Source organism: Cuculus canorus, chromosome 13 (assembly GCF_017976375.1).
Source record: "Cuculus canorus isolate bCucCan1 chromosome 13, bCucCan1.pri, whole genome shotgun sequence".
NCBI lineage: Eukaryota > Metazoa > Chordata > Aves > Cuculiformes > Cuculidae > Cuculus > Cuculus canorus.
Window position 1 is genome coordinate 4,080,060 of NC_071413.1, and position 480,754 is coordinate 4,560,813.

The following is a 480,754-nucleotide window of genomic DNA, read 5'->3' on the forward strand; positions in this document are numbered from 1 at the left end:
TTTAGGTCAACTGTGGTTTTTCCGAGTTGATGACAGGAAGAATTGCTTGATGTACTTTTGCTGTTCTCCTTTGAAAACCAAAGGCAGATGCTAGATTTCTAGTGGAGTTAACTTTAAGAAGCCTGCATGTTGTGTAAAAATACATTTCTGATTTCTTGGAAGATTGGAAGTCAAGGTTTGTAGGGAGATTTTGTCTCTCATATGACAGATACAATTTTAGTATGCTTTACTCTCGCTGTTTACAAGAAAAAAAGCAGAAAATGTGAAATTTTAGACACAAGCAGCAATTTTACATCCCTGTTTTTCATATATTTGACATCATTTACTCACGTGAAATAATTTCAAGTTTGCTATTGAAAAGTGAAAGAAACCACCAATGCCTTAGACTGAAGACTCAAAGAAAGTGGTTGTGGGACCTGCTGATGGTGTAGGAAAACTCCTCGGTTATATATATATATATATATATAAAAAAAAAAATCAAACTGTTTTCTGCTTTCTTTCTGTAGGGCTAGTTCTGTGAGTAGGATTCTAACCGAGCAGGAGAACGCGTTGCTTGAGTGCACTTACTTTAGTTCCACATCTTATCCAACTCTAGGAACTTGAACTTGTGATTATCAGGCACAGAAGGTCAATGCATTAGCCATGGTACCAGCTCTTTCATGTGGCCTTTCTGAAGAGGAAAAAAACAGCTTTTAATCTTAGCTTTTATAAAATACTGTGTGTACTGGGATACATCCTAACTTGTCATTTTCTCGTCTGTTCAGTGCTGGGGGATATCTGAAGATGCTTTATGATGCCACACAGATACACATGTCTGCAAAAGGCCTAATCTGAAGTGAATCTTCTATAAATAATAAACAACAAATAGGTTCCTTTTAGTTATATTAGCCCCAAAATAGGTCATGTACATTTGTTTTAAATGCAAACTTAACAATAAAGTAAATTCCCTAGGTGGAGAATTTGATGTGTTTGTGCAAATTTTCTGGACACAGTACCAAAAAAACCCCAACACCTATATTTTACCCTTTAAAATATTTATATGTTGTCTCTTAAAGTCCTGTGTTTGAAATACTGTTTATAATAAACACCATACTAGAGACCTAATAGTGTAAACACTTGCCATTTTTTACTTTACCACAAAGTAATCTTTATTAGCTATTTTTTGTACAGAAACTTCGTGTTTTCCATTGTTACCAGAGAAGTTGTCACCTCTGTCAGTTTTCTACCTCCAAATAGTCTTGCTTTTCAATATCTATGCTAATTTGTGGTGTCCTCTTCTTTAAGTCGAATCAAACTGATACTGAATTATCCGACTGGCTAGACATATACACAAGATGCATCTCTATCTCAGAATAACTTTCTAATCGATCACACCAAGTTCTTCGACTTAAGTTGTTCAGTGTACAAATATATAAATAGTAAAATAATTTCCTAGACTGGAGTGATTTGGTTTGTTTAGTACGTCAATACGTAAGCTAAAATAAAAGAAGGTATTTACTAAAAAGGAGGAGCAATGAGAAGAAAACCGAAACGCTTTAATTTTCTGTGAAATTGCAGTCTTGCACCTCAGGGAAGCAGGCTTTTTCAGCTCATGGTCCACAGGGTCTCGTGGTTCCATGGGCGGCTTCTCAGGAAAGATGATTAAGGAAAGCAAGCCTTGTGTCAGTAGGCTTTCAGTCTGGGCTGTGTGCCTCCACTGGAAATATTAATACGGTTTTCAGATTTAAAAATAAGGCTGAAAGGACTGCCTAGGCATCCTTTTAATGTTCTCCGTGAATGTAAGAACTATGTTAAATTCTATGGATAACTAAATATAAAGGAAGGCACATCTGAGAAATAGGTAATTTATTGTGGTTGTTTGGAGTTAAAATGGCTATGACACCTATTGTAATTTTCACACTATTTCTGCCTAATACAATGGTGTTTGGATTTTAATTGGAGTCTTTAAGTGCTACTATAATACAAATAATACATATAGGATGTCTCACAGTAGTATTAGACAAAGGTAAAATGCTAAAAATTGTAGTGCCATATTTTCCAGCTTGTGTTCTTCTCTGAAGCTAGCTAGAATCTCAAGTTCTGTGTGTCACCCATTGTAATATACATAATTTCTTCGTCCCTATTCATTTTCATCCCTGAGATGCATTGTAAAAGTGTAAATCCATCACTAGATAATTTTCAGTTCCATTATTTACAAAAATGAATAGTTAAGCAAGTCATTGTTGTTAGTGGGATGCTATTGTTGTTTCACAGAGATAGGGACTGCCAAGGTCTTGAATGATGTACACTTGAATGTTCTTTCAAGATACTTGTACCTGTTTCATTTGGGAGGAGTTTCGCTCATGTAAAATCAAACAGAAACAATTTTAGTAGCCTCTGAAAAGAGAAGAAGGGAAAATGGATATTAATGAACTATTTAATATTCTGCTATGGGAGAGATGCAGTGATTTTGCTGTTGACACTTTTGCATGGAATTAAAGAGATCTGGTGGTTGTTTTACTCGTCTGTCTTTGTTCCTGAAAGACTTTTCAGTGTCATCAGATTTGGTTTTATAACCTGAGAGATATTTTACAGACATGCAGACAAGAAAAAACCCCACATTTCTTTTTCATAAAATACATTGGTATTCAGAACATGGTCCTTTGATGAATTAGAAATTTTGGCTAAAGCTTTAATGAGATTTTTATTTCCTGAACTTATGTTGGAAAATGTGAAGGCTCCATGATTCACAATTCTGAAGAAGGGTTGGTGTTTTTCTTTCTTTTCAAGAATATTTCTGGTTCATTGTTTATTACTCAATATTTTATTGATTTGTGAGTTGAGAAGTTCACAGTGAAGGTGGAACAGTTCAGAGCTATAGATCTTTACTGCGTGGTCTGCACTGACATGCTTGCTTGCTACATTCAGGTAAGCATTCACAATTCAAGGTTACGCAGACAATGCTGTGGCAGAAATAATACAGGTAGCTGCAGAATTCTTGGAGACGCACCATTATCAGATGTCTGCTGGTCTATTGGTGCTTGTTTATTAACACCAAATCTTGTTTGCCCCTGTCCATGTGTTAATACCTACAACGAAGCCGTGTTGGAGGGAGAAGGGCAAGGCAGGGATCCTGGGAGCCTCGAGTCGAAGACTTCTTTGTGAATTGTTCATGTCGTGGTGTTCTTTAGGTGTACTTAATTTGTGAAGCATGATGACATTGGTAGTGGAACCTTTACCTCTTTGATGCAGGAGCACCTATGGAACCTCTAACAGAGGAAATTATGGAAATGTGGGGGTTTTTCCCTCCTTTTTTCTGACTCTTATAATTTTTAATTATGCAGTATTAGTCATTACATGTGAGTTCTCTTTAAGTTTTCCCCTAATGGTACTGTAGTGTCAGTGACTTGTCTGAGAGACTGGTATTTTTAAGCAACTGTGCTGTGAATGTAGACAAGCAGATTTACATACTTGCTGCATAAATGTAACAGGATAACCATTTGTATTTATTTCATATTTGGTAAAATCTTTCATCATGTGGCTGCTTGTTCCATTGTACGTGGACAAGTCATTTGGGGAGCTTTCTACAAGCTATCACTGAATGGTCTTAGATTTTATAACCTTTCTTGTGTTTCCATACTGTGCTACTCACAAAAATTCTCATAAATCAAAAACGCTGGATTCGTATGACTTACCACATTTTGATAACTTGCACGTGTTCTGGCATGTTAAAAATAACAGGAATATTCAAGTTATCATTGTAGCTTATCCTTTATTTTAAATCAAAGTTTTTTGAAGTATTTTTTAGATAAGGAACTTGGGGCTGTTACATACACTTTTATTTAACTAGAGTGTTAATGGTGTGGAGTATTATCAGGTACTTTTCCTCATGGTATCTGAGAAATTATTCTTGCAGGTATTTTCCACATCATTACAGTGACACAGTTGTCAATATGGAGAAAAGTTCTTAATCAATATTCATTTTAAAACACATTAATGAGTGGAATATTGAATAGAGGTTCTCCCCCCGACCCAGAAGGGATTCTCCTCTTCGGGTACGCAGCTGGGGGTGATGTTGCTTGGGACACCGCTGATTGCATTGAGTACTGGTGTGTGTGGTGTAAGCTGTGCTGTGGAACTAGAGCATGCTTTTCCTCCAACGCGTTCATTGTTTTTTTTCTCTGATTCAGGATCCCTATCCTAGATCTACTTTTCTTTTGATTCATTTCCCTTTGCTTCCAGGATCCCACATGGAGCTCTGTCTAGAACACCCCTCGACTTTCCAGTCTGGCCTTCCATATTTAAGTTTTTTTCCTGTCTCAATTTTCCCTCTACCGCTTTTGGGGATTAGACTTTCACTTGCGCTGTGGATACCGAATCTATTTAGGTTTCTCTGATCCTTTATCCTGTTGGGTTTGGTTTGTTTGTATTTTAAGGCTCTTTTTCTGTTGTGTGCAGCTCCATGCTCTGGTTTTGTGTTGGTATCTGCCTTTCATTATAAGTGACCTCCTTCTTCTGTATATTTTTCTCTCTTCCAGTTCAGGAAACATCAAGAAAGAGTAACACTGGTTTTTACAGCTACGGCCAGAGGAGTAGGGAAATTCCAGGCATGTAGCCCAACACAGAGAGCTCCTCACTCTGGAGCAGCTTGCCTGTTACAAATGATGTCACTTTTCACTGCTAGAAATCATCTCAAATATTAATTGAGATTGTAATCTAACATAGTTCAACATTTGGAGGTTACAAGATCTGTTTGGACTGCTTAAAGTTGTGGTACCTGTTTTAGACTGTTTTATCTTGCAAACTCTGTAATCTGTTTTCAACCTTTAAAAAAGGAAATATAACGTATCTCTTTACTGTTTGGAGCTTCTTTTCCTCTGCAAAGTCCTTTCCAGAGAGAAGACATTTACTGACTGGATGTTTTAATTCTTATTAATATCTAATTTTAGAGCTCAAGAATCTGAGGAATCTGTGAAAACTGCCCATGTACCCCTATTCTGTCTATTTGACACAGGCAATTTTAAGATATGACAGGTGTTTGAAAGCTAAACCACTTTTTTGGTGATTAGTTTTGCCCTGATTGGCAGATTTAAAAATAAAATTAAAATACTGTTTTGACACACAAAAGGAAGAGAGTTATATAATCTATATTTAGTGCCTCTTTCATATGGTTCATAATGATTGACTCTTGGGCCTTATCTTTCTGAAAACATTAACTGGTGCTTTCTTCAAAGGTGTGCTTCCATCTGCAGCTTTTGTTACCATTTGGTTCGTGTCTTTCAATCTCTGTATCAGTGGATTAAGGAGTAGAAAGAAGGGTCTGTCTGCTTCATAGCTTTCCATTGTTTTTTTTTTTTTTTTCCATGCAGAAATACAGATTACAGAAGTAATTTGGGCTGATTTGACTTCAATATGAAGGCAGAAACATGAGCTGTTTGGAGACCAGCACTGTGTATGGCCATGCACAGGGTCTTTTGAGCATGAACTCAAAACTATTGTGAGCAGGAACCCACCCTCTGTTCCTAGTCTTAACTTTGGTCATATGAAAGAAGGGGAAACTTGAGCCTGCAAGGTTGAAGGCAGCCTGTTGCGTCCCTTTAGGCTGCCTGGCCGTGACCATGGTGCCGCTTCTCCAGCCGGGTCTGCTTCCCGGATTGCAGATGGCTTTGTAGCAATGTCGCCTCCCTGGCATGGAGCCCAACTGGTAGCTGTGGGTGCCTTTGGTGCTGGGCATTCAGGTATCAAATAGCCGTGCGGTTGCTGAAGAGAGCTCAGCTGCCCACTCTGACTGTGTCAGCACAGGCTCCTGAGTTGACACTGTGTGTGTATAATATTATTGCCATGAAAAAAAAATCTGATATTGTATGCTTTTGAGAAGCCAATATTAACCTGATGATGGTCTATACTGATATGGAACCGAACTGGTACTTTCGCAACCTCTCTCAGAACACACCTTTATGTTTAGACCAGGAGGGAAGACCGTAGGAGACTTTTTTTGTCAGACAGATAGACAAGGAAAATTTCTGTTTGTTCACATCGAACGCCTGCTAAATTTGTGCTTTTCCTTTATTTGTGCTAGCAGCTTTCTGGATTTATCCTGAACAAGAAGTGGAATTACTGAATTGGTGCCCAGGAAGTGGATATCCTGTGTTACGTGCTACAGTCCAGAAGTCCTTCATACACGGTGAGAGAACCTCTTCCTTTGTATATCCAAGCTGAGTTTCAGGTACGAGTATTTAGTATTAATTGAGTTTTATGTGAAAACTGTCCAGTTTTCACTCTAACATGGTCTGAAGGTGTGTGAGTTGTGGCCATGGCGCAACTTTAAGGCTTTAGTGTGCAGGTTTGTGAACTATGTATTTTCAGAACAGAGCTCTATATTTGATCATTCAAGACCATACCAACAATAATAGTTTTAGCAGTAATGATCATAATTTTTTTTCTGAGGCATTTATAGCAGTAAGAGATCTTCCTCTCTTAATGGCCACAGAATACGTGGGTGATCTCTGCCTAAAGAGGCATTTTTTTGAGGAGAAGCTTTGTTCCGGACTCTTACATGGTCCTGGGAGACTAATTTCTGAAAATAAGATGTAAATGCGAATCTGCGTTTAAAAATATTGAAACAACTGTGTGCATTAGCTGTTTGCTGGCTGGTTTATTGTTTCCACAGTAAGTTGGCCGATGATGTAGACAGTGTAATTTTATTTTGATGTATTCAAGTATAACATGCAATATTATTTATGAGAATACCAGAATTTTTTTCTTCGTTATCTTCTGCTAAGTGTGCTTTGCTTCTCTGTCGCAAGTGCTGTGGTGATCTACTTGTACAGTTGAATTTTGGCCAAAATGACTTGGAATTGGAGAGGATGTGTTGGAAAGGAGGCTTCTCTTTGCTTTCTGCTAATAGTATAGACAGGTTTGTGGAATCACTGCAGCAAGTTTTAAATGATGTATGAAATGAAAAAATCTTGTCTGATGCACAGAGTGAGTACAGCTGTAGCTTTCTATGAAATCACTGCTGTGAGAGGCGGTTCGTTCTAATGCCATTTCAGATACGCCAACTTTTAATTTTTTAAAGAACTCTTACACTTTTATGTGAAAGACGTAGGTATTACACAGAAACAAAAATTTGTTAGAAAAACCTTTTAAGGTGCTGCATCAGTAAATATTCTAAGAAAGTTTTCTTGGGTTTGATTTTTTTGATCCGAATCAGCATTACTTCAAAGGATGATGTGTGGGTATGATGGTGGCCGTGGGAATGCTTTGAACTTCCCTAAAGTAAGAATTTTAAAAGTTGAATGATAGGATTCTAGACCAGGAGTGCAGTGAAATAGTTTTATTGAGAGGCATAGTGGGCTTAGGAATGAGGGTGGAGGTAATAAGGGTGGTAACCAAGGAGGAATCAGGAGTTCATGATTTGTGTAGGTGTCATGTATTTGCATGGTTGATACAGAGCAGGAACTCACGGGCAGTGAGAGAACCCTCTCTTCCAGTTTTCCATCTTAGTCACCCAGAATTTTTCCTGCACTTAATGTCATGGCTCCTGTGGGGGTGAGATTTTTCAATTAGGGCATATATACCAGGATCCAAAGTAACTTTCTCCTGGTTAGTTAAACATTAGTATTTCCTAACACTTGAGTTTGATAGATCTGTGTCATTGTGAAGATGTAGTTTAGAGCATTTATTTAAGGAATGTATGTATAGGTAACTACATACAAGTGAAATATACAGAATTATGTTTATGTAGTGTAAGAACACAGCGTAAGAAATGTCTAGGTAAGAGGGCTCTGTGGCTAATAAAAGTATTTGTGTATTCAGAAAGAGAAAACTAGGAGTTACTCAGCTTGAAGACGTGTTTTCTCATGACTTCCTAGAGTCAGAAAAGCAAATTCTGCCTAGGCTTTTTCTTCTGAAAACATGAGTTGCTTCATTTGAAAGTCTATATTAATCTTACCTCCCAACTACATCTACCTACACTTTGTTACAGACTTATGGTTACAGGAGAAACTATATATTAATTCTCCTTTATCTAAATTTTTAAAATCCTATCAAATTCTTTAAAACAATGAGAAATTAAAGTCAAGTGGTGTCAGTTAGTTGCAGGGTCTTTTCTCTAGTGGCTTGACTGCCCTACTGCTAAGTCTGTTCTTGTTCTTCCTATGCGATATTTCCTACAGTTGTGAAAGGGCGTGAAAACCCAGCTACGTTTCTCTCTTTCACAAAGCTTACCTACGGCAGAAAAATCTTAAAACTTGTTTCTAGCAGGACACCAGTGTCAAAAGCATCAAATGAAGTTGTTTTCTTAAAGGCAGAAAAAAAAATCATCATGAAAAACAGCATTTAATCTGATGAAAACACTCTTCCCCACCGTAATCTTGAAAATCTCAAAGGTACAGAAGGGTTTCTCTATCATTTATGATTCATAAGTGGATCAGTGTTATTAAAATCCACAGGAGCCCTTTGTTCATTTAGTCAGTCAAAGAGCTGTCCATTAGTCACTGCTCTGCGCAGGACCATCCTTCTCCAGGTTTCAGCTGCTTCTTCAGTAACTCCTTGGTGTAAAAAAATCGACTAATTATGCCACTGATGTACAAAGGTTATTAAGTTTAGAAAAATTTTGCGTCTTAGTTTTATAGACCTACCAAAAATGATCTCTAAAGCACAGAAAGCAAGGGACGGTATCCTTTCTGCACAGAATCTTTGCACGTGCCTGTCACCAGACCTCCTATGGAATTTTGCTGTGGTTTTAATTGCTATTTGTTAGGATTTTTTTATGTTAATATTAAAAACTATTAATAGTGGAAGGAAAATAACATTTATATTGTTCTGTCAGGTTGCTTAGGAGAAAACAGTGTCTGGAGGAACTGAAGGCACTTGTATAAATTTTACTTTATGTTGACTTTTTACTATTTTTGTACTGTATTTCTCTAAAAATGCAAGACTTGTTTTGCTGTGCTCATGCAAGCAACCATTTAAGCGTTTAGAAAGTAAAAAGATCATAAAAAGAGGACAGCATATAAATGGATTTTAAAGCCAGCATCTAATTTGTTTGTTTTAATGACAGTCGGTCTTGTCCTTTTCTTAGTTTCTCAATATTGTTTCCTTCATTCAGTATCTGCAGCTTCAGAATTGCCTAAATTCCATCTAGTTGAATTTCCCATCTTCTGTGCTACCCCGTCAGAGCAGGAGTGCAAAACTCAATGAAGTGATGAACAAAACCCCAGCTTTGCTAATGTAGGATCGTACTTTCATATTGCCAGTGCTTTTTATGCCCTGCTTTCCCAGGCTTCCCAAACCGGGATCACAGTCTGTGCTTCTGGTATTTATTCTCTTCCATCACACCCCCCTGAACTCCCTGCGGCTGTTGCTGCCTGTGCGAGCCGATGCCCTTGCTCTCCAGCTCTCTGTGGTGTTCAGATCTGCTTCTTTGCTGAAGATCAGGTTCAGAAACTTCTGTAGGCACTGTGGAGCAGCCCACTGCTGCTCGGTGCCGTTGTCACTGTGTCAGCAGGAGCGGGTTGTTCAGAGAGTTGGAGGCCTATTGCCCGCTATGTGGGAACAGCGCTGCTGTAGCTGGTCGGAATAACTTTACCAGGAATCAACTTTTACAAACTGAAGTTACTGTACGTGTGGTTATGGTCGCATACCTGCCATTTAGCTGGGGCGTAGCGTTTGGTTCCTGGCAGCTGATTCTCAGTGAGTCCATCTTTGTGGTGTCTGATTTGCTCGGAGTAAGCAGTCATGGAGAAGCGGGCATTGCCCGTGGCTTAGTAACAGTGAGGAGCAAGAGCTGATGTGCTCAATGTTCCTGATGTCTTCAGTCTCTTAGGTCTCTCCTCTTCTTCCTGTGTTGTAGCAGTTTACCAATCTTTTGTTCTTCTAACGCTCTTCTCCTCAGACCCGTCTTTTCCCAAATTCCTCTGGTCACCACCTGAAAGAGTTCTTGTAGCCAGGGCCCTGTAGGGAGCCCATGGTGTGAGTGGCCAAGATGGGGGTTGTAGGGCACTGTAGGCATCTCTCAGCTTCTCAGCAAAGCTGGCTCCGTTTATACAGTGAGGAAAAACCAGAGCCTCAGACAGAGATTTTTGTTCCTCTCTTCTTCTGTTCTCTCTTCGTTGAGTTGCCTTGGATCAAATTACTGCACTCCTTTGTGTCTCAGTCTTACTCTTTGTTTTAGAATGGTTAGAAATCTGTAGAGGGTAATTGCTCTTTTGTAAAGTATTGATTATTGTTTCAAGTATTTGTTAGAGTACTAAAACGTGTTTTGTTGTTCTTAGGAAACTCTTCTTCACTACAGATTATAACCGTCTTTTGGCCTTGAAAGCTAAAAATGAGGGTGTTGTCTTTCTGTTGGCTTGGTGTAGATAACATTCTTGATGTATTATTACAGATACTAATTAGGCTCTGCTTTACTGGAAATGGATGATTTTGTAGGACGTATACTGTGAAAAAAACAAATAAGGGGTAAAGTTATAGTTGCAGGGCAATTATATAGTAGACTGTGATAAAATAAGCAGCAATAGCTTTTTTAAATTAATATTTGCCATTTGTTTTTACTAACATTGTTTGATACAAAGAAAAGGTTCTGCTTGGTTACTGCAAAGCATTTAGTACTGGATCCGGAACTGATTTTGACAAAATGTGGGTGAGGATATCAGTCTCCGAAAGTCCAATAGTAATAGCACCAGGAATTATGACTTAAATTTCTAGCATAAAAATACTGCTTATAAAGGAAAAAAAAGAAATTATTCGTTGTGATAGTGAATAGATTGCTTCATCTTACTGTCATTTAGCTGAGCTTCGGAGCTGCTCATGGCAAAACCCAGATCTTACACTTGTTTTAAATGAAATGGAAGAATAAAAGTATTCTACTGTTTAATTTCTGTTTATTTCAAAATGGCAAAGTTTTTGAAATTAACAGTATTTATTGGTGAAACCATCTGGATTGATGAACTTAAGTGTTGGAAAGTTAGGAAGTGTGTGATAAGTCAAAGGTAGAAATGCTATCTGGAAATTGCTTTCGAAGGAGAAGGGAGGAACTCGCAGGAGTGGGCTGTCCACCTGCTTGTGGAACCAACCCTCCCCCAAAGCCCCTGCACGTGGACACAACCTACCTGGGATAAAGCAAAAGGAAGTTACCAAATAACGGGAGACTTGTCAGCACAGAGAAGTTGTGAATTGCAGGAATCGAGTGGAACAAAATCATCGTCGCAAGAAAAGAGAAAAAGCAAATAGTCAAAAGTTCTGTAGTTTCATAACTGAGAAGAACTAGCAGAGTGTCAGGATGGGCTTAAGGATAGTTCAGGCTTGTTTAAAGCCTATTCAGTATGAGAAGGGTTAATGTGCTTTAAGTTTAGATGCTGGTGTTCTTCCCAAAGTTTTAAAGGATGAACAGAGCTGTGTGTCCTGTATTACAGACTGATTGTCTTTAATATAAGAAAGAATACTGCGGCAGCATGGAGGAAAGAAGTAAAGACAGGAAAATTAATGGAAAAAGGAATAAAATGAACTTGTCAGAAAGTTCCGGAAGTATTTAGTGTCTTCCTTTCTGCTACTAACAGTTTTAGTATTAAAGTGCTGCAAGGCTACCCTTTCGTGAGCCCTGGAGAGCTACTGATACAGTGACACTATGGAAGGCATATATATCAAAAGTGGAAGATTGTAAGAAGTGTAGTGCAAATAAGAGAGGTTTTGTGTGCTGAAAATGAATTTATCAGGCTGGTTGGAAGTTACTTGGTCCTCAAAGATTGGTGTTTTTTTTTTTGTTCTTCTTGTTTGTAACTCTTCTATAAAAGTCACACATGGATTACTGAAATTGGGCTGCAGACCCGGTGCTGAGAGATGCTGTTAATAGAGTGAAAGTTTGGGGCATTAAATAGGAAGACTGGATGACTTTGAAAAAGCAAAGAAAATAAGGTGAAATCTAATAGATTCTTGTAAGAATAGCTTTTGTTATTGGCTGGAAGTACGGCATTGGCTGGGGATGAGGGTGTGCCGGCTGGCAGCAGGCTGACTGCACCACCAACTTGAAATGTTAGTGGAAAAGCCAAGAGCAACGTTAGGACGCATAAAGGGAAAAGTAATTCCAGAGAGGTTAGCAAAATACTGGTGCTGTTGTAATAGGAGTTGGCAAGGGATCACCTATTTACAGGGGAAAAATGTTGCCGTGTAAAGCCAGGACTATCTCTTAGTTGGAGAACAGCGCACAGGGGATTGCTGCACCTAATTGTTACTCAGGGCTGTAACAATTAAGAGTGGGAGAGTGAGTCAAGACTTTGTTCTTTAACAAGGACAGTAGGGTAGGTTATTTCTCCTAATAATGCTCTCTGAATGTGTTCGGTATAAATGATCTGGTAATCTGACAAATAGGGCAAATACCATGAAGTGTAAGATTACTTTTATTTTCCTCATGAAATGTGTTAGAGGTACTGTGACACTGGTAGCAGGTGGACGAAGCAAACAGTTCTTGAACTCTTTAGTAAATTGATATACTAATCAGAATGACTTTTCTAAAATAAGAAAGAAGACTCCCATTTTTCTTGGACTCTATCTTTCCTATTTTCCTTTTTCAGAAATAGAAGATTAGGAGGTGTCTGCACCAATGTGATAAAATGTTCCTGCAAAATTGTATTGTATTTTCGCCTTGAGTTGCTGGTGAAATGAAGTTGTTCGCTTTCAGTGTTGCTTTGTTTTTGACCCCTTTTTGTGAATTCTCTGAGGAAAGAAACATATTCCCATCTTTTATAGTAATCAAATTTATCTGGCATCTCTCAGCCTCTTGCATTACTTATGCTACAGTTGGCCAGCCTTGGGAAGGCTTTAGCAGGTTTATTTATTTATTGTTCTAAAGTGAAGGTTTTTGACTTGAGGTCCCCATGTGATCCTGGGGGATTTTAAGAGAAAAACTGAAAGTGCTTTCTGCCATTATTTTGATATAGTTATTTTCCGTGAAACTATTAAACTCCCCCCTGCACTACCTAAAAACCTAAACAAACCCCTCATGTATCCAAACTCCCAAAGAAACATTCAGCTACTGAGAAAGAGAGAAGAGAAAAACATCATTACCTTAGTTGTGTTAGAATTGTTCTCATTTCAGTCCGAGAAGGCCAATGAGGCTGATGTTGTTGTGTTACCTTTCAGGGAGAATTTCAGTTTCATAATTGTCTGCGTGTACTAATGAATTCTCTTAAACATGTCTAATAGCTTTTACTGTCCCCGTGTTTAGTAAATGGCATCCCAGCCTGTAAATATTAGCTCTCTGGGGCTACTTGCTGTGAGACTGGAAACACCCTTAAATCTTCCTGAAGGGAGAGGATATGGGCAGTTCCATTCCAGTGGAACCAGTTCATGGATTCAGTATTTTGTGCTAAAGCTGTGTGAAAAATAGCACTCATGAAACATAGATGAAAATTCAGCATAAACAAAACTGGCCCTTGTCCTGTTGACTGGTGGAATTTGTGGGAAGCAAACTGCACTTTGGTACGAATTGTATACGGTGAAGCATATGTCATAAAGAGATATATATGTATTAGACGGATAATCAGCAGGCAGTCTTCTCTCTCCCCCCTTCTCAATCACACTGGACATGATGCAAACCATCCTGGAACAAATAACTGAGCAAAAGTTCAAGCTTCCACGGGCACAGAGTTTACAACTGGGTAATATTCTGTTAACATGTTTTGCTTTTTGAAATGTCCCTCAAACCAAGCACACATGCATTTCTAGCTGAGTTTATTTTCAGTACGTGAAGTAAGTTTGAACATCAAGATTTGAATGTATAGAACAGAAGCACTGGAGGTGCCCTTTGGCATGCAGCAGAGATTAAATGAAATCAAAGCACTAATAGAGAGATGGGTAGGTTTTTGTTTAAAGGTAAAACAGTTGTTTTTGCAGCGGTGCACTTGCAGCTAAAGTCTGCTGAGCACAGCCAGTGGGGAAAGAAGCAGAAAGGAATTGACAGTTTTACAGTGGGAAGAACTGTGTGTACTGCAAAAAATGGAGTTTATTGGCTGCTGCTTGCCATAGAGGTTCCACAGGAGGTGTGAATTACAATTAGATATTTTAATTAGTCCTAAAAAGTGTTGTTTGTTCAGTAATTTAATGTAAATAGTACTTATAGAAATACATAACCATGCATTCTATTTCAAATATTCTGCCTCTTTTCCAAGGGACTCTCCTAAGAAACTGCTTTTGCACATTGCACAATAAAACAGGACAATTTTCAGTCATCAGAACTTTGATTGCAATGTTCCCCATATTTAAAAACAAACACAGCTTGTATAAGAAGGCTCAGTCTCTGGAATATTTTTGAAGATGTAGCCCACAGTATTTATTGTTACAATCTTGAGCAGAAAAAGAGAGCAACCTCTATTATGAAACGCAAGGATCACTTAGAAAACACGTTGCAATAATATTAAGTTGAAATGGCATTTGAAGACAGGAAACTCAAACTGAAGACGGACTGTCAATCAGAAAGTCAGCCTGAGCAGTATCAGTGGAGATCTGAGAATGACACATTAATATTGATCTTCTGCTTCAGCTCAGTGTAGTATCACCTTAATTTTTTGCGTTTTAAAATAGATTCTCCAGGCTATTCCTTAAATTAGGTTTTAAAAGAAGGAAATTAGCAAAAGGCAAAGAAAGGCAGTATTACATAAAAATAAGATTTTTGTTGAATATACTTTGTCTGGCTTTCTCTGAAAACCCATTCCTTTTAGTTGAATGCTTATTGACTATGCTCAACTTCGTCACAGCTTCTCTTGTAACTTCTGTTGCTGTTTGTTCGTCAATTTATTTCTGTATTTGAAAAAAAAATGCTGCTTATAAGGGAAATAAAGCTGTACCAGGGTATCATCAATTATTTTGCTTTCAAATGCGATTTATTTGACTAACAATCTTAAAAGCTTTGACTGATATAATTTTCTTTTATGCTCATTGAAATCCACAGAAGGCTGACCAAGCCATCTTCCTCATCTTCTCTTTTCTAAGTCCCTCATGTTATTCCTCCTCTGATTTTTTGATCTTATGAAATTTTTCTTTGAAGAGTAAACAATGATAGTAAGAAAATGTTCATCTTACGTTTTCGATGTGTGTACCGGAGTAGAGGGATTTTTATTGCAGGAGAAAAATCAAATCCTTGTCACCCAAACTGCTAATTATGTTTGATAAATGTATGGTATGTATTTAATGCAAAGAGAATTTAGGAAATAATACACCTTGTGTAATTACAGCGCCCGAGCTACTTCCATCAATCTAATTTTTCTGATTCAGGTTCATTTGCATTGCATTATTTTTATTAAATGAGCTTTCAGTGGAAGCCTTGCTCTCTGTCAAGAAAAAGAATCAAATACTGAAATATTTCACCATGCATGAATCCAGTTTGCACATCACATACATCATGCATGGCTGCTCCATCGCGGTAGGAACTCATACACATCCCTAACAGACGTGCAAGCGTGTGCAAACATGGCCATTTCACAGAGGTGTCAAACGCAGCAGCTGGAAAAGTGTGCCTGGACGTAGAGAATGTCTGTAATTTCTCCTTCCCTTTGGTTGTTTCTACATGTACACGTGATTGGCTGGAACCGCAACAGTTTTCTAATGCCATCCTCAATGCGATGGATGAATTTGGAACAGTGGAGTAGGTCCTGAACCCCCCTTCCATTGGGAGATTGGTTATAGATCCTAAACAGTATGTTTTAAGGAAAACTGGGCTTCCTCTTGTAACACCGCTCTGCAGTTCTGGATCCTCCTAACCTGATCATATACTCTTGTTCTTCTAGTATTTTCCAAGTAGGAATCAAATCATGTCGTATTGGTTACTGTGTGTTAATATAATAACGGACTGATTCAGCGGAGTAGCTATTCCCTCTCTCTTACGAAGTAAAATGAATCTGTGAGAAGAGAGGAAAAAAGTGGCTCTGTTGCAGGCGTGCATAAGTTTCTCTATCAGAAATAGGATTTTGTGTGTTTTTACCCATTAATGCAACTCATCCAGCTCCACCCGGTGTTACCTTCCTGACAGTTTTACTCTAAACAAGAAGATCTGATCATTCTGCTCCTTCACTTTTGACACAAAACTGCTGCTGCTTGTCCAAAACAAGATATTTGTGATCTTAATTAGTATCCCAGAAATGGAGTAAGTGTGTAAAGATAACTATCTGATCTTTCTCTTTCTGGTCTTTTATATCTTCACACGCTTTCTGTCCTTTCCATCTCTGCAGTACTTTTGTGCTGTCACTGCTTTTCACCACACTGCAGCGTTGGAAATCTCCTATCTGATATTTAGTGAAAAATAGCCTCTCTTCCCTAATTCTCATTTCCTTCCACTCCATTTCCAATCTTCAAATTAAAAAGAAAAAAAAGAGTGGAAACACATTTCTAATCACAATACAGGTAACTCACAGTGTATGTAGTTATTATTATGGAAGATGATAACAAATTTAGCTTAGTGTATATACAGTTTTATTTAATTCCTTTTTTTTTTGTTGTTACCTGCTATGGTTAATTTTCCATTTGTTGCCCTAGAATGGACTAGCTCTTAAAAATAGAACATTGATATTACATTAATAATTTAACGGATGAGAGTTGAAATAATTCAGATAGAGCAAGTAACGTATTTTCAAATATGAATCCTTTCATGTAGTATCCAGAATTGTTCTCTGCTGTCAGCGTATATGAAAGTGTTCAGACACGCTAAAGAGCCGTGCAGCGTCTCTCATATGTTTCTTTCTTTGAATGGAGGCTGTTTTCAGGCACCTGCCTTTTGTGTTTTACATCCTTGTCCGTGTGATATTTAGGATCACTTCTAAATGTTTGCAATTGTAATATTTAGAATATGTTAATTTGTTAATTACAATAGGAAATGTTCTTTTATAAATAAATGCAATGTGTTTGTAAATGTCTGTCAGAGAAGCTTACCCTTCCGAATCACCCTGGAATAAGACGTTTGTGAATAGTGCTGAGCAGGAATAGATAGTTACCGGGGAAGGGTGAGATTATCTCATAGCAGTCGTCATCTCACGGCCATTCTTTTCCCTCTGGTATCTCCCTTCCAGGGTTTATAAGCATATAAACTTAGGGAACGGGAAAAAAAAAGGTGTACTTTGTTGTAACACACGCAGAGAAGGAATATGGGAAAAAGGAAAGTAAATAAATGTTTTGGCTGTTTGGAGACCTGCTTCCTGGTAACTGTTAGTTCCATGTTCTGCATATTATTTGTTGTTCAACTTTAGTTTGTCCTCTCGAAGGGAGAAACTTTTAGACTACCAATTCTCCCAATACCACCTGGTTGTCTTTGGATTTTAGCACATTTGGTTGATGAGGGAACTTCTCAGAAAGAACAACAATAAAATGGCCTCTGAGTGGAGACGCAAAGTTCCATTCACCATCTCCAGTTTTGTTGCATAGTGTGGGTACTCGGTGAAGGTGAAGAACACAAAGCAGCGGTATTTGGGAAATGAGTGTCCATCGAAGTACAAAGCTGGAAGCCAGTGAGAAAACCAAAGTAACCCTTTGTATGAGCGAAGGATGTTTGAAACCTTAATGTTTGTTAAAATCTTTTGAGTATTTCCACATTTAAAATTAAAAGAAGGTACCGATACTGTATGACCAGCACAAAGCTGTTGATTTATGGCATTCCTACAGTGGAAAGCAAGTCTGAGATGAAAAGCAAAGTGACTGTGTGTAGGGGAAGGCTGTGGGTAGTGGCTGTGTCTCTCCTTCAAAATAAATCAGTTCATCTTTGTATCTGGAAATAACATTTTCTAAAGGTTGCTCTTGGTTACATCTACTGTATGAGTGTAATAGGTGAACGCCCTGCTTTATCCTCAATCAAAGAAATGTTTATCATATAGCAAATTTATGACTTGCCCTTGTCTAGAGATCAGTGTCGCTTCTCTCAGTTAGTTTAGATAGGACTCTCCGAGAGCAGAAATCTCAGTATTGCAGGTTATCCTATGGGATTTCAGCAGCCTTGAGCTTGAGGCTTAACGGCTGCTAAAAGACTGGAGAGAACTGGAGAAGTTTTTCATGAAGTCACTTGTGGAAACGCATAGGAAAACAAGAATAAAATTTGGTGTTTTGACTTGTCAGTTGACTCTGTTCTGTCCAAGCAACTCTGTAAGTAAAAGGAAGTAAATTTGGTAACTAAGTTCTTACTACTCCTCTGATTCAACACTCGTCTCACACATGACCCTTTTGCAACAGACAGTACTAAAATGGTTTGTTTTTTTCAGTAATTCTACCTAGTTACAGATTAGTTAAAGTTTTGGGGGTTTCCTTTAGAAGGATACTGACTGCAGCTTTGATTACTTCACAATAAGTGGAGGATAGCCTGCATACTTTCATATTAATAGATAAAGACTTTTTGCCCTTAAAATAGCTGCAATTCATTAAGTCAAAGTCATTGACATGAAAGCTGTGAACTGATTGTAATCTGTTAAGTCTTGGGACTAGTTACAAATAATTCATCGTGTGTACCAAGTCCATTAATTCTGTGGAAAACAAAAAAGAGTCAATAATTTCCATTAGTTTAATGGAAATAATGAGATAATGGCACAGTTTTTCTGGTGTGTAATAATTACATGTTTTATTTCAAGAATAAAATACTAGGGTACTGTAAAGAGCTACACATGGTTGCTGCTAGCATAAACACTCATGTTTTATTAAAGTAAAAGTTTTTTTTCCAGGTCTAAATAGTCACCACTAATTGTTGAAACTCTTGCGAGAGGCAGCTTTTTTTTTAAGTTTAAGCCAATAACTCACAGCTGAAAATAAAATGCTTATCCTGGTCAGATGGCTTGTGGGAACTTGGATTTTTCAGATTCTTAGGTGTGCAACAGCTTCCCTACCATGCAGATTTGGTCAAAAATTGCAGTTCAACTCAGCAAACTAATATGCTGTCTCAGCAGTAATTTGAGTGCAAGAATTTCAGTTCCCTACTGCGTCAATGCAAGAAGTTTGTCCTTGGCAGTGAGCTTCCTTAGGTACTTCACAAGAACATGTAAAAAACTCTATAAAGCGCAATTAATGGATTATTTCATTGATTATAGATTTTAAGGCCAGAAGGAACTGTTAAATCATCTCATCTGACATCGTGTATAACACATGCCATTAGCCTCGTTAATTCTGTATTAAGCCTGTAGACTCGTGCTTAAATAGAGTATATATTGTGCTGTTTCAAGTTCTCGATACTTCAGGGCAGGAAGAAACTGTCATTTCCTTGCTCTTCAGCCAGATATTAAAATGTACACCTTTGGGTTTGAATTTCCTCAGCTTCAAATTCTGGATGTTGGTCCTTGTCCTGGATTTTTTTTTGTGGAGGTGGAGCCTTTTACTGTCCAGTGCTCACTGTCTGGGGGGGTACAGTCGTTCTATTTGCTTCTCTTTTTTTTCTAAGAGCAAAATAGTAAATATCTATGTGCTATTGTTTTGCAAACTCTTAGACTAAAGCTCTCTATTCTCTTGTAATTATTTAATAACACCTTCCAGATCATTTATTGTCTTTGGTCGCGGTGCAAAGTGAGTAGCTGTTTAGCACAGGGAGATGTTTTGCAATGGTAGAAAAAATACTTTGTAAGGGGAGAAAACACCAAGTGAGCTTTTTAGATGACCTCCAGAGAAAGGCTTAGGAAAAATAAATCACTTTGTCGGGTATGCATCTAAAACGTGATCTAGCAGTTGCATTGAATTTGTTGAATTTTATTTTTGATCAGTTGAATTTTATGGAACTATGTGAAGTTTTAAACTACGTGGTATTTCTGCTCTTTACAACAGAAGATGGAGGTTTGGATTATATGTTGTTAAGCTTTCTCTTAAATTAGTTTATCAAGCAATTCACACATGTGTTAGCAGGTGATCTCACAAATTAATTAATCACTGTTATCTGCCGGTGTAGAGTCTGGGAGGCTAAAGGCACCTGTGTGATTTGTGCTGGTGTACATTGCTCGTGTGAGTGCCTCTTTGATTATTAAATAACTCCTTTGATCAACTACTTCATAAGATAATTTAATATTAGAATTTTGAGAAAGTATTCTTAATCGATTGTCCTATTTGCTTAATTGGGCTAAAAATACTATATTTGGCAAAAAATTGCAGCCTATTTTAATAAAATTTTTCAGGCTGGTCTGTTATGGTTTTTACCCAGTAAATCACTAAGAAAATAATGTTATTTATAACCTTGAGTATATTATGTTTAAAAAAAAAAAATTAATCAGTAATTCAGAGAATTAAAATTCCAAATGCCCTGAAAGTGCATCTCTGTGAATGTAATTGATAATACCTTATAAATTAAAAATCCTTCATAACAATTTTCTTGTCTGACAGACCAGTTTAACAGCTGTAGCCTAGCAAACTTTATTTTATATATAGAAAAAAATTAACTGAAAATCCCTCTGAACTGTGTTGTTGGCTTTGGTACAGGGCATGAAATAATTTTTCCATCTTACCCCACCGTTCTCCGAAGGTCAGACTTTAAATTGGGCTGTTACTGTCTTGCTGCAGAGTTTCCAAGCTACGTTAATTTTTGGTCTGCCATTGATGGATGGAGCAGTTTGAATTCTGACATGCAGCAGCCTGACTGGAATGACCTGCAGAGGCAGATGTCAGCCTGTTATTTCATGCCCGTTTGTCAGAAAGAAAAAACAGCTCTTTTTTTTTTTTTTTTTAAAGCAGTTCTTTTATACGTACAGGGAGAACTTGGAGGTGGACCTGCTTTTTGATATACATACATTCATAGAGGACTATAAAAATTCGCGCGTATTTATCATTTATGGAAAACCTGGTGAGGGCTCTTGAGAATTTGTCAGTGGCCAATATTGAGGGCATGCATATTCTTATATTTTCTGTACTGTAAACAAGAATAAACAAGAATAATCTTGAGAATTCAGATGGTTTCATAAAAACAGTGTTCTTCTGCTCGTTGATAACCTAAGAAAATTAACATTGTTCTTTTGTAGAGCAAATAAAGGCGCTAGCTGTTAATTTACAGGTGCCAAAGAATTTCCTTTGTGATCCTGTTTTTGCAGATTCAGAGCGTATCAGAGATCTTTTACGCTCTCTGTCCTAGTGTTTTTCTCTGGGGTTGAAATGTACCCCGAGTGGGTGCACGAGAACGAGCAAAACTTTCATCCAAAAATGAACATGCAGAGGGATTTTTTTTTTTCATTAAAGCATAGAAATCAACTTAAAGGGCTGATGCCGGTAGAAAGAGCTCAACTTTTACACTTGAGACTTGACTTGTGCAGAGTCCTGAGTGAGAAGTAATTGATTTGGTTGATGTGGGTGGAAAAATGGAAATATTTAAAGAACTGAGAATCCCTTTACCATTCCCGGTGCTGTCTGAGCAGGTTTTAGCGAAGCCTTACGGGGAGCGTTGTGCCTTTGTGGCTGTGCGGTGTGCGGGCGCCGGCGCTGCTCCGAGAGCAGTGGGGCAGCAGGGGCAGCAGCGCTGGCCTTTAGGCTCTTCCGTGACATTCCCGTCAAATGGGAAGAAATGGAGTGAATGAATTCTGGGTGAGACTGGGACCTTAATGGAGTGAACAGAAGTTTTGCCGTTGATTTTGATAGGATCAAAATTTTATATCGTGATTTTTTTTTTTTATTTGATCAGTCTCTGGTTAGGATTACTTTCCTTAATTAATTCTTAATTTTAATTTTTTGAATGAATTCTTTGTTTCTAAAATTCACAGATGATACAGAAAATACATCTAGGTAGAAAAAAAAAAGGAACATAGCCCACATTTGTAGTCTAGTTGAAATCATGTTAGGATTAAGACATTAATCATAAAGGTATAAAACAGTTGCACAAATCTGCAGATAATGAAGAAATTCATATTGTGTAAGTAATGATGGGTGCAGGTCCATTTTGGTGACAAACCTGAATAATTTTTAACATCATATTTCACCGTTAATATACATTGTAATATTTGATAACGTGAAGTCATGGCTTCTTTTAAACAAATAAATAGAAAGAAACCCCCTAAATTGTGATGGTGAGATGCAGGAGCGCAGCCAGGAAAGCATAAAAAAAAAAGTATCTGAAAAAGTCTTAGTGATTAGGTAAATTAATAGTTGAACAGGAGAATCCGGCCTTCTGCTTTTGCCAAAGGAGAAAATGTAATCCATGGCTATGTAATATAAAAAAGGTAAACATCCAGAAAACAGGAAAATAAGAAAAGAGAGAGAGCCTAACCTATAAATCCAAGATATGTTTTTAGCAGCACGTGTAGTCATCTGTTAAAACAGTGTAGCCAGAGCTTGAGGATTCCCTGTCACTGAATGCTTAGACTTTCAAGTCTGGTTATTTTTAAGGCTTTTCTCCCTGTAACTGTAGCTAAAATAGAAATATGGGCTTGAGCAGAGATTATTACATGAGGCGTTTATGTGGAAGGCAATATTACAACAGCTGACGCTCTTCCTAGAAGCCAGCAGCCTTTCATTTCTTGAGTCTTTTAAAAGGAAAGCAGGAAATAGAGAAAACTCTGCTGGTGAAGCACTGGGTTAGTGCAGAGACAAAGCCCAAAAACTAAAATAAGAGAGCAAATTTCTAGAAGTGTTAATAAATTGAATTGTTAATAAATGTAAATATACAGGGCATCCTTTTTCAAAACCCAGAAGCGCTGCTTTAGTTGTTCAGTGCCTGATAGGTGAATCCTTCTGCCCTGCGTTCGTGTACTTGAGGGTTCTGCTGAGATCTCGTTCAGCCTGTGGAGCCGATAGCCTCTTCTACCAAACGTAGCGCTGTTTTACTTGGGTATTTTGTTGCTAAAATGCTAAGAGGCTGCTAAAATTACAGCGGAGGAGATAATGCAGTGCAGTGGTGAGAGAGGGACCAGTGGTTTTGCTTATTGTTGGAAAAGGTTTCTGAGTTGGTGCACTCTAACAGTTTACAGCAGAGGTGCAAACTCCAGCCTTGTGAATCTCAGGCCACTGCCAAGCAGCTTGCTTTTTTCCTAACCTCCTTTCTGTACTCCTACTAGCGGCAATGTGTACTGGTCTTGGATCCACAGACAGAGGAGAACGGCTTTGTAGGTGCCACATTTAGCAGCAATGAAACCGTTCGCCCTTCCCCGTCTCATTGATTTGAGACAAAGGAACATCAGAAAATTTTACTTGCTTGGTCCCTCTCGTGATGTTGCTGCTTCTCTTCCACCAATAGTGTCCCTCATTCTACTGACAGTTATTTCTGAAGATCTTCTCTCAGTTTATGTAACTTCTGTCAAAAGAAACTTTGGGGAAGTTAAGAGGAAAACACTGGCAGTCGGGTGCTTTTCTGTTATGCCCAAACCAATTATTCCTTTTAGAATTAAGCTGCTCCCTAATAGGGAAAAGTACTCAAAGTTTCTTGAGGAAATTACTAGTGAATTGAAAGCAAAAATTGCACAGGTTATTTTGCTAGTGTAATTTCTTTGGTTCAGGGTGTTTGAAAGTCTTTTTATATAGTATTTAAAAAAAAAAAAAGAGAATTCTCTAGATGAGGTTGACATGCAGCCCTCGGTAGTCTGGTGTAGCCCAGTGCTTTTTAGCTTTGTCATTTGAAAGGCACTTGTCACTAGTCTTGCACTGTGTAGCTGGAGCACGGCTGGCTCTGTTTTACTATTGTTTTTCTATTTACATGCAATTATCCTAAGCTGGTGCTGAATGCTGTAGTTTATTTGTTTACAAGATTTGCCCCAAATTGTTACAGATTGTCAGGGCATGGTTGTCATTTCCCAGTTGTGGAAGTCATTAATGGAGACTTATCAAGCTGCTCTCCTATGTTCTTCCTCCCTTTTCTGCTGAGCATTCTAGGACACAGACCTTCTCATTTTAACAACCTCATTGTAAACTGATCCGTTAAGTTAATCACTTGGATGTTAAAGGACTAAAAAAAGCTTTGGTGACACCTCTCTTCTGTTGGTATCTGGAACGACAGAAAGAAATCAGTCAGTTGAAATTCTCTCTGTGTTAGGTTGTTACTATAACCAGATGTTGAGGTTTTCCAAACACACTCCATGGTTTTCTTTGCTCTCTGGCTCAATATAGAAACCAATTACTTTTTACAGTATTTTTCTTAGTGTGAAGCCAGAAACTAAATCTGACTGTGCTACTTGAAATGCCAGTTATAATTAGCCTGGTAGAAATAATCGGGGGGGGGGGGGGGAGGCTGCTTTCTGTTAGCAGACTAATACACGTTCTTCATTTGGAATAAGCTCCTGCATCCTTGTTCCCATATTTGTCATCTTGGTCAGTCAGAAATTGTGCTTCTCTTTCTAATTGATTTAGATTGTTATAGCAAATTGATGAAACTGTTCCTTAATGTCAGCTTCCTGGAAGCCAATAGAGCACTGGTGAGAGCTGGGTGTAGGTAACAGCGCCGGAGGGGTCTCTGTGCTTCTGCAGCAGCTACCTTGAGACTGTCACCAGAAAAGCTTCCGTGATTTCATGTCAGAACCCAACGTGTGGGTCTTCTGCTCATTAGCTGGCGTTACCTGCAAAGCAATGAGCTGCTGGTCCGTTCTTGGTGGTTCTCACACCGCTCTCTGCCTCTGCCCTTGGTGCCTCTGTCTTTCTACGCTGTGTTCTCAGGTCTCACTTTCAATGAGTGGTACTTCAGTTTTCACCAATGATTAACAACTTTATTAAAGACTTGGTAGCACCAGGGTAGCTTAGAAAGTGGGCATAGGAGATTTTGATGACGCTTGCTTAGATGAAAAGGGAACAACTTTTCCTATGTTCAGGAAGAAAGCAGTAGAGTGGGATTTTGAAATGATCTCCAGAATGGCTCAAGTGTTCTTCTGCTGCGAGCCACGCAGCCGGGTTTGATTCCACATACCTAAACAGAGCATCTCTGGGCCCTGCGCAGCTGGAAGGACAGATGCATTTCACCATTGCCAGTGTGCTGGGGAGTATACCCCGAGCACAGGTATTCGCCTGCATCTACAGTGACACTGCATAAAATGTCACTCTGCTCATATCTCTGTACACGGATGCTTGGCTCACTATGCAAAGCACCAGTGCCAAACTTCTAAAGACAGCCTAGAGTTTAGAATATTTTCTCAGAAGGCTGCAGACTTGGTTTTGTTCGTTGTTTGCTTTTCAGTAGTTTTGAGGATGGAGTTTTTTAATGTTTCCTCACCTAGAAGAGTTTTAGACTTATAAGGGAGGAGGTGTCCATCAGAGTTGAAGGTAAATGGCCTTACGTGTTTCAATGAGTTATTGTTCTAACTCCAGAGGGAAATTTTAAATATCTTACCTGTAGTCAGCTGTTTAAAGGAGGCTGGAATACAGTCTCCAGTAATTCATATTTTAGGAGATGGTTAATGAACTCTTGCAGAGCATGATGCCTCTCTGTAAGCGTGTTATGTTAGAACTACTTCAGCTCTGGTTTGCAGTGTGGATGCAAATACATTTTAACTCGCTGTAGTCCTAAAGTGATCAGCATTCTCAGTATATGTTATGTCAAATACTCCTACGTATCTGCCTGTTACCTTCTGTCATCCATTCTGTCCTTGTCTCCTCTCTGTACGTGCAAGGCAAGGAAGGACACACACTCTTTCTGTATCTGCTTGTTTTTCAGTAATAATGACAATACAATAGCGTAACCGGAGTACCTACTTTTTTTTTCCCCAAACATAATACAATGTATTTCTTTCCCCAGTCAATCTTTATATAAGCCCATTGCTGATGACAAATAAATAATAAAATACAACATCGAGGACCACATGGCAAATTTAGATAACAATTTCTTTGCTGAATTTTCTTCATACAAAACTTCCTGATAAAGTTGTCATTTGGGTAATGTAGCATGGCAAGTTCAGAGCCACACTGAAGAGCTTAATATATCGCCACAAGATTATGGTATCCTCACTGTCCATTTTATTGCGCGGGTAGTGGCCAGCGCTGACTACCTGACACGTAGATACCTGTCAGCAACACTGTTTTCTCACCGTTGTGCTGCTGGCAAGTTTTAGGAGTGAGATCTCAATGTAGGGAATAAACAGTTGTATGTTGGATGAAGTTGTTGGAGTGTCTCTGCTGTGAAGCTGTGCGATCTTTTGTTGCCATGAGAACATTCAACAGGATTCTCTTGCTTTTGCCAGTCATTGTTTTTAGCGTTTGGCAATCTTCTTTAAGATAAATTTTGTGCATTGTAATTTTTCGAGGGTTTAATACTGCTTCACTAAGTAACTACTTTTTATGTCACCAGCCTGAGGATTAGATTTCTCACCTTGAAAACTGAGCAGTGAGATGATGTCTGAATAAGGTATCTTCATTAATTAACAGCCCACCATGCTGACAGTGTTTTTACTGATGGCCCAGTTGATCCCACTATGTTAGTGATGACATATATAAACCCATTAATTTCTGAGACTGCTTAATAGGCAACGCCTATTTAGGATCCATGAACATCTAAATAAAAGCATAGATGTTGATTATATTATTGATTACATAGTCTGTTATCTTAATGATTACATATTATTGATTAGTATATTAGAAATTAAAAAGGAGTCGGAGCCTTATTGACAAGTTCACATAAGCAACCTTCAGCCTTGATGAATCTTGGGGTCACTTCAGCATTCAAACCACAAAGCAGCGACATTTCTAAAAACTGATTAAATCTAGAAACTCCAGGCTGTTCCACGTTCCCGTGATTTAGGACATGAAATGTTCTTAGCCTTTGAAAGACAAAATTTAAGCTTTAGAACCTAGAAATCCCAACTCTGTAACAAAGATGAGCTCTGGAAAATATCAGGCAGTGTTCAGAGAACAGAAACTACCTCCCCAATCTGAGACTGGTGGAATGGTGAGGAATAATTAATTATTCAGGTGTCATCTATTACTAAAAGTATTCTTTCCACAAGACCAGAGAATTGTCTTCCAGTGGAAATTGTACAATTACCTATGGAGTAAATGGTCTAGTATACATTCATATGTCAAAATGCGCTTCAAGATGTATGTCAGCACTTTTGTGCAGAAGAGGGAAATAAATCAGAGGCATGCCTGAACTATTCTCCCTGTGCTGGCACTTCTGAAGTCCCATTTCATCTGCTGCAGTTACTATGAAGGCTGTGAAAAACTGTTAGGGCTTTCTTCTCCTTTTGTTAGGGCTTTCTTCTCCTTTTTTCTACTTCTGTTATTTAACTTTTTAAATGAAGCAATCAAATGCAAAATTTTCCCTTTAAAATATTTTATATTTTTGCCAGAATCAATTTTCATAACACTTTTTGTGTGAAAATTAATGTCATTCATTCTCACGTAAGACCCAGGTATTGAAATACTCAGTGAATAATAACCTTCAAAGTTTTAAAATATTACTCCTATTAATTGCATTTTCATGTGAGTTCTTTTACCTCTTTTCCAGATCATAAGTTGCTGGGCATCAGGTGACAGGTTTGTGGATAATCTTACTGACACCCAGCGTATCTCAGGTGGGGGTGAAATACGAAGCAGTCATCAATATTTCTGGATTGTTTTTTATGAGAGCATGAGAATCTACTGGGTTTTGGCAAGACTTCAGTGTTATGAAGGTCCAGTTGCTTTATGTAACATTTTCACATGGCTTAAAAATTTGGGATGGAGATATTTAATGTGCTGATTGTGGAATATGGGCTACGAGCTGTCTGAACTGCGTTCAAAATCCAGGTATCGTACTCGGTGTGGTATAGACGTGATGGCATTCAGAAAGATGTGTGCAACAGCTTCTGTACCACACTGAGTACAGTCCAGGGTATGATTTCTGTGCGTTATGCGATATGCCAACCACGAAGAATGATTTTAAACACTAGTTGATGGCTGGCAGAGTTTTGCACGCGCTGGGCCAGTGACTAAAAGCCGTAGAGTGGCTGTGGATGGTCGTGACCGGTGCCGTATGACTGTGTCTCGGGTCTGTTTGCTGGGTCCTCAACCACATAGCTCTGTTCATACTTGTCCCCAGGGAACTGGATTCACAAATCACTGTTGCTTCTTGGTTCTGTTTTGAACAGACTCTTGATTCCATGAAGGCCAAGGTGTGAGTATTGAAGTCTGTGAATGTCTGTGTATGAATAACCTCGTGTGTAGCTTTATTTCTGACTAGCTGCAGTTGCATCTGATGTCATCCACCCAAATTCTAGAAAACTAGTGCTTCTTGGGTGCTTTGCTTGTTTTGTGGTTCTTTGGGTTGGGATTTTGTCTTTAGGGACAAATGTCTTGTATCGTTCAGTCCTGTTTCTCAAAGAAATAATATTATTTCTTTTTTCTTACCTCCCCTTTCCCTCCCCCAGCCAGATTTAAATAACAGCAAGGCTCCTATTTAAAATGATAACATCCAGGAAATTAAAAGTTAAACCCTTTGCTGTCCATAACTCGGTGTCTCTGCTTTCCCCTTCCCGACTGTGGTGTAAATGAAGGATGAAGCCTCAGCCTGAACTTTCAATTTCCTGGCTGTTGTCAGTTTGTATCACAATGCCACCATTATACAGTTTTCATTTCTGGAAAGGATTCATACACAATATATTATAAAAAAACTAGAGAATAGCCAGAGGCAGAAATTAAATATTCTCCAAAGGTGTTCATATTAACCTAAATTACCTCAATGTTTTGTTGAGTAAGTGACGAAATTTAGATTCTAAAGTATTATTAGTAAAATGCTCATCATTTGCAAAGGAATTACTTAAAATTATAGCTTCTAATTTCTTCTATCTTGATATCTTTACCTTTTTAGTAGTTAAAGGGTTGGTATCATCATGATGTATTCCCCCTTCGATCTCCTTGAAGAACAGACCTGACTGATTCTGGCTTTTCAGGGTTTGCCTGGCCCTCACCGTGCAGGGGAAATGGCAGAAGAGAGATTCCGAGGGCTGGGGAAGGACATTAGTGCCAGGGATGCACTCAAGGTAGTTTCTAGAAAGAGAGCCTGGGGTAGCAGAGAAAATTGGCAGGTGAAAGGCACAGGAGTACAGTTCAGATTTAAGATTAATTAATCTATTGCTGCAAAAACGTAATGAAGATTTTTTATGAAAGCTTACAAACCACTTAAATTTTCCTTTGTGATGAGGTAAAGATTGTTGACCAACACAGTGTCGGTAGGGCTAATTCTCACTTCAGCCGCACACTTTGTTCCTATGACAGTCTACAAAATCTCTCCTCTATTACTGTTTCGCAGGTTCTCCCAATCTGGAGGAGAAAAAGTGACAGCTTTTTTTTATTGTTTTAAATTCGTCTTATTATGTGCATCTTTCAGTAAGGAGTGATAGATGAGCTATCTTTTTCTTATATCAATTCCTATTTTTTCTAGTTTTTACCTTTACCGAGTTAGTATCTTCCCAGTCTGTTCAGTGGTCAGGCTTGTGGCAGGTGCATCTTTCTTTATTGCTTTGAAAAATGGGGTGCCTTTATTCTTATTAAACTCAAAATATCTTAAATGAATTTCAGATTTATATGTGGAAGTCTCACTATTTGTAGAATGAATCATAAATGCCAGTAATGCAATTTTAAAGAGACGTTTTCTCATATAAGAAGAAAAATCCGTGAATCTGGGAATCTAGCTTACCTGCTCCGAGCAAAGGTGCTGGTAATATCTTTCTACATCCTCTTTGTTGTTTTAACAGCACAAAGGCAGACAGGAATGGAGAATAGAAAACTCTTAAGAAATGTTTCTGGATGTGTACTTGTTTGTGGGTGGTTTCTGTCTGCACGGGTGGCCGAGTGCCTTGTGTCCCTACAAGCAAACCGACAAATAAACACAACCAACTTTATAGTCAGTGGCAGCAAATGGGATAGAAAGATTTAAATATATATTGATTTTTCATGACACTGATTTTTCTTTTGCAGTGTGTGCGCTACCTGTAAAAGACGGGTAACAAATACGTGTCTGTACACTCGGTAGTGACAGCAACAGCCACTGGTATCCGTTCTGATGGTATTTTTACTGACTATCTCGTGAGGGATAACTTTGTGATTTTTTTTGTGTTCGTTTTAACATTGAGAAAAAGCTCCGGTACATGGGTTTAGGAGGGCGTTGAGGGGGTTGCCCTTTTTAAAATAACTTTCTATGCCTATAAAATTGTTCTTTCAGATTATATTAACAGATTTTCCTCCAGAATTCGCACCCCTCTTCAGCTGTTTTATAGTTATCCCACTAGGAAAAAAAAAACAGTTCGAGCAATTCACATCCTCATTTTTCTCTCCCTTTGAACACTAAGATATGTTCTATTGCTTTTTATCTGTGTTTGTCAAAATTTAGAATCAAATACTGCTCTGTTTAGTTAGGAAAAGGTTCAAATCAGTCTATGTTTCAGAAGAAGGCAGATAAGATCCAAACATTGCCAAGTAGCTGGGGACATACTTCATGTTCTTTCGTTTTCTATCAAACCCTACGTTCAGGAGTTAAAAATCCATTTATTATTTTAACTTCCATTAGAATAGTTTGTATGTAACTTTAGGAATTTATTCTGTGTGCAGCCCTACTGTTGAGATCCAGAACAAGGAAACAAGTTCATTAACAACAGCAAGTAAATGGTTTGTGAAGATCTAATGAAGAAAAAAACACTAAAGCAAACATTAAAATGTCTTCACTGTTTGCTAAAATAATCACTGATCTCTTGTAGAGAGCCCTGGGTGCAGACTGAGGGGTACGAGTGCTGTTGGCCCGCTGTACGACCACAGCCGAATATTTTACCACCTCATATATTAATGCCCTTTGTGAAGCGTTTCGTGATGACGTTTGAATGTCGAGTGATGTGGCCTCGCTTTTCCGTGAACACATGGACGTTACCAAGTCCACACGTAATGCTGTGCCTTCTCCCTCCCCTTTACTCCGAAGTGTGATCGAGCCCCCTTGTATTTTCAGCGAATGTGAATCATGCTGATCATATAGCCAGTAATAAGATGCTAAGTGCTTTTCAGAGGACGTTATTTAGTTCCTCGCAGCATGCTTTCCCCAAAACAGCCTGTGCTATGTACAGTCCCTTAGCAGAGACGGACAAACCGCTCAGGCCTCACCGTGCAATGGGGAGAAAACGTAGGTGGCTTTTAAAAGTCAGCCTTTCTTTAAAACCTTTGGAAAGGCGGCAGAGAAACTTCAGTACAAAGAAGTGAGAGGCGACTTTGTAACTCTAAGCCCACTGCATTTTTGTGGTCCTTTGAGGTTAAAAATTGCCAGGTGTGCAGTGTATGTAATAAGTCCTGTTCCAGTAAGTTGCTGAATGCCTCCAGTGCGTATCCAGGTTCTTTATTCAGTGGGAGATGCAGGTGTCCCAGCTTATAGTATTGGGGCCCAGTGATGCTGAGGTTTTGGCTACTAACAGTCTTTTGCAGCCTCTTAGCATAGCACTCTGTGTGGATTGACCAACTCTAGTGAGGTTTTATGATTAATTGTCTCTTCCGTGAGCGTACACCCAGAGTAACATCTTGGAGTGCAACCAGGGTATGAAATCAGGAGCGGAGAGCATGAATGTACAGCACATTGGCGTGAAGAAACAGCAAGCTTGTAAGAAAACCTGAGGTGCGCTTATAGCTGGGGATGTCTTACCGTGCCCAGCTGCAAAATTGGATCAGTTTTTCCCCCAGTAGTGGTGAAGTCTATGTGCATATGCCAGTGTGATACCAGACTGTAGTATTTGCAGGTAACACATTCTTTATTGTGGACTGTTTATCTTAGTCGCTTCTATATAATATGATGGCAATTCTATAGTTTTGTTTTCATATCAATTCATACTTCTTTTTTTGGGTTGTCTTTCCTCCTTTGTTCAGTATCTGAGCTTGTGGCAGCTGCATTTTTCCTTTTTTATGTTTCCTTTTCTTCGTTCCCCCTCCCCATTTTCTTACTGCCTTGGAAAAAAATGCGGACCTTTATCATATTAAGCCTGCAGAGTGAAATTTCAATTTCTAGCTGAAAGTAGCCCTATCTGTTTGAGGAAGTAGAGGGGAATTTTTCCCCTCTGTTTTTTCTTTCTCTGAATCTTACCTACGTGAATCATGTATAAGTGTTGTTTAAAATGTATAGAAACCACATTATAATTGATAATGGTACTTTAGCAGCATCCAGCACCATCCTGTGTGGTGCAAAGTGAACCATTGTAGGATTCGAGTTAAAAATATTACATTAACACTTAGAGAAAATGAAATTTTTATACTTGATTTGCTCATGGTCATATGGTTGCAACTAAACACAATTTGAGCTGTCACTTCACTGCAGAGAAAAATATGCAATTTTGGAATATTTTAAATGAGCTTGATATTAGATTCTATAACTCAGAATGACACAGGAAATAGCATTTGCAACATGATTGGTTCATTACTATTTGGTAATTGCAGTCCATCATTTTAAAGGGGAAACGAAGCCTCCAACAAATGATCTCTGCGTTCAGCAGTGTCTGTATCTGAGTTGTCATTTTGGGGATGGTTTTAGAAGATACAAGTTATGTATGTTTGGAAGCTTATATTTTTCCCTCCCCTTTATTATTTCAGGAGAGCGATTTTCACCATAAACTAACATGTCAGCCAAAGCATCTACATTTTATAAAAAAATATTATTTTGCAATTTTCCACATGCACATTTGATGTAAACCCTGGAGGTGTATTCCCCGAGTACCTATTACCTCCATTTTAGGGAAATTACATTAAATTATTAGTGACAAATTTACTTGTCTGCCGATGTGTTTTTCTTGAATTTTACTACAACATCAATACTTGGCTGTTTTATATGGGCCCTCATTTACCTGTCTTTGAAGGCAGTCACCCCTTTGGGAGCTTTGCCTGTCACTAACATGCACTAGGAAGAGTCTTTAAGTTTAACATTCGCTGTTTTGAATTAGGGAAAAAAATATGTTGCACTTTAAAAATATAATATGCTTTTCCGACAAGTCATTTTAATGTCTACCATCTCTTTTTTTAGAGAGCAAACCCAGTTATAAGCGCAGTACGCTCCAAGAGATACTAGTTCGTCAACATAAAGGTGTTCTCCAGTAGCTGACACCCAAGAAAAGGGACTTAAACACCATTGTCTGGTACATCTTGGTTTTGGAAAATTACCAGTTTTTACTTATGTTTGTGTCTATTCCAGAATCTTTTACAGTCTGATGCCAAAATAAAAGCAGATGGAAAAAAAGTCAGACTGAGCACTAAAGTCAGCTACAGGACTTTAAATCTCTATTACAATTGCATAAGGAAATGCAACTATGAGGCATATGGAAAAAAAATGAGCCTTTTAGAGCAATCGCAGCATGTCTGGGAGTGAGCTTACTTGCCAGCTTTTTTTTTTAATCTTTAAAGTCTTTGTCTTCAAATGCAATTAGTGTTAATTCCAAATAAATGAACGTTTCTGGATTCACTGTGCCGCTGTAATATTTGTTGAAGTCCACCAAAAATATTCTGCTTTTTGAAATGGAAGCCTTTGCAGTCTGAGTTCCTCCTGTTGAGTACAGGAATGCAGGGTTTCATTTTAAGGAAGGGACTCTCAGTGCTTTAATCTCCTGGCGTGATTGATGTACAAGCAGCAGTGTACCACCTTGTGTGGTAACCTGCTCAGATCTTGAAAAGAAGCGAGATTCTGCTAGTTCAGTGCTGGTCAAAGATTTCTGGGGAATTCTTTGGTGCTTCAGCAAATAATATTGGCTATACAATGCTACAGTATTTTGTTCCCTGAAATATTGATCACCAGTATTGGAAGTGTCTGCATTTTGCTGGATGCAAAGGGGTTGTCGCCGTTCCATGTCACTGACTCAGTGACAGTTTTAGAAGCTCTGGTTAGTGAATACTGTGAAATGTTTGTGGAAATTCACACGGACAGAGCTATATGAGCACAAGCATTACCGTATTGTTTTTCTGAGAGAGATTCTTTGCTAGTAAACTTTGGTAGTGTTGCGCTCACCTCTGGAGCCCCCAACATAAGAGGGACATAGACCTCGTGGAGTGAGTCCAGAGGAGATCCATGAAGGTGATCCGAGGGCTGGAGCACCTCTGCTATGAGGGCAGACTGAGAGAATTGGAGTTGTTCAGCCTGGAGAAGAGAAGGCTCCAGGGAGACCTTAGAGCAGCTTTTTGATACCTAAAGGGGGCTACAGGAAAGCTGTGGAGAGGCTCTTGATCAGGGAGAGTAGGGATAGCATGAGGGGGGAACGGTTTTAAGCTGAAAAAGGGAAAATTTAGGTTGGGTACTAGATTTAGTAAGGCACTGGAACAGGTTTCCCAGAGATAGACTGTTGAAGGGGGCTGTCCGTGGCACAATCTGATTTTTGTGCATCAAAACCCTTATAGCACACCTCTCCTTTCTCCTACTCTACTGTTTGCTCCTTTGGATTGGATTACACTACTACTCAGATCTTCATTTACATATCAATTAAATGAGAGTGAGAATGGGGAATGTGTACCTCACAAATAGGTTAGGAAAATACAGTTGGATAAATTACTTTGTAATTTGTATAAGGAACTTGTTGGTTAACAGGGTGACCGGAGTGATAAAACGCGTGCTTCAGATGTCTGTGTTTGGCAAAGCATTGAGATGATACTTGCGTGTAATTATATGCTCAAGTGCTACTGATGCCAATGACTAATTGAATTGGGATCAAATTTACCCGCGGCGTAACAGTGGCTCACATCAGTGAAACACTTTAAAATACAAGCGAGACAGTTTTGAAAGGAAAGGCTTTAGAACAATCACCTTGGGTGTGACGTCTGCAGATCTTGCTGGGAATTGTTCCTTTCCTCGTTCAGAAAACCTACAGCCAGTTTTGCAGTTGTCTTACTTTCTGACAATTCCTGGCTTTGTGAAGATTCAGCCGTGCCTGTACAGATGATGTGACCTGGTTCACTTCGCCAAATATTTTAAACAAGTGTGTTTAATTAATTGTACAGGAAAGTGTTTCTTTTTATCATATAATGGCAAATGCAAACTATATTAAAATCTGTTTTCCTGCATGTACCTTCCATTTTAAATGTATGAAAGAGACATGGGTGACGGTTGTTTCTCCTAAGCTGCTTCCACCAAGCAAACACAAATCACTACAGGAATACATGAAGTATGGCTGAATGGTCCTGTTACTATATTAAGGATTATTTTTATCTCGTGTTGGAGAACAAACAGCATAATTAGGTCTGCTTGTTCAAAACTTTAGCACTTGCTTGTTCTGAACTTTACCTCTATCTCCTGTTTTGTTCTTTTTATTGTTAGGGGTTGAAATATTAAATATTTCAGGTTGCTTGATGCTGCTTTCTGTCCCGTGTGTTCTCATATCGGGTATTCTCTCTCGGTATACACACACGTACACATCTGTGTTCTTCTACCACACATACGTGTGTGTGGGGTGCGTATGATGTGTGTATCTGTAGGTCCTATGCTATGGTTAACAAGAGATTGATATAAAGCTGTGTTCTTACCCCTGTACGGGGGGTGTGGAACACGTGCACGTATGCGAGAGAAAACGAGGTGTGCAGCAGCATTCCCAGTCTCTATCTTTACCCTGGCGTTCCCTGCACCTGCTTTTTCTACACGTATCATCCCGTTGTTTATCATGAACGCAGGTTTCGGTCGTAGGGTTTATCTGTAGGTAAACGTCTGTTTCCTTGGCCGTCTATCTCGCAAATCACAGTTCATGGAATTCCCTTTCTGCACAGTGCAAGGAACGTGTCCAAAATGGAAAAGCATTCTTTGGGTTTGAGCAGAGAGGAAACTTTCTGCCTCTGTTGCTGTGCACCTAATCTCTTGTTTCAGCTCAAGATGGAGGGTTTATGACTAATACAGTTGGTGCAGAAAATGGCCGATTGCTTGGTTTCTTTTAAATGTATCATGCTCAGTGCACACGGTCTCTGAGCATCAGTTAGAGGGAAGTGACAGCAGACTTGACCTTTCTCTCCAAATCATATGGGGGGGTGGGGGAAGAATTAGCATGATACGACCGCGTTTCAACTTGTTTTAACTGATAACTTTAATATTTAGAGATGCTAATATGTTCTGGAAATATAAACCCCCTTTCTAGCAAATGTGGTCACGTGTTATTTTAAATGGGTTTTAAAAATTTAGCCTCTCTGTGCATAATAAGATGCCTTTAAGGTATTTCCCTGGCTTGGCTAATGCTCCTAAAAGGTCAATACAAATATTTAGCTTCTACTTTTACTTCTACTGTTTCACAGATTGGACGCATTTTTAATTTAGAGTCATCTCTCTGAATATTTTAAGGACTATTTAGATGGCTTGTGAGAAGGCACGAACAATAGGTCCTATATGCAGGAAGGTGTTAGTTATAAAAGGGCTTAAATTGGCTTTAGAGTAACTGGAAACCAAAGAAATGGTTCTGGAAACTACACGAGGAGATTTAGCATTTTTTTTTTCTGTAGTCCCCAATTAGTGCCATTAGAAAGTCTAATATGCACAGCGTGGACCGGCAGCAGCTGTGATTGATACAAAGCTCGGCCAATCACACCGGTCCCGTGTCAGCTCTCATTAGTCTGTGATCAATTACCAGGATTTTAGACCAATTTGAATGAAAAGTAAAAACACATTGTTACCACAAATTTCATCAAGTGAATATGCTGTATAAGGAAATAGATCAGCTATGACCTCTTTGACATTTTCAAAATGTTTAAAAGCTGAAGTTAATTCTTTGTGATGTCCTTTCATCTTTAGTTGACAACAGAGAGACCTGGAGTGGTGACAGGCCTTGTCAAGTGGCTCTGTCTTATCAAAAACAATACCCTCCAGATCTTTCAAGCCAAATATTCTAATCTAAGATAATTGCATTTAAAATTTCGTGTAGCTTTTATGCCTTTCCCCGAACCATTTTTGTATTAACAAACCTTTTCACTCGGTGCCTTTTCCACTTTTAAAGGTGTAATGGTTACTAAAAAATATCGAAATGGCCGTAGTGAGTGGGATGCGGAGGGAGCACCCGGGGATGTGTGCCTGGTGCCACGGGGTGCTGTCTCGGCTGTGGCTCCGTTGGCTCTCCCTTCTTGTAGGTACACTCTTCTGAATTTTACACCTGTCTGTGTTCTTCTACCACAGCTTAACACCCCACCGCCACCCCCTGCCGTCACAGCCGCCTCTTTTCTCTGATGACTCGTCTTTCCGTTTTGGCTGAGCATTCCAGCAAAAGTCCCTTTTTCGGGTGTATGGTTGAGAGCGAGCTGTGAGACAGCGCTGCTCCGTTTCAGAGGGGTAGTTTTTAACATCTGTGCACTGGAACAGCCATTTCAGCATGAAAAATAAACAGAATGGGTTTAACATGATTTTTAATTTTTTTTTTTTTTTCTCCTTGTTAGGTTTCTTTTACCCAAGGAGAATAACAGAAATTTGTATCTTTCCATCTTTAAGTGGGTAATGCAGGTGACAGATACACGCTGCTGCCGTTAGTATTTCCAGCTGTGGGCCTGACAGGTCTTTGTGCACAGACCCCAGTGCAGCAGCTTCTGCCCCAGCCACCCTCTTGGGCCTCCCTGCCGGAGCATTGTTCCAGTGCCGATGGCTCTGCCATTGTCGCCTCTATTCAGTACTCCTCCCGTATGTTGGATTATTTAATGCTTTTAAACCCACAAAGTTCATTTCAATAGAATGAAGTAAAAAGACGTGAAAAAAATTGTTTTCTTATGCCAGTATATTTTTCTTAGTAAATTTATCGTATCTTTCAAATCAAAATATAAACTAGATCAGAGACAGGAAGTAGTAGAAGAAGAGGTCTATAAAACAGAAGTCAACTGTTGGACAGAACTGAATGAAGGAGACTTCAGTACCCGAGCTGTTAATTATCAGATCGTTTATTCAGGACAATGTACTTTCTTAGCAGATATTCTCCTTAGATTAATTCTTTTCTCATCATTTTGGTGATCACTCCAGTCTTTTTAGGTCTACATTTACAAGCCGTGTCAGTAACCTCTCACATGGATTTTTGCTGTGTCAGTAAACATTTCTGCAAATAAGATTTTCAAGAGTGAATTATTTATACCATATGATAAGCAAGTAGAATGTTGAAATTCAATACTAGTTCATAAGACTTTTTTTTTTTGCTTGATTTCTTTACCTTCTACTCTACCCAGACTTTTCTTAGAAAGAGTTCTTTATTCTTTTCTGACACACTACTAAAGGTACTATGCAAACGTAAGATGTTGTTCATTATAATCTGTTGAAAATGGAGGCGGCAGAAAGCTGAATTTCATTGTACAACTTGATCTAAGAGAAGATTTTAATGGAAAACAGCAGTCAGCTGAAGGCGTCGGGACTGATTGCAAAAGCTGATTTTATTCTGATACTAATATTAAGCGACCCACATTCTCTGCAGACTGACATCGCACAGCCTCGGAAATGAATAAGCAGTATTGCTGGCACAAGCTGAGCAAACAGGGGTCCTCTTACGAGATCCAGACCTAACCCCAAATCTACTTGAATACTTTAGCTCTTGCAGAAACTTGCTTGTCAAGAATGACCACCTCGGATGGGAACAGAACCAACCTGTTACAGGGAGGTTCAGCTGCTTCTCTCTGTATCATCAGAACCTCTTGAATCCTCGACAGTAAACGTCAGATACAGAATGGGCTTCTCCTGAGCTGCTCCTCAGTTTGTTTAGGAGTACATCAATGAGCGCAAGAACCTAGGAAAAAGTTCTGCAGGCCTTTCCAGGTTTTTTGATGATCAGTCTGCTGTGCGTTGCTGTATTAAGGGGGGAAAAAGGTAATGATGAGAAAGCTATTCATTCTTTTGGATAGTTTCAGTTGTCAGGTCAATTCTGTAGCTCACATGGACTCTCTCACCTTCCCTATGTCTCCTTACACCAGCTGTCAGTTACTTGAATCTTAACAGGGACGATGAATAGAATTATTTGGTTTGGGCATATGGAAATTTGGGTTATACTGTAACTTAGTTTGCACAAACCTATTTGAGAACAGAAAGGAAGATATTTCATCCTTTCTGAAAGAGTCTACTCTGTTCTGTTTCCTAATTACTATATTTAGAAATTCATCAGCACTGTTTATATTTAATAAAATATAAACATGCTGTTTGATTTTTTCCATGCTTTTAAGTACCTCCTTTTACCTATGAATGAGTGTGCATGTATACGTTCTGTAAGTACAGTGTATCTGAAATGCTGCGTATCTGGAAATTGCAAACGGGGAGACGTTTCTGGCACACTACTTTCTCTTCTTTCTACATAATTTTGTGGGGAAATTACGAAATGACATTTACACGTTCATAAATTTGATGGAATGAATGGATCCTCCTAAACAGCCAGCAGAAGCTTGGCTCCGGCTGGGGTAACGCGCAGTTTGGTTCTGCTCTCAGCCGTGGGACTGGCCCGGCTGCAGGAGCCCCTGTTTCATGGTGAGCACCTCCTGCCCTCACCTGCACAGGCTCTGCAGGGCCACAGAGCACCAGGCCCAGCTTTGGATTTTCTGGTTGCCACTAAATTGAGTCCAAGGCTCATTTTTGTCTTTTATCTGTCTTGTGTTTTTACCTAAGGGAAGCTGAGCCAAGAGCCAAACTGTTTTCCCTTGCTTCTTGCTTGCCTCCCCCCAAAGTAATTTCAAGTATGATGGAAAGTGTTTGTATTTTCATATGCACGTGGTGTCATTCATTCCAGGGAAGCTGATGGCCCTCAGAGGCCCAACAGTGCACACTTTCAGACTTTAAAAATGGTAACTGGATTTTGGTTCTTTTCCCCCTTCACGCTGTAGAAATCCTAAATTATTTAGAGTTGCTGTTTAGGGTGTAATATAAATAAATGTAGTCTAATGTGTTTCTCATTGCATAGCACTTTGATACTGACTATGCGAGGTGTGAACTTGGACTAGAGAAGAATTTTCTGTTAAATGAAACCTCCAGAGCTTTTACCATGGCTGAAAACCTCTTCACTCTAAGCCTTGAAATATGCTGATTTCCTGTGTGTCCCCCTCCCGCCCTCCATTATGCCTTAATAAGCCCTAGGATGGAGGAAGAGCTTCTCCTGCGAAAATGAGCACCGACATAAGTACCTCAAAAATATATTTATTTCAGAACTGTTCTGAGTTCTAACAAGTATCTATCGAGCATGATGTTTTTACTTGGAGAACTCCTTAATAAAACTATTTCTTTAACAAAGCTCTGCTTAGCCCAGTTGCACAATAAATTCAGGGTTGCAGAGCAGTGGGAATGGTAATTTAGTATCAACAGATTTATTCTGCTATGAGGTATAATAACTAGAAGGCTGATAGTACCAAGATCTTGGAGTTTTTTCCAGTGGATGAACAGCAAAATGTTTCCAATAATTTTATTTTTAGGGAATTTTTGCATTTTAAGGACAGGGAAGAAAAACAAATGCATGTGTACGATGCTTTTCACAGTGCTTGGGGTTTATGCACGTGGGCAAACACACATAACACACTCCTTAAATAACGAAATTGTTTTCATGAATGAATAATTTTCCATGTGAAATGGAATGTTTATTTGTACCCTTAAAATTAGATATTGTATGAAATCCACTAAGTTAATCTTATTGAAATACGTTTAATTAATAACTGCAACTAGGATGCTGCAAAGCTCAGCAATGTTTATTCAAGTCAGTTAACAAAAGAGGGCATCTCTTTTCCAGCAGATTTCAGCCTTCATTATTGGCGTGTAAAGGAGTTTCGTTTATCTGGAGTAGTGTAAACCTTTTTGACAGAGGTGCTCCATTCCACAGAAGAATCTTTCTCCACGTGCTCTAAATACTGTACATATTTACCAAATTTAAATACATATTTACATACGTAAGATTGACCCAATTGAACGGAATGACTCCCTCGATACCTTTTATAGTCTATTAGGTAAATAAGCGTCTCGGAAACGGGCTCGCTTTTCTTTGCACAGTAGACAGTAATGTAGATAGGATTAGAGTTTGGGATCTCACTGTGGTAGCCGGGCTGACAGCTTGCTGTAGAAAATGCTTATTTTCTCCATTTCAGATATAGACAAAGATACATTAAAAAAAAAAACCATAGAGAAAAATTTGCTTAAGCTCCAGTGAGTGTGGTTGGCAGCAGACCTGAGCAGCAGGAAAGGAAGGCAGTACTGCTGTGGGATGACAACCGCGCGATGCCATTCGCTGTGCTGTGGTGGCTAAAGCCACCTGAATGTGGCATCCTCCCTCCACTTCTTCCTCTTCCCACTATATAAATGTGTCCCTCCCGAGGCTGTTGCAAAATGTTGAGGTGTAATCTTTGACTTTTCAAGAAGCTGTTTTATTTAACACATTATTTCTTAATTAATCCTTTATAGATTTATAGCTGACTTTTTGAGATGCAAAGAGAGAAACAGCTCTTTAGCTCCATGGAAGACCACGGGGCTGTACAGTAACGCTGCTGAAAGCAGTGCGAAGCGTTGATTTCTTTACTGCAGCATCTGCATTGAGTCACCGTCCCTGGAGGGGCAGGTGAGGTGCTTGGGGACATGATTGAGTAGTATACGGGTACGGTTGGAGTCAATGATCTCTAAGGTCTTTTCCAACCTAACGATTTTAGTGCACAGTAACCTATATTGCTTAAAGTTCTGGAAAAACCAAGCTAGGATGTGCCACGTGCCTGCCACGCGCCTTCAGGCTGAGTGTCAGGATAAGCCTGTGTTTGGTTTCCATGCTGCTTTCAAGGTTCTGATGGCCTTGAGGTTGAATGGAACCTGACATTAGTGATCTGTCCTTCTGCCTTTCTCAGTATAGGTTGATAGATATTTCTAGAGCAAAATAAAATACTTTCTCCTCATTTCTATCCACAAAGACCAAAGTGGGGAGGCTTTAGTTGCGTTTGTGGGTTAATTTTAATTTCCGTTAGAATAATGAGTGTAAAGGGCATCGTTGATCTCTTTCTAAGAGATGGCCTGAGAACAGTTCTGTATATGTTTGTTCAAAGCCCATATGGAACAGCAGGAAAGATAGGCTGAAGAACTCGCTCAGACAAATGTGAAGAGCAACCAAACGGTTTGAAACCTCTCTCTGAGTGCAACAACAACGATATATTGGTATGCACTGAAGTATCCAAAATAACATATTCAAAGGAAATAAAATTCAAATTGCAAGTCTGGAACACCATTTTTCTGCATACAGTGCATGAGAATAGCGAATGTTGTCACTACTACTGCCATTACTGTACTATCTGTACCATGGTTATCCTTCGGTATTTTTTACAGACTGCTATAAGCACTGTCACCATGCATTTAATTAAAAACATTATACTTCTCAATATTGAAATAATTTTTGACTCTATGAACTAACAGTGTCCAAAAGACAATGTTCAGAGACCACCAAAGCTGGTAGCTGATTAGAATGAAGGAGAAGAGTTATGAGTTAGGCTGTACTCTCTTCTCATGTTCCCATGTTCAGCACTGCACTCTGGTTGTAAAATGTGAGTGCTCTGGGGTGGAAGGGACCAAGAGGAGGGATGGTGCATCCCTGCTGACTGGCTTAGATCCTGATGGCCTGAGTAGATCCATTTCAGTCCAGTCCCTTAGGTTATGGAATCGTCAGCATCTTGTGACCAAAGCTGTCAGACATCTGGTATGCTATGAAACCTTTAAACCTTATATTTAGTGGGGAGTTCATTGCAGTGGAGGAGAGGTGAATTTTTACCCGAGTTGAAGTTTTTTGGGAGAGGGGAGGTTTTATTGCAGGTGTTCGTTTTCATTTTCAAATTTCAGTCATGGCAGTAGTAATAGCATTCAGTTTGTTTCTTATTTGCTTTCAACAACACATTATTTTTTGTAGCTGCAACTGAAACGGTAATGTTGAGAACTAGGAATTAATTTTGTGTATTAATGCTTTTACTCAAAGATGACCATGCAATAGAGAAATCGAACGTTTACCTCCGAGCAGGGGTGTGAGCACTTCCTAGACACCCTGTGCTGATAATCCATCTGTTGTTCTATGTGGAGACTTTTGCTTTTGGAGATTAGAATGAGAATCTGCAAATTCTACGAAGGCAGAGTGGCTCCGAACTGTAAATATATGTACTGCGCGACATAGTGACAGGGACTGCTCAGCTTATTTTACTCTGGGCCAATTCATCACCTACTGATTTACAGAGCTGTTCTAGTTTTATCTTACTGATTTGCAAATTCTAGTGACCAATTACTTTTCAAACATCAGTTATTTTTATTACGTAATTTGTTTTACTGGAGCATATAGAAAAGCCAAGCCCTACTTCAGAGAGCTAACAGTGTAGTTGTAGATATATAGCAAGGATAATAAAGAGAAAAATGAGCTAGCCCAGATAGCTGTGACAGTTACTTGGTCTTGGCATGTGCCTATCTTGCTGTTCTATTTAAGCTCCTTAATTCTGGTGGGGGGAAAAAAATCAGTTCTTTTAGACAGTGAGACAAAAATTCATTTCCAGAAGAATTTCTGGTACTAAACCCATGACGGATGTCACTAGGTGTAAAGATGAAGTAAAATGCTGATTGTAAAAGCAGGATGAAGTAAGAGACACAACGAGTGGAGACATAAGCTGTGTGGAGATGTACAAGGACAAGCTCAGAGGACAAGGTGACAATGCTGGGAGCAGTGGCACAAGGCAAGGTGATAGAAACATTGACCATAGGTAAAAGTGGAAGGTGACATCTTCTGACTAGGGGAAATCAGGCAGTGTGGCAGTGTAACATCTTTGTGTCCGAACGCAAGGCGGGGCGACAGATTAGGTGATGTGCAGGATGCAGGGGGAGAAAGCAGAGTAACTGGAGAGATCCAAAGCCAGGTGACAGTTTGCGTGGCTGAGATGTGACTCAACGATGCAGGAAAGATCAGGTGCTGGTGCAGTTAGGAGACACCACGATGAGGGATTTTTCTGGTACTGTATCAGTCGACGTGTTCTTGGGGAGAAAATCTGGGAAAGAAAAAAAATAGGGGGGAGTTTGATATTAGGGGCATACTTTGCATTGAAATACAATGTAAAAATCTTTTCCTCGCAGAAATATATGTTATACTAGTGAGGTTTCAGACTTCCTTAGTTTCTGTTACTTACAACGTTGAAATACAAGTGGCAAAAGCGTTGGAAGATAGAACTTCTGTTTATGAGGCAATATTTCTGTTAATATCCAGGGCACTTAGTGCATTTAGCCATGATTTATTGTTAAAGTTTGTCTTTCTGTTGTATTTTAAAGCTTAAAATAGCCTCATCCCATTGCACTACCTCATGGAGCGGTTCAGGATGGTCTGCAGAATTGCTGAATGAATGCAACCAAGGGAAAGATCTTTGGGTGTATCCAAGAATAATTCCCCAAATGAGCATATTTACAAACAATTATGGGTTAGATGCTAGATTGAGATCTAAGGTAAAACTGAAACAGTAGAACTTTCAAAAAGAACCATGACAATTTGCTGATGTAAATCATAGTTTAGTATATTGGCTGTATCGGCGCCAAGAGCTGCAGGGCAGATGTTTCTTTGCAGTGGCATCCCTGCTACTTTTCACCTATTCAAATGCAGGACACACTTGGCTGCATGGATAATATTTATTCAAGTGCTTTTTAAAAGACACGGAGAAATGTGCACTTTTTCGCCTTCCATTTATCACCCTCAGCCTGATAGCAAAAGGGAATGTGAGTGAAATCCAAAGAGAAGAATGATAAAAGAAAACTATATACAATATTCCAGATGTTTTATGAGTTGTTTCAAAGCAGCCCTGTACACGATAATGCATAATGTCCAGAGCTTTCCCAGCCATCTGAACAGTTTTCCAGGTAGGGGCATCTTATGGATACCAGCCAATGAAAGAATTTGTTTTTCTGTCCCTACATCAGGTTTTCTGTGCATCAGTTTCTGTTTATCTGTTCTTTTTTCAAATGAAAATGAACCAGTAATGTGGGATTAGAGTTTATGCTGTTGATCAGTCCCTTTTCTTTTGCCAGCCGCAATTTGGCAAATTAAAGGAGGAGAAAGCAAGCTCTTCACTGTGGTATGAAATATTTTGGTTGGTTTTGATTAGATTTTTGTCTTTCCTCAATGGTGCGGAGATTATGTAAACATTTTGTACTTTTCCTATTCAAATGCCTGACTGAAAGCCTGTAAAAGTTTAATTATAAAGATGGATGCATGGAAAGAACGTTCATCTCATGCTTGCCTATCAACAACTGAATTTAGAATTGCGGCATCTCCTCTGGAAATTCACGTCAGGCACAGACGCTGTAAAGCAGGACAGGGAATAAAAGCCATCCCCCGCCGCAGGGCCTGCAGAGTGACCCTTCAGCCTGAAACCAGCAGTCAGCGCGACCGCTGGGAGTGGGAGGTATTCCACCGTGTATTTGTTCTTTCTCAAAAAATAAAAGGGATACTGCTTCTATCCTAGAATTTCTCAGTCTGAGGTGACTTGAGCAGTTTGCTTTTTTTTTTTTTCCAGGTGGAGTATAGAGGGAAGCTGGGAATAATGCAGTTCTGTAGCAATCAGTTCATTTCTCCATTCTTCTAACAACCCCAACACAGCACCTGCAGTCCTAGGATAGAGCAGGTGGCTCTGTTGCTTGTTCCGTTTCTGTGTCAGAATGACCTGTCTGCTGAAAAGGTCAAATCAGTGCAAAAATGACATATGCGGTTGCAATTTTTAAGGTTTGAATAATTTCAGGATCATAGACACTTCAGGACTGTACGAGCGCTGGGAGTCGGAATGTTAAAACTGTCTCGAAATCAACCAAGGCGACTTCTTTGCTGGTGGTTTGTGAAATGCAAAAATACAGGAAATCCCAGTAGTCTGGGAAAGCAGATACGGTTTCATATATTGCTTTATGGTGTTGAGTAGCAGTAATAATAAAAGATGAGATGCTTTAATCAAGGTTTTTACACGTAACGCTTTAAGCAGGTGTGATAATTTTTGTTTCTACATTGTAAGACACATCTGCAAGTGGATAACGTCTCCTTCAATCCCGGGTTATTTGTCTGGTTTTTCCTACCAGATGGGAGTAAGAGTAGGAAAAGATTAGTGATGATTTCTTGGAATATATTTTTTTCAGGTGGTATTATCTTTTGTTGTTATCACTGTTACTGGAGAGGGCATCCCTCTAAAATAGGTTCTGGTGCAACCAGGCACCAGCAAAATGCCATGAGGATGGGTTCTACATAACGGCTTTTTAGAAGTTCCTCTGGGCATTTAATTCCTTCCCAATCTGTCTCAAAATACAGACAATTTAAAATTATTGAGTTGTTAAATGGTTACTCTAAAACATTTTGAAAACTTTCTTGTAGAAGGAGGAACACATTAATTGCATAATTGTTAATCTAATGTATACCTGACTAGAGTATCTCTTTGAGTGTGAAGATGCTTCTTACAGAAGCAAAAGTCATAGTAACGTACTGTAAAATATATTCCATTTTTGTGCCTTGTGCAGCTCCAGAGTGCAAATGCAGAAATACACAAATATGGAAAAAGCCCAATAGGATTTCCAAAAGGAATCTTGAAAGGAAAAGTGAAAAACACTCCATCGGTTTTTTTTTGGAGCAAGTTATTTCCTTACATCTTTTTTTTTTGAGTTCTGCTGCAGTGGTTGTGTCCTGTATGGATATGCTGTGGTCTGTGGCGGAAAGTATTTTCGATGCCGCTGCCATTAGAGGAGAATAAATGGGTTTGAGGGGGTGCAGCATCTCCAGAATCCCCCCTTCACCAAGAAATGTCAAAACATCTCTCTCAGGAAAGATGGGGTTTTTTTAGTGATCAGGTGTCATGGAGACCAGCACTCCAGATGTGTTCTTTTTTCTCTGATATACGGTCTTCCCACTTGTGTCGCAGCCTCAGGCACGGGGGGAATACTGTGTGTCTCTACACATAGACACGAGGTCCAAGCCTGCGCTCAGCTGCTCATAGGCCCACGCACGCATGTTTCTATGATTATATTTATGATGCGTTAACAAGGTACTACTTAATGAGTGCATCTTAAAAGAATCGCTGATATATTAGCTTTGGAGTGGAACATATAAAAAGTATTTTTTCGTAAGGCAGAGTTGAACGCGGCATCAAATGAGCTCCAAAGAGTCACCTCGAGAGGCGAGCCTGGGCAGAGGCACACACCGGCACCCCCTTCACGCCGCGAAAATGTCTGCCGTGCGTAGAATAGACTGAATACTGGGAATATAGTTCAGGAGTGTTTAAAGGAAAAAGCTGGATTCAAGACTCATTTCTAGGAATACAAAGCAGGCCAGGAGGTCTCAGTGGTTTGGACTCTTCAGTAATTTTTTGCTGTCTACATTCTTATAATGTAATTTGTTGTGAATGTTGTAAGGAAGGACTATAAGCAAAACAACTCAACTGTCTGGAGACATGTATGTTAAAAACCAAAAAATGAGAAGGATGTTGCCTGGGTCACTGACCATTTAACAGCCCTTGAGCAGGATGTGAGAATGCTGCTTACGGCAGAGGCTTCAGTTTCTTTTTTCCTCTCCTTTGTAATAATTCTTTATCCAAATAGTTCTAGTGAATGAAACCTGCTGCAGAGAGAGTCGCATTATCTATTCTTGCCCACTCTTCAGGTCCTTTGGCTGTCCTAATGTCTACTGTGTTGAGAGGTAAATATTTGACCACTCTGCTAGCCATTGCTTCACAGCCTCTGAGTGACCCTGCATTAATTAGTTGGGAATTTCAGGGCTTTGAATCTGATTGAATCAAAATATTGTTTTTACAAGTTGATGAAGGCTTGATTGATGTGGGTTCTGCTGATTCTTTAAAGGATTAAATTGTATGTACAGATTACAGAGTCCTGCCTGTCACTGCTTAAATGGGAATTGTTTTTTAACAACGCCAGGAGAAAACAGTGTTTTTCTTTAAAACAGAGAAAGAAAGAAAGAAAGAAGTTCTGTGGTTTCCCAAGGCCTTGCTCTCTCTGTCTTTGTGGGTGGTGTATTTCATTCAATCTAAAAAAATTCTTTTCAGGCTGGATTCACGCTTTCCTTCTCCTCCAGCTCTGCCATCCTGCATCTTGGCCATAGGAAACAGGATAGCTGGATTCCAGGATCAGAGATGATGGAGATCACAACTTTGCAGGACCATCTGTCTGCTAGCCCATAGATTCTCCTGGACAATGGCAATGCCATCTATCAAGTCTCTTAGACCTTCCTTTATAGGAGAGGGAAGGACCTCAGGGGACTAAATAAATACACTAAAGAGGATAAAGGCAATCACATGCCGATAGTTTGACAGAAAAAAGGCTCTTTAACTGTACTGTTTAAGGAGGGGGAAATCCAAAGAGTAGCTGTTCTTTATAAAGACAGACACTGTGGGCAGCATGTCCCTTTCTGCACATATGGGATATATGGGGCTTTTATCCGAGGGATTTATAAAACTATAATCTAATTTTACTGTAAACCTGTTACGCTGAAAAATGGCTTTTTCCTATAGACTCTGTTCTGTGTAATGAATCAGCCCCAATAAACACAGGAACAGTAAAACGAAAGTAATTTGGTGTGGGCCCTACTGAGGGATGTGCAGCAGAATCGCTCTAAATTGCTATTTAAAATGCATGCGATCATTTTCAGAATTACTGCACTTTGGACTTAGTGCAGCCACGGAGTCTCTTTGGGAGTGTGAGATACGGCCGGGGCTGCCCTCCCTTCACCTGGGCCAGGGCTGATCTACCGCTCGCACAAGGGCAGGGGAGGAGAGCCGTCCGTTTCTAAAAGCCATCGAGGGAAGAGAGAGGGTAATATAAAAGCGAGTACATCACCATAATTGCCTGACATTTCACCCAAAATGCATCAAACACAAGAGTGAGTGATTCTGAAATTAAAAAGGAAGAAAATTTCCTCGACTAAGAGCCTGAGAAAAAAGTTTCCAGAGATAATCTGGAATGAAAAACCTATCAAGTGGCAGATAATTTCTGCACCTCCTTCAATTTGACTGGAAGGGCCTCTGTGTGCTTCTAAGTTTAGTTTTTCCTAAATGTTATTGTGTAAACTTTTTGGAAAATGCTGCTTAGCAAGAAACCTTTCTTGCTCATTACTGTTAATAAACAAATAATCCATCTCATTTTCCTGTTTTGCTTGCTGAAAGAACAGCACTTGAGGATAGAAAACTTTACAAAGATAGTATGGCTGTGACTAAAAATTAAAGTACAGATGATCTGCTGAGTCTTAATTAAACAAAGGATTGTTTTCCAGTGGAAGAGGAGGGGGATAGGTAAGGCAGAACAGAGAGGGAGGAGGAAGAAGTATGATTTCCTTGTCAAGAAAATTAATTTCACTGTGGTTTGACCATTGGGTGAAGCCTTCATTTTATGGACACCATCCTATAACTTCAACAGGTAGCAAACTGTCACATTGTTGTCTTTGTCTTATTTCTTGAGAACATGCTTTAATATTTTTTGATTTATTTTCCTATGCTACTACAAAAATAGATTTTTATTAATTGAACAGATTTCCTCTTGTATTTTATTGCAGCACTCTGTCTATGAAAGTACAGCCTAACGCTGTTCCTAGTAACGTACCTTGTGTCTGGAATCGTACGTTCCTACTGCTCTTGAAATCCTCACACCTAAATTATTCTTAGTCTGCTTTCAGCTTGGGAGATAGCTGCTCCCAACAAAAGCTTTCCTTAAACTGCCAGATCAGCCGCCCTCCTAAGCATCGCAGCCGGGCAGCCTTTGGGCGCAGCACCGGCACCGCGGCACAGGGACCGCTGGTCAGGCCTCGGGGGGCAGAGGGCACGTTGTTGTCCAGACTGCTTTGTTCTCGTGGTCCAGGGGAAAGCCAAACTCTTAAGACAGACTGGTTCGGTCCTATATCGGGTGTTTTTCTGTGGCGGGGATCTTCATCTGGCTTCTTTGTTGGCGAATCTGGGTGTTTTCATGGAGCGTGTGTGTGCCTGCAGGATGCTCGTGCTCCTGGCTCTGGGTTGTTTTCTGAGCAGTCTCGTCCTGACAGCTACCCAGCAGCTTATCTGTAGGTGTGTTGCTGTAGGTTGGTTTCAGGGGAAGTGGATTTGGCTTCCTGAATGCAGAAAGCACAGGCTGCGCTCTCTGTCCGCTGACATCACGTAGCAGAAAAATGCAGCCGTGGATTCTAGGACAGCTTAAGGGAACTCTTTGTGACCCTGTGGGTGATGTGAAATGAGCCACCTCGGAGAGTCCCTCTCCAGTCAAAACTTCCATGAGACTGAGTTACCATCATTGATGGTAAAACAAAATTCTCAAGGCTTTGTAACCCTTCTACTAAAATCACAAATATTGTTCGGTTTACTTCCAACACCCCAAAGAATTAATTAATCAATTTAACAGAAAGCTAATTAGAAGGAGAAACTGAAGAATGTGCCTGACCACAAAAGCCACGTTCACACTAAAAACCGATTCCCATGTGGGTGTGGGAGCACTCGGCCGGGCTCCACGGCGGGACACGGAGCAGCGCGGCTGTTCCCCAGCCAGCCCCGCACCCGCCTCCCCCGCCAGCTCCCTGAACTTAGGGCTCAGCACACGCTCTCTGTGGTTGCAGCTGTAAATCATAGCGGGTGCAGTTATTTCGTGAACAAAGCAAAACTGTACTGAAAAACACTGGTGTGCTTTTGATTTGTATTTTCTTCCTCTGCCTTTAATCCTGTTAGGAGCCTGCGTGTTGTTCCAGTGCCACGTAGCTCACCAGCCAGTTGCAGGATCCAGGCTGGGAAAAATATGTAGAAACCATCTTCCATTTTAGCTTTCAGATCCTTTTCTTACCAGCCAGAAAACAGTACAGAAGGTCTGCGAGCTGCGACAGTATCTGCTGTATTATAACCTAAACTGTTGAATTCAAACCAGCAAAATATTCACAAGGAACGGTGCAACACTGCGCAATTGTGCTATTCCTGCCCTGGCACCTCTGCCTTTTACTTGAGGAATAATTAGGGATCAGGAAGGAATGCTTTAATGTGTCTGTGACCTCCTATGTGCTTTTCAAACTTCCCACGTACGTATATTTTATGTAAGTGTCATTTTGAAAGGGCTCCTCCAAATCCGGGGCTTCTGCTTCTGGCTGAGACGCATTCACCGGCACTGACCACTTGGCTGCATCTCATCAGGAAGCGTTTGCTTGTGCTCATCCTGTTACCCTCAGCTCAGGCACCCCCAGCCTCTGCCTTTGAAGTTCCTTTTTTTTTTTCAAGGATTACAGGCAACGTTTGGACAATATTTTGGTTTTGTTTTGTACTTAAACTTGTACGAGAAAGACAGTGGTTGTATTTAGTGATCGAATGTTTTGCCATGAATAATTTTAGTTAAGTAATTTGCCATGCAAAAATGCACAGCGAGTGATTTTTGTCTCGTTTCTATAATCTTGTATTTATTTCAGTATATTTCCTTAATGCGTGTATGTGCTCAGATGTGTGTAACAAACAGTTTTGAAAGATAGCAATGGACTTTAATAACAAATAAAAGAGCGGTTCCTATTCAGCTTCAAATTGCCCACAGCTAAATTCAAGGAAACATATCTGCAGCTAAACTGAAAAGTGCAGGAATGGGTTTAATCATTTAACCTCTGGATTACAAGCCAGGGCATTTAAAAATCCATAGCGTGGGGTTTGCTTATTACTTATATGAATCACATCTCTTTATTGCAAAAAAAACAGTCCAGAAACTCACATTCTCCTCTCTAATGGTGGTTTAGATTTCCCTTTTTGTCAGGCTCGAGCTCAGGAAAGAAAGAGGGAAGAACAGTTACAATTGTTTAAAATAGTCAGTGACATTTAATTTCTGTCAACAATTTCTTAATTATTGCTTTAAAAGCGAAGCTTCAACGTGTCAGTCTAAACACTGATACAAAAGGCTTTTTCAGAAATCACAAATTAAGCTGCTAACATTTACCATTTTCAGATACCGCTGATTAGATTAGAGATAATTATTTCTCATGATTTCGCTACTGAAAAAGCTGTAGGTCCTGTCATATCAGAACATCTAAACGAAATTACAGAGAAACAGTTTCTGAGTGCAACGTTTGCACTTGTATTCAAAAGGGAGAGTGTAGATGTTCTAATTTTATGCAATATTTCCTGAATTAAAATCTCTTAGACGTGTAAAGTCTTTAATCTAATCTGGCTTCCCTGTTGCAAAACGCAGGCTTTTAGAATATTTTGCATTTTTGCTTCTTGGAATGAAAATGAAATAACAAATATCTGATTTGAACACACGTTTGCAAGCTGTTCTTGAGAACGTTTCCTAAAGGTTAAAATGGAACGAAGTCTAATTAATAGGAGTCTCTGCAGGTTCCTCTTCTCACCCTAAATAACAGAAAAGCAGTTTTAACAAAGTGAAACACATAGTCTGGGATAAAAGTGTAGTCCAAAATAAAGGCTTAGGGCTGCTGTTTTAAAATAGAAATTTAGTTGATCTTATTTGTCATGTTTTAAATACTTCAAATCAAGTATTTTAATGCCATTAGAAAGAATTCACATAGTGGTATCAACCCTAAAAACTGTCATGCTTCTACAGCAAAAGGCTTTGACTTTAGTTAAGAACTCAGGGCTATTATCAAAATTAGAAATGTCATTTTCTCCATTATTCTAATGGAAAGTTACCTTTGGAAGAATAAGTCCATTTTGACATAGTATAAATGTTTTAAAATAAAAAAGCATTGAGGGAATCACAGAAACATTTTAATCTTAATTATTCATAAATAGCTACCTCAAGTCCATTTTAACAAAATGTCAGTTGACCAAGAAACATGCTTATTTTGCATGAGAAAAAAGAATATTTGAGCTGTAAGAGGATGCTTTATCAATGTATATTTAACTTAAAATGAAACTTGCAAATCAGAAACAACCATCTATCATGAAAGTGCATTAATGGTACAGCGTTTGCTGCTGAAAATTCAGCACTATGATGAAATTTTTAACTCTTTGGCTAACTGAGAAAGAAATGGCAAAGGGCTCGTTTTATTTATCAAGAATTTAGCAGGATTTTTTTGATAAATTAATCTTAACTATTTGGAAGAGCTTAATCTGGGGGGAAAAAAAACATTTAAAATGTTAGAATGGTGAAGTTTTAAAATGTAGCTACTATTCTTTTAAATTATTTGAGCAGCTTTGTATTATTTTCCCCAACCCTGCCCTGAAGAAAAGAACTCCCAAATGTACGTTGTAATATACTGTGCACTTTGCAGTTAAACGTTGTCTTTCTATAAAGACATCTAGAAAAAGACACGCTGTTTGGTTTCTAAATATATATCACAGCAATTGATTGTTTTGTTCTTTTTAGCTATGGAGATTAAAGTAATAAAAAAGGACTTTCTGGAGTTACAGAAGAATTAATTGTTCCTTTCAGCTCCTCTAGAACCTATAATTTCTGCGTTCGTGCTGTCCTGCATGGTTGCTTGTATGTTTGTATATACGGGTTTCATTGGCAGACCTAATTTCAGAATACATAATGCATGATTTTGAAACCAATTTGTTATTGTAATAAAATATTTTTAGGAATGCATGGTGGTACTTGAGAGGAGAATGTTAAATTATACATGTATTGTGGCCGAGTGCATTCATTTAGCTCAGTGTGCAGGTGAATCTCCCCATGACCTTGGCACTTGCAGGGTAGCGTAGAATAACAATCAAATCTAGGATTGGAAATCCTACCATTTCCAAATATTAACAACTTCTTTCAAAGGAAATGCTGATTTCAGCATTTATGTTAATGGAAACATCAGTATATCTTTCAGAGAACTTAAAAAAAAAAAAAAAAAGCCACAATCTTAATAGGATTAAAAGCCATGCTTTTTATTTTCAAAATGCTAATTTGTTTTCTGCATTCTGTTTTCATATCAGGTCTTGTTATTCAGTACACTGGGATCTAGAGGACACTGAAAGCTGCCAGAAATGCATTGGTAATGATAGGAAAACTGCATAAAAGATTTCTTTCTGTGAGGAATTCTGTATTCCTCGCGAGCCTGCTTTCCCCATCTCCGGGAGTTGGTGAGAGAAACCAAATGCAGTGATGCTGACGAGAAGCAAGGGGAGAGTGTTTTGCTTTCTATTGCTGCTTTGTGTATCTCTGTATTTATTCCTTTCACATTAAGGAACAAATGTTAGTCATTAGAGGTGCATTAATTGAAATAGCCTGTGACCCATATTAGTGAGATGAACTGATTCGGCCAGCGAAGTTTGGCTGTGAAATTTAGAGTAGCCCGAGGCACCTGACATTCTGTAATCTGCTTATCTTGCAGGCTTTCACAAGCGGCTCTCCCATCGTCATTCATGCTGAACAGTGGGGTGTAGAGAGGAGGCCAGAACAGAGATAATAATTTACCATGTAATTTGTTTTGAGATTCCTTTGATAGATTTCAAAACCGAAGCATCCTGCAAGAGAACAGGGCCTTTAAAACCTTTAAGCCAAGCCAATTCTGTGCTTGGTGGTGGGTTATGTCGTGTGCTCAGCGGGACGCAACCCTAACGAATGGACACCCAAGGCACTGACCATTCTCAATGGGGACCCTCTGTTTATTGAATGGCTTTTAAACATTGCTTCTATCCCTTTTCCTCCTACAAAGACTCTTATACCTGATGCTGTAAATTTGGCGAAAGCGGAGTACAGTTCAGTGCAGGTTGATGAAAACCATTTGCAGCAATCAAGAGGGGCAGGTAATTTTCTAGACAGATTTGGTTTGTAAATGAGGTGTTCCATTTGGGGAGCCGGGGCGGCAGCGCACCTGGCTTGCAGGTGTGCCGGTGCAGGGCAGCTTGCTTTAATTCCCTACTAGTTAAGGGATGTTTCTTCAGCCCGCAAACTTTTGTTTTAATGCCTTCGTGGAGGCATAAAACAACAAAAATTCAGGGATTTTATATTCCAAACTTCAAAACGTTCATCCAAAAGGGAAAAGGATCAAAAGGAAAAGGTGGTGCATTTCATGTTCTCTTGTGGTTTTAATACTTGTTAACTGACCTATAAACTGAATTTTCCAAGTAAGGAAAGGTAGGGAATTTTATTACAGAAAAACCTACTGTGAATCATCCCCAGCTGCTTTTAGAGATAGGAGAGGCTATTTTCACTCTTGCCTTCTCGGGTGATATGTGCGATCTGTACACCTTCCCTTTGTTTCCGTACTCACGTTGTGCCTCTATAGCCATATTGCTTTTTCTGTTTACTGTATTTCCGAATATCTTTTCTCATTTAGAACAGCTGCTTTCCACTTTCTTCTTCTTCTGGAGAAGAGAAACCACTTAAAATCAACGAGCTTTGCTTGATTATACGACTGGTGCAGTCCAGTTAATATCACCCTGATGCTTATAATTACCTTGCATGTCCTTGGACCCAAAATACTTTTTAAAACCTGGCTATAATATAAAATATATATAATATATTACTTTATAAAACCTGGAAAATAAGTTTCGCACACACAGGACTCCCGAGCCTTTTGCTGTGTTAGTCGTAGGGTTCTACCTGGAAGTGGAAGCGGAAGGGCTGGGAAACTTCTAAACCTGTATTGCTGTGGAAAAAAAAAATGGTTAGAGTTTGGGAAGTGCCTCTTAGAGTGATAAAAATGATGAGTACATTGAGTGAGGAAATACTCAGACGGAATGGGTCTGGAACCTTTTAGGCTGAATTTAAATTTTTGAGAGCAGCGTGTTGCTGTGTGTCCTGTACGGTGCCCCGCACAAAGGAGCCTGGCAGGGGCCTCTGGGTGCAGTGCAAATAATAATAAATCATAATAACGGACAGACCGTGTTGCTTTTAAAATGCATGGCCCTTTGTTGAGGACTTAAAATGATTTTAGGGGAATGCTGGGTCTGTTTTGTAGTGGCAATCACAGTGGGTTTTTAAAAAAGATGGAATATTGAGAGAACTTTGGCGTTCAACAGTCCCTGTTTTGACTGGAGAAGCAGGAACAATATGGGTAATGAAATTAAACAACCAGGATTTACTCATTGGTCTCCTGGATAATTCCAGAAGTCCCCATGGGAAGCTTTTGGAGCAGACAGGCTGCAGTGGGGTGCAGCTTAGTGTGACGTGGGGCTGCCTGATGGGAAGGTTGGCAGCGTTTTAAAGGCTCTGAAATTAGAATGAAGACAACAAATACAAACCTGTAAGATTACTTACAACTTCTGAAGAGTGAAAAGGCCTCTTTGGGGCAAGAAAGTGCCCTGATGTGGGTGGAAAGTAGGATACAGGATAGCATCCCAGAGGGTAGCATGTCTGAGGTGGGATCTGAATTTCTTGGTGTGTTTCCCTTCAATACATTCCAGTTCTCCTCACACTTTCATTTCTGTGCCCACGCAGCAGCGAGAATCGCTCAAGAAACGTTTTATTTTTTTATATATTAATTTTGCAGGGAAGGGATTTCAGTGACCGTTGCAAAATGCGATTGGCTTTGGGGTGTGTGGGTTTCCCAGCCGCCTGCCCTGGACCCCTCAGCAGCCGCTGTCAGGGGGGCCACAGGGATGGGGCTGCGCTGCTGCTCTGCTCCGGGCGGGGCGGGATGCGGGGCTTGTGACCCCTGCGGCACGCGAGACGTGGTGCGGGATGCGGTGTGTGTGACACCTCCTACGGGATGCAGTGCAGGATGCTGTGTAGGATGCGGTGCAGGATGCGGTGTGTGTGACGCCTCCTACGGGATGCAGTGCAGGATGCTGTGCAGAATGCGGTGCAGGATGCGGTGTGTGTGACAACTCCTGTGGGATGCGGTGCAGGATGCGGTGTGTGTGACTCGTCCTGCAGGCTATGGTGCAGCATGCGGTGTGTGTGACTTCTCCTGTGGGATGCGGTGCAGGATGTGGTGTGTGACTCTTCCTGCGGGATGCGGTGCAGGATGCAGTGTGTGTGACTCCTCCTGCGGGATGTGGTGCGGAATGCAGTACAGGATGCGGTGCGTGTGACTCCTCCTGCGGCTGCGGCTTGGGCTGCGGGCAGCTCGGCGGTGCCCAGTGCTGGTGGCCACCCCACAGCAGGAGCACTGGAAGCGCCGCTCCCGGAGCTGCATCCCACACGCAGCGATCCCATCATGCTGTCCCGACACCGCAGCCTCTTCCCATGGGCTCCATGTCACCGTGCTTCTTTCCCCAAAATCTTGATTCCAGTGAGGAAGTGTTTCCTGTGCAGTTACTGCTGCCCAAACGGGAACAGATCTGTGTCTCCTGTGTTCACAAGTGGGCTCTTCTCTACTTGATTTATTAAATTTAGAAAAGGCTTATCTTCGAAAACAGACAAACAGCTTTTCCCATGGCAGCGCGTGGTATCCATTCCGGCTCACAGAATCCGGAGATTCATTTGTGTTATGAATAAAAAGAGAACGAGTTGCAGCGTACGTAACAACATTTCAGGGTAATTATCTTAATTAGGAATTGTTCTTTTTTAATAAGTCTCACTTTATAGGAGGCACCACGTGCTACTGTAGGGCAGAAATTTCTCAGACCCATAAGTTATGTCAGTGGCTTTTAAAAATCAGCTGCACGGTTTATAGAGCATCAGGGCGGGCTCCTTTATTTGCAGGAAGGATTTTCTGCTTATCTTTCGGTAATGGTGCAGTAGCTTTGCTACGGGGCAGATACTGAAGTATCACTTAACATCAATCCATTTCCTTAAGATTGTTGATAACACAGTTTGTATTTCATAACTAATAAATAGGCCAGATTTTGTAGCAAGGTTTAAAAAAGAAAAGCCAACCACCCTTCTTACCCCCAAGTTCTTGTCACCTTCATTCTTCCCCGTGCAGTCCTTATTTTTGAGCTCTGCAGCACCCTGGGGTTTGGAAAAAGAGCATTTCCTCATTCTGCTCAGATTTTGTGGTGGGACTGTGACTGGGTTTGTTTCATTTCTGCCTGTTCATGTAGTGTTACTCTTGCTGTGATAAACACCACCTGACCTGAAGTAGCGTTTGAAGTCACACAGGTTGGTCCCCAGATGGACGAGGGCATCGAGGCAGGAATTTTCAGAAGCAAATTGCTCGGACTGGGAAATTTTTAAATTATATGAATTTCTGACAGGTTCCCAAAACAATGAAGAGGGATCCATGCTATTGAAGTCTCGGCTACTGATTTGACTAATGCTTAGTGTTACAGCAATGTATTTGGTGGAGGCGCTCATAAATGGCTTCCATCGGATGCTTAAAAATAGCTGTGAGGTTGGACAGAAACTTAACTTTCTAAGTCTAATTCTTCAGTTCATCCTCAGTTATGTTGGACTTTAGTCTTATATGGGGCACAGAATATTCTCTTTTCATTTTTGAAAGAGAAATTTTCAGGTTATAGAAGAGACATTGAGGACTGTGGCTGCCACTCAGGGAGGCAGAGAGCAGAGCAAAGACCAAGGAAAACTAAAGAAGGAAAAAATAGTGAAATGTGGAAGATCTGTTAGTCAAACCCACTGCTGGAGTAAGGAAGTGAAACTTTGGAGATGGGGGAATTTTAATTCAGATATTGTGCAGCCAAAGAAAACGGGTACCGCTTCGGCACCGCCCGAGTCCAATGCCAGCCCGAACGCGCTGCGGAGGAAGGAGGTGTGGGTACCCACCGTGCCTCCCAGGGGAGTTCAGCTGCAGGTTCCGTTCCTCACCACTCACTGCATGGGAGTTTTGTTTTCTTTTCCTTGTTTAGAGAAAAAAACAGTGCAGAAAGAGCAGCCCAGGTTCACTGTGACTGCTCACTGTGGGCTGTGAGATCACCACTGTCAGCTTGCAACCCTTTCACCGAGGAAAGGCAAGTAAAAAGGTTTCTGGCCGACAAACTAAAAACCAAATAGGTTTTCTCCTTACAATGGAAAGTAAAATGTAACAAGCGCATTTAATTTCTCTTCTTATATGGCTTTTAATAAAAAGGCACCCTGCAATGGGAACAGATAATGTTTGTCTTATAAAATGTAACAGCCAGTTCCCGTTTCAAACACAGATCTGCTGGCTGGACTTTGTTGTGGGCTGAGGACTGACAAGTTTGCAGATGCTACAGCTTGTTACCTAATCAGAGCCAGATGCTGCTCCTAGGCGACTTTCTCACTGTCACCACATCCCTTACCGCAGCGAGGGGACAGCCAGAATGCACAAGAGAGCTTTTTGTGCCTGGTAGTCTTGCCATATTTTTTGTTATTTGGATTCTCTGTTTGTTTTTAAATTAAGAGGTTTTGCAATGGCAGGAGATACAGAAGAGTGAACGGGAGAGGTAATCTGAACAAAGCTGATGTCCACTGGACATCTGTTTAAATTCAACAGTCAGATACAGAAAGAAGCCTGTGTGCCTTTAGTTTGTTCTCGGGAAATGGCCTGCAGCAAAATGAGAGTATTTGATTTGAGAATTCATTAGATAATTCTGTACATTATACTTCAAATAATACATAGGCCTGAGAGAATGTTTTAAGTAAAATTAAACATTTCAGTGTGGCTGCAGCTGTTGTCGGGCTATTCCAGCGCAGGGAGGGGTTTTGCCCCCTCTGAACTGCAAATCGAGTTCAATATTCTGTTTGTGTTCTAAAAAAAAAAAGGTAGCAAAGGAATTTGGATTCTGGGAAGTAAAGGGCTATTTGCTTGTGATCATTATTTGATTCAGCACCTTTTGCAGCAGGCTCTCCTTTCTCCCACCAACCAACATGCTCAGTACTGTTTGCTGCTATTAGCGGTACGGTAGCTCTGTATATTTAATTGACTTGTTACCATCTCCTACGGACATGGAAAGTTTGCAGCTCTTGTCATCCAGCTATGTGCATTGTGGTGTGCATTTCTTGGATTAAATACTGTGTGACAAGAAAAGGGGTTTGCCTTCCCATGCCAAACGATGCCAACAGTGTCATGTAGCATGCACAGCTACAAAGATGTTTGTTTTCGGAGCTGCTTTCACATATGAAATTATCCTCATACTAAACCACAGCTACGTGAAACGTTCAGCAGTTGGAGTTGCTCCTGTTTACAGAGGGATCTGCTTTCTTTCTTTCTCTCTTGAAGGAACCTGTTATGCAGTGGGTAATAAAACTAAAAATAAAGATCAGAGCCAGTGGAAATGCTATAATGTTTCTCGGCAGAAGCATTAGAAACTGCCCATAAACCATGAGGCATTCAAAAATTTGCACCCTATTACTGTGCCCTCCAGCCCCTCTGGAATCTCTTTCTCGAATAGATTTTTTTTTTTCTATTCCCAACACCTCTGCGTTTGTAGGTTGTGCTTCTGATTCCCCGACATCCTGCTTGTCCTCCACTGGCGGCTGGGGGGAACTGGTACTTGGTCCTTCACTGCTGCCACTTCTCGAGGGTGAGTTTGAGCCATAAACTCCCTGCCTTCCCCTGGAGTCACGAGGAAGGCTGGAATATGCGGTGGTTAATGACTGGGTTGGGGAAGCTCTGGTCTGATCTGTACAGCTGAAAGTAGCCGTGATCTCTGCTTTATCTTACGATGAGGTCATATTTATAATGTTAAGTTGTGCTTTTCCAGAGTGCGCACCTTCTTGTGTTGTGGTGTTTGGTTGGTTTGTGTGGGGTTTTGGGGGTTTGGGGTTTGTTTCTTTTTTTTTAAACATTCATTTTGTGCTACTATCTTTCCTAGAAAGCTCTTTCAGATTTATTTTCCCTCTGCCATCTCAAATAGCTGATGGTTTGTTATGTATATCTGGCTACTAGATGGAAAAAAATGAAAACTCTCCGAGCCAGAATCCATTGTGAACCAGCTTTTGCTTTTTCACCCACCCCTGTTGTTTAGCCAGCGACTGCTTTTTGTAGAGGCTCCACTTTTAAACAAACCTCTCCAGACGGCTGGCAGAAGGAGTGAGGAAGGTTTGCAAACTCATCCTCCCTAAACAAATCCCTCTCCCTTGAAGAGTTAAATTAAGTCACCTCCTGAAGCTCTGCCCTCCCCTCCCAGCACCCTCAGCCCCCAGCTCCCCAAGGGCCGAGGTTTTCTCTGGAGAACAATAAGCCATCTTCTCTTCTTTTGGTGCCTGTCCAGTGTGGAAAGAGAAAGATGAGGTCAAAGTGGCAGGCTGTACAGCTTTCTTTTGAGCCAAACAGATGGTGAAGGTTAAGTGACAGCTCTGTGACTGCCTCTTTTGAAGTAATTGGAGATAATTTGTATTTTGAATCAGAACTTGACCACTGTCAGAAGGGAAGAAGGTTAATATGTAAACGATTTTACATTAGCCCCTGTTTCTTGGGATTTTTGCTCCCTCCCACCCCCCCTTGGATTCTTGTTTCTATAATCCTTGCTCCAGGCTATTGGTAAGATTGTCTTTGAGCTCGGTGTGACTCGTCCTAGGCTGCAGTTGTTATGAAAGCCAACAACAGCTTATTAAGGCCAGGGATAATCTCTGCTACTGATGCATTGTTGCTTTCCTGCAGTCCAGTTAAGGCTATGCATTGGAAACAAGATCTGGAAATGCAGTCTCTAACTGGAGAGGGTAGTGAAAAAATACATAAAATATATTCCTGTTACTGAAGTTGAACCCCATTTTGCAGATTATTTTGTATGGTTAAGAAGCTTCCTCTCCTCTCCTATTGTGATCAACATTGCTAATTTGATTTTGGCTTCCTCCTGTCCCCTTGTGATTCCTTTTTGACCTTGTGCAGGATTCTCTTAAAGTACAGGCTATATCATACGTGTTTTATTTGCCAATGCTTTCCTGGTGGTAGGGGTACAATAATTCTGAAATATTTCTAGAGCCTGATTTGAAAGCCATAAAGAGAGGAGCTGGCGAGTCACTTCTCAGCGATTCCTGTCGATGTAATAGTGTAAACCATCCCAGCAATTCCACTCTGGTCCTACATCTTGTTGTAAGTAGCATGTGCAAGGGCAAGTAGCCATCAGGTGGGATTTCTTTACCCAGTCCTTGTATTTAAAATGTGGAAACTGAAAAGATCTTGTAGGGAAAGAACCTGTAAAGTCCTCTTCATCCTAACTGGTGTCCCAAAGCCTTTGCATGTGTAAGGAAAATGGGCAACAATTTCACACTTATTTAAATACTGCAGCATGGATTTCTGTATTTCTTCAGTGATGAATTTTAATTTTTGGTGTAGCAGTTGGTAGCCAGAGAGACCCTGAATGTGCTGTTTGGGAGCTACCTGGGACCTCTTGATGTACTGGCTTAACAGAGTAATCGTTTTGCCCTGGCCCCAAAAAGATTTTCTGTGTGCAGAAGTCGGTGACGCTGGTGGAGAAGCAACCAGAACAGCAAGTCAGAGGTGTTTCTGTGCATTTAAGTGCTGTTGCCACAGAAGCGCAGAAGGCAATATTGTATTTTATTCATATACATCAAGTTTATTATGAAACACTTTTTTTTCACTAACTTGAAGAAGAAAAGGGAGATATTGGCTTGTTATTTCTGCCTTTTTCTTAACCAGGCAAAGTAAAGAAATGGTTGCAAAACCTTTAGAAGCATTCAAGTACCTCAGTGACTTTTATCAGACGTTCTCTGTACAAGAAAAAGAAAAAAAAATCGTTCTATCTTTTTATTTTTACTTTGCTTTAATCTTATTTGATGATGTCTCAACAGGCTGGGACATGCTTTCTTGGATGGCAATTTCACTGCACCATATGTGTCTCTCACAAGATAGCAGAGTGAAATGAGTCTTGGCAGGAAGAGAACTAAACACATCGACAAAGAAAAGAAAAAATTTATTTACTTAACTCCCTGTTGCCTGCATACATTTTTCACTGGGACTGCATCTGGTACAATGATTCAAAGTTGGTTTCTTATAAATGTACGTCTGAAGCACAGTCCCACACCGAATCCCTTTTTCAAGCCATACACACTGTTTGTTTGTTTTTCTTGTAATCCTGATTTAAGTGTTTCTGTACGTAGATGGTGACCAAGCTAAGAAAAAAGAAACTGTGGTTTTACCTAAGCTTCTCTGTTGCTCCTGGGCTTAGGGAGAGAGCTGGTCCTTATTTAGCTACAAAAAGGACTCTGTCATTCTTGGAATTAAAAAATAACCATCCAACAACATGAAATTCTTGACCTGGCACGGCATTCTGGTGAGCTCCAGGTCTGGCATTTAAACCTTGTGGTGAATGTAAGAGATATTAGGACAGATTATGAGCCCCACCGGGTTCCCTGTTGATGGAGGGGAGACTGCAGATATTTAATTGCTAAGAGATTCTAGTTTGGGGTGATAAGCTTGGAAAAATTAAATTCGATACTTCGAAGTAAGTATATTGGATATCTCTGGGTTGGAATAGTGGCAGGACTGTTTGAATGCTAAAGTCAATCAACCAAGGAAAATATACTGTATTTGAACACGCTGGTAAGATAAATGTCACCATGGTGCTTGTGCCGTGGCAACTGTTCTACCGGGCGGGCGGTTCTTTATCCTAAGTAGGAGAGTGCTTGATGCCCAGTTCAGAGCCGTGGCGGTGGTGTTGCAAAATTGACTTCCCCACTCGGCTAGGAAAGGGTTAACCGGCCATGTTTTCTCCAACAGGAATCTCTAGAAGTCCATTTATGACTCCACGTTCCAAAGGCTTTCACAGCTGTATTGGTTTGTGTTTACATTAGCTCTCAGGGACGACTTCAGAACCGTTGGTAAAATATGTATTTGTACAGTTGGATATTTAGGAAGAAAATCAATACAGGTTTTGCAGTGACCTTGCTGGTTAGCATGAAAGCGTCTGGTGAAAATGATAACAGACGGCCAGGCAGGTGATTTGCAAAAGATAAAATAAAAAAGGAAACTAGAAAATGTGCTACGTCTAAGGAAGGTTGCAATTAGAAACCATGGAATGGCTGTATATGATTTTAGACACCATGTGAAGAGATAGGAAAGGGGGGAAAAAAGAATAGTTTGAGGCATTAGCAGCTTAGGGAAATTCCAATTTTAGTACAGAATTGTGTAGACTCAATGTACAGGAGGTACAAACATGGGATAAGTGCGCGGGTAGAACTGGCCAGAGAGTGTTTTATGAGCGCTGGACTTTGCTGTGAGCTCCTCTCTGGATCCGAGCGGGCCAGTGGGAGGCGGGGAGGTTGTGCCCCGCAGCCACCATCAAATGTTTTATCCTTTAAGGTTTATTTCTTACGAGTCCTGCTTCTGGGCATGCCAAGTAGCTTTTCAGTGTGCGAGGAAGGGTTTTCTGCTGGAAGGTGCATAATAGTCAGGTAGTCATAAAAACAGGGGTCATGTTGATGCAACTTTTAGGATTTTACTATGTATTTAAAAACACTTTCCCTCCGTGTTCCTTCCAAATGAAGTGGTTAGAGATTTTTTTTTTTAATTTCTGCTTTTTTCACAGTATCTTTCTGTTTTGCAAGGTTGTAGATGTTTTGTAATATAGAAAATAGCCATCACAGGGAGACATAAATGCTTGTGGTAATCTAATTGCTGTGTAGATTCAAAGGTGAAAGTTCAGTTATGTCAAGTTAAATTTGTGAATTTTCTCTTCATCCCGTTGCGGGAGGTGGAACGGAGATCATGCAGGGCTTGTGTTTATTCAAATACAAACCCAAATTGTGACCCTGCAGCACTTCAGACCCTTTGAGGCAGATCTCTCTCTGGTCACCAAGCACCGAAAGCGTGTAGATGTATTAGTGGTGCAGGTACAGCTCCATGCAGAACTCGGGCCCCGCTGTGCCGAGGGCCGGGCGGGCAGTGGGAACGTGGTCTCTTCTCCAAAGTGTTCAGTGTCCGCGTCATCCGTGTGTGCCCACAGAGGGGACGATTCTGCTGCAGACATTTTCCTAATTATGGAGAATTCTTTGATAAAATTCACGCTTGGCACTTAGCGCCAGGTTCAGCTGTTCCCCGCAGTGAACTCTGCTAACCCGTGCTCCGTAAGCTCCGTCAGACTTGGGGCAGTATCCGCAATATTGGACCGGGTGGAAGAGCAGCGCCCCACTCAGCGTAATATACTGCCCAGAAAGCAATAGCTTTGTGCACCGTGAAACCTTTTGGTGCCCACGGCTAACGGACGGGTCAAGACCTACATTATGGACCGCGTGAATAATGCTTAGTCAGAAACGTTCACAAAAGCTTTGGGGAAACTCTGTGATCCAGAGGGTAGGGTGGCCGGGAGCCTGACACCGAGGAGCGGTTGTTTCTCCTTTAGAAAGGCAGCATTCTGCTCCTACTAAATGAAAAATACTTATATAAAATATACATACCTTGTATTACTAAATATTCGATGTCAAAATTGATCCGTGCTGCTATCCCTTAGCTCTTGCTTGAAATGGAAATGCAGAGAGGAAAGATGTGAGAGAAGCAGAGCACAAAGCGGAGCTGTAGGTGAAGCTCCGAGCAATGATGCCGGCTCCCCTTTGACACTGGAATCCTGCGTCTGCAGGCCCAGGGAGAAGCGTGGCGTTCCAGCCCTGAGAAACAAGAGCCATTACACTTAATTGGTGGAGAAGGCTTTCTGCAAAAATAGGAGCTAGGTGGTTTTTTTTTTTCTTACTCTGCTTTTTCTTTTCACCTTCTGATATACTAAATTATTACTTATCTAGAGCCTGCGTGCCCTCGTGCCCTGAGAGCGTGCACTCACGGAGAATACCGGACAATTGATATTATCTCAAAGTAACAGCTCCTACAGGGAAAAATAATAGTTGGCATTCTCCTTAATTTTATATATTATTTTAATAATAACAGGGGAAAAAAAAATCAAGAAATATTGTCACCTGTGTTCCTAAGAGGGCAGCTTTCAGCTATAGGTGTGAGACAGGCTCGGTCTGAATAAACACAGAGCCATTTAGCAAATGCCGTCAGATGGGCAGCAGGAAAAAATCCCTTTGTTTTCCGATTTGTACAAACGCAACATGAACTAAGTTAGGAAGAAATGTGTCACAAAACTGTTGTGATTGTTGAAAATGGCTTTTAAAAAATATCTTTAAATTTCAGCAAGTTCCACAGATTAGAAAATGCATTAGTGCCAAAAATAATGTTTCCTTTGTTCAAAGCCTTCAGGGTTTGACTGAAAATACAAATCATATCTGAATAATCTGGATTATACTTGCTTATTCTCTAGCAGTGTTGCTTTTTGTTGACTATTAGGTTGAAAGAAAATCTCGGTAGTTTTAAGTTTTTTTAATTGGTATTTGATATATTATATTGATTTTTTTAATATTAAAAGATAGGTTTTATTTTAAATTATTTTTAGCCAAATTATTTAGCTATTGTGAAATTGCTGTAGATGTGAGCACATGTGTACTTGTAAATATAGATATGCTTAGATATTACATATGTAAACCTCTACATTTTTAGGATGAAGTTTCTTTCCAGTAGAGCTTTTTAATGACCTGTCGTTTTCCAGTTGTGTGGACTGTTTAAAATTCTATACTATTTTCTGGTATAACGCAATATCAGTTAATTCTCCAGAGGGAGAGAGATAAGGTGTTAAAATTGGGATAAAAGCTTCCAAATGCTGGGAGATTTGCTCTGTCAAACCCAGGGTCCTTTTTACGGGCAGAAACTTCAGAAAGTAAATACTAGCAAGCTCAAATGTAACAAAAATTTAGATATAATATTTTTAAATAATATAAATGCAGTTATCAACACCTTCTCTGAAAACAGCAAAGGTTGAATTTCCTATTAATTTTTTATTTTTGGTTGATGAATACAGGATCGATACTTTGAAACTTGATTTTGTTCCCCCAAGAATTGTTCTCTGGATGGAGAAGGGCGGTTGATTTTACTATTTTTCCGTTTTGATTATTTTCTTTTCTGAGAATGCGGCATGAAACAAACTGCTCTTAGAAACAGCCTTCAAAGTCTTGTGACCAAAGTTAATGACATCGTTCCGTTCTTTCTAGAGTGATAACCATTTTTATCTGGTAGAAGGTGGTTAAGAATGGGTTCCGGAATGCCCGGCTGCTCGAAAAGACTCTTGGAAATTAAAAAATGAAAGCAAATCCTGAAAATTATGGAAAATCTCTTTGGTACCTGAGTCAGGCTCAGTGGCTGAGGTGGTTTTAGAAGGACGTTGCCCCTGTTGCTCTTCCTCTGGTGGTGGTTGGGCTCCCATGTCCCGTTTTCGCCTGCTGAGGCGCACTCAGGAGCAGTGTCCAGCCTGTCCTGTCAAGTTTATTGTCCACTCCATCAAAGGGTCTAATGGTCAGCAGAGAGGCTAAACGTGTCCCCGGTGGCCTGACATTAACAGAGTGGACTTGTTTAAGCGTTACCCAGGGTGTCTCCGGCTGATGGGGACGCCAATACCCGTTTCCCTCAATGAGCAGTCATTCGGATCATGACTCAATACAGCTTCCCTTGACATGGCCCGGCCCCGAAGGGCTCCTGGGGGAGCTGCCCTCACCTCCGCCACCAGCCAGGAAGGGCTGATCAATGCCCGCTGACAACAGGCGACGCGAGGGCCTCCCCCGGCCCCTCCCGCCCGCTCGCCATGGGAATGATAAAGATAAATGGTTTTACCCCAATAGCCAGACCCAGGCTGATCCAGGGGCCGGAGACGAGTCTAACCGGGCATCTGGAGAGCCCCAGGATGCCGCCCCTCACCTACTGCGCTCCCAAAAAGTCAGGTTTATGGGGCAAACGCAAACGCAGATTAATCCAGATTAAATGATTTGGAACTACGTGCACCACGGCACCTTTTTATCTCTGGCCACGCTACCGTGTGTAGAAGCATCTGTTAATATAAATAGGGGTTTGTTGTTCTTGGGAATAACGGAATTCATGCAGTCTCTGTGGGGTTGAAGAGCTGAACAACGAGAAAGCCTTGAACGTTTAAAAGAGCATTTAAAATAGTCAAAATAGTTTGTTTGAAATGTTGTGATTTGAATTTATAAATAATACCAAGTTTTCCTAAATTGTAATTTCTAACAATGCAAGAAAACCTTATTTCATTAGCAGTAACGAAATAAGAATAGTTAATGCTCTACAATTAGATTGATAGTGGAAAATACAAAAAATACAGAGCTATAGGTAGTCCCTTCACAGTGTTTTTCATATTCATCTTAAATAGATCGTTTCTTTGTTGAATGATTTTAAAGCATCTGCTGTAGGAAAATAAGAAGGTATTTTCTACATATAAATTGTTACTTGAAACTATGTGGGTTTTTTTTCCTAATCAAACTAAATGTGCTGCTCATCAATATTTTAGGGAAAATAATTTTGGACTAAAATAATTTTTCTTGTTTAATTTTTATACTCTTCAAAAAACCCCAATTTCTTCAAATGTTTTATAGGAAGAACGTGAAAACACGTTTTAAGACCTAAGTAAAGAAAAATGCATTTGACTGGGCTTGTTCTTACTGCATTGACAGATAGCAGGGGAGTTTCTCAATCCATCTTCTTTTTCCAAAGCAAGCTAAAGATGGAAATTGTGAGGGGAAAATGAGCCAAATATGATTTTTGAGAAGTGTTTGTAGTTTATCAAAGCTTTTTGTCATTCAGAGGGCTAATTTATATAAATAAGTCTGAAAACACTTTGTATTAATGTAATTATTTACATAAAATATCTTTATTTTTCTACTTTCATTAACAATTTTTTTGTTTACAGTTTCAAATACTTTGTGCATATGTATATGATTCTGAGTGTCATCTCAAAAATGTTTGATAGTATCAGTTTCCTAAAGATAGTGTTTATAAAATGCACATAGTTGTGTGAATTATTTATAACAAACGAATGAAAAAGAGATCCAGCTTTCTCTAACACTAACAACAGATTCACTTTTTCTTTGGCAACACAAATATTTATTATATTATTGTACTTAAAAAAGGCTAAGCCTCTAAAGTGTCAAAAGTCAAGCTGAACAAATTTAAAAGCAATGAAATGAAAACTGAGTTAGGCACAAAGGATCTTTTCTGAATTTACTGAAAGGCAGTCGCAAGAGCTGAAAAGGACAAGATCTGTGCCTCCAGTATCCTGTTTATTAGGTCTAATGATCATCTTCAAAGGAGCATCACTGGTACGCGGTGTTTAAGGTCTTAAAGGAATTCTATAAATGTTTGTGTGGTAGTGTTTCCAGGCAAGAAGAATAATCTGCAAAAAATAACCCGGTACTGTCTCCGATTGCGTGTGTGCAGTGTAGGGCATAAATACCCAGTTGAGGAACAGATATATACACGTCCACGTGCGAGGATATATTTGTGGGACCCCCCCCTCAAATCTGAGGATTGTGTATTCAGTGCAGAAAAATTCAGTACCAGATGGATTATATATTTAGAATTCTCTTTTCTGTATTCCAGAGCTCTTCCATTCGTGTGTTGCTGGGCACAATTTACAGACAGGTGCTGTTTCTGTTTTGAAAAGCAGAATTACGAATTATTTCGGGGACCGTGAGGACCTCGCTGAGCCCACGCAGGTTCGGCCCCTGCCCGTTCCAGAGGGGCTGCACAGAGCCAGGCAGGGAATCTCCGGTGTCTGTGGGCAGCAGTGGAAATTCAGGACAGAGCGCGGAGCTGTCAGATGGCAATTAGAGAGCAGAGAAGGTGATTCCCTTCTCTAAGGTGTGAAAATTGCTTTTGTGAGCATTTTGGAGCCAAGCGGTCACTTGGAAAATATAAAATTAAGCTCTCCCTTTTTAAAATTAAAACTCTATTTCAGATTAACAAGCTGTGTTTTCCTCAAGTTTCACAGGAGGGAAAACACGTTTCAGCGTTTCAGTTGTGGTTGCAAAAGTGACAGCAAATCTGGAAAATCCCAGTTCAGAAAAGGTGCTCTGCGTTTTGGGAGTGCCGAGGGAATAAATCCGGGGGAAGCAATGCACGAAGAGAGGAGTAGAAAGGAATACAGGAATTCTCTGTAAAAAAAAGAGTGACCTAGAATCACCATCCTGTAGGATCCTTTTCCGAAGGAAATCTCTCTCTGCTTTGAAAAATAAACTTTGTACAAAAAAATATAGCTTTAATTTCCAACGCAAACCCAATTTGCCGTGGAGTGGAAGGCGCGCGAGGCCGGGGCGTGCGGCCAGTAACCTGCTAAGGAGGCAGCGCGGCGACTGCGCAGCAAACGTCTCGCCTAACAACATAGTTAGAGCGTGTTTTGACAATGCTAATATTCCAAACAGAAAATAAGCCTCTTTCTGGCCGAACGCCGTGCTTTGGAGAAGTTAGGTGTGTTTTATGATCAACCCGAGCTGCATTCCGCCTGGGGTGCTGACAATGGGGCTGGGGCAGGGGGTGGGCTGGAGGAGTCGGGGATGACAGGCACGGAGAGGGACACACAATGGGATGACCGTGACTTTGAACAAATAAATAAAACATGCGGATCTCATTCTCCGCTCTCCCCCGCCCCCACCCTCCCGTCCAACTGTGATTACATTTGCCGTGGTCATTTCCCAAATGTCTGCCTGATAAAAAAAAAAAAAAAAAGCACCCATACATAGCCCCTCTCACACCGGCGCTCGCAGCGAGGGCCCTTCCCGTGGCTACAATCTGCAGCGCTGCCAATCACCCGCGCTCGCACAGACATGCATGCCGTTTTCATTAGCAGAAACGTTCCACGTTTGATTGTGGCCCCCCAAAAAAAAATAATCTGTAAGGCCCACTTAATAAACAACCGCTCCCCCCTTCGCCTCCGCCTGCGTGGCTGGAATGGGGCTTCCCGAACCCCGCTCCCCTGCAAAGCCGGGGGTGCGGGAGGGAGAATACACTTTAATAAGCCTGGGAAGGAGAAAAATGAGTTTGCTCTACAGTTCTGTTCTTTAGGAACAGAAAAAGGTGAGCATGTTGCAGGGCAGGGAGGGGAAATTTAATATTGAGAGAGATAATGGCAACTATGTTAATATCCGGAATTTTCAATGTACCATAAGTACATTTTGTTTTTCCTTTTAGCACGATTTATAATTAAAGATTTTAATCTGGCTTCACATTGAGTTAATAAGCCCTTTGATTGATTAGGATTCATAAAATTGCCATTTCCCGCTGATGCTTTGTGTTTCTGGGGATGTTCTTTTGAAAAGCTGGGTTAAGGTGAATAGGAAGCAGCCATTGTTTAGGCTGAGCTGTGCCAATTCTGGGAACTCAGGACCGCTTTTATCAGAGTTTGTCCCCAGCAATATCTTGTTGTTCAGCCAAATTAATGCAGATAGGATCTGCTGAGCTACATTTTAGCGATTTTTAGGAAAAACTTTTCTTTTTTTTTTTTTTTTTTGTTATTCCAGCAGGTGTTGCGCACACAATTGCTGCCTTTCTATACTGACCTGTTCCCGATGAAAGAATTCGGGATTAGAAGCAGAAGGCTAACTGCTGTTTGCAACAAAAAAGGCAAAGTATTAAAAAACAAATATATCTGAATACGGCAGAATCCTGATATCTGGGCTCTCGTGTGCCTTTTAAAATTCAGTTTACAGTTCTGTGCCCGAACAGTGTCACCTCCTTTGTTATTAGGGGCCAGTGTTGCAGCAGTCCTTTAGTAAAGGCACTTGTTATAGGAGTAGATGGAATAAAGAGACGAGGCTGTTTTGCCGTTCTTTGATCACGTTTGACTTATTTAAATTTTATTCTAAGTAAATTCTGACAAATTCTAAAGTCTAAATGGAAAAAGTGAGTGAGAAGGCTCGTGGTTTTTAAGCATCTCGTCAAGTGGAGGTGGGCTGCTTTCCCCAACTCACCCGTGTGTGTGCGTGCATGCGCGTGTGTGCGAGAGGGGAAAAAAAATCTTTTTTCTTTATTTTTAGCCAGGGTAAAAGTGACCCTCTTTAGCCCCAGAGGGGCCTCACTGTGTGGATTGAATCAGAGCAAATTCCCTTTGTGTTTCCTGCTCCGAGGGGACATGCTATTGTTGAGAGCGGGGCCTCTTGTAACACGGAGCAGCGCAGGACCGTGAGCAAATCCTTCCCAGATAATGCGCAAGTTGTTTCACAATCGATCCGTCCTCCCCTCCCCCAGCATTCACCCCAATTTACTTGGCACAACTATCATTTCCTGGCCCTTTTATTACCATTCAGACGTCCCACAAATGCAAACATTTGGGACAGAAGAAAGGAGCTGGGTGAGGCGAGGGCAGGTTTGGGAGCCCGGGGAGCGCGATGCTGTCGAGCTGCTCGGCTTCCGAGCGAGAAAGCAGATGCCTGGTTAGGGTGAGCGGCAAGCTTTACATGTCAGCACTTCCAGGGGGCTTAATTGGCTTATTTTTTTTATGTAAGTACCTGTTTCCTATTTCTATTTTACACAAAATTTTTAATCTTCCCCTGTTAATTTTCCAGCAGCCACTGAAATGATTTTGCTTTTAGATATCTTGTGCCGGCACAGGCTGACAGTGATGAAAAGATGAAAACCTGGCAATAACACAGGGTTTTGCTTACAAATTGACAAAAACGTCCCTGCCAATCCCCAGTAATTTCCTGCATCTCCATAACTGACCTCATGCATTCAGCACCGTCAGCGCTGATTGGTGGGGTTATAATGTGAACGGCGAAGAACGTTTATCCCAAGAAAGAAAAACAAACAAGACAAAAAAAAAAACCCTCAATACAAAAAAAAATTCGCCTCTCTAATTAATAATTTTAGATCACTCAGCATACAAGTTTGTGTAATTACGGAATGAATATCCCTTGAAAGGAATCTCCGTCTTTCCCAAGGCAGGTCACAGGCAATGACGAACAGAGCGAGGATGATTCCCGGCGCAGTGTTTTACGTCGGCTGGAGGTACCTCTGAGTGAATGTCAGCTCCTGTCTACCCTAGTGCCGGCCGATCGATGCTTCATTAGGCCGAATTGTCTTTTGCCCATGCAACCTTGAAAACAGTCCCTTTAATTACCTGTGAGGAAATCAGGGACCCTTCTCCCTCCTTCCCTCCCGGCTTTGGCCCCCCTGCCCCTCGCTGGCAGTGGGTGGGTGGGGGTCACCCACAGCCCTTCGCCGCCAGCCAGCGCGCATCGCTGCCGAGGGGGACGCAGGGGGGAGGGGGGAAGAAATATGGGACCCTGAGGTGAGAGGGCAGGGTTCAAGTCCAGACTACAGATCTATTGAAGAGGTTTCAGACAGCCAGGCCTCCACTTGACTTTCCCATCAGCCAGCTCCCAATTCCTCAGCTGCTTCTTCGGCACGGCTGACGACTCCGGCGTGGTGCTAATTACCCCGTGCTCCAAAACAGAGCGTCGGGAGCCTGGTGGTGCCCACCATGGGGCTGGGCTGCCCTGGGGGGACCCTTGTCCCCTCCACGGAAAAATGCGGAGAGCTTAGGCAGAACTGGGAGAAGAAAGAGCAGAGAAGGGGAGCAGTCAGTGTCCCCTCCTGCAGACCTTGCGCTGCACGGAACCGTGGGGCCTGCAAGCAGAGTGAAGGAAGTGCATAAATAACCTTATTTGTTATGCGTTATTAAAAATTCAGAAAGATTTTAAATTCAAGTGATAATCTGGTCATCCTGAGGGATAGGTTTATACTTAATAGCCAGGTGTTTTACCTATTCATTTATGATGGAAAATATTATAATGAAGTAATAAACCTTAGCACAGAAATGTTAATCATATATCTGTGGTCTGCAAACCCCTTGAAACCACAGACCCCTTCTGCTGTCCCAAGCTGTCTTTATTGGTAACCTCATGATTTAAGATAATTTAGGTTTTGGGACTATGCCCGTAGACCTCAGGGCACGGTTGTTAATAATGGAGAGCTTATTTTCCTGCATTATTCTCCTCCTGCATTTCTTATCTGGTCCGCTGTTAAGTTTTTATAATATCGCGTGCTGTTTCTTTGTTTCTTCTTTTAGAAGAACGCAAAACAAAATCATGAAAACTGTTGAGGCTATTGCAAATCTGATATAAAAAGATGGAGAAGCTGCAGATAAGTGAAAAGCTGAGGAGAGGTTCTTGGGTAACTTTGAAGATTCACAGAGTATTTTCATTTCAATACAGAGTGGGATTTTGGCTACTCTATGATGCTGAAAAATGAGATGTCTTCCAGCTCTCTCTCCCCTCAGCTCAGAACCGTCTCCTTCCAGCCACTGCGTACAAACCCCCCCAAATTCAAGCGATCCAACAGACAGGTGTCTAGGCGTTCCTTCTGCTATTAAAAATGAGTCAACTTATTAAAAGTGTCTCTCACAGGTCTCACTCCCGGCTCAGAGACACACACGACAGTGTCGCCCACACGCTGCAGCGGAGCTGTGCAAACTCACGGTGAAACCTGCACTGAGCTGCACCAGCACACGGCATCTCCTGCTGTAGCGATGAGCACTAAATATCAGACCTCGCTAAATCCCATCATTTGGAAGTGATCAGTGGAGCCGTATTCTGTATTCACGGCGAGGGCTTTATCTCACTAAGAGAGCTGTGATGTCACCACATTAAGCTAAAATAACCACTGAACATGAGAACAAGAGGGATGGGGTGGGGGAAGGTTTGATGGGGGGGGGGGTGGGAGAGGGAGAGAGAGGGAAATAGCAGGCATATTACAAGTCCTGCATGTGGATCACACAGCCAGATTGTGAGCAATCCCTGCGCTCAAAGTACCTTCTTAACAGAAAAGGGAGAGGGAGAGAGAGGGAGCCAGAAGCCAGTCTTCAGTCCCTACCACGAGAGCTCTCGTGCACACACTCGGCCAGGGTGTCAGAGGGCGTGAGTGCATTTTTCATTTCTTAGCCTTTATGTGGTCTGCCAAATAAATAGGATTCTGTCTGTATTTACATGTATTTGACTAACTGTGCTGTGTATATTTTCTCCTGTATGCGAGCAGGCATTAACACGTACACTCACACGCACTTAAATAGATGTAACATAAATACTCCTCTGATACACAGGGAACACATTAAAAATAGCATGAGAGCCAGCTTTTCATGTGAACTGCGCTATTTCCACCCTTTCTAAATGTGCAGGAACTGGGTGTTACTGGGAGGAAAGGACTGGAATGGGAGGGGAGGAATCATTCTTTTCTGGCATCTCTAATTCATGTTGGCCTTTGCTTCGTGTCACACCAGACAATGTTGCTTGTGCTGCTGCTGCTGCTGAAAAGCCACCATTCAAACGGCGATCCTACCTTTGCACGCGGAGCTTTGCAGAGAATGCATCTGCGGATCTTCTGTATATAGGCACCTGATAAATGAAGCCAAGCCAATTCTGATGCATTTAGCTCCAGCAGGATCGTGTGCATACGTGGGATTGCCTCATGCGTGTGTGAGCTCTGCCTGTTTGCAGCGTGTGTTGTGACTCTACAGCAAGTGTGCGGTCTCTGCATCGCTTCTGCGGATCACGTATGTGCAACCACACGTAGTACCCATATTACTTACTAGATGTAGATCTTTAAAGAGTGCAGTGCAAACTGCTCTCTGCCTTCATCGTTACTTGTTCTAGAGCCAAGCTAATCTCAGTGTTTGAGGAGAGAAATTCTAAAAGTGTAGGACTGGATCTGACAGTGGTGTTTCAGCAGGACAGAGGCAGTGCGTACGTGGAAAAGCTTGTATTGAAGCCTTACCTGAGGATTGGGTGGCAAAGGGGAAAAAATTGTGTCCTTGGAACTATGGCCTCCCTGAGGATGGCAGAAATTGTATCAGAAAATAAAGCAAAGATGAAAATCTCTGGTTAGGAGAAAGAACGAGAGGCATGAAGAGTGCCCCAGCCTTCCCCTGACAGCCGGACATGGGAAAAAGGACACCTGTCTTGAGAGTACCAGCAGTCCATCCAGCTGCGTGGGGGATCCCTGCCACAGGAGGCTCTTTTCTGCCTCCTCTTTATTCCCACCTGCACCTACCTAAACCAAATGGGATTTAACCCCAACTCTTCCCACTAGATTTCTAAGGCAGTGCAATTTGTGGATGAAGAGGACTCTTTCTAGGAAGGGCCAGAAATACAGTAATTTCAGAATAGAGAACTATCAAACAGTGTTACCAGCTCAAAGTCATGAAAACCCGTATCATAAAAAGCATTTAGGGCTAATGTATGTTTGTAAGTGATATACAATACGTTTTCACAGGGACAGTAACCATAGAGATAGAGGACTGGAGGAGATGATGGAAAAGTTTTCATGTTTCTGCATAAACCAAGATTATTTAAAGGCAATACCAAGAATTTGAAAAGGAAAATTCCTAGTGGTCAGTCTCGGGGAAGAAAAAGCCACCATCGTGAAGGGCTGGACCGTAGCTGCTAAAATCGTGGTTACCTGTTCAGTCAGTAAAGGCTACTCTGCCCAGGGGGGTAAGGTGTATTTTGCCTGGATGTGTGTGTGTGTGCAAAGGGATCTCGGTTGCCATGTGAAGAGTGTGCATATGTGTGACATGCATGTGCAGACAACGCCTGCGTGAGGTGCACCTACGTGCTGGAGCTGCTGCCCTGAAGACGCGCAGTCGCCAGCACTCACACCCTCAGCCAGAGCTGGCGGGGTTCTGGGGTGAAGGGTTGGTGTTTGTGCACCCTTTGTGCAGCATGTGCTTTGCTTTCATGGAGGAATACAGGTCAGGAGCCGGGCTTGGCTATCATCAGTGTTGCTAAGAAGTGTCTTGCTTGGCCAAGTTCCATGTTATTAGCAGCCACATCTTTTTTTTTGCATGTATTAACTGCTGAAATGACTTTTGAAAGATTTAGTGTAAGAAAGCAGAAAAGCCCAGCGTGTTTACGTGGTGCGTCTTGCTCCTCATGGCAGTGCCGGCGTCTCCCTTTACTGTGCGGCATCAAACAAGGTCAATGATTCCGCTTCTGCCACTGCTGCCTTTTATTGGCTGTGTTATCGAGGACACCTGTAAAAGCTCCCGCTTTTGATATGGTGACCTATGGCATTGCTCGCGTGCTGCCTTGTGGTTTAGAGTTTTAAAGAAACAGAGAGGGAAAGGGAGAGAGCGCGTTTGCCTTAGGTGTTGAACAGCAGCGCGGAGCCGGGGGCTGCAGCAGTGGAAGAAGGGAGGGAGTGGGAAACGTTCGCAGCTTTTATTTTTGTAATAAAATGGGTTTATCGAGTTATTATTTATTCACGATATATGTTCTATGCAATTATTATGCATGATAGGTGGTATATTTTATTTATTTATCACTATATAGCAGCAATTATTTATAGTTAAAGCAGACCTTTGAAGCAGGACCCGCCTATGTGTACCCAGGTACATGCGGTGATGGCATACGCGTTTGTGTAGAGGGGTGGGCACCTCTTTAGTGTTATGCACGCTTGCCATAAGTGCTCCTTGGACACATTTCCCTCCCCCCCGACGCCTACGTACACGCTTAGGTACCTTTGTTTATCTCTCCTGATGTTACGCTGTCTCAATTACATTCGCTTACAATAATATTGGCTGGTTTTCACCTTTGTTCCTCCTCTTATTTCAGAGATGCCCCAAGAACCGAGCTCCTGTTCACTCTCCCACATCCTCTAATGTCATGTGTCTTCAAAAAATTATACGCCTGTTTGTCTGCCTGCTTTTGAAGGTGTAGCCTGTTTGTCGATGCCGGTGGTGCGGTGTATAATCACGCCGTCGCCGGGGCAGCTCATCTGGGCCGAGGGTAAATGTATTTTGATTTTTACAGGTAATCTAGGAAAGTAGAGAGACTCTGCCTTAACTGTGGTACGTAGGGATTGACAGCACGAGTATTATGATGAGGCGACCTGGAAAATACTCCCTCTATTCGGCAAGCAGCCTAGGCTCATATCAGTGATGAGAATTAGCATGGGAAAATAGAAGTATAATGATTGCACAGAATTCTTTGTTAGTGAGAACATACAGCTAGGGCTCCTATAACACGCTCCCCATTCCCGACAAACCTTCCTTTTGTGCTAGGTTTTTGAATTTCTTATTAATGTTTTTTTTCAGAAGGATGAAGAAAATCAGCCAGAATTATGTTGCTAGAAAATAAGTTGAAAATTTGCTTTGGATTAAAAAAATCAATCCTTTCCAAGTCTAATTAACATCCCAGCCAAAGTATTCAGCTGTTCGGCTAAATTCGATCTTCCAGGATTTTATGCTTTTCTGTTTAAATGTCCAACAGACATTCTGGGGGAATTTATTATTGCCTTGGAACCCTTGATGGTAGATTACAAGAAACAGGTAACAGACAATAAGTTTGCAGTTAGGACAAAGAGCTTTTCTTTTCTTTTTTTTCCCTGCTGTCCTTTCTAGTCTGAGCAGGGTAAATAAGGAAAAGCTAACGAGTGTAATTATGGTGGTGACACCCTAAAAAAGCTGCTGCTCAGGTTTAACTTCTACGCTTCTTTACGATTACTTTTTTGTCGCAATGTATTAAAGGTTCTGAAAATGTATTGAGGGTTCTGAAAAAAATAGCAAGCCATCTTACAAAGGGTTAATAAGGATTGTTAATTGCCAGTGATTAGTTCTGAGCACGCTCACCTGTGCCTGCAGCTGTGAGGGCTGGTTGCTCTCCCATATCAAGCAGTGCTTCCACCTGGGCTCCGAGAAGTTTCCAGCACAAAGTGGAGCCAAGAAGGAGTCCCCCTTTCTCTCAGGAATGCTGTGAGTAATCTGATGGGTGGAAGTTTTTTTTTGGGGTGCGTGTGGGGCGGCTGCTCCAGTCTGGAGTGTGTAGGTGTGTGTTGGAGAGATCTGAGCACCTCAGAGCACGTGTGCCACTTCAGCTCTGTGCTGTCTGTGACCTCGAGCTCTGCTCTGAGGTAGATGAGGGGTTTGCCTCAACAAAAACTTGGTTGTGACCAAGAAGAGTGTTGTAAGGTAAAATACCGGAGGGTGTTGTGGTTTCTAGTACTTAACCTGAGCAGCTGGGAGGCATTGCAATATTGGGGGCTGAACAAACAGTTGAATATGAAGAACACTTGAATGTAATTTTGCAAAACTGTTGAGGTGACTTCATTGAGGTCGTTTGAAGCTTTGAGTGCTGAGAATCTTGGAAAATTAGGTCCTTCTTGCTCAGGTGGATTCTGAGTACCTTGTCTTTATTTGAAGTACTTTTATACTTGTAAGTATCAGACAGACCTGTTAACAGCACCTGAATATGGTGAAAATGAAGCAGTTGTCCCTCCTTTTGTTTGAACAGATAAACCAATGTGGTTTAATGTGCTTTAGTCTTGAGTGAGCAGAGTGATTTCCAGGTTTTTGTGGGGAAATATGAGACTGAGGTGGTGTTCAAAGACATTTTCTCCAAGTAATTAGTGTAGATGGTCCTGAGCTGCGTCTTTGCTGACAGTGCATCTCTCCAGGTTTAATAGCATCAAATCCATTCAGCGTGGCACAGCAGGCTCGATATCCCCAGACCAAGCGAGACCCGTGTGTACAGCGCTGTGTGTCGTGGGTGCATTAATCAGAGGGTGGATTACTGCTTTGGAAAGTCTGACCTTCTTGCAGGTCCTCAGGAGCCCAGTTATTGCTCACAAACAAGAGAGGCAGAGGCAGGAGCGCTGTAAACATGCAAAACTACAAGTGCACAGGGTTGGGGAGCAATGAAACCCTGTGAAATGGTAGCTGGGAAAGGAGCTGGCAGGACACACCACCAGGGAAGCAAAATGGCAGGAATTCATCTAGTTCGCTCTGAGAAAAAGCAGGATTATAAAACGTGGTGGGTAACTGAAGAAATGGTGCTGGGAGGATTGCAGGCGGTGTGGGTAGCTGCACTATTTACAGTGTTTTCTCGGAGGGGCATCATAGTAGAGCAGTTATGTCACAGCTGAAGCCGTCAGAGGGGCCTCTATTTCCTACATATAAAGTTTATTTAGCTGGTTAGCTGTGTGGCCTTAATTTGTCTCTGTACCCCTTAGAAGAGGCAATGACACACAGAGGTGGCTGCATTCCATGTGCTGATGACCTGAATGAGAGTTTGGTGATAACTGGATCTCATCTCTAGCGCTGTCAGCCCAAGGTTTGGGCATCGGGGCGTCTTTGGCTTCTTTCCTGTGTAAAGGCAGTAGTCCTTTCTCCTGGCTGATGGTGTGGAATCTGCTTTCTGAGGGGCAAAAGTATCAGAAATCAACTAAGATTCATGGATGGGTTTTTTTACCGTCTTTGGGGAGAGGCGTGAGGTGTGGTCAGCAATGTCCGCCTCGCACCTAGGGCCCAAGAGCCGCTTTTAGCTTTTGGAAAAACATTCAAATTGCAGAACTGTTATGAAAAATTTCTTTTTTTGGGTGGGGTTAGATTGCTAAAGGTTTCAGTGATGGACCAGTGTACGTTCTAGAGCTTAGAACACTCATCTTTTGTGTGGGGGGTGCAAGTCAATGAATTATGGAGAGGAGGAAGAAAAGCATAAAGCAACGACTCGGGGGAATCCTGGGGCAAGAGCCCATCATTTAAACCAGGAAAGAAGCATCTTTTGTGTGTCCTGCTTGTGACTTTCTGTGTTGAAGCAGCAGTTTCCTTGAGGTGAAGGAACAGGATGGTGGGGGTTTTTTTGTTTGTTTTTTATTTTTTGTTTTGAGTTCGGGGAGGTTCAGCAGCCATTGAGGTTCAAGTTTGGCCCCTCCTTGCTAGGCACCGTTTATTTTTCAGCGCTTCTGTCTAATTAATATAAGGCCTGCTCAGGCACAGCCGCCCTCATTGGACATGTCACTCGTTAATCATGCGACCCTCCTAGCCTTGGGTAATGACCTTGAAAGAATATATCAGCCCATGATGGCGGGGGTGAGGAATTAAATTGTTTCTCTGAGTGCTTATGGTCATTGCTGACAATTTATATGACACAGCTGCCCTAAGCTGTCCGTGCCGGCCATTGTGCCGCAATCATTTTCCCCTCCGGGAAGGGGTGGCTGGGCAGCCAGCACACTGCCCTCCGTCCTGGTTTGGTTTGGGGGTTGTTCCTTTGTGTGAGAAGAAGGATACTGAGACCAAAAATCCCGGGAAGCCTTTGCTGCTGTCACTCTCTGTGGGTGTGTGCGACGTTGCTGTAATGTTGGGAATGATGTTAGTCTGATGATGTGAATGTTTTCAAAATCCCCCAGTCAAGAGTCAACGTTGCTTTCAGGTGGGGCGTTCATGAGGTTTGGAACCTGCAAAATTGGTAGGACAGTTTGGACAGGGATGATATTTAGGTAAGATTCAGATAAAAACGTATCAAATAACTGCCTTTATCTATGCAAAATTAGGCAGGTCCTTCGATTATCATAAGAATCCATCTAATACTTCACGTGCTTTGTTGGGAACTGTGTGATCTTTAAGGTCCCTTCCAACCCACACCATTCTGTGATTCTATAATTCTACGATTCATGTACACATTCATGGGTTAATATCTGTATTTTAATATTTTTGTGTTTTCCTAAGTGTTAAATGTACTTAGGAAGGTATTTATTGTTTCCAGATAATAAGTAAATGGTTTTCTTAGTTGTTATATATTGGTATCTGCTTTTAGACTGATGAAATAATTTGTTACAGTTATTCAATCATATTATTTATAGAAAACATGTAGCTGAGGATCTAAACATCAGATTGTTCTGCTGTTGCCATATGGACTGCTTTTATCTAAATATAAACAGTTGATAATTATCACTAGAACTATTGGCTGAAATCACAAAATAGACGAAGAACAAATAACAATCTCGTTCTTCATTAGCATGTTAAAAATGAAATAGATGTACTTGTTTATGCCTTCAGTAAATTTGGCTCAGTTCTTACAGAACTGCAAGTGAACCATAACATTTGTTTTGTATAATCTATAAAATGTTTTATATGCATATTTGTATTGGTGATGGCAATCTGCTGGTTCGAGAGCCCTGGGATGAGATTCAGTGGGGCCTTATGGGGCTGTTTGAGAAGGGTGGCTGTGTGGGGTCACTTGGGCGTATGCAGGTGGAACAATTTTTCTTGCACTTGATGACCTTTAAGATCTTTTCCAACCTAAACAATTCTGTGATTCCACAACAGGAGCATCGCTCTCTGCTGGACTCGCCCTGGCCCTTGAGGTCTGGCGGGTGGTTGTCCCTGTGCTGAAACAGTTGCGGGTATCGGGAAGTTCATAGTGTGCGATTGCCTCAGTTCTGACCAAGAACAATGAGCAATTGTTTTTCCGTCCAGAATTCCTCACACGTGCTGCTACAGAAGTGTCTGTGCCTTCGTGCCCTGTGCTGGAGGCAGGGCTTCCCTGGCCTTGGAATGGCAGGTCACATCACTGCAATTGTCTTTCTCGGTTTCGGCTGTCTGTGTTTTCTTTAGTCTATGGAATGTCTTTTTCTTGGGTTTTGGTTTTTGGGTTTTTTTTTCCATGTACAGTACCAAGGGGGGCACAGAGAGGCTGCAGCCGGCGCTGGTTGAATGAGACTCTTGTCAGAACAACTTTTTTAATCGATGACATACCCAAAACATTGGTACATTCAAGATGCACAGTTGTCCTGTTACGTATCTAACTTACCCAAATATTTCATCATTTGAGTTTAATTGTCATTTCAGCTGATGTACTGTGTACAAAAACAGGCAACAAAACAAAAGTAGACATGTTGACTGGGAGAAAATGCTCCTTTCATATGAATGTCTTCTTTCTAATGTGTGGTTAGAAATGGTGATGACTTACTGCTTGGATAGGGTTAGATTAATTTGTGTTGTTATTCCCATTTGTGGATTTAAACTTAGAGTTGAAAAAAATAGAAATTTAATATCAGCATTATATTTATTACTGACAGGGTTTTGTTTTGGTTGTATTTTTCATTTTCCAAAAGCCTAAGAGGTTCCTTGTAAATTCTCTGTCCCAGACCCATCTCGCGTAAGACATGGGCGCCAATGGTGGGCGAGAGCTGCAGATGCGGACTTGCTCGGATATTTATTACACGTTATGGTACACTCTGTGTGAGAAGGCCATCTTCTCTTTTGAGCTTGGCAATACTTGTTCTCTATCGCCTTAGATACCCGAGTGTTGTCTTGCACCGCGTGTACGGGAAGGCAGAGCCCTGCAGGTCACCTAATCAGAGGTTACAAACCCATACTTTCCAACGTACAGAGTAAGACTTCAACTAGGTTTCCTCTGAGCACTAATTCCAGTCTGAAGGTAAAGGCAATGTTGGTGGGAATTGTTTAATTTCCCATGGGAGGTGCAAAGCCTGGAAGTGGCATTGCAGCTCCATGGCAAGGGCAGCTCTGCACGCGTGGTCGGCCTGTGGGCCAGCGTTGCTGGGGCTCATGCTGGATGACAGCTTGGCACCTCATCCGTGTCATCTTTGCAAGGATTCCGATCCTTTCTGCCTGCCGCTGGATGGTGCTGCCCTGGCTGGGAGATGGTGCTTTAGCTCCTTATGGGAGATGAGACTTAAATACCCCCTCAGCTCAGGCACTCGGCGAGATGTTACCATTCCTTATTCAAATTCCTTTTTTAATCGGCTGAAGGGAGAGGGAGCGCACTGCAGCCCCCGTTCCCCGTGCTGCGCTCGCGATGGTGACGTCAGCCTTCTCATGCGGCAAGGGTATTTTAAATTTGTTTATCTTGACGATATCAGGTGGTTTGGTTGCTGGCACTCCACGCTAGCATGGCAGAGGAGCAAGTATGTACATATATACGCATATTTATATTTAGCATTTTTTTTCTGGTATGTTCAGCTGAAAAGGCTTGGCTTGATTAATATTTTCCGCTGTCCGGTAACCATGGCAATGGGGTCAGCAGATATAATACTTAATTTAATCTTCCAACTGCCTCAGTGTGCATCACCAGTGTCCCGAATAATAGAAAGCCTTTTGCTTCTCTCTCCCTTCCTCCCTCCCTCTCTTTCTCCCTCTCGTTCTCTTCCTTCATATATTATTATCTTTGCCAGTGGCTCCCTCATATGACCCAAAAGGAATAAACTGGGCTTTTTTTTTTTTTTCACTTGATGTATGTAGCTTAAATAAAAATAATAATAAATTCAGAGCCACCCTCCCCAGCCAGATTCCCCCACCACCTACCAGTTCATTCCCCCTCCCCACCGTGCTCCGGCAGCCAATCTCCACCGCGTGATGGGGACGTGGGAAGGCTCGGAGTGCTTGGTGCGGCACTGGCGTGGCTGCGAGATGCTCTCCAGCCACATGCGCCCGAGCGGATTTTCCTCCCGCCGCAAAGCCTAGGCGATTGGCCAGCAGGGCTGGATGGCCTGTTTTGCTCTCCAGGTGGGTTAAGTGCATTGCTTTGTCTTCGTTTGGCCCAGTTCCCCTGTTTAGCTATTTAATTTCATGCTTTCAGCTTGATATTTTTATTATTATTATTATTTTTAATCATTGCTGCCATTTTTCACAACAAACACCTTCGTGTTTGGGTTGGATTTGGGGAAGGAGAATGACCTGTATACATGCGCCCAGGCAGACTTAGTCACGCTACAAACCAAAAAAAAAGAGCATTTTTGTCCACAAAGACTTTCTTGAAATGTCCTGTGAGTAATGGGCTGACCTGGTGCTGATTGGGTTGATGCTCTCCTCTCCTCAGGTAAACCCACGTCCACATCTCAAGTGAAAAGAGAGGTGTTATCAGGGATTAGAATCATTATTCCAGAAATGGAAAGAACATTGGGAGGAAAAGACCCTTAATCTCCATAACCAAAACTCTTTCTATTTTTCTGTTTGTCAGTTTACATTTTAACCCATCCCTGAATTTAACTGAATACTTTTTCAGTTACTGATGCTTTTTTCTCTCTTCTTTTCTAATGAGATATTCATGAGACGGAATGATTTTGACCACAAAATCAGTAAATGAGTGAATCTTTCCTTCTTTTCCCAAATTGGGAAGAATGAGCTTGTGTTTGTTCATTGTGCCCAACACCATCCCTTCAGGCTGGAGGACAGAGAGAGGCCGTCAAGGTCTTGGCAGATGTTTTGACTGATTGTGCTCACTGCTGTTTGTCAAACATGTCAGGCACCTCATTTTGACTCGATTCTTGCCCGTGTATTGAGTGATGGCTGGAAGGGCTAAAATCTTGAAAGAACTGAGGTTCATCCCATCAGCCCAATCTGAGGCACTGATTTGTCAAAATATTTGGTGCCAGGCAGTAAAAATTCCTTCCCAGTTCTGAAGCGTGCCCATCACTCTTCTTCAAGCCTGGTATCATGGCCATGGTGAAAGCACGTGTAAATTGATATAAACCTGTTGGTAGTAAACCCCAAGAATTCCAGTAAGTAGCCACCCAAATTGATTTGATTGCTGTTATATGTTAAAAAAAAAATTAATTGGGCCTCTCATTTTTGTCTAGATACTGGAGTGTTTTGTTGGGTAGTAGATTTCGTTTGACTTGCGTAAAGCAAATTTGTTGTCCCTCTTCAGGGTAATCTTCAGTCATTCCCTCTCTCGAAATAAAGCCTGGATAGAAGGCCTGAATTGGGAACATTGATATCCCTCTCTACAAGAGGGAACGGGGAGGCAGGATGGTGCGGGGCACCTGTAAGGCTGACATCCCCTGGGGAGCAGGGAAATCCGGCTCTCCGGGTGCCATGGGCAGACAGAGTAGCTGGGCGTGCTCCCGTGGGTTTGGGCACTTGTACTCGTGAATACTCTGCGCGTTTGGATTGCTGTCATGAGCCAAGAGTAGCAATTGCGTTTGGGCCTGAGATTGTGCACATCTTCAAGAATTTGAACCAGGAAACTTAAGGAGCATTCAGAGCCATGTGCTTGGAGCGTGATATTTGCAGGTGCATCTTTGGGTTCAGGAATAAAAGAGCTTTTCTGTTCCGTGGCTGCGTGTCCTGGAGGTCCATTTGACTCCAGCGCTGGTCAGGACCTGCTGCACAACTCGCCCTTTGGGCAGGGAGAGGCAGTGGTCACAGAGGCTTTAAACTGCTTATATGTTTCATAATGATGGACTCTGGGCTTGACTGAATAAATATATATTAATTTTGGCATTAACTACATCTCTTTGTTCCAGGATATCCTGGGTATCCCACTTCTACTTCCATGTTTTGGGTTTTTTTTTAAAAACTGCATGTCTGTCGTTAGCAGAAATTGATGTCTGTGTGGTCTTGATGGGGATAATTATTGAGATGGGTCTTTAGATTTGATTTCACTTTTTTGAATATTACAGTTAAATGATTTTTCTTTTTTAAATAAATATTAAAATTGTTTTGTAAGTTAACTTTTTCTCCTATAAATCTACTACATAACCTGCCATAAATCCACCTTAGATAAAAAATTCAAATTTGAGGGTTTTTTTTGTTTTAGAATGTCTCTAAAACAAATTAATATTTTTTTATTCTGAAAAGTCTTCAGCCTTAATGTTATTTCTCAGGGACATCAGTGACTGAGAGGAAATACCACATCCAGTGGTAATGAAAACTTTCTCTTTTTACTGGTCAAAAATTCAGTTCTTAGCCACTGTGACGAGAAACTTCTCTGTTAAATCTCACTGCCTCGCACCCTGAACAATTTTGCCCATTAAATGCATTTCAACACAGGTGGATATCGCCATCACATGCACTGAGAGTGTGTACATAGGAGCGGTAACTACAGTGGTAAAGTATTACGTGCACTACTCTCTGAAAATACAGGACTAAAATAAATGGGCATTCTTTCAGATTGAGGATTCCTGCCAATCATTTGCTAACTGATCTAAAAAGAACAACAAAAATGAATTTAAAACCAAAAGCTAACCCCAAAAGCAATCGCAAACATGATCCGTGCTCCGTCTTACAGTGCTTGCCAAAACTACTGATAGTTTTTAAAACGTATTTACCATAAACAAATCCTCTCCCTTCTTTCTCTTGAGCAAACATCTCTCTCCTTCTCTCCCTTTCTCTTCTCTTCTGTGATCCTTCCTTATATTCTGCTCTTCTTAAGCCTGACTTGCTCTCCCACTGAAATCAAGGGGAGCTTCAAAAGAAACAAGGTCAGCAAACTGTTTACGGCAGAGACTTTGGCTCACAGGCGCTTGGGAAGGGCTAAGCCTGTGCGCCCCGGGGCTTCCCCTGCTCTGCAGGGCCAGGTGCCAGCGCTCGTCATGAAAGCAAGAGCTACGATTTATTGGAAGGTGGCATTTATGACGTCCTTATGATAGGGACACTTTAAAATTAAAAATTCAGACTATAAACAAATGAAAAAATCTGTCTTCTTATTTAAGGAAAATAATTTGAATAAATAAATAATTGTTCCAGCCTTCCGTTTCTTCACAAAATAATTATTCTTCCACCTGAAACTGTTGGACAGGATCTCTGTTAGAAAGAGAAAATGAAATTGTCATTTGAAAATCCCTTGAACAGTGCTGCTGAAAGCCTCTTTGTCTTCTGAGGAAGAACTGAGGTTGAAGGAGACAAAAAAAAGCCTTGTAGGGTTGGAAATGTTTTCTTTGCTGCAGTTTGGCAAGTCAGGTTTGAGGGCTTTTTTTTTCTGCTGCTTTTTCTTGTTTGTTTGAAATCGTTCAGTTGTAGATGGTATGAAGAAGGGTCTAAAAGGATCTTCGTTACAGGCAGCATCCTGAGAACTTGCAGTACCTGAACCCCCTGCAAGGCTTGGGCAGCGCAGGCACTCCTGTTCCCCAGCTGCCCGCGCGTGCTGGCGTCCAGAGGACTGGATGATGCCCTGGCTCACCGGTCCCAGGAGTTCTGTATCTGGAGAAGGGCTGCCCCGTACGGTTTGTGCTCTGCTCTTTTTCTTTGTAAAGTAACTGGAAAGAGGGTTGAAGGAGACCTTGGGAAGATCGCTTATTACGCCTTCTTGGCTGAGATAGGATCTGTTCTATCAAAGCCCTCTCTCTGTGTACATTTAGCACTTCATAGTAAATAGCAATAATTTTTGCCAAGTTGGAGTTTGCTGGCAGTTCAGATTTTACGCTTCAGGCTGTATATTCAAGTGACTTAAAGTGTAAATCGGGGCAGAGCTGGTGTGGAAGCAGGGAATCTTTTACTCTGAAGCAGAGCCCAGAAGCAGCGCCGTGCCCACTGGCACACTGCAAGTCCATGGTGTCTGTATTTTCCCTACACAGTGTCGGGGACAGAAGCTGAGCTGCCCTTTGTGGACACCTCATTATTTCAGATAAAGTCAAGATGCAGCAGGTCTGTGGTAAGGGATCCTCCCTCTCTATGACCCCAGCAAATTTGGGATAATAATCCCAAATGACAGGATAATCTCCAAAATCACTTGTGAGCTCTGAAATTCTTGGCCATGCTGGAGGAAAATCTTTTTCTGGTGGTTACTTTATTTCTATAAACTGCTAATTCTGTTACAATCCTAAATCCCAAGCTCTATCTAGACAGCTGCATCATCTTGGCTGCCCAGGGAAATCGTGGCCACCCCATCCGTGGACGTGTTCAAGGCCAGGTTGGATGAGCAACCGGATCTAGTGGGAGGTGTCCCTGCCCATGGCAGGGGGGTTGGAAATGAATGGGCTGTGATTTATTCTGTGATTGTTCTTTGCTCAAATGTGTTTCATCTCAGAAAAAACAGGGGAAAAATCATGAAGGAGGAGGTGTGATATATAGGAAGAGATGGGTCATATTTTTTCCACAGTAGGATAGGCATGCCTGGGATCTTGCAGAGAAATTACATGTGTAAAGATGTTCTACACCAAATACAACATGCCTAAAGTGTGTTTGTTTGCAGTGCAGTGGCACTTTGAGGCCCGTTTTGCTCTGTGCTTTACTGCAAGCAAAAAAAATAGCTCTTGCTCTGAGGAGTGTATCTGTTTAGTTATTATTTGTAGTTTGAACCAAAAAATTCTGTTTAATGGTAGTCACTGCCTCCTTTTTTCTTCAATTGTAGTTTTGTTTCATCAAACTTCTTTTACCTTTTTCTAATTTTCAGTTGCACTTTACCCTTGTGTGGTTGGATTTGGGGGGTTAGTTGTTTTGTTTTGATTCCTGGACCTTCTTTTTTTCTCCTAATTTGTTGCCCTGTGTCTGCTGTTTGGAGACCATGGAATAAGAAAATGCAGGAGGGAAAGATCAGGGTTCTTGCTTAAAATAATAATAATAATGATTAACGGATGCAACAGAGTTGTATTTTGCTGGTGCAAAGACGGAGGGAGCCAAGTCAGGCTGCACAGCAGAGGTCTGAAGGCTCCGGGGCAGAAGCCTGCCCAGAAGACAGCGGGGATAGAGGGTGCCTGTGCCTGGGCGATGCCTGTTCATCACCTCCTCTGGGCTTCGGTGAAAGATGGTCCTTTTAAAAGCACCACTTCTCTTGTATCTGCGTGTTTCTTTTTCCAGCCACATCCCCATTAACTGAGAGAACCCTTGGAGGCAGCTGCTCCATCCTTCAGACATTTGCTTTACGTAAACCAGCTAGCAAACCGCTCTGTTAGTATTGATGTAGACATTACCACAAATCGCCACTTAGGGACCTGAAAGAATTGACTAACTGGTTTCAGATCCAATACACATAACTTGATCAGACGCAAACTTTAAGTACACTTGCAGGCGTGCCAACTACACCGACAGGGAAGTGACTCTTCTGCCGGCTATTTAAAGAGGCCCTGAGGGGAAACCATGAAAAAATAAAGATCTGGGGTTAAGACTTTTGCTGTAGTGGTTTTAAGATGAAGAGTTAGTCTGAGCATGAAAAAATTAGAACACGGCTGCTCTTTGTGAGACTTGGTTTATAGGCTTTTTTCCTATAAAACTCGCTGATTTAGGTTTACAGTGTCACAATGAGTGTCGATTCCTAAAGTTGTTGTTCTGAATCTTATTTATATTAAACGGCCTGGATGCTCTCCTGGCGTTTGCGACCACTTTAAAGTGGCTTTTCACACTGAGCAACTGGCAAAAGAAATCAGACTGGGGGTGTTACTGAGAGCAAGCAGAAATATCTTTGCTGTCGATTAGTGCCAAGGCAGTAAGAACTTTTCCTGTGGATTTTTGAATGTCCCATCCTAGGAGAGAATTCGCTTTGTTTTGGAATGTTTGTGTGTGACATTGGCACGGTATCGGACTGCTTTACGTGTTAAGATTTTACATGCTGCTTTCTATTAGAATTGAGGTTGCAGCCATAAAGTATTCTTTCACCTTACTGAATCGAGAGGGCTTTCAGTTGCCCGGTTCCATGTAAGCATCGCAACCTCACTGCAGCACCGGAGCCAGCTCGGCCCCCTCTTCACACCCTGGATTCTGTGAGGAGGAAATTCAGGTGTATGGACCGTGTTGGGAAGGCAGCTCTGAGCAGCTGCCCAGCCTGGCTGGTGGGGAGGCCGCGTTGCCTCATCAGGGCAGCTTGGACGCGTGGAAAGAGATGAAGGTTCTTAAAGTAAGATTCATACTTTTATTATTTAATAACTTATTGTGTCAGTGCCAAGTAAATGAGGATCTGTTTCACAAAAAGCCAGGTCGAGGTACGCAGTGTAGATGTTACCTCTTTGCGTTCCGAAAGATTCTGACTGTTTCAGCCCTGTGTCGTGGGATCACCTGCTGCGCTAAGCGAACAGATGTTGCCTCGTATCCAGGTCTGGGAGCAGAGGTGCTGGGGGCGATGCCCTCTCTCTGCAGGTTGGACTCTCCTGGAGATGCTTCCTCCTGCTCGGCACCATCATACCCTCATTCCTTGTCCTGGAAGAGTGCTTTAAATTCAGGCGACAGCCCGTTCTGGGGCAGGGAGGCACTCTGAATCTGTTGAAGTAGCAGCATTTTGTGTGAAGGTGGGCTAGGAGATGAGCTCGGGTGTTCGCAGAGCTGGATTTTCTCATGGGCCACAAACTCTTGTGTATATAAAAATTAGGCTGTTATTTAAAAGAGGGGGTTGTTCTCAGCTCCGCCTTCTGTTAGAAGAGATGCATGCCTTGACTTGTATTTATATTTTTAAAGATTAAAAAAGATTTAATTCTGGGAAACGTTCACTTTTACAGCAGGCAAAGGCACTTGGCAACCTTGGGTCAGGTCCTGAAGGGGTCCCGTTGCCTTTGTGGTCACCGTGTCTGCGTGCATTACGCAGCGTGGACTTCTCCACTGACTCATCCCATTTTCTGAAAGTCAGTTATATCTTGAAAATAGTGTTGTTTACTTACATTTATGCTTTTAGTTTGGTCATTTAAATCAGCATCTAGAAATGAGAGTAATTCATTGCTTTGGTCAATCTATAGAAAGCCGGCTGTGCCCTGAAGGGCTTCCTTTACCAATCTGCCTTTTCTTCAGCTACTTTTTTTCTTCTGTATTTTTTGTGTTGTAGTCAAACGGGTTTGGATTTTTTCTTACTATCTGCTTCTGTTTATTCTGTCCCATGGCCTGTAAATCAGAAATCTAATTAATTCTTTTTTCTCCTGTAATTGCTGTCCTTTCCTAAGTCATTATATTAGGAAAAAGGTAGATAGAACTTAAAACAAGAGTCTTGCCTAAAATTAGTGCTTGGGAAGCGGCAGTAATGAGCTTTTGAAGGTTGCACAGCTCAGCCCTTGTGACGGCAGCTTGCTTTAATTTTTGTTCTTAGCCAAAAAGTACCCAAGAATTATTTTGTCTTATTCAGGAGATGTAATCACAAAGTTTACAACTAGAAATAAAAAAGCAAATCAGACCTTTTCCTACTTTTCATTATCAGTGTGGTTTTTTTTGCTGGGATGTTCCCAGGAGAGTGGCTGGGGAGTTACCTGAACCTGATGGACCACGTGTGTAGGTCTGGTCTCATCGCTGTGTCACCACACGTTGCAAGCTCACCCGTGATCTCAGGTGGGAGAGTTCATAGACAGGGGTGAGCGCTGGGGGAGTTAAAGACAAAAGCATTTAATGTTTTTGGCATTGACTCTCAGTGTCACAGCTGAGAGCTCCACTCAAAAAGTTGGCAGTTGTGAATTTTTTAGTAGATCATAACAATCAAACAGGATTCTGCATGCTGGAATTGAGAAATAGGGGATGATCAAAGAAGGTGGGAAGAGTGAAAGACAAATTTGAATCATTAGTGGAAAATGTAGCCTCTTGTGCAGCAAAGTTGGGTGATTCATAGAACAAATCTGTGTTTAGCTGCGTGAATCAAAGTTAGGGAGAAAGAACTTAGCTGGCGCTCTGCCTCCTGTTTTGTCCTATGCAAATAAGAGTGCTAACAAAGTTTGGGCTTTTTTTTTTCTTCCTAATTCTGATTCGCGCAGCTAAAAGCAGCATTAGAGCAGGGGCAGCATTGTCTGACTGCATACGGCTCCTGGTCGTGAGGCTTCTGCTTGGGGAATTTGCAACTGATGCTGCTGTCCCATACTTAGTATCCCCCAGAACCTGGTATTGCTGTAGAAAGCCCAGGAGGGTCCAGCAGGGCACCGAGGACTGTTTTCTTATTACTAAACACAGAGATATTAACAACACAATGTAGAAATAAAAAAAAAAAAAAGAAAGAAAGAAAAGGAAAGCAAAAGACTGCCGCCTGCTCTTTTCTTCTCAGCATTATTATTTGTGACAAAGCCTTTGGTCCATTTTTCTTCATAATTTGCAGGACTCCTAATGGGAACAGCACCTCCCAATTACCATGGTTGCCAAAGGCTAATTTGGTTACCCTCAGGATCCACAATAGAGAAACTGTGTCGGCCCTTTGTAGATATTTGCATACTATACATACCGGGAATGTAAAACAGCTGCCTGGGCCCTATTCCACTATCATGGCAATTATGGGTCATTAGCTTTTTCTTTCCCCCCAACCCTTTCTCCCTCTTCTTTCCTTGTTCTCATCTTCTAAACTCTATGAGGCAGCAGAAGCAGCTGATGTTTTTGCAGGGAGCAGCAGCTCGACGGGAGGACCTGCCTTGTCTTATTCAAGGATTGGGGGCTGACAAACGGCTGCCCCAGCAGCCCGGGCGCCATCCTCTTTTATTCCACGATTACGCTCTTTCTTCTCATTTTTTCTTTCTTGGCGTCCTCCCCGGCGGGATTTGCATGTGCCCATGCACGTGTGTGCCCATGCGCGTGGGCACTTTGTGCTTTCCGCTGGAAAGGCCACAGTGGGCGATTCCCGCGATGGCAACAGCCGCGGCACCGGTTGTGAGCAGAAGCATGTGCTTCCCCGTGCCCATTATGTTCCCATCAGACACCCCCTGTCAACACCGTGCTCCTCGGGGGAAACCTCCCCGTACTTCGGAAACTTTTGCGGGCTCCCAGGGGCCCGGAAATTAAAGAAGGGGACAAAAGGGAACTCCATCTTAATTCGTTTGGTATTCAATTTGTTAAATGGCCAGAGGCTTTTAATAGTTTATCTCCCTTTTGTTCTGAGCAACATTTACAGTCGCCGTGTAGTTTACAAGGAAGTGATGGTTTTGCATATACATTAATTTTTTTATGAACTGCTAATTTTATTGACAATAAGGATAGATTGAAAGACCCAAAGCTTTTGTGTTGTTTTGTTAAAGCAAATAAGTAAAGCACAAATGTAAATTACATCTCCAGGTTCACATTAGAGGTTTGCAAATAATACTGAGCTAATGGTTATTGCTAAGGAAAATAGCACTGGGATCAATATTCTATACAGTAGAACGCAATACCTCTCTCTCTTTTAATCACCTCATTGCAGAAATGGCATTGAAATTTGAAATCTCATTTTCTCCATTTGTACAAATTGAACATAAATCATTGTGAGTGAGGGGAGGTTTCGGGCAACTTCACTCTTTGTGGGATTGCATTACTAATTAGTGCTGGAGGGAACCGGGGGTATAGACAGGGCTCAACTGGACTCTGCAACTGCACACAGATGGGTCTGTAAATAAAGAACCGGGGGGTAATAAAGGGTGGGTTGCATCCTTTTCTGCGTCGAGGTCTTCGGAGCAAAGAAAACACTCATGGTATTTGTTTCCTACCACCATTAAAAATGGATAAATAATTAAGAACAAAATGCTGACATCGCTTTTGTTGGTGTTGAGAGTGTACCTGGTGCTGTACAAACCCCAAAATCAATCTCTTGCTGTTTCCCAAGGAGCTTGCTTTAAGGGTGAGTCTTGCTATGCTTGAAGTGAAGTATTGTATCCCATTTTGTGTTTGCGTTGGAGGGGAAGGGGGGACTGCACGGTGGTAGCACGGCTGGCAGAATTAAGAGCAGGTCTCGAAACGGCGTCGTTCCTGCTGGTTAGGGGAAATAAACCTCGACTCTCCACTCTTCTGCTGTCTGTAATTTGCTTAAATGATGTTTATGAGGGGAATACCAACAGAAAAATCTTTGCTGCTCATAACTTTAAAACCCTTTTCCTGTGGGGTAAGTGAGCTTTTCCGAGATGTGGCTGGCAGCATGTGTCATGTGTGTGCTCCCTCAGCAGCTCGCCTTATCCAGAATGATCCAGGACATCAAAACCATTCAGATAAAGGTGGTAGCTATTGGGTAAGTGATACAGGCTGAGAGATAGAACAGATTTGGATTAAAAGGTTTAGATAAACAGGGTTTATTTTGTCTGTGTGGAGAGGATATTACTGTGAGTGTTATGAAAGGAGGAGTCTGAGTGACTGGGAAAGGTTCACACAGAGTGAGTGGGTTCCAAGCATCCACCCCCATGGATAAAGACTATTTTAAATTATTCGCTATCAGTCCCTGAGGTTTATCACTACACCTATATTTTTCCATCATTTTTGTGCTTTCTAAACCACTACAATAGGAGATAAATAGGTAACTTCATGGGAGAAACTGTTATTAAGGCTTATTATATAAATTTGTTCTTGCTGATTTCAATAGCTAAAAGTGAAGAAAATAAATAAAATACCCCTGAAAGTGAAGCACAAGCACTGAGCTGGCAGAGCTTTATAGCAGAGAAGAAATAGCTCGAATAATTTTAGAAAGTTGGGGGCAGAAATCTCAGATTCAAGCCAAGGAGTGGCTCAGGTCTGGACTATTCAAAGGATGAGAGAGAGATCAAAATTATTACAAATGTTGATTTTGAATATACTCACAATGGTATTTTAAGTGCCTTTTTAGTCTAAAGGAAAGATGAGGAAAATAAATGACAGAGGTTTGCTCATCCTTGGCCCGGTCTGCCCTGCCAGGCTCCAGAAGATGAGCTGCACATACGCCACTCGCCAGGCTGCGTCCATCCCTGCAGCATCTGGCGGCTTCACCTCTACCATGTCCAACCAAGGACAACGTCTGCGTAGTCTTTAACTGGAGAGTTCCTCCCAAGTCGTGTCTTTTGACACATAAACCATCCTAAAAATGGCAAGAGTACTTGGAAATTGGAGTATAACACAAGGGAGGAAACAGTCTCTCTGCTTCTTCCTCCGCAGATGCCCGTTGGTGAATCACTGGTGTTCTAGAGCCGCTTACCTCACTGCTTTGCGTATCGACTTGCTCAGACGTATATTTGGACCCAGCAGAATCATTTGTGCTGCTGTTTTACCCATGTAGCACATGGCAAGAGGTACTTGAAGATAGTTAGAGAGTGGAATGTCAGTAATACATACAGTCAGTACGTCCAGCCATGTGTTTAATTAATGCCGTTTGCCTCTGTCATGCTTGGTGCATTGAGAAAACATAAAAATATATACATTCAAAGGAAAGACAGATTTACTTAAAGTCTTATGGGAAAACAGCCTCAAGGGTAAGGAGGAAAGGAGATCGGGGTAAAAAAAAATAAATCCTGCTTCGAAACTGATGGACTTTGAATTTAGGTGTCTGACTGTCAATGTTGCAACAGTGGGAAAATGAGCTATTTAGCAAGTAATTATGCAGAGACATTTATTTATTGTGTGACTTACTGAAAGATTTGCACTTTTGCACTTAGCACAGCTTGTTTTGGAAATACAAAATAAATTCAGAAGTTGCATAATTTGCTGATGTATTGGCAGCCACAACCTCACTGATTTTCCAAAGATCAGTTGTGGGCAAAGGACTCGTCTGTCTGATCTCTAGAGGTTGGAAGGGACTGGTTTGCTTAAGACCACTGTGGAGAAAACCCCACAGAAGAACAGGTTTGCTTAAAACTCTTCTCCTTCCGAAGTCTCAGGTCCAGGTCACCCTTTGTGTGGCAGGAGATTCTCAGCTAAGCGAGGCAAGAGGGTCATACTGTATGTGTTGGTAATTTTTTTCTGAATTTATCATCTCGCGCTGTACATATAAACTTCTATAAATTAAATAAATTCGTAAATAAGGGTGTGCATAAACAATCTATAAATAACTACAGGCTACATACACAGATCCATCGCGCTAATGTTTGCACGTCGGGTACAGATGATGCACCAGTATCTCCTGATTCTGCAGAGCGGCTGAAACAGCATTGTGAATTATCTGCTCCTCGTATTGATGGGATACTTCTGGAGCATAAAGATAATAATTAAAGTGTCACTTTTTTAGTTGCATTTCTTATGATGATCTGCTCAATATTTTATAAGTTCTATTTAGCTTCACTGGTGCCAGTAGAGGGAATTCATTTTGTGAGAAGACTGGAAGAATAGTGACTATATTTTATGAAGAAGCTTCCAATATGTGCCGGCTCCAGGAATCCCAGCTAGCTCGTGCCTCGAATGCTGGACACCTTGTGTAGACAGGAGTTGTATAGATAAAGAGCACGGACTCTTTATAGAAGAGTTGATATAGGGATTGATGGTGGCGTGCTCTAATGACAGCAGTATGTCACGGCCATAGATTGAGGAGAAATGTGCAGACTCTTGTAGCTGTGTAGGGCAGCTGCACGACTTATGTGGAATAACTGGAGTACCCTCTGGAAGCTTCAATAGCATGTGCCTGATGTGACCGTGCAGACTCGGAGTTGGGTTTCCAGAAAGTGTTTTACTGCGTTACGTGTTCTGGTATCACCGTGTGCCTGCAAGGGCAATCGCTGGGCTTCTGAGAGTATCGTAGTTGTAGACTTAAGGTTTGTCCTGCCTTCCGACCAGGCGCAGGAGCTGGGCAGAGCACGTGCCACAGAGTGGGACCTCTCACCAAGATGTTTCAGAGCCAGGCATCCTGCGTAAGCAGAGGATTTTTCTGTAATGGAGCAAATGATGCTATGGATGATCGAAACATGTCCTTAGAGTTTGTGCCCAATGGGGGCACGCACAGGGGGAACAGACTGAAGGGAAGTGAAATTCCTTGCCTAGTGGGAAAGATGCTCATACAAGGTTATGCCTATAGCAGTACTTGGGCATAAGATACTACTGTATCTTTAAGGTTCATCAGTTCCCTGATCCAGCGCAGAGTGTGGCCGAGACGAGTGTTGTGGTGAAACAAAAAGGGCAAAGTGTTCTGCAGTGCAGGAGTGAAAGATTGGGAATGCTTGGGCTGCCTTGCTCTGGAGCACTTGTTGTTCTGAGGCTACCTACAAAGAGACGTGCTTGGTCAGTGCATAATCCAGATCATCATCTTGCCCCCCAAAAAACTTTGTGTATGTGGTGAAAGAGGCATTTGCAAACCTACGGGGCCCTGAAGGAGAGAATTATTGTATGAGTAATAATAAGCACTTAAATAGTGCTTGACAACTTGATTGATACAAACATTAACAGATTAACTCCTACAGGACCTCATGATGGATATGTGTTTCCCTGTCTTGCCGTTGGAGAAACTGAGGTGTAGAAGTAGATTAATTTACTTGCTGACCCACAGTGTTTTGCCGTCAAAGGCAGAATTAGAATTATAGACATCTTAATGACCAATTAGCAAAACTATAAAGCAAAAGAGCAACATCCGATAGCAACCTCTAGGATTGGTGAGAGGACACTGTGCAACCTCAAGATCTCATTTCTAAGTAGTAATTTTAGTCGAGAGTTCATAACTGGATATAGAAATTGGGATTATTTTTATCACGTACTTTGTCTCGCATTTATCCAGCTCTCTGTCATGTGTGCAGATTCTGGCTTTACAGATATTTATCTATATTTATATGCATATATGATTTTACCAGTACGGCCATAAAATATCGCTGTCTATAAACTAACTTGGAAATATGACTCTCTCTACTTATTGGCACTGCGCTTTTTGGTGTGTACATTAAATATGTGTCTATTTTACTACCTGGAGAACACAAAATGAGTGAAATCCAGCTATTTGCCTATTACTCTTTTGACTGAAAAATTGTATATGTTTATAGTTTAGATGGATACGCAGTTCATGCTAGGATGCAAGAGAGTAAAGGTGTTATTGATGAGTTTGAAATGACTGCAATACTTATGAGTAGTGAAGCCCTGCATGACTTATGTGGCTCATCCCAGACTAATGCCAATAAATTGTTTGTGTCACGCCATGTCTCGGTATATTTTGTGCATACTACATATTTTACAGTCAAACTGTTTCAGAAAGATGGTAGGGAGTTTTTAAGACATTATATCTACCATTTTTCATTGCCTCCTTCCCACGAAGGCAGGGGGGCAGTCGGCTGTGCTGTGCTCTCTACAGGCACACAGAAAGTGTACAAATGGGGCTTTAGAAATCTTTTCTTAACACAAAATATTATTTTTTTTACTAACAGTGGTGCAATTTTAAGATTGCGTGTGTCAGTTTTGGAACCTTCTAGGTGTGGAGTGCTTTACTTGCTGGAAAGCTGTAACATTGAAATTTCTTGTTCTGTTTTTAGTTAATTGCAAACATACTTGGTCACCACTCTCTCATCACTATGATTCTCTGCTCCACCTCAAAATTGTGGTTTGGGGAAAAGAAATTCTACTTATGAAGAAAAACTCCTCTGACTAAATGATTAAAAAAACCATTCCTCTTTCAAACACAAATGCCACCTCCTCACAGAGCAGGTTTGGGATGTTTGAAGTAAACGGGATAGAGGAAGATGAAGGCGCAAAGCCTGCATTCTCCACGGCGTGACCACCTGCCCACCAAATCCTTCTGGTGACCATATCTGGTACTCAGGACTTGATTGGTGGCATAGAAACATCCCATTGGGTGTTAGCAGTTTGGGAGAGAAGTTACGCATTGGTTGGTGAGAGGAGACTCTAAATTTCTGAGACGCTGATCTTGCTTTCGCACTGAGTAGTTCATAAAGTGTAGAGCTTTAAATAGCTGACACTCGGATGTGTAAAAAGATATTTTTGATGTTACTTGCTTTTATGTTCTTTGAGAGTTTAATGTACCTCGGTAGGTGCAGCCTGATATTTTAAAGAGCCGCATCTGTCTTTGCTTTGCTTTTTGGTGTTGAACCTGTGTTGGATTGGGTTGGTTCCGTCAGAATCCCTGTAACCACGAGGGCTCACTGAGTGATAGGTGCTTGGTGCTTCTCTTCGGTCTCGGGGTACTTTACGCTGACCTCCCTGGCATGGCAGTAGTCAAATACGGACTTTAGAAGAAGGTTTTGCATAATGGAGAGTTTGGACAATTTAATTATTAAATATGGTTATTTTCAAATAATAATTGGAAATATTAATTTCTGAGAATATTTTAAATAGACATATTTTTGGGAAGGTTTTATCTGAGTAGAAGTACCTCCCAAGAAACGGGTACCGGTGTGGGATGGTGTTAAGATTTTGGCCTCAGTCATGAAAGAACCGAAGGAAAAAACGCCGTTTTCTTGATGTGCAGAATATCTTCCCTTAAACTCTGATTTATAATAATAATAATAAAAAATTCATAGACTACCTTTATTCGTGGAATTTGTCTTCAAACCAGTGCAGATATAGTGCCTGTGAGCAAGAACATGGGAAAGCAGTTGAGCTCCTCTGTTTTGTGGAACAATTTGGACTTTACAGTGAAACAGCTTCAGACAGTGGGTTCCCAGGAGAAAGGGGTTCCACAGCAGCAAATGCTCTGGCTGCGTCAGGGGGCGTCTTCCGTTCTTGGGGAACTGCATTAAAATGTACTTGGAAGAACTGGAGCTTTCCTGTGCTTCCACAATGAATGTGAAGGAGGTGGTATTCCTTCTGACATGGGTCTCTATTTTGCTGGAGATTAGAAAATCCCAGGGTCCTTTTTGTTTCCCATGGTTTGTGCTGGGATGCCCGCGTGGCGCAGGCTCCTGCCAGTGGCTGCGGTGTGCTCCAGGGCTGGTTCTTTCCTTCTGCTCTCAGCAGAATTTGTCTAACTTGGGGGCAGGAGCTGCATTTCAAACCCTGTAGATTATTTAGTTGTTATTTAAAAAATCATTAAAAGAAATTCACAACAACAACAGGTAGTGACGTAAGACAAGAAATGCAATAAAGGCCTTGCAGCCTTCTTGCTATCGCTTCAGCTCGTGATTGAGCAAGACCAAACGGCACGAAAATACATTGCTTTAAGCCCTCTCTGCTGATCCTTCTAGGGAGGCGATCTCTGCGTTTTAATCTCTCTCTGCCAAGCCGAGGGGGCTGAGCGAGAGCCGTGCGGCCATTCCACAAGTGCGCGGAGCCCCTGTCCCCGGGCAGCAGAGCCACCGCGCCGGGCGGCTGCTTGAGGTGCTCCGGAAAGAAAGTTCAGAGACACAAAGGAGAGCAGGGAGAGGGACCCAGGGCCGGGGCAAGGCCAGGGCCCCTCTGGTCCCCCTCGGTGTGCTCGTGCCGAAGCACAGCTGTGACACTAGTGGGCAGGCATTTGAAGAAGAATAATAATTCTGCAGATCAAAGCAGCTCTTCTTCAGACAATTACAGTAAAATTGAAGCTCTCCTCCAAGAGAAACGCATGCCCTTGTTGTGGTTTTCCTTTTTTGCCCTCCTTTTCTTTCTTTCTCTCTCCCCCTCCTTTTTTTTTTTTTTTTTTTTTTTTATCCTTTATGAGCAAATTGCTTTTTCAGGGCTATAGAAAGAGCCGATTGGAAGCTGAAATCCTCCCTCTCTGCCCAGGGGTGGGATTCCCAGGGTTAGACGTGTAACATCTGAAGGGTGATTTTTTTTAAATTGATATCCAAGAATAAAAGAGAGAATAGTAGGAGAAGCTGATCAGGAATGAATAAAGTCTCCTTTTAAGCTGAAATAACCTTCCCCCCCTCCCCAATTTTCCCTCCAGAAAAGCCGGACTGTAATTGCTTGCAATCACTCGGCACAAATTGTCTGCGCGTATTTGCTTTTTAATTTTGTATAATCTGGTCCATTTCGCTCTCTCTGCCTTTGAGCTTAACCTCTCTCTTTCTCTCCCTCCTTTTCTCTCTTGCCTGCCTTCCCTTTCTCTCCTGCTTTAATTCTTCGATGCTGCTAAAAAAACAAATTGTTACTAATTCACAATGATATTTGATGGCTTTTACTAAGGAAAGGCACTTAGAGGAAAAAAAAAAAAAAGAGGCTGAGTGGACATGAGCTGCAACTGGTGAGATCTCATTGTTATCTTTGAAGTGTTTGTTTATTTTTATATTTATTTCGTTTCTGCTTCCTTAAGACTCAGAAAGCTGGTTTAGCACGTATTTAGGATGTCTTTCCCTGCTCCCGAACTGACTTGAGAACAGGAATCCCGTGTACCCCATCGGAGGACGGTACACGCTGGTTGAACAGGGTGGTGGTGTTGCATTATGTGCTGTGCCTGTGCTTTGTCAGGGAGCCGTCATTAATGTCTCTTCCAGGTGAACTTGGTGCTCAGTAAATAACGTTTCTGGGATTTGATGGTTAGAATTTAAGGTTCTTATTCAGATTTCACATTAAGATTTTCTTCAAGCAGGTGCCTGTGAAGCCGGTCTCTCACGGCTTAGCCCAATAGTTGAGTAGAAGCCTACCTGATGTTAGGAGAAGAAATCTTGTATTAGAAAATGGTAACAGAGGTCCTGGGAATGAGAGAGTGCAGAGATAACATCTGTTAAATAGTTTCTCATCATTAATACTTCATTTGAAGATGGGTCCATGGAGCTTCGGTGGCGTGGCAGCACTAGGTGAGAGATCAAAGGGATGGAGACATCTACACACTGCAGTTTTTTAATTTACTTTTTAGGCAACTTTCTCAGCTTCAGCAGCTTTTGCTCCACCTTGAGGGCAGCTGTGTTGTCCTGCTCCATCACTGACAATTGCTGTCCCCCTTGCAGAGCCCCGGGCCAGCGTACAGAGCAGCCCTGTGTTCTGCTGGGACGTGTGGAATGTCTCAACCCGATGGGCATCTGCTCCTCTTGCTGCCACCTCTCTGGCCTCCCAAAGCGTAAAGTAGTGTTCTGGCTTCACGTACGTGGTCCTCTTGTCTGGCAGTGACTGGGAAGTCCAGCTGGGATTTCTGTGGGTCATGCTATAGTGTTTTATTTTGGGATCCTTGGTTCGGTAGTCAATTCCTATGGGGATTTTTTGCTTTTATGTTGTTTGCAGGTCAGGTTTTAGAGGTTTTTTTCCAGTCTGACAATGAAAAATGGTTGGCTTTTTTAGAAAAAACAACCAACCAATATGCTATGCAAGTCTTATCCGTGAATGAAGTATTGTGTATTTTCTCCTAACTTTGGGGATTTGTCCTGCTATTCTCAGAAACCACATGTTCACCCCACTCAGATTTTGCTGGTAGTTTGTATTTTACATTTTTTTTGTTCTATTGTTAATGGTCCAAATTGTTTTAATTCATATGAAATGGTAAAGGTTTATTTTATTTTTAAAGGACTTCCAATGAATAGTTCTGATCATCAGCAGAGATTTGTGTGAACAAGTCCCCTGGTTTTACAGAACAACTTTGGAAAATACCCACATGCTGCCCCCTTGTCCCAGGAGGGGTGGAGGTATCGGGACCCATCAGGAACCACCTTCCTATTGCTCCTCTACCAAGAAGTCTTACTTTCTGCAATTAAGAATTGAACTTTCTACTAGAAGTAATTCTGTGGTGGGATCATAGAATCATGGAATAGTCTGGGTTGAAGGACCTTAAAGGCCATCCAGTCCCACCCCTGCCACGGGCAAGGACACTTCCCGCTAGATCAGGCTGCCCAAGGCCTATCCAACCTGGCCTTGAACATCTCCAGGGATGGGGCAGACACAGCTTCTCTGGGCAACCGGTTACCACTGCCTTAAGTTTGCTGCAGTAAGCTCAGGCTCTGATTTCTCTTGAGATTTCTTCCACAGGTAAATAACTTATTTTTTCACTTGCAGTGTCTTTAAAGGAAAAAAAAAGCATATGGCTGTGTTGAGAAACCTGAAAGGTGTCTGGATTCTGCTCCTCAAGCTGTGGAGGGACCAAGGAGACAGGCAGGGAACTGGCCTTCAATGTAAATAAGTGAAGAGAAGAAACAATAGCCTTACTCTAAAAACAAATAGGTGCTGATTCCCAGCAAACAAACCTGTAGCAAAAAAACCCAATGCAATTTTAGAAGGAAAATTCCATGTATATTTTTCCTGATGTGTTTTAGGTTTGTTTGTAACAGATTTATAATGCTTGTATTATTCAGCTTTTCATTTGAAATTCTAATGAGCCTTTTGAATGGACTGGTGCGGGCCAGGAAGTAAAGAGCATAAAATAGTTCCATTGACTTATGATTTTCTGCTGACTTTTTCATTGTCATCCCATATCTTCATTGGCTGTCACCAGGCTGTTCCGGGAACGTCCTCAGTTGCCTGTTTGATAGCACGTTGGGATATAGGAAACCATATGAATTGCAGATGACTTGCTAATTTATTCAGATGTGGTCTGGCGTCTCTAGGTAATAAGACAGACAGCTTTAAATACACATTGTGAGTGGATTTGAGAGTTTATATGACCATTCTTTTGACTTTCTCCCTAGACTGTGAGGAAGCATATTTTTCCTCTGACTCATGGTGTCTTTCTTAATGGCAAAGCTTCGTTCTGGAAGGTTTCAAATTTAGCCAGAACTGGCTTAAAAGATAAGACTGCCTGATCAAAGCAACACCTTGTATATGTTCTATCTCGACAGCGGAGACAGCAACTTGCGTTGAAACACATTAAGAAGTTTGTGACAGCTGAATTTTTTTCAGAGGTAGATCTTACGCTTTTAAGAAAGCTCTTAGCAGGAGGAGCAGCGTCTCTTTGTTGGACCACAAGGTTTGTGGGACTAGAGAATCTGTTTTAGTTGGTTAATGGTATCTGTATTACGTTCAGTTTAAGCTGACTCCCATCCAATCACCGTGTGAGATTTTTGATAGCTGTGAACGTTTGGACCTTTTTGTTCCCCTGGGCTGTCTCTTCACAATAGATATTTCAGGGTCTTTCAACCAGTTAGGAAAGTTCATTATATTTTTAATACAATGTAAAAAAAAAAAATTAAAATAATGATTTGATATACAGGCATTGATGAAAGATGTATTTTTAAAGTAGTAAATTAAAATCTCATTAATATTTCAGTGAGAATATTTTGTGCTTATCTGTTTCATCTCTATTTTTGACCTATGGCTTGGAGTTCACAGCATGAAGGAGATGGTGAAATCTGTTCACCATAAAATGTTAATTATAAGTAAATTACAGCACAAACGTTCAATCAGCCACATTAATTCTACATAAAGTGAATTATTGTAGCAGAAAATTTTAAAATGTGACTGAATTTTATAATCTGCATCCTCCATTTTCTACCTTTGCTCTTATTGCCGTGCTGTTCTTCTCCAGCATGGCTGAGCTCTTTGTGCATTGATGGTAAGTGCTTTCTACTTAGATGATGTTAAAAATGGAAGAGCACAATTTGATCCACTTGTTTGTAGCCTGCTAAATGTCTCTTAAAGACAGAAAATTTGCTTTGCCCGGTGAGGAAAATGCGGTACCATTGGAAGGGCTTGAAATGCAAGAGCTGTGATTGGAAGCGTGAAGCCGTGCGGGTCCCGTGTCGGGGCCCAGGGAAGGGTGAGCACTGGTTTTACCGGTGATGGGGCCCTGACAGCCCGTCCGCTGTGCAGCTTGGTCTTTGGATTATCGTTGTGTTACCTGCATCTTCAGGACACTGCAATCAGTTTTAATCCGTCTTTATTGTGACCAGCGAAAGGCACAGCTGAATCTCCGTGCACTCTGCACATGTGGATGGAGGTCTCGCTGGCCTCCTGACCCCAGAGGAAAAAGGCTTCGTATTAATACCGAACCGGTGTATAATGCAGCTTCTTTTGTATATCCAAATGTTGCATTGCATTATAACAGAATTTCTGCCAAGATGCAGATTGGAAGAAGTGCTTAATGTGCTCTCTTGGGATCCTTGTGCTGATAGCCCTGAGAGGCCATTGGGTCTCTGTCTCACCAGAGATGCCCCAAAAAAGAGAAGTCTTACTTGAATAGTTTTACTGTGGTGTTTGACATAAAAGGTCCACGCAGTGAAAAATGTTTTCCATTTTACTTACAGCTTTGTGGAGTTTCTGCAAAAGCAAGAAAGAAAAGTGTGAGTTTATTGTGCAGGTGCTTCAAATTTACAGACTCTGGATGTTGCTGTCATCCTATTCTGTTTATTATAGTGTTTCCTCGGTCAGGAGGTTGGGTGTTGCCACAAATTACTACCTAAATACTGTAAAATGCTCTAAAATGCTGTAAAGCATTGCCAGTTAGATTGGGTTTGGACTTGACTTTTTTTAAACCTTTGGACAATGGCAGCTGGGCAGAGTTTTCGATACTGAAATGGTGACAGGGCACATCCCTGCTGTTCTCCTCGCTTTGGAGAACAGCTCTTGAGCTCACGTCGGAAGAAAAATTCTGCAGTGCCTGTGCGGCGCAACTTATAAGTAGGTATTGGCAGCAGAGAATCAGCGTCTTCTCTCACAAGTTCACAGAAGGTTCTTATTAATTAGGTGATCATCTATTTGCCACTTCCTGGTGGTTTATAGACTGAGGAATTTGTAGCTGTTAGGTAACAAATCTGCTCAGATCAGTGCATAAAGCTGAATAACTTTGTGTGCCAAGTGATCATTCCTGAAACAACTGCTTGTTGGTGCCAAGATCCTCTGTTTTGATAACTCGTACAATTTTTCTGTGATGTAAGACAAACATTAATTTTCCATCTCAATGAAATAAAAGGGGACACGCTCTGGCTGGTCCATAACCCCTGTAGGTGACTACTGGGTGGCTCGGTGCCCTCTGAATCCAACTGCACCTCCGTTGCTCAAACTCTGATTTTGCCTTTGATAAGAACGCTGCGTTTGTGTGTTGTTCTGAGCAGATACTTGGCTTTTCTTGGGTTTTTTTTTCCTTCCAATGGACCAGCCCTTCTGTGTCAGGGAATCTGAGGACTTGTAGTCTCTTTTTAGCTGTTTCATTGAAATCCATGACTCTGCTTTCCATGCGCTGTAGTACTGTGTGACAGTTCAAAATGCTTTAGTTGTCATAAAAAATGGTCAAAAATGGGAATCTTGACACATATATGAAAGGAAGACCAGTTCCTCTGTAAAAGCGTGCATTCCTTAGAGGAAAGGGAGCAGAAGAAAATCCCAATTTGCTAATAGCAGGTCTGCTTATCTGTGAGGTTGTGTGGGAGCTGGGGATCCCACAGCACACTAAGATAACCTTCAGGATTAACGTGTGCAAGAGGGGAGACTCACATCTGATGAAAAGGAGTGAATCAGGGCAGACTGAATCTTGTAGCTGTGGCTTTGGCTACCTGAGCAAGGAGATGAGTTATGAATTTGTTACTCCTGCTTTGATTTGTCCCTCCAGTGCGATGCCATGTGAGTTCTTGCAGATACTTCTCCATTTCTCTAAGCTATTGTGCCTCCACCTATCTGAATCATTTGCCACCAGCATGAAATGTGGGCTCCAGATAACGTGTATGTGAGTCACTGAGATCTGAGCTGCTGAATGCTGCGAAAGTTTTTGAGAGGAATCTCTCAATGTTTGCTGAGAAACGTAGGACTCTTGCAGTACAGTTTGTTAGGAAAGCTAAATGAGATCCAGAACTTGGTGGTGAAACACCGGAACTGGCTGCTCGGGGAAGTGGTGGAGTCTCCATCGCTGGAGCTGTTCAAAAAGCATGGAGATGTGGCGCTTGGGGGCCTGGTTTAGTAGACAAGGTGATGTTGATCTGATGGTTGGATTTGATGATCTTGGAGGTCTTTTCCAACCTTAATGATTCTATGAAACCTAAACAAAATAACTGGTGAAAAGAGGAAATATTATCAGAAATCTTATTTGCATATATGTACAGAATATGTAAAACCAGCGCTATGGTGTGTGTGTTTGACTGATGGAACTGGCAACCACGATACCCGGTTAAACCCATGACTTTGCCATCAGCACCCGGGGCAGGCTGTGCACATCCAGGTTTGTGGTGAGGTTCTGCACCTTTTGCCCTCTCTGGCTGAAGCTGTCTCACGACTGAGCGCACCCTCTCCTTTGCTTTTCTGTCCCTGTCCTGACAGGCTGAGGAACTTTTCTTATGCAAATACAACGTGATACAACGGCTCTTCAAGATTACCTGGATGGATCCGTGTATGTTTGTGTTTGTGAGCCCTGCTCATTAGCTGTACTGTATAAATAGTAGCTGCTGTGTAGACTTATCTAATCAATTTGGTGCACAGACTTACTTTACGAAGAAGCAGAGAGCTCTCAGCATTTGGGCTAGAAGAGATGTGTAAGTGGATGATGCTCGAGGGATGCAAAGTGGAACTGTTTGAACAGGTGTGTTTAAAGATAGGGTGGGGAAAGTAAATTATCACAGGGACCTGAGAGATCACGTGCATTGAACCTGAGCTAGTAGATGTTTTTGAAGTATATCTGAGATGTTCTCAACATTTAGTTATTTAGAAGCCTCGTATTACGAGGACACAAGGCTCAAATACAAAGACTATTCCTAGTTGCATTTGGTTTTTGTCAGGGCACAGCATCATTAAATGATTTTTCATTTAATAATTTTCATTTGAAATCATGGGTTTTGTTAGGTTTCAATCAGCTGTCTTCATCAGCTAATAACCATTTATGTGTCTTCTTTCCTGTTCTTGTGCTCCATGCAGTTAGGTGCTGCTGGAATAGATTATGCACCACACATAAAGATGGGTTTCAGTACAGCCGAAAGGTACCTGGTCGAGATGTAATCTTTAAGACAGACTCATCAGGACAAGATGTGATCAGTAAAGCCCCTCAAAATGGAAAGGCAGAGAGGAGAAAAAGTGTGAGGCACGATGGATGCTAAGAGCCCTTGTTTTCCAGTAAGCAGCATGATTGGCAGCAGAAATAAACACTAGCGGGAAGCTTGTGTATCAATCTAATTGTATAATTGCAGGTTGCTTTCTGCCTGGTTTGATGTGCAGATTGTAGTAATGTGTAGTGTCTCTTTGGTAATTTGCTATTAAATCCAACACTAGGAAGTAGTTCCGTTGCTTCCTGTACAGATACCTGATGTTCACGTTCATTTATCTGCAGGAACTGACAGTGTAACCCATGCCTATCTTCTAGCGCTCTTTGTGTTATTTTTGCTTATGTGGTGTTCAAAGTTTTTTCAGCAAATCGCATAAAGTGAGTTGGATAGAAAGGTCAAAACGTGATAACTCATTACCCAGTGTTGTAAAAGTCACTGCCAAGAGCTAAGAGCAATGTTTAATTATTCCCTCTGAACTTGTACAAACTATTATTTTATATATATATATTGTAATTGGTACACTGGAAACACAGCCTGCCTGAACTTCACACTGGCTCTCCTCGGAGCTTCTGGAGGGTCACTGAGCGCGTGGTGTTCAGTGAAATTCATACAGGAACAAATCCTTAGGGTGGGAAAAATGTCAAATATTATCTTGGAGGCTGCATGTAGAAAAAGGAGGAAGCTTCTTCCTGGAAGAATAGGAGAAGGCTCAAACCCGATTGGGTCAAATGTCCATCTTGCCCATTACATTTTCTTAATAGCTTTGCAGTGCCCAACGTTCACATTTTTGTTACAACTAATCAGCTGCTTTTCCCTCGGTGATAAATGATCTCTGGCTGACGATGCTATGGTTCCAAACCAGAAGTTCATAAGCTTTATCTTGGAGCACCAAAGCCAGTTACTGAATGGCAAAGATTTCCTTTTCTGATCTTGAAGGATCTTTTGCTACTTTTGTTTTATTTCCTATGTGTCAGTAGCTTTTTGTGTGACTGTGCTTTTCTTTGGTGCAGTTGGCAAACCATTTAAATAATGAAAGCAAAAGGCATCCCACTTAGTTGTTGTGACGTGCAGAAACACAGGTTTTGACAATTTCTCCTAAAAACATCCTTTGAAAGATAACTGTCAACAGCTTGCCAGGTCCTGGGCTTTTCCATTCAGGTGAATGGGTCTTCTGTGTCGGTGTACTCACATCGTATGATTCGGGGTGTGGTTTCGGCAAAGGTAGCTAAAATATTATTGGGAAGGTTGCAGAAGTTTTTCATTTGCTCTAAGGTGTGGGAGTGCAGTTCATCTGGGCCACGTGTCACCGAGTTCTGCCCCGACTGGGAGGCACGGCGTGCACTCGCCTCGTCCCTGCTGCAGGAACAGAGGCAGAGGCAGCACGCAATGAACTTGTAAACCAAAAAATCAATCTAAAAAGTTACTTACCTAGGAAGGGGAAGAAGGTACGAGCCGCACGTCTGCAAGTCACGCTGCTTAATGGACATCTAGAATGCAGTCAGGTATCCTGTTGGTGGACGGAGTTTTATTTCAAGAATAGAAGAGGAATACTTTGCACACAGTTGAATGGGAATAGGAATTAAGTACAAGATTCTGTATGCTTGTGTTGCAGAGGCGTATGGCATAATGTTACAGATGATTGCTATCCTTTAGGATCTGATAAAGCATTAACAACTGACATGGGTATTTTTGAGCCATTCTGTAGGAATTAATGATGTATTATGATCTTTTTCCAGAACTGACTAGATGAGTTAAAGTTCCAGAACCTTTCTTTCAAAATGTATCCATTTTTAGATCAATTTTGCTAAAAGGCTGGCAACTTACTGTATTTGTTTCTAGATTTCATACTTTTATGTGTGGGTTATAGTCGAATCTAGCCATAGTACTGTCTATTAAATAAATGCAAATGAACAGGTATTTAAATGGGGGAAGATATGTTGTGAGCTCTTCACTTGGGAATGTAAGAAAACAGAAAGGATTTCCCCTGTATTTTATGAACTACATAGGGAAAATAATAGCGAGGTTACTATTTTTGCACTCTTGTAAGCAGCAATGCTGATGCGCTAATGATACGATGCATTTTTTTCTTTTCTTGTGTTGAAAAGTCTTAGTAGACCAACAGGTAGATAGAAATGCAACGCATGCACTATTTTCCTGCATCTAGTTGATTTTTTTTTCCAATCAGGTCGATACCTACTGACCATTGGTCTGATAGAGTTGCAAAATGTGAAGCGCTGGTGAGATGTCCTGCTCTCAATGCAGCGTTGTGTGAGTTAGTGCACAAATAATACACCCCTGTATGAGATGGGGCTTCCTTCCACCCTGATACTATCTTGATGTAACCTCACAGTTCTGTCCTGCCTCACTCAGGCACTGATTGCATCCCCAAAACTTAACCTCTGAACTCCCAGGGGTGACGCTCAAGCCAAAGATCACTAAGCTTGTAAAGATCAAGAGGTTGTCAGTGAGGAGGGATGGCTCACGTTCAGACCTACGAGAAGCTTCTGACACTGATTAGTCCTAAATGAATGCCTGAAAATAACGTGCAGAATTCCAGCTTAGTCAACAGCGGTGAAAGACATTTATTGCATTCGGATTACCTTGAAATGTCTCCTGCTTGCTGGGGTTAGCAAATGGTGTTACCCAGAGGGAAAAACCCTCTGCCTAATGTTCCCATGAGGACGGCTGTGTCCTCGCTTCTGCAAATACAAACCGATCTTGGCAAGTGGAAGTTTAATTAAGAGCCTCCCTGAACCTGGCCGGGCTGGGCAGCAGTAGCCGTGAGGGGCCCTCGCGAGCGCACTGGGAAAAAGGCTTGATTTCTGGTAAATGTCATCAGACTGCTGTCTCACTTTGTACATCATCGCTCGTGTCTGTTTTTAATACAGTTGCACTTTGTCTACCTGGAATATGCAAATAGTATTCAAATTAGATCTCGGCGTTCAGACTGTCAGCACATACCCCACGGCTTCCCTCTAGCAAGTGACTAATGGGAACATGTGTTCCTGCTATTTTTGTAAAGCTGGGGGAATAAGGGGAAAGAGGACCTGAGCTATCAGGCGTAAAACCCAGCCTCTCTATCCCAAAGCCTTTCTCTGTCTGCAGAGCCCGTCAGCAGAAGCACGGCAGGGCGCTGCTGGCCCGGGTGGCCACCACGCTCCTGGACAGGTTATTCCGGGGCTGGCGTTGCACCGGCAAACGGCCGCAGGAGCCGTTCTCCTGTGAGGGCCTGTGAGAGGATGTGCCCAGAGCCCGCTCCTCCATGGGCTGCGGTTGTTTCCATGTCTTGGTGCTCAGACAAGCAGTGCAGTGCAGAGTCTGAACTCTTTCGATCATGTAGGCCATCTTCTTTCTCTTTTTGCAGTCCATTTTATTCACAATTATACACATCACTATATTTGTTAATGTTCCTATGGCAACAGCTTTAACTGCTTACACTTTAGCTGCTTACACAGAAATGTAATGTCAGGAAACTATTTAATGCTCCTGTGAATGACTTAATGTGATTTAGTCCTCTGGTGCAAGGAGAAATCGGCCTGGCCGGGTGCTGGCTCCAAATACGTGCTCTGGGTGAAACCAGCCTGGCTTGGCGCGCTCGGGCTTTCCACTTCAGAGAGTTTGTTCTTGTCCTTTAACTCGCATCCCTTCCAGAGCAGGACATTCCCTTCTATTGATTCTGAAAGTTGTTTAGCAATAAAAAAACTTAAATAACTGCATGCGATTAACACACATCTGCCATTCCCAGAGGACTGTAACCCAAACACTGAAAGCTCTGGTATCGCTGGACTCAAACAACTGAAACTCTTCATCCCTATCATGGTTTCCTCCAGTCATGTAATGCTAATCAAACCAGGACAAGCGCATCTTGCAGAAACTCTTGTTCTTGAAAAGTAATAGTGTGGATGTTTTGTGCTCCCCAGACATGTTTTTCAGGGCTGCTGGAAACATGAGCTTGAGCGGTGAGGGCTGCAGGCACTGCTCTCTGTGTCCTTGCATGAAGGGGAACAGCGGCTGCAGCTGCTTGTGTGTAGTCTGTCCTGTGCAACACGTGGGGTTTGAGTCCTATGGAAAAATAATGCTGTGAGATAATAAGAGATGGTACCTTAATGCACGTGCAACAAGGAAACTCGCTCTTTTTCCCTTGCTCTACAATAGCAGTAATATTCTTTAAATATTTTTCTCTTTGGATTTTCCTAGCTTTTTAGCAACATAAACAGTGATGACGAAATTAAAATTGGAGGAGTTTCATGGCACATGATCTAACAGAGTGAGAACCTTCCACTTCACAGTCTAAACTGCTTCCGCTTGCACTGGCGGAATACATGACAGAAGTAGGTAATGATCGCTCACTCTATGGATCAGCCATCAGAGAAGACTAAGACCTTGTTGTGCTGGATGTCTCTCTGTTTTCTATCAGTAAAAAAAAATAAATCTAAGTCTTGAGAATTTTGGTTGACCAAGAATTTTTGGGGAGAGGGACAGTACAGGAGTCTAGCTCTTTCAGGAAGGCTGTATCAGACTTGCTTCCCGGCTGCGTGAAGTTGTGGCAGTTCCCAGCCCTCAAGCCTGGGTGGTTTGCAAGTTCAGTTTCCCATTGGATCTTATGTATCTGAAAGGATGGCTAATGGTATTCTGAAGAATGATTTTTAATATATTATTTATATGCACAATTTATCTGCAGTATTGGACTCTCTTCCCCATGATCCCCTCTCCCCATTATAATTTAATCCTGTCTGTTATTACACTGTAATTAAAACTGGCAAGCATATTAACTAAGATCACTAAAAGAGAGGAAACACACTTTGTATGTTAGACTGAAAAGTGCACAAATGACTTTGTATGGGCTTAAGGGCGAATGGGGTAATGGGCACAGTGTCCAATAGCCCTGTGCAGGCTGCAGCTCATGGGAAGTGATCGTACCTTGTTACTGACTTTATTATCTGTTTATGTGGCTCAAGCAAATAAAATCTTTGCTCTGTTACTGAGAGAATCAGAATAATTATTTTCCAAATACTGACATCTGTGGAAAGCCGTCATCTGGGGCTGCTCCAGGCTCACATTTTAGAGGAGAGTTACATCACCATTCTGATACAGGGCTGTGCTTTAAATATACTTGTTTGGGGTGTCCTGCTTTCAAATATAGATGTTTCCAAAGCATGGTGCTCTTCCTCTCTCTCCTTGAGATACGGATCTAGTCCTAGGAAACGTGTAGGTTTCTCCCCCTCCGCTTCTGCTCCCACTTCCAGCTTTGCTGGCCCTGCATCAGGGACAGAAGCCGACCGGCCTCATTTGGCAGCTCAAAGCACAACCAAGGTGTTTCCTTCTGCTTTTAATAAGATTGTCAGCACTCCTTTCTGCTCTGAATGAGTAGAGGAGTGTGATTTAAGCAGCCAGAATAGGAAGCTCACTCTTCTTAATTAGCACTAATGCAGTGAAGGTTGTTTTCTGGCCCTGGCAGAGGGGAAAGGTAATTAATATGGCAGGGAAACAGCGGAGAGACAGACGGGGAGTTCAAGGCCAGCACGTGTGCTTCCAACCCCAGGTCAGCGCTGGGGGGTGGGGAATGAGGTAGTACAGGAGACAAAGCCCGTCCCTGTGGGATGGGCAAGGCGCTGGTGGTGTCCCCCAGCCTCCCTGCCCACTCTGCAGCTCCAGCAGCGACCGTCCTTCCCTTGGCCAGCCTTTCTGACCCCAGTTTAGGTGCTTTTGTGTTCTAATGAACAACTTCCATCGTACCTCTCAGCACAGCCTCAGGGTCAATTCTCTCTTGGTACATGTCGGCTGCTGCTGGCAGCCACTGGGTCATGTCAGCAAAGCCAAACCCAGAGGAGAACGGTGCTTCCATCTTCGTACTAGACAGTTCAGAGACTCCATGGGGCACCTCACAGCACCATGCAGAAGGTTCCACAGGCAGACTGAGGGAGAACAAAAGCTCCGCGTGGTCACATTGACCAGTGCTGCAAATGCAGGCGTGCTCGCACGTTATTCTGGCATCATGCTTAGCCATAGCTCAATGCGTAAGCAGAATTGAGAGTATCTGAGGTAAAGGAGATGTGAGTAAGGACACGTTATTTGTGGGTAGAGCTAGGACAGAGAGAAGGTGATGGCACAAAGAAATATTTCTAGTAGTTGTTCATTTTCCCTTTGCAGCTGCTTTGGTGATCCTGTCTTTGGTGTCAATAACGTAGTAATATTACACCAGTCTTGGTGTAGTAACATGTTTCATTGAGAATATTCATTCCTCAGTGGTCTTTTTGGTGTGTTATACACCCACAAACTTCTAATGTATCCAAAATGTAAGTATTCAAATCAAGTTTATCTACGTTAGTCACGTTGAAGAGGTTAGCTGTGATGTCCCTCGCTGTGTATATTCGGAAGCTGAAATCTGATTAACGGAAGCAGCCAGATTGCAGGCAGAGTTGTACCGTTCATTTCGTGCTTGCTCGTACTCTCAACTCATGTTGACTGGGACTGATGGACACCACAACGACAGGTAGGTGATACTTGCTATGCACCTTCATTTGGAAGCTGTGAAGCAGGTACCTGATGTCATGCTCAGGAGAAACAGTGGTTTTGATTCTGTTGGAAAGTGGAAACTGAATGATGCCTGGTAAAGGGGTTCCCGAGTTAGTGTATGGTTTGTAAAGGCATCGAGACTTGTCATTTTAGCTGGGAGAGAAGTCAACCAAACCCCCTAAATGAGATTTCATTGGGTCCCTGGAAGCTAGATAAACCAGATAAATGTAAGCACTACAGGATTTACTCCTTAAATGTTCTAATAAAAATGGTTTAGCTGAGGAATTGACTTCCTCAATTAAATGGCCTTGAAATCACATTTTGAAAAGCCAAGCGATATTTAAAATGCTGAAGAAAAGGCAGCGAATGGAGTGCATAAGGCTTTTATGTGTCTGGAGCAGTATTCCTGAAAAGCAACTTGGTAAATGCTTGCAGGGAAGCGTTATCCTCAACAATGCACTTTTCAATATTTAATGGCTGGAGGAAACTTCCTCTCTGTAACACCGAGAAAGGAAGTCAGGGTCTTAGTGGTGGTTAGAATTCCACCACAGGAGTGGGGCTGACGAGGTGGTGTTGGTCCTGTTCATTACCTGAAGCACTACAGGCTTGGCCCTGGGAGGTTCTTCTCCCCTGCTCCTTCACTCCTCTTTCCCAGGGCACGAACCCTGACTGAATAAAGTGAATGTTTACATTTTGGATAAGAGTAACCTGTGTTGGTTAACCCTGGGTTAGTTAACCTGTGTTAGTAACCTTGGGTGGAAGCCCTGCTCTTTCTGAAGTGAGTAGCAAATGCTTCTTTCCAATATGAAAACACACGCATCAGCTCTTAGATGACCCTTCCTATTTGGATTTTGGGGGAATTGTTTGGGGGTGCGTGTGTTGGTTTTCTTCATTCTGCATTTAGGGTATTCTCCTTCCAGATCGCAGGGGATTTGCCTGTATCTTTTCAATTTGCCTATTCCGAGAGCTGAAGTCTTGCTCAGTAGATGAGAGAAAAAGCGTGTGAGCGTTCTTCCACGGGGGACCAGATGCTGGCAGGAGGCATCTTGCTTCTCCTGCTCAGCCACCCCCCTGCACTCGAAAGGCTGCAGTAATGTAAGAAATGATCTTGCGTTTTGTCTATTCTGTCCATCAAGGACTGAGCAGAGACCAGGAGACTCGTGTCACCTCAGACTGAAGTTGAAGTAAGGTCAGAAAGGTGAAAAGGCAATATTTTATCCATTAAGAAACCCAAGGCATTTGGATTTGTGCCAGAGCAGCAAATGCTAAATCATCATATCCCAACTGGGGGATTTATGGCAGAGTTACAGAGATGATAATTTATTTAAGCACTTGTGCTTAGATTTTTTTTTCTTCCCTGTTGATTCTTATTAGCGTGGAATACTTTACACTTTTGAAATGGGTATCACCGTGAAAGAGGAAACATTTCCAAGGCCATGTTAGCCAGACTACATTTGTTGTTTAAACTAGCTGGTCTCTGGCTTTTAAATCTAAACATTTAAAGATAGAGGCAGCCTCTTAGGTTTTTTTAATTGTATGTATGGATGAAAACTGTCAATATCTTCTGTTTGTAAATACAAGTAGAAATTTTAAATCTCTTTTAAAACAAAGCATGTCAAAACTCACAATTGCTGTACAAAACTGATGTTGGGAACAGGTCACGGTGTGGTAACAGGACTGATGTTTTCCATTATTGTTGGTGTTTTGTGCCCTTGTGTTCTAGATAGAAGCTGTTCTTTGCCCCATTCGATCTTCTGCTGTTACCACAGATACCCTTTTTTTTTAAAGAAGAATGTTTACACCACTGTTTCATTAGCGAAATGAATGGTATGGGTATGTTCTGGCTTGTTCTAAACAGCTGGCTATGATGACTTTGTGTCAGAATGATGCTTATAATCAAAACAACAGTGTAGAGAGACAGTGGAGCTGAGCAGTGTGCTACGCTAGCTGTTACAGAGCTGAACTTGCTTGTGGCTGAAGTTACTGTCTCTTGTCCAGAGCTGAACTTCAGCTTGTGGCTGAAATTACTGTCTTGTTTTGTTTGTCCAAAACAAACAAAAACTAAGCACTGACCACAGGTGGGAGTGGTGAGCCCAGGCAGATGCTGACCAGGGACGCGTTTGCTTAGCGCTGGTAGGAGCACACAGAGCGCGTTGTGACCTGGTAGTGCCCCATGAGTTCTACTAGAGGCCGTGGCATCTTCTGTCCATGCCTTATCCTGGTGAGCAACCAGATCTGTAAGCTGTCCCTGCTCACTGCAGAAGGTTCAACTGGGTGGTCTATAAAAGTCTTTTCCAACCCAAACTGTTCTATGATATGTACATCTCACCAATATAACTTGTAAGCAGACAAAGTCCAGAGTATAAATAGATTTTAGAAGGAAGATTGGGTGCTGACCTATGACCTAGGGTTATGTTTGTAAAAAGCAGAAACCTACTTTTAAAATATTTTCCAATGGCTCAGCAAATTGCTTCACGTCAAGTAGCTTGCAGTGAGGACGCCAGGTGCTTCTCCTTGCTTTAGGCAGCCCTTTGTAGACGATAGCTGGCTCATAACTCCAGGATTGCAAGCATCACATACTGGTAAAAGGTGGCTTTTGAGGAGTAGCAGCCTAACATGACGGTTAATGTCAGCTGAGATTTCAGATTTAGACTGAGTCTACACTACAGGTTGGTGCCTTCTCTATGAACTTCAACCGATAAGGCTTTTGGGGTTTGCATGCAAATTTAACCCAGCATTTCAACATTCCTCCTTGTAGAAAACTCAAAGCATTAGTTTTTTTCATGCGCTGAGGCTGTGGGTTTAGCTAACGTTTCAAGCTGAATTAGCACGTAGGTAGTACTGCAGTCATACTGTGCAAGCATCTGGGTTTGAGTAAATTAGTACAGATTGAATCTTTATTGAGATCTTTGCATGTAAGACAGTGACATGTTGAGATTGAAAGGTGGCAGGCAGGAAAATTTTGGTTGTTTCTTAATCAGTTTGTGTGTCTTTCTCTGCCAATTACAGACTTTTCATTCTCTGCTGTCAAAAATCTTATGAGTAAGAGCATCTAGCAATCAAAAAAGAAAATGGGCATTCCTAAAAATCTTACTTAATTTCATTTTTCAACAGTTAAATTTCTTCACACGAAGATTCCACACAAATTGGTCTGGCAATAGCGTCTCCTCTTCCCACTTCACTGACACCATACACTACTATTGGGGTAGAAAATGCTTATAAAGAGTTTAATTGTGTCCTCTACTAATGGGGCCACTCAGGGTGATGCTCCTATCAGCCCTGGCAGGGATACATCCCACTGGATCAGGCTGCCCAAGGCCCATCCAGCCTGGCCTGGAACCTCTCCAGGGATGGGGCAGCCACAGCTTCCCTGGGCAACCTGGGCCAGGGCCTCACCACCGTCATCGTGAGGAGATTCCTCCTTATATCTAGTCTAAATCTGCCCCTCTCTAGTTTTTAGCTATTACTTATATAACTTAATGATCCCGCTGAAATTGTCACTGGAATCGTGACAGCATATGGAATACCATGGTTTAGAAACCACAAACTGGTGGCTGGGGGCATGTCCAGCACCGGGGATTGTGCGACACACGCTCCAGATTTGCTGTTTGTGTGAGTTGTTCTCAGTGCTTTGGTTTTGTTTTGGTGCTGCTGTTTGGTTACTAAGCAATTTCTGGAATATTTTGTTCAGTACCAAGAAACTGCGAGTCAGTGCACTGCCTGGAACGTGGCTCAGTGGACAAACATCGTGTTTGCAGCCCGAGATGCTGGTTGGTCTCGCTTGTGCGCGTTCCGTGCCTTTGGTTGCTGCTGTTCTGAGAAATAAGCCAATGTTATTTTGAAGAAAGCCAAACAGCCCAGCCTGGCAAAACATAGCCATCTTCTTTAGAAATAAATATTTTAGGTGTGAAAAATCCTACCTGTTTTCATTCCTTCAATTTTCAGCCTCAAAGCAATGGCAGACATTTCTTCAAATCTAAACACAAATCTAAAAATACAACCCCAAACCTGAAATGTACAATAAATACTGCCAAAGGATTTCCCCCTGCTACCTCGACATTTAACTTGGTCTTGATTTTTAAAACCATTGCAAGAATATTTAAGTTTAATTAAAGAAAGGATATTTAGTGTTACAATTAACCAGTTGATTAATTGAATTAATTAGTTGAACAAAACCGGCTGTTAACTTTGTCTTTGTTTTGAATTGGCACAAAATAAATGTTATTTCACTACAAATAAATTGTTTCCAACAAAGGAAGGCTTTATCATCTTTAATTTAGATTATAACATTTTCTACTGAAAGGAGTTAAAGGAAAAAATAATTGTGAAATGTCAAACTGCAATACTTGCTCTAGAAAGTGTTGAAAGTTTTGTTTCTATATTGAGACCTTTTTTTTTTGTATGGGTGTTTGGTTTTCCTCCAAAATGCAGGTTTCGTAAGATTTCTCAAATGGAAAAATTGTGTTTTTAGAAGGAAAGTTGTTTTGTCAAAGCTTTTGATTCTCCTCCTTGCAGCCCCTGCTGGGTTGCGCAGCCCATCGCGATGGCCGTGTGCTGGGCAGCACTTCCTAGCTCAGAGGCAATAGTTGCTCCAGGGGCGGGAATACGGTCCGTATGGCCCTGTCCCACTGCCCTGCTGGCCGGGATGCTGAGCGTGGCGCAGGACCCCCGCCCTCGGGTGCTCTGTGCCGGCCTTGCTGTGTGCTGCGAGGCTGGGGCTCCTCTCCTGGGTTTAGACGTGTGTGCTTGGCGTCGCTGCTTTGGCTGCATCATTAGGAAACTGCCAATGAGGTCACTCCCCATCCTTCCTTGGCTTTGCTTTTGAACCCCGCTGTAAATGCACCATTTTGCACAGCTGAAGCCTGGCACTCGGTGGAGTGCCCTTTCCCTGTAAGAATCCTGCTGCAGCATCATTTTCTCTTTGGTTCTGTTTTTGCTGGTTATCTCCAACAATAGGCTCCTGTTCCTCCTCTGTCTGTTCCAGCCCTAGTGCCTACGGGGCCTTGAAAAGAGCAATCCTATATATTTATTTTTTTTTTTTGGCTGAGGCCACATTCCTTCACCCAGGCAGAAAGATTGTCTGTGCTTTACTGGCTTTTACTTTTCGAGAGAGCATTTTCCATCTGGCCGTCGCTTTCCTGCGGAGCGAGTCTCCCACTCCATTCAGAGCAAGAAGGGCGCATTTTGCGCATCTGCCTTTTCTTTTGCCTAAGCCTCTGGGACTCGTAGAAGGGGGAGGAATTGATAAAAGCAGAGCATTTTGCCATAAAAAGAAACTAAGAGGGCAATGGAAGGCCATTTGTGTAATTCCCCAGGCTGCGTCTCTTTGAAAGTGAAGGTCTGGCAGAGTCTGCATAACCCGCTGACTTTGGATCTGCCTTTATACTTTACCATGTGCGATACGTTCTTGTATATGAATTAAAGATTAAAGGCAACTTAACCTATGTTTTTCTGCAACATTCTTTGGTAGTGAAATGGTGAAGCGGCATTTCTGATCAAAAAAGATGTTGGGGGGGGGAGGGTTGTAAGCATGTAGGGAAAATACCCGGCAGTTTACACACCTTCTAGATCAGAGCTGCTGTCTCCCCATGTCCTTTCGATGGGTAAAGCCCTTGCAGGCCTAAAATAATTATTGGTATTTATACAGGGCTCTTTTTTTTCATGGATTTCGTGCTTGTTTAAGCTTCTCAGTGGTTTGCACGTGGGGAAATCGGTGTCTGGCAGAGCACACGGCTGCACCAGGGAAGCGTGCTGCGGAGCAGTGCAGCATTTATTCTGTCAGGGATAGATCAGATGCACTCTGCGCCTCCAAACACGATCACGTTGCGCATTAAAAAGCGGAGTTTGGGAGTGTCTGGCCATCTTCTGCAACTTCCCCAGGTGAGAAATGAAAGTGGAGGCGCCTTTCAGGGGGTGCAGTGAGAAATGCCCCCCGTTTCTGCTGTAGCTGCAGAGCACGTGGAGTCAGCATGTCTTTAAGGAGAAAATTGATTCCTAGTGGAAGAATTTTTTCTGGAAGCTTCATTGATGCCTTTGTTGCCTGCAGAGTGGCTACTGAAATGGTAAAATAGGGGGGTTTGTTTATTTTGAATCTAGCCAAGAGCAATGGGAGAAGGTGGAGTGAAGTAAAGGTAGGGTGAAAGAAAGGTGTTTGGAACGTTTCGCTATTGAGGCTTATTTGGTGCGAGTTGGGAGCTGGGGCAGGCGAGCAGCATTGCCTGCTGGCTGTAGCCATAGCAGATGGAATGATGCATCTTCACCGAGTAGAACAGCTCGGGAGGGGGTGTAGAGCACGCAGAAGCAGAAACTGCTGTCTGGAACAGGGAACCGCTGAGCCCAAAACTTCCCTCGTAGCCAGGCAGCAGATTGCAGCGTGGGAATCCCGCGTTTGAAGTTTGCCGTGTGAGGCATCAGCAAAACCAAATCGGCCGGAGCATCCTCCCACCACAGGGCCAGGAGCATCAGTCTCCGCGTGCTTGCGCGGTGCAGCGGCACCTTGGAATATCGAGTTCCATTCTGGACACCGCAGTACTGAAAGGTATCGACAAACCGGGAGGAGATTAGACAAGAGCAACAAAAAGGATTAAGGGGCTGAGGCTCATTGATTTATGAGAAAAGATTAAAAGAGCTAAATATGTGTAGCTTGGCAGAGAGATGAGTACAAGAAGGCTTGATAGCAGTCTACAAATGTTTGAAGATCTAAACATAAAGGGGTTGATCCTGCAGACCTCACTTTCATAATGGCCCTGCAAAATCAATAGGCTTTGGGTATAACGGGCTGAACCCCAATCCCAAACTAAAATGTGTTATGATAATGTGTGTATTTATATATATATTATATATATAAATATATATATATATATAGGGAAACAGGTGAAGTAATTTCAATATCCACAAGAAATACTGATATAGTGAAATCTGAGGGTTCTCCTGAAATGGAAGGTATCACATCTGTCAGCATGGACATTTAATCTGAAAAACATGCTGGACAATGAGGAAAGAGGGTGCGCAACAGTAGGAGGACAGTATGGGGTTTCTCCCTCAGGGTCTTCTTTCTTCAGATGTGCTGGTCCTGGTGCTGTATATCAGAGTCAAGGATCCCCGTGAACTAAGAGCAGAAATTCGCTGCCAGGGGTTCCTCTATGGGTTGCCTTTTGCAGGGCAAGAAGGGCGGTTGGTTTTGGTTTGATTTTTGTTGTTCGTTTTAAATACGTGGTAATAGGTGGTTATAATGTTGGTGATATGATACTGGATGAAAAACTCCAAGTTTCTGCCAGGGGTTATTGGATTTTCGAGCAACAGGATTAGTCTCACTTACTGTGCTTTTGAACTTTGCCATGGCTTCTGTGTGCAGATTCAGAATGAATGCGTGGCTCTACCACCTTGAGATCAGGTGGTGAAATTTCATCTTTCTCTCCCATTGCTTCCTGCTAGGAGACTTTTTTTTTCTTCTCCTTTATGTATTTTTCTCATTTTATTTTTTTTTTTTTTTTAGATTTTATTTACCTTTATTTATTTATCTTCCCAACTGAAATTAATATTGCAAACTGGGGCAGCTTCCAAGCTACTGCTCAACCTTCTCGTAGCTGGGAGAAAGAATTATGTTCCTTCTGTGTGTTCAACAAGTCCAGCGATTTCCTTTCATTTCAAAAAGACTCCAACTAAACATAAATCTGTCTCCGTCTCTGACAGCCCACAGTCATCTGTTTACCAAAATAAACTTTAAGCATATATTGAAAAATAATTTCTGTTGAAATATGCATCCCTATGGCATTCAAGCTTGGTATTTAATGCCTTTTTTATGGTTAATAATGCATCAAAAGCATTTCTAGTCTTTAGCTGTCATTACATCACATGCATGATGTGCCGGATGCGTTTAATTGACTAAAAAACTTGGAGTCAGTTTTTATTTTAAAAAATACTAATATCTGATTACCAAGTCCTCCTTCTCCTGATCTGTATCTTTTAGTAAATTGTCTGCTGGTGTAGAGCACTCCGCTGACAGCGCTTATGGAAAGCTTAGCTCCGAGTGGATGAAGAGAGGTCATACGGAAACAAGAAAAGCTGTTTGTTAGGAGCTCTTTCCTGAAGCAGCATTCACTGCTTTTGGGGGTTTTGCAATTTAAAATCAAATTAATTTGGGAAAATGTTATTAGATCCGGCACTTGCTTAAATTAACAGAGTGGGGCCATGAAGGTGATCTGAGGGTTGGAGCACCGCACCTGCGGAGACCGACTGAGAGAGTCGCGGTTGTTCAGCCTGGAGAAGGGAAGGCTGCGGGGAGACCTCGTGGCGGCCTCGCAGTAATGAAAGGGGCTACGGGAAAGCTGGGGACAGGCTTCTTAGCAAGGCCTGTTGTGACAGGCCGAGCAGTGATGGGTTTACACTAAGGGAGGGGAGATTTAGACTGGATATAAGGAAGCAGTTTGTTACACTGAGGGTGGTGAAACGCTGGCACAGTTTGCCCAGAGAGGCAGTGGAGAGCCCATCCCTGGAGACATTCAAGGTGGGATGGGGAGCCCCATCCAGCATTCCGAGTAGACGGGGCTCTGAGCAACCTAGTTTGGTTGAAGCTGTCCCTGCTCCTGCAGGGGGTTGGACTGAATGGGCTTTAAAGGCCTCTTTCAACCCCAAGCATTCTAAGAACGGAGACCAGAATGGATGGTTCTGCCCCATGGGAATTTTTGGTTCCCACAGACCAAATAAGAGTCACAAGGTGTGTTGTTGCCAGGACCTCTTTATGTACAGACATGTCTGCACGCTGAGGAGGGCAGATGTCACTCACATTGGTTTCACTTTGTGCGGGTTTGGCCTGTTGACTCATTGGCTTGGGGGAAAATCTAGTGGATGGGTACTGATGGGATTTTTAATTCCTGAAAAAAACCCAAATGCGTTTGAAAGACCCTGCTGAAGTCAAAATCTTCCCATATGAATGTGATGATGTGATTCAATATGCGAACAATAAAACAGCCTGGAGTTCTCCAGCTGAGTTGTTCTCGGACAGGGTTGGGGAAGGCAGCAGGCGCTGCAGTGCCCGTAGGACTTGCCAGACGCAGAGGGCCAGGCTGTTCGTGTCCTGTGTGGATGCAGAGGTAGCCAGGAATCATGCCCTGAAGACAACATTTGAAAAAGCTACAGCGAAGGCAGAGGTAAATGCAATTACCTGTCTGCTTGGTCATGAGTTCTCAGAACTTTGAGACTATCTACTCGACCTGCCTATATTTAGACGCCAATGTTTTCTTTGGCCAGGCTATAATTGACTGCATCCTCGTAGGTACCGTTGGAGAAGTACACTTACATTTCTTTCATGCAATTTCTGTCTTATTTCCATTGACTTTTTCCTGTTGTTGACTCTGTTCTGCTGTTTCATAACATGAAAGTCGCTGCTTTTCTTCCCTCTTATATATTTGTTTTGCTCCCATACTCTCACCTCTTCAGCTTTCAGAAGTCTCATTGCAGAATATCCGAGTGCTGCTGCTGTCCTTCCCAGACTTGTAACTTTTCATGTGAGAGAGTTCTTCTCTGCAGCTTTTAAACTGCTTCATCTCTTCCCTGGAATGCTTTGCTTCTAACTGGCTGGTGTGTTTTCCTTCAGCCACTCAGTCTTTGCGTATCTTTAGCTGGTTTTTCTTTTTCATTTTGGCTTTTAACTTTCCGTTAAGCCTTTTAAAATACGTCTTGATTGAATGGTAATGCTTAAAATCCTGTGATTATATTCCAGCGGAGGCACCATGAAGGATGTGAAAGGACTCAGGTTTTAGAATGACTGAGATAGTCATGTGCATAAGAAGGATGTGAACGTAGTTTTGGAGAGGTGACTTAGTTTTATTTGTAGGAGTCATTTTGTTAATATAGGTTAAACTGAGTGCTCTGGGGATGTCCCTTTGTTCCCTTCTCATGTATATGTGATCGAGGCAGGTAGGCTGTATTCCCCAATGCTTTTCCCACTGTCGCTTCTCCCACTGGTCAGCGCAAATGCTCTTCACTACCAACTCAGATCATCACTGCAGACCTGAACATTTGTTCCTGCTGGATGACTCTGTTAGGTGGGTGATATGACGCTTTTTAGCGAAATTTATAAACTCTGTATTCTAGATATACCTCAAGGTTGAAGCCTGCTAGGTGTTTTTTAAATACTCAGTATTTAAATGAAAAAAAAAAATGGTGTTATTCACTAAGCTTCCATTCTTTCTTTCTTTTGGTTTTCCCTACTCCTTTTTTCCCCTTTCTTTTACCTGCCTGTCCCCTAGTTTCCTAGTGTAAATATCAGTTATCTCTTACGGAATGCGGTTTTACATTGCCGCCTTTAGTCATCATTGTCCTGTAATTTGGGGCTGTGATGTTTTCCTTCCATGGCTTAATGTTCTGCCTCAGTTCTCCAGTCCCAACTGGGCAGTGCTGTCCTAACTGCCAGCGTGGTTCCTCCCACAGCAGCAGGGACAGTTTTGCCAACAAATATTTGGAGCGCAGCTGCCTGCGAACGAGAGGAGGGAATTTTCACGTGCAGGACAGACAAGTAACATGTCACAGGCCGGCAGCCCTCAGACGCGCTCACACGTGTGCAGGCGCACGCTGGCTCACTGGTGTGTGCTCCTTGCCTCCCACACGCACTCACGCTTGTGTGTTGTAACACTGGCCTCATGTTAATGTTTCCAGGTCAGATGTGGCAGGGTACTGTGAAGGGCCAGTCACTTAATGAACCCCTCTGGGACCTACCTCAGTTACTAACAATTTCTCTCCAACTCATCAGGCAGGGAATCGCAGCCCTTGCTGTTTCACTCCATCACTTTCTTCCACTGCCTTTTCCGCCTGAGCCGCCTGCTCACTCCACACAAACAAACCAATTATCGATGAAGATACAAATTGGGTCCTTTTTCCTTGAAAGCTCCTTCAGCCTTGCGCTTACCCCGCGTTTCGCAGACACATATCAACCTGCATTTCTTTCTGCCTCTTTGCGCTCTGTCTCACATGTGCCGAATTCCATAGTCACAATTAAGCAAACACCTTTGGATCCAGACCTGGTACTGAATTGCACACAAAAAAAAATCATCATCTGCATTCGTGTGCGTGTGTTGCTATAAAAGCACATGAAAGAGAGCTGAGGTCATTCAGTAATTTAAGAATTTCTTTGTTTCAGTTGGAGGTCACCTTACCTGCACGTGTCTCAGACAAAAATACCCCCAAAATAACCTGTTCATCTCTAGTTAACATAAGCAAGGAGTTCATGTACCAGAGATCATAAAATGGAATTAATACCACTGAACACACTTATTATATGTGTAGTGAATGTGAGTGTGTTTTCTGAGAATTAACTATATCTTTGTCTTACAAGATGACACAGATTTCTTTTTTTTTAACACAGAATCTTTCAGATGCAGTGTGGGATGGCAGCTCTGGTCAGGTAGACTCTTTGTCCAATTCTGGAACGACACTCTAATGTCCGGATCTATATTCACGTGTGGAAATTTGGCAGTGTGTAGATTTGATATAAGTAAAACGGACCAGATTTTCCCAAAGTACACCTGTAGTTGAACTTCCCTTTACATCACACTGATCGCTTCAGTGCATTACAGCTTGTCCGTACACCTCAATAAACCGATCAGCCCCTTGACACCTTTATCAAAATGCATTTTGGAGTCTATGAAATCACTTGGAACGCATTAGATGGCAGAAAGTGAGAGGTTACTTGTAGCAAACCAAAAGCCTTCTTAAAACAAAAAGCTACAAGAAAGGGCTTTAAAATTTGTGATATTTTGTCAAGGTATCAAACACTTGATAGAAATGTTCTTCCAACTCTGACCTTGTAGCGTGTGCTTGAAGTGCTCCACTGGTGCTGGCGTCTCTCGTCCCCTCGTTCCCTGGGGTTGTGCTCCAGCCTGAGGCCTCTCGCCCGCTTTAGAAGGAGATTATTCCTACATTTAGGCAACCTGTGCTTTCTAAGAGCGTGCCCGTTCTTTTGAACCGTGCTGGTTCATCCCATACTTCCACCCCTGACCACAGGGCTTCCCTGTGAGGACCTTATTGATTCACCCAGGAGCTGCCGGCACTGGCAGGAGAAGGTTAAGCCTGTGCTGCTGGAAGTGACTCTTGGCGGCTGGCATCGTTACCCCAACAGGACCAACAGCCAAGAGACCCTTCATTTCTCACCTCAGGTTTAGAAGGGCTTCAGGGAGATGAGACGTCCTCTGCAGGATCCTTCCTACCTCCTTTTAGATGTAATAAAGTAATTACATGGATGCTGGACACCTAAACATAGCGGAGAGCATTCGGCATTGCCTACTTCAAACCCTTGTCAGAATAGATCTCAGAAACTGGATAGAAAGAAGATAATCGGGAAACATGGGGTTTTTACAAGGTTATAAATTAAGTAGGAATGATGGAGTAAAGCATGCTGATGAAGAATAAAGCTCTATGTAGAAGAAATAGTGGAATTAATTAAGGCAAAAATGTAACTATCAGTAAGTACAGTTAATGAGAGTCCCTGCGGGTGCCAGTTCATGCCAAAATTGCAATAGTTGAGTGATGTAACACTGTGATGTAAAGGAGATGACTGCGTGTGTATGTGTTGGGAAATGGACTATTGCAAAGAGCAAATTTTTTAGATACTCTAAATGATTTTCATTTGTCATCACGTCTTAGAGAGAACCCCAAAAAGGAGAGAACATTTGTCTGGTTTTGTTTTCTCGCAGTGCAGAGGATGTAGTGCAGGTGGTAACCATTGTACAGCAGTTTAGTAGGAAAAAAAACCCCACCAAAAACTGACCGTAGTAGAGTCTGTGAAGTCTAACTTTGAAGGGAGGACTATAAAAAAATGAGATTTTTTTTTTTTTACTTTTTTTTTTTTTTTTTTTTTGGAAAATAAAGTATTCAGAAGGTTAAAATGTTTTGAGCAGAATGATGGCAATTTAAATACACAGATGACTCAAAATTCTGTGTGGAAAAAGAATTGAATGTTAAATTAGGTGAGTAAAGGACGTGGTTAAAAATAGAAGAGTCTAATGAAAAGGAAAAATCGTAGAATGGTTTGGGTTAGAAGGGCCCTCAAAGCCCATCCAGTCCCACCCCCTGCCATGGGCAGGGACACCTCCCACTGGCTCAGGGGCTCCAAGCCCCATCCAACCTGGCCTGGAACCCCTCCAGGGATGGGGCAGCCACAACTTCTCTGGGCACCCTGGGCCAGTGTAGCTCCCCTCCTCCTTGTGAAGAATTTCTTTCTGATGTTTAATCTAAATCTTCTCCCTTCCAATTTAAAGCCATCCTCCTTTGTCCTATCACTATGTGTGCTTGTAAATAGTCTCTCCCCAGCTTTCTTGTAGGCCCCAAAAGCATAAGTTTTGGCAACTAAACATTAAAGCATCATAACCTAAGCCAAAGAAAAAGAAATTATGAGAAAGGAATTACAGAAAACATAGACAGTAACGCTGGATACTTGTTCAAATACATCAGCATTATGAAGGTTGCCAGGAAGTCTGGAGGGGTGTGAGATGACTCAATTGTACAGTAAGCAGTTATCAAAAACCAAAGTAAATGGTAGAGAAGCTCTGATGTCTACACTGGTGCGTGTTGTGGAGGAGTGCTGAGAGGTTATCGCGTTAGAATCTTTTCATTTTAGTGGGAATGGGTATGAAAAACTGTCTCAAATTAAAATGTCAGGAGAAGGTTTTAAAACAAATCAATAGAAACAACTGCAACAAATTGTCAGGACCAGATGCCAAGAGTTAATGAACTCAAATTCAAAATAGCCAAATTGCTGTATTGTATAACTTGTAGTTTAAATTGGACCGGCACTGGAGGAATTGATTGTGATTATGGTCCTCTGAAAAGGCTTTAGGGTGATGTAAAGAATTTGAGAGTAGTGAACTTTATTTCTGTTGTGGAAAAATAGGGATATCGCAAATGGAATTTGCACACGCACAAATAAGTTTGACATGATGGAGAATCAACACAGCTTTTGGAAATGGAAGTTAATCATGACAAACCTCTTGGACTGCTTTAAGGAAATAGATAAGTGATTGAATGATACAATATATTAGATTCCAAAAAAAAAAAAAAAGGTTTTGAACAAAAGTAGTTTTTCGGGGAACACTCCAAGGGAAACGGCACTGTCGGAGGTGAGTGGATTGTGATCGCCGGCTAATGGTGGTCTTTCCCAACAGAGCGAGGTTGTGTACGGAGCCCACCATGCTCTGCGCTGTTCAGCATGTTTGTAAATGGTCTTGGAATGGAGCAGATACTGAAGTTGCAATGTCTGATGAGAGAAGTCATATTAAACGTATGATTTGGTTTGGAGACTAGCAAGAGACTGACATGGTGACACAGCGGGGGGAGATGAGGTGCCTGAATACAAACACGTCCTGGGGGGAACCCTAGCTACATATTTGTAATACCGTTTTTTCAATCTGAACAAGAAGGAGATTTTGAAAACAGAGCCAACTTTCTGAAATCATCCACTTACCTAACGGTGATCAAGTAAACGGAACATTATGAACTTTTAGGGAAGAAAGACCAATACAGGAATATTTCACACTATAGGATGGTCGCATCTCTCTTGCTCCATCAGGCTCTTGTGACCCATTCCAACAATGATATGGTAGAAACTTAAAGGATACAGTGAAGGTCAGCAAACTCGGGAATCTGTGAGCTCTTTCAGTCTTATGAATTTGAGTTATTTTGTATTGATACATTCACGGCCTAATAAAGTATTCACTACAGAATTAGGAATCCATAACCTTCATGTTGCTGGGGACTGGATGCTTGTTATTAAAAAAACAAAAAGGGGGGGGAGATGGGGGGGGGATTATCCAGTGTTTCATGGAAGCACAGAATGGTTTGGATTGGAAGGAACCTTAAAAATAATCCAGCTCCATCACTCTGCTATGGGATACCTCCCACTGGATCAGGTTGCTCAAAGCCCCATTCAAGCTGACCTGGAGCACCTCCAGGGATGGGGCAGCCACCACTGCTCTGGGCAACCTGGGCCAGGGCCTCACCACCCTCACAGGAGAACTTTCTCCTTAAGGTCACATCTAAATCTCCCCTCTTTCAGCCCAAAACCGTTCCTCCTTGTCCTATCAGTGCCCTCCCTGACAAAGAGCCCCTCCCCAGCCTTCCAGTTTCTTTTGTTCTTACAATGATTCTCCTAAGCATCTACTCGTGGCTGCCACCAGAGAGGGTTCTGCGCTGGATGGGCCTTTGGTCTGACCTCCTGCGGCTCTTCTGCGCTTATGTTGTGACCCTTGGAGCAGCTCTGCACCAAGGCAGGAGGACTTCTGCTGGTGGTGTTCTTCTTTGTGCAGAACCAGTCTGTTGCTGTGCAAGGTCTGGCAGGTACCAGCCCGATACCCGTACACTTCAGAAAGTGCTGCCTGGATAAGAGTCATTCTATCAGTAGTGAAATTCCTATTTTAATGTAATTTTACAGACTCTGATTCACTGTCCCTTAACTGCAGCTTGTTATTTCTGGCATTAGAGGGTAAAAAAAAAATAGCTTCTGGGCATGTGACACTATTCACAGGCCTTTAATGTCAGAAATAATGATCATGTTAAATTGGAGCTCATTACGACGAAATGAGACCTCATTGAGCCCTCTTTTTGGGGGGTTGTTTAATGATTTTCCTTTTTCTCTTCTTTTTTTCCTTCTAAGTAGCTCTGAATTGGTACACTGGGGGAGAAGCTGGGAGGTTTGGTGGTAAATTTAAATCGCAAGAAATGTATACCTTTAAAATATATTTTAAAAAAAAAAGGGCTTGATTTTTTCCACTGTTCTCCCCAAGTACTCTGTTCCTTTGTTACATTTTCAGTTATAGAAATTTCTTGCACCTCTTAAGGCTGCTAATAATGGTTATATCTAAGGCAGCTACAAAACATATTTGGGACTTTATTTCAAGCACTACTTTTCTCATAATGAACATGAGGATCCCATTTTCCAATCTTTTCTCTAATCACATTCAAAAGTACGGAAGCTGCCTCCTGTGATACAGCTGCAATAGAGCAGCTGTGCGGTATCTGTGAAGCCCATCTGTGAAACCAAGTGAGTGCCCACACATCCCATCGCTTCTCAGGGTCCACTGTGCCACAGTAGTTTCCAGATCTCATGCACGTCTGGACTTCTGGCATCATCGTGTGCCCAGCCGTCCGTGGGCAGAGCTCTACCGATGCAGTTCTCTGTAGAGCTGTCTAGGATCAAGCTGTCAACAATACACTACTGATATCAAGTTATTAATAGAGTAAATATCTTCAGGGAGAAAAGTTCTGTTGTTCTCCTTCCCACTCCTAAATGTATCTTAATTTTATGGCATTCTGTCCATTTTGCTTTCCCCCTCAAATCACTTGGCCGTTATGTTTTGTTCTTCGTGAACAAGGTCAGGTTGGATGGGGCTCTGAGTAACCTGATTGAGTTGAGGGCGTCGCTGCTCGCTGCAGGGGAGCTGGACCGGATGGGCTTCATGGTTCTTTCCAACCCAAACCTTTCTATGAATGTACTCAAAGGACTTGTGCGCTATATGAATGCCTCTGTGGATTTTTGTAGCTCTCCTTCTACCCACGTTTTATCCCCTCCTCTCAGTTGCTGAGATTTATTTGCCTGTTACTTTTTTTTCCTTCATGTTTTTGCTACATTCTGTGTGGGATTTTTACCGTGCTTTATTCTGCATTTTCAATGAGCTCTGATATCATAAGGTGCAACATATTTGTCTTTAAGCTTGCTGCTTTTGGCCAGTGTCATACCCTGAGTTTGATTTATCATAAAACATACACCAAATACTTTGGAGCTGGAAGAAATATGATGAATGAAGAGTTAATTTTACTGCTTGATATTTTCCTTCTCTAGCTCCCTTTCTTGCAAGGCGTGTTGCAGTGTCATAAGCTTCTGAGAACAATCATGTTTGCTCGTTAAACCTCACACAGCTTAATTTACTGTGTAAATAATATCATTTGAGATGGGATGGGATGCTGCTGGGTCAAAAGGAGGACTCCAGTTTGTGTCAGTATCTTCGTTGTCTGTCTGGTGCTGCACGTCGCAGGCGTTAACACAAGTTCTGTTACGCTGAGTTTTCCTGACAACCCTACTTGGCCACCTGACTGTCTTCTCCTGCTGATGCCCTCTCCAGCCCTCATGAATTTGCTGCTTCTCAGCCCAGATGTGCTGTGGGAGGAAGAGAGGCTGTAGTTACGAGGGAAAGTTGTTTTGGAGACAGGAGTGCATTCATCGCCCCATCCGGCTGCCTCAGGAGCATTTGCCGGCAGAGCCGGCAGCAAACCCTGCACTGACGGATGGAAAAGGTGAGACTGAGGAGTAAAGCAATTGTATTCCAGGTTGCTTGTTCCACAAAGATCTGTAACTTTCTCTCTTTTGAAGAGTAAAGGGATGGTGATGAAAGTCATTCTTCTCTACCTGTGCTTCACACTCTTGGGGTGCGTTATTTTGAGTGCCCACAGCTGAGGGAAGCTCTTGGAGACCAGGGAGGCTTGAAGTGGTGGCTTGGGCTGGAGAGGCTGCATGGTCCTGTCTCGTGTGCCAAGAGGTTGGGGTGATGTCTGCTCCAGCCAGTCCCAGGGGTATCAGCTGTGACTACACCCAGAGGAAGGAGTGGGCAGAGTGGCTGAATGGAAGGAGCCAAAAGCAAGGGAGCTGTATGGCTGTTTTCATTAATAATTTGTTCCTTTCTGCTTTGGCAGTCAGTTCTCTGCCCCCGAGTAGGTCTCTTCTTTGCCCTTGGTGCCATACGATAGAAGCCAATCTCTGCCTGAGGGGTTGTAAAGTCTGAGATCAGTGATACATGTCCAGAAATGAGGAGGTGGTATTGGATGGCATCAGCAGCAGTGGGCTCCATATGCCATCAGCGTAGCTGCAGCCAGCATGGAAAAGGAGAGCTTTAATAAAATATTTTAAAGTAGCGTGTTCGTTTTGTGACTCGTTAGAGAGGCTCAATTATAAAAGCAGCACAGGAGAAAACTTGAAGACACTTAAAACCTGTATTGGTGGCTGATAGAAAGGGAAATGCAAAGGCAGAATTAGCCTCTAGATACTGAAAGAGAAGTCATAGTGAGCAGATCATAAGGAGCTATAAAGAAGAGAGATAAATATATTATGTATGCACTAAAAAAGTAAGCACCTGTAGATGGTTGCAATATCACAGTGATGAACTTGAAAGGTTATCTTTGTCCCGGCTCTCAGAGGAATATGAAGATGTTAAGACTAGAGAAAGGACGTTTCCATTTTGTGTTTGAGAAACAATGGGTGTCTAAGTGAGTATTTTAGTGATAAAGATATTTAGTAAAAGATTTTGTGGTGTTATGGAGAGAGCCAAATGTAGACAAAAATCTGAATGTGGTGACAGAGAAAAGCTGGAGTAGAAGAATCAAATCTGAGATAGGGACTTAGGTGTTAAAATATTTGAGAAAGCTGGTAGTGAAAGGGACTTTGCAGGGCAGATTAGGACCTCTGCTCTAGTGAGGTGGAGTTCTTGGTGTGATAGACAAGATATCGGATGCTATTTTGAATTATACTTTCGGATAAAAGGGTAGACCTTTGAATTCTCAACCCAGAGGTAACTCTGTTGTAATTGAGTTTCTGTTTGTGGTTGAGAATACTCATTTCCTGCTACTGAGTAACACAGAAATATGTGATGTGCAGTGGGTTTTCTTGCGAGGAATTTTGGATCATGCAGAAAAGGAAAACGGAATGAATTCCAGCATTTGGAATACACAACTTTCCTCGTGCAGAAGCTGAACAGGGAGCTACTAAGGGCTGTGCTGTGCATGGGGCGCGTGCCAGTTGCAGAACCTCCCTCAGGACATGAAACTCAACTCTGCACTTAATATTTTGAGAAAAGAATTGGATCTGTAGCTCTCAGCACAGCTATTGATTGTGTATAGAAATAAGCTTAGCCATTGTATTCAGTACATAATCAGCTGTGACATTTGGTTAAAATCATGACAATCCTTCTTCCACCTTTCGTGTGCCAAAGATTTCACTTTGTGTGTTTGATCGCTGGGCAAGGATGGAGAGTCTTGCCTTCTTGCCCAGTATAAGTTTCTTGGGGAGCCAAGCGATTGTTTCTTGTATGACTTTCTGATAGAGAATCTCTTCTGTGTTAAAGCTGATCCTGCAGACTAAAAACTTAAAGCTGTATATCTGTCTTTTCTGTTAAAATGACTCAGAAACAGGCATGTTTAGGAAAAATGACTCCCTGTTATTGCCCCGCTTTGTCTGTGCGTTACAGTGACACAGTGCCTGTTACTTAGCTCTGGGAAAGCAACATTCGAGTTGTGTTAAATGTATTCCAGTGAAAAGGAAACTCCTGAAGATAATTACTTGTATCCAAATTATTTTCCATTCTTTAGCAGACGTTTTCAGACTTCAAATATGTTGTTTTCTACAAGGGCTGCATAATAAATTAATTGTTTAATTAGTAATAGATGTGTCACTCCTGAAAACAGATCCCTTACTTTGAACAAGGAAACCAGACACCCCTTTCATGTTTAATATGTTGGGTTTAAGACTTTTACCTCTTTTTAAATACATGTACTTTCACAGATCAGATAATACCTTAAACTATTGTCAGTGATTATGTGAGATCTCACAACACAGAATGGAGCAAACTGCAGACGTTTCTTGACTTTAATCAGCAATAAAAGCAGGAAGAAATTAGAATTTACTTCCCATCAGTAGATCTCCTGCACACGTTCCATTTATTCCAAGTATTGAAGTGGTCCTCATTACCATAGATGTGAAAATCTCACAGCTCTGAAAATCTTTGTAATGTAATCTAGCATGAAAATACATTCATGTTGCGGAAGGAAATCAAGGCACAGAGAAACTAATGGAGCAGGAAAGCTTTTGACCCCAGACACTGTCCGCCTTCGTGGGAAACCCCTCTTCTGGAGCCTCAAAAAAATAAGTTTTGGTGCCCACCAGTTTGGCTGTTCTGTAGGGGTGCAGAGAATGGACCCCACCATTTGGAAAGGTAAAGGGACAGGTAGCTACCCCAAGGCATCTGCTAATCCCCGTAGCAAAGTAGTGCTTCTTGCATATGCACTTGGTCTTTCATTTCATTTTGGTATGTTTGGGTTGAGGTTTTTTTCGGATGCTACCTTGCTGGCACAAAGCAACCCCGATTCTGATGTTCACCAGCGCTGTTGAAATCAAGTAATGAGTGCGTACATCGTGTTGTAGTGTTCTTGTCAAAGCATCCAGCTGTTTGATCTGTTGGGATTTTTTTGTGAATGAGTTTTTATTTAAAAATATTTATATATTCAAATATATAGCAGTTTAACTCTTGATCGCAAAGTCCTCAGTGTATGTACCTAGAGATTCTAGTGAATCAATTCAGACGGTATTGGCATTCTGTTGAGTTGATGCCTTGCGTCTGCCTTGCAAATAAGAATTGCCAGTTTAATCATAATTTTCTCCTTATTCTGTGGGATGTGGCCCTGCAGAGAAGAGGGGTCCTGGAGAGCCTTAACGGGAGACCCAGGAGGATTACAGAGATCCTGTCCAAGCATACAAGTATAGGGTTAGGAACAGCGAAGCCCACCTGGGGGTGAACTTGGTATGGGCTGTGAAGTACAACAGAAAGGGTTTCTGCAGGTGTATCAGCAGCCAGAGGAAAGCTAGAAGAAACGTGGGTCTGCTGTTGGATGGGTCTGCGTGTAATGGGGAATGTAAGTCAGTGTACACAGAAGCACTGGGAATATCTGAAACTTGCAATGTGTTTTAGGTCATGGGTGACACTCGAGAGAAGGTTGTTGTGAGAGCTGTTCAGCTGATAACTTTCAGCATTAAAGGTTCCACGTGACTGTGCATTGATTGCAGGACAGGTTTTGTTAGATGGCAATTTTTAATTATCAGATGTGTTGGTTAAAAACAGGAGAGAATAAGAAAATTCATCACATTACAAGGGATGGCTCAGAATTTACTGAATGTAAAGGAATCCAGTGGAATCCCACACTCCTCTCACGCTGTCAGCTTTGTACTGATGGTCAACAGGTCTGGGTGTCTGAGGCCACGATAGCATCTCTTCTTCCTCATGCGATGCTTGACTGCGATGGGGTTTTGGAAGGTTCGCCTACCTACCTGCCACAGGGGATCTTGAGACCTAAGATTCTTTTAACGAAGGCTACTGAGCGTTGACTTCTCATGAAATACCTGCTCTGGTTGGTGTTACCCTGGGCCGGATGCTAACAGGTGACTGGAGAGGAGAAGCTCTTTGTTCCATCCCTGTCCCCAGCCCGCTCGCCCCTTTCCTCTCAGCTTTTGTTATCTATCCAAATTGTTAGCGGAAAAGAAAGATGTATGCAAAGCACTTTCACAAAATCCAAGCTGAAACAGCTGTCAGAGATGCAATCCCACTTAGTTGGTCTTCATAAAATGTGTGCGGCATTTTTAAGAGTCTGGATAAAGGGTGAAGGCAAACTGCGCCCATTTAGCAGAAGGCAGCGTGTGACAGCTGACAAAGTGACAGTGGGCCCCTGAACAGCCCATGTCACTCTTCAGCAGGAGGTCCTGAAATGCCCATTTTAATTTAAATGTTATTTTCAAATAAAATTGCCACTTTGGGATAATTGCTTCTTACTGTGTAACTTTGAGAACACCGTACTGAGCAAAGTGGGTGCAGCTTTCTTTATTGTTGTTCTTATTTGTTATTGTGCGGCACCATATGTGTCTGCAGCCCCGTGCAATAGGTGGTCCCCACAACTGCCTGCTGCACAAATCAGCCTTTTGTTCTGGGAGCTGTTGTTTTAAAAAAACAAAACAACCGCCCCAACCTCCGTGTAAGGTAAGGAACTGGAATCGAGGTGATTTCAGTCAGACGCATTGTTTGGGGGTTTTTGTTTGCACAGAGTTTTGTGGCAACCACATCCCCAGTGATGGGCACAATATAAACAAGTGATTTTTTTTTTCTTTTCTGCGTACAATGACTTATGCGTCTTTTCATCTGAAAGCTTTGCTAACTATTCACTCACTTTCCCTTTTCTTTCTAACCTCCTGGTATGGCACAAAACAAAAATGCAAAGCCTGTTTTCTAGCAGTTTTGCAAATGCAATCAGCGTGTTTACAAATTCTATATATTTAAATTCTTCCCTGTTGTTTTAAGTCCTTGAGCACCCGGCTATGGTTGCAATGAGCTTGTGGGGTTCTTTTTGTTGTGTTTTGGGGGGTTTTTTTTGATACCCTGTGGCTTGGTGTGTCTTGGGATGTCCTGGTAATGGAGTAAAGAGGTCAGAAGAACAGCGGTGAGAGACTCTATCTAATTCACACCTTGGCACCAGCACACTGGGGCTGACACGTCCAATTTACTGTGGCACTGTTTGACAGGTGTCAGGACTCGACAGTCGCACAGAAGTACACACGGCTGCAGAATCAGAAAGAGAGAGGGGATGATTGAACATTCTGCAAATGAGACACCCAGGGAAAGAAAAACACACACGCACGCACGCGCGCACGCACACACCAAACAATTCAATAGAAAATCTAGGCTAATTAACGCCTGCTGTTGCCTGATGCGTGGCATGGCCCCTGAAGGACTCTTTGCCATTCGAGAGTTGAAAACATGTCAGGAGGCTCCTCTTTTCTCTTGCATGAAGTGTATTGTGACATTTTAGTGCTAAAAAAAAAGTTACGAGAACTTTCTCAGTTTTCATAGCAAGTTGTGAAACTTCTTGAAGTTCAGCCTTACCGACTCCATTCCTCACTTCCCAGCTTTGTATCTAATCAGGTCACCTTTTACCTGGTGAGATGCACCTCCCGCAACCTACCTTTCTCCGGGATCTGTGTCTGTATTGTTTCTTTCCTAAGGACCTGCAGCACAGAGCCTCTGCACACCACGCTTGATGGCAGAAATGATCATTTCAAATTGGCTCTTCACACCCATCAGCTTCATTGGGTTTGTGCACTGACTTTTGAGGGGCTTGCATGCCCGGCTGGTCGGTGGCCAAATGCTATGGTCGTTGCCCTCTCCAGGCAGAGAGACAAAGGCTGCAGAGATTCAGGCAGCTCTCCTTGCCTGGTGCTGGGTTCGACCTTCCTCACTGCGCCCGGCAGCGTGTGCTGGGAACGGCGCTGTTTGCAGCTGAGGGCGATTTGCGAGAGAAGAGCAGGCACATTTCTACTGTTCTCCTAAAATTCTGGGGGCATTGGGGAAGGGACAATTCCTGAGTACGTGTTGGCAAAGCGCTTAACAATGTGGTTCCTAGTCCCGGCTGCCGAGAACCTCTGGAGAGGCTCGTAATGCATCTGATAGCTGTTCCTGTGGCGGCGGCTGCAGTGAGTAATGGTGAGGAGCACGGGCAGGCTGCGCCGGCCGCTTGGGATCTGCCAGCCACCCTCTAATGAGGTTTGCATTAATGTCATGAAAGGAAGGTTCCTAGACCTTAAATTTGCCCGGAACGTGAGAAATGCAACTCGATCCTTGCTCTCCATCCTGTGACCTTCCTGTCATGGCTTCTGCTGCAGTGCGGGTAAGGGCTGTGTGAAAAGCTTTCTGCTTTACTTTGGGACTGAATTTTAGAGTGAGTTAACAGTGGGAGGCTGCGATATTTGAAATTTGTCTGAAGTGGGAGGATCCCATCATTTGTGGAAACAGCTCTGTACAATGCTGCAAATCAACGGGACACAGCCTTGTCCTGCTGAGAAAGTCAGCAGAGCCAAAACCGAATTTAAAGAAAGCCTTTATTATTATTATTATTCATGTCAGGACTCCGTTGGGAAAATCTTTATCTGCATTAAAACGTACATAAGAAGAGGAAAGAAGAAAAGGCCAAGAAGAGTGTGTACTACAAAGCGTCCCTTTGAGCTCAGCTCCGTTCCTCTGTAAAGTTCGTTGCCAGGCTCTTTGCAGGAAGAGAATTTGGGTTCAAGGTTGAGCTGGAGACGTTTCCTGGTGGAATGTATATCCCCTGATCGCACCTTTAGGAGATTATCCCGTCATTAAATATTTGTAGGATAACAGGAGAAGCCTAATTTAGTTTTTGTTTCTTTTTCTCTGCGGTTTAATCACAGATGAAAGAGACTAATAGCACTACAGAGCTTTCTGGTGATCAAAGGCCAATCAATCCTCTTTGTGGAGTAATTAACTATTTGCTAAACTTGCAGAATTGATTTCCATTTAGGGCTAAGAGAGAGGGTTTTAAATGAAGACCGATTTACCAGGCGTGAGGAGGGAATCTCAGCACTGATGCCAGGAGATACTCAGAGTGATGAATTGGAGCCTGCTAATTGGAGGATGAAAAATACAGCTGGAATCTGGCCCCATTTGCTCCTACTTTGGGGAAAGACAGGAAAAGGGAAATAAGGCTGAGAATCTGACAGATGGCTTTCTGCAACTGCAGCGGGGAGAACAGAGTGCAGTTAAAGCAGCATCTGACTGACTGGAGGAAACATAGATGTAGCCAACACAAAATTGTATTGCAGTGAATCCATTATTCAGGTAGGTGCTCAGTCTAGGAATGATTGCTGTCTGCTCGCTTGCAACTTTGGGCTGGTGAGCTCCGAAGCAGCTTGCATCGGCACTAATTCTCTCAATACAAAATAAATCAGGCTTTGTCTGGGTGGTGCTTCAGTTTGCCAAGAAATTTTTAGCGCCACAGATGAAATAAGGGCTTTGTGAAAAGCTGAGGGCGTATTAACATTTTTTGGCTCTCTTCAGTGGAGATACGAGGGGTGGGTTCTGCATTAATAAGTGTTACACTCTCAGAAGGGGATAATCAGGGTGTTGGGCCTTACTTGCAGATATCAACATGGGGAACAGAGTTGATCAGATAGTTGGGCTGTTTACAGACGTGTGGCGCTTTCCACAAGCAGAGGGACTAAAAGAACCTGGCATTCATCATCATCGGTGATAACAAATGTGATGAGGAAACGTAGTAGCAGCTTGTAAATTGTGAGTGGCACAGTAAAAACGATTAGGGAATAATTACAAGTAAGGGGTACTCACCAAATGGAGTAAGTTTAAAACAAAGAAAAGTCGGTACCTTTTCTCGGAGCACATAATTAATGCACGGAATTTATTGCACAGGATATTGTGGAGGACAAAAGAATAAATAGATTAGACAAATTCCTGGAGAAAAGGTTCACGGATGGGTATGGAACACAGTAGTTCCATGAAAACACATGCCTGTGTTTCCTGGCCACGGATGGAGAGAGGACTCTGGCTTAGAGGTGGCCCCAGCGTGGCCATTCTTCAGTCCCTATCCAGTGGGGTATGGAGAGCTGGATTGCCAGGGGCAACACCAAAAGTCCTGTGTACGTAACTATTGTTCAGGGTTATAAAGCACGCTGTGCCTCGATGAGTACTCGCACTGCAAATATGTTCTCATTGTCAGATCACTGTGAATTGACCTACGGTGCTTTCCCCACTGTGGGAAACTTTTAGGTACAGAAACCTAAAACCAAAAAAAAACCCCAAAAAGCAGGACAAAACTCAGCTGGACAAAGCTGCAAGAGATGTGGTGACATCTAGGAGAGACGTAGCAGGTGCAGTGCTTTCTGAAGGTGACACACCTGCCTCTATAAAGAACTGACGCTGTTGTGGTGAAACAGGGAAAGGGGAATCTTGTTGGAGTATTCAGTGCTACGTCGCATTGTTATTATTGGCAAGGGCTGCAGGACAAGGGCCAGTGTTAGGGCATGGACTTTTTTTGTACATAGCTCAGGACTACAGACCTCTCAGGGTTGTCTCCTGGCTTTCAGGGTTAGTCCAAACCTTCAACAAGAGAAAAATACAGATTAGAGGACACACTGTAAAACTCACCTTGCTCTATTGGGCTGGTATACAAATCTGACGTTATTTTGTCATGGAGGAAGTTGGCTGTTCTGTATCAAATGCTTCCTCAGATGTGATTTGCTTCATGTCAGCACTTCCGATGTGCTGGAAATTCATAAAGAATCAACCTGTGTATTTTGGGGTAGGAACTGGATGATCTTTAAGGTCCCTTCCAACCCCAACCATTCTATGATGGTATGGTTAAAGTGCCTGGAAATGACACTCCTGTTGGGTAGGAGGCACAGCCCACTCTTAGCTGTGCTGTAACAGCTGGACCATGCCCTGCCGTGATGACTTGACATCCATGCGGTTGAGAGCAAGGACCTGCGTGGCCTGTTCCCTCTGCCCTGAGGAGCCAGGAGCCACTCCAGGCAGGAGCAGTGGTTTTGAGGATGGCCGGACCAGACCAACACCTAAGGTGGCAGCACGCAGCCGGGGCCGGCGGGTGGCAGGGCTGGTGGCCTGGCACCAGGCTGCGTGTTGCAGGAAGTTCCATTGTGGCGTAGAGCCGATGTCGAGATGATTGTATTTGCTTGTTATAAATTGAATTCGCCTATTAGAAAGCTATGACTCGATTTTTTTCATTAGCACACAAAGCTTGAAGGGAAAGTTTCTTCTGAGGTCCCTCCAGACCTCTTTAAACAGGGATATAATGATTCTCTGTTGAGAAAGAGCAAAAGAAATTCCACTGCTGTTTAAACAATTAAAAGCGAAGCTGTACTTGGCGGTGAGGCTGAGGCACTGGCAGTAACCTCTCCTCTCGGCTGACCAGCAGCTTTTAAATGCAGGGGCTGCTGTGAACTGACTCACTGCAGGATAATTACGTTAGGGACCCATACGGCCTGCTGAAAATCAATTCTGTTGGACCAGCGTGTTTGTTCGGAAATCCACTCAGCCAATTCAGGAGTACATTAGGCTGCAGGCCCCGTGCGCTGACCTCCCCAGGATTGGGGTTGACACTTGAACGAAGGCGTTTGTCCAGCTAAAGGACAGTGCTACCAGCAGACTCTTATCTCCCCTAAATTGGATTACTCAGATCTGCTTGTTCTCTTTAAAGATAGCTACTTCAGGTTTTTTTCTCCTCTCTTTCTGTCTGTCTGAGACAGTTACCTAGCGATTACTGTTTAACATGCCCTTCTTAGCTATTCCCGGGCAGTTAGCATTTAATACTGGCCCTGGAGCTTCCTTTCTTTGCTGGAGCTGGCTTGTATCGGGGAGCCGTTTCTCCCAGCACTTCTCTAGCAACAGTCGCTTTCTATTCCATTATGCAGGAAAATGTATGGAACCCATCGTATTTTGGCAAAACTAAGGCTGACTAAACCCGAGTGCTGTGGCGGTGGTGGTGGGGGAGAAGCCCTGGCGATGGGGTTTGTGTTTGTGCCCCATCAGGATCTGCCACCTGCAGAGCTGTTGTACCATCAGCCTTGCCAACCCGGCACCGCCGGGCACAGGCTGGCAATCGGGGTTTGTGGGTGCTGAGGAGGAAACGTAATGCCAGTTCGTTTGCAGGTTTGAGCTGGGCCTTGAGGGGCTGCCTGCTCCTGGCGGCGTAGCACCATGCATGGACATCAGGGCGAGATCCACCTCTGGAAGCAGACTTTCCACGTCAGCAGCCAGCCATGCGAGTGAATTGGACACACTGAACTAATTCTTTGCCGTTATCTTGAGCGTTAGAGATTGCTAATACCTGCTCTAAACACAGTCTGCCATTCTGTCAGTGATGATAATGGAATATTTTTCTTAAAAGTGTCCAATGCATAACACTTAAAACCCTAGATTTTTTGAACAGAGCACTTTCACTTTGTATTTCTGAATTTAGAAGCAGCTGTAACTGAATCTAGAAGCGCTATTACAGTGACTGGTCTCAAACATCTCTAAGTGAGCGTACACACACAGAGCTTCTTTTACTTTCTTAATCTCCAAACAGCGCCGCTTGTCCTTGTTTTAAGGAGAATGCTATCTAAATACGAAGGAAAAGTTCTCTTGAAAGAATTTGTTGCATGCCTTTTGTAAACTACGCATGAGAAGACAAGGGAAGGGGGAGAAAAGTGAAGGTGTGGGGAAAGGCTGGGGTGATGTGCACACGTGTGCTGTTATAGTGCCTTTTCCAGTAAGTGAAGATCTGGGCCAGTGTTCTCGCAATGGAAAGGGAGCAGTGGAACGGCTGTACTGCGAACGGGTAACTGGTGATAGTACTGTTACAATGGGAAAACTGATTGATTGTGTGGAGGAACTGAGGTGAAAATGTACTGGACGTGAGGATGCAGTTTAATTTTTTTGTACTGTTTCCAAAATAGTTTGATAATATCTCTGTTTGTGAAAGATACGCCCAAGTATCAAAAACATTCAAGTCTTCCGTGCATAGGCAGAATCTCTGTTGCAAGCTCCTATGGGAGTCAAAGTTCTTGCTTAGCATACAAAGGCTTATGAGTTTTATAGTGTTCAGACTCTTAATCTACAAAGCGTAATTTAATCCTCTTTTAGCTAGCTGCACCACAAAGCCCCACTTGTAAATAAATCGTACGGTGACTGCGGATGCAGCTGCAGCTTCTGCTTCCCTCACCTACCCTCAGTAAATATTGCTGCAAAACGTATCAAATTAACCGGTGTAACTGATAAATAAAGAGCAAGGCTTGCCGAACAAAAGGTTGTAAGACAGCAGTAGATCTTAAACACAACTGATAGCTCTGAGTTTCTGCTCAGCTGCCTGCCGATATCAATGATTTTCTGTTTTCATGAGTCCCGGCGCTCTACCCTCTGTTCTTCGGGGCTGTGAAAGGATGGGAAGGCTAAGTAGTCCTCCAGACGATCTTTATGGATGTTACCAGTTAGGAGATGGGATCAAATTGAATGGGAATTAATTTATGTTGCATAAAGGACTGCAGCTGTGTAATGCCAAGCCTGCCCTTCACCTGCAGATTCCAGCACGAGTCTGCGGTGTGTTGGTATGGCCGTGTCAGTCATGGAACAGGCAGCCACCAGGAAAAGGTAAAAGCTAAGAGCTTTGCTCTCCTCCCTGGTGTGTGTGAATCTCGGGAACTGTCTTTTGTTCCCTGAGGCAAAGAAAAGCTTTCTGAAGGAGTGCTCTTAGTGGTACTGTCCCTGCTGCGTGGCATCACGGTTGCTCTTGGCATCAGCGCCAAGTGCCTTTTGCTGGCACAACTGGGTACTTCTCACGTCGTTCTGCTGAAAGCACATCCTAAGGCTTGCCGTTTCCAGAACCTGAAAGTGCCAAGGTGTGATTGTGCAGCGTCTTGCTTACATACCAAATCATCTTCTAGGTTTGTACTGTTACCTCTGAGTCATGCAGTGGTTGTATTTGACCTCTGTAGGAAGGATTTGTTGTCTACTGTATTAAAATAAACAGCAAGCTTGACTAAAGTATGGTGTTTTTTCCGATTTTCTTAACACTATTGCCATGGCAATGGCAGTTTTGCATAGTACCAAGATAGATGCGATTAGAATAAATCAATAGTTCCTAAAATAACTCTTCCCCGCTACAGAGTAGAAACTTCAACAGGTAATGAATTTTCTTTCTTGGATGAGTGTAGTGGCTGAAGCGGACTGAACTTGGAGTCCAAGCTGGAGTTAGCATTTACCTTTAGAAATTAAAGAAGAGGTGTCGGGCTCTGTGCTGGAGAATGTGCAGCACTACATGTAAATGGCAATTTTCATGACAGAAGGAAAGTCCACCACCAGATCTCTGCTGTTGTACCCGAGGAGAGTTCTGCTGAAACCAGTAGACCCCTGGAAGCTGCTGAAGGTGATAGTGCTTGGTGTGCTGGAGGTAGACGTGAGGTGAGCCTGAGCTTCCAATTATGGGAACTGTCACACATGCATCATTTTTGTTACTCTGCGTAGAAAGATGTCTCGAGTAGCTTCAGTTTAGGTGTTCTCCTTGATAGACATGTCTCATGGAGACTTCACAAAGCAAAACAAAAAGCAAATGTTAAAGAAACAAGAAAAACAGAACAGTTGTGTTTTCCTTCAAAATTGTTTCAAGGAGGATGAATCCATCATTGGGGAAGAAAGGGAGTTTGTGGCAGGAAGAGGGAGATTCAAACGACAATGGTGATGTGTGAATAGTGTTGATGAGAACTTGATCTACAGAAGCTGCTGTCACGGGTGCATAACGTAATGTCTTTGTCTGCTGTCCTTGATTTACCTCCCTCTTCTCTCTTGATTTTACAACTGTGGCCCACTGTGACCCTGACTCTTTGGTTGCTTTGGCCTCATGAAAAATAAGCTATTCCTCCCAAGATAGTTATAGTCCTCTCTTCCTGTGTGCCGTGCAGCAAGAGCTCTGTGCAGCTCTTATAATGACATCCTCAATACTAGCGAAAGATGAATAATAAAAACTGCTGCCATTGGTCCCAAAAGGGCCTTCTAAGGAGGTTTGTTTCGGAATAATGAGTATGGAAATTCTGCATCCATAATGAAGTGCAAGCAGTCTTCCAACTCACTCGTGCCGAAAATTCACACTTGCCTTTCCCATAACTTGTCACTTTTCTTTTATTATTATTGTTCAATATGTAAACAAGGCCGAGAAACTCTTTGTTCCTTTGTGCCTACTTACATTTGTCCATTAATCCCAGAGTCCCCTCCCATCCCCCCCAATGCACGCAGGATTACACAAAGCAAAAGTCATTAATTTTTATCTCTGACTATCTGTAGGCTTTTTAATGTGGCCTGGCTTGCTTATGCACCACCAATTACATGTCATAAGTGCTTGTAGATGCTGAAGCAGTATCATAGGCTGATGAATCACTGCCTTCTCTTCTGATTAGTATGCAAAGGGCTGTGCTCTTCTTTGAGCAGCTGGCATGCCAATGAGGATCTGGCTCTGCTGGTCAAGGCATCTGGACATGAATTCAATATGGATTGCTTTAATTAAATGGCTAAGCACACAAGGAGCTAAGAAACAACTCCATCATTGAGTGAAACTTGAAAATAAAGTCGACATGAGAGCGTAGGTAGAAGGAATTGTTTAAACACCTGTTGTCTCACTAGTGAACCTTCAGGTTTCTTTTCCGTTAATGAAGTTCTTACAAGCGGCTGAAATTCTTGCCTGATTTATCCTTCAGATAAATCTTATTTCTAAAATTAGATTTATCATTAGAAGTTTAGGAATCGTTGAACTTGATTCCATTTCTCTGCTCTTTATAGGGATTGATTTTTTTTAAAATAGGAAGATTATTGCAATTTGTAGAAGCATCTGTTTTAAAGAAGGGATTAGGTAGGTGTGTGCTGTGCCATTGGAAAGGGGAAAGCAGGAAATCATCTCTGAATGTGCCAGGGTGGAGCAGGAAAAGGCAAGAGAAGAAAAGCATTGTGAAAGACTTTCTGTGTCTACTTTGCAAGTCCAGGAATTACACCAATTTAAAGAAATACTGTAGGTAAATTCTTTTCAGTTAGGTATCAGTCTTTACAAAATGAAAATGTGATGTCTGTTCTTTCCTTTTGGTTTTTTTTTCTGGTCAGATATAGCCTTAATTTCTGTACTGGACATCAAACTGCAGGCTTGGTCGAAGCACTGCATCATGCTGAAAAATTCCAAGTCCATTTGAACACTTTAGTTTACCAACTAAATAACGTTGTGAATAAAAAAGGCACCTCGTTGCCATAATCTCAAGGTAGCTTCCCAGACTCCTACCAAATCAGTACCTCATCACCTGTGTTCCTGCAAGGGAATGTCATATTGACTCATGCAAAATATGATATTTACTTTACCTTAAAATGACAGATTCCCTTTGTTGTTTGGAAAAGCTCTACAACCTGTGGATGTACAGACGCACTTGAAAGGCTTTTCGTTCCAGCTCGGGCTTCCCAGCTGCTGCCGTCCCCTGTCCTGCCTGTCTGCCCCATGACTGTTGACCCCTGCTCTCCAGCCCTGAAGGATGGGCAGGGAAGCTGCTCTCCGTGCAGCAAGAGCACACTCGGAGTTAATGCCTTACCAAGCAAAGGCAAACTTCACCCATACAGGTATGCGCAGAGCAAAGCAAAACAGCAAATGAACTATGAGGGCTTATTCTTTGATGCCTTTTGGATGAGAAATCATGAGGTTTAGCCCAAGCCTACCTCTGGGATTTTCATGTGCTTAATGATTTCATGCACTTTGTAGTTATTTTGGTCCTCAGGAGGAAACATGAGTGCAGCTGTCATGATAGTTTGATAGACACCAGAAGGTTGCTTTTCTTTTTTTTTTTCCATGTACAGTTTACCATCCTTATGAGGCAGTTATCGTTCACTGTGTTTCAAGGAGTGGGACAAAGCTATTGTTTCATCAGCAATAGAGATGAAAGGAATCCTCTTCTGCTGTGACATGTGCTGAAATTGTGGGGCCTTCACACTCACAGCGCTAGGAGCTTGCAGCGTGGCCTCCAAAGCCACCTCTTAAGCACTGACCGGCGTAGCAGGGAGACTCTAGTGAGCCTTATTGCCGCCTTCGTTCTGCAAGAACAGGGCCTGACAAGACGTGGGTGCCGCAGGCAGTGCTGGAGAGCAAGGGATGCAGGAGCTGCCCGGAAGTCATCTGCAAATTTTAGAGATCTTGAGGACATAGAAGAGAGTTGCAGACAAATGGAGGGTAATGTGCTGTGACAAGAGCAGGAAAAATGAATGCTTCTGCGTGTTATGGGCTTCATGCCATTATGGGCTTTGTTTAAGCGTTCAGTGATAAAAGTCAGCATTAGTAGTTTGCACTCGGTGTCTTCAAATTGCCGGTACTCCAGGTCACTACGTTATCTAAAGCTGGAACGTTGCGCTTAAGCAAGATACCAAACTACCTCCTTCTATAGAAAGTGATGAAAGGAATGGGGTAAAATTAAAATAGAATCTGTATTTAAAGGTATTTTTTCTCATCGTTTATATTTTAGGAGACTTTCTTGTATCTGTTGTGTAATGTACATGCTTCATACACCAGGGAGATTCATCCTGTCCTTCATCTGAATGAGGGACAACTGGATGATAACTTCCTCAGCAGTATCGCAATTTGCTGTGCTCTCAGAAAGAGGTGTTTAAACCTGTTAAAATTAAAAGAATTGCAGAAAACACACCAATACATTTTGAGAAGGCTACATTTTTGCAGTCTTGGGTATTCATCCTGAATAGATGTCGCACAATTTGCCACTTTCTAGTTGTTTAGGATTTTAGTGTCAACTACAAACTACATGATTCTATTTCACTGCAGCAGCTATTGTTTAAGTTTTATTTTTAAAGTAGTTAGTTGTGTGTTGGTAGGATCTCCAGTGATTTCCCCCCTTCCCCTGCTTGTTTTTTGCCCTTGCCTTACTAGAGGTCACTTCCTAAAAAGTTCAGTGCCCTCCGGAGCAGGTTACGGATGTATGGAAAACATCCGTTAGCTCATAAAGGCAGATTTTATATCAAAATGATATATAATTTATCATCTGTGTAGCTGTCATTCATCTCTGATATAGATCCAGACTCTGTTTATCCCCCTTGTTTTTCGACTGCCCACCACAAGTGCCCTCTCCAGCTTTGCTCCCCTCTCCTTCCCTCCCGCACCCCCGTATCCGTCCCAGCTCCTGCTGCAGAGAAAGGCTCGCACAAGCACACAGGATACTATACTTAGTGCAACCCAGTTTACTCTTATCATTTTAATAGTGGACCTAAGGTATGTTGCCATGTGAACAAGTCATCATGTCGCCATGGCAACCAGCCGGATTGCAGCACTGCTCCGAGGAGTGGACTTTTTTTTATCCCCTTTTTTTTTTTCTAGTCAGTGCTTTTTCTTTTGTTAAATTTGCTGAAGGGCTCACAATAGGAGGATTCAGGCTGCTTTATCAAGCAGCTTTTCATTTAAACCTGTAAGTTGTTGTATAAACAGAAAGGCCAGCATGCCACTCGATTCACTTTCAAGGCAGACTTGATGAGGGCTTTGAACCAGGACCCCAGTGCGTTTTGCAGCTTGATCAGAACTGAGACGATTACATGTCTTGGCACCTTTCAGACTCTTCTCCACACTTCTCCTCTGCTGCCCGCAGTAGGGATCTCAGACGCTCAGACTCGGATTGGGTGACCTGCGGACAGCCCTTTGCTTCTGCTTGCAGCCGTTTTTGCTTTTGGAGATCTCAGTGGGCCAAAATTAGACACACCGAGAGGTTTGATTTTTACGTTCTAGGTTTTTTTCCCTCCTTCTCCAGCCCACATACCACAGGCAGCTTCCAACACTAAGCAGTGGGGGCAGAGGAGGAACATGAAAAGACGAATGATTTAGGCACTCGGACACCAGAGCAGCGAGAGCCATGCGTGTGCATCACTACGCAGAGGAGGGGTAGCGGAATACAGAGCACTCTTAAGAAAGCTGTGGAAAAAAAAAATATGCAAATAAAATACAGCTATTAAGTTTGAACTGTGAAACGCTGTTTCATACATTTAATTCCAGTAATGCAACTCTTCTTTTCCCCCTAAAACTATGTGAGGAGTTATAGTCTGGGATAGTGGAGATCATTCACAGCCACTTTACAGGTACAGGGTTTTATATCCGCAGTTTATATGTGCTCACACTGCTGGTGAGGGGTAAAGAGCTCTTAAGAAAAGAGTGTCTTCTGTAGAATTTCCGGAGCTTAAGTAGCAGCCTGCGGGATGGCAGCAGAGATTTTGATCTGCTGCAAATACAATTGCATAACCTCAATGGACCTTTAAGCCAGTGCGGATCTGTTTCCAATATGGCCTTCTTCTGCTTGGTTCATTCCCATGGCGGCTCGTGAGTAATGCCAGAAACGAAGCAAGGGGAAGAACCAACCCAAGTACCAGGAAGATGGGGCCAGGAAGCAGTGCTGGTGGCTTGTCTTGATGTGCTAATGCAAACTAGAAGGCAGACGTCTTGCATGGGGGGGATTTCTTCACTCTGTAGATGAAGAAGAGGAAGAAGGAAGGTACAGGTGCTGTTTGGGTGGTGGGGTGGTCCTCTTGGGTTACTAAACAGAAATGCAGCTTTGGATGTAGAGGATTACATGAATAATACCTGTAAAATGCCATATTTCAATACTGCCTGTAACACATCAGTAATGACAACAGAAAAATCATAGTACCGTCTTACTGCGACAGCATGTAAGCGTAGAATCCTGGAATAGGTTGGGTTGGAAGGGACCTTAAAGGCTGTCCAGTTCCAACCCTTCTACCATGGGCAGGGACACCTTCTACTGGACGAGGTTGCTCAAAGCCCTGTCCAACCTCGCCTAATGCTAACTAATGTTGCTGTATTTGCCATGTTCACAACCAGGCAAGGCTCATCGTTTATCCATTGCTCATGCCGTGCGCTCTCTCCTCAGCCCTGCTTGCTGGCCCCCTTTGGATGGGCGTACATTGATAGATGTTCAGCACGGGATGGGCTCGTGCTCCTGGAGCACTGGTACTCATTTAGGCAGGCAATTGGTAAGGTGAATCGCCCTCCATAGGCAGTAGGGATCGTTTCTTCTTTGTGCATAAAATTACAGCAAACAAGCCTCAAATAACACAGGACACTTTCATAATTGATTTATGCGAGGACTCTGAAAGTTCTATTACCTTTTGTTTAGCTCAGGGGGCCTGACTCTGTGCAATCCATTGCTGAAACTAATTACAAGATATAATTAAACTGTGACACGAAGATATTATACCGTTAGTTTACTAATGACACCGCGAAGCTGTACCACCAGCACAGGACAGTGATTATGCTTCATTCATTATTTATCCGTTTGCTAAATGAGACGCTGACATTTTCAAAAATTACTTTGAGGTTTCTTAATTGTCGGCAGCAGGATGGACTAGAAGGAGCTCTCCTTCCTCTTAGTTACTTATCTAAACCTCAGATGTATTATTAGCAAAAAAATAAATAATAAATAGAATACAACACTCAGCCTTTCTGGCCATTGTTCTGTCTGAACCTGGGCTGTCGTTCCTGAGCGCTGATGTCAAGTGATGAATAAGAAGCGCCTTCAGGTGAAATGTCTCCTATAGCATTTGATACCATAATTTGGGTAAACTGGGGACAATTTCTATGAGGGTGATGTCAAGTTTTAAGTGGTTCAATGCCAGCTGGAGAAGACTGCCCCACTTCTTCCTCTGCGCAATTTTAAGGAGCTATTTGCATCTTTGTTACTGTAATGACTTTTTGGACTTTATTGATCAGTAAACAATTTGTCCATTAGTATTACTAAAATAGAATTATTTACGTTAAAAAAGCCCCGTTACTCAGAAATACTGTGATTGGCACGATGTCGAATAGGCACTACCTCTGGGTTGGTAATTTGTACGGATGTCCTCTCTCCCCTCTGTTTTGGTGTTGAACCATTGCTCTGCAGTCCGGTGAAGCTCAGCGCTGCGGTGCTAAGCCAACCAAGAGATCAAGGAGGCTCCTGCTCTGAAGAACTCACCCTCTCTCTGCTAAAGCAAGTCTTACCCTACAGCCAGAGGTGAAACATGCAGTATCTTTGCCTTTACTCTGAGGAGAGGACTTTTGTGGACAAGATTTAGTTACAACCACCACATCTCTGTGTAACAACCTTGTTTTTCTGTGCTGTAATTAATGCAGGAGCTTGGCTCATCATATTCTTTAAAAAAAGAGATTAATTTTCAGCTTTATTATGAGAAATTCTGGTATTCTCTATTTATCCATAGTAGCTTCTCTCTTTCTCCCTCTGTGCCTCTCCACTGCTCCCTCTTCCTTAGGTTCAGAGATCCTAGAAGGTACATTTGGCCCTACATCGCTGCTAACCTCTCGGTAACCTCCCGAGCGACGCAGTCTGCTTGTTTTCATCAGAGGCACCACTGGACAGCTTAAGACAAGGTTTAATTTCTTCTGAGTGTAATGGCATCCGGCATCTATAATTATGCTATTTTCTCTCCTGTGCTGATTAAATACGATTTACCCGGAGAAGTAAATGATGAATATTTGGATGGAGTGTGTTGAACCAATAGCTGGTAAAAGAGTCACAATAAATAAACTTATGAGAAGGGAAGGAAGAGGGACTTATGAGTTATGGAGCATTAGCAGGTGCAGGAAGAAAGAGAGTGAGATTAACACTAAAGACAGGAGAATATTTGTAGTGCTTTGTTTAAAGCAAACATGACAAGTTCCAGGTTTGGATTTCTTTCAGTGTCTTCCAGGAAGAAGGATTTTTCCTTCTTTTTACCCCTTCCAAATTACTTTAGGAATAGCTCTGATTTGATGATGTAGGAGGCTGATTGATTTTCATGTGTTGTCTATTTTAACCTCTGAAAATTGAACTGGGCAGCAGAAGGTGTGAGAGCTGTGTCTTCTCCACAAGTGCATTGATGTTGTGGTCCCAGCTCTCCTCTAAACCCGGAATGTTCCGGCTGGTAGCTGGGCACCCACTTGAAGCCGGGCAGTAAGCAGGAGCATGCGGTGTTTGCAGAATACCGGAATATTGGTGTGTTTCACACCAGTCCTTAGACTCTGTAGAGCAAAGTTAGAGCTCGAGATGGATGTTGGGGTTGCAGTTCAGCCACGTTGCTTTTTCTAAACTTGAATCAAATAGCGGTTCAGAAATGAATGAGTTTGAACGAAACCATTTGCCAGAGCCTTATTTACCCAATAAGCACTAAATGTTTAACCATCTCTAAGAGCGCTTTAGGAAATCCTGTGATTACAATTGTTTAAAGAAAATGGTAAGAAAGAGATTAAAAAGACATTAGATGAGTACCTGATGCTTCATGGACTCCAGAAAGCACCCAGAAAGTGTAAAGCTGCTTGTTTTGCTGAAGTGGCTCTTACTGCAGAACATTTACCTCCTGGATCCAGGTGACGGATAAAAGCTGGCTTGCTCCAGAAAAACTCACGCATGGTTCCAGTAACTGCTGACTGCCTGATCTTCCCATAGATGGTGATGACCTCGTTTAACATCACATATAAGCTGTTCTGGTGGTCACCGAGAGCTGAGACAGGGATACTGAAACTGCCAGCCCTAGCCTGAGAGTCCTCGGCATCAGCTGAGGTTTCTCCCTCTGCAGAAGTTATTTTGAAGACGAACTGAGAGGGGCTCGAAGAGTTTGCTTAAATACAGAATGTAGAGCCCCACACGGAGTCTGAGCCTTTAATATGAGGAATGCTCGCTTCCTTATTCTGTGATTTTGTAATGTCACTGAGCACTGGTGGGAGAGCAGAGTGACTCTTTTAGGTCTTTTTATAATCTTCCTCTCAGCATATTCTTGTGTATATTTTTCATCTTTTGTGACTAGCATATAATAACGTGTAAAAAAGTATTCCTTAAATAGCTGCAAAAAATGGGAAATAGATGAGCAATAATGTTTCCAAAATGTAAGCTTTTTTGAGTTTGTGCATATTTCTTGTCTTTGCCCTCCTTCCCTTGATGCTTCTGTACCTCCTACACACTGCAGATACCTTTTCCACCTTTTTTTTTTTTTTTTTTTTTCCATTATCTACTTTCTCCTGAAGATTTTCTGGGTTTGGAGCATATTTTATCTTATAGAATTTAAGCTGTTCTTCTCTCTGCGTTCCTGTAGCTCTGGAGCAGTTAGACTTTGCTATGAGCCTGTTGGTCCCAAGTCCCAGGGAGTGGGAAAATTAGTGAGGATGCAAATGACTGTGGATTGATCAAGAGCTTACAACTAGTTTGCTGTGAGATTAACATAACCCATCCCTTCAGTCTAGGATGCCAGGATACTGGGATGCTTAGGTGTAATTGATTCTGCCTGTGAGTAGAAAGATCAATTTAGTGACTTTCTGAGGTCCTTTCCAGCCCTGTTTTCTATTATTCCAGTCATACAAATTCTTGTAGAGCTGTGGGATCTGCTAGTGAACCAGGTGCAGGTAGAGCTTTGAAAAGTATTAGCTGAACGCCTCTTTCTCCAAGAGGAATTTAGGAGACCTGGGAGAAATTGTGTTCATCTTGGCTTATGTATTTATTTGAATTAAAAAAGAAATTGCAATTCCATAATTCCCAGTTTTAACATTGACTATTGTATGGAAAAGCGTAGACTCTTACCTAAGCGTGAATGGAAGAGTTGTGTGACTACAGCAGATGTGGGAACGATGTCTCTGGGATGAGGAAATGCTGTTTGTGTGTTGCTGCCGTGGGTCCCTCAGCCAGCTCTGCTCACTGCCTCTGATATCTCTCCTGGGGTTTTGTTACCATTGTACAAATAGTGTGCTTTAGCATTTTTTTCTAGCTCTCTTCTCCCTCTCTACACCCCCCCCAGTGAACTGCAAGGCTCTAAATATAGGTCACCCCAGGCAATTAGGGAAGAGTTGCTGTTTTTGAAAGATATTCAGCAGGCAGGAAGCCCAGCTTCCAAATGAGTTATCAGGTGAGGTGATGTTAGGCCTCAGCCGGAGTGATTGACAGGGGGCCTGCGTGTTCACAGATACATTATTTAAACATGGGGAGATATGAGAGATCTTCTGCACTAATTACTTCGAAGGCTGTATTAATCACAAGACACTTTAATACTCAATCAATACTTGCATTTGTCAATGACCTTGTAAATCTCCTCCACCTTAACGCTGCCGGGTGGCAAAAGCAGTGGCTCAACATCTTTGGGTGGCTTGTTTTGTACGACTGTTTCTTGATAATATATATTTAGTAAAGTCTCGGTTCCAGTGTTTAAAATTCCATTTCAAAGGTGGAGGTAGGAAGAGGAGAGATGTTAAGGTGAGCGGGTAGCTGTGCCCTAACTACAGTGTCATCATTCTTGCTGGGAGTGGGGAGCACCTATGCCGAAGGGGACATCTCATACGGCATCAATAAATCCTAACTTAACTTAAAGACTGGGCAACGGTGACTTAACGGTAGAACAGTGAGGTCTTTAACACGCTGTGTGTTATAACCGGCACGAGCGTCTTAACGTGAACATACTTGCTCATCCTAATATCTTTTAGATGTAAGGGATGCGAGACTTGGTATGAGACTCGGTAATTTCGTCAGAGTAAAGGAAGAAAGTAAAATAATGTCTTCAAATTAAGATAAGATTGCAGTGCAGCCAAGACAGTTTTTCAGAAGTGGAAGAGAGTCATTATTTTGGCTTTCTATAAGGCACTACACTACAAGAGGGAGACCGAGGGGAGAAAAATGTGCGTTGTGAACTCCACTCTAGCTGGAACTGTTTATCTTTTTACAGAGTTTTTCCAGCTGCAATGCTGTTGTTTGAGCAGATATTTCTCATATTCCTAACTGAATTGTACAACTAATAATATTTTACCTGCCTGGTGGTTTTTTTTAAGTATTTTGGAGTCCTGGGGGTGGTTTACTCAATTGCTTATGTGTGATAACTGGAAAATAAAGCCTGTCTTGCTCGAATAGGTCACAGTCACAGAATCGCTGAGGTTGGAAGGCATCTTGGAGATTGCTTCATCCAGCCATAAGGCCAGATGTGTCTTGCACTGGGGAGCCCAGAACTGGACCCAGTGTTCCAGATGTGGCCTCACCAGTGCTAAGTAGAGGGGAAGGATCACCCCCCTCCACCTGCTGGGAATGTTCCTCCCAATCCAGCCCAGGAAGCTGCTGGCTGTGGGGGGACATTGCTGCCTTGTGGTCAGCCTGATGTCCACTAGGAATCCCAGTTCCTTCCCTGTAGATCAGCCCCTGGCAAGTCCTGGTCTCTGGGGTTGCTCCTCCGCAGATGCGGGACTGGGCTCTCCCTTTGTTGAGTCTCAAGATTCCAGCTGGCCCATTTGAGGTTCCCCTGAAAGGCAGCACCACCCTCTGCTGTGTCAACTGCTCCTCCTGCTTTTGTGTCATGTACAGAGGCTCGCGGAAGGTGCGCTTTGCCTGTGCATGCCCAGCTCATTAATGAGGCTCTGAAACTGCGTTGGCCCCGCTGTTGACCCCTGGGGTGCACGGCACGTTGTTTTTCAGCAATCCAAGTGAACGTTACAAGATTCTCATGCCAATTGCAATTTCTTTTTTTCATGGGATTCCTGCTGGCAGTTGTCACAGCGTTCTTCCCTTCGCACTCTAACCTTGATATCAAATGTGCAGTGCAAGATTTGCAAATATCTAGTCCATTTCATTAGTCGTTCTGGATGACCTTTTTAGCTACAGTGGAAAGGTTTCTTCATTAAAAAAACTCTTCCTTTATTGGGATCAGTACTTTATTTCCTCATCTGTGGCAACAGCAGTTTGGGATGGCCCACATTCCCATCTTTTCCGGTTCTACGTGCTTTATGCCCTTTATAGTAATTTTATCTTTACGCTCCTTTCTGTGGGATCCTCCCGCAGAATTCTTATCTGCAGCGCACAAAAATTACCTTATTCCTATTCCAAATTGCCCCTGTCTGTAGTCACTGCTTTCGTCTCTGGAGCCGCTCAGCAGCAGAGAGAGGTGAGTTTAGTGCTTTCCCTCTGCTCTCAGGCCATTTTTCCTATGCTTCTTTTTTATTATTTTATTTTATTTGTGGTCCCTGTCATTCTGCAGGGGCAAAGGGGTAAAGAGATTTGACACTAAGTGCGGGGAAATGCTGTATCTGGAATCTATCTTCCAGACGGCAAAAGAATAAAAATTCATGGCAGGACAGCCACTGCTGACACGTTCCCAAAGACATATTGCAGGTAGCATTATTTATTGTGGCACGGAGTTCATAGAAGTGCTACCTCAAAGCACCCTGAGAGATCCTAAAAAGCCCATCTCCCATCAGGTACGGCAGATTTATGGCGGCTGCCGGCGGAGGGGGTCAGGCAGCGCAGCACAGGAGGCAGCTCCTCGCGGGAAGCCTGGCTGCTCTCCTAACGGATGCAGCGTGGGGCGATTGGCTCAAAGGAGGGCTTGAGCCTGTAATGTTGACCATAAAATTGCAGTGACACGCTGCCTTAGATAAGGAGCGCTGAAGGGAGGGGACAGGGTGGTTTCTGGGAGCAGAAGCACTGGGGGCGAGCATATGCGCTCATATTTTAGGTTAATGCAAGAGAAAGAGCCGTGGGGGTGGGGATGGGGACAGATTGATGGTCTCACGAGGGAGCGATGCACTCCCTGTGCTGGAGGCTGATCTCAGCCGGGAGCGATGCGCCACAGCCAAGGCAGACTGATCCGACCTCACTTTGTCCAAGACAGGGAAGGGAGAGGCTGTCCCAGTCGCGGCCCTGGGCAGGTGGCTGACGGGCTCGCCAGTGGCCAGGTTAAAATGCTGCGGTCCTGCTGTGCCCCCCGGTCACCAGTCTGGGAGCTAAAGGCCTGTGGGGAGCGCGTGGGCTGATAGCACAGCTTCTGGGGCATAAGAGCAGGCTCCTGCCTAGCAGCCTGCGGGTTAATGGACACAGAATATTCACATCTGTCTGGCTGTACAAATCTGACCCCTACCCCAGGCAGTCGCCTCGTTCATGGATCGCATTTGCAGTCACAGGCAGGGCAGGCGTGTTCCTGATCCGCTTCCGCCAGGTCTGCTGTTTGGTCCTTTTCTGCAAATAATTGGTTAGCACTTTCAAAATGACTAAATGTTCCTAAAATGGAGCAAGCCTGGAGCAGCTGTGAAGCTTTGAGCTGGAATTCAGAGCTCGCTCTCCGACGGTCCTGCGTGGCCAGGCAGCGGGATACAGGCCTGGTCTTGGTCACGGATTTAAACTTCACTTATGGGAAATAAATTTGGGCGGCTAGTGGACCAGAGACCATTCTGAAACGCAGAGGGAAGTTGCGTGAGCATCGTTGGTGCTATGTGCTTCCACATCATCTTTCATTTTAGTTGTTGGACATCAGAAGAGATGAATACAACTATTTAGAGGAAATGAAATAATACAAGTGTTCAGGTCGTAAATGGGGCTTATTTTCAGGAAGATGTGTCTAAAAGGGCATCTTGCCGTTCTTATGTTGTGCACTAACTGTTCGGCTGCGACATTGAGAAGTATTGACACCTTTCCCCCTCCCCCGTATTAATTCACTTCAGAAAAATCAGGAAGCTAAATAAAAAATAAATGGTCTTCTATGAAGGCTTGTAACGGGAAATTACCTTGAGGCATTTTTCTGCATATTACTTGAACTTTGTCTGCTCTCCAACACCTCTATTGTCTCATTGCTCTTCTCTCACCATGGGTGAAATTTGGATTGTAAAGAATTCATCTGCTTTCACAGAACGACACTGCAGCTCCCATGGACTATCAATGATGCTTCCTGGGCACTGAAGCACACTGTGCCTCCGTGATTGTGTGGGCTCTAGGAGTACATTTGAGAGCATTTATTCACTCGTGTTTCCAGTAACCTTATGCTGGGCTGTAAACTTCAGAAGCGTTGGAAACTTCAGAGGTCATTAAAGACCTCTCTACAACTATGCAAATGTTCCTGATGCCTCATTAAACCTTAAAGGCCTTCTGAACATTGCTTCTCACTTCCTCTCCTCTGTAGGCCCTGTTTTCTCACTTGTGACATTTTAAAGACAAAGAAAAACTCATATCTGCAGCTTTTGGGGCCCTAATGCAGTGACCAAAACAACAAAAGCGAGAGCAACAGGGAGCAGCAAGTCCTGAACTCGTAAAACCAATGAAAATTATATGATGTTAGCTAAGCAAAAACAACTTTGCTATTCGAGTGCTTGTCTTAACACTGCCTCTGCCCATCAGAAATAGATGTTTCTTGCAGCATTTCCAGATCAAAGAGGATTTACATTTCTTGAGACAGAAGTGCTTGTTAGCAGTGACACAGGATCCTGTATCTCTTGTCGTTAGAGGTTTGTGGGGCCTCCTTTGGCAATGGTACGAGCCAAACAGCTTTCCATGTCTTCTTCCTCTCCTTTCACACTGTGATGAACTCAGTCCACAGTTAAAGGACTCATCACTTTCCTTGCCTTTGCATCTCCCCCATGCCACCTACCTTTCCTGGCAGTCGTTGCTGTTGGGTTTGCTGTCCCTTCCAAGCTCTAGAGCCAACACACATCAACCAGCTGCACCAGAGAAACACCGATGGCTGTGCGGTGCTCAGCATGACGGCGTGGAGCCGGGTGGTGCCCTGCCTGCCGCCTCTCATTGTCTCGTGTGTGTGCCCCGGCGGGTGCGCCGAGGCGAGCTCCTGCCCCCGCTGCTGCAGAAGGGCAGGATGCTATGAGGTTTCCATTGCCCGCTTTTCTTCCAGGCCAGCTGGAGGTTATCAAGGCCGGAGGCTGCTTTCCAGCTTCATAAACCTCTTGCGTTATTCGGAGTCATGATTCTCCTGTTCAACCGTCTGTGCTTTTCCTTGGGACGGCTAATCCCTCAGCGTGACTAGGGGAAGCTGTGGTATTGATTTCTGTCTCTCTCTAAACCTCAGTTGTGTTCAACGCTTGTTAGACATCTGAAGGAATATCCATTGGGCTCCGGGGGCAGTCGGGGAGCGGAGCGCATTCAGCTATGCCTGGAGACGTTTGCCTCAGGTTTGGAGGCAAGTCAACGGGAAGGACTGGAAGGCATTGAGAAGGGGGCAGATGGGACCGCTAACCCCTGGTAAAACTCTTGGAAGATTTAAACTAGCATGGCGCTGCTGGCTTGCTCTCCAGTCGTTGATAAAGCAGTATTTTTATGTATTTGGCCCAGAGGATTTGGTGGTCCATCTGAGGACATGCCAGGGCCTCAGGAGACTGTGCTTGGTGCGGTGGATGTGTTTCTCGAGTGATGCGTATGTATGTGGAAGTGAAGGGGAATCTAGCGCTGTGGGCTTTTTCTTCAATTTACTCCCTGTCAGTGGCAAGAAGCCTTGGAATTCCAGGGCTTCTGTTGGTAGGACATGCATGGCTCTCTGGAAACGCGTTTGGGCTGGTTCTGTTGGGTTTCCAGTCTTTGGGGTTTATCATCCCACCCACTGTCGCACTCCGCCATGTAGCCGGTTCCCAAGCTGACCCTGGCTCCAAAGAGCTCCTTTATGTGGAGGGAGCGTTGGATGATTAGGGAAGGTTATGCAGACGTTGAAATTGAAACTTAGAGCCTGGATGAGAGGGCTGAAAGAGGCAAAAAGAAGGATTTAGCATATTTTTAATTAAAATAACAAGCTGGGACCTGTCACTACATAGATTCCTTTGTATCCTGAGTTCCTTTTCCTCTTTCATCTTTGACTTTTTAGATTAGGCACTCTCAGAGTAGGGATCACATTTTCTTCTGATCTGGAAAATGCCTGGCATACTTTGAGGGCCAGCATTGTCTATACAATAATGAAACAAAAAAAAAGAGGAATAGCGGTCTTATTGCTGCCTTTCTCCTATCTGCCATCTTCATGAGATATTTAGCACTTAAAGTAATTGCACCTAGCACTTACATTATACTTTTAGTTGTTCACAAATTAATCCTCCCACCACTTCTGAGATCAAACTTGCGATGTCCATTTTATGAATTAGGAACAGAGATGCAGAGATGGTAACTTTTTCATCCAAGGAAATGGAAGGAATTGGTGGTGGCCTCTGTTTTGAAACGCTGCTTAAACACAAACCTCATCACTGTTTGAGCATCTTACAGTAGCGAATTAAGAAAAACGGCTAGTGTGTCATGTACTTTATTTACATTATATTAGTAGATTAAGTCTGATTTTGCTCTATTAAACACGCACAGGCCGGTCTAAAGAGAACTTATCAGTCAAAATGATGATGATTGTATCACATGATTTAAAATAGGTTCTAGCAGTGGCACAACCCGGTGAAAACAGATATTTTTTAGGAGAAGCCTGGTCCTCCATCCATATAATCTAGCATAAAATCTGGAAAAGAAGCAAAGTAAACTAAAGTAATTGCAAAATACAAATTTTAATAGATCTAATACTCTGGAGGACTCCTGTCAGGGAGTTAAGTTTGTATTTGTTTGTACAGATGAGTCTAAATGGCACTCGAGCACGGCTCCAGGGCTGTTCCACAAGCTCTGTCTGTTGTGAGAGGTATTTTCTGTTGCAGTTCTTTCTTACTCGATGGACTCATGTTTTGTGCGTTACTGCTTTTCTCAGTTATCAGCTTATCCCCTCTCTATTATCTCCTGTTGTATATGGGAATTTCTCCCTTGTCTCCATGCTGTGGTCTCCAGGCTCAACAGGCCAAGTGAAAGAAGGAATCAAAACTCTGTTGCTTGGACCTTTCCCGTTAATTTAGATTTTTCCCTATTTGTTACATAGGTACATGAGGTAAATCCTGAGTTGTTCTGGAAGTTGCCTCATTGTGGCTAATTTTACTGTCCTGCCTGAACCTCACCTTTCTGGAGCGCCAAGCCATGGCTCCACAGGGTCCCTCATTTTCTCCTCTTGTTTTCAGCCTTGCGTGTTAGCGAGTGCCACTCCATAAAAGATGCTGCATCTGTTTATGCGCCTTATCTTGGCCTTCAGATTTTAACCTTTCCCAAATTCATCAAGGTGGGACTCCAAATACCTGCTTGGTGTGTAGCTGGTGAACAAACCCCCAATGCCCGGCCAAACCACATCCAGCAAACATGACTTGTTTTTTCATGTCATTTTTCTTTCCTTAAACTACGTGCGACTGCTTACACTACTAATCTGTTTTCATGTTTCCTGTGGGTAATTCCCAGGTTTGTTGACACCCTGATGTGTCCGTGTGTCTGTGTGGGCACTGCCAGTGTTTCTTGCTGATCACAGGACCCTTCTGTGTTGCATCCTATCGCAGATGGCTTGGCCAGACTATCCTGGGTTTTCTTCTTTAAAGCTTTCAGATGTTCACAGTTTTACCACTAAATATCTTCATACCTCTGATTAGAGACTTTGTTCTATTTTGGTAGTTCTCACACTAACTATCATTGGCTGTTGCTTTTAATTGTAACATCTGCTTCATAAATATAGTCTCAGCCATACGCATAGGTCAAAGGATTGCCTACTTTTTCCACTAGACTGAGTCCAGGCAACTCATTTCTCCAAAGCCATTGGTCTTAGCCAGCACTTCTGTTCTGGAGATGAAAGGTGGGTGCCAGTTTGTGGGCTGCCTGTGCTCTCCGTCTCCTTTCCCCATTAGCAACTGGGACCAGAGCACACAAGTGTAACAGGCTGAGCACGTCTTTGCAACACCACCTAAAATCACAGGTTTGATTTGCTCACTTTGATGGTGTGTTCACAGTCATCTTACCACGACTCTGATCTTCTCTAGCCCTTTAAATACCCCGTTTCAAATAGGAAGGAGAAAGCGATCTGGTGGAGCTCTTCCTGTCCTTAGGATCTGCGCTCTTATTAAGGCTTTTCCTCGCTTGTATCTATTACTTTCTTCCTTTCTGAAGGAGTCAGCTTGATTCAGTACTTTTGGGACTTGGTGACATTAATGTATCTGTTTTATGTAACATGGAGTCATTATTAACAGAATCCTAGATCATAAAAAAAGGTATAACGAGAGACAAGGAGGGTTTTTCCCCTTGAAGATAATAGCAGTCATGCTGGAGAGGCGGAGGGCAGGGGTCAGGGAGCCGCTGCCTGATTGGGTGCTCAGGCGCCGCATTGACATTTCTGCAGTTTCATCAGAAAGTCTAAATAATCCATGTGAAAACTGAGGGTTATTTACAGAAGATATATACGCCCTGCATGAGCCGGCGAGGTACCAGAGGCATAATCTTGGCTCTTGGTACCTGCTTTTGTACCGCGATCCCCCTGCTGCTGCCTCTGCCGTTGATGTAAGAACATAGAGAGCCCGCCAGCCAATTCACGGGGCGGTGTAGGGAGCTGGAATCATGGGTGGAAAACCCACAAGAATTGGAGAATATTGATATGAGAGCAATAAATGAACTTGAAGAGAAGGAAGGAAAAACAGTTAGGCAGGTAGCCAGCGCTAGTTAGTTTAGGGATGAACAAGAGGGAAGGTGAGGTAACCTTCTCTTAAGATATGCAGGTGCTGCAGGCTTCCTCTGGGAGGAGTTTACAGTCTTTTTATTGCAGTGCTGCTTCCTCGGCCACCCCACCCTCTGCCCCAAGTCCGAGTCATCCCCTGAACAAAATCTTTATCTTTTCTCTGTTGCAAGCGCTTGCTGCCCCTAAGCCAGGAGGAGAGATTGGAACGGGGATTTTGGTTTGCAGAGAGCTCTGACCCTGAGACCTTGTGATGAGAAGGAGCTGAAGTAGTGTTGGAGGTGTTGATAGTCTTTTAGTGCTGTCCCCAAGTGCTGACCGTTGGGATTGCCCAGTACTTCTGCTTGTTTTCCTTCCGCCAACCCTCTGTGCCAGAAAAATTACCAGTCAGTTCATATATTCTTGATTGGCATTTAATTTTGTTTTCTATCTTTAATTTTTAAACTGATGCCTACTTACAGGTAGCTGAAATGCTTAATGGGCTTTTTAGATCTCTGTTATAATATTTTTGCATTTTTTAGTAAATCTGTTTTGTTTTATATAAATTGACGTGTGAGTATTTGGGGTGGGGGTAGGCTAGGGATGTTTTCTCTAAGGTTTTATTAAAGAATCACACACTCTTATAATTGTATAAAAGAAATAGCAATTATGCTGTGCACAGCATGACAGCTCCTTTTCACCCCTGTTTCAGCAACACATTTAGCGATTCTATTGTAAGGTGCAGTACGAGGTGGTTCATGTATTCCGGCGCAGCTCCCAGCAGCGACAGATCCTTCTGTGCTGAATCCACCACTTGAAATGGTGTGACATGGGCAGACACGAGGAGTCTGCACGTGCTCAGGGCTTGGTGGGGTAACAGCCCTGCCCAGAGATCCAGCAAGGACATGTGAGATTTTTCATAGCATGTCATGAACTCGTTTGTAAGACTTCAAACTAGTGTGGGGCCAAAATCCTCAGATATTCCCCATCTTGAAAGTCTGTTGACTTCAAGAGCCGCTCGAAGAGCAGAATTAGTTGCTACTTCAGGGACCCCAACCCCAAGTACATCCTGCTCTCTTGGCATAGTCAGGCAGACTGAATTTAAATAAACATTAATTAAAACAAACTTCTTGGATGCTTCTTTAGTCTTGTTCTGATGGAATTTTGACAGCTGAAGTCTTCTGACTTTTGTCCTCTTCTGTACACTTAAGATTTCACTTCTTTATCTGTTTTCTTCATTCTGTACCTGAAAGGAACGTAGTGATGAGCACAGGAGCTCCCCCTGATCGTGGGAGCATGTTGGGAAGGCTGGCATCAAGACACACGTTGTCAAGAAACCACCTTCCTTGCTGGTTCCTGACATTTTACTGCTGGCTGAGATCTTAGAGTGGTGCCTGTGCTTCCCCCCTTTCCTCTCAGCAGTTTTCCTTGCAAAGAAAGTGTAGTGAATTAATCTTCAGGACATGTGCAGAAAGCAGATTTATGACAAGGGAAGAAGGAAGAGCCATTTCCACGCAGCTAAACTTACCGTAGGAACCGTAACAAAATGCTGTTTGGCTTTTGAGTTCAGTAGTCAGGCTGGGACGTGAGCCTGGTGCCTTGAGGTGCCGCACTCTGGCTTTGGGAGCAGAAATGGTTGTAGGAACGTACAAGGTTAGAGGTGATGTGAAATAACAATGTTGTCACAGCCATGAGTTGAGCTCTCTAAGTCTCAGATTTAGGAAGAAATTCTTCACAGTGAGGGTGGGAGGCCCTGGCCCAGGCTGCCCAGGAAAATCATGGCTGCCCCATCCCTGGAGGTGTTCGAGGCCAGGGTGGGTGGGCCTTGGAGCAACCCAATCCCATGGGAGGTGTCCCTGCCCATGGCAGGGGGTGGAACTGGATGGGCTTTGAGATCCCTTCCAACCCAAACCACTCTATGATTCTATGAATGCTTTTCACCACAACCATGAGCATTAGAAATGGTTTTTAAGCCGAAGGCTGAACTGCTCACGTTGTTAGGCGAGTCCACAAGCAGGACTAAGAAAGCCATCAAGTAGCATGAGAGAGAAACGCTCCAACAGAATCTTGAGTTGTCAACAGTAGATTTGGGTAACTTGGTGGAAAACCCATGTTTGAAACCCAAGTTTTAGGCCTCAAACTGAGCATTTAGCTGAGTCTGCAAAAGAGTAAGTTGATTCTTGAAGCAAGGCACATTCAGAGCCATTTGATGTTTTAGTTATAAACCCTTTTTTTCAATTTGCTTTGAGATTGAACTTGGCCACAAGGTCGCAGCCTAGGGGGAGATTTTGGAACAATTTTCAAAGCAGTTAATTTGGACATTTTTCAACTATTTAAATGCAAATACAAATGAATAAATTATTTATGCACTGCTTTAACCAAAAAATATTTTAGTTTGAGAATACACAAATTGTCCCACAATTAGCATGGCTTGTCTACAGAGCAGCTGGCAGCTTGGAAAAGCAAGTTATAAACCTGGGAAAGGGGCCACTGCGCTTGATACCTTCTCAGTTGTGTTTACCTTCGTATCTGTTGTTTTGACTGGGCTGTTACAGGGTGAATTAAACTGTGACAGTCCAATAGCGTGCACTTTAGAGAAAGGTTTATAGAACGTACTACAAAGTTATTTAAAATTCGTTATTATAATGTAATAAAGTTAGATGATGTGTTTATGTAAGGCTTTAATTCCCAAAGAATTCCAAACTGCGGAGCCAGATCCATCAGCAGGCTAACGTGACAAAATGATGTTAACTTTAAGAGACCGTGTGTGTGTGTTTATACCAGAGGGGGGTTTGGCAAAATGTGTGCAGCGTTATAAACACGGGGTGGTGGACCCCGAGGTGTGCGGCCACCGAGGGGCTGGCAGGGCAGTGCCCACCTTCGAGATCCCGTTGGAGCACCACATGTGCGTTGTGGATGCCAAGGGTGAGTTGTTCCTCGCAGGCAGGTTGTGAATGTGGGTATGCATTGTGTTTGAAAATGAAACCCTAGCGGCCGATTAGCCTTCTATTGCCACAGCTGAATAGGTGAAGGGAAAGTTCTCCACACAGTGTGCATGGAAAGATCACCTCTCCCTGTGTAACCATGGGTACAAAGGCTTACGCAGTGATCCGGGGCATACATGGAAGTCATTTAATTTCAGGAAAAACAGTTTTTATGTAAACAGGCATTTAATGTTTGCAAAGCTACATTGATTTGACAAAAGGTTGACCAAAAGTGAAGATATTTTAGAAAAAATAGAAAACTGAAGATGTTGTCTCTGTTTCATTCCAAAAGGTTTTCTTTTGAAGTGGAACTTATGTTTTAAAGAAATCACAGTCTGAAATGAAATAATTTTCTTGCATGTTCTTATCAAATTGACAATATTTTTTAGTTTTGTTTCAGGAATATGAATGTTTCCATTGAATATGAAACAATTCTTTCAGCCTTCAGTTTTTAGAGTCAGTTATCAAAGCAGACCCAAGCAGTCACTTTAGGTCTCTGTAGCCGAGCGTAAGGAGGTCGGACAAAGGCTCGCAAGGGTCAGTGGGACCCGGTGCAGGATGTGTTGCGTTTAACTGAGTTTCCAGCCTTTTGTCCAGGTGAACCATTCCCTGGCCGCTATCGCCTCTGCCTGATTTCGCTGCTTAATGCTGCAGCAGATTGGGCTCCTTCTCCTTTAGCCATTAATGGCCACAATGAGGCTATCGGTCCTTTCAATTACGCTGCAGTGAATCCCTTAATCTCTTTAAGTAGCTCCCCTGTTCTCATCTCATCATGCTCATTACCTCATGTAGCATCTATATCCCATCCTAATCTGGAGTCGAGAGTAAATAGGTTGTTGTGGAGTTTTTCTGCTTCTGTTCTACTTAGGTTTGTTGTGTAAGAGAGGAAATAAAAAAGAAGCAATGCTGGTGACATTGTGAGTTTGTGAGCATGATTTCCTTCTCTGGGATGACCAGCTGAGCCGAGGGACATCAGAGCACCATGAGATGCATTATCCTAGCAAGGAGTGTGAGCTCCTTCTGCCATGGGCGTCCCATATAACTTAGGGAAAGTCACTTTCCCTGCCTGGTTTGCATTCCTTCCCTGTGAGCCAAAGCGGCTGTGGCAATACAGGTGCCATCACCTTGGACTCGCTCAGAGAAGCGGTGGCTTTAGGAGGCAGCCAAGCGCTTTGTTAGGCTCGGGACACGGGCTCTTCTGATGGTGCCTGCTTGTCATCCTCAACCAAAGCACAGTGCTGGCCCTTGAGAGAGCACCCAGCTGTCCTGGGGCCCGAGGAGGAAAGCACAGGCTAACTGATTGCAAACGGTGCCACAATCCTAACAACATCATTTCATTTTTAAAGGGGGGTGGGAAAACATTTTTTTCATGCGTTTTTATTGATTTTCAATATTGTACAAACCCTAGCCATGTAAAGCAATAACATGGGAAAAGATACAGTCGTTGAAAAACAATTACAGATCAAATGCCAGGCTCTGGGAGTCGAACGCACACCCAGCCCGCTCTCGTTCAGGCTCCATTAGCTATGCACACTGAAGGTAAACCCCTGGATTTAAAACTTAATATTAGACGTCCTGCACAATGCTGTAATGGTGACTTTCCTCCCTGAGGTGCCGACAGTGTCTCTTTCCCTTCAGCAGTCAGTCCCCATCTGTCAGTCTGTCCTCCTTCCAAGCTACCGGCGTACGGTTGGGAAGCAGAGCAGGATGCGACCCCAAGGAGTCCCCCCTGATAAGAGGGAGGACTTATCTTGTGGGAGGACTCCAGCCAGCAGAGCAGCACGCTCGTACCTGGCTGCATCCTGGTACATGTACAGCCTTTACGTGAAGGATCCCTGTCCCTTCCACAGTTCCTCAAAGAGCAATCCTGGCTCTCGATAGAATGATTTCATTTGCTGAGTGGAGTGAGGCTGTGCAGTTAAATCGATGGCATTACTATGTCTGTGTGTTGGATACACGGGCACACGCATGTGCCTACGTACGTAAGCAATGGCTTGTGAAAAACAGAACAAAAACCAACCCCCCTCTAGGATTACTGAAGTATTATTATCGTTTTTGCCAATTGCATAATACAGTTCATAATTTGTTATGAATTAGCATAAATAGGAATCAACCTACAATTAAGAAAATAAGTTAAATTGCATTTTGTGAAGCATTATTCTGTCTCTTTGGAACAGCTTGCTCTCATACTGCTAATCTGACAGATTCAGTAATTCACAGCATCCTCCACATGATCACTGAATTACTGAGGTTTACGATTGTTCGTACGGGTTACCGTGGCCTTGGACACTGCAGGCAGGGCCGTCAGGAGAGCTAAGTGTCCTCCAAAGCCAGACCGCTGAGTCTGTGCCAGATGCTGGCCATCACCAGAAACCTGGGAATCCCAATCCAAAAATGTTACAATCATCACCGGCTGAACAGAAAGCATTTTTTGGATGGTATTTTGGTCTTCATTACAGCATCCCCAGCTCATATGAGGAGTGATGTTCAAATGATGACTGAAGATAGGAAGAAGGCAAGGAATGAGGTTTCCTCACCCAGTGGGGCTGGGTCTGCAGGGGAACACACAGCTCCTGGGCACCCTTTAGGCTTGACTTGCTGCGTGTTCACACACACACGGGCACCCTTTAGGCCAAACTGCGCGGCCTCTGCACCCTCCGGCGCCTCCACGGGTATTGCTGACAAAAAATGGAGAATTCTCGAGCCCTCTCTTTTGAAACAAAAGCTTAATGAAAGGGTAGGCACGACCCCATCTCAGCAGCGGCGGCTATAATTCTTGGCAGGGTGTGACATGCCCATCCTCCTGAATTACCGCAGGGCACGAGGAATTTAGCACGGTGCTAATTGTGATCAGACGAAAACAAGCAGCCTCAGTATGTGGGCATGCAGCAGGACAAAACAAGTGCACGCGCCTTTCAGCGCCGTGTCCCGCAGCCGACGGCCCCGCACAAAGGCAGGGAAGGGTGCTGCCCGCATTGCTGCCCCGCGTGGGCAGGCGTCTGGGCAACCGGCCGCCCGCCCCGGCTCTTGGCCACGTGCTTTGTTTCCATGCTGGCAAGGAGGTCTCCAGTTTAATTTAGTGTAGGCATTGTCAGATACTCTTTATTTGCCATACAGTAGCTCAGCTGCTGTAAAATCGAGGCAGCTGCTGAGGGAGAAGGCTCTGCCTCAGTCACAGCCAGGCAAAAGGGGTTCCCATGTGGATCGCGAGCACCAGGAGAGGAACGGGCAGGCCAGGCAGAGGGGATGAGTCTCCTTTTAGATACAGCACCTTTTTTGGGAAAAGAACTTTGTGGTGGGGGTCAGAGCTGTTTCTCTCCTCCTGTCCCCGCTATCTCCTGGGCTGCGGGAGGCGAGCAGGGGCCGCTCGTGGGGTGTGGGTTCAGCCACTGGCTTGTCTCTTGGAGCTGGAGGAGGCCCAGCCTTTTCCCCCCCTTGCCCTGTGCTGCAGAACCAGGGATGTGGCCTCTGCGTGCCAGGCTGGCTCCGCGAGCGGGACAGTGAGCCTTCCACCCTCGCCGCAGGATGCCGTTCACTGGTACAGGGGCAGAGCAGCTGCAGCAAACCTTTCCCACCCCAGTCCAGCCCAGGACAGCGAAAGACATTTCTGCCACCTCACAATCAGCTCTGGAGGGTGATCCGCCAAAGTGGGAGGTGTTTGCTCCCCGTTCTGCCAAGAGTAGGGGGGGATTTCTCCCATGGGGAGAAATCTTCAGGGGAAAACAAGTATTTCTTCTTTCATCTAATCTGTCAGAGGATGGAGTCTTGTATTGTCCTGCAACTAACCTGGAAGCAGCGATAGGACTGTTGTCTCATCTCCAATACCACCACAGAGACCAAGGGATTCTATCCTCAAAGTATCTGCCAAAGTCCCAGTAATTAATCCTGTTATATGGCCAAAATGAGAAGCTTTAGCTTTCTGCTCCTCTGCTTTTCCTCTAAGGATTCCCCAAGGATGGGGGGTGCTGTGCAAACCCCCCCCAGTATGCCGACTTAGGGCTTCAGCTTCCCGCTCCCACTAGTCTGAATGACACCAGTATCGAATCGTTCCCCAAGCCAACCCGTTTACAAAAGCAAGCTAATATCTTCCTTTAAAAAAAGGTAGATTTAAAATGCCTGGTTAAGCCCAGGATCCTCTTCAGCCGGAGACACGCACTTGCGTTTTATCTCACAGTCACTGAACATCGTGAGGTTTTTCAGGAACTCTTCTCAGTTAGTTTTAAACTTGACTCTCCTGAAAAACTCTGTGTGTTAACTTCATTATCTGTGTGACACTTCGCTATCTCCTCTCTGCAGGTTATTTATGAGTATGCTGAGACAGCACAGAATCTTCTGCTCCCCTCCCTTGCTAGCATTCTGTTTGTACCCTTTTTTCCCTATCTTTTTATCAGGAATGCGCAGGAAGATTAATCCTCCTTACTCCATGACAGTTTAGTTTCCTTAAGAACCTTTAGTGAGGGATGTTCTAGAAAAGCTTTTAGAAAATCTGATTCCTCTATATCAGCCCAAATCTCCCGTATTAGCGGGGCTGTTTTCCTCTGTCAGGGAACTCAGATCTATACATATAAATTCTCTCTTGGCTTTGAGACTCCTCCTCAAGACCCCATGTTTACTCATCTCTTCTAATTCAGATTGTTCCGATAGTTTTCTATCATTTTGCCTGTTCTGGAAATCTGACTTTCTGATCTGTGATTCACACCATTGCTCCTAAAGCCTGGTTTAAAGATTTGTCTCTTAGTCTTTAATACAAAGGAAGAAAGTTAGTTCAGCAACTTCATATTTGAGCTCTTTTAAAACTCTTGAAGGAGCGCTGCGTGCCTCTGGCGATTTGTTTCTCTGGTGTATGGACCTTCCTGACCTCCTCCATAGTGTAAACAGTGCAAAGAATTAAATTTTGCTCCTTATCTTTCTTAATTCCTCCCTTTACGCCTTGATCATCCATCAGCTGCACGAGGTGACTGTCAGGCTTCCTGCTTTTGTGTTTGAGAAGTTCTTATTCGCTCTCACAACTCTAACAAGTGTTCTCTGGGACCTTTTTTTGTCTTGCCTTATCAAGGTTTTTACATTTAGCTTGCTAGATTTATGTCATTTTCTGTTTTCGTTGGTTGGAAACAACTGCATTTTTTTCTGGAAGTGTCTTTTTTTAGTTCAAATAGCTTCCTTCTTCTGCTGTTTATGTTCAAGCCAAGCTTTGAATGTGTGAATTTTAGCCTTTCACCTGTTGTCTCTCACACACGTTCTTGTCCCATAGTTGTGCCGTAGTGCACCACTAGCTTTCAGGCTAAAGCTCCCTAAGTCACGGTGAGAAGGAGGCATCGTTACCATCAACAGCTCTGCCCTTGACCAGGATTTGCGGACTGACAGGTTGCAATCTCAGCTGCAAAGGGACCCTGTAATGGTGTAGCCATTACCTGCGCAGGATTTCTTTCTTAAGCCCATGCTTAGAGTTCTGTGTGCTTTTTCTCCCTGTCAGATGCCATCCAAGACCAAGGATGACATTCAAGTGGTGAAACAAGACTCTTGCCAAGAAAGAAAGTGGTAAAACACATTCAAGCATAGAAGAAGGTAGATAGAGGAGTAACAAATTGAGGAGAGGCAAACAGTGTTTCTCTAGGCTTCTGTAATTCCTGTTCATAAATTCATGATACCTGCAGAGGTGTGACTGCAACAAGGAACCCCATCGGAATGGAAGAGGTCTCGTCCTGCAGACCTCCTGACATCACACCTCCTGTTCAGTCATCCATCTGGATGCTAAGCTGTGTGCTGAAAGCAATGCTTTCTTTGGGAAGCAGAAGGCTTCTCATGAATCCAGCTGTTTCTCCTAACTCTTCGCTGTTTGTTTTCCTTCCACATCTGCTTCCTTGCTTAATATATCAGCAACAGCACTGAGCACAGAGAAATAAGTTCGCAGAATCTGTGTCTTTGCTGACAGGTGAGTCAGAGCCCATGGTACAGATAAACTCGTAGGTTTTCCGTCGGCAAGGCCACCTAAACGTAGCTAATGCAGCCTTGCCTGTACTAAGCCAGGGAGCTGGAAAGCGTGCTGTAAGTGCAGCTGTCTGTTCTGTAGAGCACAAAATGTACCTGGCGTATAGAAAGATGGTTCAGGTCAGCCTTCAGCTGCGGGAGGGATGGAACAGCTGGGAATATTGACTGAGCTGCAGTTGAACACGGATAAAAGTTTTAACTCCACGCTGTAAACAAACTTCTGGTTCTTTCGGTGTGTTATTCCAGATCCCTCAGGTTTCCTTATACACTTCATATTCTTTCACTTGCAGGCATTGATCTGAGGAGTTTGTACAAACTTCTTTCCATTCCAAATAGGGACCATCTCCTCTACTCCACTCATTGGCACTGAATCTTGGTACATCGTCTTTGCATTTCCATACTGAGTTACGGAGTTCTTCTATGACCTAATTTTCTTAAGCCTTGTAGAAGTGATTTTTGTGTTGGTAGCCCTCTTGGGATGTGTAATGTAAATAACATGGATTAAAAGAGATGTGATTACATGTAATACAACCATGCTGTTCTCAGGCAGAGATTTTAGAGTTCTTTGTGTCACTTATCCACTGCCATTCTGGGGAGGAGCAGTGTTTGCTTGTTCTTTATTCTAATGATGCTATGTTTTTTTTTTTAATAAATGCCATCTGCATGAAGTTTTTCTTAGCACCTGTCTTGCTGGTCACTAATTTTGGCTCATCTTATTTTCAGCACAGTAAGGTGAATGAAAAGGTGGTCTTTGAACAAGACCATCCATTATTTTGAGGGGGTTTTGAGATGTCTTCAAGCTGATACCTTGTCCGGTTATGGTTCTGTGTGGGCTGGTGAGGCACCACCAGGGCTCTGTTATTTAATTATGTTGGCCCTAACTGTTAGTTTCTGTCATTAAAGAAGAGGCTGAATGATCCTTGCCTTAATCTTCTTAGCCAGAAAACTGCCCCTTGGATTTCTGTCCTAGTCAAACAGGCATAAGGAAAGATGAGAAAATAACAAGACTCCTGACCTGTTTCATTTTGCATGTGTATTGTTGAAAGGAAAGCATATTCAGGTGTTCTGTTTCAATTCTGAGATATTCAGTTTCCCAGAACTGTGGTAAACGATGCGCTGGCAGAAAAAAACGTCTTCCTGAACATGGGAAGAAAATTCCCATCTCTTCTCTTCCTACTGGTGTCTCCACCACTAGATTTCACACGGAACAAGTACCTGTTGTCCAAATGTAGAAATTTCATTCAAAACTATTGTTTGTGTAATAGAATTCTCTCAGTCACTGTGAAGTACTTGGGTTTAATGCAACCGTATATCTTGAGTCACTATAAAGTCACTCGTAGTGTCTGGGATGCTCCGTAATATCAAACTAACTTCATGTGATATCGATAGCAATAGAAAGATTAATGGTAGGCTTCAAAAACTACTCGTCACTATCCTCTATCTAGATTAAAAACTGAGAATGTAAGTTTGGAGTTGGATTTTTTCCTGTATTTACTTTTGTGTTGCTTTTTTTTTTTTTTTAATCCTTTAAGGAAGCATTCTCTCTCGCTTTCTTCATACGTTTTTATCTGAAGTATTTTGTTTACAACATAAGTGCACACTTCAATTTCTGGAGAATCATCAGACTTATAAATTAAATGGAAACCTTGGGAAATTCTGTGATGGGCAAGGACATTCATTCTCTTTGCACTCTTAATATCTCAGAGGATCCTGAGTAGAGCATCTACTTTTTCCCATTTAGTCAGGCAACTTTTCAGGCTGTTTCAGGACGGGAGTTTGAAATGGGGAAATTTTAAAACATTTTTGGAGAGATAATGTGTGGTTAATTGTGACTTTTTCACGCTGTCATGTCCTGATTGATTTTGTTGTATTGAAAATTGTGAGTATTCTTTACAAACACCCAACATCTGCAAATGGAATCCGTTTGGGGACCAAGCTGTTGTTTCCGTTAGTGATTGTGGCAGAAAAAGGAGTGAGATGCTGAGGGAATTCAGCAACCTCACAACTTTCTTCACGATGAGGGTGGTGAGCCACTGGCCCAGGTTGCCCAGGAAAGCTGCGGATGCCCCAACCCTAGAAGTGTTCAAGGGGCTTTGAGCACCCTGATCCAGTGGGAGGTGTCCCTGCCCATGGCAAGGAGGTGGAACTGGATGGGCTTTAAGGTCCCTTCTGACCCAAACCACCCCATGAGTCTATGATAACTTCACCAGATTGGCCGTAAGTGGGAAGATTGGGCTATGGCAAAGTGAAACCAAACCAAACCTGGTATATGGGTTGGACACAATAAAGATTGCCAGTGAATGCACTAGATGACTTTGGGGGCAGTTGGCTTGAGCATCTCAGTCTGATTAAACTGCAGGTTTAATTCTATTTCAGAGCAAGTATACATGGCAAAAAGCAAGCTGTCTGGGATTAGTAGGGAAATACTTCACTGCAAGTGAAAATAAGTAGAAGCCTGTTTAGTTTGTGGCACGCAGGTACGCACAAACGGCGCTATCCAGGCAGGTAGCCCTGCCCATGGTTTTATTGGTAATCACAACATTACTATATTTAATTTATTTGTAGGACAAATGCATAGAAATTGTAGAGTTGCTACAACCCAGGCTACCTATCTGTTTTCAGTGTATCCACTTAAGCTTTCTCTTAATTGTTAGAAACTTTCATTTTTCAAGCTATGATTTTGCTAAGTTTAAGCAAAACTGGGCTGTATTTCAGGGTAACAATGTAGGAATGCAGATTTCTGTTCCTAAGAAGTATTTCTGAGTTAGGTAAGCACTGAGCAGGGAGACTAAAGACTGGCAAAGAGGAAGCCCCAAGAGAAGAGAAGTACTTCTGAATGTCCCACTGAAAACTGCTGTTGTTTAGCAAAACTGTAACAGCTGGAAGGAGCAGGTACAATTTGTTTTTACCAAAGGGCAAGATCCTGTGAGTCTCATTTGCCTCCAGAGGAGACCCAAATCCTTCATCAGCCACAGGAGGGAAAACCAACAATTTTAGTTCTATGAAGAGCAAGCAGTGTCAGCAGAGTGCAGCTCCATTACCTTCCCTTGGAAAAAGAAGCTTTCTCCTCCATGCCAGCCTCAGTTTTCCCTTTGGATCTAGAATGGACTTTGTTATTACACTGAAGGCTTTGATTTCAGCCTAGCCTGGTGAGGAAAACACTATTGTTCACATTGCTGCTATAGTTGTCGTGGATTTTATTATGGGGTATTATTATAATTGCCTGTTTATGGGCTAATTGCTCTTCAGTAAGTCTGAAAGAAGCAGGAAAAACTGGGACCAACGCTGTGTATCGGAGTACAAGGGGCATTTCTTAATAACACCCAGAGCTCTTATTTTCTGCAGCTGGTGAGTCGCATCCTTTCATGTCACTGCCATTTCTTTTTAACACCTTCTGCTAGAACAAACAAGGAGGAACAGAGCCCAACTTCAAAGATTCCTGGGCAGAGGGAAAGCTTGATAGGAATATTTTTGTTTTCCTGGGCGCTACATCAGCCCGCTGAAGTTCCCGTCACATCCTGCACTCCAAATCCTCTGTGCCGCTGCCATGGCACCAGCCCTGCTGCACTAAAGCACTTGTTGTGGATGCACGCCGGGAAAATCACAGGGCACACAGCATCCCCCAATCCAGCGGGAGGACAGGGGGGTAGTTGGGAGCTGGGTTCACCCCTGCCAGGCTGATTTGGTTTGTGGCCATGGTAACTGCATCCAGAGAAATTTATCCTCTATCAGAGGGCAAATAACATTTACACTGCAGCTTTCTCCTCGAGGGAGTTTTATTTTGCAGTCAGGCAGCGGAGCACATGCTCAGAATCGCAGGTTTTACAGACAGCAAGGAAAAGGCTGGAAAACCCTTGTTTTTTTCTGGGGTTGGCAGGGTCTGCCTGAAGTTTGTTCTGTTTATTGAGCAGGTGAGAAGCATCCCTAATTTCTGATGAAGGTCCCAAACAAGAGACACCTCCCCTTCCCCACCAAAGCCATAGCCTTTCCATTTGCTAGTATTTTCCCAGGTTAATTCTTCAGTTTAAGTATGTCTTGATCTTCTGGCATAAGAATACCACATATTTTTAGTAATTTTCCTCTATTTTCTTTCAATGCTGAAAAACAGAGTGGGAATATATTTGTAGCCCATCACCTGGCTGATATCCTGGTGTATATGACAAACAGTTCTTGTGTGATTTCCCAAAATACTTCTGGTTACCTGACACAAAGCTCTTTCAGAAGCTACTGTGAAAATATGCTTTTATTTCCATGGCTCCAAAACTCTCTGGTCCCACAGCATATATAGTCCAGCCATGGTCGATAGGAATCCCTAGAAAGCAGCAAACGTTTTGTCACCATTTGCAGTGCTTACAATTAGAAGTTTAATGATCAGGACTGCTTGTAGCCTAGGATAAATTATGAATATTCTTAACAGTTTCAGTTTGTTTATCTAATTGTGAAGGTTAAACTGTATGAGTAAGACTATCCAGCATGTCCTTACCAAGTGTAAATTAGAGACTTTTCTTTAAACGTTAGCAAATTCACTTGCTGTGTTCCTTACTCCAGTAAGATGGGTGCATAGGGAAGGTGTTGAAATGCATGAGATTTTTTTCTAATTTCTTCAACAGATGAATTCTTTAAGTTCTCGCTCTTTCAAATATTTGAGCTGTAGGTTCTTAGCTGGTATAAATCAGCTGGAATTAGTGGAGATCCCTACACAGACACACACAGAACTGAAGAGTCTTTGCCCATATCACCCAGCCTGCAGGAAGAACAGAGGACAAAATGGCAAAGGGGACTGAAGTACATTTTCCTTTTTCCCTGCTAACATTCCTGCTTCCCAAAAGTATAAATTACAGGCTGTCAGAGCTCAGAAAATACCTGTGGCAGTGGCCTGTTTTGAGGGACGCTGTGTTCAGGCTCCTGCACTGATGTGAGCAGCAGGGAGAGCATCCCTGGGCTGCGCACGCAGGCTCTGTCCCCGGGTTTGACCTCCCAGCCCTGCACACTCGCACCGCGCAGGGAGCCTTGGGGGCTGGTTGCATACTCCTCCTTTCCACATTCATATTTACATTAATATCCTGTTGACAAATACATAAACTCTGCTTCTGTGGTATTTAAAGCCCCCACACCCCATTTAAAAAAAAATAAAAATCAAACAACGTAGATTATTTCAAATTTTCCCTTATTTGATGGATCCTGATAAAAAGGCCATGCTTGGATTAAATCTTTTTATTCTCCACAATGGTACGATAGTTTAGGGGACATTAACAGTTAGGAAACCATTTGTTTAAGAAATGTCTAGCATCCCTGCTGCTGGCCGGGCTGGTCCCCGCGTCGCCTGCAGCGCACGCTGCCGCCTGTCCTCGCTCCAGGGCTGCTCGGCTGCAGGACACTGCTCCTCTTCCCAACCAGGAGGAACGATGTGAACAAACTCAAATGATTTTAAAAGTTTATGTTTACAGGCACTGAAACTTGTTCCTAGTGAAAGCCGGTCTGGTAGCTGTGGAGGTAATTATGATATTAACAGCAGGCAGAACAGGAACAATGAATGCTTCTCTCTTTGGCCGGTCGCCGGCGTTTCTTTGAGGCTCTGTAAAGACAACGCTACAACATCCTTACACAGACCACCGGCTTTGTAGCAACTGTCTCCATGGAGCCTTGGCACGGGAAAGGACATGCATGTGTCCAGGCATTTTCCAGGCTTAGGGATTTTCTTCTCTTCTGGTCCCAGTGCTGCGAGACCCCTCCTTTCAGCCCAAGCACTGTTTAAATAGATCATTTGTTTTCATTATAGGTTTTTGCATCTCTGCCTTTCATTCTTGTTAATGAATTTCTAGGGTCTGATTGGAAAACAAAAGCTAAATACAAACATAAAAAGCGATCTGACAAAGGACACGGTTAAGCGTCTGGCAGGCTCTGCCGCACCGGCTGTAGCGAGGAGATGGCCATTTGCTGATTGCCGGGGGTTGACATGACTTGGTTAGTATGCTAATCTAGTCCTCTGCGTTTAACATTCAGCTCAGGTCTGAGCAGGCTCAGCAGAGCCCCGGTGCTGGGAAAGGGGTGTCTGCCTGGCAGCACGGACCGCGCGCCGCATCCATGACAGCCATACCCCAACATCGTGCCTGCTCCTGCCATGCACTCGCTCCCCCTCTTGCGCACCCCCTCTCCCCCTCCCACCCTCCCTGGTGCACGCACACATACATACCATCCGAAACGCTTTCTGTAAATGCTGAAAAAACATGATATGTGGAAAAGCCATGTATGATTGGCTCGTTTCTCTGCCTCCGTGTCCCCAAAGATTCCCGCTTTAATAGACCATGTGTTTCTGCTGCTGGAGAAGCCCAGAGTCTAACGTGCCAAAATTCAGCAACAATGAAGTAAGATGGAGTTTAACATCCAAAACAAAGAGATGGCGTTTTGGAGCTCACTTACAATGTAACAGTCACAAGATGGTTCAAATTTCCCCCTATCCTCTCTCCCCACCCAACCTCAGCCCAAGAGAAAGCCAATGTTTATTAAAATCCATTCGTTCAGGACAGCAATCAGATGCTTAGTTGGGAAGGAAAGCTTGCTCCTGGTATTCCCGATGACTGTCACCTTCCCTGCGTACTTGGAGGCGGTGAGATGCAACCCCCCGCTGGAGTAAGGGGGTTCCGATTTCCAGAATTAATGAAGGAATTGATTCCAGAGTCAGTTCCTATGGTCAGGTCCATCAGGTCCTGCAGCCACAGGAGAACTTAATTCCTCAAGGTCCCTTTTCTTTGTTTTTGTAACATCACAGCACTTCTGGAGAGGCATATGGAGAATCGTCAGCTTCTGCTTGCATGCAGAGGATTTCCGAAGTTGCATTTTCAGAGAGCAGGTCAGGTGTGGGCAAAATCGAGTCTCCATCTGACACATAAGCAGACAAAGCTGTTTAACCTCTGAGTTATAGCACAGCTCCATAGTTCTCTCTTCTGTTGTTTCATGCTCCAAGCAAACTGCTCCTTGCAGTTCTCCCTCCTGGTGCCAAGCATGTATTCCAGCTGTAGCTCGGCAGCGCGGGGAAATTCCTTCCAAGTCCCCGGCAGAACAGTCGGCGCTTTCTCCGGAGCTGCAGGCTTGATTGTCCTTGATTATTTTATTTCTTTGGCTCTGATCCAAGATGTTCCCTGTCATCATTTCAGTGTCTTTTCTCATAATCCCTTTTCTAAACATCATCAACAATTAACTGATTCTCTCATATCTACAAACACATGCACACACACGCAGGCGCGCATGCACACACACTCCACTGAGTCTCATCAGTGTCTTTTTTGCCTTTAAGTATAAGAAATTACAGCTTCTCATTAGCTGAAGAGCATGTTTTGAAAGGCTTTGTGTTTACTCACTTTGCAAGTGATGCTGGCGCTTTTAATTATTCTCCTTTTGCATATCATAAGCGAGCAGCGAGCTGCTCCAGCCAGCCCGGGCGACGCGTATTCCCAGGAAGGCAGGAGGAAGGGATCGCGTTTTACCTCACTGCTGCTGCTTTCTTCCCTTTCTGTCAGCCAGCCAAGGAATCCCCCCAAAGCTCTTACGTAGCAGATACCAAAACCGTGAGTCACTTTTCGCTCCCAGAGCAATAAGTCCACCACATCTGTGTGCAGAACGGCGAGCGCGAGGCTGGGAATCTCTCCAGGCTGTCAGTGTGCCCCAGCACCAGTTCTCCAGCGATGACTTTGTTTTTCCTGCTCTTGCTTTCTCTCCTCAGCTCCCTCGTCTCTTCATTCCTTTTCATGCCATTCCCATTTTCTTCCTTCCTTCCTCTCCATCCGTCTCCATAGCTGGCAGTGGCAAACCCAGCAAGATCTGGGTCGCTCTCGCCTTCTGTGGATCTTTTTTTATCCTTTCTTTCCCCCCGTAACTGCAGCAGCCTTTGGCTGCTCACTCTGCCAGGTTGGATCACCAAAGACACACGACTCGCTCACAATGAATAATCAATACAGATATTGATCTGCGGAAAATGTTTGTAAATTCCTGAAAGGGGAATCGGGAAGAGCGGGACAGGGAGGCTTGTGGGGGACGACGGGGTGCTTCGGGGAGCATCTGCAGGCAGCGCCTGGCCAGAGCCCGCATCCTGCCGCCTCCGAGGTGACGGGTGCTGGAATGCGTGCGCGGGCGGCGGCGGTGTGCGTGAGGGCTTCTGTATTTTCATTTCTCTACAGCTGCTTCCCCTGAAGAATCGGGAGGCGAGCAGCTGAGAGGCCCCGTCGGTGCCATGCCTTGGCTGCGGTCCAGCACTGTTTTGTTTCCATCATCACACGGCACTTTTAAATTTGCATAAATACAAGGGTTATTCTCCCTTGCGCCTCCAAAAAGATTTAAGAAGGTGGAAAAGTATTTCTATAAGGAGGGATTACTGGTTTTAGTCATCATTTTCAGGATTTACTTTCAAATACATGTATTTGCAAGAAAGGGAGGCAGAGAGGAAAATAAAGGGCAATAAGAAGGACTTGGAGAAGACAGAAAAGCTGTTTGAAAAGCCTTGGATGGCAAAAAAAAAAAATCCATGTTCTCCAAGCAGGGACTTGCGCATGCCTGGTTTGTGCACGTGTGGTTGTAGAGTTAGGTCAGACCTGAGCAGGTTCGCCCTGGCCAGGAGGCAGTGATGATCACAGAGCGTGAAGCTGCTGTGAAGGATGGAGTTGGAGCCGTCTCAAGAGTATCCTGATGCCATCTCGGGAACCATCTCCTGCCCACCATCTGATGGCCCATGTGGTGTGTGGAACACACAGCAGGTGACACTTGCCCAATTTGCTCCTGGTGTAGCCAGCCCTACTGAGGAGTGTCTTTGGTGTGTTTCTTCCCTCTTAATCCCTCTGGTTTTTGGTCTTTCTGGAGAAAGGCGTGTACTGAAGGTATTGAGAGACATGATATTGGGATCATTGAGTATCTTTCTAATGCTTGAGGTCAGCAACGGAGACCTCAAAGACTACTGAATGGCTGTTGGGCCATGGGTGATGATTGTGGTACCGCTGCCGTACTCTGGCCCATGGATGCCCATGGTGCTGCCTGCCGGAGCAGCCGGTTGGGATGCTTATGGTTTATCTGACAGCTTCTGGCTAGAGAAGGCCTGCTGGGGTGGTGTGGGCTTTTCACTAGCCTCCCAGCGCTTGAGGGCCCACTGTGTGCACACCCGCTCCGTGCACCGCTGTGCACATCTGCCCATGGTCAGTGGTGAAGCCTTCCTCGTCCTGTGCAGCCACCCCGTGCCGTGGCGGCTGTGGGCACCCTGCAATAGCTATGCTGGGCGAGGCTCCGCGTGGGGATGCAATTCCCACACCTCCTCCCGGAGCGCAGCTGCCGGCTTTATCAGCCTGCACCAGCAGTGGGGAGGTAGAGCACGTTCATTCTCTCTCCAGCTTCTGATTAGCTCCTGCAATCCAATTAGCAGAGGCATTTATATCACAAGGGGCTAAGGTGCCCCTGCTCATCACGGCGGCTCAGCGCCAGTCATAAATTCTACCGACACTACATCTTTCCTGTGACATGGATTAATTACAGCTCTGGGCCTCCAAGAGCAGGTTTGCAAACGAAGGTGCCCATGAAATAAGAATTTAGAGAAAGCAAAGCAGAAGGAGTTTCCCATCCGTGAAGGATGCGGGGGTGGCGCATTGGGCAGCCCAGGGCTGGGCACCTGTGGGCAGTGCAGCGAGGGGCTGCCGAGGCGGGTGGACCCAGCGTGCGCTTTATTAACAGAGGGAAGCAAACGGAGGTTGGCTGTAACGTTATGATTCCTGCGCCCATGGCTGTAATGAGAAATTCTTTATAACCTTTCTTTGTATGCTCTGCTGCAGTGCAGATGCTGAATGTGAGACTAGAAGAGCCTTAATAAAATTACATTTTTCCACTTGAGATGTTGCAGATGGTGGCCAGTGGCATAGCTTCGAGAGGCGAGCGAGGTGCTGGATGGTCAGGAGGCTTTGGCATCACAGAGATCTGTGCTTGCTCGTGAGAATGCAGCCACCTCCTCTCTGCTGGTCCCAGAAGCTCCTCCATGTACTTTTTTTTGCTACTTCTGCTCCAGAAATAGTCATTTTCTGGTGCTCTAGTGTCAGCTCTGCTCTCCTGGGGCAGCACTCTCAGTGTTGGTCCCCTCAGGCTGTAGCAGCAGCCCCAGCGGAGGTGATGCTTTCTGAACAGTGTAAGAGCAGGTTGGAAACGGGCTGTGGGAGAGCATCCAGGAGAGCAATGGGGTGAGGGACAGTTTGTGTCCTCATACGTCTGCCCACCATTAGCTGGTTCTGTAGCTCTGTGTTTCTCCTTTACACTCTGGTACCCGTTCATTGGCTTCACTGGCGCTGCACTGGGCTGTGCTTTTGTCTGTCAACTCCTTCCTCGACGGTCTGAGCACTCGCCCATTCGTTATATCTGCTTAGCTGTTAATTTCGGTTCCTATTTAGCTGTTAATTTGGATATGGATCTATCACAGTCTGCTGAGCTGTGGCATTATGCGAGTATTTGATCTGTTGTTTTTTCCAATCATATGCCAATTTAACGATGCATCTAAGTTATCTTTCCATCAATCAGTTTTTAATTTATGTATCGGTCAGTGGTTTTGTTGTTAGGTTTCCATATGTTCATACTCGTGCCTGTTATTGAAATATAATTACTTAAGAAGTCCACAAAACTACCTCGTAAATGCATGGGTAGATAGGAATTTTAAAGACACGAGGAGGCATATTAAATGTAGTAGCTTGTCAGCTCCATTTGATCTATTTACTCTGGTCTGCTGACAGTTCTTCTGTGTAAGCAAATGTGGTTCCTGCTGATAAAAGGGGTTTGGATCGGGCCTTTGTTTGTTTGTTTTTAACTAGGTGAAGGTAGCTGCAGCCAGAGTAGAGCTCTGCCTGTGAAACAGTTGTTCTTCCATTGAAAGTGAATATTGTCTAATCTTTCAATGCAAAAATTCTTTTCACTTTCATATAATAATATCTTGCATTTAGTGATCAGTGCATTTATTGTTTGTGGTCAGACAAAAGAACTCTTTCCTCAGCTGGTCTCTCTACGTGCCGGTGGCTATAACCTACAGCTCAACAAATTCAGACCGGAGAGGAATTTTGTGTTAGTAAGAGATGGGTTAGTCAGCCAACTCACCAACCCATCTCATAGATTCCTATTCAGCTGAAGGCTTTACATTAATATTTGTGCTTTTGTTTGTACGTATTTTTGCATTTTAAAAGCTATTACAGCAGCTTCATATCTAAATTTGGGGATGAAATCATTAGACTGTGAGATCACAGCATCTTTTCTGACCTTAACATCGGTGAGTCTGTAAATCTCAAACAGAGCTGGCTTTGGTCCTACTTCAGATTGCCTTGGCTTTTGTCATTTTTGACTCACACACCCGATGTGTCATCACTTTGGAAAGATTGCTGTTGCTTCATGTTTATTTTCCTAAGTATAGCCAAGACTTTTCATTCATTACTGGGTAATTTGACTTCTAACATGACTTTCTTCCACATTTTAGTGGACCGTAAAACAGTATGGTTTCTTTTTCACAAAACTCTGACACCGTCATCCTGACTGGTCAGAGTAAAATGACAAAGTGACCTTCCAACATAATATTTTCGTAGTTATTTCCTAGATCAAATCTAACTGAACGTGTTTCAGTGTATCTTCTTTCTTCTTGCTCCCCAAAAATGTCATTTAAACGAGACCGATAAAACACATCTACACAACCACTTTTTATGTTTTTTTCCCGATCTACTTGAAGCAAATCAAGCGTTGTGTTTTGTTTCTTTATGTTGTCTTTTTCAAGATCTTTGTTTCAAGGTAACTTTTTTGTTCCGAGTTTTCATATAATATGTCACATTGCCCTATATGTTCTTTGACTAAACGAGCAATTTAACTGCGTGTGTTGAGAACGGTGAAGTGCATTGCAGCACTTTTAAACAAAAAGCACTTTGATGCTTTTTTAATGGAAAGAGAAGGTTTAAAACCAGTGGATGAGCGATGTCAAAATAGAATTTGGGGAAATTCTGTTTAAAAAAAATTAGATTTGTTTTAGCTTGTTTTGAGATCAAAGAAAACCATAAGCATTCTGTGAAATAAGCATTCTCTGTCTGGGGTAGTTTTGCCTCTTGCATCTTCTGTAGAGTGAGATGCTTTCAGCAGGACCTCCGCGTCTGTCGTGTGTCAGTTGACCCTCAACTGCGGCTGCAGTCTTCTGCACAGCCCCAGCATGGGAACGTAAAACCAGCCTTGCTCGATCACGTGAGCGGCTTTACCAAACCATTTTATTAATTTTCAGGATGAGTTTACGGAATGTCCCGAGATATGCCCATGATTGAAATGAAACATCAAAACTACTCCATTTTAAGAGAGATTTTATGCAGTGAAATTGGAAACGTTCATCCCATTTCTGCTCCTTTGGGTACGTTAATCATCTAGGATTGCTGAGGGCTTCCACTGGTAGAACAAGATGCTGTCCAGCGACTACTGGACATCACTGGACTACACATCACTGCCTTCATGTGTGGACTATCAAGTGAGAAAGAACTTATTTAAACCTCAAGGTTATTAGTTGTGTTTTTCCTTAGGGAACAACTCATTCAAATGGCTGCACAGGGTTTTTTCTTGGCTAGTGCTGATAGTAGTGTGGCTTAGTACGGATTATTTAACTCCATCCACTCGGAAAGTTTCTCTTACCCCTGTAACGGGTGTAATCTGAGGTGTGGCTGCTACGCAAGGAGAACCGGCGAATGCAAGTGTCGGATCAGAGAGAGTCACGCCTCACTCTGCTGCTCCCTGCCCCACATCTCTCTGTGCTTCATCTGTGTGGCATTCATTTTATATCCTTCTCATGAGCAACTTCATTCTCTCAGCATCAAAAGACGAAACTTGGCTAATCTCTATCCTGTTTAATGTCATTCCTGTATCAGCCTCCCACTGCTGTTTCCTGGATTTCAGGCCAGAAAAGTGCTCTGCAGACCTGGAGTTGTCAGCACCCATCTGGTGTAAAGATGCAAAATCTGTATCGTTCCCTTGAGCTCCTCCGTTTGTCTCCAGTGCCTGAGGGAGGTGGTGCTTGACCTACAACTCAATTTGCCGTCACGTTGCTCAGTCAGTACGGAAAGTGTTCTCTTTCTTGATGGGTGACTTTATTCTTTTATAAAATTGTCCTGTGCAAATTCTTCCAGAAAAATACAGTTTAGAGGGAGTATTGTCAAAAATCCTGTCTCTCTCTGTACTTTATTATCCCCTCATTTTTTTTGTCATTTAACTCCAATTATGGGATGCTAAGTGCTTTTGGAAATTTCATTGTTAATATCTTCTTACAGTGCTATTAACGTAAATCAACGTTAATAGTGTCCCAGCAAGTATAAAAGCAATCAAAAATTCAGTACTCACGAATCATTCTGTAATTTCAGCATAAAATGTTAATAGAAATAAAATCCAATACCATAAAATATCAGCAAATTCAACTTTAAATACATGTGATGAATGACTTTACCATTCTGCAGCATCCCGTGGACTTGTGCAATGTGAAACCTTTTATTGGCAAAGATCTAACGCACACCGCTCCCTCCTTCGTCGCCTTCCCAGCACAAGCTGTGCGTGGGATCTTACTTTTCCAGAAATTAAAAATCCATCTTCGCTTACAATGTGGCATCTGTATTCAGGTGTTTAGTGGTAATAGGAAGGATTACTAGGACTCTGTTAACTTATTCTAGCTAATAAAAACTCACTGCTGCTTTATTGCCATCAGCCTAGCTTGAAGAGCTTCAGCTGCATTACCTTTTATTGAGACTGGGATTTTCTTACAGACAAATCTTTTAAATTGGAATTTAGATTGTAAAGATCCGTCAGTTATTTAAAGGAAACTGCTAGCAGAATGGTATAGATTTCTCAAGAAATACTACTGTTGGCCTGAAAATTCAAATTAAAATTACCATTAAGAGGAAAACAAAATCCCCAAAGTGATACATGAACAACTGTTCAGTACTTAACCTCTAATTTATCCCCCGTCAGCCTAGAATCTTTTATTTTTTTAAATTCACTTCTTTTAACGGATTTGGGCTATTTGTGCTCTAGCCTTTAAAAACGTGTTTAAGAACCTTTTAGTGGTAGAGGTAGGTATAACACCTGCAGGCAGTGCAGGGTTAGGGGTCGTTTCTCTGAGTTGCCAGTCAAGAAGCACCACGCAAGTCTGAGATTTCTGTGATCACTGAAGAAGAAAGTAATCTATGAAGAGTGTTTATTTGAGAAAGGATCCCCTGATCATTACATAGATACCTTTTCAGTCCTTATTCCCTTTATTCCCCATTATCTTGGCGTTATGTCCATGTCTCCACACTCTGGATCGGTCTCATTCTACTCTCTTGGTTCTCTTTCTTCTCTCTCTATTCATTTAAGGTGTGATTCCTCACCTGCAGGTTTCTGCAGTGGAGCTCTAGGGTTTTACAGCCCCTTTGAAGTCTGAGTGGGATTTTTGTGACGTTTATAAAATACTTACAAGATGTTAGGAAAGTTTATGGTATCTCCAGGTATCTCATAAAAGACATCAGTTGCTAAACTGTTCCGTCATCGCTGTCTTTGTGCCCATCCCCGCTAGCATCAGACAAACCAGAGCCGTTTAGAACCTTTCATTTATTCCATTTTGGATGTGTTTTGTCCTGGAAAGTAAATCCTTAAGAACTCTGGCTGTCTCGGGTTTTGGATCCTAATCTCTTATTCTTTTTAGCCTTCTGAAGTTCCCCATGGCAGGGGGGTTGGAACTAGAGGATCCTTAAGGTCCCTTCCAAACCAAACTATTCTGTGATTGTATGAAAGGAATTTACATCGTAATAAAGAAAAACTGCAAATTTTTGTGAGGATTACTGTAATTCTTGTGACACAGCAAAATTACCAAAATCCTCCTTAAATTGGACTTTGAGGGACAGTTCCATAAACAAGTGGCCAGAGTGTCAATGAACTCAGAACTCATCCAAAACCTGCAAAACCAACTGAATTGGCTGTGTCAGAGCTGGCTGGACAGGTGGGTCAGGGCAGCATCACGCCGTGGCAGCAGGACTTCGAAGTCACTCCTCTGGTTCACCCCCTGACCTGAGAATAACTATTTCCAGCACCTGAAATGCCCTGTAATCTGGTCTGTAAGTGCTCGGTAATATTTATTGCTGTTTAAATATAGAATATTTTTCTTTTAAAAAGAAAACCAAAATCAGATCCTGTAGTCACTGTTGTAGCTGTGTGGTTTTCCTTTGAATGCAATGGGCATTGGATCAGCCTTTAAGGCGGGGAAGCTTTGCTTAGGATTAATGGCTCTCATTAGGTTTCAGTTAAAAATTTTCCTGAGATTTAGGTTTTTAAGATACTGTGTTAAAAAACTTCTAACGTTTCCTTCGGTTCCTCTTCCTCTCTGTCTTCTGCTGAAATGGAAAGTTACTCATCCGGGTAATTCTCAGTGTGAAACTGCCCGTGGAGTCCCCCTGGGAGAAGCACAGCCAGAAGCAGCGAGCGTAAGACCTCACTGTGCGTTGTGCTGTGCCAGGACGTCTGTGTTGCTTTGCATTCAGGTGCTGTGACGCTGCGTATCTTCTCAATTCTGCTTCCAAAGTAAATCGGGCTTTCTCCCGGGCGTGTTTCAATGGTCTGAGCTTAAGATACTGCTGCTACACCTGCTTGGTTTGCAGATTCTAGTCTCGACCTTATTTGTCAAAGATTATGATATCATAAGAATAGTAAGGGAAAACCAGTACTTTTTTCAACTACTTTTTTCAGAATTAAAGAGTTCGGTGAAGATTCAGCGGCGAGGGATCAGTTTCCATCGAATAAAATGCCCCAGCTCAGGTGCTGGAAGCCCCTGTCTTTGCCATTGAATCACAGGAGCTTCACTCCAGAGCAGAAGGAGGGCTCTGCTGATGTCCAGGGTGCCAAGCACAGCTCTCTCCTACAGGGGAATCTCAAGTTCTCCATTTCTCTTGCATAGAAGTGAGAGCAGAAGTTTAGCAACGCTTTTCCCATTTGGCTTTTTCCCTTTTGGAGGGAATCCTGCCATAATAATATATACAGGGTACAGTATATATCTATATACATATACAATATGGACAGGTACAGTTGGACGCGATGATCTCAAAGGTCTTTTCTAACAGAACAATTATATGATTCTGTGACTCTAAGGTAGTGGTGACAAAAAATTCACCGTATTCAGTGAGATAATCTGAATTAAATATCAAAACAAGAAAAAAGAAATAGGAAAAGATATAAAATAGAGGTTTGACAGTAAATCAGCTGCAAGGTCCTTTGTCCAAGACCCCTCAAATCAAGTTTTGTGTGTGCCTTTTCTTGAGGTGATGCTTTCAGAAACACCAAACTCGATGAGGAGGTCTAATGTTAGGAGTCGCATTGCTTTGGAGTCTCATCCCACCCGACCTCCCCTGACAAAGCTGCTGTGATGGTTCAGGGTAGCAGGAGATTCAGATAAGTGCTAATGGTTAAGACTTCTTGTACTTAATGAGTTTTTTTGAGGAACTGAGTTCTTGTAGTCGAAAGATCTTTGAACTTTTTCAGGTAGTAGCATATCGAGAAAAAATGTTATTTTTCTAAATATTTCATGACTTTCCAGTGCACCTTTGGGTCTTGTTGATAACTGGAGACTTTCAGCATTGTTTAACTTTTATTTTTAAAAATTCTCTATTCCCCCTCCATCTCTTGGCGTGGAAGAAGGGTGAAATGCCTTTGTCGGCTGTAATGGTTGAATGGTCCAAGTGAGTCCTGGGGAAGCTCTGGGAGCCGTGTGGGGCGCCGAGGGTGCCGGCTGGGGCTGGGCCAGGCTCCAGGGAACGGTGATGGGCATCCCCGGGCTCCGGCATTCTCCCCGAAGGGGAAGGCACATTCAGAGTTTAAAGCATGGGACATCACCATATTACAAGGAAGCAAAAGAAACAATCTTTAATCCTTTCAAAGCCCAATAATATTATGTATATTGACTGAAGCCCTATGGAGTGGGCCTGGCAGGGCTTTTTCATTACTGCAGCACGCTGTAGCCTAGCTACCTTTGAAAAGTAACCAATATTGAGAGCCACTTGACATTTGCAAAGGATTATGGGTGTCCTCTCCATCTCTTCTCAAGTTCCCAAATTTACAATGGTCTTAATTTAAAAGTTAAGCCAGGGGGATCAGTTGCTTAGTCTGGTGCTGGGCTGCCCTTTAAAGGAAAAAAAATAAAACAACCAAAAAAAAAACCCAACAAGAAGAAAAAAGAGTGTCTGTGTGTGCCTGCGCGGAGAGGAGAGGTGGGTAATGAGCCCCGCGCTGGCATCACCCGTCTGTAGCCAGCAGCTCTGATCGGCGTTTAATTGCAGAAAAGGTATCTAAATCAGGATCAGGCGGCCGGGAGCGGCCGGTTTCATTCCTGCAGGTGCTGCTGAGATGCAGGGAGCAGCAGCAGCTGGTAATGAGTTGGTGAAAATGAAAAAGGGACATAAGTAGCTTCTTTAGCAAATCCCCTGGAAATGACATGGAGCCTCTGAGATCGATCGGATCGATCCCTCCAAAGGCTGCAGGCTCCTCTCATCCGACTGCCAGCGCAGGGAAAACCATAATGTTATTATCAGCAAAACTCATAGAAAACCGACCGGGGAAAACAGCGCTCTGGTTTCTTCCTCCCGCGGGGCGGCTCACGGGCCAAGAGCGAGCGCACGAAGCATGCGGCAAGCATGCGTGGGGCACAGATTTTAGCACTGTCGCTCAGAGGTGGGGGTACGGTGCTGGGGTGACCTCGGTCTGGTCACAGCTGTTAGCGGTAACGCAGTCCCACTCCCCAGCACAGATGAGTTGTGCGGAGAAGAGCCCCTGTGGGCGCTGGAGCGGTGGCTGATGGGCGCTGGGACGGTGCTGCCCACAGCTGCCCAGCTGGTTCCAGTTTGGGGCTTGCCTGCAGTGCAGCTGGGGAATAGAGGGTCACATCTGCCCGGCCAGGAGGTGGGGAGCGGAAACCCATCCTCCAGAGGAAGTACGGGGGAAATGGGGCCAGGGATGGGAGGAAGGTGTGGGTTGTTCAGAAGGTCTCTGACAAGCTGTTGGTCTTCCTCCCGTCGTGTATCTGCTGTCATCAGCCCTGGTTTGATTGTGATTTGCTCTATAACACTTTATGAGGCTTGTGTAATTAGTTTCATATCCTTAATCTGCAGCATCGACTGAGTTTCCTAAGCCCATCTTTCTGGCCAGGCTCTGAACTGCCTCCTCGCACAGGGAGGCGTCAGCACCCCAGTTCACAAGCAGTTCTGCACCTAAATCCTTGGTGTCTCAAAGGGAAAACGATCCTGAAAATCAAGCTGTTGTCTCTTCTCTAGAGCTCTGCAGAAACGGGGCAAGAACAGTTTTACTCCAAGACTTACTCTGGGAAAAGCAGTCTTAAATCTCCCAGTCACATACATAAGTGCAAGGGGCCTTTCCTTGACGAACTCAGAATTTCTTTGTTTACCTTTCTATAATCCTGTTGGGGAAAAGGAGCAATAAATTTGTTTTATTACATCTGTCCTGGAAAATGTACATGCAAAGCTCAGAGATCCCAGAGCAGATGTGTCCGATGCTCTGTGGGATCGTGGCAGTGCGTGCGGTGCATGGTCTGGAATGGGGGGGATGTTGCTGAGGAACCCCAGGGAGCCTGTGCTGGTGGCTCGGCTTGCGTGGCTGCTTGCCAGTGCGGCGTGGGTCATCCCGGGTTCCTGTAACCATCCAGGCTATTGAAATCCTTGGGCTTTACTTTGAGCCCTGCTCTAAATTCAGCTTGCACCCAAGAAAGGAAACGGCTGGGAGATGTTATTGGCTTTTGTCTGTGGCTTGTGGTCGTTTAGATCTTTAGGACACAGAATTTACACTAAACTGCGTCATTAAAGAGGTGCGTTGATATAACCGCGTGCTGTCCGTATGCCCTGTTACATAAGGATACAAGAATATTTATTTTACCTGCTGGAAAGTTTGCCAGTTTGTGGAAAGCCCATATTCTCAGGAGTTACAAGCATCGCTGCTTCCACAGAATCAATTAAACTAACATCAGCTTAGTGTTTCTGAATAACAGATCTTAGAGGACTTACACTTGTTCGTAGATGACCTTTGTAGCAAGGCCATAAATTTTGAAATACAAGGTTTGAGGAGTATGAAATAAAACTATGAAATGAACTTAAGTTTTAACAATATTATGGAAATACATGTAGCATTCGTCGTCCGAATGGTTTATGATAGTAAAAATAGGGATAGATCGGCCACTTCACATTCATAAACTATTAAAATGAACAGGCAGTGCTTCTAAAAATTTTATTGTCTGAAAAATTTCATTAATTTTGGATGCATTTGTCTTTCCCTTCATAATGAGCTAAACTGATAGATTCTCATAAACAATATCAAGGCTTGAAATATTTATTGTTTATACAGGTTGTAGGACATCTTGCTGAGATGTGCTTACCAACATAGCTGTCTTCTTTCATCTTGGCAGTTGTCTGATGGCTTTAGGAAAGCATAAGACCCACTCGACAAAGGTGGTGTTAGTGGACGGCCACCGTACAGGAGAACCAAACGGGGAGCGAGGGATACCGGTGGGATCTAGAGTTTCAGGTGGGAGCAGTCGAGGCATTGCAGGGCTGTGCGAGGGTCGAGAGGGTAGGCACATGTCTGTCTGAAACCTGCCGGGACTCCTCCCAAGATGGGTTTAAACTATCCCATTCCCACAAAGCGTTTCATACCTGACAAATCTCGTGAAAAGATGCTGCACTGGAAAATTTCCAGCGGATTTTCCAGCTGCACTCAGCCCCAAGCTGGGAATGTGCGCTGGGTACACATTAGAAGACCATTAGATTTAGAAGACCATTGATTGTTGACAAGTTCACCTCATAGCAATAAAAATCAGGACAATAAATGGGCATTAAAGTCTTTCTGAATGTATGAAAATTCAGATGAATTTCTGTACTTTCTAAACAACTCGGTCTCTCAGTAACAGCAAAGCAGGAGCACCGCAGCAAAGTACTCGGCTTTGTTCTTACTGCTTGCCTCGTTGAACTGTCTAATTCCTTTAAGTCTGCAGTGGGAAATGAGATGAAAGATGCTGTGGAAGAGCTAAATAGAAACGATCCTTTGAAACAGTGTGAGAGCAGAGCTTTGTTGATAATTCTGTTTCTCTTATTTTAATAACCATCTTCTTTATGGTTGTCACGTTGTCACTTTGCTGGCAATGGAAACTTGGTCTTGTGCAGGCATCCCTTATTTGCAGCCTTACTGATAGAAGAAAAGGCCTTCTCAGACCTGGAAAACAGAGATAGTGGAAATATTATCTTTCAAATCGGAATACCTGCTTTGGATAAAGACTGCCTCTCCGGGTCTCCTCTCAGATTTGCCACTTTGGGGCTGTTTTCCCCGCAGTCTGCTCCTGGCCGCCCTCGGGGATGCTCGGGTGAGATGGTACCCAGCCTGAAAACTTCTGAGGAGCAAAGGCATTTCATCATGCAAGTACAAGCGTAACAGAAATTTATGATCACGGCATAGCCAGGTTCTCTTACTGAGTAAGCTAGACTGTTATTTTGACTCTGTGGACAGTAAATATTGTAAGAGTCTTAAGACGTGGACTCTCAAGATGGACATGGTCCCCTCACATGAATGTTCTTTACATACGCCTTTTCTTCAGATATTTTTTTTTATAACTTTCTTATTTGCCTCTTTTCCCATAAGACTGGTTTCACGTGATGTTGTAAGGTAGAGAGAAAATAAGGGATATTTTTCTCTCTAAAACTTGGTATCTGATGAAATAGCGCGGTGTTGGTGACAGCCATACTTGTGATGGTAATCCCAAATTGGAGAGACAGCAGCTGCAGCAGACTTTAAAAACCTGATGGAAGTCCCTCGGTGCACGGATTGGATGCCCAGGTGCTTGTGTTGTAGCAGCAATCGCAAGCTGGATGTGGTTCACCGTGGTAATGCTGACAGCCAGGTCGCAGTGCTCTTTATTGTGGTGGTGTGGTCAAGCTGCCGGGAGGGGCTGTTCTTTAGGGAGCGCAGGGATAGGACAAGGGGAATGCGTTTAGGATGAAAGAGGGGAGATTGAGCTGAGATATTAGAAAGAAATGTTTGCCCAGAGAAGTCGTGTCTGCCCCATCCCTGGAGATGTTCACGTCCAGGTTGGATGGGGCTCGGAGTCCCTGATCCAGTGGGAGGTGTCCCTGCCCATGGTAGGGCGTGGGACTGGGTGGGCTTTAAGGTCCCTTCCAATCCAAACCATTCCATGATTTTGTGATTCAGGTGGTCATGCCTGTAAAGAGTTGCCAGTTTAGATGTAGCAGCGTTATTCTAAATCCTGCTGGATATTTTGGGTTTTTTAATTAAAACCCATATCTAAAAATCAGTCTGATCTTCATCCTTCGCACTGAGATGGATGCATTTATCGTGAAAGTTAAAAATATATCCTAACTGTTCACAAGTGGAGGCCAATCTCAGTGCATGCCATCAGGTTATACTAGTTTTTCCTGTATGTCACTAGCAAATACACATACCAATTCGCAGGACTTCCTTTGAAAAGGAGTCATCACCTTCTCATTTCTTCCCCCCGCTTCCAATTCCTGCTCACAGCCCAGTCAATCACCTTCCCTTTGCAGTGTTCTCTCCATTACCCTTTCCATCCAGAAAGTCTGCCAGCTTTTGGAAAACTCTTGACACGCTGTGCAGCACTTTCCTGCACAGAGCTGAAACGCTGCTCTGTATGCTACAGGTTATTAGGGTTAGCAGGAAGAATGTGCATTTATTTACTGAAGGTACTTTATAAATCAATACCTTGTTTTTGAACTCAGGTCAATAGGAATAACTCAGAAACACAACCAACAACTACTGCAACCCTAAAACAGCACTTTCAGCATATTGATTTTTTTTTGAAGAGTATCTTTTCCTGGCGTTATTCGCACAACGTTGATGAACAGATTCATGCAATCAAAATTGTAAATAAGTGAATAGGTATGAGCGTGCATGCCCGTGTGTGCACACACGTGCACGTCTGACACAGAAAAAGCTTTCAATGTAGTGTGGGAATTGCAAAAAAAAGCAAAGTCAGGAAGTGATGCGGTTCAGGTTCTTATGAGGTCATTCATGTTTTCCTTTAAAGGTGCAGAATAAAACATACTGTTGCGAGTCAGTAAATATTAATATCATTAACTTCGCCTATTTGCAGATACAGCGTTAGGTAAATGCTTGCCAATTTTTAAAAGCAGTAGCTTAAGGTTGTGGTTTCATTAAAAACAATAAAAAATAAATCAAAGCAGGAATGCACATGCCAAGCCAGGCCAGTCTGGCCACTGGAGGAACTGGAGGGCTTCCTGGTTCCCGAGTTGCTTTGTGTTCAACTCCACAGCTTTGGCATTACTTAGAAAAGGTTTTTCCATCTTTAATTTAACGGTCGAGTTTCCCAAGGCGAAACAGAATGAAAAAGCCATCTCTGTTTATTCACCCTGCAACCAGATTGGTTTTTTTTCTGTGATCACACTTGAATCCCTTAGTAAAGAGTTTGTAAGAAGCACATCGGAGTTTCGGAGAAAGCATTCAGGTGTCAGACCACTCATCCCCATCTTAGCTCTGTGAGACTGTCAGAGAGACGGCTGAGATCCAATTCCATCTCTGGACAAGAAAATACTTGATATTTATCATTTATACTCCAAATTAATTGCTGTTTATAAGACAAAAAAAGCTTTTTTCTTTGCTCGTTCTCCTTGACTCCAAAAGTAGACCAACTCCTTATGCACTAAATTTTTCCATTTGGGCCTCTTTTTTTTCATTTGTTTTGGTTTTGCTTTCTGAGGAGAAATACAAGGATGCTTGTGGCCAAATAACGAGAGGTTTTAATAGTTTTACAGCTAGGGTATGAAGAGGAGCGTGTACCTCAGAGAGCAAAGAAAGATGCATCAAACTCCCAATAGCTGAAAATTGACATGTGTAAATTAAAATGAGAGCTAGAGTGTAGATTTGTAACAGGTTGGCTATTTCAGCACTGGGACAAATTATAAAGAAACATATTATTTACTACTTAAAATATTTACATCAAAATTAAATCTGTTCTGACGATATGAGCTGAGTTTTATGAAACACTGATATTCTTGAAATAAATGTTATTATGTATAATTCAATTTCCTGAGTTCTTCCATAAATCAGTCTAAAATAGCGGTAATGAATACGGCTTCTAGAAATGGGGGATTTCTGCTTCATGCAGAATTTCAATATTTGGAAATATCCAAATTGGATCGAAGCGTATTTTTTTTTTTTAATCTGATTTCCAGCAAACTAAAATACTTGGACTCTAATCACTGCCATTTTATTAAAGCCGAAAGCTTCCTGCTACCCCAGCAAGGCCCAGTGGACATCGCGGGTCTGTCTGGCTTTGTGGGTCCCAGCGTGGGATGCTGAGAGGCTGAGTGAGGAGTCCAGTCAGACCCACGTGGATTTCATTTAAAAATCCATTTAAAAGAGCCCAGCTCCTGGTGTGAGCTTGCTAGAGTGTCCAAAAAAAAATATTATGTAAATAAAAGACTTTTTAATTAAAACTTAGCATTTTAGATTAAGTAAAGTACTAACAAAAAAGAAATGAGAGCGATGCAGAGCTTTCCGGCTGAAGAGAAGCAGCAGGGGGTTCTGTGCAGTCCTTGCCATTGAATTTCACAGACTTTTAATTACAGTTGCAGCCTTTTACAAACAATTCTTAGGACGTTTTCAGATCCTCTTTGCTCTGTTTTTGGCTTTGTCTCTTTTGTCCTTCACTTGTTTTCAGTAAAACCGATTTATCCGCCGTCGTTCCTAGCGTGACTGTGGCCCGGCTCGGGTTCTGTTGGTGGGGATGCTGGAACCCCTCTCAGCCCTGTGAAAGCAGCGTGGCCGAAGGCAGAGCTGGAGGCTTAGAGGAGCAATGTGTGGCGTGAGAGCCCCTTGCTGTCAGGCAACAGGTTTGCTATTTCTTTATCTTTCTCCTTAGGAGGAACTCCATATCTTTGTTAGGATTATCTCCCCGAGTCACGGTGGTCACTGTTCCTTAGGGACCGTTTAGCCAGTGTTGTAACAAATCCATTTTGGTCTCCTGTAAGTATTCTCTCGTTCCGATTTGAGGAGTAAGGTGTAAAAACTAGAACCTGTAGCTGTGAGCACCGTGGCACAATGCTGTGGAGAGGTGGAGACTCTTGGCTGTGTGAGGCTGGCAGCTTCTTGCACTTGTTTATACCAAGGGGGGTTGCAGAATCACATGGAGCTCAGAGTACTGGGAATCAGAACAGGAGAAATCCGGAGAGTTGTTTCAGACAGCATACCAAGTCATACAGGTGGTCTTCTTCAATGTCCTGTTCTCTCTAAGACCTTCTGAAACAAGGTCTTCTGCAATCTTGCCTGTGTGCGATCAGCACGCACCTGCTCCCTTGAGGAGGGCCCCCTGCTCCACTACGCTTGCTGTGGCCTCAGCTCAGAGCCTTCGTGCTCCCTCTCGCCTCCTGCCAGACGTGTGGGACAGTTTGCAGCTCTTAGGATTCAGGATGCCTTTTCTCATGAAAGTCTCAGGAAGTGTCTGAACATCTTGCTGTTAACCCAGATTTCTACCACATCTTGACGTCGCAGTGCCTGCTGTCCTGGGGGCTGGCTCGAGAAAGAATAAAATCTAAGCATACTTGTACATTATTAGGGATGTTTTCCAGGGAAAGAAATGCTCCTTTCCTCCAAGCCTTTCAATGCTGTATGATTCAGTATAATGTTGTAGTATATTTTTAAGTTGGTGTTCGCACCCTCTTGAATTCATGGAGAAAGTCCCAGACTGCACCACAGCACAGGTTTTTTATTCTACTTATTTATACTCTCAACGTGCCTGAGGTAACTCCTGAGCTCCAAGACAAACCACAAAGACAGAGTAGCAATGCAGTCTCTGCCCCAAAGAGATACAGCCGTGCCACGAGCCAGCCGAGCCCTCGCGTGCACGCAGCAGTACAAGCCTCTAACGTGTACGACAACCCGATGGTGGAAGAAATCCTTTTATCTTTAAGCTTACGGAAGCTCTGTTAAAGGTGTGCCGGGTGATGGGGGGTGTCATCCTCTGTCTCAGATACTGCTGTACTCCTATAAAGAGCTCGCTTACAGCATCTCCAACCTGAAAGTCAGTGAGATTATGAGGAAATCCCTCTCTAAATAAAAATACAGGGACTGAAAGGCTTTCACAGGGCATATACAACACCGAGAGGATTGTCAGTTTAGATCAGGATACAGGGCAACAGGCCAGGCAGCCTCTGGAGGGGCATCCCAAGCATGTTCTCCAAGATCTTATGAACAGTGGACTGGTATCCTGATGTGTGTGGTACAAAATCTTGTTAGTATCTCCCCCATTAGAGGCAGTTTTGACATCCATCTGAACTGGCGGTCTAGGAGCACTTCCATTCTTCCCACACGGCCCTTGCTTATCTCTTCCTCCAGACAACATCTTTCCAAAGGATGCCCCATCCACCTGAATCACACTTGGTTGCACTTTATATGGAAGATGCTTGCTAGCTCACCACCTTGGAGAGAAACTGTTTTCAGAGTTTCAGGTTTTACTGGTGCGTGCCATAAAGAGTTTGTGCCATATGTGCTGCCATGAGAAGAAGTTTCTACTTCCCGCTCATCATTGGAGGTCCTTATACATTTTATTTTGTATTATTACTTTTATCAGTTCTCTGCAGTACAGCTGGCAACAAAAATACCCAAAGTATCCACCCATAAAGGTTCTCAGGAGATCTTCTTACCCTTCGTTAGATGCATTCTGTAAGTCTTAAGTATGGCTTTGCCTGTACTGAAACTCACTTTTCTTAGGATTTTGATATATTGAGAAAATTGCTGGTAGTTGCTAGATTTTGGGTTTACTTCACCATCTCTCCATTCAGCCTTCTGTTTTCCCATAGGGTAAAAGACCTTCTGCAAACGTAGATGCATCAGCCTATAACAAAGGGTTCAGGAGACCTTTAGGCCTTACCCAAAAGTCATCACAGAATTCAGATAAACCTTTTTTTCCCCAAATTATAGTTCAGTGAGAAGGGAGCCAGTCTAAAAAGTATATTGCTCATGGTAACGTTATTCCAACCACAGAGGAAAGGACACTTCAAAAAATGTCTGAAGCATTTTGTAGTTTACTTGGGAGGATGGAAAGGCCAGTCGGTATCGACTCAGATATCCTAAAGTGATTTGAAGTGCTATCAGTGTGCATGATACCGGTAGGATCAGACCCTCTGATAAGATTAGAGCTCATTTCGCTAAGCAGTGCCCGGTTTCTTGCAGAAACGTCTGCGTTTTGGAGCTCTGAGGCAGCAAAATGGAGACAGGCGCACGCAGTCTTAAATGGCGTTGTATCAGAGATGTCGGTTTCGACCATCATTTCTGGTCGAAGCGAGCACTGCCCTCCAAGCGACTGCCTTGGAGTTATTCGAAAGGGCAGAAGCGTGACAAAGTGCTTGATGAAGAAACAGTTGCTTACCTCAATGTAAGAGAAGCTCTTTGTAGTTGCTTGTCCTTGTTTGTGATGAGCTACGCTCTCTCATAACAAGCCTATCTCTAGACCAGTGGTTATCTCCAGTTACAACAAAAATAGCATTAGTTCACCGGCTACGTAAGGGACATGCATTATTAATTTCTTGGGGTTTAGCCACTCGCTTTGCAGTCCCTTATTAGCTATACAGGAGAGTAATTTCTAGGGTAAAAACTTGCTCTAATTCAATTTCTCTAAGAAAAATATCTTGCTGATTTAGGGTCTGACATGCCTCTACCAGCTCAGATTTCCTCCTTGACTATCAAGTTTGTCAATTTGTCATCTTTGCCAAAGAACTTGTTGCCTACCTTTGCTATCTCAAGTGAACTCCATGATCTCACCCTGAGGTGTTAAGAATCGCTGAGGGCTATCAGAACTTGTGTAAATTACAGTGATGCAGACAGCATGTTGAAAAATCAATAAGTAATGAAATAGTACTGCAGTGAAGTAGCCAAGAGAGCAATGGGTGAAAAAATCCCAAGGACTCGGTTTCATTTTGTCAAAGTATAAAAGATAATGTTCTGCTGTGATGCTATAAAATCATCCCCACTGGCCAAAGAAAATTGAAATACAAAAGAGCAGTGTAGAGGTGCGGGTGTGCTTCCTCCTGAATTCTGAGCCCCCCCCTCCTTCCATTAACATGCAGAGGATGCTGCGGTGGGGATCTGGGCAGGTGTTTACTTTTCTGATGAAGCAGTGGTATGGCTTTCTTGCCTTTGCGTGCTATGGACTAACTCATGTCAAGTGTCATTTAAGCCGCTTTCTAATTCCTGGTAATTTTCACATCTACCCATTCTGAGTTGGTTATCTCATACTGGCAAGCAGGGAAACACCAGCAGAATGTTTGCCAGGGGAATCCAGTGCTGCATAATGATTTTCCAGTATGCTAAAATGAACTGATGAAAGGTTTTATGAGATGCTTGAATTTTGACTGCGGTGATTGTATATAGAATGTCTTTCTTAACCTAAGACTACACATTCCTGAAGTACAATGGAAGATGTCCCTGCCTGTGGCAGTGGGATTGGTAGTGAAGGATCTTTAAGGTCCCTTCCAACCCAAACCATTCTATAATTCTATGATTTGGTCAGTAAGCAAGCAAATCCACAAACTTCAGTTTTCCATGAAGATCATGTCCCACCCTGCTTATCCCATGGCAATAACTACATCACTTTCCATCTTTCTGGCCCTTTGGCTGTGTGAGGGACAGGGTGTTCTGGCAGATGCAGTCAAGGCTCGTGCTGACCACTCTGTGAGCTACGACTGCGTGGGCTGTGCGGCAGCTGGCCTTTTTCTCCATGGGAACACTATTTCTTCCATGTGGCAAGCAATTTGTCAACATCTGTAGCAACGCAAAATGCCTTTGAGACTTTTAGTGCCTTTGTTTTGGTTGAAATTGGTCAAATTGGGAGTAAGGTGAGAACTGCTAGGCAGGCAATCTTGTTTTCCTGATTATGACCTTAGAAAATCATGTTCAAAAAGAGTAGTTGGCTCCAAAAGGAGAAGAAAAACATTGAACTGAAACAAATTTTCACAAGCTGGGTGTTACCATAAGAGTCTTCCAGTTAAATCCATAAGCTATGAGAGTCTCTGGAATGAATTCTTGAAGTTGGTGAGTTTTTTTCCACGCGGATATGTAAGACAGTTAAACTGTATTTAAACAAAATGAATAACTGAAATACCGCTAAATTCAGTGTGTGTCATGAAAGATAAACCAGCCTGCATTCTCTTGTTAGATGAGAGTCCCCCCACTTCAGCCTTTTACGGATAATCACCCTATTATCCTCTTGGTAGATCTGCCTGTAAAAAGAAACGGGTTTAAAAGGCAGCAAGCTGCTGTTTGGTCCCAGGAGACACAGGATCACAGAATGCCAGGTTGGAAGGGACCTCGGGGATCATCTGGACCCACCTTTTAGGTGATAGATAGTTTAAATGAGATGGCCCAGCACCGTGTCAAGCTGAGCCTTAAAAGTGTCCCGTGACATCTAAAAGCAGTTTGAAATAATGGTCCTTCACTGGTTTTTCTTGATGCTTTTGCCTGCATTTTTCTGTGTGCTACCTGGAAAGGTGGGAGCAGTGTTGTCTTTCTAGAGGAGAGCTCTGTCAGTGGTGGCCATAGGAATGCGGTGCTTGGAAAAGGTGGAGAGAAAATGGTTTCCTTAATGTGCACGAATGATCTGTTTGATATAGATTAATGCTTACTGCTTAAGCAGGCACGGGACTGGAAAATCCTTCTGGAAGAGTGGGTGTGCTGCTGCCTGTGTTGGGGTGAGCAGGCAGTTCAGAGGATACTGGTTCCATTTCATTGGTTCCAATCACCTCTATAGACCATCAGTGTCTTTGTTTAACCTTCCATGATTTTGTTTCATTACAGTGGTAAGCAGAAAATGAACAGTCACTATCGCCACAGCTAGAGAATATCTTGAGTGAGATGGCAGGGAGCTTATATTTAGTCACTCAAGAAACTCAGGTTAGGCTTTAGTGAAAAGAGCTCTATTAACTCCAGTGACTTTGGAGAGGGTCCTTTGTTCTTTTCAAAGTTGTTATGGGTTACAGAACTCAAAAGCTTCTTTTCTTGCCCATTATGAAAGCAGTGCAATGAATCATTGTGTTTGGCACGGACACTTTGGAGTGTTCCAGATACTACAGGATTGTTTGCAAGGAGGTAGCATGTAAATACTAAAAAGACGTTGAGGCATTTAGTAGAATAGAATATGTAGAACTTGGAAGCAGAAAGCATTTCTTTACATGCAAACATCCTGTTGGTGTAAATCTAGATTATTCTGTAGTGCATTCATTAGAAAAACTTGGAGGAAACATTTACAAGCTAGTGACACAGTACAGCTTTTTAGCCTTTCGATGCTGTCAGCCGCAGAACGCAGTGCGGACACGTCTCTGTTTCCAGGAAACTCTGAAGAGCCTTTCCTGCCCTCTGGGCTGGGGACTCTATGCAGGAACTCACAGCTTCCCCGCCTTTTAGCATTGCCCTGACAAGTCATCTGCTGCCATTGCGAACTCTGGAAGGATCTGGCCAGTCCTCCTACCCTGCGGACATACTCTGAGACAATCTGCGCTAGTGTTTCACAGCACAAACCCTTAGTTTGGTAGTTAGACTTCCTACTAGGAAATGCTATTTCCAGCTGCTTCTACGTTTGTGAGGCATAAACCACTTGGACTGGAAATTCTCCGTGTCTGCCACAGGCTTTCTTTTCTTTCCCTACTGATCAAGTAGTTGATTCCTTTAAAAAAAAAAAAAAAGAAATTGGTTAGGGATACATTGTTTATATTAAGGAATTCTATCAACCTTTTTTTCCAGAAATCTCCAGCCCAGATTTCAAACTCTACATTGGGCAGTGGGTGGGGTTTGGATCAGATATTTATCTTTCGCTGTTTCTGTCACTATTTACCCACGTTGTAAGCTTTACGGAAAGCTCCACATCCTACATTTCTCACGTGTTCAGGAGGATGGGGTTAAATCTGAACAGATGTCCACGAGGCTCCACTCACCATGGGCACACTTCAGCCAAACGTTGAGATCATCCCCAGTTCCAGCTCCGAGCTGTTGCATGTTGTACCAGCCTATGGCACGTGTGATGCTCTTGAGCTTCTACCCCGTGGCAAAAGCTACAGAACGACATTGCGTTTGGCACTTCTCATCCCTTCCCTGTCAGAAGGAGGAGCCTCCTATTTCCATATAACATGGGCTTCAAGACTAAGCGTACGGTCTGTCCTCATCTGGCACTTTGCTAGGGAGAGACAAGATCATCACCATCTAAGGGGAGGGGATAAGATCATCCACATCTAGGGTCTTGCTGTCTCTGTATTGAAACAGCGAGGCTACGTGTATGGCACCACCTTTTTCCAGGAAAGAAGGGCTGATGAAAGCAAGAGGAGCCTGAGCCGGCACCGTCTGCCTCCAGATGTAGGTGGAGATAGATGGTGCTGACCAAAGCCAGGCTTAGCTACATGCTTTGCATAAAGTTGATATCAGAAGTACAGGGATAGTAAAAATGCCAACCAATGTTGATGCTGCTTGGTGACACCTCACCATGATCCCTAGGTTGCCCATCCCTAGTGTGAGCCGCTGGGCAGTGTCGTTCCTGGGCTCTGAGTGACCCCTGCTGGGGCCAGCAGAAGAGGAGGAGGAAGGACCAGAGGTTGTGGTGGAGGACATTGCCGTCTGCAGGACCCCTCTTTTGTCTGCTCCAGAAGTTGGAAGTAACGAATCAGCCTAAGAAAAGGAGAAGAAAGCATTATTTGATGGTTAAGATGGTTGAATACTGCCTTGGAAAACTGATTGTTTTCCTTTCCTTTGCCACCTTTTTTCCTTTGTGATGCTAGTTAATTCACTTCAACCTAACTTTTCACAGACTGTTACTAATTGGGTATTCTTCAATTTCTTCATGGTTCATTTGAGATGCAGGGGTCTGAATTTGTACTCACAACTGCTACTGAAGACCATTTTGGAGACATAAGGAGCGTTCTGAGAAAACAGTTTGTAGACCTCTCTTAATTAGGTATCCACAGTTAGAAGATACTTTTCCTTTAATCACTATGGATCTCAGCTCCGCAGTCGGTAAAATAGAGGTAATAAAAGTACCTTGTATCACAAGGGATTTGAAGAAAAGCTTACAAGGAATTTAATAACTTGGATGTCAGAGCAGGGTTTCAGTTGTAGAAAGTAAATGAAGGGGACCATGCATTGAGCAATGCGGAAAAATTCTTTATGTGTGTTCTATATCCTGAATCAGAACTGTGGAAATGTGGGGAAAAAAATAGTGTGATCCTCAATTTATAACCTACATAATGGGAGGGTATGAGTATCCACGTTTCCAATCCAGTCCTCTGTCACGTTCCTTTCTCTGATCTGTCATTAACACCCAAACACCTCATATAAACACCTCCAGCCAAACAAAGTCCTTTTCCCAAGGAACCCTTGACACCTAATCCATTTCATGAAGCATCTAAAATTGAATAAACCAACAGAGGAATGCATTTTTTGCAAAGGTGATTCACAAGGAAACCTTCACCACCTATTCAAATCACAATGTAGTTGCCAGTATTTGTCTTCCTGAGCTTCCCTTTTCTTGAACACTGCCATTCTGCTTACAAACGTTTTCCATCACCGATATTCTTAAGCACATGCAAATCTAAAATTCAGTTTGGGAGAAATTCTATAGCGCTTTAGAAGTTTGTTTGCTGTGAGCGTTTCCTCCAGCAAAATCAAATTGTGTAAAATTCAGTGGAAAGGTAAATGCAAAGAGCATTTTTACTGCTAAATTTGAGAGCATTCCCAAAATTTCATATTCACACGGCTTTGTGAGCAATTATAGCAATACTCCTGCTAGGCAAAAATAGAATCAGCTTTTCTACCCTCATCCTAAAGAATGTGACAAAATAAGTAGTTTTATGTGCTTAGGGAGTGGTTATTCCTGCCGCGTTGGCTGGTGTTAAAGTCAATGATGGCACTGGAGATTTAGATCTCGATTTTGGATGTTTGGTGTCAGAATGGGGTTTGGTTGCGTTTTGCTTCTGCTTCCGCTTGTGCAAACTGCCTTTCTGTCTTGGGGTTGAGGGCTGGAGGAGAACGTGAAGGGGACGGGTCTGCCATGCTTAGCCCAGGCTGCAGAGAGCCATTTCCATGGATGACCATGGTGGGTTTCCCTAAGACTTGCCATCCACCTTGTAAAGTGAACCTGTGGGGCCTGGAGAGGAATGGGAATGATACTGTTCATCAGAAATAGGCTTTTTATGGGTTTGAGGATAGAAGATAAAGAAACTGAAGGAAAAGCGCATAAAAAAATCTTTCTACAGCGCTTTCTGCTTGGAGCCCTAAAATCTTGAAGCAACGCCGTCAAAGCTTTTCTGAATGACTTGATGAAGGTTTTTTTTGTTTTGGTTGCTGCACTCTTGGGACTCATTGGAGTGGCAGGATTAAAATTAATTAGAGGCTGTTTGGAGGGGGCTTTGGAAGATCGCCTCAGGCTATACTTCAGTCTGGTTGTTAGAAGCAATATCATCACCGCCTCCTTTTCCAGTGAACAGACCTGCACTGGTGCGGCTGGGGGGAGCCACAGAACATCCAACACAGACATCAGAGCAAAGACTTCCTCCCAAAGAGATTACTTACCACAAAACCAGTGGATATACCTGCTGACAACCCCAGAAATATGTCTTGTTTCATTTTATGGTTTCTAAAAGAGGCTGCTTTATGAAGCTCTCCAGAATCTTGATGAAATATCCATGTAAGGCTGTTCATTTTCTTCCCTTCTTACCATGAATTATGTTGATTAGCCTGTTTGGGAGGAGATAAGAGAAAAAGCTCTGTTTCAGCAGCTGGAAATTTTGTTTTGTTTTGCTCTATTTTGCAAAGAATAGGTAAGACATATCAATGAGTGAAGAAAATTGACAAATAACCATTTCAAACCTACTTGTCGGCTTGGCTTTGAATTTTCCTCATTGAGAAGGGTCAGTTGTCAAACTGGTAAAATGCTGCATCTCAACATTTGTGTCAAATTTCCGTACAGTTTATGTCTTTGTAGACCAGCAGATAACCCTTTCTGGTTAATCCCTCTGCTACGTGGAGGTTAATCCTTAGCTGATCAGTATTCCTACATAGGTGTAGTTAGCACAATGCAAGAATTTAAACGTTTAGGATTAATTTTAACTTGTAGTCAAGTCCTATGAACTTTGTAAGAGCTGGCATTTCATACACAGTTGCTGAGTCAATATTAGAGCATCTCAGAGTAAGGTGAGACAAAACTGGCTTTCCTATGGTAGTAATAGGTAGAAGTAACTAAAAATGTTCAATATTAGTAGTTAACAGTGGTAATAAATTTTCTAAAACTGGTAAAATAATCCCTCTTGAAGTAAAGCCGAAAGTAATTTGATTTCTCCAACTCTCTTTTTGTTCTGATTTCCTTTTACACTCCTGTAATATCTACTTATCACGAAATAGCTTAGATTTTCAAGACGAGATAGCAGAGTTTTAGTGTGTTTTTTCTACTGCACTTGCTGTGTGTCTTAGAAGAAAGCAAACAAATTCACTTACGTATTCAAAGCTACATAATTTGGTGCAACTGTTCACTCTTCTTGATGAATCATCCCAGAACCAGTATTATTTTTCTCTGTGCTTATCTCTAGCAATATCTAGAAAAAGCTGTATCTGCATGGCATTCTCAGAATTTTAACACTGATTTAGAAATATATTTTGGTTCGTATTTCTGGTAACAGTAATCGTGTTGTTTTCACTCAGTATCTTAGGGTTACTACGGTATTAATTGTGAATATTTAGTGTTAAAACCTACAAAATAACAAAAAAAGCTGAGCTTCCAGAAGCCAGGATCATTGTTCTCAGAGTGTGATTAATGAGTCCTTAATTGAAAACTTGGTAAAAATATCAATATACAATATAAGAACAAGCAGCAAGTGCTATTTAAAAGTAATGTCTTGTGACTTACATTATGATTTACAGGTTTTCTGACTCAACATTCTAAAAATGTGGATGGCAGGCGTTCAAAGTTGAATGTTCCTGGGATCATGATAGCAAAACTTAATCATTTACCACTTAGACGATAATGAAGTTTGGGGAGAGTAAGTGATATTAAGGCAGAAGCATCTGTGAGGATCAGCTGCTCTACAAATGTTAAATACAATAAGTACCCTTTCCTAAACTTTCCCAAATGAACAAGTAATTGCTTAAGGGATAGAGAACATAATTCAGAGCTACAGGACACAGCACCTGAAGCTAAGGAAGAGGCAGGGAAGAGTTTGGAGCCTTGGTTGATGGCCAGATGAGTGATTCTCCCCTTCCTTGGCTGCATCAGTGATGCCGTAACAGTCCCTCGGAAGGGGGGGTTGTCCCCGCGCTGGTGCCTGAGCTGTGGGAGCTCCTCTGCGCCCGAGTGGGAGGCCGGCGATGGGTGGGAGCGAGCTGCTGAGGTGCTGCCCGTGGGCTGCAGGGACCACCCCGGGCCGTGAACGTTCCTGGTGAGCTCACTTGCCGTGACTCAGAACTCACCAAACGGGGTGAACTTGGCCTGTTTGGTTGTGAGCGCATAACTCTGGGCATTTCTACGCGGTACGATAAAAGCAAGGAGCAGAGCCAGGGACGATGCCGATAAGGAAATCTGGGCACACGGAGCCTGATGTCCAGCTTCCCTGGAGCTGGCCAGGCTGTGCTCTCCTGGTGGTGCCCACAGCCGCCACCAGCTAACGATGCTCTTCTAGCCTGCACTGTCCTCCCCGCCCGCTGCGCTCCAGGGCAAAAACAGTGCTTATTTCTTTGGTTATTTTCCTTAAACAAGTTTCAGCTATTAGGAGATTTCAGACTGGCAGCCTAACAGAGCCTTTCAATCTAGAGCCCTTCCTCCTCCCCTATCTCACCCTCTTCCTCTTGCACACTAAAAGCAAACAGAATTCATTATCTCATCTCAGCATTGCAGCTTTTTAAGTTCAATGTCAATAGCTAGTTAGGAAAGGGCAGGCAGATCAGGGATTAGGACTCCAAACCGTCCTTGACGTTTCTCTGTAGGATGATCTGCTGTTTGCATCAGCCAAGTGAAAAAAAAACATTCCTTCTTTTCTATCCTGGGAATGATCAGGATGGGAAAATGTCAGTTTAGGGGCTGACAGAGCCCTGATAAGAATGATAGAGAAATGGCAGCGAGTGAGAGAGAAAGAGGGGGACAGAGACATAAATACTGTCGTTCCAAGTTTAAAATTTCATTTTTAAGTATGTTTGCTTGCGCGTGTTCTGTTTTCTTCCAGTGTTTTAGTTCAAGGCTTCTTTTTCAAGCAGTTTCATTTTAAGAAAGTCTGAATCTATTTTTATTTGATTTGATTTTGCAAGTTCTGGAAAGGTCGTCCTGCCTGGCCTGGAAGCTGCAAATGCATTCACTCCCACAGAATTACTTCTAAGCATCTAAATAGTTTCCACTTTCAGAAGTATCTGTACATTCTCTGGAGTTACCGGGAATTCTCAGGTTTAACCTAACAGGATGGAAACAAAGTATTTAGATGAAAGTGTTTTTGAAGCGTGATGACCTGTGGAGACAAATTAAATTAAATACCTACTTTAGAAGAAATTACTGTGCTAGTGATGATTTCTTTTTCTTAAATTTCCCCGCTTTTATTATGAATTTGATAAATTTTGAGAGAAAGCTTGTCGTATTTATTATTTGTACTAGTTCATGCAAATCATCTCATCTACCCACCAAGTTACTCTTTCTATATATACCTTTTATTACTATGTTCTCTTCATAAAGATATTCCATTACTATTTCTTGGCTACGTAGTTGTTTTGCTTATGAAGGACGTGATTGTTTTCAAAGCCATGGAAGACATTTGTGTTTTGGCTTGGATAATGGATTATGCTGTTAGGCAAGGAGGAACATGAGCTTCTGTAAAACAGTCTTTATTTCTTAATGTTTAATGTGCCTTTCTACACAGTTTTGTAGTTACTTGTGGGACAGCCTGAAAGACGCAAAATAAATTATCTTAATTAAATTTCTTTCTAGGTTTTATAACCTAGTAAAGTACAGAACGTCATCAAATTGTGGTCTCTGGGCTATGGCAGCTTCTTCAGTGGTAGTACAGAACCGTTACGTTTCACTTGGGTTCAAGTTTTCCATTTTTCAGTTAAATCCCAGTAAAGGGAACTAGGAAGCATTCATTACTTCTCAGAGTTAGTTTTCTTTGGAACCACTGGCTGTGCTTTTCTTGGTACTGCAGAATCACAGATGTAGACAGCACTGTGACAGTGGCAGCTGAGGCAGTCCGGACGGAGCATCTGAGTGGCTGAAGTGATGCTGCCATTTAAAGTAAGGTTAAAAAAAAATATTTTAAACCTAAATTTTTGTTTGCTGGCATGAAGTGTCATGGAATCATAGAATTGTGAAGTGATTTGGGTTAGAAGGGACCTTAAAGCTCATCCAGTTCCAACCCCTGTGCCATGGGCAGGGACACCTTCTGCTGGACCATGCTGCTCAAAGCCCCATCCAACCTGGCCTGGGACACTGGGTGGGCTTTAAGGTCCCCTTCAACTCAAACCATTCTGTGAGTCTATGAGTCTATGATTAGTACCTCAGAGAAACAAATGCAAAGGGAAGCCAGCTCAACGCAAAGACATATCAAAATGATGCGGATCACGCATTCAAAGTTTTAAAAAACTTGTCATACTTGAGGGCCTTATGATACCGTCTAGCAGCTTTACAGCAAAAACGCAATGTGCTTGATGAATATCTGTCATCTTAATCCTAAACACTAAGTAGATAGTTAACTAAGGTGGATAGTTATGTAGCTCCAGGACTTGGGCTAATGCTTTCTCGTAATGTTAAGAAATTAATCTCTGTAATTATTACTGTTACCTTCCTTTGTCCCCTCTCCCAGTTAAAGGGTATAAATATTTGAACTGGAGACACAGGTGGACCCCATAATTAGCAAAGCAAGCATATTTTTGGTGTATCATAATATAGGATAGCTCTTAGTTTATATTTTTGCATCTACTACTGCAGTGGGATCAGGATTCTTCCAGCTCTGGGCAGTCAAACCTGCATGTTTCTGGCTCCGTAGCTTGTTGCAATGATTTTCAAGCATTGATTTAAAGTCCATGTCTGTCATTTACATTATTTACTAGTTATGAACCTGACTTATGAGCCAATATCAAAAAGTAAAAGTCTAAATGAATTCGATAAACTACGGTGGCATTGTTGCAACGTGTGAGCAGCGGTGCTTTCCGAGGGCTCAGCTCTGTTGTGCGATTGCTGCCCACAGCCCGTCTGCATCAGCACTGTTTGAAGGGCTGGCGTTGGCATCTCGCAGCTCAGCCTGCTGCGAAGCCTGGGGATCCTTTTCCGTTCACTGCATTTGGGAATCGGATGAGAAACTTGGTCTCATGAATTCCTCTCCCGAAGCCCAGGGTTTGAACACTCTTTGGGCCTAGCCCCTACAATTTATGTGCATGTGTTAGGCACAGAAGGGAAGAAAAGGCAGGAGAGATGTGGTAGGGCAGAGCTTGCCCAAGGCCACGCGACAGGTCAGCGGCAGGATCAGAAGCACCGGTCTGAGCTCTCTTCTGATGAGCCTGTGACATCCCATCAGATCTCGTGGCAGTGTGTGTTTGTATCTTTCTGTACAGAGCTATTAATCCCCAGCTCAAACCGGCATCTCTGTTAAATTAGAAACAAACTCCCAGCGGCACGTCTTGCCAATGCAGAACACTTTCTCTTGGGTGGGAGGGGTGTTCTGTTCTTGGGCTTCTCACAAGAAAAGGTGCATCCTTTGGTGCTCCACCTTACTGCGAACAGCTGATTTAACGTGGTTGTAGCCTTCTGTGTAAAATGCCCACTGTTGCAGGGTACATCTTCCCTGACATCTCTTTATTCTTGTTTTTGCTAAATAAGAATAAAATTTTACGAAGCTTTGGGCTGTGAAATTCTAGACTAAAGCTGGATTCTCAGTCAGGGAGAATTATCAGGTTGCCCTTGAGTTTATCTCTCCTTTGATGAAGTTGTAATGAACATATCTGCTTCAAAACCCTGTTTGTATCCAAAGACAAATGTATGCACTGGAAACAATACAGAGGAAGCTCAGAAGGCTGCAGGAACAGTCATTTCTATAGACTTGAGCATAACTTCCTTTTTAAAAGCCTTGGTGTTTTTTTATAACGACAGACGGCGTATGGTGTGGGACCAGAAACACGGGCAGCCACGGAGGCCGATGGAAGCAGGCTCTGGGCACAGCCTGGGCAGTAGCTCAGTGCAGGAGGGAAAAGGCCTGTTAAATCCTTCAGAAAAGGCAAAATGAGAGGCATCGCTGACATCAGCCTGCAGTTTTTAGGGAGACTTTACAAGGATATTAGAAAATTATGCTGCACCTTGGCTGCTTCTGTTTTCAAGCTAAATGCAAATATTATGTCTTTCAATATATATATTTTGCACCTCCCTGTTTTCCCAGTCTTTAAGTTGCTACAAGACCTACATCAGAAATTTTGTTTAATATTCAATCAGCTTGATTTGCAGTCTGACAGTTTAAGATTCTTTAATGTATACTGGTTGATTACCTGATAAACGCCCCTGAGATACAGCGGGTGTGGGTTTGCAGGATCTGTCTGTGGAGCGGTACCCAGGTATGTACGTACATGCACACACACACACACGAACAGTGCAGCTTTACAGCGATTTGTGTGCCATGGGTTTGTGTTAAATAATATCACCTGACTACATGCTATCACACAGGCATTTTACACAAGCCGTTTAGTTTTGCCAACGGAACATGTAGTGTAAAAGCAGAAATAAAATCAGGGAATCGTAGGATAATTTAGGCTGGAAGAGACCTCTAAAGATCATCTGGGCCAAGCGCCTGCTCAAAGCATTTACAAATAGATCAAGTTGCTCAAGGACTTGTCTAGTTGAGTGTCTGCTCAATGCAAATGCAAACTAACACCAACACCCGCCTGTTCTTTAGTACTTACATGTTGTCCAATGTGGACAACAGCAAGAAATGTTATCTGCTGATAGCAAACACTAAGTAAAACGTCTTTACTTTCACCTCAAATGCTTCATAACTCTGCCTGAGGTAAGCTAATTAAACAGTTATAAATAAGCATAAGGTACATGAAATATCACCGCAAACATACATATTAATTTGAGAAATAACTGCATGTGACCATATAGTGAAAATAATTAAATACAGGGAAAAAGGAAATAAGGTCTGATCGGAATGGTTCCAGCCCTGTGGACAGTGCCTGTCTGTTTGTCTTCTAACACATCCAAAGAAAGGTGAAAGTTGTTGTGCATCCATCTACTTTTACTGGAGCTGCTTGAATTCTTTGTAACCCTTATTCAGAGCGGAGTGAAAATTGAAATGTATGCGATTGCGGCTGTAATTAACACTGCACAGCTTCACTTAGTCTCCTTGGTCCACATCCTCAGCTCTGCTCAGATGTTTTCTACCTGAAGTCTATAATTTTAATCAAGCAGTATCTGTTTTCAGATATTGTCTCACATTAACATCATCATAATTCAGACAGTCAAAAGGAAGGTAAGGGTTCTTTGGATTTTGTGCCTCCCTCCCCTAGCTGGTTTCCTTTTGATTTTCCCAGCCTGGTTTACTCGCTGACCCTTTGTGCAAGTGGGGTGACAGGTCAGAAAGCTCCTATGTGCAAAGGACGGAGTCTGTAAAGCGGTGGGAGAAAAGACCTTCTCACCAACCGTCTAGCTGGGAGCAGGTAGCCAGCGGCTGATTAATCTCTTAGATCTCTGAGGAAACTCTTTTTAAGAAAACAACAGCCAAGTTGTTTGGATACCCGTGGCCGTATGAGCCTGTGCAGCTCATTGCTTGTCTCTTGGAATAGGCATCAGATATCAGGGCTGAAGTTCAGCGTTGCCACTTCCATCCACACTCCCCATGTAATGCATTCCCATTCCCAGGCTGTGGTTTGCCATCTCTGCAGTTGTGCTGATAGAGCTCTTTCTGCAGCCACATTGTAAACCACAAGTGAGATGACCAAGGTTTAAAAAATCCCGGCCAAACAAAGGCTTCCTTTCCGTCTCCAAGAATAAGGGGTGCATGGAACTGGCTGGACCTTCTTAAGGTAGCCTTAGCACCAGAGAAAATGAAATTACATCTTAATAGTGGTTATGAGTTTAGGAAGGAGTTACGCTGAAGTCATTGCCTTTAAATGTAATTAATGGTTATCTAGAACCCTCTCATTTCCTATTCAAAACTGTTGGCAAATCCATATTGTTGGATCTGTGTGACCTGCTGCTTTGTGAATCCATATTAAACACACTTAATGTGATTTTAATTTTAGAGGAGAAAATTAAGCTTCTGAAAATACCCAATGCTTGCCACAAGGTGCATTCCTGGAGGGGATAAAATATGCTCTACATTGAACAATCCTGCAGAACTCAGCAGTCTCTTTGAGCTAATATGTATCATCAACTTTGAACTTAACTTATCATTAACTTAGAGGGTATTATCTTCTTTCCCAAAGATTCCCGAAAATGTGGTAGAGTATCGTTTGGTTTTCTTCTGTGAAGAACCTGGAGTCTTAAGCCAAATTCCCTGTTGGTTGAATCTATCTACTGAGCTCAAGGATACACAGCTTCTCAATAATCTTGGGTATCACTTCAGCTCTAACGGTAGATATTGCTTTTGGGCCCCTGTATCAGTCACATTCTCTTCTTTATATCTCATTCCAGCAAAAAAAAAACCCCACAACCAGGAACATTGTATAACTAAGTAATTACTGTGCTTGTGCTGTGATGACTGGGAGTTAGTGGGGTCTGTGCTGGTGAAGCTGATTTGGTGCTCTGAGCTGAAGTCCCGTGGCTTACAGAGTTCTATGTAAACCTTGCATTTCATCTTAGACCATCTCACATTACACGTGAAGGCTGTGTGACCAGCAGAGATCTCGGGGGAGGATGCTACGGTGTTGAGAAGGCTCCCTGCCCACCACGGCGAGGAGCGCGCTGTCACTGCTTCTTCCCAGCTCAGGCTCCAGAAATGGGGAGAGAGGAATATGATTCCCAAGCATTTTTACCTGCTGTCTGAGAGAAAATAAGTGTCAGCCCTCGTGTGCTGTGCCAGTCCGTGCCTCAGAGTCGGGGAGTTAAAGTGCACAGCAATGACACATCTGTCATCTCTCTTCCCTGGCTGGAGCCAGCACAGGTGACGAGTTAAGTGCAGTAATAGCCATCCCCAGCCTGAGCCTGTCTTCTTCCTTGGCTCCCCTTGTCCTCATCATTCCTCATCTGACCTTGGTCTCTACCTGCTGTCAGTTCATCTACGACCTTTGCTTCATCTCCCTTTTCCTTTCAAACCTGATCTGAGACCTCACCTATTTCCCTCAGAACTTGATACTCCAGCTTCCCCCAGGCTGCGGGCAGGCTCTCCGCAGGCAGGGTGGACAGGGTCTCAGAGCAGGCTTTAGGGTGTGGAAAGTGATTGAAAGTCATTGGAATTAAATTAATTTTTGCAAACTTTTAAGCGTGATACATCATATTGCACTTTCCTCAGGACTTTTCTCTGTAGCGGTGTCCAAAGACCAGCCTGGCATCGTCTGGCACTGAGCCGACCCTATGAAGCTTTTAGATCTGAGGTTTTAGTCATCCAACTAACAAGTCATCCTGGGAGTAGTTTTCAACTTAAGACCTATAAGTTTAGCTATCCAATGTCCTCCCCTCAAGTTGCTTATTCCCTAGTGATGCGTGCTATTTTTTTTATTACTGTGCCTTCATGGAGGTATTTAATTTTCTTTTTAGACTACTTCCATAGTCGTATCATGTAAAGGGAAGTATATTGTAAAAAGATTTTTGGTTTATCGTGTCTCCTTGGACCTTTAGTCCGGAACAAGATCTCTGGGTTGACTTCTTGTGCGTTAGACTTCAGTTTCCACCAAGATATCCCTGCTCAAGGCCAAACACTACAGTTAAATCATTTTGGTTCCAAAGAGACTGAAGCTCTTCAGGGTTCAGATGAGAGTAACTGAGATACGAGATGAGAGAGGATTGGATAGTTTCCTGTCAGACAAACCATAGCCAGTGCTGTAGATGACTATAAATCCAGTCTTCTACGTATTCTTACTCGCATGATGCCAACAATGTCCCATGTGGGAACACACCGTGCGTTGCAGTAGATCAATCTTATCCTCAAAAAGGGGCACGGAGAACATTGTGCTTCTGCTAGCACAGCAGAACCGGAGAGTAGACACCATGTGCCCAACGGTCAGTCCCCACCATCAACCTACTTAGGTCATGGTTCTCCTGGTAAGCAAAACAGAGACTTTTGCGTCTATAATTCGAATAGGAAATCTTCTCAGAAAATTCAGGTGCTGTGTCGTTGATTCAGTTCATTCTTCTTTCTAAGGGAACACTGAAGCATAAATGCAGACACCTCAGTGCAGACAAACATGTAGGTACAGATATAGACATTTCTATTCAGTGTTTTTGGTTTTACCGGACTGACAACCTATTGGCAGATTAGGGATGAACATTTTTACTCTGAATCAAAATGAACGGCGTGTAAACAAAGAGCAGTAGTTGGATTACATGAGATAAACGCAAAAGCAAAAACTTCTACAAGTCTAAGCAATCAAACAAATAGAATAGAATAAGGTAAATGTCAGGCATGACCATCTCAAGTTTAGTCTGTGAGGTTTGACTGTAAGTAAAAACCATCGTGGCAAATTTGCACAAAAGAACCGTTCTTTTTTTTAAAAAAAAAATAGTAGTTTTTCTTTGGACTTTAAAAAATCAAACCAGACCAAAACAACAAAAAAAACCACTACCCAGTGAAATACTATAAAAAACACTCTGCAAGGTCTAAGTAGCTCCAGACACCGTGCCGTGTGGGTCACACGGAATACTTCCAGCTAACTATCAAAGGTTTTCACACATTATTGCCCGTTCTGTTTTGGCACCTGTTACACATCTCTGAATGGCTTGCAGGAGCAGGAGAACATATGTTTTCCAGGACAGGGAATCCAAACTTAAAAGAAAACTCTGTGTGCTCAAGCCAGATGTCCTCAGTCTGTACCACACTGGCTGCTCACCCACTGGTGGTGGCCACGCGCAGGCTGATAGGGGGACCACACCTCACCGTTTTGCCCAGCACGTATTGCTCGATGCTGCTTTCGATGCTTCAGTGTAGGTCGAATTCCACTGGTCCCACCTGTTATTTTGCTTCAAGGGTCTTCTGTGAAGAATGGTACTTGGCTTTTTACACCTGATCTTCTTCCTCGCTCCTCACATTTCTTTCTGCTCTGCACATGCTCCCAAACCCAAAAGCAAAATCAACCTCTTCTACATGTCAGACCTGACACTGTCTGAGCTTTCACAAGGTGCTCATCCCTCATCACCGCACTGGTGAAGTGGAGGGACCTATCAAGTTCCGATGTCATCTGCTCCAGAACAGTAGCGAAACCAAGGTCTCTTGGGATCCTGGCTTAGATCCCTGTTCAGCTGTTGTCTGTCTGGGAATATTTCAGCTTTGGGAGGGAAGTAGCGATGATCTTTGAGGAGCTATCTAGTGAAAGCTCCATCAAAGGAAGGAGAGATATAGTGGTGCTGGGAAAAGGAGCGGGAACTTCAAACACGTCATTGAATGTCAGAGAGTAACATATCATCTGGGTATAGTCTTTGGAGAAAAATGAATCTGCAAACAGCTTGGATAAAGGGTAAAAATGTTAAAAACACACTGTTAATGTTATAAAATAAGACTAGATGCTGCAAGCCATGGCATGCCGTGGCTTTCAGGAAGTACAGCTCTGGAAAAGTACAAAAGGCCTTTAGTTTGAGGTAATGAGGTGCATCTAATTATATTTAAGAAAGAACAGCAAGGAATACACTACCCACCCTTTTCTTTTCACCAGGGCCAGGCAGAATCCCAGTCCTGAGACACCGTTATTTTATAAAGGGTGAGGATTACAGAGAACATCACAGAAAACAAGGTTATTTTCCCATAACTGTGGAAAAAAAAAAAAAGCGGCAAAGGCTTTCTTGTCTGTTCTCTTCTTCCTCTCAATAACTCCCATTAGAGGAGGGGAAAAAAAACACAACAAAAAACAACCAGGCCAAAATAGGCCCGGCCGTCATGAGAAATGAAGGCTGTCAGAATGACATCTGACACCATCGGGCCACAGCTGAAGAACAAGGGAAAAGTTTTCGGACGACTGTCACTGACCCATAGTCCCTCGCTCCTAACCTTGCTCTCCAACATATGTTTCTCATTTCCTTGCTTATAGCTGGTCCAAGCTAATGATATGTGTTTTGGCAGCCATCCCGTGCTTGGCATAGTGCCTGCCTTGTTCTCATTGTCTCTGCTACTTACAGAAACCCCTTTCTCCGTCTTTCTCTCTCTCAGAAAATCAGCTTTGTACAACTCCAAGTATGCAAAGCAGCTCTTTCTGCCAGAGCTACCATCTCCAAGGCTCCTCCACCCTGCATCCCCCATCCCTGCCACCACTGGCCAGACACGCCGGCAGAAACGCAGGGAGACTGTTGAGGAGCAGGACTTGAGCTAGGGTGGAAACAGTGGAAAATTAAACATATTGGCTCATTAGAGCCTTGCTAAAAATACGGAGAGCGGAGCTATTCTGAGGGACGATGGCATGGGAAAGCTCTGCCTGGAATCCTGGGTCCCTCTGAGCAGACAGGGCTCTCCAGCAGACGTGGGAAGGGGAATTTGCTCCAGCCCCAAGGGGAAGAGGGCACCACACTTGGCAGAAGCCTGAACGTCACTGAACGGGAGCCGGGAGATGCCAGGGCAGCTCGTTTTCTATCTGCGATCAGTGATAATTGTGGATAAGCAGAGGGAGTGTGTTGTGCAGGGCACAGTGCTGGCCTGGGAGCCAGCAGCCCAGGCTTCCATTCCCAGGCTTTCTGTGGGACTGGGACCAAACCTTGGCATGAGTTAGGCTGTGCCCGAATACCCTCCTCCTTACGGTGTTGGTGGTACGGGTGCACAGGACGGTGCTGGGGGATGATAGCTGCAGTTGGCTTTGGAGTGCTCTACTACATCTTGACAGATACAGTCCCGGAGTCACTCCTTTATCTTGACACCGAAGAGTTTGCTGCTCAGCTTTGTGTTGGCATAGGGGAGCGCGTCCCGTGGATCGAAAAGAAAAGGCCGTTGCTTCTTCACGAGGCATAAATAACTGAAAACACCACAAGAAACAGAACAAGTGGTAGTGGCAAGCAATAACACCCAGGCTGCGAAACAGCTTTGCTCCAAAGGGAGTTTGATGAATCCTGTTATTTTCTTATAACCTTCCCCATTCCAAAAAAAATAATTTCTGTTTTAGGCTGGGCACCCTCGATAAAACTATGGCTTTTATAGAAACTCTGCAACTTCTTCAACAATGTGTGCTTTGTTATCTGCAATCATATTATATGTACGTGCATATCAAACGCTCCATAAGCAGTCTGTTCTCCATAATCCTGCTTCCACCAGGAGATTATATATATATATATATATATATATATATATATGAAAGTGTATATCTACATTCTCAGTTAGTGTCCAAACTAATCTTATATTTTACTAGCAGAGGAACTGTAACGATGGACGGTGATGTAAAATTCAGTGCACAGTGCTCAGCTTAAATTGTTGAACTGATGAACGAAAGCAGACAGGGGGTTTGGGAACCCAACTCATTTTGGGTTTGAATCTGCAAAACAATATAGCGTGTGTTTCTTAGGATTTTGCACCCGATCTGATGGTTCTTAGGCTGTTGTCACCTTTCTTATATCCAGGGCAGGGTGAAGGACTCACACTAACTCCGATAAATCATCAGGAATTCATCTCCAGCAACAAGAAAGTCATGGCATCTTTTTAAAGATACAGAGCCAATTAACTCCAGCAGCAGTGACTCCGCCGTATTTGTTGCAAACTATTTATTTTCATTTTTGACATAGGGAACAATAGAATTTCAGCAGTTAACTCGTACTCATCATGATGAAAGCGAAACTTAAATTTTTCCTTCTTTCCTCCTCTCTTTTCTGACACTGTCATCCACTTTAGTGTCTGCTCTTTTAGAGCCTGGTCCGATGTCACTGAAGTTAATAGGAGACTTTCCATTCTCATTGTATGAGAGCAGGAACAGGCCATTACCAGGGCTTATAACCTCCTTGCCACATCCAGCTATTTCCTCTTTGTTCCTGCTCCTTGTATCAAGGTCATTGCTGAACGCTTTTTCTTCTTTCCTTGCACTATCTACAGAAACCATTTCTTATACAGAAACTTTACTCCACGTTCTGTGATCTCAGGTGCCGACTGCGGTGACCTCTGCATTTCTTGCCTTCCTGGTTATCTTGGTGTAATTTAGGTGAGAAGGGACCTCTGGAGGTCACCTTGTCCAAACCCCCACTGAAAGCGAGGCCAACAGAAATCAAGTTACTGAGGGCCTTCTCCAGTCAGGCATTAAAAATCTCTGCGACCCCTCTGGACACCTGTTCCCCTTTTTCACTAATTCCGTGAAACACTTTTTTGAGTATTCTCCCTCTTTGGATTTCTGCCTTTCGCTGCTGTGAAGAGCCTGGCTTCATCGTTCGATCGCACGGCCCCTGTTTCTCAGGCTGTCCATCTGGACTCCTCCAAGCTGCCTGCCGTTCCAGGTCAGCGTTGGGAATCTTGATTCCTTTCTGAAGCATGCTTAGAGCCTCCGCTGGCTCCATCTCTCCATCTCTGTGATCTGGTCCCCAGGATCACAGGTCAGGGAGCCAGCTAGGGCCAGCCTGCGCCTTGTCCTGCGCCCTACAGGTCCCTGTGAGCAGAGTGCCTGAGATCAGCTGAGAGTATTCATGCAGTCCAAAGGCTCTGGCTGCTGCCAGGAGCTCTCGGGTCCTGTTTTGGAGCAATCCTGAAGCCAACGGGGCAGCACTGCTGAGCAGTGTAACTACAAGGGTAGTTTGCAGACCGTGCTGGTGGCCCCTGTGCAGCTGGATCTGTGCTTAGAGGCAGTGGGGATCTGTTGTCTAAAAAGATGTTGTCTAAAACTGTGGGGCATCAAATAGAGGTGCAAGCAGGTATCAAAATCTCTCCTTTGTAATAATGTGACATTATTGCTAAGAGAACAGTGAGTTGGGCAAAGCTTGGACAGGTTTGTGTACAAGAATGCTTCTCTTGGTCCACGGCTTCTGTCGGAACGCGATGACTGGGCAGGTGCCCTACGGGGACATGAGGATCCAGCACAGGACAGGAGAGCTGGTGTTTAAATGGTTAAAATATCACCACATTTCACTCGTCTTGGGTTTCTCATAAACATTCAGCAAAGCACTTTCATTCAATCACACATATTAACTACTTAAGTTCCCCTCTCCAAGGATGTAGATTGTTATTTTATGCCAAATGTGCCGTAATTAAGTTTGACATAAGCACATGGATTAAATATGTGGTTTGGTGGGCAAATGGGAGATGGCTTTTCCTTCTGGCCATATGGAGAAGGCAGCCGAGTGATGTGAGGCGGGAGGAGATAATTCTTTACTCTTTTTTTTTTGTTACCCAGTATTGTCCCTTTTATTAAAATTGCACAGGTTAATTAGCTGGTGCCAAGAACACTGGCGTTAGAAGAACGTTAACACTAAGCTTTACCCTGCCCTTCTTTGCGTACTCCCAGTGAAATATGTCTCTATATGTATACGTAGATAGACGTGACTTGTAGGGTAGAAGTGCTAGAAACAGCGTAAACTGTAATAATAGATTATTACCAAATTATCACTGAAGTTTCTCCTGAGATGGACCACACTGGTTTTTTTTAACTGTCAAACCCTAGTAAGAATTCCATGCCTTTCAGTGTTACTTAAAATGTTGTTGTGCACTTTATCATTCACTTGTTCTAAGTTACTTTTTGCAATTATAATGAGAGCTAAGTTGAGGGCATCATCATCATCATCATCATACTTATTGTTATTATTATTATTTACTACTTTTGTGTCATCAGTGTCTAAATCAGGGTGTGGTTGTTGGAATTCTTGCTGCTAAGCTCGTGAAAAAAAATGTGACACTTATTTCATAAGTATTACTGTCTTGTTTGAGGCAAAATAAAAGTGACAATAGTAAAAACCGTGGAGGTAAGGAGATGAGGAAGATGAAGATTGCACCCTCATGGTCAACGGGCACAGAAGATGATAGTTCCAAATGCAATACTACATTTAAAATGCCACAGAAAAGCATTAACCTTCCACTTTCTTTAATGTGTCATTGCTCTCCTATGAAAGCTGGCTCAAGAGTTAGTTATTATTTGTTTGTTAATTTATTGACTGTTTATTTCTTTTGCTAATTCTCTGTGTTTTCAGCCACTTTGCTGTCTCTCATTTCAGTTCCTGAACTGGTTGGATGGGGCTTTGAGCACCCTGATCCATTGGGAGGTGTCCCTGCCCATGGCAGGGGCTGGAACCGGGTGGGCTTTGAGGTCCCTTCCGACCCAAACCATTCTAGGGTTCTATGAATTGTGCGATCTGGTGTAACATCTTACACCTCTGTTTAGAAACCAACCTTTTGGTCAATTGACAAAAGTTATTCAGAATTTTGGGTGTCCAGCTTGAAATGCCCCAAGGGGACATGGTTTTTGGTCAGTCATTGTTATCTAGCAGCTAAAACTACTGTGTCTTAGAAAAGGACGTAGGCTCACACTAGATAACGGAACATGAGCATCACAGTGATGGGTTCGTAAGAGCTAACGAGGTTCTTGGCCATGTACCAAATGGGCATCACAAAGTGCGTTACGCTGTGTGCGAGGCTGCTGTCAGGGTTCCAGCCTTCACTGGTGAGGTCGGTTTTGGGCAATGTATTTTAAAAAGAAAACTCTACAGAGCTGAGGGAAGAGCTGCAACAAGTATTGGCGGTTAGGAGGTGGACTTTGCAGTGAAAAATTGGAGAAACTTAATCTAGATGTTTTATCCAATAAGACTAATAGACTGTTAGGACAAGGTATTTGGGGACATGAAAGAACCTATCTTACTTAGCATTTTTAATTGAAGATTGAATTATACCTTTTCAAAAGATACACTGTGGCTCTCGGAGAGGTGCAGTTTGGTGCAGCAATCAACAGAACAACTGCCTTTGTGCACGTGGGGCAGTCGAGCAAGCTCTCACGAAACATTTCTGTATTACGCAGTGTGGTTTGGTGCTGGATAACTCTGTGTGGAAACACGGGAGCGCACGGGAGGTCTCAACGTGAGCAAAGCTGGGAAGGTCTGCCAAGAAATAAAAAAAGATTCCCAGGATTAATGGATCCTGTGTTGTATGAAGGGGTTACCTTCTGTGGCTGCTGGTTGTGTGAACACCCCATGAAATGTCACTTCTGCCGGGCAGAAAAAAGGAACAAATCTGGAAGTGTAAGTGTTCCGAGGAAATTACTGCTCGAGCTACTTCTGGTGGCAAAGAACATAGTTTAAGCTTATTCTAGATGTCTTCAGAACAGACTCCTTTGACTTACAACTGCTGTCAGTTCCTCTGGCATCTACTGAAACATTCAGCAATAGCTGCCTTGTCAAATTAAGCAGCAACCCCAAGTATAGTTTGGTTTTTACATGCAAAAGGTTTTAATCATATCAGATATGGAAAATGAGGTTACTTAGTTTTCTGCATTGTTTTTTTTTTTATGACAAATTGATTGGTTTAAACAGGGTTGGTTTGACTATAGATAAACAAAGCAACGCCGGGCTGCAGGATCCTCAGGGAACAACTAAGCAAGATGAAGTTCAATATAGGCAGACAGAAATCCAAAATCTTATTGAAATGTAATTAATTTTATTTTTTCTAAAAACAATACCTTTTTCCATTGAGACATCTTATTTTCAAAGTACTTGGAAGACAACTAAGACTGATTCCTATCCAAGCCTGACTTCTGTACGATCTTTAGACACAAGGGTATATTACCAAGGTCTTAGAGTATTACTGAGCACTCCCAGGAAACGGGCGATTGCCGTACCCTCCTAAGGGATGGGACACCTAGGAAGGCTCACAGACTGTCGCAAAACAGTCTTCGTCTTCTAAGAGAGACATCAGGAAGCCAGCCCGACAGATTTCTTATAAAAGCATGATCGTCGTTCCTTTTAATTTTTATATTTCTTTGCTGCCAAAGAAAAGAAACTGTCCCTACCACGCCTCAAGAAAAGTCAAACAAAAATCAGATGTCATTTTAATGCCTAGTTGATCTGTTAGCGAATTTTGCATTAAGAACTTTCAGGAATCCTTATTTATCTTTTTTTCTTTATGTAAATTAAAACATTTCATCTTAACATGTTCTGTGTAAAATTTTAATTTTAAAATGTTACTGTTTCCATAGTCAGTCTGTTTTCTTGCCTTGGACAGATCAGGTTCTCTTTTCTTCTCTGTTTATTTTTCTGTTTAATTTCATAATTATCCAGCCTAAGACGGATGCCCCAATTCATTGAGGCACAGAGACCTGCATTAAAAATCCGTATCCATTCAGGGAAGATATTAAGCGTACACATAAATCCCACGAACATCAAAATTAATCATGTTGCTGAAATAAGTCCATTGTCATTTCGCTTTGAAAACTTTTATTGTTTCATTATACCCAGTTCTGGCCAATGTTTCTCTCATTCTTTATTTGCCTTGCTGAAATTGGCCATAATTACTGTTCATTTATTAGGGTTAATTTTTGTACTATTTAAAAATCTAACTGAATTATGATCCGCGTAGCCAAGCTTCTCGGTAACTACAATTAAGCCTTTGTTATTATTTGTAGCTCCAAAGAAATTAAGTGCTTTTGACGTGCTGTAAGGAGTATTTTCCAGGACCAGATCCTCAAACCCTGTCTCACTGCTTTACAAATAACCGTTCTGACTTACGGCCCCCGTTGTTTGTGGTTCCCAGAATATACATTTCTTTACATCATAGAATGGTTTGGGTTGGATGGGACCTTAAAGCTCATCCAGTTCCACCCCTGCCATGGGCAGGGACACCTCCCAATGGATCAGGGTCCTCAAAGCCCCATCCAACCCGGCCTTTAGATCAATAATGGCCATACAATATGGAGACTTGTTTCATGTGCGTGATTTACTTGTTGAGTCTCCACTGCTGATTTTATTTTGAGTTTTAACTGGTGTAGTGCCTGGCTGTGTGGTTTTCCCTTTCTTCCTCCTCTTCTCAAATTGCTTAGCTTCTCATTAAATTAACTCAGAGTATCAGGCAGCAAGTGCTAGTTGGCTCTGTCAGCTAATCTGGCTTTCTCGTTTTTAAGCTACATCCGATACGTACCCTTAGTTCCTCCAGTGTCTCAGTTCAGCTGCCACCAAGCCTCCCTTTGGCATCAGTTCTTTGTTCCTCTTCGCTCTCCTCCAGCAGCCTTCTTCGCAGCTTTACCTCCTCCACTTTGCAGCATTCAATACCGATGTTATTACTTGTTTGTTTGAATGAGCGTTGTGATTCCCTACAAATCAAAATATTTTTAAGAGTATTACCATTTTCTAATCTGCTGAGCCCTGAGATAACGCACGGGGCTCTCCCGTGCTTTAATATGCAAGTAAGCCACTGCTCTTTGTCTTGCCTTCCTGGACATTTCCTTTGTCAGACCTCACCTACTTCTTCACGTGTCATTTATTGCCAGGTGGATGAAGATTAGCATTGAAGTGTTGGGTTCGCTATTTCTAAACGGAGGTCTGGAAGCTTTTCTTGGGGAAATTGGGGCTCAATAGAGGTTTACAACATAGTTATAAGTTAATTCGGTGATCTAAGAGTCTTTGTAACGAACATTGCTGAGACAATGCTATGGCAGGGGGATTGGAACTAGATGATCTTTAAGGTCCCTTCCAACACAAACTATTCTATGATTTTATTAATTTAAAGAAATAATTACTTCTAGCGCAATCATGTTAGTTAATGTTACACATCTCTCCATCCTTCATCCCTTTGCTGACACGTGTCAAGCGTTGACCTTTTATTACCTACGTAGGCCAATCACCTGTACTTCTTAAAGACCCACAGCTGAACTTCCTCCCAAGTCTTCTGCAGACTTTCCCATTTCTCAAAGACTGATTAAGAATTAGCCAGAAGCCTTTGAAGAGTTTCCAGATTATTCCTTTAAAATTATTAGATACAAGTGTTCAGACTTGGTATTTAAAGATCTTTATATTTAACAGATGCTATTTAACCTACACCTTTACTATTAGGTGATCTTGTTTATATATTCACATCGACCAGTTTGATTTCAGATGTGCACCAGGAATGTTTTATTCCACAGCTATTGACATTTTTACCCTCTCTGTTTAATAACACTTAATTATTGCACATAATAATCTCTCATTAATTTCTTGTATCAAAGGTGAACTTAAAAAATCTCTATTTGATAGTTTGTGCACTTTGTGTTGGTTGTGTTTGACTTTTCTTACAAGTTCTTCACGTATATTAGCTTTGGCTTATGCTGATTGTCACAGATGTTTCCTTGTTTGATTTGTTGTACTTTGATTCCTGGTTTTTATAACTGCTTTCATATCCTCTTTTAGCAAAGATGTATAAACTTTCTCGTGAATAAAAATCTGCAGCTTTTGGGGCACCAAGTAAATCATTCTTCGATGCCCACCAGTTTTCAGAGAAGGTTTTCAGGTTTTCTGTTCCAGCCCCTCTTCCACACAGGTGTCTTTAGGGTTGGGAAGTTCACTCTTTTCAAACACACAGGAATAGTACTATGTGGTTTTTTAAGGCACACGGCCAGATTTGGCTGCTTGTACTTAGGTCCCTACAGCATTGAATTCATTCTAATGTTGGCGATGGATGTGGCACACGTTGCATCCATCTCTCAGTGACCTCCCACCCTTTTTCTCTTCTTTTTTTTTTCTCGTAGTGGAAATGGCTGAAAGCAAAACTTAAATGTTTAAACATCACAGTATAAATAAAATAGCTTCTATTCTCTGTTAATATCCCATGGCTTCTGAACGTTTACATTGAGACTCCTGGGAAAACCTCCAGAAGCTTTTTTCTGCAACCAGCAAAGCCAGCCTTAAGGTCCCTGGAACTGCGGAGGATTTGCTGGCTGTAGCGAAAGGCAGCAGCGGGTGCCCAGGCGGGACGTGGCAGCTCTGCTCTCTTCTTCCATAAGAAACGGCAGAAGGCACAGGGAAGAGGGCTGGGGCAGCACCGGTCTGTCTTGAGTAGAAGTCAGGGGTGCTGGAACCCAGGCTCAGATCTCATGGCTCTGAGATTGACCTTAATACACTTATTTTCTTAGAACTGAGCGATGAATGAGTTGGTTTGGGCTGACACACTACGGTACCTGCATGTGCTTGCTTAAACATCAATGTTAGCCAAAGGAAGGGATTTGGGGATGAATGGGGGGTGGTGGTGGTATGGCATGGAAACAGAGGTCTTCTGCGTTACGTGGTGGTAACGTGTACTCCCAAGAATGAGTGTCCTGAGCCACTGTGAGCTCTGCAGAGTGGTTCCTCAGCTTTCCTGTAGGCTCCTTTCAGTACTGGAAGACTGCACTAAGGTCTCCCCAAAACCTTCCAGTTTGTGGCTCCAGCCCCAGCTCCATAAGGACTGCGTTGTTTTATGCGCTGGCCGTACGCATCGGGGCAGAGTGAAGAGGGAGGGCAGGAGCAGCGTGTGACGGGTGGTTCTTCTGAAGCCTTTATGGCTGTTTTGCACAGGTGTCAGTTATCAGCCATTGCACAAGGCAGGTGAGAATCTGGCCCTCGTCTCTTCTGAGCCTTAGAGCTGGTGTGGGCGCTGAGGAAGTGCTGAAACAAGGAGCAGGAAACAGATGGGAGATGAGATTTCTGAAAACGCTACCAATTTCTGAGACTTTTCAGCCCAGTCTCACACCTGAACAATGCAGGGCAGCCCAGAGCAAACGGTGTCTGTACACAGACGTGCAAGAGAGCAGGAACGGGCAGGGACAGAGTGAATTCCCAGGAAGCAAAGTGAACACGGGAAGCATTTTTCTACTCCTCTGTGGCTTTGAAAAAGAATTTAAAAACTTAAAATCGGCTTTTGTATCAGAGAGTGAGAGATTTTCATCAGTCCTGGCCTCATCCAGCACATGGAGGAGAGGACAGGGATGGTCCTCAGTCCCATGTGCAATAGCCCCGGAGAGCCAGGGGGCCATCGGCAGGAGTGACCTGTGCCTTTGCAAGCAACAAAGCCAAGCATCACTCCTTCATTTCTCACTCACTTACTCACAGCTTTAACCCTTCTCCCTGGACCCGCCGAGTGGTTAAACACCGTGGAGGAGAAGGAGGAGGATGTTAGTGACATCCCACCAGAGCGGCCAGCGGTGCAGAGGTCACCGGGAAGCAGCTCCCCAGGCTTTGCAGCGAGCGCGGCACAGTGCGGCCGGTTTTACTTAGGGCGATTGTGTTGGCAGTTTTATTTATATTTTCCTTCAGAGTGGGGCTGAGCTCTTTAACCACGAAGGGAAATTTAATCTTTTTGCTGATAAGACGGTAAAATACTGCAATCCGGCTGACCTCCTGAAAACAGATCCAAACAGCCCGGCTGTCCAAAAATCCGAGACACCCCTCCCCCTGCCCTGCAACTGCATTTCACTTGTGACCTTAAGCAGCCTGTGGCCAGACAAGATCCTTTGAACACATCTCCGGAGCAGCAGTGATTAGAGGCGCTTTGATTGCCCTGCTCGGCTGCTCCTCGGGGCTCCCGCGCACCCCACGCCCCTGCCCTCCTCCCCAGGCACCGCTCTGCTCGCTCGTGGGCAAGGTTTAAGGCAAAGCTCCTTCCTCCCCCGCCGGCCCCCTTTCATTTTCGTAGAGCGTATTAAACCTCAAGACGTAGTTAACACTAATCCTGATTTATTTAGGATTTATCTGCATTATTAATTCCAGTCATGTTGTGAAAAAGTACTAAGGGTTCCAGTTTGTATGTAAACTTCGGCCATTTTGCAGAGAGGTTTATTTGAATCTTCTCCTTGACATGGTATTTTAGCCAAAATCTTAGACTTTCGCCTTTGTAAAACACTTCAGATGGGAGCTACCCATAATAATTTGATTTATTGTTATTTTTTTTCCCCCGGTAAATACCCTCTTGGACTATTTTATGCATTAATCTGGATTTGATGTGGATTTAAACATTTACAATGCAAAATAATTTGGGTTAAAAATAATCCCCCTTGATAAAGCTAAAAAACCCCCACAACTGTCACCATCTCTGACAGCCAGGCATCGGCAGCGATCCTTGAATATGCAAATGGAGGCAAGGAGAAGCCTGAGCCGCAGGAACCAACCATGGCATCTCCTTTGATAGTTCGGTCAATCAAAAACCTCAACCCATGAACAGTACGAAGAATCTTGATATTGAGCTAATAAGTCTTGAAACTAAACTCGCTCCTATTGCCCAGTGAGTCCGTTGGCAGATCTCGCTGCTCAGACCGCATCTCCACCCATTCCCAGGCTGGGAATTTGCAGGAGGGAACTCTTCGTCCCGTCTCCGTGTAGCGTGGTGCACAGCACAGGATCACAGCCGCCGTCCCGTGTTCTGGCAGAGCCCCCAGAGCCTCGTTCGCAGGCTGATGCTCTCCCCTACAGAACTAGTTAAAAGTTTCTTGCATCCAGCACAACTGCTGGAAAGGTGTAGCAGGAGCAGCTCTGACTGTTGGAAGCCTTTGGTGGCTGAGAACCTGGTTTACCGGTGGCTGTGGGAGTCCTTGTGCCGACAGGGCGTCCGCTCTCTGCTGCTCCCCTCTCTCCCAGGACGATGGAGGCATTGTTCAGCCTGCAGCTGGGGTCTCGCTCGAAGCCTGCTTGCCTGTCAGTTCAGCCTTGATTTGTGGGAGAACTGTTTCAGGTGGTTGTATGTTGATGTGGTGTCTATATTTCCAGGGGACTCGGTGCTGATTTAACCAGTGCAGGAAAGATCAAACCTAAAGCGTCTGTAGCTGATATCCTGTTTGCTTGGATTTGTACCGGACTACCGAGTTACCATATAATGCCGTAAAACCAGGAGAGCTGTGCACGTAGTCTGCAGAGCTGAGAGCGGCTCTCACTGTCTCGCAGAGCCACTCGCCGGCCTTGGCAGAGGAAATAGGGTTGGTTGTCCCAAGGGGTCTGTCTGGAGTCACCTTCATCCCGACCAACCAGTCCATGCAGTGCTGGGATGCGTTGTGACCCCTCTCTTCTGGGGTTCGTGAGGCTTACAGATACCAATAGATAAAAAATAAGAAATCAGAAGTCATTCCTATCTCATTTATCAGTCATTTTATCCTGAGCATCTTACATGATCTGACTTCTCTTCTGTCTGCAGCTAAGAAGTAGTAAGATCCCAAGTGTCTTTAGGTACTGGCACTAACACAAAGTTACTAAAGGGTTTCTGTGTTCAGGAAAATAGTTCTCAAATGCAGGTATGGAAATACACCTTTCATTGTTGGTGGTGCCGGCATGTATCGTACCCGTTCTCCTCTCCAAGGCCACGGCGGTGCCGCTCTTCACACGCCTCCTCGTGTCTATTCCAAACCAGATTGCCTGGCCTGTAGGGAACAATTTTCCAGGGTATTTATCCTGAATAGGCACTTGGGACACTGGCATCTCTTGATAATCTCTGTGTGCTGGAGCAGAGCTGCAAGGGCTTCTGACAGCGTGATACAGCACAGTAGTCCCAAAGTTAAATGCAGATTATCAAACGTGCAGTTCCATAGCAGCCATCAAACCTGGAATGCCCTTTAAAAAATGGCAAGACAGGATGAGGCAACACAGTGTGGCACTCAGGTGGGAGATCTTGGGGCTACAATAAATAGTTATCTGTAAGTATCATTTCGGTGCTTAGCAATAATCGAAAGAGCAAATAATGTAAGGAATTATTAGGCGAGAAATAGAGAATAAACATAAAGATCATTGCACCGCTGTATACATCTCTCATGTGCTGCCTCTTAAATAATGTGTACAATTCTGGTCTTAGCTCAAAAAAAGGTATAAGAGAATGGGGGAAAGTTGAGAAGAGTGCAAGAAGGGTGCTCGGAGTAGGGGACAGGGGACAGCTTCTGGGCACGGGGAGAGTAAGGAACAGGTGAGAGCCCACCAGTCTGGAAGAAAATACCGGCATGCAATGCAGTGACCATTGTAAAAATGTAATTTAAAGGACAAAGCAAATAGGGACTGCCTGTCTGCTGTCTGTCCTGGGATGAGAATGAGGGGGCATCAAATGAGAACTGCAGACAGAAACTTAAAACAAGCAGACAAAGAAATTAAGCTATTTCTTCACTCAAGACAAAGTTATGCTGCACTCTTCCGTGAGGCTAGAGGTGTTGGTGGTACATGGATCCAAAAAGCAACTGAAGATCTTGATGGGAAAAAAATCCATCAAGGACAACTGAAAAGTGGAAGACAACTTGTAGTTCAGAAAGTCCTTTAATCATAAGTTGTTGGTGACTTCTAGGGGAGCATCAGTGTCTGCTCAATTATTTCATACTCTTGCCTACAGGGCTTTGCCACTGGTCGCTGTTGATGACAGGATATTGGCTAGATGGACCATTAATTTAATTTATCTTCTTATAATCTCTTAACTGGTGTAGAAATGTGATGTATCTAGAGCAGTTACAATACTTTCCCAACATGGCAGGTCTTAGAAATCCATGATGAATACACCATCATTACATCTTTATGTTAGCAGCTCTGATACCCGCAATCAGAGGTGTTTGTCATCAGAAGAGCGGAGAAATCTACTGACGCTTTCAGTCACATCTTGAATTAGGTGCACACTATGGCCTGAGATGGATCAAAATGGGTACATTTATAAAAATGCTGATCTTACTGTTGTCCTGAAGTCTGGTAGTGTTTCTCGCCTCCTCATCTAGTAATTTCTCTTGGTTTTTAAAAGTCATGTCAAACGGGGCAGAAGGCGCCGTATGTAATCCACAGTTCCCTCGCCCTTGGTCTGGCTGCAGGATGCTCGTGCCGGGGCACAGGCTCCGGCTGTCATGCGGTGGGGAGCTGAACGCCACTGAGTTGATCACCGGGAGGTTTTGACCGGGCTGGAAAGGCCAGCCCAGAGCTGGCCACACACCAGCAGACTCCTGGCTAGCAAACAGGGCTGAGGTTCATCAAGTGAGGAAAACCCAGCTATTGATAGTCAGCTCGGTGGGGTCGGTCAATGAAGTGCCTTTCAGAGTATTTCTGACCAGCCAGCTGGCTCTCCGGCAGCAATCAAACCCTCTGTAGCTGCTATCAGCCACTTCCATCACCTCCCGGCCTGGCAGTTTTCCAATAAAGCCGATACCCCCTCCCCCGGGGTACAGCCAGCGGCAGGAGGTGGGCATTGTCCCTTCACTCCAGCAATTTGAGGACAATGTTGGCGTACACTCTATTAGCAGGAGGACACCCGACCCCTGACCCTGGCATTGACCGTGCAGCCACAGCGGATGGACGCGAGGGAGTTAAGGTGGTCCAACACAGTTCCTCAGCGCAGTCCTGGCTAGGGGTGTCCACCAGGCTTGGGGGCAGCTCTGCCAATGCCCTGGGATGGATGTGCTGACGTGCATAAGCTGTGAAGTGGAGGTGCGGAGCGCAGCTGTGCTTGGTTGTGCGTTACAGAACACCTCTATAGAAATTAGCACGAGCATCCGGAGTTCAAGTGCGGAATTCTGATGGACAGGTACAACACACTCTAGTATCAGAGTCGATTGGAATGCGATGAAAGGCGCTGGTGCACACTGGATGGATACCAGCCCACCATCTTTTTGCTGGGTTTAGGTGCCTGCAGTTGGTCCGTGCCGAACAGCCCAAATGCTCGCTGTGCTGGGAACATCCCTGCTCCAAGGTAGGCTTGGCTCCACTCTGGGCAGGTGCAGACCCACTGCGGGAGGACAAGCTCGGGAGCCCAAAAAGTAAGTCAGCTGGAAAACATACCCACATTCCACCCAAACCCGGCTGGCTGGCTTGAACTTCCTGTCACTTGTCTATCTAAGCTTTTCCCTTTTGAGGACTTAAAGGCCTCCCCGTCAATAAACACATTAGCCCCCTAAACATGTGGTTGCTTTTTTTTTTTCCCTCCTCTGGATTAACCCTTTGGGAGCTGGGGTTGCCTTTGGATTTGTTAGGATATTGATCACGGATCATGTTTGCCTTTCAAACTCTCTTTCTGCTTTGGACTTCACAGAGAGTTTCAGTGCTGCAGTCAAGCAGCAAATTCACTGCAGCCACACGGAGAAAGGGAGCTGCAGCTAACAGCCCACGCTGAGCTTCTCCTGGAGTAGAAGAGGTATCTCTTCTATAACATCCAAAGGAAACACGCTCCTCATCATCTAAAGTAACTTGTTCTTATAAGGCATTGTTAATTAAGCAAATACTGGAATGTTAAACAATGACAGATATAATATACGTACATTTTCAATTATTTTCAATAATATATGTATATATTAGCAAAAATTGTATTGAATGAAATTAAAATATGCTTTAGCCTAATTTAGCTCTTCTATTCCTGTTGAAAATCATACCTCTTTTCAGTAAGCGTCTGTAAATGTGCATGAAAATGTAAAAGGAGACCAACTGAGATAGTCCCACTGTTTCTGGTTAAGAACAGATTAAAGAGGCTCTTAGGAGAATGACTTAGAAGAAACTTTGCAAAATGGAAAGGTCATATTTTGTGACCCTGCTGACCCAAATGGATGCAAAAATATCAGAATTAGTGACCTAACCTGAAAGCAGATCTTCTGGCTTTTTCATATCTGTTGTAAGCTCATTCTCTTAGTTCTCAGAACCTGCCTGAGAATCTGAAGTAGAATGTATGCTTGTTTTCATTAAGGCTATTTGCTACTGCACCCCTCATGTATGTCGTGTCTCTCTTTTACACATCCTCTTAAAAATGCAAATGCACCTACCTGGCTCAGAACTAGGCACAGTAGGCACAGTATTCCTTTGTAATCTGGACCACGTTCTCGGGTTTTTGAGCTCCTAGTAAATCTCCTTGTGGATAACTTCGCTGTTCCTCTAGAGTTACTGCCTTCTCTTGCCACTCTAATAAATTATATTGAGCCTACATGCTTTGGTTTTAGGGCTGTCTGTTAAACTTCTTAAGATCTTCTCTTTTTTCCGTCTAGTTGAGGATTTCTTAGTTTTTCCTTTTTTTATACTTTTTTTGAAGAAGGATTTTTTAAAATTCCACCGTGGACCGCCTGCGAGCCGTGCCTTCCCCAGCCTGCTACACAAAGATAATCCTCTCACCGTACATCATCTAAGTTCATCCTCTTTCTAGGCATTAAGTTTAACATAAAAACCCCAACAAGGTGGTATCAAAACTCATCCAAACCTTTCCTCCAGGCTTGGTTGCCTTTACGGTTCCTCAGTCCAGAGAGGTTTAGCCCCTCTTTCCTCAAATGATCACTCCTTTTCCATCTATGTTCTGTTGGGTTTAACAGCAATGGCATCTTCCTTTGCACATCAGCTGAACTTCTGTATCCCTGAACAGGAGGAACATCAGCTCACGAGGTAGAGTTGTTTCAGGCAAAGGATGCTAAAACCTTATAAAGGCATTACAGAAGAATCATGACGTGACCCTGTAGGGCACAACTTGGAGCTCATGTGGCGAACAGGCAATCGTTACAAATCTTTCTTTTAAGTGAAACACCTACATTTTGGGAATTCAATATGCTGCCTCCCCCCATCCTGTCACGTTGTACGGAGATCCCTTTGTTTCTTTCTGGATATGATTTGGTTCTTAATGCTATTCCTGTGGTTTTTGTTAGTCTTGGTGTTTACTTTTTGATGTATTCTCATTGAGGCTGCTGAGATTTCTCATTGTCTTCAGAATTCATGTAATGGTTTTGCATCATTTTCTGCATTGTGCACTGGGGAAATTATCAATGCAATCCATAGCCACGCTGAAACTCTCTTTAAGACACTCGATAAACACATGAAACAAAATGTTATTTACCATCTGACTCACTTGATAACATCTTCCTTAGTGCAATGCCAGCGTTACCATGACTGTCTTAAACTGTGGTGCAAGCTTAGAGGGAAAGGTTTTCTCCATTTTAATAGTGATGTCAGAGAAGAAGGTAATAAGAGTCATGATTTAAAGAAGTTCTTATAAGGCTGGGAATAATTATACTTTCAGTGCTGCCGCTGGTTTGCAATGTCATGCTCAGGAAGTCACGTCACTTCCCTGCTCCAGCACAGTGGTGACAGGTCCCTGCTCGTTCCAAAGGCGCGTTGAGAGGATCCGTTAACACTTTTCCATCATTTGCACTATATTAAGTATGAAATGTCTCTATGAGTAGCTGCTACATGAATAACAGCGCAGTGCACTGGGCTTATTGATCGGGCTTCTCCACATGACCCTGGGTGGCCACCTGTCCTCCGAGAGGCCGGATCCTGCGCCTTTTCATGGGGAAGCGGAGTCTTACTCCCGTGGAGAGTATTTGTTTAAGAGGATTTCCTTTCTCATGCAGGGACACCAGTAGCCATGCCAATAAGGGTGGGAGCGATTATGAGAGATTGACTGGTGGAATATAATCCCTGCGAGATGCTGATCGGATCTGGTGAAGATTGTGTTTCAAAGGTAGCAGCTCATCCTGCTCCAGGAGTGGTGTTCCACCCATAAATAGGGCTTTAATGAGATCCGACAGGCCTGATTTCTCTGGTGATACAGTAAAACAACACGACCAATTCTGATGGTTTGGGGTCCTGACCTTTAACAAGGACTTGCGATGCAGGGCAAACTGCCCAAGAGAGATGGAGGGGCAGGAGGCCAGAGGGACAAGGTCGGCAGATAATGAAGTGGTCAGCATTGGATTTCTGTCACTCACAGTGTTTAAGTACAACAGTGAGGGACTTCAATAGAAGAAACTGTGAAAGAGCACATAGAGAAATCAACAGGAACCAGGGAATCTGAGGAGGCTCTGAGCTACTGTTTGCTGTCCGAGTGACTTTGGTAATGAAGAGGATGAATGCAGAAAGCATGCAAAGAGTGTGAGAGACCAAGGAGGGAGCAAGAGATATTAAAGCAAGAGAGAAAGAAATCCAAGGGGAGTCATCGTTTGAGCGAGTACTGCAGTCAGTTGCTGAGTCCCAGAGAAAGGGAAGGCAGCAGCACAACAGAGGGCTGGAGTAGGGATGGCAGAAGACGAAGCCCTTGATTTACTCAACTGGCTTTGTGGCAGCCGTTTGTGGCTGTCTGGTTGTTTCCCTGGCAGGTGAGGATGCTCTTGAGCACTGCCTTGGCCAAGGACCTGCTTGTAGTGATGGGCATGGCCACTGAGGAGCGATGCTCCAACCACGCAGCCTTCAGCCAAGGCGCTTCCAGCCTCTACCTATCCCTGGTATTGGGAGCTTCTCTGGGATAGCAGGGGGGGCTTCTTTTAAATTCCTTTGTGCAGCTAAATCTAGATTTAGTGGGACTGTTGGCTAAGCAAACAACCCATTTGATACCAGAATATCTGCTGTGAATTCGAAGAGCAACACGGTTAAGTATAGAGGAAATTAAGACCTATTATTCAGAAGGTACTGACAGGTGATGGTGTCCACATTTGAGATCTGTTTCCTTTTCAGTTTTTTTTTTCCTTTAGACCAGGTGTTAATAGAAATATTTCATTACCATTTTGCTTATATGTCTACAGGTGATAGAAACAAAATGCATTTGAGCCAAACACTAAAGATTTATGTTACTACACAACAATCCCAAAATTAAGCTGACCAGAAACAGTAGTGAAAATTGAAAGTCTGGACATGTTATTCATCCTAGACAGGATGTTAAAAGCAACTAAAATCATAAGTGATGAGTAGGAAAATATGTTTTAAAAACAGTTAAGCCTTAGTAGCCCAAGTTATCTTTATTTACATGAAGACAAAATAATATATTGCTTTAGCATTGCTGATCCCTCCGGACATGTTCGAACTGCAAGGCCTACAAAGAACAAAATCATTAAATCAGATGTGTACAGTAGTTTCTTACACAGACTTAAATAACCTTTAGTCTCAGCTACACAACTCTGAGAATGGTTGCAGAGAGCGACTTCCACATATATCAGCGTCAGTCAATGAAAGGTTTGCTCTTTAGTTGTTTTTTCTTTTATTTGGGTGTCATCTTGTTGTTTTTTCCTTTTGTAAATGTGCGCATTGAAGCCAGGCAACCTGTTAGAGAGGTGAATTGCATGATTATACTGCATTGTTTTAATTTGTCTTTGGATGAACTCTCATAAGCTTTCATGAGAAAATCTCCCATTAGGCACATTCATTTAATTTAAGAACAGTTGGGAGAGGAAGGGTTGAGATGACAGATGGAGACTGTGGGTGTCTTATAAGAGAGAGCTGAGCTTTTTGTATTTATCTTTTTGTGGCACATAGTTGCTGCTCTTTGCTGCTTCCATTTTTTTAATCTGTGCTTTTTTTGTGCAGTATTTCTTAGAAATCTCTCCTCTTTTGTACTGTAAGTCTAATAGATTTCATTAGTTTTTCCTGTACCGTGTCAGCTCTAAAACATAACAATATAACGCAGTATAGGGATGCAGCCTGGTAAGAAAGCAGAATGCGATAGGCTGTGCCTTAACATGGGGATTTCAATTCAGTTTTGAATTGCATAGTATTTAGCGGAAAGACATACTGAAATATAGAACCGATTTCTTCGCTAAATCGTCTTACTGTTTGTCCAGCAAGTGGTTTGTGTGCCCTGAAGACAGTTTTTTACCTGTGCCCGTGCCTTTACTGTGTAGTTAAAGGTTCACTGTCAGAAAGCAGCCTAAATCTCACACTTAACATTTATTTAAATTAATATAAAAGTAAGTATAAGGTTTTAAAGCATGAAACCCAAATACCTTTAATAGTGTAAGTAAGGCAGTGATAGAAATGAGGACGATAGCTTTGTTTTATTTACAAATACCTAAAATATTGACCTATGCAAATGCAAATACATTTATATGAAGAGTCCAGCTGTTGACAGTATTTTGATAATCAGGTTCCTGATTTATGACTTGTACCTCTTTTAATGGTCTTTGAGTTATAATGACAAATAATTTGTTATTGAGAATGCCAGGGCCCTTCATGGAACTAATTAAAATTTAAAAGTAAAATTAAATCCTGTTAAAGGAAGATGGAAAACAGTGAAATGTTTGTTCTATATAAAACTTGCTTTGCTCTGCAACATAATAAGCAAGCTATAAATATAGGACAAAGGTTTCAAACATTAGCCTGACTTGTTCTCACTACGTTACATATGAATTTATTTGCATCTATATGCGCTATCCCTAGATTTGCATTGCATGTAACAAACCAGTCGGTACCAGAAGCAAAGCACGTTCATTACGGGTTTTGTTACTTTCCCATGGAGTTTTTAACTTAATATGACCAAAGCCGAATTCCAGTTCTGGAATTTCTGAATGATTTGATCATTCTCTGTTCAAATAATAAAACCCCCTTTCCAAAGGCCTGTCGTCTTTGGCTCTGGTTAGCACAGTCACTTCTTCTTGCCGTCCCACACGTTTCAGTCCATATAAAATACACTGCGTAACAGTCTTTCTTAGTATTTGATTTGTCTATTTTATCCCTTCAGATTTCTTGTTCTTTTCCATCCCTCCTTCCTAAAAAGTCAAGCTTCAAGTTCATCACCTCCTGCCCTTCCCCTTCCTGTGTAAGTTGGTATTCCTGTAGGCTCTCCATCAGCTTCATCAGAAATTGAACCTCTACAATTATTTCTCTTGTTTTTTTAATCTCATAAGAACACCTCCGTGCTTTCTCCATCTGTATCATCTATATCACTTCCCACAAACTGAATTGCAAAGCTTCTGCTTTCTCCTCTTTGAGGTCTGCACTGGACCTACAAGATTTGGCTTTTCTTTCTTTAAGCTGTAGTCTCCTATGATGATATCGGAGCTGTATTCCATCACCAAAATACTCAGCTCATTAAGGACCTGTGTGGTGATCTGTATTCATCCATCACCCACAACTGGTGCTGGAAGGATAGGGATGGACTCCTTTGCTGCATGAGAAGGGGCAGCAACCCACTTTATTTTGGGATAGTTGGCAGTGTCACAGGGCTGCCTTTTCTCTTGCAGTCTGCAGAGAGACATCTCATCCTAGTTAGCTGTGTGACCTGCTCCCTCTCTTGTCAATACTCCAGCGCTGTAGGACATGCTAACCGGCTTCCAGCTTCCCCTTCCTTCCTCAGGGCAGTGCTGGCTGTGTTACAAACTCCTCTCCAGTAGATTTTCCAATATCAGCTCCCCCAACGCTGGAAGCCATTATCCTGTGACCCATTGTCTTCATGAACAGATGGGTAGACAGGGACATTCCTACATCTGTCTTTTCCTGCCGTCCTGATTTATTACTCTGTAAAATAATAAAACTTTAAAAAGGTTGAACCTGAACTGAAGCTATGGCTATGACCCTATTAATCAAACTGCTGGAGAATTACTTTATATTAGGTGCCTTACGCATGGATCCAGTCCACTAAAAGTTGGCCTGAAACATAGTCTAAAAACCACGTATTGGGCCTGGGAAAAACAATTCTTGATGGCTTTGTGTTCTCTTAGCGCATGATCAAACCGCGTGACAGACCTCTGAGCAGCACTGATGTGGGCATTTCGGAGAGGAAGACAACCGTAAGCTGTCCTAAAGTGCTGAGGAGGAAGCAGACAGCTATAGGAGAGCTCCTCGGCCTCCTCCTTTACATGGGGTGATGCCACCGTGTTTCTGAGCGCCTTTCATACAGTAAGTTTTCATAACGCGGTGCATCATTTAGAGAACCATTATGTGTGTATCTTGAATTCTAAAGTCCTTCCCAGTGCACAGGCATCTCTGGACTGGAAAATGGGAGCATGAACACAATGGTGTCAGCTGGCAGTTTCCAGCAGAAACAGCACTGCCACCCAAACAAGCCCACACAGCATTTACCAACTTTAAGTTAAACTACTTTTAGTAAGTCAAGACTCTTGAAACTTTCCATACATTCAAGACTTGAAATGGGCTGTGTGGTGCTTGCTGGTCCCACGCTGGCATTGAGAAGCGTCTCCAGCCGGCAGAGGCTGGAGCTGGAAAATCTGTGCTGATTCTCCATGCCCAGCAAGTGACTCTCACAGCGGTCCTTACTGGGATCTCAAGGCCAAGGGGCTGAAATCAAATTATTGCTTTCTCTCTGTGAAGTAGGTATTTAAGTACTGGCCGTGTTTGCTCCATGAACCCATCCCATGTCATCCTCATTTCCCATCACGAAGAGCCAGTGGTGCTGGAGGCAGGCGCTGTAGCAGGGCCCGCACCCAGGGCTGGCGCACGGAGCCGGTGTGGCGGCTCGGCGTGCGGGGCTGGCCTGCAGGCTCTCAGGCTCTGCTGCTCCACCAGCCGTCACGAACATCTCTTATCTCAGCCGTCGATGCCACGCTCGCTTGATGTCTCAGTTCCGGAGCAGAGACGCTCCAGCTGCTATCAGGGAAGGCTCTGGCCCAAAAATATTTAGTTAGCAGCCATTCAGTTAAGTGGAATTGACTTTTTATCGGCTTTCCTCTGTACGTCTGCCACCAGCGAAGGCCGTTTCCTCCTTCCCTCTTCTCTGCCTGTCAGTCCGCTCCACATTCCTATCGGCAGCCGTTAGCTCTGATCAATACTAACCACTGTGTAACAGCTCACGCATGGCTGCCTTAGTTTGCATCGATCAGACCCCTCTTCCAACAGGTAGCCGGCTGTTTGAGGCAACGGCTTGAGATAAACACCTACTTTTACTTCAGGCTAATTCATTACAGAGGGTTTTCAAGGAGACCCGGTGCCCTGCTTCAGGGACTTGCCGAGATCAGACACTCACAGCGACTTCTCTCCTGCCCGACATTATATGAGCTTGTGTTATTTTCCCCGTCCCTTCTGAAATCCAGGCTGTAAAAATCAGTCTATCCTAATACTTTCAAAGGGCCTCGGCTGAAAATTACACCTCAGACCGTTCTGTTATAGTTAGGAGAACTTAGTGGTTTGGAAAATTAAGACTATAGGCGCTGATTATAAATGAGGATGGGCAGTAGGAGACTTGAGGCTGTCCTGTCGCAACTTCTTACCAGCAGCAGCTCTTCTGTTGCATTTTGGTGTCCAGGGACCATGTTCCCATGAGCCCCACGCGCTCCGGCAGGACACAGCAGCCTCCGGCAGAGCCAGCCCCGACCCGGCAGCTCCTGGGGGGCTGGATGGGAGCCACACTGTACTTGCAGGAGAAGGCTTACTGCCCAACAGGCTATATTTTTATTTCTATTGACATAGAAACTACGTCAATACCGGCAAACGTTCAGCATCCTGATACATCAGATTATTTTGCTGAAGCGTGGAGCACACAGGTTTCAGGCCACCTGTCCTGTTTGGATGCCATAACATAACACGGAGATAAAGTGCTATGGAAGTCGGTAGGAGGGTTCTCCACAAAACTGACTGGCAATCTGACTTCTATACTTGCTGCTGTTCCCAGAACTGCCGGCATTTAGTAAAGTAGGAACCGTTTTGAGGGAATCCCCATAGACGTCTTTGCACAGCCACACTCACACCACGTATACGCACCAGACCCTGCTTGGCAGCTTTGTAGGCTTGAAGGGAGGAGAGGAGCACTCACAGAACCCTTTGCCAAAAGTGAAGGTGCAGTTCTTAACCCAAGAGCTAAGCAATCCAGTAGATCAGATACATCCAGCCCAGCATGCCTCTCGGAGGAGTCACAAACACCGTTTCTGGTTGGTTGGTACCTGTGCCGGTGACAGAGGCAGAAGGGCTGCGTGGCTGCTACGGCAGCTACCAACTTCCCAGTGAAATGAGTGTTTATTATTATAGGTTTGATGCCACTCCCAAAAGGACCTAATCAACAAGTAATAAGGCCTCGAGAGAGCAATTAGAGACCTGAACTTTAACTCCCTTATAACCACAGTGTAGAAAGCAACTTTTGCTTTGGTTTGGAGTCTGCAGCCTGATCCGTTACTGAGGAAGAAACACTGAAAATCAGGAATCTAAAATAGCTGCGGACGAGTGTTTGAGTTTGAACAATGAGGTACAAGATTAGTTTCTGTGGCAAGGTTTGATGTGTGCCTGGCAAAAAGCTCTAATGGTTCGGGAGGAGAGGTCATGCCCAATATAGAGCCTCTATTATATCTGATTTTTTTTAACGCTTCTTCCTAGCTTTAAATTATCACCAAGGATGCTCAGTGCCTGCATCCTTGCAGCCTCTGCCCCTCTTTAAAGAGAAAAATTACCTCTTTTTTCTCACTTGAAAAGTAATGATAGTATCTGCCTAAATGCAGGAGCTTGAGTTGCTTGGTTTGTTTGAAACTTGTTTTGAATACTTTGGATAGGACATTTCAGACAGGAACTGCACAGGGAGTAACTCTTGCCATAAAAGTCACGTGTCTACTGGAAAGTAGAAAATTGCATAAGAACACCTCTGGGTAGCGTGGCTGCGGCAGTGAGCATTGCCCAAGAGGGCTGGTGGTCCTCACTGACTGCCTGAGAGCACGGAGGAAGCACTTGACTTTGCGGGTCTTTTCACAGAGCCGTGGCAGCATTAACATGCACCCACAGATTATTGGCATTTGCATTGTTCGAAATGTGAGAGCTGTGTTTCTAAAAAATGTTAAAGTTTTTATTTTTCAAATTTGTTTTTTCCTAAAGACTGTATTTGAAGGGCATTTCCCTCGGCAGAATGCGTGTCAGTCTGTAGAGAAAAGGACTGTGATTGTCATACATTTCCTTTTCCGCAGGGACTATAGAGAGGAAGCAAATAATATTGAAAATAATATAGACAAGAAGAAAAAAATTCTTATGCACCTATAATAGTTGTTGTGTATTTTGAATTTCTTTACTCTTCAGGAGCTTTAGTGGGTTTCCAGGTCATAGAATCATAGAATGGTTTAGTTGGAAGGGACCTGTACAGGTCATGCGGTCCAACCCCCTTGCAGTGAGCTGGGACATCTTCAACTAGATCAGGTTGCTCAGAGCCTTGTCCAGCCTGACCCTGAATTTTTCCTGGGATTGGACATCTACCACCTCTCTGGGCAACCTGTGCCAGCATTTCACCACCCTCAGTGTAAAGAATTTCTTCCTAAAATCTAGTCTAAACTTATCTTCTTTTAGTTCAAAACCGTTACCTCTTGTCCTATCGCTACAGGCCCTGCTGAAAAGTTTTTCCCCATATTTCTTATGAGCCCCAAAGTCATGGCAGGAGGAGCTGACTGACCTCTGTGTAGTGGTAGTCCACGGCTTGTGAGATGAGTATAAAGAGCATAATTCTTCTTTATGTTATTGGCTACTGCAAGTCCTCTCTTTCCACAAAACATGGAGTTAGGGGCAACCAAGCTTGCTGCAGTCCTCAGCGAGCCTATGGCATGCATCTCCATTGGGTGTCCACCCAAACAGTCCCTGCTTGGCCGAGGATTAATCCAAACAGGATGAAAACGATGTTGGCTAGCTAGGAGAAACAGCTGAAGAAGTTGGCGGTGGCATTCTCTGCTCCTCTGCTGACAAGGACAGCGTATGTCTTCCAATGTTGCCGCTTCTGACCACTCAAAAGAAGTATTTTTCCTGTTGTGCCGTTATCCATGCAGAAGTAAAAATAATACTGAGTAAACAGCAAGAGGTATCTCTGGGAGGATGAACCAGAAGTACTGCTTAATTGTTCCTGGGAGAGAGAGCAGTCATAGCCCTTCGCTGAAGTGAGTGTCGTGCTATCAGGAGTGATCAATATCACATGGAAATGGGATAAAACTCCGGGTGCACACTGTAGAGCAGCATCCAGCAGAGATGCTTTAATGTACTCTGGTTTTCTCTAGAAGGTACAAAAAGCCAAGAGGCACTGGCAGCGTGCGTATGGCTTGTCATGGCACTTGGCCGTGACTGAAGTTATGCGTAGGTACAGAAGGGTTTTGCAGCCAACGGTTATGGAGCTGGTTTTTGGAGGTGGGAGCACCAAACCTAGACCAGAAATGCACACTTCCCACTCAAACTTGCAACTGGGGATGCTGGTGATGCCTCCTCAGTCCTGTACCAAGGCCAGGATGCCGTGACCCAGACAGGAGCCAGAAGGGCTCAGCCCCTGCCAGCCACGGCACCAAGGTAGAGCGGGGAGCTGAGCACACCCACAAGTCTGAACAGTGAACTTTGAGATACCCCAGCCTTAAGAAAATTTAAGGTCTCGAAAAACTCCATTTGACGTATAAAATGGAGCCAGCAGAGGGAGTGAAATGCAGCGACGCTATACTGTCTGTGGAAAAAGTAGCTGCTGGAGTTTTGATCCAGGTGCATCTGGTTCAATGGCACTACTCTAAACCCCCGGTGAAGGCACACTGGCTCAGGCCAGGGCCACAAATAATGCAGGTGTGGATTAACAGAGACAGGTTATCACTTGGAGGAGTGAGAGGCTGTCTACCGCATCGTTGTCAATGTAAAAACCAGACTTTTTTTCAGGTTAACACTGTATGTATTGAGTATGATAGAAGGTATGCAGGGGAACCATAACTATATAACAAATAATTCCTGTTCTGAGGGGGGTTCGAAGTGCTGTCCCCTTAAGTAGGTTCAAATGCTTTGTGTTTCAGTTGTTCTGGCGCTGTTCCCACGGTCCTGTGAGTGACCACGAGAAGTACTGAGGAGAAGCCTAGAACTAAGCGTGCTGATGTTGCTCCGTTATTCTCTTATGCCTCCTAAATGTCCTGGTCTCGGCATTGTCTTGTGCACTAAGTATTGACAGCCATGCTTACAGATGGCTTCTTGCTGATTTCTTAGTTAACTTCTTCAAAACCAGGAATTTTGCAGATGGGTTAGTTCTTCAGCATCCACTTGGAATTTTCTGTAAACTCGCCTTCAGTGTGTCTGCGAAGAAAAACACGATTTCCTCTTTTGATTGAGCGTCGGCCTTGTTTGTTCACCGTTTGATTAGAAGAGATAGGAAGTGATCTTTATTTTTACAATGTGGGAGCTTCCTCCTAGCTACATCTGAAGGAGAACTGGCAGGAAAATACCGACTTTAGTGGTCAGAGACCACTGTGGGACTTGGATAGAACACACTCGTTTCAGAGTTATTCTCACAGGGCTTCTGCAGACATCAGTTTATGCACCAGTTATATAATCAAGGTTGTACCCATAGTTGTAAAGGATATCATAAAAAAGAAGTTTTATGTATGCATTTTGTGAGCAAACAAAGGAGTTTGAGGGGACACGGTTCGTTTTATATAGTGAGAAGGCTCCATTTGCTCCATTCAGTGGGTCAGATTTCCCCAAGTAGGGCTTGAAGCTGCGGTATGGATGTTACTGTCGGGCATGGTCTAGGTTGTTACATTGAGATTTGTTGTTGTTGTTTAAATGACACCATAATTTATATAAAAGAAAAAGAAAACCCAAAACTACCCCCTAAAAAACCCCAGAAGATTGGTGAAGCATCTCTTGGAAGTTTTTGTCTCAGAAAATCACCCCCAACCTGGTTATTTTCAGAAAGTTTCCTTTCAAAAACTGCTAAGTACCCACTCTTCCAATTAAGATGATGAAGAATGAAGGGAAGTAATTTTTTTCTGCCAACTCAGTACTATATTTGATATCTGAGGGCAGGCGAAGGCTGTTTGGAGTCTTAGCTCTTAGGTTGCTGTTTCATAGCTTCATGAGGTAAATTGTAATTTCCCAGAGATATATTGGGGGGGGGGGGTTGAAATCTGTTGAAATGTAACCAGCAAACGCAATAAATGGTTGTGTTTTCTGTATCTGATCTTTCCTGGTCTGTATCTGTGTACTGGGATAAAGTTTGCTGCATAATTAAGACTGGATTCGTTCCTAGTGGTGGTGGCTGGAAAAGGCTGGACATTTGGGATCTCTTCAGATGTTCCACTACCTAAATGTGAGTTGGTCTCACTTGGCATTCTTTTCATCCGAGTTTGTGATCAATCTGTACCTGAAATACAGTTGAGGACTTTATTCTCATTTACTTTGGCTTTTAATTTGTTTTAGCTTTGCCATGTTTTCAGTTAGTGTTTGATTAGCAGGTGTGCCAGTATGCGCCGAACACTGAGAGCTCAAAGTAGTCTTTTAGTCCAAAATGTCTGAAAACTTTTGCTCTATGGGGTGCAGATTATGAGTCCGGAATAAGTTTATCTTAGCAATTCCTACTTATTGACGAAAACAGCAAGAGTTGGGATTGATGGAGCTTTATGAAAGGCATTTAACGTATCAACAGGCAAGCTTTGTGGTATGGGTGGCTGGTGACCCGTTAGCCCTGATTCTCTTTTCACTGGAAAACAAAGTAGTTTGGGACACAAACTATGATGTGATCGGCCAGCAGCATCCCAAAAGTCAATGTAAGGGTCTCCTGGGTCTGTAATATCATCCCAGTAATGAGGTGTTACTTTGCAGGGCTGTTGAGACATTTCCAACTTCTGACAGTCTCCTCTTTCCAGCACCCTATGTCATTTTCAACCAGAAACTATTCATATAGTTGTAGATATTAGATGCTTTATTTTTAAGTCTTTGGATCTGTGTTTATACACTAATCTTGAAAGAAGCAATTCTTTCAGCACAGTACAGAAATGTAACAAGTCAGTAGTCTCAATAAATTGTGTTAAATACTGTGGAATTAGCCGAAAATAAGTTTTTTTCCTCCTTGAAACGAGATTATATTTGTGCCTGGATGAAGAAATTCTGCATCACTCTTGTTAAAGATGGAAATCAGTATAACAACTGCAATATTGAAAAGGTAAAATGAGAGCAGAATGGCATTTGGCCAATGTTTATGAATCACAGAATATGATCATGAAATCATAAGAATAACCACCAGAAGGTAAATAAATTACCCAGCCTACTACTTATTTTCATGTACAGTTTGACACAAAAGCTGAAGCCATGAATGATTTATACCTGTTTTAACAATAATACTCATTTTCCTGAAAGATGGTCAGCACTCAGGCTGCTGTGGGCACCATGCCAGTTGTTGAAAGGTTAATGTCTCAGCAGCAATACATTAAATTATGAATTATACCGGTCCCAAAATGGAAGGTTATTAGCTCAGTATGTTTAATTAGCCCAGCTCGAACTTTGCCATCTGCTAGCACTGCCCATCAGTAATGCACAGCCATGTGGAATAGGAGGGTTGGAAATAAGATCCCAGAATCGGGAGACCTTCTGCTTCCATGCAGCCTAACCTCACCTGCTGAGCCTGCCCGGCATGCCGATCCTCTGAAATCCTTAGTAGGTCCACAGGCCTAGTGATGTCCACCTTGGGAACAACCAAGCCGATCCTCAGATCCCGAAAAGGCGCTGCCTGCCACACAGACCGCACTGAATGTTGCAGAGAGTTCAGGAGTCCGAGGGAAGCCACAGGGAGAAAACATGCATCTTCTTTTCTCCTGTGTCCTTCAGGCCAGCTCTCCTGGCAAAGCATTTGGTTGCTGTTTGTAAATTCTCAGTAGGGTTGTGTTCTGGTTACATCCCAGAACTTACCGTGAAAGAAGGAGGAGATGTGAGGGCTCAACAGGTACCTGAGCCAGAAAAAGAGAAGCTTTCTTGGGGATGGGGCTGGAGCAGTGACTGGAGACACTGGTAACACTGTGATAACTGGGTTTGGAACAGCAGGGCATCCTGCAGGCCAGGGCTTGGATACGTAGGAAGCAGCAGCTCGTGGTGGATTTATTTGCACTGCATCTCTTGCCAATAACTGCACAAGGCTACGATATATAGTTTTTCAATAAATATTTAAATTTTACTTCTTTGCTTATTTATTTTTTTAAAAGAACAAACAGTAAATTCTGTTGATTTTATTTATAAGTTAAAATCACATGATACTTTTAAAATACGATGCATTAATTATTGCCATAAGTAATTATTCACCATTACTGTGAGGGTGCTTTTGGGGGCTATGTGTTAAAACACAGGTCAGAACTGTGCCTTGGAAACTGGAATGTACAAACACGGGGGAAGAACCAAAGTTGTAAGAAGCCAAACACAGTCTTATTTTTAATTCTTCTTTTTCTAGGTAGGATAACCTTGCCAAGGAGGAAAGGAATTTGGACAGACTTAACACACAGCCTGCTCAGCCTCTCCTAGCTGGACACTAAAATGAAGAGAGAGTTTATTCATTCCCATCCTGACACAGCCCACCAGAATTAAAAGACGTTTTAACCTACAAGGGAGATTGGGTCAAACATGTACTAATCCACCCCAACCTGTCTGCGTATAGAAGCCCATTTGATTCCTGTGGCTATCAAGTCTCCACGTTTCTGTGTTGGATGTGAAGAGTAAAGAAAGTGTGGCAGAAACCAGAAGGCGTCCAAGTCACCATAAGAGACAACACCAGGTAGAGGTTATTTTCTTCTTGATTTTCTTAGAGTAATTATGTGTTGTCCTCCCGTTGAGTTTTTACTGATTCCCTTTTCTTCATATCAGCAAAGCTCCTGTGCTTGTACTTCTGGAGCAGGTGGCATAGTTGGAATATCGGTGCAATACGTATTAGAGTAAAACCTGCAGACAGAAATAGAAAGTAAATGGAAGATGAATTGATCAGAGGAAAGGCAAAGGATGGAGGGGATAAATAAAGGGAAGGGAAGACAAGAATAATACCTTGCCTGTGTACTACAGTAATTTATTATTTTTATATGGTGCCCAAGGTGTAGAGTATCTGTTTTACTGAACAAATGGAAAAAAAGAGTTCTCAGCCCCAAACAGCCAACATATTAATTTATAATGTGACAGCCTGACGGAACAGGTAGTCAGGCCAGTGCGGCGAGGAATAATTTAGTGCTTGCAGAGCATAAGTTACTTTACTTTGGTGTCCACACGTGTATGTCATCTGATGGAAGTCTCTTGGGTTTGTAATAACTTACTGTAAAAGAAGAAATTTTCAGGAAAGTTCTGGGTGAGGTGGGGTGGGAGTCTGAGGGCACGGGAAGTGGTTTTAGCTGGAGGAGCAGAGATGCTGCCATTTTAATCCACCGTGAAAGAAGGCAGGACAACCTGAATCACAGCCTGGCAGCAGAGGCAGAAGGAGCACTGCAAATCCTGCCCCGACCAGGTGCAGGGACACTCGTAGTAGACCACGACGTGGTGGCAAGTGGGGAGGAAAGAAAAGGAATCTAGAGGGAAATCTGGAGCATTTACCCTGAGCCATCTAGAGCTGGAGTTTCTAACGAGCCATCCAAACAGGACAGCAAGGAGATGACCTGAAACAACACATTCAAATGGGAGAGCATTCCAGTGCAGACGCAAACCTGCCGTGACCACAGAACCAGGGGAGCAACAGCAAAGTTGTTTTCTAACACAGTTGTTGCCACTTCAACTGCAGTTTTATTCCAAAAGCAAATTCCAAAGTTTTATGTCCATAAAGGTTTAGACATAAACAAGAAAGAAGTCAGGAAAGTGGTATGTACTGTATAAACAGTTCCACTTCATAATTAATGCCGGAGATCAGGGGAGCGGGAATAGCTGTGCATGTGTGGTCATTCAGATTTACTGTTGGTCTTATTAAAACCTAGTTCTGCAATAATTTTATGCCCAGGTAGGGGCAGAAAGCGAGCAGGATGCCCCCAAGCAACCCATAAATAGTGCGGTGAAGACAAAGCGTTTATTACTTAGCTTCACAAAGGCTCTGTAAGTGCTCTCCCAGGGTACGTATACTTGTACCCCAGATGCCAATTCTGCAAATTAGCATTATTTCTCAAAATACTATGTAAACAGAAGTCATTTGAATACTTGATTTCATCAGACAGAGTCACACATGGAAATGTCAATGTCTTTCTTCCCCTTTTGTGGAGTGAGCAGGAATTTTCACTGCCTGCCTTTTTATTTCTCTTGGAGTATCGTTACTGATGAAAAAAACTGATGGGTTCTAGGATACGTACAGAACTCATTCTGCAGGATTTTGTCCCATCTCATTGCCCCATGCTGTCTTAAGAGTAACTCCAGGGCATAAACTTTCCCATCCATCACTGAAGTGTGCTATTTTGAATCTTCTGCTTAACAGTTTAAATTACTATGCCAAAGGTTATTTCATGGCTGAGACACATTGGGAATTACAGAGACTTGAGAATCTATCAAATTAGCTTTGGGATGTCCTTTTTCCTAAGTAGAAAAGCCACCAGTAAGTTCTGCTCAGTTTTTGCTGATGGGCTTTTATTTTATCATTGTGCATCCTAGAACTGTAAGTTGCTCAAATTTTAGAAACGTTCACAATCTTTTAAATCCATTTTTGTATTGCATTTCACTTAGAAACAGGTTCCTTAGTTGATAGGATAACAGTAAAACAGGGTGAGAAAGACCCATAAAATCATATTTAAGTGATGAAATCATTTTCCTAGATAAAATATAACCTATGAAAAGGTGGATATTTCAGGATTTTGTACAGCTAAAAGCAAGCGTTGCATTTTAAGGATGCCTTTTTCTCCTGTTCAGTGGGATAAAGACAGACATTTAGTACTGAATCTTGCAGGATACTGGACTTTAACGTTCTTATGTTAGCAGGGCTGTCACTGACCAGGAGGCCAGTGCAAGGAGGTGCTGGGTTTGCTGGGAGGGAGGAAGCACTTTTCTAGCAGCTCATTGATTTTCTAATCATAATTGTTTGGACCTGCCGATGTTTTGAGTTGTAAGAGTTAATTCCATGGAAATAGGAAAGGAAGAAACGGTCAAGTGAGTGTGATCTGTGGTTACTGTAAATGGACATGGTTTCGTGGTACTCCTGCGCATCTGGAAACACATCAGGAGAATTTACGCCAGCATTGCGCCTTATGTGCTCTCCTCCCTCATGGTGAATTAGTACTGTTCCCATTCTACAGGCCAGGAAAGGAGGACAAAAAGCAGAGGAGTGAGTTTTGAAGTCCACTCCCATATGCTTTCATCTTTGGGCACTTCTAACATACCCTGGGTACTGCTCTCGCCAGTCCTTCAGTGCAGACAGCAAGTCTGTGGCAAAGCTAGGAATAGAAGCCAGGCCCTCGTTCCAAGTCTCGGATCCTCAAGAGTATTTTTAGGCACTTAATATCATTAATTTCATACTCTTTTTGGCCAACGATCTTAGAAACAAGATCATGCTTCCTCCTGAAATAATTTTTAAATCATACTTCTGTGCTCTGGAATGGTTGGGTTTTTTTTTTTTCAGGGACCGTGTACAGTTTAGCCCTAGTTAGGAGGAAACGGGATTCAAAATTAGTTTTGGGAAGAGTTCTGCGTGAACTGTGCTTTTGTGCAGCTTTGAAGTAGGACTAAAGATACAGAGGAGATGGCACAGAGGCTTTGTCTTCTATGGGGCAAACAGTACCCGTTTGAGAGGAGCTTCGGCTTCGTTCAGTGGCCATACGCTTCAGCTTGCTTTTGTGCTGTCTTTGAAAGGCATTCTGTGCTTCTGTACCTCTTCGTTTTGGTAGCAACTTCCTTGTCTCAAACACAACATCTTTTACTCTTGAAATACAGCAAGACCATTGTTCACCAACATTTTGATTAAAACTACGCTAGGACACACGGGGCATCCAGAAGAGCAGGCGTACAATGTGCTGGAGCTCCTGCTGCCCCAGAGGTGCGGTCCTGGCTCGGGCAGCTCACACTGGTGTGTAAAACCTGACTGAAAAGGAGTAGAGAAATACACACATTTCTAGATATGATCATATTTTTACGGTGCTAACTCTGCAAACCAAGATCACGCCCTGCTCCTGCATCCAATCTATTATTAATTAATTGATTTCCTATAAGCTCATTATTTATTTCGCCGTGACTTCCTCACAGCATGCACAGCTTTGCCGACAGCGGAAGGCAGTTCCCGTCACGAAGCACAAACACATCGAAAACGCCAGGTCAGGCAAAGGCAGGAGAGCAGCACGAGCAGCAAATCAGTGAGCAGCCAGGCCGCTGCGTGCTCACACCTGGGTTATCCTTCCATTTTTGGTTATGCACCCCAGCATCCTGACAGCTTTTGCTGTGCACCCTCCATCCCCTGATCCTCACACCCACCCCTTCTGCCCATCCCACACATCTATGGCCACATCCAGCCCACGTTGTTCCTTGGGGACAGCCATGCATCGGATGGATGGATGAGCAGAGTATTTTTCAAGGTCTCCCCTGTTGCTGCTGCAGGAAGAGAGGGTCTTGAGGGCAGGTTCGGGGGCTGTTGGGGACAAGGAGCCCCACGTGGGAGCATAGAGAGGGTCTCGAGGGCAGGTTTCGGGGCTGTGGTTGTTGGGGACAAGGAGCCCCATGCAGGAGCGTAAAGAGGGTCTTGAAGGCAGGTTCATGGGCTGTGGTTGTTTGGGACAAGGAGCCCTATGTGGGAGCGTAGAGGTGGTCTCAAGGGCGGGTTTGGGGGCTGTTGGGGACAAGGAGCCCCATGTGGGAGCATAGAGAGGTTCTCGAGGGCAGGTTTGGGGGCTGTTGCTGTTGGGAACGAGTTGCCCCATGCAGGACTGCAGCCACCCCAGGGCGAGTGAGGGTGAAAGCAGCCTCTCCATGGTCACGCTGCCAGCTCCAGGCGTCAAGGGGCTCCTCTCCCACTCTCCCTCCAGCTCTGGTGGTAAACGTGCTTATTACAGTGCTAATGTCCTGCAAGTGGAATGCTACCTCCAAGTATATTAGGGTAATGAGTTCACACCTAACTAATGGAGACTTAATAGAGTTACTAATAGGCTGCCTTTTCCCCCCATGGTTTATGACCCCGCGGGCCAGGGCTGTCAGGGGAGGGAGAGGCAAGAGGCCACGCTCAGCCTTGCGGCCGACACAGCCCATGCCCCAGCTTGGCCTCCCTGGCCCAGCAGCCAGTTTCCAGGGACATCGTCTCTCTACCTTTCTGCGAGGAAAAATAAACAGTTTGAGGCTCCTGTGTCTTTATTAAACATTTCCTTTAAACTGCATACTTTGGCTCCCAGCCCAAACGCACCAAGAAAGCTTCTACAGAGCAGCTCGAGTCCGGAGCTCCGCTACCAGCTTCCCGGGATAAATAACCCCGGGAGAGCCAGCACCTGCGCCGCCGGCTGCAGCCCAATCCGTCCCCAGGGCTGTCGGTTCCCCCGGGCTCACCAGCGGAGGCTGATGCGGGCGGCTGGACTCCCCACACCGAGCGGCCCTGGGGAGGAGAGCGAAGGAGGCGAGGAACCGGCAGCGTGGTTTGCTTGGCTCCGCTCTCCGGCACACAGACGCGACGTGGCAGCGAGGTGGGTGGGGAGGCGGCTGCTCTACAGCGGCGAAGTTTGTCCAGTGGGCCAAGAGGGTTTGAGTTGTAGGTCTAAAGGGGGTTGGGAAGCCGCTTTGGTTGAGAAGCAAAAGCAACCGTATGTTTAAGCCTGTCGCACCAGACAAATGGTAACCGGTGTTAAAAGATGTGTGCTTTGCCCGCCGTTGGCAGCAGGGTTGGCGGCCGTCAGCGAGGGGTCGAGCGTGAGTTGCATCACGCCCCAGGGCGCGGAGGGAAGCAGCGTGCCAGGCCGCGTTGTTGCGGTGGACAGGACAACAGGTCTCGTGCCTCAGGAAGCAGCAGCGTGTAGCGATGGTGGCAGCGCCGTGGTGCACGGGAGAGGCTTTGCAGGCGTGGGGTGGCTGGGCAGGGGGCCGAGGGTGGCAGGGCGAGGGGCCGAGCGCGCGAGCAGCGGGGAGGGAGCATGGTGGCGAGTGATGTCAGCATTTCCTTCTGGGTCGATCATGTGCGCTTGCCAGGTAAACAGTCTAGAAATAGATGGGAGGAAGGCAGCGGATGGAGCGTGCAGCCGGGCTGGAGGAGCTCTGCCTTCACCCTTTCCTCCCCGCTGCCGGCCTCGCAGGCGGCTTCCCCTGCCTTCAGCAGGGCGCTGGGAGCAGAGAGAGCGAACGCAGAGGAGCGAAGCAAACCCACGTCTCTGTTGTGTCACAGCTTTAAAGCACGGTGCCCGCTCTGGAAGACAGTGCTGGCAGATCAAAGAGGTAGAGTTTGTTGATTTTTCCAGGCTGTGGCTGTGACAGATGTGCTTCATCCCCTCTCTTGCTGGAAAAGCCCAGGTGGGGCCGGTGAGAGCCCTGGGCGGGAGGTGCGGGGGTCCTGTCGGGCGGTGGGGCCCCAGTTGCAGCCAGGCTGGCTGTGGGGAGCAGTGCTGCTCCCGGGGCTGGGAACAGGTTAAAATCCAGGCATTCCTTGCAAGCATAGAAGCTGGCTTACGTCACATCAAGCGTTCCCAGCAACTGAACAACAGTTCAGGTACAGAAAGCTCCGCAACATGCCAAGAATATTCTTAGTTTGCTATTTCCTTATTCACTAAAAATGTGCCTTTTTCTGTGACGCCTTTCAGAGCAGCTTAGCAGTTAAATTAGTAACTATGGTAAAAACTACCTGTGCTGTGTGGAGACGGGGTTTTCTAAATCCCAAGGCATCCCAACCATAACACGTGGACTGAGTCGCCTGCTGCGACTGAGAGCCTGGCCCTCCGGTCCCCTCCCTCCTCCTGGATCTCAGCAGGAGAGATGCACAGCACTGTGCAGGCTCCTGCCTGGGACGGAGACCGGATCTTTTGCAGGCAGGACAAGGTATTGTTTTCAGGCACGTTCCAGGTGTGATAGTACGATACTGTGCATCATCCTCGTGTCTGTTCTGTCAGGAGCAGCAGAGAGAAACCGCAAGGATAGAAAGCTGGGGGATCCCTCATAGCCTCTGCGGATGGCCAGGTGCCTCCTTCTCCCCGCTCAGCACTTTCCTTTACCCCAGAAAACAAAGCTGCCGTCATAGCAAGTACCCATAAAATGCAAGGCATCCTGAGTGCAGAGATTAGTGGTAATTTTACAAGGACTCAAATAACGTTGGTCTGCAGGGTGCAGCACTGCCTTGAAAGGGAACAGCAGACATTTCCCCTGGAAGCAAGTTTCCTCTTTAGAGCAGTTTACGGCCGAGGCGCAGTGTCAGATTGTGGCACAAATATACTGTGAGCCTTTGGGTTGGAAGATAGACATTTGATACCTCTTTCTGTTGCCGAAACACGCTGCCCAGACACGACTCCCAGCACGGTTATTTTTTGAAGCATTATGTAATTGGATTGCATGGTCAGTAGTGCTTCCTTAACAAGCCTTTCAGCAAACCGTCTGCCTGCCGCAGCCAATCCTCAGCCCTTACATACACACTTACTCACGCAGGCTCAGTCTGGAGTAAACTCGCTGCTAAATACAGTTAGAAAACAGGCGAAAGCAGAGCTCGGAATAGATCATCCGCTCCTCATGCTACATGAGACATGGTGCGGCTAAGCTGTGGGTGCCGCTGGTGTGAAAACAGGGTCGAGCTGGCATCTCCTAGCCAGGGGTTCACCGGCTTCCTCCTCCGCTGTGCCTCTCTAAGTGGGGGAAAACCCCTGTTTTTTGGAGTAAGGACAGGCATCCAAACCTGGGGCCAGTCCCCCATGTCCCTGTTCTCTGTCACTCTACCGTGATGCCCCCATGCTTTGAGGACCACGTTTGGGAAACCTCTCCTACTGCATTCAGGCCCAGAGCGGCACCGGGGCTTTTGCATCCCAGGTTTTGGTGTAAGCTGGAGTGCTGAATTAGGAACTGAGTCCCCGGGTGTTTCGTGGGTCAGACCGTACACCAGTCCCGCAACGCAACCTGCAGCGGTGCCTGGCCAGCCCTGGCTCTTCACGGGTGTTTTGCAGGATCTTCCCTCTCCTCCGGCCGCGGTCAGCCCGCGGGTTATGGCTCTGCTGAGTCACGGCTTCCTGTTTGTGATTGCTGACTAGTGGCAGCAGTTGCAGAAGCAATAAGAGATATTAAAAAGTGTGAACTTCCACTGGGGCCAGGAGATACAATTAGGGCTGTGCCAAGAAACACACTGCAGCGAGCTGTTGTTTAGAGGGATGCGGAGCACTGCAACTCCCTGTTCCCTTGCTGCAGGAAGCAGGGAAAATGAACATCGCTAACCTTTTATCATCTCTGAACCCAAATAAAAATTGTGTTTGACTTCTGAAGCTCGCTCTGGCTCTTTTCCATGCTCCTCCTCGAAGCGTTTGATCCGGCCTTCCAGTCCGGGTCTCCTCTACCTGCTGCCGGTGAGACGTAGGGACTCGTTTCTTGCTTTCACCTCAACTCTCTATGGAAAGCCTACGTGATACTGTGTGAGAGGGGCAGCTTTAGAAGGCGTGCACAACCATAATGCTATTTCCATTCTTATTTTAATGGGAAATATCTCTGGGGAGAAGCATGAAAGTATATGGAGAAGGTGCTCTTTGATCATTAAGATCTAAATGCGGCATCCAAACAGCGCGCCTTGTTTCTTCATATTATGCTGAAATTCATCTTAAAATGCTGCTCCTGGGTGGGAATTTTTCTTGTTTCTCATCCCTTGGCTTGAACGTTTGGAAGCACCAGTTTCATCTCCAGCTCTGGTGATGACTTGTCTCCAAAAGTTATTTCTCCGTCCTACTGTTTATTGTATTTATATCATCCTTTCAATTTGTATTTTAAATCCGTATTAACTTTTTAGCCTTATTGTCACAATATACGTTCCGGTTATTCAGCTAAGCACAGGAATTAGAGGATGGCGTTCTATGGACTGTGTGTCACTGGAGGACAGAAAATGTGCTTAGGCTGGTCTTTTCTGGATTGAAGCTATAGTAGTTTGCAGCTAAGAAAAAAAAAATCTTCGTTTTTGTACTGGCATCAGAGTGATTTATTTTTTTAACCCTGTGACAGACATAAGGCTGAGTACTGACACAGAGAACACATATTAGGGGAGGAAAAAAAACCCACCCCACATCTCAGTTATTTCAACAAATACCAAAAGTGGATTGAGAGTGGATGAAGAGGAGGAGGAGGCAATAGTGAACACACAACACAGTTCAAGCTGGCAAGAAGCCCTTTCTTGAAGAATGTAAGTTTAACCTTTAGCATTCAAGTGTCTGGGCTTAAGTGTCATTATGAGCAATACTTTCCTCCAGCACAGCCTCTCCTGCCTGGAGGAGGGTTCTATGCAACCTCATCAGTTTTCCTCCTTTCCTTTCCCCAAGTATAAAAATATGTATTTCTGTCTGCATACGCTCAGCAAAGTCACTTGTAGTGGCAGTGCCTCGCTTGGCAAAGCTAGGGTGGCCCTGGATGGGTCCGAGGGAGGCTCTGCCCCGTCCTGGCAGCTGCTGAGGTGGCCGCTGGACGCTCCGGTGCAGCTACGGCCTGGTGAAGCGCGTGCTTTATCAGACTGGATTCAGGTAAAAGATTTTATGCCCCAGACTCACAAGTGTAGCCAGCTGGTGGGCTCCCCGCAAGGAGCTACGTGTGTCCAGCCTCCGTGTCCAGGCCCTCGGGCTGCCCCACGCGGGAGCGCCCGGCACCGCGGATGCCTGCCATTCCCACCAGCCTGTTTTGGCCACGGGAAGAAAGAGGATCTGCTGGCAAATTGCTTTTGCAAGAAGCAAACTAAAATGAGGAGGAGGGAGGGATGGGCCTGGTGTCGTCGTCATTGCCATCGCCCCCCCCTTCAGTGTTAATCTCACCTTTTGATGGAGGCAACATGGGAAAAAATAAGAGAGAGAGCAGCAGGCAAACATCAGCCTGGCTGCAAATGGACAGGCTCCATGTGCCCCCCCCCAAATCATCTCCAGCTGTAAAACACTTCAGGGCTGATAGAAACCACACACATCCCAGGCACAACCCAATCTGCAAAGCTGCATTCCAATAAAAATGCAACATGGACCTAAAAGAAATCCTGCGCGGGATTCCCATCCCGGGCTGGGTGCTGGGGCGGGAGGCGATCCTCAGGCGGGTGCAGCGCTGGGCTGGGCGCCTGCTGGGGCGCAGGGGGAGCAGCGCAGCCCCCCCGGCCCTCGCTGCGGCTCCCCAGCTCTCAGCTCCTGTCCAAGCCCTCCCAGGGCACAAATCAAAGCGGCTACGCCAGCTAATAGGGGAGGGTCGGGGTTAGCTGCAGGGTAGATCGCAGGCTGGAATCCGAATTTCAATAAGCACGCCTCGCATCGGAGGCTGTGCTGCAAATGTCAAATGTGCTTATGTTAAATACAGGTAATATTCTGAATGTACATCTGAGAGCATGATTCTTTCAGATACCTTGTCTGATGAATTTTGCATCTCGTGTTTGTGATTTTTCCATGCAAAGAAGTACAGGTTCTAGAGGAATAAGAGCAGATATTTATAAAGAGGTAAAGATGAGCCATTTGATTAGCTGTAGCAAAGATGCTATGTCAGATCACATTTCTCACTGCTTACGTTTAGGTTTTGAGGATGTGGTTACTATATAGTAAATACAGCTGGTATCGGTGTTTAACTTAATAATTCGACGCAGGCTTTTCTGCAAATCTCCGTCTTAATTCTAAAATAATTTGGAGGGGAAGAAGGCGGATAGACTATTTTCCAAGGAGCGTTTGATACCCGCTTGCTCTGAAAGATGGACGATTCGCAGTGCCGTCACTTGCTCCTGGCCCATAGTGGGGGGTGACACAGGACCACGCCAGCCCTGGGCTGGGGTCCCTCTGCCGCCGGCTCAGCCTGACAGACCCAGCCCAGCCCCAAGAGAAGCCAGGCTGTTTACATCACTACTGACATCCTCTGAATTTTGTGGAAACCACCTTTGTAAAACAGAATTCCTCCCAGTGCTGAAAACATTTTTTTTTTTTCCTTTCTAATTCTGTGGGAACTGTAATTTTATTTTGTAACTTATTTCCCTCTTTTTTTCCTTTTAAGATGGTTTCCAAACATTTATTGTGGGATTTTTCATTTAAAATAGTTTTCTAGGGAAATTACCGTGACAGTGATTTAATTGTTTAATTAAAATCTGACATTGATGACAACATAAATACAATAGGCATGAGGTGATATAGGCATTAAACAAGTGCAATTGTGGAATCCATCCATACAGTACTCGGCGCACAGAGCGGCTCACAAAGAAATGATGTTCAATATTTATCAGGTTAGTGAGTCCTAATTAAATGCCAAGACTTTTTTCTTCATTTCTCTAAAAAAGCAAAGAAACATATAGATGTAGTCCAAGTGTTTATTTCCATCACAAACACATCTACTCATCTTGTATTAAGGCCTGTTTCAAAAAGAAAAAAAAAAAAAAGAAGGCAAATTCATATTAAAAATCTGCCAGTTGGCTTAAGGGCTATTTACTCAGCCTGACTGCAGCACCCTTGCCAGGGGTTCGGAGGCGGCTGGAATCGCCCGCTGATGTCCCATCGCTCCCAGTGGCTACAGTAAGTCCAGTGATTATAAAACGGACGGACAGATTTCTTTTAATAAAGGGGTAACCCCCCAGAAATATATCGAAGACAAAAGAAAAGAGAAAAGAAGAGAAAACCGTTCCTCTGAATAACCCCCCCAGCCCAAATCCTACAGTAGGTATTTCTTCTAGAGAAATACACGCGCTCCCCTCGAGCATCCCCACACGTCTCTCCCTCAGCAATAAAGGAGGCGGCCCCCCGCCCATTAAACAACACGTACGTGCCTCCAGAAGAAATTCACGTTATCTGGCTAGAATTGCTCAGCGGTGCGTCTCTCCAGCCCTCTCTTTCTAAGCCCCGCTGCATTTCTGCATCCCAACAATGAACACGCTGCTGTTGGAATATCCCTTTCCATGCCTCTCGCTGGGCGTCTTTAAACGGTATCAGATCGCTTCTGCAGCTTAGACAGCCCTTTGCAATCAGTCGCTGCTGATCGTCTGCCCTTTCCCCCCTTTGCAAACCCCTAAATAAATGCATCTGCTCCAGCCTAATTCCTGACAGCCTTCCCCCTTCGCGTATGCAACTTCATGCAAACAAACTTTCTAAACGAAAAGACAGCTTACCTGGACAATGCTTTGAGCATAAAGTAATAAAAACTGATAAAGCCAGACATCCCAACTCTAGTACAGGGATTTGATTGCACATTTCCATTGCAAAAGAGCAGAGGGAACTGGAAATCTGACAAATGCCTTCAAATTGACCTGTGTTTTCACAATGCACGCTGTGTTTAAAATGAATGGCAGACTTTATCATTTGGAGCTCCTTCAAGGACTCCGGCCTTCTACGCTTTGTTCGGATTCTTCAGACATATTTCCAAGAAGCACAAATCTACGCAAGCAGATGATATTATAGAATTTTTTTTTGTTAGTGGGATTCTGTCCCTCCACAAACAATTTTTAAGGCCTGAATTAAAAAAAAAGATAGCCTGGAACTTTTTCCTTCCCGTATCCCTACATTAGTCCCTCGTGTCCGGTCAGTGTCGTCCACCTCAAAAGCTTTTACCCCAGTTCTCCCCAAGGTCAGGTGGAGGGAGGCGGCGTGTAGCCAGCATGGGATCCGAGCAATGGTATAGGATTGTGGCTCCCTAAAAAATCCCTATAACCCAACTGCTTTCCCCACTGCCCTGTGCAAATCTGGCCCACTCCTGCCTCAGGACAGAGCCGCTCCTCGGCTCAAGAGCATTTCCAGGGGAGGACTTCATCTCCTTGCAGAACGCAGGGAACAGGAGCCGCTTACCCCGTTTTACACGTCAAAGGTATCAACCATCTTTTCGGAAAGTTATGTCCAGAAAGCCATATGCACTGCCTCAGAAAAACATTTTGCTTTAAAGTTGTTCCTCTTAATCTGTATACATTTTTACAAATAATAACCTTCTTCTAAAGCGCTGCTATTAGTTCCATCTGTTCAAAATAACATCTAAATGAAACTATAGGATTCTACGCTCAAATGTATCAGATATGCTGCGAAACACACACACACACAAAAAAAATAGGGTTAATCTAATAATTCAACTGCGTCTTTAACAAGTATCCTATGGGAAAAATCAGTCTTATTTTCCCTGCAGATCTGATACTGAGAGCTTCTTTCTACTAAGCACATTAAAAGCTATTTGAACCAAAACTCCTATCTATGCATGTGCAGAGATACATATGCAGAAACAAGAGGCATTTGTGGTATAACAGATGAGGCTATATTCAAGATTTCTAATTAAAGCAAGGGTAGTCCCTTCTTATATTTTAGCAACTGGATTGTCATTTTGCCTAGAACAAAGAAATCTTAAGGGAAGTAAATTTTCTAGAGGAGAAGCGCGTGCACATACGTGTTTGAACGCTGTACCTAACGCGTATTGTACAAATTATTCCTTAATTCCTTAGATTTCTTTTGGTATTTGCACAGGGGGTTTTCTGGCTGGTCCTGCAGTCATCACTTGTTTCTTCCCTTCTTTTCTCACACACATTCCACCCCCCCCCCCCCCTTTTTTCTTTTTAATTTGCACCCTGGTAAAAAATGGGACCTCTTCCGTTCCCCAGCCTGAGGATGGCTGTGTTCAGGATGAGGGGAAAATCTCTGTCATCCACTCAGCCCGGCTGTTTCCCTTCCCAGCCTCATCCCCTGCCCTTGCCAGGAGGGGATGGAAGATGTCCTAGGACTTGACCCCAGAGCTGATGCTGCTCAGGCTGGACCCAGCTCCCAGGAGGGTGGGGGGCTGCAGGGCACGCTCCCCTCTCCCCGCTTAACCCCTCCGCTCCTGGGCACGGCCGCGATCGGGGCGCCTCTGACCCCAGTGCCCGCTGCCTTCCTCCCTTTCGGGGCACTGGGGATCACCCCGGGAGCATGAAAGGACAAGAATGCAGGAGCAGCGAGAGGCTGTCGCAGGAGGGCACAGCGCAGCCCAGCCAGAGGAACAGCAGAATCGCCGAAAAGGGGGATGTTTGGTTTGTGTTAACTACCCAGACAGATGCACTTCGGCATGTTTGCATTTATGGAATCCATATGTTGTCATGGGAAATTAGAGGACAGCAACACAAAACTAGAATTCACGAAGCAAATGCAAAGAAAAGCGTACATGGCTACCAGACGCTGCGTTCGCACATGTTCCTGCAAAGGTGCCTATTCTGGAGCATCGATGCCCTTATTAGACTTGCTTGCCACCTTCCCCACATGTTTACTTTTTCTTTGCTCTGCAAAAAGTGTGTACATAGGCAGTACCCATTCTCTGACCGGTCCAGCAGATCTACAACCCCTGGTGAAAATATACACCGCTTCTAAGTTAGACCAAGTGCCTTAAGACAAGGCTTACTTTATTCTCGCCTCAACTTCATCATCAAAACACGTTTGTTCCACATTCAGCAAGAACAACAGCGTACAAATTACATGCACCTTTACAGATAGCACGCTAAGCAGCCCTGAAAAAATCCTACCTCTTGCCCCAGGGCTTGTTGGTTTGGGGTTTTTTGTGGGGTTTTTTTTTTTACCCTTTTTTTTTTTTAGTTAGGGCTGTTTCTGTGGGTTGGGGTTGGTTTGGTTTTTTTTTCTTTTGGAAGAGCAAGTAACATTAACAATTATTCTTCCACGAATCTAGACAAACATATTTTGAGCAGGAACTGCCAGATTTTAAGGGCAGCTTTTAAAGGCGAACTGGTAACGTCCTCGAGCCTCTCCATTTAACAAACGTAAGAACTCCTACACAGCACGCGCATCATAACAGTCCACAGCAGTCCTGCATTTATAATACTCAAATAACTACAGTATGTATTAAACCTCAGTTCTTAAAACCTGGGAATATCTTCCAAATGCAAGACACTTCCAGCAATGTATCAAGTAGTACAGCCCTTCTTCAAATTTCTAATCATCTGTCCTCGTCTTTCATCCCCTCCATCCCACTAAAGGGACTTGTCAAGATTTCACATTTCTACCCCCACATTAACAAATATGGAAAGCTCGATACATTTCATTAAAAATACTTACTGACAAATGTGCAGTTTATTACCTTTCAGTATAAAATACATCTACATTAAGGTTCTCCCAAATGGAAAAACTGACCGCAACTGCATTCCTTGTTCAATGCTATGAAACAAACTGGAAAGTTAATTATTTGGGTTAACATTAAAAATAAAAATTATTAAAAAAAAAAAAAAGCAAAAAAAAAAGCAATTTGAAAAGCTTCTTTAGATTGTCAGGAGAGATTATTTAATTCAGCTGCATTTCTGCCAGTAATAAAAGTCTTTTACAGAAAGATGAAGAAACATATTCCTTAAGCCTGGGTAGAGGTTCTTTACTGGTTCACCTCCTTCTAAAATTCAAATCCCACGTTCTCAGCGATCATCTACATTTTTCACCCGGGCTGGAATGGGGAAGGAAGAGCTGCTGGAAATAAAAATTTTAAATAATAATCACAGATGGACGCGAACAGAAAAGCAAAAAATGTTATCGTAAGGCTAGAGAAATATTTATTTAATCAAACCAGAGGTTCTGTTGGGACTGGAGGAATGTTGCATCCTTTCCTAAAAAAAAATAAAAAAAAAAAAAAGGGGGGGAAAAAGAGGAGGGGGTGGGGGTAGAAAAGAGAAAGCAAGAAAGAAAAAAGGCAGAGGCACAGCCGCCTCCTGGAGTTCCCCATTGTCCGGGGCTATAGAGAGCCCCAGAATGGCATTAAACTCACAAAAGGCATATTGTGCAGGGGACAAAAAAAGCCCCTTCTTCTACAATAACTTTTAGCTTCTTATTTTTAGAAAATGACAAAGCTGTTGCCAGCGATGGCTGGTGAAACCTGTAGCCCGGGCTGCCAGCGAGGCTGGACGCGGCGCTTATCGATCCGCTGTCCCGCTCGGAAAAAGGCGGCCGCAAAGTTTGCCCGGGGAGCGCGGGGCCGCAGGAGGGATGCTGCGGGGAAGGCGCAGGGATGCAGGAGGGATGCAGGACGAATGCAGGGTGGAAGGTTCAAGGGATGCAGGAGGGACGCTGCGGAGATGCCGGGTGGAAGGGTTCAGGGATGCTGCGGGGATGCAGGAGGGATGGCAGGGTGGCTCGGGGATGCAGGAGGGTTGCTGCGGGGATGCAGGAGGGATGCTCCGCCGCCCTCCGCGCCCGAGCGGCACAAAGTTGCGCTCAGCCGCAACTTTCCCAGCTCCTCTCGGGGAAAAAAAAAAAAAAAAAAAACCAAAAAAAAACTTCATCACCACCACCACCACCACCGCCACCACCGCCGCGACCGAGCCGAGCGACGCGGGGGTCGCGGCTGCCCCGCGCGGGGGCCGGCGGAGCGGAGCCGCGGGGCGGTGCGGAGCCGCCCGCCCCCTCCCCGGCGCGGGGCTGCGCGGGGCGCGGAGCTCGGACCCCCCCGCCTTGGGCTGGGGGCCGGCCGCTCGCCCCAAGTTTCGGTGCGAGGAGGCGCCGCCGCCGCCGCCGCTCTCTCCCTCTCTCTCTCTCTCTCTCTCCCCCCCCCCCGCCCGCTCCCCGCTCGCTCGCTCCCTCCCCCGCCGCCTGGGCTGAATCTTATTGATCCAGAAGGTGGCTAATTAGCCCTTCCCGTCGTGCCTGGGTAATGAGGCACATGCGCACTGCACTAATCAGCCATTTTTTGCAGGAAACTAATTAGCAGAATAAAGATCCAAAGAGTTTTTTTTTTTCTTCCCAATCATCAGATCTGAGTCCGGGCGCTTCCTGCTCCGGCGACCGCCAGCCCCGCGCCGCCAGCCCCGCTCCGCCCCGCTCCGACCCCGCCGCCGCTGCCGCCGCCGCCGCCCGCGGCCCCCTCTCTCCGGGGGGCTGCGAGAGGAGAGAGGGGGGGGGAAAAAAAAAGAGAGGGAAAAAAAAAAAAACAAAACCAAATTCCAAACCACCTCCCCGACGACGATGCCGCTGGTGGGCAGCGGCGGCGGCGGCGGCGGCTCCCGCTCGGCTCCCGCTGCCCCCGGCTCCCGCTGCCCCGGGAGCGGAGCGCGCTCCCGCAGCCGCCGCAGCCTGCATGGGATCCGTAGCCCCCGCGCCGCCGCCGCCGCCGCCCGGGATTAAACACGCCGCCGGAGCAAGCGACCGCGTAAGTGGCAACTTTTCTGGCCCCCCGTGTCCCCCCTCGAGCTCGGGGCTCCTCCTCGCTCGGGGCGCCCGGGCTGCTTTGCATGGGGCTGGTCCTGGCCCCCCCCTCCCCGCTCTCCCTCTCTGTCTCGCTCTCGCTCTATCTGTCGCTCCCACCCACCGCCGCGGATCCCCCCTCGCAAACTTTGTGCCGCTCGCCGTCCCGGAGCCGCGGCCGCCGCCGGGGAGATGCGCAGGTGCCGGCGCGGCGGGGGCGTCTCGGCGGGTCCCCCCCGCCCCGGGGCCGCCCCGCCCGGCCATGGCCACGGAGCGGAGCCGCTTTGTGCGCACCCCCCCGGGGCGACGGCGAACAAAAGGGGGCGAAGAAAGTGCCTCGCAAGTGCCCCGCCGGGGCCGGGCCCCACGGAGTAAATCAGCGGGTTTGGGTTGGTTTTTTTTTTTTCCCTGTTTTCCGCGGGTTTTGGTGTTTTGGGTTTTTTTTTGGGGGGGGGGGGGGCGGTTAAAGAACGCGGCTTAGGGGGATGGGGAGAGGCGAAGGGCAGCGCCCGCTGCTGTAGGCCGATCCCCCCCGGCCCTTCTCGCTTTCAGTTTTTAATTACTTAATGCTGAATCGCGCGGCGCTTATCTAAATATTTGCAAACGCTCTCCCCCCGCCCCGCTCCGCACCCGCCGCGCCGCTCGCCCCTCTCCCCGAGCCGCACACGCGGGGCTCTGCCCCTCCAGCAGCCCCCGCGCCCCTCGCTGGGGATCCTTTGGCAATTAAATCCCCCCCTCCCCCCTCCTCCCCCCGCTGTTTTTTTACAAAATATAATTTATTTTTTTTTTTTCGGATGGCGAGAAAGGTCTCGTTGCTCTTTCAGTCCCCGCTTGAAGCTGCTCTCGGGTATGTCCTGTACTTTGTGCAGATATGGGATCTATACGCGTCTGTCCCTCGGCCGTCTGTCTGTCTTTCTCCTCTTCTCGCTCCTGTTTAATACGGAGCAATTTTCTGGAGGCTCGGTGACTCCCTCCTTAGGGTCACATTGAGTTCGAATGCGACTGAAGGTGCAGGAATCCTGCGACGGGGGAAATAAGAGAATAGAGAGAATGGGGTCAAGTTGGCTGCTTAGAGGCCAAAACTCCCACAGCTGCCTTTGAAAAAAAAAAATATATATATATATATGTATAAAAAATATTTAGCTTTCCTCGTCATAATACAAATCGCAGCCTCCCTTTTCAGGTATCTTTTTTATAGCTTAAAGCCCTCTCTTCTTTTTGCCTCCCCCCACACCCTCCCTGTTAGGGGAGAAGAGGGGGGGGAGGAGGGAAAATAAAAGGAAAAGAAATGGGGGGGGGGGGAAAGAGGGGAAAAAATAAACCCCATTGAGTTTAGGCAAATAAGGTTTGGTCTCCGTATCCTATTACAAAGCACTTTGAATATGCAAGACATCACACAAGACCAGTTATTCCAGTTACGACAAACTTAAAAAGAGAAAAAAAAAAAAGAGAGGCATGTTTAGTTTGTAATTTGTTAGAGCAAGAATCATATTTAAAACTTCTAAATTTATTTTTCCAGCCTTGCATTGTATCCAGCCTTTTTCTGATGTCTGGGTTTTTTTTTTTTCATTATTATTATTATTATGAAAATCTTTCCGTTGAGTTTAGGAAGACCGCTGCGAGCAACACATTTTCTGTATTTTTGTTCCTGTATCTTGGAGGAGAGTTGGCAGGGATTCTGTGGTTTGCAGTTACACAATATGTTATCATGTTTTTAATCACTAAATCATTGCAGTGGTTATAGATTTACAGTCTTAGGGTATTACTGCGAGGAGCCGCGCAGACCGTATGTGCGGGAACATACGAGAGCATGCAGTTAACATGCTCGTGAACTTTGCTTTTAAATCATTTCCCGGCCGAGCTCTGGTGGAGAGGAGAGCGAGCATTTTGGCATCACCCCTCCACGTACTTGAGGAAAGTTTGTGGCACCCTCCCGGCAGGGCAGGAGCTCCGATGGGTGTTGTGCGCGACCTGTCCCGCGGCGCAGGCGGTAAGTGGCGGGTCAGGGGGCACGAGGGGCGGCCGGGGGGAGCGGGACGCCCCGCCAGCCACCCTCTGCTCCTGTTTCCCCCTTTATTATGTAACAGAGCCCTCGGCAGCATTAAAAATTCAGCATTACAAGCTGATTGTAATGCTCCCTCATTAGGGAGCACGGTCTGGTCCGGCATTAAGCGTGAGACGGAGCGTGGCTTTTCGGCTGCATCTCGGGCAGAGTCTGGGGAAGGGGTTTGGCCGTACAGTGGGGCGTCCGGGACCCCCTGACCCCCCGGCAGCACCCGTGGGCGGCAGCAGGGCCACGCTGGGCTGTCTGCTGCCGTGCAGTCAGCCCTACAGCCAGGCCTGAGGCTCCCACTCTGCCTCCCGGACAAGGGTTTTCCTCCTGTGCGGGAACCCAGCTTCCCAAGCTGCCCTCCCGCCTGGGTACGGCTCCGCAGGCCACCTTCAGCCAGAAACAAAAGCAAACAAAAGGCATATTAGAGGGGAGAGAAACTCCGTGTCTGGACGCGGAGATTGCTTTGCTGTATTTGTGTTTTTTTCCCCCCTTCTTTTTTTCGTTTGTCATTTTGGGAGGAGTGGGCAGCAGGAAGTTCACTCCAGCCCTTCTCCCGCACGGCAGCGGTGCCGCTCGCAGCAGCGCTGGCCTTCGGATGCTGGAGCCCCCATACCCTCCCTCCCACCCTGCCGCCGCCTTTTGTTCCCGCAGGACCGAGCCAAGGTGCTGCTCGGGCGCGCGGAGGCGATGCGGGCGGCCCTGGACGCCTGGCACCTTCGCCTGGCCTTGTCGTGGCTGCTGTCAAACCAGGGCCCGCCGGCAGCCGCTTTGACAAAAGCCGAGGCGCGTGTCCCTCTTTCATCTCTCTGTTTTGACCCCCCGCCCCGGTTCCCGTCGGTGTCGTGCCGGAGGCCGGGAGCAGCGCGGAGGAGCAGATTTCCTTTGGGCCTGGCCAGCGGTTGAACGGCTTCAGCGGGGATCGCTAAATCCCAAACTGATGGACATATGGCTGGCTGCGCTCGCCTCCCCATTAGCGCTTCCTTCCTCTTTCCAAAATAATAACAGTAATAATAATGATAATAAAAAATGTTGTATGGAGAAGATGAAAAACGACCAGCGGGCTTTTACATCAACTTTATTCACGCACAGCATTCTGCTGGGTCTCGAGCGTTTCCCCCGCCGGCGTCGGGCTCGCTCGTCTGCGGTGGGAGAGCTTTCAGCGACCGTCTTCTCGTGGGTGCTGTGGTGGTGGTGCGTGCCCCGGCCCTGCCGCGGCGCTGGAGCTGGAGGGGTGTTTGCGCTGGAGAGTGCGGTGCAGTTGAGGAGGGACGGGCTGGGAAGAGGCCAAGCGTTTTCACGGCTCCCCGCTTCCCTTCGCCAGAGCGTGGCCGAGGTTTGGCCTTTGTGTGGCTTTTGGGGCCGCGTGCCGGCGGGTGCGTCCGGCTGGTGGGAGAAGTGGGCTGCGAACAAAGCTGGGTCCCGCCTGCTCCCCTTGACCCGGCCACGTGCGGGACCCCCGTGCCGCTCGCGGGGCTGTGCCCATCCTCGCGCTCTCTTGTGACCGACCAACCACGGGCGCTTCAGCCTGGGAGAAGCTCCTGGGGATGGAGCGAGGTGCCCATGGGCGCTGCCTCCCTCTGCGCCACTTCTGTTTCCTCACGGTGGGGCAACCCCCACGCCCCGCTGGTAGCCCAGCCCCACCATCCCCGCAGGGAGGCGAGGGGAGACCAGAGGGGGGAACTCCTCCAGTGGGGATTGGGGCTGTCCTTTCCTCCTCCCTCCTTTCCTTTGCCGGCCGAAATTCGGGCCAGGTGTCCAGCGCGTGGCGGCGCAGCGGCGACGGGGCTGTCGTGGCAGGAGAGTGGGAATCAAAACATCTGTGCGCAGGCCTGGGCGCCGCAGCCTCTAATGGTTTTGACGGAGCTGTTGTGGTCTGTTGTCTGGAAAATCTGCATTCTGCGCCGTGCCCGAGGGGCGCCGCGGCACCGCAGACCGTGGCGGTACCTAAATATAACCGCCTCGCGCCGTGGGGTGAGGTGAGGGCAAGAGGGAGCAGGGCGGCCCATCCCGCCTCCTGCTTTGTCTCTGATCTGCGATTTATGCATTTTTGTTTGCTCCCGAGGTTGAGTTTCTGTGTAGGCAGGGATTGGAGAAGTAGATAAATTCCAGTTAGTTTAAAAAAATAGAAATAAAAACAGGGTGGATGAGTCGAGTTTCCCTCGCTGCCGGCAGCTGGGGAGGCGCTGATCCTTGCCACTGGGTCACGGATCCCACCGGACCGGGAAACCCCATCACGCTCCTGCCTTGCGGCAGGCGGTGGGAGAGCGGCCCGTGCCAACCTGCTTGTGTCGATGTTTCCCCTTCCCCCTGTAGATGCTGCGGGTCTTGCTCAGCTCCCACAACGCTGGCGAGGAGGAAGCATTTTCCAGCACTTCCTCCTTGGCTCTGCCGGACAGACGTGTCCATCTGTCCATCTGTCGGCGAGGGAGGTGGGTGTTCATCTCCACAGCAACGCTGGCTGGAGAGCGGTGGTATTCCGCGCCAGGTGTGCGCTGTGTGTGTGTTTCCAGAGGCGGACTGTGAACACGGTTTAAAGTTCATTCCCATCTGAAATTATTTTTCAGTCAGGGATGTTGGGAAGGGAGACGGGTGCTGGTGGCCACAGCTGATGGATGGCTCCTGGTGCGTCCCAGGTGCCACTGAGGAGGGGCCCTGGCTCCGGGCTGTGTGCAGTCAAGCCTGGCCGGCCAGCGAGGTGGAAGGATGGTGGGATGGTCTGGGCGCTGAGGAGCCCTGCTGCTGGCAGGCCACCCTGCTCTGCCCTTGAGTTTGCTGCTGGGAGAAAGACACTTAGCTGTTGATTGTAATTTCATTATGTCACAAGTGCCAAACATGCCTCTTGCTAATAAAAGGCAAAGCAGAGCAGTGATATCTTTTTTTTTCCTTTGGAAAACAAACATTTCCCAGTGTTTTCGATTGTGTGGCGCACGTTGCTGGCGAGCAGGAGGATGCTGGCCCTGTACTGCCTGGGCTTTCAGGTCTTAAATCTGGTGAGGGCTGAGCCTCACAGGTTTCTTTGCTCAGCAGTGATGCTGGAGCAGATGATGTGCGTGGTGGTTCTGGTAAAAGGTCTTCTCCTATTCTCCAGTATCTGGGAAAGCGGAGCCTGCAGGGCCTGTAACACATTAGGTCTTAGTAAGTGTTTATTTTAGTGGCCCAAACATGCCTGACAGAGAGTGGATCCCTCCTTGGGGAGGATGGGAGCGGATGTGCTCTGGGAACTGCTCCTGAGCCCTTGGATCCCTGGCGGCAGCAGCAGCAGCAAGGCACCCTGCGTCCTGCCTCGCGTTTACCTTGGACTCGTGGCTGTGCTTGCCTGGCTGGTGGTAGCCTTGCTCCAAAATGGCTGGTTGGTTTGGTTCGGTAGCAGGAGTTTTAACCCTCCTTTTGCCATTCTGCCTCCGACTGCCTTGTGCAAACAGACTGATGCTCGCAGCAGAATTCAGAGCACGTACTTCTGTGTTGATAGTAACATCGCAATGATGTGCTTGATCCTGCTAGGTTGGGTAGCTGAGTTTCCTGAGCGTCTGTGACGTGTGGTGATGGGCTTGGAGGTTTTTAGGTCTTTCCTTTTAGTTACAGCAGAGCTGAGTGAAGAATGGGGCGGCAAGAGGGGTGTAGAGCCACAGCCACCTGAGTTGCAATCAGGTGCATGTTGTTTGGGCTGAGAGCTGCAGTCAGCTGCAAGTTGTTTAGGATAATGTAGAATCTGGGGACTCTTCACTAAGGTCTTTTCGGTGAGATAGCACCTAACGGGAAAATGTGCTAGCAGGCCTGGAGGTTGGTTCAGAGGACTGAGTAGGGGTAGTGTGTGGTGCACAGAGCTACTTGGTGTCTTAAGCACGCATTTGTGAGTTGCAGGATCTGCTAACCAGAGCTGCTCCGGCGCTGTGAAGCTGTTCTGGAATCAGGCTGTGCACAGCGGCTTCTGCTTTTCACCTGTACCTCTTGTGTTGCAGAGGCCGGTGCGTGAACCCTCGGACAGCTCTGGAAGCAGAGCAGACAGGCTGCCCCTGAAGTGCTGGGGTGCAGGAAGTTCCTGCAGTACGGCTGTGGAGGCGATGCCACAACACCGTAGTTCTCCTTAGGTTTGCTCTGTTTGACAGCGTTCGATGTCAGTGTGCAGCGACGGAGCTGATCTCAGATGAGCTTGAGTGGTATGCGGTGGCTGCTGGCACTTCAGCGCCTGCCCAGGAGTGGTACGCATGGACAGCGTGGCTCATCACTCCCGGTGCGTGTCTCCTAACCGGGCCGACGTTGCACTGTGCCTGCTGGCGTGTGAGCAAAGTGAAACCCTGCGGAGCTGCCGTGGGCTGCCCGGAGGAGCGGGAGCACGGCTGGCCGCCTCGTCCCCGCTGTCCTTGCGTGGCTCCCATTGGCAGCCCCTGACTGCGCCAGACAGAACTGTAGATGTCAGGCTTTGCACAGAAAGGAGAGCGAGGAGGGAGGGCGAGGGAGAGACAAGCGTGCAGCAGCGGGGCTGTGAGTTTCAAATTAACCTTCTGCTTTGTTGGTGTCTAATGCGAGGCGCCCTGGCCCCCCAGCGCAACGCACGCCGCGGACTGAGAGCTGGCGTCATTTCCATGCAGCGACGCGGAGGAGCGGGACGGCGGCGGTGGCCTGCTGGGGCTGAGCTGGCATTCCGGTGCTGGGGCCAGGAGCGGGGCTTCCTTCCTCACCGGTGCTGGGGACAAGGGAACAGCAGGTGCGGCATTGGGCCTGGCCGAAGGCACCTGGTGGGTCCCACCAGGCTGGCAGGGCTCGTTGTGTCCCCCAGGGAGCTGTAGTCAGCGCTTTCACCTCCAGCTTTGAGGAACGAGAGCTCCGGCCTTTCCCCTGGGAGATGGGTCTGCAGCAGCACCCCGGTATTTGCTCCTCGAAAGCTCCTTCAGATGTCAAAGCCTAATTTTCTCCTCTTTAATTTTCTCCTGTTAATTTTGTCCCTTTTAGTCTTACATACTTCCTTCCCCAATTCCTTTCTTCTTGCTGTTTTTCATCTTCCGTAGAGACAGTTAAAAGCAGCTTAACACTGTGAGCTTGTTTGGAAGTCAAATGATCCATTTGAGCTCTGACGCTGACTTTGGGCAAGGCACCAAATGTTTGCCTCAGCTGGAGTATGAAATGGGATAATACATAGTTCACATGCAGAGACTGTAAGTGGGGGTTAATTATGAAAACTCATAATGTGTCTTAAATTCCCAGAGCATTGTTACATCCTTAAATTTTGTTCTGTTTCTTTCTCAATGCTCCCCCCCTGCCAGCTCCCTCCCAGATTACTCACAAGCTGTTACACTCTGTTCCAGCTGGTTTCTGGTATATGAATACTTTCCTACCTGGGGATGCAGTGCTTTAACTGTGATTGCACTGGAGTCCTTCGAGAACGATGTCCTTTCCTCCTCTATCCATGTCAGAGATGAAGTAATTCATGCTGTAGGCCTCCCTTGTTTTCCCAGTGCTTTGCATGTGCCAGGAGATTTTGTTCCTTGGAGAGGAGGGAGGCAGCTGGGGTAATACACAGCGGATCTGAACCCAGGCGGGCTGCGGCTGGTGGCCGAGCATCGTGCTGTACCTGTGTCACACGAGCGACTGTGCTTCAGGACCCTGTTCCCCTGCCTCCAGTCACTGCTTGTGTTGGTTGCAGAGCCTTGTTCTGTGGGGTGATTGCAGATGCCCCGTGTCCTGCGTCAGCGGACCGTTACTAGGATGGGGGAGGAGGGGAGAGGTGAATCCCCTTGTCCGAGCTGGGTTTTTCGTGGGGGTGATGCCTGTGATGAGTGCGGGCCCTGCTGTGGGGTGCAGCTGGGGAGGGGGTCACCTACCGTGCAGGTGGGATGGGGCCAGCTGAGGAGCAGGGCCTTATTCTGGAGCAGCCTGGCACCTCCCGGTGGGTGGGTCATACTGGAGACCTGTGCTCTGGTACTGGAGAAACAGGGCTGGGCGGTCTTTGTTTCTTAACATCTTTTCATTCTTCCTGGTTTTGCTGCTTTCTGGAGCACAGATCGCTGTTGTGGTGTAGGCCTGGTTGCGTTGGTGAGAGTCCAAGTCTATGTGGAGGTGTAGGCAGCTGTACATTTTGAACTCCGTCTTCTTCCTAAGGATGTGATCCTGTAGGCATCACGTTAGTTCTGCAATGCAGCCAGAGGGAGAAGCAGCATGGAGAAGCATGCCAGTGGCTGGCTTGTGTTATTGTCCGTGGAGTAAGGACAGTGGAAGAGAAGTATGTGCTGCCTCACCACGGGCTGATGCTGGAGAAGGACTGGGACGAAGTTTGGTGGTGATGCTGCATGACTTGCACAGGGGAGAGGAGGTGTTGCACGAGGTGTTGCTGCCAGCCTGTGCCCTTTGCTTGCGGCACTGTTGCACATGGAGCGGGACGTGTGCGGGGATGCCCAGCCCCTGGGAGGAGCAGCCAGCATTTCATGCCCCTCTGCTATTTCAGAAACCGGTTACTTGGCCAACAGCAGTGTCTGTCTGAAGGCGCTGCCTCAGATTTTTTTCCTTGATTGCCTCAATTTAACCAGTCTCTCCACTGTTTCCTCTGTATTTTGAGTGGCATGGAAGTCCTGGAGATTTGCATGGATCCTGGAAATTCCTCAGGTGGTGGTGCTGGTGCCAGCACAGCCCTGCGTGAAAAGCTCCCTTGATGGCAGGCTTGCAGTGAGCCGTTTCACCTGGAACTGCAGATGCTTGAGCGACTGAGCCAAGCTCTGGAGGCGCTGAGGGGATAACTCAGAGCTTGCTGTAGATGGTTGAGCTCTGTGCTGTGCCATGCTGGTTGGCTGGGGCCAGCAGAGGTGGCACAACTGGCTTCCCTTTGCTTAAAACCTCCCTGCTGTGCCCAGGGTTGTGGTCCTGGTTGCCAGAAGCCTCCTGCAAGGTCTTCCTGCTGTTGACGATTGGGCATGTCCAACCAACCACTCCTCGCTTCTTGCTTCTCAGAATAGCAGAGCTTTGTGTCTCTGAAGTAATAGGTAGTCTCTGATGGGTGGCTGAGATTTCCTTCCGTTTAGTCTGAGCGGCCTCTGGGCTGTGAAACATTGGTTGCTTCAGGCAGGAGCTGGATGTTGGGACTCTGCTTTTAATTCCTTCAGCCACATTTTTCTCTGTCCCTTCGTTCTTCTGAGTGTGAAGCCTGTGAAATAGCAATGATTATTAGCAAGATGCTTTTGATGAGATTTGGCAAGAAGCACTGGCCATCCTCCGGAGATTGTGGATTACATGGTGTCCCTGTCACTCGTCTTCAGCGTGATAGAGTTGTCTGCTGAGCTCTGTCCTCTGTCGAAAGCGGGACTGGGCCTCTTCTGGTGTGCCAGAGCAGGGACAGAATGGTGGCAGTGTCTACGGAATTGCTGAGGCCAAACGAGAAATACCAAAGTACAGGTTATTACAGAAAGCAAAGAGCATGAGCGAACCAGCTCCCTCCTTATTGCCCACCTTGATCTGTGCAGGACCACCTGGGTGCCTCACAGAGCTCTACAGAGGATTTGGACCTTCAGAGTTTTGGATGCCACCTAAATAGAAACCAACTGGCCAGCAGGGTGCTTGGGAACAAAGTTATCATGTGCTGCTGAATTTGTGCTGTGCCGCCTTCAGCTGGAACTGGCAAGGGTGGTGGGAATGGGGAGCTGGTGCACCGCTGCTGGGGGTTCCGTGGGTGGGTCGTGGTGGTCGGGTCCTCCTGCTGAAGTTCTCCAGCACTGGGACCTGGAGAATGTAAGCAGAGAGGTGTCAGGCGGAGCCTCTCTTTTTTTACTATTGATGGTGCCCAGTGAGTCTTCTGCATTTGAAAACTCAAAAAAAGGCGGGGAAGCAAAAACAACCTACAGCCTTCCGTTTAAACATAGCATTCTGAGTGTTAGAAGATGGTATTTTTGTCTCACTTTTTCACATTCAAAATATCGGGGCTATTAAAAGCTGTTTCTCTGTCCTGTTGGAGGCTTTGCTGGATTATGGAGCAGTATGGATCCTCTCTCAACTTCTATTTTTATTTACCTTCATTAAGATTCCCCCACTCTCTTTGTTATTGCTGTTATCTGGATGCTGAACAGCACAGTCCCTGCAGACGGTACCAAGCGATGCTCTTCGCTGTTCCCCAACCCTGATGGCTCTCAGGAGAGGAAGGAGAGAGATATGGAGTGAGCCCTCAGATGACAAAGCGGGTGAGGGAAGGGTGTGATTAGGGAAGGGGCAGCCTTCCTCCTGCTTCTGCTCTCCAGATCCCGTTCAGAGGATGTGACAGATACAGCGGGAGGATCCCAGGGCAGCTGTTACCTGCAAAGATGATGTTTGTAACTGCTTTTGGGGATCACTCCTGCCTATCTGACAACCAGAAATAAAAGAGGACTGAGAATCTTAGGGTACAGACCCTTTAGAAAAGAAGAAGATAATGCTAAAATAAGGCTTCTTTTGGCAGAAACAGCTACTTTGTGTACTGCAGCAGAAAACAGAGGGTTTGTTCTTTAATGTTTTCATTGTGTGCTGAGTGTAAAAAGTTTGTGAGGCTTTTTTTTTCTCCTGAGGTTCCTCCTTCCTTGTGTGAGCCTCTTGCACTGCAGAGGAAGAGAAACACTTAACAAAAATAGAGCATGTGTTTTCCTAAAATGAGATTGCTGTGGCATGTTTAGGACTTGAAACTGTGTGACTTTGAAGTTGACTTCATTTCACGCTGGTGATATCCTTTTAACTGTCTTAAGTAAACAATGCAATTCGTCTCTGAAAAGCGTCTTGTGAAAAGCTGTGCTTGGTTTCCAACTCCATTTCAAAGATTTTCATCAGAAATACTCTCTGCTGACGAGCAACCTTCCCTACTTAGAAGAGTTTGCATTGATTTATTATTATTTTTTCAAAGGATTTACTTGCACATTAGAATGCCCTGTGGACTTATTTTCAGTTCAAGAATGGTTTATTTTAGTATGGCTTAATTGAATTGGAAACAGTTCCGAGCTGTACCGAAGCTAGTTGTTTTTGAACCAAACCAAGAAAGTCTACAAGCAGGTTTACACGGGGCTGAGCAAGTTGTGCTGCGTTCACACACCGTACGTTGAATTTCTGTTGTTTACTCATGTGTATGGACTCTTGGCAAGTAAATCTCGGAGAGGGTTCGGCGCTGGCGCTGTGTGGGGGTGTGAGGGAGCAGAAGCAGGAAGGATGTTGCAGAGGCTGTCTTCTTGCATGTATTTGAAGCCAGAACAGCTGTTAAGGGCAGTCTTGCTTTGGATGCTTTTTCTTTTTGCTGGCACAGCTTTGGTGCAGTGGCATGGGGAAGTAGTTTAGGGAAGGGACCTGGGTTAGAAAAATTCTGCCAAAGGAGGAGGAGGAAAAAAAAAGCTTCCTCAAAATCTTTGAGTTTTATTTATTTATTTATTTATTGCAAACTTCCCTTTAATTTGAAATAATGGTGTGATACAGGATGTTGCTGTAGAAATTGCTGTGCTGGAGCGGAGAGCGGGGAGCGCAGAGGCAGGAATGGAAGCCCTTCCTGAAGGAGTGATGGCAGGAGGACTGCTTGTTTTGCTGCCGTGCTGGTCTAAGGCGTGTGTTGAACTAAGGCCTAAGCGTGCGTCTGGTATAGGGCGGCTGGGGAGGAAGGCACTGCTTTTTAGTGGTTTGTATTTTTTTGTTTCTATTAGTATTTTCTCCTTTTCCTTTCAGGAGTATGGAATGGTTAAACTTAAAGGATCCCTGTCCCTGTGAAGCCTTCCAGGACTGGCTGTGCAGCAGCTCTGTCCTCCTGTTTTGGGAGGAGAAGGAGCTGGTCCCTGCAGTGCCTTGGGCTCCATCTGAATGTCCTTCTCCTTTCGGCCGCCCCAGCGCGGGGAGCCGGTGTTTCTGCTTGGGCTGAGGGTGGGAATTGCTAAACTCTTCCCCTGAGCAGCCGGGCAGTTTGCAGCCAGGGATGGTGACCCCGGGCACTGCTGCATCTGCATGGCTCCAGCTTCTGCTGCAGGTTCTGTGCCCTGGTGAGTTCTGCCACTGAAGCTCCCACCCCTGTCGAGGCAGGAACATGGAGCAACTATTTAGCCTGGATTAGTTCTGCTTGTATTTTCACCTGCTTGAATGAATAAACAAATACTTTTTGCCTTTTCCTGGTCCTCTGTGGTGGGACTGGCCAGTGTTATTCTGAAGGAAGTCTCCTGTTCTCCGAGACCTTCATACGTAACCTGGGTATCTCCATCTCCTGTCCTCTACTTAGAGTCCTTTGCAGTTGTAAAACAAATATTTGCTGCAGATTTTTAAACCTGTTTTGTTTTTATTTAAGCAATCATGTAATAATATTTAGAAGCAGCCCCTTTCATGTCTCTGCTACTATTGCAAAGGACTGGAATGTCACTGGTGGCAGTGGAGGGGATGATGGAGAGCTGTACAGGCCACCACATGCAATGTGCATCTCCCTGATGGCAGGTAGTACTGAGGCTTTGCTCCTGGGTATCTGCTGTGTTTGCGTGGTATTCTTGTTGTGTTTGGAAGTCAGGTGTGTTTAGACTCCATGACAAGGTACATCGGGTCCGAATATCCCCATCTCAGCGGTGGGGGCTCTGCGTGTGTGCCCGACCACTGTCCGGCACTGCTCCAGCACAGTGTCACACGCTCGGTCCTGTTACCAACCGCTTGTGCGAGCGTGGCAGTGGAGGCGAGAGCACTGGGACGGCTGCTCCTTCCCTGCTCTCTGTAGCAAAAGGGTAAGTTTTTAATCCACTCAAAGCTGAACTGGTGTGATAAGGCCGACCCAAGTGTGAAAACTTTGCCAGGTTTGTTGAAGCGTTTCAGATGGAGATGAAGCGATCCAGCCCTGTGGTGCGGGCACACTCACTTGTGTACAGAGCTGTGTCACCTCTCCTTCAGCTGGCGCCGGTTGTCCGGGTAGGGTGTCACACTCAGTTACCTCCATCAGTTGCTATAGTGATTTAGCTGCATCGTTTAGCTCTGTTTCCCATCGCTTCAGCCTCCTCCTCCAACAGTTATGGACATGTTTGTACAGGGGCCCATTTTCCCGGTCGTTAAAGAGCGATTCCTGTATAAAGCCCTCAGATTCTGATTGTTTCTACAGACTGATGATTTCTCAGTGGTTTATTCCACACAGTCATTAGTGAAGAAAAACTTAATACCCCAGAGTGAAAATGTGAGCTTAACAACCAGCCACCAAGTCAGGACAAATAAAAGTGATTCATCCTGCAAACACACACTCGAGGGCTTGAAAAAGGATGGTTTCTAAATCGGATGTTGCAGGACACAACATTGGGAACTGCTGTTCGAAGCTGCTGTGATTTCTGTGGCAATACCCGTTTTGAAACTTTGCATTTAGGTGAAGAAAAATCTCGTCTAGAATACATCAACTTTAAGACTCTTTCAAGGCAGTTGAGGAATGCGCTGTCTGTTGTGGTGGGGAAGCTCTCATCCTTTCTATCTTGCTTGATCGTTGAAACTTGGCTCCTGTTTAGATGTGTCATGCTGCGGCCTCTCTAAGAAACCAGGCATGCTTGCTCACTGCAGATAAGAAGGTAATGTATTTCTAAACACTGTTTTGAAAATGCCTGCCTGGGTGTAGTCTGATGAATGTTTCCCCTTTTCAGAGGGGCTTCGTGTGTCTCATGGGGGAGAGGTGGGAGCCCCAGGACGGTCTGCAAAGTCAGGGCTTTGTCAGTGTGGTTTCTGCCAGAGCTGACAGTCTGTGCTCGGAGTTGCAGTGACGAGAAACTTGCATTTAATAAAAGTCACTGTGGAAGGGTTCTTGGGATCTTGCCAGGGAGAGTTTCCTGTTTAAAATTAGAAACTGGATTTTTCTTTTAAAGCCTTGATGTAAACTGGTAATTGCTAGAGTTTTCTTTTAGATTCTAAGATGCACATCTGGGTGTGGGGGGAGTAACAACAAGCAGAACCCCAAAACTGTGGAATTGCAGGATTTTATTTTTTCTAAGAGGAAAAATAGCAAATTTTTGTGTAATATTGAATCCTCTTCTCAATGTTAATCAGTGACTTATTAATCAAATGCAAAGAGAGCTGATTCCATCCCAGTCTTTGCCATGTGTGCTGTCGAGGGTCGGAGACGCTGCCAAGCGCACCTGCAGCCTCTGCTGGCGCCGGAGAAAGTGCCAAAAATCTCGGCAGCGAGGAGGCAGGCTCAGATGAAATACAGTGTGAGAAAGCAAACTGCTCCGGTTGTGGCTTTTGGAAGGATGAAGTTGTTGAACTGCAGTAATAGCCCTGGTTTTTGTTCTGTTCAGGTTTTTACCGTTTCTAGCTTTTGGGCATGTTCTTCTGGCACATCAGGTGTATGATTTGTTATTTATGAGGCGTGCCGCCCTTCGCATCCTCCCTGGAGGGAGAGCTCTGAGGTGGAGGCTCCTGCAGCTGTACGGTGGCTCAGGGAGTCAAACCTCTGCATCTCCAGGCTCTCCTGAACACTCACCTCTCCCCTTTGCCTTTGTGTCCCAGCAAAGGGGACTGCAGTGGTTGGACCCTGCAGGCGTGAGCCAAGTGCTGCACCCACGGCGTTTCTGCGGGGCTGGATGCGCAGGGACCTGCGACAGGAGGGGAGAGGCAGAGATGCTTACGGCTGCTGCGACCCCCAGGTACTTTATGGGGCATCGCTGTCACAGCACCGAGGCTCGTGGTACCCACTCTGCCCTCATCCCACGTGAGCAGGAGCGTGGCTGCCGTGGCCGGATCTCACCGCTTTTGGTTTTCGCTTCCCAGCTCCTGTTTTGCTTTTGAGTGGGACTGAAGGATTTATCCCATTCCTTTGTTTTTTAATATAGAAAGAAACCTTATCCCCGTGGCTTCTGTTGCTGCTGGTGGTAGGAGTGTTTGCGGAGATAAGGCCCCTTTTCCCCTGCGCTCCCCCAGGAGCGGCTGGCAGCCTGCCTGGCTCAGCTCAGTGACCCACCGAGCGAGCGGCTGGCCGGGCTGCATCTCTGTATGCTAATGGGCCTGGCTTGTCCTGGCTTGTTTGTAATGATTTGTGGCTGCATTTATATGCAAATACTAACAACTTGCTGCTGAGTTAATTAGCGTTTTTTTTCTTTTTGCTTCCTGGAGGCTTTAGCAAAAAGGTCTTTATTCTCTCCATTTCGGTTGTCTGACCTGCCCCACCCACTCCCCCATGCCAGCATCCCTGCTGCCTGCACTGAGGGTCCCCATGTCCCCGCTGCCTGCAGCGAGGGTGCTGGGTCCCCATGTCCCCGCTGCCTGCAGCGAGGGTGCTGGGTCCCTGTCTCCCCACTGCCTGTGCCAAGGATGCTGGGTCCCCGCTACCTGCGCAAAAGGTGATGCTGAGGTGCAGGAAGGTCGTTCAGTGAGCACTCTGCGGGAGCAGCGTACGTGCAGCAGAAGGGCTGTGCTTGGCTCTGGGTTTCCTTTGGAGAGAGTTCAGGCTCCAAAGAACCTGGCCAGAGATAGTCATGAGTCTTGGGGGGCAGCTGTCTGTTCTGTGTGACTTCCAGAGCTGGTTGAGGTGGACATCGTAGCTGGATGCTTTAGGCATCCTGGTGAACGTTTTACTGCATGGCTCTGGAAGTTGCTGCTTTGTGGAGGAGGAGGAGGGACCAAACCAACTTTTTATGTCCTGGAAATGCTGAGTGTTTGCTTTCTAATGTCGAGATTGAGCACGTTACATGCAATCAGATTCTCACCAGACGGGAGGCTCTGAGGGCCTGTCTGGTGACCTGGACACGACAAGGATGGAGTGGGAATTGCTGGCCTTTGACATCAGCTGGGAGTTTGATTTTTCCTTCTGCCGAGGGGAAGGAAGGCATTTCCTCTTCTCCCGGGAACGGCGTCTTTGTGTCCTCGGCTGGGCTCGAGCGTTTTACAAGTTTTGATCTGTCACTCCATCGTATTTTTATGGTTCCTGCAGGTGTTTGCTTTCGCCAGAGCTGCAGGGGGTGCAGGTTGGATAGGTTCCTTGCCCTGCTTTGGGGTAGAGACAGAAGGTGGGGGTCTGCAGTAGGAGACCCTGGGCACCGCTAGGGAGGAGCAACGCCAGGTGCTGTGGCGATGCTGTGGTTCCTGGCTGGCGTTAGGAGCCTGGGCAACTCTTCTGTGAGCGTCTTGCACTCACTGTTCTGTGCTCTACGTGCTTGTCCCACCCTCCCTCCTTTCTGCCCTTGAGCCAAGGCTTTTTCACAGTTACTGAGTCAGAAGTTGGGTGGTTTTTTGCTTTTGAGCCTTTGTTTTCACCCTGGAAGGTAGGGCCGAGGCTTCTTGGCTGCAGCGGCAGAGCAGGGGAGCCTGAGCCTGCTGCAGCCTCTGATCCCTTCTAGGGCTCACCCTGCATGGAGGAAGGGAGCTGCACTGCACAGCCTTCCGTCAGGGACAGGGTAGGTCTCCATAGGCAATCTATGCCTGCATACAAGTCCCTTGGGGTGGCTCGAGGTGGTGTCTGACTGTCCTGGGCAAAAGCAGTGCTCATCCGAAGTGCCAGCAAGCATTCAGGGCCAGGAGGCTCTTCTCAGGAGAAGCGGTGATTCCCCTTGTGCCACATACTTCAAAAGTTGGTATTTTGGGCTCTTATTTGCTTCCATATCTGTTATTGATGCCCTGTTTAGTTTGTGAGTTCTTTGGGCACTAAAATGCTGGGATATGAGACGTTGCATCCAAATGTACTAAGGGCCAAGGATTGCTCACAGGGCTGCTGTGCATGAGGCAGCATCCTCACCGTGGGCTGTGTGGGATGCTGGGGCATACCTGGAGAGGTGCACCAGCACAGCTCAAGCTCTGCTCACAAGGGTGAAATTGTGGGGACAGCATGAGGACAGAGGCTCCTGTGTTGGTAGGAGATGGGCTGAGCGCTGTCAGCACCGTTTCACACGGGAGAGGAGGTACACGAGGAGCTTTGGTCCGAGTAGCATTTGCACCCAGGCAGTGTGGATAAGTGCCTTGTGCGATGTAACCCGGTGGAACGGAGTTTAGATTTTTTCACTGTAACTTGATTAGTCTTATATTTTTCCCTTACAAAATACTTTCCTGTTGGAGGAAAGTCCTAAATACCTGTTTATCTTAATGAGCAGCTGAACATCTCAAGCTCCTCCCCCGAGGAGCTGCTAGTGCGCTTCCTTGAGCAGCAGCTTTGAACATCAGCTGTGTGGGCTACGGCATCTTTAAAAGCTTTGGCTGGAAGCGTTCAATTCATGCTCTGAGTTGCAGTGTTCTTGTTTAACTCGGCCTTGAGGACCTGCTATGAAGCCTGCAGTGCAGATCTGGGTTTTTCTCTGCCACAGAACGCCCATGAGGTGATTTTAACTCTGACTTCTGCTCAGGACCTCCCAGCTGAGTTCAAGTTGGGACAGGCAGACCCAGTCACTACTGCTCTCGAAATGTGACTCTCCCCTTGGCATTGTCTCTCCCAGTAAAGCCCTGGGCAGAGAGGTGGTCTGCGCAGCCAGGCAGCATGAGCAGCTGAAAGGGGCTTGCTGCACCTTGCAGGCCCAGGGCACCGTATGCTGTGCTGCCGGGGACAGGAGCTGCCAAGATCCCTGCTGCTGGGGACAGGGGATGCTCTGGTCCATGCTGCTGGGCGTCAGGGGTGCTGCAGTCCATGATGTTGCGTGGTCCATGCACAGAGCGGAGCAGACTCCGGCGCCTGGTCCCTGCAGGGGCCGGGCTGGGCTCCAGCTGCCCGACCCTGGGTGAAAAGTTCAAATCTGCATTTAAAAAGAAGAGAAGCCATTCAGCAGTTGGGACGTCTCCCATCTAGTTGAAACTTTTTTATTTCCAGCTGAGTTGGTCTGTTGCATAGAGGGAGTTGAGCCCGGGTGTGCTGCCGGGGCTGGAGCAGAATGCGGGGCTGGGGCTGGCTTGGGGCAGAGGACCTGGAGCTTCGTCTTCCCAGTAGTGCACAGAGCTCTGCATGGCCCTGGGTAGCATCTAGCAGCTTTCATTTAGCTACAGGAGCGTTCAGTGGAAATAGTTCAACTTTCTTCCTTGAGGCATCAGACTATCTCGGTTGCAGACTGGAGCGTGGCCTGGATGGAGATGAGGAGCCTAAGGGTTTTAGGCAGTTCCTGCTCCATTCTGATGCTAAGGAGGAGGTGTGTAACCTGCTGGGAGCAAGGGCTGCTACTCTGGCTCCTGGAGCCTACCCACTGCACTACCCTGCTGTGGGGAGATGGGTTTTGTGACCTCTGGCTGGGGAGGAGACCAGGACAGCGAGGGGTGTTGGCAGCGGTCTCCACATGCTCGCTTTGTCTGCTTTAGCAAGGAGATGAGATGGGACGCATTCCCACCTGCTGCTGATAAGAGAGTCTTCCAGTTTAAATCAGGTCGGTTTTTGAAGGCAGTGTAAGTGTGATCTCATATTTGAGCTGCTACAGGGTCATTGGTGTCCGGTGCTTTCTGAGAGGGGCATCTCACGGTGGTGTGGCTGCAGCGGAGCTGAGCTGCGCCCGGGAGGTCGCACTCACCATCAGGCTGTACTGCGATCCCCGCCGCTGGCTCTCCCACTGAGTGCCTCTGCCTGGATACTCACGGAGGGGCAGACCCCTCTGCACAGCGGGATAAGGATTAAGCAGATGAGTTTGAAGGAGGTGCCCAGCAGGGTTTAGGTCGAGTTGTTGTCCCTAGCACAGGTCCGTCCCGCTGTCAGATGGCAGCAGGTTTGCTGCGTGCCTACTATAGCCATAGGAAAGGAAAGAAAATGGTCTCTTTGCTTTGAACTCGTCGTTCAAGGGTGGGAAATGAGGTTTGGAAAGCAAACCTCACCCTTTCACGTTTTCTAAGTAAGTGCAGAAATGCTGGTTTTTCTGAAGTCCTTGTGAGCGGGTTCCTAGCGCTGCGGTGGGCTTTTAACTTCATAAAGCTATGTTTTTATAGGAAACTGAGGTCAGCCTGGGTGTGGGCCAGGCAGAAGGGTCTGAATTCAGGATCTTGTAGTGTGAAATACAGGTTTTTCTTGTTCCACTTTGGGCTGATATGGCTGTGTCTGTCCTGGTGACTCTCTCAGTGCAAAGGTCTGAGGCGAGAAGCGACTTGAAAAGGCTGCGTGGCATGTGAGGAAGCAAGTTAGCTCTTAATCATATCATATATTAGCCTCCTTTGCAGTAGATACATCTGCTGTAAAATGCTTAGTGCTGAGAGCCTGATTGGGCAGCCCATGCTAAGTGTTCAAACTCCTGCTGCCTTTTTTCTTCAAACAATATCTTCTGGCTTCCAGATTTCTGATAAATTGATAAGAGGAATTGCGTGAGTCAATAGAGTTGTAGACACTTTGCCAATATAACCCTAGCGCTATTGATCTGCCAGTAAATTAAAGTCTTACTTAGAGGCTGCCGATATTTCTAATCTCCTGCCTCACCAATTACAACCTCCCAGCTACCTGGGAAAGACAGCAGACGAGAGACGGGGCTTGAGAGGTTTTTCCCAGCGAGCTGGGCTGCAGTGGGGCAAGCAGAGCCTGGAAAAAGCAGAGGGCTCCCTCCAGGAATGGCTTTTGCGGTGGCGCTAAGGTGGTAACGTGTCCAGGAATGCAACCAGAGCCTGCGGGAGGCGAAGGGGCTCACACCAGGAACAGCTTTTGGGGCTGTAGTATGTGTTTGGGAATGCTGAAGAAGAGTTTCTCCAGGTCGGGGTTTCTCCTGCCGCAGTTGGCTTGGCTGCTGGGGGATGGAGGTGGTTTACAGGAATAATAAGAGGATGGAAGCGAGACCGTGTCCGCGGGCTGCATCCAGCCGTAGCTGAGCTGCTCTGCCCCCAGCCTTTCATGGCATAGGGCAGCCAAGGCTGTCGCATCCTGATGCTGTCAGGATCGTGGCCCTGTGGAAGAGGACCTGCGGGTCCCTGCGCCAGAGGCCAATCTGAAGGAATGTTTGCTGGAAGAGGAGGGATGCGGGAAACCCCACTGTCCTGTTGGTTTTGCCCCACTGTTTTCCCTGGATTTAGGCCCCTGGGCTGCCTGTTTGAGGCTGGGGATGGAGACAGGCTTTGGGCCCTCCGAGGGACAGAGGGGATGGATCAGAGAGCTCCTGCCGGGGCTCCCAGTCCCGGTGAGGTTTCAGCAGATTCTGCCCAGATAAGCCCCTTTCAAGTCTCATTTACGTTTGAAAGTGCGTAGTTAGCTTTGGGAAGAAATCTCCAGATAAATGCTGTGTTCTTTCTAATACCCCAGAGCAAAAATCAATGGGAGGGATAATTCCTTCCCTTGTCCTACACAGACTTTCATGTGTTTCTACCTCCAGCAGCACCTTTTAAATAAAGAAAAGAAAAAGCCCTTCCCTCCCTACTCTGCCTCTTGGGGCACAGCCTGGCTCTCCCGGAATCACCCTGACAAGCAGAGCTGTGCGGGCAGTCGAAGGGGTTCCGTCAGCCCCTTTGGTTCAGTTCTGGCTTTTATTCAGGTGAGGGAGCTGGGTTTGCAGGAGTGTTTCCAGGAATTCATGTACGGAGTGGTCCAGTAGCTGAAACAAAGGACCCAGATCTTGTGGTGAAGTTATGGCAGAGCAATGCTGTGGTGAGGGGATTTGAAAAAGAATTTTCTCATTTTCTCCTTTCTTTAAATGCAGTGGAGAGAAGGTATACGTGTTTTGAAACTGCCTGGCAGGTAAAGAAGCATCCATAATATTGTAATTTTTTTATCCTCAGCTTGTGCAGAGTGCTCTGGGCAGTGATGTCTCTTCTGCTGGGCATCCTGCTGCATCTGCTTTGAGGCAGATCCAGTTTCCAGAAAAACCTTGGTAGGAATTAGTAGCCGAGACTGGTACAAGACTGCCCTTCAGACTGCCTTGGAACATGCTTATGTCTAAAAGACATATCCTCTAGAAATTATTTGTCTGGTTACCTCTGTGCTAGCTGTATTGAGTTATATTTTCCCCGATGTTGTGACTGTATCATATAGGATGTACATTAAAAGTTGTAACTATTCCAAGAACTGCTGTTTTGGCAGGCATTTGCTGAGTCTCACGATCCATCCATAATGGAGTGGAGATGCTGAGCTGCAGCAGGATATATTTACACCAAAAGCTTTTTCACAGAGGAAACGTCTGAGCAGTCAAACTGTCTGGATGCTTTCTTTAAATTTCTGGTAGCTCAACATACAGTGTGAGTAGCGATGGTGAAGGCAGGAGAGCAGCCTCTCGGGCACCAGGCTGCCTCCCCTGATTAGAAGAGATGGAGAGTTTCTGAAATAGCAGCAGTGGGAAGGCTGGGGAGAATCTTCCATGTCGACCAGATCCTCAAAACAGATGATGTTACAAAGGTTGAAGCTGACTCAATCCTTTATGTATTGAGATATTTGAATCTTGTTCACACCTGATGATGCTGATGCCTGAGGCAAGGGCAGGTTGAAACAAGGCTTCTCTACTGTTTATAAATAAGCTTTTAGAGTTTGCTTGAGGTGGTTTTTTTAGCTCTGTCTTCAATTGAAGATGTGAACTTTGTTTCAGCAGCTTGTGACCACTCAGTTACCGCCATAGAGGATGGCCTGAAGCAGTGAAGGGATTCTCTAGAAGTGATATGCAGCTCTTGTTGGTTGTGGTCAGTGCCGGAAAGGGCATTTCAGCACCTCAAGTGCTGATGTAACTGCTTTAAGGTAACTACTGTGTGGAATTGAATGCAGTGGATGCTCAGCCTGTCTCCGCAGTGTTAACCCCAAGTCCAGGGGTGCAGGGAGATGTGGCCAGAAGGCACCAAAAGAGCCTGCGGAATGTCCAGGCTGCTCCTTTGGGCGTGTGCCCAGACATGCAACTCCAGGAGCATCTCCCCAACCTGGCTGGGAGCATCTCCCTGACCTCCTGCTGCTTTGCAGGAATCCAATTTCCTGTGCTCTCTCTTGCCCACAGCTCAGGTCCTGTGGTCCAGGCTTGGACTAAGGGGGTTGTGAAACTTTGAGGGTGGCAGATGATTCCTCAGTCTGGTGCAGATAATGAATCAGGGATTCAGTGTGGTTTTCTGCACATTTCTGTTGGCCAAGGCTAGAGCTGCTGTCTGCAGCTCTCAACGCAGTGGGGAGTTGCCAGAGGTGACTTCCGTCATAAATATTGCATGGTACTCGACAGGGAGAGACAGCACCAGGATAAAACCCATTCATTAGCAGCATCTCTCTGTGTCTATCCAGGTTTGCTTTTAGGATTGGGATCAGCTGAAGTGTATTTCTGGTGGGGCAGCAGCAATTTCTCTCCAGCTGTCAAAGAGACGGAGCACAACTCGGCCACTGGCCCTTGCATTTCTCCTTTGGATCCTGAAATATTTAGCACTCTGTACACGAACTTAACAACCGAGCAGGAGTATTAATGGGTTACAGTCCAAAACCTCTAATTCAAATGTCTTCTTGACTTGCAGGATATCTAAGTTTGGGATTTTTATGGTCTCTGCCTAGGCTGGTAATTCGGACAGCATTCCTCATTTATTTCCAGAAGTTGTGGAAGGGTGTAATTTACTACTTTAAGAAGCACGTGGTTCAAAAGACCTTTAATTAAAAAAAGAAAGTTCAGTGCACATCTGAAACTGGAAGAATCACTGGACTGCATCAGAACAGTAATTTGTAGTAATTTGACCTATGCAAAGTGGACATTTCTTCCTAATTTTCTTCTTCTCTGACCTGTCTGCATAGCGGTGTATTTAATAGCATCACAGAAGCACAGGTCTGGAAGGGAACTTTTGCTTTACGACGAGTGATGTTGCTGAGACCCTGGCTGACTCTCCTTACGCTCTTGCACCCTGCATCCTGTGCCCATGCTTCATCCCTTATAGTTAACAGAGGGGAAACCTTAACTCCTAGGCTAAAACTTGGCCTGCAGTGATAGAAGAGTGGATTTTTTTGGCTTGGTGAATAGTAAGTAAAATAGGTCACAGTTTATTTTAACTATTGTCTGTATGCTGAAAAACTCGCCACTCTCTCTTCATTTCCAGCGCTTTACAAGCCTGATTATCCATTGAAACAGAAGGGTTCGCATTACCTGCAAAGCACATCTTGAGATGTTTTACTCCACCCCTCCAGTACCTCCAGAATGGTTTTGAGCCTGCGTAATCTCTTGGCTTCAGGGATGGCGGTGACATGGAGTTTCCCAGCATGAGTGAGAGCTGCCTTGCAATGTAAGCGAGCGTCACTTGGGTTGTGGTAGTATAAGGGAGGAGCACCCAATTTACCGCTCTCTACCACTTGTTGCTTTTAAATACTACTGTCTTATTCTTGGTCTCTTCTCCCCGTTACACCCTCACTTCTTCTAGTCTTAGGGTTTTCCACTTTTGCTGTGTAAAGGTCTTTCTACGCCTGCAATGCAGGGTCCGATCCCCCTCGAACACGGTTCTCCAGGGTGAGCATGGCTGGTTCCAGGGAGCAGACGCTGCTCCTGGAGGGCTCTGCCGTCCTGCCCCAGCCACACGCTCTCTGTCCCCATTGATGTAGAGGCTTTTCTTCTGCAGAGACACAACTAATTAACAGCCCAGAAATGTCCATGAGCAGTTCACAGGCAACTTCTTTGTTTATTATCTAGCAGAAGAACAGTGTATGGGATTGCCTGCCAGTGTTGAGACTCTCTGAAGCTCCTCTCCGGTCATCTCTATATGCATGGCTAATCCAGTTGTTCAATTTACAGATTTTGCTACCTGGCTCTTCAGCCATTTCCAGCATCCCTAGTGTATTTGAAAGAAAAAGACCTGGGCTCGGTGCATGCAGTCAACAGCAAATGCTTTGCGGCCATGTAGGAATAAATGTTTCATTTATAGTTCTTGTATTAGTCACCTAAGTTCATGTTTCACCTCAAATATTAAAAAGGAAGTTGAGGCTAAAAGTAAAGTATCGTTTTTGTGAAATAGCAAAAGTTGGGTAAAAATAACTACTCCCACAAGATCAGCAGCTTCAGAGGGCATGTGCTTACCTCGAGTTCAGACTGGAGACCTGCGACTGTACATGAGGCTGTATACATTGGACTACATCTGTGCTGTTTACCTCCCCTTTTCGTGAGGCTTTCCAATATATATATGATACTTCTCTGAAATGCGGGTTCCCTCTGCAGGAGTCAGTGGGGTGGAGGGGGTGCATGTCTTATCCCTCAAGCTAGCTGGGCTGGTGCAGCCTGTAAAATATTGTCCCCGGTGGCCAAGCGGAGGTGTGGTGTGAGCTATAAAGAGTGCAAGATGCCCAGCAGTGTATTAAACACTAGTTGAGTACAGGAGGGCAGCATATCACAGGAGAGAGATAAGCAAAGTTCTCTGATTGTGGATCAATAAAGGTTAGTGACATCATATCTCAAAGTGAGAGAACCTGCTTTCTGTAGAGCCATTTATCAGATTGCAGACTGAAGCAGCATTAACCTCTTCCTGACCAGATATCTGTTCCTCATCTGACTCTAGACTCAATAACCTTCTCTATCTGCAACGGAAGGCTCCCTGACCTTGCCTTCATAATCCTGGCAATTTAATGTTAGCGTGGCCATGCTGGAGGGGTTCTCCTCCAAATGCTCCCACTTGGCTCTTTGCTGCAGCATACTGGTTGTAGCTCGTGGGACGCACAGTCATTGGAAGTGCTTCACATCTTGATGTTTATCTGCTGTTCTGCTCTTACTTGATGCTGGTATGGTCTGGGTGAGGTGGAAAACGCTCCTTATTGGTGCTGGGACACAACAGAAATTAGTCGCTTTGGTTAAAAGGCTGACATTGTGTCTCCGGATGTGGTTGAGAAACACAAAAGGCATCCTTAGATTAACTTGTTCACTACAGCAGTGGTGGCAGTGAAATCGTTGTAGCACGGTCTTTAGGAAGAGTTGTACGGGGCGGCAGGAGGCCCTGGGTGCGCCGCTGTGCGGCTGGCCGTCCTTGATGCGTCTCTCCTCCTGGTTTTGCTGTTGTTGTTACCAAAATAGATTAAAGCTAAATTGAATGTATCAACCGTTTCTTTGCTGCATGCTGTGAGGCTCCAGCTTTCCACATGAATGCAACTTCTGAATGTGGAGAACGTGGAGCCGCGTGCCTGTGCCAGCTAAATTTAGAGCAGGGAGTTGTGGGTGAATCCTGTGCGCGTGAGCGGCTCTGCGGGCCTCTCTGTGTGCTGCTAGGGCAGGTTTCCAAGGTGGTTGGTCCAACCTGAGAGGATCCTCCAGTATGCTTTTTGTTGCTTTTCACTTTCTGATCTTGTCTTCATGTTGTTGGTAATTAGACTCCCGCAAATGAGCAAACTGTCATTTTTGTTATTTAATGCAGTGTGGTCTGCATTGATAAATAACTAATAACTTTAATAAGTTCAGCAAGAAGCTAAAGCACGAATAGTTAAGATATTTTGTGTGTTCTTGATGTATGTGTTTTAAGCTCTTGTCCCGCGGTGAGAGCATCGGGACTTCCCATGCACGTGGCAGTGGCTGCTTATGCCAGATTGTCCTAAAAGCTTCCTGGCAAACCTCTGGGGACCAATTTGTTGTTTACAGCAGCTGTTTTGGGGAAAATTAATATTATCTGGTGCTTCCCTTGACGACCTCTGCCTCGCAACCAGCCCCTGCTTGTGTCTGATTGCCAGTTCCTATTATGGCTTGTATTCTTGGAAAAAAGAGCACAGCCTTTTCAGAAACAGTCTGGATGTGATGTGATGCAATGATTCAATCTGGGAGCTGTGATGCAAACTTTTGTCCAGATGCTGCAGGTGAAGCACTACCTGGATTGAGATCTTGCGGCACTTTCAGCTCTCTTTTTTCCAGTAATAGTGAACTTGGAATACGTTTACAATGGGTAAAACAAGGGATGTTTGTCTGCATTTTGCTGTGTTTTGAGGTTTATGAGTGACAATGCTACGTTAGGATAAAAAGTACTACTCCCGTGCGTTTGGGACTTGTTGATTTTTATTGTACAACCGAAAACAAATGATCAGCCTTATTTTCAGTGAGAGTCCTTCATGAAATCATCACAGCTAAGATCAGCATTTATGTCAGAGATGCATACAAGAGCACACGCATGTGTAGTGACGGAGATGGTTAAAATGAGTTGTGTTGTGCTGTGATGGGGACTCCCAGAGCGCTCTGGAGGATTCCTCCAGGTGAAGGCATCCCAAGTGCCTGGGGACTTCCAGTATGACGTCTGCCAGAGGGTGTCCTTGCCAGGAGAGGAGTGTTAGTGATCTGCCTGTGCCCTGTAGCACAGGAGCAGGAGGTAGGTACTTGTGCTGTGCAGGAGCAGGTCTCTGGATTTCAGTGAATGAAAGGAGAAGCTTCTGCCTGGAGGAATCAGTGGTCTAAGTTTAAAGATAAGATAGCAAGGAAGGATGACACATGGAGGGTAAGGGGCAAGAAGAGAGTTAATTCCCTGAATGAACCTGTGTTGTCTAGCAAGGAAATACCAATTTTTTTCAGAACCTACAGAGACTTGAGTTTTAAAGACCTTTTTGATTACCGTTCATTGTTTTTCTATTGGTGATTTCTCCTTGCAAAAAGAGCCCTATTTCTGCGATCCTCTGGGCTGTGCCCCGGGGAGTGGCTGGGGGCTATGCTGCTGCGTGTCCTGGTGGGTCAGGGGGGTGCTTGCGATGCGAGCCTGCGCTAATGGGCTGATGTCCAAGTGGAAAGTGTATTTTCAATGAGGAAGTGCTGAGATATTAGTGGAGCCTGGATTACCCTGTGATTGTGCTGTCAATACTGCTGTATTGAGTCTGAGAGAGCCTGCACAACACAGGGAAACACTTAGCTCACTACTGCTGCTTATTGAGAAGCCAATAGCAATTTACTTGCTGACACTTGACATCAAATCCATTCCCAGAGGTGCAGCTCCTGCTAAACCACTGTTGGGCTCTCCTTCACACCTGCGCCTTCCCTTGGCCTTGGAGCTGCAGGTGCAGCAATGCTGGTGCCCCTCCAAACCCACACACCCACAGGATGGGGAGGAAGGACTGGTGTCTACCCCAGTGTGAGGCCCTGCTCTGCTGGGACTGGCAGGTAGGGACCAGCTTACATGGGCAGCGGGAAACCTTCAAAGAGCTGCTCTCACTTGGGGTTAACTTTGTGCAGATACATTTCCTTTACAGGCAAGTATTTGGTGAAGAAGAGGGAATATGGGTGCTCTGGTCCTTCCATCCCTCATCCTGAAAGCTTGTAGCACCTGGGATCTCTGGGCCAGAGCAGTTGGACTCCTCCTGTTCTGCTTTTCTGTTTTCCTGAGATGAGCACAGCTGAGCTCTGGCCCTTCTTGCATCCACGGGTACCTTTTAGGAAGAAATTAAGAACATCTGCTGCCAGATACTTTTGAGGAAAAATAACACCCAGAATATTTCTTCGAAGACCTAAGTCCCTAAAATGGGGACTAACGCATGAATGAGTAAGGATGGGATGAGAAAAAAGCTGGAGTAGTGATAGGAGATGGCCAGAGAGGGAGAGGGGAAAGCAGGGAATCTGTGTCCTGGTGATGTACTCGGCCAGGAGCTGCTGCTGCAGTTCCACGGGAGTCCTGAGGAGTCGGAAGACCCAAGTCATCTCAGCCCATGAAATGATGGGGCAGTGAAACTCCCACAGGTTTTTAATTGCAGTTCTTGCTGGTTTAATGTGTTAGTAGGCAAAGCATTTTAAACACTCCACAGAAAAATCTTCTCCCGTTAGCTGCGCTGTTGCTTTTTGGTGCACTGTTGCCTTTGTGTTTCCCTTGTGTGCCTGAACCTCCTGGGAGGGGTAGAAAACCTGTGTCCTAAATAGAAAAGGAAACAAAGAAAATGTGATGCATGAGGAAGACACTTGGAGCTACTATTTTCGTTTTGCAGAAGTAAAATTTAGGTCACATTGCAGGTTGTGTTTTAAAGATATCTGTCGCTCTGCTTGCAGTTTGCGTGCAGCTGTCTTGGCTCTGTAAAGTGTGGAGGAGAGGGAGCCATTGGGCTCTGGAATCCCAGCAGCGTCTGATTCCAACCCAGCCACGCAGGAGGGCACCACACTGTGCCAGGGTGTCTGCTCATAACGAGAGGAAGCCGTGCCCAAACACTTGTGAAACAGCAAGTGCAAAGCATTTGGTGTTCGGCTGTCCTGTAGCTCCTCCGAGGAGCGGGGTGTAGGCAGCTGCTGGGACACAGGGATGCAGTGGGAATGTGTCCCACTCTCTTCACACCCTACTAAAGCAGGGCTTAACCTAGAACGGGGATAGGTGAGGTGCTCCGGGTGCCCTGTGCCTGTCCGGTGGGCCCAGCGCGTGGTGGATCGTGTGGCTCTGCTGGCTGCCAGTCACACCTTGACCTGCTGTCTTTGCTGAACGTGCCTTCCCTGCTAGGAAGCCTGTTCCCTGCTTCCCTGCCGAGCTCTCGGCCCAAGGCAGATGTTCCCGTTTGCAGTTCCAGGCCAGACCGAGCAGCAGGTGCCTGTTGCGGAGACTTGCCGCTCTGTGCAGCGGCTGTAACCAGAGCCCAGCAGGAGACAGTGCGGCCAAGAAACCCATCTGGGGACCTCCAGAGACCTGGACGCTCCCGTCAGTGAAGCCTCTCAGCGATATAGGCTTCCTTCATGCATTTGGAAACTGAGGTGTTTAGCAAAAGACAATACAAAAAAGGATTTGTTGAGAGTGTAGAAAAGACCAGCGGTGGCGTGTGATGGAGAAGAGAGCAGAAGGAAGAAGAAATATCAACATCTGATGCATCTTGGGTGAAGCAGCAGGCGTGTGCTTTGGGATGCAGGATGGCAGTTGTAGCACCTCGGCACATGCTTTTGTAGGGGTCCCTATTGCTTATTATATTTCGTTCTAGTCTATTGCTAATCTCGTTCAGCAGTTGCTCCTCTTAATTATTGAAGTATTTCTACAGAGATGTAGCAGATTAATCCTTTTAGTTCTGCTTACTGCCGGGAGAGATTGCCACCATCATTCTCATGATACAGAAGGAGAGGTGGGAGCAAAGAGAAGCAAGCCAGCATTTACACGTGTGCCGTTCTATAGCTATAGAGAAGCACACAGGGGCAGGTACCAGTCATTACCAGTTAGTGCATAGTAGCAGGGGTGAGGCGGGAACAGTTTAGCTGAGATCTGGAGACTGGCAGAGCCTTGAGTGTGTCCCAGCCGTGCCGGGAGCCGTTCAGCAGTGCCTCTGCAGCCCCTCTGCTCGGGTTTCTAGCAGGGAGGGCAGCTGCTGAGGCATCACTTATCTGGTCCTTGCCTCGCTGGAACACAAATATTAACTGACAAACAGTTGCATAATAAGTGGCACAGTCACTTTGGCCTGTTGACTTATCTTCCAGCAAAAGAAATAAACAGGGAAAAGTAGGAAAGTTAACTTATAAACCAATCAACTGTTATTACACTTGCATTAGTGCGGCCAGAGGCTTGCACGAGGACTGCTGCATTGGGGTCTTCCAGAAGCTTAACTTGGAGGAAACGGAGAAATGTTTCCTTGGAAAATACACAGGACAGCATGACAGCTTTAGATACCGTGGTGTAACGTGTGTGCAGCTGTTTCCAGTGGTGCACAATCTCCTCATTGCCTGTTTTCCTCAGAACACTTTACAGAGCAGTTTTTAAGCCTCACCTGGCTCTGTCCACAGGAACCCAGTAATTTTCTTCAGCACAAGCGTCTGAGGTTGAAAGCTGCTCTGTCAGTGTTTACTGAAAGGTATCCAGAGTGGAAATGAAAATCAGACAGCTCAGATTTTGTGTATTTAGGGTTGCCTGAGTTACGTCTTGTTAGAAATGTTAATGCTGGGCTCTTCCCCTCTACCGAGGATGCAGGCACTGCTTTCTAAGCATTGATGTAAAAGCTTCGTCACAAGGACGCGGTTTGCAGCCTGACCCACACGCTGAGTTCCTGCGTTCTGCCGTTGTGCTGGTGCACACGTCCTCCCGCACACACGCGCGCGTGTGCACGCATTGGCTCCCAGCCAGAACATGTATGGTTCAGTGAAAGCCATTTGGGTTTGTGCCGTGTTGTGCTGGAGAACATCCGTTCCTGCGGTCGCTCTGCGAGCTGCCGCCTCCATCTGTTCACAGCTAAGTTATTTCTTCTGTAATGTGGTTGCAGTTGTAGATGCAATCCCAGCTGAGGTCTCGCAGTGCTGTTAGCGTGCTGTTTATTACTTCCTTATCTCTACAAACACCCTAAATAACATAGTAAGAGCATGTTTGCTGCTTTCACAGCTGCATCCCTTCGGTTCTTCCATCCTGACTAGTTCAGCAATCTGTGTCCTTTGTAATTCCTGATGGGTAAACCCAGAAATTACTGCAAAAAATCAGAGTCTTCCTGTTATATTCTTGGCTTAGTTCCTTGTTATTCAGATCATAACTTTTTCTTCTGTAGTATTCTGGACTTCCACTGTGTCAGACGCGCTTCCCAGTTTATTTTCATTAACGAATACCTGTAGTCTCCGTCTGCTGACTTGCAGCAAGGCCATCGGTGAAGTTAGTTAGCAAGATGACTCCCAAGGCCTTTCCGAGTAACCTCCCTCCCAGGCAATATTTTATTTAAATTATTTTGGTGTCGTCTTCTCTTGGCCTAGATTTTCTGCCTTTTTAAAATCTTAGCTAGTCCGCAACTTCACTGGCTGAATTCCTCATGGTATGGTGTCGAGGAAGGGGCAGTTATTTTAGTAAAGAAAGGTTAGTTAGTTTGCACAACGTGTCTTCAATAAACCTGCTTTATGTTTTATCCTGGTTCCCGTTTATTGATGTCTTTTTAATTATTCTCCCCTTCACCATACTTAATGGCTTTCTCTGTTAGGAGATAAAACTAATAAAACCACAGCAGTGTCTCCCCAGCCCTTTTTAAATACAGGTGCTGTATTTGTTGTTCTGTACCCAACGTAATTAATGAACTGATGGATAATTAGGAATATCTGATCTTGCTCTGTCCAAGATGTGCTTGGCTCTTAATTGTCAACTAATTTCTATTTGTTTTGTACCCATGCATTAAATTTTCGAGTTTTGCTTCCTCTTTAGTTATTTCAGCTGTACCTCTCTCTTGATAGTTGTCCTGGCCTTTACTCTTCTTTTTGTCCTGTCATCTCTATCTCAGGTGAAAATGGAGGTGTTTATTAGTCTTGGAGGCTTGGTTTTTTCTTTATGCACATTGTATGCTTGGACGGGAGAAGCCTGGACACAGAACTCAAGATGCATCTGGGAAGCCTGAGCCTGACTGCCTTACTCCAGTTCCTCAGGGAGGTGAGGACAGCTGTAATTGCTGGCTCAAATCATGAAACATTAAGAGAACAAATGAAGGGGAAGGTATCTTGAAAGTTGAGGTGAATGGTCTCCACCGGGGAGCCAGGGGCAGGGGAGGGGAAGGTCAGGTTTTCACAGGATTTTGGTAAACAGACAGAGCTCAGCTATTAATGGTTAATAACGAGGAGAGGTTGCCAGGCTCTGCAGTTTGTGCCGTGTGTCTTCTTCTAAGAAGAGGGGATTTTGGTGTCATCTGGAATATTTTGCACTGTTCATTGTAAATATAGCTACAGCCGCAGTCATGAAAAAAAAGTTTGTCAAATAGAGAGGTTTTTTTGCCTATGTAGAGCTGATGGTTTTGTTGGGACAGGAGAGGAGGGAGAGTAGGTGGGAGCGGGTTAGCACAGGGTCACTTTTTGCTTGTTGAAAACCTGGCATGGGATCATGTGGGGAAGGATCTGGCTGAGCAGAGGTGATGGTCAACACTAGAGAGATGCTCCGGTACAAACACTGGGAAGAGTCTGACTCTTTCGGCGTTGGACCTGCCCTGCCAACAGCATTTCTGCATGTGCTAGATGCTCCCTACCGCCTTTCTCTTGGGTTGAGTGAGTGGAACTGGAGGGGAGACATCCCAGTGGTCCTTCTTCTGTCCAGAGCTTATCTCTAAAAGCAGTGCCTGATCGGTGCCAGTCCGTGCAGCGTGGCTCGCAGTGCTCCAGGCAAATGTTGGCAGGTCTTGGTTTGATGATGTGCTTTGGAATGTCTGGAGATGCCCAAGTGGGAGAGGAGAGTCTGGAGAGCAGTGGCGCCTGGTGAGTGGAGCGGGCTTGTTCTGGCTTGGTGTCAGCCCTGTGCTGGAAAGCCAGTGCTGGCTCTGCTGAGGGACAGGTGGAAAAGGCCAAGTGCGGAGCTGTGGAGAAGCCTTAAGAAGGGCTGTTTCTGACAGTCAAAGACTGCCAGAAAGGGGTTTCCATTTGTGCCAAACCTGGCGTAGTCTGGTTTGAAAAGAAATGCTCCTTATGAGCAGTGTTGGCAGGTTCAGGCCCTCTGGAAGGGGAGATTGCTCAGGAGCAGGGTGACTATCCAGCTCTGCATTCAAGCACTGTGGGCTGGGTGATCCAAGATCCCTAGTGCTGAGTGCTGCCTTTTTGGGCAGCTCCTTCGGACCTCTCTTGTCTTCTGAACAGCAAAAGGTCTGTCCCTGGAGCAAACAGAGCCACAGACCTTCCCTAATTTAGTGCCAGGCATGTTTTGAGGCTTTGGTAAGTTGCTGGTTTTGAGGCAGGCATGAATCACTAGCAGGGAATCTGATGAATAACCCTGCTGTGTGGTTATGGAGTTGAGGTTGTCTCTGTCCCTGAGAGGTGCCACTGTGCTCCTGGTTTCCATTCAGTCTCCCAGAAGAAAGGTGAGGTCATCACAGGTCTGGGCTGGTTTTAGGTTTGGAGAGGCTCATACTCAGCTGATATTTCTGAAAAGTAGGTGAGCCATCAGTCATTGGAGGTTACTTACCAAGGGTGTGGACCTGCCAGAGTCGCACTCGTATGCTGGATATGGCCCTAAAAAGCCAGAATTGCATGATGTTAGTAAACCAGTGTGTGGAGGGGCAGCCTGCATCCCCTAGTACCAGCCCTGGAGGGAAGGAACCAGAGCATCACGCTCTCAGTGCTTCCCTCTCGCATCATTTTGGGAAGCTTTGCCTAGGAGCAAGTCTGGAAGCACCAGCTACGTGGTCATCTCCCCAGTGCAGAGATCTGCAGCCCCGTCCCCAGCCATGGGCTCCATGTTGGACTTGGGATGTGGGCAGAGCACGGGGACACTGCACTGTGCCGCCACCCTCCTCTTGCTTAGCAGTGCTCGTGGGTGCTGCTGGAATGAGAGCCGGTGTGCGAGATGGGAAGCAGACAGAATGCCGTGCTGCTGCGCCTAAAGTGAGAGTGAGATTTGTCTTTTCCTCATCCTTTAATCTGAACAAGAAGTAAATTAGTATAATGAATAATGGAAACTGAAATGAAATAGATTATTATAATTGAAACATTTGAAAGAACACAAATCGTCCTAAAGCAGATGTCCTTCTCTATAGGGATCTCCCAAACACACTGCTGGAGATGGCTGGAAGGTGGCAAGAGGTTAGGACCAAAAATACCTTTACCCCAAGGCTTTGTTTAGGTACATTCAGCACTCGCTGTGTGTGCAGGGCAGTATGTGAGTGACTGGGGTGGACGATGCAAAGCTCCCCTGCAGAGGCAGCAGTGGTGGGTTTGTCCTGACACTTTTTCCTGCTCTTTTCCTTTTAGCTTTGTTTTCACTTTTCATTATTTCCTTTCTAAAAAGTTGTTGCATTTATGGTCCATGATCTCTGGTACACAGGGCCACCAGGTCGTTGTCCTATTGTGTTTTCTGATGCCTTCTGCCTTGCATCTTTCTGAGGTGGTTCTTCAGCAGCTTCCTTGTGTCTGGATATTTTAAAGCTGGCTGCTATTTCTTGTGTTCCTTGCAGCGCACACATGCCAGCTTCTGACTTGCACCACATCTCATTTCTGCAAGAAGCTCCCAGCGCCAGCAGTGCTTGATATGTAGTCTGAGCTGTGGCTGTGACGGGTCATTCTGCCAACTGCAGCGTATGATTAAAAAGAAAATCAGTCACTGTCATCTTGGACCCCAGTGATTTGATAGTCCACAATATATCAGCGTCTTCCTCATCAGAGGATCTTAGGCTCAGGACTGCCCCAAGGGTTGTCCTCTGACTCAGGCTGCTACCAGAAAGCTCATCTTATTTTATGACTAACACAGTCAGCCACACGATTTCCCTGCCTGAAGAGGCTACAGTGAGACCCAGGGGATCATTGAATTCCAATTTTTGGTTAGATCTTCAGGGCCTCAGAGTGTATCTTCAGAAGAAGACCAGAGGGTAGGAACAATAATTACTGCTGCTGCATGATCTCACCGAGGAAATTCCTTTACGTCCTTCATCCGATGGGGAGTTTGGAGCCATCACATCAGCTTTTGGGCAGGGCTAGGACTGGCTGTGATGGCCTTGAGTCTCTGAACTCAAGTGCAGGAGCAGTTGCTGCAGCTGAGATAATCTCCCCCCTTCAGGAAAGGGAACAGGTTTGCGGTTCCGCTTTCGGAGCGGTGAACCTTGCATCTCGTGTGACTGCTGCGAAGAGCAGCTGTTCCCCGGTTGCTAGAGGTCTGCCAACGATGCTCATCGCATGGAACTCCTTACAGCTCTGGTGGCACAAGAACACGCGCCCATGTGTGAGAGGAGTGAAGGGCCTGCCGCTTTACCCAAATAACCAGCTGGCCAAAGATCCCCGAAGGTCTGAGGTGTGCGCGTACCTTATGGATGATGTGCACCTCAGTGTAGAATATCGATAAGCTGATTTGCTCTGCAAAACTGTAGTCCTTGGGAAGAATGTAGTCATGCAGGGTTAGGTTTCGTCTTTCTTCTCATTCCCACTTTCTGTAGTGTGTTAAAATTGGATTTTAATCGAATAGCTTGTTGCCAGCTGTAGCTTTTAATGTTAGCATTTGCTGTTGCTACTAGGGATATTTTAAATAGGATGGAGAGTCATCCGTAAGATTATCTGCAGTAATCTGTAACCCACATCAGGAAATTATTTAGGCAACAAAGTTAAGGAAATATGGACCTGAGCAAAGTGCTGGCCTTCCCTTCCTCCACTTCTCCAGGGTGGAGCAGAGCTCCTGTTTTGTGAGGGTGTTCAGTGACATCAAAGCCTTGCCTGTGACTCCTGTTCATGACAAGGAGTACTTTTGTTCAGTCTTCAGTTTATAGAATGATGTAAAAAGGATATGAAAACGCACCTCAGCTGTTTTGTTGAGGATTTTTGGTGGGTTTTTTTGTTTTTTTTCTTAGTGGGGAACCTGTCTCTAAACTCCTCAGCATTTTAACCAGGACGCACCTGTAATATACTATGGCTTGAAAACTGTGTATGTTTTATTTTTGTAGATAAACAGAGCATGCAGACTTGTGAAAAAAGAGTACAAACTACTTCTCAGCCTCCCATCCCGACTAGTCCTCTTGGATAGAGCTGACTAAGAGCGGCGGTCATTCAGCCTTTGATGCGCAGGAGGCCAAGCTGGATGATATAATGATTCCTTTAGGCTTTGCTTCCTGAAGGTATCTCTTTATCCTCATTTACCCAGTTAGTTAAGTCTTCCCTGCAAGCAACTGGCAGGATGCCTGCTGCTTTTCCCTCCCTGGTAGGGAAGGGATGTGGGGGTGAGCAAGAGAGTTTGTAAATTAAAGGCTTGTTTTGTAAATTAGTTCATTCTTTGTCTGACTTGTAAAGCTGGTACCTCCACCTTGGGGCTAGGCAGAGAGCGAGCAGGATTAAAGGAGGAGCCGTAGAAGGACCTCGTTCAAAGGAGATAGCCTAGGTGGTGAGGTGAAGCTTCCTGGGTGAGGTTTCTTGGCAGTCTCTTTGCGTTAGGGACTTGGACCTGCTCAGCTGTGAGGTCAAGAATACTGCTAAATGTTCTCGGACTTCCACTAGTCTCTGAAAGGCCTCCCTGAAGTGTCATCATCTTGGAGACCGTGTTACAAGGGACACTTTGGCTTTGAATCCAGTGCTATGACAGTGCCACTCTGCTTAGAGGGAGAGAACAGGAAAAGAATGGAAAGACGTGACTAGCAAAAGCTTTTCTGTGATCCAGAGGGGCGTCCACTGGAGGTCAGTGCCATCCCAGGGCTTCTTGGTGATGAGCACGTTTTGAGGTGGTTTAGGGGCATTTCTGCCTGGGGCAGAGCCCACCAGACTGCTGCTGCTGCGTTCCCTCCGTGGGCTGGATCCCACCGGCACATCGGGCAGGCTCAGCACGGCTTCAGCCCCTGCAGCCCTGGGTGGCCCCAACGCTGCGAGAGAGGCTTCAGGAGAGCTCTGAGAGGAGTGCTATAATGAAAAGCAATACCTTCCTGCAGTTTAAACTCTTTCTTTTCCCCCTTCTTTTCATGTTGCCTCTTCTACAAACCTTTGAAGAAAGGCCTTAATTAAGCCTTTCCCAATTGGGGTTTTGCTTTTGAAAGAAAAATTGCTTTGCATTTGGGGTTTTGCTTTTGAAAGAAAAATAAGGAACAACTTTCTCATTTAACATCTATTCTGGTTCTTTTTAACTCACTTGCCATTCACCATATTGAGTTTTCTCTTAAACTGCTGCTTGTATTGTCTTGTATATTGCCCCCTTTTTTCTCTCTGCAGAAAAATCATATTGCTGCTGTCTGTATTGTTATTACTAACCCAGGATTTTCTACATGATGAGCAACTGGGCTTCCCAAGTAGCGGGATCTGCTGATCTTGTCTGTATGGTAAAATTAAATCAGTTGTTTTGTGGTGATTTTTCTTCTTAAAGCTCTGTTGGGCTCTGTTCTGGAGTTGTTCTTCTCTTTGGTCTTTATGCTTCAAAAAAGGAACTATTGATTTCTGGAAAAAGTAGTATTTCTTCCTTGTTGCTCCTGGGAAGGTGCCTGAGCAAGGAGATGTTGCTGGGTAATTACTGCAGGGCAGCACATTCCACAGAAGCTCTCCTGGTTGATGGTCACCTTTAGATCCTCCTTGACACTTGCCCAGGTCTCCTTTGCTTGTTTCACGCTTTCAAACCCCTTTAGTTGCCGAGAGCTACAGAAGTTGGCAGCTGGCGGTAGGTAGGGCAACCTTTACGTGACCCGAGATACCTTGGCGATGGGGTCCATCAGGGGCTAGCTCTGGTCCTGAGCCTCTTGGCGATGTGGTGCCTTTCTTCTAGATAGGAGAAAGAAACTTCTTCCCTTTTCCCCTTTTTTTATTGCTGCTTCTGGTGTGATGCTGGATGCCCACAGCTCTGAAGAAGGATCTCCTTTCCTCCAGGCTCCAGCTTCCGTCTGTTACAGACCCTGTTAAGAGAGAGCATGGTCTCTTCTAGCCCTCAGGATTAGAAGACCCGTGGGACAGCGTAGTCTTTTTTATGCAATTGATGGTGATACGTATGTCTAGCATGGAGCAGGCGTGTTGGAATATCCATGGATGTTCCATGGCATTTCAAGGTTGAGGAAATAAAATCAAGTCTACAAATTTTAATTCATCTCTCAGCGTGGGCAGAACATGGTTAAAGTTGGACCAGCGTTTTCTCGGTTTTTATGAGGAAACTGTTGGAGAGTAAATGCATCTTTGTTGACTTGTGATAATGAAGTTAGAAGTCTTGAAAAAGCTGCATGTTGTTCCAGACTATTTTATGACTGAGAGATTTTTATTTTGTTCCATTTAGCAAAGGTGACCTGTCTGACTCCTGCCACCTTCAGAAGCGTTGGCCGTGGTCACTGTACATCCGCACTGATCTTGTTCTCTCCCTGTCGCACAATGGCACGGCTCACAGTTGACTGATTTAAGTAGGAGTTTCACACGTCTCTTCTGGTTTGAAACTCGACAAAGAGAAAGAAATCAGCTCCCTTTAGAAGCAGAGACTGGATTTCAAGCTGCCTGTTCAGACATGGGGTATTTCTCATGCTACTCTCTTCCAGCTCCTTCCTTTGCCAAAGTATCCGTTAGTTCAGTTGTTTAACAGCTTTCTTTGTTTTCCACCTCACAGTTGTACTTATTTGTGGGTTTGCTTATATTTCTTTTCTGAGGAAATCTTTAGAGAGCAAGAAATTATTTGTGTTTTGACACTTCATTTCTGGTTTGGTTATTCAGTTGACTTTCTCATCAACCAAAAAAGTTTTTGTGTGCTGTGTTGCATAGCTTTTGGTGTGTGGTTGCTTGCCATGTTGGGAGAGGTGAGGCTTTAGTCTAAGCTGTACTGGTGTGGGTCCTTCGGATATCTTATTGAGTCAGGTTCCATCACTGGTTTTACAAGGGAGCACAGGTGGTCTACTTGCTCTTCTACTATGTGTACTGGGGTAGCTTTTCAAGTTCACCTTCTGCAGATTCAGGTTCGGTGCACATCTGTCTACTTGTTTTTATTCTATTTGTTTTCTTAAGTTTTCCTTCCCACCATCCCAGGTGAGGTGTGGCTGCTGGGGATGCAGATGTTCCCCACATGCCTTTTAGAAAGCTGCTAAGTGGCTCATCCTTAAAATGCTCATCTCATGGAGATTTTTCTGTTTTCAGTGATTTAAGTGTTTTCCGTGGCAGAAGTCTGTGAGATCACCAAGACATTCCTGTATTGGGCAATTAACGTGTAGATTTAGTTCGAAAGGCAAGCCTGGCCATTTGTGTCACCTTGGGTGACCACCTATGCTTGCTTCTGCTGCCACTGTGGCAGTTCTGAACCTGGTGGCATGTGGCACAGGCAGGTCCTTTTGTGCGCAAGCCATGTCATCTTACCAGAGGGGAAAACACTCAGCTGGATGGATCACAAACCCCACTAAGAACAGAACAACCCCCTGTAAGCTGTCTTGCATGCAAAGCATTGCCCTTTCGGAGAGGAGGTGTGGAGGAGGCTGCATGCAGACCTGGTCGTGGCAAGAGATGGGTTTGTTTGATAGCTTAGCCCTGTTCTCAGTAGGGGCTTCTCACCATTTGGCCTGGGCATGGAAAAGTCAAAAGAAATCTTGCCTGAGAAGCTTTCTTTGTTCCTTCTGCCTGGGGAGCCTGACTGAGCCCTCACCTGTTGGAGAGCAGCACCGTGTTTCTGGGGTTGGGAGCCAACGCTGTCGCCCCTGGGGCTCTTGGAGGAAATCCCAGCCTCCGTCTGTTCCAGTCTCTCCTCACTCTGCCATGCACCTTCCTTTGCCTAGAGGTAAAACAAGGAGCCAAGAATTAATTGTTTTGTGTTTCCTTTCCCCCCTCTAGTTGCATTGTGGTCTGATCTGTATCTGGGCTCATTGGGCACTGGAAGCGTTCTTTTCCCTTTTCCAGAGACAGACGTTGGAAAGATGAATAAATGCTTGAATACAAAGTGAGGGAATGGGTCGAGCCAGGCAGGGATCCTGATCCTTCCATCTGTGGGCTTGCTCGGCTCCCTGTGGCGTTGCAGTTGGTGGCAGTGGGGTCGTGGGGAGGAACGCTGATGGTTGGCGCGGCTGATGCGTGCTCACCTGCCAGGCTCCAGGGGCTTTGGCAGGGCAGGACAGAGTGACTGATGTCAGGCTTTGGAGTGGTTTAGTCTTAATCCCCTTTGCTAGTTTGGGGCTGTGAAAACAGTGCCACGCGTGTCCCCACTGGATCATGTGCTGGATAGAAACGATGCTGTTCGCAAGGGGGCTGAGAACTGGGAGCTGCTGCTCAGAGCGGATCTGAACGAGGTGATGGAACACATGCACAGGACCCGGCGCGGCACTGACAGACACGGGCTTGGCTTCCCCCCAGTCTGGCTCTGCAGGCTCCCGCACTCCTCTGGTTTCAAAACAAGCCAACAGATCTTCTCTGCTGGTGTTTCTGCCCATTACCACAGGCTACAAACTGTAGATAATATCCCACCTTTGTAGGTTAAGTAAACTTTGAGACAGGAGGTGTGAACAAAGGTTAAATAAATAATTAAAGCTTATTTCACATCTACCAAGGAATTTCACTGATGTGGAATTTAACTCAGTGCTTGGAAGAGGGTTGAGGGAAGAAGCAAAGTTACTGTACAGTGCGAGGAAGACACCAAATGCAAAGGGGAACTGGGGAAACAGACTAATTTAAAGGACTATGAATTTGGGTGGGAATGACAGTTATTAGTGTTATTTTAAGCCTTGTCATTCTGAAGACTTTAAGATTGTCGAACTGGTTCTGTAATGCTCTCTGTAATACAAGTCTTGTGTTCCAAACACAAATCTGAATTGTTATAAATGCAGTGTTGGGCAGCGTCTGCTTTGGTGGAGCTTAAGCAGATATGAAGAAATTGGGGGAAAGAACAAAAGGTGCCTCCTGGACTCAGCGGGCGGTGCAGTTGTAGCAGTGCAGTGACAGCTGTTAATTATCTTGGTAACTTTATTGGTTCTTCACCTGTTCCTTTTACGTGGATTAGACTTTCGCACTTTATCGTATATGTGAACTCCTGTAAAATTTTGGACTGGATTTGGCAAAGATGAGGGGGAAGCGTCTTGGTTACCTTTCATTATGGGTTCTGCCCTGCTGGGGAAGGTGCGAGCTCTCGAAGGACTGCTCAAGGCCAAGGTACTTTAGCAGCATGATGGTAGAATACCAGCCCTGATTAAACTGGAGAGGGGAATGATAGATGTGGTTTTGATCAATGTTGACTGAAAAGTTTTGGAGCTCTGTGGCTTGTTTCTAATTAAAGGCTTGAACGTGTTGGTGCTGTGCTGCGTGCAGGTGCTGGGGAGGTGGTGGTGGCCCATGGGACAGCCCTTTCTGGTAGCATCCTCCTGACATTTCACCTCTCTGTCTTTCTGCTTTCTTGAAAATGGCCGAGGCCACCTCTTGGGGCTTTATTGTGGATATTTCTCATTGCTGTTTTTTCAGAGAAATGCTTGATCAGGAGACCCAATTCTAGTAATTATGCTTCCTATATATATATATTTTCTTATGCATTTAATAGGGCTCTGTCTTTTCAGCTTGTACTTGGCCTGAACTCTTGAGCAAATTAAATTGTCAGAGGCTTCCATGAGTGTGATGGGCATTCTAATCTTTGATTTTTCTCAGGGCAATTATTGTGACCGGGTGAGGAAGAGGAGGCTGTTCAGTGAGTGATGCAGGGCAGAAGCATTAAGACCCTTTCATTAGTAATGCTGAAATTCCGCGTTTCAAGTTCCTGACTTCAGTAGCCCACTCATGCAGCGGGGATCCCACGGTGACCTGCGGGCTTTGAGCGGTGCCTGAAGATACCCCTTCAAGGGAGTTTCGCTTCACCGGGTGGCTTGCCTTTTAGCTCTACTGAGAAAGCCATTTCTGAAGATGAGAAAAAAATTCCCTTAGTGCACCTTCTAATTGTTCATTTAGGAGCAGAACTCTCCTCCAGCTGGGAGGGCTTAAGGCTGCTGTAAAGTGCTAATTAAAAGTAATAGTGATAATGAAAACAGATGTTTTCAAGGAAAGTAAGTGGTACTAGGGCACCAATCTGCTGTCCCTGGCTTCTCTGCAGGAGTGCAAGCTGGTGTCCTCTGTGCTGTGTTTCCAGGAGTGGGGAAAGGGGCTGCATCCTGAGCAGCTCATTCTGCTTTAACAACCAGGGACGGTTGCTGGTAAAGTGCAGAGGTGCGGTACAGAGCTTGCATCGTTGGACAGCCACTACCTCCGAACATGTGCTGCCTTTCAGTGCCGAGGGTGGAAGGGTCGGTGCATGAAGGTGGAGCTGAGCTGGTGCGTTGGGGCTGGGACCACTGAAAGGTGGGGAGGCCCTGGCCCACGTTACCCAGGGAAGTCGTTGCTGCCCTATCCGTGGAAGTGTTCAAGGCCAGGTTGGATGGGGCTCTGAGCAGCCTGATCCAGTGGAAGGTGCCCCTGCCCATGGCCGGGATTAGAACTGGGTGATCTTTAAGGTCCCTTCCAACCCAACCCATGCTATGATGCGGAATAGCAGAGTGCTGCTGACTGTGGCGTAGTGTGGCATCGCTGGAGCGTTCAGATACTCTTACAGAATGAGTGATCAATAATGCTGAAAGCAATGAGGTGCAAGCATCGCTTGATCCACAGCAGAGGCAGTTGAGTACTTCAGTCCTGCATGTCCCAGTGGCTTCCAGTAGCTTGACTCTATTCCTGCTGCTGTCATCCAGGGGGCATTTTGCAGGGTGAGGGGGCAGACCCTGGAGGAAAGAAGTCCAGTGTCTTGGAGCTGGTTTATCCTTTTTTCTCAACCATAGTTTATTGGGAACTGAGAAGGCGCTGTTATTTAACTGAAATGGTTTTGAGTGTCTTTTGATTTGAGACAAGCGTAGCCTTGTGCACGTAGGTTACAATTCCCAGCAATCTTTGCAGAGAGTTTGTTATCTCGGTCCATCATGGTTAGCAACTGCTGTTACTGTTCTGGCACTAATTACCATGCCTGGTACTAAAGCGGTTTACATGGGGAGCTTGGAGTTATTCAGCTAAGGTTAGTCCCTGGCTTAAGAGGCTTTCTGTGGTACATTTCTAAGCACAGAGGTATTAACAACACAGAAGACGGAGAAGACCACTTGAAATTTCATCGACCCTTTTTTGGCTGCTGTGTTAGGGTTGGTTTTTTTTTGTTTTGTTTTGTGTTTAAAAGATTGATCTGTCTCTCCCATTGCCTGGTCTTGCTGGCTGTAAGTGGTGACCTTTCCAGGCCTCGGTGAGAAAGTGTGGGTGTCTGAAGGATGGGCTGGCTATTCAGTAGTCATCTTCAGGATCGTTATTTGACTTGTCCTCTTGTGCTGTAGGAACAGCTTTTCTCACTGCTTGAAAGTTGATGTATTCTGTGGAGCTTTCTGTAGGTGACTGGAGGATTTACTTCTGCATGTTTGTTTCCCAACCCTCCTTGACTTCTTAAGCTTTTCAGGTGGTCTGTCTGTTGTTGGAATGTCCCCTGTTTTCTCTGATTGTATTGAGGAATAGACCAAAATTGTTTAAGACTGAATCATTTTCTGGATTACTGTTCTAGAACAGGATGGGTGGTGGAATAAATCCCAGTAAGCCTTCAGGGAAGTGCCTCCACCCTGTGTCCCACTGAGTGTGGTCAGTGGTACTCAGCTTATCTCCCAGGGAGGACCCTGCAGAGCTCTGGCTCTGGACCATGCCCTGCAAGGAGCCAGCTGGCAGCTGATGTCCACGCTTTGCTCGCTTTGCGGCTGAGGAGCATGCAGAAAACAAGAAGCCATATGTAGTGTTGAGGGATGTGTGTCAGTGCTTCAGGTGAAGAAGTCAGCTTTCAGGAGGCTTGTGGCTGTGAGCTGATGTGGAGCTGGGGTTGGCTGTAAATGATAGTGGATTTTCTAGGAACAATAAAGGGTCCGTTGTCTTAGACAACCTGATGCGCCTTTGGTTGGTGCTGACTGCAGTTGGTTCTTCTCCTTCTAGCCCTGGGGAGAAGGGAAGGATGAAAGCTGACCCTTCCTAAGGGTGATATGGAGGGAGGTCTCCTCCCTTTTCTAGGTTTTAATAAGAAAGGATTGTGTTCATCTTGCTTATATTCAGAATTGCTGATGAAGTCTGAAAGAGCAGCCCCAGCCCTCTGAGACCTCTGAGCTCCATGAGGCTCTGCAGCCCATCACTGGTGTTTGGAGTGAGAGGGGACGAGTTTTACAAGCTGATGTTCAAATCTCCAGTCTCTAAGGCAGCGGTTGTGTGGTGTGACGTGCTTGCTCATCAGAGTGCCAATTTCAATCACGTTGTCAATTCAGTCATTAACCTTTTAGCTGCTCTGCAAGCAAGCTGGAGAGGTAAAACGCTGTCCTCACCGGTCTCCTGTGACACGTGAGAAAGATTGGCCAGAAGGAAGAGGTTGGTTCAGCAATGGAAGGATAAAGCATTATGAGGATGTGTAAGATTTTGTCTTTCACCCTGAAGAACTTGACTTGAGAATCCTTTGCTCACTGTGGTTGCGGAGGAAGCAGCAGCGTTTTAAAAGGTGGGGAGAGACCAGGGAACGGAGGCGCTTGGAGGGAGGGAGCAAAGGAGGTCATTTGGATGCTGACGAGAGAAAGCATGAAGAGGAGAGGGAAGAGGAATAAAGGGCATTAGCCAGAAGCAGCATCTATGGTCTAATCCAGGTTGAGGCCAGGCCATAGTAAGATTGCTTTGACTGGTGTGAAGTTTATTTTGCAACTGTCAACTGTGATTACTTGGAGAAAGGACCCAGACTGCATGGAAACAGCCAGCCAAAATGGTGGAGTTTGCACCAAGCACTGCCTGCAGTCCATAGCGTCTAGTCCTCAGGGTTAATACTGAGATGAAGCTGTCAGAGCCTTGTCCATACTGGGAGATAATGGGACCTGTGCTCCATAATTAGTGCCTGTAGAGCTGCTGACAGAACCCTGGAGCTTCAGCCCTTGTTAAACTCATTTTCAGCTGTCATTTGGCAATGGTGGCAACGTGGAGCCCAGTTAGGTTATAGTTTCCGTTCCTGCTCCTGCTGATGGAGAAGTAATAGATGCTTTTGCCAGAATAGATCTAATCTGGCAGTTTGTGTTTTGCTTATCTTCTGAAGGCCAGTTGATGCCTATTACTGTGTTGAATTCAAGAGAACCTTTTTGGTATTTGAAGGGACTTCAGAATCAAAATGTTGTTTTGATTTTATGCTGGTAGATAAGTTGTTTGTCTTGCAGGCACCCGGTGGCAGGGTGACAAGCTGCTGCGTGTCACCTGTTTGGAGGTATGGCCTGTGTGCATAGACATATGTACCTGGTGGTACACAGAGATGCAACTCCCAAACAGAGTATATCTGGAATTCACCTTCTGAGGAAGAACTCTTAATGCACTGCACAATAATTTAGACCCCAAAGAGGAAAAATTCTATTAAAGCTTCTTAAAAGGATGTAGGAAGCCCAGAGTAGAGTGTAAAAGGAATCGAAATACTGAAGAAAATGTTTTGGAGTGGGAAGTTGAGAAGTTTTGATTTTCTGATGATCAGAAGGAGGACTGAGAACTGAAGTTGAGTTCTGGTAATTGAGCTCTTGCTTCCTCACAAGGGAATGCTCCAGCGAAAGGTGAGAATAGGGATGTGTGAGAGCAAGACCACCACGTGAGGGGTGCGTGTGATAAGTAATCACTGACCTATGTCAATATTTCTCCATCCAAGCAGTAGTTTGAAGGTAAAGCTGGCTCAAGGTTGCTGCTGTGGCACAGCAGAGTGAGGAGGACTCTCACAGGCTCGGAGGAGCTTCAGGCTGCGCCCGGGCAATTCTTATTTTTGTAAAAAGCTCAGGACGGCACTAGAAGCATCTTGCAGGCACCCTGCAATTATCGTAATAAACAGTTTTATCATCTGCTTGGCAATCAATAATGTGGCTTATGCTGCTTTAGTATCTCACTGGTATTGATTACCTTAACAACTGTGCTGCGGTCAGCTTCTGTTAACCCCTGCTGTGCCAATGGCGCTTGTCCATCCTGCTGCAGGAGGTGAAGGACTTCGCTTTTCATCTGGGCATGTGCTGTAATGAACAGCAGGACAGGTCAAAGCCAGCTTTTAATCAGAGAGTGGTAAGATTTGGTGGTAAGATTTTGATCCAGAAACTTGGAATTGAGTGCATATTCTGTGTTCCTGGTATTTTGAAGGTGAAAGGTGATTCTCAGTTTGGGCTCCAATGAGTTTGGGCTTTTAAGTGTTGTGTAATGCTTTATCAGAAGGGGTATCCCCCAAGCAGAGGGCAAACAGAGACCTCTGCCCTTGAAGAAGGAAGGCTGCTCCCTTTGCAGTGAAGTTGTAATGCATCACCTACGACCTGAGCTTCGAATGGGACTGGGATGGGAGCATGCACTGAGCGTCCGCTGGGATCCTTCTGGCTCTGCTGGGACTGCCTGAGAACCGGCTCGTGCACGGGCATGCTGGCATCTCTTACACCTGCCTGGCCTGCGAGAACAAAGGCTGTGGGATCAGGCACGTGCTGTGAAACTCCACTGATCCCACAGCAGCCTGCCAGGCTGAGCTCAGGGAGCCGCACGCTGCCGCCTGTTTTCAGCTAAGTGACCCCTTGGGGGTGTTTTGACAGCATTGCCTCCGCTTCCGGCAGAGCAGTCAGCGATTAAGAATATCAGGTTAGTAGCTTACTCCATTTTTTTGGAAGAGGAAAGATAACTCTGTCAATGTCAAGATGGGACTTTCTGGGATTTGTGGGTGTACCTGGATAGTTGGATCTCGTGGCCCAGTATTCCTCCTAATGGAATTTCCCATCATTTACTGCCCTGCTGATTTCTGATCAATGAAAATAAAATTGCATTGCCTCCTGAGAGGCTCCATGTATGGCTACAGCCTCCAGCTGTGTCAGTTCCGGTAAGATAATCTCATCAGGCGTGCAAGAGGGTAATAGGAAATAAAAATAAAACCCACAATTAGCAAGAGGCCAAGCAGCGGAGTAACGCTTTCAGTCCTGGAGGTCTGGAAAAGTGTGCATAGCAACTTCCTTCCCCATCTCCGAAGGTGCCTGCATCCCTCCCAGGCGTACCACAGCACAGTCCTAGCTGAGTTCAACAGTCTGTACAGATCTACCGGGTGCTTGCTTTGAAACTTGTATTTATCTGAATCTGTGTCAGCTCTGCCCTGTGAGATGGTTAAACTTTCACAGGAGATGTGTTTGTTCTAGAGTGTCAGGGATGTCGGAGCTGATGGAGTGGCTGCACGCTGGGGACTGGGAAAGCATGAACTTGAGACTTTGAGCCGTTGAGCGATGTGTAGTTATTGACTCCTGTTCGTTGCTGCAATCAGAGGAGTTTATTTTGACCAGATAAAGAAAATACTTAGGCTGCATGTCAAGTCTAGAGCAGGGCACTGTTTTGGTAGCAGGTGAGTGTGCAGATACTCTGTTTACAGGAGCTTGAAACCTCTTGGATATGATAATAGATACTCTAGATGGGAAGACTTCCCAACCATACCGGCAGGTTTCTTTCCTCATTTTGGGGCTCTGGGGTTTTTTAGTTATCTTCCAGCAATAAAACTGTGACTGGTAAAATTTACTCTCTACCAAAATACTAATAACTGGTCTGAGCACACATCTTGGTGACCTTTGCAATGGGGCTTTGCAACACCAGTGTGTAATTCAGATCTAACGTATCAGCCAGCCACCGTGTTTGTCTTAGTAGCAAGCAGAATGGTTGCTGAATGACCTAATGCTGCTGAGCCTGCTTTCCCTGTCCAAAGCATCGGCTTTCCCAAAGTCTGGGAAAGAGCAACTGAGCCCAGGACCAGGCAGTGTGTTTGTTTCCTAACAAGGACTGGATCTATGCCCTGGCAGAGGAGATCTGCATGACTTATGAATCTAACTCTTACCCTCTGCTTGGCCCTTGACACTAGTCTGGAACACAGATGTTGTTTGGGTAAATCAGTAGAAGGAGAGAGCGTTGGCAGGACTCCTTCCCTAAGCATGTGAGCCTGCTTGTGCAGAGCACTGCTCGGAGAGCACAGTCGAGTAGCAGAGCATTAGCTTTTCAGGCTGGGCTGCCCGAGGTTGGCTGTGTCTGCTCCCAAAGTCGGGCTGCAGGGCTGGTGGAAGCTTTGCGGTGGTGGTTTGTAAGAGTTGGCTCTCAGAGTAGAAGCAGAAATGCCTGGAGTGGTTCTGAGTGGGTGGGACTGCTCAGCACATCCAGTGACTGGAAGATGTGGGGGGCGGACAACCATCGGCAAAGCCACAAAAGCCAGCTGGAATCCCTCACTTTCGGCAGTCACTGCTGTGGTTTGTGTCCTGTAGTCTTACGGTAAATGCTACACTTTCTTCTTGGATTCAGGAGCAGCGCCCTGGCAACTTAAATACCTTCTTGGGTTGTTTGTATGTCTTTATGGCATTTGAAACTTGGAAAAATTCACTTCTCTCTAAAGAAACATCTCTGTGGACTGGATGGGTGTAGGTGCTGCCCAGTGCAAGATCTTATGGATGTCACTGCCCTTTGTAGTGGGGACCAGGTGGCCTAAATGGAGCTGTGAAGGGGCTAACTGGTCTCAGTTACTGGACAAGGTGCTAAGCTAAAGATGGAAGGGGAAAGGGCAAGCTTCAGACTGTGGCAAAATCATAGAATCATGGAATGGTTTGGGTTGGAAGGGACCTTAAAGATCATTTAGTTCCAACCCCCCTGGAATGGGGTTTCCAACACCTCCCACTGGATGGGTCTGCCCATATGTAGGAGCAGTAAGGCCCTTTTCCCAAGGTATGTGGGGACTTGAGGGACCACCAAGTCCATGCGACAGAGCAGGGCAGGTTGTCCTCAAACGCTCCTTGGTTAGTTTTGGGAGTTAGGTCAACAACAGTGCACTGAAAATGCGAACCAGATGCTAATGTAGTTAATTATGCAGGGACGTAGGTTGGAAGCAGCATTTGACAAGAAATGTTGGGTTTTTAGAGCAAAGGGGTGAATTGCACAACTTGCAGGATCTGGAATGTGTGATGTTTTGAAACAAACCAATCTGGAAACAAAATCTGAGACTTCTGTGGTGGAGGCGAGGTTTGTGCAGGACCTGAAAACACGCTTCATGTCTTGGGAGCAGCTAAATGCCATGTCACTTAGGAGCTAAGCAAGTGCTTTACTTTGTTTCATAGAGAGAAATGCAACTTAAGCTGTTTTACCTCTGCTGCAGAATGCTTTCACTCCAAAGAGTCTCTCTGGAGGAATAAAGGCTCTTTTCCCCAGCTGCTCACTTAAAACCCTCTGGCACGGCTCAGGATTACTCTGTTCTCAATGGCAGTGGGCTGATGATTATATAAATATTTTCGTGTGTAGTACAGTAGCTGGCTCAAAAGGATCAGCAAACTTGGAATAATGGTTCATAACAATATGTTTTCTGAAAAGCTGCCTGAACCTTATAGTACTCTCGTTTGGCTTGATTTTAGCTGCTGTAAAGGACAGAGGGGAAAAACGTGGATAATGTAGAAGGTTCACCTTTTCAAGGAGACCCTTTCTCTTAGTTTCGTGCCAAGTGCTTGAGCCCTACAGCTTTCAGTCCTGTTTTGTTCAGTGTTTCCTTTGCTTCCTGCTGCTTGAAAAGCTGTTTATGCTAATGATCCTGTGAAGATCTGAGGAACTGGCTGTGCCTATGCATGTGAGCCTGTGTGTAAGAGAGTGCTTGCATTTTCTGTCCTGTTAATGAGCGTGCGCAGTGCAGCACTTGTTTGTGTTGTCAGCACGCCAGTTCTGGAACACTGTGAGCTGCCAAAGGCAAGCCCTCCATGTGGTTGTCTTCCTGCTGGGAGAAGACCTTCCTGTCCTTTTGAGGTGCCTGATGGATCTTTCCTTTCTCTAGACCACTGTGTTCTACCTCATCCTCTTCTGGGACCTCATGCCCTTTGAGACCCATTGGCTAGAATCTCTCAGAAGGGAAACCATGCAGCGTTCACAGGGCCTTCTACAGAAGTGTGGTCAAGCACTGGAACAGGCTGTCAGGGAAGTGGTTGAATCACCATCCCTGGAGGTATTTAGAAGATGTGTAGACATAGCACTTAGGGACATGGTTTAGTGGTGGACTCGATGATATTAAGTTAATGGCTGAATTTGATGATCTTGAGGGTCTTTTCTGACCTCAATGATTCTTTGATTATATGAATTCTTGGCTTTGCTTGGATAACAAGCTGGTTCATGAGCACTTGCAGCCCTGGGATGCTTGTACAGGTGCTGGAACCCATGGGTCAATGTTGGTTAGACCCTTCTTCAACCAGCAGGGCAGGTCTCTCTTGATAATTCTGTTCCTGGTGCAGTGGTGTTGGATGTGGGCGTGTGTGCAGCTGGAAACAGCAGTCCGGCACTGAGCAGTGTCTGCAGAGAAAGTCAAATCGAGAAGTCAAAACTGAGCTTGGGCTTTTTGGTTGGTAAAGCCTAACCGCAGAAGAGGAAGAAGGTTAGATGCAGATCTTGTTCAGGATTTGGCAAGACCGATACCTCGTTATGAATACTCTGCAAACCACGCTTGTTGATGAGGCAACTCTACTGTGATCAGGTGTCTGCCAAAACACAGCTTGGTCTTGCTTGGAAAGGTGCGAGATGTGACTTGCTATGTGAAAGAGGAAGATTATCATTTTCTCTTTAAAATGTTGAACTTGGCAAATAAATATCAGTATTTTCACAGGGTTTTTGCTAGGAATGGCATAAGAGGAATCCCAAAGCGCTGACATTGTAAACTGTTGGTGGGATCCCCCACTAGAAATTATTCTTCAAACCGTGTAGCTGAATTTGCTGTTATTCTTAAATTTTGGTTCCTAAGTACCATTTTATTCTAGTATTTCAAGATCTGTTGCAGAACCCTCAGTGGTTCCTTGAGTAGTGAGAATACCTGCCAGCCTTTCTGGCACCTTACTAGATGGGGGAGAGCTGGCATCTGTGTCTTCAGTTTAAGTTAGAAGATAAAAGCATTTTGTGAAACTGGGAATTGAAACTATCTCGGTATTGCTACTACGCTTGAATATCCAGCCCTTGTTGCTTAGGAAATCTTAAAAGATCTTTCTATTCTAGGAAGTGACTTTCCACATATTTGTGTGATGGCAGCTGCTGTATAAATTTCATAAAGTGACAACTTGCTCATCCAACCTTATTTTACTGTCTTATGTGACCATCCTGCTCACTAACAGAGGCAATGTGTGATAATGTAGTTAAAGACAATGTCATAATGCGTATGTGTATAGGAGCAAAATTAAAGTTGCTTTGGCAACATACGTTCTGTTTTTCCTTAAGTTTTGCATTCTCGATCCTATGTAACAATTTTTACCATGTTTTTCTGTATGCAGTTTCTTAAGTGTTCCATGAGTGCTTTATAGCACATCAGATGCGGAGAAGCAACACAGAAAGCTCTGATGCTCAGGGTTTGTTGTGTCACTGCTCCAGTGACCCTCCTGGACCTTCTGCTTTTGGGAACTTTGAACATACCTGGTGCTAGGGATCATTTTGCTGAGCTGCTTGGTCACCTTTAGTAACTTTATAGAATCATGGAATAGTTTGGGTTGGAAGGGACCTTAAAGCCCATCCAGTTCCAATCGCCACTGGATCAGGTTGCTCAGAGCCCCGTCCAGCCTGGCCTTGAACACCTCCAGGGAGAGGGGCAGCCACAACTTCTCTGGGCAACCTTTGCCAGCACCTCACCACCCTCACAGGAAAACATTTCTTGCTAATATCTAATCTAAAACTCCCTTCTTTCATCTTAAAACCGTTCCTCCCATCCTGTCACTTCACTGTCTGATAAAGACCCCTCCCCAGCTTTCCTGTAGCTCTTTCCAGTACTGTAAGGCTGCTCTGAGGTCTCTGTAGAGCCTTCTCTTCTCCAGGCTGAACAAGCCCAACTCTCTCAGCCTTTCCTCATAGAGGAGGTGCTCCTCTAGGCTGGAACGAGTGTAATCGAGTGCCATTCCAGAGACGGGATCTGCTTGGCTGACCTGAACATTAGCACTTGGCAGGTTCTGTCCCACTGAGGACGTTGTAAAAGGCCCATCTGAGCCTGTAGAGGTGTGCACAGAGCACCTAAGCCTGCTTTTAGTCTTTATGCTGTCGTTGTCCTCTTGCCTCTGTCCCTTTCTGCTTCCCCTCTGAACCACCAGCACCGGTGCTGGAGCTGATCTAGGGTTGTCTCCATGCCTGTATTTATGGAACTGATATATAGCGCGTCTGTTGGCACAACAGGTGGGTGTGTATTCCCAAAGTTTAGAGGCCGTTGTGCAGTTTTCTCCAACAGGAACCACTCAAGTTCAGTTGCTGGCTGTTAAGTGTTTGCGTGAGCAGTGTCTTTTGTGGAGTCAGGGCAAAAAGCTTAAGAGCCGGCTGGAGCTGGAGCCTCTGCTGCTTGCCAGGATGCTCTGAAGGAGCAGACCCTGCTCATTACAGGGTTGAGCACTTCTCTCCGCGATGCGGCTGTGGGAGGGGTGCCTCGCTGGGTATCTTCCAGGGTAATGGCCGTGGATGTAATGCATCTGCTTGTATCTTTTCCCTGTCCTCAGCACCCTTTTTTTTTTATGGTGCCATGTGGGTCATTAGCTGAGGGAACAGTTTCTCACTGTCTCTTTCTCCTTTTGTTTTCCTCCTTCCTCATTGCTTCCAGTCTTGGTTTACTGCCAAACAGCCTCTTGTGAAAGGGCCGCCTAATTAACCCTGTGCTAATTAACAATTTAAAATTACACAGCACGGCTGTTCATATTTAATTCTCGGGAAGCCTGGGCAACAGCAGGGACCCCCTCCTCCCTCTCACTCCCGTCTCTGCCGCCCACGCTGCTGCCGCGCATCCCCGGGGGGAGGAAGCAGCCTGGTGTTGCGGCCCAGGGGCTGCCCCAGGAGCCCCCAGCTTGCCAGGGTAGCGGAGGGTGTTGGGTTAGCATCAGCCGCTCCTTGGCGACGGAAGCGTTGCTGTAAGATGGCACGTTTGTCCCTGTGAGGATGGGGCCAGGGGCTGTATGTAGGTGATGGGGGTTGGTGGAGACGGGATTGGCTTCACTTGTGATCTGGACAGAGCGTGGCTGCAAACCACCAGCTGTGGTTAGTAGGAACTCTCCATGAAAGCATGGGCTGTGCAGGGCTGTGCTTTCGTTTGCACTGTGCCATCCAGATGGAACTCATGGCTGCTGCTCCTGGCCTGATGGAATGCTCTCTGCCCTGCTGTGTCCGTGCTCCTCCAGCCAGGTCCCACATCTGCCCAGAAGGGCTGGGAGACTCAGCGGTGCTGTAGGGAAGGAGCTGGGGCTCGGGGAGGCTGTGTGCTGGAGGCACGGTGAGCGTGGCAGTGAGAGCAGCGGTGGGATGCGAGGCCAGAGAAGGAACCGGGGAGAGCCCTTCCCTGCTGCTGGGGCGGTGGGAGCGCAGGGAGTCTCCAGCGCTCAGGCTATTCTCCTTGTAACTGGAGTTCATTGATTTTACGGGAAACCATGTTTACAGACAGAGTGCTGATCGACCTGACGAGTTGACTTCTGCCTCCTTAAGTAAGAACTACCTTTTCTTATTGACTGGCTGATAAACAGAGCGGAGAGGGTGGGGGGTAGGGAGAGGATGGGAGGTGTGGAGCACGCTGTGGTCGGTCTGTCCTCACGAGATCTCCTTGTGCTTTGCGAGGTGCTTAGGGGGTGGTCAGGGAGGGAAGGGAAGATGCAGGAGCCATAATAGCGAGCTAATAACTACATCATACTCCTGCCTGAAGTCTGTTTTGCTTTAACGAGGAGATTGCTCTTTTCAGATTAAAGGGATGATATCTGCAGTTCCTGTGTGAATAGAAACAAATATTTCTGTTCCTCTTCCTCCCTCAGCATCTTTCTTCAGGAGTAGCTCTGGCAAGAACTGAACAGGCCAGAGAAGGTTGGGTTTGTGTAGGGGCTTGGCCTGCGTCCAGGGGCTCTGGCAGGCCATGTTTTGGCTGTGTTTTTTCCCACCTGCCCTAAAAGGGTTCCTTCATGTTGAGGAAAGAGAGAAGAGAGAAAATTCCTTTGGAGCAGCACCTCCTGAACTAGTTAACTTGGAGTGAGTGCAGGAAGAGATGTTAAAGCAACCCAAGGCAGAAAAGCCCACCAATTAATTGGTAAGCGCTTGCAGGTTTGCCTGGCCTGGCCTGGCTGGGAGAAGAGATTGGCTTTCTTGTCAATAAACAAGTCCCCAGTGCAGCATCAAAGCCGCAGTCCTTTATCAATCGCGGCCTCCTCTTCCCGCATGTTCCTGTAACTTACCAAGCATTTATTACATTGATTTTACAATCAGGCTGTTAACCCTCCCGCCCCGTCAGCCCTGCTAACCCTTTTGGCCCAACTGTCAGTCAGGCGTCTTCCTGCCAGTCGAGAGTTCTTGATAATGGAGATGCTCACATTTGTGTTGTGTCCCATCTACGAGTGCTTCGCGAGGAGACGGCCGTGCTGGTAAACAGAATGTTTTCAATCTAAAAGCGTTTGTGGGGTGCTGTTGTTTTGAATTCTGCATAAGTATTCCCAAACTTTTAATGGCAGAAGTATGAGGCTTATGAAGTTTCTTATGTATCTCGGTTTTTTTTTCATCCACTGTGAATTTGTTCTGATTTAATTTGGATTGTAGTTATCAGTGGGCTGGATCAAAAGCAATGGGACCAGCGGGGCGAGGGGGGTGATTCTGCCCCTCTGCTCTGCTCTTGTGAGACCTCACCTGGAACCCTGCGTCCAGTTCTGGAGTCCTCAGCACAGGAACAACATGGATCTGTTTGAGTGAGTCCAACAGGCCACGGAGATGATCCAAGAGGTGGAACACCTCCCATCCAAGGACAGGATGCAAGAGTCGGTCTTGTTCAGCCTGGAAAAGAGAAGGCTCTGGGGAGACTTCAGAGCAGCTTCCAGTAGTGAAAGGGGCTCCAGGAAAGCTGGGGAGAGGCTCTTCATCGGGGAGTGCAGGGATGGCATGAGGGGTAATGGTTTTAAGCTTAAAGAGGGAAGATTTAGATTAGATATTAGGAAGACATTTACTATGAGGGTGGTTGAGGTGTTGGCACAGGTTGCCCAAAGAAATCATGAAGAGTGTGCAGGAGTAACCCCTAAAATGAACTGCAGTATTTGGAAGACAGAGGAGGAAGATCCTCTTCTCACCTACAGAGACCGTATCTACTCCAACGTACTGTTATTAACATTAGAGTATAATGTCACAGAAATGATAAATTTCTGTTGTTGTGGATGAAAAGGCACTTGGAAAAATTGAAGGCGTATATGTTCATCTGAGATGCATGTAAGCACGTGTATGCGTATGCATAATTACATAGGAAACGGTGTAAAGGGAAAATATGAACACATAAGGCAAATCAGAGAAAGTATGGATGGCTTCACTTAGTAAAGGAGAATAAACTGGTAGGTAATGAAACCAGGAAAAGAAGAGGTAACATTGACTGTCGCTCCATTTTATTTTGCTCAGACCAATTCAGGTGCTTCATTCAGCACTGCTGTGGCGACTCACCTGCTTTGCACCTGACCAGGTCTTCTCTGGCAAGTCTTCAGTTCTCCTCATACTTTTTCCTCTCTTTCCCAGTTGCCAAAGTACCAGTTGCCTGTCTGCACCACAGCGAGTCCCCGGGCGCTGGCACGCTGCAGGCTGTGAATCCGCGGGTAAAGGGCTGTTGGCTGTGTTACAGGCACGCTGCTCTGCAGGAGCTCACAAGGGTCTCCCGTGTCTCATGGACTCAGATCAAGCTAGAGAGCACTGGAAACACTTTCAAACTACGATTATAATATTTAACATTCAGATAGCAGTGTAGGTTGCCAAAACACTAATAGTCTCTGTTGGAAGAGACCAAGGGCAGCAGCAGGATGCTAATGTGACTAGAGCCTTTGAAGGGAGAGACCTTGAACCCCCAAGGTGTCAGCTGGCAGGTACATGAATTTGCTGTGTGCAAACGGGTGGTGGGGTGTCCTGGCTGATAGTCTGGTGTAGCCAGAACTCCAGCACTGCGCACTGCTTGGAGCATCTCATGAGCTGAAGCAGCAACTACTTGGAGGATGCTCAGGGAAGAGCAGCTTTGAGAAAGGTTTAAAGAAAGACTTCAAATGATTTGTATAACTTTGAAGGGGTGTAGTGATAGGACTGAGGGGAATGACTATAAGCTGGAGAGGGGCAGATTTAGACATGAGAAGGAATTTCTTCACAATGAGAGTAGGGAGGCCCTGGCCCAGGTTGGCTGGGGAAGTTGTGGCTGCCCCATCCCTGGATGTGTTCAAGGGCAGGCTGGATGGGCTTTCAGCAGCCTGATCCAATGGGGGATGTCCCTGCCCATGGCAGGGGGTTAGAACTGGGTGATCTTTAAGGTCCCTTCCAAGCCAATCCATTCTGTGATTCTATGAAACGTATCATTTAGAGTAAATCCCACTGAATCAGCTTAAGAGTAACAGCATATTGTTAAATTAAACCTGCCCTGCCACCCACACTCCTATACTGAGCATCAGTAAAAAGTGTCCCCAAGTGTGTATCCAGTTTTGGAGTAGTCTGACAAGCAAAGTGATGCTTGTGTTTAGTTGGTAGAAGGTAAAATACTGTGGAAAAACTCCTGTGTGCCATTGATAACAGTGGATCTAGAGCATATGTCTCCTGTTGTCTCTTGGTTCACTGCTTGTGCAGTTTTTACTCCGTTGTTTTCTGTGGATGTCTTGTGTCTGTATACCTGAGGAAAGCCACAGGTTAAAAATCACTTTTACAGGTGGGGTAATAGTGGTTTAATTTCTGCTGGTGTTTCCTCCCAAGTGGCTCTTGCAGGAGCTCTATAGGAAGCAGACTATAGAAATACTTCTTTGCAGACAGGATTCTTGGTAGGGTTGCAGCTGAACTGGCTGTCTCCTGCTGATTGTGGTCTGCATTACAATGCTCCAGCTCCTAACATAGCACTGCCTAATCTCATGGGTCAGTAACCTCTAGAAAGCCATGTCCTACCAAATGGGCCCATTGGGATCAAAGCATGAGAGACACTGGTGCAGCAAACGGGTAGAGGTGAGGGAAAGCTGTGGATGTCAGCCGTGCCGTGCCCAGCAGTCCGTGCTCACTGGCTGCCTGGCATTTCTTTGGGTCTTGTCATGTTTGGTGAAACAGAAATAGTGGGAAGGGTGTCCTTCCTTCTCCTCTAGGATCCACACTGGCCATTTGCTCCTGGGGGTGGTAGGAAGCTGTCTGTGCACAGATCCTGCTCGGCAGGATCTCTGGGAGCTTCCTGGAGCATGGTGGGCTGACCGCTTTCCAATCCCCAGGATGGACCCTTGTCAGATCTGGAATTTCCTGTTTGGTTTCTCTCCTGACATCTCTCTGTTTAAACTCTGTCCAGAACATAGCAATTAAATCTCTGGTGCATGCCAAGCACTGTTACTCTGAAATCTGTCGGTTGCTCTGGGTCTCTCAGTCCACCACAGAGGTGCACATGTGGTGCACCTTCTGTGCTCCCTAGCAAAGGGAAACACCCAAAAATAACAGCGTCTGGCTTAGGGAGCCACAGAGTACAGTTTTTTACAAAGTGTGAAAGCTCCAGCACTGTTCTATTGTAGTGTCTTAACTCTGTTTCAATCAAAAGCTTTGCTGTCACATTTTTGTTTGGATCTTGTTTGTTTTTTGAAGATCTAAGGCTTTGGGTGCGGCAGCGCAGGTCCTACGATCTTCTTGCCCCCCTTCAGGAAGAGAGTTAGGGGAGGTTTTCACCTGGCAGTTCCCTTCAATTTGTCTCTTGTATCCCGTTTCCATCCTATTTCCCTCACTTGTTTCGAGTGGTGCGTTACCCGAGGCCAGGCTGCCTGCTCCTGGAGCCCACTCGCGGCCTCCCATTTGGTCTCAAAGAGTGGGGTTGGTGTTTTTTGTGGTGGTGGGGTCTTTGTAGGCACTGTCTCTTCTCGCTACCTCACCTGCCTTTCTCCTTCTTTCTCCACCTGCAGGTCCGAGCCGTACCGGGTGCAATGAGCGCTCCGTGCCGGCCCTGCCATGGAAGGCTGTGACTCACCCGTCATCCCTGGGAAGGACAATGGGTGCGGCATCCCTCAGCACCAGCAATGGACTGATCTCAACAGTGCCCACCTCCCCGACACGGCCGGCAGCATGGAGCAGCCCGCGGCGGAGAGCCGCGGCCCCCTGGACAGCCTGAGGGTCCCTTTCCCCGAGCGCGTCCCCGAGAGCAGCGCCGCAGCCGGCCCCGGCACCGAGCCCGCGGGCAAGGAGGTGAGCTGCGGCCAGTGCGCTGCCTCCTTCACCAGCCTGCAGAGCTACATGGAGCATCGCTGCGCCGGCGCCCGCCCGCCCCCGCTGCTGAGGGGGGAGAGCGGGAGCGAGAGCAGCGAGGACGGGGAGGAGGAGAGCGACGTGGAGAACCTGGCCGGCGAGATCGTCTACCAGCCGGACGGCTCAGCCTACATCGTGGAGAGCCTCAGCCAGCTGGTGCAGAGCGGGGGTGCCTGCGGCAGTGGGGCTCTCCCCTCGCTGCTCCCGAACTCTCTGCCCAAGCAGGGAGAGCCCTCTGCCACCGCTCCCGTCTACCCACAGATCATCAACACCTTCCACATAGCCTCATCCTTCGGGAAGTGGTTTGAGGGCTCAGACCAGGCCTTCCCGAATACCTCAGCCCTGGCGGGCATCAGCCCCGTCCTGCACAGCTTCCGCGTCTTCGATGTGCGACACAAAAGCAACAAGGATTACCTGAACAGCGACGGTTCTGCCAAAAGCTCCTGCGTATCCAAAGATGTTCCCAACAATGTGGACCTGTCCAAATTTGATGGCTTTGTGCTCTACGGGAAGAGGAAGCCCATCCTGATGTGTTTCTTGTGCAAGCTCTCCTTTGGGTATGTCCGCTCGTTCGTGACCCACGCGGTGCACGACCACCGAATGACTCTGAGTGAGGAGGAGCGGAAAATTCTTAGCAATAAGAACATCTCCGCTATCATCCAAGGGATAGGCAAAGACAAGGAACCCCTTGTCAGCTTTCTGGAACCAAAAAACAAAACCTTTCAGCACCCTCTCGTTTCCACAGCTAACCTCATAGGCCCTGGACACAGTTTTTATGGTAAATTCAGTGGCATTCGCATGGAAGGCGAGCAGGCCCTCCAGGCCGGGGCGACCAGTGGAGCGGAGCCACCGTCAGCGGGCGTCCTGGCCCCTGGCGCGCTCCTCAACCTGGGCGGGCTGACCAGCTCGGCTCTGAAGACTCCCATTACCTCAGTCCCCCTGGGCCCGCTGGCTTCCAGTCCCACCAAATCCTCAGAGGGGAAGGACCCTGGGGTGGCAGAAGGGGAGAAGCAAGAGGGGGGCGACCAGGACAGCCTCTCGGAAAAGGCAGAGCCGGTCGAGGAGGTGGAGGAGGAAGAGGAGGAGGACATAGGGGAGGAGGAGGAGGAGGAAGAGGAGGAGGAGGAAGAGGAAGAAGATGAGGATGATGAGGGTTGCAAAGGACTGTTTCCGAGCGAGTTGGAGGACGAACTGGAGGACCGGCCCCAGGAGGACACTGGGGCTGTGACAGGCGGCGGCGGCAGCAGCAGCAGCAGCAGCAGCAAAAAGGACCTTGCTCTCTCAAACCAAAGCATTTCTAACTCTCCCTTAATGCCTAACGTGCTCCAGACCCTGTCGCGGGGCACAGCTTCTACTAGTTCTAATTCTGCTTCTTCCTTTGTCTTTGATGGTGCAAACAGGAGGAATCATTTAAGCTTTAACAATGAGGGCGGCGGAGCCAGCGTGGCAGAGGGCAGCAGGAGGCTGGACTTTATCGATGAAAGTGCCAATAAAGACAATGCCACAGCACCAGAACCAAATGAGAGCACAGAGGGCGAGGACGGGAGCTACATCTCCCATCACCAGCATGCTGGCCCCCTCTGTGAACTTGGGGGTGGTGAGTGCCCCTCGGGGAGCGGCGTGGAGTGCCCAAAGTGCGACACGGTCCTGGGCTCTTCACGGTCGCTGGGTGGCCACATGACTATGATGCATTCTCGCAACTCATGTAAGACACTCAAGTGTCCCAAGTGCAATTGGCACTACAAGTACCAGCAGACGCTTGAGGCGCACATGAAGGAGAAACATCCCGAGCCGGGTGGCTCCTGTGTCTACTGCAAAAGTGGACAGCCACACCCGCGGCTGGCACGGGGTGAGAGCTACACCTGTGGTTACAAGCCCTTCCGTTGCGAGGTCTGTAACTACTCCACTACTACCAAAGGCAACCTCAGTATTCATATGCAGTCCGACAAGCATCTCAACAACATGCAAAACCTGCAGAATGGAGGGGGAGAGCAAGTCTTCAGCCACACCGCTGGGGCGGCGGCGGCAGCGGCAGCAGCCGCGGCGGCCGCAGCAGCCAACATTGGTAGCACTTGTGGGGCCCCCTCTCCCACCAAACCAAAAACCAAACCTACGTGGCGGTGCGAGGTGTGCGACTATGAGACCAACGTAGCTAGAAACCTTCGTATTCACATGACCAGTGAGAAGCACATGCACAATATGATGCTGCTTCAGCAAAATATGTCCCAGATCCAACACAATCGGCACCTGGGCCTCGGCAGCCTGCCATCCCCCGCCGAGGCCGAGCTCTACCAGTACTACCTGGCGCAGAACATGAACCTTCCCAACTTGAAAATGGACAGCACTTCCTCAGATGCACAGTTCATGATGGGTGGATTCCAGCTTGATCCTACCAATCCCATGGCAACGATGGCTCCATCTCTAGGTGAGGCTGAAGGGTTTTCCACTGTGTCCATGTGCGAGGGAGGGATTGTGTTTTTGTTACCACAAAACTCTCGTGTGCAGACTGGGCGTTGTGCACCATATCCCTTCCTTCTGACTCCGTGACCTCTTGCGTAGTGCAGCCACGATGTGGTGAGTTGCCTTTGTGTGGTGGTCAGGGATGGAGACTGAACCGTGCCAGCCTCTCTTCTGCAGTTACCCCAGAGGAGCTTTTCTTTTCCTGAGAAAATAAGTTACTTTTCTGGTACGTTTTCTAAGAGTTCTAGTAGGAAGCTAATAAAACAGTAGATATCGACATGTATTAAATGTTTCTCCTCGTTGTGGAAAGCACCGATAGTACAGTGTTTCCTGATGATTTTTCCTTGATTTAGTGTGAGGGGAGTGAGTTGTTTGGCGAGTGGCTTTGCTGGAGGATCTGATCAGCTCCTGAAGGAGGGTGTTGAGTTGACTTGTTAGGTGCGGTGTTGTCTTGAGAAGAAAAGGTAAGCAAGTTTTAAAGAGTTCTGATGAATTCAGTGGAAGGGGCGGCGTTCCTTCGCTGAAGAAGCTGAGCTAAAGCCATTCCTGCAATGCCAGCATGAGATACAGGCTTGACCAGATGAGAATTATTAAACTGGAGGAGAATGGCTAGAGAGAGAGATTATTTCTCTCATCAAGTGACAAAAACACTTAAAAATGACCTACCAAATGCAGTTTTCCTGGCAATGATCATTCCTTGTGTTTGTGTTGGCACTTGGGGGGCACAGTCTCTCCACACACAATTTAGCTCAAGAATTAGACTTCAGAGTGGGGTTAGATGGTCGGGTCCTGTTAGGTTCCTCCCTCGTGCTGCCCGTGTCGCCCAGGGCCGGCAGCAGCTGCTGGCTGTGAGCATGTGCTTCCCACTGTGTTTGAGCTTCACTGCGCAGCACGGTGAAAGCTGGGGCCGAGCAGAGCTCCCACCACGCTTCAGGCATGGCAGGCACTGACTGAAATTGCTGCAGTCTCTACATTGTCTTGCTGCTGCCGAGAGGTTTTCACAGTGCCTTGAGAAAGTATGTGAAAAGGAATCTGCCACTTTACCTGCTCCCCTCTGAACTAATTTCTCTGTTCTGCACTCTGCCCTGCCTAACCTCGTCCATCCCTCGATGCTGACGCGCTCCGTTTCTGGTTTATTGGTCTCGTGCACGTTCTCCTTTCCTTCAGCTCTCCATAGTGCAGTTTATGATTAGTCCAGAAGGACAGGAGAGCCGTATGAGAGAACAACACCACAAGATGCTAAAAAATGAAAACGAAAGAACTCAAGTGACTATAAACTAATTATCTTTATTTCCCCCCCTGTGGTGCCCCAGCTTGCATCTTTGGGAGGTCAAGGACAAAATCTTTTTTGTTGTATATTCAATAGCTCCAAGTTGCCAACAGATATAATTGACAGTCATTTGTAAAACAGCTCGTAGTGTGTAAAGTTACAGTGTCGTCTGTGGTGGCTTTCTTGGAAGGTGCCCTTTGGGAGCTCATAGCCCCTCCTTACTGAAGCACAGAGTGGTTGACACAAGAGAAGTTGGGAGTATTTTAATTGAAGCCTTCTAAAGTGCATGACGAGGCCTTGAATATATATGAGCTTGCCTGAAGAGTGATTTGTGAATTGTACACTTGATGGTTGCAAATCTCGAGCTGAGGATTTGCGATGGGGGCCCTTCCAATGTCAATAAGCACTTGACACAAGCTCAGCTTGTCAGGCTCATATACACAAACTATGAACTTTGCTAGAAGGGAAGCAGATTTTCCCCATTGTTACACTTCAGTCCAAAACTGGATTTGAGCACAACATTAGCAGTTCGGAAGATTCTGCTTTCAGTTTTTTACTGCATGGTGTGTTTGGGAGAGGCTGATTCAAAGAGAGGATTTCAGGGTATCCTGAAAAGGGATGCTTAGAAAAATCATCATGTTTAGGAGATAAAGACCATGGAAGACAAGTGGCAGGTTCCCTGCTCTTCAGATATTTAGTGAGCAGATACTCAGGAGTAGCTGCACGGAGGATGCAATTCTCCCATGACTGGGAAGGAATAGAGTGGCTAAAGAAAAAGATTGTTGACTGCTTTGATGGAAAGACAGGTTCCCAGCAGTGCCTGCAGATGGGACTTTCGCTCTCCAACCAATTGTGTATGAGCACGAGATCTGCTTGTTGAAAATGAGGTTCTGTTCCTCTGACAAACTCGGCATTCAGGTTGTCATGTAAGCTGCGGTTCATCCTGCTTAGGACTGTAAAGAACGTTGTGGTATTGCGTTTCTGCAGGAGAGACAGTAGTAGCACGTCCGTTGCCCAAAGCTGTGGTCTGTACCAACTGCGGTTATGGGCTTTCAGAAAGATTAGTATGGACTTGAGGATTCTGCCTGATCTTTGAGTGCCTTCCAGTGTTGGCTGGGTTTTAGCAAAGGGATTGAAACATAGGAAACTGAAAATTAGGGAAATAAAATCTCTTTTTCGGTTAACTGACTAAACGTTGACCTGAAGGTTCGTTTGATAAATTAAGATTGTTAAGCTGAACTATGTCATAAGGTCAAGGTAAGACACCAAAAAGCTGCAGGAGGAGCATAAATGTCTCTTAAAAAAAAAAAAAAAAAGAGAGCAAGGTGGTGGAAAGGCCCTAAGAAGAGGGAGCTGGTGGTTGATCACTGTGCTTTGGTTTAAAAAGTTAATGTTGAAAGCCTGTCCACGTCATCAAAGTGCTGTGATATAAACAAGAGCTTGTTGTGTTAATTTACTGTAAGTGAATAGAGTTCAGCTCTTGGTTTGCAGCATAGTTGTGATGCTTAAAGACAGAAAGCATCCTGCTGGCTTTCCTTGATGTGATTTTGTGCTCTCATTATTAATAGTGGTTGTCGTGGCCATCCAAAGTGCCTCTCAGCACTGTTGGTTGGGCTGTCCACCATTTTGAACACCTGGACAAGAGATGAGCTCTGATAGTGCAGGAGTGGCACTTCTCAACTTGTTTTTAGTACTTGACACATTCTGCACCGTTGCCCACTTCCGACAGCCTTGCAGTGACCTAGCAGTGATATTATTCTCATCACTTGGACTTGTGAGTTTGGACCGTTTTTTATTTGGCAAGTACTGTGCTTAGGTACTGCACGAGGTAACACTTCTTGCTTCTCCAGGTGGGCAAGAAAAACCAGGATGAAGTGTTACGCTGTTCTTGAAATGGCCATGGAGACTTTCATTGTGGTACTAAGGAATTCTTTGTCCTGTAACTTGGTAGGGTTTTGCTTGTCACCTTCCATGGACAGAAGGATGGATGCTTCTCCTTCTGAGGGCAGGTGGCAAGGGCTGCTGCAGACCTCCCCCAGCCTTACGCACTGGCTGCGAGTGCCTTTTTCTTCAGATATGGTACTGACCAGCAGTGCAGAAGTGAGTGAAGGGGCAGCTGTGCTTGGCTTTCACTGTGCATTTGGTGGGTGCAAGAGTTGCACTGAGAGCAGGTGCTTATCTTCTGATACGTAAAGAATTCAGCTTTTCTGACCTCTTTCTCCCCTTTTTCCTTCGTGCAGTGGGTGGAGAGATCCCCCTGGACATGCGGTTAGGTGGTGGACAGCTGGTGTCTGAGGAGCTAATGAACTTGGGTGAGAGTTTCACGCAAACGAATGACCCATCGCTGAAGCTCTTCCAGTGTGCTGTGTGCAACAAGTTCACTACAGATAATTTGGACATGCTGGGCCTCCACATGAACGTGGAGCGTAGCCTCCCTGAAGATGAGTGGAAGGCGGTAATGGGGGACTCGTACCAATGCAAGTTGTGCCGCTACAACACGCAGCTCAAGGCAAACTTCCAACTCCACTGTAAGACAGACAAGCATGTGCAGAAATACCAGCTGGTAGCACATATCAAGGAGGGTGGCAAGGCCAATGAGTGGAGGCTGAAGTGCGTGGCCATTGGGAATCCGGTACATCTGAAATGCAATGCTTGCGACTACTACACCAACAGTCTAGAGAAGCTGCGTCTTCACACGGTGAACTCAAGGCATGAGGCCAGCCTGAAGCTCTATAAGGTAAGAGTTGGCTTTGCTTCATCTTCCTTCATTACCCAAGTGCTGGAACAAAGGAAAGTCTGGTTTGAGCCACAGTGGATTGTGATCCTTTGGAAGCGAGCTGCTCAGATCTCTCCAGTGGGACCCAGTCTCACTTGCGTGGCGCAGCTCTTCAACCTGTGTTCTGATAGCAGCTGTGGTTGTTCAGAGCTTTAGGCCAGTGGATGTTCACGTCAAGGTGCTTTAATGGAGGCTTGCATGTCTTATAACACTGCATGTGTGTTAAACGATAGTTTTGCACAAAAATTCAGTAGTCGCCGTAGGAAACTTTGTGCAAGATGGTATTTGCCACAGTCCGGTTGGCTCTTTTCTGTGAAGCAGTTTGTTAACCCATATGAGAGTCTTCATCAGCACTTGAAGGCCTTTGCTGTTGTCAGAGAATCGTGTTCATCCTGGCACTGAGAAGACTTGGGTGGATGGACCTGGGAGGGATGGAGGAAGAGGGCCTCTGTCTCTGTGTTTTTATGCTCCCATGTACATTAATGCTGGGATCTGTAAGTGTTGCTTGAGGCTGGAAGAGAAGCCCATATACTCATGCACGTGCATAAGGGCAGGACGTATGTGGAGGCTCTGCGCGTTTCCATCCACTGCAGTATTTGGTCTGTGACTGCCTTCTTGTTTTCTTTACTCTGTTTTGGTTTTTTTTTTTCCTCCTCTTTATTTTGTGTCTTCTTTATAACCATCTTGCCTTTCCTGACTTATTTCTGCCGTTCGCAACCCCCTCCCCTTGCTGGCCTGAACCCTGTGGGCTGTAACCCAAGAGGAGCTCCGGATACAGTCAATAGTCCTTTCACTCGTGCAGCAGAATTGCTCCAGACGTTTCTATTGATTTTCACTGGACTTAAAGCTTCACCTTTTTCTCTAATCATCCCATAATGGCTTTAGTATGAACAGTCAGGTACGAATTGCCATAAATCTAAGCAGCCGCATCCCTTCCATTCACACATGCTATCCCGCTCATTGTCTTCTCATTTCTCTCAGGTTTCTTTATATTCTTTCTGTCCTAATCCTTTTTTTTTTATTGCTTTTTCCCAAATGTGGTGAGCTTTTCTAACGTGTGAGTATATATACACACAGACCGTGTTTTGTGCTTCTTAATTATCTCTTTGAATATTTTTCTTTATGTAATGAGAATTTAAAAGCTAACATTGGGCTGTACAGTAGCCCACCCACATCACATTTCAAAACTCCTGGGGATTTCCCCTAGGAATGAGCAGTTCTAGCAAATTCGGAGAGGAAAGCGGCAACCAAGAGCATCATAGAAGGTTTGCCTTGAACTGTGGTGGTTGAACCTGCCTGGTGCTGATGGGGAACTGCTCAGAAGAGGAATATCATAGAATTGTTTGGGTTGGAAGGGACCTTTAAAGATCATCCAGTTCATCATCCTGCCATGGGCAGGGGCACCTTCCACTAGGTCAGGTTGCTGAGCTGAATATGTTTCAGCTGAGCTCACTATTGAGGCCAAGACAGCTGTGACAGTTGCTCTTAACATCATCAGGTGGGATCCAGCACAACAGCAGAGTCTAGCTGTAAAAACAGTCAAGTCTACAAGTATGCTTGTGCTCTCAGATGTGCAGGAGACCTGAGAGAGTAAAATCAGCTTGGAAACTGGGGGCAGAGAGTCCCAGTTGAGACTTCGAAAAGCCAGCTGAGGAATTGAATCTCCTTTGTGTGTGGAAATCAGTTTGGGGTACAAAAGAGTTGTTTGAAAGGTCTGTTAGAACTTTTAACGTGTAATAGTCTTTTAACTATACGCTGCAAAAGTTTAAGAGGTCTTTATCCAGACCCTTCAACTGTAGTGGTTTCTACTGGGGAACAAGGAATCGAGGCACTGGAATTGTGAAAAGGGAGGGAAAAGGGGGGAAAAAAGAGAAGAAACTCCACCAAAGCCAGACGGGGGGACAACCATAGATGCTTGTAATAAAGGTTCCTGAAGAACTTTCCTCAGACAGGCGGAGAGGAATTGTGAGATTTTAGGTTTGTACGAGGCTTGGGCAGTCCTCAGAGCTGTTACTGCTCTGCTTTGCTTCTGATGCGAAAGCAGTGAAACGCCAACTGGAGAATTACACCTTTCAGAGTAAGGAGGTCTGCTGTATGGTCCTTATAGCAGCTTTCTTGTGTGCCTATATAAAGCTTACAGCAGGGGACAGCTGGATTCATAGCGTTTTGCTCTAGTGTAGCTGGAATCACTGTTTGGCTTCATGGAAAAACCTGTCTGTGGATCAAGCAAGCTTCAGTGCAATTCTTCCAGTCTCCGGAGTGGTTGTAATGCCATGTCTTTTTTGATAGCTGGAAAGATGCAGCGGGAGTGGGGGTAGTTCACAGAATGGTTTCTCTTCTCTCAGGCCTTGGTGTGGTCTGCAGTAAATTGAGATTGATTGGATGTTATTTTTCCTCTTGCTAATGTAATCCATTAGCCTGGCACATGCATAATCAGTTTAGAGCACAGTTAACTGGATGTAATCGAGTTCTTCCCTGCCTGCTGGAGAAAATCCTCTCCAGATGCTGCTGGGTGAGAGCGCATACTAGGCTTATCACACACAATCCTCCTTATTCTGCTTTTTTTGCCATTTTTCTCTTAAATCACATGTTATTGGCTGCTTGCATTGCCCAAGAGCCACTTCTGTTAGTGCTACTTGCTGCCAAAAAGTGTCATCTGGACACAGTGTTAGCCTGTAGTCTGATGAACCTTTTAGTCTTCTCCTGCAGTGCTTCCAGTGCTGGAGGAGAAGCTCTGGTCTTCTGCTGCCATCTTCGTCCTGCACATTGCAATAGCTGCCATCAGACCTCTTCCCATGCCGGCGGTGAGGGGGCAGGGATGCCCCAGTGGGGTCCTTCCTTACAACAAGAAACTGGAAGGGTCTGGTAATCTTTTCTTTATTCTTGTCTTGTCCCCAAATCCTTACTGTGCCCCTAAAATCCAGCAACTAAATCGGAGATGCTGTTGTTTATCTTGCACTTGCCGGGGGAATGTGGGACTTGTGCCTCTCACCGCGACTACTTAAGTCCTTGGTGCGGTTGGTGGTTTTTATATTCTGAGAAATGCCCTGGCGAGCAAGAGCACCATTGTAAATGGGTGTGCTTACATTTTTGAGATGGATGTACTGGCTTGAGGTAGATGACGGGTTTGAAGGCCTTCATCTCTTAGCCAGGGCAGACTGATGGATGTAGTGAGACTGAGGTTGAGTTACACTAGCGGTTGTAAGCAGAGGCTGCATAAACTGTGGACAAGTGCAGGCTTAGTGGAACAACAGCTAAGTCTTGTCTCCTTGTGACCGCAGAGGACTAGACCAGACTCGAAGCAGAACAGCATTCCCCACATCTGGAGGAGGTCGGGCACGAGTTCCTGGCTCCTATTGCACAGGTGGAATTTCCAGAAGGATTTAATCTGCTCAAGCAAGAGCCAAGTCTGGATGTTCCCTACAACTTCCTGAAAATCTCTAGTTCAAAACCTGCAGCTCAGAAGAAGTTTAAACAAAGAACTACTGAAGAAACACATTGCTGACCAGACTGGCAAATGAGTGCACTCAATGAATTCATTCAGTGTCTTCCTTTTCACTCTTTCCAAGTGCTGAGTTAACTTTTTTAGGGAATTGAGAGTCTGAAGGAGATGGTTTGGGTTACGTGATGCCCTGCATAGAGGTTCTTTGTTAACTAGGAGATGCAGAGCATGCGGGAAAGTAACTTATTGGTACTCGGGCTACTAGCGGTGTTGAAATGTTGTGGTTCTCTGCTGACCTGGAAGGAAACGAAGGTGACCTGTGAAAAGCAAAAGAGGAGGTGCAGCCACAGACCCAGCAGAAGGTGATGGGACTTCCCAGTTCTGCTGTGGAGCAGTGTAGATCTCATCCTGCCTCTCGTACAGGCACAGCAGGAGTATGGGTGTGTGTCTTGAGAGCAGAGAGGCTGAGCTGGAGTAACTGCAGCAAAATGGGAGCCGAGCTTTACAGTCCCAATTAAGTACAATATGCACAAAGGTATATGTTCTGTGCAGTGTTAATAGAAGAGCTGTCATAGGGCTGCTGGTCTTAAATGAAGACACTGGTCAAATAAGCAGTTGAGAAAGCTGGTGGAAAGGAAAATACCCCCAAGGACACTGTATTGTTAGAGTACAGAACATGTAGGACTGACGGGTTGGAGTGACAGCGTCGCATTAACTTACTGGACTCCAGTAAAATAGCATCAAATCCCCAGCAGCGATTTACATCGTGCAATTAAGAGGAGCGTACAAAGCTGTATCGCCAACGACTGAACCAGGGTTGTGGCTGTGATGTGCTAGGGGGAAACTCGACACCCTGCGATGTAGAAAGTGCGATAGGAAACACTTTTTTAGCTACCACTCTGCAAATGGGATGAAGCGTCATGGCAGCATGTGGTGCAGTGACTAAACTTCTAGAGGCTCCAAGTGTCAACTTGAAGGAACTTGTTGGAAAATCCCCAAAAGGATTTTAATCCCAGATGATGCATGGAATATTGTATGAGGTGTAGTTACTGAATGATAATGGTAATGCATTCAAATTCAATATCCTTCCATAATAGAAACAGACAAAAAAAGCATTTACTATAATAGTATCTAGCTTCAAAGTTAAAACTACATGAAAATGGGTGAGCTACTGTTAGAGAAATTAAAAGGGTGTGATGTGTGCAGGTCACAGAGGATTTACTTAAAACCACATTAGATGCTTGTATTAAGTGTATACTACCCATGAGAAAAAGTTGAAAACGGAGCGGGGGAAGCCCTGCCAAAGTCCACAGAAAGTCAAACGTGATTAAATAGGAAAGTATTTCAGAGGGTGGTAGGAAGAGGGAAAGGGAAGGACAACCGTGGTATGAGAAGGGGAAGGAGAAGTGAATTCTTCTTACCCATGTTTCAGAGAAGAACTGAAGGAGATCCCTCTTTATTTACATAGGATAAATCTAAGAGGTGATCTCAGGTGGAGGAGGTACCAGTGAAGGGGGAAGTCGCTGGGGTTACCAGGACTCTTCACTGAAGAGCTCTGCAGGAACCTGTGGGTAACGCATGCCAGAAACTGCAAAGCATTAAGTCAGCAAGTTGATAGAAACTTTAATAAGAAGTCTTATTAGTCATATGGATTAGAAAGGGGAGAAAACAGTCTTTGGGAGGAGAAGATTCTCCCAGCACTGCTAGTTATTTGAAGGATCAGCCAGCCCCCAGGCAGGGCTGGGCTGGTTCATACGGGCAGTGGGTTTCCTGGAGTCTTTGCCAAGACTCCTCGGGAACAGCTCTTAAACAAAGATGTGGTTATTGTCACTGAGGGAAGAGGTCTCTGAATTGATAGCGAGGTGAAGGATGAGAAAGCTAAAGCGCAATAAAAACTAACTTTCCACAGTGGAGGAAAAAAAATTAGAAAGATACGTGGGGGTTTTCTGTATTTGTAAGTGAGCCAAAAATGGAGTAGAAAGCAAGCTTTAAAATCTGCTCTAAGGCAAAAGCATGTGGACCACTTACATGTAAAGTTGGATGACAGTTGTAGAAGAACTTTACTACACTAAGTGCTTTCGCAGGAAATGATAAATGAAGTTTGGTGTCAGAGAGCGTTAGAGGAGCAGAGGGCAGACAGCCCTAGCGTGGATGTCTGGGCTTCTCTCCTGGCTCTCCCCATCGTTCAGAAAAAAAGGAAGAGCAAAAGAGGGTTAAAATCACTCTTGCTGCAAGCAAGATATGGAATCATTCCCAATCTCTTTGAAAACATTAACCCAGTGATCAATGGCAGGCAGAAAGGCAAGGGTAAAACATGGGAACCGTGTAAAACCTTGCCTGGTCATTGAATACTGTGTTCAGTGTAGCTTATTTTAGGAAGGGTTAAAAAAAACTAGAAGAAGCCCAGAGAAAGCGGCAGGGCTGATAGCTGGCTGGAGTGACTTGTATGAAGGCAATAAATAGAGTTTGGAGTTAACTTGATACATGAATCCCATTACGGGGCAAAGGAGATGAATAGCAATTGCTCACATTTTCCTCATATCACAAAAAATAAGAATAAGGAGCATCTGGTACAATTAGCAACAGGCTTAAAGTGGAAAAAACTCACTTCTTTGTACAATGTATCATTTACCTGTGTGTCTCATTGCTATGGTGTGTTGTGGAGAACAAACAGGCAGATAGACTGAAAGAGGAGCAGGGCAGAGAGGTGAGGAGCTGGCCCATCACTGTGCACTATCATTAAGACAGAAGCTCCAGCTCAGTAAATTCTCAAGTAGCTGAAAGCTTTGATTATATAGAAAAGGATGGTTTTAAATCTGCCCTTTTCCTTTTCAGAAAGATAGTGGAAATTGCTAGTTAATTAAAATCTGGTTACTGTGTGAATTAAGCATGCCATAACTCTGCAGAGAGGTAGAGCTGAGAGTCATCTCATCCCAACACTTGGCTGACAGGAGATGTTTCCTGTAGGACTTAAGTGTATGAAAGCTCTGTGTTTTGTCCGGTAAAGATTTCTAAAAAAATAAGTTAGGTTTTCAAGCTTTAAAAGGAAAAAAAAAAATCAGAAAATTAGTGGCATCAATGAGAAACTTCAAAAAGAAGTTCTTGGCATTTGGCTCCAAGGTGTGAGACACTAAAGTGGGAAGTTGTCATCTTTTCTCTCTTCAGTGCATTTTAATCAGCCTTCCAGAAGTTTGGGAGATGCTCTGCATAGTCCCTCCTTCTGCAGCTGCTGGGAGAGGTCTGTCTTCTGTCACACAGAGGAGGACAGAGAACTCTACCCCTGGTCACTGCCGAGAAGCGCTGGCTCTGCCGTCACCCCTGGAACCAGCTTCAGCCTCCAGACCCCGCAGGGCTGCCAGAGAGCTCAGCCCAGCATTGCCAGAACTGCGAGGAGCTGGTGTGATTCAGCTTTGAAATACCCAAATGATTTAATGTAGGCAAAAGGAAACGTGTTTGGGGTTTGATTTTTATCAAAAACTTCCTTCGGTCTCTGCCTTTTAAGGATCTTGGGATGAAGTTGCCCACAAAAAGTCTGTCGTGCTTGTTACAGAGGATTTGCAGCTGTATTAACCTTTGATTTACTCGCTGGCTGCCTTCTGTGTGTTTTGGGTTTATTTTTGCAAGTTTATCTTTTGAGCTACAGCTGCGGCATCGGAGCTCTGAATTGCACTCAGGAGTAACACGAATTGTGCCAGGAGCCTGCTTAAATTATAGACTGTAAGGGACTTTTAGCTGGTTTCCTACAAGGTCTTAAGCTAAAATTCCAACAGCAGCTTCACAAGTGAATACCCATTTAAGTCTCCCCACAAAGTTGTTTTTAAAGCTGGTCTCTGGAACCTTTAATTCAAATCTGCCATCCTTTAGTCTTGGATAAACTCGTAGTGAAAGACGAGCTTATGAGCTGAAGCAGTTCTGAGGGGTAGACCGGGCTTAAATCAGGAATGAACTTTGAGCCTTGCTGAGCCCATAGCTGGGGAAACTTTGTGAATGACAGCCTGGTCTGCTCACATCATGCATCTGAGTGAGCCCCAGACCCTGTGCAGGGCAGGCTGAGCCCCTGGGATGGGGAATCCGTCACCCCCGCCCCAGCAGCACCTTTCGGCAAGCTCTGTGCGCTCTGCCTCCCTCCTGGCTCAGCGAAATTCAAGCAGTACTTTGCTTCTGCACAAAACTGTTTTTCATGGCCAATTACAGGAGGAACAAACGTCTGTGATCTGGTTCCACTTTCAGGTCCTGTTGGGATTGCCAGGTATTTTAGTATAAAAAAGCACTCGCTATCCTTTTAACCCTTTCGAAACCTTCCTCTTGGGACTGCTTGTTTGAGTGACAGATGGCTCTGTCGCATCACCCTGACATCAAAGTAGGTTTTTCCCTTCCTTTAGGTATTTAATAATGAAGTATGTTAGTAGAGGATCACAAAACTTACCCTTTCTCTATACTGCTTTATGAAAGGGTTGAAATCAAAACTATTGAGAATACACAGCACTGCTTGTTGTATGTTTTATTGATGGACTTCAGTCGCTTAGATTTTTCTTTCAACAGTTTTCCAGTAAGTACTGAGCCATGTGCAACCAGCAGCTTAGTGAAGAAACCACCCTGTAAAAGCAACTTGAATAACAAATGAGGGAGGCTGCAACTGGAACAGCAGGAGCTAGGAGTTAGCCAAAACATAGAGCTAAAAGCTCTCTGTCAAACAGGATTTACAATTCAAAATATTTGTGACAGTGGGTTCAAACAAACAAAACCCAAGAAAAAAACCGAACAACCAAAAAACCACCTTGACAAGCTTTTAATTTGCATAAATTGACAATTTTTCACAGCATCTGTAGCAGTCGCTTGTTGAACAACTGCAGATTGTTTGTTTGGGCTTGATTCCTCTCTTGGTTCACCAAGATTGTTGTGTGTGAGTTGGTCGGGAGAGGCTGAGCGCTGGGGGATGGGAAGGGTCTTGCAAAAGCTCTCTTGGCCCTCAGCTGTTCTCTCACAACAAGATGCCATCATTTAGATGACGCAGCAGTGTGAATATTGTGCAGACTTTTCCCATGTGTGATGCCAGTTTTGCCGGTTTTTATCCCAGTAATTTTGGAACACGTGGATGAACGTTTAAATCCCAAAGCATGAAGTTTTCCCGCCTCAGATGGTGCTTGTTGTGAGTGAGGCCAAAGTGGTTGCTCTGATGTAGGGCCATGGACAGAGGCTCTCTCAGCCTTTGCTGTCATGGTAAAAGCTTTTGGGGACCTGCTGCCCCTCCTGTACTGATGCAGGAGATTGCCACCCTGCTGAGGAGAGCGTGGAGGGTGAATGGGTTTGAGATGCTGGTCTTGATTTGAAAAACGTGCATTTTGGGGGGTTTGATCAGCCACTGTGAGCACAGGCTGGTACAGAAGTGTCTGTGTCTGCTGTTCTGCTGCCTGCAGATCTAGCACTGCGACGGGAGCTCCAGTCAGGAGAACTGAGATGGGGTTTGTCTGAGATGAACAACAGGCCTGTTTGTCAGGAGTCTTATCCTAGTGTTCCTGCAGGCACCTAATGCTTGTCGTTGAAGACAAGACAAGAACAAGCTTGGGTGTAAGAATGGTGGAGTGAGTCCTAGAGGAGATGGGGGGTGATTTTGAACAAGACTGAAGCAGGTGAGTGGAGTTGGAGTGTGGGGCTTTGAGTCTCTGCTTGCCAGTGTTTGCTGAAACCTGTTCTCAAGTCATTGCCCTGCCCGATGATCCTGTGCTCCCCACTGGGCGATCATGTTTCTCCTTGGGTAGTGTGCCTCAAAGACCTGGGAAATGCTCTTAATTCCTTTTCCTGGTTGGCATAGGGTCAGGCTTTCAGACCGTGGGTAACAGTCCTGGCCAGGTAAGAGCAGTGCAGCTGCAGGCTCTTTGACGACGAGCTTATTAAATAATGGATGACCATTCATTAACATCCATCTCCAGCAGTGGGTTGATTTGCAAGCTGGGAAGGAGGCCGTAAGGTGCATTCCACAATCGGTTCTGTGTGTCATGGCATGAGGTCCTTTTTCTGTTTGGCTGTGCTAGTGCAAGCCAGCTTCGAGGCGCTTTGTTGTCTTTTCTCCTGAGATAACTGAGCTATTTCTGAATAAAACTTTGTAACAGTTCAAATCCCCAGAATTGCCATGGAAGTGGCATGAGAGGTTCTGTGTTTGCTATCTCTTAGGGAATTCATTAAGTTACAATAAATAATGTATGCATAATACATAACTTACTACCATAATGTTCTTTTGGTCCTGCTTGCCAGTCCTAAAAATTCTGGCCTTGCACTGTAATGTGTGCAATCAAGTTCTGCAATTCAAATTAGGCAACGAGCTACACTTGTGCAACAGGTTCTCTGCAAGTTGTGCCTTTGGGTACGGTTGGACAAGCTCCGGTTAAACCTCATTGCAGCTGTTTGAAGATACTTGTCTCCGGGTTACTTTGCCTCTCTGCCAAAGACTGCTACCCACACTGCAGAGCTGCGGGGCAGAGCGCGAGCGTTCCATCCTGTGTCGCAGGAGCACGTGGCTGCGTGCGCTGGGCGCGTGGGCACCGTCGCCTGGCACGGCGTTGCGGGGCTGTGCTCTGCTGGCAGCGCCTGGGGGTGGCAGCAGCATTTAAGATGGTAGGTGGCGAGTTATTTAAAAGCTTCATGATATCAGTTTGTCGCTTACTACCTTCATGGAGTGTGCAGATCCCTCTGCCAGGATGTGGCGATGTGTTAGAGGGAGCTGACTCCAGCTCATGCGGCTCTGTCAGGGACTTGGTGTGCCTGTGCAGAGTAAAGATAATAAGCAGGTATTGGAGTACATTGATTTTTCACAGTGTGCTGTGTCATCATTCTCAAAAACTGCCTTCCCACCACCATATTTTGAACCTTCACCTTGCCACGAGTTGTGAGCAGTTCAGTCTGGATGTTGTGGCACAATATGGAAAAGCTCCTGGGATCAACTTGCAGCACAAATACTTGCTAGGTACTGGTTTGATTTATGTCACAGTCGCTGTACAGCTCCATTGTTACATTGCTTTTGTCCTGACACCAGCAATGAATGCCCAGATTCCTCCCTCCCCTCTCCTGTTCTGCATTTAAAGCAGGGAGGAGTTTTTCTGAGGAGGTGCCTTTATTTGGCCATTGAATCATCAGTGGAGTGCACTTAATCCCAGAATCCTGGTTTCCTCTTTGTCCCAAGCGTTAGTTCAGATGTTTTTCTGCCCAGCAGCACAAGCTGCAGTAGCTCCCAGAGAAATGCAGCCGCTGTCTTGTTGCACGGCTCTCTGAGCCTGCTTTGCCTCCCACCTTGTCAGCTAAGGGGCTCCCAAGCTGGGAAGACTGGGGGGCTGATGCAGAAGACAGAGGCCAGGGTGCTCTGATCTAACTGGGGAGAATGTAAAAATCTGTATTTCTGCCCCTTCCTTTCATCCCTTTTGCAGTGATGCCCGAGGTTACAGAATTTGCAAGGATTGATGTGTGTGACGTGTTTGGGTTCACTACGTTTATGTGGCGGTTAGGGTCCTCTGACCTGCTGCCATTTATTTCCTTTCAGCTGCCTCACGGCCTCAGGACTATTCCTGCCTCTCTTTCTGAAAAGGCATTACAATCCTGTCCCACCCACTCCTCTCTTTCTCATGCTTGGAGAATGATAGTTACAAAGAAAATCACCTGGGGAAGTTTCAGGCAGCAGTAACAAAGCCTATCTCCACAGAGGGGAGGCTAATTACACAGCTAATTAATCCAACAGATGTCACTTTAAATGCCTGTTTCTTTGTGATTCTGTTGCACACATCATGCTGGTTAAACAGACTTCATGGACTCTGTTCAAAATGCCTGTACAGACTGCTGGAAGCTGCCAGCTTAGACCCTGGTGTGTCCTGTTCACTCCCCAAGGTTTGTATGGATGATCGAGTCCTGGAGAGCCAAGTCTAGACTGCATTCTAGACAGATTGCACTCGGAGAGAAATCCTGTTTAATAGGTATGTTTGGTTTAAAAACTCTGACATAGCAGATGCTGGTAGTGGAGTGGTTGTTTACATTCTTGCTCTAAGTACAGAGGCGAGGCAGAGGCGCTGGGAAGAGGAGACCCTGTCCTGCTGCACCAAAAGCGCTGCTTGGTGCGAGGAAAAGAGAATTTGGAAACCTGAGCTGCTCCAGTAAGGTCAGCAGTTCAAACCCAAGGCTGGTGGAGGGCCTGAAGCAGCTCATCTGTCTGGCGTGAATGTGGTTTGTCCGGTTCCTGCAGCCAGCATCTCCTGTGCCACGGGGAGGGTTCCTGTACTCTGGCTCCCTGGGGTAAGAAAAAATGAGCTTTTCTCCAACATCTCAAGCTAGTCTTTGATCGTAAGCATAGGGTCGTGTCCTAGTTGCCCCCCAGGAAAAGGGAGCAGCTCCTTATCGTCATGCAGAGCTGGTCCCTTGCGCTGAAGGTCAGTGGTCTGCTGAGACTCCCTCGATTCAGTCTCCCGGTTGCCTTCAATCACCAAACTGGGGGAGAGGGGACACCTGTAATGATGCAGCCTGTGTTGGTGAATTAATACAGAGCTGCTGTAATGTTTTATCCTGTTTGTGCTGCTCTGCAAGGTGGTAAAGGTGGCAAGGTGAAAACGCCTCAGCAGCGTGTCCATCACCCAAGGGTAAACCCTGCCATCGTCAAACACCATCATGAACATCCCATTTTGAGACTGTGATTCTGAAATGTCCTGTCTCCTGCATGTGTGCTCTGCTGGCTTAGCCTTTTATTCCACTTCCCTGCTAGCGGAGTCAGGGGACTTCTTACCGAGCAGATACCTTCTGGGGAGAGGAGACTTGTACAAGGCTGTCTGCCGTGCTGGACCAAAGCCCACAGCGCTGTGTGTGAAGGGTGGCTGCTGGGATGGGAAAATCGACCCGATGCTCTGGATATAACACACAAGACAGTCCTGAAGAAAGCAGATTGAACCACATAGTGTGACAGAAGCAGGAGAGATACAGTCGAGGGAGGAAGAGCATCTTTCTTGGGGTCTCCACATTATCGGTAAATCACAGTTGGCGCACTTGATTCAGCGTAATGGATGTGTTCTCATTTCCCACAGCTGATGAGGATTATATCAGCTTGGTTTAACAGTCTCATTTTCTGTTCCCAATGCACGCTTGTTTTAATGCGTTTCAGTTAATGAGGTAGAAGAGAGAATGAGGTGTTACTGTTTATGTACAGACAGCCAGTCTGTGCAGAGGACTCTGGAGTACGCACAGTCCCTTCCCATTGCTCTCAAAGGGACAGCATTAGCTGGCATTTATAGAAAATTTATTGGCTGTGGTTTATCCAGGTAAAATTTCTCCCAGTGGTGCACATTTCTCTCTCCTGCCTTCCTTATACATTATTGCAAGCTACAAGACACATTGCCAGCAGCCTGTCTGTGGGCAGGGGATGTCAGTGAGCTGAGGTGGCCCGGATGTCATGTCTCAGAGGAGAACACGATATATTTGATATGGGCATAGCTGCTGCAATCCACCTGGGGTAAAAAGTTCATGTGTGCCCTAAAGTAATTTATGGCTGGGGCACTTCATACCTCCATTGTTTCACTGCCGTGGTGTTTGCAGGTCTCTGCTGGGGTCAGGACTGCTCGGTGCCAGGCGCTGTGCAAGCAGGTTCATTACCTGGTGCCCACAGAGCAGTCGGCCAGGTGTTGTCTCCTCGGCAGGAGAAGGTGTGCCATGCCTTGTCAAGGTGCAGCAGTCGGACTACGGCTGCGGAGGCTCCAAACCTCAGGTGCCCTAACAAGAGGGGCTCTGCCATCCTGAAAAACAGGTTGTCCTTGTGCTGATGGCAAATATTTGCCGTGGGGTGGGCTGGAGCTGCGTGTCTCCCAGCATCTTGCCTTCCCCAGCCCCGTACCCGGTTCACTGCTGGCGAGAAGCGCTTATAAATAGTTAAGGCTGTTATCTAATTGCTGGCCGCGTGCCAGGGGCTGGCATCACTTGGCTGACAGCGCGCCTGAAAGGCCCTGCACATCACACCACATTTGAAGGTAAAGCTGCTGTTGGTTTAAGCGGGAATTAAACAATTACCGCGTCTTAGTTCTCCCCACCTTCGGTGGATTGACTCTATAAATTGTCAGCCCGTTGACATTTTAATGTGAATTATGTCATATGGTATCCCCTTTGATTTCAACATGCCTCAGTTTGTAAATACACGAGCCTCTCAAAGGGTTGTGGTTAGCGTACACGCAGGAGGCCTCGGGGTTTTTGGTGGGGAAGGAGCACAGCGCTCGGCTCGCAGCAGCGAGTGTGCCTGGCACGGCGTCTCACAGCTCCGTGGCTGGAGCTCGAGGCCCGCGCAGCGACAGCTGCCTTGGTGCACGCACATCTGGCGGAGCTCCCCATGACTGCAGGTGTGGATGGCCCCAGAGACCCCTGGCAGCGTGTGGGGACCCAGGGCATCCTCCAGCATCCCTCGGTGTGGGGACCCTGCACCTCCGTGGGGACAGAGCTGCCCGTTTCTGCAGGGGGTGAGGGGCTTTGCTCCCCGTGGTGGCAGAAGCCAGGGCAGGGCTGGTGCCATGCAAAGACCTGGCACTGCCCGGAGCTCATGTTGGCGATTGTCATTGAGGTTCAGGTTGGCTTCTCAGTCAGGTGCAAAGAAGAGAGTACGGGTAGGGGAGGAGCTGCATGGTCATGCCAACAACCTTTGGAGAGGTGGATATAGCTACATTTAGAAGAAAAGTGGAGAAGGTGAAAGGAAGAGGCAGCATGGGCTTGTGATCCTGCCTTAGTCTCATCACCCACATGTCAAATATTTGTATGGCACAGGGATGTGGGTGATGGCTTAGGCTGTGGCAGAGCCTCTGGATGCCACCTGGGTCACACTGCAGGCAGGGAGGTCCTGTCCCCATTCAGCTGTCCTCCTGCCCCCCAGCCTGTGCTGCAGAGAAAGCTCTCAATTTAGCAGGTCCTGACTTTTTGGATCAGCCATCCTTTCTTGTTTTGAAACTGGCTCAAGGAGGTGTTGTAGTCTTCATGTACGTGCCAGAGAGAATCCGTAGGCAAGGTAAGCAGAGAAGAATAGCTGGGAGCTCTCCTGGGATGGCTGGTGCCTGCCTTCCTTCAGATCTGACTTGCATCTTCTCCAGCAAAAAGCCTGATGGTGTCCCAGTTTGAGAAGTGACAACTTAAATTGTAACACCCACAGTGCTTGTAGACCTGTTTTGTACCTCCGGGGGTGTTTCATGCAGGTGTGTCGCATTAGGACCACGCTTGTACTTTTGTGGGTGGTTGCAGTGTGCGCCTGCTTGTGATTCCTGCTGAAGAACCACAAGCCAGAGGAAGGAGGCATGAAGGAGGACAGTGCTCTGCCATGGGTTTGGCTCTTGACCACCAGCTGCATTGCTAGAAATTGAGCAGATGCCAAGGCGTGTGCTCTGCTAGAAGTCCCTTGGAGAAGACCGGCTGTCCCAGAGCTGTTTCTTGAGCATGCTTTTACTATAGATGGAGTAGATTTAGAAACTTTAGAGTCTTTCTGTACAGGCTGTTTTCTTATCATGGGGTCTCTGTAACAGCTTCTGTCCACCCGTGCTGCTTCCTGCAGCCCCTGAAAGCGAGAACCCTACTTTTATTGTTTTCACACTTCCTTGGGTTTGATGTACCTGGGTTTTCTGGTGTACACAGAGCATTGCCGGGATGGATCTATTAAGAGGGCTGGGCCAGGCAAATGGATTAGCAAGACATGAAACCTGCATACTGTCCTCTTCGTAGCATATGCTAACCCCAAGCAAGTATCTTTGCAAAGAAGTTAATCCCGCATGGTCACAGAAATGAGAATCCTAGGAGTTACACGTGCAATTTCATAAACAGGATTTAGAACTCTGTCATCTCTTCGCACTTCTCTGCTGTGGGTGGACACTGCTCCCAAAAAAGATTTTGCCGCTTCCATTTTATTTCTGAATTGCAGTCATCAGTAAGTACTCTTAATGCTGATTAGTGCTGCCTTCATAGTATGTATCATTTACCCCATGTGTGCCTCTACAGACTTTACACTGTGGATTGCAGATCCGGAATTGCTAAAACCAATAAATACTGTGCCTGGCTTTTCCCAGGAGTCTCCATACGGCAAATACAAGTGGATGCAGATACACTTGAACAAAGGGAGCACCAAAGAGCAGAGACATTTATCATCTCAGTTTTTATTCTCTTTGCTTCGGTGTACTTCTACAAGCTGTATATTTTCCATTTCTGTAGTCCGTCTCAGAGGGAATACTTGCAGCTAACATCCAGAGCAGTTCTGGTCTCGTGTAGATCCCTCTACAGAAGTAAACTGCAATTGAATTAGGTTTTAGGGAATTAGGTTTAGGTTTTAGGATTTTACACATAAGGAATTTTATGCAAACATTGCCATCAGTGTTAAGTTGCTCCAAAAGAAAGCGCCGTATGAACTCGGGGAGATAGAGTTTGACGTTCGGTAGGGATTTAAACAGGTCCAGACACTAAAAGCACTGTTTTTGCTTAGAGCTGTGAGAGCCGTGAGCTCAACAGCAGAACAACTTGGGGGAGGTGGTGGTTGTTTGCTTTTAAAAACCAGGAGGGACCATTACAGTCTGACTTTAAGAGAATCTGTGGTATCTTACAATGTACTTCAAATTATATCTCAAACTTGTGCTGTCAGTTATAAAATCTCATATTAGGAAGTCCTAGGTGAGTGATAGCTTGCTGTCTCCTTTTGTTTGAAGAGTTAACTACTAACCTTGTTCAAAAATGCATGCATGATTTCATGTCTGCATTTATTCAGCTTCACATTGTGAGCACAGGATTTTGCTTTGGTTTTTCCTAAAGATAAAACAAACCTTTACCCTGGGAAGTTTCATGTGCAGGTACCTGCCAATTGCATTAGTTGTTTAATTTCTTATGGTTGAAGCAAAAAGATTTAACTGAAATCTCACTGTAAGGCTCACTTGGCTCTACCCTAGACCAAGGCCATAAAGCTGGGAATAATGCATGGAAGTGTGTTGTTCATTTAGCTGAAGACCCAAGTTTGCAGCACGTTGGGATCCACCACACTCCCAGGTAGTCTTGGAGCCTTGTCTGTATGTTTCCCAGTTGTCTCAGCAATTCTTTGATTCAGGATACGCATCTTGGGGTTAAATACAACATATTCCCATAACATTTTAACGTCAGTAAGTCCTTATACCTTATCTTTACACTGGCAAAGCCTTTTTTGTGGGAGTAACGTGATGTCTTTCCGTGTTACCATGTAACTGATAAGGAAAAAGAATGGGGGACGGAAAAAACTATCATGTGGGGGATTTCTAATGATTTGAAGGAAACATGGGGTTGTATTATATTCATCATCGAGACTGGAGCATATTGGCTAGTTAATGGATTTTAACTGCAAATTCAGTTTATTTTCAGAGCTGCACAAAACTGTTTGGTCCTTCAGACAAAGCCCCAGCCTGCGTGCAGGTTCTGCAGCCAGTGTGGATGTGAGGAAGAGCACGGAAGAGGTAGTAGGATGCTCTGATGCTGAGCCCCCGCCCCCAGTTCCTGCTCTCCTTGCATGCCTCCATGTCTTTCCTTGGGCTTAAATTGCTTAGGAGTGAAGACTAACAGCTGGGGAAGGGGCAGCAGGTATCTCAGGCTGTCCCTTCTTTCAGGTTCGTTTTGCCATTAGCGTGATGCTAAGTTTCTTGTACCAACAGTGCTGCTGGATCTGTCGGCATCCCCCGGCTGCCCCTCCGCTCAGCCATGCCCATCCTTATTTTCGTGGCAGTGTTTGTTTAGTTTCCACCTTTCTGATAAGGACGATGTCTTGTGTGGGTGTCAGCTCATGATGATGGAATAAAAAGCAGGTCTACTGCCAGTGCAAAATACTGACCTTTGCCAGTGGGAGGCTTGGAAAAGTCTGCAGCAAGGATGGGGGAGGCTGGGCCATCCGCAGCCTCTTAGAGTGTCTCAGAGTGGGTTTGCACTTACCATACCGTGTCTGTTGGGATTATGGAAAAACTCTGCCCTTATTTCCGGCAGTCTTGCAAGCTAAGAGCCTGTTGTGGATGAGGTTAGAGCAGCGAACCAAATCTATTCATAGACTGTGAGCTGCTTGGAGGATGTGCATGTGACACACTAGCCAAACATTTCTGCTGCTGTGAATTGTTCTGGGTCATTGACGTGTCCTTTCTGGTGGAAACCAAGCCTGAGAATGTGTGCTAGGAACCACTGCCTGTTAAAGGAGATCTTCCCCTCCAGTTTGGAAGAGGTTGTAGTTGGAAGGCTTCTCCTCACCAAGAACTTGGTGGTTTTCCTCACAGAGCAGTTCCCCAGCAGTGAGAGGTGTGGAGCAGTTGCCTGAATTTGTATTCATAAGACACATTACTGTACGTTCTGTTCATGGAAGCCCTCACCACCATCTTAAACACAGAAAGTACCAGACTTCAGATTGCCTTAATTCAGCCCTTTGTGTACAGACATTGTTATAGTTTTTAATTATAAATATTTCCATACATATTTTTCCAGTAGGATTCTTGCCTCATTCTGTGAATGAGTAATTATTCTGTTTCTTTTTATCTTCCTCTTTCATTACATTGCCCCAGGCTTTGTCTAATACAATCCAAAGCTTTCACTGAATGAAGAATTATTTATTTTCTCATGGGCATTTCTGTGGTGCTCTGTGTTCTGTTTGTGTGTTTCACAGGCACTTAATGAACTTACCTTCACAGCACTTGTCTGAAATCAGATGGTGCCTCCTGTCCTTGTGTTTTGGGTTTACTGCAGCACAGCAACTGCATCAAAGATTGTAGTCTTGGCTGCCCAGCTTGGTGCCCAGCCCTGCAGTCTACGCTGCTGGAGAAGGGCTGCTCTACTGGGAGGACTTCACTGGCTTAGCCTCACTCTGCCAGTTTTCATTTCTCCTTTGAGACTCAAGGAATATTATATGTTTTCTCTTTCCGCTTCCCTTCTCTGTCTTCCTAATCGCTGCCCCTTCATTTGCTTCTCCTACCTCCTGTATTATCTGTTCTTGAAGATCTTTGCATCACCTGCATCTTCAGACTGCCACAGCTCCACCACCGCTGCTGCTGGCCGGCTTTCCTTTTGTTGTAGCGGCTCTTAATGTGCCCCAGATTGCAGACAGCGCCTTTGTCTGGGAGTCGCCTGTATCCTGGGCTGAGCCCGTAAGCCCAGCTCGGTTTAGGGGTGTTGGATGAAGAGATAGCTGATACTTTGTGGGGTGCTGGAGAAGGGAGCAGAGCAGAGGCTGGTGATGATCCTGATGAGCTCTTGAGGAGGTACCACCACACACCACAGCCGGCAGAGTTTAGGAGGGGCTGATGGCTTCATGTCTAGGAGTACGCTTTTCTGTGTCACAGGGGTGCTGTGGTGAGGCAGGAGGACGGGGTTCAGGCTGCGTTGGCCAAGGTTGCACACAGTCCTGTAGCTGATGGGAAGAAGTGGAAAGCATTCCTCATAAAGATTTCTCTGTGAGGGCTGTGGACAAAGGATGAGCTTGATCTGCTGTTCCTGGATGCATTCTTGTTGGCTTCTGTGAGGGGAGGTTGTGTCATCCATCTCTTCGATATTGATATTCTTCGATTTATGGAGAGGATTAAAAAATTGTCTTGTGTATTGTTGTTATTGTATGGTTATCTGTTGGGATTCAGTGTGGTACATTGCTGTAGGAAGTTATAAAGAAGCTATATGAAAACAAGGAAATCTTCAGTCTATCATAGCGCTTGTAACTTCTCTAGAGATAGATGAAACAATAAATACTGGGCGAGGGAAGTTAATCTGTGTCTGTAGTATTTTATTAAATAACATGAACTCAGTGTGGTTTTCTGTGGCGGGTTCAATTTCCCACATGGTTTTATGGAGCATTATTACAATGGTCCCTTGCTGTGTGCGTGTCCGCAAGAGCGAGAAACGCTGCCCATGGGTAGCAGCGGTGGTGCCCTCCTGTCCCGCCTGGCCCTGCAGTGCCTCTGGAAGGACCTTGCTTCCGCGGCATTCCTCTAACGTGCTGAGTGGGTTCTAGCTGCAGTCGCTGGGGCACCTGGAGCCAAGCCAAGATGTGAAAGGACTGGTGAGGGCTCGCCGGAGAGGTGTCCTGCCTCTCGTCCGTCCTTCTGTGTGCCAAGAGCTGGCTGCACTCAGCGTAAAGGGAGCTGCTTCTCATCGCAGCCGCTTCCCTCTCTGCAGGGGTTTCCTTGCACCGCTCCCCAGCGCACGCGAGTGCCTCTGCTTCAGGACATGGTGAGGAGTGCAGTGGGTGTGAAACGGTCCTCAAGCTTTTCCTTCAGAGAGTGGTGGTTTCTTTTCCAAAATTTAATATGGGTAAAAAAAAAAATAGCATTTTAATTTAAATCCTTAAAGCAGGCTCCACGCATACAGAGAGGTTTTTGGGTAGTTGTTTAAGTTTGTGCTGGCGTTAACAACACAAGACCAAGCGTGTGTTATGTACTGTGCCTTCAAACACACAGAGCCTCCTCAAGGGACCACTCACAGTGCAGCATGGATCATTGCTGTCGCTGCTGGAGGAAAGAATGTACGGATAGTGCACCTGTACAGATAGTCCTAGTCTTGTTCTGTGTTATGGAAAGCCTTTTTCAATCATTCACAGCCATATAATGACAATATGGACAACAGATTTTTATCCTGCTGTCTTTTCAGGTTCCCCACAGCTCTTTTTATTATATAATTTGCCTTTTATCAGTGATTTTCCAAATTTGCAGGCTGCTCTAGTTCACCTGAGTGTTCACAGCTTAACAACTCGCACTGAACTTATTATTTTTAAGTATGTGTACAAAATAGGTTCAAAACGCCCGGGTAGTGGGATTGTTGAGCCTGCTTTTGGTTACTGTCTTTTCTTCGTGTTCAGCTGTTCTTTTCCTAACCCTAGGAAAGATAAGGCTGCCTGAATTTCTTGGGTGTCCCCAGCATTGAGAAAGGAGCAGAATGGAAGACCTGACCTCCTCCTCAGTGACGTTGCTGAATCGTGGCAAGAATTTTCTTGCTATTTTTATAACTTTATCCTGTTGCTGTCCATGCAGTACTCTGCAGGCACTGCTTTTAAAGACAAAGTACAGCTTTTTTGGTCATTTTTTTTCCGGAGATTACAACATCCATGTAAAATATGAAGTGACAAAACTGTACATTTTCCTGAGGAGCAAAATGTCATCAGTTTAGGTTTTGGTTAACTTGTAGACGTGCAAGAGGAATTCGGCTGTCACCAAACCGCCGTACTGCTCTGCGGAAACTGCTGTGTGAAGCTCAGCTCGTGGTTTATGTACCTCATGTCCCTCATTTGTAACAGGAGAGTAGATTTCATGTAAAGTTTATTGGGTTCATGCTTGTTAGAGGTGCTCAAGTGCGTGGCAGTAGATACCCTTGCAGATTCCTGGGGCTGTCACGGGTCCTGCGGTGGGAGCCATGGCCGGAGCAGGAGCACGCAAGGTCAGGGGACAGCACTTTTCAGAACAGTTGATAGGAAATGTACTCTAATTGTGCCTTGTTTTTATCACTATAATTAGCAAGATCAATACACGCGCTCCTGTATTCATCTCCACATATAGTAGTGCTTATGCCTGTGCCTCCCTGGGGAGAGCTGTGAAGATTTTTAGGAATCTGGAAAATTCTCTGAAGTTGCAGTTGCCCACGAGTAGATCTGTTGTGACTGTAGCTGTTGTAATCTGGGAGAAAAGAAAGTTTCATGGCTGTACCACCCAAGTGCAGTGGTACTCTTTTCTCCTTTTTTTGGCTACTCAGCGAGCGTATAGTGTAGTGCCCAGCTGTAAAAAGAGGTGCTACCAGAATTAAATAATACAGGTGAGAATGGTCTCTCTGACTGCTACCATAACTCCCTCTTTGCATCTTGTCCCTCTCTCTGGGAGGTTTCCAGCTGGTGTGCCATCGTGCTTCCTCTGGCTGTCCGTGCCTCTCCTGGGGTGGAAGGGGATGGCCAGCACAGCTGGGCAAGCATGGACTTCACCCATGGACTTCATTCTTCCTCAGGTGTGTGGGAGGGATCTTAGTGATGCTCTTATACTCTCAATGGTCCCACACAGATCTTCATCTTTGGAGATGTCTTCTAACGAATGATTAATTAGTACTTTCAGGTCTGCTGCACAATTAAAAGGTGGATGGGGGGTATGAATACAAGTTCAACCCTTCTTGCCTCTTGTTTTCTGTTAATCTCTGTCATTTTTTGCCTAGTAACCCTGGGGGACTGTGAATACGTGGCGATGCTGCTCATCACAGTCTGCATAAACAATGTCCTCATTAAGAGCTGATCGGCTTAGCAAGGCCCCATGAAGAAGCTATAGCTGCCAGAGCTGAGCAGAAGCTGGGACTGTTGCCTCCCTCTGGGCTTTAGCCCCTCCTCATTAAGCAGGTCCGGGCTATTGATTGGGAGCTTGTGTTTGGAAGAGTCTTACTTACTCCATGCATTATCTTGACAGATTGATCAGACCTGATTGAGAACCTCTTAAAGGAACGAACAGCTGTAATGGGAAAGTTGGACTCTGTCATCCGTTAGGATGATTCTGGGAGCGAGAAGAACGAGGCTGACATCTTGGAGCAATTGTATTTACAATTAACATGGCTGAAAACGATTGCCTCTATTGATCCCCCCTTCCTGCAATTACAGCCCCATTGTTTACATTCCAGCACTTCGGTTATAAAAAGGAAATTCAATAATTATTGCATTATTTAAAGTTAAAGTGCCACAGAGTTTGCTGGCTACGCTTGCTGGTTGATTTAACGTTCAGTAAAATCCATGCTGAGCTCTCCATCTTTAGGCTGAGCAATATTTGGCTTTTAATGAGACTTCAAGGGCTGGTGGAGCAAGCCCAGTTTGCTGGGTGGCTTTTGGCATGGTTTGTGGGAGACTCCAAAAAGCATTTGGGTACAGTAAGCACCACCAGCCTAGGGGCCAGCAGGGACAGCACTTATGGCCCATAGCCTCTACTTGGATGGGATGCCGTGGGGATGGCTCCTCTTCTGTGCTGCAGGGGTGATCAGCTCTTACTTGGAGCCACCAAGAACTTCTGCGCCTCGCACGTTCTTACTGACCGTTCCCGGGTCTGGCAGGTCTCTGCTCAGCTGCCTTCTGTGGTGCTGCTGAGCTCCTTTTTGAGGAAAGTCTTCGGTCTTCCTTCCCTCGCGTTTTGCAGCCTCGCAGTCTGAGGCTCCTGCTGAGAAGGTTTGGGACTCTGCAGCCACGCTCGGATGTGCTCAGCAGCTCTGTGCCTGCCTGAGGCTTGCAGTGTCTGCATCAACCCCTTCACAGTACCAAGGGCGTTCACTTAATGCCAGGCAGGGTTGGAGGGCATGGAAAGTACGGATTTGGAAGCGGGGGCGTAGGGACTGGCTGTTAATTAGGATTGTTAATGCTGTTCTTCAAGCCTTTCTGCATGACTCAGGGACTTGAATCAAGTTGCTCAGCCTCTTGGCAGGAGAGAGTGCTACATTTCCAGCCTTTTGGAAAGAAGACTAAAGATCAGAAACCAAAATGTAAATCAAAATCCTGATGTGTTGTGCACAGTCCCCTTGTCCTCATCTTGTGGTGGTGTTTTGAAGGGCTTGGGTGCCACTAAGGAGACTTTAGCTGGAGATGGGAGTGTGATGCTTACCATGAGGCCGTTGTGGACATGTGAGCCTAAACTCTACAACCAGCAAGCTGTGTGGAGGAGCTGTTATGCAAGGACCTGGAGTGGCTGGAAGGAGGGAGGAGTTTTGTAACGCTCCTTCTTCAGAAGCAGTAAACAATTGCAGGACGTTGGTGGAATACGAAAGAGCATAAGTTCATCTTTTGAACCTGCTGTATGGAGCATCAGTTTTTTTTCTTCTTTTAAAACATCTGGGCCGGAGGGCGGCTACGAGCACACCAGCCCTTTCCAGCACATAGCCAGCATGTGTTCTCGCTGCGTGCCACGTCCGCCCCGTGTCTCCATCGGCTCCAGGAAATTCCAGCCGGGACTGCAGGTGTGAAAGGAGAGCAAGACGGATGGGCCAGCTCTGGCTTTTATGGAGTACTTGGAACAGGCTGGGATCAGACAGCTGCATCCACATGACTTTCATTAAAAATTCAGATTCTTCTCTTCCAGGATTGTGTGATTTATCTCATGCAGCAGATCAGAGGCAGATGGGGGCCAAGAGATGCTTACGAGGCTTCTGAGGTCTGCTGCAGGGGCTGGGCCCTTTCCAGGATGACCTGTAGCCTCCCCTCTGGCTCTGGTGTAAGGGTCGTGTCTCGTCTTGCTCCCCAGGAGTGCATTGTCGCAGGCACGGCTCTCGCTGGCGTGTGAAATGTTTCCTACCAAGTCTGTTACTAATTACTCATGTCTGACTTCACCCTGAGGAAGAGTCAATCCCTGGGCATCCTTCTGTACTGAGGATGTGCTCATAGGGCTGGCATGCCTCCAGCACCTCCTCCTGATTGCGAGAGGGTGTGCTGGTGTTGGCTTTCACAGGAGCCTTCTGCGGTTTGAAATCTCGTGTAACCTCTGCAATGCTCCCCTGGTTCTGTGTGACAGCACTGTGGGCTTACCGGGGTCCTGCTGGGTCTTTTCGCTGGTGCTGGTCAGGCATGGGTGCTCACAGGAAGATGCAAGAGCAGTGCAAGTCGAAGGCAGTGCTCCCTTCCAAAGCTTTTGTAACCCTCCAGCAGATTTTTGGCTCCATCTTCCTCAGCTGCATCTGTCGATTCTTTTAAATCACTACTAATTTTACCCATTCTAACAGAACAGACGTCATCCTGAGTTCAGTGGTAAGAAGAGTGTTATATGTGGAAAAAAACCTCCTCCAGAGATGCTCAAGACTGATAGCTCTAGTAGAGCATTCTTAAAGAGCTCTCTGTAGTTCGGTGGCCGCTGCTTTTGTGGCAGGATTGTCCTGTAATGTGAGAGCCAGCTGGAGAAAGTGATCAAAAGTGATTTGGAAGGGATTTCTCCAGACAGTTTATCAATTATCCGTTCCACCACATGGCCTTACTGAGCATCAGAGCTGGTAAGCAGAAGGATGTTTGTGTAAACAAGAGGGCGGTGACTCGCTTTGCTTGTCCCCGTTAGCGCTCTTGCACAGATCTCAGATTCGGGTGTTTTGGGATCCAGGTCAGCGCTGTGGCTGGTGAACCTGTTAGCCAGCTGGTGGTGAGCAAAGGGTTTCTTTTCGTTAGTGTTGGTTCTCTGCTTGTTGTATGGCTTTCATGCATTTTCCTCCTTTGGATTTTGTGCCCCAGGCCTGTTATTTCACCTGCTTTTCCTGGATATTAGGCAAAAAATCTTTACTGAAGGAGCGGTGAAGCATTGGCACATGCTGCTTAGGGAAGCAGTGGAGTCACCATTCCTGGAGGGCTTCAGAAAGCACGTAGACATGGCACTTTGGGCCATGATTTAGCAGGCACAGTGGTGATGACCTGAAAGTTCGACTTGATGATCTTAGAAGTCTTTTCCAACCTTAATGATTCTATGATCCCCACCTACAGACACTTTGATACATGCAGGATGTGGTTGCACATCAGAAAGCTGAGCAGGAGAGCACGGGCTGCTTGTTGTTGGGGGCAGTTATGGAGTCCCATTCAACTACTTGTAGTTTTGAGGTCTGCAGAAGAAGGGGTCCATCCTTGAGCCTGTGGAGAGTTTTCTTACGTGTTCTACTGCTTTTTGTGCCATTGGGACTTCTTGAGGGTGGAGGTGGGATCTCAGCACTTGCAGAGCTGTTTGGTTTTACTGCTTGCAGACCAAGGCCTGTTGTCAGTGTGGGTTTGTCCCCCTGAGCCTTCCAGAGGGGAAGCATTATACAAGATAAAGTTAAGATTGCGTAGAAATTGGGCCTTTTCTTCTAATGAATAATAAATATCAGAAGCACGAGATAGTTCAAAGTGGTTATTGAGTCTCTCTAGTGAGCTAGGGTTGCAGATCAGATATCCCTCAGAACAGTACCGGACTGCTGAATGGAGCAAATATGTTTGGAAAATACCATTGTGCCTTCTGGCAACAGCATTATAGGGAGGAGTTTCTGTTTGTGTTACTGTAGGACTTGGACTCCTTATGTGGTGACTGTAATAAACCTTTATATGGAAGAGGTTTTGAGCAGATACAGATTTAACATCTTTTAAAATGTAAAAGATGTACAAAAGTTTCTAGAAAGCAGATTAAATGGTGAACATTGACTACAGTAACACCTACGAAACTATTCATCGAGTTCATTACGTGTGTAATAGTGGCAACAAGATCCCCAGTCCTGGTTACAACGGACTCAGCTCTGACGAACAAAGCCTGAGTACACGGCATGGGGGTGAGGAGCACTGCCTACGGTCCAATGGATTAATAATCTGTCACATTAAATTCCATGAGTATTGAAAAATACTCATGTTAGATGGGGAAAAGATAGATGGTAAAATAAACAGAGTTGGGAGGATGTGAAGGATGGATGTGGGGAGAAAGAATAAACTGAATATAGCGTCATTCCTTACTTTGTTTAAAAAACAGATTTCCATAGTCATACACTGTGAGCGTTCATTACGCTATTATTTATTAGAAGAAAACAATTTGAAGACAGATGTTAGAGAGTGAGGCTTGTAAAGTCAGTCCATCAGTGCAGCGTGGATCAGCTCATCCCCACACACGCGTGCTGGCGTGGGCTCGCACAGACACCTCTCCTGCTCTGGCCAGTCTGTCCCACACCCTCCGCACCTCCTTCTCCCCTTGCTCGTGGCTGCAGCAGCAGCAGCAGCGGGGATGCTTCCTGCATGCAGTCACCTCCCTCTCCCTCCTCTTGTGTTTGGGGGTCTGGGGACTGTGCACAGTGCGAGCCTCAAAGGGATTGATCGCTGTCTCCTGGACCCCAGCAGTGTGTATAAACACAAGCTATAATTTTTCTCTTGCTTATTTAAACTGTCTTTGTGTTCAGACCCTCTGAACGTGCCAGCATCTTCGAGCCAAACCTAGAGGAAGGAGGAGGTCAATAAGCAATGTTCCCTAAACCAGCCCAGAGCGCTCGTCAAGCAGTTTGTGTGGGGCAGGGCTGAGTTCGTTTTGGCTGTTGGCATGAGCACAGCTGCCAGTGAAGTATGGTTTCATACAGAGTCACCCTTAAATAGTATGTGCCTTGTCAGAAGCTAAAGGAGGTGCTCTGGCTGCTGTCAGCAGCTACTGAGATGGTGGCACCTCCTCCATGGGATGAGGACTGTGTGACAGCAGTTTTCCCTGGCAGTTGTTCCCTGGCCCGGGAGGTTTGTTCACCGTCTGGCTCCAGCGCGGCTGTTTCCTGGGGGTGCAGAGCCAAGGTGGATAGCTCATGATGTTGAGGTGGAATTACCACACTGGGGTATTTGTCACTGGTGCGGAACACCAGGGACTGGTGTTCCACAGGAGGTCTGTGGTGAAGGTCGGGGACAGACGGTGCATGGTTTACGGCAAATGGAGGAGATGAGGTCTCTGGGCAGGAGCCTCCTGCACTTAGCACTACGCTGTGGAGCAAGAGCACAGCTTTGCCCAGAGACCTGAGCACTTCCCGAATGGCAGATGGGCCGGATTTGATTTGATTTGTGTGTAGGAATAGGTGTTGTGAGCAGCACGGTGCTGTGCTGCGGTTAGTGTATGTACAGGAACAGCCCGCATCCCCCTGGGAAGCCGTACTCGTGAGCCGTATGGTTTCCATCAGAGCGTTCCTCTGTCTGTTTCTGATTTAAAGTGGAGCTTTGACTAAACGTGATCAATATTTTGCATGCCATGCGTGAAGAACCAGATGTTGGAAGTTTCCTATCGTTGAGATGGAAGGAGCAAACACCCCTCCAGACTTGCAGAAATCAATGTTCTCTGACAGAAGTTGGTTGGTTTTCCTAGGGACAATATATTCCTTTGATTTTCAAGTTGATTTGTCTTCTAACAAGGTTCTGGTTTAATATTTTGGATTTGTTTTCTGTGATATGGATAAATTCTCACAAGGGGAAAGCTTAAACAGTATGATGGGCAATAACTACGCGTTCTTGTCCAGCGCTCCATCACTTCCAGCAACTCGGAGCTAGTCCTTGCTCATCCATCATGTTGTCTTGTTCCGGCCTGCTCCTTTCCTCTTCTGCAAGACTGACATGAATCAGAGGTAGGCGTGCGATGTCATACCATCTCCAAGGTGGACTTGGTGGTGGTGGCACCCTCAGGTCTTGACTCTTTCCGCAATGACACCCAGGTGGAGCTGACCCAAGCACAAGGGATATTTGAACATGCATGGAGTGGGAGCAAAAAAAGAGCACAGAATAAGACACAGTTATTAAACAGTTTAAAATAAATGTTTTCCTAAAATCCCTTTTTTAAATGAGAGCAGTACAGACTGCCTCTGGTTCCCACTGAGACCGTGTCCTTAATATTTCCTTGAACCCGTGACCAGACTTTTCTCTAATTGCTCACTAGGGGTGTCCCCTGTCTTCTTGCAGAAGCTGCTACTGAGCCCTCTGGCACTTTTTGAGCTTGGATGCTGTGTTTGTAGGACGGGAGCTTCCCCGATGCACCTCTCGACTGATGGGAGAAGGCACTTGCCGTGCATCTCCTGGAGCGAGACCCCCAGCCTGCAGTGGTGGGGTTTTATTGCTCGGATCTAAGCAGGGCAGAGCTAAGCTGGGCCATGCAGACTGATCACGTGGCTCTCGTGACCAGCTCGCTAACCTTAGTTTGTATGTCTTAAGCCATTTCTCTTTTTCTGGCTTAGGAAGAGGGTAATGCATGCAAACAATAGAAATGAGAAGAAGAAGTTCTTAGGAGGGAAAACAGCAAAAAAAATCTTTTGAGGGCACCAGTGGGATTAGAGCCCTAGTGGATTCTTCAAATATTACAGTGAATTTAATTAAATACATCGTGATCCCAAAAGAGGCTAGTCTAATTAGCCAGATCTAGAATACATTTATTCTCTCCCCTCGCCCTTCCAATCAGAAGCCTCAGCATCAGCTCCCATCCTATTTTTAATCATTCCTAGGCTCAGAGGGCTCTCCTTCCTCCGTGTTAGCTAAGCACACAGGGCTGGGTAATATGTGTCTTTAATCTTATCTTAGCTGTAACTGAGATAATACACGTCAGACTTTTTACCAGAAGGTCCTGGCTGCACGTAGGCAATATTTTTGATTGACAAACCTTGAGATCGCATCCAAATCGCCTTACTTATGTGCTTCGGGTGAAGTGCACGGCGAGGAGAGAGTTTCATGAGATGACCCAGAAAACAAAAAGATGTCTTGAGGTTGGACGATAGGAGCTGACACGGATTATTGCTTAGCTGATAAGTGGGTGGGTGGTGGAAACACCAAATGGCCTTCACTGAGGAGTCTTTCGTGTCATTTGACTGTGGTATCAGTTTTTCCTCGACTTGTGATAAGCCCTTATTGTGGGAAGTGGGAAAGTTACTGTGAGCTCTCAGCCCTGCCACTGCCCAAACTGAACGAGGTGTGGCTGTGCCGTGGCAACTGGCATAGCTGTAAGCAGCAAATTCTTCTCTCTGGTTTTAAGAACTAATTGACACATCCTTGGGATCCATGACATAAAATAGCTATTCATTTCCCTAGCGGCACGGACCTCTGTGCCAGACGATTGATAGATTTTGTCAAATTATCAAGGTATAATACTCTGGAATTAGCTTTATTGGCTGTAGTGCACAGCTTCTCAGGGTGACAAGGTTTTTTTTTTCCCAGCACTAAACTCTTGCTGTGACACTCAGCTGTGTGCTCTCTATTGGCTTTTCAGTCTGGATCGCCGTCACGGCCGTCTTGAGGCCAGGCTGCTGCTCCCTTCCAGATCCAAGGCAGTAAAACTGAGGTGCCAGGGAACAGAGGGCTGGATGATGGATAGGATGGCACACGCTCCACACTCCACTTCCATACACTGTTTCCAGGACCTCTCGATCTAATGGGTTCATTGTGTTCTAGGATTGCTTTGGTTTTATTCTTCTCAGTTTTCAATGAGAATTTATCAAATCTAATTTTATCTGTTTGACATGAAGTTGGATCACCTCCCGGGATAAGCTTCAAATATGAAAGAATTAACCATGCATACGTTGTGAATAGTTGTTAATGTTGGATCTGGTATTTTCTTGCACTATCTCAATTTTTTGCTTCTGTGCTCATTTCGGTGTGTTATGTTTTTCTTGCTTCTAAGCAGGAGAGTGCAGGGTGCCTTGAGAATAAACAGGCTTGATCTTACTGTGCCTTTGTCAAAAAGTGGTTTCTTACTTAATACCCAGGTGGCTTTTAGCAATTTACAGTAGAATAATCCAAGGAGACTGGAGACGATACAAGAAATTCACATCTCTCTACTTTGTTCTTCACAGCACCTTCAGCATCACGAGAGCGGGGTGGAGGGTGAAAGCTGCTATTATCACTGTGTCCTCTGTAACTACTCCACCAAGGCCAAGCTGAACCTTATCCAGCACGTGCGCTCCATGAAACACCAGCGGAGTGAAAGCCTACGTAAGCTGCAGCGCCTCCAGAAAGGCCTCCCTGAAGAGGAGGAAGACCTAGGACAGATCTTCACCATCCGCAAGTGTCCAGCTGCCGAGGCGGGTGAGTGGTGCCTCCCTTGCATGAACAGGGTCGGGCTCTTGGCTCCTCTGCGCCACAGGATTTGACCAGCAGCATCAGACCCTTGGGGCAGTTTCATGGCAAGCTGAGTGACTTTCTTGTTTCTTCTCCCCGCTGTGGGGATGATGCTCACTGCTAAATAATAACGCTTTGGAAGTAGGGCGAGAACCCTGTTGTACCTGCAGCATCCAGCATAGCTTTGCCTTGTGGGGCTTGTGCGTGCTGGCTCGGAAGCACCAAATCCTTAGGCATCTGCTTTGTTTCATACTTGTAAGTGGTCCCCTCTGTTCCATTTGGACAACTGTAACAAACTAGTGGACTATATTTTTTGTAGCTACTTTCCTATGTGTCCAGTGCTGTCCTGAGAGTAAGTGCAAACCTGCCCCAGCTTGTTCATCGATTTCCAGTGTTTCAGTCACATTGGGTTGGGAGGAGGAGGGGTGGGTGTTTGTCTTTTTATTCCACATCTCCTCATGACAAGATGGGTAAAGTGAAGGGCTTGGACAGAGAATTTGCACATACAGAAAGAACAGATAATAGGAAAGGGATTGCAGCTGTGAGTCTAGCAAGAGAAGATGTGCCTCAAAGGGGACAGTTAAGCTGAGCAAAACAGATATTGTACTTTATTTAAACATTTTAAGATTTGAGAAGGTTTTTGTGTTAGGAGAAAGCAAGATCCCATGAAGTCCTCTCTGGAAGAGGCAGAGGAGAGCCAGCCCAAGTCAGCTGCTACGTGTGTTATCAGGGATGTGAAGATGCTGGAGCTGGGGAGATGCCAGCGAAAGCCTTCACAACCCTGCTCTCCTCTTCAACCAGGACTTTTCTCCATGGCTGCTGTTGAAATGACTAAATCTTGCAGAAAAGCGCTTGGAGGAACTGGTGTTGTGCAGTTAATGCACACAGAGACAAGGAAAAGTGATCCTAGCTTAAAGGCGTTGAGAAAGGAAGGCAGCACGAGCTGGAAGAGAGTATGTGTGGATCTTAGAAATGGCTCTTGAATTAAGACCTGGGTTGCATTGTTGTTATGTGTGTTAGGATCTGAAATACTTGCAAAACACCCTAAAAGTAAAATGGGAGATTTTTCATTAAGAGTTAAATTCAGTCTCATGGAAAAAAGTGACCGATCTGTGAACTCAGCGGCCCAGTGGAGTCAAGGGCACGGAATATGCTTTCCCAAAGGTCACGGTGACAGTGAAAGCATGCTATGGTTGCCGCACCATCCCGGAGGGGACAGCAGCTCTTAGAGCCGTTCCACTTCTCTGCAAGGCTTTGCTGTAGAAAAACATTCACATTTCAAAAGGATATGTTGACCAGCGTTGTATGGTTTGTGAGGTTTCTTAAAAGCAAAATGAACAGCGAGGAGAAACCATCTGTGTGCCCTTTTGTGATATACAGAACAATCTTGAAAATCTTTGTTTACTTTAGAAATTTTTGTTTACTTTGTCTTTTACTTTAGAAACCTTATCTCTCCCTGTGGGTCCGCCAGGATTATGACATTGCAGGTACTGGGAGTGCAGAAGCTGAGTAGCTGAGAGTAAAAAGGATCTGTTGACTAGTTTAAAAATGACTGGTTTTTTTAACTAAAAGGCTTGACAAGTCACCCAAAAGAAATCTCAGTTTAGAAATATTTTACTTTTTCAAATGGCTTGGGGTTGGTTCTTCAACAAAAAACAACAGCAAACAACACTAAGAATTTCTTTGTCCTATTTTGTTTCAAACATTAAAAAGACAAGTAAGAATAAGACTCTGTAGAGTATGAAGAGGGGAGAACTTCTGATCAGTTTTTCAGGTCGCTTTGACCTGAGATATTTCCTTTTAAACACTCTTCCAGCCCATTGTTTGGCAAGACTAAGCAGGGACACCTTGCCCACATGCTGGTGACCGCAGGCATAAGGCACTGGTCCAGTTATTCCTACAGTGATGGGAGTCGGGTTTGAGTGAGAAGCTGCAGTGCCCCTGTCAGGGAGAATGGATGCTTTCATCTCCCGTTTATTCTGTTCCTCTTACAGTATCAGAACATCAATTTGAATATGCAGTGGGGTGGCCCCGATGCCCTAGGCCAAAGGCTGGGCTGAGGACGTATCGTGAAGGAAGGTGCGTTGGGATTCGACAAGCCGGAGCCGGGCAGCTCTGGTGGGTGCCCAAGCTGGTGCCTCTGCTCCTGAGCAGCAGGGCAGGCAGGGGCATCACCTTGCACCCAGGATTGTCCTTGCAGTGGACAAGGTTGGCCTCATGAAGGCCACAATAGTAATTTGTTTGATTTATTCAGTGTAATTTCTTCATACATGAAAAGATCTGTCTCAAACAGGCTGATACTTTCCGTTTTCTCAGTGATGTTTGAACTTCCAGTGTTATAAAAAGTTGCTGTTAGTTATTACTTAGCTCGCTGTTGTTATTTTTTTCTAGTTTGGGGTGTTTGTGACATGGACCAGGAATATGCACATACGTAGACTTAAATTAATCCATCTGACATGTTTGGGTTTTCTTGGTATTGAACTTTGCTGCTGTGTTTGACTGTTACACCCATTCAGAAGAGCAGCAGGCGCTGCTCAGGAAGGCTTCCCTGGTGGATCTTGATGCTGCCAGCCTGGGAAACGCTCTTCATCCATGGCAGGGCCGCACTTGGGGTTTGCAGCTGGCTTTCAGCATTTCTTCCTCCTGCATAATCCGACGGTGTCTCTGCTGTATGCCCATTATGTTTTTATTGTTCTTTTCTGAGAGGTAGGTAGACTTTGCTCACCGCCTTTTGATGAGGAGTCTCTGGTGGTAATGGATAATGCAAGAAAGTCTTCCCTGTGCTTCAGACACCTTGAGCGGAAAGTGCTTTTCTGATCTGTGACATGGCTCTCTCAGGGGGGCTGGAGGGATAGTGACTTTTTTTAACTGGTTTGCTGCATTAGGAGAGCAGTCGTTTGTTTAGATGCTGGTATTCATCATTGTGATTCACTGTCCCCTTTTAGTTAATTGTATTTGTTTTGAATTTGATTTCCCTACAAATACAATATTAGCTCGCGTTTTTTCCCAAAGTGAGTCCCCTTTTGTTATCACTGCTCTTTCTGAGGACTCTTAAAACCCTTTTAATCACAGCTCTCCTGCTTTCTGCAAAAGCCCTCGCTGAGAGGGTGGCTGCCCAGGAGAGTTGTGGAGTCCCTGTCCTGGGTGATGCTTAAACCCCAGTGGGCAAGGCCAAGGTTCAGAGAAGGGCCTTGATCAGCACCTGCCTTCTCTCCCCCTGGAACTGCAAGTGCTCAGGGCAGGGCTGAGCTGGTACAAAACCATTTTCATCTTGTGCTGCTGTGTTTTCGTGCTGGTCTGCCTAACCGGCTGCTGGTTTGCCTCCAGAGCAGTTTGAAACATCATCCCTCTCCTCAGTCTGTGGCCTGCTGTGCTGTGACCAAGAGCAAGCAGGCACAAGGGATCACATTGTAAGAGGTCCTGAGTTCCCAGGGGATCGTGGGGTCCTGCCGGCTGCTGCCTCCAGGGCAGAGCCCTGGGCCAGCCGTGCCCCTGAGCGAGGTGCTGGCGCACGGCAGCCACAATCACTCCTGCTGCTGCCAGAGACATTTGCGGCTTTGCTAGAAACACTGAAAGATTCTTTATCACTTTTGTCTTTCCCTAGCTTTATCCAGTTTGTGCCAATCTCCTCAACCCCAGCTTTACATAAATCTGCTGATTGCAGTAGTGAAATATAGCTCTGTCCTCGTGCTGTAGCCTTGTGTTAAGTGAGACTGCGCAGACCAAGTGAGTGAAGTCGCCTTGTTCCCCTTCCTGCTCCGTCCTGTTTGCTCTGCAGCAGAGAGCAGGTGCCAAGGTTAAACGCCGTGTCTGCCTGTGTGTACGTACTCGCTGGTGTGTGCAAGCATGTAGGAAAAAGCATTGCTGTCTCCAGGGCAGTGCATAGATATTTGCTTGTGTAAATGCATCTCAATGTGTTGGAAGAGAGTGTCTGATCATACCTTAATTAGTCCTCTAACAATCTACAAAGGTCAGTGCCAATTGCCTGTTCATTTACATTTGTAATTGTGATGTTTCTTGATTGCACATTAGTTGCAACTCATTCCCTCCCACCCCGCAGAAAACACATGCAGCAGCCTCAGCAACAGCCTTGTAGACACAAGGACCTTTGTCTCTGCTTGTGCCAGCAGCACAGCCTTCACTGAAACTTTTGTGTCTTTTATGGAAGAGAGCTTTAGAAGCTGCACTCCACTTCCAGTAAAGGGATGATAAAGTCATTGGCAGGGAAATTATATGGACATCAGGCAAGAAACTCAATCCTCCTTGAACTGGATAATTAAAGACAATTAAACTTTTATGCTTGCTCTGAGAAGTGTGCTAATTATGCAGGAGACAGGGAAGTGGGCCTAGGCTGGATGTTCAGCTGCTTTGTTGGTCAGAAAGAATACAGTTTTAGGGGCGGGGGCTTATTTTCCTCTACAGGGTATTTTTGGACATCTATTGCTGTAGTATCTGGGCTGCTGCCACTGCAGATGTCAGCCCCTTGCTGCAGAAGCATCTGTGTAACGTTACCCATCAGCTAATTGATTTTTAATGATGGGGGTTTAGAGAAGAAAAAAACCCCAAGCCCATAATAAAACACAAAACATTCTCAAGATGTAGGGATGGGTGCACTTATGACTCATAAGTTAATGATAGGAATAAGAGTGAAACAACCTGCACCAAATTTTCATTCTAGCTTTAAAAGTGTTTCTTTCTAGAAGGCATCGAGAACAGGCATCCTGGTTCGTAACTTAGACAGCTGCGCGTGGAGTGTCTCGTCTGGAGTGGCACTGCTGTTTTGTCTCCAGCACGCGTTGCACAGGGGTGTACACGGCTCCCTGCTTTACTCTTATCACATCGCTTATCACATGCCATCCACACGGCTGTGGATTTGTTACAGCCCCGGCTGCTCAGCCTGTTTCTCCTTAGGCAAGTGCAGTTCATGATGAATCTCTTTCCTCCCTTACCTGTTTCTCCTTACTCTTCCTGTTGTCCATCTCTTGTCTGCTCTCCCATTCTGAAGCTGTCCTCCTGCAGGAGGAACAGAGGGGGTTTGCCCACTCTTCACATTGTGTAGGACAGAAGTCCATCAGGTGTTCCTCACCTGCTCTGGAGTCCTGGGCATCCCTGGCACAGAACTGCTGCTTCGAGCTGCAAGGGTTGGGGTCTGCCACACCCCTCGAGTCAGGACAAAGTCCTGTTGCTTGCAGTAAGCTGAACCTGAGCTGAGGGCCCTCAGGCGGAAACACCTCATGCTTGGGCTCTGCGGGAGAGTCACTAGATCGAGAAGGCCCAGGTGGAGCTGAGGCAGGAGACCACCTAGAGTAGTATGATGCCCAGGAGTTTCATTTTCATCGTCCTGATGCACCTTACTTCTCCTTTTCCAAGGTAGTTTTGAGTACCACAAGCTGGACACAGTCCGAGGGGCTAATGAGAATGCTTTTGAAAATACAATAACAAAAAAAGTAGGAGCACAAAAAAATCTAATTTTGATCTCTACAGTTGTGCTGGAGGCCATTACGCAGCTTTGTGGGACGAATAAGGTGACTTGTGGAAAAGTCATGTAGCGTTTATTGGGAAATGCTGACCATTTCTCAACTCCATGAGTCATTCTGTAGACTATTTTACAAAGTTTTGTATCCTTACTGTGAAAATCCATAGGAAAGCTAAATATAATGGATTCTCTTTTATTCAATGCACCTCCAGATTTTTTTCTTAACACCGTATATTTCTGGAGAAGCTCTTTGTCCTTGTGGAGGTGGGACTGTTGCCCTCAGACCAGACTAAAACAGCCAGAGGTACCACTAATTTTTGAAGAATTATTTTGCTGGACAGGAACAGCGAGGAGCTGCCGTAGCCTGCCCGTTGCACCGCGGAGAACTGCTCCCCTGTGGTGGACATACTGTTTCAGCAATACTGCTAGGCCCTGCCAGATCCTTAGCAGCCATCTTCTTCCAACACACAAAGTCATTGTTGGGGCCCTCGCGTGTGAAGAGTGAGGGCAGGCTTTCTGGAAGCTGTTGCTGAACTCGGCCAAGCGCAGTCAAAAGCCCCTTTGTTTGGGCAGGAAAGGGGCTGGAGCGGGTGTCAACAGGAGGATCGCTGCCTGCCCGTCTTCCCGTTCCTGGCCTTGCTGGAGCATCCATGCTGCTTGCTCTGGACCGGCCCCTCTCCCCACTCCAAACGGGTTGATTGCAATTATTTAGAGGAATAGCTTTACTGTAAAGCTCTGCTCTGGTAACCCCTTTATCGCTGCTGGCTGGCAGAGCTCCCCAGGAGGAGGGAACACCCTGTGGGCTCCGCTTTTCCCCTCTCTCTCTGCCCCCCAGGCAGAGATGGATGCACTGTCCACCCGCGTCTTCCTTGTATTTCAGTATTCGACCTTCTAAAGGGCTGTGAAGTGTAGACTAGAAATCAGGATGTGAATTTTTAATGAAACCAAGTATGTAAACAGAACTGAGGTATAGCTACAGCAGTTGCCAGATGAGAAAACCCCATGTGGTTTAAAAATAGTAGTTACCAAACGCAGCTTGGCTCTGCCTGTGGGGCTTGCAGACAGCTGGATGCTCATATGGTGCTTGCACCTCTGTTTTCACTCTGAGTCATATGAAACACTTTGCTAATGTTCCTCTTTCTTAAAAGTAGTTTTGTAGCTGCACTAGGGATGCAAAGGCATCGCCGTCAGGAGAGAGGTGATGGTAAATGGGAACGGAAGCAAGTTCCCATGTGATCGGGAGCAGATTTATTCAAGAAACACTCAGGATGTGGTTTGCAGTATGAAAAGGTTTCTCTTGGACAAAAAGTTTTCTATTCAGCTGAAGGGAGGCTTGATCTCAGCCACGTTCATCAGGTTAAATTTGTGACTTAGAAGTCTTGCAGCGTGCATTATCCTCTTCCTCAGCTCTCTGTGCTGCCTTCTGTCCCGTCCAGCCTTTGCAGTTCCTCCCTTCCCTTGGTGGCCGTGCCCTGGATTTAGGAGTTGGCCCAATGGTAGAATGAAGTGTAACAAACAATGGTGAAAAGGGGAGGGGATCTTCCACAGCAGCCTCGTGTGAGGGAACTGTCCTGCTATTTTCTCACCTTGAAGAGTGGGCAACCATGCAAGGCATTTCTCATTCACAGTCATCAAGCATGGAGTAATTATTAATGTAATTTGTTACAACAGGGATATGAGATGCTCCTTTGGAGTGGATTTTTCATGATTGCAGGCTCTGTACTTCCAGTGGAACTTTAAGACTTTTGAAATGAAAATGGGTAGTGCCAAATTATATTTCTCCCTGCTTGAAATAACTCATATTTATTAAGATCTGATGTCCTCCACTTGGTCTCAATTAAAGAAAATGCGGTCGTTGCTAATGCTGGAGGAACATGCATGTTGCTCTCCTACATCTGATAGAGGTAATGGAGGGTTTCATAAAGGAATAATTAGTTTGCTTTTGTAAGCCTCTCTCCACTTTTCCATGGGACTTAATTGCTCAGAACAATTAAAAACTTTCCAAAGTGGATTCTTGTATAGCGTATGCAGGAGAGCAGCATACAGTTTATCCTACGGTATCTACCAACCAAAAGCACACTACGGCTCTGGCTCCGCTGGTGATGCACAGGTTTATCTGGCTGGAACGTGTGGCCCTTGCAGAAGGCTAGGGAAGTGCCATGTGCAAGGTGCACACTGAGGGATTTGGTGTAGAATTTCCTACCTGGTGCAAGCAAGGGTTCCAAAATTATGTTCTGCGTGCCATCTCCTCCCTCTACTCCTGCCTCTTATGGCTGGAGAAGCTCCTCTGGTCTTGCGCTGCTGACAGTCACCCCCTCCTCCTCAAAACACGATCTCTTCCTCTGGTGTTTAAAAGCTAACCTCATTTCACATGCTTCCTCTTGCCATTTCCAGGCTTGTCCTTGATTGACACATTTAATAATCTGCCAACCCAAATGACAATCTGAGCTCCTGTGTGCAAACATCAAATGCTGCCCAGTTTCATTAGCTTCTCTCGGGCTTTTTACCTCTCTCCGGCTCCCCACAACCCAATATTGTCTTTTCCCAATATGTTATCTGTAACCTCCTGAAGGCAGCAGCCCGCTCAGTCTTTGTTTCTGAAGTCTTGCATGTAAATCCAACCAAATCATCGGTACATGAATCGTCAAAGAGATGCTTGGTGCTCGTTGCAGCAGCCTGGCCGCAGCAGGTAGTTGAGAGGGTGCCAGGAAGGCCATCGGGTGCCTTGTCGCATGCACCCAGCTTTCTGCCGGGGGCTGTTCCCTGCAGCTGGGGATGCGCAATGGCTTTGTTGACGAGGAAATCCATTTCTGTCCTCTCATTCTCAGACAGAGAGAGTAATACAAGCTATCGTCCTGGTTTGAGAAAACATTCACCCACGGTGCAATAACATACGTGAAATAGCAACAAAGGGGAAAACAGCTCTTGGCAATCTGTATGTTAAGCTGATTAAATTCGCAGTTCCCCTTCACTGCAGCATTTCTGATCTCTGTGCCAACCCCACCAAATACCCCCACATGCAGGATTATCATCTTGTTTTCCAAGATCTCATGTCATGTGTGTTCATTTAAAGCAAGAGGACAGCTCGTTGCCTTCTCCTTTGTTGTTCTGCTGAAGCTTGGAATTTTTTCATTTTTTGTGTGGATTGAATGGCTTAAGGACCTTTTACCTTTCCAGCAAGTTCCCGATGGGAGTAGTGGTATTTCTGCATGGGATCTCTCCTCTGGAGGCTGTCCAGGTAGAAAATTCTCTCCTTCATGGCTGGACAGAGAGACGGATGGAAGCTCTTGGTTCTGCTTTAGTTTCATATTGCTTTAATGCTTATCAAAACCCAGCAAAAGTGCATCTTGCAGCCGTGGGTCATGGTTACTGTACACAGTTAGCTCTTTTGAAAAGTCTGAAGACATGAGGAGAGCCACGTACTTTAAGAAAGTCAATCCATTTAGAGGATTTCTGCATTCACAGAAGGGAACTTCTCTGTCCTGGCGTTATTCTGTAGCATAATTTCTAACTGTTCCTTCCTTGTGTCTCTTTCCCTACCCAGACTTTGAAATTATTCCTGTCCCAGCTGCATCTTTTTGTCTTTGTGCATACAGGGCACCATGGGACTGTTGAGGTCTGGCTTTGCAGAATGCAGAATGGGGATAAAATTGGTTCCCCTTTAATATCTGGCAGAGGCAGATTTCCTTTGTTATTTATTTTTTGGAGTTGGTTTTGAGTTTAAAGTAAAAAGCAGTTGTGCCTTCGTTCCATTTTGACCAACCAGCAGTGAATAGATAATCTCTAAAGGATATGAAAGGTTTAATCATTTTAATTTTGTTTTTATTAAAGTTTATCATGACTTTTTTTTCATGTGCCCCTGGTGAAGCCGGGGGGGGGGGGGGGGGCAACAGAAATCTACACAAACCCCTAAGCATTCGCTTAATGAAACTCTCTAATGGGAGGCGCCTGGCGGGAAGGAAGTGGTTAGATAGCTGGGTTGGGGCAGGCAGACCAAAGGCACGCTGTAATATCACTGAAACGTGGCAGGAATCTCATAAACTCCCCATCCAGCTCCAGCAGACACTTGTCACTGGGAGCTCATGGCTTTCATTAAGCAGAAAGAGAGGAAGCTCTGACGGCTGACTTGTTCCAGAATGTTTTTCTTGTTCGGCTGCATCTTAAAGCCCTTTCCACTTAAGAAAAGTAAAGGGAAAACATCACCACATGCAGTAGTAAAATGCTGGGAAGCTCCTGGTCCCTCTCCTGCTCTACTTTTTTTGCCTCGTCGGAATAAACTCCAGAGCCGGACTGGAACCAGGTTGTCAGGGCATAGCATCTCTCCTGAGCTTAAGCATCTGCTGTTTCCTTTGGGATAGAAGAACTGTGTCTCTGTCCTTGCGGTCTCACCCCTGGTACTCAGTTTTGTTACCAAAAGCTCTGCTGCCCGTGCCGGCCGCACCTTCTGCTTCTCTTCCCTTTTTTTCTTCTCCCCTTTCAGTTTTAGAAAAGGGAACTTTTCTCTTGAGGACTTCAAGGTGGTAGTTGCAGCAGTGCCGATTAAACTCAAGATTGAAGGGCTGTCCATTTTGGGGGTGAATCAGTAAACCCTTGAAGACATTGCAGTTTGAACGGCAGTGGATACTGCAGCCCTATCTCAAGACGTGTTGGGTAAGGGTTAGATGTCAGTGTGAGCGACACAGGATTCATATTAGCAGCAAACTCCACTCATGTTTAAAGTCTCAATGGCACAACTGTGCAGCTTCTGTCCAAGCCTTGCTCAGATGTGCTGTGTCTGACTGAGTCCCTGCTGCTGGTAGTAAGGGAAAAACGAAAGCTTCCAATAACTTGAGGCACCCATGCTCCAACGACTGTTCCTCCATGGTCAACCTGAATTTATGATGTTCATCTCCGTAGTATTACATGGTGGTAGCTTACCTCTAGTATCTTCCCTACAGGTTTGGCTGTTCCAGCCGTTGCTGCGCTGCTGTTTTCTCCCTTTCTACTCTTCTGGGCTTCAAATTAAATATACCTGGAATGAACGTGCCTTCTTCTGTGTGAACAGGTTAATGAGTTTAGAGAGTTTCCCCACTTGCATGCTTTTGTTGGTGTATTAGCTCGGAGTCTCTTTTCCTCTTCTGCTGTTGACCGGGGCTGGAAGCTCTGGCACAGAGAATTGTTCCTACCTCAAGACCTTCTTTCCTGCTAATTTGCCCAATAACATATTAAGTGGGGACAGTGACAAAAGGGAGAAGTTCAGTCCTATTCAGCTGGGCATAGGCTTTGTGTTCAAAGGCGACAAAAATGAATAACTTGTTTATAAGTAGACGTTGGAATAGGATGAGGAGGGGGCATGAGAGGGAAACCTGCCTACCAGCCTTCATGCCCAAGCTGTTGCTGAGGAGCTGCTGATACAGAACAAGAACTCTGCTTCAAACTAATTGCCTCACTGAATGCTGCACGAAATAGAACAAACCTCAGCCTTTGCTGTCAGTGCTGCTCGTGCTTCCAGGGTTTTGCCCTGCTCCTCATGTTGAGGTGCAGCCATGCCCCACTGCAGCATCGCGGTGTCCTGTGGGGCGTGGTGACCAGACAGACCTTCACAACTTTATGCTGCCTATCTGGTTGTGCAGCCCCAGCGCAGGAGAGCGCTGGACCCCTGCCAGGAGGAGAGGTAGGAAATGTAAAGCAGGACCTCAGTCTGCCAGATGGTATTTCAGGGTCTGCTGCAGCTCCACCCGCACTTAATTTTGGTATCTCTGTGATGGGCAGCCTGGAGTCTCACCTAATGACTCCTGAAGTAGGCTTGGGGGTGCGGTGCTCTGCTGGGTCATCTCTGCTCAGTCCTATAGGCTCATCCCTAAGGAATGTCGGAGGCTGAGACCATTTCCCTGGGAGGGATTTTGTCTTGGATGCACGTTTGGGTCTTGTGTCACAGCCGCATCTCTGGAAGGTGGCAGAGTTTCCTGGATTCCATTCTCAGCTGTTTTCTTCCCATCTGCACATGTCAGCAGTATTGAACCTTTCTGGCTGATTTCTGTGATGTGGGGTAAAAATGAAAGTTGTACTTGAATCCAGGCATCTTCTCCAGACTTGTGACGAAGTTCCTGACTGCTGCTGGTCATGTTCAGAAATGGGGTTGACTCTCTCCGATGCTGACACCGAAAAGGTCTTGCAGTTCCACTGGTCCTGACCAAGGACCTGCCATTTCCTTTCTGGAAGAAGCATCAGCAAGTTGTCAGGAGGTGATGGACAAGAGCTCACCAGCTCGAGGTGGGGCCACACTTGCCTCTGAAGGTCTCGCCGTGTAACCGGTAGCTCACACAGTCCAGTTTGGTAGGATGCTCCTAGGCAGAAATGCCAAGCTTATATTCCTTCTACAGTTTTGTTGCAGCGTAAGAATAACAAGGAGAAAGGGTGTGGAATGGTTTGTGTTTCTTGGAAGTTAGACACACAGTCTGGATGGAGTGTCCCTCGGTATAACTATAATTCTGTATTTTTCCTTTTCTCCTGAAAATGTTGTACTTTTTATGTATAAAAGTGCTTTTAAGAGGGTGTCTGAGTGAGTCTAAACAGAGCCCCCCCTGGGTCTGGCTGAGGCAGTACCGGGCGTCCTGGGCTGTGACAGTAGTTCTTGGAGAAAGCAAATCCATGCTTTCTGTGAAAGAGGAAACTGCGTCGTTCAGATGGGTGCAAAAGGTGCTTTTATGGAACTGTTTCTGTTCCTCATACAGAACATTTACATGGATTTCTGGTCTCCAAGTCTATATTTTCATGAGAGAAGTGGTGCTTTTGCACCGCTGGTTGTAGCGTTTTCTGAGATGGACAAAGTTACATTCACTTCTTCCTCTCAGTGAGAACTTCTGTCCAGATGTTTAGTGGAAATAGCAATGGAAGACACTGCATGAGCTGATGGAGGACATAAGACAGCATCCAGGAGGCCTCTGGGCCTTTGATTAGCAAAGATGCTAAGCCCGCATTAGCTTGGTCCTTATGTTTTAAACATTTTTGACTTATAGATTATAAAAAATGTTGCTAATTTGTTTCAGCAGTTCTCAGAGATGTTAAAAGATGGGACTGAAACTCCAGAAGTCCGGACAACATCACATTTCTAACACAGGTGAATAAAAACTTGCTATTGCTCTGTTTAGGGTGTCATCCGTGGAACAAAAAGAATCTCTGCATACTCTTCAAGGTGGTGGTGAAACTGAATTCCTTGATGTTTACCGTGTGCTTTTTGACCTTTGGAAAGGATAGTTAGTGTCCCTTCTCATGGTCTTTCTTTTAGCTCTTCAGAGACAGAAGATTGTCCCTCCACGTGTCAGTCCTGCAAGGAGCGTACTCTCAGCCATTCCACTTCTTGCTGAGACCAGTGCAGGCTTCTCTCTCAACTGGTCAGCCAAAGCAGTTCCAAAGGGAGAACCAAGCATGGGAGAGCTTTTCAAGAGCTTGCACACTCAGACCTGTAGCACCAGCACATTAATGTGTCGTCCTGTTTGGAAGGTGACTTTGCAGCTTGTTGCCACTGAATGTGATGATGTGGGGTTGCACTGTAGGCATTGTTGCCCTCTACAAGAAACACAGTTGTTCATAAAAGCTGATGCAAGTCCGTGGGGTCATGCTCAGTGCTGGAGGAGAACATCCTGCACCTTTCCTCCCTTCAGGGAATATCCCTGGAGAGCATCAGTTCCTTTCCTGTTTGTTTCTGTCTTTTCCCTGTCCTGATTCTCTCATGCTTCATCTTGCTGTGGGAGCACATGTCTGATGGTCTTTATCTAACGGGTAGGGCTGGAGAAGGAGAGTGGCTGACCTAAAGGAAAAAGTGCTTTGAAATCTTTGTTCAGAGGATGCATTATGAAAATGGAAAGTATTCTCATCCTGCAGCTCATTTGTTAGGATTATAGACTTAATTGCAAGAGATACAGAGCTTGGTTTCTGAAATTGATTTTGTTTTTCTTTAAAGGCCATAGGCAAAATGGGATCGCATACATTATCAATGGGGTGATTTGTGAAACGAGGGTTTACAGCAGCTCAAGTAACCCCCGGACTGACCCACTCCAGTGTTTTCACTGTTGTTAAGCGTACTTGAATGTGCATGCCAGGGTAATGCTCTCCTGTGTTCTTGCTGGTGCATGGTCCAGTATTTGCCTGTATTTCTCAGGCTTCCTTTTCTTTCTGTAAGGCTTATTGGTCTTCTGGCGATGACATTAAAGTCCTCGGAGCTGCCTGGGGAGGAGCCACCACACACAATTAGTTTTCCACTAAAAACTCAAGATTGTTGAACATCGTATGTGCCAACACCACTGCCTTGCTCTGGCTGCTTCAGAAGGAAGTTTGGGGGCCTGTAAACAAGTAATAACCTGTCTCAAATAAAAGTCTCATCCTTATTCCTACTAAAATTTAGTTCATGCCCTTAAGGAAGAAGGTTTCTATTTCTTCCGAATAATCAGTTTGCTTTCCTAAGTTGTACGTTTTGATGCCCTTGCCATGTATTTTGTTTTGACCTCAATGAATTCTCGAGGCCATGAGTTCCAAAGGTTAATTGGGAGCTGTATGAGAAAGTGTTATCCATATTTGCTTCAAATTTGCATTTTTTTCCATGTTCCTGTCAATCCTCCAGAGGCTGGAGGATGAGAGGAGCAGGATTGGTCCGGCTCCCTTGAACCAGCCTTCATTTGGATGCTTCTGTCAATGACACCTTATTTCTTTTCAGACCAAACAGCCCTAATCACCCCTTCCTTTTCTGTGTTAGGTACCTTTATCCTACCCCTCTTTTCAGCCTTTCCATTCATCTGTGGCCGCTTCATCAAAGAAATGACAGCGTCTGATTTTTCTGTCCCGTTCCTTGTGTGTCCCAATGTGTTGCTTCTTTCCCATGCGGCGTCAGGTGTAGATTTCCTTTGGTTGGCCTTTCCGAAGCTGCCACGATGCACTGTGTCCATCTCCACTTCATGCCCTCCCTGGTCCTGCCTTGGGCCCCGAGCGGTGCGTGCAGGGCCCCTGCGTGGCCCCTGCTATCGCTCACCCCTCGGCTCAAAGGGACGGAAAGCGGGGATGGACTGAGCGTGACTCGCGAGCGGTTTTCTCTGCTTTTCTGATTTGCCGGTATTCATGCAGGGCAGACGCTTCTGCTCCTTTTCTGGGAACTACTCTCTCATTTGGTTACCAATTAAGCTGAAGCGTTCTGGCCTTTTCCATCCTGCTTTTTATTGTTATGAAGGGTGAATTAGGGCTTGGTGTTTAGGATTGTTCTCTGGCCTCCGCTGCTACTTTGCTGCCTCCTTTGTGGCAAAACAATGGCATTAATTTTGGCCTTTGCAGGCAGGCAGGCAATCTGGCAGCACACAGTGCCTGTCCGTTCCACTTCACTTGTGCAGCCACCTCTCCTTTCCACATCACCTACTCACTTTTCTCCTCCTATTCTTTTTTTTTTGCCTCCCCTTTTGTACGTGCATGTGTGTGTGTGTGTGGTGTGGAGGATTGCTTGGAGTTTATTTTGTTCCAGTCTGGGAGGGGTTAGAGGTCACAGCGTGGATGCTGAGCGAAGGGAAGCAGGCATGTGGGCAATACGGAGTGTGCAGACCTTTCCCTGCTCTGCCTCCTTCCCTGAGCCACTGCCTCGATGGCCATCGTGGGTCTGATGAGATTTGGGGAGTGGGAGAAGAGTCGTGACCCCCTGTTAGCTCTTCACCAAACAGTCCCTCTTCCAGGGCCTGCGAAGGCAGTGACGTGGAGGTGAATGGAGAGCTCCTGGTTAGGGGACGGGGAGGTGCCGACACGCGTGAATCTGAAAATGGCTGAAAGTCAGAAATGTGAAACAGAAGTCACATGCATGGCAGTACCCCAACATCAGCTGCGCTCCTGCTAGGGTTGGGTCACAGCTCATGGGGAAGTAGTAACCCCATGGTGGTCTGAGGTCTGGATCCTTTTTTGTTTTCATTTCAATAATATAAAACAGAATAGAGGAGTTGGAAGCTGTTGCCCACAGTCCGTTGTTGTTGACAACATGAGGCAGTGCTTTCCCTGGCTCTGCACAGAGTAGCAGTTCCAGCTTGATATGGCCAGCAAAGTGATGAAAGGAGGATGTTCTCTGTGTCCTGGCCTCCAGCCTCGGCACGTGCCCGTATGCCTCTTGCCGCCTCGGGGCTCCTGGTGGTGTGCTGGCAGAAATGCTCTCCAGGTCCCACGGCTGCTTTCAGCCCTCGGGCGAGCTGCTTTGGCCTCAGCTATTTTCCCTCTCTTTACTGAGATTTTTTGCACAAGACGGCTCTTGCCTGCTGGCCCTCAGCCAGCCCCGGACCCCCGCCGAGTCTCCTTCTTGTCCGAAGCAGCGTGGCAGGCGAGGTGGCTGCCTGGCGTCGGGCGAGCATGTCCTCCACTGTTGGCAGCAGCCAACTGCATCAGCGGAGCACACGCACGCAGTCAACAGTTTCCTTTCTTCTGCACAAATTGGCAAGGACTAACCTTGTCATATCTAGTGCAGCGCTAACGGGCGCCTGCCTCCAAGGGGTAATCATGCAGGCATAAATTCGGAAAGTTGCTAAGCTATGAGCAGTCTTATGAGCATTAAAAGTGTCCTCTTTGCCAGAAAGGTCATTCATAACTTGGCTGCGCCGCTGATGTACAGTCAGTGATATTGATTGATTAATGTATAAAAAGCACCAAATCCATTTGCTTCTATGAAAGAGAATAAAGTGCAGTCGACTCTCTCTTTATTTTCACCTCATCCTTTTGTTTGAAGGACGTTTTTTTTTTTTCTCTTTTTGTTTTGCCAGCTAGGTTTAAGGGGGTTACAAAAAGCCAGTTTCTGCCAAGTAATGCGTTCACAAAGGGAACATTGATTCACATCAGTGTCGCTTGAATTACCCTTAAAGGTTTGCCAAGGAGTTGTTCTTATATTAACCTTCTGTTCATCAAAGACGAAATAAATAAATAAGTCATAAAATCAGCTTCACTGCCCACACTAGAGTTGGATGCAAAACAGGAATCTCTGCTGTTAGGAATTTGTGCTCCAGGTACTGCTGCTCAGCCCCTCTTGTCGTGCTTTAAACCTTTTCCATCCTGCAGAGCTGCTTTGTCCTGAGTTGCCCTGGCCAGCCCCGCGTCTCCCCTCTCCTGGTGTGGGTGCACTCCCTCTGCATTCACGGCTCCCTCTTCCCAGGGCAGCGGGACAGGCTCTGGGGCTGCTCAAAGGCTTCTTGATGAGGGTGCAAATCCACTCCAGCGCAGAGATAGTTCTGAGCCGCTGCTGCGCTGCCCTGGGGGTGGTCGGGTGAGCAAGGTGACGAGACAGGGGCACCAGGGCCAAGGATTCAGCCTCGTGAACACAGCTTGGGCTCAGCGGAGCCCCGAGCCTGCCGGAGTTCAGCTGGTTTTGCAGCAGCTGCATCCTCGTAGCTACCTTGGGTGCTGGGGCCATGTGTTCCCCCTTACACTGCGTGATGTGCGAGTGCAGCATTTGCTTTGTTCTGAACTTGGACGAATGTTGACAGTGTTAGGAGAGGGGGATTCCTGCAAGGGGGTATTTTCTGATGGATTTTGTGTAAAAAGTTGATTTAATCATTGCAAACTTAACTGGAATGATTTCTAGTCATAGAAATATAGCCTTGTGACAACCCAGAATGTTCTGCCCTGTGTAGTTTTAGCATTCTTTTGATTCTCCTTAAGTCCTGTTTGTTTTTCTGGGCTTCTTTGGCCACTGCTAATTAATCACATGTTGTTCTCATTTCCTTCTGGTTAATTCTGAAATGGGAGATACTCTTGTGCCTGTGGAGCTTTGTGCAGTGTCTCACCTTTATATCTCCAGGGTGTGTCTGCTTTGTCCGTCCCAAATTATCCTCTCCACAAGTTGGGAGTGCAGGGTGTTGCCGATATCTGTTCCTTTGGGGACAATGGCTGTGGAATGTGTGTCCAAGTGCTGGCTGTTCTCTGCAGCAGGAGCTGTGTTGGTTTTTCTCAGTTGTCTTAAACTAAATAATTTCTGTGTTTTCACTTGGTCCCTGTTCCAAAACCCGTGAAGGACCATTTGGTAGCATTTCTTCTTTTGAGCAAAGAGTTTCTTTGGCTTTGTTCTGCACGTCAGGCAGCTGTGCATGTCACCCTGGTCCGTAAAACACAAAGCTTCGATATCAGCCGCACTTGGAAATGCCTCCGCACGAGCTGTCCCCGCCTGGCTGTCGTGACAGTCTTCCCAGCGCATGTGAGTGTCGTGACAGTCCCCAAGTTCTATGTGTCATTTCAGGTAACCTGAGCTGCTCAGCGGCGAGCAGCGCAGGAGCCCGTGGCTTCCAGCTCAGCTGCATGTTAGTGCTGGTGACCTCCCTCAGCTCCCGAAGCACCGGCTGGAGCAGCGGAGGGACTCAGCTCCCAGCTTCGCAGTTGTGTTAGATCCCAGTTCTGCTCAGGGCTGTGGAAGTGCGGCGCTAATGCTGCAGCATGAAGTGTGCAAAGTGCCTGTGCTCGGATGCACTGAGGCCAGTGGGGATGTTACAGTGCTTTGTGGAGCATTTTGAGGGATGCTCTGCAGTAGTACATGAGCCCGTGGGTAACTGAGGTACCACCGGCTTCCACAGTGCTGCCCACGTGACACTTTTATTTCAGTGTCTCTTACCAGGCAATGAATGATGGTAATAATCCATGGTAACTGTTTAGGGGGTGTGCTTTGGTGTATATCAAAAATGGTAGAGCAGGACCACCGTAGGGTGTTCTTCCCACACGTATATCTCTGCCTGCACGTTTGCTTGCATGGCGCAAGCACTCTAGTGAGCGTTGGACCTTGTGCTGCCAATCTAACATCCCCAAGAATCAAACCCCTGGAACCCCTGCACACCACCCAACACGGCTGACAGCAGGGGTTGGCACCTTGCATTCCCAGGAAAAGCTTTTTCCCTATGGCTGCTGCAAACTCAAAAGGAGAATCATCTTATTTTTTAATCTTTTTCTCAGATTGTGGGAGAATTGCAGAACGCCAAGGCCCCCTCCCCCTCTGGCGAGGCGGTAGGGATTGGATCAGACGATACAGAGTGAGCATGCTGAGAGTGAATCCATTTTCTCTCCTCCATCTCCCCAGAATAAATTAGAATTTGCCTGATTTAATAAAATGGCTTCATCTCTCTGCCATCTTTTCTATCTCCCATGCGTTTCATCCCCACCCCCACTGCAAAATAATAGATCTCGACTGTATAGCATCCTGTTATAGGCTGGCAATTTAACATGGAAGGTACATATGTAAGCGTCTGCATGCACAGCCTGCGAAAGGCTCTGGCCACTCAAAGTGCACAGAATTTGTCCCCGTATCTCCATTTCCTTATTGTCAACTGTGATAGTTATAATTGCTGTCGAGGTCAGTGTAATTTACTGTCCATCTGTCATTAACCTGACCTCGCGGGTGGATGTGACTGCCATGCAGATATTGTTTGGGGACTGGGAGTGGTTAGCGATAGAAATTGTACGGCAGAAATTTGCCCCAGCCCCTCTTCTCTTTAATTGACACGTATTTGTCTATGCATGGAGTGGAACTGGAGCTCTTTGCCGCAGACTGAGAGGAGGGGTTGTTGTTAGAATTTAGATGGTTTCACTACAGCCGAACCTTTTTCTTTCACTTGAATCTGGTGTTTTAATTTCTGTTTCCTAGGTTGATTTTTTTCCTTTCCGTTCTGACACTAATTATGCCAGGCGCGTTGGGAGCGCTTGCTGCTGAGAGGTACCCAGCTAAGTGTTAAGAAAGGTTTTAAAAACAGACTGAACTCTTTCTTAATGAGGCTCAATCGTGCTCTCCTCCGGGTGGTTTTGTTTTGCTGATCTGTCAGTTTTTCGAGGATTTAATTGCACTTTTTTCATATTAGTCTTTGAAATGGGGCTAAGCAGCTTTCTGTAAAATAAAATATGAAAAGGGAGAGATGTTACTGGCTTTCCTATTTTCTTTCTTTGCTTTCATCACTCTGGGATCATCATCTGCCACTGACTCCTGGGACCCAACAGCAGTAAAGAACAAAATTTATGAGAGCAGCAAACGAAATGGCAGGCTTGACCGCTATGGTGGCTTCAAAACTGTAAACCTTTGCAGGCAATTTTCTTTGCTTCCCTGCTTCTCAGGCTGGCTCCCGTTGTGTCACTGCTCATGCTAATCCTAGAAGACCTTCCAAACGTTTATTTTGGAGGAGGAAGTAGGAGGCGAGGGAGGGATAGGGAGTGCTGAAGTGGCTTGTCCGGCATAGCTCATTTCCTGCAGAAATGACACAAAAACTATTCAGAACTGAGCACTGCTGTGAAGCTCCAGAACAGTCGGAGACTCTCAGAGCAGTGGAGGTTGGCAGGGACCTCTGGAGGTCACCCTAGCTCAGAGCCAGGCCAGCTAAAGCAGTTGGCCAGGACCATCTCCAACGGGGCCTGAAATATCTCCCAAGGATGGAGACTCCCCAATCTTTCTGAGCCCATTCCAGTTCCTCAAGAGCTGGGAATTCAGGGGAAAGGATGCAAAATAGCTGATGTTGGACTGGGAAGAGGCAGGAGAGAGGAGGCGGATGTATCAGTGATGCTATTATCTTTATGGCATAGGAAAACATGTTTGATGCAATCAACATGGAATTCTTAATTGCTTCACTTACTTCTGCGCTCCTCGTGGGACAGATTGTACAAATGCAAGAGCTGCCAGGACCCTCATGTTAGCGCACTGTCCCTGCTGTACACACTATTTTTAACTAGCGCTTTGTTTTGCAAAGATGCACAGAGCTGCTGCTTTTTTTTTTCTCAAGGATGCTAATAAACAGCAGAGGCAGTAAGAGCTTTCTCCTCCGCCTGACAGTGACTCTGCTTTCTTACCCTGCAATTTGTTTTTCCTTCTGTTTTCATTTACATTTCCTTCATTCCACTTTCTCTTCCTTTCTTTTACCTTTGTATCTCTCCCACCATCTTTCTTTTTTTCATATTTATCCCTTAAATATTTAAGGGTCTCTTTTCTTGTTAGTCTCAGCCTAACAAAAACCCTGTTTTCCTTTCTTCGTTCAGATGTGAGTCTTCCTTCCTCTTTTAGTTCCCAGCATATCTCTCATGAGGATGTAAAATCCAAGAACCAGATCTTTGAGATTTCAAAATAAAATAAAAGTAAACTCTGCTTTAAAAACACTTTAGCAGGAAAGCCAGGCTAATTGTAAATCAATGAGTCTTAAAATGCAGCATTGATCTCCAGTTAGAAGTTTGAAGGGGAAAGCAGTAATTACTGCACTGAAGGTAGATTTTTTTTCTCTTAGTAAGTTCTGGGCAGAAGGAAGGCTCATTAGGGCAGCACTTCGGAATCTGAGTAATTAGTTTAAAAAGTACTTTTGTGATGTTATTCCCATGGCTAGAAATTATCGGAGTCTTCACAGATTTATAGTTCAGCTCTGATAAGGTTTGATTTATTATTGTGTTTGGCGGGGAAGAGCCTTCCTACATAATCACCTGGGTGAAGATCCGGAGCAGAGGTGAGTCCAGGAAGGATTGCCATGGGCACGCAGGGCCACCGTGTGCCAGCAGGTCACCCCGGCGCTGGGTGGAGCTGCCAGCCCGGCGGGCTGCATCACACTCTTCGTGTCCTGCTGGCGCTTCTCCCAGGCATGGTGTGACGAGGGGATAGGATTTGCGCGGCAAAACCGCTCTGTGCCTGCAGCAGCGGCTCCCATGCATTCGTGCAGCTGCATGCTCAGCATTTGTTTCTTGACTTGCTGCGTCTCCTCTGTGGCTGCTCGTCAGGCCTTGTCCTTGTGCCTCCTCGCTGCAGTGACCATGTCTTGTTTAGTCTTGGGCGCTCCCCGGGCCACTCTGCCTGCCCAGCATGCGTCCCCCACTGCTGGAGAAGTGCTACGGTGCCGAGGTCTCACCCTTTAGGCTGTGAGCTGTCGATCTGTGGTGTCCCCAGAGCTACAGAGGCTCCAGGATGCACGGAGCAGGTTGAGGTGTGCACAGCTGGTCAGAGAGGGACTGAGAGGTGGTGGCATGCTGGAGAACCAGGGAGAGGGCAGAGCCCTGGCCACCAGCTACCAGCCCGGCTGCTGCCAGGGCGAGTGCCCCTGTAAACCCTCATGGCAAGAACGCCATTCACGTGTGCCCTAAAGCTTGTAGATTGGTATTTTTCCCAAATTCTTTTGTTAGATTTAGCAATTATATCTCTAGATACTCTCATTAACCTTAATTATCTAATCCCTTTTGTGAATATTGCTGAATTCTTGGCCACAGCAACATCCTGTGACAGTGATTTCCACAATCTAATTACCAAGTCTAATTCTATAGGAGAAAGTGTTTGTTTCACCTGCGAGGTCCCGCGGATCCATTAGCTGCCGGGTTTCCTGCACTTACACAGCTGCACAGGCAGAACTGAGGAGGTCAGCAGCTGGGGAGAGGGACGGAGGTCGGGAGCATTGAGCAGCATGCTGATATTTCCATCTGCCTGTGTGGCTGCAGGAATGTTTACTGGGCTTACTGCTACAGTGCATATGCAGCTCCAAAGGAAAACAAAACCTACTGCTTCTTCTATCAGGGAGTGCAGTGAAAGGATGAGGGGAACGTTTTTAAACTGAAAGAGGGGAGACTTAGATTAAGTATTTGGAAGATATTTTTTCCTGTGAGGGTGGTGCGACTGGAGCAGGTTGCCCAGAGAAGTCTTGGGTGCCCCATCCCTGGAGGTGTTTGAGGCCAGGTTGGATGGGGCTTTGAGCAGTGGGAGGTGTCCCTGCCCATGGCAGGGGGGTTGGAACTGGATGATCTTTAAGGTCCCTTCCAACTCAAGCCATCCTGTGATTCTGTAATTCTAAGACAATGGATGTGGCACGTGTTTGAGCCTCTTGTTATCCTCTCTGGCAGTGAGCTGACTTCTGAGAGCACTATCATCCTGGGCTACAGGATCCTGTCCTGTGGTGGGCATATAGGATAATCCCCAGCTGTCCAGTTGCATCAGCTGGAATGCTGAAATCAGCTCTGATCAGTACCAAGTACAGTCTCTCATAGGTGTAGAAAAACTAAACCCAGGTAGAATGGGATTTGAGCTCTTTCTGAATGTGTTCTACTTTTGAAATCTGTTTGGCCAATAGACCAATGGAAAATGGAAAGGACAAAGTCTCTGTAAGTCAGTACAGGGGCTTTCACTCCTTGTGAATGTCATTTGCCTCCTGTCAAGTTAGCTGAAGGTCCCTTCTTCCTCATGGGAGAAATGGCTAAAAAGATCTCTTGGTCTTCTCCAGATCACTGCCAGTTTTCTGCTCTTTTATTGGACTGTCCCTTGTGCCACCTTTCTCGGAAAAGCAGGACTGATCTCTTCAGTTTGTGTCCAGGGAAGGTTTAGGTCTTGTATTCTTTAGATGCCTTTCTTCCCCCAAAGATCTGCACAAGGGGCTGTGTGGTGTTACCCCCAGTACTGCATTTAGCATTGCAAATGAGACTGCTGAGCTCATGCAAGACCGTGTAATATTCTCCATCTATTTCCCAGCGTCGGCTAATTCTGCACATGAGCAGCACAAGTCCTGCTCTCCTTTTCCAGGTTGAGGTTGGTGAAACGGATGCAGGCACCGCCTGGGATGTGGATGCCTGCAGACCCATGTGACAGGACTGCGTAAAGGGTATGAAATGGTCCAGGTTCACTCTGGAAGATGGGGTTGGGCAGAAATAGTAAGGGCTTATTGTTCTCTGTCAAAACTATGCTAATTGTGGGGAACTGACCCTGTAATTAAAATTAACCCATTTGCAGAGACTTTCTGGCATTGCTCTTGAGCCCCTGCCTGTCCTTTGGGAGTGGGTTTGTACTTCTGCCCATCTCTCCAGTGTGTTAAGTCGGGGTAGTCGTACAGCCCGACTTCTTAATGTGACACCTCTGGCTGTCCCGCTTGCATAGCTTGATAAATATTTTTACAGAAATGATTTAGTTTGCAGTGACTGTTATAGATCTGATTCTGCAACAGGAGGAAAGGGGAAGGTCTCTGGAGGCAGAAAACCCTTGTGTGGCAGAAAGCCTGCTGGGAAGTCAGCTCAAGAAGAATTAGAAACCCTTTAAATAAATGCTTACTTGACATGACTCTGTCTTCCACAGTCTAACAAGCAGGGAAGCGAATGGCAGCCGCTGGCCAGAAATTGATTGCATTAATTGATATGCCAATAAGAGAGCTTGTTACATCCGCCATTGGTTAGGAGGCCGGCTAACAAGTCCCGCTGATCAATGGAACCAATAAAGATTTCATCCATTAATGAGCAACATGGTAATTAATGTTATCCATAAACCAATTAGCCCGGGTAGCTAATGTGCTGGTTAGCACAGTGAGTGGCAGAGCTGCGGGTGTGCGCAGCCCGGCCATCCGGTGCACAGAGGGCATCGCTTCTCTGGTGCGACTGTGGGGTTCAGAGAAACAAACTGCTCCCTCTGGGCCTCTCTGAGAGGAAGAAAGTTGGGAGGATGGCTGATGGGATGGGTCTCTTGTTCTGGGAAGGGACACGTTTCTCTAGATTTATGAGGCAATTTCAATGATGTCTTTCTTTTCTTCTAACCTTTGTGTAGCACGCATGAGGGTCTTTTCCACTTCTAATGTGTTCTCTGGAGATGTGCAGGTTTCCGTAGCTAGTGTCCAGGTGACAGAACACAGTGTTTGGTTCCCTGCTCCATGTCGTTGGAGAGCTGCTTGCCTGTTCCACCTAGACCCCAAGCTCCTCCATCCAGCTCGCAGGAGCTGCCGTGCACGCTGTTGCATTGTGCTTCCTCTGCCCCATCTGCGTGAGTAGCTGCAGTACTGCAGAAAACCCAGCGTGTGTGTTGAAGGCAGTCATCTCAAACTGCTTGCCGTGGGGTTGCCTTGAGTTGCCATCTGCCAGCTGTGGTAGGAGCACAGTTCCAACCATCCCCTTCCATGACCAGGGGACAGCAGCGCCCTGGAAGGGCAGCTCACGATATAGGGCTGGGCTGCCTCATCGGTAAAGAGGCATGAGTTGGTATCAGGGGTTTTGGGGGGCAGCCCTCTGCTTGCAGTGCTGCCTTCGGTAGCTCAGCGATCATGAGATGCTGACCATGGGTGCAAGGAGGAAAAACACGTGCAGCAGGAGGACAGACGGACAGACGCACCCCTGCAAGGCTGCAGGTGGGAGAGAGGTCTCAGGAGCCTGCGCAGGCACTGGCCCTCTCGAGGCATCCAGAGGGATCTGAGCAGGAGGGGCAGGAGCAGCCCCGGCCAAGCACTGGGCAGCACAAGTCCCACTGTTCTGCTGTGGAGTTGCCTTGCATTGTTGGATATTGACCCTGGGAGACCCCTTGTGGATTCCCTAATTGAAAATTAATACCAGATCAATGCCATGGGCAATTTGCATATTGATCATAAACAACTTCGAAGGCACCAAGTGTGTGTTGGATCAATAGAGCATCCCCCCGCGCCGCTCTCTGGGAGAGGTTAATGCTTCGGGAAGTTTGGTATCTGCTTCGTGCCGGCAGTGGTGGTGGCAGCCACGCTGGCAGTGCTCTAGTGGGGGCAGCTTGTGCCAGACTGGAGTTGTAGTATCAAATTAACAGCCTTCTCCTATGGTTCAGTTTGGAAAGGGAGAGGCTTTTGCTTAAATGTTTGTTTTAAAGCAAACAAACGAGACCCAGCAGCGCCTTGCAGTGAAGGCGAAGATGCCATGCTTCGTGGGCTTCTCTCCCAAAAGCAGGAGTGCTGTTTACTGGGGACACCAGAAGAGAGCTCTTCGGTGTTTTTGGTTTTTTTTCCTGGTGTTTTTGTCCTGTATTTGCTTTTTGAGGGCAATATTTAGGTTTATTCTCTGTCTACTTGGGACATTTACGAGGCTATTTGAACAAGGTTGGTTGAAGGGAACAAATATTTCAGATCAAACTCCAATTCAAAAAAACCCAAAAACTTAATCCGAAAATATATAAAGAACCCTTGAAAGCCTTTTGTTAAAGAGGGGTGTGCAGAGGCAGTAGAGATTAAGCGTATGGATGGGCGCTGCTTCATCTGCTGGCTCCTAATCACGTGTGCCAGTTGCGTGGAGTGGAGACACCTCAGACCCCACAGCAAATTCTGAATTAGCCAGAAACCTGGAGTCGCCCATGGCTTGGGAGCAGAGGGGTGGGCAGGGCTGGGAACCTGCTTCCCAAAGTTGCCACTTGTTTTCAGAGTGGTGCCGGGCGCTTGTGCGCAGCCGGTGGCTCCGGGAAGTCGCTGTGCATCTGATTAGCGCATTACTGAGCTTTCATTGACTCGGCTGCGCCGCGCTGATGAACTGAGACTGGGGACAAGCACTCGTAATTGAGAGAAATAAATTCTTATCACAGGCCTCTGCTGGAGCCGCCACCTGTGCGTGCGCCTTGGTCCGGGTTTCAGGAGCATTGCAAATCCCTGGAGCACCCGGCACACCCTCATTAGTGTTTGAGGAAGACGAGCATGGGGACTGTGGGCACTGAGGAGTGTTCCAGAGGTGAAGGAAGGCTCTGTCTTCCCAGCCCACTGGCCGTTACTGACCTGGTCCTGTCCACTGCTTGGTGGACAGCTTGTGAGCCATGAGCGTTTTCACGATCTCCTTGAGAGCCTCTCTGTCTGTGCTCTTCTCTTTTCCTTGATCCTCTGTGGTTCACTCAGGAGTCAGAGCAACTGTTCAGCTCCCTTCATCTTTATCTTAGATTTGATGGCAAGTAAGAGATCCTTCCCTGGTGTACGACGGGACATGGGCATCATGGGTGGAAGGCATTTTGTCTTGCTGCAAAAAAAAAAAAAATAAGGATGAATATAGAGTTTCTTTGAAACAAAAATCATCTCCCATTTTAAATTAAAAGAAGAAAAGAAAAATTCAGGGGTCAGCAGGGTTTTGCAGTTCGGATGCAGCACGGAGACGTGCCGGGAAGCCCTCCCTCCTTGCTGCGGAGAAGCTGTGTTCAGATTTCCTTGGCTGTTAGCAGCCCCCGTAATTTTGCCCGTTCCTCTGGGCTGCGGAGCAGGCTGCCTCCGTTAATGCAGCACCGGTGGTTGGGAGGTGAATGGAAAGGCTTCACTTGACATTCTGTGACCTCCCTGGTGCAGCAGAATACCAGAGAGCCAGGGCTGAGATTGCAGTCGCTTTCAATTACTTGAAGCCAAGAGAGGTGGAGAAAAAGGGCCTGTTGGCTCCAGGAAGCTGAAATCTTCTGCTGCTGAAAGGTTGTTAGTACAAGGGGAAAAGCAATTACTGACATTCTGCCAGTGCCACTAACCCAAACCGGGGAAGGGGCAGCTCAGCTCTAGGATGTGGCCATCTCTGCCTTGGTGGGTGATGTGGGGCTCCTCAAGTGTGTCCCGAGGAAGCTCCAGGGCTGAGTTTTCTGGGTCTCTGCTGCCTTTTCTCGTCAGCATGCATACGGGAGCTTGCATATGGTATCTACTCGCTTTTCTGCAGCAACTGAAGCTGTGTTTGGTATCAGAGAGCTCTGTGTTTAGCACTGGCATGGGGAACCAGTGGAGAGATGGAGGCAGGGAGAGGATGCCTTGCCGGCTGTGCACCACCAGGGCTGAAAACAAAGCTCTGTGTCCTTCCGCAGAGGGATGAGACCACGGCTGTTCACACCACAAAGCTTTGGTATTGCAGATTTTTATGTCCGGTTAACCTGTGGAGGTAAGCACACTTGTGGTGACCAGAGTGTTGAGAGCCCCTCAGCTGGCTGGTGTCAGTGTTGTCTGACCCACTGGGTACATCTTCTCTGTCAGTCTCAGGGCTCCCAAGGGATGCTCCTCAACTTTTCCCTTTAAATGCCCTTAAGAGCCCACAAGGCTCTCTGCAGAAACTGGATCCTGGAACTAAGCTCCAGCAAGAGCCCGGCAGCGTGACACTACAGCCAACATTACTGTGATCCAGTCAAGAATGAACCAGCTAGACCACGCACTTGAAACCTGTTTGAACTTATTCGATGGGCAAACTGTCCTCAGAGACGTTTGCTTAGAACCATTGATCATTTTTTCCCATTCTTTGTAACAAAAAAAGTTTCCTTCCCAGGAACAAGGAATGCTGATCTGCCACAGACCCCCAGACCACAGCCACCAAGCTGTGAGCTGGTCGTGTCCCCCTGCTGCCGTGTCAGCCCCGCCACTCTCCCTTAGCCGCCCTTTGTCTGTGTCTGTACTTTATGGTACAGTGTGTTTCAAGAATATTTTAATTGTCCCTAAACCAGGGCACTATAATTATGGCTTTCTGAAGTTTTTAGCTAAGCTTAAAAGAACTCCAAACATGCTGAGGTTGGGAATTGCTTGGGAAAGGGAGAAAGAGGGTCAGCAACACATTAATTAACTTTTCCTTGGAGCGATACCATGGAGAGTAAGAACAGAGTAGGAGTTTTAGGACTGTATATTAAAAAAAAAAAACTAACCCGAAAAGAGAAATTTTAGTGTTTGATTTAAGTATGGTTCGTGATGACGTTACAGGGCAGAATTAAAGTTGTTGGGAGCGCTCCTGTGCGTATCAACCCTTAAGGCTAAGCATGAATTAATTATAGCTCATTTTTGTTACATTCACAATTCTCAAGATGTACCTTGTCGCAGAGTTGCTGAAGTTGGCTTTAACTTCAGCTTGGCTTTAGCACTGCTTTTGTTTGTGAACCTGTAGTTTCTCTGGAGTAAGTGTATTCACGCTCAGCACAAAGTACCTCTTACTTGACCGCTTTGCTCTGCTCATGTTGTCAGCTGTGGATGTGCAGCACCGCTGCATTTTCTGAAACACAGGTGGGATGGGGTTTTCCTGAAGCACCTTGGCCTCTCTGAAAACACGTGCTTGTGTCCGTGCAGTTGCACCAGGTCACCAAGGTCCCAGCACGGCCGAGCCTGGCCCAGGCAATGCTGCGCCACTGAGTTTGCAGAGAGCCTGGAACAGGTCAGCACCATTGGCGACCTCCTGCCCTGTCTCTGAAAAACCCGTTTCTCCTTGGGCAGTTTGGCTGCAGAGGGAAACTGAGCCAGGAAGGGGAGCGGCTGCCTAGGAGGAGGTGCGAGGAGGAAGGTGAGTGGGTGGAGAGGACAGGGATGAGACCAGGGAGGACAAGAAGTGAGTGGTGGGGCAGAGCTGCTGGTGGCGAGCAGACCTCTGCAGAGGGGTGAGTACGCTATGAGAATAGCGCAGTGTTGACATATGGGTTACGGGGTGGCTGAGGAGGTGGCCGCGGGAGAGGCCGTTCTGAGGCTCCCTTTCAGCACCCAGGGCACCTGGTCCCAGTAAGAACACCTGTGGGGTGGGGAGTCACCTGCACTAGGCAAGGGCTGCCACTGGTCCCCTCATTCACAAAACTTGGGCTGGACACCGTGCTCCTCATCCTCCCAACCTCTTGTCACCTCTGCTACCCCACCTCCTCCAGCCCCTTGCTCCACGCTCATCCCCTTTGTCTCCTAATCCTCCTCCTGCGAGTTCACGAGTTTCCATGTTGGAGACCGCGCTGTCCTCTCCCTGCAGACCTAGAGATGGGTTTTCTTTTGTTTTGCCGTTTGATCTGTGTTTGTGTTTTTGCATGAGTCTCCTTTCCAGCTGATTCCGGTTTGGAGCTAGGTTAAACTGTGTAAAATACTGTTTAAAAGAAAAAAAGAAAGGAACTTGTCAAGATGCATTTGTTAGATCACGTTTAAAATGAAATAGAATTGAAGGTAGTTTTTGTCCAAGGAAGGGGAGGCTGAAAAGCCGTCAAGCCGCAGGAGAAAGCCCCTCCTTTGTTGTCCTCCTGACATTGAAGTGTAATTTTTCATGGTTATTTGGACTGGAAAATGGGGGGAAAGGGAGAGATGGGCTTGCGATTATTTCCCATAAATGACAACACAATCACATCACGCTCCACTACAAACATGCTCAAGGAATTTGCCTTTTTTTTTACATTTCATGTGTGAAAATAACAGCAACCTTTCTGGTTCTGCTGAAATTCAAGGGAGCAAATCCCTGTTGGATTCCATTGACCATTAAAATTTAGCTCAGTTCACAGAACGGTGGACACCCTTGTTCCCAGCAATAGGGAGAACTCAGTGTTGTCTTGGGGAAGGGATTCTTGGGCTTCTGTCCTGTTGCATGGAGGTACCTGCATCCTCTGGAGGTATCTCCAGTGATGGCCATGGTGCTGCCGAGCCCCTTGGACGGTGCATGAGGAACTGACAGTGTGAGGAGCCCTGAATGCATCTAACGGCAATCCCGGCTCTGTCTTCCTTTGCTGGATAAACCCATCCCTCGGGCAGCAGCTGTGAGATGAGGCCAGGTCACAGCTGCCTTCTTCATGCAGAGATGTTTTCTGATCACGCTGTTTTCTGCGGGAAAAAGCTCTCCTCAATATTCCAGCAAGGTGAAGGTTTCCAGAACAGTCAGGACCTTTCCCAAGCTTGTTCCTTGCACGTCTGAGATCCAGGCCTGCTGAAGTAGATGGGACACCTGCACCTGTAAAGCTAACAGCATTGACTGCGCTGCCCCACAGACAGGCTTTGACTTCACAGTTAAACATTGGAATCATCTCCCCAGGGAAGTCCTGGATTCCTCTACGCTGGAAACTTTCAAGGCTCAGCTTGACAGGGTGCTGAGCCATCTCATTTAAACTGTAGATCACCTAAAAGGTTGGGCCAGATGATTCCTGAGGTCCCTTCCAACCTGGCGTTCTATGATTCTGTGACTTTCTGCTTGGTGTCCTACTCTTTCTTTAAAAAAGACAGTGGCAGATTCCACTACCGCTGGCTTCTAGTCTGGTAAACAAAAATTATTCTTTCTTCTAATCATCTGGGTTTGATAACATTTTTCTCTTTCCTAGTGCTGCTGCATTTTGTTACCAAAAGCACAAAGCCAAAGGTTGTGTGATTTTATCCGTCCTCCCCGCCTGCCCCTTGACTGTGGGCGCTTCTCAGCCATGTGGGGCCCAGAAGTGGGGCCTCAGGCTGGAGCTGGTAAATCAGATAAAGTGGCTGAATGCAAAAATAGTAACTGTATTAGTAAGAGTGTTCATATTTAAGAAGAAGAGATGCTGACGTCTGGCAGACAGTCGTCTCATTTCTGTGGAGCGAGAAGCTTGTTTGGAGGTAACTGGAGACCTGGATGCTGTTGTAGGATTTTCAGATCTCTTCAGGGAAACTGGCCAAAAATTCTGATTTTTTTTTTATTTTGGAGCAGAAAGCAAAGGAACAAAAGCTAAAAGTTCACAAACAGTTCTTTTGCTGTTGAATTTCTTGGTTTATTTATCTGAATGCTTGCCTCTAACTGCAGAAAAGCCAGATAAACTTTTCCTGCCCTGAGAAGATAGGCGACTGAGGATGGCTTTATCAGCTGGGAGCACGTTCACAGTCAGCATTTTGGTTTTTGTCAATGAAATCAGCACAGATATGCTCTGACCGTGCTCTGAAATGGGGCCATCTTGGAAAGAAGTGTCATTAATCCAAGATACAGGCAGGATTATTATTGTTTCTCTGCAGTCTTTTGTCAGATGGTAGGACTCACCCACCACTGGCTGGAGCTCCGTGGTGTTCCTCTTATAACCTGTGCCTGGTGCTTTCTTTTCATTGCTTGGAGTTCTGCTTTTCCTTTTAGGAAAACAATAGGAATAAACATGTTTATGTAGAATAATCCACTTAGCTAGCACAGCGTGTATTTGTGCATATATATGCATCCTGAATTTGAACTGCAAGGGCAGTGACTGCCTGGTAGCCAAGGTTACCTTAGGAGATGTGCCCCAGATGAGCTTGGGCTGAGTGAGAAATACAGGACGGCAGAAAAACCTCTGAAAATGGATTTACCTACATTTCCATGTAGATGGATTGTCTCGTCTTCAAATGCAAATAGTCTGCAAGTCAGGGAGAGGTGGAAAACATTTTTTTTTTTTTTTATGTTGGGCTGGTCACAAACAGTCAAATTGTTTCCAGGGTGTTCTGTGTGTCCTGACCCTTGCCAGCTTCTCTTCTTCCATAAAACTGTTCCAAGGCTGTGCTCTCACTCAGATTGCAGCAAGTGGAAGGGCGGGCAGCTGCAGGGTTTGCCATCGTTCCGTTGCGTTGTGGGCCACCGGCAGGTTCAGCAGCACACGTGGCTGCTCACCTGCAGCCCTGTGCGCTAAACGTGGCTCCTGGCAGGGTGAGCGTTTGGAAATGCAACAACTGGGGAAGGGAAGAAACAAGAGATAAAGCAGTGTTTGCTCCTCTTGGCTTGGGAAGCTTCGTGTGCCCTGAACAAGAACAGTGCTGTGGGACCGGAGCGCTGCAGCACACACAACCATTGCCAACAGTTCAGAAACCCCGCAGCCTTTTGAGCTGCCTGGGGGGAGCAGGGATAGATGCACGCTGCTGCTGCAGCAGAGGTTTGTCTGCGGCCAGGGGCAGTGCCTTACCTCCTGCTAAAGCTTCTGTGCATGCCTGGTACGGGTGTCTGGTTGGAGCCCTGCGGGGAGAGGTCACCTCTCATGCGGTGCTGCAGTAGCAGGTCAGCCGGGCTCCAGGGAAGCGTGTATTGTGCCAGGGACACTGCTTGGCATTAGACCTCCTTCGCAGGCTCTGTGGTTGCTCTCTTCCCACAGCCTGGCCCGTGGGCATGGTGCGAGATCGGACCACCCTCCCCACACCTCTTTCCCATAGGGATGGGCTGGGGGTGAGCAGCCCTTTCTGAGTCAGCATCTTCATCCCAAGTGGCTGCAGTTTTGGGGACAGCTGAACAGAGACACTGTAAGGACAAACAGCAGCAGATTGTGCCCCGTGGCCCTGGCACAGCTTGGGGGTAGCTGAGCTCCTCATGGGCTTCCTGGGGTCTGCGTTGAACCTCCATGGACCCCCTGAAGCCCCTCTTCCTTAAGCACAAGACATCTCCTCCCAGGGGCTGAGACGTCGCGTTTAAACTAGTTTAAAGCTGCCAAACTTCTGAAATACTCTGGGCCCGGTGGTGTGACCCCGGCAGCAGCAGGGGAAGCTGCCCCTCGCCAGCAGGCAGCTCACGGGGAGCCAGCAGAGCGGTGTCGGCACGCGTGTCTGTGCATGTGCAGCCGTGCAGCTGACTGCACACAGGCCATCGCTGTCACCTCTCCTGGCAGTGTCAGCTTGCAGGAGTCAGCCAGGTCTCAATCCTGTCTTTCTACAGGCTTTTTTGGCCACTTATCCTGAAAAGGAGAGCATCATGGATTCTTTTTGTTTCAAAGGAGAGACCCTGTGTACAATTAAAACTTGTTTCTGGTAAACCTCATTCCAGGAAAGATGAGCTTTTAACAAAAGGCTTTTGACAGCTGCAGGGTATTTCATTTTTTTTAATGCCGAATGAAAAATCAATACATTTTTCTAGGTTATACATATTCAGAACAGGCTTGATATTTCCATTATAATGGAAAATGGGTGTCTGCACATCTCGCCTGTCAGAGCTGCACCACCACATTTTCCAAGCCACTGCTAAATATTTCAAACCTGATTTGATTGTGGTTCATGACAGCTAATGTTTCTCAGCTCTTGAGCCTGCCGGAGGGTGGAGAGGCAAGCGCACACTCTTTCTCTCCCATCCCTACATCTCTTGCCACCCCTGAAATACCCCTTATCCCTTCGGATAAGAGATCTCTGTTTGTTAAGGAAAATCCAGCTGAGAGAAGAGGGGAGAGGTCTTGGGCTGTTCAAGCTGGCCTGGATCCAGCTGGGATTTGCTGACTTCTCCAGCCCTCAAACTTTCTGGATTTTGAAAGGGGCAGAAATGCAGCAGCGTGATCCTTGTGCAACACCAGCAAGGGATTTAGGCACATTTTCAGTGTGTGACTGAGTCAGAGATTCCCTGACATCTGCAGATGTCAGATACTCATGATTTTCTAGACTCTTCCCTCTCTTCTTTTCCCCCCCCCTCATAGTGAATGGTTTAATTTTAAATTAAAAGGAGATGCCACTGTCTAAAATTGTTTATTCATTAAGGACGAGAAATCTCTTCCTAGGATTTTGCATGGGCAGATTTTGTACAATGGAAGAGCAGACTCCTTGGACTCCAGGTGCCCCGCAGTTACGTTTTATATTGACTTGAACCCCAGCAGTTGTAAAATGCCTTTAAGAAAATTTATTAATTAAGCATCGTGGCCTCATGGATGGCACTCTGGCGCAGAGACCCATGGGCAGGTTGTGTTGTTTGTATGTCAGTGGGACATGATCCTCTCCATGCAAAGCCCACAGCAACTCTTGGACCTTCAAGCTCTCCGCTGAGGATAAAGTCACTTACCCTTTGTGAGCTCGTAATTCCTGTGTAGTTAAGAGTTTCTGGAAACTGAAGACACCAGCCTGGAACCTGCATCCTCTAGTATGGGCTGCAGTAGCACCTCTGAGCTTTCAGAGCCCCTCGTTAAGGTTCCCGGGTCAGGAGTCAAGCTCTTAGAAAACATTCTCTTTGGCAGACCTTCCCTCCTCTGGGTTCAGTGCCGTGCCATGCTTTCCGAAAGGCCTGCTCAGAGTCCTTGACCTGCAGAGACTCCCACTATACTGCTGAAATAGCCAGAAAGTGAGAAGTCCTTGCAGTATTGACCCCAATGGGGACACCGCTTAGGCTGTATGGTTTTAAGCTTTACATTCCTTGCAACCCCAACCATTTTATGATTCTTAAAGAAAATACAGTCAAGCCATACATGAATGAATCCTAACAAACTCTGTATGGCCTCAAGAAGGTATGGTCAAACAGGAAGAAAAGGGTCATGGTGGTTTGGAAATAAATCCCCTACATCTTGCTGAACACAGCCTCATTCAGCCTTCGGGAGTTGGTCCCACAAGACAGTCTTCATTCTCAGCTGCAGGTCTGCGGTGTGGGGCTCGTCGGACATAAAGTAAAAGACAGTGGTCAGCTCTGCTCGAACGCAGCATGGGAACAACGTCATATCAGGACTTGAAGACGGCTGAAATGGAATCCGTGTTGCGTATGCAGTGGATTGAGGGAAAAAGCAGACCTTTCCCTACCAGGTGTGATGCTGTCCTTGTCCTCTCTCAAAGATGCCCCAAAGGAATACGGGATAGATGGTTGGGTGCCATTTGCACACACGTTTGCAGCCCAGACCTGCCATCGCACTTCAGAGCTGCCACTGCGACAGAGCAGCTGCAGAGTTGTGATCGGAGAGCGTGGGTGCAAATCTTTCGGGAACAAGAGCTTTGCTGCATTTTATTTTCCGTGTTGGAGGATTTCATTGTTAGAAGCTGGGTTGGATCACGCGCGTGCGGTCTGTCAGAGGCTGGTTCTTGGCGGTTCAAAGCCCTCTGCAGTGCACGTAGCCAGTTAAGGAGTGGTGTGACTCAGGACGCTCTCCCAACCATCCCGGGGGTCAGCTTCAACACCGGCTGCTGCCAGACAAGTTAGGCTGAGCGTGTTGAGCAGAGTTGCATCCAGCCTTCCAATAAAGTCTGCTGGAAGAGGATCACGAGGAGCCAGGAGTTAACGCTTCCCCTTCACAATTCTCTGTACCAGACGGCTGCATCCCTGGTGTCCATGGGTACAGGGAGCTCCCAGGGTGTGCTGGGGAGAGGAGCAGGAGGATCGTCCTCAGCGAAGGCCCCAGGAGCAAGGAGCCAAGTAAGGGCAGCAGCAGGGGCTTTCCCAGCTGATTTGGAGCCTCCTTGGGCAGATGCCTCTTGTACACCGCTTTTTTCCCATCCTGCTTTAAAAAAACACTCCTCAGAAAAAATCAGCTCAGAAAGGAGGGGAGAGGAGAAGGGTTTGAAGCATGGATGTGCTTTCTGGAGCCCACCTGCCCAGGACAGAACCCTCTGAGCCAGGGAGGCCGATAGAGGGAAGCTGTTTCCAGGGTTGGGGCTCGGTGGGTGCTTGGTGCTGGGGCTGCTGGGGCTCAGCCAGGGCTGGCAGCGGAGCAGGCTGTGCCTGCGAGCGCGAGGAACTGCAGGCCCAGCGGGGCAGGAGGATTTGCCATTTGTAGCCTTGTTTTTTAATCATTTTCTACTGTTATTGGTATTCATAGCTCACATTTTTCCGGTTACTGTCAGCCTGGGCTTTCATCCATTTTAAAGAGCTATTTTTTCCCTTGTTGATGATGATGATGGTATAAAGACAGATGGTGTAACTGCTTATGAATGTCCTATTTTATTCCCTTCGAACCAGACTGTGCACTTGAAGATGTGTATTATTTCCACATGCTCAGGTTAGAGCCCAGACAGTCTGAGCCCTGCAGCTGGCTCGCCCTTCCTCTTCCTCCCATGCCGATGCTGACACCTCCGGGTCGCAGCCGGCAGTGCCGCCGTGCTGGGCACCCTTTGTTGCTCACCCAGGCTGGGTGTCCAAAGAGAGAGGGTACAGTCATGCTTTGAATAAAATAATAGAGCCCCTAATAAAGGCTTTTGCTAAAACCAGCTAAAGTCTGCTCGCTGTCTCGCCCTGCATGGCAGCATCTTGAAGGCAGCAAGGTGGTTTGGGGGCTTGGGGACTGGTTTGTTTGTTTTTTCCCCAGGGTGGGAAAGGATTTTGGAATTTTAATTTCTGAAACGTGAATCCAGCTGCTGAGTTCACAGCCCTTCTCTCCAGCGAACTCAAGCACTCATCACGCAAGGCAGACGGCTCATCTCGCCCCTTCATTGGTGATTTGCCTCTTCCCATGTGCTAAGTGCCTTTGCCTGGCGAAGCCACCCGTCACATCTCGTACTCTGGGGTCCTGTTTTCCCAGGCAAAGACCACTGGGATCCCTGCAGCTCTCAAGAGTTGCCAGCTTTTAAAAGAGTGAAAGAGGGGTAGAGTATAAATCATAGTCCTTCCACTTAATATCAGCACTGATCTCTGGATGCTTTTACAAGTTCCTCCTTGATTTAAGTTGTCACATTCTCAAAGGGCACTGCTGAGTGTCTGCAGTCTCCTAATATATCTATTTTAATCCTGATTTCTAGCCCTGTCTTTGTTAGGGGGAAGGCGGGGGTGGTGCTTTAACTGGTTAGAGAGCTCAGATGAAACCTCAGGATAGCCTAGGATTTACCGTGACCAGAAAATGCAAGTTAAAACTAGGAACTATCCTGCCTAGAAGTGGTAGGGTGATATAATGTCATAAAAGTACTCTTTCTTAGTAGTGTTTGTGTAGCCCCTGTCAATTATATAGTGACTGTGGAGCTGTGTACACTATATATAAATACCCAAGCTATTAGATGATAATGTAGCTGTTACACCCTGGTGTAAAAGGTCTGGCAGCTGCAGCGATCTCACTCCCGGTATCCCGCCTGGCAAGGGTGTCTCTGCGTGGAGCTGCACCGCACTGTGTCGACACGCTCCATAGCTCCAGCCTTGGCACGCTGGTGCTTTGGTTAATGGGTAGGGCAGTAGCACTTCGTGTCTTGTTCTGAGCTCTCAGCCCTTCACCTCACTGAGTATTTTTGCTCCTTCATGCTTTTGCACCTGTATGATACCGCTTGTGCTCAAACTCTTCCCGTGACTGGGATGAAGATGAAACCTCCAGCAGCTTCCTCCTGTGCCTTGTGTCTGGGCCACGTCTGCAGAAGTCAGTGCTGTTCCTTGCTTTGTCTGAGCAGAAGTGAGTGGTGGCTTTTCTGTGGTGAATTTGAGGGTCTCAGTGACAACGTACTATGATGCCATTCAGTCTGAAGAGCTTGAGATAGGGATGAGGAGGAAGGCTGACGCTGAATGTGCTGGCGGCTCGTCACTCCCTGACACTTCTTTAATCCATGACGTGGTTGGGTAGAACCTTCTTGTACCTGGCAAATGTTTTACTGTATGTTACCCCACAGGGAACGTCACTAGCTGTAAGTGGTAGTAATAGGCAAGTTTCTCCATTTCGTCTTCATCTCTCACTTTTTTCCTCAGTAGTTTCTTTCCTGACCAACTGGCCGGTTGGGAGAACTTTGGGTGATACTGATATCTGCCACTCCACATTTGTGCTTCAGTGTTGCCTGTTTCTCGGTGCCATTTGCTTGCTCTTCTGTTTTGAGTTGTATTTTTATGTTATACTTTCTGCTTCTCTTGTTTTAGAAGAATCCATTGAAGATGTGGAAGGGCCCAACGAAACAGCCGGTGATGCTGAAGAGCCTACCAAGGAGCAAGAGAGTGGAGGGGACAAGGACCAGAGTAAATGGACAGGTGGGTTTTGGTCCCTCTTTTTCTTTAAATCCAGGAAAGGGAAGCGGGAAGTTGCAGAGCAGCAGCCTGCAAAACTCTTTCCTTAAATGACCGTGCCATGCATGACTGTCAGAATGACATAAGTGTCATTCTCTGTGAAGTCTTTGGGTGTAGCTTCGTGACACACACATAGTTTGAGCCGTGCTCAGTCATGCATCCCTGCTCCCAACCCTGGGCTCGCGCTGAGGCCGTGGGTCAGAGCTTCTCTCTTCTTATTGGTGCTGGACCTGACCCAGGCAGTGGGAATCAGCAGCTGGGGGCGGAGGAGGGAGAAGGGGACTGCCTCTTCTGGCAGCAGCCAGCACTTAGGGTGGATTAAGCATATCATGAAACCCCACCCTAGGTTGTTAAGACTTGAGAGACTGTTAGCCTGATTTTTCATCATGGTCCTGGCTCTAGTAGCAAGGTTTTGACACAGAAAGGCAGAGCAGAGAAGCAGACCCTGGACTTATGCTCTCTTAACTGCTCACTTTCTGCTGGAGCCACGAAGTCTTGAAGCAGAAACTACAAATGTGCAACAATACTTAGGTTGTTGCAGTGGAATCTGAAAGCTTTATGTTTGCAAAATCCTGAGATGGATTAATTATGAAGGTATTAGGTTTCTCTGTCCTTCCCAGAAGATGGTTGCTGTCTTGCAGAGAGTGAGAGGAATCTTTTAAATATTCCTTGCCTTTGAGCAGAAAGCAGCTGCGAGATTGTCCTCCCGTGGAGAGGTCTGTTCCCCTCCTCAGCTGGCACTTGCTGACCACATCAGTGTTGGTGTGGAAGTGGAGGCACTGGAGGGAGCCCTCATTTTCCTTGACCTAGGACAGAGCAGTTCTGACTCCCCATTTCTGTTTTTGCGCGATATCCCAGGCGGTTTGCAGACTTAGGGTTGCTTGGTGCAGTGTCTCTCAATCTGCAGGGACCCTTCTTCCAGGCAGCCTTCTGTTGGGTTTGCGGTTGCCTCTTAGTGAGCCACAGCCAGAGAGATATTTTGGTTTACACACTCTTCAAAAGGATGAAATGTGGTCTTTCACCTCAGTACAGTTTTAATCTCAACCACTGGAAGTTAGGTGCAGACTGGTGAAGAAAGCAGTCCGTGCTCTAGTGCATATTGCTTGTATTCTCAGTCCAGACTGCTCTCGCTGAGGTTGCTTTGTGTGCCATTTCCTATCGCAGACCCAGAGATGCAGATTTTGCATGGCTGTAGGTGATTTTTAGTCTCTTGTTGCGTGGGATTGTGTGATCTTAAGCAAAAGCACAGTTTCTGCAGTGTCACAGAAAGATGCAAGTGGTGTATATTCATTAAATCTCTTAAATAGGGCCCTTTGCCCAAACCTGGAACACTTACAAAATCTGATCTTTGTGAAAAGATTATTTTTATAGATTAAAACATGGAAGGAAAGATGAAGAACCCACTTTTTAAACTCTTGTTCTTCCAGAAGCTCTAAATTTGGATAGTTTTATTTCTTCATCCTGCCAGTGAATTCCTAACCCATTTTTGGTGTTTGTCAGTCAAAGAGCAAATAAGAAATGGACAGCTTTGTTGAGACTTCAAAGGAAAACACACAAAGGAAAAGGCAGATTATGTGCGTAAGCCCACAGAGCTCTGGACAAGGCCTGTCCAGAGCTGTTGCAAGGCTGAAGAGTACAGCCTCAGCAAGATCTGTGCGTGTGCTGTTGTTGAATTCAGGTCCTGCTTTCAAACATCTAAAAAAAATGTCCCTGAACTTTAAAGAAAAAAAATGTTATCCACTGTTTATGTACAGTGGATAAGCAAAGGTGGTACCTCAATCTTGCATTGTTTCTGCTTTCGAACTCCCTTAAGGAACGTGACTGTGGTGCCATGTCCTTCTGGACCTCAGACATGTAAAGGAATGGAAACTAGGTCAGGTTATTCGTGGCAACCACAGAAGAGCAGTGTCTGCCTGTGCAGGAATATCGAAACACCACAGTACAGACTGAGATGTAACCAGAGAGGGAAACGGGCAGTAGCGAGGAAGCACTCACTTGCTGTAAGAGGAGACTGCAAGAAAATGGCCTGAAGCTCCTCCAGGGGAGGTTCAGGTTGGATATCAGAAAAACATTCTTCACAGAAAGAGTCATCGGGCACTGGAACAGGCTGCCCAGGGAGGTGGGGGAGTCACCTTCCCTGGAGGTGTTTAAGGAACGGGTGGATGAAGTGCTGAGGGACATGGTTTAAGGGAGTGTTGGGAATGGTTGAACTCGATGATCCAATGGGTCCTTTCCAACCTGGTGATTCTATGATTCTATGAAAAGGGCTGGTCTGCAGCTCAGTAGTGTAGGAACACTCTCAACCTCAGTGTCGTAGAATCGCAGAATGTCCTGAGTTGGACGGAACTCGCAAGGATCATTGAGTCCAACTCTTATCCCTGCATGGGACAATCCCAACCTCCACACCATGTGTCTGAGGGCATTACCCAAGTTCTTCTTGAATATTGTCAGGCTTGGCGCCGTGACTGCTTCCCTGGAGAGCTCTTCCAGTGCTCCACCACCCTCTGAGGGAAGAACCTTTTCCTAATATCCAACCCAAACCTCTGCTAGCACATCTGTGTCAAGAAAGCCGAAGAGCATAAAGCATTCTTTGCATTCATCTTCACTAAACAGACTGTGTGAGAGACCAGAGCAGCCCATGTCAGCGATGCTGTGGGGAGAGCTCATCCTCCAACTGTGAAGGAATGGGCTGCAAAATGCTTAGTTAGGCTAAATGTTGTCCCATCAGTGACTTGCTGCTTCAAACCTGGGTGTTTAGAGAAAGTGAATGAAGCATCTTCAGCCCTGCTAGCTATTATCTCTTGTAAATTTACAGGGAATGGGGGAGGTACCTCAAGGGTACAGACATGGGGCTTATCTTTGACTAAAAGAGTAGCTGGGGAACCGCACACCTGCCAGCTCTGTGTGCCCCAGATTTTCCTGGGAATTGACCGAACAACTGTGTGTAAGTACTGACAGGAAGATAATGAGAAACAGTTGACACGGATTTGTCAAGAACGGATCATGTCAACACGACCCAATTTTCTTCTGTATGAAGAAGGTCTCGTTTGCAGTCAGTATCTTCTGTCTTCTCCTTGGGAAGACTTTTGACGCTGCTTTTCAGGACAGTCTCAAAACTAAGCTCAAGCCTTATGGTGCAGGTGAAAATATTAGGGGATGGATGTCTTTCTGCGGTGCTGGATAGCTTCTTGTAGAAGATTGTCCATTTCTGAGCTTGGGGTGTCAAGAAAGTTGAGGAGCAATTTCAGAAAGCCCAAACAGTGCGAATGACCCAGAAGAGAGTATAGTCTGCATAGTGTCAGCTGTGAGGAGAGAGCAGAATGAAAGGACTTGTTTGACCCAAAAAGAGACGACCAGAAGGGAGGACATGATAACTCTTCTTGTGCATAAAACACTTCTGAAAAGAAGGAAGAAATTGCTCTCCGTGTTCAGGATATAGACAACAAGAAGTAATGGGCTTGAATCGAAGGGAGAAAGATTAAGTGTAGATAATAAATAAAAAATTCTCCAGGTACAGCTTGTGAAGCACTGGAGTAGATTTTCTGGGAAGGTTCCTCAGTGGTCTTTCAAGAAGGTTGGACGAGCTGCTGTCGGGAATGGAGTAGGCACGGTTTATCCTGCTTCAGATGGACTGACTGACCTTCGGAGGTGCCTCTGAGCCCTGAAATTCTATGAATGTAGGAGATAGGTGAGAAAGAAGTGCAGGCTCAAAGCCAATAAATAGCGTGTTGAAGTGGAGGTTGATAGACCTGTTTGCTGTTCACGCTGCAATTTGATCATTACATTCCTTAGCAATTTACTCACCTTTTGTGCCTCAGTTTCTTAACTGCGCACTGGGAGATTATTTCTTCCACTTTCTTGAAGATCTGTGAGATCTCTAACGAAGCCAAGCTCCCTCTGCACAGCGGCGCGAGTGATGATGAGTCAGGGTTGTTTGACTGCTCTACGGCACGGATATCCGCATGTGGCAGGCTGCACCCGTGTCAGGGTTTGCACTGAAAGGAAAAAGCTCTCTATACATGTACAAAATGTCTCGGATGAAAAATAAATTTATCGGTTCAGGCTTTTATTTATTTTAAAAGGGAAAACTCTTAGGCAGAAAGACTTTTTAGGTAATACTGTCTATTAAAATAGAAAACTCCAGGTGGAAAACTCCATCCCAAATAAGGATTTATTTTGCCTTTATTTTCACATACATCTTTGTGGCTCCTGGATTTCTGGAAAGTGGCAGTGCCATCCACTTTCAGCAGTGCTCAGGCCACCCTTCTTCCCCTCAATTCCTAACGGGCAGCGCTGCTTCACAGGCACTGGCACTCTTCTGTGAATCCTAAAATGAGAAAAGAGCTGATGTTCCCTGTTTCTAGACAGGACCTGTTTGCTTTCTTTTTCTCCTCTCTCTCCAGTAGTGGGATTAAGCAGCTCCCAAGCACCATTCCATGCTGCCTGCTTCCCTCTTTCTGCTTCCAAGCCTTCCACCTCCATGACGGAGAAGGGAGATGCTCTTTGCGTGATGGCTGAGCTTTAGACATTATTTCATCGTGACTAACGTGAGATTTATCGCAAGCAAACCAGCAAGGAGGAAAGAAATCCTGGCTATTCCCGACTCCATTTTTAAGGCAGGATGTAAATGATTAGTATTCAACATACTGGTTTCCAGCTAAAGCCTGAATCAGACCGGGGTGGATCAGTACAAGACTTTTGAGATTCGGGGTGAGGCTTATATGTATTTTCTGATCAGAGAGGAGCACTTCATCTGCAGTGACCCAGCTATGAAAGAGACTTTCTTAATGCACTCTCTGTTGTATACATGTAGAATATCAGATTTTTTCCCCACAAAAACAAGAAACAAACTCTACTTAAAATATAGATTGAAATGAAATATTTCTAGAGGAGTAGCCTGAAGGGCTTTTATTTTTTTTAATGATTTTTTTTTTTTTTTTTAATCCATGATGCTCACCTAACACAGAGCAATTAGTGCAATGGAGCATCCCTGATTCGAATCCGTGGTAGATTGCTATTAAAGGAGGTATTAATGGGCTGCTGAGAGCTGGGAAATTGTTGCAGAAAAGTGTGTTTATGGAGTATGGTGCTGGCAGGCATGATTTCAATCGGATTTGACATGTTTAACATAAATGTATACTGCACGGCTCCTGCAGTTTATGAATAATTCCTACAGGCCCACTGCCTTTCTAATTACTGAAATTGAAAAAAACAGGTCAGGCACATCCTGACGGAAATCTATTACTGCCCCTCCCCCAGCTGCCGCTTTTCTCTGTTTTTTTAATATATGGCGTTTGTTGAGCACTTAATGGATGGGATATTCTGCAGAGGAGGGCGAGAGTGGGCTGGGTGGAAGGGAATGAGAGGTGCGGTGGAGCAGCTCTCAACCCCATCTTCTCTGTCAAGGAAACCTAGGAGAGGGGATGGGAAAGCACGTTGTAATTGTGCTTTCTTTTCCTGAGGATTTCCAAAGCACAAAAGGCTCCCGAGCGCCAGCTCAAGCCCAGGAAAGCAGCCGAGCTGGGAAGGTTGGCTGCGAGCAGGGCACACTCTGAGCTGGCGGGCAGCATCCGCAGGTGCGGGCTGGCTGCTTTCGGAGGGTGCCAAGCGGAGGCGATGGCCCAGTGGAGGTTGGAGGACACTGAAGGCCCATCAGCCCTTCCCCAGGGTGGGCTGTGGGATCCCCCCCAAGCTCTGCTTGCTGGCTGCAGGCTCTGCACCAAACCGTGGCCCCGGGGTATCCCCAGTCGCCCTCTGTGTATCGACCTGGCCCTCTCCACTCCAGTGGGAGCCCAGCCATGTGCACAGCATCTTCCATTCCCCTTCCCTGTCAGCCTGATTGGGTTTATGACTCCTTTTTGAACTTTATTTTCCTGTTTATACCTAGCAAATTATGGCTACTTAAAAATAACAAGCAGCAAAATTTAGCCATCTGGCCCAGGTGAGATAGTTGGCTTTTAGCTGGGAGAAATGGTTCTGCACACCCCCAAAGCCGAGCTGGCCCTCCATGCCTTCACAGCTCCTTGCCAGCTCTCCTCTGCCAGCTGCTCATCCTGAAAGCACGCGCGTGTTGCGTTCACCACAGTACAACCCAGTTGCTCCCTCCTCAGCAGGAATAACTCATAGAATTGTGTAGGTTAGAAAACACCTTTAAGATCATTGAATCCAACTGCAAACCTACCACTGCCGAAGCCTTCCGATTGGTAGTCACTGCTGTCTAGGATGTGCCGGAGCACGGAGGGGCCGTTCTGCTGGCACTGCTGGGTGAAGAGCTGGGCGGCAGCAGAGCCTGTCCGGTGGCTGCTTTGCTGTTTTCAGTTACTTTTCACATGTTCTTCCGCGAGTCTCTGCCAACATCTCTTCTATCTCCGCTCTGCATGTTCATTCTTTCCTCACCGGTAGTTTCTGTTTGCCCAGTAGCTGTGTGCTGCCTGGCAGTGCTGGTGATGCCTTATTACTGGTTTTAAGGAGTTAGCAGAATTGCTGTTGTTTAGACCATCTCCCAAGCTCAAAACGTTGATGTAATAAAATAGTTGCTGTGGACTCTTACGGCAGGTTAGTTGAAATAGTTATTCAGTTGAATTGGACAGTAAGATTCACACAGATTGATAGCTCGCTCAAGAGCCATATGAAATAGGTAAATACAAAGATAATCGATTGTTTCTTTTCAGCCACTTCATAATTTTAAAAACGCCAAGATTTCCTACAGTTCTAAGGATATAGTCGTTGCTGTCATTGCTGGAAGAAAGGTACAGTGCTTTAGGGTACCGCTTTGCAAATATGAGTCATGCTGGGCACAAGATGGGATGATTTTCTGCATACCCCATCTTTGCTTCTGCCCAACACAGATCTCTTTTAACTCAAAAAGGCAAAGAGGGAGTTATTGCTCCCAGAGCCAGGAAGGCCCCTGGCTTTGGTCCAGACCTTTTCTTTCAGGGATGTTTGCTGGAGTACTTTGCTATTCGTTTGCCAGGGTCAGGTTCTGCTGTGGTCACTGCCACGTACATGTCTGTGAGCATCCTGACCCTTATCCCAGCCTCTTTGCTTGCCGACTCCCCTGCTCCCTGGCTCAGAGTTGGGATTCTCGTAACCTTTGCGACTGATCTATAGCTCTGTGCCGTTACTCCGGTATCTCTCAATGAGTGGGTCATTTTCTCTCCCGCCGGCATCTTCATGCTTGGTTCACAGCACAGTGCTGCGTTGCCGGGAGCGCTGTACAGGCAGCAGTGCAGCTTCTGGCAGCCGACAAGGGGCGAGCTGATTGGCCTGGCCATGGGAATATCTGTGGTTCTTGTGATGGAAAGCAAAGACTATCTCCACGTGCCCCTTATGCTGCCTGGCATCTCACTGCGACGTTTCCTGGATGCTCTGTGTTTGTACAGAACATGGCAGAAAAGTCTGGTGGCTTCTAGGGTTTCTGGGTACTGAATGAATATTTAATAATAATTCAGCTCTTCATACTCACTGCAGACTGGAAGGTATGAAACAGCATTAGAAAAACAAATGATTTGACCCTTTTCAGGGCCACGTTTCTGAAAGGAGGTCTGGGTACAAAAGTGTGCTCACAAATCTCTGTGTATTTGCTTCTGTCTATCATGCGATCACGTTATTGACTAAATACAGAGTTGGAAAACTCCTGTAGAGCAACAGGCAATATACAGACCTGTTAGTAGTATGGCTATGAGATCTTATTAGAACGGATGGTACCTTCAGGGAATAAGGAACGTAAACGGATGATGTTTCAGGAAGAAACGTCCACCCGTATATTATTAAGGTGCACAGTAACAAACAGGCAGCGCTGTAGCAGTGTGGAACACCCAGCGAGGAGGTGCCCTTTCGAGGAGGTCTGAGCGAGGCTCTCATGGCTTCCATGTCACTGCAGTCTCTCAGTGGAGTTAACCTGCTCGATTATTCTTGCTGTATTAATATAAATTGTCTGTTTCCGTTGGGTGACAGTTGTCTGCCAGAGAGGCTGAGACTGAGTCTTTGTGTGTTGCTGTTGTTGTGGGCTCCTGAGCTGCTGTTGCTGGAGCTGCACAGGTAGGGCTGGACCACAGGGCTTGGCCTCACCCATCACCTGCAGTGGAGGCTGTGTGAGCATAAAAAACACATAAAACGGTCTACTCCAGTCACAGCGTTTCAGAAGGAAAACCACAGCCATTTTAAGGATGCTCCAGGATACCCGTGCAGGGGTGACGGCTGCTGTCGTGGGCATTCCCAGCCGCAGGGCTGTGCCGGCGTGGCAGGCAGGTCCAAGGGCTCGTGATGCTGAGTAATTGCTCCAACAACAAAATGTCAGGGGAGGTTTGAGGAGGGAGGCACCGCCAAATATGGAGTTTTGTTTTCCATTGGGCAGTGAAATCACAGTTCCTTAGTCCCGCTGAAAACTTTTTCCCAGGCCAGCTGCTGAACTTAGTAGGAAGGGATTTGCTTCAGTAGGCTGGGGGCAGGGAGGGTGTTGTTTTTTACATCAATGAAGATAGCAGAAACCCCACTGTAAATTTCTAGGGCAAGTGGCAAGCTGGTTTACGGAATGCAGGGAGATGAGAACCTCTGGCTTACGGAAAGCAGCATGAATTAATAATCATTTAATTGGCTTCTCCATTATGTTGCTGGGTTGGGAGATGGAAGTTTAGATGAAGGGGCTGTCAGTGGTACTTTAGCTAAAAGAATCTGATGGCTGGGAGGCGGGGTGGCAACTCCCTTCCCACCAGGATGGAGAGCAAGCAGCTTTGGGGACCCTTGCTGCGTTTGCCTGTGGATTCAGCAAAGGAAAGGATATCCACTTCCAAGGAAGTGTCCCATCTTACCTCTGAAATAACACCTGGAAGGATTTCTCCTCCTCCTCTGAAAAGCAGAAGCTGCTGAGGAAGACAAAAAGAAAAGTAGGTCTCTGAGAAGTGCTGTGTTTGGCCAGCACGCCCACAGTAGCGCCAGTCCCATTGCATTTGGCTTTCTGGTTGAGAAACAGATTTTTCTCTGAGGTGGACAAGTCTGAACTAATCCATTTAAAGAGTCAGAATAATAAAAATACTAACTGATTAATAGTCAATAGGTCATACCTCAAACCCAGATTCCTTTTTCTTTCCTGCAAGGTCTGGACCTCTAAGCAGGATGTTGGTTGTGGTTAGGGTGCAAAAGTTGTGTTCTACCTTCTCTGGTGAGAAGCTGCTGTTCAGGGCCATTGCCCTTTTGACATTTTCAGCCAAGGGTATTTGTCCCATTCACTCCATGCAGACACAAAGGTCCCACGGAGCTGCCGGAGAGCTGTGTAGGCAGATGCTGAGCTGTGTGTCCTCATTTCTCCAGGCAGAAGGGAGTTCTTAATTCCTCTGATCTGTGATGTGGACTGAATGTGTCACTTTGTGTGTTTGGCTGTTTATCAACAATAAACTTTGGTCTCGGTGTTAAAATTCCCACTTGAGCTGTCAACTCAAAAAATTATACTTAGAACAAATATTCAGTAGGCATTTTTCAGAACTCTGCGACAAAGCAATTATTCCAGGGTCTGGACAATCATTAATTCTGATTTTGAAGGACAGAAGTTATGGGTTGGACTAAGCATATGTAATAAAATGGGGGCACTTTGGAGATGATAAGTAAAAGTAAATTTTAATTACCTTTTACTGTGCCCTAATTCTAAGCAGGCCACTTCCCAGTAGAAAGGAAACAAGAAAACGCCCTGTCGTGACTCCAGAGGTTACAGCTGCTGTTGAGGAGCTGCAGGGTAGCTGGCTCTTGGGTTGCTGAATTTAGTCACTGCATCTGAAAACATCACACTGGTGAGCTGTGCACAGTGGAGTTGGTGCCAGAGGGTGAGGACTGGGGGCTCTTTGAGCTCCTTGTGTCTCACTGTGCCAGCGTACATCCCACCACCAGAGGTTTTGTAATTGCCCAGAGCTCATCTGGGTTTATTAATGCAGTTGTGTAGGTAGTTTGTGGGTCTGACTTTGCTGCCAAAAGTGAAAGTGCTGCCATTGTTTATTTGGAAAGATGATGCATATACATGAGCAGGGCGTTCTCCAGTCGTCCCTTTTCCTCCCTCATTTCCTCTGCCCCTTTTGCAGGCCGGCAGTGCCAGCACAGCTCGTGGCAGCACTCGTTGATAGTTTTGCAGAGCAGATGACACCCAAAGGTTTGAAGTGGCAGTTGACGGAAAGCTCAGAGACCCTGCTTGGACCATGCAGGAGACACCCTCACTCTCAAGGGCAGAGAAGTCAAAGGGAACCCAAAGTCATGCCTGGCATTGTCATCGTAGCCTGGTGCAGAGCCAGAGCAGAGCTTGCGTGGCTGTGTGACCGTGCCGGCAGATCTGGGGTCTCTGGACGCCGATCCTGATGCCTGACTGCCTGATTGGGGCTGACGCTTCAGTGTCCGAGGTCGCACAGAGGAGTGGACAATGTCAACAGCAATTAGCCTCCTTTACCAGGGCCTCTCACACCACACAAGGCTCAGGAAGGGCATTTTGAGGCAGGGTGGTCCTCTGCCTGCCACATTGCTGGCTCTCAGGGGGGGTCTCTGCCTTCCCAAACCCCCTAGGAGGGACCGCTTTCCTCAGTGGTGGAGCAATGCAGGTGGGTCTGGGCTGGTGCTGTTTCTCATGCTCCAAGCACGTTTTCTGAGTAGGGAGGGAGGCCGGCTTTGGTCCTGTAGATATCTTGAATGACTTTCCAGTTCTGATCGCCAGAGAAGGTCTCAGGTTCAGCCGGCAGATCAGCCTGAGAAGCAGCCTGTTGTTCTGTGCAGGGTGCAGGGTGGGATCTGTAAGCCGGCCCTGACACCGCAGACTTGTCTTACACAAAACAACTGTAGGTTTGGTTGTTTTCCTAGAGTTGGCAGCGCAGTGGGGTCCTGTGGTTTTGGTTTCAGGTAGAGCCTTTACCTCCGTGCATGGAGGCTGTATAACCAGCCAAGGCTGAAGTACCAGGGGTGCCGTAGGGCAGCGCTATGAGGAAGGAAATCTCCTCTGAGCAGGCTTTGGTGTGGCCAAGTCTACTATGACAACTTCAGCAGTATCAGAGCTCCTCTGGTCACTGCTTCCCTCTGTCAGTATTGTTACCTATTCACAATACCTACTTTCCCTCTCCTGGAAGTTACTTTGCTTCTATTCAACTGAATGTTTAGGGGTGGGAACACGGTTAGACACAAGGGTTGTATTTCTTGCAGTGATGTGGTGCCTTTCAAAATAGAGCTCATGCCAGTGAACGGCAGGATCTTTGAGAAGGAAGCAGTTTACCTGGATCTTATGGCATCTTCTGAAACAAGGAGTGGATATCAGTGGGTTCACGAAGAGAATAAGAGACAAGGGGAAGAGTATGGGGGGACCAGTCTAAGAATGCTACAGTGCCTTGTTAATCGGCAGCCGATCCATCATATTAAATATCCAGCTGTCATATATTACCTTTCAAGTGAAAATGAATAACTCCCATTAAGGGCGAAATGGGTTTGAAGTCGATTCGAGACAGATTAAAGTACTGTTATGAATGTGTGTTCGGGGAGGAGGAGACGGGGGCTGTGTATAATATACTTGTCCTTACAGTTTTTAAATAATAGATGTCCCACAAATTTATATACTGCAGGCTGCCAGGGTTCGGGGGAGGGATAAAGGTCAGGGATGTGCTTCTTGGAGTGCCGCAACTTGCAGAGTGTTTTGCTCTGGACTTTGGGGCTCATTCGCCTTTTTCTGTTTTGCTGAAATCAAATCGCCCTTCCTCAGCTTGTTACCATGTGAGGTTGTCCAAGTGCAGTCCCAGTGGTCTCTGCCATTGTCATTTTGGTGGGAATGTTTACTGGGAAGTACCCTTAGATGTACCTTCTTCCCTGAGGCACATGGGCCGGGCTGCTTCCCTCACGAAGTGCAGGTCAGTTGAGTTGACAGCCACAGCTTCCAGCTGTCTCCAAGGCAAGCACATTCCAGAGTGTTCATACGCAAAAAGTCCTAGGTGAGCTAGGAGTATGAGTTCTGCTTTGTTGGGCCAGTCCACCTGCTCCTGGACATGACACATTGGCCTTCACATCAGGCCGAGCACTTGTGTGTCCAACATAAACACAGGACAAGACTCTCCTGTACCTAACGGGTTGTGTGCAACCTGCAGAAACAGCTGAGAGTTCTCTGCTTCTAACTCTAAATGACACAGTTCCCTTACTGTGGAAGATAATCAAGAATGAACTTTTTTGGCCAGACATGCTTTGTAGGATATAAGTTAGTCCACAAACTTGTCCTCCTCAAGCTCTTTGGTATGTGTTTCGAGAAACAGCAACAGAGTAAATGGAAATACTGTCTTCATCCAACTTAAACCTCTTTGGGGATGGCATGATATAAATCTCTTTTTGTTGCAGCACCAGCCAGCCAGGCAGAGAAGGAGCTGACAGAGCCTCCAGCATCCTCTAAACGAATATCATTTCCCAGCAGCTCTGAGTCACCTCTCCCCTTTAAATGGTCAAAAACTTCAGAGGAGACCAAATCAGAGCAGGTAAGGAAGAAGAACCTTGATTTTTGTGCATCTACAAGCAGGTAATTTGTTTCATGTGTGCCAAAAGCAAAGAATAAAATAGGAGAAGGAGAATGAAAGGTGATAACTGGTGGTAGGAGAAGGCATCGAATTAATAAAGTCTAGCTGTAAGGAAAGAGGAAAGCAGCAGCTGTAACAATTGTGTGATTCATTTTTCTTGCTCTGCAGATGTATCAGTGTCCATATTGCAAGTACAGTAACACGGACGTGAATCGACTGCGGGTGCACGCCATGACCCAGCACTCAGTGCAGCCCATGCTCCGCTGCCCGCTCTGCCAGGACATGCTGAACAACAAGATCCATTTGCAGCTGCACCTCACCCATCTGCACAGTGTGTCACCTGACTGTGTCGAGAAACTCATCATGACGGTAAGTGGCTGCGTAGTCAAGCGTGGCTGCTGCCTTCCTAGCAAAGATGAAGAGTAAAGGGATGGCCTGACCTGCGCAGGCAAACTTTGCTGTAGTGGGCAGCTCTTTCATCTCTCAAGGCTCTGTCATCGAGGTTTTTCCCGTCCCTGCATGCTTTGACTGCAGAGACAATATTGTCTGTGCTTCAGCACAGACATTATTGCTGTGAAGAGATTGGAATAAATATGATTTCCTTTAACTACTGAGGTCATTACGTGGGATCACGATTTGCACCGAAGCTTTTGGGAGGTGCAGTAGCTGATGTGCTGGGCTGCTCCTGATGCAAAGAGAAAGTTCTCGTGTGTTCATGAGCGCTTCCCAAGAAGGACAGCCAGGTTGATTAAGGTAACATTACAGGAAATTAGATATCAGGTCTCTGCTTGAAATAGGATTTTAAGAACCAGCAGAGTCTCTGTGGCGGTCTTGTCTTGTGGAGAGGAGACGGTCCTATTGTGTAGCCCACGTTCTGCAATTCGTTCACTTACTGAGGATCGTTGTATGAGATCAGCTGGATCTGTTACTTCAGTCAGGAGTTGCTCCACCCAAAATTACAATGCTTTTGTTGTGTAACAGTTCCCCTTTTTCAGAGTAACCTGAATAAGCAAGTAATACACTGTCAGTGGCTCGAGGGAGGTGGAACCTTAGGGTGCTGTTGAATACTTGAGCTACTGTTTCAAGTGCTGTTTTTAAGATGCTTAAAATTTAAGTAGAAGCAGCTGAAATTCGCTGAAGTTAGAATTAAGCCACTGAAGTGTGGAGTGAAAGATCGCTAGATAAAGTCAGCTGTCTTCACGTAGATCTCAAAACTTGAAACAACTCCACTTCTCAAGCTGTTTGTCAGATGCTGTGTATGGGTTGTGATTGTTATTGCAGTGTTCTGATGAGGAGCAGAAACTTCCGACAGCAGATCGTGGTTCAGCACAAATGTGTTTGTACCAGGCTCTTGTTCTGTCCTGCATCTTTGTTTTAGCGCCTAACATGGGAATCCTTCTCCAACACTTTCTCCGAGGAATTGAAATTCGTCTAACTTGAGAGCTAGTCCATGGTGAGAAGTGGTAAATTAACAGTGCAGTGTTCAAGTTCTCATCTGTGAGACCTGGGGTTTGTGTTCTGGCTTGCTTTACTCCAGAGCCACTGACTGAGAGTCTCTCTCTGCTGCTGGTGCATGCGTGGAGTTGTGTCTGCAGCTGCTGAACCTCTTCTGAAAGACTTGTACATGCTGTCGCGGTGCAGAAATGCTCATAAAAGCTTACCCCACTCTCCAGTGCTCGGGAACTTGCTTCAGTAAATAACATTTTGAGTCCCAGAATGTTTCTTTCATGCATTCCCTTTTCAGAGGTTTTACATGAGTGTGCCTTTTAATTTGCTAGTGTCAGTTTAAGGTGCAGGTAGAATTAATAAGGCACATTTTCAAAAACCCTTCTAAATTCACAAATGGGATGTATTGTCAGGTTCCTACACTGTTATTTCCTTGGTATAGTCTTCAAGACAAGGTTGTGTCTGCATTTAAGAACTTGTCGCCAAGTGTATTAAACAAGTGTTTATTTTGATTCCTGTCAGTTCTTTCTCTTTGTGGCTTTTTTATCTTGCACCCCATTGCTGCTTGTTTTCTCCCTTCTTTGCTGATTCCTGACAATGGGGGTGAATAACGTTGCGTTTGTCGTTCTTTTATCAACCGCCCTCCTGTGACATCATCTAGGCAAGCACATGCAGCGTTTCCCAGCTCTTCTCTTACAGTTCTCTGGTCTTCTCTTTCTATCACCCTTCCAGTCCTCTTGGAGCCCCTTCTCCGATATCTTTATGCATTTTGTCTTTCCTGTTTGCTTTACCAGCTAACTGTCATCTCACTTTTCTGCCCTCCCTCTTGGCCCCCTGAGGCTCCACAGGAGACAAAGACATGTCCTGCACCGCAGCAGGCTGTGAAGGTTCGCAGTGGCCACTGTTGGACCAACCCACCCTGAGAACCACATCTGCCTCAAGTAGGCAGCACTTCATAAAACCCGTTAAAAATCTAGACAGGCTGCCAGGTCCCAGCACTCTGTGAATAACGAAATATAGAGAGGAAGGGAAAAGAGCACAAGCAATTAGTTCACTAACCCTGCAAAGCTGGTGTGCCCATGGGCTCTAGCAGGGCGCAGCTCAGCTCTGCTGACCACTCCTGCCCTGGGTCAAGGAACTGTCCCATCACAAAGACCTCAGTCTCTGCGACCTGCACCCATTTTGATTGATGATGCTTAAGTGTGTAAATACCTTCTGAGGACTTGAACGAATCTTGTTAGCTTCTAACTAAATTGAAGGAAGACATTTTGACCTTAGAAGAACAGTGAGGAGAAGCTGAGTGCCTTTCTTATGCCAACAAGCATAACCAGTTTGCTAAGGGCATCTGTTACGCTCGATGTCAAATGAGCTGGGTTGTCGGCAGAACGTGCGGTCTGGAGTGGGCACTGTTGGGCTGGTCCGTCCTCTTGGCCTGAGCAGGTCTGTGTCCTCCAGGGTACAGGGGAACTGGCAGAAGCCGCTCGTTTAGGAGCTCAGAGATACCCCATGGAGGATATGACCAAAGCAACTGCAGTACCATGGAGGACAGTCCCTTAGGTGACCACAACAGGACCTTATCCTTCTGTTGCAGAGTGCAGGACTTCCGCTGAGAACCATGGGGATTGGCTTACCTGTGAAGCTCATCCTCTTTCTTCTTCTGGGTTTTTCCACCTTGCAGTTGCCACCAGCCCTGGGCACCTGTTTCATTTGGTACCCAGAGATATGTCTGGGAAGATCACCTCTCCTGCTTCGAGTCAAGTAGCGTGTGGGTCAAAAGGCTGTTGGTTTTTCACATTAAAGGTTAGGTATTTTGAGAAATGGTATGGCTTGTGCAGAACGTTGCAGCATCAAGCATTCCTAATTTTTCTCATTCTAGCTAAGATTCCCGGCACAGTCTGACGCGTGAATCAGGTCTTGGTGCCACTGCAAGGGAATTACAGTCCAGTAAATGGGAGCCAGGTCCCTTTCGACACAGTGTCTTTGCGCTCGGCGTTCGGAGGAGGCTCCAGTTAATAATACCTTATCAGACGCCTTTCAGGAACCTGCAGTGTCTAATATGTCTGTTGCCATGGTAACAGCTGCTTGCTTGTGCTCAGCATCTCAGAGCTGGATGTTCCATGCCCCATCCTTTTCATATCAGCGAGCAGCCGGGCTGACTGTCCCATGGGACGCCCGGGTCCTCCCCACCGGCCCTGGCGCTGGGATGGGGGCTGGCAGGGCTGCAGCCACAGGCTGAGTGGAGACGAGCACACACCACATCCCCATGCAACGTGGGGACCAGGAAAGCCCCTGTGGGACAGGGCATTCCGCTGTCCTTCCCATCTCTTGCGTCTTCCACAGAGCTGGTGGCCAAGTTCATTTTCTGTGGCATTTGAGCCGCTCTAAGCGGGTCTAATCGCCATCTTTCCACATAACAGCCTCTTTGCTAATCTTTGGGCCTGCACCGCTTCAGCAGAGAGTGCCTTAATGAGGGTGAAGTGCAGTTCGCCTGCACAGTCGATTGACAAGACTGATGGGCTCAAGCCGGGAGAAGGGACGGCTTCCCGAGAGCCTCCGGGAGTGAGGAGCTCTCCCTCCTCCCACGGCCAGCTTTATCCTTCTGCACATTCCTCTCCCGTCATTTCTGTTGTTAGTTTTCTCTTCCTCAGTTTAGGGCATCTTCCAGTGTTTCTAGATGTCTTTCCATCTTTTTCTTTTTTCCCTTGCTCTAAGAATAATTCTTGCCCATCCCTGCCATCCCCACTTCTCCCTCTCGCTCTCTCTGTTTTTTCCCTCTTTCCTATTGTCTTTTCTTATTGCTCTCTCCCTTCTGCTGTCATTCAATTTTTCTCTCTCCCTCCTTCTCACCCCCTCTCACTCCCCCCTTTCCCTCTCACTCTGTGTCTCATTCTCCATCTCGGATGAAGGTAATGAAAATAATCGGGCTTCATTAATTCTGAGCCCTGTGAGATGATAGCCATTTGGAGCCATGTTTGCCAATTAGATGGTCTAAATTAGAAGTGACCTTGGTATACTGCCATTGCTTTGCCTCTCTGAGTCTAATGAAGCTTTTCACTCCAGCACCCTCTCTCTCTCTTTGTAATGGAAATTACCTCCTTTGTCTGGTTCGGGAACCCTGCATTGCATGTGTATTTCCCCCGGTTGCATGGACATAGGGATAGAAACGTATCTCCTCAGACCCCTTCTAGACATTTTCTTTTCAAAGCCACACAATTTCAGCATTTTGGGGCATTTATGGAGGAACGACATAGACTGTCCACACATTTGGTCCCTCAGTCCGGAGGAAAGTCAGAGCAGACAGATTCAACGCACAAGGGGAGCTGGCGATTCATGCCACCTAAGATTAATTTTTTGGACGTGCCAAGAATATGCTTGTGTCACGCTGCCGAAGCCGGCGCAGGAGGGATGTTGGAGCTCTGAGCCTCTGGCCCAGGCTGAAAAGCAGCTCTGCAGTTCATCGTCCTCAAAATCTGGTAGATCTGGTAGTGGCAGGAACCACACTTGTCACTGCTGTAGGTTGTCACCAGTGAGGAGTGGACCCACGGCTTGTTCTCCAGACTGGTGTCAGGTTTGTAGGTGTCAGGGCGGGTGCAATCTGCTGAGGATACTCATGGGGCAGGGAGGCAGGGGAAGGGGTGTGTCAGCCCTTGGGTTTTTGTAAAACTGGACCACATTATCTATAGAAATGGCCATCGAGTTGAGGTGCCCCCGTATGTCAGTGGATCTCGTCATCATAAAGAAATTTTGTCTGCTTAAGGGGATCTGAATTTCATCTGAAAGAGAGGGTCCTTGGAAGCACAGAAGCTTGTCCCAACAACTTTCCATCTTCTGAGACACGTAATTGGCTTCTCTGCGGTCTGCTCTCGAGGGAAGTTCTCCAGCTGGCGTTCCCATCTCCATTGCAGACCACGGGGGACTTGTTTCAAAGTGGGATGAGGAGAGGCTGCCACCGTCTCTGGCCTGAGCTTCCCCCTCCTTCACTCTTTACACAAGCACGTTCCGTGCCCCACTGAACAGGACAGGGATGGGGTGGTCGGAGCCAAAGGTGCGCCCTGAAAGCCTGCCTCAGCATTAGGGGTTTCCAGATGTTCATGGAGCACTGACCTCTACTCAGTGAAGTGCTGATAAACAGAACCTGATCCACCTGTTGGTATCCAAATGCGGGCTGTCAGAAAGAGTGCATAGGAGTAAGCTGCCGTTCCTTTCCCACATCCCAATTTTATTGGGACGGGAAGGTCAAGAGCAACGTGGGTTAAGAGGACCGTTTGCCTTCTGTGTGGTGAAATTGCACTGGAGAGCAACCTAGAGAAGACCTCAGCTGTAGGAGCAGCAGCGAGACGGGCACTCTTGGGGCTGTGTGCAGAGGTGGATCTCATGTAACAGAGAGCGGTAGTTCCAAAGTGGAAGCCTTTACTGATGGCTTTACTGTGGGCCAGAAGATCACAGCTATAGCTACGGAGGGTATACAGTTTAGTATTAGTCAGAGCAAAGCAAGTCTGTGTAGAAGGAAAGGGGAAAAGACAAATCACATTTGTCAAACTTACATCTGTTGGTTTGCTTTTTTAATAACGGTTCACATCGACTGACTTGTGCCGTTGTGAAACAGCTGGTGTTGAAGAAACATTTAAACAGAGAGATAGAGGTGTTGAGCAGAGCTGAGGATGGATACCAGGATTACACGCCAGGTATTGCCTGCTCAGGTGAGAGAGAGGGAGAGAGCGTTTAACGACTGCACGCGCTAACGCAGACTGTGCTCGAGATAAACACATTCCTCTCTATCACTAAAACAGTTAATGCCGTTTAAATACATCTCAAGTACAAAATGCTGTGCTGTAGAGCACCTCTGCTTGTTTATCTGTCGGGCGGCCGTGGCCTACTAAACCTTCCTGTCCCCTTGGTACTCCTGCTATCTGTTTATATTAAAAGCAGCCGCAGCGTGCGAGGCATTTTCTGCGTGTGCAAGGACGTGGGATATCCTTGGGCAGGTTTGCTGTGGAAAAGGACAAATACTTCAAAATGGGTGCCTGGAGTTCAGTGTAGATGCAAAACAGTTTGAGGTTCGAAGCCTGTTTTCACTGGTTTTCTCTTTTGCTGCCTGCTCAGGGAGTGGTTGATGGGGACTAAGAACCAGATTAGTCCTGCCCTGGAAGATGGCATAGGAAACAGGCAGCACTTTCCGGAGAAAACTGACTGGTGCTGCACAGGTAGAGAACCGAAGTGAGTCCAGTTCCTGAAGCAAGACCAGTGCCTTATTTTCAAGGTTTTGCTTCCCAGGGCCAGCCCTGCGTGGGTGTCCCGACTGCCTGCAGTTGCCCTGCATCCCTACGCAGAATTTCTAGTTTCCTGCACTTCTTTCCCAAGCTTTTTTTCTGTTTGCCTTTTGGGATTTCATGCCTGTAGTAATTCAATGTACCACAGCCCTTTTTTTCTCTTCTCCCCTCTTTTTTTTTTTTTTCCTTTTTTTTTAATTGGGGAGGGAGGGGTAGAAGTGGGGTGAGAGCTGCGGCTGTAGAGATACAGGTAGATAAAGGTAATTACTTAAACACATATAGGGCAGGACTTATTGGTTTGGAGACCCAGATTAAGATGCAGAGGAGCATGTGAGGTTGATGATTATATTTCGGGGAGAGTTAATTGACGGAAGGTGAAGGCAGACAAAGAACCGCTGCTTACTGCCTTCTTGAATCCCAATCAGGAATTATGATTAAAGACGCGGCGAGACAACAGAGGCCTGATGAATTGGTGTCTTTTTTTTTTCTTTTTTGCCGTCATTCACACTTGATTGACTTCAACCTTTCAAGTGCAAAAGTCTCTCTTTTCCATTATTATTCATAGCCATCTGAGTTTTTCTAATTAAAGTGTATGAAAACAATTACTGATCCGTCGTACTGAGTGTGGTAGTGGGGATGGCTGCCTTACTGTAATGCGTATAAAAAGCCCACAGTTTTCTATAATGATGTGCAGCTGAGGTGTTAGATAATTTTATTCTTTTTCTACTCTGTTGGGGTTTTTTTAAATTTCTCATGATTTATTTTTCATAATTCCTAAAGATCCTAGGAAAGCGCTCTCCCTGCTGATAAAGCTGAGAGGGACAGCTTCTTCTTGCCTTCCCTCCTCAGCATCCCTGCTTGTCCCCCTCCTCCAAGCCTGACTATTGGGAATTAACCAGTGACCTTTCACGTCTCCTGACCCACCACCCACAGCTGTCAGATGCTCCTGCTTAGAGTAAAAGGTGGAATGAATTTGGTGTGCTCAGCTTCCCTCCTGGTGATTTATCAGTGTCAGCTGCCTTTCCTGCAGACGTCTGTAGACCCAGCGCTCGGCTCTGTGTACCAGCCGTCCCGGTCAAGGGAGGGAGCCCCGCGTCCCTCCCCAGTGTGGTTCGGATGTCTGCAGCCATTCGTACGTGAACATTTGTTTCTGAGGTTTGTCATGGACTGGTTTTGCTTCCATTCACTTAGTGAAGCGAAGGTCTAAGCTGTTTTTGCTTGGTTTTGACGTACCTGTAGACAAGGAAGATTTCACGTCCTGCACATAGGTTTACCTTCAGCTTCACCACAGATTTGCTAAAACCTCACGTGGTTCAGTCGGAGCCTTGAGGTCCTTGACTTTGCAGAAAGCAAGGTACACTGCATACAGATAACAGCCTCACTCTCTCTCTTCTGAAATCCAAGGTTCAAATGCCCTCTTATTATCTGACAGAAGGATGGAGAGACTTGTTTTGTTAGGAAGCGTACCTGTCTGGGAATGTTTCTTTGTGCCTCACTTTGCCAGCAGTCAGAGGATGGCAGCACAAGCACCACAGCATTGCAAACCAGTGTTGGTGTCTGTTCCTTCAAGTACCACAGCCCTGGTGAAAGGGAGATGCTCCCTGGGCGCCAGTGGGGTGAAGCATGCAGCTGCTCAGAGCTTTAGAGGTGTTCTCGCTTGCCATAGGCAACCAACCCGTGCTGGCAGCAGTGCGCTGGACTGAGAGATGGTGATATGGGTCTGTCTTTCCAGTTCCTGCTCTGGGGAGAAGAGGTGTGGGGCAGCTTTTCAAGTGGTGTGAGGTACTGGCTCTGGATGTTCTGAAGGCTATTTGTTGTCTTGTGTCTGATGCCAACCACATGCAAACTGCTAGCAAGGTGGTTTGTGTTTGTTCTCTTTGTGACCGGATACACCCAAAGAAACACAGTTTTCCAGAAAAAGACGAGTACGTGCGTGTGACTCAAAGGGCGTCTCTAGTTGAATCACGCAAACTCTCCAACTCGTTCGAAATGTTGGTGTTCAAGCATTGCAGTGGTTATGATAGGGCAGGTTCTAGAGGCGAAGGTGATACATCAGTCAGAGCAAGGAAAGAGTTACCGAAAGCTTTTCATTTCACAGACAATTTGCTGTCTTTTTAGTCTTTCCTTATTCATCCTTTCCTTTGTCACCTCTCTCCTTATTTGTACTTTTCTTTCTCATGCCCCTCCTTTTCCTGCATCGATACACTTTGAAAACAGTGCTGCAATGCTCCCTAGTTCAAGATTACAGTGTACTTTACGAGGTATGATTTAATTAGGGGCCTTATTATGTTTTCAGCAGCTTAAGGTGGGCCTTTCAACTTACCTACCTAATTGGTTGCACAAGAAGTTTCACAGCCCATGACAAAACATTGTCAGTGATCAAAGTCTGAATTCTACATAAAGGAAAAAATATTAATAATAAGATTATTCTTCAAGTGTGCACTGCTAATTATGTCCAGAATGTAACTGTAGAAACACTTTTGACTGATGTGAGCTTTGTCTAATAAACATGAGTCTTCAGAGAGCTATGAAAAGTGACGCCTCTGACTTTACAATACTGGTGTCTAATTTTGCCACTGCAGGTGTTTCAAATATGTTCCTGTGTTTTTCTCCTCCCTACATCCTTCCCTCCCTGTCTCCAGGTGACAACACCTGAGGTGATGATGCCCAGCAGCATGTTTCTCCCAGCAGCCACTCCAGAGAAGGACGGGAACTCCGCCACAGAGGAGCTGGGGAAGCAGCCTGGTGAGTGCAGGTCAATGAATTTCATGGGTCCCACCACTCCCCCAGTTCCCACCACCCGGTGAGGGATTCTGTCTGGGTTCATCTCCACCCAGAGATCTGCTGAGAACCGCAGTCAGACTGTGCCCAGCAGAACTGTCTCCCTTCATCTACACCACAACAGGCTGGTGCAGAGAGTGTCCCCACGGCAGGGCAGAGCAGGGCAGCAGCACAGCTCATCACCATGCAGTTCATGTGGAAACAGCATTGAAGAGCAGTGAAAAGCAGAGGAGGTAGAAGGCTGAGGAGATTGGTAGAGAAACACTGAAGGTTGCAGCTACTGGCCATGGACTGTGCTACCACCTCTGCTGTACTTGCTCTGCTGCCAACACAAATCAGGTACATAGGCTGGACACACAGCTTGGGGAGCTTTGAGCTGCTGCAGTCCTTATCCAGCCCAAATCTCCTCGGCCTTTTTCATTGCCGTGCTCTGTGACGAAGGCACGGCTGTAAATCAATGGCTGTTTAGTCCTGGCTTTGTGGTGTGATGTGAGAGCCTCCGAAGAACATCATTCTGTGTGGACAGAAGTGTCTGATCTCAAACCTGGCTGGGAAGCAGTGCCGGTCTTCCTTCCGTGGCCTCCTGGAAGGTCTGTAAGGAATCTAGGAATGAAGACAGCCATGTTTTCACGCAGACGGCCCCAGGGCAGTGATGCTCTGGTGAGGCAGCACTGGCTCAGCTTCAATAGCTAATGCTGCCCTGGGCAATGGGATTCCTTTTTATCCTTTACCCATATCACACTGTCTTTTCCAGCAAGACTGTGCTCTTAGACCCTGGAGAAGTGGCAGTGCACTGAGTCCTTGTTCCTTCTTCTCCCGTTCTCCCTCAAACAGCAACCTTTGAGCTGCTGCCACCAAGACCTGAATTTTATTCTTGTTGGTTTTAGCTTTAATAGGACCAAGATTCAAACACGATGTTCAGTTTGATGAACCTTCTTATTGGAAGATAGACGGGACATCAAAGAAAAACAGCAAAGACAGATAGGAGGCTGAATGGCCTTCACTTAAAGGGAAGAATTAAAGGTGACAAATGCACTAAGGGAACACGTATGTGTGTGAATAATTTTCAGATATTGAGAGTGGGCAAGAAAGTAAATTGTGTAGGTTTATGCGATGGGCCATGATGAGGGTAATGGGCTGGTATTAAAATAAATGAATGAAGATAGAGGAGAGACATTGGAAATACCTATCATCTTGCAGAGAAAAAAACATGGACATATTAGGGACAAAAAGAAGGTGTTGATCAGCCCTTGTCTGCTGGTGTAATTTTCAGGTTTGCTCTGGTTTGTTTTCACAGAGATCTCTGAGGATTCGGGAAAGAGTCTTTTGCCATCAGAAAACGCAGAGCACAGCGGAGATCCCAAGCCTGTTCCAGCCGATCAGAGCTCTGCCAGGGAGGATTCTGGCTTCCTCTGCTGGAAGAAGGGCTGCAACCAGGTGTTCAAGAGCTCGGCAGCCCTTCAGACACATTTCAATGAAGTTCACGCAAAGCGGCCTCAACTGCCAGTGTCCGATCGCCACGTCTACAAGTACCGTTGCAACCAGTGCAGCCTGGCATTCAAAACCATTGAGAAGCTGCAGCTCCATTCCCAGTATCACGTCATCCGGGCAGCCACGATGTGCTGTCTCTGCCAGCGCAGCTTCCGAACTTTCCAGGCCCTGAAGAAGCACCTGGAAACCAGCCATTTGGAGCTGAGCGAGGCTGACATTCAGCAGCTCTATGGTGGTCTCTTGGTCAATGGGGACCTCCTTGCTATGGGCGATCCTTCGCTTGCGGAAGACCACACTATAATAGTTGAGGAAGATAAGGAGGAGGAGAGCGATTTGGAAGATAAGCAGAGCCCAACAGGTAGTGATTCGGGGTCGGTGCAAGAGGACTCTGGCTCAGAACCGAAAAGGGCCTTACCCTTCAGGAAGGGCCCTAACTTCACTATGGAGAAATTTTTAGATCCGTCTCGCCCATACAAGTGCACAGTCTGCAAGGAGTCTTTCACTCAAAAGAACATTCTCCTGGTCCATTACAATTCAGTTTCTCATCTGCATAAATTGAAAAGAGCCCTCCAAGAGTCTGCTACTGGGCAGCCTGAACCTACCAGCAGCCCAGACAACAAACCCTTTAAGTGTAACACCTGCAACGTGGCCTACAGTCAGAGCTCAACCTTGGAGATCCACATGAGGTCTGTCCTGCACCAAACCAAGGCTCGAGCTGCCAAGCTGGAGGCGGCTGGGGGCAGCAGCAGTAGTAACGGAGCTGGCAACAGCAGCAGCAGCAGTCTTTCTTTGGGTTCATCCACTCCAAGTCCAGTGAGCGCTAGCAACAGTAATACTTTTACAACCACCAACACCAGTAATTCAGGCGCAACTCCCATTCCTGGCCTGCTCAACCAGGTATCCAGCGACAATGTGGGAATTCCTCCTTTAGGTAATCCTGTAAACACTAATATCTCCTCCCCTTCAGAACCCAAAGAGGTAAACCGAAAAAAGCTGGCAGATATGATTGCGTCCAGGCAGCAGCAGCAGCAGCAACAGCAGCAGCAGCAGCAGCAACAGCAACAGCAGCAGCAGCAAGCTCAGACCTTGGCACAGGCACAGGCCCAAGTCCAGGCTCATCTCCAACAAGAACTGCAGCAGCAAGCTGCTCTCCTGCAGTCTCAGCTGTTCAACCCAGCACTTTTGCCGCACTTTCCGATGACCACTGAGACCCTTCTGCAACTTCAGCAACAGCAGCATCTTTTGTTTCCTTTCTACATCCCTAGCGCCGAGTTCCAGCTCAATCCAGAAGTTAGTTTGCCTGTCACCAGTGGTGCGCTGACGTTGACTGGTACAGGTCCAAGTTTGCTGGAGGACTTGAAGGCTCAAGTTCAGCTCCCTCAACAGAGCCATCCACAGCTCTTACAGCAGCAGCAAGGTCAGCTGTCCCTGTCACAACCTCACTCCGTCCTTATACAACAGAGCCAGCATGCTGAGAAGAAGAGTAAACCCATAGTGAAGGAGAAAGAAAAAGAAACCCCGCGGGAAAGGGAAGGTGCAGAGAGGGGAGAAAATAATCTAGCCTCTAAGGAGTCTCTGTCTGATAACTTAAAGCCCAAAGAGAAGAAGGACTTTGTACCAGGCAGTAGTTCGGAGCCCTCCATACTGCCTCCACGTATTGCCTCTGATGCAAGAGGGAATGCCACAAAAGCCTTGCTGGAAAACTTCGGCTTTGAGCTTGTCATTCAATATAACGAGAACAAGCAGAAGGTGCAGAAGAAAAATGGGAAGACAGAGCAAGGCGAGAACTTGGAAAAGCTTGAGTGTGATACATGTGGCAAGTTCTTTTCAAACATCCTCATCCTGAAGAGCCACCAAGAGCACGTTCACCAACATTATTTTCCCTTCAAGCAGTTAGAGAGATTTGCCAAACAATACAGAGAACACTATGACAAGCTGTACCCACTACGGCCTCAGACCCCAGAGCCACCGCCCCCGCCTCCGCCACCCCCACCTCCGCTCCCTGCGGCACCTCCTCAGCCGGCTTCTACTCCTACCATTCCTACTTCTGCTCCGCCAATTACCTCTCCTACAATTGCACCAGCCCAGCCGTCTGTGCCACTCACCCAGCTCTCCATGCCGATGGAGCTCCCCATCTTTTCACCACTTATGATGCAAACCATGCCACTACAGACGTTACCTGCTCAGCTGCCGCCCCAGCTGGGTCCCGTAGACCCTCTGCCTGCCGATTTGGCCCAGTTGTACCAGCATCAACTCAACCCTAGCCTTCTCCAGCAGCAGCAGAACAAGAGGCCACGGACACGGATCACTGATGACCAACTCAGAGTCCTTCGGCAGTATTTTGATATTAACAATTCCCCGAGTGAGGAACAGATCAAAGAGATGGCGGACAAATCTGGATTGCCCCAGAAAGTGATCAAGCACTGGTTCAGAAACACTCTTTTCAAAGAACGCCAGCGCAACAAGGATTCCCCGTACAATTTCAGTAATCCTCCCATTACCAGCCTGGAAGAACTGAAGATAGATTCACGGCCTCCTTCTCCAGAACCTCAAAAGCAAGAGTACTGGGGAAGCAAGCGGTCCTCCCGGACGCGCTTTACTGACTACCAACTCAGAGTCCTGCAGGACTTCTTTGATGCCAATGCTTATCCAAAGGATGATGAATTTGAGCAGCTTTCGAACTTGCTGAACCTCCCAACACGTGTTATAGTGGTGTGGTTCCAGAATGCCCGTCAAAAAGCTAGGAAAAACTATGAAAATCAGGGAGAAGGCAAAGACGGGGAGCGACGGGAGCTTACGAATGACAGGTATATTAGAACAAGCAACTTGAACTACCAATGCAAAAAATGCAGTCTAGTTTTTCAGCGCATATTTGATCTCATTAAACACCAGAAAAAGCTTTGTTACAAAGATGAAGATGAGGATGGGCAAGATGATAGCCAGAATGAAGACTCTATGGATGCAATGGAGATCTTGACTCCAACCAGTTCCTCCTGCAGCACACCGATGCCCTCACAAGCTTACAGCACACCTACGTCCTCAGCCAATGCAACCTCCTCAGCTTTTCTGCAGCTCACAGCAGAGGCAGAAGATTCCTCCACCTATAGTTCTAAAGTAGAAGCTACAGATGAGAAACCAAAGCAGTCTGAACCTCCAAGTACACAGCAAAACCAAACTCAAGAGAAGCAAGTGCAACCAAAGCAAGAGTCTCAGCAGCAACAGGACCAAGGAGAACAAAAGACAAGTTCAGCACACCAAAAGATTTCACAGTTATCCTCCCCCTCTTCATTGCAACAGCCACCTCCCCCTCCTCAGGCCCCTCAGTGCTCCTTGTCACAGTCAAGCCCAAGTCCTTCTCAGCTCTCACATCTCTCCCTCAAACCCATTCACACATCCACCCCTCAGCAGCTGGCAAACCTACCTCCTCAGCTAATCCCGTACCAGTGTGACCAGTGTAAGCTGGCATTTCCTTCCTTTGAGCATTGGCAGGAGCATCAACAGCTTCATTTTCTGAGTGCACAGAACCAGTTTATCCACCCTCCATTCCTGGACAGAACGCTGGATATGCCGTTCATGCTTTTTGATCCCAGTAATCCACTACTTGCGAGCCAGCTGCTCTCTGGAACGCTACCACAGATTCCAGCAAGCTCAGCCACTTCACCATCAACTCCAACATCCACAATGAACACACTAAAGAGAAAGCTGGAGGAAAAGGCCAGTGCAAGCCCTGGAGAAAATGACAGCGGGACTGGAGGAGAAGAGCCACAAAGGGATAAACGTCTAAGGACAACCATTACCCCAGAGCAGCTGGAAATTCTTTATCAGAAATACTTGCTCGACTCCAACCCAACACGGAAAATGTTGGATCACATTGCACATGAAGTGGGGTTGAAGAAACGCGTGGTTCAAGTTTGGTTTCAGAACACCCGTGCACGGGAAAGGAAGGGGCAGTTCAGAGCTGTGGGGCCTGCCCAAGCCCATAGACGGTGTCCCTTCTGCCGAGCTCTCTTTAAAGCAAAGACGGCTCTTGAAGCTCATATCCGATCCCGTCACTGGCATGAGGCCAAGAGAGCTGGATACAACTTGACCCTGTCTGCTATGCTCTTAGATTGCGATGGGGGACTCCAAATGAAAGGAGACATCTTTGATGGAGCAAGCTTTTCCCACATGCCACCAACTAGCAGTGATGGACAGAGTGTTCCTCTCTCCCCAGTGAACAAGAGCATGGAACTGTCACCTCGAACTCTGCTGAGTCCGTCCTCCATTAAGGTGGAAGGGATAGAAGACTTTGAGAGTCCCTCAATGTCCTCAGTCAATCTGAGCTTTGACCAAACAAAGCTGGACAACGATGACTGCTCTTCTGTCAACACTGCAATCACAGACACTACAACAGGAGATGAAGGGAACGCAGACAACGACAGTGCAACAGGGATTGCAACTGAAACCAAATCAGCATCAGGACCCAGTGAAGGTCTGACAAAAGCTGCCATGATAGCAATGTCTGAATATGAAGATCGGCTGTCTTCTGGCCTGGTCAGCCCAGCTCCCAGCTTTTACAGCAAAGAGTACGATAATGAAGGTACTGTGGACTATAGCGAAACATCCAGCCTTGCAGACCCCTGCTCACCCAGCCCTGGTGCAAGTGGTTCAGCCAGCAAGTCTGGAGAGAGCGGGGACCGGCCCGGACAGAAACGCTTTCGCACTCAGATGACTAATCTCCAGCTAAAAGTTCTTAAGTCATGCTTTAATGACTACAGGACACCTACCATGCTGGAGTGTGAGGTCCTGGGCAATGACATTGGACTGCCAAAGAGAGTTGTTCAGGTCTGGTTCCAGAATGCTAGGGCAAAGGAGAAGAAGTCCAAACTCAGCATGGCCAAGCATTTTGGTATTAACCAAACAAGTTACGAGGGACCCAAAACAGAGTGCACTTTGTGTGGCATCAAGTACAGCGCTCGACTGTCTGTACGTGACCATATCTTCTCTCAACAGCATATCTCCAAAGTTAAAGAAACCATTGGAAGCCAGTTGGATAAGGAAAAGGAGTATTTTGACCCAGCTACTGTACGTCAGTTGATGGCTCAGCAGGAGCTGGACCGGATCAAAAAAGCCAATGAGGTTCTTGGTCTGGCAGCTCAACAGCAGGGCATGTTTGATAACACCCCTCTGCAAGCTCTTAACCTTCCTGCTGCATACCCAGCACTACAGGGCATCCCTCCAGTCTTGCTCCCAGGCCTCAACAGCCCATCCTTACCAGGCTTCACTCCATCAAACACAGGTGGGTATGGGTGTTCTCACACTGCTCAGAGGCGAGCTTAACTTGACGCATCTTTATCACAAGGGGATGTTGCCTCGAGAATGACTGATGATAGGATACCCAGCCCTTTAGGCGAGCGTGTCTGCTTGGCAGCGAATAAGCGATAGGTATTTTATCTTTAATTCCTGAACTTGGGTTTTCTAGCAAAGTCTGACACAGAGCAAGATGTAGACACACTGCGTATCTCTGTTTCATTAGCCCAGACTAAAAATTATGAAGCACCTTCAAGGAAATGGAAAATAGAGGATTTATCAAACGGAATGTGAAAAGGACTAATGTGCTGAATGCATTGTTCGTTATGCCTTTCCTTTTGTTATTAAATTCAGTTTATGTAATGCCATCCCAAGTTTTCAATAATTCTGAACTGTTTCTAGGGAAAGCATGATGTGTCTGGTAGCACTGGTGACAGAAACCTGGAGCTTCTTTATGTAACATCCTTACGGTGACCTCCAGGACAAATCCTGATGCAGCTGTGGACTGGGTTTTGAGAAGTGGCTGGGCACAACCTTGAAAGTACCTTCTCAACAAACAACAGTGTAGCCATGGGACAAATCTAGTTTGTATTTTATTAAGATTTTTCTTAACAATACTACATAAAAATGAAATTTGGCAAAGTCTTTTTGGGTGGCCTAATCCCAGATGTTGGACTTTGGGTTTTGAGGATGCTCCTTTCCCTTGTACCTGGGAAAGTGTAGGATGTGTAGCAAACATTGACAGTGGAAGATACTGCTCAGTAGACTAGCAGTGATCTAGAAAACTTGATTCAAAGGGCATATTTCACTCTTGGTACATCTGTGGCATCCCAGAGACATGCCTGTGTCTGAATTGCCACTCATGACAGAGGAATCGATGTTCTCTTGGAGACTTGCTTTTGCTTGGCAGACTTCACTGTTTACTTCTGATGATCCCTATTCAAGTTGATTTTCACCAGGGCTGCGCTGCATTTACAGAAGTATCCTGAGATTTGATTCGAGTGTCTTATCTTGACAACAGGCTGAGTCTGTCTCAGGCTGGAAAGCCCATGACACCGTAACGCGTGGTATGGTTACTCCATATGCCACTGCACACCTCTGGTTTTGACACTGCAGCAGTAGAGGTCTACCACTATTAGACAGTGTCCAGGAGCAGTACTTTCCCTTATAGTACTGAAATAATTGGCTAATGATGAGTTATAATCCGTGATGTGAAGCCTAAATAGGATCTGAGCATCTTCCCGGCTTCTTAATCAGAAACCAAAGTGCTATGAATCTCCAAAAAGACTTTTTCATGCTTTTATCCAGTAGGCTGGCTCTGAAGTTCCTTTTTCAACAGATTGAAAAACTCAGTGCAGATGCTGCCAGGTAACGTGGTTGTGTCAAATTAATAAAATTGCCATCTTCATTTGTCATCCAGGAGGCAAATCTTTGAATAAGCAAATCAAAGGCTTACACAAAAGGGTAGTAGCTGGTGCGAGCAGTTACGTGGAACTTGAACAGCTCATCTGACATTCGCAGGGGGAGCTGTCTGCAGAGCTGCTTACAGTAAATCACTTCACCAGTGCCTGAAGTTTGTGTGTGGTTGCAGAGACACTGGGTTTAACACCCTAAGGAGAGCAGTGGAGACACATCTTCCTCTCCCCTTGGAAGTGGCTGTGTTCACGTTTTTCTCCATTACTACTCGTCTCTGAAATACCTTATGTTGTCAAATGAAAAAGAGTGAAGTCTCGCTGTGTTTGTTGAATTCTGGCCCTTCTAAAGACGATCCCCTCTTTTAGAGTCAAGATCTTTTATTCCATGTGAGCAGCAGAGGGGATTACCTTGCAGCACGGTTGCTGATGTTCGTGTCAGAAGGTCCTATCAGAGAGCAGAGAAGATCAGAGTAAGTTTTTCTGGAACCTGGAAAAGCTTTCTGCTGGGAGTTAGGGCATCTGTAAGGCCTTTTTGCATAGTTACAGAACTCCTCCCGTGGCCCCCAGAGCAAAAGTATAATCGTTCTTGACTGGTTGTAGGATAGGTCGTTGTAAAGAAACCATTTTGAAAAACAGTTGTTGTTAGAGATTCTTGTGTTCATGGCTGCTGCCCATTCCTGCTTCTTGAGTCATCGTAGCTCCATGTCTGAAGGGCATCTGTGCATGCCAGGGCTTTTTCATGCAATGTTTCTGCTCTTACCGAAGATCTCATTTCAGAGGCCAAGAGGATCTCTTCGGCAAATTATGTTGCCAGCCTATCGCAGGTAGCTCCCTGCTGTTTACTTAATACCCCAAATTTATAGCAAGATCTAAAATGACTTTTTTGCACTTCGATCTGTATTGTTGCCTTTATTTTTCTCCAAAGCCCAGTACGCGTCCTGGGGAGATGGGGCTACGTACCATGAATGTTAAAAGCAATCAGTGTCTGCCTAGACAGGACTAAGCTATTTAGAAAGTCAAACAGACTATTTGTGGCCTTTAGATAAAGCTCCAAAGGTCAGGCCATCTCAGCTCAAAGCCTGTCGAAGCAGATAAGGCTGTGCATCCAGGAATGTTATGAATTAGCCACTGCTCCTGTGCTTGAACCTCTCAGGGACTGCTCAGCTAGGGAACATCAGTTTCAATGGCATCTATCCATAATATGCCCTTATCTGAAATCTGTACGGCTGCTGCACGGAGGCTCGCTTCATACACTCCATACCTTCACAAATCGCTATTGTCTCGATACCACATGAGGAGCAGATGCAAGGTTCAGAAGGGCTTTGCATCAGCAACCACTGAATTCTCCCAGCTCTCCTTCACCGGGCTGCCTCTCTCGAGCCACGGTGGCTCTGCCTCGTGCACAGTGCTCGGGAGGCGAGCACGAGGTGCAGGCTTCCAGTGTCAGTGGATGAACGCAGCACCGTAGACAAATGAGCTGTGTGTACCAGGGTGTAGCGCAGCCGAGGTCTGGAGCGTGCTTTGCTCCCTGTAGCCGCCAGCTGCTACTCAGAGCACGATTCTGCAAGAGAAGTGTGGGTTCCTTCTGAGCTACAGCAACCTTACAGGGCATGGTTAGGTGACAGGCTCTTGCCATGTGGCTGTGCAGGCAGCCGACTGGGCTCAGCATCCAGAAGCTTGAGGAGCATCTGTCTTTGCACAGACTTCACATCTTTTGCTCCCTCCAGCAGCCTCTGCCCCCAGGTCCTGCCGTCTGCTCTGGCCAAGGACCTGAGTATTGGGCTCCATGCTATTGGCAGGGATGGGATGGTTGAGGATGCCTACGCTTGTTTCTCAGGATCAATTATGATGATTTAAGACCTCGCCGGCCCTTAGTTGTGTTTGAGTCCTTGTTACAATGCATTCAACAAGGCAGAGAAGCCCCATAGCAGCTGGATTTCCCTGCCAGGAATCACCACTGGCCCTGTGCACAGCGATTTCCCTGCTGGCTTCCTTGGAAAAGACTTTAAGCTGCAATCATGTCTCAGATCATCCCCAAAAGGGGCAGTTTCTCCTCTCCTCTCCTCTCCCACTGGATGTATCGCAGAAGAGGCGCAACCTAAAATAAAAGGCTGCTGTGCCTCCATGGCTGTTACATTGTTCTGCAGCTCTTCATACCATTAGTGTTGCAGCTGTAAGGACTGTGGCTTCCTTAGTGAAAGGCTACATTTCGTTGAACAGTTTTGTGACAGGGGTGGCTCCAGCAGCAGGTTCCTGGCTCCGGAGCTATGGGGCATGTAGGGCTGTGCAGAATGTTAGAGCTTTGTTTCATTTTTATTTTCCCCCAATGGCATTGACTTCCTGAGCAAAGCGTTCCTTTTTAGGAGCACGTCCACCAGCGGCAGTGGATGTGACTAATGGAGGTGACTCCAGGAGCCACACTCCTCTTGCTCCCAACTATTACCAGCTGTGAGAGTAGAAATCGGTATGGCAGGACTGTGTTATTGCTGGCTCTTCCAGCTGTTGGGAAGATGAGCAGACTTCACATTCCATCATTAATCCATCTCCTTTGTGAGGAAGCATCACAATGCTTTTAATTCCACCCAAAACGCGACGTTCATGCCCTGCAGTGATGTCTGAATACCGCATAAACTCTGAAATTACTCAGAAGTCGGTCACCCAAAGCCTCTTGCATTGGAAGGAAGGAAGGGTTTGCATCAGAGGTTTGTGGATTTGTGGACATCAACCTAATAAGGACAGAGAAACTTAGATATAGTCTGTTCAGGCAACTCTTCAGTTGCCATGACCAAGGCTTTCTAATCTGAGGAGATTTTAACAAGATTGACAGTGTGTAGCGTTGCGGCCATTTGGCAGCACTTCCCTCCTGCTGGAGTCCTTTGGACAAAGGATGGGTTAGTGCAGATGTAGGAAAAATGCCTGTCCCTGACATCAGCTGTTAATTATTCAGGAATTTCAGAGGGGTCAGTAAAACAACAGCCGTGCTGAGCATACCGGGAGGCTGGTGGGAGTCCCCGGCAGAGACACCACGTTGGGTGCTGTTAGGCAGCGTGGCCGAGCCGGCTGCGGGTGATGGGGGCCGACAAGGCACATCCCCATGGCATGGGGACACGGGGAGCGGGGAGACGAGCCGTCATCCTCAAGGAAGCAGGAGTGATGGATGGGCTTTCTGACTGGTTTGAGCTCAAGCCGGCCACTGCCCTTGTGCAGAGGACACGGCGATGCAGGGGCTGTCGCAGAGTGGCCGGGGGTCACCGCGCCTCGTGCTTTCTGCCTGCCCAGCGCTGAGCGACTCCTCACCTCTTTCTCCTCCCTCTTCCAGCTTTAACTTCTCCCAAACCCAACCTGATGGGCCTGCCCAGCACAAGCGTCCCTTCGCCCGGACTCCCCACCTCTGGATTACCAAATAAACAACCCCCGGCCGCGCTGAGCTCGCCCACCCCGGCACAAGCCACAGCGGCCGTGGCCCCGCAGCAGCCGCTGGCAACAACCCCGCAGCCGCAGCCGCAGCAGCCGCCCCCGCCGCAGCGCAAGGAGAAGGAGAGCGAGAAGGCAAAAGAGAAGGAGAAGGCACCCAAGGGGAAGGGGGACCCACTGCCAGGGCCCAAGAAGGAGAAGGGGGAGACACCGGCGAGCGCCCTCACTGCCCCGCTGCCCGCCATGGAGTACGCGGTGGAGCCCACCCAGCTCCAGGCGCTGCAGGCCGCCCTGAATTCGGACCCCACCACCTTGTTGACGAGCCAGTTCCTTCCCTACTTCGTCCCCGGCTTTTCCCCCTACTACGCCCCGCAGATCCCCGGCGCCCTGCAGAGCGGGTACCTGCAGCCCATGTACGGGATGGAGGGGCTTTTCCCCTACAGCCCCGCGCTGTCGCAGGCGCTGCTGGGGCTGTCCCCCGGCTCCCTGCTGCAGCAGTACCAGCAATACCAGCAGAGTCTGCAGGAGGCATTGCAGCAGCAGCAGCAGCAGCAGCAGCGGCAGGCGCAACAGCAGCAGCAGCAGCAGCAGCAGCCGCAGCAGAAAGCGCAGCAGCCCAAAGGAAGCCAAACCCCCGTCCCCGCGGGGGCCGCCACCCCGGACAAAGACCCTGCCAAAGAACCCCCCAAGCAAGAAGAGCAGAAGAACGCACCCCGCGAGGTGTCCCCCCTCCTGCCCAAACCCCAAGAAGAGCCCGAAGCGGAAGGCAAGGGCGCGGACTCCCTCTGCGACCCCTTCATCGTCCCGAAGGTGCAGTACAAGCTGGTCTGCCGCAAGTGCCAGACGGGCTTCGGCGACCAGGAGGCGGCCAGCGACCACCTGAAGTCCCTCTGCTTCTTCGGCCAGTCCATGGCGAACCTGCAAGAGATGGTGCTTCACGTGCCCACCGTCAGCGGCCAGGGCAGCGGCTCGTACCAGTGCGTGGCGTGCGAGAGCACGGTGTGTGGGGACGAAGCCCTCAGTCAGCATCTCGAGTCAGCCCCGCACAAACACCGAACAATCACAAGAGCAGCAAGAAACGCCAAAGAGCACCCCAGTCTATTACCTCACTCTGCCTGCCCCCCCCGACCCCAGCACCGCATCTACCTCGCAGTCGGCCGCTCACTCAAACGACAGCCCCCCGCCCCCCAGGCCACCCCCGGCTTCCCCCCACGCCTCCAGAAAGCCCTGGCCCCCAACAGCCCCCCGCGCCCCAACGGGGAAGCCGCCGCCGCCGCCTTTCCCTCCTCTCTCCTCATCTTCAACGGTTACCTCAAGTTCATGCAGCACCTCAGGGGTTCAGCCCTCGATGCCAACAGACGACTATTCGGAGGAGTCTGACACGGATCTTAGCCAAAAGTCAGATGGACCGGCGAGCCCGGCGGAGGGGCCCCGGGACCCCGGCTGCCCTAAGGACAGTGGTCTAGCTAGCGTAGGAATGGACACCTTCAGATTGTAAGCTTTGAAGATGAACAATGAAAATGAATTTAAATAAAAAAAAAAAAAAAGTTAATAACAAACCAATTTCAAAAAATAGACTAACTGCAATTCCAAAGCTTCTAACCAAAAAAAAGAAAAAAAGAAAAAAGAAAAAAAGCGTGGGTTGTTTTCCCATATAACGATGCCGGTGGGTTTTACATTTCTTTTTTTTTTTTTTTTTCCTTTCCTTTTAATAAAATAAAACTTTAAAAAAAAAAAAATAGAAAAAAAAAGAAAAAAAAAAAAGGAATCTGTTACATTTGTCCTTTCGAAGGTACTGTTGGTCTGGGAGACGAAAGCCCGTGCTGCCTCCTTACTGTCTTCGGAGCTTGAGCCCCTTGTATATTGCCCCTTTTCAATAACGCCCCACGTCGATAGCACAGCAGAGGCCGGCATGCACTGTATGGGAAAGCAGCCCACCTTGTTACAGTTTTAAATTTCTTGCTATCTTAGCATTCAGATACCAATGGCTTGCTAAAAGAAAAAAAAGAAATGTAATGTCTTTTTATTCTCAGGTCAATCGCTCACACTTTGTTCTGTTTTCAGAATCATTGTTTTATATATATATATATATATATATAATTTCTTTCATTTGTTTTGGGGTTTGTTTTTTTTTTTTTTTGTTTCGTTTCGTTTTCGTTCCAGAAAAGGATTTTTTTTTTCCTTCTTTTTTTTTTTTTTTTTTTGTTAATTTAAAATGGGCAGAAAGTATTCAAGAGAAAAACAATGTGAACTGCTTTAGCTTTTCGGGGATTTTAAGGGTAGCTTTTCTGCTGAAGCCAATTTCAAGGGGAAAAGTTAAGCACTCCCACTTTTCAGAAAAAAAAAAATCCACACAAAGAGTGTTGAGGACTCGGAGCTTAAAAAAAAAAAAATAAGTTTTAAAACAACTGACTTTCTGTATTTATGATAGATATGACCATTTTTGGTGTTGAGTAGATTGTTGCATTGGAAATGAACTGAAGCAGTATGGTAGATTTAAAAGAAAAAAACCCTTTTGTGTACATTTAGCTTTTGTATGGTCCAGCTGACGGCTTCTCATTTGATGTTGTCTTGTTCATTCCTAGCCAGATAGATTGCAATCCATTGACTCGCCTAAGCTTTTCTCCCCTTTGTACCTTTACTCCCCATTCCCCCATCCTGTAATCTTCCACTTATGGTCGCTACCTTCATTTCTTAGAGGGTGGTTGCATAATTATTTTATAAAAACTAAAGAAAGAAGTTCAAAGGGTTTTGGGGGGTCAGTAGGATCCCTTGCAGAATATTTTTTGTTGGGGGTTTGAAACTTTTTAAGGCGTATACATACGATTTACCTATGTCTGTTACCCTTGTGCACTTATCTCTTTCTTATTTTCCATTTTTCCTTTTCTTTTTTTTTGTTTTCTTCCCCTCTTCCTTTCCTCATTTTGTAAATGCTTCAAAGACTCTGTTCCTAAACTATAAGCATTTGTTTCTGTTTGTGTAATTAGGCTGCACTCTGTTCCTTCTTTTAAACAAACAAAAAACAAAGTTTTTGTTACCTTTTTTTTTCTCTAAAGAAAATTCATGCTTTAAATAAAATCCAAAGACATACCCTTTCACCACTGGTGCAGAATGAGCAAAAAGGATTCTTTTTACTTGAGAATTTGTTTCTGATTTAAACAAACAAGTCTAAGTTTAAATAAAGAATAAAAAAAGTACCCAGGTTGTTATCTGTGCTTCTTCTGCAAGCAGAGAGACAACTCTTAGCGAAAAAAAAAACCCAGCGCACCAAAAGGCAGGTTTCTCTTTCCAAGTTCTCCCCCGTGGTAGGCAGGCAGAGCGGCGAGTGCCGCGGCTCAGAGCCACGGGCGGGCAGGCGAGGAGCCTGCCGGGCTCTGGCGTCCCCGTCCAGCTCCGTAGCCCTGCATGTGGGAACACGCAGGCACACGCACGCATCTCGTACGGTCCGGACTTTGAAAGGAAAACTTTGTGCTGCTAAAAAAAAAAAAAAATATGTAGATTTTGGAGACAAATAGATGCTTGCTGTTTCACTTCCATAGCCGAAAGTCAACAGAAACAATCTTCTTTGCCCCCCGTTTGCCCTACCCCGAAAGCGCGAGAGCCTTCTCCCCATCATCGTCATCCTCCTCCTGCTTCAAAAAGGAACTTCGAAGACTGTGAACGCAGGTTCCTCCCGCCACCTCCGGGCTTCTCCTCCCCGTGCTGAAGCCGCTCGTCGACTCTGCGAGAGACTGGAGCATTCGAGAGACAAACGTGGGGTTCATTTTCTAGCGGGACGCTTTTATTTTTATGGATTTTTTGGTTTTAGTTCGATGAACGACTAGATCCTGAACTGTTGTACATATTTCTAACTAGGCTAATGCACAGTGCAAAATTCCTTTTTTAATTGTTTTTTAAGTAGACGATACTAAAGAGAGTACCATCTAATATTCCTACCAGTACCCAGTTGTAGCATAAGGTGTCAAAAACGGAAACGAGTACACAAAAAGCATTTGCTGTTTTAAGAAACTGTTTTCTTTTAACAGAAGTTCTTGTATTTCTCCCCGTGTTTGAGATGAACATTTTTTAAATTCTAAAGTTGTACAGTTTTTTGTTTTCCATTATTTTATCTTGTTTGTAATTCTATAAAATATATATATATATATTTTTTGCCATTTAACTGTTGTATGTTACTCTGTCTGTATCATATAGAAATTTTTTTGTTCGTTTTGTTTTCGAGTCTCTCTGTGATACAAGTTAACAATTTAACACTAGCTTTACCTGTCAAATTCCGCAAGGTCTCTTTTGGAAATCCTTTTGGTTTTGTCTTGGTTTGTTCCATTTTAATTTTTTTTTTAATTACATTGCTTGGTCATAGTGCAATTTCTCTCTCCTTCTTCCCCCTCTTCCTTCCCACCCACTAAAAGGTTTTATAAATTCATTTCCTTGTATTTTTTCTAAATGTTTCTAGAGATTTTCAGTGTGAGGTTGCCTCCTCCTCCCCGTGCAGCCCGGCTGCCCTGAGGTCCGCGCTGGGACCCCGCGCCCCGCATCCCACCCCAGGGATGCTGCGGGAGCGACATCGGCGCTTGGGAGCCTCCGTGCGACCACTCCCCCCCGAGCCCACGCGTGGCCTTTCAAACGAGTATCAGAGCGGGGCCGGGCAGGGCACAAGGACAAGATTTTAAACTTAGCATTGAGGTTTCTGTTTTATTTTTTAATAAAGAAAAAAAAAAAAAAGCTTTTTTAAGTGGTGAAGATGGCCAAAGTTTCATACGATTGAGAATAAAGAGAGGCGTAAGGTGTGTGTCGGGGCCGCCCGCGCCCGGGGGCAGGCGGGGAGGCGAGGGAGGCGCTGACACGAGCCAGCACACTCACTGTTCATGGAAATATATTTTGCTTTAAAAAAATAATAATAATAATAATTAAATTTTAAATAGAAGCAGAAATTGGGTTGGTTGGTTGGTTGGTCCGTTGGTTGGTTGGTTTGTCGGCGCTGAGATACTGCCCACTGTGAAACACAAAGCTTTGACTATTTTTTTCGTTTTTCTTTGGGGGGGGCGAGTTTGGGTAGACCAGAAAGCATAAATGAGGTGAAGAGGGGTATGAACAGCCTTTGCAATGTACAAAAAAATAGAGCAAGTGAAACCAAAAATGATGTTCTTGGTGTTTTTCTATAATGTAGTCTTGTTAGCTTTTTTTTGTTACTGTAACAATGCTGATCTCGAACTGTACCAAAATACATGGAGACTTTAACAGAAACAGAAACCACATGAAACTTTCAAAACTTTAAAAGATTTGTCACAAAAGACTTTGTTGTCATAGTTGAGTTGACTGTAGATGGTAATTGAATATACTCCTTTGGAAATATTTCATCACGTATGTTTCCTGCTCATTGTGATACATTAAAAACAAAAAAAATGAGCAAAAGCTCTCGTCTCCGCTGTCCCCGCTTGTGCGGTGCAGGGTCTGTGTTGGGGTGGGTGTGTGCCATGCGCTCGGCGGGACGCGGGCATCCATCCCTGCTTCTGCCACATCCATGTCCGTCCCCTCGCACGGGCATTTGGGTGCGCGTCGGTGCGAGGGCGCCGGGGCTGATGCCGTGAATTAACGTTAAAGTGGAGGTAATGAGCCAAATAGCGCGATTCGTATTATGGCTTCGGGATGCATTGTATATGAAAAAAAAGAGACATTATAAGTGCGTTTAATTTTGCTAAACGATTGTATAAGAATTCTGGGCACACTGCTGTAATTAATGGCTGAAGGGAAATCGTGATGCCTCGATGGGTTGAGGTCATCTTGAAACCTGTAAACTCGAGCTGAAATCGCCATCTGTTTTCTTCTCCCGATCAGACTGAAAGGAGACAAAGGTAAGGAAGGTAAGTGGCTGACTGGCTGCTCCTCCCTTTGCTTGCAGTGCGAGAGCAGAGCCGGAGCAGAGCCGGAGCAGGGAGGAAAACTTGATGAGCTGCTGAGTGTTCAATATGCGATTCGCTTACCAAAATCTGCCCCTTGCAGCAGAATGCGCTTGAAATTCGTTAATAAGGACCTCATCCAAAAGAGAGCCCAGGGGGCTACCGTTCATCTCTAATTTATAACTGCAACAATAAATAATTTAGAAATTAAAGCAAACCAACTCAAGGCTGCAGGTGGGCCGGGCGCTCTGTTTGGTGTGGGTGCCCTTGGCCGCTCTCCTGCCCCCTCGCAGCAAGGGGCTGCCTCTCCCTCCCCGGGGAGCAGAGGACGGGGCTGCGCAGTGTCACCCAGCCGGAGCAGGGGTCACGGGGAGGAAATCTTACAGCTAGCGAGGGCGCGGGAGCGTTCACTAATTAATCAGGTCAGGACATTCACGTGGGAGCCAGTAAGTTCGATAATTGGGTTGCTGATGCACCACCTTGAGAAAAAAAAATATTAAAACCAACAATTGCACGGATTTGGGCTCCGAAAATAAAGGAATTATGAAATAAAGTGAGTCAAAATTGCCAGCCCCAATGACTCCTGGTGCTATGGAGTAACCAAGCCAAGCCAGGCAGGTGTTGGCTCCTGTACAGAGCCCTGAAAGAGGAGATCCTGCTCCTCCGGAGCCTGAGAGAGCACAAGCGATCACACCCGACCACACACGCGCTGCGGCTCAGCGCCCCAAAACTCTCCATGGACCAGGCTGTCCGGTCCCGTCCCAGGCTCCGGCGGTGCTCTTTTGGCGTGAGTCTAACCAGGTGCGGGTCTGGATTGCCTCTTAACTGTTGGTTTTTTTCTTCAGTGGGAAAAACCCATTCTGCGTTTTCCACAGGTGGACAGGACTGCGGCAGTAATGGGGTCACCGGTGTGGCCCTTCCACCGCTGTTTGCACTGTGCCGCGTTAATGACTTCACTGTTGTTCATAGACCTGCAGTTTTGTAAGTTTATTATGTAACGTTGCTATTTATTCCTGGGTTGAATTCCAGTTTAAAACAGCTACGCTTGAGAAGGCACCTCTCTAATGCTCAGAAAGGTGTAAATGGCTTCTAGTTGCTGCACAAGCTGCAAACTAAAAACCTCTGCGAGAGCCTCTCTGTTCAGAGCAGCACATCAGCGGAAATTGTGCAAACCTCTGACAGAAATAGAAAGGTTTTTCCATGCTGTGATTCTGGTAAGAGGAGACTGGGAGTGATTTTTAATAACCTTTCATCGCCATCGCCTGAAAGACAAGGAAGAGATTTAGCTCTTGCTAGCACGCTCTTATGGGCAAAAAAACAAAAAAAAATGCGTATTTATAAAAATAGAGCAGTGATCAGGTGTTCAGTAGGGACAGAAACCTTGCCGGTGGGTTTGGAGCGGAGTTGCCGGCTGCAGGGTGCCTCTGCCCTCGTGTGCAGCGTGTTGTTGATGCAGCAGGAGCGGGGGCTTCGTCCAGCTGCCCCGTGCAGCCCCCGCGTCGCAGCCCAGCCATGGGCTGACACCGGAGGACGAAATGCTGCTGCTCTCTCCCTGTTGTCTCGGACTGGCTTTTCCCCAGGGAAGCCTGCCTGGGTGCACGGCGGAGGTGAGCGTGGCGTACGAGCCCTCCTGGCAGCCCAGGCACGGGGCTGGCACGAGTGCTGGGTGTGGGAGTTGGACTGCGGTGCAATCCGTGTCCCATTCGGCTAAGGATGGAGGCTCCCTTGGGGAGATGCTTTCCCAGTGTGAGCTGGGCTGTGCCGGGGCTGAGCCACCCTGCCCGTGGGCTGCCCTCCAGCAGCAGAGCCCATCGCTGCGGCCTCACATCCCGCTCTGCGCAGCGCTGTGTCCAGGCAGCACAGTTGGCTCCAGAGGCAGCCGAGGGACAGCACGGCAATGCCACTGGACAGACACACAGCTCAGTGCTCCAGAGGGTCCATTCCCACACCTGCAGCTGCAGGTACCAGCTCGCCACCGGCCCAATGCCGCGGCCAGTGCTGCCCAATCCCTGCCACAGGCGCCAGCGTCCAGGTGAGGCATCAAGAATACATTTTCAATGCCACCAAGTAATAGAAGAGCTGCATTTGTACAGGTACGGGGGGCATGAAGCGGCACATCACTGTGACTAAAACAAGGCCAGAAGAAACCCCAGTACCTCGCTAGATGCCTGCTTCCAGTGAGATCAGTTTTGCTGTGCACTCCGGGATGTGTCCCTGCTGTGCCCAGGTTTGCTGCAGGAGATCTGCTGCAGCTCCGGGCAAGGACAGCCCATGGGCAGCTGGTCCTGGAGCTCCCGTGGTCGCAGCAGCCCTCGGGGAGCTCAGGTCAGGCACAGACCCCCTCTCCTGAGAGCAGCGGCTGCAGCCACGTTGCTCCCACAGCCAGGTCTCCGCTGACCTGAGCGGGATCCCACGTTAACGTCTTTGCTAAATGACATCTGAAGTCCGGTCAGAGAGACGACTTCGCTAATGCAGACAGATGCTCTGAGAAACTGCCACCAGGCTCAGGCTGTGCCAGCAGTGGTGAAGGGTTAACTCCATCAGTGCTTAAACTACAAATGTGGAGCCCATTCTCTCCTCCAAGCTCGTTAACAATGTACACCTGATGATCTAAAGCACTAGAGAGTCATTTTAATTAACGCTCTGCCAGAGGGGATGTGGTGAAGACACTGATTTCACTCCAATGACTTTCTATTTTGGTATATTGCAGAATCGGTGCATTAGTTCCCGGGGCTGCTGTGATGAGCTAATCCAACTACAACCGCACGGGCACTGCCTCTCTCAGCTCCACAGGCAGCAGCTCAGCGCAGAGGCGCTCATACCATCGGCAGGTCGAGGCCACGGCTCCTCGGCGAGGCTGTGCAAAGGGTGGCTCTTCCCTCGGCAGGACCAGGCTGGTTCTCCTTGAGCCACTGATGGCAGCGGGTCGACAGCACCGCAGAAACAACAGACAAAGCCCTGTGGCCAAAGGGGCCCTTCTATGCACACACCAGGGTCAGGAGCACCCGTCCACGCCTGCCACCCTGCCCCAAGGGAAGGCACCCACCCAAGCTGCAGGGGAGCTGCAGCCGGCGGTGCTCTGGGTCTCTGGTGGCCTCTGCGGTGACGGGAGAGAGACTTCAGACTGTGCCCCAGAGAAAAGATAGCGGTACCTATAAATGGTATTGTGCTGTTGGTTAGATGGTAGCATGATGTTACTTAATTAATGTTTTAATACCCTAGGCATCTTCTGTGCCGTATAATTCATATCGATTCAGCTGTGAGCATGTTCAGTTAAAAAGACTCTCTTTCCTAAGCAAACTTTCAATTATATTAAATTGTCACATCGAAAAAGGGCCTTTTCTCAGCATGGAGGAGGGGATTCTCTGCCAAACCGCTGCCGGCCTGGCTGGTCACAGACACACACGTGCACACGCACGGCGCCCACCCCTTCCTGCCCCAGCGCTTCCAGCCTTCCCGAGACACCAGTGCCGACCTCAGCACCGCCGTGTTCTTGGTGTCACCGTCCTCAGCCCGTGGGGTTCCCTCCTGCGGGTGTCCGCAGGGTGGGGGCTGGCGGGGTGGAGGCTGCCCCAGCCCCGTGCCAATGTCCCCCAGCGCTCTGCTCCCAAGAAAGCATATCCTCATTTCACAGAAAGGTGGATGCAAGGTGGAATCCTCCTATGCCCACGCCCCACACCCCCCAGTGCGCTCCAAAGCCCAGTGTGCGGATCTGTACACACGGCAGTCACCCCATTGCCCACGGGACTGCAGGGAGGGTGTGAGGGGAGCAGAGGAAAAGCATCCCTAGCACATCCACAGCTGTGATGCCTCTGCACCTCTCCGGGATGCGCCAGGCGAGCTGCTCGGCACGCAGCCACCTCTGCCAGCACCACAGCTCAGCACCCGCGAACCCCCGGGGACGCAAAGTCGGGAGGTGCTGGCAAAATTTTTGAGGCTCTATGTTTGCTTTCAGCAACAGATGAGTGCCTTGATGTTCTGGAAGGGTAAAACATGTCTGCGAGCAGGGAGCCATTGCACGTCAACTCGAGCGCGTGCACGGTGGCAGCAGGCAGCTGCCAGCTTTGTCACCAGCCGCTGCCACAGCGCTGCCGCCCTCGGGGCCAGCCCTCGTCCCCCAGCCCTGCTGAGCCGCTTGTACCCAGGATGGGGGGACATGAAGGCTGCTCCTTCTGCTCGCAAGGCCTTATTAAAGATTTCTATCCTTTTTTTTTTTTTTGTTCTTTTTTAAATAATGAGGCAAAGATAAAAATTCTGTATTTTCATTACTCCCTATTTTCACAGCCCGCTGAACAAAAACACAAAGCGCTTCTCCCGCTGCCCCTTGCTCCCTGGCCCTGCCTCTTTCTCCCATGGAGTTCAAATTAAAGAAAGGCGAAAATTGAAGCTGTTGTACGCAAGGCGATTGCAACATGCATATTTGATTTTTATGATGGATCTAAATTGCTGAATAAGGCCGTGGAACAAAGAGAGACTGCGGCTTCCTGCCCATCACAGCCAGCCAGCCACTGCAGAACAAAAGCGCCAGCCATTAGGGGCTCAGCGGGGAGACACATTATATAAATGACTTTGTTTCTCTGCCCCTTCCCCCCCGCGGGGTGCTCTGGACGGGGTTGGGGGCTCCTGATTTGCACAGCCCGTGCGGGTGCAGCGAAGCCGCCGTCATGGCACAGCATGGCTGCGGGGAGCCCGGCTCGCCCACCACATGCGGCCGGTGTGGCCGGGGGCCCGGCCTGCCCACGCCAACCTCGCCGAGGGCACCACGTGTGCCGCGACGGCGCTGGCAGGGCACGGGCAGGGCACGCCAGACCCGGGCAGCCTGGCCGGGGCAGGGTCTGGTGGAACAGCGCGGGGCCGCGGCTCTGCCGTCCCTTTCCTCTGGCGCCATGCGGCGATGGGGAACAAAGAGAGGCCGGGCTGCGTCCCTCACCCTGCCGGCCCTCCCGCACAGAGCTGCGCTGACGGCAGGTCCCTGGGTGCCGGTGTTGGCCACTGGCTGGTCTGGGGGTCTGGGGGCCACTGCTGGCCACTGGTGGGTCCCTGGATGCCAATGCTGGCCACTGGGGGGTCTCTGGGTGCTGGTGTTGGCTACCGATGGGTCCCTGGGTGCTGATATTGGCCACTAATGGCTCCCTGGGTGCTGGTGTTGGCTACCGATGGGTCCCTGGGTGCTGATGTTGGCCACTGGCAGGTCCCTCGGTGCTGGTGTTGGCCACTGATGAGTCCCTGGGTGCTGGTGTTGGCCACTGATGGGTCCCTGGGTGCTGGTGTTGGCCACTGGTGGGTCACTGCCTGTGCTGGCAACTGGTGGGCCTCCAGCTGCCAGTGTTGGCTACTGGCGGGTCGCTGGGTGCTGATGCTGACAGGTAGCCCTGGGCACACTCAGGACCACACAGCACTGCAGGGAACGTGGCCTCGATGGTTCCTGGGTTGTGCAAAGCCATGCTGGCAGCTGAGCCTCCATGAGACCATGGTGGCCTGGCACTGTGAGGACGTCCTTCAGGTGTACGGTGACACCCCCTGAACAGTGCCCGGCCGCAGCGCTGTGTGTCAAGCAGTGCTCAGCGAGGTTGGCTGTCCCTTTGCAGGTCAGAACTACAGCTGACCCACAGCAGCTCAGTGCAGCTCCCTCGGCCGAGTGTCAATGCAGCACCAGCACTGCATGAAGACACCTGGAAAATGTCAGACGTGACTCTGCCTTGATGGTTGCACAGACGTCCTGGCAGAGCCCGGCAGAGCGTGCAGGCTGAGCTCGGAGCCGGCCAGGACCATGTGCCAGCGGGAGGAGGCGAGGCTGCGGCAGCCTGCACCCGACGGGCAGAAGGGTTTGCACCCAGCTGGGGAGCTGCTGCTCTGATCTCGCACTCGCAGAAACTGCCTTTTGTGTTTAGCAAAAGGCATTCGTTAGGGAGGCTGCAGGCGGAAGATCTGCGATTCCTCAGTCTGCAGCGGAAGGTACTTGACAAGGGCAGGATCTGGTTAGGATCAGACCGGGTCGGGGAGCGGGTTTCCCTCTGGTTCTTCGAAGCTGCTGTAGAGAAGAGCTGAGTTCACAGCAGCAGTGCCGCGAGGGCTGAGTGTTCCACAAACACAGCGTCTCTGCACGGTCAGGTGCTGTGTCCTGGCCTGATACACTTCAGCAGTCTGAGGACAACTGTCTTCGATGAGTTTGAGAGACAGGCATTGCCAAGGAATGTCCCCAGTACAGCCCCTGGGTGTCCATAGCCTGCAAAGTGACAGGGGGACAATGGGGTGCACGGCTGCCCATCCTGCCTGTCCCACCCTCAAGTGTGAGCCTCGAGAAGTCCTGGGAGGATGCCAGGTACAGCCTGTGTGTCATTGCCTGTGAAATACATTCCACCTGAGCTGAGGAGGACTCAAGGGACTGCTGCAAATGGCTCTGTGGGCAGAGCAGAGGCCGGATTGTGTCACACTGGGGTCTGGGAGGACTTGGGAACGCGCGGTGTCCCACTGCAGGGGAAGGGCTCAGGACTGGGCTGGTGTTAGCCCCCGTCTTGCTGCATGAGCCGCTCTGGCTGTGCTGTGGAGTGCCGGAGGCTGCTTGAACTCATCAACTCCTGCTGCAGATGTGGCATACCACTGGAGTAAAGAAAACAACCGACCAGACTGAAAACATGCTTCCCTTCTCTAATGCATCCCCCAGGTCCTCTGCTCGTCACCTCCCCCTCTGCACTGCACCAGGGAATTGCATGCTTCAGTAACAGTGTCCTAATGGATTTCCACTACCCCCGCCTCTGTGCTTTTGAGAGCAGGAAGGAAGGGTGGAATGTGCCCATGCAGGGCAGCCAGCCCTCCTGGAGCCCCATGCAGCACCGCTCGCCACCAGCTGCTGCGGGCGGATGCGGCCAGAGGGGCTTGGGCTGCAATTTTGTTCAGAGACCATCAGCAAAACCTGCAGCGAGGGAATATGGGCAACCTGGAGACACTGTGCCATGCGAAACCCTTGGCTGGCTGGGGAGGAGGTGGGAACAGCACTGCCCAAAGACAGAACAGAGGGGTGAACCTGCAGGGAGGGCTGCTTAGAGATTGGGAACAGCCTGAGAGATAGAGGGGATGTGTTTAGCTCTTTAAAGTCTGATTTCCATGACCTTTTTTGCTGCTGGCTCCCACTCCCCCAGTGCCACTCCCAGCGCTGGGTCAGGTTGTGCTTTCCCTGCTAAGGAGCTAAACTGAGATGCTGTGTGTAAGAAATGGGAAGTGACAAGATATGACCGAAGCATTGGAAATCAATCCAAACTAAATGTGCTTCTTAACTATAAGTGAACAGTTGAAAACAATCCTCTTTTATAGCCATGGAGATAAATACTCTGTTTTTATTAGGAAAAAATTGCTTTGGACTGAATAAAGTCGTTTGATTAACAAGTCAAAGCAGATGGTTTATTGATGTTTCACAAAGGAGTTTACAAGGTCTAGTGAAAAAAGAGACCCAGCTCTGAATTAACAAATTACCCTGGTATATGGGACATTGACAGTTCACTGCTAATAGATTTATGGGCTACTGCTGGGTGTTTCGTCCCCATTTGGTTTATTATGATAAAATATTGGGGCAGGGGTAACCTATAGCCTCATTGCAATATACTGTATCGACCCCTGACCCTGGGAACCTGACAGCAAACCTATATATTAGATTCTTAATTTGTCTTAATCTAACAGGATCAGCTTCGGTGCTGTAATTATTTTCCAAAGGCGATTGTGTGAGTGTGTGAGAGATGCAGGTGAAGGTGGATCACTTTGTCTATTGCACTGGACATAGAGTTAAACTGCTGAACACCTAAGAGATCACAGTAGGAATGATGTAGGAGCATCAATGTCCCGTGAAGCAGGATATGACATTGAGAAATAATACGATTCCCAGGCACTGTAAATTACTCTCATAAAAAAATGTATCATGAGGCCCTCGTAGAATCTGGAAATATGCACAGATCTTGACTGGAAATACAGGGACTTGAAGAAATGGTGCAACAGAGCTGTTCCTTTTCCTGAAAGTTATGGCAATGGCTTTGCCCCTCCCCACGCCCAAGGCCACAGCTTTCCAGAGGACAGCAGTGTCCTGCAGGCAGCCAGAGGGACTCAGAGCTGACGCAGGCAGCTTTGACTCCGCTATGGCTGTCTTCATGTCTGATATGTCAGGATTAAAATGCAGTAATTGCATGCTTCTGTGTCAGAGTAACAGTGTATTAGCTAACACTTTCGGCATGTGCACTGTCATCTTTCATACTTTGGGGCTAACACGCTGGCTGTAATTACAGGCCAGTCTCAGCGCTCAGGGCAGCTGAATCAGGCCAGCTGCAGGTCAAGGAGCTCTTGTTCCTGTGCCTAAGCCTGGGTAACAACTCCCAAGAAGACGTTCAGGTTTCAAACACCCTCAGCCCAGAGTAACATGCAATTAATTGCATGCGATGTCCATCCTCACCACAGACTGCCTGCCGCTCTGTCATGGGTCCTGGCAAGCAGAATGGTGCTAAGGCCTGTCAGTCTCAATGTCGGTGATGAGAAGCAGAAAGACAGCCTCCAAACTCTCCTCCATTTGCTGGAGCAATTAGTTCTGAAGGTTTCCATTGGCATACAGCACTTCTGGTGCCAAAGAGTGCGTACCTGAGCTGCCCTCTGCAATGTCTGCTTGTTCAGATGAGGCAATTCAGGGATGCTCTAGGTTGTGACTTGCAATTTTTTGTGCCCAGACAGGGTAGTGGAAGTCCCTGGATTCAGGATCAGAGCCACCATACAAGAGCATGCCTTGGTTTGTGCCTGTTCCCCCCGAGCTGTGCCTGCCGGGCACTGTTCATCCACCCGACAAGGGAGCAGCACGGCTGACGAGGGGCCCCTAAAAAGAGCCAGCAGGGGAGCACAGGAAGGGGGGAATGCTTTGGAGCCAGAGGCTGTGTTAATTCTCACCTACCCCCAGCCCTGCTAAGCAATATCTGCATGCATCCGAAGATGACATGGTGATGAATGGAGGACAAATGCGTCTTTTATTGCTTCCACAGCACACATGCGTTTTCTCTCTCTCTCTTTTTTTTAAAGGGACTGTCGGACTGCTGGATACAGGAATTCATATGATTTGTTCAGCAGCCATTTCTCCTTTCTCTCCTGTAATAGGATCTGCAGAAATAATTTAAAGAGCTGAAGGTAATTTAGTATCTTCTTTACCTCTCTCCCCATACTTCCTATGAGTTCACCAGGTACCCTCTAGATGAACTAATCCTACTGTAAAATATTATTTCTAGGCTTTATTCATCTAATTTATTAACTGTCTGCAGCTTTATTTACCAGGTTCTGGATTAACTCTGAGACCAGTTACTATTCAGAGCTGCTCCTTGCTTCATTGCTGTCTTCCATTCTGTTTATCTTTTCTTTGTAGAGGAGGAGCTCAAACATATACAAAGTGTCCTGAGGTTTAGCAGATATTCCAGGGAATCACAGGGCTGTATCTCATCTTCTCTAGTAATTAGTTACTGTCTCGCACCTCCCAGGAATTGCGGCAAACTTTCCTCTACGTGCCACTGCTCCCCAGAAAGCAGAAGGAAAAGAAAAGATCACGTTTAATAGTTGACATTACAACTTTTAATCTCACCCCAAAAGCAGAAGGGGATGGATTTGCTCTGATTTACATCAGCTGAGAACTGTCCCAGGCACTCACCTGTGACCACGACCAGACCTGATATATCAGCTGACTCTGGGTGGTGGGTTTGGGGTTGTCACACTGGAGCTTGGTGGAAGAGCTGTAGCAGTGCTGTGAGCCAGCTGGGGAAGGTGGCAGCATGCATTTCTCCATGCCTTATGATGGTGCTTGCAATGTTCCAGGGGCTTTTTGGCTGCTCAGGAAAGCTGAGAGCTCAGATGAGAACAAGTAAGTCGCTAGAGGAAGAAAATATCATGGAGCCCTTTAAAAGGAATAATGAGCTGATTGACTTCAAGTTAGCACGTCAGAAGTGCGCTGGTAAGAAAGGGTAAAGGCTATAGAGCAGTGGTCTTACGTATGATTCACAGATTCTATAAGTTACCTCCCTGTGCTTGTGTGAGGGCTCTGTAGACTCATCCTTTGCTGGGCCTCTCTCGTGGGGAGGGAGGGCTCAGTGTCTCTTGAACTGTCTGCAGCCAGAGCGCTTCCTGCTCTGCGCTGGTGCTCCAGGTCTCTGCTTGACTGAGAGAGAAGAAGCCACTAAACCTGTGGGAGAAGATGTGATTGTTTTGGGCTAAACTCAAGTGACCTGAGCTCCAGAAACATGCATTTTAGGATTTGGGGTTAGTGTGGGCAGGGCTGCTTGTCCCAAACACCCAGCATATCCAGCTCTGTAGTGTCCCACTGGCAATAAAAGCACAGTATTGGCTTAAGCACTCCTAGTTTTAAATAGGCTTGATCTGTGGGGCTATTTGCAAATCCAGCTACTTCCCCTTAGAAATCCTAGCTTAAATAGGCAGGGCAGATGGGGACTCTGGCTCTTCCCCAGGGGCTGTGGCTGTGCCCCCTCTTCCAGGGCTGTGGATGGCTCTGAGGGGCCTCCCCAGACAGGGAGAAAGTGTGTCCAGCCCTGGCCCCGCTGAATCCACATGCGTGGCTGCAGGCACTCTGCAGCACTGGGCTCCCACCTGCCCTGGTGGGAACAGCCTGGGCTGGCTGAGTGGGGCTGGTCCTCTCTCCACCTGTACGCTTCCTCTCTATGCGCTGTTGCTTCCTTCCCAATGCCCTCTAACTTGTGATATCCCACTGCTTCCCCGTCCCACTAATATGTGCTATCCCACCACTACCCATCCTGCTAACACGCGGTATCTCACTGCTACCCATCCCGCTAACAAGTGGTACCCCACTACTCCCCAACTCACCAACACATGGTATCCCACTGCTACCCATCCCGCTAACATGGGGGACTCCACTACTTCCCATCCCACTAACACATGGTATCCCACTGGTCCCCACTGACCTGGGCCACTACAACAGGGCAGCTTCAGCAGCCCTTGCCCATTAGCAGTGCCAAAAGGCTTACCACAGAGATCTTCACTGGGAAGGACTTTCTTCTCTAGGGTCAGTGTCTTTGTAACGTTTCACATCCCCAAACCATAATTTTTTTTCACTCCAATCCAATTTAGACAAATCTCAAAAGGAGCACAGAGTCTTCTGGAGTGTTTACTCCAGGGAAGATGCTGACAGGGGCTGACCAGCGGGCTGAGGAACTTCAGAGCCACGGCTTGTAAGTGAATATTGAATATTGTGCTGAAATACTGGTTGTTAGCTAACCCTCTGAGGGAAACGGGCTGTGGTCAGCTTTGCTGGAGGCAAGAAACCCCTTGTCTTGCCAGGGGCTCAGGCTGTGCATGCGGTTACCTTGGCTCAGCTGACACAGAGCAACCACTTCAGTCACAGGAAATTCATTACACTGCCTAATCAAGTCAAAATATCACTTTAGCTGTACGATCAACTGTAGAAAAAGAAAACAATTGTACAAAAAGAAAACAATTGAGGCATTAAGAAGTCATTATAAATACATGGCCTGAATTCACACCGCCTTCATGGGGGTCTTGCAGCCTTTGTGGCTATCGCTTTTATGAGTTTCCACTCTTTCAGCCTTGTTTTACACCTAGGATCCTGCTTGGCAATGCAGCATGAGGGCACGCTTCCATGGGCAGCCACCTCTCCGCATGCTGGCACAACAAGTAATGCAATGGAAGCCTGACCGGGGGAACAATCACCCCTGGAAAAAAAAAGCATTCTCCATGTACTGGTATAAAGTACTGGGATATTGTCAGAAACAAAGCATTTACTGTTACTTAGGTGATGGTGGTGGTGGTGTCTTCTTTACCTCCCTCCTTCCCTTTCTTCATTTGCAGAGAGTGGTACCACTGAAACATAAAGGCTGGTGGTGGTATTGGCATTGAAGTGGTTAATGTGGTAGCATGATTCTAAACACCTGAATGCAGCAGCCTATCCTCACAATTATTCTGTTCTTTTACTTCACCAGTTGTATATTGTCTAATTGTGATTTACTGCATATTTTTCACATAAATTACTTTAATGGACTCTTTGTCTGGGCTACATTGCATGGTAGAGAGTGCTACAAGGTGTCATATGAACAAGGTTATAGAAAAGATTGAAAAGACTACAAACTATTGTGTGAGTTGAGGAATAGCTCGTGTTGTAATGATGCAGACATGCAAGGGGCAGAGTTAAGGGCTGTGTGTATAGTCTTGACTTCATAGCATTTCTCATCTTGAGTGTTTAACTGCAACTCTGGTATTTTTGTAATGGAGTATTTTCTAATGGAGTTTGAGGGGATTTTGTTCAAAATGAAAAACATCAAGATTCTGGAGGCCTACAGATCAGGGCCGGGGGGTGGGAGAGAAGTGCTCAAAGCGTGCTTCTTTCTGAGCTGGTTTAAGCTCTGCCAAACATGCCTGTCCTGCATAAATGAGTCAAGCGCTCAGTCACCCCTGCCTCTGCAGACGCTGTCAGCTTGCAGAGTCACAGCTCTCCTGGCCCCCATGATAGACAAACCCCACACACCCTGCAGTCCTGCAGGGTCTACATTATGGACCCACAAGGACACGAGCCCTGTGTGAAGCTGTGACTGCTGGGAGCACACATCCCACAAACTGTCTCCACTAGTAATCTCTTAGGATTCCATGCTTAGCACCAGCATACCCAGGCACCTTCTCGCAGCTGGATTAACAACACTCTGGATGAGTTTGCACATCCAGAACCTGTTAGCCGGGAGGGAACAGAGGCACAACAGAGAAACAAGTCTGGCAGGGAGCCTAGCCGCTGCCAGGGTTTTCTCTCCAACCCCTGCTGTGCTTGCAGGAGGCTCCCTGTCCTCACCTCCCTGCTGTCCTGGCCACAGGTGCCAGAGTGGCTGCTAAGCCTTGCAGCTTGGCTCAATCTTGTTGTAGTGGATGAGGCTCCTTTGGCGCCAGGTGCAGGGGAGAGCTTTGCTGCTTGAGCTGCTCTTGAAGAGCTCAGCCCTAAGAAGTGCTCCCAGCATGTCTCAGTGTCTCAGGTACAGTGCTAGGACTGTCCAAAGAGGGTTCTGCCTTCAGCCTGGGAAGACACAATGGTGATGGACAAAGCTTGGTGTGCGTTTTATGGCCGGTCAGCACCACCTCTGCCCTGCTGGAAGCCAGACCATCTGGTCTCCACACCTGCAAGCTCGTTATGCCTCAGCGAGGGGACACTGTGGCAGTGGAGTCATGCACTTCATGGCAAGTAGCCGAGCATTGTGTGTGGTCTGATTATTGCTGGCACATGGGCTTGCATTTCGCTGCAGTTAGTGCAGGACTCTTCCAGAAGAGTGCCTGGCAGGCTGGTAGAGGCTCAACTCCTGCTGACAACCTGTTGGATGGCTCTCTCCAGGAAAGGTAGCTCTGATGTGTTATCCTGGCATCTTGCCACTTCTCCTTGGTCAGGGTCTATTTTGTTAACATTGCCAAGACCGCAGGCCTAGGAGGATGAGAATGGAAGACTTCTCTGAATTCACTGACTGGAGCAAATCACTTACTAGGAAGCAATTTCAGTTTCATGCCTTGGCTTGATTCCAGACTATGATGGGGTCTTAGTCTATTAGTTGCAATAAAATAAACTAGGAGTTGGCCTCTGGTGAGCTTCCTTACACCCTTCCTTGGACACTGAAGGTTTGACATCAGGCACAATAGAACAGGGCACACCCATAGTGGATTTCTGCAGACTTGGTTGAATTAATGTGTCCTTGAAGGAGAAAGAAAAGCATCTTCTCTGGCTGAGGCGTTAGCTACATCAACTAGCAGCAGATGTCCCTGACTGTCTTAATCAGCTTAGTAAAAACAGTCTGAATTTCATAAACTCATGAATGGCAAATCAAAGCCAAATTACGCAAAGGCATGTTTTGCTTTCCAGTGTGGATTGCTGCTTTGCCTAATTTCAAGTTTTTGACCCTTGCACATTCCTTCAGCGGAAGGAATATTAAAAGAAAAAAGTTCTAAATATGTTTTTCAAGATAGGAAAGTTTCAGGTTAGAAAATCGTTAGAAGGTTCTGAGTGATAAGGAAAAGAGTTAAGGTGGAAATTATGAAATATGATTGTAATGACCAATGCCCAGCAATGGCCATAATTGTGCTCTAATCCTCACAATACTCTTGCTTTCTTGCTGTCTCACTGGGATTTTGCATATTAAAATGATATCCTCCTCTGGAAAAAGAATCAGGAACTGGGCTTCCATTCCAAATACCAGACCACAATGTTGACCCACTCCTGCCTTCTTGTATGTGGTCAATATACCTGGGTACAGGAATATTTGACATGTGAGCTCCTTAATATATTTCATGTGATGGTACATTGGACCTGATTCTTTTTCTTGGCTTCTTACGATGAGCTAGATAAAAAGAAATTTAGAAGTTTCTTCTGCAGTAGGAACCGCCCTGTTATTTCATAAGCATCGAGTGTGCCCGCGGCTAGCAGGATTACTGAAGGATTACTATGCATGCGCACATAGCTTATAAAGCTGCTTTGATTACAAAGTCCAAAAAAAAAGGATATTAAATTTTTATTACAAAAATATTTGTTTTTCTTCATTCCTCTTCAAACAGAAGACAAAGTTCCAGGCATTCTCTTGCTTTGCAGTCACACATCAGATCCAAAGAAGGCAAAGGAAGTGAATTTCCATTGCTATTTTTCTTTGCTAAGACCATAGCCCAGTGCTTTTATCTCACTTAGTTTTCCCATTCCATCATTGCAAGCAGTCCCCCAGACAAGCAAAACTTCATCCTTCTAACAAGGAGCTATGGGTGGAAGAAACTGCAGCTCTGTTATTATTTATGCTTTTGGGATTTCAGTAAGCTTGATTCATTCCCTGCTTCTCTATCAAGAGTGCTGGGACAGCCTTGCAGCTCCTCACCTCCTATGATTTAGCATTTGTCTGTAAATTTTTAAGTTTGAGGTGGTTTTTTTTTGCCTTCAGCCATTGGGTTTTCTATGTGGTCTCAAGAACAGATGGCTGAATCATGCAGGTTTCCCAGCTTCAAAGCTTGGCTTAGAATTCATTTGTGCTAATGCCATCTTTTTCATCCACCTTCCCCTTTCTGCAACTGGCTGCCTTTCTTACAAGGAAGAGCAAGCCAACTTCAGCATCTCCTGGATTTGGATGCTTTCCCCTATCTAGAATTAGATCTGTGTATGGCTTAGAGGCAGCAGTAACTCCTTCAACTGCTTATAATAGACATAAATCAGGTGCCTGCCTTGATAGCTCTGGCTTGTTTTATAGCTTGTGACACGAATGCTTGAGAGGCGATCTGACACAGGACCTAGGCGGGCTGCGTTCCAGCAGCTGTGCTGTGGGACAGTGAAGGGCAGTCACTTATTGGATCTAAGACACCAAAATCATCCTGTTTGCTTGCTTAGGTGTCTGGCCAAGATCCCAGGAACAGTCTGTGAGGGATGTCTGATTTTTCTTAATCAGGACAAGATAGGAGGCAGGCGGAGCAGCAGGCAGTGACAGGCTGGTGGGGCCTGTGGCTCTTTTTCAACAGAGTCATAAAAGAGTTTGGGTTGGAAGGGACCTTAAAGATCATGCGGTTCCAAGCCCCTTGCGATGGGCAGGGACGCGTTGCACTAGAACAGTCTGCCCAAGGCCCCATCCAGCCTGGCCTTGAACCCCTCCAGGGATGGGGCAGCCACAACTTCTCTGGGCAACCTGGACCAGGGCCTCACCACAATCATCATGAAGAAATTTCTCCTTATGTCCAGTCTAAATCTTCCCCTCTTCAGTTTATACCCATTGCCCCTCGTCCTACTACTACAAACCTTTGTAAACAGCCCCTCCCCAGCTTTCTTGTAGCCCCTTCAGGTACTGGAAGGTCACTGGAAGGTCTCCTCAGAGCCTTCTCTTCTCCAGGCTGAAGAACTCCAACTCTCTCCGCCTGTCCTCGGATGGGAGGTGCTCCAGCCCTCTGATCATCCTTGTAGCCTCCTCCGGACCTATTCCAACAGCTCCATCTCCTTCTTATGTTGAGGATTCCAGAACTCGACACAATCCTCCAGATGAGGTCTCCCAAGAGAGGAATAGAGGGGCAGAATCCCCTCCCTCGCCCTGCTGGCAGTGCTTCTTTTGATGCAGCCCAGGATACAGTTGGTCTTCTGGGCTGTCAGCAAGCACTGTCAGCTCATTTTTAGGGAGCATTGTGCCTGTTCTTGATCACAGTGCTGCACAACTGGATGGGTTTGGCTGTCGGGCTTCACGGGGAGAGCAGTGACTTCAAGAATTGCTCTCTTCAGCCGTCTCACAGGGCCGAAGGCAGCTTTTACCTCTTTCCTCCAAACCCACAGGGCTCTATTTAGAAAGATTCCCAAGGCTTTAGGCGGGTTCCAAGGCGGGGCAGGGATGTGGCTGCATCCCGCCCTACAGGGAAGCAGGCAGGGGCTGGCGGCAGCCTCGCCAGACCTGGAGATGCTCAGCGGGCTTGAGCGAGGCCGCGGACTTGGGATGCAGCCGGGGAGACACCGCCCGCCCTCCGTCTCCATGGCAACCTGACGCGCGCCGGCTGGGCTGAAGCCCCGCCCTCCTTCCCCTGCTGTCCAATCGCTGGCAGGCACGAGCGGAACCTTAAGCTTCTATTGGTCAGCACTTACGTCAATCACCGCGCCAACGCTCACGCGGGCTCGCGAGTCCTTCCGCTCGAGGAGGTGCGCACGCGGGCAGCACCGCCCCTCGCGCGGCGCGCGCTGACTGGCTGCCTGGCGCCGAGGGGGCGGGGCTTTGTCGGCGGCCGCCTCACGATTGGGCGGGAGCGCCCGTCAGTCTTAGCGCGGGGGGCGGGGGGAAGGCTTGGCGCTCTCGTTTGAATTGGCGGGGCGGGTGGCGTGCGCGGCGCTGGGCGAGGAGGCACCGCGGCGTGCGGGGACCGGGACCGGGGCGTGCAGCGTGCGGGATGCTGGGCGAGGAGGGACTGGGGCGCTGGGCGAGGGATGGCTGGCTGGGACCGAGGCGTGTAGCGTGCCGGATGCAGCGGGAGGATACCGAGCGAGGAAGGACCGGGGCGAGAAGCGTGCGGGGCGCTGGGCGAGGATGCTGGTTGTTGGGCGAGGAGGGACTGGTGTCCCGGGTGTGGAGCGTGCGGGACGCTGGGCGAGCAAGGACCGAGGTGTGCAGCGTGCGGGGCGAGGAGGGACCGGGGCGTGGGGGGTGCTGGGCAAGGAGGAACTGGGGTCCAGGGCGTGCGGGGCGCTGGGCGAGAAGGGACTGGGGCGTGCGGGATGCTGGTCCTGGAGGGACTGGAGCCTGGGGTGAGAAGCGTGTGGGGCGCTGGTCGAGCAAGGACTGAGGTATGTATGAAACATGTGAGGCGCTGGGAGAGGAGTATCCGGGTCCAGGGGCACCTCGGTGACCGCCCCCCCCCCTCCCCAACACGATGGTGACTCCAGCTGACAGAGCTGCAAGGTTTGACGAGGTCCGTGCCCCGGCGGTGAGGGCGCTGGGCTCCACTCCTGCCGAGCAGGTAAGCACTGATGGATGAGCTCACCCTGTCTGATGCTCTCCTCTTGCCTCCGTCCCTTTCTGGGGAGGCTGGAGGGAGACAGAGCTGAATCATAGTATCAGTAGATTGGAAAAGACCTCTTAGGTCATCGAGTCCAATCATTCCTATCATTCTTATTCCTTTCCCGACTTCCCGCCACATAGATAAGTCCTGCTCTGCCCTAGCCTAGGCAAGCCCTGCTGTTCTTTCAGGCTTCTCCATCACCATTCTGGGTCAGGTGATGGCAGTTACACCATTGCACAGCACCTCAGCAAGGAAGAGAGGCTCTGCATTGCCAGGAACATGGAAGAATCTAGCACTCGGAATCACAGAATCATGGAATGGTTTGGGTTGGAAGGGACCTAAAAGCCCATCCAGTTCCACACCTCCCACTGGATCAGGTTGCTCAAAGCCTATCCTACCTGGCCTTGAACACCTCCAAGGATCACACACTTCCCTGGACAACCTGAGCCAGTGCCTCACTGCCCTCACTGTGAAGAATTTCTTCCTAATGTCTTATCTAAATCTTCCCCCTTCCAATTTAAAGCCATTCCCCCCCATCCTATCACTACATACCCTTGTAAAAACTCCCTCCTCAGCTTTCTTAGCAAATCGTGTTACAGGGTAATGCTTGGGAGGATTCCCTCTAGCCAAGAAGTTTCCTGAACGCTTTGTAGAAAAGAGTGGTTTGACCACCAGCACCTCTGGCAGAAAGCTGACAAACTCAGTGAGCCGCTATAGTTACCAGTGCAGTGGTAACTGGTTTTAGCAGCTGAGTGCAAAGCTTTCTCTAGGCAGTCTGTGCCACAAAGGTACTGGGAAGAACGACCCGGTCTGTTTCTTGGCTGAAAAGTGGGATCAAGTGTATCTCTGTAGTTTCTAAGAAATTATGCCAAACCTGTTACTAAAAACCTTCAAGGATGGAGATTTAAACTGAAACACCAAGCTGTTAAAAGCTGAAGTGCTAAATGAAGTGGGTTCTTCTTTATGTTGACCCTACTTGACCTCCTTAATTCAAGACCTTCGTTTATTTTTACATCAGTGAAGAGATATAGAAGTAGGGAGTTGCTTTTACTGAATCAAACTCTATAAAAAATGACACTTACTACTCAAGAAACTTAAATACACATTTCACTGCCTTTTAGCTACATTCCTTGTGCCCAGAAAGTTCTAGCCCCACTGGTTGTATTTAACTGAATTGAAATGAGAAGAAAGATTTATATCTTTAGCATTGTGTAGACTGGGATGTTGTTGGACACCAACTGTTTTTGTTTCTAAATGGAAACTATGATGCAGTGGTGTGTTAGAAATGTTTGTGTTCCATCTTGAAACTGCGTGGTCAGAACCCAGCTCCGGGTCTCGGGCATAGGCGAAGAAGCTTCACGGTCTGGTTCTATTCCAGTCTTTATTTTACTTTCATAAGTTATGTGGCTTAAAACTCAATAAGAAATCCCGAAGTGAATAATTAGACAGGCTTGGTAAGTGCTCTGATAAAAGCCAAGGTCTGCACAGTGGGCAGAGCCTCTAAGACCAGCACTTACATGCTGCTGCCCTGCTACCTTTCCTCCATGGCCCTCACTGAAGAGTCAGAGCCCCTGTGTCGTGGATTTGCAGTCCTGGGCAGTCCTCATTTTTAAATGTTACCTGAGATTTTGCAACTTGGCTCTTAAAATATCATTCATTGGCATGTGACATGTTTGTTATCTGAACACAGCACACTTAGGTTCATGATCAGCTTGTGCGGGTTGTCTCCTTCTGGCTACATTTTGGTCCAAATTATCAGTTGAACCATCCAGCAAAGTTGTGCTCTTTGTGGGTGACCTGGTAATTCTCTGAGAAGAGCTCTTTGTATCTGACTGTGTGTTTAATAATGAATGTAGGGCAGATATAAACGCAGCTGGCTTTGTGGTACTCTGCCTTGAGATAAAGGCATCTTCTGTAGTGTAAGTTGTTTTGATTGAATTGACTAGGTATGTTTAAAGACTGTGTAAAGATAAAAAAATTAACTCTGATTTTTAAATCCTAGCTATGACAAAGGAGACTGACAGCAGCTCTCTGGGAACTGGACATCCTAGGGACAACGGCCACTTTCATGTTACAGAACTGAATAGGTAAGAGACAAGACAATTAGCCCCTTAAACTTTTACTAATTGTAATTTATTTCACTCCAGCTTTTGATTTTGGAGCCTCATTCTTTTTCTGTCTCTTCTTTCTAGTCAGTTTTCCTTTCCTTGATTTACATTTTTGCCTTAGGTTTTAATCAGAAATTGCTTTTTTCGTTTGCATATACCGGTGGCTTAGACACACTTTCAAAAGTGAAATAATATCCATAAGTATTTCAGAGAGTGAAATAAAGTTCTTTTGCTGCTGCCACCGCTCAGTTAACATTGATAATTAAATCCCATAAACATTCCCTTGCCCCCAGTGTGAAAACCCTTAAAGGTGGGTTGACAAAAACCATTCCCTTTCCTCTTGATATTTGTAACTAAAACAGGGCTATAAAGTGCTGCTGAATGCATCGAGAGAGTCTGTGCTTGCCTTCCATTCAAGGGGAGCAAATGCAATCACCAGTGTTCTTGCTCTTTTTGAAGGAATGGAGCACTTCAAAGGAATTGGGTGATTTGTAGACAGATTCTGTCCCAGGCCTCGGAGTGTTAGGAAAGGGCAAGTGGTTTTTTTCCCCTTTCTGAAAATCAAAACCACTATGTGCAATCCAGCCACCCTTGATTCCTCAGTCAACGCTGCTTTGGGGATAAGTATGATCACTGGCGAGGAAAACAAAGAAGTGGATCTGACCTTGGCAATTGAATCCCACTTTAAAAAGCCAGAATATTAATTGTATTTATAAGAGGTATTTCTTGAGGAAAATATGTGGGTTACTGTGGCAATAACTCTGGTGGAAGTGATGAGGAGTTCAGCTTAATTTTTGGATCAATTCACTTGTGGGTATTAGAGTGGAGTAGAGCTGGGGAAAATGGAAGAAATTCTGCCTTATTAGAAGCATAAAAACTAGTTACTGTATCTTGGCCAGTGTTCCCAATTTTCCAGTAAGCTGTCTGCTGTACGGAGGTGTATAACCCTAATGGCTTGTTGTATGCCATTAAAAGGTATTGTACACTCATAAAAGAATGACATTTTGATCAATGCTGCTAAAAGAATTACTGTCTTGACACAGAAAAGCTTTCCTGCTGCAAGTTTAAAAATATGCCTTTAAAAGCTTTTTATTGAATACCTTTGCATCCCTCAGAAATGTGCTATTTTGGCACAGAGCTGCTCTGAAGTATTCCATGTTGTAACTTAAATGCAAGACCTTCTGTTTACCATCAGAAGGGAGCGAGGCGAGGCAGGTGTATTCACTTAACTACTGTCATGGGGACGAAAGAAAAAGCACCTTGAGCTACTTGTATGCAGTCTAAAAATAAGAACTCCTCATTTTTAGAGTCCAAAATCATTTGAAAGCTATTTGTTTTTGTTTTGCCATTGATTCCTCTCTGTCCCTCCAGCTTTGTTTGAGTGTCCCTTTGGACTTTGAAGCTGTATATTGATGTTGGAGGGAGGCAGGTGGCAGATAGGAAAACCACAAACATCTTCACTGCAGCTGGATGCTGGCTCACGGGCAGGCGGGCTGTGTTGAGGAAACTGTTTTGAAGATGTCTAGGTGGTCCTGTTGTGGTAATACTTCTTGTAGCAGAAATCTCCCCTTCGTGTTCTTAAAAGACCTTGTATCAGAGCTAGTGTTTAATCACAACTGCTGAAGAAATGTTGTACTTGGCTTGATCACGGCTACAATTACAGCTCAACTGTTCAACACGGTTCAGCTGTGACTGCTGCTGACAGCTACTGTCAGGTGGGAAAAGGAGGGGTCCCATCAGTGGGCCTGACTGACAGAGGTCACATCTCTGTCCCCTGCTCAGAATTTGTAAGCGACTTTTAGGTTTGACCAGTTTAAATGCCAGTGTTACTCCCCTGCCTTCCGATTCCCAAGCCAGGGCTCTAATTCCTCAGATTTAATGCTCCTTGCATGTCCTCGTGCACTTTGTATGTTCCTTGAGCTTTTGTGCTTCAGGTCTTCAGTTGTTTAGCTGTGTGTGAGGTACTAAATGCAGCTTTATGTGAAGATGGAGGGATTAGTTTTTAATGCAAAGAGAACGCAGGCAAGTTTTCTGAGGGGGTTTTCTTCCTCACCTTTCTATGTATTTATGATCAAAAAAAAGAAGCTTATATTCTGGATGTATATGGTATGCTTCATGTCCTGTCATGGCATTGTCAGCAGCTGGGTGGGATCTAAGTAGGTTTTGTAACGGGGAAGATCATAGCATTAAGCGGTATATCTATAAATCAGATAAAAAAAAGCTGTGACCTTAGCAGTGTAATTTCATGGATGAAGATAGCCAGTTGTTTAGTTGTACTGTATGTAAGTAGCTCCTCTTTAAGTACAACTTTTCAAGACATGAGGTTTCTTTCAGGAAAAGGAAATATTAATACTCTGCATTACCTGCAAAGGCAAGGTACAAAAGGAAGAGAGCTTGAATGTCTGCTATTGACATAGAAGGATGTTACTTGGAGAACTATGATTAAGAATTGAGCTGTGTGCCATCATAACTGTTTCCTAATCGTCTTTCAGATGCTTGAGTTTTGTCCAATTTAACCTCCAAGGAAGTCATGAGAAGCCCAAATACTTATCTCCGTTTCAATTAAACTTCTGGTACCTTTCTAGATGAGGGGTTCATTTGTTTGTTTATAATATGCGAGTTTATATTGAAGTTGAACCCTAACTTGCTAAAGCTAACATCAACAAATTTCAAAGTAATTTCCCCATCTTGAGTTCTGTTATAATGGTGTGGGAATAAGGTTACTACCAGCAGTAACTTGGGAACCTTACTCTGAGGTGCCAACAGTAACTTGAAATGTATGAAAGGACATAAGGGCTTTTATTTTGTTTTAATAAATTTAATAATCTTAATATCCAGCAACACATAGTTTCCCACCAATGGTTCCAGCTTATTTGCCCATCTTGGGCCAAGGTTGATGCAATTGGCACTTTAGTTGTCTGTTTAAAAAAGAAAATACACTGCATAAGCTGCTGGCAGTAGCTTCTTAGATGATTACTTGCTCATTTCCAAAGTCCTGCCACCTTCTTCAGGAGAAGCTGTGCATTCGTACCTTTAGCTCAGTCATTCCATATGCTTTCCCTTTATGGGTTAGGTCAGTCCCCAGCCCGTGCAAAATAGTATATTCTTTAACTATGTGTTTCCTGTGGCATGTTTTGGTTTTATCTCCTGAGGTTCCACTTTGCATCCAGACACTATGGGGAAAGGTAGGAGAAATTGGAACCTCACAGATTAAGCATTCCCTGTGTACTTGCTTGTCTTCAGAGAAAGAGGGAGAGAGCACAGATCGTCCATCAGACTCGTGCTCTTGATTATTGCCTACGCCAGCCTCCCTGGCCTTCTCTCGCTTTCTGTACAGCAAGTGGTCCTTTCTGCCACCCACTTTTGTCTGCTGTTTTCCGACTAAGCCTCACTTGTGTAATGTTAGCTTTGGAGTAAATATGAAAGCAAAATTATCTCTGCGCTCCTATTTACCCACACTATCTCACTGAAGCTTCCTACAAATGTTCTTCTACAGTGACCTTTTAGAATACTTGCTTTCAGGAGAGGCTTCCAACCTGTAAATGTGGCTTAGGCATGTTTTCTTACATTTAGCTATATTAAAAACTATGATTTTTGCTTGAGCCTCCTTTACCAGGCAATCTAAATGGCTTTCTGTCTCTGATCCTTGTTTTTGTCACTCTTATCTGTAAATTTACTCAGTAATGATCTTGTGCTGTTTTTCCTGGGTGTAGACAAAACTGTTGAACAACATAGGGTCAAGCTCTTGAAGGTGGCATACAAGGAACCATTCTCTTTTGTGTTGATATTTAATTGATATAAACTGGAAACATTTATTTAGTGTTTCGACTCATCTGCAATTACATTTTGAGGCCTATCAGTCTCTAGCCCACTTGATGTGTCGTGTTAATTTTGAGTGTCTTAATCAAATGTCATTTTGCATCAAGTCAAGTGCCTTACAAAAAAATCTGCTATATCTGTGTTATTAATTAGCAATAAACATTTCATTAAAAATCAAGCTAGTCCAGGGATATATTTTCTGAAAATTCATGTCATTAATATTATATTACCCTCTCCATTTCTTTCTAGCTAGAGTCCTGTGTTGGCCACACTGTTACTTTGAGATCCGTGTCAGACAAGATTATAGTTAGTCAAGTCACCAGATTTTTAAAAAGACAGTTTCTCTTTGTCCTCTCAAATATCCTGTGTTTTCCAAAGAATACTAAAAATGAGCATTAATGGTCCAAACAGCTCTTCAGACAAGCTTTTTTCTTCTAATCACCATGGAAATTGAAACCTAGATCTTAACTCTTTCCCATTTGACCTAGTTCAAGCTACTCACTTAATTTATAAATGTCCTAGCAGAGTCATATGACTTCCTGTGGGACTTCAGCTCGCATTAATCCTTTATCAGTATGATGTTTCCTAGAGGTCCTCTGCTTAATAGGCCAGATCAACAGCATTAAATGGTTGATTTTGACCTTGAAGGCCTTGTCACTGTGTTTGGCATCTGTGGCTAGATGAAGGTGGGATAGAAGCTGAGGGTCTTAATCTCTTCAGGTTATTATTTTAGGTGAGCTATGTTGCTTTGGTGTATAATTGATTAATATTTTGATGTTAATCTTTGTAGCTGTGAAATATAGAGATTCAACAAACTTTTACAACTAAACACAAATCTATAGGAATTGATCATGTATATTGTAATGCATACTGTAATCAGTTTATCTGGCATAGAGGGTAATTGTTTGATGCCAGTATCTAGATCATAAAGTTCTTAGATGTCTGCTTTAAGAGAATTAGTGGGAGTAGATCTTTGGGCAATGGAAGAAGATAATCCAATTTTTATAATGACTTTCAAAATCAAACTTCTCTGTCTTAAGTTTATGGCAGATTTCCTGTTGGTGTGTATAGAAAATGTGTAATTTTGCTTACTTTGTATGCATAAGACAAGTATGAGAAGAATATAATGAGAACAATAACTGAAGACACTGTATTATAGTAAGATGAATAAAGAGTGTCAGGATAAACTGGTGTCCCTTCATGGAAATATCTATGAGAAAACTTGATAATTCAACTGGGAAATCAGATGGGTGACTGAAACCTGTTGGGTGTCTCATGGGAATAAACAGATCAGTAATATCAGTAAGACAAGACTAGGTTGGGACATGTTTTATTACTTGCTGAAGTCTTGAGAAATGCCCTTATACTTGTGGAAAGGGCACCCTCTGAAATCTGTGTAGCTGTTGCAGAGATTTTTCTTCCGTTGCACCAAAGTTGTTGAGAAGGAGTAAATCAACCACTAGCTCAAAGTACGGTTTGCTTTTAAGTCTAGAACTTTGATTGCAGTGTATTTTCTTGTTATGAGCTTTGCCTGAGGAGTAGTCTGCGTGGGGATGCTTTAGTGAATCACATATTGAAAAAAGATCTAGTTCATTATGCTTTCCTTGTGTTTTTAGAAATGCAGTTTGTAGGATGTTTTCTTTGTAGCTCCAGTGTTTGGGCTATGGGGATTTCGCATCTTTCAGAGGAAAAAAAAGATAGCTTCAAATTCAGTTCAGAGTCTGATATTTGTTTTATTAGTGGAAATTTTTGTCTCCTGTGTTTTTCCCCATTCTAGATAACCTTTTCTTGTCATCTAAGAAATTAATTTCTTTGTTGGAATCATTGCAAGTAAACTTGATAGCAGGAGTGCTGTTATTGAGGCAGCTTACACAGTGATTTGCTAAGTACAGCCTCTTCATATAATGTGAAGCACAAGTCGATTTATTGACCACTACTGGGATTTCAGGAATCTGTTGAACTACCTGTTTTTTTTATCCTTCTCTCATAAAATTCACTATTGAATGTCTTTTTTTTTTTTTCCCCTCATACCGTCTTGGAAAGGATTCTCTTTGATACACAGTCGTACAGTAAGAGCAATCACTCTGTTTGCTACTTGTTTCTGTACAGTTGGGCTTTTTAATAAAGGGTATGTAGAGTCATTTAATGTAGCTTGTGTGACATCAGACTCTTAAAGGTTTTTCCTAAAATGCTTTTCCCATGCAAGGAGGACATTGATGCTTATCTGGGCTGTGAAAATACTGGCTCTGTGGCTACTCTGCAAGCCCTTTACACAGAACATATCTCAACTAGAGGAAAACATTACAAAAAAAGCCAACCCTATTGTGACCACAATGTTGCTTGTGTTGCAGTGCATCTCCTCTGTAAAATATAATTGCTACTTTTCTGGAATACTAAGAAAATATTTAAGTGTATGATTTGATTATTTTGTGATATTTGCTGTATATTCTTCATGCTTTTTTACAACTTTCTACAAACTTCCTTCTCTAAAGTAAGGTATATTTTAGGAATGAAAACTATTTAGTCACTCTCTGATTGGGAACCTGTAAAAACATAGTTTTAAAAATAGTGAACCGTATGAAGTGGATTATTGATTCTCAAGGATGAAGAGAATGCTTTCTGTTAAGTCCTTTTCGTTGCTTTACATTTTATACTAATGTATGGAGGTTTGAGGAGTGAGACTGGTGTTTGTTTGATTAACAGACACTAATGGAGAAATCGTCTTATCTCTAGTTTGTCTGCTGGACTTTGACAGCTCTTCCGAGCCACTATTGCATACAGGATACCAGAGCTGAGGTATTTAGGGGTGGCAACTAGAATATTTATAGGTTACGGTATAGGCAGTAAAGGTCTTGACATCAGGCACATTTATCTTCCAAGAGAGATGTGAATCTTGCTGTGGGATGTCCAACCGCAGCATTGTACTGCCTGGAACTGAGGGGTCTGTTATTAACATGTCTGGAGTGCTACTACAGGCATTAAAAGTCAAGAGGGAAGTTAATGCAGAAGAGGACATGTATTTAGAATGGGTTAGGTTATTTCAGCCAACTAAGGGGGAAGTCATCGTGTTTGAATTCCAATGCTACACCTATAGCTGTAACGTATACCGGCCAAATGCTTAGTTGGGCCAAGCCCATCCAGTTAGGTATTGAGGCCAAAAGGCTTAAATTTCTTCATGACTAATAACTAAAATAAATTTATGAAAGGAATAAAATTAGTATTTTCCAGAATTCCTCCTTGTGTTTGCCTTAGTCTTGTGTGTATTTTGGGGAAATATCGTAGTATTTCTGATAAACTAGACTGCTGGATTGTGAAAGATTCTTAGCTGATTTAACACCCTGGAGGTGCAGGGGGGGAGGGAGCTGGGAGCCCAACTGTTTGGTTTTAGCTGCCAAGATTGACTGGGCTGGGGCTAAACTGTGACACCCAGGCTTTTTTTTTTTTTTGTGCGCTGTCACTTGTTGATTAACAAGATTCAAAGGGCTGCAGAAAAGTTGCTATTCAGAAATAGGCTTCTGCCAAGTTGTATGGCATGATTATCATCCACGTGGCCAGCTTATTTTTATTTCCAAACCGCTTTTTCCCTTTATAATCTAGACAGAATCTCTGATCTCTGAAGGTGAAAAGCTGGGACATCAATCTGCCTTTGCAACTGCACTTTGCGTTCAGTATTGAGCTTCCGTCTGCATGCTTAGCTGTTCCAGTCAGAGCCCCAAACTCTGTGTTTTCCACTAATGCTTTGTCAGAGAGCTGTCCTCTTCAGAGAGATTGAAATGAGTAATAGTCTTTCGACACTATTGGCAAGTGGCTTTCACGGTCCATGGCGGATCTAATGAACTACAGCTGCCTGGTTGGAAAATCCTGCTTTTGATTGTCTGAAAGGACTTCTGAAGTCTCTGCTTGGATTCACTGACTTTCTTAGGATTTTTTTTCTCTTTGAGAAGGAGATGGAGAAAGCACTCTTGGAAATTCCTTCATAATCTACACTCACAAATGTCAAGTTTAGATCACGGTGCTTATGCACAGGAAAAACTGCCAAGTAGACACACTAATATTACAGACATGCTTGAAAATGGAAATAGAGTGAAATGTGCCTGTCTGGGGAGGAAAGCGGGTGTGTAAATTAACGTCCATGCTCTCAACAAAGGGCTCCCAGGAACAGATTTTTAATACTTCCTTTTTCATCAGGTATGGTACTACAGGTGCCTTTTTTGGTAGGAGTACAAAGAGGTGGCACTGTCCGACGGGAACGCGGTCCACGTGGCTGCATTTTCAAAGGCTTGGGATCTGTAATTGGGCTGGATTTTCAAAGGGGCTTGGCAGTCCAATATGCTGAGTTTGAATGTTTGGCCATTCCTTAAGTCTCTTAATGAGAGTCGGGTTGTTTTTTCTGGGGAGGGTTATTTTGGTTGTCGAGTGGTTTGTTTGTGTTTTTTGTTTTTGAGAAACTGGTCAAGAATGTGAATATATTTTCCTTGATGTAAGTATCTTTCCTGATCTTTGTGAATGATGGGACAGGAAACTATTTCACATACCTACCCATAAGTTCGAGGTGAATAGATATAATTTTTTTGCCCCTTCACATCCTTATCTATATCATTGTTTATTCTGCCTGCCAGATGAAAAGCTTTTCTTCCAAATTTTGGAAGACAGATTGTAACTTGCCTGTGACTTTTAGTACAGTTTGAGTTATAGATATTACACTTCAGCTTTATTTTCAGACTAGATGATCATAGCTTCGTTTAACTGGAACTAGACTTGTGTGCAGTTCTGCAAACGCTAGTAGATGCTGATCCCTATAGTAACGTTGATACGTGTTATATTTTTTCTTGTATTTTTTGCTTATTTTTCCACTTTCCATTTTGTTGCTGTTTACAAAACTGTTATTCACTTTGACTTCTCTCCTACTTCAAGAGTATCAGCCAGACTAAACTGTTGTCGTTTTACTTTGGAACTGAAGTTGTAAGAAAGCAGGATCAAACACTGGCAATATTCTTCTCCAGCCACTGAGTGACAATTTTATGAACTGACATGTTTATTAAAAAAAGAGCATATTACTAAGAGACTTTGAGGTACTTGGAGAGGAAATTTGAATGTGAAATGCTAGCAAAGTGAACTTATTAGAAATAATGTTTCTCACTTATAGTGCAGAAAACACTTTATCTAACTCCCTTGGTATTCCTGTTCGTGGTGTTTTGGACATGTGCATTATTAAACAAATAACACGACACAGTCTCTGTTTGGGTAACGTAATGAAACCATAGCAAATAGCTTCGTGTTTGTGGCTTTCCTATTGAGCAAGGAAGAACTGCAGGGTGACCGCACTTCCAGTTTGGAAGGAGATATTCTCATCCAGTTGATGGCTTCTGCCAGGCACCAGGTGCAGGACAAGCCTGCATTAATTTTTATGCTACTTCTAAGACTTAAATATAAAAGTTAGGCTCCTGACTTGGAAATATAAGTGCCCAAGGGCTGCTTAAGGCTATCCTCTGTGAGCAGTCATTCTCATGAAGAATTCTGATGCTGCCATAACTGTTTATTTGGGAACCGTTGGCATGTGCAGGCTAAACACACACAGATGTGTAAGTCTTAAAGGCGTATTTTATTCAGTCTGCAGTGTTATACGTCATTTCTTATTGGAGATTACTTTTTTGTTGTCTACGAGTTCCCATTTTCCATGTAATAGCCGGGCTGTGAGAAGCAGGTCTGTCATATGATTGTAGAATTATTGTGGTGGAAAGGCCCTTCTGGAGGACACCCGCTCAGAGCAGCATTACTGATGAGATGCTAGGCAGCTCAGGACCTTCTCCCTCTCGATTCTGAAGTAATTCCACAGCTGAAGATTGTATGACCTCCACAGGCAACCTGTCCCACTCTGACCACACTGGAGAATTTTTGTTTCCAGAATTTCCTTGGCTGTAACTTTCTTGTTTCTTTTGTCCTTTCTCTGAGCAGCTCCAAGAGTCTGTCTCAGCCTTCTCTAACTGTCCATTAGGTGGTTGCAGACAGTAGTTGCCCCTTCGCCTCCTTCCAGGTGAACAGACACTGTTCTCTCAGTCTCTCCTTCCACATTGCCTTCCTGAGCGTGGGCGGCAGTGGTGCGTTGGAAGCAAACCTCTGTCAAAACTCATGCTTGTGGGCAGGAGTGCAGGAAGGGAATTTCTGATATAGCAGAGCAGCCTTCAGCCCCCTTCAGGTGTTCTCTGTGGCAGGATGGGGCACCCACCTTGCCTCTGTTCCAGCAGTCCTATACCTTGAAGGGGCCTGGGCTGGTGAATTGCTCGAAGATTCTTCCTAGAAGTGTTTGGTTCTACTTGGCAGATAGTGTGTTTCTTGCTTAACTGGAAGTGGAAATACAAAATGTTGTGGTTTCATTCTTCAAAAATGGAACATCACTGGAACTTGCCAGGGAAAAGCATTTGTCAGTGAAAAGCATTTGTCAGTGGATATGGGTGTTGATACACAGCATTAAAGCTTGGATCAGTGCAAGACCTAGCAGTGAAATGGCAAGGCTGATGTGTATGTGATTGGCTTCTGCTATGCACTTGTGATAGGGTGGTTTGTGCCATGCTTTTACTATTTTCTGAGTAAATTTTTTAATGTGTGTAAGTCTCGGGTATATGGTCTCGCCTTTCACATTTCCTATCTGAGAAAATACATTTGTTTCTTGTCTTCCCTCCCCTTTCTTTTCAATCGTATTGTCTGCCAAGCAGTTATCCAAAGAGGAAACTGAGCCCAAAATGGTGAGCGAGCAAGAGACTATGCTGTGCATCTTTTGTGGTTCAGACACCACAATGCAGCTTCTCCACTCTGTCTTTAATTAAACTTGGGTTTTTTGTTGTTGTAGCTGGAAGCAGTGCGCTGACACAACTCGCTCTTGTATAGAACAGATTAAAATGTCAATGTTTTAATGTTCTCATCTGTGGGAAAAAGAAAATAGTTGGGTGTTTTATTTATAACTTAAAAAGAGACTGTACCATGTAAAAGGTTTACTTGTGCAAGATGGAAAGTCACAATTAAAGATACACGGTCCCATTTAATATTAAGAGTCTCTAAAGGGATAAAAAGATTGAAAGGATGAAATACTTTCAGGAAGGAGACTGTATGGAGCATAGCAATTTAAAACAATTATAAATTTACTGTACTGTATATTATTCACTCTGTTCTCTTCTCTTTACTTTTGTGGCATGGTGTATGTGCATGTATCTCTGATTGAGCTAATGTACCAAACAGGTGAATGTGTGAGAGAGCAGGAAATGAATGGAGGTACCAAACAAAAATGGTCAGAAGTCAGTGTTGTCCTCAATGTTATAGGACCCCTTCCTGGAGAAGAAATGGTTACATCACAATGAAATTACAATTCTGTTCATGTTTTCTGTAGATTTTTTCCCTTGGCAGGTTAAGAACTGTGCAGGAGATAGCAAAGCTGGTTCTGGAAGTGCCGTTACACAATATGATGCTGTGCAGAAAGACGAGCTCAAGCCTTTGGAACAGTACAGCTCAGTTGGCTCAGTTTCATATGGGCTGTTACCCTGTGTATCAGGAGCTTTGGTCACTCACTGTTCATGGATTAGCAGGGGCTTGGGTTTTGGGTTTACTAGTCAAACCCATTTTGATATTTCAAAGTACTGTCTCTGACAGAGAAAATAAGTCAAATATAAAACACGCTAAGGATTGTTCCCTACTTCAATGATCTGTTTATCCTTTTTACCTAGGGAAGTGATGGATTTATTGTAGGGCAACCAGGTAGATGTAGAAGGTTGTCTGCTGGGCTGGGGTTAAACTGACAGCTGTAATTGCCTACTTTGGAAACATGCTGCTTTCCTTCAGAAAGTGCCTCCCAGACCTTATTTAGAGATTTGCTTAATTTGGGTTGTCCTCTGGGTTAACATCTGTGGAATCTGTATTTCTCTGGCAGTTGTATCTCCCTTGCATGTAAACTACAGATGCTCACCAATGCCCTTTAGGGTTGTTTCTTTCCTAAGGGGTAGGGATGTGAGGGGAGAAAAAGAAATCCATCTTAAATAAGGGAAGTAAAAAGAGCTCCCACTGAACACATGCTAGAAGAGGAGTGCTGCATGTCTCTTACTTTCTCTCTCACTTATTTATTTGAACCCATCTCCTACAGCCTTCCTGCTGTGGGATCAATTTGTTGGCAAGGGTTATTCAAACATTAGCAGAATGCATGTTCTTACTGTTCTTGTTGGACCTGGGTGTTGAAGCCAACAATAACAGCTCTTGTGTGGGAACTGATGCTGGGTATTTGAGTCAAACTGTTCTTGGTGGTCTGTACTTTACCGCAGTGAAAAAAATGTGAGGGGTTTCTTTTCCCATAGTGTTCATTTGTGTTCACATAGTTCATTGTTTATACAATCACTGTGCCTGTGGACAGTTGAAATAAATACTTGAATAAATTCTGTGGTTTTCTTCACTTTCAGCTCTTGCTTTGTGTGTGTTTTCTGTAGGTTAGGCTTTTTTTTCCCCCCTCTATGGCTTGATTTCTCCATCTTCCGCTTATAGTAGGTATGGGGCTGTTCTTTCCTAAGGTAAAACCTGACTGCAGTACTTTTTCTAGGACATATAAGCATCAAGAACAAACAGTCCGTCCCTCTGGAATGCCCTGGGAGCTGGGGGTACGTGGTATTTCAGGCTGAGCTGTGCTGAGGCCAGTAAAGTGGAGAAGATGCTGCAATCTCAGCCTTGTGCTCCCCTCCCTGAAATCAGACTATGCGTTTCCAGGAAAATGTTGGGCTATTGAAGCATTTAGTGCTGTGCTTTGTAATACCCATCCAAGTATTCAGTAACCACCACAAATTCCTCACTGGTTGTGCTTTGTTGCTTAAGTGAAAGTCCAGAATGTAGGGATACTTGTGGGAGCTGAATGGTTTGAAGCTTTCTGTAATTTCTCCTGTTACCCTCAGGGCACTCTCTGAAAAAATTGCCTCTTTGTAGAGTCTTTGGGATATGATGCAGTCCCAGATCAGACATTTCTCTATTAAATAAAAAGTATGATAAGCCTAAAAGCATTGAATTTGGTATTTTGAATCTCTAGAGACCAATCCCAGTGTGTATCTATTTGGTCTAATTTACTGAACTATTTAGTTTCTTCTCCTGCATAACAACCATTCCACCCCCAGCATTATTGAAGTTAGTTTTGCCTCTGTGGCTGCCAGGAATAACTTTACTTTGCATGGATAATTAAATGGATTGAGTAACAGAGAAAAAAAAAGCTCATTTTATTTCCACACAGTGGTAATAATAAATCTGTTACTACTTTTGGCTCTCCATGTTATGACCATAGTTGGGTATATCTTAATGAGGAAGTGGCTTCCTTTAAGTTCAAATACCAGCAAGGAGCTTGCCTGTTGGACATGGGCATGTGAGGAGAAGGAAGGAGGGCGGGTTGTTTTTTTTTTTTTTTGAACTAGGCAGTCATTCCTGCACGCAAATATCTTTTTTTAACTGCAAGCTGTAAATTTCCAGGCTCTGTGACAAGGTAGAACTTGGGATGTCTGATGATGTCAGAATCAAAGCTTTTCTGAGATGGAAATCTTTGAAACCAATTTTTTTTTGTTTGTTTAAAAATAAAAGTATTGAAGAATAAGCTCATTATTTGGCTACTCAAGAGTCCTCCAATGGACCCATTCCCTATGAAGGTATTTGGAGGACCCAGCTGTCTTCTTTCCAAAATGCACAAAACCTATATATGGAATGGGATGTGCTGAGCTCACCTGAGGAGTTCCCTTGTGGGAAGGAAAGAACCTGCAGCTCAGATACAAAGTTCCGAGTAGCTCATGGGTACAATAATTCTTCCTTCTCACGACAGCTTATCTGAAACTCTCTTGACCTTTTTCAGAATCCTCCTCCTCCTTTTCCCATTTATTTTCATCACCTCCGTTTTGTCTCACATTCTGGAGCCTTGTTTTCCATTAGCCCAAGAAGGGATGAACTTTCTTTATAGAGTGCTCACACTGCCAACAACTGCCGAGAACATTTTGTGTTTGCTTTTGGTTGGGAGGTGGGGGAGAGGCAGTCGAACCTTTCGCAATAACCAGAAGAAGGCAATTTGTCATCTCCTGGGAGCTTGAGGAATGAAATATTTGAACCATACAGAGATCATCTCTGGTGAGGTTGGTCCAGCTTATCAGCTTGTACCTGCTTTGGGGTGCCCGAAGATGATCTTTTGGGCAGTGCATTGCAGTATGGCTCAGTAGACTGTAAGCCTGGGGCTCCTGAGGGATCTTAGGCCCTTCTCCATGAACTAGGGCTGAATGTTTTGCCAAATATCTGACACCTTGAATTACAGTGTTTGCTAACTTTCGTGTGCATTGCTCTTGCTCTTCTGTGAAAATATACCAAGCAGCAATTTTTCCTACCTGCCCTTCAGCTGATTCCTGTCATCGCCATTGTAGTAGCGAGCCTTGAAGATTCTTGTAAAGGGAAAGTGACAGTCTAAAGATCAGCTTGAGAAAGCTTTGGCGTGAGGAGCAGCACAGTGGAAAGCTAAAGGCATCTAAGGAAGGACAAACTTCTCTGGTGGTAGTGAAAATAAGGAGGGTGTTTACCTTTGCTCATGCCTATTAACAATTCTTTCTGCTAGGTTATATCCTACTATATTCCCTCTGTGCCTAATCAATCTCTGCTGTTTCTCTTCCATCATCCTCTCACCATGCAAACCTTCTTACTCCAACCGCTGGCCTGTCTGCCTCTGCAAAAGATAAAATGCAAAACCAAAGTCAGCTGGTTTTAGTACTGTTAAATGGGTGGAGTTTTTTAAAGGGGGGAGAGGAATTTGTAACCATAGAATTAGAGTTGCAAAAGTTTGAAGGTTGCAAAACCAATCACTGAATTTAGAAAAGACAAAAGGAAACTATTTAAGAAAAGCATTTAAACAACTCTTGGTGAAAAGTGTTCTTTGCCAAAAATAATTTCATTTTATTAAATCATTCAAGTGTTGGGAGGGGAAGAAAGTCAGAAAAATAGGAACTCGTAGAAATCAATGCCCATGCTCTGGTTTTGAAAAAAAGGAATTTGACTTTGTTTCGAAGCATTTCTGTATAAACAATTATTTAACAACCAAAGTTTATTTCAGTTGTCAAAAAGCAGTTGGTTTGGGTTTGGGACATTTTCAGTTTTCATTTTTTGGTGTACTGAGCTGAAAATTAAAACTAATTTGCAGTTTTACTTGAACAATGGATAATTTCTTAGCAGAATGGGTTTATTGGTAAATTCTTAATTCATTCCTTTATATACATTATAGGAAGGCTTCAGCTATTTTTTACACTTTACTGTTTGTGACAGTAAAGTTGAAACAAGTTTTTTGATGTTTCCAGCCCAATGCTTTATGTATTAGAAAAGCCTTTCATTTCAGTGCTGCAGCCTGAATTAGGTAGAAGTCTTGCAGAGCAATGCCATGTACATGGCCGAAGAAAATGAATTGGGGTAGGATAAGGAACCTTGAAGTGTTTTTGAGCTTTTAATGTTTGACTTTGCAACCTTATTGACCTCTTAATGTGTGCTGCTGCTCACTTTTCAGGCAAAAATCAGAAGTTTAAGGATTTGCCATTCTTCCCCCACTCCAGCTGTTTAACCCATTAACGGTCACAAACAGAATTTTAACTTGGGTCTTTTCTGACTGAGCTTGTAGGCACAACTAAATGTAGAAATGTAGAAATATTCATCTTTTCTACAGAGCAGCCACGGTAAGATAAAGATGAAGTGAATGTAAAAGACACTTCTGTTGTGAGTGCCTGTTCTTATAAAACTGGACAATGTTCACCACAGAGAAAACAAATGAGTCAATTCCAGACAAAGCGGTGTGGTCTAGTAACTGCAAGGTAGGGTAGTGAAGTGCGTGGATCCGGTCTAAGAGTCTGCAGATGTGTAGAGTTGAGTCATCTACTTGCTGTGGTTTTATCTGGGTTTTGATTCGGGCTATAGCAAACTTTGCTGACATAGCACTTGCTGAAGTGTTTGTGAAGGATATTTGAGGGGTGCCAGTGTAAGACACAAAGGCTATTTGAGATGTACCACGTATTTGAGTCACTAGGAAGTCTGATGTTTTCTACACTAGCTGGAAAATGCTTTGATGCCAGGAGCACCTAAGCTGACAAAGATGATGTTGATAATGGAAAAGATCTAAACATAAATTCCTTGTTACTGACTCCTACTTGTTCTGTTGTAACATCTTAAACATATGCCTGCTTTCCACAAGAATGGAAGATAAGAAAAACATTAAATTTATGTGAAATATCGCAAGTTTAAGGTATTTTTGAACCATGTCATGGGTGTCCATGGAGAAGATTGTTAAAGCTGCAATGCTACAGGCTGTCTGCCTTAAAGTAAGCTGAAGAGAGAAAGTCAACACCAAGGGATGTTCCAAATACTGAAGGGAAGTCATTGCCCCCATGTCTTCAATGTGACGCTTCTACTATTCGTATTAGTTGAAATTTAAAAATTTTGGTGTATGGAGAGGTAAATCATGGAAATTACATTCTTACTGGATTAAGGAAGCAAATGGGAAAGCTAAATGAAAAATGAGGAATGCCTGAGAAAATGTTCAAGGCAGATAAGCTGTCTGGAGAAGTCTATGATGGATGTGGCAGGGTTTGTTACTCCTCCCAGCCAATTCTAACTTCTTTTGGTCTGAAATGGTCACATGGAAGACAAGGTGAATCTGTGGTCTCGGTCCACTACTGTTGTGGCTAGAAAAACAGAGGCATTCCAGATGAGGTATACTGAAAAGAGAATCTTTGTTTTAAACACAGTATGTGCAATTCTTAATTACTTTTAGTCTTGTTTCTAGCTCTGTAATTGGAAATCTAACCTTCCTGACTCTGTTTAAATCTGTGTTTTATTTTTAACTGTTAAGCTATCTTGGGTCAGATGAGCACAGATAGCAGTGACAAACTTAGGATCCTTGTATCTTTTTGGAGATGATAAATACAAATAAATCTGTAGACACTGATAAAAGGGACTTGTGCTTTGCAAAGCGTCTCATGTCAAACTGCAGAAATCAGTCCAAAATCTGATACTACTATGTGCAAGGCTGAAGACCACAAATTGGCACCCTTCCTGTATGGGATAGGCATCCCAGGAACAGCTTCCAGCTCTGGTCACTCCCTTCAAGTGTCTCAACATTTTATTTTGTTGATATTTTGCAGGTACTGGAAGACTGCCAGGTTACAGCTTGCAAGCTATTTTAGTTCTGTATCCTCTAGTCAGTGGGGATGCCTTGTGTTTGATTTCATAGGCAATTTCAGAGATGTAGAATGGGTGCACTGTTGGCTCTAGCTGATCGCCTCCCAGTGATGGGGCAAGACAAGTCAAAGAGTCCATGTGCAATTTCACAGGTCTTCTGCAGACTGATGGGTGGGTTTGTGACATCTATAGTACTTACAGCAAGTGAAGTAGTGCCTTCGTGACTTTCCCATCAAACAGAAGAGGTTGGGGCACTTGGTCATTTGGTCTGGGTACTCTCTTTCCTGCAGTATTGCTCCTTTTCATGACTGCATCGCTTACAGTGTGTTTTACATGGTAATAGGCTTCACTTTGCTTCATCATTGTGAGTTGTCTGGTGAAGTGAAAGTGTTATTTAGTGGCAGCAAGAGATTGTATGAGAACAAGACTAGCCTGAGATAATGCTGGTAGATTGGAAGAAGTTCATACCAATATCTTGAAGGGAGCAGGAGAAGCTGCTTGTAACATAAGTTCTTAATTTATTTTTTGTTAGTTTTTATCCTGCTTCTGGGTACTTAACAACTATGGCATGTGTGCTGGTTTCCCATCTGCTCAAAATGAGACAAATGGAATGGTATAGTTGTTTTCACATGTAGAACCCAGTTCAGTTACTCACTTCAGGACTAGACAATTGAAATGAGCTGTAGCCTGACCGACATCTTGAGGCCATCTGAAGAACATCTGGAAACTGAGTCGAATCCAGAACATGACAGCCCAATTATTTAAGAGTTGAATTTGACATACACTGGTTTTCTTCACGTAGAACTCTAGGGAGTACTCCATACGCTTCTTTAGTGTTTGTGGGAGCATTTGTACACACCTTTATCTTTAGCAATCTCGTCTAGGCTTATTCAGGGAACGGGTTGACTACTTCTTTAATAGAAAATAAGCTGGCTTCCTTGTCTGTGCTGTTCTCTGTGTGTTCAGCATTGATCTGACTGTATGGTTGCTAAACCTAGAAAACTTTAAATGCTGAACCTAAACATAATTCAGCAGTATTGAGTCCTTTTCCTTTCTGAGTGTATTTATCCATTTACTTAGTTTCCAGGGGAGCTGCAGCACGGTGGCATTGATGTAGAAAACCCTAAATAAGGGAGAGGTCATAAGATGCCAGGTTTCAGTCTTTATAATTCAGATGTCGATGTGCTTAGGAGAAGGGTTAGGAAATACAGCTAGTAATTCCTTCTTCATAAGGGTGGAAAAATAGTGAGATTTGGCCCTGTAATGAAAATGTTACTATCTGGGGCTACTTTAGATCCTCAATTATGGCTGCAAGAGTTAAGGGAGCAGTACTGGAGAACTTGCCTGTTTGCTCCCTTTGTTAGGGAACTGACTTTGTTCTTACATTTCCTACTAAAGGAAACAAACTATGTGTCAGGTATGTAATTAAAAACAAAACAAAAAAAACAACAAAAATCTGTATCTGTGTGTAATTAAATATGGAGAACAGTGTCTCTTCACCCTCCCTTTTTCTGATTGTGCATCCTTACAAATTGTGGAACAAGAGAGATTTGTAAAACCCTATTTATTCAAGTTAAGTTTGCCAATTCTTTTGCTTTTCTGACTTTTCTGCCTCCGTTTAGTAAGCATCCAAAGATCACCGGTTTATAAGATGCTAACAGTGAAGCACTAATGTGTTCTGTTATTTTTATAGTCTTGTTTACATGTATACGTGTAACCCAAGGATTTGTTTAAACTTCTTGACACTGTCGGGTGATTCAAAGAGGATGACAGTAGACAATTACAGAGCTGTTTTCATGTCCTGGATGCTGTAGAAGAATGTACAGAGGAGGCCATAGCTGTGACAATTGGGTAGTTCTTGATGTTCTGCTTTGACCAGATGTTTGTAGCTGACATTGTCAGTGGCCCATGCAATATATCCAAAATGTGAAGATCCAAAGGCCAGCTGTAAAAAATTCCTGATCTAGCTCAAGATGTGGATGCTTGCTGGAGACTGGCTAAGTGACCTCAAGAGATTAATTTCCATATTCAGTGTAGTTTAGTGCTATACAGGAGACAGGTACTTCATCTTTTGATTTAGAACCAATTCAGAGCACAGTACCATTTTCTTGCGAGCTTCTGCTTTCTAACAGTGGCCTTTGTTTTCTAACTGTGGCTTCTGTCTTGCTGTCAACTAGACATGCAGACTCTTTTTATAAAAGGGCAATTCTAGATGAGACTAATACCCTGTAGGATGTTCTGAGATTGGGCATATTGACGTCCTTTGTTGCCACAGAAGAACACAACCTAATTATTTAGAAGCAATGTAGCCTGCAAATCCATTTAACTGTACCTTCCTCTTTATCAACCTGACAACATTTAAAAGAAGCTGCCAACCTTAGGATGAGCACAGGAGAGAAGCACTTGTGTTGACCCACTGCTAGTGGAGGAAGGGCTGCTCTGTGGCCTCCTGCAGGGGCTCGACCCACACCAGGGTGCTACATAATCTCATCTAGGCTCCTTTTCCCACAAAAGGTTGGACCAGATGATCTTTCGAGGTCCCTTACAACCTGGGCTATTCTGTGATTCTACATAGTCAAAGGATGAATCAGGCTGTTGGGAGGCTGGTAGAAGATATATGAAAGCGTGTTTGTAGGAAGTGGGGGAGGTAAAGAACAGGATCTTCTCGTAATTGGAATCTGTTTGCTCTCTCTTTCTCATGGCAAAGCAAGTCTGGCCTCTGTGGACTTTCTAAACCGAGTGAGTTATGGTCTCAAATGGTAATGCGGTATTGCTAATGATTTCATTGCTGACCACAGCTGTTGGCAGTAAGGCTAGCATTGTCATTTCATTTCTGCTATATTTTTGAGGTGTTTTGCGTATTAATTTAGTTTTTCTCTTCTTACATACTGTGCGAGCTGTAATCTTGAACTAATGAATTTGGGAACACGGACAGTGCAGGTTAAGGTCTGTGAATTTCAGTTCCATTTCACTTGCTGCTGGTGAGGAAACACATCAGAATGTTAAAAATTGTTAAAAATTGTTTAGATTACTGTATTAATTCTGAGGCCTGAAATAGACTCAGTGTAAGCACAAGTAGCTTAGGGGCTTCTTCATACTGTCTGTTTTGCCAAAATATAAGCCTGAATGGAGCAGCAATCTGTTCTGTGGTACCACTGTTTTCAGTTGTTTGGCCCTAATCTGAATCTAACAGTAAATATCTGAATTAAGGAACTATGTCTGGAAAATTTTGACCCATTGGAGGATTTTTGAGAACGTGTGAGTAGATGCTGCTTTCCACAACCCCAGCAGCTTTTTGTGCCTTGCAGAACTTAAGTAGCAATGCAGTTCAAACCAAGAGTAGAATGTGGTCCATCACCTACGAGTACACCGGCAAATGTAGGGTGGAGTTAAACTGTGGAAGATGAATCATTTGGGTTTGTATTCTCTTGAGTTATAACAAGATTACCCTGACTCAAGTCCTAACTAGAGAAATTTTTAGTTAGGAAGACATACTTCTTCAAGAGTTGGCCCTGAAGCTGCCTTGAGTGGCAGTGGGTCAGCTGCCAGCACTGCTGATCTGTAGACCAGGTTCCATCTCACTTCAGTGCTGATGATAGTCCTCTAAATCCTTTTCTTAATTGCTTTTCTCTGCAGAGAAATTCCAGCTGAGCACATGCTCTCACGTCACTGGCAAAGAATTTAGTGTGGGTCTGACTTTCTGCCCTACAAATAAACATGAGACAGATATGGTCAAGCCCAGCAGTGAGATGACTATGTGAGACACCTCTGTGGTCAGCCATTAAGGGGGTATTCTCCAGAGTGCTGCTCTCCAAAAATAAGCCAACTCAAAAGAAATAACTTGATTGATCTGTATAGTCTAGACACTTTTGAAACAAAGACCAGCTTTATGGAGGAACGGATGGTTTGGCTGCTTGGATAAAATACTCAGTATCTTCGATATTTCTGGAATGTAGTTTACCTTGTTCTCAGAGAGACAAGCCACAAACTCGTTATCTGTTTGCAGAAACAGCAATTTTTTCTGACTCTTTCCTCTTCCTGGAAACGTCTTCCTTACGTCTGTTTCAGAGAGAATATGGTAACCACATTAACATGAGTGTGAGCTGAAAACAGACTGTTCCTTACCTGTTCTGTTCATGTCTTGAAGACCTTTTCTTTTTTTCCCTTTTTTCCCCTCCCTCCACTGTTAAAAGGCTGCACAGAAAACACTACCCTTGTTTTTCAAGAGACATTACCCACCGAAATGGAAATGAACCACCAAAAATGAAAATCGAAGCCAAGCCAGCATTTTTTCATGGTATTTAGATTCTAATTCCATGGAACTGGGGAGAGGCTGACACCTGTAAGGGCTGGGAGACAGTCTAATCTCAGAGGCAGATATGCCAGGTTAGAGAGAAGCTGCAGTGCTGCGTAGGCAGTGATGGGCTGTGGGCTTTGGCTCAACTGAAGTCCTCGTGCCACGTAACCCTGTATTCAGGAAGCAGAAACAGCAGGTCAGCTCTTTGGGAGGACTTGCACTGGCTTTAGAGACATCTGGTGTACCTCGCGATACGTTCTATGTAGTAGCTGCACTAAAATCTAACCATTTTCCAATTAGTGTTTACAATCCTCGGAAGAGGAGAAGGAAAGGTAATGGATTATCGGAAATAATAAAAGCCAACTTTTTATAGTAACTTTTTTTATATTCATGAAGTTCAGCCTGTGGTCCTAAGCAATTCTGGTTGCTTTTCCTTTAAGTGCTCTGATAAAATCGCTGATCTCTGTCCTGAGGCTGCATGCTTTCCTTGGTTCACGCACAGCGCGTGCAGTCGCGTACAAGCTCGCAGCCTGGCAGAGTTCGGCTCCTCCTGGTGCGGCGGCGCTGGGAGACTGGATGATGGCTTTGCTACTCCCAGGCCTTCTGTTCACAGCACTGGTCACCGTGCGCTTGAACCTGCCACCTGGTCAGCTCAACGGTGTGTTATTCTGTGATCTTGGGGCTCTTTTATTTTGTAGTACAAAAGTGTTCGTGTGGATTTTGATTTCTTCTCCCTGACCGTAACTGACCCAAGCAAAGGAGACAAAATGTTTAGCAAAATTATGTCCTTGGTTACATCTGTGCATCTTTACTGATTTTAATTATATAGTTCGAATGAAAATGAGAGCGGAACAATTTGCCCTGGGCTTGTACGCGTACCTAGTATGCTTAGTCACATCCTGAAAAACATTCTTTAACCTAGTCGCTAGTTTATATCTTCCCAATTTGGCTTTTAAAAAATACAGCTCAAAACCCAGGGAATCCTGGCTTTCTTAAGGAGAGTAGAGTGACTTGCAAATATTTGATTGGTTCTGTTCCTGTCTAACTGTTCCGTGTAAAACTCATTTACTGTTTTTTCCTTTTAAACTGTTAGCTGACCTTACATACGAATCCCAGCTGTGCATTAGCATTGCTTGGGGATGTGTTTGTATCTTTTGTCTAAAAATACCCAGCCGGTAGGATTCATGATCCATGAAAGCTAATTGAAACAATTTCTCTTCAAGTTTTGGCAAGCGAAGCATGCATTATAAGCATTAATATCTATAAATTGAATTGTTAATGAATCTAGACACTAATAATGAATGCAATTTTGCAGGCTTAACTAGAAACACTAAAATTATCAGGATCTGGAACAGAATTTTCAATCATTTTTGCTTATTAAATAGCAAAGCTATGCTTTTAATAAGCTAATCATTTTTATTTGACCCCATAGGAGTAGCTCAGCTGATTAGAAACAGGTTTCTAAGTGCAAAACAATGTTGTTTTTCTCTCACTGTTTTAACCAGCACAGCGCTGAAATTTCAGATCAGATACTTATCTCCCATTGTGTGTATGGCATGAATGCTTATTCTGCAATTCCTTTAAAGGAATTTACAGTAGAACCTATATACGTCCCATTTAATGGGAGAATACTCTGCGCAGATAAATAGTGTATATAATCTGCCAAAACAATGGGAGCTTTCTTGAAAGATTGTTACTGCACAAAAATACAATATATAAGAGATTCCCACTCAGTCTTTGTGTTATCCAAAAGTAGAAGAAAACTTGATACAATTCAAAACTAATAGACTGAAATCTTTTTCCCACCTCACCTAAAATTAGCCCTTAGGATTATTTTATGCAGATGAAACGTATGGTAAGATTCACAGCTATAGCAGGAAAAACTTTAGTTGTGATTTACTTTTAAAACTGTTTTGTGAAGTACACAGTTTCTACTGACTTTAAGTGGCTGGAGACCTGGAGGACACAAGGAGACCGATGTTTCTTCAAGTTCCTTAGGTAAAGTTTCTTCTCCCAAAACAGATTCTGGCAGCTCTTGCAGGCAGGCTGTCAGACTTTATGGATCACTGGTGTCTTTTAGACAAGAAATTCCTTCTACTCAAAGATTTTGTAATTCTAAACCATTTGTTAAATGAAAAAATCAAACTTGGTTATCTTGTGAGATAATGGTGAAGAACTGTCTGTGAAACTGTGTAAGGAGATAAAAGGCTGAAAGGGACATCAAGGATTTATCATTGGATATGGGGCTGGAAAATACCATGAAAGGTTCCTCCATCTATGGAGACGATTGATATCCTTATGGGAAATGTATTCCAGTGCTTAATTATCTTTACAACTTGAGAGGGCTTTTTTCCTTTGTTTAATCTAAATCTCCCTTACTACAATTCATACCTACTTCCACATTTCTTTGTGTTCAATGAGCACAGAGAGGTTTTTTTTTCTCTCTTTGTCACAACCTTCTAAATATTTAAAGGCTGTTCCTATGTCTCTCCGCTACTCAGATAAACCACACTCCACTTCTTCACATCTTCTGTGTGGACAGACGTGGGGTGGCACTGAGGTTTACAGACTGACATAACGTGTGCTGGCAAGGGAGAAATACTAGCGAGCTTGATCACATGAAGTGGTAAAGAAAGAAAAATCAACAGATGGGACTAAATAGCACAGTTGGGTGCTGCAAAGTTCTTCACCAAAATACTAATGGGAAAGGAGTGGTATTTCACGATTTCATTTAAAAATTATTGGGAAATTAATATTAAGTGAATATAGAAATAAACTGCAGAGTGCTGAATGCAATAGCATTTTAAATGTTACACTTAATCACAAATGTTTCGCCCAAGTATTTTAGAACACTTTAAACTGCCGACTTTTATGTTTGTAATTATTTTGTCCATGTACGCTAGCATCTTGTGCTCCTCTTGTGGCTGTCAGTGAAACCAAGGACACTTTCCCCTTAGGCCCCTCATTTGACAAATACTTTTCCCGTTCTCCTGGCTGTTATGGATTGCATACTGCAAATAGCAGATGGGATGGCCATAATCACATTAATGCTTCTGTAACTCAGAGAGCCTAATCTCAAGGCCAAACAATTTCATCATCAATATGCATGCAAAATGAAATTTCTGAGATAATTTGAGAGGGGAAATTGCCTGTCCCCACACACCCATACCTTCCCCCTATTTATGTGCTCCTATTGGATGAGGTGTTGACAGAAACAAACTTATCGTTTGAAACTTGATCAGTCTAAAGACTATACCCCCCCCCCCCCCCCATCACATTAATTGCAATAAGTATGTGATAGGATGGTGGGGGTGTGGTGGTTTATTATTTAGTTTTTGTTCGGTTGGTTTTTAAATTATTTGCATAATGGAGCTTTTCGTAGTCCAGGTTTGACTGATGACTCCAGGGAGAAGCACGTGCTCCTGCTGCTCTCGCAAAGCCACTGCCTTGAACATCTGAAAGTTTCTCACATCTATTTAAACTGCTGATGTAGCTGCACATAAACTGCAATGCGTCTTCAAGTTTGTTTCCTAATGTATTGAACAGTGAAAGTAGCAGAACTTATACAAAACTGTGCTTGTTTCTCGAGATTTCAACACTAAGAGGTTTGTGGAACAAACACAAATTATTCTGTTGTATCTCGTGCAGGAAAGCAGGGGTTTTTTAACGTGCTCTGACTTCATGCACACACACCCCATTACCTTTTGGTCTGCTTTGGGGTTTTGCTTGAACTTCACTTGCCTTGCAATTTCAGTAAGTGTTTATTTATTGAGGTAACATTTCTCTTTAATGCGTTGCAACACTTATATTTGTCCCTCAGGTGTTTGTTTCACCTGCAGAGTTTTATTTTGGTCAAAGACAAGCATCACCTCAAACTTACTCCTGCAATGGCAAAATAATGGTTGGGCAGCTGCTGATCCTGTACTTTAGGTATCCAGAGAGAATCATTTGCCTAACAAATTATTCTGGTTTGTTTTTTCTGAGAAAGATAGGACTATGTAGGTCTTTCCTTGCACGACCGAAGGCAGCCTTACTTGCTGCGCAGTCCTTGTCCCCTTTCCAGTGTCGCTGTGCTGAGACATGTCAGATTGAATTTGAAAATATTCAGGAAGGTCTAAAAAGCTGGAAAGTTCCAAGTGGCTTGAGAGCTTCTATTTTTTCCCTTGGTACTGAGACAAAGGTAGAAAATACAGTGTTACCATTATACTATTTTGAATTTGGAGTACAGGCTTAAGATTTCAAGTCACTAAGTTGAGTTAACACAAAATATTTGCTTTGCTCTGTGGTGGCAAAATCTGGGTAGAATCACCTTTTGCAAGAGTTTAGAGTCTCTGACTTCAAGATGGATGGGGTGTTCCTGTCTGGTTTCTCTTACCCATGAGACACTTCTCTAGCTTAGAAGCAACTTTCTCCCAGCTCTCAAGAGATCTGAGACGCCTCAGATTTGTGCTTGTGGAGCTTTTTTGGGTAAGATGAGGATGTTTTTGTTATTTTTATAGAAGGCGGGTAACTGGGCATCAGGAGTTGCTCTCTTTTACAGCTGGCTTTCCTCTTCTGTGCTGCTGATTTAAAAACAAAACAAACTGAAGCAAAACAGTCAAGACATACCTGTTAGCTGATGTATGTTCCTGTACTGTTTCTTCTGTGAAAAGTCCACATTCTGGGAGACAAATATCAGACTTCCCTTTAATTGGTATTAGAATTCATCCATTAATGACTAGTGTGTTCAGATATATTCTTTGCTGCCTTCTGTTTTCAAAGATTCCTTTCCCCAAGCCAACAGCTCAAAAAAAAAAAAGAGAAGTCTTCTCAGTGCTACTGTCTATTGACATTCAGGAGCCTGACTGCCCTGCAGTTAATTCCTCCCGTTTAAGTAAACTGCTTCAGTTGGGGCTGTTAGCACTGAGGATATTGGCATTCCTATTTACTGAACAGTAGTCTTCTATGATGATTTTTTTAAAAAATGAGTTTAGTATGTCTACTTTTCAATAAATTTAACAAATAATCCAGATAAATCTAGGAGGCTGCTCATGAGTTATATGCAGCCTAAACCAAAAACATTTTAATCCTGGAGTAAACAGTTATGAAGTGCTTCTGCCACCCTTTGCAAAGGGATCAAGTTCCCCCAATTAATGAGGAATTAAATTAACCTAAATTAAACTTTAGCATTAGTAATCCTGAAAGGTATTGAGCTACACAACTGTGGCAGTGGCAGAATGTTTTGCGCTACAGTCTTCATCTCAAAGCAACTATTAGCAAATGGCAGTGATTTTTTTTCTACAAGAATCTAGAATGCCGCTAACTCACATGTCTGCTGTTGTCCCTGTCCAGAGACCAGTCCTACAGTCTCTAATGTATTGTTATCACAAGGATTGGATTTTTGGCAATTAATCTTGTAACAGTGAGATCTGCTAGAAGGGAAGTTACTCAGCTGGAGCTTTACTTCTTACTGGATTTAGATAGCCTGCATTTTACAAAATCATCTCCAGCTTTCCTAGGTCTCTTGCACAGTAACTGAGAAAAGTGTTTGGCAATTCCTTAGCTAAAATTTGCACCGCACTGAGCAGTTGCTTCAAGGGTGGTAAAACATAATTGCTGTCAGTCGGTGTGCTACAATGGCTCTGTGTGCATCCCAGCAAGTACTGAAATAATACATTTTTTTCATACTGTAAAATATTTTGGTAGCTATGAACTATATTATAAAACAGATAATGTATTAAAGCCTTGTAGTCTCTTCCTTTCAATTAGAAGACCAATTGTGTCAGATGCCAGACATCACCCTTTTCTAGAAAGTTTCTATAACTTGGAGAAACCTCCACTGAAGTCACTGCGCTGACACGGGTGTGAGTTAGAGAACACTCAGGCTTCATAGTTTGAGATGTAATTGTTTGAGCAATAAAGAAAATAAAACCACATACCATATTTAAAACAAGTACTAGAGAACAAGGACTTTGCCTGAGTAGGTTTTTTTTTCCTTCTCTATAAACAGAAAAATCAATGGTCTTTGTTCTTTTATTGCAGGAAAAAAGTACTTTTTTCCCCACATGGGAGGGCTAATGGGATAATCTGGTCCACAGCACAATTTCAGCTATGAGGGAGGCCAGCCCAGTTTTATCTTTACAAGTGAAAGTCTTCACTAGCCTTGCATGACACTGCTAGCGTGGAACGTTCCAGGTGCTGGTCATGGTCCATCACATTTCTGAGCATCTGTGCTGCACTGTTTGAGTACGGTCCCAAACGAGGGTGCGATTGGAAAGTCATTTAATGATTTATTTTTAACTGGCCAAATGGCTAGTCGTTTTGTAGCATGCTTTTATAAACGTGGTTGCAAAGGTTTACTGTTTTGATGACCACTTACTCGTATCAGAACCTTTCCAGGTTTCTTCTGAGTCATCAACGTATTGAAAAACAAACAATACCAGTGTGGAAAGTTAACAGTTAAGTATTTTTCCTTTGATTTTAGGTCAGCAGGATCTGAAAACTTTTACTCTGGTCTCTTGTGCATCTTTCTGAAAAAATAAGCATGTCCATTCCACAGAAATGAGAGGAAATGGGATAACCTTACAACTACATTGTGATATGGACATGTTTTCTGTCTCATTCCTCAGTACTTCACCGCAGTATTTTTACGTAACTCACCTTTCACGTTAACTAAAGAGACAACAGACATACCAAATGGTTGGTTTTTTCCTAAAATGCAGGACTATTTCAGAGAAGCTATGTCATTTATCTTGGCAAATATTTAGCAGTGCTAAATAACTGAGGCTTTTCAGGAAGAAAGATGACAAGATTTTTTCATTCTTGCTGCCTAGAATTTAAACAAATGCAAAGGAATTTAAGGTATTAAAGAAGAAGGGGGGGTAGGTGAATGGGTACATGGTACTGGGAGCTGAATCATTGTTTCAGCTGTGGAGGAATTAGCCATCAGCCTGGCTGTGGGAGCTGCTTAGGTGCCACGCATTCAAATTACTAAATGCAACTTTTAAATTAATCAAGTTAGTGAGCCCCCACTTTTTTAACCTACAATTAATTAACCTCATTAAATAATATGTTGCTCTCATAATATCTAAAGATTTTTGTAAAATTAGAGCAGCTCAGAGAAGGGCGCTGAAGACAACTTGAATACAAATCTTCCATCTTGATTTCTTATTCATTTGGTTTCCCGGGAAAGTAGGGTGGACTGAAAGCTGGCTGTACTGCGAGGCTCAGAGGGTTGTGACCAGTGGCACAAAGTCCAGTTGGAGGCTGCTGGGGACACTGCTTGATACAGAACACTAATAAACACTTGTACCTAGACCTTTTCTTGGGTACAACAACTCAAGTTATGCAATGATTCTGCTGCTTACCATCCACAAAAAAACCATGCTATTATTCCACATATTGTCCCATTCATTCCAGCTGTCAGCCTTTAAGTTGATGAGGATAATTGACTGCATGGACACTGGTCCTTGCCTTCCAGGCTTTGTAGGTTTCCTCAGCCCTGAAACTGTCATACTGAAGTGTCTCCTAGGTCACTTTTCAAACACATCATTTGCACTCCTAGAACGTTCACAACCAGCAGAACCCTTTTTCCTCCCAAAGTTGCTCCTGGCTGTTTGGTAATTTGAGTGTTTCTTGGAACAACTGGGAAGAATTGTGTAGTTCCTGCACACTCCTACAGAAATTCTTTCATAAGGTCATCACCCTTCATCAGCCAAGGGCACATTTCCATCAACATAATCATTATGGAGCTATCCCACCCTTTCTGGTAAACATGTAGTTTGTAATCCCGCTAGCAAGGGATTTTTTTTAAGTCTTTTTGGGCTGTTTCTTGGTGGGTTTTTCTTTGTTGTTTGAGTTTTTTTTTTTCCAAAGGTACTGCTGAGGAGCTCCACGTTCCTGTGCTTATTCTTTGCTTTGCATCTCTTACATTTTGCCGCAGTCCCCAAGGAAGGGAAACAATTCCAGAACATCATCTTGAAGGAGAAAAAAAACAAAACACACCAAAACACCTTAACTGTTTTAGATATATTGGATAAGCAGGCACATTTTTTGGCATTGCTTCAGTCTCAGCTGGCAAACAATCCAACACTCATCAGTCTCTTGCTAGCAACTTCCATGCTGGTTTTGGGTTAGATCATATGTATTCATTAGCAGAATGTACTTAACCCTGAACTACTCAGCAGTCTGATGTCAATGCCGTGGAGGTCAATGACTACAGCAGTAATCAGGCCCCAAATTTACAACTTCAGAGCTGTCGTGTGAGATTTGGTCCCTTAAATTTGAGGACTTGTCATTTTAGGGCAAGAATATTTTATGGGTGACTATGAGTGTAGAGAAGAGTGTGCTAGCAAAGTATAAACCCATTAGTTGCTTAGGGAAGAGGAGTAGGAATGATCACACACTGAACTCTAATACAAGACGTAAGTAACATCAAATGAAGGAAGGAGTCAGGTTCAAGACAAACATAAGGAG

General features: G+C 45.4%; 2 protein-coding genes across 3 annotated transcripts; both read left to right on the top strand.

The window, feature by feature from the left end:
• The first annotated feature begins 6,058 nt into the window (after positions 1-6,058).
• Positions 6,059-427,123, top strand: ZFHX3 (zinc finger homeobox 3). The gene is given in 12 exon segments (XM_054078400.1): positions 6,059-6,163; positions 243,891-244,211; positions 317,565-320,329; positions 323,875-324,371; positions 354,100-354,331; positions 391,701-391,808; positions 404,184-404,317; positions 404,525-404,725; positions 413,715-413,817; positions 415,151-420,622; positions 425,368-426,581; positions 426,583-427,123. Coding segments are annotated over 10 exon segments (11,058 nt in total). The 5' UTR covers positions 6,059-6,163; positions 243,891-244,211; positions 317,565-317,610; the 3' UTR covers positions 426,961-427,123.
• LOC128853463 (E3 ubiquitin-protein ligase MARCHF11-like) lies at positions 260,055-263,686 on the top strand. 2 transcript variants are annotated; one of them, XM_054078469.1, is made up of 4 exons: positions 260,055-260,605; positions 261,447-261,487; positions 262,581-262,630; positions 263,345-263,686. In XM_054078469.1, the coding sequence occupies exons 1-4, from the start codon at positions 260,534-260,536 to the stop codon at positions 263,506-263,508; spliced, it is 327 nt and encodes a 108-aa protein (XP_053934444.1). In that variant the 5' UTR covers positions 260,055-260,533; the 3' UTR covers positions 263,509-263,686. The 2 variants fall into 2 exon arrangements, with proteins under 2 accessions (XP_053934444.1, XP_053934443.1); XM_054078468.1 differs by lacking the exon at positions 260,055-260,605 and adding an exon at positions 260,634-261,029.
• Positions 427,124-480,754: the final 53,631 nt, after the last annotated feature.

Excerpts from the sequence above, each read along its gene's own strand:
- LOC128853463 (XM_054078468.1), top strand. The coding sequence starts at position 260,688 with ATGGGGCTGGTCCTGGCCCCCCCCTCCCCGCTCTCCCTCTCTGTCTCG. Across the intron at positions 261,488-262,580 it reads CCGCTTGAAGCTGCTCTCGG|GGCAGGAGCTCCGATGGGTG; the intron begins GTATGTCCTGTA and ends CCCTCCCGGCAG. Across the intron at positions 262,631-263,344 it reads CCTGTCCCGCGGCGCAGGCG|GACCGAGCCAAGGTGCTGCT; the intron begins GTAAGTGGCGGG and ends TTGTTCCCGCAG.